The sequence below is a fragment of the Suncus etruscus genome, chromosome 3, assembly GCF_024139225.1.
Source record: "Suncus etruscus isolate mSunEtr1 chromosome 3, mSunEtr1.pri.cur, whole genome shotgun sequence".
Classification (NCBI taxonomy): Eukaryota; Metazoa; Chordata; class Mammalia; order Eulipotyphla; family Soricidae; genus Suncus; species Suncus etruscus.
In genome coordinates, this window is record NC_064850.1 from 2,217,501 (window position 1) to 2,622,500 (window position 405,000).

General features: G+C 38.0%; 2 protein-coding genes and 2 non-coding genes across 4 annotated transcripts in view; all 4 read right to left on the bottom strand.

The window, feature by feature from the left end:
* Nucleotides 1-22,744, bottom strand: part of CCDC198 (coiled-coil domain containing 198) — a 31,983-nt gene extending 9,239 nt beyond the window's left edge. Inside the window, exons 1-5 of the mRNA XM_049770244.1 lie at nt 22,297-22,744; nt 19,852-19,934; nt 3,848-3,925; nt 1,590-1,688; nt 617-767 (exon numbers count right to left, since the gene is read on the bottom strand). Coding sequence (XP_049626201.1) covers nt 617-767; nt 1,590-1,688; nt 3,848-3,925; nt 19,852-19,934; nt 22,297-22,537 — 652 coding nt within the window. The 5' untranslated portion in view covers nt 22,538-22,744. The remainder of the gene's footprint in view (nt 1-616; nt 768-1,589; nt 1,689-3,847; nt 3,926-19,851; nt 19,935-22,296) is intronic.
* LOC126005539 (U6 spliceosomal RNA) lies at nt 10,927-11,033 on the bottom strand. The gene has a single exon (XR_007494589.1). It is a non-coding gene; the product is annotated as a U6 spliceosomal RNA (small nuclear RNA).
* A 48,669-nt stretch (nt 22,745-71,413) lies between the features above and the next one.
* SLC35F4 (solute carrier family 35 member F4) lies at nt 71,414-360,850 on the bottom strand. The gene is made up of 8 exons (XM_049770404.1): nt 360,689-360,850; nt 106,712-106,897; nt 101,888-102,185; nt 96,442-96,661; nt 85,319-85,444; nt 81,720-81,912; nt 74,320-74,409; nt 71,414-71,858 (listed from the first exon to the last, which is right to left on the bottom strand). The coding sequence occupies exons 1-8, from the start codon at nt 360,789-360,791 to the stop codon at nt 71,617-71,619; spliced, it is 1,458 nt and encodes a 485-aa protein (XP_049626361.1). The 5' UTR covers nt 360,792-360,850; the 3' UTR covers nt 71,414-71,616.
* On the bottom strand, nt 249,523-249,628 carry LOC126004733 (U6 spliceosomal RNA). Its single transcript, XR_007493994.1, has one exon. It is a non-coding gene; the product is annotated as a U6 spliceosomal RNA (small nuclear RNA).
* Nucleotides 360,851-405,000: the final 44,150 nt, after the last annotated feature.

The window sequence follows — 405,000 nt, forward strand, 5'->3', positions numbered from 1 at the left end:
CACCCTTTTAAGGGCCGAAGCAATAGTACAGCGGTAAGGCGTTTGCCTTGCATGCAGCCAACACAGGACAGACCCTGGTTCGAATCCCAGCACCCCATATGGCCTCCTGGCATATGGATATGGCATATCTTGAGCCTGCCAGGAGCGACTTCTGAGTGCAGAGCCAGGAGTAACCCCTGAACATCTCCAGGTGTGACCCAAAAATCAAAAACAAAACAAAACAAACAAACAAAAAAAAGATGACACCCTTTTGCTTCCCCCCCCCCCCCCGGAATAGAGAAATGATTCTGCAATAATGCAAGTAAAAGTATAGCTGACCCCTGACAAAAATGAGACAGCTTGCTATAGCGTGTCAGTATCTGTCTTTTCCTCCCAACAAATCAACATTATATGTGAACCTCCTCACTACATTCCTTTGCGGTACCATATTTTTCGCTCTCTAACACGCACCTGACCATAAAACACACATTGTTTTTAGGCGCTCTCCTGCCCTGTACGCAGGCTTCAGCTCCAGGTGGCCTTGCTTTTCTTTACCCACTCCCCTTTGAAAGTTTACTTAATGAAAAGTTTAAAACAGTTGGAATACTTTATTTTGGTAAACAACTCCATGACTCACCTGGATTTCTATTCAAGGTTTCATCAGGCACCAAGGTGAGCAAGTCTCCATCATCATTCCTTGCAGTTTTTTGAGTTTTTTTCTTGGCTTTATTATCTCTGAGATTATGCGTATTAATTCTTGCCTCCCTTTTCTTTAACTCCATCTGGACCTGGAAATGATCAGTTGTGAAGAGTTTATGTTTGCACCAAGAGAATTTTCCACTTGAATAGGTCAACAGATCAACTGCTTTGCAAGTTGTGTCTATTTATGAACATCTGTGACTCTCTCACCAGAATGTGGGTTTCTTTTTAATTTTCCTATTATGAAGTATGAAAAATTTATGCACAGGCTTGTTGGAAGCAAGATCATAGTCTCCACAGAATGTGGCCTGAATATGACATGGGCCTTTATAGACATTTTCTGTAGTTTACAAGAACACACTTTCTGTTACTCTCTGTAGTCTAGCATGTCTGTAAGTGGAGAGGTAGTGAGTGCAGGCTTACTGACTAAACTGAGGAGACCGGAACAAGATTGATCATTAAGAAGACATCACCGGAGAGGTTTGATATGAGAGATTGTTCTTATATGAAACTTTAATGATGTGAACTATGGAGGAATTACCTAAGAATCAAAACAATGACCAACTCATCCCTCTCCATTTTACCAGTTTACTTAATTCTATTTTCTGCCTGGAACCAGAGTGTTATAGGAGCTATGAGAGGCACGTAGACACAAGCATGCAGAGACACAGAAAAAGACTTGAGACCCTGCTCCACCTTTGAGAGAACTGAAAACAGAGAACATTCAAAAGAATCCATAGCAGAAGGTTTCTGGCTGATTCTCCCAGTGCCAATAGTACTAGAACTCAACTTTGGTGATTATATTTAAAATGCTAAGTAAAGATCCGAGATAAATACTTAATGATATTCATGTGGCAATAGTGAGTATGTGGAGTAGATTCAGTAAATGTGACAGTTTTTCTCGTAGTCACCTCTTGTCTTTTACGGTTCATTTCCAGCATCTGCATCTTATGTAAATATTGTCTTTTCCCAGAAGTATACATTGGAATTTGCATCTTCTTCTCCAGGCCCTGTTATAAAAAGTGACATATATGCTTTGTTTTAATGTGAGCACACGATTTGTTAATTGAAACATATAGTTTTGCTTTAAAACATATAATGTGTTATTGACTCTGAGATCCACAACTTGAAATCTTTTTTCTGGTACAGAGGGAGATGATCTTCATAATTGATCGAGATTGCCCATGAGAACAAAGATTGCAATTCCTTATTAAGTTATTTATGTAGCTACCTTATATGTGATCTAGGTTGTTTATTTGTTTGTTTGTTTTTTGCTTGTTTCTTTTGGGTCACACCCAATTATGCTCAGGGCCTACTTCTTGCTCTACATTCAGGAATCACTCCTAGCATTGCTTGGGGGGACTATATAGGATGCCAGGGATTAAACTTGGGTGGACCATTTGCAAGGCAAATGTCCTACCCATTATACTATCTCTCTGGTCCTGTAATATTGTTTTTAAGGTTTCTGTAGAGTTTTGAAGTTCCTGAATGAAAATTCTTTGCTCCATCCTACTTTAAAAAGCTATTGCTTTTTTGTTGTTGAAATACTGACTACTATCTTACTTGAAATACACCCAGGTTAGAATGTTTAACCAGAATTTGAGTTATTGATGTGACTTTATTTCCCTGCCCCTTCAGCCATTGACTACTTGTCTGGCGAGGATATTAGAGGGGGGATACATTGCGTATAATTATAACCTATTTTACTAGAGTATAGCCTTTACATATCAAAATATGCTTTGCTATATTTATATGGTTTAGGAAGGATTTGAAGTTGATGTGTGTGTGTGTGTGTGTGTGTGTGTGTGTGTGTGTGTGTGTGTGAATTTGAGGATCTATTCCCGGAGCATCATGAGATGCAGTGGCAAAGACTAGTAATTGAGGTTACTGAAATGATGAAATCTCGTCACTTATTTGTCACAAGTAAGAAGAGGATGTGGCATCTCTGTGGACTGTAATTTTTAGGTGATGCAACCCTTAGGGAGAAGGTCCACCTTTCAAGCACTGTTATTATTATAAACATGTTTTTAAGGATCTGAAAGTTTATGGATATCTTTATAGATCAGACAACACACTGTGTCATATATGGGCTCCAAAGTGAAACATAAATGTTCAAATTTACTATGACATATGCTTTATTTCTATTGAAGGGACTTTACTCCGGAGAGTGTGACTAGCTTATAAAAGGAAAAATCTCTAGAGATAACCCCTTCCTATGATTACATTTTGGCAGTGTCGTGATAAATAAAATCAGGAAAAGTCTCTACATGTGTCTCTTTGAAACTGTGAGTGAGGGCTGGAGTGGTAGCACAGTGGTAGGGTGTTTGCCTTGCACGTGGCTGACCCAAAATGAATGTGGGTTTGACCCCCGACATTCCATATGATCTCCTGATAAACATAAATGTTCAAATTTACTATGACATATGCTTTATTTCTATTGAAGGGACTTTACTCCGGAGAGTGTGACTAGCTTATAAAAGGAAAAATCTCTAGAGATAACCCCTTCCTATGATTACATTTTGGCAGTGTCGTGATAAATAAAATCAGGAAAAGTCTCTACATGTGTCTCTTTGAAACTGTGAGTGAGGGCTGGAGTGGTAGCACAGTGGTAGGGTGTTTGCCTTGCACGTGGCTGACCCAAAATGAATGTGGGTTTGACCCCCGACATTCCATATGATCTCCTGAGCTAGGAGCGATTTCTGAGTGCAGAGCCAAGAGTAACCCCTGAGTGCTGCCAGGTGTGGCCCCCCAAACAAAACAAAACGACAACAAAAGAAAACTGTGAGTGAAGGTGGAAATAGGAGGTAGATTTGCCCAGTGGTGAATGATGGTGGCTTTCATGCAGCTATGAAAGAACATTATATCTTTCATCAGTCCATATCTTTCATTAGTTTCCAGATCATCAGTGTCCACAAAAATCTTGTCTATACCTCCCTGTTTTCATCAGAAAACATCCTTGAGAGGCAAGGGTAATTGCTAGGTAGAGGCAGATCCCAGAAAGAAAAGATAACTTTGGAAAGTTCAAACGTTGAATGATCTAATAGTTTTACTTGTCTCTTAAGTCTTCTACGCAGAGTATATAAGAAGGCCCACACACCCCAGTCCCATGCAGTCACTCTCCCCACCCCATCCCACTTTTCCACCTCCTCTGATCATTGCTACAATTTACCTTCGCTCTCTCATCTTCTTGTTGGCTCAGGTATCTTCCAGAAGTAATTGTGTGTGGCAGGTCAATGGGCTCGAGCTTCTAGAAGTCCAAGATGAGATGAGATGATGGCATGAGATGATGAGACAGGCATTAAACTCTCTCTACATTTTGCAAAAGCAGCACTTAGACCTGAGAGCTCGCAGGAAAGACAATTTAAAGTGTATTATAGTCATTTTAGTGTATAAGGCTTTTCAGCCTATCTGCATCTATCCTATTCCACTGCTGACAGCGAAGTATTGATCTAAATATTGGTTAGAAAGTAAAAAGACTACAACCCCCTTGTTTGGTGTCTGCATTAAAGAATCATCTCCAAAGTTTTATCTATCAGACAGTAAAGGTTTTATGTTATTACAGATGAAAGAAGTACCAATAAGTCACTTAATTTCATTCATTCTTTAACTACTGTATTTTTAGTACCATAAGACACACTTTTTCCCTCTCCCAAAAGAGCATCTTATGGAGCAAATGCTGCCTGAAGCTGAAGCCTGAGAGCAGGGGAGGAGAGCATCGAAAAACTGTGTGCATCTTATGATCAGTATGTCTTATAGGGCAAAAAATAAGGCGCTCCACCGAGCTCTTTTTGTCTTTAGGGACATGTCCTACTTTTAAGACCTCAAGAGTAGCTCCCTCAGCCTCCTCAGTGATATTCACCAGTGCTTATGAGGCACTTTACAGTGAAAATAAAATGTGCTCACAAATCTTAGACAGATTTTCTAGCAAGACATGGTTTTGTGAGGAGATCATGTTGGAGTTTTAAGGGATCAACAGGAGTAGAAAGTCATTGTTGAAGTTGTGGACTTGGCTTCAGTCTCACTTGCCCCAGATTTAAAGTCCTAGAAGTTGGAGGTCTGGAAAGTTCTGAGAGGCTTTTTTTTCTTCTTTTGAGCTTGACAATATAATGAAGTATCTTCAGAATATCACAGTTTATTTATTTACTCACTAAGTCCTCACTGAGTGACTGTACATGCCAGGCAAAGGGTGTGGTGGTTCACATGAGGATTGTGTGTCCCTCATGGAGTTAATAGTCTATGGAGAAAAAAAAATCTAATTTTGCTTATATCACTGATTGATTAATAATAAAAAACTGTGACCGGTGATTTGAAGAAAAAGTCTAGAGGGCAGCATTAGGATAATATATAAATGAAGGTCTCCACTTCAGATATGGATTGTTACAAGTCGAATCATATTTCCCTCACCCCAGCCATTTGTTCTTAGCCCCAATTCCCTTAGAGTGTGACTTAATTTGGAAATTCGGTCCTTGCAGAGACCATCAGTTAAAGGTGGACCCTCAATTCAATATGCCTTTTGTCCTCCTAAAATGAGAATTTTGGGCATAGACATATACACCATGTGAAGATAAAAATAGAGATTGGGGTGATGCTAACAAGTCAAAGAACACTACAGGGGATGGAGCGGTAGCACAGCCGCAGGGCATTTGCCTTGCACGTGGCCATCCTGGGCTGGACCTGGGCACAATTCCTGGCATCCCATATGCTCTCCAGAGCCTGCCAGGAGCGATTTCTGAGTGCAGAGCCAGGAATAATTTCTGAGTGCAGAGCCAGGAGTAACCTCTGAGCACCACTGGGTGTGGCCCAATAACCCATCAATCAATTAATCAATAATAAATGAACTTAATAAACAGAACTGGGCCGGAGAGCAGAGCAGTAATGTGTTTGCCTTGCACGCAGCTGACCTAGAACAGATGGTGGTTCGAATCCCGGCATTCCATATGGTCCTCCAGGCCTGACTGGAGTGTTTTCTGAGCCCAGAGCCAGGAGGAACCCCAGAATGCTGCAGGGTGTGACCCAAAAACGAAAAAAGAGAACACTACAGATTGCCAGAAAATCAAAAGAGGGAGGGCATGAACAGGATCTTTTTTAGAGCCCTCAGAAGGCACCAACCTTAACTACATGTTTAATTCAGACTTCAGATTTCCAACATTAGCACTACAGTCGTGAGCAGACAGACTCTTCCCAGACTTGTAGCTTCCAGACTGTTTCGTTTTAATAAAAAAAAAAATGAAGTCATATAATTTTGTTATACTTGGTTGGACAGGAAACTATTATGCTAAGTGAAATAAGTCAGAAGGAGAGAGACACAGAATAGTCTAACTCATCTGTGGGATTTAAGAAAAACAAAGATAGTATGTTAATAATACCAAGAGACAATAGAGATGAGGGCTGGAAGGACCAGATCATGCTATGAATCTCACCACAAAGAATGGTGAGTGCAGTTAGAGAAATAACTACACCATGACAATGACAATGGTAGTGAGTGAGAGAAATAGAATGCCTGCCTCAAAGACAGGCAGAGGGTGGGGGTGGAGGGAGATGGGGGCCATTAGTAGTGGGAAGGTTGCACTGGTGAATGGGGGTGTTCTTTTCTATAACTAAACCCCAACTATGAACATGTTTGTAATCATGGTGCTTAAAAATATACTATAAAATAAATGAGTTTCTGTGACTTACAATACTGTGAATAATAATTTCTCATGCATATAATGCCAGCATACACCCATCGCCAGTGTACCCACCTCCCTCCACCAAGAACCCCAAGTCTCCTCCCTTCTGCTTTCATCCTCTCAACTCTGTTGTATGGCTCAGTCTTCCATTATGTTGTCTTTGGACCATTGTATTAGCTTGCTGTGTATCTTTACATTCCACATAAACGAGATCATTCTGATCCCTTTCTGACTGAATTCACTCAGTGTGATAGTCTCTCATTGCATCACATTGCTGAAAATTGGATGAATTTTACTCTTTCTTAGAGCTGCATAGTAATGTTAAGACAATATCTTTGTTATTTTGATCTATCCAATCTGCTACAGTGGTTTCAGTTGTTCTCAAAAACATATTAAGAAAGAAGGAAAGGGGAAAAAGTCCAAGAAAGTTTCCTAAGGAAATCAATTTTCTGCTGAAGTTACAGTTGAGAGTGTTTAATGTCTGAAACATTCCAACTGAAGGGAAAATATTAAAAAATACCATAATGTACTGAAGATATTATAAGAGGTGATTAGTACTAATAAAATATAGGTTTATCTAAATATCTGTAGAACATAAAGATGCATTGAGGACACAGGGGACTTCAGTTGCTTCTTTAGAATTGTAAGGACAATGAGAGGTTGGAGCGATAACACACAGGCAGGGCATTTGCTTTGCATGTGGCTGATTCAGGTTTGATCCCTGGTCCCCTGAGCCTGCCAGGATTGATTTCCAAGTGCAGAGCCAGGAGTAACTCCTGAGTGCCACTGGGTGTGGTCCAAAATAAAAAAAGAAGAAGAAAATAAAAAACTTTAATCACAATGGAACTGAGGAGGACAGAGACCCACGCATTTGTGGAAGCAGAATCTACCATGACTGAAAGGAGCCTTTGAGTGAGAAGAGGATGAGAAATGTTTCTGCCATCCCCTGAATTTGTTTCCGTTTTTTTCTCCCCTGGTGATTACGTCCTTATGCTTTGCCCCCTCTGCCATCCATCATGCTCAGAGGAACAGCATTTTATGTCTTCAGTCCTCATCTGAACGCTGTAGATAATTACAATGATTCCACATTTCAGAGAGATTAATCACTTGTTCAGGATTGTGGAGTCAACAACAAAATGGTGACTTTAGAATTCAAACTCAGATCTGGCCAGCTCTGAATCCCATGATCTTTCCTCCACTACCTGTTTCTAAATCTGATTCATTGTCAGTATACCCTGGAAATTGTTTGGTAATTGAGATTCAACATGCCTAGGCTATGTCATAGGAACATATGTGCAACCACAGAGAGGATTATCTAATGTATAGAGAATCAAAATTAAAGTGTCACTAATATAACATTTTTATCGTTGTATGTCCTATTGATTATATTTATTGTATAACTACATATGGTATCTGCCATATGCCATAATAATATAATAGCATAGTATATCAAATATTAATATATATAACATATACTTACATATAATATATAAAACATATATATTATATATAAGCATATGGTATATATAAATATCTATATTAGATTATATCTAAATCTATATAATATGTGCTATATTTATATATACAAATATATATAAGATATACTAAAACAGTATTATATATAACAATTTAAGTTTTAGCGCAAATTTGTTTATTTTTGTGTGTGTGTTTTGGGTTACATCTGATAATTATGCTCAGGGCTTATTCCCAACTCCATGTTCAGGGATCACTCCAGGTGGGACTCAGGGGACCATTTGGGGTAATAAAGAGTGAACTCAGGTATACTGCTTCAAGAAAAGTATACACTACTCACCCACATAGTATCTCTCCAGCCCCAGAAAATTTAGTTTTGTTTTGTTTTTGTTTTTGTTTTTGTTTTTTTATTTTTGGGCCACACCCGGCGGAGCTCAGGGGTTACTCCTGGCTATCTGTTCAGAAATAGCTCCTGGCAGGCACGGGGGACCATATGGGACTCCGGGACTCGAACCAACCACCTTAGGTTCTGGATCGGCTGCTTGCAAGGCCAACACTGCTGTGCTATTTCTCCCACCCCGCAAATTTAGTTTTTTAGTCACAGAAAAATTGACCTGAAACTAGAACTGCAGTTCCTCTTTACACTCTAGCCCATACATACATTAGCTCCCCATTATCTATATCCTGCACCAGAGTGGATGCCATCCACGACCACATGGGTATAATTAACTTTGGGTATTCTTTTGGGTATTCTAATTCTCCAAAGTCTATTAGGATTCTACTGTTGTTATTCAGTCTATAGATTTTTGTTTTGTTTTGGGGTCACACCTGGTGTTGTAGAGGGGTTACTTCTGGCTCTGCACTCAGAAATTGCTCCTGGCAGGCTCGGAGGACCATATGGGTTGCTGGGATTTGAACCACCATTCATCCTGTGTTGACTGCATGCAAGGCAAATACCCTATTGCTGTGCTATTGCTCCAGCCCCCAGTCTATAGATTTTTGAGAAATTACAATAACATGGATCCACCAATATAACACAATGCAGAATATGCTTTAAAATTTCTTTCTACCAAGCTAGTGAGGTAGCTGAAAAGATTAGGGGGGCATATCTTGCATGCCTAGGCTCCATTTCCAGCACCATGGGGAGGAGCACTGAGCACCTCTGGAGAGTGACCTCTGAACATAGCCTTGGGTAAAGCTCTCAGAACTGCTTAATGGGACCTCAAAACAAACAAAAATGTTCTTTGTTTATTTTGGGGCCAGACCTGGCAATACTCAGGGATTACTCCTGGCTCTGCACTCAGGAATCATTCATCCTGGTAGTGCTTGAAAGGGCCATATGGGATCTAAAGAATGAACCTAGCTGGATGCATGCAAGGCAAGTGCCCTACCTACTCTACTATTGCTCTGTAAAACATAATTATTTTTCCCAGTTTTCTTATTCATCATTTTCTCTCCCTACCATAGATTTATTTTGGAGGAGGGGAACATCCGATGGTTATTCCCAACTCTGCTCAGAAATCGCATCTAGCAGGCTTGGGGGAACCTTCTTATGGCATGCCAGGAATCAAACCTGTGTCCATCCCAGGTTGGCTGCAGGCAAGGCAAACACCCTACCACTGTGCTATCATTCCAGCCCCATTCCCTACCATAGATTTTATTACTGTTTCCATAGTTTTGTCTTTTCTGGAATGTAAGTCAATTTAGAATAATGTCTTTTTAGAATTTAGCCTTTTTAGAATGGTTTCCTTCACTTACTAATTAATATATGCATTAGATTCTGACTCCAGGTCTCTTCATTGCTTAATCATTTCTTATTAACACAAATATTTTGTATATGCATGCACAATGTTTCCCCATTCATCTCTGGATGATATCTTGCTGACATCCAAGTTTTAGGAACTTGAAGAAAGCTGTCATAAATATCCAGGGTTAAGCTTTTGTATAGACATAAGTTTTCAATTAATTTTGGGTAAATACCACGAGTCACAAGCGCTGAATCCTATGGTAAAAAGATATTTAGTTTTGGCTTTATTTGTTTTGAAGCCATACCCAGCAGTGCTCCGGGCTTAGTCCTGGCTCTGCTCCCAGGGGTCACTCTTGGTGGGGCTCTTGGGGACAATGTGTCATGCCAGGGATTGAATTTTGGATTAACTGACCGTGTGCAAGGCAAGTGCCCTGCCCGCTGTATTATGTCTTCAATCCCAGAGGACATTTAAGTTTTCAGAAATTGCCAAATACTTCCAAAGTGACAAAACTATTTTATATTCTCACCAATCAAATGAGAATTCTGATATTGTATATTCTTATCTGCTTTTGGTGTTTTTATTGTTTTGGATATAATTTTGTAAATGCATAGTGATGTCTCACTGCTGCTTTAATTTACGATTTCTTAAAGATCATGACAACATATTTTCATGAGATTCTATGTCTTCTTATATATTTTGACATTGTATTTAATAACATAGATGTTTTATATTCTTTTATAAAATTTACTTAGCCACACCAGGTGGTACTTAGTGCTTACTTTTGACTCTGCACTCAGGATTCACTGTTGGTGATGCTCAGGGGATCATATTCGGTTCTGGGGATCAAACTCTGGAGACCTCACACAAGATCAGCCTCTTATCCACTATACTAACTCTTCAATCACAGAGCTATGTCTAATTTAAAGACATTCAACTTCTATCAATTGTTTCTTTATTATTGTTGTTTGGGTTTTGGTTTTTGGGCCACACCTGGTGGCACTCAGGGGTTACTCCTGACTCTGTGCTCAGAGATTACTCCTGGCAGACCCAGGGAACTATATGGGATGGTGGGGATAGAACCCAGGTCAGCCACATGCAAAGAAAATGCCCTACTGCAGTGCTACTGGTCTGGTCTCAATTGTTTCCTTAAAGTATACATTTCAAAACTTTTTGGGGATACTTTCCTTTTCTTTGTAAGCTAATAAGGAACCACATTAATATGGATAGTAGATAAATCTTTAATAATATTTAATTAATTATAAGAACCATATAACAATTAATCTTTAATTAATAACAATAGTGACATTAATACACAATATTATTCATGAATAACAATTCATTTTATTTATTTATTTTTTAAAAATATGGAACGCTTCACGAATTTGCGTGTCATCCTTGCACAGGGGCCATGCTAATCTTCTCTGTATCGTTTCAATTTTAGTATATGTGCTGCCGAAGCGAGCACAACAATTAACAATCTTTAATGCCTATTACTTAATAGGCAGAGAGATAGTACGAAGGTTATGTTTCCTGCCTTGAATGTGACTGATCCCTATTTGATCTCTTACACCATCATCTGGTCCACCGGACATCATCGGGTATAACCCTGGAAGCCCCCAAACAGTGCCCAAGTGGTCCCAGTACTCCTTGGCACTACAGAGCTTGCAGGGCTAGTAACCTTGTCACCTGGCACCACATCCTCAATCCCTCAAGTTGAACTTGTGAACTAGTTGCCCACGGTTCATCAGGGAGGCAGTGAGCATTGCTCAGGAAACCATCTCCTCCCACCTCCAACTCCCCAAATATGCCACTGATGATTTGTTGCATTATTCAAAAATTGAGGATGAAGACACTAATATTTTCAAATATTTAAAATAATATCCCCATACCTTTTTATGGTTTGTTTTTGAGTCATACCCGGCAGTGCTTGGAAGGTATTCTTGAGTTGGTATTCAGGGGGATCAGACAGTATCAGAGATTAAATGTAGGTTCCCTTCTGAAAAACAATATATGCTTCGGCCCTTTCAATTATTTCCTCAGCCATTCCCATAACTTCTTAGGCCATTTTTTTCACTTGAAAGTATGAATATATTTTTCTGTTTTCATTCTCATTTTATTTAAATGTACAGTTCTCATAAGAATCAAATAATGAATGTCTTCAAGTAGTCTCCCTTGAAATAAAGAACTGCACTATTTCTTCAGAAAAAGCACTAGGTGGCAGCAGCTAACATTTTAACTAGAATTCCTTTATTAATTGCACTAGGACACAGAACCATCAAAAAAACAAGTTATTGGAAAACTGATTTCTCTAAACAAGAGTCCAATAAAATTGCCTCAGAATTCTAGACTCATATTAGTGCTCCTGTTCCACATGTCAGATGTGAGATGACCCACATCATCATCTTCAGAGAGAATATAATGAAAAAATTAATTATATCATTTTCATTTATATTTATTATTATTATTATTATTATTATTATTAGTTTTTGGGTCATACCCACTGGCGCTCAGGGTTACTCCTAGCCCTGTGCTCAAAATCGCTCCTGGCAGGCTCAGGGGATCATATGGAATGCCGGGATTCGAACCACCGTCCATCCTGGATTGACTGCTTGCAAGGCAAACGCCCTACCGCTGTGCTATCTCTCCAGCCCCTTCATTTTATATTATTAAAAACCACATTGTCCAGGAAATTTTAGAGTAATTTATCTTCTCAAATGAAAAAAAATGATCAGGATAATGAGATGAAATGGATGTTAGAAGATTCAGGAAAGATCACATGCAGCAGAAATTGTTGAAAATGGTCTGTGCAACAACCCGAGTTAGTTGTTTCTGTTTCTTAGCAGGAAGGGACCGGGGCACAGGAGCAATTCAAAGCAACTGTAAAATTGTGTTTGACACCATTACCTCAGAGTGCATCCTTCAAGATTCTGAGAATAAGCTAAAGGTATCCAGCCTTACAATTGGAATTATGCGGCTAAGCAAAAACTCCTGGTTAAAGCATTGCAATAATTTCACCTTTCAATAGCATTCAGTGGACATTAATACCAGTAAGATGTAGGGTCAATCTTTAATACAGGATAAATATTGCTACAAGAAGAAAACAGTCCAGAAAAGAATAGTTGAAATGAAGCTCACCCATATGACATTTAGAGTTCCTGATAGCTCTGAGTTATTTCTGTGACTTAAAGGGGATCTAAAAATGTTCCTTATAAGATAGGAAATGAGAAGCAGACTCACATCTTGAAATTAGGGATTGAAAGGTTCCTCCAGTCTCTAAACGGTATGAGAGAGATACGTCACATAAAACAAAAGTTTTATTTTCCAGGCATTATCAAAAAGTTGAATATGAGTAAGTAAAAAACACTAAATTCAAAAGCTTAGATGAACTACTTTCTAGAAAATACGAATGAGAAAGATTGAGTAAGAAATATTACTTTAGGCCAGGAAGGTGGCACTAGAGGTAAGGTGCCTGCCTTGCAAGCGCTAGTGTAGGATGGACCACAGTTCGATCTCCTGGAGTCCCATATGGTCCCCCCAAGCCAGGGGACTTGAGCGCATAGCCAGGAGTAACCCCTGAGCATTACAGGGTGTGGCCCAAAAACCAAAAAAAAAAAAAAAAAAAAAAAAAAGAAATATTACTTTAATCAACCTAAGAGCTCATTTGTAGGAAAATATTTCAGTTACTTAACTATTTCACTCTTCCAAAAGTAAAGGTGGCCAGATTGATTTGCAGGGTTTTATTCAAACTCGATAAACAGATAACAACTGTGATATATAAAATACTTTTTTTCAGAGAACTGAAAAAAAGAGTGGTAATTAACTCATTTTATAATATTAGTATCACAGAGACAGCAAAACTAGAACTAGACAGTGTAGGAATAACATAAAACAGTTCCACCTGTGAAAATAAGATACAAAACTCTAAACATCAATTTAGCAATGAATTTATAGATGTCTCTTATGTCCAAGTAAGATTTATGCCAGGACTGCAAAATAAGCCAACATCATAAAATCTATAAGTGCAATATATCATATCAAGAGGTTAAAAAGACAATCATAAGCTTCTTTTAATAGATGTAGACCAATAAAACTGAGGATTTAATGTTCAGTCCTAAAAATAACAGTACAACAGAAATAAAGAACCCCTCCCCCACAAAAGGGGGAGAAAATGCTCTGAATTGAATAACTAGCATCACGGAAGCTATCTTCTATTTGCTGTTCCAGATTTATTTTATGTATTTCTCTACCATGTTTTCTCTTGGTAAGGATGAATCATTTTTTCTGTATAGTGCTTTCCCTTGGGTAAACAGTCAGGATTCATGGTAGATCTAGAGAAGAAAGACAATGAAATCAAGATGTTTGTTCTTCTCTGCAAGGTTGTACAGATTTCACTGTACCTCACTATTTCTCTCTACCGGATTGTCCCACATTTCAGAGTTTTCTTCCCTCCTAGTTCCCTAAGCTGTCTTTGGTGGTTATTTGAAATGTCCTCTGGTTTAGAAGTCCCATTAATCTCTGGATAGGTCAGAGATGCCAATTATGTTAGTATTCCACTTTGCAAGGGAAATCCTAGCTAGCACAAATATGAACATGAGTTGAGAAAAGGCATTTTGATTTATAGGAGAGATATTTTGCATAAAGGTTCTAGGAGACTACAAATAATTTGAGTCACAGATATATTTGAATAAAATTTTAGAATATAGCATTCAATACATAAAAATCAAAAGCTTTCTTATTCACCAACACAAACTATTATGAAAATTAAATGGGGGAGGATACCTCATCTATTATAAGGTAGGAAAAAACCCATAGAATGATTTGATAGGGGCTGGAGAGATAGTATAATAATAAATGTATTTGCCTGGCACATGGCCAACTCTGTGATTCCTGACACCACATGTTGGGCCCCAAGCAATGCCAGGAGAGATCCCTGAGCACAGAGTCAAAATTAAACTCTGAGCTCTACTGGATGTGGCTCCAGTCCCCCCCCCCCCCTCCCCCGCTCCCACTCCGCCAGGACATTTGGCTGGTTGATTTTATTTGTCATTTTCTATAAGCTCATGGTTCCCAATGATTTAAACACAAATATAAGTGTTGCTGGGAAATGGTTTTCTAATGTGGTTATAGTCTACAACAAACTGACTTCAAGTAAAGGAGATTATTTTATTTTATTTTTTACATTTTTTGAAGATGATAACTTTATTGATCACTCGTTCTGTGCTTTTACAATTATTTCGCATCATTTGGATGAACCCAATTCAATCAGCTTAAAGGCCTGAAGAACAAATCTTAGAAATTCAGTGGGAATTCTTCTTGTGAATAATAACTTAGCTGATGCTTCACAGTTGCAGCTTCCTGATGTTCTGCTCTGTGAATTTTAGACTAGTTTTTAATTTATATTTTCTTCCACAGGGAAAGAAAACCCTGTTTCCCTGGTTTAACCCTGATAGAGTTGGATATTAGAATGAATACTAGAATTATTTAGAAAAGAATATTAACAAATAGTAAATTCTTATGGGTAAATATTAAAACACTACTGAAAGAACTTGATAAAATTCTAGTATATTATGTTGTCTGTTGTTCAGAAGACAATATTAGAAACACATTGTTGACCAGAAATCAATTTTATCCCAATTAACCCATGAATGTTTTAGAATAAGGCTATTAATAAGGGTTCTTGTAGACTTAAGGAGACTCAAGTTTCATTTTCAGCAAAAATAACTCACATAAATAACAAAGATAACTCTGAAGAAGAAAACTAGAAAAACTAAAAAAACTGATATATAATAAGACTTAGAAGGCTCATAGTTAAGACTGTATAGATTTCCTGTGGAAATATATAAATAGACTGAATTGAAAGAGGGAAGGACTATGAAGAAATAAGATGAAAGGTTAATATTTTGAATTATTATCAAGAGGTGGTTAATTGCATAGGATTTTGGGTTAATAGATTAGCCAAAGTGGGGTGAAACAATTATACTACAACTTTACACCTGCTTAAAGATACATTTCAGATGAGTTAAGGCTTAATATGTTAGTTAACTATTATGAATTTTAGAAATAAATAAAAATAGTTTTGTGACCTTAAAAAATCATAAATTCCTTAGTCCAAATATAAGAAATAAAAAATATAAAGAAAACTATGACATTAAAAGGCAAAATCTTTATGTACAAACATACACACAATAAAGTCAAACTATGGTGGAGAAAAGACATTCACAACAAACATAACTAATAAAGGATTAAATCTAGGATATAAAAATACACAAATTCACACAAAAATAATGGAAATGGGAAAAGGATTATAAAATACAGAAAAAGTGACTAAGTTTATGATTCATTGTCAGTACAAAGACAACATAAATTATGCCAGAAACAACTTCTCTATGTTTCACCAAAAGTCTTTCTATTTGCCTTTATTTTCTCTCTGTTCATTGATTCAAAACATACACTTCAGTCTCTGGTTGATAGAACATCTAGGTACTATTTAATCACTTCAATATATTAGTTAAGAGACTAAGTAGGATTCTCAACCTCTGTGAAACTTATATTCTAGCACTGGAGATGACAGTGATGTGTGTAGGATTCAAGTGTATGTGGTGTTGCTGGAGGTCGTAAAAATACAGACATAATGGACATTACAGGTAAGTAAATTGCTTGATGAGTTAGCACTTGGGAATAAGTGCTCTGACAAAAAGAAAAGATGGAAAATAAGAGCAATCAGAATGACTAGGTCAGGACTGTCCTTTTTAGTAGGTTGTCAGGGTAAACCTAATTGGATAGGTGAGGTTTTAGCAAATCTTTGGGGATGAGGGAGTCGCCCAAGGTGACCACCTAAGGACACATCATACTGTGGGTGGAGTGGCAACCAGCTCCATCTTAGGCCAGGCATTAGATGAATATGTCCACAGAAGAAACAGTGATGATAATTTCTCAACATGGGACAGAAATACTTGATTAAGAGTTTCCAGGAAAGAGGGAGGGAGGGAAGGAAAGAAGAAAGGAAGGAAGGAGAGAGGAAGGGAAGGAAGAAGGAAGGAAAGTGGAAGGAAGGAATGAAAGAAATGAAGGAAGGAAAGAAGGAAGAAAGGAGAGAGGGAGGGAAGGAAGAAGGAAAGAAGGAAGAAGAGAGGGAGGGAAGGAAGAAGGAAAGAAGAGAGGGAGGGAAGAAGGAAGGAAGGGAAAGAAAGAAAAGAAAAAGAAAGAAAAAAAGAAAGGAAGGAAGGAAGGGAAAGAAGGAAGGAAGAAAGAAAGGAAGGGAGGAAAGGAAGGAAGGAATGAAAGGAAGGAAGGAAGGAAGGAAAGGAAGGAAGGAAGGAAGGACGGAAGGAAGGAAAGAAGGAAGGAAGGATGAATGTAACAAAAGGTTTAGGGCAAACCTGCCCCTTACCCTACACAGCATTGCCAGATATAGTCCAGGGGTTTCGAGGGGTCCCTACACTGCAGAGTTGGACCAATACTAAGCCTCTCACTCAGCTGAGTATCACTGGAAGTAGCCCCTCATCCCCTGTGCACCACCTGGGATGACCCCTCCTCCAAATTACATAAAGCCAGCAAGGTAGTATAGGGGTTAGGACACTTGTCTTGCACTTGATCAAGCCTGGCACCACATATAGACTGCAGAGACTCTGTACTCAGGAGAGACCTCTAAGCACAGGTCCAGGAGTGATTCCTAAGTGGGAGCGATCCAACCCCCTTCGCCTGCAATTAAAAAAGAATAAAAGAAAGAACAGCCCATTTGATTCATAGCACTACATAAATAAACAAATAACCCGTCTTAAAATAAAAAATGTAAAAATAAGTTTCCTGGAAAAGACCATCAGATTTGAGCTGTTCCAAGTTAGAGGACCTTATTTCATGATCTGCTTTTTGCTTGAGGAGATGTTCAGGAAGTGGAGAATGCCAACTCTGCAACTCAAATTATTTAGGATGCAATTAGATTTGGTTTAATAATTAAAAATACTTTGAGAATTTTCTTTGGCAGAGATTAGGCTATTAATTAGCATGTCATGGGAACCCGGCATTTATTATTCTCTCAAAAACCCATTTGTGGTGGAAAATGTGCTGAGCCTCATTTGTGAAGATAATTATAGTTGATATCTTTGGGAGCGGCTGCCAAGTTCCCAGCGATTTTTCCTCTTCTCTGGGAGCTGCTTCCAGAATCTGCAAGGTGGGGGTGCTTCTTGGGCCCACATTTCTAGTGCACATCCCCTAAGCATTGCACATTGGATCAGAGCTGGAAACTTGAACAAAGCTAAGCCAATGAGGTATTTTATCCAGGAGTTTGTAATTGGAGCCCAGAGGATCCGCACAATCTGTCCATTTGATTGGTACTGTGAAATATAAATTCAGGGTTATCATATTTTGCCAGGGCATCTTGAGAAGCAGATCAAGTTAATCAGCAAATAGAGAATAAGAAAACACAGAAAAGAGGTTGAGGGTGACACAAGTAGTCTTCTACCCTTTAGGTCCAAAGTACAGTACTTCCATAAAGTTTTGGTGCCTCCCAGCTCTCAGAATCAATTAGACTCTTTTGTTTTGATAATTAATACCTTTTCTTGTTGTTGTTTTTTTGGCCACACCCAAAACGCTCAGGGGTTACTCCTGGATGCCTCAGAAATCGCTCCTGGCTTGGGGAACCATAATTAAAACCTTCTGTTGCTTTGGCTTCTCAGTTTGACTTCTAATGCAATGATGCTTCTGGTCTGAAATAGGGAGTGTCCTCTGAGTTTATTTTCCCTAACCAGGAGTAATAAATTTCATTGTCATCCATCCAACACTTATTCAAAAATTTCTGGGAGGGGCATTTTATGTTTGTGACTAAATATATGGCTAAATAAGATCTATTGATAGTATTCAGGTTAATTCTTTGTCTTTAAGGTCAGGAAGTGATGGCGCATCCTAACTCTCTTTTCCAGCTTGTTTGACTTGAGAGAATCAAAGCCTGATTTTAGCTGCTTTTAGGGTTGGTAGACATAAAAAGTACTTTCTGAACTCTAGATTGCTACACAAATAGTTTTTCAGTTGTAATAGTAGTATTTTCTATCTGAGTGATTCAACTTAGAATCTCCCCAGGAACAACTATTGAGCATAGTGCTTTGAAAGGAAGGGCTCAGTTTAGGAATAAAACACAAGTTTAAAAATGATCCAGTTTAGCTAGATATGTGCTTAATAATGAAAAAATTAATATCTATTTGATGAAATTGTACTTTTAAATTTTTTAAGCCTTCTAATATTTGAAGAAAAGATGCTCTTTTGTGAAAAGGTTATAATCACTTTAAATAATTATTTATGAACTTCTACAGAAGAGAGGTAAATACAAACCAAATGGAACAGAAATAATCCAGGAAAAATGAGTTCAAATTCCATTGGGATTGACTCCAACATCTGGGTGAATCCTGTCGCAGAAGGGATTTGGTTCTAATTCTCTTTTACAAATGTCAGCAATTGACTCTGCTCACAAGAATCCAGGCCCCTCTTTTTGGCTAATGCTCATTTTCAAGGACCACTCAGATCTCTTTCTTCTACTAGGAGGAGAATTCTTAGAATTTATAGTTCTCTGGAGGGAATTCATTAAATATTTATTAAGGTGAAAGCATTTTAAAGCTCTTGCTCTGCTGCATTGGAATATGATGTTCTCAATTTTAACAACTGGTTAACATTTGGAATGAATGATAAAAATTAGAAATAAGAGGACTATAAAGATGAACTTTATTTATAGTTAAGTGGATAGGCTTTAACATATCATTAATATATCTGGCCTCTACTGTCCTTAGGAAAGTTAGTTCATCTTGAACAGCAGGCACAAAATGAAGATAATAATTCCTTTCTCACAGAGGGGAATGAGGAGTAAATCAAAGATAGAGGTAAAGTTGCCTAGCATGTATCTGACTTGTAGTGGGTGGCAGGTAGATAGGAATGGTTATTGTTAATTTTTCAATTTTATGTAATTCCCCTATAGACATCCATTAGTCAATGCAAGGTTAAAGTTCCTTGATTTTGAACATACTTCCTACTTTTTGTGCATGTAACAGTGGTCTTCAGAGTGAAATCCTAAAGGAATATGATCATTACAATTGACAGTATTCTTTTAAACAACAATCTCATTATCTTGGTCATTGCTACTATCCCTTTTAGAGTGTAACTCTCTTTTAGATTTCTTGACTGTACAACAATCTGCTTGCATTGTAATGGAAAAGTTCTCAAGGATCATTTCACATGTTAAAAGGGATCATTACCATTAAATCCAAGAAATTCCTATGAAAACTTTTAAATCATCTTACTTGAGGTCTTCGAGGCGGGTGCCTTTTAATAATACTTGTTTCTCCTTGTTCCAGTGGGATGTCAAAATACATGGCCATGGACACTTGAAGAAGCAAGAAAAAAATGATTAAAAATAATTTACTCTTAAATTGGGCTGAAAACTAGTTATTAGGCTTTTGCTATTTGTACATTTTTTGTTAGATATGTCTGACCTGTAAATTGAATGTAGAAATGGAACATAAGGTAGCTATTCTGCCTTCGTACAAATGATAAAATATTTATATATAAGTAATAAGAATAAATTTTCTTTTCAGATGATGTATACTGATATATAGAAGTAGGATATATTTGATAAAGGTGTTAAAGAAATGGAGCACGCGTCTTAATAGAATTGTTTACTCCTAATGATTTCCTCAACTAGGAAAAGAAATCCCCCCCCCCCCCCGCCAGTTACCACTAAAATACTACATAATTTTCTTTTCTAATGAAATAAGCCTAAAGTGTAGAGTCAAGCCTTACTGAGGAAACAGAAAGAGTCAACAGATACATCTATTAAATGTCCTATTTTTTAGCTTATAGTTCACAAAGCATGAAGCTTTTGTACTTTTCTGTTAATAACATATAAGCTTCTTTTAGATTTATAGATTGTACAACAATCTGCTGGCATTGTACATGGAAAACTTCTTAAGAATCGTGAGTCTCTGTTTTTCTCCATAAAACATTTGCATGAACATCTTAAGGACTCTGCCTACCGGATTGCTATTCTCATTCATATATGCTAATTCACTGAGCACAATTGAAAGAATATCAGTGTTAAGAAAAAAAGCATACGGGACTAAAAATTGTATTTTAGTAGCTTGAGTTCTCATTTTTTATATTATAATTTGGGTGATATCACCCCATTATTTAATATAATTTTAATAAATATTAAACATAATGACCTATGTCATTTGGTGAAAAAATTGATGATGTAACTTGCTCAAAATATCCTATTTGAAATTTGGTATAAGTTGGTTTAAAATATGGACCCTCTTGAATAGTCAGAAGGCCACACACTCTGTTGTTTACTCTTAATGTGCTGTTTTCCTTTTAAAAATAACATTTTGGTTGATTCTCACAAAGAGTGATGAGTTTAGTTAGAGAAACAACTACATTTTGAACTGTCCTAATAATGAGAATGTATGAGGGAAATGGAAAGCCTGTCTAGAGTACAGGCGGGGGTCAGGTGGGGAGGAGGGAGATTTGGGACATTGGTGATGGGAGTGTTGCACTGGTGATGGGTGGTGTTCTTTACATGACTGAAACCCAAACACAATCATGTATGTAATCAAGGTGTTTAAATAAAATATATATACAAAAAGAAAAAAAGAATAATATTGAGTAATATTGGTGGGGCCAGAGCATTAAAAAAAATAACATTTTGGTTGATTCTCTAATGCATTAGAACCAGCTCTTAATATTGAGTTAGCAAAATCTCAAAGCTATAGAGAAAGGGTGTAAATAAAAACGAATTCCTCAATAAAGTAAGAGGAAAATTTCCATGCCTTTGTTTAGGAAAGTGTTAAAATCAGTTCAAGGTTGTCAGCTCTGGGGAAAGTAGCCACGAAAATTATTATAGGTAAGATATACAACATAACAAAATAGAGAATAAGGAGTTCTGGTTAAGTTGACCAATAACAGGAAGTTATTTATGTTATAGGTCCAGAAAGTGAGGAAAAGAGAAAATGAGAATCATATTTATGTATGTTACTTTATATAGTTATAGTTCTCTTTATAAACTAGGTGCTACCTACTTAAGTGTTCAAAACTGTAAAATATGAACAAATATGATATATACATACAAATAAATCATATAAAATATGATATATAAATACAAGTCCTGCTATACATTCTTATAAACTATTACAGGATAATTTATATTTGCTTAAACCTGGAGTTTCTCAATCATAATGGGAAGAATTATTTTATTTCTGAAGATGGCCAGGAAGATTACGATCAAGCTGAAGAAGAAAGGTGAGTCATCCACTCCTCTGCACTGCAATAAATCCATTCCAACTTCACATTAAATTGCATTTATTCCTAAAAGCACTACTTTCAAGAACCAAATCTGATGCCTCAGTAGTGCAGGCTAGAATGAATCAGATTTAGAAGCTGAGCCAATGGGAATGTCATATTGATTATTATTGATTGATTATATCTTTATGTCGTTTTAACAATCTTGCAAAGTTAGGTAAAGACATCGAGAGCCCTAGTAACTAAAACAATAGTATGCTCCCTTCTATGTGGAATTAACAAAAACCCTTGGTATTCACTGTACTTACCTATTTTAATGTACCCATGATACTTAGAATCGACGCTCACTACCCAGTTTCCCATTGATCAATGTTCCCTTGCATTCTGGCAATGTAGAGACTTTCCGAGACATTGTCAAGTCAATCTATTGCTAGCTCACGGATCAAACTTACGCTGGGCTTCATAGTTACCTGCAGAGTATGTTCCGTAGCGAGTCTCTCGAAGAGGTGGCAGCTGCCATTCTGAGGCATTGTTCCTGGCCTGCTGTCTTGGGAAGAAACGTGACCCCTTTTCTTCCAGATTCGGATTGACTGCAGAGACCACAGGCTCAGTTGAGGGAATCTCTTCCTCCCTGTTTTGCAGAGGTGCTACCTTGATCACCCTGGGGTGAGCCTTCGAGAAGCCGAGGCCCATTTCACAGCAGACAGTGTCAAAGGAAACACGTACTGAAAGTGGTCTGGGGGAATTCCATGTAGTGGCATTGGTCAAGGTGTTTTAGAAGTTTATCCTAGCTTCACGAAGCAGCCGCTCCTCATGACATGCTTCTAGCTCTGTTTCACTACATGCAACCCCCTTCGGCCACCTCCTAAAGACATTGGTTTCCATGGAGACTTCCCTTCACCTCCTGCTTTGCCATCTCAGACCCAAAGAATTCTGTTAAACATTGACTTGGCTCTGCTGCTTCCTGAAAGATTCATGGCAGGGAAAGAAACGCTATTGATCATTAAACAAATCTCTAACACTAGGCAGGCTATTAACTGAGTTGGAAAGTTGAGGTCTAGAGAAGTCTTAAACGTGGTTTTTCACTGCACATACATTAAAGAGGATACCACCTGTAAGAACTATCAACTGATGATAGCTCGATCTATACTCTACTTATCATCAAATAAATTCCCCCCTTGGAAATGAACTTCTTTATACTAATTACACAGGTTTTAATTGAAGAATGTATTTCCCAAACAGAAAAGAGTAGAGTGACTAACAATTTTTTCCCTATCTACAACTTGAATCACCTTCGGAAGGGAGGAATAAATTAAAGGATGGTGAGAAGAAAACACAATTTTTTTTTTCCTAGGAAGGAGGGGAAAACTTATTGAATACACAGTTCAATTACCCCTGTGTTTTCGAAACAAGTTCATTTGCTATGTTAAACAAATATAGGATAAAGACTGAAGGGGATGTGATGAAATAAATGTTGAGTAGTAGTATTGAAATGGTGGGATTTGGGGTGTTTTGGGTCACATCTGGCGGCTCTCAGAGATTATTCCGGCAGGCTCAGGGGAGCATCTGAGATGCTAAGGATTGAACCGATGTGTACAAGGCAAACTTTTTACTGTTGCTATTACTCCAGCCCTCATGGGTAATTTTTACTCTCTGTTTTTCTGTTATGAAAAATGGTGCACTTTCAAGTTCTAATTGCTTTTGACCAAAGATGATTTATGGTTTCACCATATTCCCATAGAGAAATTCATCAAAATTAATTTTTTTCAAGACATACTTGCTAAATCATAAATAGGGTTTTAGAATAGTTAGGTCACGGGGCTGGAGAGATAGCATGGAGGTAAGGTGTTTGTTTGCCTTGCATGCAGAAGGACAGAAGGACGGTGGTTCGAATCCTGGCATCCCATATGGTCCCCTGAGCCTGCCAGGGGCAACTTCTGAGCATAGAGCCAGGAGTAGCCCCTGAGCGCTGCTGGGTGTGACCCAAGGCCCCCCCCCCCCAAAAAAAAAAGAATAGCTTGAAGTTTGATCACTATTAGAGATCATCTTAAAATATCCAAATTTAATTATTTTTTAATTGCTCTTTTTTTTTTGTTCACACTTCGGCAGTTCTCAGGGTTTACTTACTCCTGACAAACTCCATGCTGTAGTATTAATACTCTTCCCAGAGTATATTACTCTGGCCACAACTCATTTCTTACTCAGACCCAGTAATATTTACTGATTTTCATTTACCTCCAATCAGTTTCTACTTCACTCATCCTAATCCATACAAAGAAATATCCCAAATAAGTCTGTTTTGGGGTATTTTTCTTCTCATTTTACAATCCTCCTGTAACAGTTTTATTCTCTTGTAATCCTTTAATAAATATATTCTAAAAACAAACTTTCTTCAAAGTTCCAGGCTCCAATTTTAACAATGTATACCCCTAACTCAGCATTCCCTAAATTAATCCTCCAACTACCTGCTTTTCTCTGTTCATAGCAACATTATTCACATAGTTAAAACATGGAATCCACATAAATGACCACAGATGGCTGACTAAAGAAACCATGGTATAGGGCTCAGAGAGATTGTACAGCAGAGAGGGCTTCTGATGGGAACTTTATCCCAGAACCCCAAATGGTCCCCTGAGGTCCATCATGAGTAAAACACAAGCATTGCTAAATATGTTTCCACTTCTCCCTGAAAAAAATAACTTTTGGTGGCTTTACATTCTATAAATGCTCAATACATGTTCACAGAAACCTGTGCACTTTGTTGCTTTTTGGTTTTTGGGCCACACCCAGTGACACTCAGGGGCTACTTCTGACTCTGCACTCAGAAATTAATTACTCCTAGCAGGCTCAGGGGACCATATGGGATGCTGGGAATTGAACCCAGGTCAGCTGCATGCAAGATATTTGCCCTACCCACTGTGCTATTGCTCTAAATTTCTAACACATGCATTTTCTTGATCTCTAATGAGACAGTGATATTCATTGAATGATGGAGGACTTTAACTATGTTTGGAATCAAAGAGTCGAGGAAGTGCCCTTTAGGTTTCTTCACACACATTTGCAGCTAGGATCTTGCCAAATATCTCATCAGAGCCTGCAGAATAGTAGCTCTGCATTTGCCCCTTCCTTGTGGAGAAAACATTGTTTTAACCTTGTTTTGATATTGTGATTTGATTGGCATTTTAAGGTTACTACTTTTCACCCTGACCTTAACAAGATGAGTACAGAAGATAAGGAGCCTGGAGTTAAAAGAAAAGCAAACTGTTGAGCAAGTAGCTCACCAGGTACTATGTGTATTAAGCAGAACACGATGCAGTAGCAATAGGTTATAAACAGCTGTAGACAAATAAAAACAAGAACAAGAACAACAGCACACACACTCACAGATTGGACAGAAGCCTTTGTAAAATGGCTTAAAGGGTTGAGCACATTCTTTTCAGCAGGAGAGCCAGTTTGGTTCTGGGTTCTACATGGTTCCCTGGGTTCTACATGGTTCCCTGAGTTCTGTTGGGAGTGACCTTGAACACTGAGCTGGACATGGCTTCAGAGCATGGTCAAGTATGTTTATCCGCGTGTCTTCTACAGAAAAGAAAGAAAGAGAGAAATAAATAAAAAGAAAGAAAGAAAAAGAAAAAAGAAGAAAGAAAAAAGAATGAAAGAAAGAAGAAAGGATGGATGGGAGGAAAGATGGAAGGAAGAAAAGAAAAAAAAGAAAACTGCACGAATACTTTCTTTTATTCGTTTTTTGGACCACACCTGGTGACGCTAAGGGGTTACTCCTGGCCATGCGCTCAGAAATTGCTCCTGGCTTGGGGACCATATGGGACACCGGGGATCAAACCATGGTCCATCCTAGGCTGCGCGGGCAAGGCAGACGCCTTACCACTTGTGCCACTGCTCCAGCCCCTGCATAAATACTTCTTAACCAGGCACATTAATGAAGAATACATTTAAAATAATAATAATATATATTAGACAAGTGTTTGTGTTAGCAGACTCTGGACATACATGTTTATGTTTTATATAAGAGTGATGCAGATATAGAAATATTCCTCAGGATGGAATGATAGCAGGCCTGGAATAGGTGGTTAAACTGCCTTTGACTCTTCAGTAGATGGCTTCCTCAGACAGACTTTTAACTGTAGTTAAAACATTTGTCTAAATATTCCTTGGGGTCGAATTTAGTTTCACACATGGGTTAATTACTATGCATGGGTTATTCAGTAAGTGGGATTTAAATACTAAATATTTTCAGGATTCCTAAATTATGCTCCCAATAAAAGTTATAGCTCTTGCTGCAATTGATCTGTGATGGATTAACAACCACTAGAGGTCTTTCAGCCATGTGAATTATGTGTTTGGATGCCAACTAAGCACAGTTGATGTATGACCTGCACTTTAATTTTCCTCCTAGTGATTATGTCCCTCTATATTTATCCATACATTGGAAGTGAGGGTGACAGTGCAAGCAGGTAAAGTTGTTTTGGAAGTAAATGGGAAAAAATGTGAATAGCAATTTCTGTATAAACAGCTAGATGAGATTAGTTAACTCAAGTTTGTATCATTATCCTTTAATCTATAAGATTTTCAATTATTGTCTTTTTATTTTATTTTTTGATCATACCTGGCAGTGCTCAGGGATGCTAGGGATCTAAGCCGGATTGGCCGCACCCAAGGCAAATACCCTACCCACTCTGCTATAACTCCAGCCCCTGTATTGCATTTTCAATGTGCTGGCTACTTCAGAAACAACCAGCAGCTGAGCTCCTTGAACTAAATAGCTAATTTATTTAAGTTAGTTGAAATAATGTTTATTTGTTTTTCCTCTCGTTGGGAGAATATCAACCTCTGGCTATAACAATATTTTTTAATTTTTAGGAATATCTTTATTTAAGCAACATAATTGCAAACATGTTTATAGTTAGGTTTCAGTCATAAGGAAGAAGACCCCCCCCCTTTATCAGAGCAACTTTCCCACCAGCAATGCCCTTCATCTCCCTCCCCCCCCCTGCTGTCTTCGAGTCAGGCATTCTATTTCTCTCACTCACTACCATTGTCATGATAGTTGTCAGTGTAGTTATTTCTCTAACTGCACTCACCACTCTTTGTGGGAAGCTTCATATTGTAGGCCAGTCCTTCCAGGTATTTCTGGGTGTTATTACAATACTGTCTTTTATTTTTCTTAAATCCCATAGATGAGTGAGACTATTCTCTCTCTCTCTATCTCTCTCTCTCCTTCTGACTTATTTCACTCAGCATAATAGTTTCCATATCCATCCATGTATAAAAAAATTTCATGACTTTATTTTTTTCTGATGGCTGAATAGTATTCCATTGTTATATGTACCACAGTTTCTTTAGCCACTCATCTGTTGTCTGGGCTCTGGGTTGTTTCCAGATTTCGGCTATTGTAAATATCACTTCAATGAATATAGGTGTGCAGAAGACATTTTTGTATTGTGTTTTTGTGTTCCTTGGAGTGGTATATCCCTAGGAGTGGTAATGTTGGATCATACGGGAGCTCAATTTCCATATTTTTGAGGACTCTCTATTATAACAATACTTTTTTTGTTTGCTTGTTTTGAGGTCACACCCAGCAGTGCTCAGGGGTCACTCCAGACTCTTCACTCAGAAATCACTTCTGCTGGCTTGGGGGCCATATGGAGTGCCAGGATTAGAACCATCATCTGTCCTGGGTTGGCTGCATGGAAGGTAAATGCCCTACCACTGTGCTATCTCTCTGGTCCCTATAACAATACTTAATTTTTAATTATTTTTTATTTAGGTACCATGATTACATGTAGCAAGTCAGCCCCTGAAGAGGTTGACTGATGGTGGGATGGAGAATGAGGCCCTTTTCTTCCAGCTCGGAACACGCGTCTGCCACCCTGTCTAGCCCACGGTTCTGAGGTGAAACGCCGGGTAAACAGCTCGCAGACAATCAGGCTCGTGGAAATATTTGCTTTATTCGGATGGACAAAACTGAAGTCCAAAGACTCAGATTCAGTTCCAGCCAGCAAAAAGCTCCCGGCCTTCCACAGACTCCTGTTTTTATACTCCAGAATCAGGTCCCACCCAATGGTGGGATCAGATACCAACCAATGGTGAAAGCAGAATCAGGTCCTACCCTAGGGTGGGGGCAGAATGCCAGGTCACACCCTAGGGTAGGGCACAATCACCTAATCAGTTTAGGGTGAGCAACATAGTAATCCCCCAAAATATTTACATACACAACAATTACATACATTATTGTTGTTGGATTTCAATCATAAAAAAGAATACCCCCATCCTTAGACTGTCCCCTTCCCTCCTTCTTCCTTTTTTTAGACAAAGTTATATTTTAACTGTTAGTCTATTGTTGCATGTTTCAAGAAGCTTAAGTTTATATTCTATTGATGTATGGAATAGAGCAATGGTAAAAGGCCTCCCTTGCAATCCTGAGGTTGCAAGTTCCAGACTCTGGCGTTGCCTCAATTCATTTATATGATTTCAGTAGCTTTGTCATTTGGGACCCCAGTGTCACTTCAAAGAATGCAGTATCCAGTGCACCACAACCAATCATGTGAGACCCCAAACCCCCCAGGTCATTGTGACAGTAACCGAGAGGAATGAAAGAGAGAATTTACATTGAAATTTAACTTTTAATAGATGGTCTCTTAATGTAAAACTATAAAGAACAATGAACCTTTCCCCCTACAAAATCCTACATGTAATAATTCCTGCTTGCAAGAAAGCCTTTTGTTTGTTTATTTGTTCTTGGGCTACACCTGCCAGTTACTCCTGGCTCTGCTCAGGGGCCATTCCTTTGGTGTTCAGGGAACCATATGGGATGCCAGGGAGTGAACCCGGGTTGGCATGTGCTTGGCAAACACCGTACCTGCTGGGCTTTTACTCAGGCTCATAGAGACAATGTGTGTGTGTGTGTGTGTGTGTGTGTGTGTGTGTGTGTGTGTGTGTGTGTGTAAAATTCTAGTTGTGTACTCAGAGGTGAAGATTTGAGTTTCCTGCACTCAAGGTAGTATAAGCAAGAACAAGGTGTAGAAAATGTGGCAAACTAGATATTCCAAATTTTATCCCAGCTAGAGGTCCCAAACATTGCTTGGGAAAATTTCCCTCACCTCAGACAAAATTGCTTTGAGATGAAATTTAGAGGGCATAAAATTAAAAGACATATCCAAAATTTTTCCTGTTTCTTTATTTCTTTAATTTTCCATCAAGTGTAAGGCATAGTTATACCAAGATGGCGTCAAGGTTCTAGCCTCCTCGATATACACCATTTGTTCAGGGTTTCCAGGAACCCTGATCTGACTCAAGTTGCTTGGCAGTGCAGTGGGGACAAAGGCTTCCTGTCATCTCTGCCTGAGCTCCAGTCAGTGCCTTACGGGGCTACTCTGACATCCTGTTCTATTACTCTCAGCTAGAAATGACGTGTATATGGTGACATTAAAATCTAACTCTATGACCTCTTTGGGGAGACTCTTTTCTTTTTTAAAACTACAGAGAGTTGGTGCTGGAGAGTACATTGTGTAGGGCACTTGCCTTGCATGTAGCTTATCTGGGTTTGGTCACTGGCATTGCATAGGTCTCCAGAGCATTGCCAAGAGTTATTTCTGAGTACAGAGCCAGGAGGAGCCCCTGAGCGCAGGTGTGGGTGTGGCTGAACCCCTCCCCCTCCAAAACTAACCAAAACAGAAAATCATAATATCTGCTCCCCCTTAAAAAAAGACAAAAAATGAACCAGCATCATTATTTTAAAGAAGATAAAGGCAAAGGATTTGCTAACATTACAGTCGAGTCCTTGCTGCCAATTGATTTGTGACCTGCTAAAATCAGATCTTGGGTGCCTTGCAGTAGAACAATAGAATAAAATACATACAGTCAATAAAAAAATACATTCAATCCATTTCTTTCATCTGCTTTTCATGGAAGGAAAATGTTATCCGCCAGTGTCAGGGGTGGGGAGATTAGGTTCCACTGATTCTTCTACCAGAAACCCCACTACAATTCAGACTCTTTATGAAGTAGTTCCAAGAACAGCACACAAGCCAGAGAAGGCCCCCTGACTGCTTGTGCCTGTACCTGCTCTTCCCAGCAGACTGGCCAGACTGCTGCAGAGGGAAGGCCAGTACTGACTTAGGACTCAAAGAGAGCAGTGAAGAGTCCCAGGGCTCCTTCAGGATCCTGTCTGCGAGAGGACCCTGGGTAGCCACTTGCTACTCAAACCTTCTTCCCTCGACCCCATCTCCTACCCAGATCATTCCCTCTGTAGGACTTTTGCAGCTACATTTGCAGCTAAGTTGAGCTATCCCACTTCCTTGCCTTTCTTTGCTCTTGGTGGGAAGCTGATGAGGAGGCTGATCGAGGGAAAGCGGGAGGCAGCCCCCATGCAGGTAGCATGCAGGGAGCAGCTGACTTGAAGGAGACATGCACTTCTCTGACAGCATTCAAAATCCAGCCTTGACGGTGACATGACCCCAGAACAGCACTGTTTGGCTATGGTTTTGCTCCCCACTGCCTTTTTGTTTGGTGGCATCTATTTTTATTTGTGCGAGGACTTATCTTGGCTTCTCAGATAAAGTTTTCAATGATTTAGTTTGGGGTGAATGGAGGCTAGGAAATGAAGATGGTGGGTAGGGGAGTATGTTGGCCAAAGGGAAACAAGCAAATCAGGAGTGTTGTCCAAGTGTGTTCATCTGTGAGCAGGCTGAAACTCTTGCTATGGATTTCTGAGGAGCAGTGTGGAGGAATGGATACACACCTCAAAAAAAGAGCATAAAAGAGATGAAGAAGGTAGAGGGTTTATGTTCACACTGGCCAGCCATTTATTAAGATGGAGGCAGAGGATGGTTATTTTCCTGGCACTTGTGAATTTGGCTTTTGAGGTCATTGAGCCTACAGTCAGAGAAAAAAAAAAAAACTGAAACATGAATGCTGGCAATCTGGCTTGATTATTTTTTGTTTGTTTTGGACCACATACAATATTGCTCAGGGGTTACTCCTGGCTCTGCAGAAATTGCTCCTGGCAGGCTTAGGGAACCATGTAGGATGGTTGGGATCGGACCTGGGTCAGCCCCATGTTGCCGCATGCAAGGCAAATGCCCTACCATGGTGCTATCACTCCGGCCCAACTTAGCTTGGAATACTACAGGTCCAGCAGCTTGGACACAGTACTCACAGATCACATGCTAAACACGCTCTTCTCATCCATGTAGGCAGGCTCTGGAAACCTTTTCAGCCTGAGCCCAGAAAAAGGGAGCCTACAACAAGGATCCTGTGTTTGGAGAGACATTTGAAATAAGATGTGTTGGGCATATGCATTTAAAGAAACCAATAAAGTAGAAACCAGGGAGGTCATGGAAGCAATAGGGTGCAGGGCATCCCTCAGATATGGTTCATACATTGATCTCCAGTCTGACCTGCATAGATAGACCTCACTTCCGAGAGCTCAGTGTGCTCTTGCACTAAGCAGCTGCTTTTGTGCATTTTCTCAGTTAATCTTTACAGCAGCCTGTGAGGAGGATGCATCATACTCTCTTTGCAATGAAGGAAGGCTCAGAAAAACATGTCTAAGGCCCCATGTCTCTACAGGGTAAGGACAAGAATAAAGTCTCTTTGGTTTTTCTTTATTTTCTATTAATTTTTTATTTAATTTTTAAATAGCTTTATTTAAGCACCATGATGACAAACATGTTTGTGGTTGGTTTTAGTTACAAAAAGAACACACCCCTTGTCACCAGTGCAACATTCCCACCACCAATGCCCCCAACTCCCTCCTTCCCCAAAATGTTCATATTTTATATTGAAAATATCCCTCCCACCTTTTTACACAGGACTAGCCTTGTGAGGTGACAGTGGACTTGTTTGTACTATGTAATAATTCTGGGTCTAATTGTTTCCTCCTGGTGTTATTTAACTTTTTTCCTCTAGGCACTAAGTTTACTATAAACCAGGAGTGGGCAAATTTCTAGGCTGATCAAATCATCTAGCCAGACCGATCATTTTTAGAAATCCAGAATCCAGTTGGTTCATCATATAGCACCCTGGGAGAAGTTAGGATGCTAAGACTGATGAGCAGGTTCAGGAGGTGACATTCCCTTCCTTGCATTATTCCTTTGGCCTTTTGACACCTTTACCATCTAAGCTCATGTTGTTCAAGCTTTCCTTTCTGTTAAATTGGGGTGTTCCGCTAGGGATGACAGCATCAAACAAATGAAGTCGCCCAGAAATTCTAAGCACTATCACTGATTCTGACTTTTAGGGGCATGTACGCAGCTGGCAGGCCTCCAGTGTAAGGCCCAGGTCATCAGGAAATTGGTGATTCTGGGTGACGGAGACATCCAGCGTGGCTTCGACGGGGAGGAGGCTTGGCCCACACTCTCCTCTGGAGATGATCAGCTTTTGAGCCTGTTGCTCAGGGGTGAAGGGGGGTGTTCTTTACATGACTGAAACCCAACTACAATCATATTTGTAATCAAGGTGTTTAAATAAAGATATTAATAAAAATATGCAGGAAGGAGAAACTGGCAAGGCTCTTTTCCATTTTCGTAGACCTGGCCTTAGAAGTGGCTCTGCAATCTTGCATTTCTGGACTCTGTACAGAGATAACAGCCAGGCCTTGATGAGGTCACACACAGGCCTGTGGGACAGGACAGCAGATGTTGGCAGCAGCCCAGGACACAGGTCACAGTTACTACCTTCCATCCAGACCTGCCAAGGGGTAGTAGGCACAGTTCCTCCTTTCGTGCTTTTCAGATTCATTCCAGGTGATACCGGGCCTCTTTCTCGTTCATGCCAGCTGCCACAGGTCCCCAACAAGCAAAGAAACTGCCAGCTTCCACTTCTAATTATGTCAAATAGGCCTATTATGCAATTAGCTCTGGCGTTGAGGCCCCTAAAACACTTCATGATTTGATGATATCAAACACACACGCTGTTTTCATAAACCTGGCCAAACGAGCAAACCTGAAATATCCAGGAATATTCTGAGAACTGAAATGTGTAGGGAGGACCCAGGATTGATAGCTGCCAATAACCTCCCACCTCCCCATCCCTGAATGTAGACTTCTCTACCATGCCTGCCTGGTAATCTCCCACACCACAGCATTTCCCTGACTGTGGGCCCACGAGAAAATTTCACTGGACCATCCCCTCCATCCTGAAAATCTAAGATGAACCAATAGTAATTATAGTTTGTCCTTAAGGCAACACATAAGAGCTCAATTTTATATATGTTAGGGCTGGGCCAAGTCCCCTAGAAGGATCTCATTATAGTCACCTCCTCCCGGCCCTGAAATCCTGCTGGGTCATCAGGGACACATGGAAATATCCCTAAGAGAGAAAAGTCCTTGCACAGACTCAGACTTTTGTCACATTTCTCATTTTGCTTTATTCCTGGAGGGCAGGCCAACATCTGCATGAAAGAAGCTAGCTTTTAAAATAGATTTTTTTTAGAGCTAAATGCGGATGTAATCCGAGTAGTGGAGAACTGGCAGAGGCAGCCCTGGAGGGCTTGCAAAGAAGTCTGGAGTTTAGAAGATTAAGATCCAAGAAGACTGCTTTTGGGTTGGGAAGGACAAAACCCCAGAATGTGATGCCATAAAGTGAGAACCAGAGCCCGGAGTGCCATCAGCACAAAACACAAGCAGGATTAGGGTGAGTGGCAGCCTAGAGAAAGGGTGGAAGGTTAATATTGAAGAGTATGCTTTATTCTGGGAACACACTGCAGCAATTTGTCACATGATTGATGAAACTTGCATTTTTATAAAGTACCCAATAAAATATACACCCAAAGGCTATTGTTTCCAAAACATACTTGAATCTTTCTTAAGGACACTGCTTTTCCAGAGGTTTAGGAGAAGTGTAGAGGCTGAAGGTCTGTCTTGTTGACTAGGTTTAATCCCTTGTCCTGCTGCATTCACCGAGCACCATTTGGTAGCTCTGTTGTCTGTGGTCTCTGGCACAAGTGATTTTTGGCTGTACGATAGCCAGGAGTGTGTGAGCTCCACAACCAGAGTATTGCACCACAATCAAGTGTGATGGTAAATTCTGGTTATGATAATAACATCAACCACTGGTGTGTGTGTGTGTGTGTGTGTGTGTGTAAATGTGGCATTTCAAAACACTAAATTTTATCTTCATTACTATGTTGCTAATTAAGATAAAGTACATTTTTCATCTCAGGCCAGAAAAATAGTACTGGGATAAGGTTCTCGCCTTGAATGTGACCAGTCCAGGTTCATTCCTATAAACACATGGTTCTCTGAGCATCACCAGGAGTGACACATGAACACAAGTAAACTCGAACACTGCCACCTTGTTTTCACTTTTTATTTTAAAAACCATAATGTTAGAATAATCATTTTTTAATTTAATCACTACGCATTACAAAGTTTCAAAGTTATGCATGATTAAATTTCAGGGTTACCTTCCTGCCTCTACGCAGGTCCCCCTTTTTTCCTTTTAGGTATTGTGGTTTCCAGTACTATTACAGATAAGGTATATCTTTGCATATCACTTGACTTCCTTTAGCACTTGGTCTTCATCCAGTTACCACTTGCCTCTATCATTGTCATAGAGGTCCCTTCCCTAATCTAAACCCTTCCCCAGATAGTTCCAAGATTCTAAGGATCAGTTTTTGTATGCTTCTTTATATCTTATATATGAGTGAGATCATTCTGTGTCTGTCCCTCTCTTTCTGACTCATTTCACTCAGCAGGAAAATCTCTCGATCCACCCATAATGTAAATTTTTTAAAAAAAAATGTTAACATCATGAGCTCAATGTATTAGAAATTATATAAAATTTCATCGACTTCTTATAAGAGTGTTTCTTCATGGTTCTGATCTTAACCAGCTAGGAAATAGAAGTTGGAGAAATTCAATTCCTTTCCCGAGTCACAGCAGTTTTTACTAGTCCAGGAATTCAAGAGCTCAGGCTAGCCTTGCTTTCAAGTTTAATCTGTGTCTTATTGGTTAATAAATCATCAGTTCTGGAAAGCAGCAATTTATGATACTCACTTTTTAAGCCCTTCACATAGAACCTCCCAATTTTGTAGTCCCTTGTACTTGTTTCTTCTGCTCCAGGCTGTAGCAGGTCAGCCCCTGAAGAGGTTGACTGATGGAGGGATGGAGAATGAGGCCCTTTTCTTCCAGCTCGGAGCACGCATCTGCCACCCTGTCTAGCCCACGGTTCTGAGGTGAAACGGCGGGTAAACAGCTCGCAGACAATCAGGCTCGTGGAAATATTTGCTTTATTCGGATGGACAAAACTGAAGTCCAAAGACTCAGATTCAGTTCCAGCCAGCAAAAGGCCCTCGCCTTCCACAGACCCTTGCTCTTATAGTCCAGAGTCAGGTCCCACCCAATGGTGGGATCAGATACCAACCAATGGTGGAAGCAGAATCAGGTCCTACCCTAGGGTGGGGGCAGAATGCCAGGTCACACCCTAGGGTAGGGCACAATCACCTAATCAGATTAGGGTGAGCAACATAGTAATCCCCCAAAATATTTACATACACAACAATTCCCCCTTTTGTTTTTAGTAAACAAACAATATTGTCTACAATTATTAAAAGAAAAATTAGTCACTAATAAAAGAGCGGCTGTTTGCATAAGCGCATCACAGGAAAATGTAAAGAAAAACTTCTAACCTAAGCACAGGGTGTCTAAAACCAGAAACATGTATCAAGGAATCAACTACAAGCTCCTGACAAGATAAATCTAAGATGTACATAGATCTTTCGAAGAGACACCAGAAAGGTTGTGTAGCAGGCAAGGAGAAGCACCTTTTCTTTATTTGTTGTTGTTGTTGTTGGTTTTTGGGTCACACCTGGCAGTGCTCAGGAGTTACTCCTGACTCCACGTTCAGAAATCGCTCCTGGCAGATACCAGCATTTGAACCAATGACCTTCTGCATGAAAGGCCAACGCCTCACCTCCATGCTATATCTCCAGCTCCATTTTCATTCAAGTTCAGGTAGACCAGAAAGCCCATCTTTGAGGGCATTGAACTAGGCCTTTATTTCAGAAGAAGAGGCTCATACACCCTCTGCACAGTGGGGAGCCACTGCAATGATGATCAATAGGTATCTGAACTTAGTCCAAGTTCTTAATCCTGTCTGAAGTCCATAAGATGTCTGAAATTGATGTCGACTATTTATAGATGGGAGCTTAAGTCACAAACCAAAACAAAATGTTTAAGGCAGAGACCCTCCCTGTGTAAAAAAACAACTTGAGGGCCCATCCAAAATGGATGGAATCTTCTATAAACCTAGTATTTTGCCTATGATGCGCCCCGCAAAAAACCCTGAGAACAGACAAAAATATCATTTAGGAAATTATAGACAATAATATCTAACTCACAAACCTAAAGTCAAGAAAGCAAAACATTAATGTAATACAACATCGATTCCTAATATTAAAAACTAAAATAGAAAAACATTACGATAGTCAAAAGAAGTGTAGTACCAAATATAACTTCAAAGGATTACAGTTATAGGAAAAACAACAGATGAAATTTCTACAGAGTTCAATACCAATCTGTAAATATGAGGGGTCTGGAACTCCAAAAAGACCGGCAGAAGACACTTGATGGGTCTGGAAAAGCGGGTTGAAGCCTTGTACAGGAGATAACATCAAGCTGAATAAAGAAGGAAGGCCAGTACAGTCATCCATGTGTTGGGGCATCCCCAAGCGTTACATCATTACATCATAAGTTGGTTGGGCTTCTGTATTTCCTTTGGGATCGGTGCAATCTTGGGGTAGCCATTGTAGAAACGGTCAACAATAGCATTGTGTATGTGGATGGAAAACCAGAAATTCAGATAGCACAGTTTAACTGGGATCCAGAGACCGTGGGTCTTGTCCATGGATCTTTTCTCTGGGGTTACATTGTGACACAAATTCCAGGTGGCTTCATTTCCAACAAGTTTGCAGCATATATGGTGTAAAACTCCAACAGTCACGGATTTCTTCTTCCAGCCGAGATCAGGAAGCTTGTAGTTGTGGGTGAAGGAGATGGGTTGCACATGTGAAATCCTGAAAATTAAAATGTTAAGGACTAGGAAGAGAGAAGGAAGGATAAGGAAGACTAATTTGGGGAAGATAAAGTTAGGAAAAAGGAAACTATATACAAAATATGCAGAACAGACAGACACTAAACAAGACATACATACACAGACTTCACAAAAAATATGGCCATACACTCACTCATACTAAAAAATATTTGTTGGAAAGGATCCAAAATAGAGCAAAAGAAAAGAGAATTCAGCTGAATCAACTAAAAGCTCCTTTAAATGTAATAGCCGGCAATTGTTTAGATAAATCATTTCAAATTCACTAAAATTTTTTTTTTTTTTTTGCCTAGCAGATCTGAAAGAGAATTTCATGCGTAATACAAACATGGACAACTCTACTATACGTGTATATCAGTATATATACAAAGTTATTGTATAACAGTAACTTTATGATAATCAATCATAGGCAAGAAGCACTGTGAAGAAAGTCCACCTAAAATTATCATTATGTCAGCGTCTTAAAACCTAAATTGAGGGAAATAAAGCAATGATGTTAAAATAAAAAGAGTGAAAGTCGTTAAATGAGTATACCTAGAAAGAAAAACAACATTAATATGATGAGAAATTTCTCTTTCAGGTGAACCTTGACTAAATTAATTTGTAAAATTTCATGATTAACTGAGACCTAGAACAATAATGAAATTAAGACATAAATCCATCCTACAAGGAAACACATTGGGGATTCATGATTTTCAATCTATATTCATTGATCATGCCTGTGGAAAGAATCCTAGAGCATTAATAGCAACTGATAAGGAAGTAAAATGATTATCTGGTGTTCATTGTACATCTCTAAGAAGTATAAAACAGGATGTATGCTGCTGTGGATTTCACCAATGTATTAGGGACTTTTTTGATCTTCTTGTCATCAAAATTGATCCAGTGTTGTTTTGCAGCAATTTTACAGTATGAAGTACAGTGTCCATAGTGAACTTTACCATAATGGTTTGACACCGATGATAAGTTGTATTTCTTAATCTTGCTTTTATTCTCTGAAGTGAATTCCTCTAAATTGAGGTCTTCTAAAGGAAAATCTACATAAGTATGCAATTTTTTTATTTGTTTGCCATCAAAAGCAAAACGTTTCAAGTGTATTATAAGTACTGGTGGCAGTTTCCATAAATACGTTTTCTTTGAAAAATCCCTTCTATTTTTGCAACTGTTGCACAGAACTTTGTTGTCATTTCTTAATTCTTCTTCCTTAAAAAATTCAGAGAGGCATTCCTGTAATGTACATTTATCTGTAGATGTAACAGCCAAAGACAAATGAACAAATGTCTCATAAACCTCAGACTTTTGGTGGCAAGTGAGACACTGGAGTATAGATTTGAATTGTCCTTGAAAGAGATCATAAATAATAGATTTATGAGCCTTTTGGTGTTCTGGACTAAATTGTTCATAATTTTCATTTCCCATGAGATGTGTAGTTTTGTCTGTCATTAGATTTACAGTAAGCAAGTCCTGATGTAATCCCTCTATTAGGAACATCAGTAGTTCGTGAGGATCCTGCTGATTGTGTCCAGCAAACTGGTCATTAAGTAAACCAATTGTTACTTTGAAGCTTTCAGGGTTAATATATCTATGAAATCCATTTCCCATGGTTTTGATGAGCCGACCAAATTCTTCGGCTAATTTACCTTCATGCCCCATCGGATTTTTCTTGTTAATATCGTTTTTATAATGATCTTTATAAAAGTACTGAGTTAAGTCTGAAATATTATACAAGCATTGCAATATTGAGTTCATGTAGCAAGAGTTTCCTATATTTTGGAGTCCAGTTAAGACAGGTTCCTGTCTTTCCTTTTGCATCTCGGAGTGTAAGGGTTTATCACTACCATCAGTCTCACTCATTGTATGGTGTGTGACAGCTAAATCGTTCCCTGCCCCAGAGACCTTAGTAATATTACTGCTATTAGTGTCTGAAGTATTCTGTTTTTTCTCTGAAGGGGAGTTTGTAGTCTGAACCTGATCATTTGTGCTAGCCCGATTTCTAACAAGACGTAATGGAACCCAAAATTTCTTGGGAGGGTCATCATTTATAGAAACATAGGCATAACCCCTTCCTCTTAGGAGAAGATAGCCAGCTATCCATTTTTCATCCTCCTTGATCCAAATAGGTTTATGGGTTGTTTCTTGTCTCTGAATATCTTCTTTAAAATGTCTTTCCGCTGCAGTGTAGCTTTCCCCTTGGGGTAAGTTAAAGTAATTTAGTGTGATAAGAGTCAAAGATAGCAAATCCGTTGGTGGTAAACCTCTTTTTCTATTTTTTTGCAATTGAGTTTTTAAGGTTCTGTGAGTCCTTTCTACAATGGCCTGTCCCCTACAATTGTAAGGAATTCCTCTGAGATGTCTTATCTGCCATTCCTTACAAAAAAATTCAAAAGTTTTGCTAACATAGGCTGGCCCATTATCAGTTTTTATAGAATATGGAATACCCATCACAGAGAAACATTGTAAAAGAAAACTACAAGCAGCCTTAGATTTTTGAGAAGACATGGGAATTGCCCACATAAACCGAGAATAAGTGTCCACCACAACATGAAGATAAGGTTTCCTTGGAAATCTGTTTGAGTTATATCCATTTGCCAAAGTTCGTTAGATTGTAAGCCTCTTGGGTTTGCTCCTGCTATGTGAGTCTTTTTTGTTAACGGTGCACATACGTTGCAGTTTTCTACAATTTCTCTAGCTTGCCTCCATGGAATTTGGTAATTTACATGTAAATGGCGAGCATTTGTGTGTAGGGCTGAATGTTCCTCTACAGGTGATTTAAATATAGGCATTGCTAGCAAGTCAGCAGTTTTATTTCCTTGAGCCATAGGTCCTGGAAGACCTGAGTGGGCTCTAATATGTGTGATGAAGATGGGCTCAGTTCGTTTTTGAAGAAGCTGCTGTAATTGTTTAAGTAAGTCCTGTATGATCGGGTTATTAGCATTAAGGGATGCAGTGGCTATCACATGACATAAATTTACCACATACAAAGAATCAGAAACTATATTCATGGCTTCAGATACATTTTCTAATAGGTAAATTAACGTTGCTAATTCAACTTTCTGTGCAGATTTATATTTGGTATCTATGGTCATATTAATGTTGTCTCCAGTTATTCCTCCTTTTCCATTTTGGGATCCATCAATGTAAAAAACCTTGGCATTGGGAATAGGGGAATCCTGAACAATTGAAGAAATAACAAACTGAGTTTTCTTTAAAAAGTCCCAAATTTTTCCTGCTGGATAATGGGAGGATATTTCTCCTGTGAAATCTGAGAGGGCCCTTTGTAGAGATTCATTAATTGGCAATATTGACTCAATTTCCTTTTTTGGTACTGGCAAAACTATTATATCTGGGTCAAAACCTAGTAAAGATATAGATCTGAGTCTTGCCTTGATAATAATCTCTGAAATCAGTTGCAAGTAGGGGACTACTGAGCGAGGTTGTTTGTTATGTAAATACACCCATTCCAAAGGTCCTGACTGTTGCATCAAGGCCCCTGTGGGGGTTTCTATAGTAGGGAAGATTAACAGTAATACCTTTTCTCCTGGGATGAATCTTGAGAGAAACGATTTTTGTAATCTGCTCAAGAAGATGTCCATTTCATTTTTGGCAGCTGTTGTTAAATTTCTCGGGCTATCTAAAGCAGGGTCACCCTCCAACGTTTTAAACAGATTAGATAACTCTGCATTTGGGATTCCTAGTGCAGGGCGAAGCCAATTTACGTCACCTAAAAGTCTCTGAAAATCATTAAGCGTTCTGAGGTTTTCTTTTTTGATAGAAAATTTTTGTGGACGTATAGACGTCCGGTCCAAAATAAAACCCAAATATTGATACGGTGGCATTATCTGTATTTTTTCTAAAGCTATTTTCAGTCCTGATGTTTGTAAACAGTCAGTAACATAAGAGTATAATTCCTGTAAATCTGTTTCGTTGTTCATTGTGAGCAAGATATCATCTGTATAATGAAATATCATGGCTTAAGGAAATTTTTCATGAGCAGGGCTCAAAACCTTTTCTACAAAAAACTGACACATGGTTGGGGAATTCAGCATGCCTTGGGGGAGAACAGTCCATTGGAAACGTCTGCAGGGATGGGTATTATTGAGAGAAGGAACTGAGAATGCAAAACGTTTTTTATCATCTGGGTGGATAGGAATATGGTAGAAGCAGTCTTTCAGATCAATTATAATTAGTGGCCATTCCTTTGGAATAACTACAGGTGATGGTAAACCAGTCTGCAATTTGCCCATAGGTATCATGGATAAATTTATAGCTCTAAGATCCATCAAAAGTCTCCATTTACCGGATTTCTTTTTTATAGTGAATATAGGTGAATTCCATTGAGAAAAAGATGGTTCAATATGTCCTAAACTTAGCTGTTCCTCCACTAATTCTGTCAGCACCTTTAATTTATCAGTTTTAAGGGGCCACTGACCTGTCCAAATTGGTTCATCAGATTTCCATTTTATTTTTATTGGTGCTGGTGTTTTTACGGCAGTGGCCCCCACTAAAAATTTTTAGTTTTTAAATCAAAAGAAGGTTTGGGCTCTTCTGGAGCTAATGGGATGTGGAATTCTGCTTTCCACTGTTTGTGTAGGTCACGGCCCCACAGGGATGGTGAAAATGGGCCCACGTGAGGTCTGATTATTGCTTTTTGATTTTCTGGGCCGTAAAATAATATAGTCCTCGTACTCAACAGACAGGAACTCAGGCCTCCTATTCCTTCTAGGGAATACGGGATTTCCTGAAGAGGCCTATTTTCTGGCCATTCTTTATCAGAAATTACGGTAACCTGAGCACCCGTATCTATCATTCCATCAAAGGGTTTGCCTTCCAAGTGAAGTTTGATCATTGGGTGTTCATCTTTACATTTAGTAACCAGAGCCACGATTGGGTTTTGAGCAGTACCCGGATCTGTGCTTCCAAAACCTCCAATTCTAGTCTTATCTGAAGTCCCAAATTTGACATAAGGCACTATTACTATCTGGGCAATCGCTTCTCCTTTTTTAAAGGTCCATGTAACTGGTACAGTAATAACTACAATGATTTCTCCCATGGAATCTGAGTCAATGACACCAGTGATTACTGATATACCCTTTATGTTGAGGGAACTTCTGCCAAGAATCAAACCCATGGTATCTGGGGGTGGCGGGCCTACAATGCCAGTTTCTAACATGTAAGGGCATGCTCCTGGGTAAATTGTAATGTCCTCTGGGCATAATATGTCTAATCCGGCACTCCCTGAAGTAGAGTGGATTAATTCCCTTATCGTGATGAATTTTCTTGGGCTGGGCTTGGAAGGATTATTGTCTGTGAACTTTGCCCCTGATTTGGAAGGGCCTGGGGGGAGGCCCTGTAGGCGTTTCCCTGCATCTTGTATGTGTGTTCTTGGGGAGCTGAATTTATAAGGAGACGACAATTTCTTTTGATATGTCCCTGTTTTCCACAATGGTAGCAGGCGATTTGCCTCCTGGGGACTGTGTTGAAACCTCTACTTAGGTTATTATTAATGAGGTTTCTGGATCTGCAATCTTTCGCCCAGTGGCGACCCCTTTTGCATTTTGGGCAAAGACCTGGTTTCCGGAAAGTGTTCTGTCCCGGAGGGGAGTAAGTCATTGTTCCCTTGGTAACTGGGAAGGTTTGTACTGAGTCTAAGTGGGGTGGGGGTTGGGGTTCCACATAGACATTCCGGCAGGCATAAAGGTAATCATTCAGATCTGACTTTTCATTTAATGTTTTCAATACTAATCTACAGGCTGAATTTGCATTATGATAGGCCAAAGATTTTACTAGGAAGTTTCTAATCTCCTCATCTTCCACCTGTAACTTCAGAGCATCTTTAATCTTACCTACAAACTCTGCAAATGACTCATAAGGGCCTTGGGTAATTTTTAAAAAGTTTCCTCTACCAATGCTGTTAGAATCAATTTTTTCCCATGCTGACAATGCAATCTCCCTGATTAAATTTAAGATTTCCTTAGGTAAAGCTGCTTGTGTCTGAATATTTGCAAATTGATTTTCTGCCATCAATAATTCATACGATAGAGTAACACCTGCCACTTGCTTTTTCATACCATCCGGACTATATAATTTAGCTTTTACGCCTTCTGAATAGTACATTTCCCATTCAGTTCGCTGTTTAGACGACAGGCATATTTCAGCGATTCTTTTAAAATCATACAAAGTCCAAGATGAGTTATGACTCCAAAGTCTTAATAACTCCACACTGTATGGCGATTTTGGCCCATTTTCTTTACATGATCTTTTAAACCGATCTAATTCTTCCATCTGATAGGGTACATAGTTAGAAACATTTACCCCGTCTATAGGGGATAAGGCCTGATTAGCAAAATTACTCTGAATAGAGCTCTGAGACTGAGCATGTGGTTCATCGTTTGAATCTGCTCTGCTCTGCGATTCAATTTTGTGACTAGAAGGAGGCATACTTCTTGGAGTTAGCACTGGAGGTAGATCATTATCTGAGTCACTACTGTCAAGCAATTCACTAGAATCAGGCTTAACATTCTGAGTTGTTTTTCTTCCAGCAAAAATTTCTATATTGTTGATGGTGGGGCTGGATTCGTCAGCCTGCACCTTGGTCTGAGTTTTCGTCAGATAAATTTCCTTATTATCTATACTGGTTTTAGCCTCACCATTTCTACACTTTCTATTTCCTAAATAGAAATAACAGCAAATAACTATGCTCATAATAATAATGTTAGTCAACACAGAAATTCCACAAACTATGATGGCTAGAGACACTACACTTTTCATTTGAAATATAGACCACAACCATCCAACTGCAGTGATTGTCCTTAGATCAAAACCAATTAGTTTTAAACAAAATGGAATGATCCACTTGTATACTAGAGCACCAATGCGTAAGATTAAGGGTGGTAAAATCCACATGACTAACCACAGAAACCATTTGATGGTCAGCATAGGAAATTTCCAATGAAGTATTTCACTTACAGTTCTGAGGGTCCAGGGTTCAGGCCCCTGTTCAGGCGCCATTATGTAGCAGGTCAGCCCCTGAAGAGGTTGACTGATGGAGGGATGGAGAATGAGGCCCTTTTCTTCCAGCTCGGAGCACACGTCTGCCACCCTGTCTAGCCCACGGTTCTGAGGGCGGGTAAACAGCTCGCAGACAATCAGGCTCGTGGAAATATTTGCTTTATTCGGATGGACAAAACTGAAGTCCAAAGACTCAGATTCAGTTCCAGCCAGCAAAAGGCCCTCGCCTTCCACAGACCCTTGCTCTTATAGTCCAGAGTCAGGTCCCACCCAATGGTGGGATCAGATACCAACCAATGGTGGAAGCAGAATCAGGTCCTACCCTAGGGTGGGGGCAGAATGCCAGGTCACACCCTAGGGTAGGGCACAATCACCTAATCAGATTAGGGTGAGCAACATAGTAATCCCCCAAAATATTTACATACACAACACAGGCTATGCTGAAAGTGCTCTGATTTCTAATTAGTGCTAGATTTTCAGTATAACATAAAAAAATCTTTAGATTCTCATTAAGCTTCTAATGAGTTTTTATTATAGGCACAAAGCCAAAAATAAAAAAACCTCACAAAACCAAACACTGACCATTTCAGACTTGCAGCTATAATTATTGATATTGTCATAGATGGGGAAGACTGAAGGGAAACATTTCAAGTTCCTCAATTTGAAGAAAATCTTGGGTCTAGAAGTGCTTTCCAAAAGTGCAAACACATCTCACAAGAAGTATACCCTGATACATGTGTGCTGTGACTTGCTCATATTCCTAAATCTGATACAACCCTCTTCCCATGGTTGGGACTGTCCCATGTCACCTTTGCAGTTCAACCACAGTATTACTTTTATCTCTGGCCCATTTACCAACACTGCCTATAAAGCTATCTATATTGGTGGGGCGGGGTGGGGGTGGGGTGGACTCCTCATCAATTTTAAGATATATCTTAAAATTACTTTCTTCTTCTTTTTCTCTTTTGTCTACTGCTATATTCTAAAGCTCTGCTGTCTGATGTCTGGCCTGGTGGCTGCTCAAACTGATATGGTATATTTGGATTTCTTAGTATCAGACAATACTGATTTTCTCCAACTTTAATTTTTTTCTTACTGGTAAAAAAAAAAACAACCTTTTTATTTACCCCTTGTTTTGATTTCCTCCAAGTCTGTATCTTTATCTACTTATGCTTTCAACACATAAAGTTCAGTATGTTTTCTACTTTTAAAAGAAAAATACAGTTTTTTTCTCCTGATAGGCACATCGGTCTTGAACATTCCTCATTATCCATTATTACACTTAGGAATATCTACCTAATTTTTCTAGTTGAATGTTTCCCATCACTTCAATTTCAATTAAGTATAAACTCTACTGAACCATCTGCTACCATCTTACCCCATCTGTCATCATTTGAGTTTTCCCCATCTCTGTATATAATTTCACATTTCCTAATCACTTAGTCTTAGAAATCTTGGAATTACATCTGATTTATTTCCTCTGGCTCTTATAAAATAATCCATTAATGAACCATGCTGAAATTTTCTTTGATAGTATTTTATGGTAGATTGTATACATGTGCTTATTTTTGCTTCTTTCTTATCTATCACTGTGATGCCAATAGAGACATTCTAAAGGTACCATAAATAGGGAAAGGAAAGTATATGAATGACTGATGAATTTACTTAGTACACTTAAAAATAAAATAAATCACATATCTGGAAAAGCTAAAGGATAAACTAAGAAAAAAATAGTTCTAATGACTTACAAATTTTTTATATTAAGGGAAATTCGATAGTCCATGCATTTGAAGATAAGAGCCACATCAAAAAAATAAAGATGAAAGCAGGATTAAGGAGAAGGATCATTTGAAAAGCTTTTTGTTTATTTTTCACTATGAATAAAAAGTATTATTTTTCATATATGTTTATATACACATACGTGTGTGCACATATTTTTTTATTTTTTATTTATTTATTTATTTTTTGGTTTTGGGGCCACACCCAGCTCAGGGGTCACTCCTGGCTCTACGCACAGAAATCACTCCTGGCAGGCTCAGGGGACGATATGAGATGCCGGGATTCGAACCACTGTCCTTCTATATGGGAGGCAAACGCCTTACCTCCATGTTATCTCTCCGGCCCCTGTGCACATATTCTTTAAATTTATCTTCCTCAGAATGAATGATTACTTCCTCACCTATTGGGATTGTTAGGTTGCCTGGCCAGTTGCCGTGCAGGACAGAGGACATGGAGAGGAGAGTAGAATATATTTATTAAGACTCAATGCTGAGGTCCTATAAGTCAGAGACTTGGAGTTCTGAGTATGACATAGACCACACAATTTCTACATTTTCAGCCCACATATTCAAGGCATGCATTCATAATTCTTCAAGACATATATTCATATTTCTTCAAGATGTTAGATTAAGCCATGAATCTTTTTTTGAGCCCTGTTTACCTGTTTTTTTCCAGTCCCTGCCCTCCCAGAGACCTGGGGGTAATTTTCCTAATGTCAATTTAGGCCCTGGGCTGGCCTGGTTTTCATTTTGTTTTCTTAGATTCAGGCCCAAACTGTAATGGTGCCACTCTGCTTTACTCTGGACTGCTGGAATAGTTCATGTTACTTTTATCATCTAAATTTCACACAAGATCCTCTTTTGTCCAATTGCAAACTGAAACCTTGGAAAGAAAAGGATTCTGGGAAATATAGTTCTAAAACTAATCAAATTGAACACTACAGCCAGTGTAGTGGATTTTTATCCATTATTTACAATTTTGGTTTCCTAGATTGTTCTGTAACTTCTCCTTTTCTGTGTGAGCCACCCATTTTTGAATGGAGCCTAAATTTTTGTAAGTGGTTTTTCAAAGAGGGTAGAATTTGCATCTCTAAAGAGTTCAGGATTTGCATCTCAAAGGGTTATGGACTTGAAGCCTTTGGGTTACTTCAGGACTGGGCAATTTCTTCTTAAGTTTTATTTCCCAAAAGCTTATCAGGTTTCATTTATCTTTATACTTGCAACACAGCAATACTACTGTGGGGTCCTGGGCTCTGAACGAGGAAGGACACCATTTTGTAAAGGCCATCTGGCAGGCTTCTCTTCTGTTCTGAACAAGAAGGGACGCCATTTTGGAAGGATCACATGGTGTAAGCTACATGCTATTTTACAAGCCTATTTCCATTAACATCACCCCAAGCTACCTGACCATACCAAGTAGCCTATCTGGGAAGACACAAGGGAGCAGTAGGAAGGTACCCCTAGCCAATAGCCAATCATTTAAAGATCATCAAAAAGATGGAACCTCTCTATATCTCTTTCCTATATATTCCTCTTCATGATCTTGGGTGAGGTGTGTCTCCTTCTAGTTTGAAGTTTCTTGGCAGACAGATTAAGTATTCAGCTTTACTCCAGTTGTATGGTCTTGTTCTTCGGCTCTGGACCCTGACACTACTTCTTAGCATGGATCCCAAAACACAAAAACAATTTATGTTAATACTATTCCCCTAAACTATCTTGGCCTAGAGTTCTCTGTATACATAAAAGTTAAACTCGGAGTGGGTAGGGCTTTTGCCTAGTGCTGGCTGGCCAATGTAGTATGATCCCTGGTATCCCTTATGATCCCCTGAGCTCTGTCAAGAGTAATTTTGAGTGCAGAGCTAGAGTAATTTCTGGTATGGCCAAAAACTTAAAAAAAAAAAGTTAAACCAGGGGCCAGAGTATAACACAATGGGTAGGTAGGGCATTTGCCTTCCTCTGGCCAACTGGTGTTTGATCCCTGACAGCCAATATCATTCCTAGTCCCTGGAGCCTGCAGGAATAACCCCTGAGCATCACTGGGTATGGCTAAAAACCAAAACCAAAGTTAAACCAGCCTTGTCACTGGGAAAGTCTTGCACTGTTGACACAAAAACATTAATTTGAAGGTATATATGCACACTTATGTTCATCACCACGCTTAGTGTAATAGCAAAGAAATGGAGACAAATGGATCAAGTTGGATCAAGAGTAGATCAAGAATGGATCAATAGAACAAAAAACTATATAAACAGATTGAAATAACATGCAGACCTCCAGTCTTGTTTTCTTAAAAAAGAAAATTTGCACCTCAGGCCACACCCATTATTGCTCAGGAGTTATTGTTGGTGGTGGTGGGAGAACCTATGGGATGCTGTTGATCAAATCCTGGTGAGCAGCATGCAATATTGTACTATCTACCCCCACCTCCCTGTTCACTCTTAATCTGACCTGTGAGGCTTCTTGGAACCCTAACCATCTGGCCAGTGTTTTAAGTGAGAAACTGTTATTCTTTCATTTATTCTGCTAGCTGGAAAACATACATTTACGTCATCCTAATGTCTGAAATTGTTATGCCTGAGTATATCATAACACAATGAGATTTCCAGGACACTGAAGGAAAATAGAGTTTATAATATAAACATAATATAAGTTTATTTCATTGTGATGGGCCCAGGTATCATAATGGCTCATGGGGATTCTAACCCATTCACCAGATGATTCAAAATTGAGGTTGTATTTATATTCTAAAACCACTTCAAAATGGCAACTAAAATATTGCAAGATTAACAACAATTTTTATTTATATTTAAAACAATGTAAGGTTATTATTATTTTGGGGGTGGGTGGGTTACACCTGGCGGCACACAGGGGTTACTCCTAGCTCTGCACTCAAAAATCACTCCTGGCAAGCATGGGGAACCATATGGGATGCCAGGATTTGAACCACCATTCATCCTGGATTGGCTGCTTGCAAGGCAAATGGCCTACTGCTGTGCTATCTCTCTGGCCCCAAAATACAATGTAAGGAGAATAGCCGTACATCGAAAGGGAGACAAGAGACAGATATAGTCACACAGCACCTGGGAGCAATTTCTTCTTTACATAACTCAGGGAGAGGGCACACTTTTGCCCCAGGGTCTGTTAGGGAATAACAGTCAGCAGAGATGAATGCTCTTCCATTTCAGGGTCTGTCACTTGTCGACTTTTAACCCTTACTCAGTTCCAACAGTAGCTGGATGATGTTTTCTTAAACTATATAATATCACAGCAAATCATTGCCAGTAAATTAAATTAGCACATAACAGAATTGTAATTTGCATGCTATACAACCTTGCATTCAGGTTCAAAGCCTCAGAACACACCTATATGGAGGGCAGATGTGCAGTTGGCAAGCTTGCACTCGGGCTTCAACCACAGTCAGTTTCTCCATCCTGTCAGTCCCTGTGGCCATTCCTACTGCAACAGGGGCCTAGGGAAGGGGTCCAGGTGAGGCTCCAGACTTCCGCTTCTTTTTTTTTGAATCATTTTGAGTCTGATTTTTCAATGTTGGGGCAAATTTCAACTCCAAAGTCAACTCAGAGAAGAACACATTCTCTGGGGAGGCTAAGAAAATACTGGAGAGTGAAAAAAACAAGAAGTCTAACACATCTATTAGGATATATCACTTAAAATTCATACTTACATAATCATACTTATATGTTAATATATTTACAATTTGTGTAACTATATTATATTAGATAAATATAATGTATTTACAATAATATATGTACATATATATTTATATATAAACATTATATACAATTAATTATATATAATTCTCTGTAATATATAATAAGATAGGAATTTATAATTATATGATATATGATAATAATATGTGTGATTTATAATATATAATACAGTATAATATAATAATGATATATAATTCTAAATTACATATGATAATATATAAACTTTCTTTTTCTAGTTGAGGAGACCATTAGGAGTAAACAGTAATGGTGAACACAATACCATTTTACTGCTGTTAGCACGTTCATGTAGCTAGATCTGGGAAGGATAAGCAGGCTGTAAAAGTACACAGAGGAGCCCTCCAGAGGGTTCAGGTCTCCATCTATGGAGAATCCAGAATCCTATGGAAGCTCCAGGAGTCCCAGAGGTTGTCATGCTTTGACCTGCCCTTTGCACACCACATCTGTGAACAAATTATATCATAATTACCAACTACTGCTCTATGGGATCAATCTTTGGCCTGGTAATGTGTTTGTCATTACCATTTACCATTGGATGTAATGAGCATCTTTTTTTATGAAAAGAGAAGGTCGTGTTGTTTTATTAGAAAGTGCATCAGATAAAACCCGTGGAGCTTTAAAGTCAAGTCCCAGCCCGGCCACCAGATGGCTGTGTGATCCTGAGTCAGTCTCTCCACTTCTCTGTCCTCAGAGTCTACATAACTAGCATGACAATGGTAGTGAGAGAAATAGGCCTGTGGGAGGAGGGAGATGGGGGCAATGGCGGTGGGAAGATTGCACTGGTGAAGGGAAGTGTTCTTTTTAGGATTAAAACCCACCTACAACCATGTTTGTAATCATGGTTTGTAATAATAAAGATATTACTTAAGAAAAATATTGTTAAAAAAAAAAAGAACCTGAAGGTTCAAACCCTCTATGTGTGCAGGTTTACAGCTTTCAGATTCCTCCAGACCTCCTACCTGTAGTGCCAAACTGTGAGGGTGCCCCTGAACACAGATGTTCTGAAAAGCAAACTCCAGTTCTAAATGCTCACTTCTGTGAATTCAAAGATTTGGCTTAAACGTCTTCACGAGCTCTGACTGCCCCAAAACTGACTTAAAAAAATTTTTTTTAGGGGCCGGGTAGGTGGCGCTGGAGGTAAGGTGTCTGCCTTGCAAGCGCTAGCCAAGGAAGGACCTCGGTTCGATCCCCCGGTGTCCCATATGGTCCCCCCAAGCCAGGGGCGATTTCTGAGCACATAGCCAGGAGTAACCCCTGAGCATCAAACGGGTGTGGCCCAAAAACCAAAAAAAAAAAAAAAAAAAAAATTTTTTTTAGGGCAATGTAACTAAAACAGTGATGGTTTAAAGGGAGCTTTGACTTACAAAATGCATGTGATGGGTGTAGTGTTGGAATTAAGTCCATGGAAAACCATCCTTAACAATGTTGTAAATTGTACTACTGTGATCAAAAATTAAAATTCAGGGGAAAAGAAGTCCTGTCAAAAGGAATTGATACAGAATTGATATGGAATGTTTTCTCTCATAAGTATGATTTAAAGATATGCATCTAGTGAGTAACAGGTAAAGGTAGCAGAACTGGAGAGTGAGTCCACAGAACTCAGTTTGGAAGGGATGACAAATGTGAGGGGCCCTTGGGGTCCTGGGAAAGGAAAGTGGGAAATAGTAGAGGGTGTGGTGTTATAATGACATATGTATAAAATCAATATTATTGTATATAAAATAATTTTAAGTTGTTCTTACAGCCTTTAATAAAAGGCCTTGAGAGATGAGGAGTAGATTATCTAAACAAAAACAAATCCAAACCATCCAACTTTTTGTTCACCTATTTTTTTCCATCCTACAGACACCCCAAGACAGGTGATGAGGAAGATAGTATTTGGGCTATTAAAAAAGTTCACAGCTTGGATTTCTTGGTTTCCCTTTCAGAACACTTCATTCTAGTCCTCAGAGTCAGCTCTAACTGGAGGTAGGAAAATACTTGCTTTTCTCAGATTAAGCCAATTTCTTCCCAGATTTATGAATTCACCCTGTCTCAAGGCTCAGCCCCTAAGCACAGAGCAAAATTTCAAAAACCCTGAACAATGAAAATTATTTAAAGCTCTCCATGACTGATAGAAAGTCAATAGAACCTTGATCTGAAGGGGTGGAAGAAGGTTTGATGGTGACCTGGGATAATGGTAGAGAGATCCTGGTGGTAGATATGCATTGGTGGTAGACTAATGCAAGTATAGAACAGTAATAATGGAATTTTAAATTCATTTGGGTTGTTTTGACCATAGTAGCCAACAGTCCTCTGGGTTTACTCCTGACTCTACTCAGGATCACATTAGGGTCCATATGCAGTATTGGGGAACCATATGTGGTATTGGGGATAGAACCTAGCTCAAACCTGGTTTGAACCTGGATCAGCCACATGGAAGAGAAGTATCCCCTCTTTATAGTATCTCTCCAGTTCTAAAACAATAATATTGTACTATTATAAAAGTAAGTTACCATATTTTTAACTCTGTAAGATGCACCTGACCATAAGATGCACCTAGTTTTTTGCTGCTCTCCTCCCCTACACTCAGGCTTCAGTTCCACGTGGCATTCGCTTCATAGGGCACTTTGGGGTAGGGGAGTGAGTCTTATGGTATGAAAAATATGATACATTAACACCAGGGTGCAGGCACTATACTTTCTGTTAATTAAGTGGCATCCAAGATTGAGCCACCAGTGTTAAAGGCTGGCATCAACATGCTAAATTTTAAAAAAATTCCAAGAAATCATTTATTGATCATCTTAAAGCAAATAATAAAGGCAAGTGAATAATACTTTGTGTGAATACTGTTGCACCCATCATAAATCCTGTATTGTTGAGTCCTGGAAAGTAAGTTGTTTGCTCAGCATTTGGAAATAGTAGAATATTGTAGGTACCCAATAAATAATTGAAAGCATGACTCTGTGTGTGTGTGTGTGTGTGTGTGTGTGTGTGTGTGTGTACCAAAGTGAATATTTCTTTCTCACTTTGTTGAGGAAAATTAGTTGAAACTCGGTATTCAGCATGCTTCTCCTTTTAACAGACTATAATTGTATAGAAGCCATCTTAAACTTACTGTGGCCCACTCTTTTTTCTCTTGGAAACCGGGTTAGAAAAGTTGACCTCTTGCTTCGTTTCAGATTCGGGATTTAATAATGCATTCATAGTGCATGAGTTTAGGAAATGGAAAGAATATTTCATGCAACTATTTTAAAGTTTTGGGGAATTTTCTTAATTTTGGAGTTTGAACACTTCTGCAAGAAGCAGTAGCTTTCTCTGGCTCCTGCGAGATGTATTTAGGAAGTTAAGCTTGAGTTGCAGAAACAGATTGCCTCATGGTAGCTATTGAATGTGGGCTCTTATGGCTCATTTATTTTACACAACCAAACCTTGGAACATTCGAGAGTCTGTGCAAGGACTGAGCCAGAATGTCCTGTGGGTTCACAGACTTGGACAAATATTGAAAATGGAAAATATTGTTCGTTTGATGGATTCAATATCATCAAGAGGCAGATAAAGTAGGAGATAATTAATTCTTATTTTTCTTGAATTAGAGAAACAAGCATTTCCTAGATGTTCTGCTCTGTATGTGCCTTGGGATGTGGTGTCTCTTCTCAAACTCAATAAAACCACTTAGTGATCAGATACTTGAATCAATACATGATCTATGCTGATTCATTATTTTCTGTCTAAGCAGTACTGAATTCATTGGGTTAATTCATTCCCTACCCTGTGTTCTGGGCTGAATGTTATACACTCTTCTTACTTTTGTGACCCTTATCTCTGCTTTTCTGAAGAAAATATCCGTCTTCTTTAATTGGATTTCCAGTTCCTGTTCCCTTAAAGAAGTAGTTAAGCATCTTTATTTTTATTTTGCTTTTCTTATTCCTGACAGAAAGGTACATTTTCTATGATGCAAAAGCAGCTAAAGTTCTTGTCTCTTATCTGCACAGTCTAATATTTTAGTATATATTTTACTAAGCATGAAGATAATTATTATATATAGCCTCCTCTCAGGAAGAGGTACAATGCCCATATAAAGTAGAGCTTGCATCACCACTTTCTCTAGATAGAGATCTGGAAGATATGTGTGGGGTTAGATGTTATGTTCGATATTAGCATATTAGATATTAGAAACTATGTGATGGAGTAAGGAATAAGAAAGTTGGAAACCTTTGGAGTATAGAGATGGCATATATTTATTTCTATTTCCTCTCCCTTCCATTTGTTGTTGCACTGGCAGATGACAGATCATACTTCTGGTCGCAATGTTCACATACTTTGATAGCAGTGCTTCTGTACACTTGAGGGTGGCTGGGCAGTGCTAAGGACAGACCTCGAAACTTCAAGCTTGCACACAATTTTCCCCTCATCCTGGAAATTTCTTTTTTATTTACTTATATATTTTAATGTTTTTTTTAATTGAGGCACTGTGATTTATGAAGTTATTTATGATTGAGTTTCAGGCATGCACTATTCCAAACCACTTCCTTCACTTCTTTACACCAATGTCACAGTGTTGCAAGTCAGCCCCTGAAGAAGTTGACTGATAGAGGGATGGAGGATGAGGCCTTTCTCCTCCAGCTCGACCACGTGTCTGTTACCCTGTTCAGCCGGCAGTTCTGAGGTGAAGTGGCGGGTAAACAGCTAGCAGACAGTCAGGCTTGTGAAAATATTAGCTTTATTCAGTGGACAAGACTGAAGTCCAAAGCCTCAGCATCAGTTCCAGCCAAAACGCCCCTCGCCTTCCACAGACCCTTGTTTTTATTCCCCAGAATCAGGTACCACCCAATGGTGGGATCAGATACCAACCAATGGTGGAAGCAGAATCAGGTACTATCCTAGGGTGGGGGCAGAATGCCAGGTCACACCCTAGGGTAGGGCACAATCACCGATCAGGGTAGGGTCAGTAACATAATAATCCCATTGAAATGTGTATATACACAACAATTCCCTCGTTTGTTTTTAGTAAACAGACAAAAATATACAAAATAAGTAATATTGTCTACAATTATTAAAGGAAAAACTAGTCAATAATAAAAGAGGGGCTGTTTGCATAAGCACATCACAGAAAAATGTAAAGAAAAACTTCTAATCTAAACACAGGGTGCCCCTCCCTTAATATAAACAAATGATAATAAACTTTTGCAATCCTGACTCCGCCTTTAGCCAAAGGCAGGTAATATTTCCATAGCAACAACATAATAAAGTGAAAATTAACATACTAGCCTTTTTCAAAAATATAACGTTTCTGTTATATATATACATATATATATTTAAATATATATACACCTGTAACTTAAATTTTTTTCAATGCTTTCTACCAAGCACTATTCTGGAACTTCTTTTTGTTTCTATACCTTTAAACTAGTTTTGGGAACTTTTTGTTCCTATTAACCTTCCCTACACACAAGCACAAAAGCATAAATACAGAACATACATTTTAAAAACAGACTAATACATTAAAAAACACAGTAAAAGATTTTGCAATTGAAAATATCAACTATGGAAAACAATAAAACACATTTAAATTGGCAAGAACCTGACTTAATCAAGAGATGCACCTGAATCAAAGTTAAATGTGGTGGTTTTTAAATTAGATTGTTCATTTGAGCTTTACTGTTATTTCTCCCCTTTTTTAACTAATTTTTACACCACTAACTAGAACTTATCCCATCACCAACTATGTGTAAAATATGTGGCTACCCACTTAATCCCTTCACCTAAAAACCATTAGTCCAGACGCCGTCTTCTTCCACGCATATGTCTCCACGTGGCTTTCTTCCTTGGGGTTTCAACTGGGTTAACTTGAGCCATTTCATTCTCCTGATCTGGAGGGCGGGTCCCAGGCTCGCTGCAAAAAGCTGCTTCCAGGCCGCTGTTTCCACATAGCTTTACCAGAGCAGAGCTCTCAGGGATTACTCCTGGCTTTGTGTTCAGAAATCGCTCCTTGCAGGCACAGGGGACCATATGGGATGCTGGGATTTGAACCACCTTTTGTCCTTAATCGCTGTGTGCAATGCAAACACCCTACAACTCTGTTATCTCTCCAGCCCCGTGATATGTAACTTTTGAGTATGAACTTCACTTTTTTTGTTTGTTTGTTTGTTTTGTTTTTTTGTTTTTGGGCCACACCCGGCGGTGGTCAGGGGTTCCTCCTGGCTGTCTGCTCAGAAATAGCTCCTGCAGGCACGGGGGACCCTATGGGACGCCGGGATTCGAACCAACCACCTTTGGTCCTGGATCGGCTGCTTGCAAGGCAAACGCCGCTGTGCTATCTCTCTGGCCCCTGAACTTCACTTTCTTAATAGATGTTCTTTGTGAAGATTTGTGCAATTTTTGGCATGGAAATATATTTTTGGAAAGCTGTTTTTAGAAGCCAGAGAGATAATACAGGGGTTCAGATAATTCTTGCATCCCATTGATCCTCATTTAATTCCTAGTGCTGTATAAGGTTCTCCAAGCAACACCAGGGATCACTCCAGAAACACAGCCAGGAATAGTCATGGTCACTGCATGAGTGTCTGCAAATAAAAAAATGTAAATATTCATCTCTATATTGTATATATCTCATAATTGTTTTTATAATGCGAAGTATCCCCCAGAGGCCCCGTGAGTTATTACCAGCTCCAAATCATTTTTTTCAAGCTAATTTTTTCTCTTGACCTCTTCACCTTCCATGAAGAGTCCAGATCCCTTGTCCATGCAGGCCACAGACTTGACCTCCAATATTTCATAGTGACCCTCTCCATTCACACCATTCCAGGCAGAGTATAAAGTTCCTCTTTTTTTATTTGACATTTCTGAATGACTTACATTATTCAAGTAGTTCAAATTTTGTTCCAAACACACACAACCAAAACCTTCTTGTGGTACTTAAGATCTGAGTCCAAATTATAGGTTAATCTGCTTCAGAGAGTTGATGTCATTCGACTTTCTGTTACTCCTTTAACTTTTAGTTCATTCTTTATTTCTGACTTTTTAAATTTCCTTTTCTTGAGGTCAAATTTATTGTAACAGAGCATTGGAAGAATAGCGAGATTTCCCACATCATTTTAAAGCACCGTATTGACTAGAAATGGCACTTATTATATTTTCAGGAAAATGACAATGCATTCTTAAAATAGCCCATGTTCTTTATGTCCAGTCTTTGAGTAGACAATTTCTCAACTTGAAAATCATTTCAAAGGTTTCCTTGGAGACACCTTCTTCATACCCATTTCTCCTCATGTGACTTCTTTCATCCAGAATTTACACACTACAATAAACCTTCACACATACAAAGATATTTAGTTTACTTTTTGTCACAAAGATAGTCTGCTGTTGTTACTGGCATCCGTTCTTCTTAAAAGGTGGAATCCAAGAGGGCACCTGTTTATATGAAGATCATTAATTTTATGCTTACCAAGTAGGTAACATTTTGCTCCTTTGCTCTGAGTGATGTGCACGTTAATGAAAACAATTGTTTTCTTTGTCTCAAAGGCAGTGGCTGAAGAGGGATTCTTGGGGAGACTAGCATTTGGGGGAGGAGCTGCTTCTACTCTTCCTTTCTTTATTCCTGCTATATCCAAGCTCCTGTCTCATTTCCAGAAAATACCTTCTAGGATCATCCAAATATAGGTGTCTCTGTGACCTTAAATCTTAGAGGGCAATTATTGTGTTTTCAAATTAATTAAATACTTTATTTAAATACCGTGGTTACAAAGTTGTTGATGATTGAGTTTCCATAATACAATGTACAGCCCCCTAAACAGTGCAAATTTTCCCCCATAATGTTCCAGTTTCCCTCCGCTTCCCTCTCTTGCTAACTCTGGGACATTTTACTACTCTCTCTCACGCTCTCCTTTTTTTTTTTTTTTTTTTTTAAAGACACTGTGGTTTGCATTACTGTTAATGAAGGAGTGTCATGCATATGATTTATCTCCTTTCAGAGTCCAGTTCTGGTCCAGAGTGATAAGTTGCAACTATCATCATCTATGTCATAGTGGTCCCTTCTCTACCCTAATTCTACTGCTCCACTATTTGTGGCAATCTTCCTACCAATGACTGGTCCTCCAGCCTCTATTGTTAGAGGGAGAGGTTTGATTTTTTTCTTTTTGCCCTTAGACGGAGTCTTACAAAGGTCATAGAAATAAACACTACATAAAGGATCTTTTTCTTTCTTTTTTTGTTTTTGTTTTTTTTGGGCCACACCCATTTGATGCTCAGGAGTTACTCCTGGCTAAGCGCTCAGAAATCGCCCCTGGCTTGGGGGGACCATATGAGATGCTGGGGGATCTAACCGCAGTCCTTCTTTGGCTAGCACTTGCAAGGCAGACACCTTACCTCTAGCGCCACCTCGACAGCCCCTACATAAAGGATCTTTGACCTTTTATCCAGATATCCTTAAGAAAATACATTGCAGAAGTATGCTGGGTGAAGTTTAATTATTATAACTGCAAAGTGCTAGCTGTTCTTCAGACACCTTAAGTATTCTATCCCTATCACATTAAGAATATGAATTGATGCCCCTGTCTTTCATTCTACCCATCAGGGGAACTGAGAAAGACACAAAATAATTTTCAGTTCATAATGAAGGTAAAAGATTAGGAAAGTCAAGACCTTGATGAGGGGCAAAGAGACTAAAAAGGACTAAGAATGTGAAGGAGGAGAAATTAGGAAATGTTTTTTATAAGAGGTTACCTAGAAGGTACTCAAGTGAGTAAAACTAAGATCCTCTATCAAGTAGAGAGCTTGGAGATCTATTGAGCAGACTAGATATATCACCTCCTATGGGTTTGGTGGGGTCAAGAACTTTCCACCTAGAGAACTACAGACTGGCTGAATACTCATGAGTACGCTTTGCTGACTCATACAAAGATCAAATTGAATTTGAACAGTTCTATATATTCTGTAGGATAAAAGAGCATAATGGCAGGGCTATTGTAGGAAAGTATATATATATATATATACTAGAAAATTATATATAAGGTTTGGGGGCCTAAGCTAATAGTGCTCAGGGTTTGCTCCTGGTTCTGCATCTAGATTGGCTACTTGCAAGGGAAGTATCCTATCCACTATAATATTGCTCCAGATCCAAGAAAAGTACAATATTTTTTGTACCATAAGACACACTTTCCCCCACAAAAGATGCTTCTTATGGAGCAAATGCCACCTGGTGCTGAAGCCTGAGAGCAGGGGAGGAGAGCATCTAAAAACTATGTGCGTCTTCACAACCATGATCCCCAGTTCCAAAGGTCTGGCTGAGACAATTGCAACGGAATGGGGCTTCTGGAAACACAATGAAAGACGCTATCCTAGGTTCCATCTTAGGATCAGTGCAAAAACCAAGACCACCAACCACAGAAGATGGATTAAAATGACACTGAGGGAACAGAACTTCTAGAACCACAAAGAAAGACTTCATCATAAATCCCACTCCTGGACCTGTGCAGATACTGAGATCTCTAGATACAGAGGTCTGATTTTATCACCTAGGAAGACTCTGATTTCTCTTCAGATAGCATAAATCTTTTGCCTTTTATCACCTAGGAAGGAGCAGAAGCCTTCCAAACACCACGAAAGCACCAAGGGGAGAGTAAATGAACCTGAACAGAGTCTATAGTTAATCCCATGACAATATACTCCAAGGGTGGAGAAACCCCATATCTCTTAGGCCAAGTGAATTCCTTTTCGAATGACCCCAATATTTACTGTGCCATTGCAGGAGGGGAAAAAAAAGGCAAAAAGCACAAAACATTTTTTATTTTTTTTATATATATTATTTTTAAATACTCATTTTATTATTTTTTAATTTTTATTTACCTATTTACTTCTTGTCAAATTTCTTGTTTTGGTGTGGTTATTGAAGCTGTTGTCCCCATTTACATTTATGTTTTTTCCTTCTTTTTTTTTCTTTATATGCCCTGCCATGCTTTTTATCTCAAGACCATGGCTATTTTTGTGGTGCTGATCGTTGTTATTGTTGGAGTGATCACTGGATATTTGACACTTCTTTTTGTACTTTTGGGGTGTTTCACCTTATTTTTCTTCTTCGTCTCTCAAACCAATGATGAGAGCCTCTAGAAAGATTCTGCCCATTTTCGGCGTATTAGACTTTTACCCAAGTTTATTACTTTTCTCTTCTTCAAACAAAACCACATAACTTGAACTATCTAGTCCTGCCTCCCAGTTAGAGGGGGAAATAAGGGAGGCACCAAGACCAAACAGGTGCAAGACTACTAAGTAGTAAACTAGGTACAGAGGGGACCACATTTTCTAGCAGCCCTGGGTGAGGGAGGAGGACTTGGGAGGTAGGATGAAAACGGAGGTGTAGGGAGGACAAATTGGTGATGGGAATCCCCCTGATTTTATGTAAATATGTACCTAAAATATTATTGTCAACAATATGTAAGCCACTATGTTCAAAATAAAAATTATACTTAAAAAAAAGAGTTACAATGCAGGTTGGGAAGGAGGGGGGGGCATTGGTGGTGGGAATATCACACTGGTGAACTGGTGCTCTGTTTGACTGAACCCCAACTACAATTATGCTTGTAATCATGGTGCTTAAATAAAGATTTTTATATTAAAAAAAAAGCTATGTGCGTCTTATGGTCAGGTGCATCTTATAGAGTGAAGAAGATGGCATATTATGGGTAGAATAGAAATAGCCATAGATCTGGAAGATTCTGATTTAATTACACTACCTCCAACAGTAAGTTCCAGGATTCCCTCCAGTCCTACCATCAACCAAAGTGTCATATTTCATGAATAAGAACAACCAGCATTGTTCCATTCTTATGATTTATTAACTTGCTGTGCCTCCTAGCAGCATCATGAATAATTTGTGTTGCACTTAACACATAGAAGAAATAGTGTAACAGTTCATTTTCCATTAGGGAAACCTGTGTGACTGTTTCTTTCTTTCTTTCTTTCTTTCTTTCTTTTTTAGCCAGTAAGCTATTATCTGATCAATTGAAATTTCAGAGAAACACATACCTAGGTTGAAAGTTGATGTTGCATTAAATCATATTTATTGTTGTTTTATGAGTCAAGGCATCTAGTCACATCTATAAAACATTAATGACTCCTTTGTTCATATATACTTTAGAACTGATGTTCTGGGTTCTAGATTAATTTTCAATATATATATATATATATATATATATATATATTTTTTTTTTTTTGGTTTTTGGGCCACACCCGGTGACGCTCAGGGGTTACTCCTGGCTATGCGCTCAGAAGTCACTCCTGGCTTGGGGGACCATATGGGACGCCGGGGGATTGAACCGCGGTCCGTCCTAGGCTAGTGCAGGCAAGGCAGGCACCTTACCTCCAGTGCCACCGCCCGGCCCCAATTTTCAATATTTTTATATTTTAATTTTAGAAGTAGTATTAGGGAAACTTTTCGCTTTTATAATAGAAGATCTTGCTATATTTTATTATCCAGATTGGAACATAGGTCAGATAGTCAGAGAACAATCATTAGAGAAATACAAATAAAATTATCTGCTTATAAATTTGTTACTTTTCATTGGCACTGGCCTTGAAATTCAACGACAGATGTTTACTAATTTAAGAATAGAGAACAAATGATACTACTTTTGTGAAAGCTGATGGTTTGATTGTTGTTCTCAGAATGAGATGGTAAAGGGCAGTAGGCCAAGAATCAGTCAGAGCTTATCCACAAACTAATCTGGGGCAGATTTTCTTGGCCTTGGTTTCTCCAGGGTAAAGTAAAGTGCTAAATTAGAAAAGGTGTAAGATTCTTTCCCAACTCGTCATTCTGCTTTCTTTCATCAGTGATGGCCTTTGTCATTCTCAATACTCAAAGTTGTGAGCTTGGATATAGATAGTGCATATATGGAATGGATTGGGTTCTTGACAAGAACTTCTTTGTGATAGCCAATCTCAAGATGGCACCAGGTAAACATCCTCCACCACTACTCTTCATATTTTTATGCTTTCATATTGTCCCTTCAATCATTGCCTTGAGTTGGACTGAACGTGATTCACATTCATGGAGTGATATTAAGGTACAAAGAAAATCTGTGGCTTCTTTGTTATTTCACTTGCTCTGAGAAAGACAAGTGTGAGGTTCTTTAGGAGATATTCACATATATGCTTTCGAACCAATGTCTATCAAATCCCCAACAAAGACTGAGTCCTACCAACAACCATATGAGTGATCTTCTAGGTCCTGTGACCCACACCTGGATTCCAAACCCACAACTCTCATTTTTAATTGTAAGTTGTTTTAAGATACTAAATTGTGGAGTACTTTGTTATGCTTCATTAGTTAGCCAATTCACTTTTAAAAGATTTTTATTCTAAGTGACAAGCTACTCTCATTAATACTGCTAAGTTTTTATTCTTCATTTTCCTTGGAGACTGTGGACAATGTTTAAAAGTCATCCCTTTTTCCTCTCCTATTTTTTGTTTTGTTTTGTGTTCCAGCACTGCTCAGGGCTTACTCCCTGCTCTGTACTCAGGGATCATTCTTGACAGGGTTTGGGGGTCATTGAATCAGTCTGAGTACAAAGCAAGTACCTTGTCCACTATACTATCTTTCTGGTACTGCTCTCAACTTTTAATGATAATAACAACTTTTATCAAAAACTTTTTATATGCTATGCATATGAATAAATAATGTCCATGGCAATGAGGAACAACATAATTATTTTATTTGGAGTGGGGCTGCCATACCTGTTGGTGCTCAAGGATTATTTCTGATTCCTGAGCACCAAGTCAGGAGCAAGCTTTGAGCACCAATAAGTGGGGACAAAACCCAGAAAAACAAAACAAAAAAATATTACCACTGTACTGTGTGCAGGTAAATACAAAATGAGTATTAAATCCAGTTAAATCACTTCAAAAAATTCTTTCATAACTTCATACAATACTCTCTCAATTGATTTACATCAAAAGACAAGATTTCCTTTGTTTTTAATGGCTGAATATTATATATATGTATATATACTATATATACATTTAGACTACATTTTCTTTATCCATTTATCCCACAATAGACCCTTGGGCCAGAACAGTAGTACAGAGGTAGGGCATTTGCCTTGCAAGCAGCTAACCCAGGACAGACCTGGGTTCAATCTGCAGCATCCCATATGGTCCCCCAAGACTGCCAAGAGCAATTTCTGAGCACAGAACCAGGAGTATCTCCTGAGCACCGCCGAATGTGTTCCCACCCCCCCAAAAAAAAACAACGAACAATAGTCCCTTGGGTTGCCTTCATGTGCTAATTTTTGTGAAAAGTGCTGCCATGAATATGGGCAAGAATATATATATATGTATATATATATGTATATACATATAATAAATTTTGTTTGCTTTTGGGCCACACCTTGCTCAAGGGTTGATCCTGGCTTTGTGTTCAGAAATTACTCCTTGCAGGCTTGGGGATTGTATGGGATGTCAGGATTGAATTTGGGTCAGCTGCATGCAGGGCAAACACCCTACCTGCTATGCTATTGCTTTAGCCTTTATTTCAATTATTTTTATATATACTCAGAAGTGGTATTTGGTGGATCCCACTGTTATTTGCATTTCCTCTATATTTAGTGATATTGGGCTCCTTTTCAATATTTTCTTGCTCTTTGGATGTCTTCTTTGGAAAAAATGTCCACTTAGGTTCTTTGTTCATTTTCAATTGGGTTATTTTCTTTCTTTCTTATGCTATTGACTTATAGAAATCTTTGTACATTTTGCATATTTGCCCCTATTGTGTTAATATGAAAATTTTTGAAATGTTTGTTTTATTCTATGGGTCTCATGTTTATTTTGTTGATGGTTTAATTTTCTGTGCAGAAGTTTCTAAGTTTATATTTAAAATTTTTGTCCACTTGGCATTTTGCATCATATTAAAAATAATCATTTCAGTGTTATACTCTGTTTCCTTCTAGGAGTTTTATATTTTCAGATATTACACTTAAATTTTTAATCCATTTTGGGATTTGTGTGTGTATGTACACAATAGACATAATAAATAAATTAAAAATAAGGCAAAACAAGGGCTGGAGAGATAGCACAGTGGTAGGGCATTTGCCTTGCATGCAGCTGACCCAGGACAGACCCGGATTCAATCCCTGGCATTCCATATGGTCCCCCATGTCTGCCAGAAGATATTTCTGAGTGCAGAGAAAGGAGTAACCCATGGGCACTGCTGGGTGTGGCTCAAAACCGAATAAAAAATTAAAAAACACAAATATTAAAAAATAAGGCAAAACAAAACAGCAGAAAGAGACTGGGAGGGTGGAAATAGGTAGATATTGGCAAAAATTTTCAGTTATAAGTTAAGGTTCAAGATTTAATATGTAAGACAGTGGCTATAGTTGATTATATTGTATCATGTAACTTGGATATGGATTTAGAACCTAAATATTTTCACTGAAAAAACATGTATTTGACCCTTGGGTAGTCCTAAGAATATTAATAGAAGCAGAGTAAGGATCTTGACCAAGAATACTAGTTAGTGCATTACTTTCAGTTAACTGAATAAATAGAGTATGACTTATAACAAGATGATATATATGTAAGGAACTTGTTAGTTTTTCCATTGAATTAAAAATTAGGTTGAGGAGATTGTGTAGCAAAGAATAACCATAAAAATAATAGCCTCTGCTCTATATTTTAAGTGTACCCATGGTGATTGTTTGGCCCTAACTAGTGTTTTGATTTATAATAATTGTTGATGAATTTATTATGTTCAATTGTTATATCATTAATTCAAGGGAACTTTAAAGTAGGACCTGGAAGAATATATTATTATAGTGAAATATATATATATATATTCCCATGCCAAGTATACATATATATACTTGGCATGGGAATGAGAAAACTTTTATCAGTCAGTTTTTCAGATTCCTCTCTTAACTTTTTGCTGTTATCCAGAAGGATAAACCTATTCTTAGAGGGGAATGGTAATTGAAATGGAAAAATGGAATTAAAGAATTGTGGTTACATGGTTGAACATAGAAGATTATACTAAATGAAGTTGAAAAGAGAAAGGTAATTCATATTATTTCTCTCATAATGCAATTTGAAAAGTACAGCAAGCAAACAAAACTAAAAATAAACCCTTAGATTATGACAATAGAATGCTAATTCCTAGAGAGGGAAAATGGTGGTTTCGGTGTGAAATGAATAAAAAGGGTTGATTGGATGATTTGGCATGGAAACCAACCTTAGTGATGTGGTAGACTTATGTCTGAGTATGAAATTGTACTTATGAAACTTCTTTTTATTTATTTTTTTGGTCATACATGCTGGCACTCAGGGGTTACTCTTGGCTTTGCTCTCAAAAATTGCTCCTGGTCTGCTTCTGCTTTCCTGTGTGAGGCAGCCAAGAAGACGACAGTGAACTTGATCTCTTCAGGGCCCAACACCCAGTAAGCTGTCTCCGCCCAATAAAGGTGGAGCCAAAGAAGTGTGCTCTGCTTCGCTCTATGGCTGCACACATATTCTAGCCCACTAACCCCAAAGTTACATGTAGTAAAAACCGCACTACAAGCGTGGCAATAGGGAAACAATGAAGGAGAACACCATGCATAGAGAATGAAGATGGCAGCTCTGATGACCCAAAAAGTACAAACCGCCTAGTTAGCCTCTCAGATATGAAGTTTAGAGTAGAAATATGGAGGCTTCTCATATAACTAAAAAAAAAAAATTAATGAAGCTGAATAAACCACAAAGATAGAAATCAGAAAACTCCAAACTGAAATAACAGTACTGAAAAACTCAGTAGATGAAATAAAAAACTCAATGGAAAGTCTCTCCAACAAAGTAATAGCAGCTGAGAACAGAATCAGTGAGCTGAGAGATAAGATGCAAAACAACTCCATACAGTGGAAGATATTGGAAAAGAACGTTAAGGCAAATGAACAGACAATGAAAAAATTACACAAAGAATGTGAACATATGAAAATAGAAGTCTTTGATAAACTCAACAGAAACAACATAAGAATCATTGGAATCCCAGAGATCCAGGAAAAGTGTAATAAGAGGAGTTGGAGGAAAAGTGAGAAGAAGAAGAAGAAGAAGAAGAAGAAGAAGAAGAAGAAGAAGAAGAAGAAGAAGAAGAAGAAGAATAAGAATGAGAAGAAAAAGAAGAAGAAGGAGAAGAAGGAGAAGGAGAAGAAGAAGAAAAAGAAGAAGAGGAAGAAGAAGAAGGAGAAGGAGAACGAGGAGAAGAGGAAGAAGAAGAGGAAGAAGGAGAAGAGGAAGAAGGAGAAGAAGAGGAAGAAGGAGAAGAAGAAGAAGAGGAAGAAGAAGAAGGAGAAGAAGAGGAAGAAAGAAGAAAACAAAAATGAAGAGAAAGAGAAAGAGGAGGAGGAGGCGGCTAGGGATTTGGTTCAATTTGTAGAGCAGATGACTTATAGGTGTCAATGCCTAGATTTGATCTCAGATGATTTCATATTCATGCTCTAATATTCTCGCAACTTGTGTGTATATGTATGTATAAAATGTGTGAATATTTATGCATACTCACATCTAATAAAGCAACTGCATAAAAAGAGAATCCTTTCTGCAGATGTCAGCTGTTTCTGAGCTGGAGTCTGAATACATGGCAACCTGCTAAAGTGGTCATTGCAGTACAGAGAAAAAGAAAAGGTCCAAGTCACAGCAGGGCTTGGCCAAGAGCTGTACAAAAGAAAAAAGAAAAAAAGAAAAAGAAATAGCTCCTGGTAGGCTTGAGGGATCATATGGGATGCTGGGGATTGAACCAGCGTCCATCCTGGGTCAGCTACCTGCAAGGCAAATGCCCAACTGCTGTGCTACCATTCCGGCCCCAGGTACTCACAAAACTTCTATGGTGTGGTGAATCAATAGTACTTCAAAATATAAGATTAAAACTACACTCTTAGTACATAAGTACCATCTGTGGAATGGAATCAAATGCACATAATCATGCTAATGCTATTGCACACACCCCAAACCCAAAGGCAATAGTTTAGATAATATATCTGACTATCCGTGATCACATCTAGATAGATGTCTCCGACAAGATGTTTTTTAAAATATTACTTTATTTACGCATTGTGGAGATTCCTCAAAAATCTGGAAATTGAGCGCCCATATGATTCAACTACACAACTCCTAGGGATATACCCGAGGAACACAAAAGCACAATACAAAATCCCATGACTTGTTTTCCTAATAGTTGCATAGTATTCCATTGTGTATACATAGCACAGTTTCTGTAGCCACTCATCTGTTGTCAGGCCTCTGGGTTGGTTTCAGATTCTGGCTACTGTAAATAGCCCTGCAATCAACATAGGTATGCAGTGGGTATTTTTGTATTATTTTATATTATTTGTGTGCTCCTGGGATATATCCCTAGGAGTGGTACTGCTGGACCATATTATGGGATTTTTGTATTGTGTTTTTGTGTTCCTAGGATATATCCCTAGGAAACAACATGTTTGAAGTAACATAGTGCTGATATAAGTTAATTTAAAGTAGTAAAAAGAAATGTGCAAAATAAACTTTATAGAATACCTCAGTCAATCCAACATGTTGGATTAAATAGATTTTTTGGGTAAAATTAAACAATATATTTATTTAGCCCAATGACTAAAATAGTCTCTTTTTTAATATGTAAAAAAAGAAATCTATGAATTATATAACCTATATTATACTTTTTGTGTTTGTTTTGGGGCAATATCCATTAGTGCTCAGAGTTTATTTCTGGCTACATGCTTAGAGATCACTACTGGTAGGGCTCAGAGAACCATATGGAGTGCCAGGGATCAAACCTGGTTTACCATGTGCAAGGCAAATGCCCTACCTGCCATACTATCAGTCTGGTCCTGAAATAAATTACACTATTTTCCATGCTCATTCTTCAAAATATTTGGCATAGCACATCTCAATTTAGACTAGTCACACTTTAATGGTCACATATACCTAGTGACTAAGGCACTAAACTGTCTGATTTAACAGCTTCTGAATTGCCTGAGTTTATTCCTTCAGGATAAAGCAACTACATTTACACTATTTGGAAAACTCTATCAGTTTTTGGAAAAATCCCTAAAGCCCATGCCTGGAATTCAGGTTCGAATTCTTGCTCTCAACATCCCTCAAGCTCCAGAAGGTTCTGGCCTTCCTGTCTGCAGCAATCAATAATGAAGTAGTAACCATTGCTTTTGTTTGTTGCCTGGGAGTACACTGGCCAGTCAAAGGTTTAAAACCTGGAATCATACATTGGTGGTCGGAATGCCCCTGATTCAATGTCACTATGTACCTAAAATACTACTGTGAATGACTTGTAATCCACTTTGGTCAAAATAAAAATTATTATAAAAAAAGGATGCAGGTAGTATAATATATACATATTAATTAAAAAACATGGACTCTGTTCTTTCCATCTCTGGATTCTTGGAATCCACTAACGCCCTCACACCATCACCTTATGTCATCTCTCCTCTTACTTCACCTCAGTTGTCACAGACGTGAGGTGGGGAGGAAGACAAAAATTAGAATCAATAGAGACTTCTTATTCTAGCCCGTTTGCTAAACCATCTCTGTCTGTACTGGGTGTTCTTTGTCCTAGTGACAAGGGTTTATGGCTGAGTAAGAAAGATTTGTACTTCAATACGAAAACATTCCAATGCTTGGTTGGTTAGACTGTTCACTCCTTTATCACTTGCATTGTCCTTCTCCAAATCATTTGTCCTCTGTGGCTCTTGACAAGGTGCCTGCGCAAAGTTAACAGGCGTGCAAAGCCTGGATGAGCAAAATTGATTCGCCTATAATCTGTTTGTGAAGTGATCGGGTCGTGGTTGAAGTGATTTTAATTTCAGAGCTCACGTCGCCAGTCTGTCTTTTTTGTCAGGCAATTAGTTCCACTGGCTGGCGAAGAATGCGGAGCTGCATGCAGACTTCTGAGCAGCTGGGACTGGGCAAAGGCAAACGCCACAGCCTTTTCTTCTTTGGCTTCCATTGAGTGTTCCTCACGCCAGGCTTTCTTTATCTCTTTGGTTTATTTTGGGAAAAAGTCTCTGCTTGGCAGCAGACTCCATTGACTTTGCTAGGCAAAAGAGGAAAACAGATAGGTAAACTCCCATTAGGAGATTTTTTTTTCCCCACTGTTTATCAGAGTGTTTTAGACCTTCAGTGTGTAATTTCATTTAATTTTCTTAATTCAAAGGCTAGATTTGGAGAGCCTCTTCCTATTAATAATGAAACCAAGGAACAGAGAAAGTTGGGAAATTAATCAAAGCTGCACATCTAGTACAGTCAGATTGTCATTTAGATGTCCTTGGTCCCTCAGCTGGGTCACCTGTCTAGTCATTCACAGAGGTCATTGCCTCCTGGCCTTTGGGCGGTGGAGTCACCCTTAAATCAAGAGACAAGATTTGAATCAAGAGACAGGATAAGTAGCCTCAATAGGACATTTTGATCCATGAGACAAGAAATTGGTGTGTACCCTCCAAACCCAAACCAACCTGCAAACCCAACCAACCAACCCAAACCCAACCACTGAAGACATATCACTGGCTCATAGGAATCACATTCATATATGTTCATTGTTGAAATACATGAGCCCACCTGACTGTACACTGGCCTTTTCTTTCATTTATGATAATTTTTTTCTGAAGTAAGGAGAGAACAACATTCCTGAAGTGAGTAAAATGCACTTCTGAGTTGCTGTTATTTTTAATTGTCAAGGTAATACCTTACCTATGAAGGTTGAAGGTTCAGAAAACAAGAACCCTTTTCTGTGTACTTTGTTTTCCCTCCTCACAGTGTAGAGAGGACAGTGATTAGAGAAAGTTCTCTTGGACAGTGCTGCTTTAAGGCAGGCAGTGGTCAGTTAGTGTTTTCCTCACAATAAATTTTATCCTGTTTGAATGCATAAATATTTAATACCATAATAGAAGTGTTTTCTTACTATGTTCTGAGCTAATTACAGTAATTAGTAAAAAGTTGAATGAATACTTTCCAAGGTAGCTGACTCCATTTTAAAAATGAGTTACTAAAAAGAACAAAACAATTCATTCTTAAATATGTCAGAATGCAATTTTAGGTGTCATGCTAAATTATGGCAAGATGCTGGAGTAATCAAGTCAGTGATTACTGCTGACTAAGATTAATTAAAAAAAAGGCAAGAGTAATGCTTGTATCAATGTGGTGTTTAAATAGTCAAAACCAACTCTAGATAGTGATTTAATTTATACTTAGAATAATGAAGTTTATTTATTTTGTATTGTTTTTATGAAGTTTAAAGTATATTATAGTTATTATTTTTATGAATAGCACATCATGGAACTATACCAGGAGAAATTGTCTTTTCATTAAATAACAAAAAGTTTTATTTATCATGATATCAATTCAGTAGGTATGATATTATGTGCTCCCTTTTCTTGCCATGTAATGTTCTCATCTATATTTTGAGGAATAAATAAAATTAAACCATAATAAACAGCAAATAAAAATAGTGCTTGTTGATTTAAATAATTAATAATGGATCTGGATGGAGGTGGATGGTGATAGGGGCCTTTCTCCTCCAGCTCAGGATCACCCAACCTGCGGGAATCTGGATTCAGGAGAGCGGTGGGTACAAAACTCACAGGCAGTCAGGTTTCTTCAGGAGGTAACTATCATCTTTACTTATGCCCTGGACACCACATGTGTGGCCTCTCATACCCATTTACGCATGCTATCCTCAGCTTGCGCTGCGACTTAACTTTTGTCAGCCATCTCTTCTCTTGCTTCCTCCTCCATTCTGCATCCAGGAAAATCTTTTGCCCCTGGGGCCAAACCTTTTATAATCTACCAAAAACCCCTCCCAGAAATGGGAGGTCTATTAGCAGGTAAGGTTACATAGGAGAAATGAGGTGGGGTTACAAGTGCTAATAAACAAAGTTTGGGCTTCTTGTGATAAATTTCTGAGAATGAGAGATGATTTTAAATTGCAAAATGTCCTAACTAATCTCTTTAAGAAGTATCTCTACGAAGATCAGCAATTGGGTATTTGAGAAAATGCAGTAAAAGCTAAGCATATATAAACTTTTATCATTAACCAATCTCATCTACAATATTTGATGATCTAAAGTATTTGTCCTTGACTAATATTGATTGTACCCAGTTAGGGATTGCAGTGGGTTAAAGAGTAAAGAAGTAAGAGCAAATATCAGTAACTCCTTCAAAAACAGTCTGTGAGAAAAGGCTTAAGAGTTGGTTTGTAGTGGTCTCAGGAGCATTGAGTGGGGAAAACAAAAATGGTCAGATCTAAATACCCAAGCCAAAGTCAATGACAATAGAATCAAGAAAGTCAAACTATCACAAGCTATCCACAAAATGGACCTGTTACACTAGCAGTCCAGGAGGCTAAGCATGGAAGTATGGGATGCATGCTGGGAAGAGTGGTGGAGGGAGGTCAACACTGGTGGCAGAAATGGCCTGAATTCACTGTCACTATATACCTGAAATGCAACTGTGAAAGACTTGTAATTCACAAGGGTCTCAATAAAATATAATAAAAAAGAGTTGGTTTGTAATAAGTATTCTCCTTAAAAGGATCTACTTCATATTTTAGATATTTAATGCACTCAAGTGCTGCACTGTACACATTGAAAGCACAGATGAAATCTTCTCTACCTATACAACCTCCTTGGTTTTGTGTGGTTCTTGAACATAGGAGAGGTTTCCTGATATTGCTCCATTACATTCTAGTGTTCAAATTTAAGGTTCTTGGTGAATTTAAATACATCTATAAGCACGTGCGCGCGCGCGCGCACACACACACACACACACACACACACACACACGCACACACACACACAGTATCCTTGCTATGAGTTATTTTTATTAGCTTTCTCTGATCGAAAGAAAAAGTCTTTGTTTCAGATGAGAAAAAAAATGACAATAAACTCATAGTTTAACAGCATGTTATTTAAGAAAATGTTTAAAAGAGAGGCTTCCCATAGAAGAAATAACACAAATAAGAATAAGGTTTAAAAAATTTATTATGATTATTTACATCAGTTCCTTGATAAGCATATAAATGTAAACTTTTATTGGCGGCATTGTTTCACATATAACTGATCCAAGTTCAGGGTCGGTACTGTCGTTTGAGTGTACAGGTAGTGAGGAAATTTTGTCATATTCACAGAATATACATCCATGTGCATTAGCCAAGTGTCCCTCCCTGTCAAGCCAGTGGTATTGAGACTGTCCCATTGGCCCTGCTTCGGCTCCGCAGGTGGATGCTGGAGTCGGTGACCTCATCCAAGTGCTCCTCGCTCTTCTTCTCCTTCAGGCTGTTGATGAACCTCAGGGTAATTTCATCCCACTCCTCTGGCAACAGCATCAGCAGGAAGCCAATGCAGATGATGATGGTGGCGGCCAGGCGGACCACGTTGAATATCACCTCCTGCTTCAGGAGATCCACAGCTGAGGAAGGAAAAGTGAGTCAGTCGCCACGAAGGACAGTTTCTAAGCTTCAATGAACACAAATGACCCAAGTCAGGTCCAGTTCTAGAGTTCCAAAACTCTCCCTGGGTCTTTCTAGCTGGTCTTTCCTTTTTTTTTCTGTATCATTTTCTCCATACTTTCTATTCATTCTCTCTGAATCAAACTTATTTTTCATGATTTATACCATCTGATTACTTATCTCTATGGTTTTATTTCTAAGACTTTCCCTTTGTATTCTTTGGCATGCTTGAGCAGTTTTATTGGACAACTAAAGATTTTTAGATGACCCAAGCTTGTTATGGTCTAGTTCTTTGTGCATACTGTTCTTCTTCAAACTTTGAGTTGAAATTTATATAAATTAAAACAAACCATTTTAAATTAAAAATGGCATTATTGTATATATGCATAATGTTGCAGGCACAATTTTCATCGAATTTCAAGGTATATTTATCAATTGAAAATATTACTACAAAAAGTATTTACTTTTCAATCCTTACTCACACTTTTTAGTCCTTGGTAACCACCAATATTTTATTGATCTTGTGGATTTACCTATTCTGAATAATTTATATAAGTGGACACATGTACTTTCCATGTCTAGTTTTTTTCCTCTTAGCATGCCTGCAAGATTCAGCTACATTATACAAGTATTAGAATTTAATTCAGGGGCCTGGAGAGATAGCACAGAGGTGTTTGCCTTGCAAGCAGCCGATCCAGGACCCAAGGTGGTTGGTTCAAATCACGGTGTCCCATATGGTCCCCCGTGCTGCCAGGAGCTATTTCTGAGCAGACAGCCAGGAGTAACACCGCTGGGTGTGACCCAAAACCACCCCCCCAAAAAATAATTTAATTCAGGCTGATATATATATATATATATATATATATATATATATATATCACTTTGCATGTGTCTAAATTTCTTAAGCCATCCTCTTCAGATGGACATTAAATGTCTCCACATTTAGTTTAATGTGAATGGTTTTGCTATAAATATTAGTGTATAAGTAGATTTTTGAGTTCTTGTTTCAATATTGGGGAACAGGTAAGTAATAGTGGAATTCTTGATTATTAATATACATTTTTTTACAGACTACTTTTTTTTTCTTGTATTCTACTATCTCTAGCTGAATTTTTATTTGGACCTCTTTATTTAGGTTTCTTGCAGGAACACTCCTTGAATGTCTCTGTATACTTTCAAGAGAATTCAGTGTATACTGCTATCACATCAATTTGTCTCTATCTTAGAATAAATTAAATAATTCTAAGGGTAAGGACTGCCTTATTCAGGACTATCACCAATATCAGTGCAATTATATCCCAAGTGGTCAGAAATTATGTACTGCATGCGTGTTTGAACTCCTTGACAACTCCACTCCTCCTTAATATTCCTTTCCCTTGAATGTATTAAAGTCCTTAGAATTCTGTCTTGCACAATTTGGCATTGGTAAAGCTATGCATTATTTCATATATGTTAATTTTATTTTCCAAATTTAGAAACTTCTAAAAGAAATAGAATGCCATTTTCCCTGTCTTTTCTATAGCCTTTATTTATTTTTATTTTTATTATTTCTTGGGTTTTTGGGCCACACCTGGTGATGCTCAGGGATAACTCCTGGCTATGCTCTCAGAAATCACTTCTGGCTTGGGGGACCATATGGGTTGCTGGGGATTGAACTGAGGTCCATCCTGGATCAGCAAGACAAACACCCTACTGCTGCTCTATAACTCCAGCCCCAACCTTTATTACACATTAAGTACTTAAAAAATTTGCTATTTGTCCTGAACCAAAAAAGAGATGTCAATGGCTTATAAACATAGATTTTAATTATAAATAAAAATAAATTACTGTATACCATAGAATCAAAGGTACAGCCATTGAGGTAACCTACTTCCATTTTTTGTTGTTGTTGTTGTTCCATGTATGTGTTTCACTAGGCAGATTATTCTTGGAAAATAGCTTCTCCTCTTACCCCTGAAGTGAGTCAAATTGCTTTTTCCTCTCTCTGTTCCAGAAGGCCATCTGCTTTACCTCCCAGAGAAGCTTCTGTAGCTTCCCATGGATAATCTGATGGAGAGCCAACACCCTGCACATTTCCTACACTTTCATTAGTAATATCTTACTTGAGAGTCCTCTGCTGGGGTGCCTTTTGTTTCCAGAGGACTTCCTCTAAAAATACCACAAAAGGAGGTTGTCAGGGAGATGACATGAAACCCAAATGATACATTTGGTATTTAATTCTAAAAGCACAACCAAGTAAAAACAGTGTTTATCGATGCACATTTTAAATCGGCTGCATAGTTCTTCTGTTGTTGCCACCTTAATGATATTTAAAACCCTTTTCCCAGGCAAGGGACAGAATTCACAATTGCTAGAAGAAACGACTCAGGAGAGAAAACAAACGAGAAGACTTACTATGAACTTGTGAAATGTCACCAGTACCTGCATTTCCAGGAACACTGAGCACTGTCCCGATGGAGATTAAAATTGGGTATGTCAGTACGACGCCCACATTCACCAGGATGTTGAAGGCTTTAAAATAAAAAAGGATACATGGGTTCAATGAGGATTGATATGCTGGCCCCTTCTTAATGTAAATTAAAAAATAGTTAATTTTTAATTAATAAATTATTGTAGTTAAGAATCAGTGTCTTTGCTAAACATACCTTCTAAGCTTTCCATACCATTTGTCAATGAATCCCCTAAATTTGGAGATAAAAACAAACACATCTCACCCAAGTTCTTTTGTTTTTCTTTGTGCTACCTGGGCTGCCTGATCTCTTGTCAAATGGTAGGCAAAGGATGTACATAACAAATGCAAAGGAGTGAAAGAATCAATTCACTGTGCTTCTTATTAGTACTTATTAGTACCTGGGTGAATTCCTGAGCCAGTGAAAGCAAGCAAAGAATTGAAATCGGGAGACTTAGCTCTTTGGTACTTTGCTATATCATGTCACATTCCAGGACATGATATAAAAGCACCAAAGACTTTAGTGTTACCATATTTTTCGCTGTGTAAGATGCACCTGACCATAAGATGCAAATAATTTTTAGATGCTCCTCCCCTGCACTCAGGCTTCAGCTCCAGGCAGCATTTGCTCCATAAGAGCAAATTTTGGAGGAAAAGGTGAGTCTTTCAGCACGAAAAAAAATATTTCCAAGGACAGTCTAGACCACTTTATTTCCTCTTATGAGGAGTATTTAATGCACAAACTAAGGTATATTGGTATTGGTAATTTACCAATCCTGGGACATTTTTCTTGACATATGCAGATAAACTGAGGAGAGATTTACAGAACCAACTGAAAGTGTAGATTGATGCCTTTTAATATCAGTTAACGTTTAGAGCAAAAATATATATAGTTAAAACATTCATCTACACTAAGAACAATGGAAAATATATACTTGTTTGAAATATAGCAAAAATTAAGTAGATTTCATTAAATGCTTGTTTTAGGGTTTATAGAGTTCAGTGCTAACAAAACTACATCACTTCAGAGACGATCTCCATAGAAATAACTCAGCTATGTTCCCATATCTCTGTGGAATCTAAGATGGTTCTAGTCTATCTCCAAACATTAGGATAATGTATATACTTCTATTGCTATTTATCATTTCAACTTTGAATAAGTCCACTAACTTACATTATAAAATCACTTGCCCTTGATAGCTAGAATTAATTGGACTGATTTTCACAAGGCTTGGGTTCCTTAGATTTCCATCTAACAGTAGTAGCAATCAAGGCAAGACGGTATTTGTCAGTTAATCACGACTTTGGCAGGGTTACAATGGGACTGACTATGCTGAATCTGGACTCACATCAGATTTGGAAGTGAAATATGGCTAATGCTCACAAATTAAGAATTAATTAAAAAATAGAAGTTATTCCAACACAGGACTTGCTAAATTGCCTACTGCCACATTTTTAGCTGAACTGCATATTTTATTCTTTAATTTATTAAAAAATTTTGGAGAAACTGTGAGTGCTGCCTGTGTGTGTTTGTTCTGTCCTGTCTCCTGAACCTCTTGGGAGTGGGCCGAAAAGGGCCTAGAAAATTCGCTCCCCCAGAGGCTCATTCATGGGCCGGAAAGCCAAGGAACTGCTTCCAAACGTGAAAACTGGCTATAGGCAGTACTTCACTGTTTGTGACGTCAGGCTGGAAAAAACTATGCCTGCCCAGTGGTTCTCGACTGTGAGAAACTGTGAGTGCTGCCTGTGTGTGTTTATCTCTTGTCCTGTCTCCTGAACCTCTTTGGAGTGGGCCAATAAGGAAAGACGGGGGGGGGGCTGACTTGCAACATTATGGTGCCTGAACAGCCTGAACCTAGACCCTCAATAACTGTAAGTGAAATACTTCATTGGAAATTTCCTCTGCTGACCATTAAATGTTGTTAGTCATGTGGATTCTGCCACCTTTTTGCTTACGCTTTGGTTCTTTATTATACAAGTAGATTATTCCATTTTGTTTAAAACTAATTGGTTTTGATCTAAGGACAATCACTGCAGTTGGATGGTTGTGGTCTATATTTCAAATGAAAATTGCATTGTCTCTAGTGGTCATGGTTTGTGGAATTTCTGTGTTGGCTCATGTTGTTACTGTAAGCATAGTTATTGGCTGGTATTTAAAAAATAGAAAGTGTAGAAATGGTGAGGCTAAATCCAGTATGGATAATAAGGAAATCTTTCCAACGAAAATTTAGACCAAGGTGCAGGCTGACGAATCCAGCCCCACCATCAACAATATAGGAGTTTTTCCTTTCCTGGAAGAAAAACAACTCAGAAAGTTAAGCCTGATTCTAGTGAATCTCATGACACTGGTGACTCAGACACTGATCAACCTCTGGTGCTAACTCCACAACTGAGGCCTGATTCTATTCACAAAATTGAATCGCACAACAGTGCAGATTCAGACAATGAACCACACGCACGACCTCAGAGCTCTATTCAGAGTAATTTTGCTAATCTGGCCTCAGCCCCTTTACATGGGGTAAATGTTTCTAACTATGTACCCTATCAGATGGAAGAATTAGATTGGTTTAAAAAAGCATGTAAAGAGTATGGTCCAAAATCACCATACAGTGTGGAGTTACTAAGACTTTGGAGCCTTAACTCATCTTGGACTTTGTATAATTTTAAAAGAATCACTGAAATATGCCTGTCACCTAAACAGTGAACTGATTGGGAAATGTACTATTCAGAAGGTGTAAAAGCCAAATAATATAGCCCGGATGGTACGAAAAAAAACAAGTGGCAGGTGTTACTCTATCCTATGAATTATTGATGGCAGAAAATCAATTTGCAAATATTCAGACAAAAGCAGCTTTACCTAAAGAAATCTTAAATTTAATTAGGGATATTGCATTGTCATCATGGGGAAAAATATTGATTCTAACAGCATTGGTAGAGGAACTTTTTAAAAATTACCCAAGGCCCTTATGAGTCATATGCAGAGTTTGTAGGTAAGATTAAAGATGCTTTAAAGTTACAAGTCAAAGATGAGGAGATGAGAAACTTCCTAGTAAAATCTTTGGCTTATCATAATGCAAATTTGGCCTATAGATTAGTATTGAATACATTAAATGAAAAGGCAGATGTGAATGATTTCCTTTATGCCTGTCAGAATGTCTATGGGGAACCCCAACCCCCACCCCACTTAGACTCAGTACAAACCTTCCCAGTTATCAAGGGAATGATGTCTTACTCCCCTTGGGGACAGGACACTTTTTGTAAACCAGATCTTTGCCCAAGATGCAAAAAGGGTCGCCACTGGGTGAAAGATTGCAGATCTGTAAACCTCATTGATAATAACCTAAGTAGAGGTTTCAACACAATCCCCAGGAGGCAAATCGCCTGCTACCATTGTGGAAAACAGGGTCATATCAAAAGAAATTGCCGTTTCCTTATAAATTCAGCTCCTCAAGGGCATACAAGATGCAGGGAAACGCCCCAGGGCCTCCCCCCAGGCCCTTCCGAATCAGGGGCAAAGTTCACAGACAATAATCCTTCCAAGCCCAGCCCAAGAAAATTTATTACGATAAGGGAATTAATTCACTCCACATCAGGGAGTGCTGGATTAGACATATTATGCCCAGAGGACATTACAATTTACCCAGGAGCATGCCCTTACATATTAGAAACTGGCATTGTGGGCCCGCCACCCCCAGATACTATGGGTTTGATTCTTGGCAGAAGTTCCCTCAACATAAAGGGTTTATCAGTAACCACTGGTGTCATTGACTCAGATTCTATGGGAGAAATCACTGTAGTTATTACTGTACCAGTTACATGGACCTTTAAAAAAGAAGACACGATTGCCCAGATAGTAATAGTGCCTTATGTCAAATTTGGGACTTCAGATAAAACTAGAATTGGAGGTTTTGGAAGCACAGATTCGGGTGCTGCTCAAAACCCAATTGTGGCTCTGGTTACTAAATTTAAAGATGAACACCCAATGATCAAACTTCACTTGGAAGGGCAACCCTTTGACGGCGTGATAGATACAGGTGCTCAGGTTACTGTAGTTTCTGATAAAGAATGGCCAAAAAATTGGCCTCTTCAGGAAATCCTGTATTCGCTAGAAGGAGTAGGAGGCCTGAGCTCCTGTCTGTTGAGTATGAGGACTATGATATTTTACAGCCCAGAAAATCAAAAAGCGATAATCAGACCTCATGTGGACCCATTGTCACCATCCCTGTGGGGCCGTGACCTACACAAACAGTGGAAAGCAGAATTCCACATCCCATTAGCTCCAGAAGAGCCCGAACCTTCTTTTGATTTAAAAAACCCAAAATTTTTAGTAGGGGCAACTCATCGCTGTTTGTGGTGAGCTTCATGAGGTGACCTATAACTTCCAGCTCTTTTCTCTTTTGTGTCTGAAAATTATTATTGCAAGAGCTGGAAGTTACAGGTTACCTCATGAAGCTCACCACAAACAGCGATGAGTTTAGTTAGAGAAATAACTAAATTTTGAACTATCCTAATAACAAGAATGTATGAGGGAAATGGAAAGCCTGTCTAGAGTACAGGCGGGGGTTGGGTGGGGAGGAGGGAGATATCGGATTGGTGATGGGAATGTTGCACTGATGATGGGTGGTGTTCTTTACATGACTGAAACTTAAACACAATCATGTACGTAATCAAGGTGTTTAAATAAAATATATAAAAATATGCCTTGAAAAAATTTTATTGCAGGCATGGTGGTTTACAAAGCTGTTATCGGTAGAATTTCATATGCAAAACATTCTAGCACTATATTCTCCACCAGTTAGTTTTCACTTCCTTTTGTAATTGTTCCAGTACCCCCCCCCAAAACTATTCTACTCCAAGCTTCCTTTTGAAGATCACTTTTCAATTTCTTTGATCTTTGGCATTTTGAACTGGATATATTTTGCAGACTGAGTGCAAATATTGATATCTGGGTGAGAACGAGGCTCCTTCTCAATCAACCAGAGCCTGTTGGCTTCACTGAAATGTATTTCTATTTTTCTTTTTTTTTAATTAATTTTTTATTTATTTTTGGTTTTGGGTTACACTCGGCAGTGCTCAGTGGTTACTACTGGCTCTGTGCTCAGAAGTTGCTCCTGGCGGCGAGGGGACCACATGAGATGTAGGGAATGGAACCCAGGTCAGTCCTAGGTCTACTGCATGCGAGACCAACACCTTACCACTGAACTATTGTTCTGGCCCTTTTCCTTTTTTTTTTTTGTTTGTTTTTTAATGGAACAGTTTGATAAACTAAGGATAAGAGGATGCATATAGCCAACAAGTTCTTGGTAGCCTGGGCCCTGCCTGCATTTAAAAGGGATTCAGAACCATAGGCTAATGAGCCCAATTTGCATTTAGGCATAAGTTCATAAGGCACTTTCTGGAAATGACGAGAGCTCAAGAGAAGATGGGAAGAGGAGGTGAATTAAGCAAACAAGAAAATTATAAGTTACCTTTTTTTTTTTTAAATGGGTCACACCCTGCGGCAGCACTCAGAGGTTACTCCTGGCTCTATGCTCAGAAATCGCCCATGGCAGGCTTGGGGGACCATATGGATGCCGGGATTCAAACCACCGTCCTTCTGCATGCAAGGTAAATGCCCTACCTTCAGGCTATCTCTCCAGCCCCAAATTATCTTTTACAGTTATAAGAGATAAGGTATGGTTGAGAGCACAACCATCTTTGTCTTTTAAGTCATTCTTTCTCCCCAATCCCAACTACATTATATCTGATATCTAAGGGGAAAGGAAGAATGTAGGATACGTGGATGGTACCAGGAGCATGAGTGGAAAAAAAATCATCAGACCTAAACACCCAACCCAATGTCAACGACAATAGAATTAAGAGACCCAAACTAAACAAGCTATACACAAAAGGGCCCTGCTAAACTAGCAGTCCAGAGGACTAAGGGTGGAGGTATGGGAGGCATGCTGAGAAGACTGGCAGAAAAAGGTTAACACTGCTGGTGGGAATGGCCCTAATTCACTGTCAGTATGTGCCTGAAATACAATGGTGAAAAACTTGCAATTCACATTGGTCTCAATAAAATTAAAAAAAATCCCAGGAAAGAAAATGCAAATTTGTGTATTTGAAGTAAAAAAAACTTCAGCATTTCAGTAATAACTTTTATATATATTAATATCATATAATAGTTTCTTTGCAGATATTATAATATAATTTTACAATAATAGTGATCAACAGTTTCTTCAATAAGTAGATTTTATAACTTACCAGATATATTTGAATATAAAAATTAAAAACAAACACAAAATAAACCCCTTAAGGATAGGACCAAGAATTGTTCTAAACCCTGTGGTGTATGGCTATCAGGAGGGAGACTGAGTCTTCAGTTTGTTCTGGGGGGGAAGCTTGGGCACAGTGAGAACAGCATTGCTCTGGGCGATGGACATGGTGAACCAGCTCTCATGCTGGGTGGTAGCACACCCAGTGGGATCCGGAGACCACATAGCTTAGTAGAGACCTGCAGTGTCCAGTTAGCTGGATAACATTCAGCCTGAGCAGGCTTGTGTTGGAGCATGAGTTGACATGGTCTACGTGTCCTGAGTAGGTGAATTTGGGGTGGGTGGGGGAAATAATAGTGATTTTGTAGTAAAATGGAGTTCATATGTACTCAGCTGGAGCCAACAACTAGTGAAATTTTGATTAGAGCTGTTCCTGGTTAGACTGTTGTTCCCATACTTCAGCCCAAAGAATAACTACTTATATTTTTGGTTTTTGTTTTTGAGCCACACCCGATGATGCTCAGAGGTTATGCCTCTGAAATTGCTTCTGGCTTGGTGGACCATATGGGAAGCCAGCAATCAAATCCAGGTCTATCCTGAGTCAGCCATATGCAAGGCAAACACCCCTTTGCTGTGCTATCGCTCTAGCCCCAAGAATAAGTAGATTTTGAATCCAACTCTGTCAGTCATTCCAGGCCCTACATGACTTGCATCCCATTGAACATCACCTGTTTCTGGCTTTCTCCTTTACTCTTCACTTGGAAATTAGTCATTTTGGTCCCCTCTGATTTCTTGAGAGCACCATCTACTGTCTACTTTGAGAGACACACTGGGTCATGCATGGAAAACAGTATATAAAAAATAATGAGCAGGGCTTCCAGAAGATCAAATTGTGATCTGAGTAGCCTTGGCCTCCAGTCAACATCTTAGTCTTAGGAGTTGGTTAGTTTTGATGGAATCAATAAGTAAGCATTCAATAACTTCAACCAATCTTTAACAAGTATTGGACATGGACAATCAAGGAATGGAAGGGGGAATTTTACTGTAATGATAGAATTCTCCAAGGAAAGATTGACTGACAGTGTGAAAGGAAGGTAAATTCTGGGGACACTTACCCAGCCACAGCCCTGCCATCCCACAGAGACAACCCCATGGCAGGACTGAGAACGAAGACCAGTGTTCCACCTTGGTGAAATACAGGATGACTGGGGTAAAGGAAATGAAGATCAAGTTGAAGAAGCCCAACGTGGAGACGAAGTGTGCTTCCTCACCAAAGTTGGCAGTTCCGAGAAACATCTTAAACAAAACCTGGAATGGGAAAAAAGCTATAAAGCCACATAGTAGAAAACTTTGGTGTATCATAAAGTCAAATTCTATTCATATATATAATCAAGTAGCCAGCCCAGTCATCATTTCATTGTAGTCGTTGACAACAACAACTTCTTCTTCTTCTTCTTCTTCTTCTTCTTCTTCTTCTTCTTCTTCTTCTTCTTCTTCTTCTTCTTTCTTCTTCTTCCTCCTACTTCTTCTTCTTTCTTCTTCTCTTCTCCTTTTCTTCTTCTCTTCTTCTTCCTTCTTCTCTCTCTTTCTCTTCCTCCTCCTCCTTCTTGTTCATCTTCTTCTTACTTCTTCTCCTCCTCCTCCTTCTTTCTCTTTCTCTTTCTACTCCTCCTCCTTCCTTTCCTTCTTTTCTTCTTTCCTTATTATTTTCTTCTCCATCTTCTTCATCTGCCAGAGGCCAGACCCTAATATGGAAACCAGCAGGACAAACCAGTCTTGTGTGGCCTAAGTACGTAACCTAAGGCATTGGCTAGCCCCAGTGTCCAAAGAAATACCACAGTGTCCTATCAGTCAAACATTCCAGGAAGCTTGTGACATCTTTGGAGCTTCACTAGTTTAGAGTAAAACTGTCCCTGTGTTTCTGATGTAAAGATAGCATGTAAAGATTACCCACAAGATGCTCTCTGTAAAGTTGTCTGTAATGCAGGCTGTTCCATCCGGCCTTCTCTCCATCCACTGTAAAATAGTGCTTAAAAAGCCTGTGCAGCTCAATAAACGAACCTTGACAAGCCTCCATTTGCTTGGTTCCCTTCTCCCCCCCCCCATTCTCTTTCAGGCTGGATCCTCTCTGCACCCACGAATAACTGAGTCCTGCAGGCCAGGACATTTATTGTATTCTTTATAAAGTATACTTTATACTTCTTTATTCTCAACATTTATACAATATCTCTGACCTCATCTTATTTCTGTGACCCCCCCGATCATCATGACACTACTAAATAGATTACTTAGATAATGATTTAAAATTTACAATGTATTCTTTGTATGCTGGAATCCTTGTTCCATCTTTGGCAACACATGATTCCAATAATCACAAAGCAAGCCAGAATTAACCCTGAGGACCTTTGGATATGGCCTCAAAACAAGCAGGAAAAATGCCCTATGACTTGTATATAAAGCAACAAATGCAATAATTTCCTTATGGAATTCAAAACTACTATTGTCTAAGATCTTAAGTGCCACCATCAGTGTAGTAATGCACCTACAAATATGGAGTGAACAATAAGCATAAGGGAAAACATCTAGAAAAATCTAGTATTGAGATGTCAATGCATGGTTTAATTTCAATCTTATTTTGATAGATATTGGAAAGTCAATTGGACATAGACACTGCTATGATGAGAGAAGTAATGATTTGTGTTTGTAAGCACTTTCCTTTCTGAGCTTACATTATTTCCACAAATACTGCTTTTATTTTCCAGATCAACAAAATAATAAAAACATTAGACAAATGGCCAATTAAAGTCACAAACTGTCAGGGGAGGAGCCAAGAATCCATCACTCACATTTCTTGGCTTTTGAATCTCTCTTTTTTTCTAGTGAATCCTCAAGCAATGTAGAATGGAACACATATGCACTTTGGTACATGAGTTTAACATGGAAGTAAATATTAATGGACTCTTAGAATGAATACATCTGTTTCATGATCAGTGTTGCATGATCTAAGGCAATCATCCCAGTCACATAGCAATTTCAGATATTGCTTTTAATTTCAGCCTAACTTAGAATGTTTTCTTTTTGAGAGGTGTAATCAAGAGAATAGGAACATGGGCTAATATTTGGTCACATTAGACATCTCAGTGAGTCTTCAATTTAATAAGTATGTGTCACACTTGTCACACAAAGTCAGTGGGTTCGGAAATGTCAATATGGAAATAGGCTTCATGTCCTTGAAGCTGCAGTGCTAGTGAATAATCAGAACAGACCTTCCTAAAAGGGCATTTACTGCCTTTCAGTGGTTACCTTCTCACCAGAACAAAGAGAAAGTGTCTTTCAGCAACATCCCAAAATGTTGCTCTCTTGGTCCCTGTTTCTGAAGTCATGTACAATGACTGGGAATAAAACTTTCACTGATGACAGGTAGAACTTCAGTGGAGAAAGGTATTTCCATCAGAAAGGAAAAGATACTTGCGATTTTGCTAATAATTGAACTACAAAAGCCACTGGATTAATATGTAGTAAATAGTGAGCTCTCGAGTCAGAGCTTATTTATTATTTCAAAGATCACATAGGAGTTAAAGTCATGATCGTTGGTATTTAAGAAACACTAGAAGAATAAAGGGCTCTTTAGTACTCAACTATAACTGGTTGACGATTTGGATGGTGAAGGTAGGACCGTGGAACCACAAATTTAAATCTTTCGGCTGTATCATTTTCTGGTTGTGTCTATGGGTATCATTAGACAATCTTTCAAAGCCTTATTTTTCTCGTCTGGAAAATGGAGAAAAAACCAATGCCTTAAGACTACTTATAACAGTCTATTAACATAAATACAGTAAGGATTCAATTAATTCTGTATTTCACTACATTACTATTATGCCCTATTAAAAATAGCAGCAAATTAAAGTCTTCATAGTAAGATCAATGAGACACCAACGAACATTTTATTTTTGTTTTTAAGCACTACACTTGGAACTGCTCAGAGCTTACTCATGGCTCTGTGCTCTGGGATCACTACTGGCAGGTTCAGGGAGTTATATAGTGTGCTAGAGATAAAACGTGGGTTGGGGGCAGGGTAGGTGGCGCTGGAGGTAAGGTGTCTGCCTTGCAAGCGCTAGCCAAGGAAGGACCGCGGTTCGATCCCCTGGCGTCCCATATGGTCCCCCCAAGCCAGGGGCGATTTCTGAGCACATAGCCAGGAGTAACCCCTGAGCGTCAAACGGGTGTGGCCCAAAAACCAAAAACAAAACAAACAAACAAAAAAACGTGGGTTGACTGTGTGCAAGGCGAATGTCCTATCAACTGTACTATCACTCCAGCTCCATAATGAACACTTGCTGGAACATGCAGATTCAGACAGTAGCAAATGCTGATGCTTGTCTAGAATAAAATCTGTGATGATTATATGGTTAAACATGGTAGCACATTTTATTAGTTAAATAATCTTGAATTTAATTTTTATGACTTTTTGGTTTGGGAACCATGGCCAGCAGTATTCAGGGATTACTTCTTGCAGTTCTCGAGGGACCATATGGCACGTTGAGGATTGAACTGGGGTTGACCACCTACAAGGAAATCCCTAATCTACAACATTATCTCTGGTCTCTCAGTTTTTTTTCCCCTTCTTTCTAGCCAATATTTTTTCTGCTTATTCTTACCTTACTTGTCTAAGCATGAATGAGAGCTTGACTACAGAAGGAAGTGTATTACATACCTTATATAATGCGGATGTGGATGCTGAGCCCACAGCAAATGCCACTCCTATGATGGAATCAGCATGAAAATTATCTGCATACGCCATCATGACGATACCAGTGATTGCCATGATTGCAGCAACTATCTGCCAAACAGAATGCAAGAGAGATAACACGTTTTAATGCCTCCGTATCCCAGAACAGGAAGACTCCATAGCATTTATTTAATGCATCCTCAAACCCAATGATGCTTTTATACATTATTTTTCATACACAGGAAAGGACATTATTAAGAAATCATTGTGCTCATGAACTATACATTGAGAAAACATGAAAGCTGTTAACATTCTAATTAGCGGTAGTAATGTTAGTCCAGTATTTAGTTCAACTTCTGAGAAATCAATAGCCAATGTGGAGATATGGATAAGACAAAATCACCTCAAAACAATGAACTACATTGCATTTTCAAGTATAGATAATTTTTTTTTTTTGGTTTTTGGGCCACACCCGGTGGTGCTCAGGGGATACTCCTGGCTGTCTGCTCAGAAATAGCTCCTGGCAGGCACTGGGTACCATATGGGACACCGGGATTCGAACCAACCACCTTTGGTCCTGGATTGGCTGCTTGCAAGGCAAACGCCGCTGTGCTATCTCTCCGGGCCCTCAAGTATAGATAATTTAATATTAATATTTCTCAGGTCTTTGGAGTGATGCATGTTTCTTCATATGATCAAGAGTTGATTATGTGGTATAATATGGATTCAACTAAGGCATGACATACAGGCCCAGGGCAAGAAAAAGACAGCGATTGTCTATTGTCTCACTGTGATTTATATGGAGCAAACTTGCAGTGTCATTTGGAATGTCAAGTGGAGACAAGTTTTTCCTTTTATTTATATCCAAATTAAGCCACAGAAAAATAATTTTAATTAATTATTCTGGAGAATTACTCACATAAAGGAAAATTATAATTTGCAATAAAATGTATCATTGTAAATTGGTATGATTGTTTTATATTCAATACAAGTATTAGTTGTCTTAGGGAAATATTCATAAAACAGTCTATCTGTATTTTTATAATGTCATGAGCAGAGTTTTACTAGAAAACATTTCCAGGCAATGGTAAATCACAATCCTGAGCATTATATCATTTCCTTGTGAAGTAATTTTACTGACTAAATCGAGGTGCAACTTTGTGAGAAATTTAAACATATTTGCCAATTTTGTTGAGCTTCAGTTCTGAGTCTTCCCAAGTAAATCAATTCCCTAGCAGATAGCTAGCTTGATCATGTAATTTTGGGAGATACTCTGAAATGTTATTAGGATATTATTTATCACACCAAAATGTAGATCTTGAACATGTTGGAATAGCCTTGCTTGAAATTGGTGCAAAGGGTGATCATAATGACACAAATAATTTAGATGCTGTTAGAAGCAATTTCTTTTGTTAATGACTTCCAAAAGCAAGTGCACAATTGAGTTCAGAAGCAGCTCGGTATTAAAGCAAACTTTATGAAAAACAGCAGGAGAACTGGAGAACAGATGCCGACATGTCAGCAGTGAAAAACCATCTTCATCAAGAGTTATCTGGGAGGCTGCTTGATTGGAGGTGTTTCTCTTGCTGAATGAATATCGTGTTCTCTAGAGCTGCCAGGCATGTGTGCTAGTGAGACTGTTCCTCAGAAATAGAGGAAAAATAATTTGATACACACACCAGGAGGTGTCAAAGAAATTTCCCAAACAAGAAGTAATAGACTTATAAATAAACATGGCAAGAGGGTGATCTAGACATGGAAATTCTGTGAGGACTATCACTTTCTTTGATTTGGGGATTCATAGTTTGATTATGAATTTACAATGATTCTCTTGGTAGTCTGATGCCAAAGTGTACATTAGACATTCACTGGCATTGTATGCCTTGCTTTCTGTTTAATAATGTTCACGGATTGAATTGTTCATGTGCACAGATAAGACCAAATTTGTAGGATAATACATTTGCTTTACTAGTTTCTTACTATCTGCTAAGCATAAGTTATAATCTCTCCATCAAAAGAACAGGTGATTGTTTTCAGACAGGCTAGAACACAGAGTTGATTCTGATGTTAAACATGACATGCTACTTATACTTAATATTATTCAAGGAATTCTTTAGTATATTTTATTGGTTTAGGTAATCATGTGTAATGTATCATTCTGAATTTAGGGAATTCTGTAAACAAACAGCTCACACAAACAATAATCAAACAGAAAGCAAAAGGCTGAAACTGGAAAGTAAGGAATGTTTAGTACTAATATCTCTAGGATATGGTTATTTGTTAGAAACTCTTTCCTGAGTCAGCCATTAGTAAAAGCATGCTTAATTAATATTTTTAATTTATGTTTTCTCAAGATAATAATTTATATTTTACATTTTCCAAAGGTAAGAATTTGATGTAGCCAAGGATAATACAATTTTATAGCAATTAAAAATGATAACTATGGAGGGTCTCTTAAGGATCTTCACATTTTATATTCAAATGTTTGTGAAAATATTAGACTGAACCATTTAAGTTGACACATTAAGTACATCGACGTGTCTTTCATTTGGTATCATGGGGAGAAGCATTTTTCACTTCAGGGAGCCAGATAACAGTTGTTAGTTAAAGTCTAATAGCATGAATTCTAAGTATTAAAGATGTTAGAATAAAATTTCTCAAAGTAGGACCAATAATTTATAAGCTAATAAAGCTTTCAGGGTAGTTCAGTTTGTGGAAACAATAAGTTAAATTATTTTTTACATTTTATTAAATTTTTGAAGTTATAGGGGCCAGAGCGGAGCACCACTGTAGGGCATTTGCCTTGCACATGGTTGACCTAGGATGGACCACGGTTCAATCACCTGACGTCCCATATGGTCCCCCAAGCCAGGAGCAATTTCTGAGTGCATAGTTAGGAGTAACCTCTGAGCATCATTGGGTGTGGCCCAAAAACCAAAATAATTTTTTTGAAGTTATATAAAATATAATTTTTCTATAGCTGTAATCTAAAATATTTTTAATTTCTAATGTCTACACTCTACACAGTTGTAACTAAGGATCAGGATCTCAGGAAAATGTTGGTGGAAACCTTAGTTGGGATGCTAGTTAGGACAATTTTGGTTAACTGAAAATAAATACTCCTTAATTCCCAGAAAGCACATAACCCAAGAAGAGGTCTGAATCACATTTTCAGAATTAACCAGTCACCAGAGAAGGAAATGGATGTCTTAACTAAAAAATGCAATGACTGTTCTAGGGTTCAGCAGACTGGAAACGAATCTTCTTGAGGCCAGTCCTCTTAAGCACTGTGACAGAAGAGCTTGTTGTCCACATGACACACACAAAATGGCTTCTGGTCACATTGGTGCACATATGAGGAATTTACTTGCTGAAATTACTCTATCTCATGGTACCACCTGCTTGGCTTTAGAAAAATATGCTCTCCTCACTGGAATATCTTCCAGTTCTGGTACCATAACCAACTAGAATTGCTTTAATGTGACAGGAGCCTGCCTCTTCTGGGACCCAAATCTGGTTTTGATGAGCTGTTAGCGATGATAGTGACCACTAAACCAACAATGCTTAGATTTACCTTACTGAGCACCTTGGTCCTCTCACATCAGAGTGTCCCCACTAAAGTTGTAGTACAATAAAGAAGATCTATTTAGTTCATTTTCCCAGATGCTACATGAGCATCGTACCTCCTGAGGCAGCCACCTCCCTCGGCAACCCCAGTCACCTCTGCGAACCTCCGCATCTACTTTGTGAGCTGATTTAAGGTGTCTATGAATCTGCTGGAGCCTGTTACTAAAGTCCCAAAAGGTTTGAAGGAAAGATATTTGTAATCTCACTGCATTGTTTATTGCTTTTAAACTCTGCATGAAATTTAGCCTTCTTTGACCTTTCAAATACTTAGTTTATTTGTACAAAAAATAAAATAAAAATCATTTTGTTGTTTGATTTCTTGTATTTCTGATATCTTTTATTTATTCTTTCTTTTCTCATTTGCTCAAACTTCTACTAAGTACAGTGTTCAGGATCTTTTATGGATCTCCAGAGGGTTTGTCAGATGTAAGACATTCTGAGCACAGCAGCTGGGCAATTGCCTTTCAAGCAGCCAACCCCAGACTGACTCTGGTTCTATTCCCAGCATCCCATATGGTTCCTCAAGCCTGCCAGGAGCGACTTCTGAGCACAGAGCTAGGAATAACCCCTGAGCGCCATCAGGTGTGACCCAAAAACAAAAACAAAAAAGACATTCTCACAACAGTGCTAGTTCTTCAAGAGTTTAGCTGCACCTTTGGCTGCGTTTACTTCTGCAGTTTTCTTCAAGGCTCTTAAAGTTCTAAATAAGAGACTGTATCCCAAACAGCCTTTGCTAATTTGCCTTATATTAATCTGTTTGGGGAAATCAGGTGAAAAACAGGAGCCTCTTTGGCTCACAACTTATCTTTAAATCTCAATTCTATTGCAAATTCTCAAAGTTAGAGTTAGACTACTATTGGGACTGTTCTTTCATTCAAAACTATAGTCAGTCATTGAAGGTGTTGTGCATGTCACCAGGTTGGCCAGCAAGAACAGCACTGATGATCAATTTTCATAGATTTAGAAAAAGCCATTTTTATAGAACCAACCCAGATGCCATCCTGGCACTGCTCATGCCCATGTTACTTTGAGGTTCCATGCAGAACCGTTTAATAATCAATGAAATAGAACAAAATAAAATATGGGAGGAATAAAAGAAATCTCTGATTGCTCAAATACTGTGTATGCTTATGGTGGGGGAGGTTAAGGTGGGAAGGTATATTTTTAGGTTAAACCAAACCTTACTGGTGTAGAGCATCAAACCAAGCCTCCCATACCTGATTTCCTCCCTCACACACACACTTATTCACATACTCATTTATTTTCATGAATAAAATGGTTGAAACTATCCAGAATAAAGGACAGAGGCAGCTCAATGGGTAGAACCATTGCCTCATACACTTCCTAAATTGCTCAATAGTATTCTCTATGGTAACTTTAGCACTGCAAGCAGTAAGCCTTGAGAACAGCTGCATATGACCCCAAACCAAACCAAAACAAAAGTGATTAGAATAGGAAAGAGTAATAGAAAGCCCAGAAAGACTAACAAGTGTGTGTAGTGGATAGAGTGGGCTTAACCTTATAGAAAGATTTGTGGATTCATTGTAGGCCAAAAATTGTAGTCATGACAGCCTAGCTTTCTTCTCTCTGCAGCCATTGTCACCCCAAAAGAAAGATGAAAGATTCGTTTCATGCCCATCTTTTTAACTATCTTTTCTAGAAATCATGAATGTTCTGAATAGAGAATTACGTTTTCATTTGAATGATCAGTACTGTATAACTATCAACCAAAGCAAAGATGGAAATAAAATAATTGTCTTGAATCTTGAAATTCATGATATTGGCACAAATCATGAGTGACTCAGCTCCAGTTTTGACTTAGCACGCTCTGATACTTAATTTTAATTCAGAGAATAGTGGTTTATACTAGGAAAGTTTCTGTTCAATTGATATTTCAACTTGTTTTTGGTGGATCTCAGAGTCTTCCAAATCCCAGTCTGGATAGCTAGCTGTCTAAAATCCATGACAGCAGGAAAATATTAGATTCCAAGTGAGAAGGCTATATATTTATTTTCAAATTAATCTCAGAATGTTGGTGTGTGATGAACTGTTCTCTGTCCACCAATTTTGTACATGTATTCAAGGACACTTAAAAATGGAGACAAATTTCAATTGATAAAATAAAAATAAGAGAGGGCCAATATTTGACTTCGTTTGTAGCCTGACATTTGCTTTCCATTGTAGTGAAACATACCAGGTGCAGAGAAGAAAACTTTCAACTAGTGGCTCATTTCCTTTTAGGAGAATTTTTGTTATTAAATTTTCTGGCTCTCTTGAAATGAAGAACTCTAGCTAACTGACACTGAGCATTTGAGAGAAAAAAATTTATCTTCTATCTACCTGTCTATCATTTTATCTCTCTCTCTCTCTCTCTATCTATCTATCTATCTATCTATCTATCTATCTATCTATCTATCTATCTATCTATCTATCTATCTATCTATCTATCTATCATCTCCAAAGCAGCAAGAACAGAGTTCTAACCATTTATTTCAATTAAGGAAGTTTGCTAATGTCTAAGGATTAAATGTATATCAGATATGATCAGCTGCTCATTTTTTAACATATCAAAGTTTAAATTTGGTTGAACTAATTTCATAATTAAAACAATATTCTAAGGAAGAAAAACATTAACAAGTTATTATAATGTATGGGTTTTTTTTTGTTTGTTTTTTGGCCCACACCCAGTGATGCTCAGGGGTTACTCCTGGCATTGTGCTCAGAAATCGCTCCTGGCTTGGGGGATCAATAGGACACTGGGGGATTGAACTGTGGTTCGTTCTAGGTTAGTGTGTACAAGGCAAATGCCCTCCTGCTTGAACCAGAACTCTGGCCTCTATAATGTATGTTTTTATATGAATACTTATGCTCCTATTAACTGAGTACTAAGGGGAACTCAAAAAAGTCTGTTTACTAACATTAGAACTAAAGACATCTTTGTTCTGTTCATGGGTATTACTTTGACCAAAAAAAAAAAAATCGGAGGAAGGTCATATATTTCATCTTAAGTATGATCATTCTTGGGGGTCAAGCAAACAAGCATGATAATCCCATAATAACCTGTAAACTACTAAAGCCTTAGCAAGAGCGAGAAATAGAAATTCTAGACTGCTGGTTAAAAATCAATCCTTTGACTTTTACAAAAAAGAAGAGTGATCCGACTGGGTTGGCATTTGGAGCATGCGTAAGATTATTTATGGATGTAGGCAATGAAAGTTGCATTTACTTGTCAGTATTTGCCCTCCTTTAATTTCTCAAATGACCTAATTATGCATGTTCTCAATATGTCTCAGATGGGAAAGAACTGCTGATACTGTCAAAAGGCAAAATGCTGAATATGTTTTGGTGCTTCTCACATTCCATGGCCTGATTATGGGCATCATTAAAATTACACCTTGACATTTTCTGGAACATGGCATTAAACACTTCTTAATGCTTTTCATTGAGAAGAGAAGCGCTTCTTGTCACTTGGAAGAAAAACATCGGACTTATATCAGTATAAATGACACTAATGCTTACTATTTTGACACTTATTCTGTCTCAATTTATGTATATGCTTATTAAAAATCTTTATTATCTACTTAACATTTTTTATTAAGTTCCACTACTTACAGATACTGTATTAGCTTCCTGAGGCTACTATCATAAGTTACCGTAGTTATTTGTTGACTTGGTAACTGAAAACAGCAGAAATTTTTGTCCTCATAGCTTAGAAAATCTAGAAGTTCAAAATCTGATAGGCCCTTGCTTCCAATAGCAGTCTTGGGGGTGGGGGACAATTTATTCTTCTCTTTCAGGTACTGGTGGTGGCTCTCTCCATTCCAGGATTGTGGCCATTCACTCCAATCTCTATCTGCGAGGTCACATTGGCTTCCTTCTCCTCAGTGAAACTCATATATATATATATATATATATATATATATATATATATATATATATAGTATTCCTCTTTGGAGATTTATGAGCCATCCAGACAATCAGGATCTCCTTTTTGCTAATATGATCTTGTTTTAAACAAAGTCACATTCATGTTACAGACTATAGGACATGAACCATACCAAAAGGGGGCTCTATTCAAGCTTCTACTAGTGTTCTCTATCATTATTGGTGTATAAGAAGACCATTGATTTTTGTGTGTTAATTTTGTAGCCTACCACTTTGCTATATGAATCTATTGTTTCTAGAAGTTTTTTGGTAGAGTCTTTAGGGTTTTCCAAATATAGTATCATGTCATCTGCAAACAGTGAGAACTTGACTTCTTCCTTTCCTATCTGGATGCCATTGATATGGAAAACAATATGGAGGTTCCTCAGAAAACTGGAAATTGAGCTCCCATTTAACCCAGCTAACCATTTAACCACTCCTAGGGATATATTCTAGGAACACAAAAACGCAATACAAAAATCCCTCCCTCACACCTATATTATTCGCAGCACTGTTTACAATAGCCAGACTCTGGAAACAATCAAGATGCCCTTCAACCGATGAATGGCTAAAGAAACTGTGGTATATATACACAATGGAATATTATGCAGCCATAAGGAGAGATGAAGTCATGAAATTTTCCTATACATGGATGTACGTGGAATCTATTATGCTGAGTGAAATTAGTCAGAAGGAGAGACACAGAATAGTCTCACTCATTTATGGGTTTTAAGAAAAATTAAAGACATTGAAATAATTCCCAGAAATGAGGGCCGAAGGACTGGCTCAAGATATGAAGCTCATCACAAAGAGTGGTGAGTGCAGTTAGATAAATAACTATGCTGAGAACTATCATAACAATGTCAGTGAATGAGGGATGTAGAAAGTCTGTCTCGAATACAGGCGAAGGTGGGGAGGGAAGAGATGGCACATTGGTGATGAGGTTGCACGGGTGAAGGGGGGTGTTCTTGTTATGACTTAAATCCAACTACAATTATGTTTGTAATCACGGTGTTTAAGTAAAGAAATTATTAAAAAATAGTAAACTTTTATAGTTTTCAGATATATACATTTATATTTTTAAGATAAATATAGTTTAGGCAGAAAAATAGAAGAAATGCTCCAGGTAAAAGAAAAGTGAACAGCTTAGGCATATTTTATAAGAATGTCATTTTTTTGTTCTCCTCTTTTTTTTGAGAAGGCACACAGCTGGCAGCGCTCAGGGGTTATTCCTGGCTCTGCCCTCAGAAATCACTCCTGGCAGGCTCAGGGGACCATATGGGATGCAGGAGATCAAACCCGGGCCTGTCCTGGGTTGGCCGTCTGCAAGGCAAACGCCCTACTGCTGTGCTATCACTCCAGAAAAATGGCATTTAAATTAATCATAAATAAGCCTTGAATATCTTTGGGTATGTCCTCTTACATCATGATTTATGATTAAATGTGTTCCTTTACTCTGCAATTGCTTTTCTCCCTGGTGCACCTAAAATGAGTGCATTGATTTCTTTTGATATTCAGATGCCTCCAAAGAGCAGTTAGCCCTCATCTCCTACCCATTCACATCTGACAGCATGGTCCTTCATGTTAGTTGAACTAACGCTTCAGGGTTAGTTGATGGTATTGATGATAGTAAAGAGAAAGATAAGCATGAATTCATTCACTGTAGCATCAGACATCAATTGAGACCTTGTTTTGTCTCGAATTATTCTTTGCGTTAGAAATGGAAAGTGGGTTGACTTTATAGGGATATGAATTATACACTTTGTAATTACACAGGCTCTCACTTTTTTTTTTTTTTTTGGTTTTTGGGCCACACCCGGCGGTGCTCAGGGGTGACTGCTGGCTGTCTGCTCAGAAATAGCTCCTGGCAGGCACGGGGGACCATATGGGACACCGGGATTCGAACCAACCACCTCAGGTCCTGGATCGGCTGCTTGCAAGGCAAACGCCGCTGTGGCTGTGCTATCTCTCCGGGCCCAGGCTCTCACTTTTAAGAAGGCCCTATTTTGGGTTTAAAATTCTGCTGCTAACATATTGATGTTCATATTAGTTATTCATTTATTTTATTTTGGGGATCAGACCCAGAAGTGGCCCAGAAAAATTCACAATTCTGGGCTCTAGAGTCACTTCCTTAATGCTCTGGGAATCATGTGGTCCTGGAGACTCAAACCTGAATAATTTTTATTAATTTTATTAATTAATGAACAATACTCATTAATTAATGAACAATAATTTTAAAATAAAGGCCTACATTTTTATTTTATACTGGCCCACACAAAATATATAACCTATCCTACTGGACAGATTAATGACGACTTGTTAATATGCTCTCAAGAATTTATTTGAATTCCTGACCATGGAGAGTCAACACCAGAGTTCCATGTATAAAAACATGATGCCAAGCCCCTGGTACTCCAAAGTTAAAATTTAACTAGTAGAGGTTGAGACACCACATCTGTGGTATATTCTAAAGGTTTTGTGGATGGATTGCTATTTATCTACCTCTTAGATAGTTTTCTACTTCTTGCTCATGTTGAGCTTTAATTTAAACTTTGAATACCATATCTCAAGATATGACCAAGATTTGCTAATTGGCTACTTATATTTTTAATGACTGTCATTAATTTTTCTTTTCTACAAATATTAACATAAGCATTTAGAGGGCAAGAGGACATTGCAACATTATAATAAGAACAATATTTATATGAAAATATGTTACGAATCCAATCCTGGGCATCACTTTAGAGAACAATTATTATGTAAAAGTTACCTTTTGGGAAAGGCTTTTAAAATGTGCTTCTAAAATTATTTTCTCAATTTTTTATCAGATTGGCTTTGCCAGGTTATAGAAATAATATCCCATTCTTTAAATTTACTTGGCTTTCAATAATCTATATCTAACATGGAACAGGCATACAAAACATTTAATTGCATGCTACTTCTGTAAGGAATAAGCTCAGAACTGAAGTGTTTGGTGAAAGTTTAGTACAGTTCATTTAAGGATTTTTTTCTCTCAAAGAACAAGTTGTTGCTTTTAATCTCACTTCTCGATTAGTCACACTAGAGATATAGCCAATTTGAACAGCATTTTGCCATTACCAGTGACTTTAATTACCATTTGGTTATCTTATCTACTTACACCAATATTAATTCAATCTTTCTCTGTTAGAGAAAAAAACAGAGGATGTTGTCCTAACATATGTTGACTGAGAAAAGAAAATCGTAATCTTTACTGTGGCTATTTTCTTAAACCCTTCTTTCCTGCAAACATAGTCATCAGCCATTAATTTTAAGAATTAATTCTGAAAAAAAAGAACATATTTTTCTCAGTGCATTTTAGTGCCTCCTGTTGAAATAGGTTGACTGTCTAATGGAACCAATCCTTTCATCCCCATAACTGCCCAGTGTCCCAAAATACTTTCAAAATTCAGTTTGTATACAGAAACAATGGGGGCAGGTTGGAAAGCTTTACAGAAACTCTTTGAAATAAGGTCGCTGTCAGTGGCAAAGCTTCCCAACAGAAAAGGGCCTCCATGTTGAATGGAATGTTCTATTACCCTTACTCCCATGAACCTGTCTTTCAGCACTATCCAGGACAGCAAGAAGACAAAGGCTTTGTTACAACAGAATAGTGCAGAGACATCTGTGGCAGTCAGCTTCTTTAAAGCCAGCAAATACAGGTAATTAGTCAAAGTCCACAAAATAGAAAAGGGAGCAGTTCTTTTAAGAAAGAGCTTCAACGTCAGACCATCTTCACCAAAAATCCGACTGCATTCCCTAGGAAAGAAAAGAAAATGTTAATAGTCAGAGAGTAATTGTGACACTTCTATGTGGCTTCACTCAGGGATAGACATCTTCAGATAAAATAAACTCTCAAGGCCCATGGCACATCTGTGCAGATGCCTAAACCCAATGCTGTCACCTATAAGCCACATCACGGGTCAAAGCTTCTTGGGAAAGAACTCATATTTTCCTAGACAAAGAATTAGCAACCTCCTACCTGAATAGTCCCTGAAAATTGTTGCAGCAGTCTTTCTGCTGTTGCTGAGTATTCGCAGGAAAAAAGTGACAGGGAAAAAATTAAAGAAGTAGTTTCTGAAATGGGTATTGGACAAGAGACAAGAGATTCTCTCACTTGGGTGAGAGTGGAGAACCACTAGGGCTAAACTGTTTAAAAACATGCAACATCATGTGTCAGATAGTCACAGGAACATAGAATTTTATTATTTATTCCTAGCACAAGATGCTTCTTTCTAACACAGCTATTCAACTGACTTATTTGTTACTCCTATATTTTTTTCCTAGGGTGGTAGTGGGAGAGTTTCTATGACAACCATAAAAAAAACTTCAATGAGGTGACAATCAATAACTCATTCCCTCAGGTTGTATTCATATATAAATATCTCTTTTTTGAAGAAATTATGAGTCCATTGTATAAAAATAGTCCTAAGAGTTACAGTTGTTTGATTTATCACTAAATTGAGAATTAACCTGAGGTCATTTTAATGATAATTTCCAAGCTAGCAAAATATGCAGGCAATAGAGGAAAAGGAAGAATAACATATTTTATTACTTATTATCTCTTTCCTCTTAGATTTTATGAACATGGATGCACTTATTAAGCAATTACCATGTGCCCAGCATTATATTTTCAGGACAGAACAAATATGTTAAAAGTAGTTAGTTAATATTTGTATATTTATTATGCTCATAACGAAGTCTACTTATATGGTCTACATAAAACCAATACTGCTTTTTCTTCCAGCTCTTTCTGAGGAGAAATAGTTGTGCCTCAAAATATTGCAAACCAAAGTCAGCTTTAGCCAAAATTGGCCTCATAGGTTTGAAACACTCTAGGGAGAGTGAGCCTAAATCTGTGTTCTTCCATATCAAGTTGCTTCCAAGCAGCCAAGCATCAAAGCTGAGAATTGCAAGCCAGTGATTCCAGGGAGGTGACAAACCATAATAAATAGATAGAAATTCAGGGAAGTTTAACTTTCATGTGAGGGTTAACTAAAAGGAAAAAAATTTTGTGAACTAAAAATGTGATTCCCCAAAGGTAAATTTTAACTCGAAAGACAAATCTTCAATGAAGAGATTAAATAACCCGTAGGAGAAGCCTTATGGAAAAACAAATGACAAGCCCACACACAAAGCCCTCAAGATATTATGAATCAGAGCCATATTGAGAGCAAGTGGCAACATTCATAGAGTGTGCTGGGGACACATCTTACAGTCTGTCCTTCCAGAGGAATCTGCTCCAAGAGAAAATTGGCCAGAAGGGCCAGGGGCAAGATCTGAGGGCTCACCCTGACACCTGACACATTTAAGTGACATTTGCGAAGCACTGCCATCAAACCCATTTCTGAGGAAAGGCTTTCTTTTATCACTGTCTTCTAGACGGATGACTTGGTCTATTGGATTCAGAAACCACCTTTATGCAGCTTTGAATATTCTCAAGCAGAAACTTAATTGGCATTTGGGGAAACATTCTTCCCTTAGGAAGGTCAGTAAGGGCAGAGAGATAGGGAGGAGAGACCCGCACCCACCCTCCTTTGGGCAAAATGCAATTAGAGTAGAGACTGTGTTTGTGACTGTTCTCCTTCTGTCCATCAGATATTGTTTCTTCATTGCCCTACTTGTTTATCACTGCCAACTCACTTTGTCACTACTGTTGTAGGAATAGCTATGATGACCCATGACAATTCCAGGTCCCCTCTGTAAAACTTATTATTTGTTTAGTAGCAGTTCTGGGAAATGCAAAGATTTTGAAAAGGATGGATCGTTATGGAGAAGCCAAGAGCAATGGGTCCCTCCTTGGGATGATGAGATTAAAATTTCTGGATAAGTGGCATTGATGGGGGGAAGGAGGTAAAATTTAGGATGAAATTTAGAAGTTGGAGGACACTGTTTGTCTTTGTTACTGCATGTCTTTGTTATCTGTCATGGAAGTCGTTACTTCATATCATAGGTGACTGGAAAAAATATTCATGCTTTCTAGAGATTTGTCACTTTGGGGGAGAGAATCAAATCTGGCCGTGCTCAGGAGTTACTTCTGGCTCTGTACTCAGGAATCACTCGTGGTGGTACTTGGGGTATTATATGGAATGCCAGAGATTGAACCCAGATGGGCCATGTGTAAGGCAAGTGCCTTTCCCACTATCCTATTACTCTGACCCTAGATTTTTGTTTAATTCAAGGAAGTACCCTTAACTCTAGTACATGATACTTTTCTTCTTAAAAACTAAATCCACCTCATTTTTTTTATCTCATTATATATTATCTCTTGATAATATATAAATGGAAGGTTAGTAAAACCTAATTACAAATTGACAAGCCTTAATATCTGGATTTGATAGTTTATTGAAAATTATTTCGAGGCAAATGACAAGGAAAAAACTGGAAATGTTTCCATATGAATCAAAGTAAAGGAGAAAACAGAGAATCAGGATAAATTTCTTTCCTGGGTTTATACACAACTCTACTTCTCATCAGGAGAACTTCTGGGAATGTCTTCCTGTCAAGTCTACAAAAAGAAATGATGAAAAATTGCAGACTTTTCTGAAAATGTTTGTCTCTTTTATGGAGAAAGGACCTGGAAAATGTTTCCATTTGACAGTATTTACAGTTTGATAAAAAAAAAAAAGCTCTTTGATCTGGTTTTGGGTTTTTGACAGCTTCACTTATTCCATAGTAACAAGTGAAGGTCAATGTATAGATTTTGATAAATTCAGAGTTAGTGTGACATGTAAAAATGGTGAAAACGAAGCTTATTCCCCCAATTTTTCTCACAGTAGCATGGTTCTATTTTAAATGTTTATTTATTTTTTCATTTATTCTGGCTTTGGGTCAAAACCAGGGGTCCTCAGGGGCTGCTCCCACTTCAGTGCTCCTTCCAGATAGTGCTGGGAAAACCACATGGTAACATACATGTAACCCACCCATCCACTTTGAGGCAGGGGACCACACTCAATAATGTTCAGAAACTATTCCTGGCTCTTTATGCAGAGATCATTCCTGGCAATGCCTGGAATTGTGCTGGAGATTGAACCCAGCTAGGTGCAAGGCAAGTGCCCAGCTCATTGTACTTTGCCTTCAGCCCCAGGAACCCCAGCCTTTTGCATGCAAAACTTGTATTCCATATATTGAGCTTTCTCTCTAGGCCCTCAATGTATTATTTGAAATACACTGACTTAGCAGTATGTGAAATGTTTTGAAGAAATTACTTTCAAGACCAAAATATTCAGTTGTTTTATTAGAATGTATATCCATATCATAAATACCTTTGGGTGCCACTCAAATTACTTTCAAACAGGGAGAATTTTTGTCTGAAATTCACATTTTCTCTGCATTAGTTTAAATATCATTACTAAAAAAGGAGGATATATCCCAAGGTCATGGCTATTTCAATGAAAGTCAAATACAAATTTTTTTGTATCATGCACAGATAGATGGCCTTTTCTTTTTCTCTCAACCAGAACAATATTATTTGTTTTTCTGGTTACCTTGCATTTTATATGGACACACATATAAATGGGTACACATGGGATTCCAACTCACAATACGACTATTATTCCCAGATGTTTCCAAATTGATTACAAAAAAAGGGAAGTAAAGATGGACTCTGCAAAGTTTAAGAGCTTAAGAATAGTCTCACAGGACTAAAGAGAATACACACATATTCTCATTGGATTCCTGGTACTACATGGTCTGGAACAACTGGCAGGAACAACCCTCAGACCCCTTGCACAAAGGTGGCTGTGGCCAGTTGACAAAAAAGATCTCTCAAGGTAAAGAAAAAAAGAATAGTTTCATAATGCACCAACCACAGTAGCCATTTCTTTGATCCAGAGCCCATGGAGGCAAGAAAGAAAGTTCTTTTGGTTCTTTTGGTCTTGTTAGACAAATGGACCATCATTTTGCGAAGGAGTAATAACTCGTGAGGAAAACTATCTCCTAATATCATCCACTGTGGCCAACACTAATTTTTCTCTCTCAATAATTTGAGTCACTGTCATGAAAGTTGCTTCTTATTTCTGGGCTTTTCCTTTTCAAGAAGCTGCAAAGGCACTTTGACCAAATGCTTTTCCTCCCTTGAGCATTGTGAAGGCTCGAAGGATAGTAACCTTGCAGACTTTCTGAACACTCCAAGGTGGCATTGCAGAAGCAACCACTAGAATTATATGACAATAAAGTTTATTGCTGGAAAACATGCAGATAAGTTTCCCTATGTACTTAGTTAACAAGGTATGGCAGCATTTAAAGCAGGTTTTTTCCCCAGTCCTGGTGCCCCCCAAGCTTCCTTCCTGGGATCACCTTGTCCTATGGACTCACCTGTAATCTAGTGCTTTAGCCATCCATTTATGCAATTGTCAGATATGGCCCTTTTGAAATACCCTGTGGGTATTTCCAAAAGGTACCATATGTTTCCTTCTTAAGAATGTTATTTAAAGCAATTCAGGGCTAAATATCTCATTGCATGGAACACTGGCATGCATTTGTTAAAGCACCCATAATGGCCAGAATACTGAGCAAATATTTTTGTAATGTTACATCACATTAATACAGATTCCTCTGACTGTTCTCTACCACTCACTCCTTTTTTGTTGTAGCTTGTCTTCTTTAAATGACTTTCAGAGATAATGGGGCCTAGGTTTAAATCTGAGTTATGTTATTTATATTTATATCACCTTGAATAAGTTAGGTAATCATTCTGAATATTTCTTCTTGTATTAGTAGCCATTAATCCCATGATAATAAACATATTGAAAGGAGGGTGCTACAATCAATGATGATTAAATAAAGTAACTTATAAAAATTATCAGCATAAAGCTTTATATGTTAAACATCCAATACCTATATCTATGTAGTAAAGAAATTGTCTATTTTCTATTGTTAATTATTCCCAATAGAATCCACTTCTCCACACGCCACCATCAACTCAACTCATATTTCAAGTATATATTTTAAAATTTCTGATTGACTATTTGACATGAAACCTACCTGAATTTTTTCATTGGAGATTGCTTTTCTTGAGCAGTGGCCAAATGGCCAGAGTAATAGACTGGGAAAAACATAATGTTCCAATTTGTTGAAAACCAAGTCATGAAAAATGGACAGTAAAAGTTCTTATAAGTAATTTTTACAATTTGTGTGGTTCCAACCCAAGATGAAGACACTGACAAGATGATCAAGAGTCCCCAGACAGCCCTCAGAACCATGGACGTGCAGGACAAGCACCGAGCTTTGGTTCTATTTTCTTGGCCGCTGTTCTCAGGATGAGTCTGTGATCCATCGTCTCCTGAAAACAGCAAAGGAATACAAATGTGTGGAAATCAGGTTACAAAACAGCAATCAAAAAGGCAGACAGAGCCAACAGTGTTTTTCCTTTCTGCAACCAACCAACTCATAATTCCAGCTCTTTTTTCTCTCTGGAAAATCTATGCTACTAGGCACAGTATATATCTAGACCCCTATGCACTACATTACAATAACCATGGGGGATGCTCTCATGTCCTCATCCATGTCCTTGTAACAATAGTACCTGCTTTAACTCCAAAGATGGGGGCCTGGGACACCTGAGCAAATGTGAGATGTGTCACCTCCATGAAAATGTTTTGAGAGTGATGGAAGATTCCATTGATTCTTGACTTGTCCTCTCTGTCATGAAATTGGAAAAATTTCAAACTGTAAGTGTGCCTTTGTGGGTTTATATGTGAAAACGAAGAGAATACTGAGTAGCCCAGTATCTATGACATGGAAAGTAAGCAAGAAGCAAGAATAAGTTGTTATAATCCATTGAAGTTATTTTTATATCACATTTTTCTTAGACTGCAGCGAACAAATGTCTATTAAATTAAAAAGAAAAATTCAGAAACACATATCAAGTCCTAATTACATATAATCAGTTCCTACCTTAGAATAAATTATAATTGAATGTATTTCTGGAAGCATAATGAGTTTTTATTTATATTTTAACATTTACTTAGAAAATTTACCAGCAATGATTTTTTCCACAATAAAATTACTGAAACTCTCTAAAATCAGCAGCCAGAAAGGACTTTCCTGATAAAGAAAATATTTTGAACCCAATGAATTTAGATACCTACCCCAGAGTTAAATGGAAGTGGTTTCCACATGCTGATAACCCATATGGTAGAATCCCCAGGAAAGGGAGATGGAATTGTCTGCAAGATTCTTGGGGTCTCTAGACACTTCCCTTCAGTCTAAGGCTTGACTGGGAGTAAAAAAGTGGTACCTTCCACAGATGGTAAGTGGTTGGGATGTAGCTCCTTGTACCCCTTTAGAACCTGATGGCTTTCCTGCTGAATGTTCTGGATGCTTAATGAGGTAGGTGTGATTGCTCCACTGGGGTAAAATTTTACTCTGCAAAGGCTTTCTGATATAATTATTTGGGAGGAAAGGAATTAGCAAGGCTTGAAAGTGAATTCTTCATTGGGAGAAATAAACCAAGTAAGAAAATACATAGCAATTACTAGCTGACTTTTTAGTCTTACAGACAGTATTAAATTCTTTGAACTGAGATCTCCAGAAGATGAAAACAAGATTATTTCCATTATTCCCTTATTCAACAAAATCCCATGGAGAACATGCCAGGAGTGTTAGCAAGTTGGGCGGAGGGAGTTCAAAGTTTAAGGCTTGTCATCAAGTACAAAGAAAAAGTCAGAGCACAGTAGAGAAAGATCAGGACCAACCGTAGCAGCAAAGAAGTCATTTGAAGTGTGGTAGGAAATGACTCAGAGAAACCAACACCCTGACAGTGCGATGGGTCTGAAGTATAAATTAGCCAGCTCTTTTGACCAGAGATATAATAATACTTTCTCATGATTATAATTCTGAAAAATCCTTTTATCACCACAAATGTAGCTTGTACACTAATAGAAGGAAAAATGGAAGCTAGTGAGGGGAGAGAAGAAACTCTTGAATTTGGAGTGTGGGAAGTAAATACAAATCTATGCTATTAAGTAGCTATTATTATTCTTATTAAGTAATTTGTGTTAGATTGTCCAAAATTGATCCCAAGTGAGTATGATTCTCAAGTCCAAATTTTTATTATGATTCATAATACTCACTCTAAGTTTTTATGTTTAATCTCTCCATTAAAGCACTGGATGTTTCAGAAATGGTTTGAAATAAAGTTCTGTTTCTTTATAAGAATATTGTCTTGCATGAGCCTAAGAGAAGTGATATTATTCTCTGGTGTTATATCTATATTTCTCTCTCCCTCTTTATTTTTTGGTATTTGGGAACACACTTCTCTATGTTCAAGGGTTATTCTAGGTTTATTAGTGTGTAGAGGTCACTCCTTGGTAGTGGTCAGGGCACTATGCTGAGAATTAAACCCAAGGCAAGTGCTCTACCATTAAGCCACATTCTCAACTTCTGGAGCTATGTCTTAAAGGATGAGAAACAATTCTGTAGAGATTCCAAGTTCCCTTTGAGGTGACAGATACATTGATCATCACTTGACTCATTTTTCTTTTGCTAATTGGATTTCAATATGGCCAGTTCTTTAATTTTACCATCTTTATATAGCACATAAATATTGGGTCTCCAGTGCATTCTTATGTAGCCGTTTGACCACGCCATTCTAGATACTCAAGTTTATAATTTGTTTATTTTATCAGCAATTTCATCTATTTCTATGAATCTTGATTAGTCATTTATAAGATGGTGAGGGCCACCATGATCTGAAACCATGAGTGTTATGTCCTAGCCCTGTCACTTCTATTGCTCAAAGTAATATTTAATTCTACTCTTAGCATCTCTATCTGTCAAATAGTGATGATTTATCTCTCCTAGAATTTATCTTAAGGTTAAATGCCATATATTCATGAAAGCTTGGTGAGCATCTCTTCAGATAGTTTTCCTTTCTTTTTTTTTTCCCTTTATCTCACTGGAATATCTCCAAGTGCCTTCTGAGTCATCACAGAAAGAAACAGTGTCCAATGTGATCTTTAATGGTGTAGTCTTTGAAATTTGTAATCTGTACAAGATAGATAGGACAAATTGTATTAACCAGCATTTTTAATTAACTGGAACTTTCTGTTCTGCAGATATCTGCAATTATAAGAATATTACTGTAACTTATTAAAGTCAACTAAAACTTTCTGAAAATTTAACATGTTGTTTTCCTTACTTTTTTTTTTAAAAAAAGAGATTTTTGCCTTTGGGTATATAGTTGCTGATGTATTATTACTTTAAAATACTGTTCACTTATTTTCTGTTTGTTGCCAATCCGAGGATGAGTTCTAGGGTTGCCCCCAGTTTGGTGCTCAGGGATTGAATACAGTGCTCTAGCAAGCATGTGTATACCTAGTCCTTTGAGCTAGCTCTAAATATTGTAGCATTTTGAAAAATGTATTTTACATAAAAAACATCTTTTACTTCTATTCTCAGATAAGTCCCCTGAATCCTCCCTCCCTTCCTTCCTTCCTTCCTCCTTCCCTCCCTCCCTCCCTCCCTCCCTCCCTCCCTCCCTCCCTCCCTCCCTCCCTTCCTTCCTTCCTTTCTTCCTACCTTCCTTTCTGCCTTCCTTCCTTCTTTCCTTCCTTCCTTCCTTCCTTCTTTCCTTCTTCTTTCCCTCCCTCCCTCCCTCCCTCCCTTCCTTCCTTCCTTCCTTCCTTCCTTCCTTCCTTCCTTCCTTCCTTCCTTCCTTCCTTCCTTCCTTCCTTCCTTCCTTCCTTTCTTCCTTCCTTCCTTCCTTCCTTCCTTCCTTCCTTCCTTCCTTCCTTCCTTCTTTCCCTCCCTTCCTTCCATCCTTTCTTCCTTCCTTCTTTCCCTCCCTTCCTTCTTTCCTTCCCTCCCTTCCTCCCTCCTTTATTCCCTTACTTCCTTTCCTCCCAGTTTTATCAATTTTTAAACACAATTGAAGGAACAAATAAAAGAGAAGGAGATGCAGTTGGAAGAATTGAAGAGATAAGTACAGGTGATGAAGAGATAAGTACAGGAAGAGAAAATGTTATTGGAGAGGTAGAAAACATAGATCAAAATGATCCAACAGTGATGGTAATTGGAAAATCATAGGACAGACATTTTAGGTAGAGGAATGCATCTGTAGCATATGATTGCTTTTGCTTCTTTGGGAGTGACGTAAGACTTGTGGTTTGAGATTATCTTGGAAAGACTATAAAACGCTCACCATCAAATAGTAGTAATGTAGGGCAGCAGTCTAGCACATAGCTGTGCTTAAAACACTGCAAATTCCTTTGGAAATTTACTGACATATCAATGAGATTAATCCAGAAAATTTAGTAATCTAGGAGTTGGTGAGTTGGGGCTGGGTGGATGGGTGAGGAAAGAGGAAAGGTCTTGAATGTTCCACAAGTATTGATCTGGGAGACAAGTGAAGGGTACAGAAATAGACATACAACGGGGGGAAAGGGAAGGGCTTCAGGCACTGGAGGTCTGAGCTGAAAAGAGCAGATTTTGTGATTCTACTGGTGTTTTTCTTCTTTTCATAATGGTTTTTGTCCTTCTCATATCCTGTTACTAACTTTCAGGGCTGAGATAAAAGGTGCTAGCTTTTGACACTCTAAGCAGGGGAAATCTTGTTACCTGATAAAATGTCATTGGATGTTACTGTTAAACCATGCATTGAACTCTCCAGCAGCAAGTTTTGATTTTTATTTTTCTCTACTCTCTTATTCTACTAAGAGCTTATATCTACCCATTGCCCTTCTTCTTCCTCCCACTTGAGAAATCTTCTCAGAGGAGTCTGCATAACATTTTTGCCTCCTGAGCCAAGATGTCTTTTGATGGGTAGAAGGATCCTGCATGTTCTTTAAGAGAAGGTCAGCGGATTACCTGGTCTGTTTTGTTTCTCCACTCTGTGCCCACAAACGCCAGAAGATCCTCGGCTCTGAAGCTCAAGAATAGGTGCAGAAGAATCTTCAGTGATAGACAGAGGGGACAGTTGTCTACTGGTGCCACTGTGTGAACTGGGGCAGTTGGTCCCTGGTTTACATCGAGTAACAGATGATCTGGAGGTACCTGGGAAGAAAAAGTTCACACCAGTTTGAGAACTTGCTGGAGGAAAACACGGGAGCATATTTTAAATGCTTTGGCAGTAAGGTATAAGGTATATGGCAGGAACAATTACAGCTCTGATAGAATAGTCATTTTGCTCATTTCTAGTTCTATAGAGGACTTCCTTTCTAAATGAAGCAACATTTTATTAAGGATACATGTAAACTTCAGAGGCACATTACTCAAAGTCACACGTAACCCTTCCACTTGTGTTTACCTCTCTTTTCTTTCCTAAAATAGATTTTAAAAAAAAGAAAAATTGGTTGATAATATTTGTGTTTCTATCTCAAGGCTTTTTATGTTAAATCTGTCAGTTAGAAGTGAACACTAGATGATGGTAGTAACACCATGTTCACCAGATACTAGATGATGGTAGCTAGTCCCCATTTGAGTAGATACATCTGTTCTGAACTGGGATTTACATGACGTTTTCTGCCTCCCCAGTCTTCTTATGTCTAACAGTGAATTTCACACCGACAAAGCTATCAGTAGTGTGCCCTATTAAATCAATTTATTTTTCCACCAGATTGATCACTAAATTCAACCTTGTTGTAACTCAACTCCTGGTGGTTTCTGCCCACTGTGAGGACTTAGGCTTCCCAAACTTAGTGTTTATTCCTTTACTGACTAACACTCCAGGAACGCCCAGACAGAGGTCAGCGACATAGTCTGTGTAAACTAGCAACATAGCAACATAGACTGTGGTACAGTCAAACTGGGCACTGAGCCCAAAGGCTGCTTGTGCACACACATGTGTGGTACACAAACATACATATTACACACACAGACTCATGGAGGAGGCTGCTCTACTGTGGCCATCTCAAAGTTCTTTATACTTTTCGCCTTCAATTGGTGCTGTATAGTCAACCTTAAAAGCATTTTTTATTGAGACCATTGTTAATTTCAAATCTTTCACAGTTGTATTTCAGGTACAAGGTGACAGTGACTTAGGGCCATTCCCACCATCAATGTTACTCTCCCTTTGCCACTCTTCCTATTATGTCTCCCATACCTCCATCCTTAGCCCCCTGTACTGCTAGTGTAATAGGTCCCTCTTGTATGTAACCTGTTATAATTTGGGTCTCTTGATTCTATTGTCATTGACTTTGGCTTGGGTATTTAATTCTGACCATTTTTTTCCACCCAATACACTTGAGACCATTTGGCCCCTGGGCCCCATCTGCATTTTTTTTCTTTTCTCACTGTGTAGAAAGATGTAGAAATAAATATGAGGTAAAACAAAGTGATTCATGTTCTAAGGTTCTATAAAAAAGACAGGAACCCCTAGTTGTATAGGAAACTTTTGAGAGTAGAATTGTGCACATAAGAGATTCTGAGCCTCAGCTCAGGGGTGTTTTTGCCTCCTGCTGCTTCCTTATCTCCTGTGGCAGATTTTCAGCTGTTCTCTTCTTCCTGTCTAGCAACCTCACAGGGGTCTGAGGGATGCCAAAAGAAAGACTGCAGTCTGAAAAGGGAGCTTCCATATCTGTGAGAACCTCTACTCTTCCAGAAAGTATCTCCCCTTCTAAGGAAACAGAAGACCTTAAATAAATTTAAAACACTGTGCCAAGTAGAGAGAGAAAACAGAGGGAAGGCTTGCAAGAGTCAACACACATAGAGCCTAAGAAAGGAAAAAACTCTTTTTCTGCTCTCTCCACAGGAGACCTCAGGTTTTCATTTTGCGCTGAGACTTCAAATTGAGTAGCTAGTCCCAGACTGAGTATTTCTCTACCAAAAAATCTGATTCCGGCTGTGCTCTGACATTTTACTCTCAGGGTTGAGGGCTTTCAAGCCTTTGAAGAGCTGTTCCTCTACCTCTGAACACTCTGAATGCACCTCAGTCTTTGAAAGCGCAGATCAAGTCCTGATCTGCTCAGGCAACCTTTGCTGCACAGGCAAATCTAATGTCTTTGAACTTATACCTTCTCAGTTCTTCTTACCTATGTGCTTTGTTTTGATTTTGGGCCACAATCAGTGGTGCTCAGCCTTATTCCTGACTCTGTGCCCCAAGATTAGTCCTGATGGATCTTGGTAAGGGTCATATAGAGTACAGAGGATCATATCCAGGTAAACAAGTGCCTTCCACAGTATACTATCTCTCCAGGCCCTTCTCAAGCAATTTTGACTCTATCCATGTGTGTTAGCAGCTTGCCCTACTCTCTCTTTCTCTGATCTTTAATTTCAGAATAATTTACATTTACAGAAAAGTTACAAATATAGTTCAGAGTTCCCACCTACTCCTTAACCTGCTTTAAAAAAATATTATACATTATTTACTCCTGATACACTTGTCAAAATTCAGAGCTTTGTATCGGCACTCCACTATTAGTCACACTCCAATTTCATTCGAGTTGAACTTGTTTGACCAGAAACAATCTTTCTGTTTCAGAAACCCATACAAGACACTCATTTCATTCAGTCATGTCTCTGGAGTCACCTTTGCTCTTCAACAACTTTTTAGTCATGCTGAATTACTATAACCTTGACAGTGGTACTAATGGTGGGACAAGAACCTCACTTAGACAAGGACCTGTTCTTACCACTGAATTGTATCCCTGGACTGACCTTGACAGTTTTGAAAAGAGCTGATAAAGTCTTACAGAATCTCACTATTTTAGGTTTGTGAGATGTTTTTCTCACTGTTATATTCATTTTATATATATATGCATGTATATATATGTATATATATGTATATAAATATACATATATATCACAAAGGTATCTTCTCATCATGTTCTATTAGTCATTATATACTATCACTATGACATATGACTGATAATGTTGACCTTGATCTCTGGATCAAGGTCATGTTGCCCAGATTTCTCAACATTTTTCTGCCCTTTTTTAGACTCTATTCTTTGCAAGTTAGTCACTAAGTAAGGGGGAGGGAATGAGGAGATGTTAAGTTTTACCATCTAGAGAAGTGTCCATACATATTATTTATTTGAAGTTCTTTGAAAAATATTTGTCTTTTATTTTTTAATACTAATTTAGTACATATATTTTATTCTAGCTTTATAATATAGCATATACATAACTTAGAAAATACATTTTATTTTTAGCTTTATACATATTTACAAACTCATATATATCCATAATGCATACATTTTGTGTGACCTTAAATAATGTTAGTTGACTATTATGAGGATTAACTGAGATGATCAGAGAAAAAAAACTTCTGAATCAACTTGTATACTAGGGGACATCAGCTCCAACACAGGTAAACAGCTCTGACCATTTTCTGTAGTATTTATGTTTACTCCTTCCTGTAAGCTACAAGTCTCTTTTTTCTAACTGATTCAAAGTCAAGAAGTGAGATTACCATGCATTATTTTCTTGGGCCATGGAGGCTATGTCTTGGTATGGGACTTCTGAAGTTGACAAATTAAAAACATGTTGGAAATAGCCATTGTGTCCTGATTTTGCTTTGGTTTTAAATCGATTGTGTTATGTAATACATAAGTAATCACTTGAAGCAACAAAATTAGAATGCATAGAAACAGTGATGCTAATAAAAAGGAAAGTTTGAATTCCTGAACCATCATTTCCAACCCAAAACAAGCAGAACAACACTGTAAACCTCTCTGCAAGTGTTGGAGGAGTAGAAATAGATAAATATGTAATTTTTATGTATGTAAATGTAATTAGTTATAGACTCTATTAAGTATCTCTAGTTGACCTACTGAAAATGATTCAATCTTAGATTTTTCATGCATACTGAGTCAAGAAATATATTCTGAGGGCCGGAGCGATAGCACAGCAGTAGGGCATCCTGACCCAGGACAGATCTGGGTTCGATCAGGAACAATTTCTGAGTGCATAGCCAGGAGTAACCCCACTGGGTGTGGCCCAAAAACCAATATATATATATATATATATATTCTGAATATTCTGCTTAAATTAGTTTTATATCAGTGGTTAGAGTGATAGCACATTAGGTAGAGGGTTGGTCTTGTATATTTCCAACCCAAGTTTCATCTCCAGAATCTCACATGGACTCCCGAGCCTCCCAAGAGTAATGTTTGAGTGCAGAGCCAGGAATAACACCTGAGCATCACTGGGTGTCACCCCCAAACAAACAAACAAACAAAATTAGTTCTAACTCTTGGCCTCAGAGTATAGTGAGAAGTACAGAAACTGAGTGGAGTAGGAAAAACTCAAATATAAAAGAATAGGGCCAGGGGCCAAGTGGTGTCAAGTGCATTTGTGGAGTTAAAAAGGTACAGAACTAAATATCCAAACCAAAGTCAATAGCAATGGAATCAAGAGACCCACATTTTAGCAATCTAAACTTAAAATAGGCCTGTTATACTGGCAGACCTGGTGGGTAGGAGTGGTGATATGGGATGACTTTGGGAGCAATTGGTGGAGGGAACTTGACATTAGTGGTGGGACTGGCCCTGATTCATTGTATGTCTTAAAGCCAACAGTGAAGAACTTTGTTAATTACAATGGTTTCAATAAAATAAAATAAAATAATTTGTTTTTTTTTTTTTTTTTTTTTTGGTTTTTGGGCCACACCCAGTAACGCTCAGGGGTTACTCCTGGCTATGTGCTCAGAAGTTGCTCCTGGCTTGGGGGACCATATGGGACACCGGGGGATCGAACCGCGGTCCGTCCAAGGTTAGCGCAGGCAAGGCAGGCACCTTACCTTTAGTGCCACCGCCTGGCCCCAAAATAAAATAATTTGTAAAAGAGCTAATATGGGGGCCAGAGCAATAGCATAATGGTTAGTTGAAAATCTGGGTTCAATCCCAGCATCCCATATTCAATCCCAAACCTGTGTTATCTTTTTCTCATTATTTAATTATTTTATTTATTTAAAAATCCATTTATTCTTTCTTGAAATTTTTGTATTGAATCACCATGAGTTGTTGATAGTATAAAACAATCAGTTCTATATCATATCATATTATTATATTATGTTATAATATAAAGGCAAAAATAGTATTCTTATTTCACATATCCAAAATATTTACTGTTCCACTCAAATTTTTTGTTTTTTGGGTCAAACCCGGCTGTACTTCGGGATTACTCCTGGCTCTGCTCTCATAAATTGCTCCTGGCAGGCTCAGGGGACCACATGGGATGCTGGGATTTGAACCAGGGTCAGTCCTGAATTGGCCACGAGCAAGGCGAATGCCTTACCACTGTGCTATCGCTCCAGCCTCTCTTTTATAATTTTTAATTAATAATTTTTTAATTGGATCACCATGAGATAAAAATTATTTATGATTGAGTTTCAGTTATATAATATTTTGTATAATGTTTTAATTATATCCTTCCCTCAGTGCACACTTTCAGTCACCATTCCCAGTTCCTCCCCCACCACACCTGCCTCTATTGAAGATATTTTCTTGGGGCCAGAGAGATAGCATGAAGGTAAGGCATTTGCCTTTCATGCAGAAGGATGGTGGTTCAAATCCCGGCATCCCATATGATCCCCTGTGTCTGCCAGGGGCGACTTCTGAGCATAGAGCCAGGAGTAACCCCTGAGCACTGCCAGGTGTGACCCAAAAACCAAAAAAAATTTAAAAATAAAATGAAAAAAAGAAGATATTTTCTTTTTTTCTTTTCTACTTTCCTCTCTCTCCACCTTCTTTTTTCCTTAGTCATTGTGGTCTTCAATATTGTTACTAAAGGAATACAATACATATCACTTTTACTTTCTTTTAGCATCCAGTTCTCATCCAGAATGATAATTTCCAACTGTCATTGTCATAGTGGTCCCTTCTCTATTTTAATTGCTCTACCTATCCTTTGTCTTTGTAACAAACTACTTTGTTTCATGGATTACTGTGCTCCTAGTTCTTGCCTCTATTGTCCATTAGTTTTTTTTTACCATACTATCTTATTTTTTATGCCATAAGTGAGTACCATCATTCTAGCTCTATCCCTCTCCCTCTGGTTCATTTTACTCAGCATAAGAGTATATCTATGTATAAGTAAATTTCTTGACATCCTATTTTCTAATAGCTGATAAGTATTCCATGTTATAAATGCACCATCGTCTACACCATAAATAATAATTTCTATATCTCCAATTAAAAGGAGAATTCAGCAGGCCCACCAGATGTATTATCCTAAATTTTCCTGGTGTGGAGAACTGAAAAAACCCCATGGGATTCCTCAAAAGGCCTGCTGCAGAAGCTTTACCCCTGCTTGGAGAGTTGAGGAATTCCTGAAGAGATATTTCTGAAATTCATGTCATGGTACTGACATTACATTCCCTTTATATTATTTGGCCTAAATATTATTTCTCCCTTGTATATTTACAGGCCAAAATATGACCTCAATCAAATTCTTGTGCCCAGAGAATTTTCAGTACCAAAATAACAAGGCAATTTCTTCTCTCTGTCAGCCCTATTTTATCTAAAAGCTTGGTCAGGAACTTAGCTCTAGTCATCACTCCTAGCCAGGCACAAAATTTACATTTCTTTGACCTGGCCCTCTTTTACTCAAAGGCAACTTTTTCTCTGCTAACCTGCAGAGCCTTTCATTCTGGTTTTAGCTCTCAAATAGCAGCCAAGTAGTTTTCAATTTTTGTTATGCTACTTTCCCACTCTAACTCAGGACTTCTCAGATAAGATCCTTTTCACCTGAGCTGTGTACCCAGTCAGATTGTCATGTATATTAACAGGCATGTTACTAATGTTTCTGTTTTTCTAAACTCCTGCTCTTAGTCAACGCAGAAATTCCTTTCATATCTGATTGTCATGTTTCCCTTTAAATACTCCTAGCATGAGATTAAAGTTGTAACACTTGCCAGAACGTGTTTCCCCATACATTCATTGTGTGGTCTCATTATTTCATATTATTTTGTCCCCCGGTTCATACTACCCACTCCCTTAAAGCAGAATTCATCAAAATCTTGCTAGAGCTGTAGGACAGAAGCTGCCTACAGCACACCATACAGTTACACCTCACTTAACGACCAAGTTCCATTTGGTCGTTAAGTGAATTGTAAGTTAAGTTCGTTAAGAACTGCATGTACTGTATACAGTAGTAAAGTATATGCATAGTACTTGACAGTACAATCTTCTGAATAAGTAAAATAATGAGAAAGATCAAACTGAAAACTTCCACTTGTTTTCATTTGCATAGGTTGTGTCATTTACACATGGTACTGCAATGTATTACAGAACATAAAGTTAGTAAAGTAGGTCCATTAAAGCACCAAAACCACAGTACTGTAGTGTAGAGTGTGCAAGATGGAAAAAGGATATTTAAAATAAAATAAAATGATGGTGAAAGATGGTTGTAAGTGTGAGCGGTCGCTAAACAGGTAGGTCGTTAAGCGAGGAGGATCTATAGTTTCTTTATGCACTTATTTGTACTCAGACAGATTGTCTGGTTGTTTCCAGACTGTGGCTATTGTGAATAGTGCTGCACTGAACATATGATGCCTTTTCTGCATTGTGGTTTTGGGCCCCAAGGATATATTACCAAGAGTGGGTATTGCTGGGTCATATGGGAGCTCAATTTCCATTTTTTTGAGGAATCTCCATATTGTTTTCTATAAAGGCTGGACTAGATGGCATTTCCTCCAGCATCGAATGAGAGTCCCTTTTCCCCTACCACTAGCACTGGTTATTCTTGTTCTTTTTGATGTGTGCCAGTCTCTATGGTTATCAGTTATATGTACATATATTTAAAAGGAAAACGATATTTAAAAGTTCAACCTCAGGTTGGAGAGATAGCACAGTGGTAGGGCATTTGCCTTGCACACTGCTGACCCAGGACTAATGGTGGTTCAATTCCTAGCATCCCATATGGTCCTCCAAGCCTGCCAGGAGCAAATTCTGAGCACAGAGCACAGCCAGGTTTGACCCCAAAACAAAACAAAACAAAAAACCCCGTTAACCCCCCCCCATCCTTGCTCTTCGAAAAGTAAACTGTTCTCTTAAAACAACAGTAGTCAATAGTTTTTCTTATTCCTTTATTGGTTGCATATTATTTAATTTTTAATTTTTAAAATTTTATTAAAGCACTGTGATTTGTAGTTATTCAGAGTTGAGTTTTAGGCATGCAGCATTCAGCATCAATCATCTCACTCAGTGTGAACTTATACCAGTGGTACTAGGTTTTCTCCCTTCCCCATCTATTGGTTGTATATTTCTTTTTTTTTTAATAGTTTATTGAAACCATTGTGATTTACAAAGTTCTTCATAGTTGGGTTTCATACATATAATGTATCATGGCCAATCGCACCACCAGTGTCAACCTCCCTCCACCAACGTTCCAGGAGGGAACATGATGCCTGCCAGCATAACAGGCCTATTTTAAGTTTTTATTGTTAAAGTTTGAGTCTCATGATTTTATTGTTGTTGACTTTGGCTTGGCTATTTGCTCCTCTTTTAACACCACAGTGCATTTTTTAATGTACCTGTTGGCCATCTGTTGGTCTTCCTTACAGAAATATCTATTCACTTACTCTGCTCCATCTCCTTTTACCCAAGGATGACTACTTTAGTTTTTTGTGTAGAATTATTGTTCCAAATAAATTTCAGGAGAATTTGGTCTATATCTTTGAAAAATGTCATTGGTATCCTTATAAGGATGACATTAAATATGTACAATGCTTTGGGAATTGTTGTCATTGTTGTTGATATTGACACTTCAAATTTATAAGCAGGGTATGTGTTTTCATTTCTTTTTATTCTCTGTTATTTCTTGAAGCAGTTGTTTTGTAGTTTTTTTATATAGGTCTTTCACCTCTTTAATTAAATTGACTCCAAGGTACTTGATTTTCTGAGGCACAATTGGGAGTGTAAAATGTTCTTTTAATATCTCTTTCTTCCTTTTCATTCTTTGTACATAGAAAAGCCAAGGATTTTGGGGGCCAGAGTGGTGGCACAGCAGTAAGTCATTTGCCTTGCATCATCTGACCTAGGACGGACCACAGTTCAATCCCCTGGCATCCCATATGGTCTTACAAGCCAGGAGCAATTTCTGAGTGCATAGTCAGGAGTAATTTCTGAGCATCAATTGGTGTGGAATAAAAAAAAAGAAAGAGAGAAAGAAAGAGAGAAAGAAAGAGAAAGAAAGAAAGAAAGAAAGAAAGAAAGAAAGAAAGAAAGAAGAAAGAAAGAAAGAAAAAGAAAGAAAGAAAGAAAGAAAGAAAGAAAGAAAAAGAAAGAAAAAAAGAAAGAAAGAAAGAAAGAAAGAAAAGAATGGAAGGAAGAAAGAAACATAGAAAAGGACGAAAGAGGAGAAAGAGAGAAAGAAAGAAAGTTACAAAGAAAGGAAGAAAAGAAAGAAAGAATGAAAGAAAGAAAGAAAGAAAGAAAGAAAGAAAGAAAGAAAGAAAGAAAAGCCAAGGATTTTTGTGTATTAATTTTGTAGCCTGTCACTTTTTAGAAGCCATTTTTTGGTAGAATATTTAGGAGTTTCTAAATCTAGTATCATGCTATCTTCAAATAATGAAAGCTTGACCTTTTCCTTTCCTATTTGGATGCCCCAGATATCATTTTCTTGCCTAATTGCTATGGAAAGTACTTCTAGTACTAGAATGAATAAAAGTAGTGAGAGTAGACAATCTGTCCTTGACAGATCTTAGAGGAAAGGCCTTTAATTTGTCCAAACTGAAAAAAAGTTTCTTCAATTCTCATCTTGTTGAGAGTTTTATTATGAACTGGTGCTGAACCTTGCTAAATGCTTTCTCTTTATCTATTGATGTGACTATTAAAATTGGTTTTTTTGTTTGTTTGTTTGTTTGTTTTTTGGTTTTTGGGTTACACCCAGCAGTGCTCAGGAGTTGCTCCTGGGTCTGCATTCAGAAATTGCTTCTAGCAGGCTCTGGGATGCCAGGGATTGAACCTGGATCATGTGTAAGGCAAATGTCCTACTGCTCCAGCTCCAATCACAATATGATTTTAATGATTTTTATTGATGCCATGTATTATGCTGATTGACTTTTGTATGTTAAACAATCTTTGTATGCCCAGACTGAAACCTACTTGGTCATGTATATGATCTTTTTGATAAATTGTTAGATTTTATTTGTTAATACTTGGCATTTGTTGAGAATCCTTGCATCTGTGTTTATCAAGGATATCAATCTGTGATTATCTTTTATTGAATGATGTCTCTGTCTGATTTTGACATCAGAATGATATTAGCTTCATAGAAACTGTTTGGAAATAGAATTTTATATTTTCTCTTTCTTTGTCAGTCTTGATATTTATTTTTTGAAGGCTAAAGAATGCTGGATTCAATATTTTAGTCTACTTTGTCTTGTGTGTGTGTGTGTGTGTGTGTGTGTGTGTGTGTGTGTGTGTGTGTGTGTGGTTTTTGGGTCACACCCAGCAGTGCTCAGGGGTTACTCCTGGCTCCAGGCTCAGAAATTGCTCCTGGCAAGCACGGGGGACCATATGGGATGCCGGAATTCGAACCAATGACCATCTGCATGAAAGGCAAACGCCTTACCTCCATGCTATCTCTCTGGCCCCCACTTTGTCTTTTGATTGATGATTTAGTTTATTGACATTGAGAGAGATTATTTTCATGGAATTTTGTGCCATATTTTTTAAAAGTTTGGTGTGTTTGTTGGGGTTATATTATCTTAAAGTACACTTTTAGTTTCTTTAAAGTTGATTTTGAGTCTTTGAAGTTCCTGAGCTGTTGTTCAGCTGATGTTGTGTATAATTCCTTCAATATGAATGAGAGTCTTCCTGGGCAAAGCATTGTTGGTGATGCATTCATTTCTTTTAGTTTTTTTTTCATAATCCACCACTGCCATTGGACATGCAGGGTTTTCTTTGGTAAATCTGATATAGATAATAGGAATACTCTTTTATGTGTAATTTCCTTCTTTGATCTTTCTGCTCTCAGTATTCTATGTTTATGGCTTTTATCATTCTAACTAGGGTGTGTGTGTCTTGGAATATTTTTATTTTAATCTTTTTTAACTTTTATCTTTCAGGTATCCAGGATGTGGGTACATGCATTCTCCAGTTCTGGGAACTTCTCAGCAATAATATCTTTGACTGTTGCTTTGTCATAGAAGTTGTTTTCATGGTTGTCTGAGATGCTGATGATTCTCATGTTGATCTTTTTGAATTTATTTCACAGTTCTCTTGTCAGCTGTTCATTTGTATTGATTGTTTTTCGTTTTATACTGTTGTCTAGAAGTGTTATGCACTTACCCCACCTTTGAACTCATTGATTCTTTCCTCAGAAACTTTTACTTTGCTGGTGGAACCTTCCAGTGGTTTTTCATTTTGCCTACCAGGTTTTTCAGTTCTGTCTTTTTTGTTTGAAGTTTCTTCGTTTCTGCTTTAATATCCTCTTGAGTCTTATTGGCTGTCTGTTCCTTGCTTTCTTTGAGTTCTTTGAACATACTCAACATTTCCTCTCTTAAATCCTTAATAGAAAGATTAAACCTGGTTGTTACAGGTTGGGCTTCAGAGTTACCATCTTTGCCCATAAGTGTGGTGAGATCCTGCATTGTTTTCTCACAGTTACTTTTGCAAGCTGTTTATTATGCGTTATGGTGTATCTCAGTGACCGGAAGAAATGTGTGGCTGCAGAGTATAGTGGAGCAGCCCAGCTGCCCTCTTCTCAAGTCACTGACCTGGGTGAAAAATGGTACTTCTGAATCTACTGGCAGCTCCTGTTGCCACTTTGTGTGTCTGCCTCATTTTCTTGGGATTGTAATGAGTTGCTTTGAAATGGTGCAAACTCAATGAAACAAAGACTTGTCTAAAATACAGTGAACTTACATTTATTACTACAGTTGATAAGGGATTGACATTCAATTACTAAAGAATCATTTTTTAAAATAAAAAATGGGTTTTATTTGGAGGTACTGAGGAAGGGGAGGAAAGGGATAAGGAAGATAGAGAGTAAGGAGCAATGCACCTTCTCCAAAGGTGGAGAGTGTCCTCGTATATAACCCATCATGAAAGCATGAAAGTACACATCTCAAGAAGAGAGATGTGACTGGAGTGATATCACAGTAAATAGGGCATTTACCTTGCACGTAGCCAACCAGGTTTGCTACCCAGCATCCCACATGGTCCCCCAAATCTGCCATGAATAATTTCTGAGGGCAGAGCTAGGAGAAAATCCTGAGTACCACTGAGTATGGCCCCAAAACAAAGCAAACAAAAAATAGAAGGGAGGAAGAAAAATGTGGATAACATATGCTTGGGCACTATGTATCCAGGTAAAACTTGTGCCTAAAGAATCATTTTGAAGTGACCTTTCAGCTTTCTTTTATAATTTATTTAGAAGCAATTCCTTCTCAGGTTTTCTTAGGCAAATATAACATTTCTTTTTGTTCACATAGAAATAAAAATTTGAGGGTTGTTTTATTTTTTGTTTATTTGTTTTGATTTATCAAAAAGTTGGTAAGTCATAAGTGGCTAGCAAGTGTTTAATTTTTGTTTTATAAAATCTTTATTTAAGCACCATAATTATTACAAGCATGATTGTACTTGAGTTTCAGACATAAACAGAAAACCCCCCTTTGACCAGTGCAACATCCTCACCATCAATGACCCCCCACACCCCCATCTCCCTTCTCTCCCACCCCTGCCTGTATTTGAGACAAGCATTCTACTTCTCTCACTCATTAACATTGTCATGCTAGTTGTTAGTGTAGTTATTTCCCTAACTGCACTCACCGTTCTTTGTGGTGAGCTTCATATTGTGAACCCGTCCTTCTGGCCCTTAACTATATTGTCTCTGGCCTTATTACAATAATGTCAAAATTTATTTTAAACTCATAGATGAGTGAGACTATTCTGTGTCTATCTCTCTCCCTCTGGTAAGTGCTTAATTTGTAAGTCAAATGATGTCTCTAGTTTTCTCATTTTCCACAAAGTGTTACATTTTGGCTTCTGAAACTCCTATTTGATATAAAACAAAACTCAAAGCCCATTGTCTGGTGCCAGAGAACTCTCATTGGTTGATCTTTGAAAAAATTGGAAGAGTTCAGTAAAGTAAGCTGTTTAGATCACTATCCCCAAAATGCAAACTTTGAACTTCAGCGTTATGCTTAGAGGCAAATCCAGGTCTTAGATCATGAAAGAGTTAATCCCAATCCTGAAAATGAAGTTTCTTGCCTCATTCTGCAGAGTTTTGTACTGCTCAATTATTATTGTCAGCCTTGACAAAAACAAATATTTCCAATGCCACTTGGGAGGAGGTCGTTGAGGATTCAGAAATAAATCATATCTATCTTCTATGTCAAGCAAGTGCTTGGGCATTGAAAATTCATTTCATGAACCGTATTAGACTCTAATGGATTTTGGGAGTTATAAGCTGAAATTCTCACATCACATCAGTCAGTCTTCCCTTTACCTTAAAAAAATCTGGCTGCTGGAGTCATAGTTGTAGGATGATTTTGTGCGATTTGTCTTATTGGTCTAGCCACAAGAACATTTTCTTTATCTGCATTAGTTAGGTTCTGTATGCTCCTCAAATTAATTCAACTCAACAAGCCTCTATTCCAGGGCAGGTATTATGTCAAGAACATGAGTTAGACAAATGAAGAATAAATGAAGTCTATGCATGTGTGGAGCTCTCAGTATCATATTAGAGTTAGACATGAAGGCAATTAACTGTAATTGAATGTGAGCTGGAGAGCAAGAAGAAAGGGAGTGAGTGATTCATTCAGCCTGGAGCAGGAAGGCCTCCATGGGAAGTTACTTCAAAGTTGGCCTTGAAGGATGGGCAGGGGAAGGAAACCTCGCCAGGCAAGGTTTCAGGCGAAAGAATAGAAAGTCAAGTTGGAGGAAAGCATAGGAACAAATATTCTGAGTTGCAAAGTGCATCCTGTGAAAATTAATGGTAGAATAATCTACTCTAAGATGCTAAAATCTGAGTCCAAAAGAACATCAAAACTCCCATTCTTTTACCTTTGTCCTATTGATCCCTAAGAAGGAATACGTGCTTACTAGAGATCCAGGTACAGCAGAATGGTCCAGAGACTAGGCTGTCTGGATTTGGGGATACCTGATATGAAGATAGGCTCAGTCACTAGCAGCTACACAACAGTGAGGCAGGTGACTAACATAATTTCTTTTAGCCTCCATTTCCTCTTTTGTAATATGTGCCTCTGTGGAGTGCTGTGATGATTAAGTGACTCACTGGACATTCTCAATAATGATTAATAATAGTGATCAATAATGAGCAGGTAGGGGCCTAAGTGATAGCACAGTGGTAGCTCATTTGCCTAGCACATGGCTGACCCAGGATGAACCTCGGTTCCATCCCCTGCTTCCCATATGGTCCCCCAAGCCAGGAGCGATTTCTGAGTGCATAGCCAGGAGTAACCCCTTAGCATCACTGGGTGTGCCTCTCCCAAAATAATAATGAGCAGGTAAACAAAATGTTCACTATTGGTACTTGATCAATTACAATGTCTATCCATATAATATAAATTTATATTAGATAGATATATTCTATTTATATACCATAAACATATTCATAGAATATACACTTCCTCAAAGAATAAATACAAATGGCCAAAAGGCACATGAAAAAATACTCCACATCACTGATCATCAGAGAGATGCAAATCAAAACTACAATGAGGTACCATCTCACATCACAGAGATTGGCACACATCACAAAGACCAAGAACAATCAGTGCTGGCGGGGATGTGGAGAGAAAGGAACTTTCATTCACTGCTGGTGGGAATGCTGTCTAGTCCAGCTCTTATAGAAAACAATATGGAGATTCCTCAAAAAAATTGGAAATTGAGTTCTCATATGATCCAGCTATACCACTCCTAGGGATATACCTTAAGAACACAAAAATAAAATTCAAAAATCCCTTCCTCACACCTATATTGATTGCAGCGCTATTTCCAATAGCCAGACTCTGGAAACAACCTAGATGTTCCTCAATAGATGAATGGCTAAAGAAACTATGGTACATATACACAATGGAATATTTTGCAGCCTTTAGGAGAGATGAAGTCATGAAATTTTTCTATCCATGGATATACATGGAATCTATTATGCTGAGTGAAATAAGTCAGAGGGAGAGAGATAGAAACAGAATAGTCTCACTCATCTATGAGTTTTAAGAAAAATAAAGACATTTTTGTAATAATTCTCAGAGACAATAGAGATGAGGGCTAGAAGGACTGGCTCATGATATGAAGCTCACCACAGATTGGTGAGTGCAGTTAGATAAATAACTACACTGGCAACTATCATAACAATGTGAATGAATGAGGGAAGTAGAAAGCCAGTCTCAACTACAGGTGGGGATGGTAGGGAGGTGGGAGATTTGGGACATTGGCTATGGGAATGTTGCACTGGTGTAGGTGGTTGTTCTTTATATGATGAAACCCAACTACAATCATGTTTGTAATCAAGGTCTTTAAATAAATAAATAATATAAAAAAGAAAAGAAAAAGCAAGCTGATAAAAGGTCACTGGTAAGTAAGAAGAAAGACTTAAAATGTTTCTATGTGAACATCTGCAAGAGATGTGGACTTTGATAGCCATACAAAAATCTCAGATAACATTCAAACTAAGATATTGCCAGATTTACCACCTTTGATCTAGAGACTATACCATAACTATTTTTTTTTGGGGGGGGGCATACCCGGTGTTGCTCAGGGGTTACACCTGGCCATGCACTCAGAAATTGCTCCTGGCTTGGGGGACCATATGGGATGCTGGAATTGAACCCTGGTCCGTCCTGAATCAGGCATGTACAAGGCAAATGTGTTACCACTGTGCCACCACTCTGGCCCCTCATACCATGACTTGCTTCAAACTAAACCTAAAAGGCCATCTTGACTCTGGGCGTCTCACATAAAGACAGAAAAATGGCAATATAATAGACAATGACACAATTCAGGAGATGGGTGTTGAAGGTGAAGGGAAGTGAGGATGGGGTGGATGGGGGATCCACAGTATGACAAGAGGCAACATCCTTGAAAGGCTTTCCCAAAAGACCAGACATCAACAGACTCTGTCTTCTCTGCTAATTATTTGAACTCTCTGTCTACATTCTTTCAACTTTGAATTGAGGAATTTCCTAAATTCTTGCATCTTTTTCTTCTTTGTGTTCAATATTTTTAAAGTAAACACTCACAAATCATGCTTAACGACCAAACTGTCTATTTTTATCTTGTTTTACAGCTCTTTTTTTTCAATTTTCCAGAAGTGAAAGATGATAGACTCAGTTCCTAAAATAAGGATAATTTATAAAATGATAGTCAAAGGATTGAGCTATAAGTCTCTGTTCACTGAGGGCTGGGTTCATGGCCCAGTGGTAGAATATCTGCCTAGCTCGGCCTTGTGTTTTATGTCTGGCAGCACAAAAAAGAACAGAAGACTAAAAAGGACAGTCTGGTAGTGGTTCTCTGATCCCCTCACCTCAGCATCACCTGGGAACTTGCTGGAAATACAAATTGCAAGCAGCCACGGAAGAACTGTGGAATCAGAAACTCTGCAGTGTTGGTTTCAGGCACCCAATGCAAGCTAAACTTGAGGAACCTCTGAGCGAGAGAAAGTGCAGAAAGGGAGGGCAGTGCCCAAATTAGCTATAGCTCTTACTGCTCTGAGGCCGAAGAGTATAGGAGAGGGAGAGATTAGAAACATCTGGAAGATGAAGGTTACCCAGAGAGAGTTATGATTTTTCATTAAGGCTGGAAGACACTGAAGGACCCTGAGAAACATTCCTTCTTTTGACATCCTGTTGAGATTCCCCATTGATCAATCAACAGAAGTCAGAGAGCAAGAGACTTGATTTTGTCAGGTGGAACTGCTGCAAGAGAGAGAGAAGGACAAAGAGAAGGCATCTGATATACTATTCTATATGAATTATTAGCTCACAGACTACGTGATCAACATTTGGACTGCATGATCTCCTACCATTCAACTTCTTGATTACCAACCGAGCTCTTGCTAATGATTTTAAACCAGAGATTCTCATCTTGTTTGACCTAATATCTCCCTTTCAAGAAAAAAAAATCACTCCGCATAATATTCCTTTAGAAATCTACCTCCTTTTCATAGAGTGGAAATAAAAAATGGTCAGCCCTAACATCAATGACAGTAGAATCCAGAGACCCAAACTATAACAAGCTAAACACAAAAGGGACCTGTAACACTAGCAGTCCATGGGGCTAAGGGTGGAGGTCTGGGAGGCATGCTTGAAACGGTGGTGGAGGTCAACACTGGTGGTGGGAACTACCTTAATTCACTGTCACTATGTTACTGAAATGCAACTGTGAAAAACTTGTAAAAAATTATAAAATAAATGTCAATTAAAAATAAAAAGAAATCTACCTCCTTTAAGCAAACAAATAGAAAGTGTTTCCCAATTGCATTGGAAGTTGTTACCCCTTCTTGTTTGCTCCAGCATGCCCCCAGCAGTTGGATGGCCCACCTGGAAAACATTGTTTTCATTTTTGGCTTATAATACTATTAATGATGATTTCTCATAAATGTAGTTCCAACACCACACCCATCTGTTATAAACTAGTACATACCTGTATACCTGTCTCCTTCCCCCAAGGACACCACCACCTTCCCTCTTCCATACCACATCATCACCTCAATTGGCTCAGTGCCCCCATTAGATTCCCTTTAATATTTCTTGTTACCTCATTGTGTCTTTAAGGCCTATATATGAGAGAGATCATGCTATATTTGTATCTTTTTTATTCTGACTGACTTCACTTAGCATGATTTCCTCTGTTCTATTCATGTTGCTACAAATTGCATGCTCTTGTTCTTTATTAGAGCTGCATATATTCCATTGTGTAGATATACTACAACTTCTGGCCTACCCATCAGTAGTTGGATATTTGAGTTTTTCTTGGGTATTCTGCTAAATGCATCAATGAACATAGTTGTGAGTATATCCTTTCAAATTAATGTTTTTCTCTGTGTTTGGGAGTTATAGGAAACATTGCTCTAAATAAAAATCTAATTTTGACTATGTTCAATTAACTTTTCCAACGTGGGATTATTTTTGTTTTGGGGGACAGTATGTAGTGATGTGCAAGGATTACTTCTTGCTCTGTGTTCAGTAATCACTCCTGGTAGTGTTCCTGGGACCATATGGGATGTTGGGAATCAAATCTGTGTAGGCTACAAGTATGGCAAACATCCTATATGTTGTCCTATATCTTTGGCCCCAGGTGTATTTCTTTCAAAAATTAACAATTTTGGGTCTAGGAGAAATCAGTGGCAAAATACCTGCTTTGTGAACCCAAAGCCAAGAGATCAATCCTCCATACTACACATATGCTGTATTATTCCACAAGAACATACTGTTTGGAATCCCAAAAATATGAATCTCTGGCATAACCAAATATATGTACTAACCACAATCAAGTGTACAATTATAGTCATTTTAACAACAGCAAAGAGAAGAAAAAGGAAAATTTAAACATTAGAGACAGAAGTTGGAGAAACAGTCACAAACTAGAGTTATTAGAGTCTGGCCTTCACCCAACTCAGGTTTGACTCCTGGTACCACATGGTATCCTGAACTGGGTATAGTCTATATAATTCTTGCATCACAGGGCCCAAGAATTGAACTGCTGGGCTGAGTGTTGCCAGGAGTGGCATGTTTGCTCCCCAATATCCATTCCCAAAACTCAAAAAGAAAACAAAAAATTGTTTAATGATCTATGATGTTCTCTACCTAGAAAATGTTTTAGTCACTAGAAAAATGGTGTAGACAAAAAACAATTCTGAATTTCAACTTGAAAAATTGGTTGACAGCTACAATGATTACTCTGACATTTCATCTTATTAAAAATGGATAAGTTTGGGCCAAAGAGATGGCTCAAGGGCCTGAAGTGTACTTTACATGCTTGAGTCCTGAATTCAATTTCTGGAACTTCTTGGTTTCTTGAGCACTGAATGGGCTAGAAATTATGTGAAAGCTAAATTTTAGGTTTTATTTTAAACTTATACTGAATTACAGTTGCAGCAAATATTCCTTGTAGAAAGTAAGTTTTGTTATGATCAGGACTAGTTGAGTTCTTATATTAAAATCCTGGATGGTTGGGGCCAGGTAGGTGGCGCTGGAGGTAAGGTGTCTGCCTTGCAAGCGCTAGCCAAGGAAGGACCGCGGTTCGATCCCCCGGCGCCCCATATGGTCCCCCCAAGCCAGGGGCGATTTCTGAGCACATAGCCAGGAGTAACCCCTGAGCGTCAAACGGGTGTGGCCCAAAAACCAAAAAAAAAAAAAAATCCTGGATGGAATTTGTCTCAAAAATTCTCTTTTCTTAGGTAAACAGTCAACCCTAGAATAATATATTTTTTGCAAATTTATTTACTGGCTTTTGGCCTGTGGGGGGAATACATAGGGAAGGTGAATATATAATAGATGTTCAGTTCCAAAATCCATGTTCTTTCCGGTGTATCTCACTACCTTTCCATTTTACATAATTACATGATTGAGGTCTTTCTGTAAGCAAGAAACTAATCATTTTTCAAGGGAAGTTAAGAGGACATGTTTTCATGAGATTATGAAGAGGAACAGTTTGGTGCTACAGAACCTCCAGACAACTATTATTTCTCATTTGGAAAGTTGGATTTCAGTCAGTGCGGGGAAGATTGTTTGGCAGAAGACAGTGGGATTCAGAAGATCCTGGAGGAGGAATGGAGTTGATGAGTTTGAAGCAGCTTCCAGCAAAGGCGAGTGGAGTAGTTGGCTTGAATAGTTGGGAATAGGAGAATATAGCAGAGGGGTGGCAGGTTGGAAGCTGCACATTATGAAGGCAAAACTGAAGGGAGGACTGGATGTATGGAACAGAAAACTTGGAAAGGACACACCTATGTCTACGTTCAAGCAAAAATCTGAAGTAGGATATGATCGTTTTAGAAACATCCATGGAGGTCTGAAGATAAAGCTCAGTGGTAGACACCTGCCTTGAATGTAGAGGCCCCAGAACCCATTTCCACTACTACAAAATAAGAGAAAGTCATATTGCAATGGGACCCTCTTTTCTTTGCTGAGGTGCTTGAACTCATAGAAAGGCAGGGAGAACATGGGGAATGTGCTTGTAGATACACCCTGGTTGTCCCTCCTGGATATGAGTTAGCCTGAGTAGTGGCACTGTCCATCTGCTCCCTTGTGCCTGTTTATGCAAAAGGAAGCTCTACTCTTTCTTGGGTCCTTTCTTCTTAACTGTGGGCTGTGACCCCAGAGGTGTATGTGTAGATAAATGTGGAAGAGGCAGAAAAAGTGGGCAGCAGTCAAAGGTTGCCCAACTTACAATGCATAAAAAAATGGAATTAAATCAATCAAGTAGTGAACACAAGGTATTTCTGACAGCCCTTTTCTGTGCTGCAATTCTAGGCTTAAAGGGGTCACAAGGGAAAGAAGTTTAAGCAACTCTGGCTTAGGCAACCCCCTTTCTTATACATGACAAGTACATGTTCTGGATTTAGATTCTAAAGAAGAGACTGGGATAAAGTTGGTTATCCCCAGCCCCTGGTTCCCAAATAAATATTGTCCTTAGCACTCACTTGTTTATGTCATCTGTGGCCTCTGTCTCCAGCATCAAGCTTTATTTCCTCTGTGATGCCCTAGGATGACCCTGTGAAGGCCCTAACCACATTCATGTTCTATTAGGTTAAAAATTGTTTTCCTGGTTCCAGCGCCTTTTTATTTTTGCCTCTTCCCAATCTGTGGCGACTAAGCCTTGTTTCCACTTATACCCTCTGTCATTTGTAGAATACATTAGGGTTAACCTCGAAGGTTTCTGCTGAACAGTCATGAAATCCAAAATGTATTTTTAAACATTCCCAAGGTAACTAGGAATGACTTAAATTTAATTTTTGCTGATCTTAGATATGATCAGCAGAAATAACTCTGAATTGCCTTCGAATTTTACCTCAAATAATTTCCCAGATGGTGGAATGTGTTTGTATTCATCACAAAAAACAAATAAAAATTAAAAACAATCTGATCACAATGAACAACTCCTTGGACATTTTTTAAAGTGGCAACTTTGGTGCTTTGTCCTATTCTTTTGTTTTGTTCTGTTTTGGGGCCACACATAGTGGTGTTTCTGGGTAACTCCTGGTTCTGTGTGCAAGGATCACTCCTGGTGGTGCTCAGGGGATAGAAGGGGACACTAGTACTGAACCCGGGTCAGTTGCTTGGGAGGCAAACACCCTACTAACTATACTATCACATTGGCACTTAATGTGGGAGGTTTTTTTTTGTTTTGTTTTTGTTTTTTGGGCCATACCTGGCGGTGCTCAGGGGTTACTCCTGACTATCTGCTCAGAAATAGTCCTTGGCAGGCACGGGGGACCCTATGGGACGCGGGGATTCGAACCAACCACCTTAGGTCCTGGGTCGGCTGCTTGCAAGGAAAACGCCACTGTGCTATTTCTCCAGCCCCAATGTGGGAGTTTTTAATGTTAGAAATCATGTTAAAAGTAAATAATTGTTTTATTTTCTAATTCTGAAATTTTATGGTAGACTTGCATCTTTAAATTATCCTGTTCTCTTTTTATTAAAACTTCACATTTGCTTTCTTTTAAACTGTTATCTTGTGAAGTAGGCAGAGAGGTAGGGGAAACCCCCTTGCCAAATAAGTTCATGAGGTCATTAAAAAATAAAAATATGTTTGGGGAATTTCTGCCCCCAACCTACTGTCATAGATTCGAGAGGAAATGCATGTTCACACTGAAGGTCAAGACTCACCGGGAGACATATCAAGAAGATTCAACAATATCGAAGGTCTTGATAAACTTATATGAAATGTTCCAGTCTTTGTCCTGATAATATCCTAACAAGAAACTTATTTGTTCAGAAATTCCCAGGCTGTGGCAGCTTGCAAAGGATCTACACAATCATCTTTGCAAAAGCAACACTGGGCATTCTCTCTTAGAGTTGTCTGCACATCCAAACTCAGGTACAATATCTCTTATCTTTTGCATAATTCCTTTAAAGTCTATTGTGTTTGTTTCACTGTCATTCCTAAAATTATTTCATAAGAGAATGAACAATGGACCTATAAGAGAACCTAGGTGGAGATTAGAATTAAATTTTCTTTTTCCACCAAGAGCAGAGCCTCATTCCAGTTTAAACTCTTCCCAATCTCAGAGAGAATGGTCCTGCTCTTGTACTGCACAGATCGAGTGGGTTTCAGTGAAATAGAAATCAAAATAGTCTTTTTTGTGTTTTTTTTTAAGCACAATGAATTTTTTCACAGTTACAAAGTTGTTCATGATTGAGTTTCAACCATACAAAGTACAACACCAATGTCACCAATTTCCCTCCTCTCCTCTCCCTTGCCCTCTACTCTGCTTACCTCTGTGGCAGACCTTTTCCTCTCACTCTTTCTCTGTTTCTTTTCTGTCTGTTTCTAACTCTCTCTTTCTATTTATCTCTCTTTTTTCCTTTTAGACACTGTGGTTTTCACTATTGTTACTGAAGAAGTATTATAAATATGACTTTATCTCCTTCCGGCACCCAATTCTTATCCAGAATGATCATTTTTAACTGTCTTTTGTTTTGTTTTAATTTGAAATTATAGCCAGTGATGCCTTCGGCTTAATACTAGTTCTGTCCTAAGGAATTAGCCCTGGTGATGTTTGGAGGATCATATAAGTTGCCTTATCCCCAATAATACTTTATTGGTGCATGTACACGGCAAGCATACATTTGCTGTACTATCACTCTAGCCCCTAAAATAGCCAGCAATCTTAGGAGGTCAGGCTCACCAAAGATAAAATAACCAAAAATAACTTAGATCCAATAAAGTTTATGGAATAAAAATCTTAATAAAAGACTATGAAGATTCAAGAAAGTATGAAAGACTTTGGGGTGCCTAAGCAAAGGATAAGTAGCTAAAGCAGAATTTTAAAGAATAAACACAAAGACCTTTGATTTATTTCTGTAATAATCCACTATTTAACAACTTTTGTATGCCTACTATGTGCTTAGCCCTCTGCTAACTACAAAGGAGATGGGGCGCCATGATCCCTGCCCTTATTTTCTTATGGCTCAAAAGGGGGAAAGTCAATTACACAGCAATTCCTATAAAGAGAAAGAAATGCTGAGGGTGGGCAAGCTGGCCTTTCATCTGGGAATCAAATAGCAACTCTCACTGCCAGTGGTCTGCAGGTACCTTTCATTTGGGAACTGGACTTTTAAGTCAGAAGCCTGTGAATCAGTGCACGAAATGTTTATGACTTGTTTATTAGCAGAAAGAGTAAACGGGAAGGGCAGCATTCCCGGGAAGAGCTAATGCAGTTAGCATGTACATTTACCACTCAGGGGAGAAGTGCAAGGAAGGAACTGGCAGGGGCAGCGCTTAAACAGCAAAGCTCTGAGTCAAGTCGCAGTCCAAAAATTGTTTTCAGCTTTCTGCCTCCAGGGAAATGGGGCAAGTGAAACAGTCAGCATCCGGACATTCCCACAAAGCGTTGGACTACCACAGACCTTGAATCTAAAAATCTCAGCTCTAGACTCACATATAAATCTTTTCCTCACTAATCTAGAGCTTCCTGTCACGTCAATGTCAACTCAAGGTCTAACATCAACTGTCTGGGTTTACTGTCTGCTTCCAAGGGCTCTCGCTGCCATGAAATCTTTTTAAGTAGAGATAGCAATGATCGCATTTGAATTTTTGCAAGATTATTCTGCAATACAGAGTCTAGATTGAGAGGCAGTAAAACTGAAAACGATGCTTTGTTCAGCAATAAGGAGAATGGTTTGGGAGAAGAGCTAACTAATCTTGACGGGGTAATAGAAGTCAGGCAGAAAAGGGGGAGATTTGAGAACTATTGCTGAGATAGAATGAACCCATCTTGGTAAATGATGAGATGGGGTTTCAATGTGAAAATAAAACACGGATTAAAAAAATAGGCATTAGTTTCTGTTCAGGATAAACTGAATAGTTAAAAACTACTCACAGAAATAGGAAACAGTTTGGAGGAAGAATAATGATGAAACAAATGTGGAATTTAGATGATGAAAGCTTAGTGATGAAGAGACAGAGAATAGCTGGACACACAAACTATAGTTCAGAATCAGGTCTGGCTAGAGACATACTTGAGAGTCATCCACATAAGAAAACTGAAGGTGTTATGGTATGACCTCTGCTGTCCGTATAGGCAGGCCCACATCCAGACCCCAGACATTCTACTTGCTCATTCATTTCTGAGGTAGGGTTTACTTCCCAGTGGATTTCACAGGATATTTTTAGAACAAGAAATGAATTCTCTTTCCTTTAAGTTGGGTCCTATCAATCGTTTTTTCCTTGTTTGTTTGTTTTTAAGCCATACTAGTCAATGTTTAGGAGTTACTCCTGGATCTGCACTCAGGGTCACTCCTGACAGTGCGCAAAGAACCAAACAGTATGTCTGTGTTAAATCTGGGTCAGCCACATGAAAGGCAAATACCCTACTCATTGTGTTATTCCTGTGGTCCCAATCTTTATCCCCAGCTTCTGTGGTCTCTGAAGGCACACTTCCATGTCTCTGGCCCTCTGCTTCTCATTTATTTCTCAGGTACAAATCCACATTTTGCCTATTACTTTGCTAACTGTTGCTTGTGCCCTGAACCATTCATATATTCACACTGCACACAAATATATGTTCTCTCAATTGGTGAGGACTAGCAGAAAAAGAAAAGAACAACACTCAGCCTAATGCCCTGAAGAGCTTCTATGGAGGAAAACAACAATGATTCACCCTCAACATAGAGTGTACATAAATGAGGAAGCCATGTAGAAGCCCACCAAAACCGAATGAGTGAAAATAAGAGCCCGGAAGGTTCTACAAGTACCAACCAGCTCCTCTCAGAACATGAATAATATATATATATTAACATAACAAAGATGTTTAATGAGTGGCAGCAGGTAGGGTGTTTACCTTTCATATAGCCTACCTGGGTTAAATTCCTAGTATGCCATACTGTCCCCTAAGCCTTCCAGGAGTAACTTCTGAGTGCAGAGCAGGAGTAATCTCTGAGCACCACCAGGTGTGCCCCCCCCCCAAAAGCAAGCAAACAAAAAAAACAAAATATGGTTAATGAGCTCAAAGAAATAATGATAGATAGTAAAGAACAAGAATATATGAGAGTAAAAATGAGAAAAATAACCAGAAGTGACAGAATAAAGATAGTTGGTAAAAATAGAGGACCACAGTACAGTGGCTCAGATGCTTGCCTTGAATGTGATTAACCAAGGTTGAAGCCTGGCACCTTGTATGGTTCTCTGAATCCACCAGGAGTAATTCTTGAGTCCAAGGCCAAGAGCAAGTCCTAAGCACAGTTGAGTGTGAACAAAAAAAAACCAATAATAGAACTCAATAGAAAGTCTCAGCAGCTAAGTAAAATATCAGTGAGTGCCAAATTGAGGTACAGAAAGCGTCTAGAAAACAATAGAAGATAGAAAACAGCCTGAAAAGAAAGAAATAGCACCCCAGAGAACTATGGTATAGGTCCAAGAGAAATAATATAAGAAAGCATCTGGGTCCTTGAGGATTATGAGTTTAATTCAACAAAGAACACCTAGTCAAAAAATTTCATAGGTAAAAATTTCCCAGAATTGAGGGCCCGGACAGGTAGCATGGTGTTGTTTGCCTTGCAAGCAGCCGATCCAGGACCAAAGGTGGTTGGTTCGAATCCCGGTGTCCCATATGGTCCCTCGTGCCTGCCAGGAGCTATTTCTGAGCAGACATCCAGGAGTAACTCCTGAGCAACGCTGGGTGTGGCCCAAAAACTAAAAAAAAAAAAAATTCCCAGAATTGAGAAGTGTATGCACCCAGATTCAAGAGGAATTTGCATAAATTTCACAACATATCTATCAAATGAGACACTTCAAGTCTAAAGAGAATAGTGGGATATAGCAATAATAATAATATAATAATTAATAATAAACCCAATGACATGAGCATCCACCAAGAATTCTTTATTCAGTAGGATTATCATTCACATTTGAAGGAATAGTAAAATGTTTAGAGGACAAGTAACAGCATAGGAAGTTCATAGTATTGAAACCAGTTTTATAAGTAACATTAAAGGAACTTCTTTAGCTCACTACAAAGAGTGATGAATATAGTTAGAGAAATAACTACATTGAGAACTATCCTAACAATGTGAATGAATGAGGAAAGTAGAAAGCCTGTCTAGAGTACAGACGAGGTGGAGTGGGGAGGAGGGAGATTTGGGACATTGGGGATGGGAATGTTGCACTGGTGAAGGGTGGTGTTCTTTACATGATTGAAATCCAACCACAATCATGTTTGTAATCAAGGTATTTAAATAAAAAATTAATTAAAAAATAAAGGAGCTTCTTTAAAAGGCAAGAAAAAACTCATGAATATGTCCAGCTTTTACAAAATGTGATCAACAAATTCCTTTATCTCAATATTTTTACTGTCAATGGTTTGAGCTCAACAATCAGTAGACACAGAGTAATAAGATGGATCAGAAAATATAACCCAGGAATCTGAATCCTACAAAGGTTGCATATGAAAAATCAGTATAAACTCAAGGTCAAAGTCAAGGGCTGGAAAACAATATCACAGGTAATTCACTTAAAAAGGCTGAGGTAACCATATTTATATCAAACAAGTTGAAGGCAAGTATAGATGTGAGTCTTTTTATAATCCAAAGAATCCAGCATCAATAAAAGCTTGTCATTAAATCAGCATACTCTAGGCAAGAGACCTGGGACCGTTTCTCTCTTAAAGATTTCATGACTTCAGAAGGAAGCAAGGCAGCTCTGCTAAATTTGGGCTTGGACTTGTAACCTCTAGAACTGTGAGGTAATAAATTGTTTAAGCCATCAAGTTTGTGCTGTATGGTTCTGATAACCCTGGGAAACTTTAGAAGGAAATGAGATCATCCAGATGAAAAAAGTTGACAGAGAAATAAATGCACATAACCAAAACTGAAACTCAAGAAAATCCAGAACTATAGAGATGGGAATCTATAAAAGCAGCCCCAAAAGGTGACAAAATAAGGGAAGAAAATGAATGTTATGAAAACCAAAGGAATGAAAGGGTGAAGAAGAAGGTAATGGTACAAAGTGTAGCTTTTGGGGGCATGTGAGTTATTTTTGTAGAGGTAAAATACTGTTTGTGTTGTGATGAGAGCAAATTGATAATTACGAGTAAGGCCTGGGAGATTGAAATTGCATACCAAGAAATAAATGTAAATACAAAGTCCATACAAAGATTTTGAAACTATAGAAATTATGTTAAGAAGTAGACAACTGGGGCTGGAGGAATAGCATGGAGGTAAGGTGTTTGCCTTTCATGCAGAAGGTCGTTGGTTCGAATCCCGGCATCCCATATGGTCCCCCAAGCCTGGCAGGAGCGATTTCTGAGCCTTGGAGCCAGGAGTAACCCCGAAGCGCTGCCGGGTGTGACGACCCCCCCCCAAAAAAAAAAAAGTAGACAACTCATCCCAAGCCTGAGAGGTGAGGATAGATGCAGATGCAGAGGAATGAGTGAAAGAGCCAGGTAATTCAGAATAATTTTGTTCGAAGAAGGATAACCCTATTACACCATGCAAAATATTCACGGAATTATCTGCAGTTTTGTAAAAGGAAAAAAAGGGAAACTTTCTATAAACTCCCTAAAATCTGCAAGCACAGAACTCATAGAAACTGATTTGCATGTGAGTCACCTCACTGTTCCCGTGGCTGATGAAAATGTTCAATCAAAATCCTCACTATAAAAAAACATTTTTAACCAAAGCAGAGAAATACATATTAGAATATTTGTTTTGTTCCTTTGGTAAGCAAACGAGAGTAATTTATCCTCTGGGAGTGTCGTGTTTACTGATGCGAGGCAAATTACAGCAACTATGCAAGGGTTTGGATGCTTAATACACTGGGACTGACAGTTGAGTTAATATATTTAAAATTTTCTTGTAAATAAAACTGCAGTTTGTTAGGCAGGCACTCTTATAATCCTCAATTTAGTTAATTCTTGTCATCCTCATCCTAGAAAAACGATGAAAAGTTTTCTAGTAAGCTAAGGTGGTCTTGTTGGCCTTACCTCCTAAACATTCTTTAACACTCTTGGAACAAACACTCCTTACCCCCAAATCCCTTACCTCTCTGATTCCTGCATTATGCCTCTGCTGGCTTCTTTAAAATAATGCCTTAATTTAAGCACCATGATCACAAACATATTTGTTGTGACTTTTAGTTTTTAAAAAAAGTATACCCCCCTTCACCAGTGCAACATTTCCCCACCTTTGCCCCCTCATTTCACTCTTTCCTCACTCCTGCCTGTCTTTGAGACAGGCATTCTTTTCTCTCACTCATTAGCATTGTCATGATAGTTGTGAGTGTGGTTATTTCTCTAACTGAACTCACCACTCTTTGTGGGAAGCTTCATATCATGGGCCAGTTTTTCCAGCCTTCATCTCTATCGTTTCCGGGTATTATCACAATAATGTCTTTTATTTTTCTTAAATCCCACAGATGAATGAGACTATTCTGTGTTACCTTTCTCCCTCTGACTTATTTCACTCTGTCTACAACAGGCTCCCAGCACACAACACGGCAAAAGAGAAGCTAAGTATGAATATAGTTCAAACATAGTGGCTATATTGGAATAGTATTATTTAATGTCAGAGAGGAAACTGGGTAGAACTTTGTAGAAACCCCAGACCTAAAACAGCTAAGAATAAAATAAAATAAGAATAAATAAGAATAAAATCTGTCTTGATTTACATTATATTGTTGCAAAGAATCTGGAAGACAGGTGAATTATAACTCAACACAGATAATGCTTATTTACAGATGAATTCTGGATTTAATGAAATTTGGGTCACAGGACCTTAAGGTTAATGCTATAAGGAACTAAAGACCACATGGTGTCAGAGCTGGAGTCACTGCACAGCAGGTAGGGCATTTGCCTTGCATGTGGCAGACCTGGGTTTGATCCCCAATATCCCATGTGGTTCTCCCATGCACTGCCAGAGATAACCTCTAAGCACAGAGCCAGGAGTAATCCCTGAGCACCACTGGGTGTAGTTCAAAAACAAACAAAACAAACAAAAGACCACATAGTGGCATGGAGTTGAAAATCATCTGTGTGGGGAGAAGAGTAAATCCTAAGACAATGGTGGAAAGAAATGAATTTCTGGTAGAGGGAGTGGGGTTAGAATGTGTGAAACTCTATCATCAATTAGTATTGCAAATCATAGTGCTACAATAAAAAATATTTTTGACTACTGAACCACACTCAGCAATGCTCAGGGGTTACTCACGCTCTGCTCTCAGAAATTACTCATGGCAGGGTTGGTAGACTGCATGCAGGGCAAATGTTCTACCCACTATGCTATCTCTCTGGCCTCACTCAACAATAAAATTTTTCAAAAAGAAAAAAACCCGAAGAACTCAGAAATTGGAAGACTGCTTATAGGATAGCCACTTTTGGGGGTATAGTCAAAACAAGCATAAAAAAAGATGAATGATTTCTTGTTTTCATGAAATATTTGGACTCAAGATAGTGAAGCTAAGCAGTAATGAAGTACAATTTGGGTTACAATAATAAATATGGTTTCCGGTTCAATCCTGCACATAGCTCCTTTCTTCAAGCCCCATGCTGCAAGACATAATTCCTTGGTTCCTTTTAGCGTAGTTCACACTTTGTCTCAGAAACTATTTTTCTTCATGAATATATAAAGGAGTTTGGAATACTAAGCACCGTGGACATGTCTACAACATTAAAATCTAGTATGGGATTCCTAGTGGGTAGGTCCCTAGAGAAGAAATGTATGTGTGGTTATGAGCTCACTTCTCCATTCAATGAGTATCCATTGAGAACCTTTTCTGGTCAGGTGCCAATCTTTTAGTGCCAAAGACACATTGATTGATAAAGCTGATAAGGTCTTAAGTCTTGTAAGACTTAGAGTAAGTAAACAGGTACAGAAACAAATGAATATGGCTTGAATAAGCATGCACTTCAATAAATAATTACATGGCCAAGATGTAGTTTAGTGGTAGAGCACTTACCTGGCATGTGCAAGGTTGTAGGTTCCATCCATGGCACACAAAAATAAAACATTAAGGTGGTGGGAACGTTGCGCTGGTAAAGGGGAGTGTTCTTTTTATAACTGAAATCCAACTACAAACTTGTTTGTAATCATGGTGCTTAAATAAAGATATTATTCAAAAAATTACAAATGTTAAGTTCATTGGAGAAAACAAGAAGGAGTCTGAGCAAAAATAATAGCAGTATCTGAGAAGATTGTGTGGTCAGAAAAGTCTCGTTGAACAGGTTCAGGGAAATGCAGACCTTAAGGATGGAAGGGAGAAAGAGACAGAGAGACAGAGAGGAGGAGTGAGAAAAGGAGAGAGAAGGAAAGGAAAGGAGGAATGATTCAGGGAATATGGACATATACAAAGAAAATATGCAAGGATCCTGAGGAAGAAGGGGTTTGTACATTTTAGGAACTTAAGGCAGGTCAATATAGATAAATACAGACAACAAAAGGAAGGCTTAAGATAGAATTTATAAGGAAAGATGGCCATTTAATTTTTAGGAAATATCCACATATAAATATCTGTCAGGCAATTGGAGAATTCTAGCAAGAGATTAGGTTAAGTAGACAAGATTGGTCATAAATGTTGTATTCTTCCACATCAAAGAGACAGTAAAAGCCAAGAAAGGAAAGGATCTAAAGCTATGAATTCAGAGATTTTCAAGAGGTTTAGGATAAGACCTTGACGCAGAGTCTTTGGAAACACCAGTGAACTAAAGCAGAAGCTGTAGAGAATACAGTTGAGAATCCAAGAAAAGAAAAATTCCAAAAGGACAGGGCAGGTAACTAATGAAAATTCTACCAATAGTTTGAAGAAAAAGCGATGGAATAAATACTCAAAATACAGATGTCCCAGATAACTTATAAAAAACACTTCTGTAGAGGAAGCAATGAAGTGGAAGTAATAGTAAGGTCACAGAGGATTGAGAAAACCGAAAGTAGTTATCAGCAGGATCAAGTAAGGGCTATTCCTGATAAATGAGAAAATTCCAGCTCTGTGAGATAACTACAAGTCTGTCCTTTCCATAGCAAACGATGAAACTGATCAGTTATGCAAGGAGACTCGCTCTTTCCAGGCATTCCCAGAAGAAATGCAGGTGCCCAACCAGGTCAGCTAAGTATTTCTAGCTTCTACCTGGAGACACTTTCCTCCTTCCTGTTCTCTGGGGAGCAGAAAATGGAATCTGAGCAGGATCTGAAATTCCACTAAAAAAAAGTGGGCAGAAGTAAAAAAAAAAAAAAAGCAAGGCACAGAAGTGGTTGAGATTCCTGGGGCAGCGGAATACCACAAGTCCATGCTAATACCACAAGTCCAAACTTGTCTTTCATTCTAACCATGCACCAGCCATTTCTCTCTGTCCAGTCCCTCAGCCTATGTGATCTGTGAACTCATTTAAACCTCAAGACTCTGTTACATTCTGGCCACCACCATTTCTTGCTTACCTAACTCATTAGTTAATTACCAAGTTTAGAAATTATTTATTTATTTATTTTCTCACTGGCTGTCAGTTTCTGAATGGTATGGCTCTGAATTGGCCAAATTATGTCTCCAATCCTTATATTTTGTGGCTTTTTTTTATTGAGCTGCCTAGGACTTGAGGAGGAACTGAATTTAATACTTTAACGTCACTACTTAATGGACCTTGATGTAATGGGCATACTGTGTTCAATAACTTGAATGTGCACATGTTTTATCCTCACACACTCCTGTAAAGTTTGTTTAATGTCTAAGATGAAAAAGTGACAAGGTAAGAGAAGTCTTAAGAAGGACAAGAAGCATTCACCATTTGTTCTGATTCTGGGAAGATATTGGCTGCACATTAACCGGTCAAGAAATACTTGGGAATTGATTGACGAGCAGTAAAGTCAATAATCTCCATCTGCATCAAGAGTTTCTCATATTTTTACCCTTGAAATCTGATTATGGATTCTCTGTAGACTGCATTGATAATTAAATTTAAGTTTCTCATGTGCACCAGATGCTGTTGACGCTAGGAGACAACATAACCAGAGAGCAAGGACAGAATATTTTTGTGTCCCTGTTTCTGTTTCTAAAATGGTGAGACACAACTCACACTATCAGTTTTCTTAATTTGATGTAAACCATTAGTAAATGTTCTCAGCTGGTCTGGTCAACTTGTGTGTGAAACAGAATGAGTTTGGGGAAAATTTTTGTGCATGGTTACATAATTAGCTGTGGATCTGGATCTGCCAAGGGGGTTATTAAAGTGAAATAATTATGGCTTGATATTTATAATGATGTGTTGAAGAGCAAAAAGGAAGTCTGTCATATGCACCCTGAGAATATAATGAATTGTGCCCTTCTCTCATTTTCCCCCTCACCCACTCCATGAACCATTCAGCCACAGCACAGAGAATTCATTTTTCTTTAATCTCAGGCACTGTGATCACACTTTCAACCTCAGTAACTTGAGATAGCATTCACTAAAGAATATTTTTAAGGCGTCAATAGTTAGAGGAAGCCTTTCTCCTTCTGCATCTTAGCACAACTTTGATCTATTCCCAAGCCTCTGACATCATACTTCTAAGAATTTTCTAAGGTCCAGTTTGGCTTTCATCATGGTTTCCTGGAATAACAAGTTCTCATTCCAGCACAGTTGAAAGAGGGACCAGTGATGGACAATAGCCCTGCCTTTCTGCAGCATTGTGCTTTTTAAAGAGAGTTTTTCTCACTAGGTCTTAGTTTCTTCATTTTGAAGGAGGAATGCAGTAGCTATTTCCTAGAAAAGTTGTAAGAACTTAATGAGACAGTGCACCTTGTTATTTTATTTTTGAATACTATACTATCCCGAATGGTACCTTTTACCTAAAATATATGTACTCAAAATATATTTACTGGGTCAGGGAGATAGTTCAGTGGGCTGGAGTACCTGGTTTTTATTATTTCAATTCCTGGCACTAAATGCTTCACCAAATAGCATTGTCACAAGTGACATTGAGCATCAAGCTGGGAGTAGTCACTGAACATTGCTGGGGTTGGCCCCAAAACATATATTTATATATACATACATACAGATATAATTTTAGGGGAAATCTCAAATCATACTGGAATGATCTTTGAATTATTTCTCAACTGCAAAGGCATTGCCTCATACTAAAGATATAAATTGTGGCCTGATCACATATTGCTATTAAAATCCATTTAGTGTATAATAAATATTGCAAAAATACTATGTATATTTGCAATGGGGAAGTATATAATAAAATCAGTCATTAGACAAAATAAACACTCACTAAAATTATTTCTTTAGATCATAAATGGTAGTTTCAAAAATAGAGTTGTCATTTTTTTAAGGAACAGAAATTGAAAAATAAAGAATGGATCAAAGGAAATAGGAACAGTAGTAGGGGTTGTGATAGGCATTTAAAAAAAGTTGAAAATAAATTTGGTCTTACAAGTAGGTGTATGTGAGAGAGACCCCAAGACAGATACAGAGACACTCAGGGAAAAGAGAGAGAGAGAAAAAGAGAGAGAAAGAAAGAGAAAGAGAGAGGGAAAAAGAGGAAAAGAAAGTGACTCAAGCTATCACTTAAGTTTTAATGAAAAAGTGAGCTGTCCCAGTATGGTGAACTGGCTTGTACGTCCTCTTTGTGATGGTAAAAATGGAGCACAGAATAAAACTTAAGATCTAGCTATAGAGGGAAAGAATGATGGGAAAGTGTATACATATTTTGGATAAAGCAAAGATTGGGTTCAAATTCAAATCTAATTCTGCAATTTTCAGTAATCAGATTGACTCTCTCACTTTACTTCTATGTACTCCAATTAGATGGATATAATAGGAATCTAAAGAACTTGTAGGAAAAAAGAATCCTCAGAACAACTTCTAGGTGACAGTCAACCATTCAAGAGTTTGGTTGTTGATCTGAGCAAGTGCATGAAAGGTCTGTGAAGCAGCTTAAATGCAGAAGTCTAGAATATGTTGGGAGGTCATTTAACCTTTCTAGATCTGGGTATTCACATCCAGGAAGTATAAAAATGTGGCAGGAATTTCTGAAGAAGTTTAGTGCATAATAACGAAACAGTTTCAAGACCTTATAATTTCATTCCTTAGCAGTGCTAAGGAGTTACTCCTGACTCTCTGCTCAGAAATTGCTCCTGGCAGGCTCGGGGGACCATATGGGAGGCCGGGATTCGAACCACCATCCTTCTGCATACAAGGCAAATGCCCTACTTCCATGCCATCACTCTGGCCCAAGACCTTATAATTTCAAACCAGCTAGCATTCTGTCTTCAATTAAGTATAAGTTAAAGCTGAATGGTTTGGGTTTTTATTTTGTTGTTGTTGTTGTTGTTATTGTTGTTGTTGTTGCCCAGCATGTTTCTTGTCCTCTTAAAATACAATCTTCTCAAAGAATTACCATGAAAACCGAAAAATGGCCCTTTGCCTCTTTTAAGGATGGTATTTCACTATTATCTAAAAACAAGGCAGACCAATTTTTAGGAAATATCAATGCACTGAAACTTTCTCTGAAGCAAAATACACTGGTGCAAATCTCTGAAAGAACAAGAAAATAGAAACTTTCTTTTTAAATATAAAATGTGTTTATATTCTGCAGCATTAACTGCTTATTTAGAGAATTATATTTCAAAGAGAAAATTAAATAAGCATATATCATGAACTTATTAAATTTACATACTAAGAACTGTATCAAAGGACAGAGTTTTACATAAGCATTGTTCACATTTAAAAAACAACACCACGAACCTTTTATAATCTCGTAGAGCTATAAATCATAAGCAGAGAGAGTTATATTTGGAATTTAGCCTGAAAAGAACATTGGACTTTCTGGAGCTTATCGCCAGTTTAACATTTAATTGAGTATTTAATACTAAGTGTTTCATTTGTCACTATGAATCTTAATTCTCAATATAGGAATCCTGGCTCTGTGCTCAAAAATCGCTCCTAGCAGGCTCAGGGGACCATATGGGATGCTGAGAATAGAACCCAGGTCGTCCTGGGTTGTCTACATGCAAGACAAATGCCCTACCTCTGTGCTTTTTTGTGCTCTCTGGCCCTTTTTGTTTTTGTTTTTTTGGGGCCACATCCATTTGAAGCTCAGGGGTTACTCCTGGCTAAGCACTCAGAAATCGCCCCTGGCTTGGGGGGACCATATGGGATGCTGGGGGATCGAACCGAGGTAGGTCCTAGGCTAGTGCTTGCAAGGCAGATGCCTTCCTTACCTCTAGGGCCACCGCTCCGGCACTTTTGAAACAGGGAGCCAGTTCACTGTCCCTCAGACCTTTGGAAGGCCAGAGTATATTATAAAAAAAAGCGCAACTATGGGGGCCAAAGAGATAGCATGGAGATAAGGTGTTTGCCATGCATGCAGAAGGACAGTGGTTCGAATCCCGACATCCTATATGGTCCCCTGAGCCTGCCAAGAGCGATTTCTGAGCTTAGAGCCAGGAGTAACCCCTGAGTGCAGCCAGGTATGACCCAAAAAACAAAACAAAACAAAAAAGGCACAACTATGAACAAATTCCTATGCACACTGCACATATCTTATTTTGAAGTAAAAGGAAAAAAAAAACAAATACAATATTTATAATAAAAAAAAAGTAAAGAAAAGCCAACAGACTTAGCAATATTTCAATGGGAACTATGAACCTGCCTTTGGCAGGGCTGTTGTTTGAGGACCCTTATGAGCCTGAGAGGAGTCTAGAGACAGAGAGGGGGAGTCGAAGAGTGCGGAGCACATCCTACACATGAGCTCTGCGGGCCTAGACAAGTAGGCCACTAAGCTGGACAGGCAGTGGCTGCAAAAACTGGATACATATCCTCGGTGGGCCGCATGTGGCCTGCAAGCCATAGTTTGAGGACCTCTGCTTTAAATCGTAGCTCCTTTCTCTCCTGTTTGTAAATTTTGCTTCTTTGCATACCTTAGCCCATAAGTCCCATGTACCCCTCCATTTCATCAGCATGACGGTCTTTCTTTGGGATAAGTCCAGCTTACCTTTCACTACTTCACTCTCTTTTACTCCTCTCTTGGTTATAACTGGCTAAGTCTTCAGCTCCTATCATCCCCAAACACACCCCTCAACCAGAGCTATAGTCATCGAGTGACACTTTATGAAAATATGGACTTCTGTGCTTTATAAAAATAACATCAAAATTAAGTCAGATAATTTGATTTGACCCTTCACATTTATTTACCAATTAGACAAGTTTTTTTGTTTGTTTTTTAGACCACACTCAGAGGCGCTCAGGAGTTACTCCTGGCTCTGCACTCAGAAGTAGTTCCTGGAAGGCAAGGGGGACCATATGGGATGCCAGAATTTGAACCACTGTTGGTCCTGGGTCGGCCACTTGCAAAGCAAACATCCTACCGCTGTGCTATCTCTCCGGTCCCCCCAATCAGACTTTCACACAGGGAAGTCCTATATTGTAAACATGAGCTCATCAAAATTTCACTTTATCATTTTTATTATAATTTTTTTTGGGGGGGTCACTCCGGAATGCACCCAGGGCTTATTCCTGTCTCTATGTTCAGGGACCATTTCTGGCAGGACTCTAGGGGCCATACATCTATCTGAAGATAGAACCCACGTTAGTTGCATGCAAGGCAAAGGCCCTACTCACTATACTATCTCTCCAATCTACATTTATTCCTTTTTCAAAGTGATTTGTCATTGATTAATAATACATTGGTTAAAAAAATTTCAGGGGGATAGTTATATGTATGTATGTATGTATACATTTATGCATGCATAAATATATACACAAGTGTATATTTATATGTATGTATATATAAATGTGTATATATGTGGAGTTTTTGTATTTTGGGGGGTCACACCTGGTGACACACGGGTTACTCCTGGCTATGCGCTCAGAAATTGCTCCTGGCTTGGGGGACCATATGGGACGCCAGGGGATCGAACCTAGGTCCATCCTAGGTCAGCCACATGCAAGGCAAACGCCCTACTGCTGCGCCACTGCTCTGGCCCTGTATAGGGCTCACTTTATCCACAACTCAAGTTCTAGACCCATCCTATCACTATGCACATCCCTCCACTGAACTCTTTCCTTCCTATGACCACAATTCCTTTAACCTACTCTAGCAGCCATTTTTTGTTAATTAAACAGAATTTTGCTCGTGGGCTAGTTGGTAGATACCATGGATTTAGTCCAGGTTTTCATATACATAAAACACCCATTCTGTAGCTGAGCTTTATCCCTATATGTAGATGAAGCTGTTGATGTAGGCTCCTGGGTGAGTAGAGTGCTTACAAATTCCAAACCACCCACAAGCCATTTCGGGGTGGGGGAATAAATCTCCTTATTTTTGGTGGAAGAAGGATATTTATAGAGTGTCAGCTGTGTGTTTTGGAGAAAACAGGGTGAATGCTCTGTTTAGTGGAAAACAGGTTCTGTTTAGGGAAAAGTAGGATATGTGTTTAATTCTGTGTGTTTAGCTACTTCTTTAACTGTATTTTTTTTTCTTTAAAGAAAAATCTATTTGGGCTATGTAATATGATGTTTTATTTGTATTCTGCATGATATTCATGTGTTCATTGATTCACTCAACAGTTACTTACCATCATGCATATACTAGGCACTGTATGGGGCACTAGAATAATAACAGCAAAGAAGAATATCACATCCATCAAAGGTTTATTTATTTATATTTATATTTATTTAGATAAATATAGACCAAAAAGTAGACCATTGCAATAATAGAGACAGAAGAGATAAAGCAAGTCTGTAGGGACCATGTCAGGGACATCTAATGAAACTTAGATCTCAGGTAAGCCTCTCTGGGAAAGTTTAGAAGAGAGGCAATTTGCAGATTAGTATATGGTAATATGGGACATATTGCCAACCATCTATTGATACTGATAATTGCATTTGTTTTCAAAGTTAAATGTTTCTTATTTAGAGAAGATGTGCAGGAACCAGAAAATATTTTTTTAAGTTATTAAAAAATTTAATTTTTTAATTACTATATGGAAACATCATGGTCTACAAGGTTGTTTATAATAGTTTTTTTCACAGTTGCAAAGTTGTTCATGATTGCGTTTCAGTCATAATGTGTACAACACCATTCACCAGTGCACATTTCCTGTCACCAATGACCCAAGTTTCCTTCCAGACCCTCTCCCCTGCTTGCCTCTCTGACAGACATCTCTCTCTCTCTCTCTTTCTCTCTCTCCCTTTTTTCTTTTGATACTGTGGTGTTTGCAATATTGATACTGAAGCTGTACCAAAGAAACTAGTATCAATGGAATACTATGCAGCTGTTAGGAAAAATGAAGCCATAAAATTTTTTATATATAGATGGATATAGAGACTATTATGCTGAGCAAAAAGAGACAAAGGGATAGACATTGAATGATTGCACTTATTGTGGAATACAAAAAGAACATAGAAAGTGTAATATAAATTCAGTACAAATTGCTTGTTCTTTTTTTTTTTTTTTTTAAATTGCTTGTTCTTACAGATAAAAAGACACATCAAAATGTCTTTAGATGAGATTTACTTTCTTTGACATTTCTGTAATAAAGTCATATCAAATGAGATACAAGTGAAGATCTAAAACTTACCCTACATGTTGTTATCTCAGAGAGTTTATTAACAGTACATGAGTAAAACAGATTAAGCACATTCAAATATGTGTGTGTATTTAAAAAAACTTAAAGAGCCTTGTGTATTTAATTTAAAGAATCCACTTGGGAAAACAATATTAATAATGCCATCATTCTTTGCAACTCACATCTGAGTGTATACACGAAAGCCTGTGTATTATCAGGGACATGATTTGGACATAATTTGGACACTTTAGGCCCTAAAGGGGTCTCAACCTCATGGCCGGGGCCACAAACGGCCCTCTGTACATTTTGTGGCCCTGCCCTAGAGGAATCTTTTTTTGTTTTGTTTTGTTTTAGTTGTTTCGGTCACACCCCCCAATGTTCAAGGCTTACTACTGACTTTGCACTTAAGGATCACCCCGACTTTGCCTCCTGCGGCCCCCAGGTAAATTGAATTTGAGACCCCTACTTTAGGGTGTCCCAAAATGTTGAAAATTATAGACAAAAATGTTATGTGCATATATTATTAGCAAAGTGTTTGTTAACAGAACTCTAGCTTTAAAAATTCATGAGTACAAATTTTGTGTGTGTAAATTAGAAATGGATATAAAATTTTCTACACACATTGTCTTTTAATATATTTTCTGCAGTCCCTTATAAAGGCAGGATCCATACCCTTTTGTCAGGAAGAAGCTACAGAAGATGGGACTTAAAATATTTAAGAAAATAAAATCTCTAGGGAGAAAATGTTGCAGATGCTGATAGATGGGTCCCTGGTAGAGAGGTTGGAGGGAATCTATAAAACTTGAGAGATTTCCTGGTTCTGCAGTAGCCCAAAGGCATGGGGAACACATCCTTTGAGATGAAAAGTTTGAGTTCTTTTGAAAAGCAGAAACTGAGTTACCAGCCAGAGAATAAGGGACCTCTTCAAGAAAGGAGAAAGAAGGGCCGGAGCAATAACACTGTGGTAGGGTGTTTGCCTTGCATGTGGCTGACCTAGGACGGACCTCAGTTCAATCCCCAGGCATTCCATATGGTCCCCAAGACAGAAGTGAGTTCTGAGAACATAGCTAGGAGTACCCCTGAGCGTCACCGGGTGTGGCTCAAAAACCAAAAACAAACAAACAAAAAACTAAAAAAATGAAAGGAAAAAGAAACAACTGAAAAATATAAAGGCTAGTATAAATCAAGGTTTTTCTTGTGAAAATACCCATTGTAAAGACAATTTGGAAGGCTCTCTCTCTCTTTCTCTCTCCATATCTCTCTAAAATCACCTTACTTCTCTAAAAATAATAAAAATGCAGGCAGTGTTGGTAAAGAGAGAACTTTAATTCTGATCCTTGAAAAATAACATTTAGGTATTATTCCATAAGATTCAATTTAGTTGGTATTTACAAGCAAAAAAAAAACAACAACACCCTGATAGTTTCACCTTAAACAATTAAATGTACTTATCCCCCTTTTCTTTAGAATAAGACTCAGCCCAAGCTCAGTTAAGGTGATAAGAATCTTGGTTCAACAAAGAAATTGAAAAAAATTTATTTTCTTATTCACATTGTTAAAGGAACAGCATCTAATTTATTAGCTGAAAATATCAGAGAAGACTGAGATACAGAGATCTCTGTTAGAAGAATGCAACATAGAGTTTAGGCTCCAGATAAATAAATACTTAAAAAAGTAAAATATAAGCAACTTTATGGTTTTCTTTCTCTTTGGGGACTCAACAAAACTTTTGCATAGATATTTTTCATCTTCAATTCACCAACTGTACGTAGGTAATTTCAAGGATTTCTAGGTAGAAAAAAACAAAGTGGGTACCAGGATCTTAAAATGCAGCCACAAAAAGAAGGCTAACACCCAACAGAGAAGTATTTTCTGCCTGACAGAGAAAAGTTTCATCAAAAACATAGCAGAAACATGGAGCCAGAGAGATTTAGGTAAGAATGGCCACACACAAACATCTCCCCCCAATCATAGAAGCTCCAGTAGAAATGAAAGTCAGGGCAGGATTGTCAAGGAATAAGGTCTTCAACTGATCCCAACCTTTCCCCTTGGGAACCATCTGAGCAATTGGACTCTTACCTAAGTAGAAAGTCCCATAGGGGGCAGGTTGGGAGAAACCCTACCTAGAAACCAACTTGGAACAAAGGAGACATGCACCTGTGCTCCTTGAGCCCATGGACATATGACGCCCAACCTTCCCACCACCAATGGCTCCACTCTCCCTTCTTCCCCGCCTGCCTGTATTCGAGACAGGCATTCTACTTCTCTCACTCATTGACATTGTCATGATAGTTGCTAGTGTAGGTATTTCTCTAACTGCACTCGCCACTCTTTATGGTGAGCTTTATATCATGAGCTGGTCCTTTCTGTCCTCATCTCTATTGTCTCTGGGCATTATTACAATAATGTCTTTTATTTTTCTAAAACCCATTGATGAGTGAGACTATTCTGTGTCTATCTCTGTCTGATTTATTTCACTCAGCATAATAGTTTCCATGTACATCCATATATAGGAAAATTTCATAACTTCATCTCTCCGGACGGCTGCATAATAATATTACATTGTGTATATGTACCTATATGTACCACAGTTTCTTTAGCCATTTATCTGTTGAAGGGCATCTTGGTTGTTTCCAGAATCTGGCTATTGGAAATAGCGCTGCAATGAATATAGGTGTGAGGAAGAGATTTTTCAATTGTATTTTTGTGTTCTTAGGGTATATCCCTAGGAGAGGCATAGATGGTCATATGAGAGCTGTATTTCCAGTTTTTTGAAGAATCACCATATTGTTTTCCATAAAGGCTGGACTGGGGTGGGGTGGGAGGAAAAAAAAAGGCTGGACTAGACAGCATTCTCAGCAGCAGTGATTAAGGGTTCCTTTCTCTCCCCATCCCCGCCAGCACTGATTGTTCTTTTTTTTGTTTTGTTTTGTTTGTTTTTGGGGCCACACCCATTTGATGCTCAGGGGTTACTCCTGGCTAAGCGCTCAGAAATTGCCCCTGGCTTGGGAGGACCATATGGGATGCCGGGAGATCAAACCACAGTACTTCCTTGGCTAGCGCTTGCAAGGCAGACAGACACCTTACCTCCACCTCACCAGCCCCTGATTGTTCTTGTTCTTTGTGAAGTGTGCCAGTCTCTGTGGTGTGAGATGGTACCTCATTGTTGTATTGATTTGCATCTCCCTGATAATTAGTGATGTGGAGCATTTTTTGTTTGTTTGTTTGTTTTTCGTTTTTGGATCACACCCGGCAGTGCTCAGGGGTTACTCCTGGCTCTATGCTCAGAAATCACCTAGCAGGCTCAGGGGACCTTATGGGGGTGCCGGCATTCGAAACACTGACCTTCTGCACGCAAGCAAACACCTTACCTTCATGCTATCTCTCTGGCCCCTGGATGTGGAGCATTTTTTCATGTGTCTTTTGGCCACTTGTTTTTCTTCTTTGCGGAAGTGTCTATATAGTATACTTGAAATGATCATTCAATGATCACAGAAATGATTACTATACTTATACTATACACTATACTTATATTAGTTTACACATCCAGTGTGGATTGGAAGTTGCTGCATACTAGGATGCCCAAAGCTAGAGCATAGAAAAGATTAATTTTGGGACAATCAATGCCAAAGCCACAATTAGGAGGGGAAATGGAAACTCACAGGGAGAGCCTGCAGGAAATAAAGCAGACCACTGACAGAATATTACAATACTTAAAAATTTGTGGTTTTAATTGATTTCAAGCTTACATTCAAGTGCAAAATATTGTTCAGAAAAATCCTGGGAACCTTTTATCACACACTTTCTCACTTGTATAGATCTGTCTAGACACTGTCCTAATCTAAATACAGAAAAGACCTCTGCAACGCAATGCCCTTGACATCCCTCAAGATTGTTGTGTGTATATCGATCACTTGATTTTTTTTTCTGTCTTGTTTGAAAAACACTGGGCTGAGAAAGATGGGCATGGTTAGTTGATAGCTATCTGTACATATGTATATATAATATTTTGAATCACTCATATATAGGTAAAATAGTTAACAAACAGAGAGATCTATAGAGAAATAGTCTTGATGTCTAAAACCAAGACTACCAACATTTAGAGATAATCAGAACAGAGACAGATGCAAGGCTGGAACAATAGTACAGGGAGTGGTATGCTTGCCTTGAAAATAGCTGAACAGGGTTGGATCCTTGGTATCCCAGCATGTTTCCCCCAGGCTTGTTAGGAGTGTCCCTGACTAGAGTAAGACAGGAGTAAGCCCTGAGCACAGTGGGGTGTGGCCCAGACCATGCCTCCTTCCCCCCACCAAAAAAAAGAAGGAAAAAGAAAAAAAAAATGGAGACAGATTCTTAAATACACATCCATGTAAGTGAGATTTAGAAGGACCTCGAGGAGAAAAGCTTAATATGCCACATTTGAAATTCCAAAGGAAATTATTTTCCAGGAATTACAAATGTATTCCTGGAAACTAATGAGCTGTTTTGATTTCTGAGAATAAATTTAAATACGTTTGAGAAACCACTTCAAACAATTTATGTCAGTGTATGTAATTACGCCAACACATATGGTACCTAAAAACACTCGCTACTTCCACAGCATGCAAAAAATGTGAGCGAAGCCAGCCAAAAGCAAAAGCAGCCTTAAGTCATAGTTTCTTGGCTGTACCTGTGGAGCAAAAAGCTTTTACTTTCAGCTAGACTCTATTGTTGCTGTGGTAAAGTATGCCTTGCACTTTTAATAGATGGTTCAAGAAAATCACCCAGAACTTCCACAGTCTACATCAATGATGTTTCATAATCAGCAGATTGAACAACTTGAAACACGAAGAAAGTAGGGATGGGCAGGTAGGAGTCCCAGGAAAGTCAGGAGTTTAAATAGGAATAACCCTAGAACTAATTTCCTGCACTATATTTGCTAAACGTGTAGCTCTTACTGACATGACTTAAAAACTTACCAATATTTACTATTGGCAGTTGATATATCACAGGATTTATGTCTTTAACACAAAATAGAGGCTGAGTGATGAATTAGTTGGATAACTAGAGCTAACTTTGCACATAATTTTAATGACTTTTTTGTCTGTCCTCAATTTAGTTTTTTATTCTAGGAGATACTATCACAGTAATGAAAATCAACGTAGTGTTATAAAGAGATATACTATAACTAATAAGTAGGTGAAGAAAGATAGTAAAATGATGATTTATGAAATATAAGCCTTTTCATTTCAGTATCAGAAGTGTCTATTATATCATATTTTATTCACATTAAAGATGGTCAGAGGCAAAATTCAAAAATAGATGTATATTTTTAAACATAATGTTGTGATGAGTACTACTCTCTGTTTCACTAAAAATTTTTATTAAAGTCAACAAAGAAATGGCCTCAGAAAAAAATGCTTAGAGAGCTGGACTAGCATGAGAATTTAATCTCTCTGATTCTCAAATTCCTCTTCTTTTAGTTGATGTTTTAGACTAGGTAATGCTAGTCAACAAAGCCCAATAACGTATAAAAATATGCTTCAAAATAACAAATAATACTGCACAGAAAATGCATGTTTTCTACCTAAATATTTGTAATTAACCAGCTATAAGCATGACTACTTTAAATATTAATGTTTAAACATCCAAACTCCTGTATAATCAGAAAGTACTAGACAATGATTTGTCCAACGGTTCTTTTTAACATCAGTATCTCATGGTTTAATTCATATGAAATTTGATTTGTAAAGAGAAAGAAGACTACCTACAATCGTTTTCTATTGCAGTTGCTACATATAGCAAGATACTAATACCAGGATATGACAATATATGGACATCTTTGATGTTCTTTATTGCTGAAAGATCCCAGGACCCTGCTCAATGACTTACTTATCATAATAAAACTGTACAATGACCAATACTGCCAGATGGTTGCCACACCAGATTCCAGTAGTGTGGTAGAACCAGCTGAGCAGTGCACGGAGACAATAAAGCAGGGGTCTCAAACTCAATTGACCTGGGGGCCGCAGGAGGCAAAGTCGGGGTGAGGCAGGGCCGCATAGGGATTTCGCTTACTGAATATTCGCAATAAAAAATCGCATTAGTAAGAAAAAAAATTGCAAAAAATCGCATTAAACATTTGCATACCCATGGGGCCGGAGAGATAGCATGGAGGTAAGGCATTTGCCTTTCATGCAGAAGGTCATCGGTTCAAATCCTGGCGTCCCATATGGTCCCCCGTGCCTGCCAGGAGCAATTTCTGAGCATGGAGCCAGGAGTAACCCCTGAGCATTGCCGGGTGTGACCCAAAAACCACACACAAAAAAACAACATTTGCATACCCATAACAAAACTGCTCGGGGTATGTGAATGTTGAGTGTGATTTTTTCTTACTAATGCGATTTTTATTGCGATTATTCGGTAAGTGAATAATCGCGAATACTGCGATATTTAAAGGCCGGTCACGGGCCACAAAATGTTGTACGGAGGGCCACAAACGGCCCGCGGGCCGCAAGTTTGAGATCCCTGCAATAAAGGATGAGGCAGGGATTCAGCCTGACCTTCAAAAGCAACTAAAGACCAGGTTAATAGCTAAGGCTTGATTTACAATTTATATTGTACTCTGCAAAACATGGTGTAATTCGGGAAGAATTGGGTAGTGATGAACATTTTCTTTTTTCCTATGAATTGTGTAATTATGTATTCTTGACCAATACAAGAAATATGGGACCCACGCTTTGAGTTCAGCCTCTGTTTTCTGGTTTGTTTGTTTGTTTGTTTGGTTTTTCGGGCCACCCCCGTTTGATGCTCAGGAGTTACTCCTGGCTAAGCGCTCAGAAATTGCCCCTGGCTTGGGGGGACCATATGGGACGCCGGGGATCGAACCGTGGTCCTTCCTTGGCTAGTGCTTGCAAGGCAGACACCTTACCTCTAGCGCCACCTCGCTGGCCCCTGAGTTCAGCCTCTGGCTTTTTCACCATCCACCTCAAAACCTCAACTATAGTTCATTCTCTCTCTCTCTCTCTCTCTCTCTCTCTCTCTCTCTCTCTCTCTCTCTCTCTCTCTCTCTCTCCCCCCCCCATTTCCACCACACTGATCTGAACTTGGCACCTTATGAAGGACATAAACATCTGTAAGAAGACAAGCTACATTTACTTCTCTAGATTAACCGAGGAATAGTGCAGTTTTTCTTAAAATAAAAAACGTTTAAATTTAATTAAAAGAACTTAGTTTGCAAAGTTATTGATGTTTTAGTTTTAGCTATGTAAAATTTCAACACCAATCCCACCACCAGGGTCAGCTTCCTTCACCACTCTTCCCATGCTCCTCTCCTTCCTGTGCCCACACCCCCTTTGGACACCTTGTCAGGGGGATTTTAAAGTTCAGTGGCTGCAGTTAGAATTTCATGTTTTCAGAGCTGTTGAGTCTGTGGTTTCTATATATAGCTCTACCACTCACTCCATCACGAGTATAACCTAGGCCCCTGACTCCTTCTGCATACCTTCCCTTTCTCATTGGCTTCCTTCCCTCTTGGTTTCTTTCCTTCTCTGTCTTCCCCCTGTACTCTGGGGTCAAGGGTAATCTAAGCATCTCCCCATTACATTTCATCATAAAATTATTCTATATGCCACAGATAAGTGAGTCCTCCTGTTTTCACCCGTATTGTTCTGGCTTATTTCAGTCAACATGGTTATCTTCCATTCCAATCAGGTTGTAGCAAATTCCATGATTTTATTGTTTCCTACAGCTACATAGCAGGGAATAGTGCAGTCTTCAAAAAAGGGAGAGTATGTTTCTATGTGAAGCTCTCTTTAAAATGATTGCTTGAGAGTTATTAAAGATGTAATTATCTGGACACTGCATTGGGGATTATGCAATCAACTTAAATCTATAAACAAAATAATTGTGTTGACACAAAACAGGGTCTCTGAAAGGCTATTATACGTAATGCTTGATCTTAGAGCTTTTTTTAGAGCTTATACACCTTGTTTTATTTTATTCCACGGTTGCCCATTAATAAATAAAACAGCAATGAGGCTATTTTCTAAGATAGAATAAATAGGGCGACTTAGTACTTATCTAGATAAACTCGAAATTAACTTAGCAGTCACCATTCCTCTCTATGCATAACATACCATTGCTGAAGTTATCTGTGCTGAAGATCAGATGTGATGAAGGACCTCCAAGTTTGAGTTATAAGCACCGTAACACTCACACTTATCTTTTAATTTCCATGTTTTTCAGGAAGTCTATAGCTATTTAGAATATTAAAGTTCATTTTCATTCTAATAATGGTGACTTCCATATTCCCCAAGATGTAGTTTAATTTACATATAATACCCTGGAATCAGGAGCTGTCTTAAAGCTATTTGTTTTGCATAGGTCACTAGGTCACGTGTTATTTGTGCTGTTACCACTGTCTTAGGTAACTTTAGTTCATTGCACTTCATTAAATAATAAAGTTAATTAACTTCATTACACTCCCTAGCAGCATGACAGAACAAATATAATCCTTAATATTCTAATCTATCAACCATTGAAAGACCTTCTGAGGAGATAAAAAGAATCCTAGCAATGACAACTGACAAAAAGACAACATCTTACACTACAGATGTAAACAGCTTGGAAGGAAATTCTAGAGATAGCAACGAGGCAAAGATATGATACATCTACTTTACCCTTGATAGCAGAGGATGTAGCATGAAAAATACTTCGATGAAAATAATTTGGATAGGGGTGGAGTGGTATTGCAAGCAGTAAGGCATGTGCCTTGCTGGCGCTAGCCTAGGACAGACTGTGGTTGGATCCCCGTGTCCCATATTGTCCCCCAAGTAAGGAGCGATTTCTGAGTACATGGCCATGAGTAAGTCCTAAGTGTTACTGGGTGTGGCCCAACCCCCCCCCAAAATAAATACCGTATTTTCCGGCGTATAAGACAACCCCCTAATTTTACAGTTAAAACATAGGTTTAGGCCTGTATTCACTGTATAAGACAGAACGTTCCTGTGCTGCAACTGTATGTACCACAGTGAGCCAATCACAACAAGCAAAGGTTCAGAGGATAGACTTCCTCTCTGACTCTGGCCAATCTGAGCAGGCTTTTGACAGTGTAGATTCGGGTCCAGAACATAGTTTAATTTGCATGCATCAAAAGCCTGCTTGGATTGGCTGAGTCAGAGAGGCGGTCTGAGCAGCCTGGCAGTGATTGGTGCAGAACATTGTCTAATTTGCATACATCAAGAGCCTGCTTGGATTGGCTGAGTTGAGAGGCGGTCCGAGCAGCCTGGCAGTGATTGGTGCAGAACAGTGTCTCATTTGCATGCATAAAAGCCTGCTTGGATTGGCTGAGTCAGAGAGGCGTCCAAGCAGCCTGGCAGTGATTGGTGCAGGATAGAGTTGGAAAATTCTTTTGTGGCAATATCCAGACGACTTTTGTTTAGCGGCATATTGAAACATTTTTTGGGATATACTCGGCATATAAGACGACCCTCGATTTTCAGTTGACTTTTTTTTGTTTCAAAAGTCGTCTTATAGCCGGAAAATACGGTACATGGCATCTTTGGAGGTATCTCAAAGGTCATCTACTCAAGTTTAGAGATATTTTTTAATTGTCCTAACTGTGGCTTAGGAAAATGACTTGGAAGGCAGGATGATACTAGAATCGAGTGTGTAATGGTCAAGGATGCTGCAAAAAAATTCCTACAGTTTGTCACAGTAGAGCCTCCTACAATTGGGAATTACCCTGTACCAAATGTCAATAGTGCTTCGGTTGAAGAGAACCTGATACATGAAATGTGCTCAAATCTTTCTTTCTTGTGGCTCTGTCATGATGAGTTTGAACAGAAAAGATTCACGATACTGAATGAAAGTTGACAGCTTATCCTATAAGCACCTTCAATCTAGTACAGTTTAAATAAGCACTCACTTTGTCCCCTTAGCGCTCACTAAATGCTCTTGCCACCTCACAGTGATCCCACTCGACTCTTTTCCCTGAGAATTTCCCCCTCCATTTAGTAACTTGAATTGCAGGCAACTGCGATGAGCTGAAATTTGTCTTACCTATATTAAAAAAATCCAAGTCCACATTCTTCCGGAAGTTCAATATCACAAAAGCCACAAGTCCATTTACAAAGAGTATTTTCAAAGGTGTTTATGGTAACTATTAAATAAATTATATGTGCAGTGTCTCGGAGCTTTAGAGAAGAGATAAAAGTAAATACCTGCTCTGAAGTGCTTTCAATATCTAGGAGGTGTCATAAAACCAGGTATGAAAGTGCACTTTAGTATGGCAAGAAAAGCCAGGCCTCACTGGGGAAAAATTTCACAGAGAGAATTATTTCAAAGAAAGGACCCAGAAAAAGCAAAGTTATTTGCTCTGTTGCAGAACCCAATGACTAGAGAGGAATGGGGGTCTGGTTATCTTTCATAAATTAAAGAGAAGAGAATCTCTGAACAGTAGGAGTGGGAGGACTCCCCAGGAACCACTACTCAGGTGTTGGCTCAGTATCCAACCTTGCTTAGAGAACTGCTCTGCTCTGGGCTCTCTAGTATCACAAATATAGGTGCCAAATAAAATGGTTTGAGATATTTATTTGCTTCCTATATTTATTGCTAGATCCTGGAAAAGTCGCTCTGAGTCCTCCTCTATGTCTGGAAGTCAGTGTGGTTTGTTGCATTGTGTGGAAGAGACCCCTTAAGGGAAAGCTCCTAATTAGGGCCTGGGGAACTCATTCTGAGTGTCTTCATTTGCTAGCATTTGTTTAAATAAAGTGGTTTGAACAGCAGAAATGTGTTGTCTTAAAAATCTGGGGTTTCAAAGTCAACGACAATAGTATCAAGAGACCCAAACTACAACAAGCTATCGACAAAAGGGACCTGTGACACTAGCAATTCAGGGGACTAAAGGTGGAGGTCTGGGATGCCTGCTGGGAACTATGCATGCTGGAGGAGGTCAACAATGGTGGCGGAAATGGCCCTAATTCACTGTCACTATGTGCCTAAAACGTACCTGTGAAAGACTTGTAATTTACAATGATCTCAATAAAAATAATTTTAAAAATCTGGGGTTAGAAAGAGATTTTTTTTACTTAAAAGGATATCATTGTTTCCTAACTCAAATGTCTATTCCTAAACTGATATCTACTTTTCTTTTCTTTATTTAAAATTTTTATTAAAGTTAAGGTAATGTGTTTACAATGATACTGACATTTATGGTCTTATTATTCACAGTTACCTCACTTCACCACCACTAAAACACTCAAACTAAGACCTTTTTCAAGCCAGGTCTGCCTCTGGTTACCTAAGTTCTTAGACAAAATGCTAAAGTTATAATAATTGACCCAATAGATATAGATGTCTTTTAATGGATGTCACCACCCCAGACCCCAAAACCAAAACAATAGCCAGATGCAGCTTAGAATAACAATGACTACTACCACACTCTAATACATAATAAGTAAATACATTAGTTTAACACACACACACACACACACACACACACACACACCTCCTTGAATACTATAGGTCTATAGTTTCAGATGCAAAGATTTCAAGTAGAAAGGAATCAGCAACACTCAGAAAGAATAAGAATAAGAGGAGAAGAGTCTTACATTACTTTTAGGAACAAGAGAAAAGCAGGATTGCTAGGCTCCTAGAGTCACCATTCAGGAAGCCTAAGTATTAAGAATCTGGATCATAGAAAATTAAAAATTGTCTGGATTTTTTTCTCCTCTTCTTCAGTTATGGAGTACCTGGCAGAGAAATTTGAAAAGTGAAAGGTATTGTGCCTGTCTTCCAGTACATTCAAGGGTGGGCTTGAAAGTTTTTCCCTTCTCAGTCATGAGGAAAAAAATCTCAAGGGACAAGGAGAGCGGTGGCAATAATTAAAGACAAAAAAGCTAGCCAACTCCCAGGAGTCTGCAGTAAGGGAAAGGAAAGAAGAATCCAGCAGACAGCCTAAGCCAAGGAAGCACCTCAGGGGTCTCCGCAGTTCGAGTGTGTAATTTCCTATAATTTGCGCTGCATCTCTTCCACTGAAGCCCCGCAAAGGAAGCAACTGCTGCTAAATAACAGTAGTTCACTACCAGAATATGATCTGAAGTTTTTTAATTTAGTGATTTATTCACTCTAAATTCTTTCCTGTAAATTCAAAAGCAAAACAGAAAATGGAATCATTTTATTTGGGGGGGGGTTCTGTTTGATGCTCAGGGGTTACTCCTGGCTAAACGCTCAGAAATTGCCCCTAGCTTGGGGGAACCATATGGGACGCTGGGGGATCAAACCGCAGTCCTTCTTTGGCTAGCGCTTGCAAGGCAGACACCTTACCTCTAGCGCCACCTCACCGGCTCCGAATCATTCCATTTTTATCCATACAATTAGTAGCTTAATAAGCTTTCTCCTTCAAAAGGATAATAAAGTGTTTTAGCAATATAATCAAGAGAAATATCTTTTCATGGCTAAGTGAACCTATGTGAAATTTTAAAAATAACTCCAAGAAGTTAGCCAAAGAAGTTTGTAGTGGTGAACTAATTTTATTTTATTACCAGTTGATTCGTTCCCAAATCACCCAGGCCTACTAGAAACAAGAGCTGTGCTATGGTTTTACTAATAAGCAAATTCTCACGAGATACCTACTTGGACATTTATTTGTACGGGAGTAAGAAATATGTTCATGCAGTCTAAAAAATGGTTCTTAGTTAAAAGAAACTATGACTGAAAAGCCGGGTAAAACATGATTCACGAAATCACTGGTGGCTGGTATAATCATAGGCCACCATTTTCAAGCACACTACATCTGCACATGAATTGATCCATATTGTTGCAATAGCATGTGCATAACACATCACAAAGAAGTATCTGGGACAGATTCAAAGGTATCACTCTTAGAAAAATTAGTCAATTAATTAAGAACATTAGCTCTTGACTGACTCCTGTTGGCACTATGTTTATAATGCACAGCTATTCTGACACCAGCTTAAATGATGATGTGTGGACCAATAAACCAGCTTCATGGTCCACTGTGCTAACCAGCCTCCAAAGGGCTCAGTCTCCTTGTATTCACATCTCCTGTCCTTCCCTTCCAAATTGGATGAGGGTTGGTTTTGTGACCAAAAGAACATGTTAAGTCGCTTTTAAAAATAGTTGATAAAAGATGCTGTTCTCACTGCTCAATTTCTTTCTCAGATTATCCACTCAGGGGACAACCAGTTGTCCTATACTATTCTATATTCTATATACTATATACTAACTAAACTATACCTGGAGAAGTCTGAAGAAGAGCTCCACACAACTAGAAACTGAATCTTCTTGTCAACATGAGCTCATAAACAAAGATCCGTCAGTCCAATCAAACATTTTGTCCCTAGCCTCATGAGAGAGTTAGACCCAAACTACTCAATAAGGCTGATTCCCAGAAACCTGACTATCAGAAACTATGAAAAATAAAAAAAAATTTGCTGTAAATTGTCTTTTGTGTAACTTGTTACACAGCAACAGGAATTAATGCATCTACTTGGTTGACATTTGCCAGTTTGATTTTCTCAGTTTTCTCTGTAGTATATATAGATGATCTTGAGCAATACCCCAAATTCAGATGACAGACAAATATTACTACCATGTAAAGAGAGTTTCAAAATATTGAAGCAGTCTTTTCAGTAATTTTTTCTTTCATTTAGTACATTAATCCAGGTTCATGGTTCCAAGACATTAGTCAGTACTATAAAATCTTTTTTCTTTCAGGAGACTGAAAATCTAGTCAGAGAGATAGTACCAGAGGAGGGTCTTGTTTGCATGCAGCTGACTTGATTATTGATAATCTCTGAGTGACCCCCTGAGCCCCAAAGACAGAAATAAACCCGGAGTATGGCTATATTGCTCATAGACCAAAAATGACACAACAAAAATAAAAGTAAAAGAGCCTTTGAGTACAAAACTCAATGAATCATTATGGACATAAACTAGAGCAGTGAATAGTAAGTGGCCGAAATCAAAATATCCCCCATGATCTTCTTTCTCCATGACTAAAAATTTATGATGCAATACTTGGAAGAACCAAGAGTCAACTCAAGTTCAGTTTTATTTTGTTTGTTTGTTTGTTTTTTCTTTTCTGCTTGGCTGAGAAAATATTTCAAGGTTCTAAACTCAGACAGCCTTTCACAGTGGAGCATGATCTCCCTGGCACATGAAGAAATTATTTTCTCACCTCCAGTGGTTTTCCAGGTACCATTTCTATGTACTTCTCATGCTGACTAGGTTATACTTTTAGGTTTGAGCTTTCTGAATTTCTTTTTATATTTTTTGTTTTTGTTTTTGTTTTGGGGGGGGTCACACCCTGCAGCACTCAGGGGTTACTTCTGGCTCTGCGCTCAGAAGTCACTCCTGGCAGGTCCGAGGGACCATGTGGGATGCCAGGATTTGAACCAGGGTTTGTTCTGTGTTGGACGCATGCAAGGCAAATGCCATTCCGCTGTGCTATCACTCTGTCCCCACAGTATATCTTTGACTACTATACTACCCAGTCCCAACTAAGGAAGTTAGAAGTATATAGATTCGTGATTCCTGACTTTGTGTTTCCATCCACCTTTTATGAATTCTAAACAACCTTTATGGACTTCAAATATGCTTTTATGTTCGCACTGTTTTTGTTTGCATGCTTTTTTGTTGCAGTGCTGTGGTTATAAGTCAGTAAATATATTTTTCATACCATAAGACGCACGATCTTTTCTTGGTGGTGGTGGGAATGTCTGCTTCTTATGAAGCAAATGCCACCTGAATCTAAAGCCTGAGTGCAAGAAACTTCTATTTTTCTATATTAACAGAAAAGTATTTTAAAATGTTTTTTTATGAAAAAGAATATGAAAAGAATAAAGTTAGGTAAATGTGTTTAACCAGCTGTGGACTGCCGTATTGTAAAGATACTTCGGTCTCACAGGCTGGTTGTTCCCAGCCACCGTCTCCTGACATCTCTTGTTTTCCTCATCTAAAAACTATGTGTGTCTCATGGTCAGGTGCATCTTATAAAGTGAAAAATACGGAAATTAGTAATAATACAATCAGCAAAAGTCAATCCTAAAGTGATTAATAACAGAGGTTGGATACTAAAGGTCTTAAACCAGGATATTAAAATACTGACTGTGAAAGAATTTGACAGTTATCAATCTAGAGGTGAGTCTATCCAAAGTGACAGGATAATAAGGGTATTAAACTCTAGATAAGTGACTCCCACACTTCAGTGAACATAGAATACCCAGGAGGGCTTATTAAAACTTTATTCCCACCTCCCTGTTGGGAAAGTTGCTGATTCAGTATAACTGGAGCAGAATCCATGATCAGCATGTCTAACAAGGTCCCAGGAAAGAATGACCACACTTTGAACAACTCCTGTGAGGGTAGCTTTTAGGATCACACAAATTAAGTGTGTTCGACAACCAGGAGCGAAACATAGAAATGGGTGTAACCATTGACTATACTTCTTGAGAACTATAAGGCATAGTCATGATGAAAAAATATTCAGATAAAAATCATTATTTTGAGCACAGGTAGGAAGGCAGACACTGAAGATCTTTGCTCAGGTTGTTTCCTGCCTCTGTCCATTCCAATAGTTTTAAAGGCACCCTTTTAAAAAGTGGAGACTAAAAAAAAAAGTGGATGGTACCAGGAGCAAACAGTAGCATGAACATTGAGTTAAAAATGGTCAGACTTAAATACCCAAACCAAAGTCAACGACAATAGAATCAAGAGACCCAAACTACAACAGCTATACACAAAAGGGACTCATTATTAGCAGTCCAGGGGGCTAAGGGTGGAGGTCTGGGAGGCAGGCTGGGAACTCTGGTGGAGGGAGGTCAACACTGGTGGTGGGAATGGTCCTAAATCACTGTCACGATGTGCTTCAAATACAACTGTGAAAGACTTGTAATTCACATTAGTCACAATAAAAATGATTTAAAAAAAAAAACAAAAAACAAAACAAAACAGACTGGACAGGTAGAGCATTTGCCTTGCAAGCAGCTGACCCTGGTTCAATTTCTGGCATCCCATATGGTTCCCTGAGCGCCACCAGAAATGACCCCTGAGTGCAGAGTCAGGAGTAACTCCTGAGCAGATACATGATCATAATTTGGGGGGGGGCACACCCGGTGATGCTCAGAAATCACTCCTGGCTTAGGGGACCATATGGAACACTGGGGGATTGAACCTCGATCCTTCCTAGACTAGCGCGTGCAAGGCAGATGCCTTACACCCTGCGCCACTGCTCCAGCCCCACATGATCATAATTTGAGTCTATATCTTGCACTAAATCTTTTCCCCTCCCACTCCTTTTCAGATATGTTATAGATCATTCATAACTCTGACATAGTATTACTTTTATCCATGATAATGGAATTATATTTGCCATGGGCAGGGTGAGTGGAGTGTTTTCTAAGAATTGGCTAGATGTATTGGATTTTTTTCTACTTTCCCCCGGCAATTAAATGTCCATCCTTTCCCACCCTGTTGCACAATGGGGGAGGGGGTATGGCTCCAGTGAATGAAAGAAACTCCCTTGCCTTCCTGTTTTTGTCTGGGACCAGTTAATTTGAAGCCCTGAAAAGAGACTGAGGAAGGAGAGAAGTTAAACCCCACCCTCCACCCTGACAGTCAGCAACTGTGTATTTTTCAGACCTCATGTCCCACTGATGAGCCTTTCCTGGAGTTAGAACTAATTTTTCTGCTCTGGCTCCCTTCATAGCCAAGGAGAGAAACAGCTTCCTTCTTCACTGCTCTTTGTGAGTTTTCCTTTGCTCTGATTAATCCCTTGGAACCAATCCCTTTATTATACTCCCATCAACAAGCCTTCTTGACTTATGCTAGTCTCTACCTAAACCCTACCTGATTTGCAGTTTTACTCCGTTAGACAGAATATTTTTCCTCTGTTCCAAAGTTACACATGACAACATAGCAGTGACAAAATAAATAGAAAAGTGGCCGTTTGTTCTTTGGCAATTCTAGCCACTATACGTTGCCCAATTACACAATCGACTTTTTGTCCATGGGCTAATGAGCATTCCACTTTCCAAGTCCAAGTTGAGATTATTCAGGGAAGGCCAGAGAAGCACAAGAGCAGACCTGCAGGGAGAGAGCCTGCTGTGGAAACCTCGTAACTGTCTGTGTTGTTATGAAGGGACTTTGCTTAACAGCCTTTATGAGCACTGGGATTAGTCCCCCCCATACCCAGCCAGATAAGGGACTTATCATTATAGCACAGAGATCATGGCGTCAGTGTGCACACAGTTGACATCTCAGCACAATCTCTTCAGCTTGTCAATGACAAGTTTGGCACAAGCGTAACGCGTTAGTTCTAGGTGGCTGGGGGGGCGGGGATGTGGAGACGGAAAGCACCACAGGTAACTGAAAACAGAAATTGATGATCTCCACAAATTGGTCTGCTGGTTTTCAGGGCCTTGTTAGGAGTGACAGGTTAGTCCCATGTCTTATTTCGTGAGAAGAAAATACAAACCATTCTCAGCTGTGAGCAAAACCACCAGTGAGAGTTTGCAAACTGGCATTTGCAGGCGCTGCACAATCCACCAGCATGTTTCAGTTGACCTAAATCGACCTTCCTTCCTTCCTTCCTTCCTTCCTTCCTTCCTTCCTTCCTTCCTTCCTTCCTTCCTTCCTTCCTTCCTTCCTTCCTTCCTTCCTTCCTTCTTCCTTCCTTCTTCCTTCCTTCCTTCCTTCCTTCCTTCCTCCTTCCTTCCTTCCTTCCTTCCTTCCTTCCTTCCTTTTTCCTTCCTCCTTCCTTCCTTCCTTCCTTCCTTCCTTCCTTCCTTCCTTCCTTCCTTCCTTCCTTCCTTCCTTCTTTGTCTTTCTTTGTCTTTCTTTCTTTCTCTCTTTCTTTCTCTCTCTCCTTTCTTTCTTTCTTTCTTCCTTCCTTCCTTCCTTCCTTCCTTTCTTTCTTTCTTTCTTTCTTTCTTTCTTTCTTTCTTTCTTTCTTTCTTTCTTTCTTTCTTTCTTTCTTTCTTTCTTTCTTTCTTTTCTTTCGTTCTTTCTTTTTCTTTCGTTCTTTCTTTCTCTGTTTCTTCTTTCTTTCTTCCTTTCTTTCTTTCTTTATTATCTTTCTTTCTTTCTTACTCTTTCTCCTTTCTTTTTCTTTCTTTCTTTCTTTTTCTTTCTTTCTTTCTTTCTTTCTTTCTTTCTTTCTTCTTTCTTTCTTTCTTTCTTTCTTTCTTTCTTTCTTTCTCTTCTTCTTCCTTCCTTCCTTTCTTTCCTTTCTATTTTTTCATGCTTCATTATCAAAATATAATATTTGGAAGATTGCAATTAAAATTTGAAGTTTCATCTTGCATTGAAAACAAATCTCTACAGCAAAATGATGCTATCCATGGAGTGGGAATGCTTGATTAAAAAAAACCTAGTGGCAAAACCAATGTATATAAACTAATAAAATGAATATAGGGGTTGGAGAGATAGCACAGGGTAGGGCATATGCCTTGCACATAGCTGACCCAGGATGGATCTGGGTTCGATTCCCAGCATCCCATATGGTCCCCCAGGCCTGTCAGGAGCCATTTCTGAGTGCAGAGCCATGAGTAACCCCTGAACACTGCCAGGTGTGGCCAATCCCCCAAAAGAAAATGAATCAGGGTTGCTCAATACATGGAGAGACATTTAGTACCAATCAAGTGTCTATTGATTGCCATCAGTGTTGGGGATTGATGTATAGAAAACATATAAGATTCAACTAGGACATTGCTTATAATTTCAAAATTGCTAACAAATGGTTGTATTTAAGGGAATCATTGAGGTAGCATGGGGTAGGGAGATTCATAGTGATCTATGAACCGTAGATTGCAACAAACTCAGGAGGAAAATGATTCTTTCCTCTCCATGTAGCAAAAACAAAACAAAACAAAACAAAACAAAAAACCCAAGCAAACATACCCCCCAGTTACTAGGGATATGTTTCTACTAAAATTCGTTCTGTATTGGGTTACATGCAGTGATCCACTTTCTCCAGAAGTGATATATACACTATTCTTTGAAGTCTCGTTCCCATCTTTTTATTTTGCCCTTTCCTAAGTCCTATCATTTCTTGCTATCAGTTTGCAACTGCTGACAAACTCAACCAGACCACTGTTGACAAATAGCCTATGTTCTATTTTTCCGAGGCAAGGTAGGGTGGATGTATGCTTTGTGGTCCAGCTTTGGTGCCCAAGTTAAAAGCAAAAGCAAAAACAAAAAAAAAAACAACAAGAATTATAACCGTAACAATGATCACAAGAACTACAATAGCATAATTATCTCAGCTCCCGAATTCAAACTGATGCCACATTTCATGACCTACATGTTCTATCTAGAGACATAATGGAACAAAAATTCACTTATCTGGCACTTTGCCCCATTCAAGCTCACACAGATATGCTATCCATTCTGTGAACCATATTGAGTTTGAATGTTAACACTATTGTAGTATAATTTTGACATTACTTCTAAAACTGAAAGGTCTTCCATAGAGTAGAGATTGCTTTCTCTTAAACTAGAATCTACTTAACGGAATTTCTGAAAGATACAAAGCAAATGGGAAAATAGATAAATAGTGCATGATCTTATTTGTATCCTTTTTTTAATGTGGTAAAAATATTTGGAAGATGGGGCCGGGCGGTGGCGCTAAAGGTAAGGTGCCTGCCTTGCCAGCACTAGCCTAGGACGGACCGCGGTTCGATCCCCCGGTGTCCCATATGGTCCCCCAAGCCAGGAGCAACTTCTGAGCGTATAGCCAGGAGTAACCCCTGAGCGTCAAACGGGTGTGGCCCAAAAACCAAAAAAAAAAAAAAATATTTGGAAGAATCTTTTTTTGTAATTGAAGGTAGAGTGAAATCTGGGTCTCATCCAAACAAACAAAACAAGTGTTCCAGCCCATTGAACTATCTCTCTAGCCCATGAAGTATTTTGAATGGATGACAAAGGAGAATATCTTTAGCTTAGAGGCAGTTAAAGTATTCTAAATAATGTCACAGAAAATAATGATGTACAAAAACTTGATAATTAGTGTATAGAAATTAAGAATCTCTGATCAATAAGAAGAGTAGTATTTTACTATGTTTCCAATTTTCAACTTTTGGAGACTAATAGTGTATGTGTAATTGTCCATTTATATATCTTACTTTATGAATTATTTCAAATGTACTGGCTATTTTTAGAGGCTACTTACTTATTTTATATTATTATTGATTTTATTTATTTGTTGGCTATGTTGCTTAGTTCATAAATTTTCTTCATAGTAACTTAAAGAGATGAGCTCAATAAAACAAAATGCATCATCTTCACTCCTTGTGACATCATAATTTTCTATTAAGAATAGGACCATTCATGATAGTTTCTTGGTTCTTAGCTGGATTCAGAATAGATGAAGTTATTGTTTACTTGAGTTTCAGATAAGTAATGTTGAACCATAGTTTCTGGTGAGATAATGGCCATCAGGAGAAGGCTTAATGTCTATGCCTTTTTGTATCACTGTGTCATTATTACAATAATCAATGCAAATATTAAAGCAATGGGGAACATCTTTAAAAGTCTGTATTGCTAACAAGGACTCTCTCTCTTACTTACCTGGATCATGTCTTGAAATTAATTCCTAAAGCTATTTATACTATGCAGCTGTCCCTGGAGTCACACTTTAAAGGATGCTATTTCCAGTTCAGGGCAGCATCCTGGGGTTTCAGTTCAAAAAAATCAAATTAGCACAACTGGGCAGATTACCAAGAGCCATTAGAAGACTCGGGTTGCCTTTTTTACAGCTCCCTCTTCTCCTGTGCTATTCCTGCCTCAGAACCGCGGATGTTCAGTGTGAGAGAATTTTTTTTTTTCTGAATTGCTTTGGCACAGACAGGCAAACATGCTGTTGGAAAGTGATCCTGAAACAAAGTTACATGAACATGCTTATCTGTCTTTATTTCAATATAATTGTTTTATTTAAACACTGTGGTTACAAAATTGTTCATAGTTGGGTTTCAGTCATAAAATGTACATCACCTTTCACCAATGCATCTTTCCCGCCATCAATGTTCCCCTTTCTCCTCCCTCTCCCCCTCTCTCCTTTTTGAAATTGTGTTTTTCACTATTTTTTTATATAATTTTTATTTTGATCTTAGTGGCTTACATATTGTTGACAATAATATTCTAGGTACATATTTACATAAAATCAGGGGGGATTCCCATCCCTAAATTGTCCTCCCTACACCTCCGTTTTTGTCCTACCTCCCATTTCCTCTTCCCTCCCCCCCAGGGTGGCTAGAATATGTGATCCCCTCTGTATCTGACCTACTACTTAGTAGTCTTGCATCAGTTTGGTCTTGGTGCCTCCCTTATTTCCCCCTCTAAGTGGGGGCAGGGCTAGCAGTTCAAGTTGGGTGGTTTTGCCTGAAAAAGAGAAAATGAGTAAACTGGGGTAAGAGTCTAATACCCCAAAAATGGGCAGAATCCTTCTAGAGGTTCTCCTCATCGATTTGGGAAATGAAGGAGAAAAAGAAGGTGAAACACCCCATCAGTACCAAAAGAAGTGTCAAATATCCAGTGAGGACTCCAGTTACATCGATAAGCACCACAAAAAAACTATTTTTAATGCCATTTAATGTCACTTTATCCCCTTTCAGTGTCCAGTTTTGGTCCAGAGTGATCAGTTCCAAATATCATTGTCATAGTAAATACTTCTTTTTATTTTATTTTATTTTATTTTATTTTATTTTATTTTATTTTATTTTATTTTATTTTCTTAAAACCAGTGTCATCTACAAAGTCCTTCATAGTTGAATTTCAGATATACAATAAATTGGGGCTATTCCCACCACCAGTGTTGACCTCCTTCCACCAATGATCCCACATTGCATTCTATCCCACCACTCATTGCCCCCTGGGCCTGCCAGTATAACAGGCCCCTTTAAGTTTAGATTGTTAAAGTTTAGGTCTCTTGATTCTATTGTCATTGACTTTGGCTTGGATATTTAGTTCTGTCCTTACTTTTTCCCCACCAATGCATCTGCGACCACTTGGCCCCTGGCTCCCAGCCTTTCTTCTTCTTTCTTCTTAGTTTTATAGGAAAATGCAGAAATATGTGTTAAAACTAAGCATTCTGTGCCCCAAGGTTCTATGAAAAAGATAGGAGCCCCAATTTAAAACAATAAGAAATTAAAAAATATAAAGAGAAAACAAAAGAAAAGAGGGGTATGTGTGGCAGTGCTTTTTGTTTTTGTTTTTGTCTTTTTTTTTTTATAGGTGCAGTAAATGTTGGGAAAAATAAAAAGGAAAAACCTTTGGCCTAAAAACAGGGAGAACCTACCCATGAAGCATCCTGCCATAAGACCAACCACAGGTTCCGGGCCTACTAAATTGTCAAACTTCCATAGTGGACACTTCTCTACTCTAACTTCACTCACTTCTCTTTGTGGCGAGCTTCCTACCATGGACTGGTCCTCCTAATCCTCATATTGATTGTCTCTGGATATTATCATATTGCCTTTTATTTTTCTTAAATCCCACAAATGGTGAGATTATTTTATATAATCCTCTTTTTGACTCATTTCAGTCAGCATAATAATCTCCTTATCTATCCATATATAAGCAAACCATGACTTCATTTCTCCTAATGGCTGCATAGTAATCTATTGTGTGGATGTACCAGAGTTTCTTTAGCCACTCATCTGTTGTCAGGCACCTGGGTGGTTTACAGATTCTGGCTATTGTAAATAGTGTGCGATGAACATAGGAGTGTGGAGGGCTTTTTTGTATTGTGTTTTTGTGTTCCTAGGGTATATCCTTAGGAGTGGTGACAATGCTGACCTTGACTCTAAAGTCAAAAGGAGAGTTTCACTTTGGCACAAGAGCTACTCGGAACCATCTCAAGGATCATCGTTATTTTTTAGAGCTTTTGTTGACCTCATGTCATTGTTAAAATGTGGGCTCTAGATAATGAAGTGTGATGGTTAGAGCTCTTTTCAAATCAATATAGGGTTCATTAAAGAAATATATTTATTAGACCTCTTAAAGAAAATTCTGAAAGACCATAGTTACAAAGATTCTGAGCTCATTGGTCAGGGGAGGGACCTTTCATCAGTATTTTAAAAATAGCAATCTGATGCCCTTCAACAGATGAATGGCTAAAGAAACTGTGGTACATCTACACAATGGAATATTAGGCAGCCATCAGGAGGGATGAAGTCATGAAATTTTCCTATATATGGATGTACATGGAATCTATTATGCTGAGTGAAATAAATCAGAGGGAGAGAGAAAGACGCAGAATAGTCTCACTCATCTATGGGTTTTAAGAAAAATAGAAGCCATTTTTGTACCAATCCTCAGACTCAAAGAGGAGGGCTGGAACTTCCAGCTCACTTCATGAAGCTCACCACAAGGAAATAACTACACTGAGAACTACCATAACCATGTGAATGAATAAGGGAACTGGAAAGCCTGTCTATAGTACAGGTGGGGGTGGGGTGGGATGGAGGTGGGTGGGATGGAGGGAGATTTGGGACATTGGTAGTGGGAATGTTGCACTGGTGAAGGGGGGTGTTCTTTACATGACTGTAATCATACAACTACAATTATATCTGTAATCACAGTGTTTAAATAAAGATAAAAAATAGCAATCTGAAAAGGGAAAAGATACAGAATAGAGGGAAGTAAGAAGAGGTTACAAGGCAGACACATAAAGATGAATGAAAAAAAAGCAAACAGTTGGTTTAATCTATGCACCTAACTACAATGCAGGACTGAGTGTTCTCCTTAACAGCAACATTTTAAGTAAATTAGATTTGATTCCAACTAAGAGTTGTTAAGACCTTGAAAAAACAACTTAAATGGTGACATTACAAAGTGAATGCCATTCTTAATTATGGCATCATTACAAAAAAGCTCCATACTTTACAGGGTATAATGGGCTATTTGGATGAGATTATGGGATCTTTATAATGCTTACTCAGACATGGTAACAGAACACAACTATGTATGTTTATAGTTTCCAATGGAAAGGCCTTAAAGATGACTAGAATGAAATTAGTGTTAATTGTATCACCAAAATGCATTTGCTTTGTAGTGAAGTGGTTACTACCTTTTAATCAAAGTGACTATATTTAGGCATCAAACTGGGCAAGATTCCATTTAAGGGTGACCCAGAGTCTTTTATTTAACTGCAGCTTAGCTTAGTGTTTTCTGATTTATTCCTATTAAATATTTGTCATTTGTAGCAAGTGTCAACCACTTAAAGTTTCAAGCAGGCATTTGAGTTATTAACAAATAGCTCATTGATTACCAATGCTAATTAATGAATTAATTTTAATCCTCCACTATAGTAGATCACCAGAAAACCATGATTATATTATGTTTAGTATAGGAAAAGTTACCAAAAAGAAGTTGTCTGAGGTTGCATTACTGATACTATATACATATTTTGTTAGTCAACTACAAGAAAGAATATAAAAATACTAAATAAAAACAAATCACTAAAACGATCGTTTTTCTGTTACCTAGGTCCTTTTAAATAGTTTGCAACCTTCTCAAATTTAGCATTTTCAAAATGAACTGATGTTCTCTAACTCTTAAATATACCCTTTTTTTCTTAAACGTGTGGCCTTATGTGATAGCATCATCATCTAATCAAATGGTAAGTCTCTACTTCACCAACATGTTCTCTCTCTTACTCCTTTCTTTTTTTTGAACATCTATTTTAATTCCTTTTGTTTTCGGACTATATGCCACCATGTTTTAGGCCATGCTGCTCCAAGCCTACAGATAACTGAAGTGGAGAATTGCAAGTCTTTCAATGAGTGATGACGTTCTAACCTACCTCAGTTGTTCAGATACTTTTAGGAATGGAGTGGCTATTAAAACAATAACAAAAACTTTCTGTCTTTGTGCTCACTGCTCCACCTCTGTCCCAGAGCTATTTTCCAAAACATCTGGACAAGTAATTAATTTTTTAAAAACTAAGTAAGAACTTAAGAACTTTGCCTAAGAACTTTCAGTGAGTGTCTTAAAGATACAGTCAAATGTTTTAGCATTCTAAGCATTTCTCTGGCCACACAGTATATTTCCACTTACTTCTCTTTTCTACTTCTATTACATCTTGGCAAAAGTCACTCTCTCCTTTTGGAATGTTCTTTAGCATTTCCTTTCTCTAATCCAAAACTTCTCTACCTCAATTTTGAAATAAAAAAACATCAAATGTTACCATCTCATTGATCCTTCCTATCAGGAGTACTAACACTGTATAAACCTTTATTGTAAATTAATTCACTGGGGAATAATTGTCAAGCACCCACTGTGTGCCAGATGCTGGGAGTACAGTAGCAAGTAAGAAAAATGAGAATGCTTTTCTGTAATATCTGCCTAATACTCTAGTGAGAAATGATAGAAGCCAAATAAATAAAAAAATACTTTCTAAATTGATGAAGTTTCAGAAATCCAACTGAGATGGAGGAAAACAGGAAACAAGAAAATGGAGATAATTTAGCATCTTTTAGGATTTTCCTTTTTGTATCTTCTTCAGGGGAATAGTTAGTTCAAGCATGGCATGCACGAGGTCCCACCCCACAAGCATAACCAGATATAGCTCTGTGGCCCCCAACCACCAAAACAACCAAATTAAAAGATAACAATATTTTTATTCATTGATTTAAGTAAAGGTGTGGCACAGTATCTGGATTGTATTAAGCAATAGACTTGTATTACCTGAAAAGAAAATGAAGGACAATAAAGAAAATAGAAACCTTCATATATAATTCTTCCATATATTCAATTAAAGTGATAAATTAAACTGAAGATAGAAGACTGAAGCATTAACACTAGCAGTTGTTGTATTTTTAACTATGATGAATTAACATGAACATACCTCATACATCAAAGGCCAAGGACAATTTAAGTCATGGTTGAGGATCTGATTAGTAAAAATGTTATAGGCTTTATGAAGTCTTACCCAGAAATACAGTTAGGAAACATAATAATAAATAGGTAGTTGGGAAAAATAAGAACACAGGTGTTTATTATAATATGTGCACAATACTAGAATAACTAGTCAATAAACTCCCTAAAACTTACGTTTGCTAAATATAAGTACTATCAATTGCAGTCATTTATATAAACTGATAGGCATTTATGCTTGTTTTGCAGCACAATGGCAATTTTCACTTCACAGCATTCATTACATTCGAAAACTATTAAAATACTTATGACCTTATCTAACTAAGGCACTATTGTAAATCTAGTTTTATCTACTGATTGCTCTGCCTAGAAGTATGTAAAAAAATTAAGAGACCAAGAATTGGAAAGATATTTTAAGTTGTAGAACACATATCTTGCATGTGCCTGTGTGAGCTCTGAGCTCAATCCCAGGCACCACATTGAGCCCTGCAACCAGTTGGGTGGTCCCCATTGTGTCCCTGTTTGTCAAACACCAAATCACCAGCCTCTCAGCACCAGTAGGGGTGAGTCCTATTTTCAAAAGATCAGGAGTATTGTCCCTTCCTTTGAGGAATTACAACCAAAATATGATATTATGAATGACATTTTTATAAAAGATGATGCTACAGATAATGGTAGGTCAGACAGTGGAAGTTCCATATGAAATTAGTCTTGACAACTAAACAGGATTCACTCAAATAAGGATGATGGAGAAAGTAAAAACAGTCTTTTCTAACAAATGAAATAAATTACATGTAGAAAATTCCAAAGACTACCCACTACACACCACACACACACACACACACACACACACACACACATACCCCACACAGACAACACACACACACAGACAACACACTGACTATTATAAATAATCAGTAAATTGAGTAAAGCTACAGAATATTGGAGCCAGGCAGAATAGGAAGAAAAAACACTTGTCTCACAAACAATCTGCGTCTGGGTTTGAGCCTGTCCTATATAAGGTCACCTGGGCACTGCCAGGATTCACTTCTGAAAATAGAGCCAGGAATAGTCTTGAGAACATCCAGGTGTGGCTTCCAGACAAAACTAAACTAATAAAAAGTTACAGAATACAAATTCAATGTACAAAGAACAATCGCAATTCTACCAGCAAAGATAAACTGAGGAAAGAAAATGTCCCATTACAGTGGCAGGAAAAAAAATAAGACTTAGAAATATTGATAAGATAAATTGAAGAAGTCACAGATTAAAAACTACCCAAGATTCATGGGCTAGAAGAATTAATATTGTTAAAATTTCCATACTACCCACCCCCAACTCTATAAAAATTGAATACAATCCCTTTCAAAATTCCAATGTCATTTTCCAATAAAATACAGAGAAAAAACAAACTCCTAAAATTCACATAAGGTCACAGAAATCTTGATTAACCAAAGCAAATCAAGCAAGAATAAACTTGAAAGTGCCACACTTCCTGATTTCAAAATATATCATAAAGCTAAAATTATCAAAACCATATAGTACTATCATATAAAAGATACATAGACAAATAGAATATAGAGCCTGGATATAAACCCACAATTATATTGTCAATATTTGACAAGGAAACAAACAAAAAAGATCATAAGGGAGAAGAAAAGAGCGCAGAGAATGGCATAGAAAAATTAGATATTGACATGCAAAACAATAAATTTGGACCCCTATCTTATACCACTCACAAAATTAATCTGAAAATGGTTAAAACTAAAACAAACTTTATCCAAAACTATTATATCAAAGAAGAAAACAGGAAAAAACATTTGACTTTGGCAATAATCTTTTTGTATATGATACCAAATAAAGGGGGAAAAATCAGCTATTGGGACTACAGCAGCTCCTCATATAACATCATTTTATTTTAAAATTAATGAGAAAATATCAATTTCTTGCAGGAATTACTATCTTATGATATTCAGACATTTTATAATATACATATAGTTTTACTTTATGAAATTAAGTTTATTGGCATGCCCAAATTATTCCAGTATTAGTATGTGAGGGATGTCTGAGAGTACCTTCTAATAAAATGGCATTCCTTTCAGGTTTGGGTTCTTCCTGTGCTAATAAAATCTAAGGAATTAGATCAATTCCTTGTTCTGATAAAATAAAATCTGATCACCCACAAATATGATATGAACAAATGGGTTAGAAAATAAATGAATACAAACTATAATTAATATTAGAAGTGTTGAGGGGCCGGAGAGGTGGTGCTAGAGGTAAGGTGTCTGCCTTGAAAGCACTAGCCAAGGAAGGACCGCAGTTCGATCCCCTGGCGTCCCATACGGTCCCCCCAAGCCAGGGGCAATTTCTGAGTGCTTAGCCAGGAGTAACCCGTGAGCATCAAACGGGTGTGGCCCCCCAAAAAAAGCCAAAGAAATACAAGTATTAGAAGTGTTGAGAGATAGTAATATAGTAATATTGCTTGCATGTGACAGTCTGATTTGATTCTTAATACTAAAAATGACCCCCAGAACAACAGAGATCACTGTTGCCCTGGGAGTGAGCCCATAGCACTGTTGAATATGACCCAAATCCCCCAAAGTGTTTTTGATATTTATTTATGGTTATTTTTATGACTAGAAATATGCCATAGGAACTTATATCAATTAGCCTATAACAAAATCAGGTCTTGCCATAAATTCTAAATCATTTAGGTTAAAACCAAAGTGCTCAAAATCTTATCGAGGACTTGAAGCTAAAAAGCATCTTCACATTGAAAGAAACACTTAAGAAAGTGAAAAGACAACCTATGGATTAGTAGAAACATATGCAAGCAACATGTAGCATCATAGGCCAATTTTGAGGTTACATAAGGAACCCATACAACTCAATAATCAAGAAAACAAATAATTTGATTTTTCAAATGGGCCAAAGATTCAAACAGATGTTATTCCCAAGAAAACATTAAAATATCCAATAGGCACAAGAGGATACACTCAACATCACTAATTCTGAGAAATACACAGATGAAAAGGAATAGCATACCATCTCAGATATGCCATAATTGCTGTTTTCAAAATGAAAAGAGATAAAAAAAAATATTGATGAAGATATAGAGAAAAGGGAAACCTGTACATTGTCCAAAGGGTTGTAAGTAGGAAAAACCATGTGGAAAATAATATAGATGTTCCTCAAAAATTGCAACTTGTCTTATGATCTAGAAATCCTGTTTCTGGTTATCTATCTGAAATGAAAATTACCATCCCCAAAAGAAATCTGCTATCTGATAGCACCACGTGGCTTTATATCTTGTTTGCGTAGGCACACTAACATGGGAAAATACTATACATACCAATAAGTTCTTATCTAATAGAAATGGGAACACACAAATCTTGTAGTGCAATGAGACCTTACACCCTAAACATTGACATAAAGACCTGGCACAGGCCTCAGAAAAATGGGCATTCTCCATTTACCCCTTGATCTACAGAAGACATTTACAAAACATCCAAGGTTGTATATAACATCACCCGGAGGCATTCCTGTACCAGGGACGACCCTACAGCTGCTCTGACATCGATCTACTCAAAAGAGACATCCCTTAACACTGAGAAGACAACAAGAACAATGACCTGCTTACTGGACAGGGCTTGCTGTATTGCCCCTTTATGGTGAGGTTTGTCTATAACATCACCTGGAAGCAATCCTCTACCACGGAAGACCCTACCACTGCTCAGACATCGTCCTGCTCAAAAGAGACTTCCCTTAACACTGAGAAGACTTAACAACAACAACCTGCTTACAGGACAGGGCTTCCTGCATTCCCCTTTCATGGTGAGGTGAAACGAGAAGGCACTCCACATCATGACTTCAATGTAGGACATGCAGATTCCAGAATCTTTAATACAGAAACATGAGACCAACAACAGAGACTGTGTGATAAGTGTGTTGGTGCTACGGACAATGTCTTGGAGCGAACGATAACTTTCCTGAGGCCTAGAGCTGGTCTTATGCCAGGAAACTTCAGGGGTAGGATCTCTTTGTATTTAGGCCAAGGCTATTCCTTTCCATGCCTCTCATATTTTGGTGGGCCTATGCAAACAACAATTGCCACTCTAACACCGTTTTTACTGTGCTCCTTTGACTCTAATCCTTAAAACACACCCACTTAAAATTTGAGGTTAACTTAAGCTAATATGCATGTACATGGAAATGTAAAAAATACTATGCCTCTAATGTTTAAGGAGTTATGTAAGTTTGATGGCTTTAGATTGCCTTGTGTGCTGTTAAGAAATATTATAATGTGCTACAATCTGGGGACTTGAGGGACAAAGTAATTGCACATGGATTCTGTTTTATTTATCTTAACTTTCTTTGGTGAAAGTTCAAAGTTAAGATAACAGCAAGGGGACTTCTTCTGATAATTATGTTGTGGGTGATTGTCCTTCCACTGTAACTTTACCTTATCCTCTTTCTTTGCATCTTTTGTTCTCATAATTCATAATAAAAAATTATAAAAAAAAAAAAGAAATCTGCACTTCAGAATTTATTGCAACATTATCACAGTAGCCATGTTGTAGAAACAAACTAAATGTCTGCTGACAGATAAATGGGTAAATATATATGTATTAACATCTAGGATTATCAAGTATATAAATATATTTATTCAATGTTAAATAATTTATTATACATAATATGTAAATATGTCAAATATGTGATATTAACCATCCTTAAAATGTGGAGGAAATCCTGTCATTACCACATGAATGAACCTGAAGGACAACATGCCAAGTTAAATAAGCCAGACACAGAAACACAGACACTATATGATCTAACATATGTGGACTCCAAAACTTCTCAACTCATGTAAGTACAGAGTATCTGGTCATTGCTGGGAGTTGGGGAAGGTGTTAGTTAATTGATTCAAATTTCAATTATGTAAGATACTAACTAAAGATATGAAATACAACCTGGAGACTGTAGGGAACACTACTGCAATACATGCCTGGATGATGTTGAGAGGGTAGACTAAATATTCGCATCATAAAAAAGAAGTAATTATGTGAGGCATTGGGTATAATGACAAATCTTATTTTGGTAAACATTTCATAATATGCATGCATACCAAATAGTCATGTGTATACCTACAATTCACTATAATATTTAATTTGTATCTCAATAAGGATAGAAAAATAGTAGTCTATAAAATAAAAATATGACTAAAAATATGCCAAGTAAAGATGTGAATATGGTGTATGTTGAGGAAGTATGAAGAGCCCAATGTTACAAAAAAATAAAATATATTAAGTTGTAAAATAGAAAGTAGACCAGATACATGGATGAGATGAGTTCATGGTGACCAAATGAAAAAAGCACTTTTAAATTAAAATCTACTTTTAGTCCACTGTTGCAAGTCAGCCCCTGAAGAGGTTGACTGATGGAGAGATGGAGCGGATGAGGCCTTTCCCCTCCAGCTCTGAGCACGCGTCTGCCACCTTGTACAGCCGGCGGTTCTGAGGTGAAATGGCGGGTAAACAGCTCGCAGACAGTCAGGCTTGTGGAAATATTAGCTTTATTCGGTGGACAAGACTGAAGTCCAAAGACTCAGCATAAGTTCCAGCCAAAAGCCTCTCGCCTTCCACAGACCCTTGTTTTTATCCCCCCAATGGTGGGATCAGATAACACCCAATGGTGGAAGCAGAATCACAACAGTCCACTTACTAAATCAATAATGGTGGACACATGGGTGGTGTTTAACTTTACATCAGAATGGATGTTACTACTATTGTAATATCATTGTCTGGGCTATAACAAAAAATGATTTAAAAATTAAATTAAAAATTCCAGGAAAGGGGCCCGGGAGATAGCATGGCGGTAAGGCATTTGTCTTTTTTTTTTTTTTTTTTTTTTGGTTTTTGGGCCACACCTGGCAGCGCTCAGGGGTCACTCCTGGCTGTCTGCTCAGAAATAGCTCCTGGCAGGCACGGGGGACCCTATGGGATACCGGGATTCGAACCAACCACCTTTGGTCCTGGATCGGCTGCTTGCAAGGCAAACAAACACCAATGTGCTATCTCTCCGGGCCCAGGCATTTGTCTTTCATGCAGAAGGTCATTGGTTCGAACCCCAGCATCCCATAGGGTCCCCCAAACCTGCCAGGAGCGATTTCTGACCGTGGAGCCAGGAGTAATCTCTCAGCACTGTCAGGTGTGATCCAAAAACAAACAAACAAACAAAAAAATTCCAGAAAAGAGCCAGAGATAAAGCACAGTGGAGGGCATTTGCCTTGCATACAGCTGATCCAGGATTGAAGGTGGTTCAAATACCAGCATCCCACATGGATCCCCAAGCCTTCCAGGAGCGATTTCTGAGCACAGAGCCAGGAGTAACTCCTGAGAGCTGCCAGGTGTGACCCAAAAACCCAATCCCCCAAAAAACATTCCAGAAAAGTTTTAACAAACTGTATTTGAAATTTTATATATTTTGTTCAAATAGGTTGTCTTATTCTCAGAGCCCTGAGTAAGAAGAAAATTCTAAGAAAGGATTCCTAAGGTGGAGCTCACATGTGTGAGCAAAAATCCGTTTTGCTTTGACTAATTCACCAGCCTGCCTTCAGTTTCAACATCAAATAGTGCCTGGCACACAACGTAAAAACACTTAAAAAATTCTCAATAATTTATTGTCTGCATCTGGTTATTTGTCAATTTTTAAATTTCAGTAATTTACTTTTGAAAAAATACTTTGATATGTTTTCTCACAATGGCTTGTCTTTTAATAATCCATTTCAGTTCTCTACTCAATCTGGTGAATTTGCCTTCTCTGAGGTGTTGAACTATATTCCCCCATTTCAAGAAATTTCCTGACGTTCTTTTTTTTGAACAGAGAGGGATAAGAATTTTTTTTTTTTTTTTTTTTTTTGCTTCTGCCTAAACTCCAGCGAAGAGCTTATGCCCTGTAAAACCAACAGGCTGAGTGACTGGTCTCTAAAGGACTGAGGCTGACTCAGTTTTGAATATTGTTTATATGCAAATTTCCACCTCCAGGTGGAGCCAGTATTCCAGGAAGTCACTGGGAATGCAAACAATTTTCTGTTGGGAAAAAGAAAAATGATGTCACAAATTTGATTTTCTATACAACTAAACAAGAAAGTCTGTATTTGGCAACGACCTCTGAAGGAAGCACTTCTAAATATGTCAAGATAAAATGTACATGTTTCATTGTTACAAAGATAATTTATTAACCTAATTTTTTTTTTCAACAACAGGTATGAAGAACTGACTCTGTGTCTTAAAAGACTACTCCGGAGAAATAACAGTATTGTTAATTATAGACATATTTTGCTCGTTAAGTCTCCATACTTAATCATGAAAAGTTTTATCTCTTAATCAATGTATGCAAATTTGCCTCACCTCAATGCCAGCAAATTACCATCTTACTCTGTCCTGTGAATTTAATTTACTCTAGTATAGATAAATAACATTGCATAGTATTTGTGTTTGGCTTTACTTAACCAATCAGACTGTCCTTTGGATTTTTCCATGTTGTCATAAATGGCAATTTATGAGAATTTTCTTCTCTCATAAGAATAGATATATTCCATACACACGTAGAAATCTCATTTTCTTTATCCACCCACGTCCATAGGGCATTAATTCATTTCCATTGCATAGTTATTGTGGCTATTATTGCAGTGAACATACTGCACATGCCTATTTAGAATGAAGATTTTATTTATGTTTTAGTTATAATCAAAAACAGTACTGATCAATCATAAGGTAGTTGAATCCTTGAAGTTTTTTGAGAAACATCTAAACTATTTTCCAGATGGTTTCCAATGTACATGCTCACCAAGAGTATAGTTTCTTTTTCTTCATAATCTTATCAACATTTGTTACATAATCTTTTTTTTTTTTAAATAGCCACTCTGACAGATGTCAGGTGCTATCTCATTGCTTACAATTTGTGTTTTGATAAACAGTGATTGATTCTGTGTTCTTTCTGTTTTGCCTGTTAGCCATTCATCTCTTCTTTGAGAAAGTATTTACTTCAGTCTGTGGCCCATTTTTAATTTGGATTATTTGTTTTATTGTTATGTATATGCTCCACACTTACCCTACTAATTCTGATGTTGACTTTTCATGTATTGACTTCTTTTTGCTATATTGAGGTAATTTCCTTCTATCTCTATATTGTCAAGAGGTTTTTATTTTGAACAGATAGGGAACTTTGTCAAAAAAATTTTTTTTGTGTTAGATAATTTTATCTTTTCTTTCTTTATTTTTCTTTCTTCCTTCCTTTTTCTCTCCTTTTCTTTCTTTCTCTCTCTTCCTTCCTTCCTTTCTTTCTTTCCTTTTTTCCTTCTTACTTTTTCTTTCCTTCCCTCCTTTCATTCCATCCTTTCCTTTCTTCCTTTCATCTTTCTTTTTCTTTCTTTCTTTCTTTCTTTCTTTCTCTCTTTCTTTCTTTCTTTCTTTCTTTCTTTCTTTCTTTCTTTCTTTCTTTCTTTCTTTCTTTCTCTTTCTTTCTTTCTTTCTTTTCTTTCTCTTTCTTCTTTCTTTCTTCTTTCTTTCTTTCTTTCTTTCTTTCTTTCTCTTCCTTCTTTCTTCTTCTTTCTTCTTCCTCTTCATTCTTTCTTCTTTCTTTCTTCTTCTTTCTTTCTTTCTTTCTTCTTCTTCTTTCTTTCTTTCTTTCTTTCTTTCTTTCTTTCTTCTTTCTTTCTTTCTTTCTTTCTTTCTTCTTTCTTCTTTCTTTCTTTCTTTTCTTTCTTTCTTTCTTTCCTTTCTTCTTTCTTTCTTTCTTTCTTTCTTTCTTTTTTCTTTCATCTTCCTTCCTTCCTTTCTTTCTTTTGTTCTTCCTTCCTTCCTTTCTTTTAATGTAATGTATTGCATTGATTTCCATATGCTAAAAATTTTCATAATATGGCATGTTGCATTGACATGCATATATTGAATTCACAAATGAACTTTAGTTGGCAGTATGTCCATTCTTTTTAATGTACTATTGAATTTAACCTGGTGGTAGTTTATTGTGTAATTTTGCAGCTCTGTATATCAGGGATATTTGGCTGTTGTTTTTATTTTTCTTTAAATTTTTGATAGAACCGTATTTTACCAGTTTTTCTCTATTGGCAATTTTCATTATTAAGAGTTCAATCTCCTTATTCATTATTAATCTGCTCAGTCTCTCTATTTCTACTTGATTCCATTTTTGAGAATTTGATTTATGCATTTCAAGTTATTTTATTTGGGATATAAATTGTTTATAACTTTATGTATGAATTTTTTTAATGTTTAGAGCAGTTATTGTAATGTTTGTCTTTTTTTTGGGGGGGGGCACATCCAGCAATGCTCTGGAATTACTCCTGGCTCCATGCTCAGAAATCACTCCTGGTAGACTCAGGTGACCAGGTGGGATGTTAAGGATTGAACATTGGTCAGCTCCATGCAAGGCAAGTGCCCTACCTTTGTACTATTGCTCCAGCCCATCTCTCTTTTATTTCTGAATATACTTGACTGTGCTCTATGATTTATTAGTTTTGTTGATTTTTCCAACTGTATTTTAGTTTCAATATTTATTGTTTTCTGCATTCTGCTTGCTGGTTCTCTTTATCTCATTTCTAGAGGTGTAAATTAGGTTACTTATTTGTGATAGTCTCACTTTTTGTATGTGTTTTATTGCTATAAACTTTTCTCTTAGTACTGCTTTTGCTGCATCATACCATATTTATAAATGTGTGGTTTTGTTCTCATTTGTATGAAGATATTTTTTAATTCACTTTTATTTCTCTTTCACACAAAGTTGTTTAGCAGGATTATTTATGTCAATATATTTGGGGGTTTTCTCTCTCTACTTTTTTACTACTATTAATTTCTAGTTCAATTCTCTGTAGTCAAAATGGAAATTTGGAATAATTTTATTCTTCTAAAATGCGTTGCGACTTCTTTTGTGACCTAATATGTGGTCTGTTGCAGAAAATTTGATATTCTGCTGCTGTAGAAAATTCTGTATATATTTGTTAGGTCTGTCATAGGTATCTGCTGTTTTCTTACTGATTCTGTGTGAATAAGTTTTTCACTGTTGAATGTGGGGTACTAAAGTCTCGTACTGTTATTATACTCTATTTTTAAAATATTTAACACATACTTTATATATGGATATAAATTTATACATATTATTATATATCTGTTGAATTGACTTATCATTACATAATGAATATGTCTCTAGAACAAAATTTTGTTTAAAGTTAAATTTTTTCCTATATAAAATAATTACCCCTAATTTCTTCTGCTTACAGCATGGAATATTTTATCCTATCTTCACAGTCAGAGTATGGCCTTAATTTAAAGTTTATTTTTATATCATTGGATCTTATTTATCCATTCAATCACTATTGAAGGAATTTAATTAATTTGCATTTAAAATAATTATTAGTAGGTGAGAACTTTCTATTACCATTTTGCTCATTATTTCCTATCTCTTTCACTATTTCTTATCTTCTCCAAATTCTGATTTATTATGTGACTTTTATTTTACTTCAAATCAAATTATTTATCATTTACCTTATCCCTTTTTCTTTGACCCAGTGGTTTTTAGAAATATTACTATGTAGATATTTACAGATACATTTATGCAATTTTTTCAAATTTAATTCAATTAGAATGCAATACTTAGCATAAGAATTTTTAGAATTTTATTAACTTACATTCAATGTCTTGAATGTAATTATTATAAAACATATAGAAAATTTATATTTCAAATACTGTGTCAAAAGTATTTAAATGCTCAAAAGAATTGAATAAACAATAATCCAAAGAAAACATAGAGATCATAAAAAAGCACATGGAAAAATGCACATTTTACCTGTTATCTTGGCAACACTATATTGAGATATCACCACACACCTATGAAAATGTCAGTATTTGTTGATTTTGTGAGAGGAAACATAAAACCAATTGGTAACAGTGTGGTAAAAAATAAATACTTATATATCAGCAGTGAGATTATAAACTCGCCCAGTTTCATTGAGATGTGTTATATAACTAGAACAAAATTTTACTCAGCTATATAATGAAATCTTACTAGTTACAGTATGGATGGAGTTGGAGGGTATTAAGCTAAGCACAATAAATCAGAAAAAAAAAAGACAACATCCAGATTATTTCTCTCACATATACAAAGGAAAAGAACAGTAGAGCTGGAGTGATAAGACAATAGTGGAAGCTTGACTCGCATGCAGTCAACTTGCGTTTGATCTCTTGTACCCCATATAGTTCCCAGAAACCTCCGGGAGTAATACCTGAACCTAGAACTAGGTAAACCCTGAACATAGTCATGCGTGGTCTAAAAATACAAATAAATAAACAACAAATAGACAAAAAAGCAAAGCAATATATAAATTTAATCTACAACTTATCCCTGAATGTTGACTGCAGAACTGAGTTTATCAGAAGAAAAGCAAAGAGGACAAAAGTTTGAAGAAAATACTGATATATTTATCATATATATTTAACATGTATTATATTTAGAATGTAATATAGGGATATCAGCTTTTTGGTGGTTAGTTTGATGTGACATATTACTTTTGAGAAGAGTAACAAAGTACTCATTAAACATATACAAGAGTGTAGACCACTGTTAAATCAATAAAAGAAAAGTAAAGGTGTTATTTAAATCTGGAGAGATGTTACAGGGGTGAAAGTACTTGCTTTACATATGACAACCAAGATTGGATCTATCAACCACTACCAAGGCTCACTGCTGAGCACAGAAACAAGAATAGCCCTTGAGCACCTCCTATTGTGCCCCAAATATCCCTCCTCCAAGAGCTCCCACCAGAAATTATCTCCAGAGTTAAAAATTTGTTATATTATATTTAATATCTTTCATCATACTCTCATATATACATATCTGTACATTTTATGTGTAGACAAACAGCACATTTACAATAGTAGAGTTATAATACAAGACACACGTTTTTCAATCACACTACCTGGTCCAAATAGATGTTTCACCATTTATGAACCTTTGGTAAGATCCTTAACTGTGTCTCAGTTGTCCAGGTCAACAGGAATGGGGCTAACCATAGTAGTGCCTACATCATTGCCAAAAATTATTTCAATTCATTAAAGATACTACATTGAGGGGCAGAAGAGGTGGCTCTAGAGGTAAGGCGTCTGCCTTGCAAGTGCTAGCCTAGGACAGACCGCGGTTGGATCCCCCGGCATTCCATATGGTCCCCCCAAGCCAGGGGCAATTTCTGAGCGCATAGCCAGGAGTAACCCCTAAATGTCAAAAGGGTGTGGCCCCAAAACAAAACAAAACAAAACAAAAACAAAAAAGAAGATACTACATTGAACTGCATATTCTATGCCATGCAAGTGATTGCCGTTTTCTATTATTGCTTCCCCTTGTGATGGTTTCATGCTAAGATTGCATATTGGTTTATTTAATTTATACCAACGTATAAGTATTGTAAGAAATATTTGAATTTTTTTATATTCACTATTAAAAAGTCACTGTAATAAAGATTCTTGTCAGAAAACATTCATGATTGTTTTTTTCCTCACAGAAGTGCAAGTAGTGTTTTGCAGGATAGGTTACATTTAAAAGGTTTTGGTTCTTTTTTTACTTTATCTTCATGTTTTAGAGAAAAATTTTGGTTTTGGTTTTTACTTTATTTACCAATCCAACATATAGTACAAAGTATTCAAATATGTCACTTTACATAGTATTTTTTCAAAAGTCTTTCAAGATAAATTTTGTTAAGATCTGAGTAGATAACAGCATTAGAATAAAACAACATGTAGGTTAAGTTTCAAAGAACTATTCAGAGAAAATATTTTATGCAAAGACCACAGGACATGAAAGTTTTTTAAACAAATCCCATAAGGTTGACAGCAGACGCCAACCAAAAATACAAAAGAGAACGAATGTGCTGCTCCATTGAAGAAAACTTTAACTTGTTAAATTAAACCCAGAGCAGCAATTAACTGATCAAAGAAAACTGTCTTTTAGGTATTTATAACTCTTTTAAGTCAGATTAAACTTATCTTCTATGGGTGTAGGTCATAAAGAATGTATTTTTAATTTTGGTTTGGGGGCCTCACCTGGCAGTGCTCTTTGCTTACTCCTGGCCCATCACTTAGATCTCACTCCTCATGGGGCTCTGGGGCCATGTGCATGGCTGGGGATTGAACCCAAGTCAGCTGTAGTCAAGGTAAATGTCTTACCCACATGCTCTTTCTCCAGCCCGAAAAATAAATGTTCCCTAAAAACTACTATATATTCAATATATAAATTATATTTATGCTATGCATATGTATATTGCATTAGAAAGTATTTCTACATCTTATACATGGAGAGGCATCATTCCAATGATGAACATTTGGCTTCCTGATCTGATGAAACGTATTTGTACTTCATAGGAACAAAAAAATGCATTTAAATGCAATTTCCTCTAGATGTTAATACTAAACTCCTAAATGATAGTAGTTAGGAAGGTGAGATATATCACTAGAAGAGCTCTTCAGAGTTTTATGTTCTCATTCTTCCACAGTAGAGATCATTTCTCACTATAAACTGCAAATGTTAGAGAAAATTCCTGTTAGCAGATAAATGAATCCAAACCTGAGAATCTCTTCATCTCAATTTAAAAAGTGTGTCTCAAAGAACCGGGAAGACATTGTAACATTTACATTAAACTTTACAGACAAACCATTTGAGCCATTTTTCCTACAAGACAAGATTTGACAGAGGATAAATTTAATCATACTAAAAAGTGAGATCACTCCAGGGGAGCCATCTTACCTCAAGCAAATAACAGTGGAACAAACAAACAAACAAAAAAGCTTTTTGGGGGGAAAAGATTGAAGAGATTCTATCTCCTTGCAATACACAAAGCAATAGATAAAAAATAAACTCAGATCTGGAGGCTAGCTCTAGCCGGCATGGAGTTTGGGGAGACCCCATGTGGAAGGCCTTCTCCCTAACTCGGGTGCGCTTCCCTGGGTTCCAGCCCAGGCGGCCAGAAATGGTGGTTCCTAACTTGGGGTGTGCTGAGCTTTGCTCGGTTGCACTAAGTTTGTCTCTGTCAATTTCTGACCAGTCTATATGTGGAAAACTGCGTGGGGGTGCTAGCTCCCGCTGCACTGCATGTATTAAGAGTATTCCCTATCCTTATGCTATGTTTTGCGTATCCAGAATGTCCATTTTGTATTCTGCCCTTTCCCACACCCCTACAAAGCTCATTTTTACTCCTTAACTCTCTCACCCCCCAAACATCACTAACCCACATCACTCTTTTTAACTTTTGTACTGCACAATCCTAATCACAGACTAAAGTCGTGCATTGTGTGTAACAACCCCCAACTATTTCAAAAGACATAAAATGGACACCTATTTCTTTTGAATATTTTATGTGTTTTTTTCTCTGACAGCTATAAGTCTTACTAAATATTCTCTTATACAGTGACGATTCTAACCACTTTTTATCTTCTCTTTGTGAGCTGTTCAATAAGGAATTTTTGTGAGAGTCCTCCAGTTTAATGCTGTTGATTGAACCATGTCATCGGGATTGTTGGACTTGTTCTTATGGCTCCCATATGCGCCAATAACGCCACGTGGCTTTGTTCCTTTTTTGCATAGGCACATTAAATTGGGAAAATACTATACATACAAATAAGATCTTATCTAATAGAGATTGGAACACAAAAATCTTATAGTGAAAAGGGACCTTACACCCTGAACATTGACATAACGACCTGGCACAGGCCTCAGAAGAAAGGGCATTTTCCATTCATCCCTGAACCAGGGAAGCCATCCACGAAACATCCAAGTTTGTCTGTAACATCACCTTGAAGCAATCCTCTACCACAGAAGACCCTACCACTGCTCAGACATCGACCTGCTCAAAAGAGACTTCTTTTAACACTGAGAAGACTTAACAACAATAACGACCTGCTTACAGGACAGGGCTCTCTGCATTGCCCTTTAATTGTGAGGTGAAACTAGAGGATGCTCCACATCCTGACTTCAATGTAGGATATGCAGATTCCAGGATCTTTAATACAGAAACATGATACCAACAGAAACTATGTGAAAAATAAAAGTGTGTTGGCACTACAGACAATGTCTTGGATTGGACGATCTAGCTTGCCTGGTGCCTAGAGTTGGTCTTATGCCAGGAAACTTCAGGGGTCGGGTCTCTTTGTATTTAGGCCAAGGTTATTTCTTTCCATGCCCCTCATATTTTGGTGGGCCTATGCAAACAACAATTGCCACTCTAACACCGTTTATACTGTGCTCCTTTGACTCTAATCCTTAAAAAAAAACCCACTTCAACTTTTGAGGTTAACTTAAACTAATATGCATGTACATGGAAATGTAAAAAAATACTATGCCTCTAATGTCTAAGGAGTTACATAAGTTTTATGGCTTTAGATTTCCTTGTCTGCTGCTAAGAAATATTATAATGTATTACAATCTGGGGACTTGAGGGACAAAGTAATTGTACATGGATTCTGTTTTATTTATCTTAATGTTCTTTGGCTGAAAGTTCAAAGTTAAGATATCAGCAAGGGGACTTCTGAGAATTATGTTATGGGTGATTGTCCTTCCACTGTAACTTTACTTTGTCCTCTTTCTTTGCATCTTTGTTCTCATAATTAAAAATTAAAAATTAAAAAAGAAATAAACTCTTGTGCATTAAGGACACACAGACTCAAAGAACTGAAAACATCAAGTTTTTATGTTTTAGCCCATAAAATTCCTTCCCCCCCACTCAGGAAAAACTTTAAACCTAAAAGTACTATTAAGTATTTGAAAATATAAGCTATATCACAAACCTAATTTATAAATCCAGAATCTGAGAGATTTTTTGTAAACTTAAAGGTACAATAATACAGAATAACTCATTTACTATGTTTTCAATACTCTACAGATGTAAAGGAGGTAAAATAGGCAATTTTCACCAAAAGAGACAAAAAGCCTGTATCCATCTACAGGCTTGATGTGGTAATATGTTTAGAAAACAAAATGCTTAACAAAAATGCATTTTTAATTTTTTCAGGTTTAGGACACTCGCAGCCATGTTCAGACTAAGTTTGTGAATCTTGTGGAACCAGTTATGAAACCCAAGACTTTACATGTTCACAGAACATACTCTGCTAATTGGGCCACATCCAGTCCTCAGATTATTATTTTATCTTTTTGTTTTGTTGTTTTTGTTTTTAGGTCACACCTTGTTATGCTCAGGGGTACTCCTGGCTATGTGCTCAAAAATCTCTCCTGAATTGGGGGACAGTATAGGATGCCGGGAAATCAAATTGCTGTCATTCTAGGTCAGCACATGCAAGGCAAACATCCTACTGCTTGTGCCACCGCTCTGGCCCCTCAAGTTTAAAACAACAACAAAAACTGGTATCAAACTGAGCCTATTTTATATTCACTTTACTACCTTCTATTCAAAACAATAACTAGAGGTTGTCATGCTAAGCAAAATAAGTCACAGGAGAAAGACAAATAGCAGATGAACTCACTTATTTATAGTTCATAAGAAAATAAAACCAGGGAATAGATGATTACACTGAAAAATAAATATTTAGACTCTGATGACATAAATAAAGTTGCATAAGGATCAAGGAGGCTGGAAGAAAAAAGTTCTATGTTATTCCAATAAATTTAAAATACATATTATAAAACAATATCCTGTTACCAGTTATGACTTATTATATCCTTCCTTATGACAGTTCTCCAGGTAATAAATTTCCAGCTATAGTTGAATAAATGATGTAATCTTACAAGTTATCAATTATAGCTTGTCATGTCTTTCCTGAGACGTGCACATTAACAGAAACAGTAAAATATGTCAACTACTAGGGGCCGGCGCAGTGGTGCTAGAGATAAGGTGTCTACCTTACCAGCTCTAGCCTAGTACGGACCACGGTTCGATCCCCCGGTGTCCCATATGGTCCCCCAAGCCAGGAGCAACTTCTGAGCGCATAGCCAGGAGTAACCCCCAAGCATCACCCGGTATGGCCCCAAAACCAAAACCAACCAAACAAAAAAAAATATGTCAACTTCTCATCTAATTTTCATTTCATAAGACTAAGATTTCAAATGTTTTATCCTAGACCAAAAAAGGAGAAAACTTTCTCTTTTCAAAGTGGTTTTCTATCATTAATCACTTTATCTCATAATATTCCATAAGCTGATTCATTTTGATTTCTGTTTTATTGATGAGCACGTTTGGACATGTGAGTTGACAGAAACCTGTTGTAAAGCTTCAGGTCATAAAATGAAGACAGTAGACAGTGACTACAACCACTAAAGATGATGATTTTCTGGAATTTAGTTGTAACTTTTATGTGGTTTATGGAAATACCTTGCCTAAGTTTTTAAATCACATGCATGCACATAAAGGGAGTGATTTTCTGTATCAAGCTACAATATATTTTGATCTGGAGTACCTGGTTTTTTATTTTATTTTTGTGTCACACCCTAAAGTGGTTAGGAGTTACACACATGTGATCAGGATCTGCACTCAGAAGTCACTCCTGGTTTGTTACGGGGACCATATGGGATGTCAAGGATTGAAACTAGGTCAGCTGTATAAAAGACAAGCACCCATCCTTCTGTAATATGGCCACACCCCAATACTTGATTATCAAATCAACCATTAGCTTCTCTATTGAGGCATGAGAAATGACAGAATAAAAAAAAAACCTCTGGAATCAAATCTTCATCACTTGAGTACCTAGTTCAAATCTTAGTACATGATCTGAATACCATTTCTTCTTCCATGTCTCATTAGAAAATGTAAAGGGGGGGCCGGGCGGTGGCGCTAAAGGTAAGGTGCCTGCCTTGCCTGCGCTAACCTTGGACGGACCGCGGTTCGATCCCCCGGTGTCCCATATGGTCCCCCAAGCCAGGAGCAATTTCTGAGCACATAGCCAGGAGTAACCCCTGAGCGTTACTGGGTGTGGCCCAAAAAAAAAAAAAAAAAAAAAAAAAGAAAATGTAAAGGGGCATTCAGTAGGTAGAATTTGTATTCTACTGTGACACCAATGGAAATATTCTCATTTTATACACTGGATGTTTTTATAAAATCAATCTTTTCTCCCAAACTAAAAGTTTAAACCACTGCCTTCATCTCCATATAAATAAATTTCAACTTCTTTGATATTTTATCTTTTCCTTTTCCTCCCTATTCCACCTCAAACACAAAGAGCAATGTATTCAGGATACAAAGATATAGCTGATACTCCATTCAATTTCACATGTCTCCCAAATAATGGGCCCAATAACGAGAGAAAATCACTCTTAAAATTTGATCTTCCTGTTTTTCTGGCCCTCTGTGCTTCACAGCCGAACTGTTCCAGATAGATTAAATTATTCCTAACTTCAATGTCAACCTCAATAGAGTGCTAAATCAACTGTGAACTATGCTACAATAATTGGTTACTAAGAATAACTATGCATATTACAGATATTATATATGTCTATAGCACAAATAACTTTGGGAAGATTCAATTTTTTAACTAAAATAAAGTCACTAGTTTAGATTCTAATTTTTAAATTTAAGTTGGGTGAGAAAAAATGGAGTTACAATAGTATAAAGATTTAAAAGAACTAAGCAATCATATTTCAAAAAGTAGACTATTTTTAATATACATTTATTGATTCAATATATATTTGTTGAAGATGCACATGTGTACTATATTTATGAGGCACAAAAGTAAAGATAAATGGTTTCTATATGAGAATAGTTTGATGGTTTGGAAAGTGTTGACTGAGTTCATTAGTATGACAAATACCACAAATGAGAGATTCAATAGTTAATTAAGCTTATAAAATGGAATACAACTTGGTTTATGTAGTTAGCAGCTTTCCTTAGAAAATAGTTTTTAGCTGGACCGTAATAAATTGTTAATGTGTAGACTGGGTGGATAAGATGAAACAAGATATAAAATAATGTGCAATCACCAAAATGTTCAAGGAATTTAATTTTAACCATGATGTATACAGTACAAAAAATATAAAATAAGATCTACAATGATAGTACTGGATGGTAAGGTCCTCACTTTGCACACAACTGAATTCCATCTGATTTTGGCACCACCTGAGTACCACCAGAAGTAATTTCTTGAGCACAGAGTCAGTAGGAATTTCTGAGCACTTCCATTTAATTATCCTCCTCATATAATAATAAGGAAAGCACATTTTGTCTTAAGATAAATAAAAATATTATAGTAGGGAGTCTTTACTGTAGTTTTCTGTAAAATATCTCTTTGGCTACTTAGAAAGGTTGTAGAAAAGGGCAAGAATAAATGTAAGAAGTCTGACTTTGAGTCCATTGCATTTAGTCTAAGACATTGATGATTATGTCATTGAACATCGAGATTATAGAAATGAAGAAAAAGTGGCTATAAATCAATAATCATATCCCAACCGCCCAGCAAAACCTGGACCCACATCACCCTGAAGATTGGAGCCCATGGACTATATCAACTGAGGTGAGGTGACCCTACCCCAAAGGGTGGAGATGCTCCCCACCAGTCACATGTACAGTAATGTTGGTGCCATCCTCACCCAGTGATGACCAGACCCACATTGCTCCATGTCTGTGAACTTCTAGTTAATAATCCCAACACAACATGTACAAAGCATCACAAGTGTGACAATGGAGAAACAACACAGACCTCCACTATGCATAGAAAATGAAGATAGAAGCTCTGATGATCTGCAAAGTGCCAACCAACTCTTTCGTCTCAGATACGAACTTTAGAGAAGGAATATAAAGCATACACACAAAACTCAAAGCATAAAGCAAACTGAAAGAACCACAAATAAAAATCAAGATATATGAAAGTATAAATGAGAAAACTCCAAACTGAAAGAACAGGATGGAAAAACTTGGTAGGTGAAATAAAAACCTCACTGGAAAGCCTCTCCAACAAAGTAACAGTGGCTGAGGACAGAATCAGTGAGCTGCAAGACGAGATGAGTAACAATTCCATACAACAGAAGATATTGAAAAAGAGACTTAAAACAAATAATCAGACAATGGAAAAATTCCTCAAAGAATGTGTAGAAATAAAAATAGAAGTCTTTGATAAACTTGTCATGGGGCTTGAGTGGTGGTGCAAGCAGTAAGGCATTTGCCTTGCCTGCGCTAGCCTAGGATGGACTGTGGTTCGATCCCCTGGTGTCCCAGATGGTCTCCCAAGCCAAGGGCAATTTCTGAGCACATATGCAGGAGTAATCCCTGAGTGTCACCAAGTGTGGCCAAAAAACAAGCAAACAAACAAGAAGTCTTTGATAAACTCAACAGAAACAACTTAAGAATAATCGGAGTCATGGAGATTCAGGAAATACCCATGAGGAATCAACATTCAAAGACATAATAGCAGAGGAACTCCCAGAGCATAAGAGTGCATGCAACCAAATTCTGCATGCCTGAAGAAAGTACCAGCTAAAAGATATCCAAAGAATAGCATCCCAAAACACATCCTAGTATCAATGACGAATCCCTTAGATAAGGTTAGAATAGTGAAAACCACAAGATCAAAAAAGGAAATTACATTCAAAGAAGCATCCTTAAGATTTACAGCAGATCTATCACAAGAAACCATCAGACCTGAAGGCAGTGGTGGAATATAGTGACAAAATTTAAAGAAATGAACGCTTTGCCTAGAATACTTCACCCAGTCAGACTCAAGTTCAGGTTTGAAAGAAGGATATATAGCTTCACGAATAACGAACAGCTTAGAAACGTTACAGACTAAAAATCAGGCTTAAAAGAAAAACTGAAAAGTCTACTTTAAGACAAGATAGATGAACAGACACACAAAACTCCTATATAAAGATGACACTAAAACTCATGACAATTATCTTTCACAAGGTTAAAGAACTAAATGCACCAGTTAAGAGACACAGAATGGCAAAATGGATCAAAGAGCTGAATCCAAGATTCTTCTGCCCACAAGAAACACATTCTAAATAGTCAGAACAAACATTGACTTAAAATCAAAGGTTGGAGGACAAACATCCAAGCAAAGAACTCCTTTTAAAAAGGTTGGAGTGGAAATATTAATATCAGATGACAAATTTTAGACTTAAAATTGGAAAAATAAACACTCACGAATAGCTAGAGCAACCCTTAGGAAAAATAACATGGGAGACATCACTTCCCCCAACTTCAAATTGTATTACAAAGCAATAATGACAAAAACAGCATGGTATTGGAGTAAAGACAGACTCTCAAATCAATGGAATAGACTTGAGTATTCAGAGAATGTCCCCCAGACATATAATCAACTAATCTTTCATAAAGGGGCAAACAAACACAAAACGGAGCAAGAAAACCTCTTCAACTAGTGGTGTTGGAACATCTGGTCAGTAACATGCAAAAAGTGAACTCACACTTCCATCTAACTCTATGTATAAAGGTCAAATCAAAATGGATTAAAGACCTAGATATCAGATCTAAAACTATAAGGTATACAGAAGAAAATGTACACAAATCAATTTATGACATTGATACAAAAAGTATCTTCAAGAAGGAAACATGATTGTTCAAATAAGTAGAAGCGAAGATAAACAGATGAGACTACATTAAACTGAGAAGCTTCTGCACTTCAAACAAAACAGTGACTAAGAAACAAAGGTAAACCACAGAATGGAGAAACTATTCACTCAATACCCAATCAGATAAGGGGCTAATATCTAATAAATACAAGATACAGACAGAACTCAACAAGAAAATAATCTAACCCCATCAAAAATGAGAAGAAATGAACAGACCTATCCTCAAAGAAGAAATACAAATGGCCAAAAGGCACATAAAAAATGTTCCACTTCGGGGTCGAAGAGATAGCATGGAGGTAGGGCATTTGCTTTGCATGCTGAAGGATGGTGGTTCGAATCCAGGCATCCCATATGGTCCTCTGAGCCTGTCAGGAGCGATTTCTGAGCATAGAGCCAGGAGTAACCCCTGAGTGCTGCCAGTGTGACTCAAAAACAAACAAACAAAAAAACGCTCCACTTCACTAATCATCAGGGAAATGAAAATCAAAACAACTATGGGTACCATCTCATGCCACAGAGACTGGCACACATCACAAAGAACAAGAACAATCACTGCTGGCAGGCATATGGGGAGAAAGAAACTCTCATTTATTGTTTATGTAAATGCCATCTAGTCCAGCACCTTGTCTAGAACCTTTCTGAAAAACAATAGGATATTCCTCAAAAACCTGGAAATTGAGCTCCCATATGATCCAGCAATACCATTACTAGGGATATACCTTAGAACACAAATATACAGTACAAAAATGTCCTCTGCACTCACATGTTCATTGCAGCTCTATTTACAATAGCCAGAAACTGGAACCAACCCAGTTTGACAACGGATATGTGGCTAAAGAAATTGTGTTACATCTACACAATGGAATACTACAAAGCTGTCATGAAAAATGGAGTCATGAAATTTGCCTATACATGGATAAGTATGGAGACTATTATACTGAGTGAAATAAGTAAGAGGGAGAGTGAAAGGCACAGAATAGTCGCATTTCATCTGTGGAATTCATAAATGAATAGTCATTCATCTGTGGGATTTAAGAAAAATACAAGACAGTATGGTAATAATACCCAGGGTCAACTGAGATGAGGGCCAAAAGGACCAGTCATAACATGAAACATACCACAGAGTGGTAAGAGCAGTTATAAAATAACTACACTAATAACTACAAGACAATAATAGTGAGAGAGAGAAATAGAATGCCTGTCTCAAAGACAGGTAGGGGGTTGGGGAGGAAGGAAATGGAAGACATTGGTGGCAGAAAGTTGCACATGTGGAGGGGTGTACATTTTATGACCGAAACCCAACTACAAACATGTTTGTAACCATGATGCTTAAAAAGAAAGATTTTTTAAATCAATGGCTAGAGTCCAAACCATGCCCACAAACATAGTCACCATATCTGCATTCAGCCAGCTCCATAGACTATGCTCAAAAGGGATGGGTACCAAGCTATGAAAAATCTGAATATACTGGCCACACAGCTGAAAATGGCAATCTCAGGAGAAGAGGGTGAGCCAAATCCCAACCCTGCCAAATCTATATCTACCACCTAGAACTGTCACTTTGACAATAGCACAACTTTACCACTTACCTTCAGCTCTCTACAGAGACACAAATCTGATCAAAACTCCAGGTATGCTGGTACTTGGGTTGACATCATCCCCCCGCCACCTTCTCATACTTCCAGAAGACCTGACAGCACAAAATACACTCCACAAAAGCCACAGTATTAACAGTAGACTGAATGACCTCATTATAAGATATAATACTTTTCACAAATTTTCTTGTTGCTGTACTCTCCTTTTTTTCTTTTTTCTTTTTAATAATTTTGGTCCCACTTACCTGGAAACAAATGTATTATGATAAATTATGATAACTGTGTGATACATGGTCTTTAAATAAAGTAATTTTAAAAAGAATCAATGATTAGTGCCTGAAAAGAGAGAACAGTGCATAGGGCACTTGTTTTGCGCAGAGATCAAGGGTTCAGTCATTGGTATTCCACTAGGAATGATTCTGGGCACAGAACCACGAATAAACTCTGAGCACCCAAAACTAAAAAATTTTTTTTCACTAAGCCAAATTTCATATTAAACCATGTGAAATTGTCAATTTAGACTACATTTAGAATATATAAACATAGATATTTAATTTGGCCCAACTGAGTAAGTTAAAAAAAAAGTCCTTCCAGAATTAATATGTGCTTAAGGAACTACTGTTTGACTATGATAATATGAATATTTTATCAACACCGAATCTGGATGAGACCTGAGCATACACCAGGTAGGGCATTTGCCTTGCAAGCTCTTCGAACTGGGTTCCATTCTTGCTAGAATCTCAAGACTACCAGGAATAATTTCTGAGCACAGAGCCAAGAAAAACCCTTGAATGCTGCAGGTTATGGCCCCAAAACAAAAACCAACAGTGATAACTACAGACATGGTCAGGAAGAAGTTATAAAAAGGAAACCCAGGTGTACACGAACAAACAAATTCCAGGAGCCCTAAATAAAAATATAAAAGAGCATAACCTCATCAATCTCAAGTGAAAAAAATTAAGCTGCACCACTGGAAAAAAATCAAATAAATCCAGTATATCCTCGAGCTATTTTAGGACTGTGGGGAAAACACTTATCCAATTAACTGAGAGCCTGCGGTGAAATCAGAGTTTAAAAACTGGTTCACACTTATTCACCATGATGCCAGAAAAGCAAGCAAGAATTGTCCTGTGTTTCTAATTTTAAACAAGAATCCAGGTTTGTTCCGGGACACATCTCGAGACACAGGTACACAGCGCAGCCTCTTGCAGGTTCTGCCCTAGATCTTGCTTGGCTCACTCTCGATTGTCTTTACTGTATATGAAAGGCTGCAGCTCTTCTGGATCTCAAATGCAACCAAGTTCATAACCAACACGGAGATGTATTAATCTGTGTTTATACTTCTCATTACCTCCCCAGGCAATACGTATCCTTTGCTGCTGAATTCCAAGGAGGCGAAATGGCACCTGAAACATGGGACAGTCTTACTGCCTATGCAACGTAAGACTGAGTTCACTGAGTACATCTCTATTCTAAAGGTTATTTCACATTAAAAATTCACTTCACATTGATTCTGTATCAGGTAAATAGTGATTGCTTCATTAAGTAGGCAACAGAGAAAGGCATACACATTTTTAAGACACTGATTTACTATATTAACTCAGGTTAATATTACTAGTTTAGAGCTTTTCAAGGAAGTAATATTAACAAGTTGATTCTTTACATACAATAATTTACTTGTCAAGTCTTATTATCAGATTGGAAAAGGCACCTGGCTATTCTCTTTATTCTCTAGTGGGAAAATTTTCACCCTATTACAATCTCCTCTTATTTCTAAAGTTCTTTGATTAGTGGGATTTTTGTAAGTAGAAAAAAAGTAATTTGAATCTCTAAGATTAGTGTCAAAACTTGCATGTTTATATTCCATAAATTTAAGAGTTTCTAAATACTTGTGAAAATTTAAAATGTTATTTATAATCTTATCAGGTGATTTAAAAATTTAATAGGCATTCTTGTAGTGATTGGTTTGGATTGACTAAAACATTAGTTTTCACAATGTGATTTCAATAGCCTGTTGTTTTGACTTGAACTATATTTTCTATTATTTCAACATCCCCCCAGAATAGATACCCCTGTTACCACATAAATGATCAAAATCAGATATTTTTTTAAAAAATGAACTCCCGGGGCCGGAGAGATAGCATGGAGGTAAAGCGTTTGCCTTTCATGCAGGAGGTCATCGGTTCGAATCCCGGCATCCCATATGGTCCCCCGTGCCTGCCAGGAGCAATTTCTGAGCCTGGAGCCAGGAATAACTCCTGAGCACTGCCTGGTGTGACCCAAAAACCAAAAAAAAAAATGAACTCCTTATTTTCCATCATCCAATTCTCTCACCAAATTCAATCAAGTCACCAAATTCTACTTGTTCTTCTTCTTAAATATTTTCCAGTTTCTCTAATTTGCTCTATAATCATAGCTTTTACCTTGGTTTAAACTTTAACACCTAATTTGAGGTAGAGAAATGTACAGAAGTTAAGATGTATGCTATGCTTCTGTGTACCACCTGTGTAGAACAAAAATTAAATAAAAAACTAAATTAAATATGATGTAGTTCCAGTCATTTATCTTTGTGTTTGTATTTTTTAAAATTTCTGGGCCACACTCAGCTGTGCTCATGGGTTACTCCTGGCTCTGTGCTCAGCAGGACCATATGGGATGCTTGGGAGTGGGTAGACAAATCCCCTACCCACTCTGCTATTGCTTTGGCTTCTATATTCATATATTTTCCAATGAAACTGGATAATTTAAGACACCTTTGAGGTCAATATATCCTGAAGAGTTCTGCCCATACTTTCTTCAATGTATTTGATGGATTCTGGTATATAGATCCTTGAACTATGAATACAGAGAGGAGGATTCCAAGCAAGGGTGAAGACATGAGAAAGAAGAGGGACAGAAGTGACACTGAGATATTTATAAACTTCGGTGATGGTAGAGAGGCAGTGAGGAAGTACACCATAAACATACACTATTGTACCTGTGCTACCCCAACTTTAAAAAACAAGTTAAAGATTTAATGCAAGAACCAGAGTCTTCTATGCCCATCAGTCACTGCCATAGGTTGATCAATCTTTTTTAGATTTTTTTATTGAAACCATTGTGATTAATAAAGTTTATCATAGTTGGTTTTCAAACATACAATGTTTCAGGGCCAGTCCCACCACCCGATTCGATCTCCCTCCACCAAAGTTCCCAATCTATCCCATGCCACCAACACTTGCCAGCATAACAGGCCCGTTTTAAAATTTTAGTTGTTAAAGTTTGGGGCTCATGATGTTATTGTTGTTGACTCTGGCTTGAATATTAATTCCTGTCCTTTCTTAACACCACTAATGCACCTGAGACCTCTTGGCCCCTCTATCGCAGCCTTTTGTATTTATGTTTCTCTCCCCCCCACTCAATTTCTTTCCTTCTCCTCACTAAACTTTGGGCCTAGAGTGTTCTTGACAGCTCCCATTTAAACCAGTGTATTTGTTTAGGCAGTTATTCTAAATACCACATATAAGTGATCTAATTTTGTATTTATCTTTCTTTTTCTGGCTTACTTCATTTAACATAATATCTTCCAATTTCATTCATGTTGCAGCAAATTGCATGATTGCATCATTCCTTACAGCTATGTAGTATTGTATTCCATCTATGTATCACACTTCATGATCCATTCATCTGTTGTTGGACATGTAGGTTGATTCTAACTTTTAGCTATTGTGTTGAGTGCTGCGACAAATAGCGATGTGCTTACATTCTTTTAGATCAGAGATCAGTGTTTTTCTGTCTGGGGGAGAGATACCCAAAAGCAGGATTGCTGGGTCATTTGGAAGATCGAATCTTAATTTACTGAGAACCTCCAGACTATTTTCTAAAGTGATTAGACCAGGAAGCATTCCCAACAGATGAGAGTTCCTTTTTAACCACATCCCCATTAAAACAAAATTTTTTTCCAATATTCTTATGTGTTATTCTCTCTAGTGTAAGATAATATCTCATTGCTCTCTTGACTTGGAATTCCCTTATAATAAAAGATGATGAGCATTTTTTTTCATGTGCTTATATGCCATCTGATGGTCTTCCTCAGATTTTCTCTCCCCATTTTTTATGGGACTTTTAGGTATAGCCAACATGATCTTCCTAAACTTACATATCTGGTCATTTCCTTCTCTTCCAATTCTTCAATTATTCTCTCTGATAGAATAAAGTTTAATGTTATGGACTCTGCTCCCAAGGTCATCTATCTTATGCTCCTTTCTTCTTTTCTAGTCTTACTCCTCTTTATCATATATGTTTTATATATCTGTTTACATACATATGTTTTATACTGGTTTATATTCTTATATCATCATATATTTCTACATACATAGGACTATTCCCCGCTAAATTAAATCTTTCATCTTTTGCGTCAATACCATATATTTGCATTTACATTATTATACACAATTCCTGTTTCCAGGCTACCTTCCTTGATAGAAGGGCATAGGACCTAGTATAGATTGACCCAACTTACAGGATGTGTTCAGTGAGTAAGGAGATGAATCATTAAATGTCATTTATTTGATTAAAATATAGTAATGAATATTATTTTACTCTAAAATATTAAACAAGTTATAAAACATTGTTTAATATTCATGAAACTTATATAACTACACTCCCATCTCCCCAAGCTCCACCCCTCGGTCTGGTTCTCTCTGATTCACAGTCATGCAGCTATTTCTACATATCATCACTAACCACAAGTATATCAACATCAGAGATAATATTTAGATTTAATAAACCAATAGAGGAACAATGTCTATATAAGCTTTATGTTTATATAGACGTATATAAGTGACTTATGAATATAACTTAGAACTTGAGAGAAGAAATGTTGACTTGCATTAAGAAGGCATCTCACACCTTATTCAGACAAAACTGGATTATTTTTAGGGTGTTATTATTTTTGAATTATTACAGAAAGGTAGTGCTCTTTAATGATTTAGTTTGACCAGAGGACTAATGCATTGTCCAGTCAATAATACACTAAGTGAGAATAGAAGAAACTTTATATCAAAACACAAAAACAAAAAAAATCGTAAAATCTTAAAATATTTTAATGTGTTCTACATTCTTCACATTCCATTGCTTTATTACAAGAAGGCAGTGCTCTTTAATTGGTTAGGTTGACCAAAGATTAATGCATTGACCAGTCAATAATGTATTGACTAAGTGAAAATTGAAGAAACTACCTTAGAATACAAAAACAAAAATTATAAGTTTATCATGTGTTAAAGTGTTCTTCCCGTTTAGAGTTAGAAAAATAAATTTTAAATTTAGAAACTTTCTTAATCTGCTCCTTTTACAGAAAGAAACCATTTGTAAGCGAGACCACCCAGAAAGAATACAAAAGATATTGCCTGAATCGGTGCATTAACTCTACAAGGAAACATTTCTGGAAAGCCCTAGTTAAGCCTGCGGCTACTGAAATGAATAATTCAGACCTTTCCCTCAAGAAGTTCTCATCACAGTGGAGATATGACACATAATCAGATAATTGCTAATCCTTTGGGAGGTTTGATGATAGAGACATGCAAGTGATTAGATGTAAGTCCAGAAGAGATGTTGGTAACCAGAGGTTATTGGGCAGAGGTTATTGGCAGAGGAGACATTTGGAGACTTAAGGGACTAAGAATAATCATGACAAAAGTCCATTAGAAGTCTTTAGGGAGACTCGAGGAATGAAAAGATGAGGGAGTTTACAGATACTACTCTCAATTTTCTTGCTTGATAGAGAAAAGGGGAATTTGAGCTCTTTCACTGGAGAGGTTCTAAAGTGAGTAAGGGATCTCTTTTTAGAGAAGATGAAGTGTATAGATCATTTTAAAAGGAAAATGACAGAGAGAGGCTGCAGAGATAGTAAAGCAGTTAGATTCTCGCTTTGCACTAGGCTGACCCCATTCTATCCTGGCACCAATATATGGTCATTAGAATACTGCCAGGAGAGATCTCTGAGTGCAGAGTCAAGAATATGTCCTGAACATCACCAGATGTGGTTCCCAAAAAAGACCAAAAATAACAGAGGTGAAGAAGATAAAGCTATTGAAGAGTGTTTTGAAGACCTCTGGAATCTGAATCCAGAAAGCCAGTCTGCTATGTTACAGAGGAAAAAAAAAAAGGCAAACAGGCACAATTTCAAGCTGGCATTTTGTAGACAAATACAGCAGCAACAAAAATACAAATGAAATTAAGGGTGTTAGGGAGAAAATTATTCAGGAGGCTAAGCGTAGGTTGGATAGAAAAGGAAGACACTCAGCAATGTTAGACAATGATTGAACATTCCTATATATCCAGGACTGTTCCTGTGTCCTTATTTTAGTGTCACATTCACTTGTAAAATAATTTCTATTAGAAGAGAAATTATATGGTGATATGATGATATGAAATAATAAGGGAAGGGTCTTTGAAAGGTAAAGTAGCAATTGAAGCTAAAGAGCATAATGGAGTTAGGACTTAAGAAGGGAGAGAGTTCTGAAGATGAGAACCTAACGGGTTGGTCTTGGCTGTGATTATAGGAATGGCACAGAAATAACAGTGAAGGTAGCCCAAGAACAACGAAGCTGGCTTGGCTTTGTGGGCTGTTTTCCAGGTCTTTGTGATTCACATTCAGCACTTTGTAGATGTTTAATAACTGAGGATAGGGTAGGATTCACATGACAGTGCAGGCATGAATCTAGTCTATATGTTACAGACAACAGGACTGGCAGAAAACAGAAGTTGAGAGGGCTTAATGATACTGTAGATATGTTTTAAAAATAATATAATGGGACTTTTCAAAGAGGAAGAAAGAATGATGATCACGTATAGTTCAAATAAGCCTAGAGAAGAAATCTCATTACTTACCCAGTGGGCGGTGGGTTCCCTAGAGAATTGGCTCTGGACTGGGGATCAATATAAGTGAACCCTAATGGGTACTCAGAAAGATCCAGAAGCCAAATTCCAACCTTCATAGAAAGTTGAAGGATTCCTGACAACTTCTCATGTAACTTTAAAAATTGGGCCCATGATTGGGATAAGGGGATTAGAAGCCACCATGACCGTATTTTGTTAAATTAATGGAGTGGGCAGGGGTCTTGTCAGAGACAACTGTGCCTAGCTTGCTTAGCCTGACAAAGAGGAACAAGTTGTGCAGGGTTGAGCTCAGGATTTGCTTCACACAGGCTAGGCAGGTTGAGCTGCCGTCCCAGTTTTTCCAATACCTTTTTTTTATCCCTTATACAAACCTATATGTTCAAAAGGATGAGACAAAAGATGATTCACTGCCTTAACCTTTCTGGACTCAAGTCTTAATTGTGTTACTTTTTGTTATTACTTAACAATTACTAGACAAAAGACCAATGACTATAAATAAGTCATTTCCAACTCCCACACATGATTCTTGAAAACAGTTTTCCCCAGGCATTTGGGAACAGAACCACAGCTTGTCCGCCATACTTGTTCCTGTCTTTGCTGAGCTCAAGGCAGGCCTTCAGAAATAACTAGGCACAGGTTCTTCTGAAATGCTACAATTTCCTAATGGTTTCAAAATACCCTTTAAAATGATTAATCCAATGATCATCACCAGGTTAAAAGGTAGTTTATTATTTCATCTCCATTATTTAGTTCTCAGAATCTCATCATATTCTACAGTATTAAACATAATTTGAGAGGATGGAGAATAAAAGGATTCAGGAATTTGCCTCGCAGGTGGCCAATCCCAATTAAATCTCCTATAAAACATTTGGTCTTGAGCATTTCCAAGTTCAGCATTGGAAGCCCACAGTCCTAGTAATGTGGCCCCAGGTAATCCCTGCAAGCAGGGACTAAGTCTGAACAGCTGTACAATAGGAGAATTCAGGGATTGGAAAGAAGAATGAAGTGTATACAGCATTGGAGAAAGTTTGGTTGCAAATCCTCTTCCCGTGAAGCAGATCCAGAGTCTTTCGGTTGAAAGATCCAATGGCTAGAAAAATGGTTTTTATTTTGTCTTTCTCTTAGGAGACATTCTTCTCTGTGAATAATCTAAACTTAATAAAAAAAATATCACTGTCGGGGTCAGAGCAATAGCACAGTAGTAAGGCATTTGCCTTGCATGCAGTCAACACAGGACAGACCTGGTTCAAATTCTGGAATCCCCTATGGTCGCCTGAGCCTGCCAGGAGCGTCTTCTGAGTACAGAGCCAGTAGTAACCCCTTAGCACTGCCAGGTATGACCCAAAAACCTATATATATATATATATACATATATATACATACATATATACATACATATATATGATATATTTATATTTACATGTAAAGTCACTGTCTTAACTAGGGCCATTTCTGAAAATGTAGCAATATAGGTGTAATTATTTTATTTCTTCTGGTTTCATCATTTATATCCACTTGCTTCTGCAGCAGTAAGTATATATATTTATCTCATAAGCCTACCCTGCCAAATAAAAACAAAAATAAACTGGAGCTGTATAAAATTTAGCCAATACATACAAATAAAAAACTAACATTTGTTTGAAAGGATTTAAGATTTCACATCAAAAGGTCACATTACAGTGTGAAAGATTCAAAACTCTTCAGCTGTGTTAGGGACAGTGATGACATTGTGAAAAGAGTTGTTAGGGGAACATATGGTATTTAAATTAAAACATAGGGATATTTTCTGCAAACCTCCTCCTGGGGTTCTTAAGAATTTCTGATAAAACAAGAGAGATAATTTAGCACAACATTTTCATTTTATTAAGGACAACACAACCCAAGATTTGGAGTCTGTCCAGAGTAGAGTTCAGCTTCTGAAAAGTAAAATTGCCAGGAGAAGGGTCAATACTATCTTCCACTGCCTCTTCCACTGCCTTGTTTTTACAAGGGGTAAAAACATGGGCTCCAGTTGATGACTTTGTGTATCAAAATAACATTGAGTCAAGGTAATCTACCATAACCATCGTGAGTGCCATCATGAACGTCATGAATACCTGTTGTTTTTGACCATCGAGCACTATTTTTTAAAATACTCTCATTCCTCTAGAGAGAAGACTTGATGGGCATGTAAATCCCAGTGCCTGTCCCTCTATTCTATAGCTAGTACTGATTCTAAGTAGCTATTCTTACAAAACCTTTATCTCGTACCCCTTAGTAACCAGGGGTCAGACAGTTGAGTGCACTGGTTCCACCAGTTGACCCTGCAGGACTGTTACTACTTCTGAGTCTTAATACTATTCTGAGTTTTGAGCTTTGAGCACTGTCATTGGTTCAGAGATAGTAGTATAGGTTTGCCAGAAAACTCACTTAAGTTAGTCAGAGTTCCTGATCTCAATTTCCTATCACTCAGCCTGCAACCTCTTTGAGGAACAGAATGCAGAAATCTGAGGATAATTTGAGTCTCAGTGTATTGATATGGAAGAAATTCCCTTAAACATTTTCCACAGGAAGCAAAAGAAGAGAGAGCTACAAGTCACTAATATTTAGATCTGTTAGCTGATGAACTTTAAATGTCATTTAGGTGTTATCTTGGGGTTAAACATCATTGAACTTTGAGGATTAGGTTTTTATTGAGCTCTCAAGAGGCAATTTTATTTTATTTTTAAATCTATGACCAAATCAAGTATCTAAAATCCTATATCCTAAAATGTATTCTTCTAAAATTTATTTTGATTATCCTTTATTGAGGTATCATAGTTTACAACTGTGCTGGAATTATTGCTTTGTACTTTCAGTGTTGCAATAAATAATTCATATCCTTCAACTAGTGTGTCAAAATCCCTTCACCAAATGTCCCACAGTCCCTCCCTTCACCCTACTTTAGACTCCTCAGTTTCAGTTTTAATGATTATGTCTCATAATTTATTTTCATTAGGCATCATCTAATCTTTATATTCCACATTTAAGTAAGATCACTCAATAATTTGTCTCTTGCTACCTTCAATTTTATTTTTTAAAGAGCAGAGTAAGGGGCTGGAGAAATAGCACAGTGTGGAGAGTGTTTGCCTTGTAAGTGGTCAACCCAGATTTGATCCCGGGCATTCCATATGGTCCCCAGTGCCTGCCAAGAGTGATTTCTGAGCGCAGAGTCAGGATTAACCACTAAGCACCATTGGATGTGGCCTCCAAATAAAAAAAATACCTAAGGCCAGAAAAAAATCACCTCCCTTACTTTACTTTCCATTGGCTCCTACTAGTCACATGCTTTAATTGTAAGCAATAGTTCTACAATAAGATTTTGAGAAACTGGTATTAGCACAAAGCATAATAAACAAAAACAATGGAAGTATGATTTATATTTGAATGAAGGAAACTTACTTTATATCCTAAGAATTTTTCTTAATTTCAAAATGCCAGGAGAGAGCAAACTCTTTCGTTTTATTTTATTTTTAAATCTATGACCAAATCAAGTATCTAAAATCCTATATTCTAAAATGTATTCCTCTAAAATTTATTTTAATTCGCCTTTATTAAGGTATCATAGTTTACAACTGTATTATAGTTTACAACTCTGGTGGATGGTAACTAAAATAAATCATATTGCTTAGTAATGTAGTCTCCATCTAAGATTTATAAGTCTGTATGTTGGGCCAACAACTCTTTGGAAACTGCTTTAAAGAAGCTGAGTTTTCCAATTGTATTAGCCAGGCAGATGGCATTAATGAAAAAGAAGAAAAAAGCTTCAGTGAAGCCACAGGTTTCAAAGTTGGGATGAAACTTTAAGACTGAGCTACTTTGGGCTATGGGACCACAAAAGGAATTACTCTTATTTAGTTGGAAATAACATCCATTTATCAAAAGACTCAATAAGAATAGGATACAATAGAACAATCATATGTTCAATAAAACTCAATATAAATTTGCCACACATAAAACAATTTTCATAGAGTGCATAAAATTTAATATTTTAATTTAAATTAAATTAATTTTTTTAGATTGCATTTTGAAAATGTCATCTGCTACTCTTAAGAAGGCAGTAGAGTTTTTGAAGAAAAAGACATAAAGTAAACTAAGACTCAATGTTGGTAGGAGGGGCATTTACAAATACATATATTTTTAAAAGTCTTCAAATACCTAAGCCGGACAACTTATAATCAGAAATGACTGATTTCAGGAGCTGCACAACTTTAACTTTGGTGCTGGTTGTCTTGGCCTTCTGCCTCATTGCCATGATATTTATTTGTCTAGGGCTTGTGTAGAAACTCTAGTCCTCAACTCGTTTTAACTTGAAAAGTATAGACCTATAAAATGAAAGTTTTACAATCATAAGGAAGGAAGAACAAAAATTTATTGTTCTTAGAAGATTTCTACAAAAGAGGATTGATTGTCTTAAAGAAAATTGGTCACGACTAAAATGACGTACAAATCCAAAGATAAAAAGAGAAATATTCAATCAACCAATAAACTTAGAAATATCCAGAGAAACCTTTGGTAACCCAGAGACAAAGGAAGCAAAGTGAGACAAATGATGATTAGAAAACAATATTATAGCTTTCAAGAATAGGGTCTATATAAAAATACCACAATACTTTTTTTCATTAATAAGGATTTTTTTGGCAATATGAACACTGAATTTCAAATACTTCTGACCTAAAATTTCAAAGACATATAAAAGTAGGGTACAAAGTACAACAAATTTACAATTCAGTCAATTTTAGTATTTATCAACTCCTGGACTTAATAATTTTGGAATTAATAGTTTTGGAGTTAATAAGTCCATGAACTATTATGTCTGTAATAAGTCTAATTTATGGCATAATAAGTCCTAGGATGTGAAGTGCAATTAAAATGTTATGAAAGACAATGCTTTTCTTTGACTTCCAAAGAACTAGTTAACATAACTTGGAATACATACCACCTGTATTTTTAAGCCTGACCAGCTGTTCTTAGAATCACAAAAACAGGTGAGAGGGACTATAGAGATAAATTTTTAATCAAACAAAACTCCTTTACCTAAGGTTACATATGGTAAAGAGGGAAAGGATAAGAAACATTAAAAATCCAGGAATGCTGCCTTATAAAGTGACAACACAACAACATTGCAATCATGGAAAGGTTGGAATATGAGGCTGAAGGTCAGGGACTGGAGATTATAGACATATGGAGGTTATGGTCCTCCAAGCAGCACCAGGCGTGATCCTTGAGCATATTTAAAAAACAGAAATATGGGGTTGGAGAGATAGCACAGTGGTAGGGCATTTGCTTGCACACGGCCTACCCAGAACAGACCAAGGTTCAATCCCCAGCATCCCATATGGTCCCTGAGCCTGTCAGGAGCGATATCTGAGCACAGAGCTAGGAATAACCCCTGAACGCTGCCGGGTGTGACCCAAAAAACAACAAATAAAAAAAGAAAATAATAAAAGAAAACCCAGAAATAAGTTCTAAATACTGCTGAGTGTAATGCAAAAGCAAAAGCAATAATAATAAAAATAATAATAGAAATAAAAAGAATCAGGTAAGTAAATAAATCAGAGGCTAAACAAATAATATGATGGAAATGGATGTGTTTATGAGACAAACAGACCTGGGTTTGAATTTTGGCATCATCCCTTATGTGCCTGCTCTGTCTTCTCAAGCTTTCCACTTCAGAGTTGCTCTTAGGATCCAAAAAAAGCAACATAACTCAAATGTATAGCACACAGGAGCAACTTAATAGGCATCTCTCTCTCTCTCTCTCTCTCTCTCTCTCTCTCTCTCTCTTTCTTTCTTTCATTCCCCCTTTATTTTCAAAGTTTCACCTGGTAGCACGGCAAACACAGAGAACTATTTTAAAGTATTGTATGAAATGAAAACATATGCAGATGTAATTTTCCTATCTCTTCCTTACTGTGGGGTTAACATTTACTAAAATATTAAAACTGTGGGTTTTTTCCCCATGGTTAGAATTTTCCCTAGTCTATCCATATGTAAAAATATGTTGGAGAATATAGTGTTTTTAATATAATAAGATAGGATAGTAAAGGGAAAATAAATCCTGAGATTTATAACCATAAAAGCTAAATCACCTTTTTTTTTCTTCAGTCACATTCTTATGCTATGGGGGAAATACAGAACTCTGAAAAAGAAAAATAGTATAGAAAGAAAGACAACCTTACTAAAAAAGAAATGGAAACATACTAAAGTAAAGAAAAATGTAATTGCTCCTTCCCTCGCTAGCTTTCCATCAGTTCCAGTGGTTAATATTTCAAATTAGTGACTCCTTGGTGGCTTTATTGCCTATGATGCTTCAGTAAAAAATAGTGTTTGCATATCCTATACCTGTAATCAGCATCTCTCTGAGAAATAGCTGAATCTCTCTGCCTTTTGAACTCATCCTCATTGTGAAGCACTTTTAACAGGTATGTATGGCATTATTATTATTATTATTATAAATAAAAATCTAAAAGACTTTTTACTTGGGAATCAGAGAGATAGTATAAGGAGAAGGCACTTGCCTTGCATGCAGCCAATCTGGGTTAAACCCCTAGTATCCTATGGATCTCCAAGTCCTGCCAGGCATAAACCTTAAAAGTAGAGACAGAAATAAGCTCTATATCATGACCCTAAAACAAAAACAAAGTAAAATGACTTTTTCTAGAAATATCTCCATCTGACCAATACTGCTATCAGTGACATATATTAATACAATGTGCAGGGGATCTCTCTAGATTTGATTTTTCATGATTCATTCATTGGACTTCGGTGATTTTACTGCAGATTGTATTTCTTCTTGAGTAATGTACTTTTCATTTCTTTTCACACATGTCATAGGCAGATTAAAATAAATATGATTCTATTTTTAAAGCCTAAATGTTAAAATTATTTGTTCAAAGTGTTTGTTAGTTTATGGGGTATAACAAATCAATCTAAAATTTTCTGGTTTAAAACCAGTGTTCATATGGTACAAATTCACTGGTTAGTTGTTCCATTTGGGACCACTTGGACTCAACTCAGTGCCTACAACTAGGCCATTATTAAGGTCAAAAATTTTGAGACAGCTCCACCCATTTCTAGCAGTTGTTGTGAACTGGATGGATGCATCAATGCCTTCCCACTTTGCCTTTCTAAATTGGCTAGATTGTCTTTTCTAAATGACTACCTCAGTAAACCCTTGTCCCAAGTGTTCTAAAGTAGAAAGTACAAGGTCTTTCATATCTTACAAGAAGTCTGTTATTGTCTTCATCTTCTATAGATTAAGACAAGTATGGGGAAATGCAGCCACAGTAAGGAAAAGGAAAAGAACTGTACTTCTTAATGGGAGAAGCAACTATAAGTTTGAGCAGAAAATATTACAGAAAACTTCAAAACTCATCAGTCACAAAAGGTTCTGTCTCACCTTGCTCAAAACTAAAGTTTCCTCTTTCAAATCCAAGCATTGCATGTATTTCCCATTGTCAATTCTCTTGAGTTGGAATCAGATACTTTATTCAGCATTTGCAATATAACTCACACTGTTCTGTGAGTGTTCAATCATTAACTGTCCTTTTATCCCTCACGCCAGGGGACATTCAAAGAAGAAAAATGGGTTATTTTTAGATTCATGATAGATTTCCTCCCCAGTTGGGAAGAACGTGTGTGCAGGGAAGGGGTTTAATCACTCAATCACCAGTAGTTAATGTGTTGGGAGGATAACACATGAAGATATGCAGTAACATCTTTAAGATGATTTAAAAGTATTATTTTTAAGATCAGCATTATGGAGGACCTAAAGAGGACAGCACCAAGTCTATCATTGCATCCCAAAATGTAACAGTGGCACAGAGCAGACATTTGTAAAAGATGAAAGCAGGGGCCGGAGAGATAGCACAGAGGTAGGGCGTTTGCCTTGCATGCAGCCTGTCCAGGACAAATGGTGGTTCAAATCCGGGCATTCCATATGGACTCCCAAGTCTGCCAAAAGGAATTTCTAAGATCAGAGCCAGGAGTAACCCCTGAGCACCACTGGGTGTGGCCCCAAAATACAAAACAAAGTAACTGAACAACAATTGTTAAGTGATCATAACAGAGTCAGAGGACCAGAGTCCCAATGATCTAAATTGTTTTCTTATTAATCTGACTCATGTCTCTCCTCTTTCTCCATGCCAATATTGCAATTTCCATTGGTAGTGCTGTGAGCATTTCAGATGTTTCTGATATAATATTCAAAATACCAGAATATGATTGCCCTCAAAATCTTGGCTACTGCTAAAATTTTATTTGGGATTTATTTGTTTATTTTGGGGTCACACTCAACTGTGCTCCGAGTTTATTCCTGTCTCTGTGCTCAGAGATCACTCCTAGAAGTACTTAGAACCATAGGCATTCCCAGGGATCACATTTGGTTTGACCACATGTCTTAGCCTTGTACTATCTTTCTAGTTTTTTGTGATATTACAAAAGAGAGACGTTCCCATGTTTTAAAGTATCTTATTTGTAAAAATATATATAATCATCAAGATATTATAAAACTTTGAGGACCAACATTTAGTTCCACAGTAACTATACTTATTTACAATGAGAAGCACTGTACATAATTTTGTTTGGTTGGTTGTTTTGGGGCCAAACCCAGCGACGCTCAGGGGTTACTCCTGGCTATGTGCTCAAAAATCACTCCTGGCTTGGGGGACCATTTGGGACGCTGAGGGATTGAACTGTAGTCTGCCTAGGTTAATGCGTGTAAGCCAAATGCCCTACCTTTTGCGCTACTGCTCTGACCCCACTGTACATAATTTTTATAGGAGGGAACCAGGGACATAGCTCAAAGGGCTGAAGCACAGTGGTTCTCCGAGCACCACCAAGAGAAACAGACACCTGAACTTGGAGCTAGGAGAAGTTTCTAAATACCATTGGAGTGACTCTAAAATAAAACATAGCAAAGTAGCAGATTTTAAATAAATATATATATATAAATCAATTTTAATTTCTTTAAAAATACTTATTGCCCAGGAGGCAATTGGGGGAAGTATGGGATGCATGCTGGGAACAGAGGTGGAGGGAGGACAACACTGTTGGTGGGAATGGCCCTGACTCATTGTCTCTATGTACCTTAAATATAATTGTGAATGACTTGTAATTCACATTGGTCAAAATAAAAATTATTAAAAAATAATAAAAATAAAAGTACTTATTGGGACTATTTCAAATGGTTTGATGCTTATGTGGTATTTTTTTCAAGGTTGTAAATTAGAAATATTTCACAAGTTTTCTCTATTTGAAGGTATAAGAATAACAAGTGGGTGTGTTTGTGTGGTGTGTAAGAAAGACAGACCAGAGAATCTCGTTCACCTCTGCTATGATATGATAACGTACCCTTAAAAGGACAATTCCATCTAGTGTCTAAAACAATATGTGTGTCTTTTGTTGGTCTATTCATCAATCTTCCAAGTGGGAGGCAATCAGTGATAAGGAATAACTAAGATGATCTATGACTTCTGTAGATCTTTTTCTTTGTCCTATTCCTTTCGTGTACCAGCTTAAAGTTTTAAGTTTTTCTGCTTCTCATTTCTGAGTTGAGCAAAGATATAACTTATTACTTTTAAAGGATATAAACTCTGACATCAACAATTGCCTCTGGTGTGTGAATTATTAATCTTAAAATGTACAGTAATCAGAATGATGACCAGATAATTAAAAAGAAGTTAACAGTAAAGCTGCAGCAAAAATGATCAAGAAGAGGCTCAAGAGATGGTACTGCAAGTAGGACATTGACTTGGTTTTGATCCCTAGCATCCCATACAGTCTTCCAAGCACCACCAGGAATATTTCCTCAATGCATTTCCAAGAGTAAATCCAAGCATAGCCAGGCCCCAAACCAGAACTAAACTGACATGACTCAGTTATTTGTCCAATGTTAAATTCATCAACCATGGACAGTAAATGTTGCCAAAGGATTTTGGTCTCCAGACACTCAAATTCAGATGTTAGGTGCTGATATATTATCCTCTCTCTAGGTTCTTCTCTGAGTATCACAATTCTATTTCTGTAGTCCTGGTACAGTAATACAACTTGGGACTTCTCAAAGAGTAATGAAATGCTAATAGTTCCAGTTGAATGTAGCAGAAGAATGGAAACTAAACCACAGAGGAACAGAAATTAGCACTCCTTGTCTCCAAGGGCTGGGGGACTGAATCAATCTTTTCCAAATATAATTATTTGCATCTTTGACTTCAAAGTAAATAAAAATCAGGTTTATCAACACTAATTATCATAAGTTGGAAAGAATCAGCAAGTCCTAGGGATGGCTGCAGGGAAAAATAATTCTGTTAGGGCAAAGACTTAAGAATGCTGAAACTTAGAGTTAGGGAAAATATAAAACTAATTTCTACATAACAGATTCTGAAAGGTGTCCTAATTATGCCTTCAGTAATCTATGAAGTTAATTTACCACCCTAGAATCGTGTGTACATCTAGATCTGGAAAGATTTTGGAATCCTCTGAGATATTTAACTCCTATGGGATAGAAGTACCTGCCCCTACATACTAATTCTACACATGTTGTTGACCTCCTATTTACATGGCCATAACTATCTTACTACCACAAGGAATGTTAATAGAGTAAGGAAGCAAAACAGCCTCTTCTCCTACGAGACATAGTCACTTGCTAAACAGCTGTTCCTTTAAGTAAATCAATATGGTTCCCCACCTCTCTGGGAACTTCTGGGATTCTGTTACCTAATCTTGGTCTCCCTACTTCTCTATTCCATTGTTCAAGAATTCTCTGCCATGGGCCTGTCTTCCTTTCTGTGTTGAGCTGAATCCTGCCATATATTCTTCTGGGATTCTCATGGCTGCCAACATTCAAAGGGGATCAAATAACTTGATATCAGGCCAGAAAAAAACAAAGTATATTGAGGAAAACATAGGCTCAAAGATCTGGACCTCAAAGATGTCTTCAATAATATGATGCCATTTGGGCAAAGGCAACAGAATTAGTAACTTTTTAAAATGGAAATTATTTGTTCTTAACACACTTCTGTAGTCCTTATTGGGAAGTGTATCATGTTCACAAATAAGGTTGGATTCTATACTCTATAATGGGTATTGTCAAATGACATAATAAGAAAAATGTGCACAACCTAAAGGTTCTGGCTTTCTGGATCAAAATAGGGTTGTGGTTTATGTTGCAGACTGGGCCCAGAGGAACATCTGAGATCATAAGACTCAAGCAATAGTGTGGATTCTTTGCCTCAGTCTTTGCTTGAAGCCTGTCTCCACCATGTATTGCATTATTTAATTTCATTGACTTTGACTGGTTAGGTGTCATAAAAAAAAATGCCACCTAATGTAGAGCAGGTTCTCTGCAAACAATAGTCATCATGGATTTCTCTGTTTTTTTTTGTTTTTTTTTTTTTTGTGGGGGGGGTCACATCTGGCAATGTTAAGGCCTTTTTCTTGGCTCTGCTCCTGAAATAACTCCTGTAGGGTTGGAAAAACCATATGGGACTTTAGGGAATCGAAGCTGCATCAGCTGTATTCAATGCAGGCATCTGATTCACTGTACTAGCATTCTGGCCTCTATAATGATTTTTAGGACAATATAATGATCACCTCATTTCTGAGATTTCTGTACTGTCTGAGAGAATTTTTTAAAAGATATCTCTCTATAAAAGCTTTTTTAAACTATCACACTTTATATATTGGTTTTTTTTTTTCAAGCATTTACTTACATAGAGAGTACTTACAAGTATTTACTGACATTTATTAAAGGGCTATCCATTTATTATATCTTCTAATAATATGCACATTTTGTCTCATAATGTAATGAGACCTATATGCTCACTATACTATTCACAGAAGGTCTACAGGGAATACTGGCAGGAAGAATGATAAGATTGTTGATTCTAATGTTTTGGTTTTTTTTTTTTTATTAATTTTGTGGAACTTTGCATGTGGGAGAGGAAGCTGGTTGTTTCTGTCTTCCAAAGCTTTGTATGGCTCCAAAATGACTCAAGGAATAGATATTATTAAAGCACCATCTTTTATCCGGAAATGTAATGACAGAGAAAATGTGCCCTAATAATATAGGTATGAAGAGTACAGCCTGGAGTGTGTGGGTCAGGTCTAAGTTTAATACTATTTTGGTTTATTTTTAATAACTTTATTTAAACGCCATGATTACAAAAATGTTTGTAGTTGGGGTTCAGTAATAATAAAGAACCCTCCCTTCACCAGTGCAACCTTCCCACCACCAATCCCCACCATTTTGCTCCTCCCCCCAACCCCGGTCTATGTTCAAGACAGGCATTCTATTTCTCTCACTCACTATCATTGTCATGTTATTAAGTGTAGTCATTTCTTCAATTGAACCCACCACTTTTTGTCGCAAGCTTTATATTGTAGGCCAGACCTTCCAGCCCACATCTCTATTGTTTCTGGGTATTTTTACAATAATGTCTTTTATTTTTCTTAAATCCAACAGATGAATGAGACTATTCTGCGTCTATCTTTCTCTCTCTGACTTATTTTACTTAGCATAATAGTTTCCATGTCCATACATGTATAGGAAAATTTCATGACTTCATTTTTCCTGAAGACTGCATAGTATTTCATTGTGTAGATGTACCGCAGTTTCTTTAGCCACTCATCTGTTGTTGGGCATCTGGGTTTTTTTTTTTTTTTCAGATTCTGGCTACTGTAAATAGTGCTGCAGTGAATATAGGTGTGCAGAATACAAAAATGCCTTCTGCACACCTATATTTATCAGCACTGTTCTTTTTTTTTTTTTTTTCATTCAATACTGTTTATTCCATTGTTTTGTTTCTGTGTATGTTCTTGAGTAAGATCATATAATTTTTGTTCTTCCTTCACTTAACATGATGCTTTTCATTTTCATCCACACTACAGCCAATAGCAAGATTTATCTCTTTTTTTTTTTAAACAGTTGTGTCATTTTCCATTACATCACCCTCTTATTTTTTTTTTTAGGACTTGAGGAAATACAAGAAAGGAAAGTTGAGGGGATTTGTATTCTGTGGAATAGTAAACCCTATATTTAGATACAGTTTTCTACATTCTGAGCACTAGAGGAAAACCTCCAGAGAGCTGGATAGAAAGGCTCTGTGGCTCCCCATTGCTTGAAAGTAGAGGAAGAAAAAGAGGAGCAATGCTTTACAGAGAAGAGAAGAATGTAGTGCAAGATTGGGGCGAGAAAGGAGAATTAAGGGGGGCAGAGGAATAGTGCAGCAGGTAGGTAGGGCATTGCTTTGCACTTGACTAACCTGGGTTCAAACCCCTCCATCCCATAAGGTACCTTGAATCCTACTAGAAGTGATCTTTGAATATAGAGTAAGCCCTGTGCACTGCTGGATATAGACCCCTCCCCCCAAAAAAAGAAAGAAGAAAAAAGGATTAAAAAGAAAGAGATAGCCAGTGATGAGCAAAAAGCTGAAAATTAATTTCTGAAGCCAATGGCTCTGTTACCTGGGACCCCCAGAACTGAAACAGGTGAGTGCAATTCTCCAGAGCACCAAAACAAGGCTTAGAGAAGTACTGCAACTCCTGATGTATGAACACTCTGGTTAAGTGCAATTCCTGTGAGTGAGTACCACAGAAAACTCTGGCGAGCACTTTCATCAGAATGTGTTTATGTGCCACAGTGAAAAGAGCCAGTTAGCATGTGTACAAGCAATGCAGCTGAAGTGTACAGTCTTTGAATGCCAGAGTTCTGAGCATTACAAATGGTGGTGTTTGTGATCATCAAAATAATCAGCAAAGTGAAGGGACAAATATAAAAACAGAGACATTTTGGAGACTGAGCTCCACAATGGGGAGGGTGTTTGTTTTGCATGTGGCTGACCCTGATTCAATTCCTGGCATCCCTAATGGTTCACTGAGCCCACCAGGTGTGGCTGAAAAACCAGAATGAAAACAAACTAGACATTAAATTCTTTAGATTCTAATGCTTCTTTTTCAGAATACTTCACCTAAAAAAATTACATAAAATAAAATGCCTGCCATAGAGGTAGGCAGGGAACAGGAGAGTAGCTGGGGATATTGTGAAGGAATTGGACACTGGTGAAGCTATTGGTGCTGTTGCATTGTATGCATAAAAATAAATCATAAGTAAAAAAAAACAAAAGTAGGGGGCTGGAGCTATGGCACAAGCTGTAGGGCATTTTTCTTGCATGTGCAAACCTATGATGGACCGTGGTTCTATCCCCTGGCATCCCATATGGTCCTCACACCAGGAGTGATTTCTGAGTGAAGAGCCAGGAACCCGAGCTTAGGCATCACAGGGTGTGGCCCCAAAATGCAAAATCAAACAGACAAACAAAAGTAAGGAAGAGTGGACAGTTAGTAGGGCAAGTGTCAGGAACAGTATTATGGGAAGACTTTTTTTGGGGGGTATTTTGGTCCAAACCTGACAGTGCTCAGAGGTTCTTCCTGGCTCTCCTTGCAGTGCTTGGAGGACCATTTAGGATGCTGAAAAATTGAACCCAGGTTATCCTCATGCAAGGCAAACACCTACTGTACTATTGCTACTGCCCCAGAATGAAGAGGTGACTCTTGATGTGTCAATAAACATATTTGTGTAATTGCCTTATTAATTTACATATCCATATTGTACCAATAAATTGGCAGTTCTCTTTATGTAGCTTCTGCTTGGATTAATGAAACTGCTGCATACACAGATGTTTGGTTTTAATTTTAGAAAATGTCATAAAGTCTTTGCTCTTTTTTTTTTAAATTGATTTAAAATAATTTTTTTTCTCTTTATTTGGATATCTTGATTACATAAATGATTGTGATAAGGTTTCAGTCCTATAAAGATCACCCCTCTTCACCAGTGCAACATTCCCGCCACCAAAGTCCCAAATCTCCCTCCATCCCACCCCACCCCCACCTGTACTCCAGACAGGCTTTCCAGTTCCCTCATTCATTCACTTGATTATGGTAGTTCTCAGTGTAGTTATTTCTATAACTGTGCTCACCACTCTTGTGGTGAGCTTCATGGAGTGAGCTGGTGTTCCAGCTCTCCTCTAATTGTCTCTGAGGATTGTTACAAAAATGACTTTTATTTTTCTTAAGACCCATAGATGAGTGAGACTATTCTGCGTCTCTCTCTCTCCCTCTGACTTATTTCACTGAGCATGATAGATTCCATGTACATCCATGTATAGGAAAATTTCATGACTTCATCTCTCCTGACGGCTGCATAATATTCCATTGTGTATATGTACCACAATTTCTTTAGCCATTCGTCTGTTGAAGGGCATCTTGGTTGTTTCCAGAGCCTGGCTATTGTGAATAGTGCTGCAATAAATATAGGTGTGAGGAAGGGGTTTTTGTATTGTATTCTTGTGCTCCTAGGGTATATCCCTAGGAGTGGAATAGCTGGGTCGAATGGGAGCTCAATTTCCAGTTTTTGAAGAAACCTCCATATCGCTTTCCATAGAGGCTGTACTAGACGGCATTCCCACCAGCAGTGGATAAGAGTTCCTTTCTCTCCACATCCCCGCCAGCACTGATTGTTCTCATTCTTTGTGAACATAGACCCCCAGTTAACATCATGTACGAAGGTAAAATCCAAATGGATTAAAGACCTTGATATCAGACCAGATACCATAAGGTATATAGAACAACATGTCGGTAAAACACTCCATGACATTGAGACTAAAGGTATCTTCAAGGAGGAAACTGCACTTTCCAAACAAGTGGAAGCAGAGATTAACAGATGGGAATACATTAAACTGAAAAGCTTCTGCACCTCAAAAGAAATAGTGCCCAGGATACAAGAGTCACCCACTGAGTGGGAGAAACTATTCACCCAACATCCTTCAGATAAGGGGCTAATATCCAAAATATACAGGGCACTGACAGAACTTTACAAAAAAAAAACATCTAATCCCATCAAAAAATGGGGAGAAGAAATGAACAGACACTTTGATAAAAAAGAAATACAAATGGCCAAAAGACACATGAAAAAATGCTCATCGTCACTAATCATCAGAGAGATGCAAATCAAAACAACGATGAGATACCACGTCACACCACAGAGATTGGCGCACATCACAAAGAATGAGAACAATCAGCACTGTTCTTAAGGGCTCTTACCCAGCTCTGTTAGTCCATTCCACAAAGGGAATTTTTCCTAAAGAAATCCTAATCATGAAAGATTCTGAGATAGTCTGCTCATTAAAATAATCTAATATAATTTTTATTTAAGTAACATTGCAATTATATGTTGTATAAATTTTAACTTCACATCCTTACATATTGACACCTGTACATTCTATATTAAGTTCACACTAAATCAAAGAAGATAATATTATTTCTATTAGGATAGTCATAACCTTAAATTATCAAATGTAACAAAAATAAAATTATTGTGAGCAAATGTCCCATACAATGTTTTTCTTGATCCTTGGTAATATTAGAACAAAGAATTACTATATGACACAGACAAAATAAAATATTGCAGATGTAAAGCAAGAATTGTGGAGAAAAATGGTAACTTCTCCTCTCTGGTGGACACCATACCACCAGGGACCTGTTAAAGGGAATCAATGCATTCTTCTTCAGTGAGAAATTCAGAGACGTTATAGCTTTGGACAAAAGCATAAAGCCCTTGCTGGGTTAGTTTACATTTCAATATGTCCACCAAATTACAGATGGTCACTTCTAATTTGATTATCCTTTTCTTTAATATATTCACATAAAATATCTCTAATAGGACATGAAAGTAAATAAAATTGTACAAAGGATAAGTATGTCTTCATCAGCCATGGCCAATCTTTTGTAGCTGTAAGGAGATAATAGTGCTGTGCTTCAGATGCGTTAGTCCTTATACTATCTCTCCAGTCCCACAGGCCAATCTTACCCCTTTCATCCCCTCATCTAACCCTCAATTATCATGAAACAAATCCCACATTATAATATTATTTCACTCATAAATATTTCAGTATGTATCATAAAATCAGAACTCTATTCCTACACCTCACCACAATCAATATCATAAAAATTATAGTGACTCGTTGAAGTCACTAAATATCTGTGTTTGCATAATTACACATAAGCTGATTATGTGTAAATGATTATATATAAATCAGAGCACTCACATGCCAATGATAGGTTCAACACAAATCTTGATAGACTGAAATTGGTGATTGCAGAGGATGCTTAGCCTAGGCATCAAGAACAAGTCTGTTTCAGCAAAGACAATGATCTGCTTTTAGAAGCATTTTTCCACAAAGAACTTGAACAGTAGATTTAGTCCATCACTTAACTAATGGGAAGGAATATCACTACACAGAAAACTTAAAGTGTGTGGTCTTTAGACTTAATCTCTTAAACTCTCTATCTGACCATGAAAGCACCATAGATATCTAATGAAGCTAGCTTGACCAAGTCAACATTGGGTTTCTTAAGAAAAGCTATCTGAAATTTTCCACTGGTAGTAAAAACTTTAGGAATGTAAGCTACTGAAGCACCAAATACTACATACATTTTAATACACATTATTTCTATAGAACACCAACAGTTTGCATCTTATATTTTAATGCTATGCAATTGTATTACCTACATAGATACCAGCACAGTCATGATGCAGCAGAATTCAATTACAAAGATTCCTCATGCTGTTTCATTGAAAACAAAATAAAATAAAGTAAGGGATAGGAGAGATAGCAGTAATATGTTTGCCTTACATGCGGCCAACACAGGATGGACCCCAATTCAAATTCTGGCATCCCATATAATCCCCAGAGTCTGCCAGGAGCGACTTCTGAGAGCAGAGCCAGGAGTAACCCCTGAGTGACACCAGGTGTGACCCAAAAATCAAATAACAACGACAAAAATTAATTAATTAATTAAAAACAGTGCTTTATGTGAAAAGAAAGTATTTTTTTAAGGAACATTTCTGGTGGTGCTTCAGAGATCATGTGGTGTTAAGATTAAACCCAGGTATCCTGCAGGCAAATCATGTGCTCCAACCCTTTGGGCTACTCCCCAAATATGATTTATAAACCATCTACATCAAAATCATCTGAAGCAGAGTCAAGTGTTGGCTATAAATTCCAAGGTCTCACTCAGGAACAGCTGAATCAGAGGTATCTAGATCTGGGAATTTACATTTTAACCAACTGCCCAAGCAATTTTTTCCACTAAGTTTTGAGAAACTTTGTCACAGTTCAGTATTCTAGCTATATTTTTTTTTTACCTAAAAGTAGGTCTCAAGAGATCCAGAACTTTTCAATTAGATACAATCAGAGTTGTATCTAAATATAATGAATCTAGTACAAACTCACATGGAAAGGCTATTTTGGATTTTGGCAAGAGACCACTGTGTATAGATTGCGTGGCTGCTTTTAAAGGTAACTGTTGCAAGTCAGCCCCTGATGAGGTTGACTGATGGAGAGATGGAGGATGAGGCCTTTCTCCTCCAGCTCCGACCATGCATCTATTACCCTGTTCAGCCAGCGGTTCTGAAGTGAATGTGGTGGGAAGAAAGCCAACAGGCAGTCAGGCTTCCAAAGAAAACAGCGCTTTATTCCATGAAGAGGCAGAAGCCAAAAGGCCTAAGAATATGCCCCAAGGAAAAAAGCCCCTCACCTTCCACAGACCCTTGCTTTTATGCCCAAGAATCAGGTACCACCCAATGGTGGGGTCAGGTACCACCCAATGGTGGGAGCAGAATCAGGTATCGCCCTAGAGTTGGAGCAGAATGCTAGGTCATACCCTAGGGTAGGGCACAATCACCTATCAGGGTAGGGTCAGTAATATAAATCCCATAAAAATGTTTACACACACAATTCCCCCGTTTGTTTTTAGTAAATAGACAAATATATACAAAAGTAAGTAATATTGTCTACAATTACTAAAGGAAAAACTAGTCAATAATAAAAGAGCAGCTGTTTGCATAAGCGCATCACAGGAAAATGAAAAGAAAAACTTCTAACCTAAACACAGGGTATCTAAAGCCAGAAAAATGTGTCAAGGAATCAACTAAAGCTCCTGAGGTGATAGATCTATGACGTAAAGATGAAGAATTCCAAGTAAGTTCTTCCTTGGAGAAGCAGATGGAGAATCTAAAATTCAATGATCAAGGATCTAGTAGGCGATGGGGAGCTCCCGGGGCAATCAGAAAGCCCAATTGTAATCCGTAGACATAGATCCTTCGAAGAGATGCCAGAAAGGTTGTGTAAAAGGCGAGAAGCACCTTTTCTTTATTTGTTGTTGTTGTTGTTTTGTTGTTGTTGGATTTTGGTATTTGGTTTGTGGGTCACACCCAGCAGTGCTCAGGAGTTACTCCTGGCTCTATGCTCAGAAATCACTCCTGGAATATACCGGGATTAGAACCAATGACCTTCTGCATGAAAGGCAAATGCCTTATCTCCATGCTATCTCTCCGGACCCATTTTCTATTCAAGTCCAGGTGGACCAGAAAGCCCATCTTTGAATTAGGCCCTTATTTTGGAGAAGAAGCATATATCCCCTGCACAGTGGGGGCCACTGCAATGATGATCAATAGGCATCTGAAGTTAATCCAAGTTCTTAGTCCAGGCAAAAGTCCATATACGGTCTGAAATTGATGTACCAAGTATAGCCAGTTATTTATAGATGGGAGCGTAAGTCACAAACCAGAACAAAATGTTTAAGGCAAAGAACCTCTCTGTGTAAATAAACAACTTGAGGGCCCATCCAAAATGGATAGAACCTCCTATAAACCTAGTATTTCGCCTATGATGCGCCCACGCAAAAAAAACCCTGAGAACAGACAAAAAATCATTTAGGAAATTATAGACAACAATATCTAATCCACTAACATAAAGTCAAGAAAACAAAACCCTAATGTAATACAACATCAATTCCTAAGATTAAAAACTAAAATAGAAAAACATTAATTACAATAGTCAAAAGAAGTGTAGTACCAAATATAAATTCAAAGGATTACAATTATAAGAAAAATACAAAAGGTGAAATTTCTACAGAGTCCAATACCAATACTAAAAATTTTGTGTTTTTAAATCCAAAGAAGGTTCAGGCTCTTCCGGAGCTCATGGGTTGTAGAATTCTGCTTTCCACTGTTTGTGTAGGTCACGGCCCCACAGGGATGGTGAAAATGGGTCCACATGAGGTCTGATTATCGCTTTTTGATTTTCTGGGCCATAAAATATCATAGTTCTCATACTCAAAAGACAGGAGCTCAGGCCTCCTACTCCTTCTAGAGAATACGGGATTTCCTGGAGAGGCCAATTTTCTGGCCATTCTTTATCAGAAATTACAGTAACCTGAGCACCTGTATCTATCATGCCGTCAAAGGGTTGCCCTTCCAAGTGAAGTTTGATCATTGGATTTTTATCTTTAAATCTGGTAACCAGAGCCATGATTGGGTTTTGAGCAGCACCGGATCTGTGCTTCCAAAACCTCCAATTCTAGTCTTATCTGAAGTCCCAAATTTGACGTAAGGCACTATTACTATCTGGGCAATCGCTTCTCCTTTTTTAAAGGTCCATGTAACTGGTACGCTAATAACTACAATGATTTCTCCCATAAAATCTGAGTCAATGACACCAGTGGTTACTGATATGCCCTTTATGTTGAGGGAACTTCTGCCAAGAATCAAACCCATAGTATCTGAAGGTGGCGAACCCACAATGGCAGTTTTTAACATGTAAGGGCATGTTCCTGGGTAAATTGTAATGTCCTCTGGGCATAATATGTCTAATTCGGCACTCCCTGATGTGGTGTGAATTAATTCCCTTATAGTGATGAATTTTCTTGGGCTGGGCTTAGATGGATTATTATCTGTGAACTTTGCCCCTGATTTGGAAAGGCCTGAGGGGAGGTCCTGTGGGCATTTCCCTGCATCTTGTATGTGTGTCCTTGAGGAGCTGAATTTAAAAGAAGACGGCAATTCCTTTTGATATGCCCCTGTTTTCCACAATGGTGGCAGATGATTTGCCTCCTGGGGATTGTGTTGATACCTCTCCTTAGTTATTATCAATGAGGTTTCCAAATCTGCAATCTTTTGCCCAGTGGCACCCTTTTTGCATTTGGGGCAAAATTCCTGGTTTTCAGGAAGTGCTTTGTCCCCATGGGTAGAAAGTCATTGTTCCTTTGGTAACTGCGAAGGTTTGTACCGAGTCTAAGTAGGGTGGCTGTTGGGGTTCCCCACAGACATTCCGACAGGCATAAAGGAAATCATTCACATCTGCCTTTTCATTTAAAGTATTCAATACTAATCTACATGCCGAATTTGCATTATGATAAGCCAAAGATTTTACGAGGAAGTTTCTCATCTCCTCATCTTTGACTTGTAACTTTAGATCATCTTTAATCTTACCTGCAAACTCTGCATATGGCTCATAAGGGCCTTGGGTAATTTTTAAAAAGTTTCCTCTACCAATGCTGTTAGAACCAAATTTTCCCATGAAGACAATGCAATATCCCTAATTAAATTTAAGATTTCTTTAGGTAAAGCCGCTTGTGTCTGAATATTTGCAAATTGATTTTCTGCCATCAATAATTCATACGATAGAGTAACACCTGCCACTTGTTTTTTTTTGTACCATACGGGCTATATAGTTTGGCTTTTATGCCTTCTGAATAGTACATTTCCCATTCAGTTCGCTGTTTGGACTACAGGCATATATCAACGATTCTTTTAAAATCATACAAAGTCCAAGATGAGTTATGACTCCAAAGTTTTAGTAACTCCACATTGTATGGTGATTTTGGACCATACTCTTTACATCTCAATGGTGGGATCAGATACCACCCAATGGAGGGAGCAGAATCAGGTACCACCCTAGGGTGCAGCAGAATGCCAGGTCACACCCTAGGGTAGGGCACAATCACCAATCAGGGTAGGGTCAGTAACATAATAATCCCATAAAAATGTTTACATACACAACAATTAACTCTAATGGCAAAATTCCTAAGTGTGCAATGGAAAACAAACTTCTTTATTAGTTCCTACATGAACCAACACAGACGTAAAAATTTATCGTTTTGTCTATGCTATGGAAATAAAGGTTCATGTTTTATAGATGAAGAACTGGGTTCTTTGAAATAATTCTAAAAGATACACAGCTGGTAGGCAGTTGAGCTGAAATTTAAATACAGTCTGTAAGGCATCAATATTCATACTCTTTCCACAATGCCAAGAGAATTTAGACAAGAAACACAGGGCAGTTGAGCTGAGTTGGCACAAACTCATTTTAAATTTCCTATTTTTTGATACTTTAATTTTATCTTCACTAAATTTACTAGTGTTGTTATTTTTGTTTGGAGGCAAGATTATAATAGGATAGGACAGCAGCACTAAAAATATCTGTTACCAGACTAAGGCAAAGTATAAAATTTAAGAGTAGGAATTCATAAGGGTTCGTAGCAACTTGACATTACTCTGACAGCCAAGTGAGGATTCAACTTATATATCTCCTTGAAGAGAATATTGGCTAATCCAGAATGTCAAATTTACATCTAAGTCCCAATGGCTCAGTTCATAGACTGACTATATGAACTCCATTCTGGTCTGTATAGATTAGTAACAAATAACTTATCCTTTCTATGAGTAATTAAAAAAAAACACTGGGTTCTACATTTAAAACAATTCAAAATGTAATAACTCTTGGGGCCGGGAAGGTGGTGCTAGAGGTAAGGTGTCTGCCTTGCAAACGCTAGCGTAGGACAAACCTCGGTTCGATCCCCCGGTGTCCCATGTGGTCCCCCCAAGCCAGGAGCAATTTCTGAGTGTATAGCCAGAAGTAACCCCTGAGAGTCAAACAGGTGTGACCCAAAAACCAAAAAAAATGTAATAACTCTTTACTTTTCATTGCCCCTGGTATAAAGAGCACATAAAATGACCAGCTTCCAAGTAGCTGTCTGTTTTTTTTGGGGGGGGTATGTAAGGGGGTTTGAAGCACTTTTAATCACAGAAGAGTAAACAATATAAACTGTTAAAAGCTCACCAGGGACTGTTGTTTTTCTCCAGCCCTTTGCTCTTTCTCTCCCACTCCCCTCCCTATGTTCCATTGAGTAAAGAATAGGGTTACAGCAGCTGTTCATGTCACTTCAGGTGGCAGGTAGGAAATCTAGCTAGGAATCACAGTAATCCTGGACAACCATCTATGGTTGTATCCTTCTATATATCTTCATATAAAATATTCCAGCACTCATGAGGAAATGGTAGAGAAACTTGAAATTGAACTTAATGGACTCCATTCAGATAGATAGCCAGTGACAATAAGAGAGGAGAGAGTCCAGATCCAGCATGAATTAAGGTGCATATCAAGGACCATGACAGCAATCACAGAATGCTATCTCACTAAATAAATGTCAATATTTAGCCACATTACATGATGAACCTGGACGAAAGAAATCAGAACCCATGATACTCTCCTAGATCTCACATGTGTGCCTTGTAGAGCATCTGAATTTGAGCATTGCTGTTATTTGGGGCAGTGTCCTTTGTTATTGTTAGTCCCTCCTTTGGCCTAATTAATTTTTATTCAGTTCAGAAGAGTTTGATTTAGAGTCTAGGATCCCTTGTCTCATTCCTTTTGGGTCACATATAACCTAACTACCCAACTTAGAACATAAACATTATGCTTGCAACAGTTGTACTAAAGACTTGCATGGCAAATGGCAAACAGAACTTTATATAAATGAATTTATTTAACTTACTCAAAACTCTATAAAGCACCCATATCTCTCCTCATTTTCTATTTTTAATAAATTACTTTATTTAAAGACCATGCCTTATATAGTTGCTCATAATACATCTATTTCTCCCACTCATGTTCCAACACCAATCCTGCCACCAATGTAAAATTTCCCCCACCATTTCTCCAGATTCCCACCCATTTCCAAGCCTACTCCTTTGGCAGGCACAAAATAACATATTTTATATTGCATGTTTACAGGTACGAGGTTATAAATTATTTAGGTATAACAAAACATTTGTAAAAATTGTTGCATCTTGCAATGAGGCCATTAAGTCATTGTTAAGAGGTTTAACTAAACTATTTGTTGCTCATGAATCTTAGTGCTACTTCTTTGGTTTCTGAACATTAGGTGACTTCAAATTCATGTTGATGACTAAATTGCTGTGTTTCTATTGAGATGACAGTATTGAAAAATCGGAGTTGTTGGGTGGGTTCTGTAATTTGCTCTGTGGCTGATATTGCAGCATTTGTGGGGTGTGGTTTCTGTTACCAGGCCTTCTGGAAAAACGAGAAGATGGAGGAAAGAGTGACTACATTCACTCCAACAAGGTCCTGATGATGTCAACCCAAACACAAGCATACCTGGAGTTTTGGTAGATTTGGTGTCTGAAGAGCTGAATGGTTAAGTGGTGAAACCGGGCCATTGACAAAACAATGGTTGTGGGTGGTGGGTGCAGTTGGTGGGGCTTTGGAAGGGCAGCGACTTGACCTGACTTCTCCTCCCAAGATTCCTGTTTTCAGCTGTGAGGGCCGAATACCCACGATTTTTCATTGCTTGATTTACCTCTCAAGAAAAGAGTGAGTCTATGAAGCTGGCCAAATGCAGACATAGCAACTGCATTTGTGGGGGCACAGTTTTGACTGTCAGCCTTCCAAACATACAAATAGGCAGGAAAAAGGCTTCCACACTCACTCCAAAAAAGTCTTGGTGATGTCAGCCCAAATACTGGCATATCTGAAATTTTGATTGGTTTGGCATCTCTGCATAGATCAATGGTTAAGTGGTAAAGCTGGGCCATTGGTGAAAAGAAACTGTATGTATGTATTATTTCATAATAAGGAAATAATATTTAGGAAGATTATTTTCTCTGGGAACATGACTATAAAGAGACAGAGCTAAGATCTGATTTAAAACTCTATGCTCTTTGGCCATTTCAGACAAATCTATATAGAACATTATTGCCAGCTATGTAGTTAGTAAAAACCTCCACTTTTCACATACAAAAATGTTGAGGTACAGAATGGATCAAATACCTACTAATAAGTCACAATTGTTCTCATGACTCAGCAATGACCTTCAGACAGTGCTTGTTAAGATATTGTTTTTCCTTTTGTTCTGCTATTCACAATGTCATTACTTATACTGTCTAAATGGAGCAAGCCTTCCAAAAAAGGCAACAGCAAAAGGAATCATTTAACTTAAAGTTATGAATGCCTGGAGCTTTTAGGCTGTGATTTTATTTTAGTTAATATTTAATTTAGGCTCCTTACAGATGAAGCCAAATGAGGTTTTTACAAAGAAAGAAAACCGAGCTATTTTACAAGGAACAAAAATTAAAATAAAAATGTGAGTTATCAAAAATTATGGTAGAAATATTAAAAATTCTCTATTCCCAATGAAAATATTACAAAGCATTTATAATGTGCATTGAGAGTTTTTGGAGGCATAGAGTTTGATCTTCTTAAAATTTTAATGTTAGTATGGAACATTGAATCCAAATAAAATATTCTAAAAATAAGTTCTTAACAACATTCACTATGTATGTGAATATGAGTGTGTGTGTGTGTGTGTGTGTGTGTGTGTGTGTGAGTGAATTTAATTTTCCTCACAAGCAGCATATACTTTTCTGCTAGGCACTTTGATAGGGAACGCAAGCTCTCTCACTCAACCTTCCCAGTCCAGGTTTCTAGAATATTCTCCTGTCTCCTCCAGTTTTCATTTTTCTGATGCTGCCAATGATCTAAGTGTGATCCCTAGAAATTAACTTATTGATATTGTGATGGTTTTGGTTTTATTGCGCTAATTTCTATTCCTTTTTCATGACCATATGTTAAGAGTTTGTCTGAGGTCTGGAACAACAAAAGGCAAGGCAGGGCACTTGTCTAGCATGTGGCCAACCTGAATTCAATCCTTGGTACCACATACTATCTCTTGAGCCCACGAGGAGTGATCACTGAGTGCAGATTCCGGATTAAGTCCTAATCACCCCCAAAAACAAACAAAAAAGATTTTGGAACCAGAGTGATAGAATAGCTACTAATCTGGGATTGATCCCTGGCACCTGGTATGAATTTACCTAAAAGTGTAGTTAAGGTAGTCCTCAGTCTTATTAAATTTATCACCCTCCTCCACCTTCAGATCCTGTTCCAGCTATTAGGAGGGTAATTCAGACACCAAGAGTTCAACAGTTAGCTCCTGGCAGGTGAATATAAGATTGAGATAAGAAACCTGGACTCATCTAGGAGCCTAATATGGGTTCTTCTGACCAGGATCTAAAACAACCATTTCCTATTCCATTTAAGAAACACTAATATCTCAGGATATCGATATCAGTATATGTACTTCTGCTATGGTTATAGAAGCAGCAGAGGAACAGCCATGCATTCTTTAGACAGCCATAAAAACCCAATGGTAATGGTAGTTACATAACATTGGGCTCTTGTAAGGTATCCCTTCCCTCAAAGTCCTTACGTAAACTTGAGATGTTAATCCCACCTGGATGGTCAGACCTACCTACACCTGGTGGGCTACTTTAAATACGGAATAAAAGGTGCTGGGCTTAGGGAGAGGAGAGGAAGAGAGAGAAAGACACATAAAGGAGGAAACAGCAAAAGCTTGAGAGAGGGGCAGCAGAAAGTTTAGCAGAGAAGCACATGAGAGAAAATGCACATGGCAGATAAAACTATGGAATAAAAGCAAGCTGACTCTGATGAAACTTTGACTGCTTGTGAATTATTTCTCCGCTATTATACTACATCCTCAGACATGTCTGCCTAAGAGGTTAGAAACATGGTGCCTCACATCACAAAGAATGAGAACAAACAATGTTGGTGGGGATGTGGAGAGAAAGGGACTCTTACCTACTGCTGGCGGGAATGCCATCTAGTTCAACCTTTATGGAAGACGATATGGAGATTCCTCCAAAAACTGAAAATTGAGCTCCCATACCATCCAGCTATAACATTCCTAAGAATATACCCTAGGAACACAAAAATACAATACAAAAATTTCTTCCTTACACCTATATTTATTGCAGCACTATTAACCACAGCAAGACTCTGGAAACAACCAAGATGCCCTTCAACAGACAAATGGCTAAAGAAACTGTGGTACATATACACAATGGAATATTATGTAGCTGTCAGGAGAGATGAAGTCATAAAATTTTCCTATACATGGATGTACATGGAATCTATTATGCTGAGTGAAATAAGTCAGAGAGAGAAAAACGCAGAATGGTCTCACTCATCTATGGGTTTTAAGAAAAATGAAAGACATTCTTGCAATAATAATTTTCAGACACAAAAGAGAAAAGAGCTGGAAGTTACAGCTCACCTCATGAAGCTCACCACAAACAGGGATGAGTTTAGTTAGAGAAATAACTACATTTTGAACTATCCTAATAATGAGAATGTATGAAGGAAATAGAAAGCCTGTCTAGAGTATAGGTGAGGGTTGGGTGGGGAGGAGGGAGATTTGGGACATTGGTGATGGGAATGTTGCACTGGTGATGGGTGTGTTCTTTACATGACTGAAACCCAAACACAATCATGTATGTAATCAAGGTGTTTAAATAAAGTATATAAAAAAGAAACATGATACCTGGGCAGCCTCACCCAACACATGAACATTATATTTTATTTTAATCAACAGGCTCTGGTTATTAGTCATTGCCACTTACATTCTCTTTCCTCTTCCCTTTGGACTTTAGGACCCTCCAGATTCTTGATTAAGCAATGAGGACAACTGGAGTGTGAAAAAAAGACATTTGCTTACTTTAAGATTCTCATATTCATGATCATCTGTGCCTCCTTGTGGTCTGGACTATTCCTGATCAACCCCTGATTGACAACATCTAATAAAGAGGTAGTCTCTGAAATGTTGCATATGCTGTCTGTCCAGTGAACCCAAGTCCTAACACTCACTGAAGACTCCTCCTGCTGGAACAACTCCATATTTATTTGGCTATATGCAAAGGATGATTCTCTTCTGGATAGATTACCCCAACATTCAACCCAATGGCATCTGGTAAGCACCCAGTTCCCAGTCTTTAATTTTCACTAACTTTTACAGGAAACCAGAAGGTGCCTCGGAGGGTTGAAGATGCTGTTTCTTCTTTTCTCTTCTTTTTTTTTAATTTTTTTATTTTTAATTATGAGAACAAAGATGAAAAGAAAGAAGACAAGGTAAAGTTACAGTGGAAGGACAATCACCCATAAACAGAATTCTCAGAAGTCTCCTTGCTGATATCTTAAGTTTGAACTTTCAGCCAAAGAACATTAAGATAAATAAAACAGAATCCATGTACAATTACTTTGTTCCTCAAGTCCCCAGATTGTAATACATTACAATATTTCTTAGCAGCAGATAAGGCAATCTAAAGCCATAAAACTTATGTAACTCCTTAGACATTAGAGGCATAGTATTTTTTTACATTTCCATGTACATGCATTTTAGTTTAAATTAACCTCAAAAGTTTAAGTGGGTTTTTTTTAAAGGATTAGAGTCAAAGGAGCACAGTAAAAATGGTGTTAGAGTGGCAATTGTTGTTTGCATAGGCCCACCAAAATATGAGGGGCATGGAAAGGAATAACCTTGGCCTAAATACAAAGAGACCCTACCCCTGAAGTTTCTTGGCATAAGACCAACTCTAGGCTCCAGGCAAGCTAGATCGTCCAATCCAAGACATTGTCTATAGTGCCAACATTTTATTTTTTCACATAGTCTTTGTTGTTGGTATCATGTTTCTGTATTAAAGATCCTGGAATCTGCATATCCTACATTGAAGTCAGAATATGGAGCGTCCTCTAGTTTCACCTCACAATTAAAGGGCAATGCAGGGAGCCCTGTCCTGTAAGCAGGTTGTTGTTGTTGTTAAGTCTTCTCAGTGTTGAGGGAAGTCTCTTTTGAGCAGGTCGATGTCAGAGCAGTGGTAGGGTCTTCCCTGGTAGAAGATTGCTTCCAGGTGACGTTATAGACAAACTTGGATATTTCGTGGATGGCTTCCCTGGTTCAGGGGTGAATGGAGAATGCCCATTCTTCTGAGGCCTGTGCCAGGTCGTTATGTCAATGTTCAGGGTGTACGGTCCCATTGCACTACAAGATTTGTGTGTTCCAATCTCTATTAGATAAGAACTTATTTGTATGCAAAGTATTTTCCCATTTTAATGTGCCTATGCAAACAAGGAACAATGCCACGTGGCATTATCGGTGCAAATGAGAGCTGCAAAAACAAGACCAACAATCCCCATGACATGGTTCAAACATAAGCATTAAACTGATTTCACCAAAATTCCTTATTGAACAGCTCACAAAGAGAAGAAAAGATAAAAAGTGGGGAAAATCATCACTGTATAAGAGAATATTTAGTAAGAGTTATAGCTGTCAAAGAAAATACACATAAAATATTCAAATGACATAAGTGTCCATTTTATGTTTTTTGAAATAGTTGGGGGTTGTTAAATCCAGTGCACCACTTTGGTCTGTGATTAGGATTGTGCAGTACTGAAGGTAAAAAGGGTAAATGTGGGGTACTGATGGTTGGGGGTGAGAGAGTTAAGGAGTAAAAATGAGCTTTGTAGGGGAGTGCGAAAGGGCAGAATACAAAATGGACATTCGGCATACACAAAACATAACTTAAGGATAGGGAATACTATTAATATATACTGTGTGCGAGGGCGCTAGACCCCGCATGGTTTAGAACATGTAGACTGGTAAGAAATTTCCAATGACTACCTTAGGACAACTGAGCAAATCTCAGCACACCCCAAGTTAGAATCCACCATTTCCCAGCACCCCCAAGCTAGGGAGAAGGCCTTCGACATGGGGTCTCCCCAAACCCCATGCCAGCTAGTGTAAGCCTCCAGATCAAGAAAGTATTCGGTAGAGAACCAGAAGTCAGGATCTGCCCGCCCTTCTCCCTGTGCCCTTCCCACCCTAGTGCTGGGGTGGGGAAAGCTTGGGAGCCCCTCCAGGAGGGACCACCCAACACCCACCTTTTCTGGCCGTCTGGGCTGGCACCCGGGAAAGGCCTGAAGGGGCAGAAGAGGGGACGGCTGGGGCCTATCAAGGCTCCCAGAAATCTCAAGCTAGGGAGAAGGCCTTTGACCTGGGGTCTCCCGAAACCCCATGCCGGCTAGAGCAAGCCTCCAGATCCAGAAAGCTGTTTCCTCCTTTTTGTTACATACATTTCTAAGATGGTCTTCTTAAATCACACTGGCATTGGGCCTACAGGCATTTCTAGACCAGATACAGATACCATTGCTATGGTCCCTAATCACCATTAAAATTATTCAGATAAACCATTTGAGACATCTCTCCAATACTCCTGTCTCTATGATCATAAAAGAACTATTCGCTGTAGTCAAAAAATGTCAACAACTCAAGTGTCCAAGAACAGAAGACTGGATAACGAAACTGATATACACAATGAAATCTGTTGATATGCATATTGAAATATTAGTGGGGTATAAGAAAAGATGGAACCATGTAATTTGTACTATGTGGATGAGAAAGTATCATATTAAATGAAGTAATTCAGAAGAAAAGGGACAGGCACAGAATGATCTCCTTCATATGTGTGGTAGAAAGAAACATAATAATAGAAGGTGGTAGGAAATCTGCACCTATGAAGGTTGTTATATATACATTGTATGACTGTAACTCAATTATTAAAAATGTTTTTTTGTGAAAAAAATCCTTTTTTACAAGGTTTATAAAAAACCTTGTAACTATAGTATTTAAATAAAATATATTTAAAAACAATTTGAAAAAGAATAATAAAATGCCAATGGTGACAAAACCAAAGAACTGGTCTACAGAATCTATCATAGCATAATAGGGGGCAAATATAGTATGGCTAGTTCAAGGGGCAGAAGACATTCTGGTAGAGAATGTGGTGTTGAAACTTTTATGCATGAAATCATATATTTAACAGTAAATTATGGTGTCTAAAATATAAATAGCAACTTGAATAATGTTTCCAGTGGAAGAAATTATTTACATCTAAAATTGGAGCCAGAGAGAGAATACAGAGGTTAGGGCACGTGCTTGTATATACTGGCCCTGGTTCAACTTCTGACCCCACTTTTGGTCCCCAGAGCACAGACCAGGAGCGGTCCCTGAGTACAGAACCAAATGTAGGCCCTGAGCACTGCCAGTATGACCCAAACTCTATCTTTACAATAAAATAAAATAAGACTTCAAAGCCAGAGTTTTGTAGACTTGTAGAACATTTACTATTCTGGGGAGTGGGTCAACCCCAGAAATTTCAGGGCTTACTCCTAGCCCTGTGCTTAGGAACCACTCCTGGTGGTCCTGGGAACTTACCTGTGATGCCAAGAATTGAACCAGAGTCATATGCATGCAAGGCAACAGCTTTAACCCTATACTATCTGTCTAGCTCTAAATTAACTTATTTTTAAAAAATAAGGTATCAGTCTCATTCTAATATCTTTTCCTTCTATTACTACAAATATTTCAGATTATTCTTCTGTTCTCCTTGTTCTAAATTTTTTCTCTTGCTTGTTTTATTATTAGAGATAAATATACATGGATATGTAACTTAATTTTTTCTGCTACTGTATTACTTTATTTTTTAAATTTTTTATTTAAACAACTTTATTACATACATGATTGTGTTTGGGTTTCAGTCATGTAAAGAACACCACCCATCACCAGTGCAACATTTCCATCCCCAATGTCCCAAATCTCCCTCCTCCCCACCCAACCCCCGCCTGTACTCTAGACAGGCTTTCTATTTCCCTCGTACATTCTCATTATTAGGATAGTAAAAAACCGTAGTTATTTCTCTAACTAAACTCATCCCTGTTTGTGGTGAGCTTCATGAGGTGAGCTGTAACTTCCAGCTCTTTTCTCTTTTGTGTCTGAAAGTTATTATTGCAAGAATGTCTTTCATTTTTCTTAAAACTCATAGATGAGTGAGACCATTCTGTGTTTTTCTCTCTCTCTCTCTGACTTATTTCACTCAGCATAATAGATTCCATGTACATCCATGTATAGGAAAATTTCATGACTTCATCTCTCCTGACAGCTGCATAATATTCCATTGTGTATATGTACCACTGTTTCTTTAGCCATTCATCTGTTGAAGGGCATCTTGGTTGTTTCCAGAGAGGTAACTTAATATTTATATAAGTAATGTGTTTTAAAACAGCCCTGGATGGGGCTGGATGATGGCAGGATGGAGAGATGGAGGCCTTTCTCCTCCAGCCCAGGCCACGTGTCTGCAACCCCCTTCAGCCGGCAGGTCTCAGGGTTCAGGATAGTCGTGAGGAAATGATCCACAGACAGGTTTCAGGAGACATAAGCTTTATTCAGGCCCTAGCCAACACATGTGGCTCCTAAGCGTAAACCTTTTACACTGGGTCCATAGTCAGCCCTGACATCTAAACCTCTTTCAGTCATCTCCTCTTCTGTTGCTTCTTCCTTGCTGAATCTCTCTCAATCTCCCAATAAATCCTCCAAATCCCCTTCCTGCCCCTGAGGCAAACCTTTTGATACCTTCCAAAGACCCCTCCCAGAAATGGAGGAAAGGATAGGTAAGGATATGCAGAAGATGGGGTGGGGTTACAGTAATGCTTTAAATTTTTTAGAATTTATATTTGGTGATGCATATTCTATACTAAAATGATTAATTTTAAAAGATATTTTGCTGTTACCACTTTCTGTAGTTTGTTATGGAGCAAAACACTGAGAAAAAAAATTGTTCCCCTTAAAATTTCTATTGCAACTAAGACATCTGAGAGAGTATCCTCATTCTTTCTGAAGTAAATTTAAGATAAAAAGAATCTCAACAACTCAGAGTAAGAATTATATCTCAATTAGTTAAGACCCTGATTCAATTCTTGGTATTACAGTAAAATTGCTATTTACCTGCTTTGTAACTCAGGACAAAGTATGATACATGATGCAGTAAAAAAGGAACCCTTCTTCACTGTGCAGGGAAATGTTGCCTGGTTTAATCTCTTTGACAAGTTACTCAACATTTTAGCATATACATTTTTGTATATGTAGCATCAACATTTTTCTTCTACAAACTTGTTATAATGATAGTGATAGGGTTGTTATGAAAATTAAATGATAACTAAAAGTAATTTATATTGTTCTTCATAGAACATCTGTGCACGTGCCATTAATATTTAAGCTTATATTTTATTTTTATAAACTGGAGTGGAGTTTATATACTGATAATGAAACTACTTCCCAAACACAGCTGGTCTCCTGTCCATACCAGATGGTTTACATCTTCCAAAGGTAGACGCAATGCTATTTTTCAATTCTATTAATATTTGTATTTCCATTAAAATACAATCCTGTTGCAAGTCAGCCTCTGAAGAGGTTTACTGATGGAGGGATGGAGGATGAGGCCTTTCTCCTCCAGCTCGGACCACACGTCTATTACCCTGTTCAGTCTGAGGTTTTTGAGGTGATTGTGGTGGGAAGAAAGCCAACAGGCAGTCAGGCTTTCAAAGAAAACAGCTCCTTATTCCGTGAAGAGGCCGAAGCCAAAAGGCCTAAGAATAGTTCCAGGACAAAAAGCCCCTTGCCTTCCACAGACCCTTGTTTTTATGCCCCAGAATAAGGTACTACCCAATGGTGGGATCAGGTACCACCCAATGGTGGGAGCAGAATCAGGTACCACCCTAGGGTGGGAGCAGAATGCCAGGTCACACCCTAGGGTAGGGCACAATCACTGATCAGGGTAGGGTCAGTAACATAATAATCCCATTAAAATGTTTACATACACAACAATACTGACTTGCAACACAATCCTAGTAAATTTTATTACTAGAAGGTGGTATCTAATCAGCTACTTGAACTTAAATTGGTCCTAGTGACTTAAATATTAATAAAATATAGAGAAATGACAATCTATGATTTATAAAGTTGGAACATAAGAAGTAGTGCAACTTCCATTGGAATCTTGGTATGCTAACTGCCGAGAGCCTCCCTTTCATGAAGCTAGTCATGATATTTTTTGAAATGTTTTCCAATACACGGTAAGAGTAGTTACTCTAGTTGTTCTATTTGAGTTCCAAGACAATAGCCAACATCAAGCGTAAACCAAGTAAGTTATTTGAATGTAAATCCTAGTTGGTCTTTCAAATAGCTCTGGTCAATCCCATTCACCTTCTGTTTGCCAGCAATTGCAGGCATGAAATTAATTTCAGACTAAAATAAAAAGACACTAAATGGGAGAAAATATGCCCCCACTATAAAGGGTGAATATTTAAGATATATAAAAGACTTGCAAAGTTCAACAGCAGCAGCAACAAAATAATCTCCCCCCAATTTTATGGGGAGAAGGAGATAGACAGACAACTTTTTTGAAAGAATACCTAAGGATGGACAGTAGGAGTATGAAAAAGTTGTTGTTGTCATTTATTAACAAGGAAATGAAAGCCTAAATAATACAGAAAGAATTGTATATATACCCATGGCCTCGGTTACAGAACTGACTAGCAAACAGAGGGAAGGAAGGGAGGGAGGAAGGGATGAAGGGAAAAAGGGAGAAAGGAGGAAAGGAGGAAACCAGAACCAAAGTGGCATAGGGACAAGTGGTGGAAGGTCACAGTTACTTTTGTTGTTGCACATAAATATCAGGAAATTTAGCATTATTGTAACCAGGTTACCCAAATTATACTAAAAGTGAGTTGTTTCCAGATGAAGCCAGTCAGTGCACAGAATTATAAAACATAATGATAAGTTGCTATTTTAAGCTATTAATCAGTGAGATGGTTTGTTATTCAGCAGTGAAAAACTGAAAAACATTTTGGCCTCCCTGCCACATCTACAGCAAGAAACAGCTTAAGTTGATCTACCTAAAACTTTATGCTAAAATTTTATTTGCTTTATCATATCCATCAACACTCTTAGGTATAATACATAAGTGGAGTAAGGGCGGGCTATACATTCACAGATCACTCATTATTATTATTATTGTTATTATTATTAATTATTATCAGAATATGTATATAAAATTAATGAGAATTAAAGGGACACATTTACTAATTTAATATCTCCCTTCTCAAGAATTCTAAATGGTCTTTTGATCATTATAATCTTTTCTGCTACTCAGTGCTAGATTGTTAATAACCACGTGAGGGAAAATCTAGAAAAAAATTATTGCAAAGTTTTATGACACTTTATAAAAGTATAAAACTATTGTCCTTTAATTTATTAATGCGATGAATGGTGTAGAGCAAGGAAGTTTAATAGACCATTAGCTCTACAAAGGGATTATAAAGTTCTCTTTTATAAAATGGAAAGAATGGAGATTTAAATTCCAAAATTCTGCATTCTGTGCACCAATGGAAATGTTTCTCTCCTGAGTAAGCATAATTATACATTTGCAGATAGTATTATCTTCAGAGCACCCATTCCAAAACTCTGAACCATGTTAAAAAGAAACATTTGTTGTAAATTCTTACTTAATTTAAAATTATTTTTATAATAAAATTATTTCAATGCAAAATCACATAAAATAACTTTTGAGTGCCTGCTATGTGCCAGATACTATTTTATTGGTGTCAGTCTATAGCTCTGTTCTAAGTGAGGGTAAAATTTGATAGAACTAAAAATTTTAAGTGAGCTAGAATTATTATTTTACACACATAACATTGTTCAAAATGGAGAAAAGAAGATTTAGTAAAATATACAAATGATGTCTTTAATAGACACACATGGTGGATCCCTTTTATTGTTCTAAGAAAATGTTATATGAAAGGAAAGGAAAAAAGATTTGTAAAGTAGTTTTTTTCAGGTGAGATAAAAATATTATTTTCCAGGTTCTAGCAAACCAGGTCCTGACTATGATGTGGTTGTCTGTACATTGTATTCTCTAAGATGGATTACAGGCATTTTAAGAACCTATAAACCTGTCTAAAATTTGAGTTGAGGAAATTATCAGCTTTGAAATATGAAAGCTACCATGTTAATATTAATATATAGCTACAATATGTAAATACCTACAAAATGTAACATTGTGTTAAATGCACTAATTATTATAGTTAACTTTAATTACAATGTCATTACACTTGAGAGAATTAATTGGTCATATTACCTTTTTTTCTTCAAAGAAAAGAATCTTCAAATATGTGCAGTTGTGAAGAAATGATTAAATGAGTTACCAAATAATTTCTAAAGGAAAAAAACTTTAACACAATTTATATTAAATTAATATTAATATGTTGTGTGTGAGTGTGTTTCATTGGAACTGAGGACTAGTCTCTAAAAAAAAGCTTTAAAATCCAATGACAATAAAGATCCGAAATACTGAACAAAAATATGGCTGTCCAGAGTCCTTTGGACAAAAAGCTTTCTTATTTAGGTATTAAAAGTCAACAAGAGACCACAAAGGTTACTCTTAATGTCTTGTGACTTTGCATGATTTAGAAAAAGATGGAATGTTTGAAGTGTAGCCTTAGCCAAGGCATAAAACTTGATGAGCTATAAGCAGAATAGCTTCTAGCACAGATGTACCTTCTAATCTAGCTGCTCTCATTTAGGACACAATATACACATTCATTAAAAATGGCACAAGGTGCTTTTCTGTGAAATTCATAATTTTTTGTAACCCTGCAGATGGTCTTTACTTCCATTGTCCTGAAATATTAACCAAATGTTCACAGAAAATTTTGGCATGACCAAATATTTCTTTGCTGTAGGAAATAGAAGGATATACATATATATCCCCTAGTTGGGATAAGAATGAGAGGAGGGGGGCCTGAGAGATAGCATGGAGGTAAGGCGTTTGCCTTTCATGCAGAAGGTCATTGGCTCGAATCTCGGCATCCCATATGGTCCCTTGAGCCTGCCAGGAGCTATTTCTGAGCATGGAGCTAGGAGTAACCCCTGAGCACTGCTGAGTGTGACCCCCCCCCAAATGTGAGGAGAATAAAATTATCTTAGGTCAGAATAGGGCTATTGAAGATTTTTGTGTATGACATTTGTGTATGGTACAAATTAATGACAGGGAAGGCAGGAGGAACCAGAATCCAAGAGCTTTAGGCATAGTCATGGGGATGGGTAGCATACTTAGAGCCATTGAGTAACTGGGAACATGTATGACATTATGAACATACATAGCTGGTGCTAGTAATCATATAATTGAATACTCAAACTTCATTTTATTTTCATATATTTATGAAAGAAGGTAGCAAGATAATAAAGTTTCCTTCCAAGAAAATTTAGTGTAACAACAACAACTAAAGTCAAATAATTGGTGGTACTCAAGAGAACTTAAAAAAAAAATTAAGCTGCCATACTAATGATGAACTAATGCTGGAACATTGGATGTCTAAAACTTAACTATGAACAACTTTGAAAATCATAGTATCTTAATAAAAAATAAAGTAGAAAATAAGGGGATATAATAATAAAAAATAAATAAAAGTCCTCCCCAACTGATATATTAATAATTTATGTACAATAATTTCAAATAATTTACATAATTTAATCATTTACATGTAATAACCCAACTATTCCAACACAAATAATAAAACATAGCTCATCTATATGCTACTATGATAAGTTCACTTCACTATAAACACAAATTTAGATCAAATTAGAAGTATAGAAATTGATATACCATGAAAATATTAGTTTAAAAAAAATATTATTTTAAGTACTAGTTTAATAGGAATGATATATATTAAAGTAAAAAGAAAATTATCAGGGCTAGAGTGGTGGCACAAGCAGTAGGGCATTTGCCTTGCACACACTAGCCTAGGATGGGCTGTGGTTTGATACCCAGCATTCCACATGGTCTCTCTGAGCATCACTGGGTGTGGCCCAAAAATCAAAAAAAAATGATGAAAGAAGGAAGGAAGAAAGGAAGGAAGGAAAGAAAGAAAGAAAGAAAGAAAGAAAGAAAGAAAGAAAGAAAGAAAGAAAGAAAGAAAGAAAGAAAGAAAGAAAGAAAGAAAGAAAGAAAGAAAGAAAGAAGGAAGGAAGGAAGGAAGGAAGGAAGGAAGGAAGGAAGGAAGGAAGGAAGGAAGGAAGGAAGGAAGGAAGGAAGGAAGAAGGAAAGAAAGAAAGAAAGAAAGAAAGAAAGAAAGAAAGAAAGAAAGAAAGAAAGAAAGAAAGAAAGAAAGAAAGAAAGAAAGAAAGAAAGAAAGAAAGAAAGAAAGAAAGAAAGAAAGAAGAAGGAAGAAAGAAGGAAGAAAGAAGAAAGAAAGAAAGAAAGAAAGAAAGAAAGAAAGAAAGAAAGAAAGAAAGAAAGAAAGAAAGAAAGAAAGAAAGAAAGAAAGAAAGGAAGGAAGGAAGGAAGGAAGGAAGGAAGGAAGGAAGGAAAGAAAGAAAGAAAGAAAGAAAGAAAGAAAGAAAGAAAGAAAGAAAGAAAGAAAGAAAGAAAGAAAGAAAGAAAGAAAGAAAGAAAGAAAGAAAGAAAGAAAGAAAGAAAGAAAGAAAGAAAGAAAGAAAGAAAGAAAGAAAGAAAGAAAGAAAGAAAGAAAGAAAGAAAGAAGAAAGGAAAGAAGAAAGAAACAAGAAAGAAAGAAAGAAAGAAAAAAGAAAGAAGGAAAGAAAAAAGAAAGAAAGAAAAAAAGAAAGGAAGGAAGGAAGGAAGGAAGAAAGAAAAGAAGAAAGGAAAGAAGAAAGAAAGAAGGAAGAAAGAAAGAAGGAAGGAAGAAGGAAGGAAGGAAGAAGAAAATCATCACACAAATAGAATTATTAAATGAAGGATCAATTCACCAGGAAGATATTGGGAAATTAAATGTGTTTTTAAAAACAGGAAAGTGAAACTTGAAACAAAATACAGTTGGAGATGAGAGGAGAAATCAAAAAGCCAAAGCTATAACTGAGCATTTCATAACCCTTTTAGTAAACTGATAAATTATTAAACAGAAAAACAGCATAGATATGAAAAATAGAACCACATGCCATGATCTAATTGACATATACAGAACACTACAGCATTTTTAATCACCAAAAAACATTCACTAAAATAATCTACACTTATGACCTAAGGCAATGCTAACAAATTTTAAATAATTAAAATCTAACCTCAATGTACATTTTTTGATTATGATAGAATCTAAATAGAGGTCAATAATGTGATAAAAAAAACCTATCTCTAAACATGTGTGAGTGAAATGGTATGCTTTATATAATCCAACAGATAAAAATAGCACCGCAAAGAACATTTTAAAAATAATTAGAACTGAAATTAAAGTAAGACATATCAAAATATGTATACTAGGGGCCAGAGCGGTAGTGCAAGCAATAAGGCATCTGCCTTGCCCGCATTAGCCTCGGACTAACCACAATTCAATCCCCCCGGCATCCCCTATGGCCCCCTAAGTCAGGAGCAATTTATGAGCACGTAGCCAGGAGTTACCCCAGAGCGTCACCGGGTGTGGCCCAAAAACCAAAAACCAAAAAAAAAAAAAAAAAAAAAAAATCTCCCATGAAATAAGAACCCTGGACCAAATGAAATGGTTTTACTAGTGAGCTCCACCAAACCTTCACAAATGACTTAAATCGTATCCATCTCTACTCTCCCAAAAAGTAAAAGAGGAGGAAATATTTCTAAACACATTCTATGAGTTCGTTCTCTATATCAAAATAAGAGATAAGGATACACAAAAAGAAAACCTTGGAACTAATAACCCTGATGAACATACATGCAAAATTATTTGGCTAAATCTTAACAATTTTTGCACACCATATTAAAAGGATCATGCATCATGACTGGAAAGAATTTACTTCAGAAATACAAGTACAGTAGAATCCATACAAGTCAATAACTATAATATTCCAAAAAGCAAGACAAGAAGTTTATGATCATATAAATAGATTCATGGAAAACATTTGACAAAATTTAATAACTCTTTATTATAAAAATTAATACAATTGAAATATTCTTAAACATAATAGATGTTATTTTGTTTGCTTGTTTTTGGGCCACACCTGATGATGCTCAGGGGTTACTCCTGGCTATGCTCTCCGAAATTGCTCCTGGCTTGGGAGACCATTTGGGATGCTGGGAATTGACCCCAGGTCAGTCGCATACAAGGCAAATGCCCTACTGCTGTGCTATCACTCTGGCCCCTAGATGTTATTTTTTATTACAAACATAGAGCTAAGATTGTGCTCAATGGTAAAAGACAAAAAGCTTTCTCTCAAAAGTCAAATACAAAACAAGGAAGTTCATTCCCATCACTATTATTTGACACAATGTTGGAAATTATAGTCAGAGCAATTAGGCAAGAAAAAGAAATCTGAAAAAAATTAACAAAATGTGTTTCTATTTTCAGAAACCTGATAATATACATAGAAAAACTAAATATTTTACTAAGGCCATATTAGAAATATCAAATATTATTGGACGGCTACATCAATACTATAGGCTGTTGGATTTTTTATGCAAGCAATAAAATATAGGAGAAACAAATAAAGCAAGCAATCCCATTTGTAGGTGAAAGACCTCTACAAGAAAAGTAAAATACTTTTAAAAGAAGTAGGAAACAAAATAAATACATAAAATACATATGTATTCTATGCTAGTGAATGGGAACAATTACCCTATTTTCTGGTGTATAAGACGACTTTTGAAACAAAAAATGTCAACCAAAAATCAGGGTCGTCTTATACCCCGAGTATATCCCGAAAAATGTTTCAATATGTCGCTAAAGGAAACAAAACAAAACAAAACAAAAATCAGGCCGCAGAGTTTCCAAATCTCTTTCTTGGGGCTCCCAAACAGGACTCAGGAGATCTGGGGGCCACTTCTGGCAAAACCCAGCTAACGTGTTGGTGGTTCAGTGCTAGGGTCCGAGGATGGGGTGTTTGGTTCATGGAGTGGGGGAGATTAACTGACCCACCAGGGAATTGCCAGAAAAGGGGCCTATGATAAGGGACAAATCACTGCAAGGCTGCTCGCTGCCTTTCTAACTCAGCCAATCCAAGCAGGCTTTTGATGTATGCAAATTAGACGTTGTTCTGCACCAATCACTGCCAGGCTGCTCGGACCGCCTCTCTGACTCAGCCAATCCAAGCAGGCTTTTGATGCATGCAAATTAGACAGTGTTCTGGACTCAGATCTACACTGTCAAAAGCCTGCTCAGATGGGCCAGAGTCAGAGAGGAAGCCTATTCCAGTAGAACCTTGGAACCTTTGCTTGTTGTGATTGGCTCCTGTGGCACATACAGTTGCAGCACAGGAACGTTCTGTCTGATACAGCAAATACGGTAGTTAAATTAAAATAACTATCAAAATGACCATTCTACCCAAAGCAATTTACAAATTCACAAAAATTCCTATAAAAAATTCAATAGGGAAGTTTAGACCAATAATACAGCAGCTAGGGCAATTGCCTTGAATGCAGAACAACCTGGATTTGACCCCAACATCTCATATGTCCCCCAAGCCTGCCAGGAGTAATTTCTGAGTGCAAAGCCAAGAGTAACCCCTGAGGCTAGGCGTGGCCCCCCAAACAACAACAACAAAATTTCAATAGCATGATTGAAGGAAAAACAACTAACATTACTGAAATTTATATAGAGTTACAAAAAAATTAAAAGGCCAAAGCAATCCAAAGATAAAAGTTTGAGATATCTTGTTTTCTAACCTAGAACACAAAGCCATGATACTCAAAACAGTGTGGTGTTGGAAGAAAATTTACGAACTAGGTAAATGGAATAGATTTGAAACTGAGAAATGAATCCATACAAATGGGCAGTTAATTAAAAATTAGTAGTTACTAACAGTTAATTAATAACAAAGTACAACAACCAAAGAGCCAAACCTTTCCTTTTGACAATACCCGGATTAAATCTTTTATATGCAGAGAACTCCAGGGCCAAATAATGTGGAGAAAATGTATATAATCTCCCAAAAGCTATTCTGTGCTTTGTTTCCACTCTGAACAAACCCATATTCTCTCTTGAGCACATATGTCACTTTCTGTCCCCTAACAGTTCAATAAAACTATGTTGTTTCACTAAACAAAGACAACCCCATCAAAGGATTACAGAAGATATGTCTTCCTCAAAGAAGACATACAGAAGACAAATAGGCACCTAAAAAGTGCATTGAGAGATAATGGATGTAGTAAGATACATTTGGAATAGAATAAAGTCTAATAAAATAATATTCCTGATATTAAAAAATAAGGAAGGAAATAAGTAATTTTCAAAATCATGCAATTACTTTCTACAAAATACCGATAAACAGTAAGCAGTGAGTTGGGCTAGAGAAAGAAACTCACAAAATTAATTTATTTTCCTTTTCTTTCTTTTTTTCTATTTATGGGCCGCACCTGGCAGTGCTGAGGGGTTATTGCTGACTCTGTATTCAGAAAGTACTCCTGGCATGCTCAGGGGCCATCTGGGATGCACAGGATTGAAACCGAATTGGCCACATGAAAGGCAACTGCCCTACCTACTGTGCTCTTAATCTGGCCTCTAATTTTTTTTTATTTTTTATTAGCAGTACTCATGGATTCACTAGCCAGTTACTCATAAATTCATTATCAGCAACAAATTCTCAAAATCATTTTAAAGTATTTTATGTATTGCTCAAAGATCACAATTTGTGTCCTTTTGCTTGGGTTTGGAATTATCACAAATTATGTACATAGTTACAGAGAAAAGTAAATAAATATCTCAACCATGCTTCTAGAAGAATCTACCTTGATTCTCATTCTTTTAGTTTTTATAAAGAAATAAGAATTTTTAAAGACTTTCCAGGAAGCATCACCTGCATTCAGAAAGATATCCTCAAAATATTGTAAATTTATTTCTAGAGTTATCAAATGGGGCTCTGGGTTTTAAAGGCAAATAAAGATAAAGTAGGATAAAGTAGGTGAAGTCTTCAGTTAAACATAAAGTGAGGGGAAATATCTGACCTAGTAGAACTGCTAAAACTAACATTAGGGGGAAAGTCATAAGAATAAAAGACATTATAATATACCCAGAGACAGTAGAGATGAGGGCCAAAAGGTCCAGCCTATGATAAGAAGCTTACCACTACACTAATAACTACACTAATAACTATCATGACAGTGGGAGAGAGTGGGAGAAATAGAATTCCTATCACAAAGACAGGCAGGGGGTGGGGAAGGAAGGAGATGGGGGGCATTGGTGGTGGGAAGGTTGCATTAATGAAAGGGGGGGTGTTCTTTTTTATAACTGAAACCTGACTACAAATATGTTTGTAATCATGGTGTTTAAATAAAGATATTTAAAAGTAAAAACATATAAAAATTTCTTCCTTTTACTGAAGTTTTTTGATAATTTCATTACCATTTAGTTGTAACAGGAGATATAAAGTAAATTATTTCAAAGAAAAAGGAAAGTCATAAGAATATTAGTAAAATTAAATGCTCCAGAAGGCTCCATGTATGCTAAGAAATCAGTCAAATGTCCTAATTTACTTATCAGAGTTGAATTTCTGAGAGCCATGGTAAAAAAACAAACAAACAAACAAACAAAAAAACATGCGGCCTTTCTAAGTAATTGCTTCCCTGCATCAGGAATTTTTTAATAAACTTGGCAGTTTCCCTGAGCATCACGTGGAGGACAATCACAAACCCAAGTCATCCACAAGATCAGGTACCCATCCTTATATAAATTTTCTGAACTCAGTAATAAAAGATAATGTGCATGTTCTCATGGAAATTGCCCCTGCAAAAAAAAATTATTTTCTGAAAAGTACATGCTAGAGAGTTACTTTCCTCCATAGAAATACAAGTCTTAATTCCAAACATGTGCGGATGCCATGATTCTACACATCAATCATGTGACCTAATTTTCCACCATCCCACGAGTGAAAATTCTGATAGATTTATTTCATTTTTAAAGTTAAGATTATATGAATTCTTGTAAAAAAATATCATCTTTGAACAAAGGTTTCACAGAATCATTTATAAAAGCTTCTAGCTAAAAAAAAAAAATGAAGTCAGTACTGGAAAGCATGTCTTCCCCTCCTACAGAATCCCTGTTAAAGGTATGGGGAAGAGGACAAAAAAAAAAAAAAAAAAAAAAAAAGTACATTGTTGTCAGGGTGCTTAATGGCTCTACAGGGGCTCTAAGTTAACTTTTGAAATAAATGAAAATGTATTTTCTGACTCTTTCATTATAAGACCCATGTAATATAAATCTTAAATGGATTTTACCACAATTTCTCATAGCTTGAGGGTGAACCTTTTTGGAAAGAGAGCAGACATATTTTCATTTATTTTACTGATGCTTTACATTAATCATTTAAAAACACCATCTGCCTTCTTTGCTATGGACTCCAATTCTGAGTTTAGAAAAGTATAGCCAAGGAAAAAATAAAACACAGAAAAATTAAACTATAAAATCTCCAACTTAGCAATAAATTCCATAGACAGCAGAGAGGGCCCCTATGTGATTCATTAAGAACAATGAAATGGAAGCCTTAAGTGAGAAGAAGAAAGCCTGGCAGCAAAGTGTACTTCAGAGTACTTCAAATTTCATTTGAAGGGCAGGGGAGTGAAGAGGTTCCTCTTGTCTGGAAGAGGTAGCTAGCTGTACAAGGGCTAAGTTGACAGGACGTCATCTTCCTTGCAGAGTGACTCATTCAGTGAGCAACTTGCAGCATTGAGGGATTATTTGAGGATGATGGGAATAAACCTGGAGGAAGGGGTTGAATATTTACGTGTGACTAGTTTTTCTTCTACAATTAAAAAAGCCATAAACATTGTATTTCTAGACTAAGACATTGTCGTTGAGTAGAGTTACCTTCTAACAATGATCAAGGATATTATAAAAGTTTGAAACATTCCTGTGAGGGATCAAGAAAAGAAGCCAAGGAAGTTGTTTATTTTTCCTGGTTCTTCTTTTCTATGTTCATGGCCTCTCCCCTCACCCTGGAAAGTAGTGGGAAGGTGTGTGTGTGTGTGTGTGTGTGTGTGTGTGTGTGTGTGTGTGTGTGTGTGTGTGTGTGTGTGTGTGAGAGAGAGAGAGAGAGAGAGAGAGAGAGAGTGAGAGAGTGAGTGAGAGTGTGTGTGTGTGAGAGAGTATAAAGCCTACCAAGTGGAAGTGTTTATTTCAATTTATTTCAATTATTTAGGTGTTTATTTCAATGTCCAGCAAATGAAAATGACTTCTAGTATTGTCTAAAGCAGTAAATGCTTAAATTTTTCAACACAACCTTATTCAGTAAGCAGGAATATGGAATAGGAAGATTGGTTGTTATTCTTGTCTTGGTGCATTTAAAACCTGGGGCAGATTTAAAACAAACAACAAAAGAACAGTTTTATTTTCCCCTAATAATAAGGCATAGTAGTAGAACCATATGCTTTGCATGTCTGAGGCTCTGAACTCTGTCCTTAATACTCCCTTTCCTTAATCCTTATAAAGAAAAAGAAATTAGATCAAGATAAAGAAAGTATATTTTCTTTTTCTTTTCTTTTTTTTTTTTTTTTTTTGGTTTTTGGGCCACACCCGTTTGACGCTCAAGGGTTACTCCTGGCTATGTGCTCAGAAATCGCCCCTGGCTTGGGGGGACCATATGGGACGCCGGGGGATCGAACTGCGGTTCGTTCCTTGGTAGCGCTTACAAGGCAGACACCTTATCTGTAGCGCCACCTTCCCGGCCCCGAAAGTATATTTTCTTAAACAAGATTTCTTAGTTTTGTCCTACACACATAGGGGACAATATTTCTTCACTTCAAAAGTCTTAATGCAAAAAATATGGGTCACTAATATTTTAGATGTTCAATATTTTACTGATTAATTTTGAATTTCAATTCAGGCTTTTCCTGTGGATTACTCTTACATTTCTCATTATTTATTTCTGGACCTCTGGCCACCTTTTAGAAATTCCCAAACTCATTTGACATACTACCTTTTTTTTAGTAAAATAACTCATTATTTCTCTCCCCACCCAAATCTACCTTTCTTAGTAAAAAGAAAGAAAGAAAAAAAAAAAGGAAAAAAATTACTACAACTGGCCCCAAGACTCATCCCATGCTCTCAAGTGGCAGTATAGCTACTTTGAGAACCACTGGATTAGATGGAGTCCTTGGGAAAATATTTATTTTACTCACTTTTCTTATGACTTTCTCCCTAGTTTGAAGTTAAACCAAGTATATTAGATCAGATATGTTTTCCTCATGCTGTACCTATTAATTGTAAATTACCTCACATCACTCACCTTTCTACTCCAGCGTGCCATTTAATTTTAGAAATCAATTTTGAACGTGCAATCTGAAATTCCACCATAAATTTTGTATAAGATTAAAAATGTTTCTTAGTTTACAAGTAACCCTACCTATTTTTTTGAATCAAGTGCCAAGATATGGCAATAATGAGTGTGGAGAAAGTAGGAGGGCAATATTTCCTGTCAAACATATGATAGAAGATTAAAGGTTTTCCATGCAAGAACTTGAGGAAAAACATAAAAGGCACAGAAAGCAAGGCCCTCAGAAAGTACTAATATATCTAAGTAACAAGTGATCATACATGGAGCAGAGAATTACTTATGCAATGAAATTTATTTACATGATCTTTGATATCAATTATAGTTTAATGATATCTGTCACCAACATAGTAACCAGTAAACTTACGAAAAAATTTTTCTGAGTGGTGGTAACACTCAGCGGTGCTGGGACTATTCCTCCTCTGTGCTCAAGGGTCACTCCAGATAGTCCTCAGGGAACCATATGCAGTATGGGAGCTCCAACCTAGCTGACTTTAAGCAAGGTGAATATATTATCCCCTATATTATACAAAAACGTGATTTTAGAAATATAATAAGAATGATTTATGTGAGTAAATAAAATTTACATAAAACAGGTACAAGTCTAAATGTATTATGATTAAAATATTAACTTCCATTACTGGAATAAATACTGCCAGAAATCTCTCTGTGATGCGGCCAGTCACCTCATTTTAACCTAGATGGCAGCTGCACTGTTACTCTTATACCACATCCTGACAAAAGGCAATTTTCTCCTCTCGAAACTAGACATTCCTTTCATAACATAGATCTGGCCTCTTCCCAACCAACAAAATATTGGTTTCTGAAAAGCAGGAAAAGAAACAAAATTTGACAAAGGCCTGATTGTATCTTATTGCATAATTTCCCAAATCCTGCTGAGAGCATGTTCAGGGATCTTTGATTAAGAATACAAATCAGGGCCCGGAGAGATAGCACAGTGGCGAGATGCGGCGTTTGCCTTGCAAGCAACTGATCCAGGACCCAAGGTGGTTGGTTCGAATCCCGGTGTCCCATATGGTCCCCCGTGCCTGCCAGGAGCTGTTTCTGAGCAGACAGCCAGGAGTAACCCCTGAGCACCGCCGGGTGTGACCCAAAAACCAAAAACCAAAAAAAAAAAAAAAAAAAAAAGAATACAAATCAGTCGTGAAGCAGGGGACAGACAGATAGTAAAATGACTAGGGCATTTGTCTTGCAAGCAGACAGCATAGGATCACTTCTCTGTACCACATATGGTATCCTGATCCCTGCCATGAGTGATCACTGAGGTACAAATTCTATAGTTATGTAAGTCATTAATTGCTTGTCTTGCACACAATATGGGATGCCGGGGGATCGAACTGTGGTCCTTCCTTGGCTAGCGCTTGCAAGGTAGACATCTTACCTCTAGCACCACCTCACCGGCCCCTAAAATGTATTCTTTAAAAAAAAATGCTCACCTGGGGCTGGAGTGATAGAACAACAGGTAAGGCCTTGCACACAGCCAACCCGAGTTCTATTCCTGGCATCGCATGTAGTACCTTGAGCTTGCCAGGAATGATTCCTGAGTTCAGAGCCACGAATAACCCCTAAATGCTGTCAAATGTAGCCCCAAACAAACAAAAGGGCTCACCAAGGTCCCTATGTGAGTAAATTATGAGCAAAAAATTAAAGAATTGGCCACTATTTTTACATCCAACTGCTCACAGTGAAAATTAATTGGTTTCTATCCATGTTTATACAAGCAATTCAATCTGATCATGTTATAAAAATAATATGATTTAAATAATCCAAATCAGCCACAATACTGATTAGAGATCCCATCAAAAATATCAGCCACAGGAGTTACTTAAAAGTCCAACAGACTAAAAGCTACTCGAAGAAAAACTTCCAACCTCCATCCTTTCAAAAAAGAACTTTTTTAAAATTTAAACAATGTGGTTACAAGGCTTATAATAGTTTTTTTTTCCACAGATAAAGTTGTTTGTTTTTTTAAAATATGGAACGCTTCATGAATTTGTGTGTCATCCTTGTGCAGGGGCCATGCTAATTTCATCTGTATTGTTCCAATTTTAGTATATGTGCTGCCGAAGCGAGACCAGATAATGTTATTTATGATTGAGTTACAGTCACACAATGTACAGTAACCTTCACCAGTGCACATTTCCCACCACCAATGTCCCCAGTTTCTCGCTCATCTTCCCTGCTTTCTCTCTCATCTTTCCCCTTCCTATCTACATTTTTCTTCTCTCTTTCTTTATCTTTCTTCCTTTTAGACACTTTGGTGTGCAGTAAAGTGCACATTTTCCGTCACCAATGTCCCCATGTTCCCCCCACCACCCTTATCTGCCTGCCTCTGGGGCAAGCAATTTACTTCTCGCTCTCTTTTCTTGCAAGAAATATAACAGTTTAAAAAGAATCCATAAAGTTGGTTTCTAAACAGAATTAAGTATATAAAAGTAATTTAGAAGACAAAATGCAGTCATAATGTCTGCACCCAGCCAGCTCTGTAGACTCACTCTGTTCTCAAAAGAGATATAAACCAAACCATGAAAAACCATGGGTATACCAGCCAAGTTGCTGAAAGTGGGCAATTTTGGGAGGAGAAGCTCAGGCCAAGCCCCCAAACTGCTGAAGCCATACTGCTGCATCCATCACCCAGAATCACTGATTTGCCTATGACCCTGTCTCACCACCCTTCTCTAATTCTCTTCAGGAATATCAATCTGACCAAACCTCAGGTTTAATAGCATCCGTGCTGATATCACCATGGCTTTTTTGAAGTGCATGTGGGCCCCTCCCTATTCCTTCCCCACCTTCTTGTACTCTAGAAGATCTGGCAGCTGAAACATGCCCCAGAAAAGCCTCAGTATCAGAAATAGTCCTTTGAATTCTGGGACCATGGGCCATATTTGTGGTCATGGTGAAACTTCAGTTTCTTTAAAATACTATCACCTTCTTAGGAATACACCAATTTATATGCCAGTGTGTATCTGAAGTCATTTAATGTTCAGTAACAAATGAGGTAACAGAATGATCAGCCAGCAACAAGAGCTTACTAAACCTGCAGACAAATATTTAATAACCTCATTTGGAGATACAATAATTTTCACAACTCTTTATCCTTCTTTCCTTCTTTCTATTTTTTTATAATTTAGCTTTCATTTATCTGGAAACAAATGCATTATGATCAACTATGTCAACAATGTGATCTATGCTCTTTAAATATTTTTCAAGTAATGTAGATATTGTAGTATAAATGTTGTTTGAGTAAATTTATTAAAATTACATAAAGTATATAATTATTATTAACTACTTCTGTAAGAACTTCCCACCTATATTTATTGTTCTAACTTCTAATTGTCATCATGTGTTATTTTTATCAGATTCACGAAAATCATGAGCTATGGAATAAACTATCAATAATTAGTATATTTTAATTGTATACTACTTTTTAATGTTAAGGTTAAAAAGCACAGGAAGTTTTATGAAGAATATGTATTTCTAGCTATACCACATTGCAAAACTCATGAACAAGAACACAGCCACGGAGCAGACAATGGAAGAAACTTCTCAAGCAACAAACCCCAAAAATACAGACAAATGAATTTTTATTCTTTCTCATATACATATATATGAATATATATGAACTTTAAATGTTTATATAAGTGGTGTATTCTTTTTGTTTGTTTGTTTGTTTGTTTGGTCACACCTGGCAGCGTTCAGGAGTTACTCCTGGCTCTATGCTCAGAAATGGCTCCTGGCAGGCTTAGGGATCATATGGGATGCCGGGATTCTAACCAATGACCCTCTGCATGAAAGGCAAATGCCTTACCTCCATGCTATCTCTCCAGTCCCATAAGTGATATATTCTAAAGCACTATATATACAGAATAAAACAAGTAACATAACTGGCTCCCTGTGATAACATATGAAACAAAATCAATGAAGCACATAACCTCAAGCTAAAGGTCTCTCTCTCTCTCTCTTTCTCTTTCTCTCTCTCTTTCTCTGTTGTCAATCTCTGTCTATCTGTATCTCTCTCAAACATACAAACACACACAAACTGCAGCTTAAATGTCTGATTTTGAAGCACTCCATTTCAGGAGGAAATCACTGTGATAGGTGACATAATTGAAAAGAACAACTTTATAAACACTGACATGGTCGATGTGCCTGGCTGCCTGGTTAAAATATGGAGGCAATAGTTTACACTTGTGCATTCACAAATAATCAAAGCTTCCTAATTTTGTGATACAAATTTTCTGCTGCACAGACTGACTTTGCTCTCACCTCCCAGAGCCTGTGAGGATTCACAAAAAAATTTTTTTTCAAAAGACATTCTTCATGGAAGGTTGTCAACCTGGTATTCAGCAGCTCTGTGGCTCTTATCATGGAGTCCAGCTGTGCCATGTCCTGTCACGTCTGAGGGCAGGACAGATTTTCACTGCCTGCTGGGCAGTGTGCATTTGTGACTCATTCAGACTCCTTCTGCCCCAGGTAATCTATTATTCTGTTTTTAGTATTTGCAGTGCAGGCAGGCCAGTGGAATTCCTCCTGGGAAGTGGCACTGAAAACTGGCACAAAACGAGAGAGGTCATCTAGGTCAAAAGGGGTAAGGAAATTTAGAATGTCCTGCTCCTTATTATGAACACTAAAATAAATGTCACCAGTCATCTCTATGTTTTTATGCCAGTCACCTAACATTTTTTCGAGCTTCAGTTATTTGTAATCTGTCACATGATGGCATTGAGGGCTCAATGAAATGGCTTAGTAGTAGACTACCTGTCATACATGCTACATGCTTATGGCCACAGGTTTGGTCCCTTGCACCATGCCCCCACATCACTAAGTTTTATCCCTGCTCTGCTGGTATGATCCCAACATTGTAAACAAAGGTGCAACAACAGGACCAATTGTGTGTTGCAGTCTGCAGCACACCAAACAATAATGATGACACAACAGCAAAGGAAAGGGGGTAATTAAATTATCATGATAATAAAATGATAAAATTTTAAATCTAAAGTTCCAAAGCAAGCATTCTATAAGAAATAGCTTTAGAATATTCTACACACATAAAACTCTCTGGGAATAAAATTTATGATGTAGTTGTTTAGCACTTTGAAGTTTATAATACAGACTTGTTGGCTTCATTCACCAGACTCAACTTATAAATATTTAAAGTTGTTTACTTACAGCTCTCAAGTTTGTACCCTTAAACAAAGTTTTCCCCCACCACTCCCAAATGCTGATGATCACCATTCTTTTGTTTATGAGTATAAGAATCTAAGATTTCACAACTGCCACATAGCATAAATACATTGTAATATTATGCAGGTATAAGAAAAGATGAAACTTTGTAGCTTGGATGGTACTGGAGGGAATCATACTACGTTAGAGAAGTGAGAGAGAAAAGAATAACTACTGGATGATTTCACTTATCTATTGTAAATAAAGAAACAAGGAGCTATATGTTATAAAGTGAGAACAAATTCTTAGACTTTGTTTGCAAAACCTTGATTACAAGCAATGGGGGGGTAATGGGAGAAGTGTAGGACTAGAGGAGATATAAGGATAATTGGTGGAAGGTCTTGGACACTTTGTTGGTATTGAAGATGCAGCTATTTTGTACATCAAAACCATGAACATGGGGCCAGAATGATAGTATAGTGGGTAGGGAATTATCCACTTTCCTTGCATGCAGCTGACCCGGGTTCTATCTCCAAATTCTCAGGTGGTCCCGAGTCTTGCCAAAAATGGTCCCTGAGCACAGATCCAGGAGTAAAATCTGAGCACCACTAAGTGTGCCTCTTCTCCCACCGAAAGAACTCAAAAGATAAATGCTAATATTATTGTAATCAAGCTACCTTAAAACAAAAATAACTTGTCTTCACATAATGAGTGATATATTTTTTTCACTTAATACACTGTCCTCAAGGCCATTCCATGTTGAATCTTAACTTGAAAGGGTTCTTAATTTAAACCCAAATTTGTCAAATTTATACACAATCTATAATTTAAAGAAGCTTTCATTCATATAAATTGAACCTATAATTTAATGAACCTTTCCTGCCAACTCAATGACTAATATACAAGGTGATACATATAAAGATATGGAGAGGATTTTCTTTATTATGACTAATAATGTTTTGTTTCATATACATGACACACATATTTCCTTTATCCACTTATCTTTTGACTGACCCTTGAGTTATTTCATTATCTTGTCTACTATGAATGATGCTGCACAAAAATGATGTTGCATATCATTTTTAATAAGGATATCAATTATTTACATATATATACCCAGAAGTTGTAATCCTGAGTCTTATCACAATTACATTTTTAATTTTTTATTAGTAACTTCCATAGTTCCATCAGTTGATGTTACAATTATTATACCACTGTCTGTATTATTTTACATCCCCCAAAAGGATATAAATTAGATTTTTTTCTTTATATTTTCCCCAGCACTTGTTATAGGTTCTGAGGGAGTAGGTTTGAGGACACCCCCACCTGTGTTCAGGGATACTTCTGGGCCTGTGGAGCTTGAGTGGCCATGTAGTGCTAGGGATCAAACCTCAGGTTAGCTGCATGCAAGGCGAGCAGCTCAACTTCTATACTATCTCTCTTGCATTTTCTATATTAACCATCCTCAAATATGTCAGACCATAAATCATACCTGTACTAAAAATTTATAGAAAATAAAGATTTCAGGGGCCAGAGAGATAGCATAGCGGTAGGGCGTTCGTCTTATATGTAACTGATTCAAACAGACAGTGGTTTGAATCCCGGCATCCCATATTGTCTCCACCCCCCCGTGCCTGCCAGGAGTGACCTCTGAGCACAGAGTCAGAAATAACCTGTGATTATCACTGGGTGTGACCAAGAAAAAAAAAGAAAAAGAAAAAGAAAAAAGAAGAAAATAAATTTATAAATGATTCTCACTAGCTTGTAACAATACAAAATGTTTGGTCTATATTATTGTTTGGTCTATATTGTATTGTATTATAGCTACAAATTTTTAAGCCAACTTTAACCAGACAATAAAATGATGTAATCACAAAAATTTTGAGCATACTTTATAGTTTAGTCATTACAAATGAAGATACGAGATAAAGACAGATACAAAATGACCTCTTTTATACATGGGATATAAAGAGAATAATAAAGGAATAAGAAAAGGGCTAAAGCAATAGAGCCAAGAACAAAAGCCCAGGCCCAGAGAGATTCACTAATGATTTCTTTCAGACCTTTGAAGAGGACCTACTATCAATACTTTTCAGGCAATTCCAGGAAATTGAAAACAGAAACATTCACAAATAGTTTTTAATAAAGCTAACATCACCCTGATACAAAAGCAGTCAGAATCCCCCCCAAAAAAGAGAACTACAGGTGAATATCCCTGATAAACATAATGCAAAGATCCTTAACAAAGTCCTAGCAAATAGGATCCAACATCTCCTCAAGAAGGTCAAACACCATGGCCAAGTAGGTTTCTTTCCAGTGTGCAAGGATGGTTTAACATACACATTTCAATCAATGTACTATACCATATTAACAAAAGAAAAACTTAAAACATATATGATCATATCAATAGGTTCATAGAAATCATTTAATAAGGTCCAACACCCATTTATGATAAAATAAAAATTCTCAATAAGATAGGAATGGAAGGAACTTTTCTCAATATAATCAAGGCCACTTACCACAAGCCCATGGCAAATATCATTCTAAATTGAGATAAACTAAAAGCCTTTCCCCTAAAATCTAGTACAATAGAAAACTTCCCCTCTAATCACTCCTATTCAACATAGTACTGGAGGTATTTGCCATACCAATTAGCCAAGAGAAAAAGATATTAAGGGCATCAGATTGTAAGGAAAAGTCAAGCTCTCACTGTTTCTGTAGATGACATAACATTATATTTAGAAAATCCTAAAGACTACCAAAAAGCTTCTAAAAGCAATAGATTTGTATCTGAAAGTGGCAGGCTACAAAATTAACATGCAAAAATCAATGGCCTTGGGGCTGGAGTGATGGCACAACAGTAGGGCATTGCATGTGGCTGACCCAGGATGGACCACAGTTCGATGCCCTGGCATCCCATATGGTCCCCCCAAGCCAGGAGAGATTTCTGAGTGCATATACAGGAGTAACCCCTGAGTGTCACTGGGCGTGGTCCAAAAAATAAAAAAATCAATGGTCTTCTTATACACAAATAATGATAGTAAAGAAATAGATTTTTAAAAAATCCAATTTACAATTTAACAGTGAAACTCTAATACCTTGGAGTCAGGTGAAGGACCTATACAAAGAAAACTACAAAACACTGCTTTAAGAAATAAAAGAGGACACAAGGAAATAGAGAGGCATACCCTGTTTATAGATTGTTAGGTTTAATATCATTAAAATGGTAATGCTCCTGAAAGCATAGTAGTAAAGATTAAATGCAATTCCTCTAAGGATGCCCATGACATTCTTGAAAGAAGTGGATCACACACTCCTGAACCTAATTTGAAAACAATAAATGTCCATAAATAACTAAAGCAACCCTTAGGAAAAAGAAAATGTGATGCATTACTTTTTCCAACTTTAAATTGTACTACAAAGCAATAGTCATTATAACAGCATGGTATTGGAATAAAGACAGATCTTCAGACAGATGGAAAAGACTTGGGTATTCAGAGAATGTTCCCCAGACATACAATCAATTAATCTTTTATAAAGGGGCAAAACACACAAAATGGAGCGATGAAAGCCTCTTCAATAAGTGGTGTTGGACAGCTACTATATGCAAAAAAGTGAACTCAGATCTCCATCTAACATCATGCACAAAGGTCAAATCAAAATGGATTAAAGAGTTTGATATAAGATTTGAAACTATAAGGTATATAGAAGAAAATGTAGACCAAACCCCTCCCCCCCCCCAAAAAAAACAAAAAAACATGATATTGAGACTAAAGGCATCCCCAAGTATAAAACACCTCTGCCCAAACAATGGAAGCAAAGATAAACAAATGGAACCACATTAAACTGAGAAGCTTCTGAACCTCAAAGGAGAGTGAGTAGGATACAAAAGCCACCCATAAAATGAGAGAAACTATTCATTCATCAGATAAGGGGCTAATATTGAAGATATACAAGGTATGACAGAACTTAATAAAAAGAAACATCTACTTCAATACAGAAACATGATACCAACAACAGAGACTGTGTGAAAAATAAAATTGTATTGGCACTACAGATGGTGACCTGGATTGGACAGGCTAGTTTGCCTGGAACCTAGAGTTGGTTTTGTGTAAGGAAACTTCAGGGATAAGGTCTTCTTGTATTTAGGCAAAGGGTTTTCCTTTCCATGCCCCCCATACTTTGTGGGCCTATGCAAACGATGATTGCCACTCTAACACCGTTTTTGCTGTGCTCCTTTGACTCTAAACCTTAAAAAAACCCACTTAAACTTTTGAGGTTGAGTTAAACAAATATATATGTGCATGAAAATGTAAAAACTACTATGCCTTTAAGTTTAAGGAGTTACATAAATTTTATGGCTTTAGATTGCTTTGTGTACTGCTAAGAAATGTTGTAAAGTACTACAATGGGGTCTTGAGGGACAAAGTAATTGTACATGGGTTCTGTTTTATTTTTCTTTATGTTCTTTGACTGTAAGTTCAAAATTAGAGTGTCAGCAGGGGGATTTCTTCTGAGAACTCTGTTTTTGGGTGATTGTCCTTCCACTGTAACTTTACCTTGTCCTCCTTCTTTGAATCATTGTTTAAAAATAAAAAATAAAAGAAATAAGAAAAATAAGAAACATCTAACCCCATCAAAAATGTGGAGAAGAAATAGACATTTTCCCAAAAAAGATATACAAATTGCTAAAAGGTACATGAAAAAAATGCTTCACATCGCTAATCATCAGGGAGATACAAATTAAAACAATAGTGAGGTAACATCTCACACCACAGACAGGCACACATCACAAAAAACAAAAACAAGTAAAATTAGTGCTAGTGTGGATGTGGATCCCACTACTAGTGGGAATGCTTTCTACTCTAGCCTTTCTGGATAACAATATGGACATTCCTCAAAAAAGTGGAAATTGAGCTCCTATTTGATCCAGCATTACCACTACTAGGTATATACCCTAGGAACTCAAAAACACAATAAAAAAAATGACCTCTGCACTCCTATGTTAATTGCAGCACTATTGATAATAGCCAGAATCTGGAAACAACCGAGAGACCTGACAATAGATGAGTGGCTAAAGAAACTGTGTTACATCTACACAATGGAATACTATGCAGCTGCTAGAAAAAATGAAGTGATAAAATTTGCCTAGTCATGGATGGACATAGAGACTATTATGCTGAGTGAAATGAGTCAGAAAGTGATAGACACAGAAAAGTCTCACTTATCTGTGATATTTAAGAATAATAAAAGACAGTATGGTAATAATACCCAGATGAAATAGAGATGAGGACAGAAGGACCAGTCCATGATATAAAGCTGATCACAAAGGGTGTTGAGTGCAGTTAGAGAAATAATGGCACCTGTAACTATGGTGGCAATGATAGTGAGAGAGAGAGAAATAGAATTCCTGTCTTGAAGACAGGCAGGGGTTGAAGGAGAAGGGAACATTGGTGATGGGGAAAGTTACATTGATGAAGGATGGTGCAAATTCGATGACTAAATCCGAACTATGAAGATTTTTGTAACCACGGTGCTTGAATAAAGAAGTTATTACTTAAAAAAGAAATAAAGGTCATCATTACTTCTGTAGCAAGTATTTATAAATTAAAAGTACTTGCTGATTGCTTATATTCTATGGCCACACTTACATAAGTATTCCATCCTTTGTACTCAACATATATGTCAACATGCAGAAAATTATGATGGGAATCTGGGAGTTTATGCTATAGCAATAAATAAACAATCAAGCATATCCTTGCTCAAGATTGCTTAGGTGACCCCATTTCTTGGACAGTTATTATGTTGAGTTTGCAAATGACCCCAATAATTAGGGTTCAAGAACCAGCTTGGAAGTGACCAGCTGCAAAAAAAGATTTCCAAATTTTTGTTTTTATTGTGGGCCATATCTAGTAGTGCTCAGAACTTACTACTGGCTCTGTGCTCAGGAATCACTCCTGTCAGGGCTCAGGGGACCATATGGTATAAAAGAAGTTGAACACATGTTGTCTGTATGCAAGGAAAGCACTCTACCCTCCCTACCATCTCTGGGTGTAGGTATCCAAATTTTAATTTGAACAAAATTAAATGGTTTAGCTCAAAGTTTTACTTAAATAATTTTAATATATTATCATTTTAAAGAACAAGAAAGTAGCATACATTACATCCATAATTTTTAAAGACTTTATTAAATAAAATATCATGATCTCTTTTTCTTCAAAGACTATTTAAAAACGGGAATTTTTCTAACACCATCCAGAGTAAAAGATTACTCTGCTGGATACTTATTGATTTATAAATGCTTCCTGAGTGCATTAATAGAATCTTAAAAGTTTGTTAAGACTGAACTATAGAAATAATTGTTTCTTAAAATCAAAATTCCTGTGTTATAAAAGTAATTTTGTGGAAAGTAATAGTCAGTTCTTATCTTTTCCAAAACATACATTTAGAAAATAAAAAACTATTCCCACTTAGCTTTGTGAGAATTGGTTCTAATAGCTATTGTTAAGCAGTTTGCAAAACTATAGCTGCAATTTCATTGCCTGAGAGTAATAAACTAGCAAAACAAAGCATAAATAAATAACCCTAGGCAATTTCTTTCAGCTTTAGAAAATTGCAGACTTTTATTGGTTAATTTTATGCACTTAAAGCCAGAAACATTTATTAAAAGTTAATAGTTTTATATTATAAATAATGAGGCAGCGTCGTGGAGAGTATGGCTACTTAGCAGACTGAGAGTGGCCCCAACAACAAAAGTGCCTGTGGGAACAAAGTTGTGGTGAGTGTGAGAGGCACAGCAGTCCAAGAGTGGCCCTAACAACAATGGGGATTGTGCCTACTTATGTGCCACATAAGTCAGAGGGTAAGCAGGCCGAAGCTTACACAGTGCAAGACAATCTCTCCTCCATATAAACGCCCTGTCAATGGGAAGACTGACAGTGGCATGAAAGAAACACCTTGAGACCTCAAAGAATCATGGTAAAACAACACAAAACCCCATCATGCCTGGTGGGTAAAGAGTGCAATCCTTCAGACCCAATCAGTACTAATCCGCCATATTACCTCTTTGAAATGGAATTCAGAATATCTGGATAGTCTTAAGATGTTCAACATGCTCAAAAAAACACTGGGACAGACTACCAATAAAGCATAGGAGAATCTGAGAGAACAAATGAGAGAATTTCAAACAGAAATGTCACAACTGAAAAACTTGGTAAACAAAATGAAAAATTAATTGGAAGTTCTCACCAGCAGAGTAGCAGCTGCTGGGGACACATTGGTGAGCTTGACAAATGAAGTGCAGAAAACCTCCAGACTACAGCAGCAGATGGAAAAAATGGCCTCAAAATAAATGAACAGAAAATGGAGAAGATCATCAAAACAAAGAAACAGACAACAATAGACCGTTGGAATAAATTCAACAGATATAATTCAATAGGACAATATAAGAATTTTTGAGGGTCAAAGTCAGGCAGAAAACTCCTATGAAGAAATAGCAATCAAAGACATCATTGCTGAGAAGTTCCCAGAGCTGAAAAGTACATACACCTCCATCCTGGATGCCCCAGAAGTGCCAGCTAAAAGAGACCCAAATAAAAACATCCCAGTGCACACCCTTATCAATGGCGAAAGCCAAAAATAGAGATAGATTACTGAAAGCAGCAAGATCAGAACGAGAAATCACATACAAAGAAGCATCTTTGAGATTTACAACTGGGGATGGAGTGATAGCACAGCAGGTAAGGCATTTGCCTTGCACGCAGCCAACCTGGGTTTGATTTCCAGCATCACATATGGTCCTCTGAACCTGCTAGAAGTGATTTCTGAGTGCAGACCAGGAGTGACCCCTGAGTGCTGTCGGATGTGTCCCAAAACCAAATATATACACACAGCAGGTTTATCTTGGCCTCCCCAAATGGGCATTTTTCATGAACTCACTCTTTTCTCCTGAAAAAGAGAAAAGATGGGATTGGCAAAACTGGATGAATGTTAAAGGTATACTCTTCTTGGCTCTACTCTTCCTCCGGAGAACAGAGAAGAATTTTTCTGCTCTTTCAGTGTCTAAGTTGTCTTTAGCAGGCATCCTCCTTTTGGAATTCTGCCCCATACCAGGCCAGTTAGGCTGGTAGGACAGTTTTATCTAATTCATGGGCTCAATCACTAACAAATCATGTAGACTGCACTGCTAAATCCATCACCTTCTGTAAAGTGAATCTAGGTAAAAGCCTAAACAAAGGTTTTACCCCCTTCTCCGCTGCTTCCCAGTAATCATTTCCTTTGAGATGTAAAAGCCCACGAAACATACACTAGACAGTGATATGACAGTTGCTTTTTTTTTATCTGACTTGACCTTAACCCTCCCTGGATTTGGGAGGTGGTTTGAATAAAGAAAAGGGTTTGGGCTGGGAGAGAGAGCACATGGCAGAGAAAGGCCATGAGGCAAAAAGCAGACTAACTCCAATGAATCTTTAACTCACTGATTGGTATTATTTCTCCTCCGCTATCCTCCTTCATCAGACCCATTTGCCTGAGGGGTTAGAAAGAAGACATTTGGGGTGATCTCACCACTCTTGGATATTTTTATTTTACAACCTTCCTCCGGATATCTGGCCAGAAAAAAGAAAAGAGATGCTTCTCAACTAGCTCAGAGTCCAACTCTTTCTTAATACCAGTTTCAGTGTGGTTTTATTCCAATGACACACCTCAGAATTCTGCACTAGCACTTATGAAAGGGCTTCATTACTGGTCCATCAGCAAAACCTCTGAGTCATATTTCTTGCCTGATTTATAAGGAATCCATCAAACAGCCTGTCAGACTGAGCCCACACTTGAATAGATCAGCTTCCCAACAGCACCATTCTGGCCATCACACTCAATGACATGCCATTGTTTATTAATATTTTTCTTTTAAATGCTTGGTGTCATTTTTTATTAAATATATTTTTATTTAAGTAACATGATCATATTTGGGTTACAGTCATAACCAGAACACCCCCCTTCACCAGTGCAACATTACCCCACCCCCCTTCCCATCCCCTGCCTGTATTTGAAACAGGCATTCTACTACAGTAATTTGTTTTTAAGTTCAGTAAGTTGTATTTTTTTTTAAAGGATAAGAGTAAAAAAATATAGTAAAGGTGTGATAGTGGCAATCGCCAATGTTTGCATAGGTCCAGAAAAATGGAGAAAATGGGAAAAAAAAATCCTTGACCTGGTTACAAAAAGGCCTCACCCCAGAAGTTTATTGGCATAAGACAGACTCTGGGTTCCAGGCATACCAGTCTATCCAACTCCAGTCATTCTCAAGGTCCCAGTGAAACTTTTTCACACTTTAGCCATAGTTGGTATCAGACGTTTATATTTAAAGACTCTGGATTCTGTGCATTTCTTTCGTTGATGTCAGGCTGATGTGGAGCATCCTCTAGTTTCAGCATACCATTAAATGCGGCGCGATCTGCCCTGCATGCAGACTGTTGCTGAGTTGCCTGGGTGTTGGGAGTACTCTTTGGAGTAAGTCAATGCCAAAGCAGTGGTAGGTCTTCTCTGGTAGAGGCTTGGATCCTGGGAATGTTAAAGACAATTGTGGTTGTTTCCATAGTTCAGGTGTGTGTTGGCGATGCCCATTCTTCTGAGGCCTGAGCCAAATCATTATGCCAATGTTCAGGGTAAAAGGCCTAATTACATTACCAAATTTGTGTTCCCATCTCTATTAGATAAGAACTTGTTTACATATGTATTATTTTCCCATTTTAATGTGCCTATGCAAAAAAGAAGCAATGCCACAAGATATTGTTGGTGCATCAGGGGGCCAACAAATAAAGTCCAACATTTCCCGTAACTTGGTATAAACGTGAAATCTATACAGAGTTACTCTTCTACCAGTATTGCTTATAAAACAGATCTCACAGGGGGAAACTCAAACAATCAATTAACTAATCTAGTGGGCAAAATTGTCACAAATGAGGATATTTTTGCCCACTAGATTAGTTAATTGATTGTTTGGTGTCATTTATTTTAAAGAATTTTGCCAACTGAAAATTATGTCATCTCTTTTTTCTTACCATTTACCAATGGTTAACACCAAAAATATACACAGTCAGAATTTGCAGTCACCATTATGAGTACTTTAAAAATAATGACTCACTGAAACCATTAAGAATCCTGTAAAATTCATTCTAGTACTGCTCATTTTGTAAATGTGACTACTTAGACATGGAGAAATTACGAAGTTTTCTCATAGTCAAGCAGGTGGTGAGATACAGGCTCAAAGCCTCAAGTACTGGCTTTGTTACAGCAGAATTAACTGAATTAAGTTTTTAGTGGTAAGTGGTAAGTGTAGTATGACAGAGAATAGCTACATGTAATAATCAAATCTAGATACCTGTCAAGATGAAGGCTCCTGTTTCTTGCTTTCTTTACCCTCACTTTTGTCCTCCACCCTCTTGTTCTCCTCCACTCTCTTGCTCTGGAATTTCCCCAGTAATTCAATTAAGTGATAAAATGCAAATGCCTGTTAAGCTTCTGCATTTTGTCTTTTTCACCCCAACTCTTGTCCTTCACCTTCTTGTCCTCCACCCTCTTGTGTTGGAATTTCCCCAGTAATGTCAACAGATTGGATATTGTGTTTGAACCCAGACAAGGGATTGATGCATTCGACAAGTCCTAATTTCCATATTGACCCTCCCCTCAAGACCCCTTAAATCTATAATAGATACTTCCCTAAATTACTCGAGCCCTGGTCTCCCCAGCTAGCTGGAATCAATAAACCTGCTTTGCTGTTGCATTCTCTGAAGATTCGTGGTCTTTATTTGAGGCGGTGGCCTTTCTCGGACCCTTAACAGCTTCAGAGCATCTCAGAACCATGTCAAGTAAGGAAAATGACTAGAAAACAAAGGTAGGGAATAAGAAGTCAGTGGTATAAGAATAAAAATAGAATTCAGAGCCAGAATGATAGCATAGTGGGTAGGGATTTGCCTGGCAAGCTGCAGACCAGGGTTACATCCCTGGCGTCCCCTATGGTCTCCTTAGCCTGCCAGCAATGATTTCTGAGCAAAGAGCCAGGAGTAATGTCTGAGTACCACTGGGTATGGCCCAAAAACAAATAGAACAAAGAAATTCAAAATAGAATAATGGGAGCTGGAGTAGGGGGTTTGCCTTGCACATAGCAGACCCAGGATGGACCATGGTTCGATCTCCCGGGGTCCCATATGGTCCCCCAAGCCAGAAGTGATTTTTGAGCACATAGCCAGGAGTAACTCCTGAGCGTCACTGGGTGTGGCGCAAAAACTAAAAAAAAAAAAAAAAGCATAAGAATGGATTAAAAAGCACACATCTGAAAATTCCATTTTTCTTTTACAATGAATAACAATATGAAAAAGAAAATTAAATACAAAGCCTAGTCAATCAATTTATGAAGATTACTTCCCTTAATTCCATTTTATCAAGCAATAATTAGCTGTTAGATCAACAATAAAAGTTACACTTACAAAGCTTCACTTTTAAGTTAAAACAAAATATTATGAAGGTCAAAAATGCTTTATTTGGTATTACTTCATTTTTATTATCTCATAAATAGATATAAATAGGTTGAATAAATCTGAATCACCAAAGTTTACACAATGTAAATTTTTCTACTTCATTCTTCAATGTCCTTATTAGAAATATTTTACATCCCAACACACTCCAGAATTTTTTCATAGGAACCTGACTTCAATTTTTTTCACATGAAAGCTTCAAGTTTTCATGTGAGCAAAATGTGAATATTATTTTCCATACTAATTTCGTCTCACCTTAGCAATATTCTGTGAAATCAGGGATTTGATAGACTTGTGTGGTTGTTGTTACTGTTGTTGTTTTTCATAAAGTATGCACGAAGAGAAACAGAGTTAAGTCTCCTCAACCCGTTTCTTTGTCTCCTGATTTATAGTTACCATACTTCCTACTTTGAAGTATGTGCTCTCTACAACTAAAAGAAACAAATTCAAGAACCAAGAACTAAGCATCCCCAAACTGAATTTGCGTTCTCATTTGAATGATGATAGGAAGACGTTTCATTCCATCTAGCCCTATATGGATATGATGCGAGATGAGAAATAACACTTGACTATAGGAAGAGGATACATCCCATCTAGCCTGCTATGGATATGATGTGAGATGAGAAATAACATTTGACTATCAGAATTCACTAGATTTTGATAGCACTTCATTTATCCTCATCAATTTTCTAAAGCAAATGTTTAACTCTTACTATTTAAAAATTGTTCCTCCATGTATCTCTTAGAATAACTACTTTCTTTAAAAATATATTTATTGAAATACTGGGATTTAAAATATTGTTAATGACATTTTCATGCATATATTGTTATAATGCCACACCCATCAACAGAGAGCTCACTTTCATCAACCAGTCCCAAGGAACCTTCCCAACCAACCCTTCTCCCATATAATCTCAGTTCTATAAACAAAATCTGGCCCCGATAACTTTGACTTTGTTGTTTCCTTATTATGTTTATTTATATCCCATACATGAAATAAAACTATTTGTCCCATCTATATTTAACTATATTTATATTTATTTGTAGATCATTAAAACTAAAATTCTGAATATCTACCACCAATACAGAAAACATATTTTCCAGACATATTCACTTTATAATGTGCTTTGATTTAATTTTCTAATGATGGTGCCAGGAATTGAACCTAGGGTCTCACATATGCAAGACAAATCAATGATATTTCCAAAGCTTTCAGATTTCTTTAGGTTGTGTCTTAACTTAAAGCACCTTAAGAACTGTTTTAAAAATATATTATATAGGGAAATGGGGAAAATGAAGTTGTGGAGAAAGGTCATATAAAAATGCAATATAATAAGGGAAACATAGAACAGAAATGGACTCCTATGAGTCCATCAGATTACAGGGATGTGAAGTGGGACTGTCAGAGGCTTGTTCAAGCAGATCAAGGTCAATTGACAGTGAGTTACAACTGCAGCAAATGTTCTCCAGTTAAAATAATAGTCAGCCATCTGAGTTTGTTGTGAATTTGACCTAGAAATTAATTTTTGAGAAGAAAAACGTCTTGCTATTCCAATTACCTGCAAGTGGAGCAACGGTGTACTCAGCCTTGTTAATCACTGATGTGTATTCCCTAACGGGAACTACGAGGGAACCGGCAGTCAGGTTACCCGATTAAAACCTCCTAAATACAGCTTCAGTGGTGGAATGTTTGCAGGATCCTTTTCCATGTCAGATCACACGCAGTAAATATCAGCAGGATAGACAGAACTAAGTCCCCATGAGGGCCCATAATATACCCTCATTCCTCTTTTACCTTTTGGTGTAGATTCACTATACCTATATCTATTCTGTTTGCATCCTCTAAGTCAAATAATTTATGACAAACAGCAGTTCCTATTACTATTGCTGTTGCTAGTCTTTTTATTATGATCATTATGTTGCTAACACTTCACAGTTCTGAGACCACTTAGTCAATGTGTTTTTGTTTTTTTGTTTTTGTAACCCTTCTTCACAACTTTCTGTTTCCCTAATCTCTTTTTTTGGTATGTAAAAGCCCACCTGAATGACAGGTCCTTCCCCCAATCTTTAAATTAATGACATTTCAATGTATTAAGATGGTTTCAGGGGGCCGGGAAGGTGGCGCTAGAGTTAAGGTGTCTGCCTTGCAAGCGCTAGCGTAGGACGGACCGCGGTTCGATCCCCCGGTGTCCCATATGGTCCCCCCAAGCCAGGAGCGATTTCTGAGCGCATAGCCAGGAGTAACCCCTGAGCGTCAAACGGGTGTGGCCCAAAAATCAAAAAAAAAATATATAAAAAAAAAAAAAAAAAAAAAGATGGTTTCAGATCAGTTTGGGGTACTGGTGTTTGTCGCAACACTAAAATCTTTGCTGTGGGAGTAGAATAGGTACAGAATGTGATGGAGAGAACAAAGATGAAAGAAATCTACCCTTCCTTTCATGTAACCCCAGAAGTATTCATCGGAGAAACTGTGAACACTAATGTGATTTCACAGTGCTTTGCCAGATACCTGTGACTATTTAGAAAAGAGTTCAACATAGTCGAACATAGTTAGCCAGGCACCAAATCCAGTTCAGCTTCTGTTTTGTAATAGTTTCACTGAACACGGCCACCGCCACTGACTTATGCATTGTCAATGACTGTCTTTGCAGCACTAGAGCTGCACAGTTGACTAGACCCAAAAGAGACCAAATGGCCTGTGAAGACAAAAATATTTACAATCTGGTCCTTGGCAGAAAAAGTTTGTCAACCCCTGATTTAGAATAAATCTAAAAGTCATAGATACCAACATCTCAGCTAAAGTTTAAATGATATAAAAATTCAACTCACTGATCTAAAACCCAACTTTTAAGACATTTTCATGTAAATAAAGTCATTCTGTTTTTTTAAATACAATTATGTATTTTATTCTTTGAATCACCACATGGCTATTAAAGAAAATAAGTGTGTGATGATTCAAAGAATAAATTACATAATTTTTTTTCAGGCCACACCCATTTGATGTTCAGGGGTTACTCCTGGCTAAACGCTCAGAAATTGCCCCTGGCTTGGGAGGACCATATGGGACGCCTGGGGATCTAACCACGGTCCTTCCTTGGCTAGCGCTTGCAAGGCAAACACCTTACCTCTAGCGCCACCTCACCGGCTCCTAAATTACATAATTTAATATGTAAGCTTGTGCCCCAAAATGGTACTGGGGCAGTGGAATCCTGTCCTTAAAATTGATCGTTGACATCTAGCTCGTATGCATAAAATGAAATGTGTGGTCCCGATTATATTACCTTCAATAAATAAGTTTATTTTCTCTTTAAGTTCAAGGTGTGTTACTAACTCTTAAACTTTAAAATATACAACAAATATAACCCAATATATAAAATGTATAATCTTAATTCAATTATTTGTCAATGGAGACTTAACAAGAACTACCCAGTTCTTTACTAGTGGAAATAATGCTGGACTAAACGTGAGCTTGTAGTTTGTGTTTTCAGATTAGTGTTTTCATATTTTGGAGTAAATATTCCAAAAATAAGATTGACTGGATTTTATGGAATTTGGTTTTAATTTTTGAGGAATCTTCAGATTGTTTCCACAATGGCTGATCTGCCCTACATCTTCACTAGAGTCCAAGGACTTCCTTCTGCAGGTACTTGAAAAAAGGTGGAGTTGTCATTTGCAATAACATGGATGGATTTAAAAGTGCTATGCTTGATGAAGTTAACTTGGGTGAAGAAATATAAATACTGTGTGACTTCCCTCCTATGTGATAAACAAAAAAAATAAAATAAGTCACCAAAATAAAACAGAGATTAATATTTATACTATAAGAACAAATCAGTAGATACAAGAACAGAAGGAGGGAAGGAAGTGAATAAATCAGGTAAAAGGAGTAAATTACATAAAGCAGGCTAGATTTGTACTTTTAGTAGGAACTTAATGTAGTATATACACATGTTGATTCATAATGATACACGTCTAAAACTGACATTTTATAATGTTACTTCAATAAAAATTGTTAAAGTATAAAAGGAACTATATTAAAAAAAAAAAAACACCCTATTCCTTGTTGAAAATCAGCCCCTGATGAGGTTGACTGATGGAGGGATGGAGGATGAGGCCTTTCTCCTCCAGCTCAGACCACACGTCTGTTACCCTGTTCAGCCAGTGGTTCTGAGGTGAATGCGGGGGGAAGATGGCCAACAGGCAGTCAGGCTTCCGAAGAAAACAGCTCCTTATTCCGCAAAGAGGCTGAAGCCAAAAGGCCTAAGAATAGGCCACAGGAAAAAAGCCTCTCGCCTTCCACAGATTCTTGCTTTTATGCCCCAGAATCAGGTACCACCCAATGGTGGGATCAGGTACCACCCAATGGTGGGATCAGGTACCACCCAATGGTGGGAGTAGAATCAGGTACCACCCTAGGGTGGGGGCAGAATGCCAGGTCACACCCTAGGGTAGGGCACAATCACTGATCAGGGTAGGGTCAGTAACATAATAATCCCATAAAAATGTTTACATACACAACAATTCCTCAATTTCTTGGTTTTTTTTCAGGTTTTTGTTTTTCATTTTGTTTTGTTTTGTTTTGGGGCCACACCCATGGCACTCAGGGTTTACTCCTGGCTCTGTGCTCAGAAATTGCTCCTGGCTCAGGGGGGCAGATGGGGGACCATAGGAGAGACCATCTGGAGTCGAACCCGTGTTCATCCTGGGTTAGTCTCATACAAGGCAAACACCCTACTACTGTGCTATCACTCCAGCCCCAACCTCAATTTTTTTTTATTGTTTTGAGGCCTAGCAAGAAATGCTCAGGAGCTAAGCCTAGCTCTGTGCTCAGAAGACCATAAGTGGTGATGGAGATCAAAGCAGAGATGACTGTGCATGGCAAATGTTTTAATACTGATGCCTTTTTTCTGGACTTTACGTATTTTTCTCTATGATGTTTGTCTGGCTACGGCCTGTTTTGCCTGGTCTTGTTCACAAATTCCTGGAAATATTTGCCAATGGCATGGGACTTTGTATGCAGAAATCCCTGATTCCCCTCTTATTACCCTGTTTTCCTTCCTCACCATAACTTTCCCTAACCTGCCTGTGTGTCCAAGGATGTTCACAGAGAGCAACAGTATTTTCATTCTTTCCTGTAATGGCTATTTTTATTACATTTCTCCTCACAAGCATAAATTAGAAAAAATATAGAAACAGAGAAATTGAAAAAGTCACAAAAAGAAAGAAAATAGCTAGAAATCAACATGTAGTAAATAAAAATACCACTGGAAAAAGAGAAAGAGAGGTGCAGGGTTATACCAGGCAAAAATCTATGCATAGAGCTGCAAAAAGGGGGCAAGTTGTAAAGAGGTGAGGCCAAAGCCAGGTTACTTAAATTCATTGACCCTTTTCTTTAATTTTTTCTTCTATTTTTTTCCCTCAGAGAGAAGATGTCTGCTGTGATACTTTATATTCTTTTATTATTTATTTATTTATTTTGGGTTTTGGGTCATACCTGATAGCACTCAAGGGTTACTCCTGGCTCTACACTCAGAAATCGCTTCTGGCAGGCTTGGGGAACTATATGGATTCTGGGATTTGAACCACTGTCCTTCTGCATGGAAGGCAAATGCACTATTTCCATGCTATCTCTCTGGCCCTGATACTTTATATTCTTAGGAATCCAAGCTTCTTCTCCCTCTTCTTTCTCCTTTTTACACCCCTATCGCTTGTTTTTTAAGATCCTTGCATCTAATTTAGAATCTCCTTTCACAGAATTCCACAGCACTTTGTAATATCTTAATGTTGATCTTATGAAATAAAGCCAAGTGATTGCACTACAGAAGGGACCACTGACCGTGAGTGTCCACCAGCATTTACTAAGCAAAAGCAAAATCAATTTCTAAAATTCAGACACCAGCCCTAGATCCAATTCTCTCAGCTCTCCCAGTCAGACAGAAAATGACTCTCTCTCTCTCTATTTCACATGCTACTAGGCAAGGAACTGACTCAGAGTCTGACTGTTGGGCCACTGAACAAAGCATCTGTTTACTACCTCCAAATCAGAAAGTGTATAGGATATTACAGCGTTATATATAATAATATCTTATAATTATATTACATGTGATTAATATTAATACATTATATTTTAGTTACTATACTATACTAGATATATTATTGTATAATTAATATATAATTATATATAATTAATCACACTGAGTTTAAGTTTTTAGAATACAAAAATATCTGCTTTATAGACATTGAACTCTACTTACTCAAAGACCAGGAAGACTGGCTGGAAAAACAGATCAAATCTTAAGTAAAAGGAGATTTACAGAGGTATTCCTTGAAGGGATGTGTAAATAGACACTAATCTCTGAGCAACAGGAGCAGAAGGATAAATGCTACACTTGGAAACCCAGAGGTTTCAGTTGCTCTTTTTTTTTTTAAATATCTTTATTTAAGCACCATGATAACAAATATGTTTGTAGTTGGGTTTCAGTTATAAAAAAGAACACCCCTCTTCACCAGTGCAACCTTCCTGCCACCAATGTCCCATCTCCTTCCTCCTCCACCCACTGCCTGTCTTTGAGACAGGAATTCTACTTCTCTCACTCATTAACATTGTCATGATAGTTGTTGGTGTAGTTATTTCTCTATCTGTACTCACCAATCAATCAATAAATAAAGTTTAAAACAAACAAAAAAAAGAGGGCCTGGAGAGATAGCACATTGGCGTTTGCCTTGCAGGCAGCCGATCTAGGACCAAAGGAGGTTGGTTCGAATCCTGGTGTCCCATATGGTTCCCCGTGTCTGCCAGGAGCTATTTCTGAGTAGACAGCCAGGAGTAACCCCTGAGCATTGCTGGGTGTGGCCCAAAAACAAAAAACAAAAACAAAAAAAAGAACGGTGAGTTCAGTTGCTTTCTATGGCCATGCAGAAAGAGGATGGGTGTATTACAACGATCACAGCAATGGTAGTACTTTTGCATCTGCCTTTCCCTTCTGAAAGGAAAACGTTCACACCAGCTCCACGGAATTACCACTCCACTACCACTTTCTAGAAGCAAAACTATTTCAGGCTTTGCTTTCCGAGAAAACTCACCCTAAAAGAATTGGTGTGAGAATATACAGCAGAAAACAAGACTACAAAAAATGGGACTTTGCTGTACTGATGATTCACCAGTGACCAGCATTGTCACTATCAGAGCTCAAGAAGAGCAGATGAGGTAGAGGGAACTATGAATCATCGATTATAAGGATGGTGGGATTGGTTGAATTGAACCAACTATAACCTCAAGATAGGTTGTGTTATAAATTAAGGTTTCAGACGTTTAAATTACAGACATAGAGTAATGAGGGCTGGAGAAATAATGCAGAGTTTAAGGTGCTTGTTTTTCATGCAGCCAACCCATTAGTTCCAAGGCTCCTCAGATAATCACCCAGGCATACCAAGAATGATACTTAGAGAGTCAGGAGTAAGGGCCGAAGTGGTTGCACAATGGTAGGGTGTTTGCCTTGCACGCGACTGATCCAGGGCAGACACGGGTTTATACTGAGTGAGATTTAAGTAAGGTGGAAGATTTACTACTAATACCTGAGTGTATTCTCTAGGAAGAAACCATGTCTGAATACATAGATAAATGTCACAGTAGACTCACTGAGAGGATTATGACTGTCCTGGGGTCAAAGTTGACAGTGAAAACTCTGGCCATGGAGTTGGGCTCCTGACTTTAGCATCAAGACATTCCAATCTTTGATGGGATTCAGGAATGGCAAGGCCACTAGTGGTCGTTAGTCATCAGAGGAAAAGAGACAACTAATAGCAAATAATTACTGGCATGGCCTCAAGACTAGACTAGAGAGGGGGTATGGAATCCATTTACGGAGCTCCATCTCCAATATGTTTAATACATGGGTGTAGGGGCCAGAGAGATAGCATGGAGGTAAAGCGTTTGCCTTGTGTGCAGAAGGTTGGTGGTCGAATCCCGGCATCCCATATGGTCCCCCAAGCCTGCCAGGAGTGATCCCTGAACACTGCCGGGTGTGATCCAAAATATATATATGGGTATAATATATTCATATTAATTATATTATATTATTATATTATATTATATATTATATTATATTATAATATTATTATATACCCATAGATATGGGTATAAATCCAAAAGTGTGGAAGCAGGACTGGTCAGTCTAATGGACTTGCTCAATATGTGTTTCATTTCTCCCCTATCTTAACAAGAACTTTAAAACTTCCTGATCCCAGCTGCAGTTTGCATTCTACTAAAGGATACAGCCTACACCTGACAACCATTAGCTGTATGGACTCCATGCTTCAGTAAACCAGCAACCAAAGAAAATATTGCTGCCACATTGGGAGTTATGACTCCAATTTCAGTGAAGAGTAGGATGTGTCTTTATCATGGGCAGACAAAAAAGTAGTTGAAAACCAGGAACTTCCGTAGGGTGTTCCAGTGCCCAGGGAACCACAGGAAACCTCAGCTATATGGTCTACAGATACTGAAAATGTAAAACAGATAAAAGATCCTACTTCAAATGAATGAGGATCTAGGTCACTAACCAGACAAGCAGCTTAGCCACTTCTAAGCATGAAAGCACTCTGGAATTGAGATAGAGTATAATGATGAAAATCAGTTACAACTGCCAGACCAACTGTCAAGGGAGGACTGAAACTTGTTCCAGTAAACCTGCTGTTTTATATCTTTCATTGGATTACAACAGTTCTACTGAAAACCTGATAAGAGTCTTTACCACAAACCTATGGAAACTATCACACTGAATGATAAAAGTTTATAAACATTCCTTCAATTTAAGTTTCAAGATAATGATCTCTGCTATTAAGACAGCTTCCTGGAGCTGGAGAGATAGCATGGAGATAAGGCATTTGCCTTCCATGCAGAAGGACGGTGGGGTTCGAATCCAGGCATCCCATATGGTCCCCCTGCCAGGAGCGATTTCTGAGCACAGAGCCAGGAGTAACCCCTGAGCGCTGCTGGGTGTGACCCCAAAACCAAAAAAAAAAAAAAAAAGACAGCTTTTTTAATAGCCTTCAGATATTGTCATCCATATTTTACATCAAGAAAAAAATCAAGACAATAAGAAGTGGAAAGGAATTTTAAAACAATAAAAAAATATCCTTTATAATACATGATATGATTGCCAACATCGAAAAGCCAAGATACCCTTCAACAGATGAATGGCTAAAGAAACTGTGGTACATATCCACAATGGAATATTATGCAGCTGTCAGGAGAGATGAAGTCATGAAATTTTCCTATACATGGATGTACACGGAATCTATTATGCTGAGTGAAATAAGTCAGAGAGAGAGAGAGAGAGAGAGAGAGAAAAAAACACAGAATGGTCTCACTCATCTATGGGTTTTAAGAAAAATGAAAGACATTCTTGCAATAATAACTTTCAGACACAAAAGAGAAAAGAGCTGGAAGTTCCAGCTCACCTCATGAAGCTTACCACAAACAGGGATGAGTTTAGTTGGAGAAATAACTACGTTTTAAACTATCCTAATAATGAGAATGTACGAGGGAAATAGAAAGCCTGTCTAGAGTACAGGCGGGGGTCGGGTGGGGAGGAGGGAGATTTGGGACATTGGTGACAGGAATGTTGCACTGGTGGTGGGTGGTGTTCTTTACATGACTGAAACCCAAACACAATTATGTATGTAATAAAGTTATTTAAATAAAAATATTTAAAAAAGAAAATTCAAGAAAATTGATAAATAAATGACTATAGCAGATAAAATATATTGGTCAGCCCCCAGTACCAGCAAGGTGGTCCAGATATTCCTAGCAATGCAACATCTGAGCAGCACATATCCTCAGGCTCTTGCAAAGTTATTAAAAATTAGTGGGGCCGATTTCCAGGGCGGGTCTCCAGACCGTGAAAACCGGCGGGCTTTCGCAGAAGCCAGCTGCCCTGTTTGGGACATCAGGCAGGGAAAAGCCACGAATCTGCGCCCGCCCAGCGGAGCCCAACTGTGAGTGCTCCTTGTAAATGTTTCTCTACTGTCCTCTTGCGTGAAACTCTTGGGAGTGGGGCAAAAGAGGCTCCAGCAGAGCACAGCCGCTCCGCTTCGCTACGTAGCCGTGCGCTCTTTCTAAGAAAAGAACACCATCGTAACAAGAAGAAAAAAATCACACTAACAACTGAGCTATAACACAGAAGCAAGCATTCCTCCTCGGACTGACTTCTCCGTTGAATGCTTGGGCCTAAGATTTGATCCAGTGTGAGGCTTCACCCACGGAGGACTCCCCTCCCCTAGAGACAAGTCAGCCCATCCAGAAAGGGCGGAGCCAGAGAAGTGTGCTGCCTACATCATATAGCCAATGAATACCACCACAACACGTAGAAAAACCCAAAATACAAGTGTGACAATGGGGAAACAACGCAGGCCAGCATCAGACATAGAGAATGAAGAGGACAATTCTGATGACCAGATAATGGCCAACCAACTAATCAACCTCTCAGATAAGGACTTTAGACTAGCAATATGGAATATGTTCAAAGAACTCAAAGAAACCATGAATCGAGTTGAACAGAACACTAATAAGAACCAAGAAAATATGAAGACAGAAATCACAAAACTCCAAACTGAAATAACATATCAATTAACAGGCCTGAAAAAGTCAGTAAACGAAGTGAATGACAAAATGGATAAGCTCTGGGACAGGATATCAGAAGCTGAGAATAGACTTGGTGCTGTGGAAGATGAGATACATAACAATTCCATACAGCAGGAGAGATTGGACAAAAAACTTAAAGCAAATGAGCAGACAATGGAAAAATTAGTCAAAGAATGGGAACAGATGAAAATAGAAGTCTATGATAAGATCAACAGAAACAACTTAAGAATCATTGGAGTCCCAGAGACCCAGGAAGAAAATTCCCAGGAAGAATCAATGGTCAAGAACATCATTAAAGAGAAACTTCCAGAGCTAAAGAATATAGGTGATCAAATCCTACATGCTCGAAGAGTACCAACCAAAAGAGACCCCAGAAAAAACACCCCAAGACACATCCTAGTCACAATGACAAATCCCACAGATAGAGACAGAATTCTGAAAACAGCAAGATCAAAAGGGGAAATTACATTCAAGCAAGCTTCCCTGAGATTTACAGCAGACCTGTCACCAGAAACACTCAATGCCAGAAAGCAGTGGTGGGATATTGTGACAAGACTGAATGAAATGAATGCTTCACCCAGAATACTATACCCAGCAAAACTCACTTTCCGGTTTGACGGAAGAATACATGGTTTCACAGACAAAAAACAGCTCAGAAACTTCACAGACACAAAACCAGTCTTAAGAGAAAAACTGAAAGACCTAATCTAAGACAAGACTACCCAAAAGACACACCAAATTTTGAAATAAAGATGGCGTTAAATCCCAGGACAATTCTTTCTCTCAACGTCAATGGACTAAATGCACCAGTTAAGAGACACAGAGTGGCTAAATGGATCAAAAAACTCAATCCAACCTTCTGCTGCCTACAAGAAACGCACCTGAATAGTCAGAACAAACATAGACTCAAAATAAAAGGCTGGAGAAAAATTATCCAAGCAAACAACACCCATAAAAAAGCTGGAGTGGCCATACTAATATCAGATAATGCAAACTTTATACTCAGGAAGGTTGTAAGGGACAAAGATGGACATTTTATATTAATCAAGGGGTATGTAGAGCAGGAAGAAAGAACTCTCCTAAACATATATGCACCGAATGAGGGGCCAGCAAAATATTTAATACAACTGTTGACAAACCTGAAAAATAATATCAATAACAACACAATAATTGTGGGGGACCTTAACACGGCTTTGTCAACACTGGATAGGTCAACCAGACTGAAACCCAACAAGAATATACTAGACCTGAGGAGAGAAATGGAAGAAAGAGGCTTAGTGGATATATATAGGACACTCCACCCCCAGAAACCTGGATACACATTCTTCTCCAATGTACATGGGACATTCTCCAGGATAGACTACATGCTGGCACATAAAACATACCTCCATAAGATCAAGAGGATAGAAATTATGCAGACTGCCTTTGCTGACCACAAGGCTCTGAAATTATTTGTGAATTCCAAAGGGACTCAGAAGAAAAACTTTAACACCTGGAAGTTAAACAGCCTCATACTCAATAACCAGTGGGTCCGAGATGAAATCAAGGAGGAAATCAAAAGGTTCCTGGAAACAAATGACAATCAAGACACAAACTATCAGAACTTATGGGACACAGCAAAAGCAGTACTGAGAGGAAAATTTATAGCTTTGCAAGCACACATCAGGAAGGAAGAAGGAGCTTACCTGAGTAGCCTAATGACACAGCTAATAGAACTAGAAAATGCTCAACAAAAGGACCCAAAAATAGGAAGACAGAAGGAAATAACAAAGCTGAGAGCAGAAATCAATGAAGTGGAAACCCAAAAAACAATCCGAAAGATCAACGAAAGCAGAAGTTGGTTCTTTGAAAAAATAAACAAGATTGATAGACCACTGGCAAACCTAACAAAGAGAGAGAGAGAGAGAAACTTGATAACTCGTATTAGGAATGAAAAAGGAGAGATCACTACTGATATGAGAGAGATTCAAAGGGTAATCAGAAACTACTTTGAGAAACTCTACGCCACTAAAAATGAGAACCTGAAAGAAATGGACAAATTCTTGGACTCTTATAATCTTCCACGGTTGAAGGAAGAGGATGTAGCATATCTAAACACTCCCATCACCATTGATGAAATTAGAATGGTAATCAAAGGTCTGCCGAAAAACAAAAGCCCAGGCCCAGATGGATTCACTAATGAATTCTTTCAAACTTTCCAAGAGGAACTACTACCAATCCTGGCAAGACTCTTTCATGAAATTGAACAAACAGAAACACTTCCAAATAGCTTTTATGAAGCCAACATCACCTTGATACCTAAACCAGACAGAGATGCTACAAAAAAAGAAAATTACAGACCAATATCGCTGATGAATGCAGACGCAAAGATCCTCAACAAAATCCTGGCAAATAGGATTCAATGCCTCATTAAGAAGATCATCCACTATGATCAAGTAGGTTTCATCCCAGGAATGCAAGGCTGGTTTAACATCCGTAAATCTATCAACATCATACACAACATCAATAACAAGAAAAATAAAAACCACATGATCATATCAATAGATGCAGAGAAAGCATTTGATAAGGTGCAACACCCATTCTTGATCAAAACTCTCAGCAAGATGGGAATGGAAGGAACCTTTCTCAATCTAGTTGAAGCCATCTACCACAAGCCAACGGCAAATATTATCCTCAACGGAGAAAAACTAAAAGCCTTCCCTCTAAATTCTGGTACAAGACAAGGCTGTCCTCTCTCACCACTCCTATTCAACATAGCACTGGAAGTACTTGCTATAGCGATTAGGCAAGAAAATGATATCAAGGGAATCCAGATAGGAAAGGAAGAAGTCAAGCTCTCACTGTTTGCAGATGACATGATACTCTACTTAGAAAACCCTAAAGACTCTACCAAAAAGCTTCTAGAAACAATAGACTCATATAGCAAGGTGGCAGGCTACAAAATTAACACACAAAAATCAATGGCCTTTCTATACACCAACAGTAATAAGGAAGAAATGGACATTAAGAAAACAACCCCATTCACAATAGTGCCACACAAACTCAAATATCTTGGAATCAACTTGACTAAAAATGTGAAGGACCTATACAGAGAAAACTATAAAACTCTGCTCCAAGAAATAAGAGAGGACACGTGGAAATGGAAATGCATACCCTGCTCATGAATTGGCAGGATTAACATCATCAAAATGGCAATACTCCCCAAGGCATTATACAGATTTAATGCTATCCCTCTAAAGATACCCATGACATTCTTCAAAGAAGTGGATCAGACACTTTTGAAATTCATTTGGAACAATAAACACCCTCGAATAGCCAAAGCAATCATTGGGAAAAAGAATATGGGAGGAATTACTTTCCCCAACTTTAAACTGTACTACAAAGCAATAGTTATCAAAACAGCATGGTATTGGAATAAGGACAGGCCCTCCGATCAGTGGAATAGGCTTGAATACTCAGAAAATGTTTCCCGGACATACAATCACCTAATTTTTGATAAAGGAGCAAGAAATCCTAAATGGAGCAAAGAAAGCCTCTTCAACAAGTGGTGTTGGCACAATTGGATAGCTGCTTGCAAAAAACTGAACTTAGACCCCCAGCTATCATCATGTACGAAGGTAAAATCCAAATGGATTAAAGACCTTGATATTAGACCCAAAACCATAAGATATATAGAACAGCACATAGGCAAGACACTCCAGGACATTACAGGCATCTTCAAGGAGGAAACTGCACTCTCCAAGCAAGTGAAAGCAGAGATTAACAGATGGGAATATATTAAGCTGAGAAGCTTCTGCACCTCAAAGGAAATAGTGCCCAGGATACAAGAGCCACCCACTGAGTGGGAGAAACTATTCACCCAATACCCATCAGATAAGGGGCTAATCTCCAAAATATACAAGGCACTGACAGAACTTTACAAGAAAAAAAATCTAATCCCATCAAAAAATGGGGAGAAGAAATGAACAGACACTTTGACAAAAAAGAAATACAGATGGCCAAAAGACACATGAAAAAGTGCTCCACATCACTAATCATCAGGGAGATGCAAATCAAAACAACGATGAGATACCACCTCACACCACAGAGAATGGCACACATCACAAAGAATGAGAATAAACAGTGTTGGCGGGGATGTGGAGAGAAAGGAACTCTTATCCACTGCTGGTGGGAATGCCTTCTAGTTCAACCTTTATGGAAAGCGATATGGAGATTCCTCCAAAAACTGGAAATCGAGCTCCCATATGATCCAGCTATACCACTCCTAGGAATATACCCTAAGAACACAAAAATACAGTACAAAAACCCCTTCCTTACACCCATATTCATTGCAGCACTATTTACCATAGCAAGACTCTGGAAACAACCAAGATGCCCTTCAACAGATGAATGGCTAAAGAAACTGTGGTACATATACACAATGGAATATTATGCAGCTGTCAGGAGAGATGAAGTCATGAAATTTTCCTATACATGGATGTACACGGAATCTATTATGCTGAGTGAAATAAGTCAGAGAGAGAGAGAAAAACGCAGAATGGTCTCATTCATCTATGGGTTTTAAGAAAAATGAAAGACATTCTTGCAATAATAATTTTCAGACACAAAAGAGAAAAGAGCTGGAAGTTCCAGCTCACCTCAGGAAGCTCACCACAAAGAGTGATGAGTTTAGTTAGAGAAATAACTACATTCTGAACTTTCCTAATAATGAGAATGTATGAGGGAAATGGAGAGCCTGTTTAGAGTACAGGCAGGGGTTAGGTGGGGAGGAGGGAGACTTGGGACATTGGTGGTGGGAATGTTGCACTGGTGATGGGTGGCGTTCTTTACATGACTGAAACCCAAACACAATCATGTATGTAATCAAGGTGTTTAAATAAAAAAAAAATAAAGTCCATCCACTACAAAAAAAAAATTAGTGGGGCCACAAGGCCACCAAAACAGCACTTGGGAGGCCCCCCAAATTATATACGCCAAATTATGAGATACAAGAGTCATATTCTGGAATATACTATTCCTGAATTCCCATATTAGATTAGAAGATTTAAGTGTAAGAATTTAACTCAAAATAAAATATTCAAGCATATGTTGGAAAAAAAATTACAAACACATTTGGCAAAATTTAAAATATGCAACTAAAAATTAGATAAACAATTTTCAAGGATAATAACCTCTAAATTAACTGATGAATCTTATTTCCAATGAAAATTTCAACAGGTTTCATAAAATTTAGTAACTTGATCCTATCATTTATATGGACAAAATGCCAAGAACAACAAAAAAATGCAAAGATTAGCACAGATAATTAAAAACAATTTTATTGAAGTACTGAATTTGACAATACTATAAAGGTTTCATTTCCTATGTACATAATTCCAACACCACACCTGTTACTAGTGTACCAAACTCCTACCCCAATGTCCCAATGGGTCTCCTTTATTTTTACTTTTTTATTTTATTATTTTATATTTTTGTTTTGTTTTTGAGTTACACCCAGCAGCGCCCAGGGGTTCCTCCTGGCTCCACACTCAGAAATCGCTCCTGGAAAACTCGGGGGACCATATGGGATGCCAGGATTCGAGCCACCGTCCTTCTGCATGAAAGGCAAACACCTTACCTTCATGCAATCTCTCCGGCCCCTATTGTTGTTGTTGTTGTTGTTATTATTATTATTATTATTATTATTTGGTTTTGGGGCTACACTCAGGGTCGCTCAGGGGTTACCCTGGCAATGTGCTCAGGAATTGCTCCTGGCTTGGGGAACCATATGGGACACTGAGGGATTGTTCCATCCTAGGTTAGTGCTTACAAGGCAAATGCCCTACCACTTGTACCACTGCTCTGGCCCCGGGGGCTCCTTTACAACCTCTATCACCCAACTTAGTTGTGTGGATCAGGTTTCCCATTCTGATGTCTTTGACCCTTTATTGCTACCTTGCTGTGCATCTTTAAATCACACAGATGAGGGAGATTACAATGCGTCTATCTCTTTCCTTCTGACTGAGTTCACTAAGTACAATATGGTCTAGTTCATTCTATATCATGGCAAATTACATGATTGTGTTCTTTCTTAGAGTTACATAGTGTTCCATCGTGTGTGTGTGTGTGTGTGTGTGTGTGTGTGTGTGTGTGTATAATCTCACAAATTCTTGGCCCCAGAATTTATTTATAGCTGGGCATTCAGATTGTTTCCTTACCTTGACTACTATACTAAGCACTTCAATGAACCCAGGTGTGCATATACCTTTTGAATTAGTATTTTGTGTTCTGGGGTAGATGCAAAAAGTGGCATCACTGGGTCATATAGGAAATCTATTTCCCCCTCCCCACCTGTTTTTTAAAGACAAACTTGCCATAGAGCAGATTAGGGTAGAGAAGAGATCACAATGACAATAATAGTTGGAAATGATCACTCTGAACAAGAACTGGGTGCTAATAGGAGATAAGGTGATATAAATGATACTTCTTCAGTAACAATATTGCAAACTTCAGTGTCTAAAATGAAAAAGGGGAGCTGAAATAAGGGGAGAGAGAGAGAGAGAGAGAGAGAGAGAGAGAGAGAGAGAGAGAGAGAGAGAGAGAGATGTCTACCATAGAAGCAAGCAGGGAGAAGGGCTGGAGGGAAACCGGGAACATTGGCGGCAGGAGATGTACACCAGTGAAGGGATGGGTATTGGACATTGTATGACTGAAACTCAAACATGAAGAACCTATAACTGTATCTTATGGAGATTCAATTAAAGCTCACTCAAAATAAATAAAATAAAATAATAAAATAAAGATCTCTGAAAGTTTAAAAAGACAGGCAACTTTGAACATATGTTTTTTTTTCAGTAATTTACTGTGAAAATCTAAATCTTCACATCATCTCTGCCACATTTTTAAGTAAACTAAGATATTCAAGAGAAGGATAAAGGGGTCTTAGGCAAGGAGTTGAAGGGCAAATATGATATTGGATAATTAATGAAAATGTTTTCCAAATATTAAGTATTTGAAATGAAAATTACATCTTTATGTTCCTGCAACTCAAGGAACCCCGAGAACACTCCAAGGCTCAATATACAGAGATAAATTGCTTGCAGGGCCTTTAACCTGGGCCTATCCACCACACCACAAGGCACATACCCAGAAGTGTGCCTGTGACTAAATGGTACAAGGCTCCAACTTGGGCCCTCTGAATACCAGGCATGCAAATTCACCCTTTGAGTCATTTTTCAGGGGCCCTGGAAATTGTAGTTTCAATGTTTTATTGCCTTGATATTTCCATGTAACATTTCAAGAAAACATAAAAAGACAGTATACTTTCTGTAAGAGTTGGAAAGGCTTCATAGCCAGGAAAGCAAGTCAATAGAAGACAAATTTTAAGCCATGAAGGGAACTTCTCTATCAATGACTAGAGGTGATTTAATGGCTGTAGACATTCCAATAATTAATCTTTTATTCTAAAGTGTATTCGTTATTCAGAATATCTCTAAAAATCATCCTAATCACTTTACATTTTTTTCTAAATTTCGCCAATTGTAAATAGAAAGAAACTGTTCTTTTGGTAGCACAAAAATACTGAGTTTTGAATTATGAAATGATTACTATTATAAGATAGAATTTTTGTGTCAAGCTCTTAACAAGGTAATGGCCTCAATTCAGATAATCAGCCTTGCCAATTTAAATGGATTGAAGTAATAAGAATCCTTGACCAATATATATATCCGAAATAGAGAAGGACTAAGATTTCTAATCAGCTTGTTAATACTCTAAAAAATGTGTCAAATAAAGAGAAATCTGACTCTCCTATAAAAGCATATAAAAAGCTTTATTCTTTAAATTGACCTAATTTTCTCAGCTGGACTCACTACATCACTTATTAGTTCTACTTCATTTTCATGAATTCTCCATTTAATATTAAGACTTAATTAACTCATGAACACCTTTGTTATTTGATCTGCTTTATAATTATTTTCTACTTCTAAACAAGTCAAAGATTAAAACAATACAATTAGCCGCAATTTAAATGCTATACAGATAACTTCTTCTGTGGCATTCAGTTTCCTGTGATAGTACATCGAATTAAATAAAATGCAGTCTCTAAAAGTGAATTTTTTAAAGACATAGTGATTATAATTTAGGCGTAGAAAGTAACTCTACTACTTTCTCTTCTGAGCCTAGCAGGATGGTGGTTCCAGCAAAGGGCAGCAAGAAGAATGGCCATTTGGCAGGCAATGAGATGATGGCCTAAGAGTTGCCATTACTAACCACAAGCACATCCACTGAGTTGGTTTCAAGAAGTATGCATCAAAGGCACTCAAAGAAATCTAGAAGTTTTCCAGGAAGGAGATAATCACTCCATATGTGTGCATTGATACTAGGCTCAACAAAGCTATCTAGGCCAAAGGAATAAGCAATGTCCTATATCAAATTCATGTATGTTTGTCCAAAAAGTGTAATGAATATGAAGATTCACCAAACAAACTTGTTATATTGATTACCTATGTACCCATCACCACTTTCAAAAGTCTACAATCAATATGGATATGAACTAAACTGATGATAAAATAAAGTCACAAAATAAACTTTTTAAAAAGGAAATTGATTGTACACTACTACTGGGGAAATTTTTAATATCCAATAAATTTCTAACATAAGATCAGGAGTGTGCTCATGATATAGGATCTACAATAGCAGATGCTAAGGTTATTTTTGTCAAAAGGGCCTGGAAAACAAATTCAGCAGAGAGGTCTACTTTATAATTTGTCTATTCAATAGAAGTTTATCTGTGGACAATTATGAGAAGTTGAAATATAGTTTAGTCTTAATCTTCCTCAGGCAGGGGATATTGGTGAAATCAAATATTCTAATCAACTGCAATATTAGAAAACTTAATTTGTTGACATGTGTCAGATCCAAACTGCCAGAGAGGGGCCCATGCTGTTGGCGTCCAGGGGAACTTTCAGGCAACACTCTGACTAATATGGCAGTCTTATTTGTTAGAGAAGCCCAGGGGCCTATGACAAACCCCTAGGCCAGGAGAGGATAAAGAGGGGGAGAGAGATGGATCTGGGATCAGGGTAAGGTCAGATTGAGGGCCAGGTAAAAAGAGCAGGTATATGATGTAAAGTAAAGGACACAGCAAAAAGCAGCCAAAGGTCTGTCCAAATCAGGGGGAAGAGCCACAGTCAGGGGTAGAAACAGTTCAATCCATTTGCTACTTCAACTGTCTCTTCCAACTTTCAAACAACTCTCTTCTTGCTCCTCCATCTGTTTTTCAATTGCCAACCGACTCTCCCAACTATCACTTCCAACGGCTAACCCTGGAAAGGGTTTGATAGACTCAGCAGCCAGTCAAGATTAGAGTCTTATTTAAAGGGGTGGTGTCTTACTTAAGGGGGCAGACCCCTTTTATGGCTAGATGTTGCTGGACTGTAGTTCTAGAGACATGCACTCCCGGTTATCTTAAACCTGGTTCAATTCTCTGGAACCCAGGTTGTCTAAGATTGACTTCTGTGTACCCATTGCTAATGTTACTACTGAGAAACATGCTCATCTAATTCTGTATTAGTAACATGGATCTGGTGATGAGCCTAGAGAATATGAAGTCCAGAACAACAGTTGGAAGTGTCTGGAAACGATGTGAAAAGAGCAGTTGCTCTGAAACAAAAATATAAGTTTTCACACTTTACAGTGCACTTGATAATGAGTGCCTCCTTAAAATTTGTGTCCTGCAGATTTCAGAAAAACTAGGCATAACCAATATTAGCAGAAATTCGTGAAAAGGGACCCCCATTCACTGTTGACTGTTGGAGGAAATATCTTCTGGTTTCATCTTAATGGAGATTTCTCCAATATAAGAAGACAGCTTCCATGTGATCTAGTAATTCCATTTCTTGACATTTACATCAAGAACACAAAAAATAATACTTCAAAAAATTTATGCACACATTTATGTTTTCAATATAGCACTAAGTACAGTAGCCAGGACATGAAAATGTCAAATAATAGGTACATAGATAAAGAGATTGTGAGATATATGTATTTATATAGGTGTGTGTATATTTATATACATACATATATAATCTGTAGAATTCTATGCCACCATATTAGAAGTTGATATCTTTCAGTTTGCTGCAATTTGAATGGAACTGAAGTTACCGTCTTACGCAAAATAGGCACTCATCTGTGGTGTACAGAAAATAAATAATAAAATGTCCATTACAAAATGATGACAAATCTCTGGCCTTTGATTGAAGAGCTAACATTACCAAGCAGTGAGGGGAAGAGAGGTAAAAGACATACTAGAAGGGGCATAAGAATATCTGTGAGGGTGCAGTAACTATACAGCAAAGCCAAAAACATTAACAATATTTTAGCAATGTTACTTAAAAGCAATGAAAGTTTAAAATTTTATCCCCTGTATACATTATACATATCACCAAAGTTCTAGTTCTGGCAAAAGAAAGAGAAAAAGAGACCTTAGTATAAATTCAGGCCAGGCTGATGCTTCTTTTCTAATAGTAAAATTCCCCCAAGGAAAGTTGGAGTCCTAGAAAACCTCAACCTTTGTCTTGGGACATGTTGCATTGCCTGAGTTGTGTGGTTACCTGCTAAGAGAGAAATTTGTGTCGTTTGCACTTAAGTAAGCTGTGTCCTTTAACTGTGTCTCTTGGCACTTTTCCATCAATGACATCATTGTCTTGTGTTATCACCTATGCAAAACTCAGCACTAAAATAAGGTTCTAAATCAAAGTACAGAAAATCAAGGTCAGAATTATGAACATAAGCAGTTGCACTGCAGGTGTAAGGAGTTGGCAGACAACAGCAGACCTACAGGAAGAGGCTAGGTAAACTAGGTTATTCTCTGCATTCATTTATAACTTGTTTATTATATCTTTTGGCAGTTTCTTAACAACATTTTATCTTTGCTTGCATCTTAAATAATAATAAAAGTCAACAATATGCTGCTAGCTCCAAATAATAACTATAATCCAAACACAAAGATATAATGTAGTTATTGGGCAAAAGATATTATGTTTTCTGCTTAAGGATGACTGGGCTGAATATCCAAGGGGTCTTTCAAGTTTCTAATAATTTACTATTGCATAATGCCCAATCCTAAAGTTTCAGGGCTCAAGATAATAAGAATATCATTGCATCTTCTGATTTTTGTGTGTTAGGAAATCTTCCCAAGAGACATTAAGTAGACCAATGATATTCATTCAACATTTATACATGTACGAACATACAAGATTGTTTCATTCACAGGTCTGAAAAGCTGAGCTCAGCTGGGATCTGTGTGAGGTTCTCGGATACCTTCATGCAGTCTCTCTAACACAGTAATCAGAATTACTTGGAGTTCAAAAGCTCTAAATACAACTGGTAGAAAGAATATGCCAACCTCATTAGGCTGGCTCCACATCACCTACGCAGCTCTGCTACATTCTGATAGCTGCAGCTTTGCAGGAAATGCAACAGGCCCATCTCTGATGTGACGAGTATCAGAAAGTTATAGGTGCAGTCTTCTTTCCACCAATTCTAAATAGCTTCTTTCTAGGAAGTTTTTTTAAAATAATATCTTTATTTAAACACCATGATTACAAACATGGTTGTGGCTGGGTTTCAGTTATAAAAAAGAACTCCCCCATTCACCAGTGCAATCATCCCACCACTAATGCCTTCCATCTCCCTCCACTCCCACTCCCTGCCTGTATTTGAGACAGGAATTCTATTTCTCTCACTTACTACCATTGTCATGGTAGTTGTCGGTATAGTTATTTCTCTAACTGCACTCACCACTCTTTGTGGTGAGCTTCGTATTGAGAGCCAGTCCTTGCGGCTCTCATCTTTGTTGTCTCTGGGCATTATTAAAATACTGTCTTATTTTTCTTAAATCCCACAGATGAGTGAGATTATTCTATGTCTATCTCTCTGCCTCTGACTTACCTCACTTAGCATAAAAGTTTTCATGTCCATTCATGTATAAGAAAATTTCATGAATTCATTTTCCTGATGGCTACATATTATTCCATTGTGTATATGTATCACAGCCATTTGTCTGTTGTTGGGCATCTGGGCTGTTTCCAGATTCTGGCTATTGTGAATAGCACTGCTATGAATATAGAAGTGCAGAGGGCATTATTTTATTGTGTTTTTGTGTTTCTCAGATAAATCCCTAGGAGTGGTATAACTGGATCGTTTGGGAGCTCAATTTCCAGTTGTTGTTGTTGTTTTTTTTAACAATATAAAGATTCCTTCTAGGAGGTTTTAACAACATCAAGTAGTGCCAACAAGATCCAGCCCCTGAGAAGCACACATCATGTTTTCTGTTGACATTGTGCAAGCCCATGATTGCTCTTTGATTTCACACAATCCTCAACTCTTCCTCAGCCACCACATTTAATCTATCTGTCAGTTCTCAGCATTATTTTCAAAATGGACCCTACAGTTCATGCATCCTTTATACCTGCAACTGCCATCTTTTTACTGATCTAGCACAAAAGCCTTCCAACATTATTTTCCTTCAGAGGCCAGAGAAACCTTAAAGAGAATCAAATAATACCACATTTCTAACACTATCTACTATATCCCACACACTCCTATTGCACTGAGCACATCATCCACACTCCTGGCCAGATACCCCAAGACCTATATGAATTAGAACCTTTTTACTACTGGTCTGTTGGATATTGTCAGATATTGCTGGACTATGGGTCCAGCCTCCCCATTCTCTTCATTTTTCTCTGCTCAGAACACTACCCCAGAAAACTAAGTGTAAGCTCTGGCTTAAATGAGAAGTTACCAGTCTCTTGGCCCCTACCCACCTTCATATTACTTAGTGAGATCTGTAACTAGCTATTTTATTGCTGGGTTTTGTTGTCTTGTGTCTTTTTGGAAAATAAAGACTGCAATCTGGGGCCAGAGCAGTAGCACAGCAAGTAGTGCATTTGTCTTGCATACAGCAAGCCCGGGTTCGATCCCCAGCATTTCATATGGTCTCCTGAGCCTGCTAGCAGTGATTTCTGAGTGCAGAGCCAGGAGTAACATCTGAGCACTGCTGGGCGTGGCCCCCAAACAAACAAACAACAAAAAAGTGCAATTAGTGCATTTACACAGCACATTTGTATTGTGTTATAGGGAACTAGAATAAATGGAAGCAAAGCAAAGCAAAAGACCTGAAGGACACATTGACCATGTGTGTCACTTGTTTCTACCTCTCCATAAGCTAGAATCCAGTAGAGGCCAAGTAATAATCTTCCTGAATGGTTGATCCAATGTCTCTGGGCCTATCATTTTAAAGGTTTGGAAACTTTGAGCAACTTGTAATCTGATATTGTAGCTATTGGATTTTCTTTTTTTGGGGGGGGAGGGGCACACCAGTTGGACGCTCAGGGGTTACTCCTGGCTATGTGCTCAGAAATCGCCCCTGGCTTGGGAGGACGCCCATATGGGCGCCGGGGGATCAAACCGCGGTCCAGTCCGTTCCTTGGCTTGCGCTTGCAAGGCAGACACCTTACCTCTAGCGCCACCTTCCCGGCCCCAGCTATTGGATTTTCAATACATATATTTCTACTAACTAAAAGTATAGAAACAGAAAACATCAAAAACTAAAGGCATAGTTTTAGTGAAGCAAAATAATTTTTATTGAAATCAAAATACTTAGAGAAGTCGAGAAAAAAGAAAATATAAATATGTATTCAAGAGAGAACATGGGCTTTCCCAGAGTGGGGAAAAATGCTTTAATGAAAATTTTTTAAACATGAGAACTAATACTCTTTCCCTTTTATTTTAATAATTAGTTTGTAATTATTTAAAATATTTTATTTATTGGATAAACATTTTAAGTAGAGACATGACAATAAAACAAAGGTCACTCCTACTTTCACTATTTATATAGAGAGTATCCTAAATGCTCCTTTACATATATTTTGTTCCCTCATAAGTTTTGAGTATTTTCCTCTGCCCTTTCTCAGTAAGAAATTTCAGTTGGTGTTATATAACATTCTTTAAAATCACAGACAATAAAACAGTATTATAACAATTGCAATAATTTACACACCTAGAGGACCATAGTGATGCTTCAGGTGATCTAGACTAGCCTCCTATAACCACGTAAAAGAGTTACAGTCAATCAACAAAGCATTACCCTTAGAAACAGGAATTCTATTTGGAAATACCACACGAGTTTGGTAACTAGGTCAAAATCCTGAGTCACTGGAGTTAAAAATCAACATGCATTATTCATTCATTTTGGTAAATGTTCACTGAGTAAAGTGTCATCACTGCTGTATTACCCTTCTAGACCTTTGGCAAGAGAAATGGTCAAAATCTTTATCACCCAGGACTTGGAAGGTTGTAGGTAGATGATGGCGATAGTAAGAGAAGATAATATGTCATTGACAAATGCTCAGAGGAAATACATGATAGAGAAGAATGTCACAAAGATCGCAATTTCACTTGTAATCCGGATTCTTAGGAACATCTTCACTGAACCTCCTAGAGATGAGGAAAACAGGCCTTAAACTTATCTCGAGGGAAAGTGTTCCAGATAAAGGAAACAACCATTGCAAAGATGAGGAGGGTCTCTGTTCTAGAAAGGATGCAGGGTCATTGTGGATGGTGGGAGATATCTCTGGGGAAAGTAGAAGACAAAATCGCAGGAGCAGTGGATGATTCCGACTGTACTCAGGACTGTGGCTTTTACAATGAACAAACAGAAGCTGCTGAAGGACTTAGAATTAATAATAATGTCATCTTACTTAATATTTAAAAGAGGCTCTGGCTGTTATGCCAGGAATAGACCAGGCAGAAAGAGGAAGAAGATTCTGAAGAGGACAGCTATGTTCCAGTTGAGAGAAAGGTGACAGACTAGAGTGGAGAAATTGGCAAAAAATAAAATAAAATAAAAATCGGATCCATGATATGTTTGCATGGGAAAGCTTACTAGCTTGTGGAGATCTTACAGATAGGATCCCTGACCACCTAAAATCTCAGGGTGGAGAAACTAAAAAGATTAGATTGTCATTGACACAGAAGGAAATGAGTAAAGGAGTGGCAGCCATCCAACAAGAAAAGTGGGGGAGGGAAGTAAAAATGGAAGTTTAACACTTTAAATATGTCTATACAGGAGGACCAGAGATATAGTACAACTGGTAGGATGTTTTGCCTTGAATACATCAGACCTGGATTCAATCCCTGCTATTCCATATGGTCCCCACTGCGTCCCCAGAGGTAATTATGGAGTACAGAACCAGGAATAACCACTGAGCATCATTGGATGTGACTTAAACATCAAAATGAAATGAATGGACAGGAAAAAAATTCATCCACTACATTAAAAAAGAGAAAGCAGGAAGCCAAATAAATAATAAATAAAGGCAAGTAGGAAGGGTGTTTGTATATTTAAAAATAGGATGAGGCAGATCTGTTTGGATACTGCATGTACTTTGAAAGTCTGTAAGCAGCTCTCCAAAGGAATTGGCACACCCCACATATACCTGTAAAATGGACAAACCTGAGCAATAAAAACAATTATTGAAGCTTTTGAGAATGGTCAGTAACAAGAGTAATGAGTGGCATTACTCATGAGAAAGATGTTGTCTTTCTTCATTTCTCCAGATGTTTGTAAAGAATGGAAAAGGAAATGGATACAGAAACTTGCAGCAAGTTATATACAGCTACTGGACAACTGGCAGTAACTGGAAGGCTAATAATAGTCAGATAAAAGCTCTCTAAAGTAAAACCAAATAGAAGCCCCAAATTGACTGATTTGGGCTTAGCTGTCTTATCTAATATACAATTATAAAGTTAGCCCCCATTCTCTGATTTTTCTTGAGATAACATGAAATAAACAACTGTTTTACAGACTCTTTTAAATGCATGCACAATTTTTTGAAGTATGAACCTCAGAAGACATTTTAATTAATATAAGTGCAGGGATTTATTTATAATAGATCTACATTTATTTCTTTTAGTCAGGAAGGAGATCTATGCTAAATCTCAAAGCCCTCTAGTGATCTCTTCTTCTAAGTTCCTTCTCATATAATTTCTGTAAAAAGGAAATATAGAAGGAATTACCACATCAGGAAAAACCAATAGTGTTGTTCTCCTCTAAGCAGACACCTTGTAACAGGCTCCAGCTGAAATCACAGGAATCCTGCTATATTGGTGGTTCTCAACTTCGGATGCACAGTCAAATCTTGTGAGAACTTTTTAGGAAAGTACCAAGCCCCAGTGCCAAAGCCAGAGAATTCGATTTAATTGGTCTTGGAAGTAAATTTTTAAAAGCACCTCTGCATGATTCTAACGCACACCCAGGGCTTGAAAGCACCACACTAGCAAATGCTATGAGTGCAGCCTATTTGGCAAGTCATTTCAAGGACTGACAGAGTGTTTTTAAATAAATAATGACACTATAGACACATGGGGGCTAATTTCTTTTGCAGTAGGAATAAGCAAGAGAAGTGGTCACCAGAAAATACAGGCAATGAACACATTTAAATTTTTTGAAGACACTTTTATATGGCACTTGTAGATTGTATTTTTTGCACCTCCCTTGACCCCCTAATTCCTGCAAAACAATTTTGTTTAAATCCCATGCAATCTGTCTTTGTACTGGGCCAGACTCTTAAGTATTCACAAGAAATCCATTGTGTCACGAGCTGGTGCTCACACCATTCCTGGGCTGGCAGCCAGCTCCTTCCACATGTTGCTGGCAATCCAGAGAACTCGGGGTAGAAAACAGAAAATGTGACCTTGAAGGCACAAGGCATTCTATGGGAAGAGGGGGGAAGAGGAGGGAGATGGGCTTTCCAGTTCCCTCTTGGAAAGCACAGGTTGAACTAAGATAAAATTATACAACCATAAGAGTCATTTCCCCAGAGCCCAACCTCACTCACATAACTGTTTCTGCTTATACAACTGCCTGGTTTAAAATATGTTTATTTTTTATTTTTATTGAGAAAACTGGGTTACAGCAGTGTTAATGTTTATACATCTAATGTATAAAGTTCCTGAACCTCCACTAACACCAAAGACCGAAGTACCCTCCACCCTTGTCCTATTTACACAGTACAGTCCCTTCCCCTCAACTTCCCTTTCGTACCCCTCCTCAATCCTGATTATGCCTCACCTAGAATGATATCTGTCTATCATCTCAAATAGACTTAAATGTCTTCCAACTTTAATTTCCAGGCACCTACTAGACACAACAGCAGTAGGTTACATACAACATATAAGACATGGGCCTGGCCTCAAGGCACTAGAGGCTGTTATTGAAAAACAAGCAAAGACACTTGGGCTTGGCTAGACAGGTATCTAACAAACTACACAGAACCATGTTGGCAGAGTGTAGAGCAGGAGAGCACTGCGGCAGAGCAGAGATGAAAATTAGACCAGGTCTTAAAAGGTACTTAGGAGTTAAGAAGACAACCAGGTAGGAGTCACTCTGTGCAGAACTGTGCAGGCCAAAATAAGGAGATGGAGGAGCTGTAATGACTGGTGAGTGTCTCTCCAGGAACTGCTGTACTCACAAACTAATTAACCAATTAGTTTCACTAATAACATGATTTTATTATTTGTTATTAATAACAAGCTTTTAGGGGCGTTACATTTTACTTCTATGAAAAGTAGTGTGCTACTGAAGTACTGGGTACTTGGCTGAAGAAGGCAAATGAAGAGGGTAAGCCAGACCAGCCAGCAAAAGCAAACAAAACTCAAAGCAGTGGGATTCCAGAATTTGAGAGAAAGGCTCCTCTCCAAGACAAAAGCAGTGAGCTGGCATGATATGCATCCTGTAAATCGGGTCACAGATGCCTTCCACTGTTCTCCCTTTTGATTTTTGTTTTCAAGGTTTTCTTTGAAGCACTGACATACAAAATTGTTAATGATAGGGTTTTTACAAATGCAGCAATGCAACACCACACCCTCCCCCAGAGTGTGGCTTCCCTTCCCATTGTCTTGGGGTCTCTTTCCAGCCATTCCTTCCCCTATCCCACCCTGGTAAACTTAATTCTGTAAACATTTATCAGGGTCTTTTGGTTTTGACCACTCATTATTCTTATATTAGTTTCTTTATAGTCCAGCTATGAAAAAGATCATTCTATATACGCTCATCCTTCTGGCTCAACATGATATTCTTTAGAGACATTCGTGTAGCAGAAGATTTCATCTTTTCTGATAACTAAGTAGTATTCTGATGTGTGTATATGCGTGCGCGCACACGTGTGTGTGTGTGTGTGTGTGTGTGTGTGTGTGTGTGTGTGTGTGTGTGTGTGTGTGTGTAGCAGAGCTTCTTTATCGAGTTAGTTGTTCCTGGACAGTCAGGTTGCTTTCACATCTTGGCTATTGTGAATAATACTTCAGTCAACATGAGAAAGGACATGTCTTTCTGAATAGTGGTCCTTTTTTTGGGGGGAGTGGGGTCTGTGGAACAAATAATATGAAATAGAATTTCTGAGTCATGTGGAAGCTTAGTTCTACTTTCTTGAGAAGTGTCCTATTGTTGGAACCCGTCGATTGAGGTTGAACCAGTCGCTATTCCCAAAGGCAGTGGATAAGAGTTCCTTTTTCATATGTCCACACCACTACTGTTTTAGTTCTTTTTGGTATGTCAGTCTCACTGGTGTGGAGTGCTATCTCATTGTTTTTGTTTGAACTTGCATTTTTCTGGTGATCAGTGATACAGAACATTTTTTTTTCAGATTGTGAGGAAAAATTGAGGAGTAAAAATAAAAACAGCTGTCAAAGAATTTATGGACATCAAAAAATAAAAGCATGATGGTAAAGACATACACAGTCACAAGAAAGGATGTAAACATCAGAGACTTACCTTGTTCTGGATATCCTGAAAGTAAGGGGACTCAAATCACTAGAGCACAGAAACTGAATGAAGCAAGACAGCTAGATAGATTTTTTTCAAAGCCATATCAGCCTTAACTGCAATTTTTCTTGTGTCAGAATTTGGAATGTATACAAATGGTATGGGCCCCTTTTTCGGCTTCCAGGGTTACCTGGACTTTTGGTCGATGCATATACCATATTTTTTGTACCATAGAAGCACTCCCACCCCCCATAAAACTGCGTCTTATGGAGCAAATTCCACCTGGAGCTGAAGCCTGAGTGCAGGGGAAGAGACCATCTGAAAACTATGTGCATCTTAGGTGCGTCTTAGAGAGCAAAAAATTCTGTAAAATCTTTTCTACCCACATCAGCTGCAACCTTGATTCTTTGATTTTCCCTAACAATACACCAACTGGCCAGCTATTTGTCTTTTTTACGCGAGTGTCTGTTCATCTCTTCCTTGTATTTGGGGCTGTGGGGAACACTCCTGATTATGCTCGGGAATTACTCCTGGTTAGGCTCAAAGAAAAAAATCATACATAGAGGACTGAACCCTGGTCAGTCAGCCCTATGCAAGACAAGTACTCTCTCTGACCCTCTTCCTCATTTTTTTAATGGGGTTGATTATTTTTTTCTTGTTCAGTATTACAAGTGTTTATATATTTTGACTATTTACCCTTTGCCAGATGAAGGGTAAGCAAATATTTTCTCCCAATCTGAGAGATGTCTTTTTATTCTGGTCATCATTTTTTTCAGTATAGTTTTTTAATTTAATGTGGTCCCAATTGTTTACCTTCATTTCCATTTGCTTGGCCAGTGGCATTTTCACTCTCATTTTTAAGATTTTCTTTCATTATCCAGATTCTCCTATTGACTAGTTTCGTATGATTCTGTATCTTTTAATGCCTCAAGCAAGGAGTAAATACTTATAGTGTTTCAAAGGCTACTGTGAGGATAAAAAGAAAATATATTTCAACTCTCCAGACTAAACAAATTGGATCATATCCTGTATGCAGTAGGGGAATCACTGATAGTTCTTAATAGGAAAGGTACTTAATGGGGAGTTCACAGTAGGAAGAAGACTCTTGATGCAAATAGAAATAAGAATGGTAGAAAAGCATGTACAGGGCAAGGCAAAATCTATTTCAATTCTCCAAAGATACTCATTTTGAATATGGCATACAATTCCCTGCTTTTCAACACAATTTTAAATACATTGCCTTTCACCTAGAAAAAGGCAATAGAAATTTAAAAAAACTAATAAATATTGTTCTAAAGAAAATGTTTACATAATAACTTTTCCCTTATATACCTGTCCCTTTATTCTAACTTCATAACTGTTGGAGTCCAAGCATGGACCACTCATTCCTAAAATAATCATTAAAATTAGGGAGTGCCTTAGTTAACATCTGGATTTCTTATGTTAATTTGTTGCTTGCCTCTCCTTGCAGTAATTAAACATCTTTCATTCTGTTCTCATTCTTTTAGCTGTGTTTCTCATTTCTTTTTTAACTCTTGTAATTAACTACCCTCATGATTAGCCACAGGACCTAGTTACATAGACCAGACAAAAAATAAAACACAAAAAGCAGAGACAACCCTAAAAAAGTTGCTATTGACCATCAGTCAATAGTCTATCTCTAGCTCATGCTTTCTAGCTCTGCACACCAGGTACCTAGTACCCGGAGGAGTACAATAACTTTTCATATGTGTTTTTGATCACATTGCTTAATCTCTGTAAAACATGATCTGTAAAATAGATAAAATATGTCTATAATGTCACTTCAAGCAGTCATTGTGAGAATTAAAGGAAATAATGTGTGTCAGCCGCTGCTTAAAAAAATAAAAAGCTTGGACCTGAGAGATAGCACAAGGGTAGGGCGTTTGCCTTGCAAGCAGCCAACTCTGGACAGACGGTGGTTCGAACCCCGGCATCACATATGGTCCCCTATGCCTGCCAGGGGCAATTTCTTAGAAAAGAGTCAGGAGTAACCCCTGAGCATCACCAGGTGTGACACAAAAAAAACCAAATAAATAAATAAATAGTAATAAGATGAAGCTTTTTAAATATAATTTTTATTTTAATCATAGTGGCTTACATATCGTTGACAATAATATTTTAGGTACTCACCCCCGGGGCTGCTAGAATAAGTGGTCCCCTCTATGCCTAGCTTACTACTTAGTGGTCTTACACCTATTTGGTCTTGGTACCTCCCTATTCCCCCCCTCCAATTGGGAGGCGGGATTAGATAGTTCAAGTTATGTGGTTTTGTTTGAAGAAGAGAAAAGTAATAACCTGGAGAAAAAAAAAGAAAAAAAGGATCAAATAACTCTGGAAATGAGCGGAGTCCTTCTTTCACCCATGAAAGCCTCTAGAAGGATGAAAGATGAAGCTTTTATTTAGAACTTTCAATCTTAGAATGAGAAGAATATTCCTAAGAGGGCATTTAGAATATGATGGTTATAACTAAATTTTCTGTTTACTTATGAAAACTCTGTAATAGCTCTAGTAGAAAACAATGGGTAAGACTGGAAATTTAAGGAACCAAGTGACTGGAACTTCATTTAAGAACAATAAACTGAAGTCATAGTATTGAATGTGATTTAATGACACTTGTTGGCTCTATTTAGCCCCTACTCACCACTTTCTTTGGGAAAACCCTGCCTGCCTTTTTGGTATAGTTTGTAAAATAGCAACAACGCCTAGGAAGGGAGAAGTGCTCAAGCAGATTACAGACGCATTGGTGCTGCAAAAGAGAGTATTGCATAATCCCCCTTAGCCCTTCTGTGTGCCTCAGAAGCCCAAAGCCCAAGGTCAGTTCCTCATAGATTCACCCAAACTGAACGCACTGCTTCTTTCTGTACAAATTACTTGTGATGTATGTGCAACAACACTTGTGGAGGAAACCTGTGAAATAGTGGGTTGTGCGTTCCTCAATCCCAGAGAGGCAGAGGGATCCCCATGCCCCAAGTCCAGGTAGGACAAGAGGCTCAGCAATTCCGATTCAGGAAATAATCCACACACGGTTGGGAAGGAATAGCAGGCCAGAGATTCACACAGCAAGCTGTTCACCCACAAGCCAGTCGCTGCACCCCGTGGAGCCACGAGCCAAGATGGCAGCTCCTCCTCCAGGCCTCTGAGTAGTCCTTATTGGGAAAAACAAAGCCCACCCCTGAGGGGAGAGGAAAAGCTAGATGAGGAGGCAATGGGAATACATCTTTTTAACAGGAAAACCAAAGGGACCAATCTAGAGTCATCTAATGAGGAGGTTATATGAGGACCTATCCAAAGGCCCTACCAACAGGAACCAGCCATTTCCTCATATGTAAACCCTGCTCTCTAAGGACCAGAGGAAATCTTTATCAAGTTTCATCAAGTCAGAATTTATCCCCCCACAACTCTGCTTTTTCCAATGTGTTTTCATTTCAATTATTACACCATATCCAAAAACAAATCACTTGGTCCAGAGATGTGAGGTAAATTTTCTTTTTTTTTTTTTTTTAACAATATTCATTCCTATTTTTATTGGACAATGCAATGGGTTCTGAAGGAACATAACTCAATAAAATAAAGGCCATAGATTACAAACACACAGCTGCTTTTTACTCTATTGTGAAAATTTCAGCATTTAAAATTTTTCTTTTTTTTTTAATCTTTATTTAAACACCGTGATTACAAACATGATTATAGTTGTATGATTACAGTCATGTAAAGAGCACCCCCCTTCACCGGTGCAACATTCCCACCACCAATTTCCCAGATCTCCCTCCTCCCCACCCCCCTACACCTGTACTCGAGACAGGCTTTCTACTTCCCTCATTCATTCACATTTTATGATAGTTTTCAGTGTAGTCATCTCTGCAACTGCACTCATCACTCTATGTGATGAGCTGCATGTCCTGAGCTGCACCTACCAGCCCTCATCTCTCTTGTCTCTGAGATACTGTTAAAAATGTCCTTCATTTTTCTTAAAGCCCATAGATGAGTGAAACCATTCTGCGTCTTTCTCTCTCCCTCTGACTTACTTCACTCAGCATAATAGATTCCATGTACATCCATGTATTGGAAAATTTCATGACTTCATCTCTCCTGATGGCTGCATAGTATTCCATTGTGTATATGTACCACAGTTTCTTCAGCCACTCATCTGTTGAAGGGCATCTTGGTTGTTTCCAGAGTCTGGCTATTGTAAATAGCGCTGCAATGAATATAGGAGTAAGGAAGGGATTTTTGTATTGTATTTTTGTGTTTCTTGGGTATATTCCTAGGAGTGGTATAGCTGGATCGTATGGAAGCTCAATTTCCAGTTTGTGAAGGAATCTCCATATCGCTTTCCATAAAGGTTGTACTAGACGGCATTCCCACCAGCAGTGAAAAAGAGTTCCTTTCTCTCCACATCCCCGCCAGCACTGCTTGTTTTCCTTTTTTGTGATGTGTGCCAATCTCAGTGGCGTGAGGTGGTACCTCATAGTAGTTTTGATTTGCATCTCCCTTTCAATTCATCTCACAACCCTCTCGCCTTTTTTTAAATAAAAATCTTATATATTTTAAGTGTGCAATGTTATGAGTTGATAGACATAATGAGATGGTAATTACAGTCAGGTTAATTAATACATCGTTATCACCTTACAGTTATTTCTCTGTATGTGATGAAGATACCTGAGGTATTCTGTCCTAGTAAATATCCAGTAGATGTATAACAGCATTAGTCATTCATACTGTACATTAAATCTCCAGACCTATTCATCCTACATATCTAGAAATTTTCCCTACTTCCCTACTTCCCTATCCCTGGCAACCAGTGTTTATTCTCTATTTCTATGTATTCAACTTTCTATGGATTGCACATTTAATTAATTGTGTGTTTGTCTTATGTAAGTCACTTATGTCCTCAAGGTTCATGTATGATTTTATAAATGTCAGATTTTTCTTTTATTAGGCTGAGTAATATTCCAGTAGATACAGGTATGTACTTGTGTATACATGGATGTTGGGAACATAAGATAACATTTAAGTTTATTTAATGTATTGCTACTGTGAATAATAATGCAATGAACATGAGAGCACAGATAGCTATTTGAGGTATGTTTTTATCTCTTTTAGGCAAATACCCAGAAGATTTCTGGATCTTGTAATTGTTCTATTTTTAATTTTTTGAGGAAACACTATACTGTTTCCATAGTTACTATACTAATTTATATTCCCACCACCAGTGTACAACTTTTGTACAGTCTACAAAAAATAACTCTCTTTTCTCCACATCTGTGCCAACACTACTCTTTTATTTTTTATAAGTCACTCTAACAGGTGTAAGGTAATACTCATTGTGACTTTGATTTGCATTTCAAATCAAAATGCCAATTGGTTGGCCCATAATTATTCATAATGATTCTTAGGATTCTACGTTTAAGAGATATTTGTTGTCTCTTCTTTCTTTCTCTGAGATTATTCTTTTTTTAGTTCATCTACTTAATAGTTTGTTGATTTTACTTTTTAAAAATTCAATTCCAATCTCTACTTCCTATAAGTTCCATGTTCTGCTAATCTTATTTTGCAATATCTCGGGTAAAATTGGCTATTTTGGGGAAAGGTGTTTCCACCACCTCTGGTGACGCTCAGGGGTTAACTCCTGGCTATGCACTCAGAAATAGCTCCTGACTTGGGGCACCATATGGAATGCTGGGGGATCAAAATGCATTCTATCCTAAGCTAGTGTACACAAGGCAGGTGCCTTACCACTTGCACCATCGCTCAGGTCCCCAAAATTGCCTGTTTTTATTAATGTTATCAATAAACCTATTTATTCCCTCTCATCCAAATTCTTGCTATTTTAGATTGTAGTCTCCCCATATTCAGTCTGTTATTTCTCCAATTTATTTCACCTTTTATAATTGGACCCTCTCTGTGTACATATATATTTGAACTCTCTTTGAATTTATGGTAAAATATGAATTCTTTATTTTACTTCTCAAAAGCCAAACAATCTATCCTCGAATTAATTTTTTCTTTCTTCCACTGTTTCATTATATTGCCATTTCTGGAAACTTTTCTTTATAGGGTTGCTGGCAATAAGTTAACTCTGTATTATAACGTGTTGCAAATCTCCACTCAATATGCCGCCTTCTAACTGGTCTCCAATGTTCTTTCAATCTCTTAGTAGTCTCATATTTGTTGTCCCCTCCCCTTTGCCTAGTGATTTCCTTTTAATAAACAATGCAGCAAACTTTATAGAATTTATTTCCAATATTGTTTTAATAAAGATTGTAATTCCGGGGCTGGCGAGGTGGCACTAGAGGTAAGGTGTCTGCCTTGCAAGCACTAGCCAAGGAAAGATCGCGACTGCAGTTCAATCTCCCAGCATCCCATATGGTCCCCCCAAGCCAGGGCGATTTCTGAGCGCTTAGCCAGGAGTAACCCCTGAGCATCAAAGGTTGTGGCCCGAAAAACAAAAAAAAACAAAACAAAACAAAAAAGAATTGTAATTTCATCTTTCTCTTCATTCTCTCTAACCCTCTTAATTATTTGAGCCAATAAAACACACATTCATGGTACAAAATACTCTATCAAGAGACCCACCTGGCAAAGGATCAAATGCAGCTTCATGCTAGTGATTCAACAGTTCTGAATGTAGTCCAGTAATTATTAGGAAAGGATCTCATCAACTACTATATAGATAAGTTAGGAAAGATGCTTTCCAGCTGAGCCTTGAGTTGACTATAGTCTGGTAAGAAACCTAAAGCCAGAAGACTGTTAAATCCCACCTGTTGCTTTTGAGTTTTTTTTCTATAGAAATTGTGAGATATATATTCTAAACTTATGCCTCAATTTTTTTAAGTAAAATAGAGTAAAAAGGGGCTGAAGCAGTGGTGCAAGCTATAGTAAGGTGTCTGCCTTGCCCGCACTAACCTAGGACAGACTGCAGTTCAATCCACCAGTGTCCCATGTGGTCCCCCAAACCAGGAGCCATTTCTGAGTGCATAGCCAGAAGTAACCCCTGAGCATCACCTGGTATGGCCCCAAAATCCAAAAAATAAATAAAGTAAAAAAAATAAGTTCATCTTGCTATGCACATAATTTTAAAAATAAGTTAATACTGTAAAATTAATTGCTCACATATCTATCTTCTGTCTTAATGCTAAAGTTAATATTGAGTCATTTAATAAAGATATCTATGTACACGACACTTAGCAAGGTATTGGGAAAGACTAAAAGCTGGAGAGCTGGTATTTGTTCTTTATTTGCTTATAATGTGAATAACTTAGATATTAGAAAGTAGAATCATGGAATAAAGGAATTTAAAAAGAAGAGAGATAATGCCAGAGGCACTTATATTTGGGTCATGAAGGGGAAAATCATAAGTAGATAGGAAATGAAGGCTCTCAATGAAGAGATATAAAGGAACAAGGAAAATGGCATCTCTGTATAATCAGAGTAGGCTTTATAAGGGAAGTGCATTTGGCATGATCCTTGAGTTCACTGAGAATTAGACATGGGGAAAATGTGTAAATGAAACACCTTTGGGAGAGGGACAGGATGACTTCCTGCACTACTGAAATCCCCACGGCCACTCACACCCTACAGTTGCCAGCCCGCCAATGGTCCAACCTCACCACTTCATGATTAATCTCTGCAGGCACACCAAACCAACCAAAACAACAGGTGCAACAGGTTTGGGCTGAGAACTCTGGGCTAAGCAATCTCCCCTCAATTCTCACCCCATACTTCCCAAAGCCAAAGTTGTCACCATGAAAACTCATTGGCCCAGCTCCACAGATTCTGAAGTTCCTGGAGTGCTTAAAAACATACATGACCTAATGACAACTCTTAATCCTGACACCCGAGTAAGAGTACGCTAATTTAGATCAAAAGGATCATGAAAGCCATCTAAACTCAAAATAACAACAACAACAATAGAACCATGCCCACAAACTGGCTGCCAGGTTGTGCCAGGCCAGCTCCACAGATTCCCTCTGTTTCCAAAGAGATATAAACCAAGCTGTGAAAAACCATGGGCACATTGGCCATGTAGCTGAAACCTGGCAGTCTCAGGAGGAGAGGGAAGTCAAGCCACACATGCCTATTTGCCACTTTGCCTATGGCCCTGCTCTACCACTCATCTCTGACTCTCTGAAGAGATACCAATCTGACCACATTCCAAGAATGCCAGTATTTGGGCTGATATCACTAGGACATTTTTTTTGGAATGCGGACAAAATACCTTCCCCCCCACTCCCTAGACCATCTCATATTTCCAAGAGACCTGGAAGTCATAGCAACACCCATAAAAACCACAGTAGAGTGGTTTGAATTCCTGGAATTCGAATGCAGCCTTACAACAACTTTACTAGTTTAATACTATCATCCCCATAGGGACACACCAGTTTAGATGCCAATATGTAGCTGAAGTCATTTAATGTTCAGAAACAAATGAAGCAACAATGGTCAGCTAACAACGAGAGCTTACTCAACCTTCTGAATGTGACTTAATGAACTCATTGGAGATACAATAAATTTCCATAAATTATCTTCTTGCTGCCCTTCCTTTTTTATTTCTTCTTTTTTCTCCATCCCTTCTATTATTCTTTCTATTATTTAAAAAATAATTTCTATTTTTTTAAATAATTTTGTCCTCACTTATCTGGAAACAAATGTATTATGTATTATGATCAACTATGACAACCATGCTCTTTTAATGAAATAAATTAAAAATTTAAAACACAATACTTTGCCTAAAATGTAATTTCCTGCAATGCCTATTTCTTGGTTACTAAATAAGTGTATATACAGGGTGTTAACCTTGAAATAATAAAACAGTTAAAATGTAAGAGATCAATTAAATCGCACCAACAGACACAAGAGCAATGGAAAATATATAATCTGACAGAAACAAATTCTAAAAATAAAAGCAACATAATTCCAAAAAAAACAACACAAAATACACAAACAACAAAAAGCCTAGTAAGCTTTCAGAAAATGACTTAATGATTCCACTATGAGACATAACAATTTTCACCATTTTTCTTCTACTGAATTTTTGATAATTCAATTACAACTTAGTTATAATAAGCAATATAAAAGTTATTTTGTGCATGCTTTGGGGTGGGTGGGGAACTGGACTGAATGTTACACTAGTAGTGGGATTGGTTGGTTTTGGAACATGGGATGCCAGAAACAACTGTATTATGAACAACTCTATAAACCACAATGTTTAACTAAGATAATTAAAAGGTGAGCTAGTGCACGCACACGCGCGCGCGCGCATACACACACACACACACACACACACACACACACACTTGTGCACTCAGGCATACAAACAAGAGAGCAATATCTAAACTAAATACATCTCTAACTTAACTCTTTAACTGAACTTTTCACCCTTTGCAAGAATGAAGAGCAGTGTGAGAAAAGGCACTAATCATTTTCTTTACTTCATATGAGTGGTCTATAAATTATTGAAGCTGGAATCCCAGCTTTTTTAAAATTAATATTTTTATTTCAGCACCATGATTAGAAACATGTTTGTAGTTGGGTTTCAGTCATAAAAAAGAACAATCCCTTTCACCAGTGCAACTTTCCAGCCACCAATGCCCCCATCTTCCTTCTCCACCACACCCTGCCTGTCTTTCGAGATAGGCATTCTATTTCTCTTACTCATTAACATTATCATAGAGTTGTTAGGGTAGTTACTTATCTAACTGCACTCACCACTCTTTGTGGTAAGCTTCATATTGTGAACCAATCTTTCCAGCCCTCATCTCTATTGTCTCTGGACAGTATTACAATAATGCCTTTTATTTTCCTTAAATCCCACAGATGAGTGAGACTATTCTATGTCCATCTCTCTCCCTCTGACTTATTTCACTCCGCATAATAGTTCCATGACTGTAGCAGGTCAGCCCCTGAAGAGGTTGACTGATGGTGGGATGGAGAATGAGGCCCTTTTCTTCCAGCTCGGAGCACGCGTCTGCCACCCTGTCTAGCCCACGGTTCTGAGGTGAAACGGCGGGTAAACAGCTCGCAGACAGTCAGGCTCGTGGAAATATTTGCTTTATTCGGAAGGACAAAACTGAAGTCCAAAGACTCAGATTCAGTTCCAGCCAGCCAAAAGCTCCCGGCCTTCCACAGACTCCTGTTTTTATACTCCAGAATCAGGTCCCACCCAATGGTGGGATCAGATACCAACCAATGGTGAAAGCAGAATCAGGTCCTACCCTAGGGTGGGGGCAGAATGCCAGGTCACACCCTAGGGTAGGGCACAATCACCTAATCAGTTTAGGGTGAGCAACATAGTAATCCCCCAAAATATTTACATACACAACACATGACCATCATGTATAGGAAAATTTCATGACTTTTTTTCATAGAAATTCATGCATTTTCCTGATGACTGCATAATATTCCATTGTGTATAAGTACCAGTTTCTTTAGCCACTTATCTGTTGTTGGGCATCTGGGTTGTTTCCAGATTCTGGCTATGATAAAGAGTGCTGCAAAATGGAATAAAGACAAATTCTTTTCTACAGCCATTTTAGTGAAGGGTCTTTAAGCTGCACTGTCACCTACTTCATTTTGTCCATTCCAGGTATTAGTCTAGAGCAGTGCTTCTCAATTCTTTTCTGTCATGCCCCCCTAGGAAGAAGAAAACATTTTTCGTGCCCCCCCCCTCGGGCAACTGTAAATAGTATCTTTATTAAAAGAAACTTTAACCTGCAAAACAAAAACATATCAAATAATTTGAGCTGATTTTTTAATCAGAAGTGATGTCTGGATGAATGGCTCCAATGAGCACGTTTTGCAATGCAGAGCTTTCCGAAGTGGGGTTGGAAGCAGGACACAGCGACTCTCAGCTCCAGAGACGTACAGAAACATAAACATAGGGCTTAGCTTGTTATGGCAGCATTTGCCGAGGTCAAACGCGCCTCCCTTGACCCTCGCGCCCCCTTTTGGGGGCGTGCCCCACTATTTGAGAAGCACTGGTCTAGAGTCACATTTCCTATTTGTTAGTGTTGGTCCAGATTTGTTGGCAGGCTGAACAGAATAAATTGAATTATTGCCATCGAGGTAATATCTCTGTTTTTAGAGTAATAATAGGCATTTCTTTTATTCAAACCATTTTAAAGACCTAATCATAGAGCAGAAATTTTGTATGATATTACTTAGAATTAGTATGAGGATGAAATGAAAGGATTTGTTAAAAAGCATTTTGCATAGTTAAATGTACCTAATAATGTAGATTATATTGAATACACAGGAAGCTGATCACTGGAGGTGTTTTATTATTACCTTGAAAAGTCAGTCCATGGATCTCAGAGCTGGGACTCTAACTCAGGATCCCTACTCTTTCATAGTAAGACAGAAAACAGGCTCCAAGTTGAAAACTCAGCTCATCACTGATTAATCAGATGGTTTGAAAAGATTCCTTTATTTCTCTGAACTTGTTTTATCTACATTAAATAGGTTTTAAAGCAGCCTATTGAGAGAATTACAAATTTTAACGCATGTAAATATTTAGCAGAGTTTCTGCCAGATAGTAATTGCTCGTTAAAAGGAAATTATTTTGATTGCTACCATTTTGGGCCAATTTCACAAAAGAAGATAGCATTCAATTCCAGTGGTTCATTGGTAACGATCTTGGGTGCTAGTCAGTGCTTAGGTGTTATCAAAATAGATAAGATCCACTTTCAATGTCCTGCAACTCCTCATTTTAATTCACCCAGATTTTTAATTTAATTTACCCAGATTTTACCTCCTGGGCTGAAGCCTCATGATCAAATATGGCTTGAGACGATATCTGAAGCCTCCTGTTCTTCTTTCTTCCTTTTTCATCTAAGCTTCAGTTATGTGTATTTTTCTAAACCATGATCTTAACAAGATAATTATTCTGACTCGTGAGCCTGGATAACCTTTCCCTGTCTTTACATTGCCTTAATTTTTTTTTTTCAATAATGTCTTATAGTTTCAGCATACAAGTCAATGACCTCTTTGGTTAAATTCATTCGTGGGCATTTTTAATGAAATTATACTTGGGGTTTTTTTGTTGTTTGTTCTGTTTTTTGGGCCACACCCGGCAGCGGTGTTCAGGGTTTATTCCTGGCTCTGTGCTCAGAAATCGCTCCTGGCAGGCACGGGGGACCATATGGGATGCCGGGATTCGAACCACCATTGGTCCTGGGTCCACCGCACCAAATGACCTACTTCTGTGCTACCTCTCCAGCTCCATAATGCAATTATACTTGTGTAAGTTTTCTTCATTATCTGTTTGATAGTTCTTTGTGCATAGAAGTTCAGTCAAATTTTATATACATATAATTTTTACTTCACAACATGAATGTATACACTTATTATTTCAAATAGGTTTTGGTAGAGTCTTTAGTGTTCTCTATGAATAATATGTCATCTTAAAAAGGTTTTCTTCTTTCTTCAAATGTGGGGTACCTTTTCTTTCTGTTTTCTTGACTTTCTGGATTTTTCATTATGAATAGCTGCTGTGAAATGCTTTTTTCCTATTGAGATGAATATTTATTTCATTGATGTGATGTACGATGTTGATGTATTTGTGCAGGTTAAGTCATCCTTGATTCATTGTGGTAAATCTCATTGATTATGGCATGTAATGGCCCCAAATGCTGTATTTCCATCCAGGGAAAATGTATCTGGAGGAAGGGTGGACACAGGAAATAATCCAAGCAAAACTGAGAGAGAGAGAGAGAGAGAGAGAGAGAGAGAGAGAGAGAGAGAGAGAGAGAGAGACCCAGGGGGAGGGAGAGAGAGAGAGAGAGATCCAGGGGGGAGAGAGAGAGAGACCCAGGGGGAGAGAGAGAGACCCAGGGCAGGGGAGCAAGGACAGAAGACCTATCCTGAATCAGTTCTACCCAGGTTTGCATGTGCTAAGTAGGAAAATCTCTGTTTTGGGTAAAATCAAGTTGTAAATAAACAAATACAAAGAAATAAGGGATGATCTTTGTTTTCAGTGGAACCAAGCATTAAGTTGTAAACCAACAATTGGCACCATGATTCTTCTAAGTTATTGTTTAAATCTATTTGCTAATACTTGGTTGGAGAGATTTTTTCATTTATGTTTACCAGATATACTTGCCTAATAGCTCTGCCGTTTTGATGGCCTTGTCTGAATTTAATATCAGTATAATATTAGCCTGATAAAATGAATTGTTAAAGTGCAATCCCCTTTTCATTTATTTTTAAGGAGAATTAAAGGTAGTAAATCCTGGCTGACTGGCTGACAGAATTTACCAGTCAAGCTGTCTGGTCCTTGACTTTTAGCTTCAGGGAAGATTTTTATTACTGTTTCAATTTCTTAACTAGTGATTTGGCTGTTCAGATCTCCTTTTTGTTTTAATTCACTCTTGTGCAGTGGATGATTCTAAGAATTTAACCTTTTCTTCTAAGTTGTTTGATTTGCTGAGATATCAAATCAAGAATTTATAACAGTCTCCTATAATTCTTCATAGTTCATTGGTATTCACTGTAATTTCTTCTCTCTTTAATTTATGATTTGATTTATGTGAATCTTTTCTTCATAGCCAGTCTAGCAAAAGTCAACTTTTTATTTTCCAGAGAACCAGATCTTTTATTTAATCCTTATAGTCTTGTCTTTATTTTATTTCATCTCTTGCTTTTATTATTTTCTTCCTTGACAAGTTTTTGTTTTATTTTGTTGTTGCTGCTATTATTTTGGGGGGAATAATTTATAATTTTTGCTATAATTTAGGAAGCATGGTTATAATAATGTTAACATCATTATTTTGTTGTACAAAGTTACTGCAAGTTCATCTCTACTGTTCTGATTGTTCTCTAGTAAAAAATTTTTTATGGCTAGTGCTTCTTTGCTTCTTTTTAATCTCTTTTCAAAAGCTAGATTTATAGAAATAGGTATATTCCCCTGTACTTGAATATATATTTATCTTACATATATATTATATTATAAAGAACATGATAAAAAAAATACTAGACCATTATTTTCTATAGTGTATACAAAGAAAGATAATGAATTTAATCTTGTATTTGAAATTTTATAAAATGATTTTAAAATCACATTTTATAACATGCTTTATAACTTAATCTTACTGACTACATAGTACACTATAGCAATAAACTTTAATGAATCACTTGCACATAGCTGTAGAATCAAATAATTAACGATGGGGCTGGATGGCAGTGGATGGCGATGGATTTCTTTCTGCCATCCCAGGCCACGTGGCTCCGCAACCCCATCTAGCCGGCGGGTCCCAGGCCCAGGTGAAAGGCGGAAATCAGACTTATCCAGAGACAGGCATCAGGAAGCATTAACTTTATTCATGCCCTATTCACCACATGTGTGTGGCCTATCTCATAACCTTTTAAGCATTCAGCCATCCTAGGCTACCCTGCGTCTAAACCCTTTCAGCCATCTTCCCCTTGGCCTCCATCCTGGTCCAAAACCAAAAGAGGCAGAGACCCTAAAGCCAGAGAGCTCAGCAGGGCCTAAAGGCCCCGAATTCCCTCCGTCCAAGGCTTATCTAACTTTTCCAAGACCCCTCCCAGGAATGGGCGGGGTCTTGCAGGTAAGGTAACACCTAATATTCAGTTCCCAAGACCCCTCCCAGAAATGGGTGGGTCTTAGGTATCTACACCCAAATCCAGGATCTCAGCTAGGTACACCAACACATAGCTAAGCATTTATTTACTTTCTTTTGTATCATTACTTTATTTATTTATTTATTTATTTATTTATTTATTTATTTATTTATTTATTTATTTTGGGTCACATCCGGCAGTGCTCAGGGGTTCCTCCTGGCTCTATGTTCAGAAATCACTCCTGGCAGGCTCAGGGGACCATCTGGAATGCCGGGATTTGAACCACAGACCTTCTGCATGCAAGGCAAACGCTTTACCTCCATGCTATCTCTCCAGCCCCCTGTATCATTACTTTAAAGGCAGTGATCTTATTCAAGATCTTATATACCCAAGACATATGTAGTAGCCAGCCCAGAAATACATATTTATTTTTAGTCTCATGACTACAAATAGAAAGGTGACATTTGCACATTATTACTATTTCATTTGTTTCCACTGGGCGAGTTTCTAGAAGTTGAATTACTAGGTCAAAAGAAAAATGTTTTGAAATTTCATCCCATAATTTCCATTTTTTTTCATTTAGTTTATAGCAATTTTTCATCCCATCAAATGAATACAAAATGTTTATCTTGTCACATCCCAATGTTATTACTATAATTTTTAAAATAAGAAAATTAAAAGCAATGCTTTTAAATCAAAGAGGTTTAAAATTTCTCAGGCAGATCACTTCAGTAGTCATATCCCAAGAACTTAAGAAGCAAAATTATGAAACCACGTATAATGAAAGAGTTGTGATATTTCAAGGAAACTCCCAAGAGATCTTCCACTCTTTTCTTGTTTGTTTGTTTTTTTTAATTACTTTATTTAAACATCATGGATAAAAGTTTGTTTATAATACAGTTGGGTTTTTCACAGTTACAAAGTTGTTCATAATACAACTGTTTTTTTTTCATAGTTATGTGATTGAATTTTAATCATACACCAGTGTACATTTCCCACCACTAGAGTCCCCAGTTTTCCTCCTGCCCTTCCCTTGCCTATCTCTGGGACAGACATTTTCAACCCCTACCCACTCTGTCTTTCTTTTTTCTCCCCTTTTAGACTTTATAGTTTGCAATATTGTTATTAAAGGGGTATCATTCATATCACCTTATCTCCTTTCAGCACCCAATCTAAGAGATCTTTTATGATCAGCTCTTCCTATAGGGAATCAGTCAAGGTCCCAACTGGAACTAAGATTGTTCTCTAAAATAGGGAGTTTGGGAAAGTTCAATAAGCAAATATTTACAAAATGAGAGGAGCCACGTCAAAAGTGACAGAAGGACAGGGCCCACATTCTATAAAACCAAAGCCTAAAGAGGAGGATGAAGGAAACAGTATTGAAGCAGAAAAGACTAACAAATTCCCAATAGGATGAAATAAAGAGATGAAGACCTGGCTTCACTCTCCTCTAGTCTTTCTTTGAATGAGGGAATGAAGTGTCTTCCACTGAATAAGCACGACTCATTTCCAAAGAGCAGGGAAGGAAGACTAACTACCAAGCTGTTAGTACTTGATTGCACCACCAAACCATTCCCCAATCCATAGATTGAAGCCCTAATGCCAAAATTAGATTTTAGAAGCTAGGGCCTTTGAGAGTTGCAAGCTTCAAGATGGTACTAAAAATAAAGTGTTGTATTACTGGTCTTACCCTAATCAATATTTGTACTCCACCCTAGGATGTGATCTGGTGATGAGATTATTGGATTATTCCCTGTTTGGTATTCCTCTCCCACCATAGGGTGTGGCCTTGTTCTTGTCAATAAAAGCAGGGTTGTGAAGAAGGCAGGTGCTCATTCTTTGGTTTTCCTCCACTGAGCTGCTTTCCTTCTTAGGAGCAGAAGACTTGTGTGGTGGGATTCCTTGCTTGAGTGCTAGATTTCCTGAACCCCTTCATGCACCTTTTCATTGTGTAGAATATTTCCTGCTTTTGCTTCCAGATCTGCATCTTATCAGGTCCTTGTTTTGGAGCTCAGGCATTCACTAGCAGTAAAGCACCAATGATAAGAATATTGCCCTTATAAAAGAGTTGGGTCTTCCTCTCTCCACCAATGTAAAGATATAGAAAGAAGTCAGCAGTACACAGGCCAGAACGAGCCCTTGCTATAAAGAGAATTGTCTGACATGTTAATCTTGCAGCTCTGTTTCCAAAGCTGTGAGAAATAAATGTCTGTTGTAATTGTTATTAAGGCCCAAACACTAAGATCCTGCCATGGTGGAAGCTGAAATTCAGACTCCCCAGTCACTGCAGCGGATGAAGAAGGGTGGTAAGTTATCCGGATAGGCAGAATGGAAGCCATCCAGTTCAGATAACTAGTCAAAGACAGGTAGGATGTGCAGCATAACAGCTATCTCTGTGTCACAAAACACCACAGAAAATAACAGTTCTTTTATTGTTTTCTGTGGAATATTCAAACAGCAAATGGGAATATCATGATATAATTATTTCTCTTCAGTAATTTAAAGAATGAAAATTTGGGAGTATTTTTCTACTCAAGAGACCAAAGTATATTTGTACATCCAATAACATCTTGCAAAACAGAGCAAACATTAAGTGTATCTTTATGTTATTCAGACAGAAGATTGCATTCTAATAAGTAATTGAGTAAAAAAAAGAAAGGTTACTGTGATTGAATTTGTTTTTCCAGGGAATGTCATGGAATATTCATGAATTTTTCATTAAAACTCTTCCTAATCATAAATGTATATCCATGCCTTAACAAGTGTATGCTCTAGTACTGTTAGCTCCAAACCAGCAAGCACCTCTAAAAATACGGTCTTTAATCCCTCACAAGTGATTCAGAAGTCCCACTGAGACTCTCACACATTACTTAGCAAATGTATGAATCTACAATTCAGACTCATGGAAAACCATAGCAACCAGGAATAAGACTGAAGAGAAGGCCAGTGTCTGAAGGACAACAGTAGGAAGGAGGCGACCGAGCACAGAAGCTGGTTCCCTCCCAGACACTTCACATCCTTGGCTTGTCCTTGCCTAGGCCATTCTCCTCTCCTGTGAGGAATCAGTACGGGAATTTATCTTTGCTGTTGAAATGGGTTTCAAGAGTTTAGCTGACTAAGTCCCCTGCTTGCAAATTGTTAACATTTTATATGTGAGGAAATGAGACCCAGAGACTTCAAGTGGTTTGTTCAAGGTTATAGCACTAATAAATAGAATCAGTTTCATTCTTCCTAGCCCAGTGATTTTCATCAACTCCAATTTTTCGCATGGTCCAGATCTGTTAATAGAATGAGGGAAAGGGAATCCGAATTCCTCACACATCTCTGATAACAATAAATGTGCTGTAATGGCCTCTGATATGGGCATACTGACACTTAAGTCAATCTATAAAAAAGGTATCCACTGACAAAGAAGCTTCACATTTTATAAAAATTTAACCATTGAAAACTTACCATGAAAATATGTCATATGGGGGGCTAGAGCAATAGCACAGTGGTAGGGCATTTGCCTTGCACACCACTGACCTAGGACAGATGCAGGCTCAATCCCCAGCATTATATTGTCCCCTGAGCGTGCCAGGAGCGATTTCTGAGTTCAGAGCCAGGAATAACCCCTAAACACTGCCAGGTATGCCCCCCCCCAAACAAAGAAAAGGAAAAAAAGAAGAAAATGTATCAGATGTTTATTTCTGTCAGCAATAATTTCTGCCAGTCAATGTAGATCTAGCATATGTTTATGTATTCCAAGTCTTCATTATTTTTAGGGAATTTGTCCATTTTGTGAACCAAAAATACCTTGGAAACATACCACTAAATATCCACTGAATGGTGTTACTTTGCAGCTAGAGATCACACATACAAAAGCTCTTCTTTGAGAGTTGATAAAGACTGATAGAAAGTTCCAGTCGGTTTCTTACCATCATCACTCATCTTAGGGCAGCCTTTCTGACAGATAAATTCTCTTCCTCATGGTCTCTTCACAACTTTCTCTCAACATGTTGTGGAATAGCAAAAGATGTTTGTCACTGATTCTTTTTCTTCCTTTGTGAATATCAGTATAGATTTCCCTGGTCCTGCATCACCAGAGAATTTGAGACAGTGCTCTGGGTTGAAGCCCGGACGTCAGTGTGCTGCAAAAGCTCCCGAAACCATTCTGATGAGTCAAAACATAAATGCTTGTGCTCTAACCCAGTGCAATTCTCTCAAAATCTCTGAGGTTCAGAGTTGAGAGACATGTATTGTGAAGATGGTCCCCTAAGTTATTGTGATGCATGCTATAATGCCTCACTTGACAGGCATATCCTTCCATACAACCGGGGGGTACAGTAAAGCAACAATCTATACTAAATGAATATTTGAATATACACAGACTCTACTCATTTCTGCAGCTAAACTCTCTTTGGCTTTCCAATGTGCTTAAATGCTAAATTTGCTCCTTAGGGCAGATGCAGGATTATTTGAATACCCCATGGAAATTTTGTGCACAATTCTAATACAGCTCTTATTAGCTTTTCACATTTTCACAAAGCATCTTAATAAACTTTAACTGCTGCTAAGAAAAATAAACACATTAAACAAGAACACAAACCAAGAAAAAACCTCAATTTGAAAGTGCTCTATTTGATGATAAACTCATTTGTTCCCTCTTGTTTCATATTTTAAAATAACTTTGACTTTATTTACAAAATCTGTAAGTTGAGTAAAGCAATAGTCATTTATAATATACATGAAATCAAAGGAGGAAGACTCTGAAATCAAAGTCAAGAACAACTTAGCATTGTAAGAAATACATTACTAGATAACAAGATACCAAGTGTGACATCTTAAAACTACAGAGTACAGCACATCAACACCTAAAGGACTGAGTCTGTAAACACTCACACAGGTGGGTTCTGAGAAGTAAAATATGTTTCAAATTGTACTGTGAGATTTTGCACTTGACTCGATAAACTGCAGCATATTGTTGTACTCACTTTCTTTTTTTTTTTTTTCTCTATTGATCGATTCTTTCTGCTTTGTGCAGGTGCTAACAGTAAGTGAGCTTCAAAATAATGTCTTAAATTATAGAGTGCAAATAGTGTCAAATCCTGTTCTCACAGGGAGTCTCAAAGTAGTAATAATGCATTTCTCGGTTTAAAATGCACATAAAAGCAAGCTCTTGCCTACAATTTAAGTGGTGAAAATTTCAACAACTGAAAAAAATTGTTACCACTAAAACAGCCTGTTAGCAGAAAGTCCAAATTCAGTGGAAAAGCGACATCATATATATTTCAATTCAACTTAAATCAAATCCAGCATGTCAGTAGGATGACTTGTCTTTCAAAGAACTGAATGACTTGCAAACCAATACAAAGGTTACACTTTAGGGCTTTTGCCTTGCGCACAGCTGACCTGGGTTCGATCTCTAGCATCCCATATGGTCCCCTGAGCCTGTGAGGAGTAATTTCTAAGAAAAGAACCAGGAGTAACCCCTGAGTACCACTGGGTGTGGCTCAAAACCAAAAAAAAAAGTATACTTTGTTTCAGAAATTTGAAAAAAATGACAAACAGTCGCCATTTTTAATCAGACAAGCTTCATAGACACATTCTTTTCTCAAGTGAATGAACGATCATGGGTACACCAGTCCATGCAGCAGAAGTCTGGCCATCTCAGGAGAAAAGGAAGGGCCTAGCCCCCACCCTGGCAAAGCCATACTTTCTGTCTCCATCACCCACAATTGCCGTTTTCTCCAATGGCCTACCTCATTGCATCTCTACAATTCCCTTCAGAGACTCTCCTATGACCAAACTTCAGGCAGGCTGTTCTTTGGTCTTGTTGCATTAACTAATTAACGATGGATCTGGATGGAGAAGGATGGATGGAGGTATCTTTCTCTGCCATCCCAGGCCACATGGCTCCGCAATCCCCATTCAGCTGGCGGGTCCCAGGTTTAAGTGAACGGCGAAATCAGACTCATCCAGAGACAGGCATCGGGAAGCATCAGCTTTATTCATACCCTATCCACCACATGTGTGGCCTCTATCATAACCTTTTAAGCATTTGCTATTCTTAGCTAGCCCTGCATCTTAACTCCTATCAGCCATCTTCCATTTGACCTCCATGCTGGCCAAAGACCAAAAGGGAGAGCCCTTAATCCCCTGGTCTTTTCCAAGACCCCTCCCAGGAATGGGCGGGGTCTTGCAGGTAAGGTCAAGTTACCTAGAAAGAAAGGAGGGATGAGGCTTCAGGTCTGATATCTCCAGGGCCTTTTGGAGCGAGTATAGGCACCCTTCCCCTTATCTTTCTTCTTCCAGCAGGCCTGGCAGCTCTGTACATGCAACTAAAAGTCACAATATCAGTAATAGTGCTTTCAATTTCTGGGCAACTTCATTTCTTTGCTGCTGTCATCCCTAACAGAACACCCCAATTTATCAGAATGGACAGCTAACAACAAGAGCTTCCTAAACCTTCTGCCATTGCATTGACTTCATTGGAAATATAATAATGTGCATGCTACTTTACTTTTTCTTTCCTTTTTAAACTTTCTTCTCTTCTTTTTTCTTTTATTTCAGTAACTTTTCTTTCATTTATTCAGAAACAAATGTACTGTGGTCAATTATGTCAATTATGTGATATGTTTTCTTTATATAAAATAAAAAATAAAAAGAGAAACCAAAAAAGAAATTTGAAAACAGACCCAGCATTATTTATGGTACCAGTGGAGTGACTCTGGCTTGTAGTAAAGATCTCCTAATCTCCCTCAGATGCTGTAATATTGTTGGTCCATCAGTTCAGATTATTTACTAAGCAACAGGTCTTATGGAAAATGTTCAGGTAAACCCTTCATTTCACAAGCTACAGTCACATTAACTAATTTTTCCTCTCAGCAAAATGAAAATCTATAAAATAATGGATTAAGGTTAAAGTTAATTCAGTAATAATAAAAGTTGACATAAATAGTTTCTAACATCCCCATTCCCCAAATTTTCATCAACACCCAAAAAAGCAACAAATAACTGATCTGTCTTACACGCCTTCTCTTTTCTTTCACTCTGCCTCTTATCTGTCAGTCAGTAAAATAATAATCAAAATATAACTGACAGGGAAAAGAGAAAAGAGAAGGGAAAATATCCTACAATAATTTTCCATGTAATTATCTAGTGACTGTTGTCTGAATAGAGATGACACTTTCTTAAACTTTGCTACTGCTTATATTGAGTCCTAGAGGATTCACCAAATACAATAAACCTAGAATGCTGTATATCAACGATCACCAAAAAAAAAAAAAAAAAAAAAAAAAAAAAAAAAACACCTTTCCAGGCTCCCAGTTCAGCAAAAGTTGCCATCATTCACCCCTTAAATCCTTCTCACCCATGGGGCCGGAATGGTGGCACAAGCGTTGGGGCTCTTGCCTTGCATGCACTAACCTAGGATGGACCGAAGTTTGACCCCCCGGCGTCCCATATGGTCTCTCAAGCCAGGAGCTATTTCTGAGTGCATACCCAGAAAGAACCCCTGGGTATGTCCTTCCCCCCAAATAATGATAATGATAATAATAATAATAAATAATAATAATAATAATAATAATAAAGTAATCCTTCTCGCCCTGGTACCAAGCAAGTCACAGATAGGGCAACATACTTTCTTCCTCTTAGAAAATTTCTTTCTTCTTATATCCACTTTGGGGTCTATGAGTGGAAGAATAAGCAGTAATTTTCCAAGTAAAAATGTTGGTAAAGCAAATTCTATTAACAGAATGGTCTACCTAAAGACATAGGTATATACCTAAGAGCACAGCAGTTTAGAAACATAACCATAACCTGATATTATTGTGCCCTGACTAGCAAAAAAGCAATCAATAAAAAAGGAAACTTAAAGAAAGACCTCAATTCTTATGAAATAGGAACACCTTGAAGTACTAGTGAAGAGAAGCAGAACCTCTGGTGATGGGTGTGATTAGAATGGTGTGTGCATAAAAAAGCATAATGAACAGTATTGCAAATCCTTCTATCTCAATAGAAATGGTAAAATAGTGGTTAAATAATAGGACCAGAGGAACAATATAGCATGTAAGGTATTTACCTTCCATCGAGCTTACCTGGTTTAGATCCATACCCCATCTATAGTCCCCTCAACACTGCCAGAAATGACCCCTGAATACAGAGCCAGAAGTTCTGAGAACAACCATCTGTGGCCCAAATCAGCCCCCCCAATAATTATAAAGTTTTTGAAAGTTAAAAAAATAAAATAAATCATCATGTAACTAATATTCAAATGGCAACTCATGTCTAACCTTAAAGTTCCTTTATACGCCCCTTATCAAAGCATCTCCACCAGCCCATACACAGGGAACTGGTCTCATCTGTAATAAGTAGAGCACAAATATTGTACTGCTTCCAAAATAAAAATATAACTACGGGGCCTGATGGTGGCACTAGCGGTAAGGCTTCTCTGTCTTGCGCATGCCAGCCTAGGATGGATCGTGGTTCAATCACTCAGCATCCCATATGGTCCCCAAGCCAGGAAAGACTTCTGAGCCCATAGTCAGGAGTGACCCCTGTGCGCCACCCGGTCTGGCTGAAAAAACAATGTCATTTGCACACCAAAGGAAGTAAAATAATCATTCCTTAATATCATGAATAAATCTATAATATTGGGGCCGGGTGGTGGCGCTGGAGGTAAGGTGCCTGTCTTACCTGCGCTAGCCTAGGAGACGGACCGCGGTTCGATCCCCCGGCGTCCCATATGGTCCCCCAAGCCAGGAGCGACTTCTGAGCGCATAGCCAGGAGTAACCCCTGAGCGTCACAGGGTGTGGCCCAAAAACCAAAACAAAAAAAAAATCTATAATATTAAAATTTATCATTTTGTCCTTTAAAACAATTTGCCACATATATATTTTTTTTAATTTTTTTTTATTTAAACACCTTGATTACATACATGATTGTGTTTGGGTTTCAGTCATAAAAGGAACACCACCCATCACCAGTGCAACATTCCCATCACCCAAGTCCCAAATCTCCCTCCTCCCCCCCCAACCCCCGCCTGTACCCTAAACAGGCTCTACATTTCCCTCATACATTCTCAATATTAGGACAGTTCAAAATGTAGTTATTTCTCTAACTAAACTCATCACTCTTTGTGGTGAGCTTCCTGAGGTGAGCTGGAACTTCCAGCTCTTTTCTCTTTTGTGTCTGAAAATTATTATTACAAGGGTGTCTTTCTTTTTTCTTAAAACCCATAGATGAGTGAGACCATTCTGCGTTTTTCTCTCTCTCTCTGACTTATTTCACTCAGCATAATAGATTCCATGTACATCCATGCATAGGAAAATTTCATGACTTCATCTCTCCTGACAGCTGCATAATATTCCATTGTGTATATATACCACAGTTTCTTTAGCCATTCGTCTGTTGAAGGGCATCTTGGTTGTTTCCAGAGTCTTGCTATGGTAAATAGAGCTGCAATGAATATAGGTGTAAGGAAGGGGTTTTTGTATTGTATTTTTGTGTTCCTAGGGTATATTCCTAGGAGTGGTATAGCTGGATCGTATGGGAGCTCGATTTCCAGTTTTTGGAGGAATCTCCATATCGCTTTCCATAAAGGTTGAACTAGACAGCATTCCCACCAGCAGTGGATAAGAGTTCCTTTCTCTCCACATCCCCGCCAACACTGTTTATTCTCATTCTTTGTGATGTGTGCCATTCTCTGGGGTGTGAGGTGGTATCTCATCGTTGTTTTGATTTGCATCTCCCTGATGATTAGTGATGTGGAACATTTTTTCATGTGTCTTTTGGCCATGCGTATTTCTTCTTTGTCAAAGTGTCTGTTCATTTCTTCTCCCCATTTTTTGATGGGGTTAGATGTTTTTTTCTTGTAAAGTTCTGTCAGTGCCTTGTATATTTTGGAGATTAGCCCCTTATCTGATGGGTATTGGGTGAATAGTTTCTCCCACTCAGTGGGTGGCTCTTGTATCCTGGGCACTATTTCCTTTGAGGTGCAGAAGCTTCTCAGCTTAATATATTCCCATCTGTTAATCTCTGCTTTCACTTGCTTGGAGAGTGCAGTTTCCTCCTTGAAGATGCCTGTAATGTCCTGGAGTGTTTTGCCTATGTGCTGTTCTATATATCTTATGGTTTTGGGGCTGATATCGAGGTCTTTAATCCATTTGGATTTTACCTTTGTACATGATGTTAGCTGGGGGTCTAAGTTTAATTTTATGCAAGTGGCTATCCAATTGTGCCAACACCACTTGTTGAAGAGGCTTTCCCTGCTCCATTTAGGATTTCCTGCTCCTTTATCAAAAATTAGATGGTTGTATCTCTGGGGAACATTTTCTGAGTATTCAAGCCTATTCCACTGATCTGAGGACCTATCCTTATTCCAATACCATGCTGTTTTGATAATTGTTGCTTTGTAGTACAGTTTAAAGTTGGGAAAAGTAATTCCTCCCATATTCTTTTTCCCAATGATTGCTTTAGCTATTCGAGGGTGTTTATTGTTCCAAATGAATTTCAAAAGTGTCTGATCCACTTCTTTGAAGAATGTCATGGGTATCTTTAGAGGGATGGCATTAAATCTGTATAATGCCTTGGGGAGTATTGACATTTTGATGATGTTAATCCTGCCAATCCATGAGCAGGGTATGTGTTTCCATTTCCGTGTGTCCTCTCTTATTTCTTGGAGCAGAGTTTTATAGTTTTCTTTGTATAGGTCCTTCACATATTTAGTCAAGTTGATTCCAAGATATTTGAGTTTGTGTGGTACTATTGTGAATGGGGTTGTTTTCTTAATGTCCATTTCATCCTTATTACTATTGGTATATAGAAAGGCCATTGATTTTTGTGTGTTAATTTTGTAGCCTGCCACCTTGCTATATGAGTCTATTGTTTCTAGAAGCTTTTTGATAGAGTCTTTAGGGTTTTCTAAGTAGAGTATCATGTCATCTGCAAACAGTGAGAGCTTGACTTCTTCCTTTCCTATCTGGATTCCCTTGATATCCTTTTCTTGCCTAATCGCTATAGCAAGTACTTCCAGTGCTATGTTGAATAGGAGTGGTGGGAGAGGACAGCCTTGTCTTGTGCCAGAATTTAGAGGGAAGGCTTTCAGTTTTTCTCCATTGAGGATAATATTTGCCACTGGCTTGTGGTAGATGGCCTTCACTATATTGAGAAAGGTTCCCTCCATTCCCATCTTGCTGAGAGTTTTGATCAAGAATGGGTGTTGGACCTTATCAAATGCTTTCTCTGCATCTATTGATATGATCATGTGGTTTTTATTTTTCTTGTTATTGATGTTGTGTATTATGTTGATAGATTTACGGATGTTAAACCAGCCTTGCATTCCTGGGATGAAACCTACTTGATCGTAGTGGATGATCTTCTTAACGAGGCATTGAATCCTATTTGCCAGGATTTTGTTGAGGATCTTTGCATCTGCATTCATCAGTGATATTGGTCTGTAATTTTCTTTTTTGGTAGCGTCTCTGTCTGGTTTAGGTATCAAGGTGATGTTGGCTTCATAAAAGCTATTTGGAAGTGTTTCTGTTTGTTCAATTTCATGAAAGAGTCTTGCCAAGATTGGCAGTAGTTCCTCTTGGAAAGTTTGATAGAATTCATTAGTGAATCCATCTGGACCTGGGCTTTTGTTTTTCGGCAGACATTTGATTACTGTTTTAATTTCATCAATGGTGATGGGGGTGTTTAGATATGCTACATCCTCTTCCTTCAACCGTGTCCAAGAATTTATATATAAGAGTCCAAGAATTTATCCATTTCTTCCAGGTTCTCATTTTTAGTGGCGTAGAGTTTTTCAAAGTAGTTTCTGATTACCCTTTGAATCTCTGTCATATCAGTAGTGATCTCTCCTTTTTCATTCCTGATACGAGTTATCAAGTTTCTCTCTCTCTCTTTCTTTGTTAGGTTTGCCAGTGGTCTATCAATCTTGTTTATTTTTTCAAAGAACCAACTTCTGCTTTCGTTGATCTTTCGGATTGTTTTTTGAGTTTCCACTTCGTTGATTTCTGCTCTCAGCTTTGTTATTTCCTTCTGTCTTCCTATTCTTGGGTCCTTTTGTTGAGCATTTTCTAGTTCTATTAGCTGTGTCATTAAGCTACTCAGGTAAGCTCCTTCTTCCTTCCTGATGTGTGCTTGCAAAGCTATAAATTTTCCTCTCAGTACTGCTTTTGCTGTGTCCCATAAGTTCTGAGAGTTTGTGTCTTTATTGTCATTTGTTTCCAGGAACCTTTTTATTTCCTCCTTGATTTCATCTCGGACCCACTGGTTATTGAGCATGAGGCTGTTTAACTTCCAGGTGTTAAAGTGTTTCTTCTGAGTCCCTTTGGAGTTCACAAATAATTTCAGAGCCTTGTGGTCAGCGAAGGTAGTCTGCAAAATTTCTATCCTCTTGATCTTATGGAGGTATGTTTTATGTGCCAGCATGTAGTCTATCCTGGAGAATGTCCCATGTACATTGGAGAAGAATGTGTATCCAGGTTTCTGGGGATGGAGTGTCCTATATATATCCACTAGGCCTCTTTCTTCCATTTCTCTCCTCAGGTCTAGTATATTCTTGTTGGGTTTCAGTCTGGTTGACCTGTCCAGTGTTGACAAAGCCGTGTTAAGGTCCCCCACAATTATTGTGTTGTTGTTGATATTATTTTTCAGATTTGTCAACAGTTGTATTAAATATTTTGCTGGCCCCTCATTCGGTGCATATATGTTTAGGAGAGTGAATTCTTCCTGCTCTACGTACCCCTTGATTAATATAAAATGTCCGTCTTTGTCCCTTACAACCTTCCTGAGTATAAAGTTTGCATTATCTGATATTAGTATGGCCACTCCAGCTTTTTTATGGGTGTTGTTTGCTTGGATAATTTTTCTCCAGCCTTTTATTTTGAGTCTATGTTTGTTCTGACTATTCAGGTGCGTTTCTTGTAGGCAGCAGAAGGTTGGATTGAGTTTTTTGATCCATTTAGCCACTCTGTGTCTCTTGACTGGTGCATTTAGTCCATTGACGTTGAGAGAAAGAATTGTCCTGGGATTTAACGCCATCTTTATTTCAAAATTTGGTGTGTCTTTTGAGTAGTCTTGTCTTAGATTAGGTCTTTCAGTTTTTCTCTTAAGACTGGTTTTGTGTCTGTGAAGTTTCTGAGCTGTTTTTTGTCTGTGAAACCATGTATTCTTCCATCAAACCGGAAAGTGAATTTTGCTGGGTATAGTATTCTGGGTGAAGCATTCATTTATTCAGTCTTGTCACAATATCCCACCACTGCTTTCTGGCATTGAGCGTTTCTGGTGACAGGTCTGCTGTAAATCTCAGGGAAGCTTGCTTGAACATGATTTCCCCTTTTGATCTTGCTGTTTTCAGAATTCTGTCTCTATCTGTGGGATTTGTCATTGTGACTAGGATGTGTCTTGGGGTGATTTTTCTGGGGTCTCTTTTGGTTGGTACTCTTCGGGCATGCAGGATTTGATCACATATATTCTTTAGCTCTGGAAGTTTCTCTTTAATGATGTTCTTGACCATTGATTCTTCCTGGAAATTTTCTTCCTGGGTCTCTGGGACTCCAATGATTCTTAAGTTGTTTCTGTTGATCTTATCATAGACTTCTATTTTCGTCTGTTCCCATTCTTTGACTAATTTTTCCATTGTCTGCTCATTTGCTTTAAGTTTTTTGTCCAATCTCTCCTGCTGTATGGAATTGTTATGTATCTCATCTTCCACAGCACCAAGTCTATTCTCAGCTTCTGATACCCTGTCCCAGAGCTTATCCATTTTGTCATTCACTTCATTTACTGACTTTTTCAGTCCTGTTAGTTGACATGTTATTTCAGTTTGGAGTTTTGTCATTTCTGCCTTCATATTTTCTTGGTTCTTATTAGTGTTCTGTTCAACTCGATCCATGGTTTCTTGGAGTCTGTTGAGCACCTTCCATATTGCTAGTCTAAAGTCCTTATCTGAGAGGTTGATTAGTTGTTCAGTCATTATCTGGTCCTCAGAATTGTCATCTTCATTCTCTATGTCTGATGCTGGCCTGCATTGTTTCCCCATTGTCACACTTGTATTGTGGGTTTTTCTACGTGTTGTAGTGGTATTCATTGTCTATATGATGTAGGCAGCACACTCCTCTGGCTCCTCCCTTTCTGGATGGGCTGACTTGCCTCTAAGGGAGGGGAGTCCTCCGTGGATGAAGCCTCACACTGGGTCAAATCTTAGGTCCGAGCATGCAACAGAGAAGACAGTCCAGAGAGAAATGTTTGCTTCTGTGATATAGCGCCGTTCTTAGTGTGATTTTTCCTTCTTGTTGCAATGGAGTTCTTTCCTTAGAAAGAGTGCACGGCCGCGTAGCGAAGCGGAGCGGCCGTGCTCCTCTGAGCCTCTTTTTGCCCCACTCGCAAGAGTTTCACGCAAGAGGACAGTAGACAGACATAGATAGGTCACACTCACAGTCTTTCACAGCTGAGCCCCACTGGGCCGGTGTACTTTCGCGGATTTTCCCCGCCTGGTGTCACACACAGGGAGCCAGCTTTTGCCTGCCACATATATTTTTTAAAAATAATATAATTAAGGGGGCAGAGTGGTGATGCAAGCAGTAGGGCGTTTGCCTTGCACTCTCTGACCTAGGATGACTGTGGTTTGATCCCACAGCATCCTATATAGTCCCCCAAGCCAGGAGAAAGTACTGACTGCATAGCCAGGAGTAACCCCTGAGGGTCACCAGGTGTGGCCCAAAACCCAAAAATAAAAATATATATAATTAAAAAGATAGCTTTTGGAATATTTTAATTTAAATGTATATTAACATATTCATATATTAAACTTTATACTTTCTTATTGTCATTACTAACCTATATAATCTGGCATTTTACCTGGGATATTTGTCCCACATTTAGTAATAAATTGCTATAGTAAATAAGGAAAGGTGAAAAATTCTGGGCTTGATGGAATACATTATTTGGTAAATTGTTTTAGCAACAGTAGGAACAGAAGAGAACTACGTTAAAGGAAAGGATAGGGGTCAGAGAGATAGCACAAGGTTGGATGTTTGTCTTGCAAATGGACAACACAGGACAGACCCGGGTTCTATTCCTGGCATCTCATTTGGTCCCTCGAGCCTGCCAGGAGCAATTTCTGAGTGCAGAGCCAGGAGTAACCCCGAATGCCACCAGATGTGGCCCAAAAAAAAAAAACAAAAAAAAAATAATGGGGCTGGCGAGGTGGCGCTAGAGGTAAGGTGTCTGCCTTGCAAACGCTAGCCAAGGAAAGGACCACGGTTCTATCCCCCGGTGTCCCATATGGTCCCCCCAAGCCAGGGGCAATTTCTGAGCTCATAGCCAGGAGTAACCCCTGAGCATCAAACGGGTGTAACCCGAAAAACAAACAAAAAAATTAAAACAAAAAAATAACCATAATAGAGTAAAGTATATGTTTTTAAGGGGGTCCTACAGCTCACTGATTCATCTATTTACTCCTTGAAAGTTAGTTTGGTTGCAGGGTTTGGGAACATTTCTTCTGTGAAAGTGCACTTGAATATTTGTAGCATAATCATAGGCCATGAAGTATAGGCATATATATAGGCCACACATAATAAATAAGAAGCATAACTTCCTGTCCCATTATGTATCAAAGCCTAAGCATATGATATGCCACACCTCGTATGTTTTAGGCTGAACATTTCCCACCCCCTATAGGACTCTCCTTGTGCTCTAGTAGGAAAACGCACATGCTCACATTGACCAAAGAATAGAATCAAGAATAAAGCTTCTCGGGCCGGGCGGTGGCGCTAAAGGTAAGGTGCCTGCCTTGACTGCGCTAGCCTCGGATGGACCGCGGTTCGATCCCCCGGCGTCCCATATGGTCCCCCAAGCCAGGAGCGACTTCTGAGCGCATAGCCAGGAGTAACCCCTGAGCGTCACCGGGTGTGGCCCAAAAACCAAAAAAAAAAAAAAAAAGAATAAAGCTTCTCCTCTGCTTTATCTGATCTCACAGTTGCTCTGGAAGGGAATGTATGCATGAATATAAACAGGGAAGAGCCTTTCTTTTAGGCACCCAGACCAGCCAAAAACTCCCAACAATCAATAATATGTCACAGAAAACTCACACATTCCTCGCAAACTTTCCTTGGTATTTCAGTCCCCCACAAATAATCCCAGCCCTCCAAAGTCAATTATCCCCTGATGGGATTAGCACCATATCCTAGATCCTTCTTCTTCATGAGCTCTCTTTGTGACTAAAATCCCCAAACTTTCAAGAAATATCAAAATATCACACTTTCCAGAATATTTCTTAGCCTTCATACACATACAATGTATGTGTGTATTAAATGTATTTATTCAAATAGTCTCCATGGCTTCCCAGTCCTCTCCTTTCTTCACACCTTCACTGTACTAGCCAATGATCATTCAGACCCTGCTTTTGCTAATATTGCCAATTTGTTCTCTTTTTTCTTCTAGTCTTCTGCCAAGTTTAGCAATAACTGCCAACCGAGCATGTGTAGTAGGAAAAAATAATTTGTAGCTCTTTAGCAATGTTTCATATTATCCTATCCTTAATTATTTTATCTTTTGTTCCACCTCCCCAACATAAAAGTAATGTAAAATGTAAAAAGAAACAATTCATCTTCAGATCCCTAATATTTGGGATATGGGACTGTTACTTACCATCTAAGTAAGTAACTCACCCCAATGGACAGATTACATGAGCTGCCTAAACTCGTTGAAAAATTCCCTCTTTACTAAGCTTGCAAAAGTTAATTGTGTGCAACCAAACTGTTTCATGATGCACTGTCTATGTTCCTAACTATAGCTCATCTCCTCTGCTCCAAACTACCTCTTCAGTTTTCTACCTGTGTTTCCAGCTGCCCTTTCATCCAATTTTACCCTGTGTATGGTTTCACTTTAAGTTTATAAAGTTTATAAAAATAGTTCATTAAGTTTATATCACTTGGGGCCGGGCGGTGGCGCTCGAGGTAAGGTGCCTGCCTTACCTGCGCTAGCCTAGGAGACGGACCGCGGTTCGATCCCCCGGCGTCCCATATGATCCCCCAAGCCAGGAGCGACTTCTGAGCGCATAGCCAGGAGTAACCCCTGAGCGTCACCGGGTGTGGCCCAAAAACCAAAAAAAAAAAAAAAAAGTTTATATCACTTTTTGAATGCATGATCTTCTGTTTTATAGCTATCATATTTTGCCATATTTTACATCTACATCCTAAATGTTTTCCTGTATTTTGACATTGATTCAGTTCTTTGTAAGTTCAGCAGCTCACATCTCAATGGAGATAGATGAATAGTAGGAGATACAAATCATATTCCATAACAAGAGTTCAGTGAGTTCAGATGTAGGAAGAGTTACTCTTCCTGCATAGGCTCTTAGAAAGTGGTAAAGAAAGGGGCTAGATTGGTGGTGCAAACAGTAGGGTGTTTGTCTTGCACGTGCTGACCTAGGACAGACAGCAGTTCTATCCCTGCACCCCATATGATCCCCCCAAGCCAGGAACGATTTCTGAGTGCATAGCCAGGAGCAACCCCTGAGCATCACTGGTGTGGCCCAAAACAAACAAACAAAAAATAACCACAAAATGGTAAAGACACAAGGGATGCTTAGAGAGCAAACGAGAACTCACCAGGTAGGTAAACAAAGAAAGAGAACACTTATTACTTCTTATACCCTTAGGGTCTCCCAAACTTAGCATATTCCCAAGCATTTCATATACTCAAATTTACCTTGGTTGAAATATGTATATTTAATATTCAACAACAACAATAACAACAGAAAAAAAAACTTGTTCTAAAAGCTCACTGAAAATATGGAATCAGAAGAAAATGGAATCAATAGTGTTTTTTTCCAAATTACCATATCTTTATTGAACTGTTTCTATGTGAACTGAAATTTGATGCTTCCACTCTTCTAAGGTTAAATGTTTGCTTAAATTCAATCAGGTTAAGCAAGTATGATACAGTATTTCTGGGGTTCAGAGTAGCACAGCAGGAGGGCACTTGCCTTGCCCTGGCCAATCTTGCCAGGAGTGATCACGAAGTGAAGAGCCAGGAGTAAATTCTGAGCAATGCTAAGTGTGGCCCCAAAACAAAACAAAACAAAATAAAAATATTGTGTGTTCTATGTATATTAACGAAGTTAACTAGCAATAAAGGATGTGTGGGTTTAATATAATAATGGAACTAAAGTCACAACAGCACATGATAGTTGCCAGCACTGATGTTACCATGAAAATTACTTTTTTAAAAATTTAAATTTATATTTTGTGGGGCTGGAGAAACTTTTTGAAGAGGGAGAAGAACACAAAGAGGTACCAAGTTAAAGGCAAAATATACTGGATAAGTTCAGCTGTTAAAAGAAAATAAATTTGGACTGAACAGGAAATATGGAGTGAGTGAATAACATAAATAAAAGAACCTGAGGAAAATAGGCATCACTTTTGGATCATCAATAAAGACATAAAAAAATTCAAAGAACAAAATAATAGAGAGGTTAAGTGGTTTGTTCCAGTAGAGTTGTAGCTCCTGACATTCAGAGCTTATTGTAGTCTAGTACTTACTCTTTGGCCTAGGTAAAGGGGGAACTAAATTCATGCTTGGGAATGCAACCAGTGCTTATTATTCTACAATATAATTTCATTCCTAGCTATCAACTAAACAAGTCAACTTGCAGAAAGATTTGTTCTCCCATTATGCCACACCTTTGTGACTCTCCTGACTTAATCCTTGTGGCAGTAATTCTTAACCCAGCACATCCGAACACCTGCTGGGCTTTCTAAAAATGCACAAACCCTAGATTCACCGCAAATATTTGAATTGAGGCCCATACACTGTATTTTTATAGATTTCCTGGGACATTCTCATACACAGCCAAAAAAATGGAATAATCCAAAAATAGTTGAGATATAAATAAAATTCAGATATGCACATCTTATTCTATTCTCTTACAAACCAGCTAGAGAAGTAATCTAACAGGATATTCAAGATACTAACATTATTGTTGAGTGTCTGCTCCACAACCCCAACCACCATGCTTAATGATTTTGCACACATTATCTTATTTAAGTCTCACAAGAGCAATATAAAAAGACTCCTATTTCCAAAGGCACAAAGCTAAGTGCTGAAAGAGCCGGAATTCACACCAAAGAATGCTTTAACACAAAGGAAATGCTCCTGTTAGCTACTTCACTTCATGATTTCCCCCAAACTATTGTTGTTCATTTATTTTCTGAACATCTGATCAAGCACCATCTATATGCTAGGTACTATTTCCTTAGTCACATACAATATAAATCAATATTCATGCTCTCTAAGGTATTTATATTTAGTCAAGTTCCAATCAGTTCATCACAAAGACCATCCCAAATAGACTGAAAACAGAATTAACAAGTTATATTATCTAGCAATTTAATAAGAAAGGATTTCATAATCAAATAATTGAATTTTTCTGGGTAAGAAAAAAAGAATAATCTTAAATTGTAGCACCACAAATATGAGACTACAAAGACATAGACTTTCACGCTGACTCCCAGGGACCTAGATTCTCAAAATTTTTCACTGAAAGTTTATTTTCAGATAATATTATTTTTAATCCCCAAAAAGGATGAGTAGAAGATGGAGAGATTGTACAGCAGGTAGGACGCTTGCTTTGCATGTCTCTGACCCAGGTTCAATCCCTGGCATCCCATATGTTCCCCTGAACACTGCGAGGAGTGATTCCTAGTGCAGAGCCAGAAATAATCCTTTGGCATTGCTGGATGGGGCTAAAAACAAAAAAGGGTGAGTAAAATAGTTGCTAGTATGACTTTCTTAAGCCTTAAGCATTATTTTAGATGCCAAAAACATCCCTTGGTACTGACGTTTTTAATACGAGGCTAAAGATTATCAAAAAAACATCAAAGAGTTCATGTCTTCAAAGGAGTAGTTAAGTATTCCTTTTTTTTTTTAATTGGTCTTGACAAATTTTTATTTGTATCTGTTTCTCTCGAACGCTTAGAAAGAAAATCCACTGAGGCAGAATTCTAAAGAATTCAATGTGATAAGTTCTGTGCTCTTTCTTTCTTGCACATTTTAAACCTGTCCTTATTAATCTTTTAAGTAGCAGGAATATTTAAATTAATGGTCACTTACTTTAAATTAAATGGCCCTTCATTTTTTAAGGTCTACTAAGTATATAAAGAATTGAAACCTTTAAGAAGCATTTCAGAAAAGCACACATTCTGTGTACTTTGCTTTAGATCAAGATTATTATGTAATAGGGTTAGAGTGATAGTACAGCAGGTAGGCCTTGCATACAGCCAACCCAGATCTGATCCCAGACATCCCATAAGGTCCCCAGATCACCAGGAGTTATTCCTGAGTTTACAGCCAAGGGTTACCTCTGAGCACAGTTGGGTATGGCCCAATAAACAAAAAAAATAAACAAAAAGAATTATATATAAACAACTGCTATACTTATCCTTTTATATTTTAATTAAATATTACATATTTCAGGGGCCGAAATGATAGCACAGTGGTAGGGCTTTGGCCTTGCAAGCAGCTGATCCAGGATGAACCTGGGTTCTAGCCCCGGTATCCCATATGGTCCCCCAAACCAGGAGCAATTTCTGAGTGCAGAGCCAGGAGCAATCTCTGAGCATCACTGGGTGTGGCCCAAAAGCCAAAATAAATAAATAAATATTACATATTTAAGGCACTTGATAAACAGAATGGAGAGGATCCTTTTCCCAGTGAGTTCATGGAGATTCTAATGATCTTACTTATTAGGAGGTTTTGAGGGTAAAAATCATTACAAATTGACCCTTGTTGATCAAATTTTTGATAATTCCACTTTGTGTTGTAACAAGCAATATGAAGTATTGATGGTTGGGTAGTTGGGGACAATGGTGGTGGTTATTAGTGTTTGAACATTTAGTGCCTGAAATGAATGTATTATAAACTACTTGGTAAATAGCGGTGTTATAATAAAAGAGAAAAAAGATTTAGGAAAGGCAGTACAGAAAGAAAATAGAAAATGCATAAGGGCCTTAGATGGATACAAAACTACAAGCTTGGAACACTCACAAGATCAGAACTAGACTGTTGCTGACTCAGAAGGCCTTGAACCAGGAAGTTAGTAAATAATGCCTCTTTTCCTCCAGTTCTCAATCCTCTAAAAAGAGAGCTCTGATGTCAGGGACCATGGAAAAGGGCTAAAATGAGAGAAAAGGGTTAAATCCAGCTGTAGGTTTTATAGACCTAGAAGCCCAAAATCTCATAACAAGAAGTAACAAATAGTAAGAATGTTTCATATGATATCTCCTATCCTCTTAAAATTCTGGTATGAGATTCTATTTTTATCATTAAAAAAAGTAAAATGCTAGAATTAAAATACCACCTAAAAACTTACCATTTTTTTGCCCAAAAAATGCCAGTTATCTTGTTATTTAGAACTTACATAAAGATACAGGAATGTCAAGAAATTTATTGTGTCCCTTTTGAATGCTGATTGTAATGATGATAGATTATTCTGGTTAAAGCAAATTCTTTGCAATAAGTACAATAAGTACTTCTAAAAACAGTAGAAGTGCATCCTTTTATAATAGAAATGCTAAACTACTGCTGCATATGCTGAGTGTGGGGTAGGAAAAAATAACTGAGCTTAACATTATTAATAAATATTCCAATAGTAAACAAATGTCAAGTCTGTTTGTGTAGGCCATTAAAAACTCATCAAATATTTGTTTCCTTCACATTTTTTACATATCTCTTTCACATATATGTTTACAACAGTTTAACAAATGTTTATTTTTTCTCTAGAAGAGAATTATGAAAGAGATGAGTGTCAAACCAGCCAGATAAAAGTATTCCTTACTTGAATGCTGCAGATACTCTATTGGCCCCTGTAAGTTCACTCCCCAACATTCCCCTCTCCCTGTCTTGGACCCAAAGTTGAGAAATAAACTCTCCAACTGAGGATCCCTTTCTCCTTGTCTTTCCTGTTATTCGGACAATGGACAGCACCCAGCTGCAGAAAAGGGAGAGAGAAAAAGAGAATATAGAGACAACTGTGCCCAGTCTGCAAGGTCATTTTAGTACTCCTCAAATTCTGGCAGGCATCTCTCCACACTGATTGCTCATTTCCCCTGTTTTCCCCAGGAATTGTTCCCCACACTCTCAGAATCCACTTGATGAGCCTAAATCTTCTCATCTTTTTTAGTCTCCCTAGCCAAATCTCCTTCGTCTGCTAGAAGGATGATTCTATTTCCTGCCAGGATCCCACAGAATCATCATCACAACACAATATCCCTCTGGTGATAGCCAGCAAAGGAACTACCACTAATAATGCTGTTTGAGGTGTCAAAAAGCTTTAAATGTGGGGGCATGGGATGGGATCTGATATATCTACTTGGCCAAGAGTTCTGAGGGCCCAATTAAATCTCACCCAACCCTAACACAGCTCAACAAATTCAGAGATTTTGGTGTCTGGGGATCTTACGGTACAAAACATGGTTTCACCTCAGTCACCTGCAATTCCCCAAATCAGCACCAAATGAAAGGCCTAAAGGGTGGAGTAGAAATTACCACACCCACCACAACCCCATTTCTAATCACTTAAAATATTTCTTTAGATTTTATATTTAAAAATTAAAAACTAGGGGCTGGAGATATAGGATGGAGGTAGAGCATTTGTTTTGCATGCAGAAGGACAGTGGTTCAAATCCCGGCATCCCATATGGCCCCCCGAGCCTGCCAGGAGCAATTTCTGAGCGTAGAGCCAGGAGTAACCCCTGAGCACTGCCGGGTGTGACCCAAAAACCAAAACAAAAAAATAAAAACTTTATCTGTACTCCTCACGTGTCAGATTCACAAAAGACAAAATCTTAAATCCTGAAACATACTCAGGATAACTATCTGAATAGCTCTGCGGGATATTATAACCTCCTACTGGCATTTCTTGAATTCACTTTTTGATTTTGCTTTCCATGAAGTGGTCAGAGACTACAAGGTCAACTTTTATTCGAAGATAAAAATAGATATAAATAATCCATCTTCAAAAGTAAATAGTTGTCCTTTAAACTTGAATGCAATTTGATTAAACATTATTTTAAACTCACTGATTTTATAAATACAACAAATATGGTGGAAAAATGTTCATCCAAAATTATTCATTCAGAAAAGTGGGAATAAATACAGTTTAACCAACAATATTGAGGAATCCCTCCCTGCAATATTGCATTCCTCCAACTACATCTGTATTTCCAAGACATTGACAGAGGCCTGAGCTAATTTTGAGAAGCCTCAGCTATGTGAATCATGAAGACAAGATTGAAAGTTCCAGAAGCCCCAAATTCAAGCAACAATTGTTCTCTTTTCTGGAAAGACCAACAGCGATACCACTAACAGAAATCCAATGATTTAGGTTTTAAAAAGAAGAGTCATAATTTAAAAGAAGCATTAACAGCAAAGAATGATGTGAGGTTAAAATTTCCAATTGCTAATAGCAAGAACTGGACACCTATAGACCCCTTACTTCACCTCAGGAGAAGGTTTATGAGTTTAATAGGTTTATGAGTTTATCATTCATGAAACAAAAATTCCTGTTCAAGAGAAAAGGATGACTCTGGAGGAGAGTTTTACTTGATATAATAGAAATAAAATTTCTCGGGACCGGAGAGATAGCATGGAGGTAAGGCGTTTGCCTTTCATGCAGAAGGTCATCGGTTCAAATCCCGGAGTCCCATATGGTCCCCCGTGCCTGCCAGGAGCAATTTCTGAGCATGAAGCCAGGAGTAACCCCCGAGCAATGCCGGGTGTGACCCAAAAACCACACACACACACACACACACACACAAAAAAAAAAAAAAAGAAATAAAATTTCTCAGGTATTCAGTTCTTGAGGAAACCAGACAGACTTCAAGATAATGCAGCCTCTTTATCCTTCCTTTCCCAGAAAAAGGTGAGCTACCAACATGATCTAGACTTAGAGCATACACACACACACACACACACACACACACACACACACACACACACACACACCTTAAAATTATCTTAATCAGTATTTCCAAAGTGAGGAATGCTATCTCCTGAGGGATGCTAAAAATAATCCAGGAGGAAATAGTTGCCTCAGGTGCAATTGGGGCCCTTTCTGATTTTTTTTTTTTTTTTTGAAGAAGGTAGAGGAGTGGTGGGAAAGGGGTGGGGAAATTAAAAAACTTTTTTTGAAAATGAAAAGTAGGTCAAATAAACTCAGGACTCTTTGTACTTTACTTTTTATTTTATTATTTTTTTCACTTTATTTTGTATAAATTACTTTATTTAAAGACCAAGTATCACAGAGTTAATCATAATACATCTGTTTGCGGGTAAGTGGGAGAAAACTTATTAAAAATTAAAAGAAAAGGAAAGACAAGAAGGAAAAGAAAAAAGCAAATAAATAACAGGTCAATTAAAGGCCAGAAAAACTCAGTAAACGAATTGAATGGCAAAATGGATACTCTCTCCAACAGGCTAACAGAAGCTGAGAATAGAATTGGTGCTGTGGAAGATGAGATAAATAACAACTGCATACAGCCACACAAACTCAAATATCTTGGAATAAACTTGACTAAAAATGTGAAGGACCTATACAAAGAAAACTATAAAACTCTGCTTCAAGAAATAAGAGAGGACACGCAGAAATGGAAACACATACCCTACCTTGCTCATGGATTGGCAGGATTAACATCATCAAAATGGCAATACTCCCCAAAGCATTGTACAGATTTAATGTGATCCCTCTAAAGATACCCGTGACACTCTTCAAAGCAGTGGATCAGGCACTTTTGAAATTCAACTGGAACAATAAACACCCTAGAATAGCTAAAGCAATCATTGGGGAAAAGAATATGGGAGGAATTACTTTCCTCAACTTTAAACTGTACTACAAAGCAATAGTTATCAAAACAGCATGGTATTGGAATAAGGACAGGCCCTCAGATCAGTGGAATAGGCTTGAATACTCAGAGAATGTTCCCCAGACATACAATCACCTAATTTTTGATAAAGGAGCAAAGAAAGCCTCTTCAACAAGTGGTGTTGGCACAACTGGCTAGCCACTTGCAAAAAATTGAACTTAGACCCCCAGTTAACATCATGTATGAAGGTAAAATCCAAATGGATTAAAGACCTTGATATCAGACCCAAAACCATAAGATATATAGAACAACACGTAGGCAAAACCCTCCAGGACATTGAGACTACAGGCATCTTCAAGGAGGAAACTGCACTCTCCGAGCAAGTGAAAGCAGAGATTAACAGATAGGAATATATTAAGCTGAGAAGCTTCTGCACCTCAAAGGAAATAGCTCCCAGGATATAAGAGCCACCCACTGAGTGGGAGAAACTATATACCCAATACCCATCAGATAAGGGACTAATCTCCAAAATATACAAGTCACTCACAGAACTTTATAAGAAAAAAAATCTAATCCCATCAAAAAATGGGGAGAAGAAATGGACAGATATGGGGAGAAGAAATGAACAGACACTTTGACAAAGAAGAAATACAAATGGCCAAAAGACACATGAAAAAGTGTTTCACATCACTAATCATCAGGGAGATGCAAATCAAAACAACGATGAGATATCACCGCACACCCCAGAGAATGGCACACATCACAAAGAATGAGAATAAACAGTGTTGGCTGGGATGTGGAGAGAAAGGAACTCTTATCCACTGCTAGTGGGAATGCCATCTAGTTCAACCTTTATGGAAAGCGATATGGAGATTCCTCCAAAAACTGGAAATCAAGCTCCCATACAATCCAGCTATACCACTCCTAGGAATATACCCTAGGAACACAAAAATACAATACAAAAATGCCTCCTCACACCTATATTTATTGCAGCACTATTTACCATAGCAAGACTCTGGAAACAACCAAGATGCCCTTCAACAGATGAATGGCTAAAGAAACTGTGGTACATATACACAATGAAATATTATGCAGCTGTCAGGAGAAATGAAGTCATGAAATTTTCCTATACATGGATGTACACGGAATCTATTATGCTGAGTGAAATAAGTCAGAGAGAGAGAGAGAAAAACGCAGAATGGTCTCACTCATCTATGGGTTTTAAGAAAAATGAAAGACATTCTTGCAATAATAATTTTCAGACACAAAAGAGAAAAGAGCTGGAAGTTCCAGCTCACCTCAGGAAGCTCACCACAAAGAGTGATGAGTTTAGTTAGAGAAATAACTACATTTTGAACTGTCCTAATAATGAGAATGTATGAGGGAAATGGAGAGCCTGTTTAGAGTACAGGCGGGGGTCGGGTGGGGAGGAGGGAGACTTGGGACATTGGTGATGGGAATGTTGCACTGGTGATGGGTGGTGTTCTTTACATGACTGAAACCCAAACACAATCATGTATGTAATCAAGGTGTTTAAATAAAAAAAAAGAAAAAAAAAAGAAATACAAATGGCCAAAAGACACATGAAAAAATGCTTCACATCACTAATCATCAGGGAGATGCAAATCAAAACAACTATGAGGTTGTTGTTATGTGGAGATTCCTCCAAAAACTGGAAATCGAGCTCCCATACAACCCAGCTATACCACTCCTAGGAATATACCCTAGGAACACAACAATACAATACAAAAATGCCTTCTCACACCTATATTCATTGCAGCACTATTTACCATAGCAAGACTCTGGAAACAACCAAGATGCCCTTCAACAGATGAATGGCTAAAGAAACTGTGGTACATATCCACAATGGAATATTATGCAGCTGTCAGGAGAAATGAAGTCATGAAATTTTCCTATACATGGATGTACACGGAATCTATTATACTGAGTGAAATAAGTCAGAGAGAGAGAGAGAGAGAGAGAGAGAGAGAGAGAGAGAGAGAACACAGAATGGTCTCACTCATCTATAGGTTTTAAGAAAAATGAAAGACATTCTTGCAATAATAACTTTTAGACACAAAAGAGAAAAGAGCTGGAAGTTCCAGCTCACCTCATGAAGCTCACCACAAACAGGGATGAGTTTAGTTAGAGAAATAACTACATTTTGAACTATCCTAATAATGAGAATGTATGAGGGTTATAGAAAACCTGTCGAGAGTACAGGCGGGGGTTGGGTGGGGAGGAGGGAGATTTGGGACATTGGTGATGGGACGGGAATGTTGCACAGGTGGTGGGTGGTGTTCTTTACATGACTGAAGCCCAAACACAATCATGTATGTAATCAAGGTGTTTAAATAAATATAAAAAAGAAATATATAAGTTTGAGATGTCTGCATTCAAACTTCAGCCCTGACATCCAGTTGCTGTGCCCTTGGACAAAATAACCTCTCTGGATCTCAACTTTTTCATACATAATATAAGAACGCCCACTTACAGAACAACTGTGAGTTTATATTAAGTCAGGTATAAAATGACTCATAAAATGTAAAAATGCTGTATAGTTAGTTATCAGTTCTTAAAAGCAATATTCTTCAGAATTCAATCTTAACATTATAGGTTCTGAGTTGAAACTCCTGCTATTTCTTGAGTAGAAAAGATAGTGCAGGGGGTAAGGCCCGAACACTGCTAAAACACCAGTTCATTCCCAGCATTTCATCTAATGTCTGACCACTACCAGGAGTGACCTTAGAGCAAAGTGGCAGAAGTAAGCCCTAAATAAACATTTGTGTCTGCCCAAACAAAAATAAGCAAACAAAAACCCTCCAGTTTCATTCATTCAGAATGAACACTCTTAAGATTCAGGATGTTCAATTTTAAGTGTCAAAAAATATTTCATCCTGCGGCCGGAGAAATAGTACAGCAGTATGGCATTTGTCTTGCACGCAAACAACACAGGAAGGACCCTAGTTCAAATCCTAGCATCCCATATGGTCCCCTGAGCCTGCCAAGAGCACCTTCAGAGTACATAGCCAGGAGTAACTCCTGAGCACCACCAGATGTGACACAAAAACAAAAAATATTTCATCTTGGGGCCGGAGTAATGGCACAGTGGTAGGGTGTTTGCTTTGCATGCTGTTGATCCAGAACAGATCAAGGTTCGATCCCCCGGCATCCCATATGGTCCTTCAAGCCAGGAGCGATTTCTTTTACAATTTTTTTCTCTCTTCTTTTTATTTAGGGCTCGTGGTTATTGTTTGTCTGTCGTCTTTATTGCTGTGGTTTTATTGCTTTTCTGTTTTTTTTTGTTTGATTTTTGTTATTATTATAGTTTTGGTTTTTAATTTTTGTGTTTCTGGTTTTATTTCTTTTTTTTTTTTGTATTTTTTCTTCTTTTTGTTAGGTTTTTCTTCCTTTTTCCTTTCTTCTCTTAAATTGACATTAATAACCTTTTAGATGGACTCCTCCAGGTTTTTTTTGTTTGTTTGATTGTTTTTGGTTTTGGTTTTTGTGTGTTTTTTTTTGAATCATCTTGTTCTGCCTCATAAAATGAAGGGGGGAAATGGATAGTACCAAGACCAAACAGTCGCATGAATATTGAGTAGAAATAAAAAATGATCAGACTTAAACACCAAATCCAAAGCCAACGACAACAGAATCTATACCCAATCTACAACAAGCTAGACACAGAGGAGACCACTTATACTAGCAGCCCAGAGGGTAAAAGGAGGGCGATATGGGATGCATGCTGGGAACAGGGGTGGAGGGAGGACAACACTGGTGGTGGGAATGCTCCTGATTCAATGTCACTATGTATCTAAAATATCACTGTGAAGATTCACTTTGTTCACAATAAAAATATTTAAAAATATTTCATCGTTACCCTATCTTCCAAGTTTATTCTGTACATAGTTTAGTATTACATTGGGTATAAACCCACCAGGACTGCACAGATTTGTACACATTTGAGTATAATTTTTCATTAAAGGACAAAAAATGACTGGTTCCTGGTGAAATTATTGCATATACAAAAATTCTTGTTCTTGGTTTTCTTCCTAATATGCTTTTCTCTGCCAGACATTAGATGTGCTAAGAGTTTTATATGTATAAAATCTATTAAAATATGTAAAAGCATTAGACTCAGGGTTGGAGAGATAGTACAAAGATGGGGGCTTGCACAGGGTCAACTTAAGGACAATTCTGAGACCCTACATGGTCCCCTGAGCCTGTCAATAATGATCTTTGAATGCAGAACAAGGCATAAGCCCTTAGCACAACTGAATGGGACCCAAAAATAAACCAGAAAACAGGCAGACATCTATAAGCAATGTTTAGACAGTTTACTTCTACTTTCCATCACATATCAAATAAGGAAAACTGAGCTTGGAAAGTCTCAGTACATATTGCCTCTTGCCTTTTTGCTTTCTTTCAGGAAGAGAGACCTGAGTCAGACCTAGGAAAATCACCATAAATTTCTGTATTCCCAGCAAATATAATCATATTGTAACACAAGTTGAGTAAGGAGGTTCAACCACGGGCCAGAAAGCCAGCATAGAAGTAGCACTGATGTGTCATACTCCTTGAAACAGGGAACAATATTTAAGTAAGAGAATAAGATTGCAGGGAGCCATAGAATAAGACACGTTTTGAATCATGGTATCAGATTATTGAATTAAGTCCTCAGGTTCCAACACTGGAACACTTGGAGACACGGCTCTGGAATCAGATGGTGGTCTGGAAAATAATTCACACACGAGCATGTAGAGAGAAAAGGCTTTTGAGGAGTTATCCATGATACCCTTCCTCCTAGCAGGCCACAGCTCCAAGCCTCCAGCTCCGAGGAAATCTGGAAAATGTTAGGGCTGACTTCCTCCTCAACTGAGAATTTTTAATATAAGAGAAAATCTCATACCTGGAAGGTGGGACCATTTGGGCTCAACACAAATCCAAAGTGCTACATTCAAAGATAATTCCATCCAATGAGTAACAAGGCATATACTGATTGAGGTAAAAACAGGTAAATCCCTTAATTCCACATCAGATAATCTACTTCAATTAGAATTAAATACATCATCATCCAAAGAATTCCCTGAAAGAAAGTGATTACATGACCTTATAAAATAGCCAAGTCATTCTAAATTCCTTTCAGGAAGAAGACCCATGAATTTTAAGCCTTCATCTCCTATCTATGTATTCTAACTATAATGGGATTCCTCTTGCATGGAAAAATTTCCATACACTCAGAATATGGGGCCAAATATTCCAAGGTGGTAGATGACAGCAGGTCACTTTCTCTCATTCACAAACTAAAGGCAGTGCCCATAGGCCTCTCAGTCCTCTTGTCCCTTGACAATTTCAATCCAAGTGACAGGAGAGTGTTCATTACATTCATATTACATACATAAAAAGAAAAATGGTTTTATCCTGAGAATTTTTAGACTTTTCTTCTAAAAATCACTTATATGCACAATGTACAGAAGAGAATCACTACACAGATACACGAGCTCTCCTGCTAAGACTTAAAAGACTTCATATAAATTGATATAGCTGGGGAGAATCAGTGCTTGGAAACTCTCTAATGAATCCATGGTTATTAACTGTAATTTTTCTCCTCATGATCCAAAAGCTAAACAAACAAACATTATGTGGGTGCAGTGATTTTCACTGAAGCAGCAGAGGAGGGGTAGGCACATAGATTCTCAACTCCAGAGAACTCTTGTGAGTCACCAAATATATTTTATACCAATCTTGAGCTAAGAGAGCAATGACTCCTCGACGGTATTATTCAATGTGTGCTCTGTGGGCTTACACTGGTCATGCACTGGTCAAGATGACTATTAAGAGTAAATATTACAAAAACCTCTAGAGCAAGCTGATATTGCTGTTACATCTCAGTATTTGCTTTTTTTTTTTTTACCATTTATACATTCTTAATGATTATGCAGTTGTGATTTATGATGAGTTGGAAATTTCAAGACACAAACTAACCACAGATAGCTTAAGAAGCATTTTCAGAGACATATCTTCATTGTTGGCTATTTGTTGGAATCTCCTGGGAGGCCTTAAAAAGTACTGATGCTTGGCTCTCAACCCCAGAGAATTTGGTTTAATTAGATTATAATGAATCCTAAGCACTGGAATTTTCATCTGCAGAAGTCCCAGGTGTTGCTAATATACAGCAAAGTATTTGAAAACTACTTTCTTCAGACTGTTAAGAGATTAGAGGATTTAGCAGTTAGTAAACTGGAGGAACACACAAAAAAATTCTTTTATATTCTACTTGGAAATTTTATAAATGTTATTAAGTTACAGTTCAGATTCCAAGAAATAGTAAGGAAGTAAGGCATTTTTGTTGGAGGGATTGTTCAATTCTGAGATTCTAAAGCTATATAGCCAGCTACAATAATCATGTAACAGCTTGCAATGTGAGAATAAGCAGTTGTCACACCCCCTTTCTGAAGAAGGGGCTAGCACATGTGTTCTCACCAAGATGGGCCCAAGATGTGGGTCAGTGCCCCTCAGGAACACCGAGGGGAGGATGTTCCCACCAATATGGCCAGAGATGGCAAACGTAATTAAACAATAAGAGGTTAAAATCATGAGCTAGGTTCCAAAAAAAATGTACAATGTGTGATTAAAATAGATATCAGGTGACTGCTTGAAATGTTAAGTGAATGTTAAGATTGTTAAGATATGGGCCCGGAGAGATAGCACAGCGGCGTTTGCCTTACAAGCAGCCGATCCAGGACCAAAGGTGGTTGGTTCGAATCCCAGTGTCCCATAGGGTTCCCCGTGCCTGCCAGGAGCTATTTCTGAGCAGACAGCCAGGAGTGACCCCTGAGCACCGCCGGGTGTGGCCCAAAAACCGAAAGAAAAAAAAAAGATTGTTATGATATGTATATATCTTAACATAAAATAGATTGTTAATGTATATATTGCTTGAATATTTGATTTGGGGTTCTTGTCAAAAGTCCACTGCATTGGACAGGCATGGACTCCAGCTAGCTGGAAATTAAACCTCCCTTCACTATTACATTATCAAGGCTGGTTTCTGAGTTCAGAGCCATGGGGGAAGTTTGATTCTGGACTTAACATTTTCATGTGGCCAACTTTGATTCACTCCTTAGCACTGAATATGTACTCAACACAGAACTGTCAGGAGCGACCCCTAAGCGCAGAGCCAAAAATAGGAATTAAACCCATGGCTCCTTCAAAAGTAATCATCCATCGTGTTGTTAAAAACAAGGATAAATAAATTTGAAATGGAATGCCATGTCATATGGTCATGTTATATATAATATTTGATATAAGCTTTTAGTGCAACATAATGCATGCAGTGCACAGCTTGAGGATATTTTCATAAACACATTCTAAAACCAGTTTTCAGATCAAGAAACAGATAATGCAAATCATACATGCCCCCCATTATGACATCCGAAATAGTTTCCCACTAAGAGGACATAAAGATGACATACTCTGCCAGTACGAATAGGACTTTGATTTTAGGTTACTGTAGATCTACTTTAAGTTAGAGAATTTTCAAAACCTAAGGAAAAAAAGTGACATGATTCTTCCTAGTAATGATGGCAGATGTGTTGAGTTAGAAAACTCCACTAATACAAGAAGTGAATTTTAAAATTATAATTCCAACAAATACCAAAAGGGAAGAAAATAACATTTTTAAGCTGGTAAAGACTAAGAGTAGAGAAAATAAATATGAATCTAATTTATAACACAGAACTTCCCAAAGTTCCAGTTGCCACTGGAACAGGAATGACAATGAGGGTCAGTAGCCTTGATTAAGTGTGTTTTTAGAAAGCTTTTGAAACTAAGTAGAGGAGGAGAAACACAAATATGAAAACATCTTGGACAGGATCTGATTTTTTTTGTTCTGTTCTACTTTTTCAAGAGGCCATTTTCGAAGTATTTTTAACAGATTTCTAAGATAAGTAATTATATCCCACATTAAATTAGAGGCACGTTGTTGACTTAATTTTTCTCTGAAGTCAAGGTAGAAGGTGTTTGCTTGTACTTCCCTGTAAATCACTGAAACTTCCCAAGGTAAGAGCCCTTAGTTCCAACATAAATGTTCTATGTAGTTGAGGAGCCACAGATCTTGCTCCATGTGTTCCAGTGGAAGTTGGGAAATGCAATCATGAACCTTATGCTGCTGTGATCTGTGAGAAATAAAGTCCTGTGTTACTGACTCAGAAATCTCCTATCTTCTGCTAGTATTCATGAAAGAGTAGCATGTGAATAGTTATCCTCAAGAAAGGAAAATAAGACCATTGATCATCTCAACCATTTTCACATTTAGAAGCTTTGGAGTCCTCATTCTAGATTTTTTTTAAATCACAAAACAAGAACATTGGCTAACAATAATAAAATTTTTAAGAAGAAGCTTGGAGAAAATAGATAGTTTTGAAGAAGAAAACATAAAATATATATTATTAATATTTTCAGAGAATAGAAGCTGTTATATCTATAAAACATGAACAAGATGATACATTTTAGAAGAACTATACAGAAAACAAAAGGACTATAATATTTGAAATAAAACTAAAAGTGAAAAATAAAAGAATTTTGAAATAAAGTCAAGAAAAATCTCCTATAAAATAAAAGACAGACAAAGAGATGGAAAACTTTAAAAGAAGATGAGCATCTGAGTATGCCATTTAATTACTTCATTAAATAAGCCAGCCTGTTTCCTTATTACAAAGAAAGAGCAAATTTTCTTACAGTTTAAACTAACATAATTTGAGTTTTTGTTACCTGCAGCCAAATTCCTTGAGAGTGAGGTGCTTTAGGAAACTATAAATTGACTTGTAGGACAAGGCATAAAAGTGGAAGCAGATCTTTATTCAAATAAAGTTGTCTCCCCACTCTAACCTATTTGCCATAGTTTTGATGTAAGTACTGGAGATACCAACAGTCATGTTATTTTCTTTCAGCAAGAAATTGGCTGTATAAGAATGCTTCTAATTCCTAGTTTTCTGTTAGATGACTATGACTGATCTAAAGGACAATGCCTCCTTTTGAGCACTTTAGGAAATGTGAAAGATTACAAGGTCAAACAAACTATCTGGGGCAACAAGGAAATTCTATTGTACTGGAGATGACAACAGCTTTGTATATCTGTGTAACTTGTTGCCTTACACAAAAACATGTGGTAGTATCCAAAATATTATAAATGTTCCACAAGAAACCTTTTCTACAGCTTTGAAAATAAACTCCATCAGAGCCAGTAAACAGAATCTGGTTCTTGACTTCAGCTAGCTGGAAATTAAACCTCCCTTGACTATTACATTATCAAGGCTGGTTTCTGAGTTCCGAGCCATGGGGGAAGTTTGATTCTGGACTTAACATTTTCATGTGGCTTTCCAGGAACCATGGCTCAAAACATTTAGAGGAAATATAAGATACTTGTAACCACCTTTAAAAGTAGGAACCAATGGTAGAGAAATAGAATGCCTATCTTGAAGATGGGCCAGGTATGGGGGAGGAGGTTAAATAGAGGACATTGGTGGCAGGAAAGTTGCACTGGTGAAGGGGGGGCGTGCTTTATGGCTGAAACACAATAACAAATATGTTTGTAACCATGATGCTTAAATAAAGAAGTGATGATTAATAAACAAACAAACAAACAAAAGTAGGGACCAAAGCGATGGTACAGTGGGTAGGGCATGGCAGACCAGGATTTGAGCCTTTGCATCCCAAGATCAACAAAAGTAATCCCTAAGTATAGAGCCAGTAGGAATCCTGAGAACTTCCAGTGTGTGTGTGTGTGTGTGTGTGTGTGTGTGTGTGTGTGTGTGTGTGTGTGGTGGGGGGGAGAGAGGGAGGGAGAGAGAAGGGAAGAGAGAGAATGGAAAAGAGAAAAGGGAAGAGAGAAAGAGAGGGAGAGAGAAATAAAACGGACTTTTAGAAGCCAGCACAATTAGAAGTTCATTCTTCACTTTCCTTGTTTTATAGACATGACCCTGCTATGCATTTTAATTCAAATCTTTAAAGTTATTACCATAATGCAACTGAAAACCACACGTTTTTCTGGTACCATAGCCCACAGAAAATAACAATTCAGAGTGGCAATGCATCATAAGATGACTGTACAGATCAGTAACCTGAGGATACTAGCTGCAATACAGAACGTGGCGCTAGTTTCACTGTGAAAAGGCAACCCTAAAATTGAAACACGGCTTCATCCTCCTCTCATTCCTAACAAAGACAGCATGGAAGTGCAGATCTTGTGTCAAAGATGATCTCATTAACCAGAGTACAAATAAATTGAGGTGACACTAATTTAACTTTAGAGCATTTAAGAAGTCAGGAATTTCTTAATATAAAGCTGCCATCTTCCTAAAACTCAGCCATGGAATCTTCTAATTTTTACCAATATCCTTGTGAGCAGTTTTTAGGTTTAAGATTTTTATCAAACTGAAGATAAGTGGATACATATTCCCCTGTCAAAATGCAGCATTCCCACTCAACATTTAGAACCTTATTTAATCCAGATTACAAGTATTTTCTCACCAAACTTTGCTTTTGCCCAAAATTTATTTTTAATTTCACTTAACAAAATTTGGTCATTTGTATGTTTTCATTTCAAATAAATTTCCATTTCAAGTAAATTTTACTCAGTCTTATAAAATAGAAAAGCAAATGCAATTCATTGGAGCTTTCATTTTTATACTCGTTCTTATCAACTAATAAAGTCCCAGTATAAGCTGCATGAAAATATTTCATGAGTGTTTGATGGAATAGAGGGCAATTTGTCGATTTACTTAGTTTTTCCAGAGATAGCTTTATCTCCCAAAGTGTTGAAATAAATAAGCAAAATGCTATAAACCATTGTTATGCATTATGGAACAGATCTCGAAAATAGTATGTAATTACTGTGTCAAGTCCCAGGTCATTTCTGAAGGAAGTTTGCTCCAATGTCACCTTGAAAACTAGCAGTTAAATTTTCAAATGTAATTTGATCTGAGTCCTGGAACTTCTTCCATGAAGTTCTTATAAAATGAAAATTATCTTTTCGAACTCAATGCATGAAAATCCTTTTTAAAAAAAACACAACAAGTTCTGTTTCAGAATTGGATTCCAGAAATGGAAAACTAGTAAGATTCAAATAACAACTGGAATTTGGTTAATAGTAACAAAACAATATTACTTTCTTAATTTTACCAAATATACACTGACATGTAAAAGAACAACAATAGGGAAAGCTGAATTAGGAGTATACAGAAACCCTCTTTATGTTCTTTGCAATGTTTCTCTAAGTCTCAAAATATCCCAATAAAAACTTGATCTTTTTCATCTTTTTTTTTTTTTTTTTTTGGTTTTGGGGCCACACCTAGTGGCATTCAGGGGTTTTTCCTAGCTCTGTGCTCAGAAATCACACTTGGCAGGCTCAGGGACTGTAAGGGATTCTGGGAATTGAACCTGAGTTGGCTGCGTACAAGGGAAATGCCCTATACACTGTGCTATTGCTCTGACCCTTACATCTGCTAAATTTTTAATAAAATTGGATTCCTTAAGGAATATTTATGGAGTTCACAAGTGCCATTCTGAGCATTAGGTATATACTACTAAGTATAGAAAGCTAAATAAAAAAGGACAGCAAAGATATTAAACAGTCACAAAAAAAACAACATTAAATGCAATTGTAGTTTATAGTAAATGTAATAAAGAAAAGCCCTGAGATGACAGAGGTGCAGAATTGGAAAGACTTCTCAGGGTTGGGCTGATGTTATGGACAAGGAATAAATAAGTGGCCAACCAGGGTTTGATCTCCATCATTTCATATAGTTCCCCCCCCCCCAACACTATCAGAAGTAATCCTGATCTCAGAGCCAAGAGTAACCCTTGAGCACTGTCAAGTGTGTTCTTACAAACAATTTTTTGAAGAAGAAAAAAAAAGACTAAGTTCCAGGTAAGTAACAGGGTCAGAAAGATTCATCAACTCAGAGAGAGGAGAGAGCATGAAGCACATAGTCAAATCATGCTAAAGATATGGAAGACTGATTCTCAAAAAAAGATCAGACCATGCTGGCCTTTGCACACCATATTTGGGGTTTAGTAGGGGACCAAAAATAGTCAGAGCACCACTGAAGTCTTTGCCCAAAGGAAAGCAATTTGCCAATGAACTCTTTTAAAATACTACAATACTTGTTATAGACAAGTGGGCTCACAGAAAGTAAGACAAGGAGCTTTTACTTCAGATACTTGTAATGTTTTAAAAATTAAAGCACATATCTGGAGAACTAGTATAGGGTAGTTAGGCCTTGTATTGGGTTGACCCCCCAGTTCATCTAAACCAGTATCTAGTTCCTGAGCACCATGAAGGAAGCTGTGATAGTTTCCACACTTGAGGAAACCAGCATGGCATCCTCAGGCCCTTACACTGAATTGTCAGCCTGACTGCCTGCGCATCCTTTAGAGAATCACCCCCTTCCTACACACCCACTTGATGCTCCTCTCGGTTTCAAAACAAGAGCTCTAAACTTCTGAGTGTTTGTTCTAAATGTTCCTTCTTGAGAAATTGTCCAACATAACTGTAGCAGAAAAGATAATACTTTGCATAGTTCCTAACTCACTTAATCTGGAACTTTCCTTTAAAATGCTTACTGGTTTAGGATGAACTTGAATAAAAAACAAACACATGACCAATACTGAAGTCACATAACTTGGAGATCAGGAAGGTGCCTGTCACAAAAAATTACAGAATCTAACACCCTTAGAAAAAGTTTTTCTACTTTATTTTATTTAAAGAAAATGCATCATGTTGTTGACCATAATACACTTGTTTCCACCTAAATCAAAGTGAAAGAAAGAGAGAGAGAATGAGAGAGAAAGAAAGAAAGAAAGAAAGAAAGAAAGAAGAAAAAAGAAGAAAAAAAAAGAAAGAAAGAAAGAAAGAAAGAAAGAAAGAAAGAAAGAAAGAAGAGAAAGAAAGAACGACAGAAAGAAAGAAACAAAGAACGAAAGAACAAAAGAAAGAAAGAAGAAAGAAAGAAAGAAAGAAAGAAAGAAAGAAAGAAAGAAAGAAAGAAAGAAAGAAAGAAAGAAAAGAAAGAAAGAAAGAAAGAGAGAAAGAAAGAAAGAAAGAAAGAAAGAAAGAAAGAAAGAAAGAAAGAAAAAGAAAAGAAGAAAGAAGAAATTAAGAAAGAAAAGAAAAGAAAGAAAGAAGAAAGAGAAAGAAAGAGAAAGAAATAAAGAAAGAAAGAGGAGAAAGAAAGAAGAAAGAAAGAAAGAAAGAAAGAGAGAGAGAGAGAAAGAAAGAACGAAAGAACGGAAGAAAGAAAGAAGAAAGAAAGAAAGAAAGAAAGAAAGAGAAAGAAAGAGTAAAAGAAACAAAGAAAGAAAGAAAGAAAGAAAAGAAAAGAAAGAAAGAGAAAGAACGAAAGAAAAAGAAAGAACGAAAGAAAAAAAAGAAGAGAAAAAAAGAAAGAAAAGAAAGAAGAAGGAAAGAAAGAAAGAAAGAAAGAAAGAAAGAAAGAAAGAAAGAAAGAAAGAAAGAAAGAGAAAGAGAAGAAAAGAAAGAAGAAGAAAGAAGAGAAGAGAAAGAAGAGAGAGAAAGAAGAAAGAAAGAAGAAGAAAGAAAGAAAGAAAGAAAGAAAAAGAAAGAAAGAAAGAGAGAGGAGAGAGAGAGAGAGAGAAAGAAAGAAAGAAGAGAAGAAAGAAAGAAAGAAAGAAGGAGAGAGAAAGAAAGAGAAAGAAAGAAAGAAAGAAAGAAAAGAAAGAAAGAAAGAAAGAAGAAAGAAAGAAAGAGAAAGAGAAAGAAAGAAAGAGAGAAAGAAGAAAGAAAGAAAGAAGAGAAAAGAAAGAAAGAGAAAGAAGAAAAGAAAGAAAGAAAAGAAAGAAAAAGAAAAGAAAGAAAGAAGGAAAGAAAGAGAAAAAGAAAGAAGAAAGAAAGAAAGAAGAGAAGAGAGAGAAAGAGAGAGCGAGAGAGAAAGAAAAGGAAAGAAAAAGAAAGAAAAAGAATTTCTTAACAAGCTCATTTATGAAAATTATTGTATCCCCAATAAATTCATTAATACATTGGGAGAAAGGTTACTAAGCTCTTGTAGTTCTATGTCCAGTCTGTTAAATTGGGGTGTTCCTTTAGGGATAACAGCAGCAAAGAAATGAAGTTGCCCAGAAATCCAAAGCTATGAAACTATGAATTTTAGGGGCATCTACTAAACTGCAGGCCCTCCAGGAGGCCTGGTTTGAACATGGTGACTGCATTTATGGGAGTGATTACAGCTACCCAGCTTTCTCAGAAGGGGATATGGGGGAGGGTGCCAGCACAGCACTCAGCCACAAAAAGTCCTGGTGATATTGGCCCAACATCTGGCATACTGGCATACCTGAAGTGTGGTCAGATCTGCGTCCTCTCAGGGAACCTTAGAGAGTTGGTGATGAGGCAGGCCAGAAGGGAAACAATGAGTGGTTGGGATGTAGGCAGCAAGCGTGACTTTGGCAGGGTGGGGGCTTGGCCCACCCTCTCCTGAGATGCCTTTTTTTTTTTTTTTTGCTGCATGGGCCGGTGTTGCCATAATTTTTCACAGCTCGGTTTACATCTCATTCAAGAAAAGAGTGAGTCTATGGAGTTGTCCAGTGGAAACATGGCGACTGTGTCTGTCCACCCTTGGAAATTTTAAGTTTCATAAGACATAAAGAACTCCCAGTATATATGGTTTTTAGAACTGTCAAACCATTATTGACAACTCACTAGTGCCATCTTGCTTAGTCCAAGACTCAACATAAATGTCCCAGACCCCCCCCAAATGATTTGACGTTTAAATCCTGTTTAAAATATACCATGTTATATGCATTCTCTATTACTAAAATAGGGTCTATAGGAAAGGTATGTGTCCTATCTGACATAGAAAAACATCTATCTTCCAAACTCGATATTTCTGCCAATCCTTCAGCAAATCTTAATAACAGCAGTGTTGGCCGAATACTCTTTTTTGTTTTGTTTGTTTTGTTTTGTTTTGTTTTGGGAACCACACCCAGTGACGCTCAGGGGTTACTCCTGGCTATACGCTCAGAAATCGCTCCTGGCTGGGGGACCATATGGGACGCCGGGATCTAAGTAAAGTAAGTCCTAGACTAACGCCAGCAATGCAGACACCTTCCAGCTCCGTGTCACCACTCTGGCCCCAATTAAATACTCGTAAACAGAACTCAATAGGGTCTTAAACTTTAACTACACACCAGAGTTTTTTGGTTTGTTTTTGGATCACATCCAGCAGTGCTCAGGAGTTACTCCTAGATCTCCACTCAGAAAGCACTCCGGAGGTGCTTGGAGGATGATGTGGGATGCCAGGGATTGAATCCAGGTCAGTCACATGCAAGACAAATGCCCTACCCACTGTGCCATCATTCTGGCCCCAGACACCAGGTGTTTTGTTTTGTTTTGTTTTGTTTTTCAGCTCATAGAAATAAAGTGTTGATGGTCGACCCAGATTCAATCCTCGGCATTCCATCTAGTCTCCTGAGCCTGCCATGAATAATTTCTGAGGGCAGAGCCAGAAGTAACCCCTGGGTACTACTGGGTATGGCTCAAAAACAAAGCAAAACAACAAAGAAAAATGAAATAAAATACTGGATATTGTTTAAAAATTATGACTTGAAAAGGAGTTCTGGGAAGCAAATTGCTATGAAACATCATTCAGTCCATGAACCGTTGTCTGAAAAACTGTCTTTTCTTCCACAATGGGCTTCTAGTAGAGAGCTTCTCACAGACTTTCATAAATTTAACCCTGTCCCAAGCACCTCAGTCAATAAGGTCAAGAATATGCATTTGACACAAAGTGGGCCAAAGTATCCCTTTCCCCAAGGATCTGGATTTAGAAGAGATTCTTGCTCAATCTGTCTGCTCTCTCGAATAGAGAGCATGTAAACACTAGAATTTCTGGCAGAGGCTATTTTCAACCATTTGGACCAGGAAATAAAAATAAAAGTCAGCCTGCAGCAAGAGACAAGAATGAGGAATATGGACCAGGAAAGGAAAACAAAAACAAAATCATGAAAGGTTGAGAAAGAGGGCATTCTCATTCACATTAATGCCACACAAACTCGAATATCTTGGAGTCAACTTAACCAAAGAGGTGAAGGACCTATACAAAGAAAACTATAAAGCCCTGCTCCAAGATATAAAAGAGGACACGGGGAAATGGAGACACATACCCTGTTCATGGATTGGGAGGATTACCATCATTAAAATGGCAGTACCCCCCAAAGCATTGTACAGATTTAATGCAATCCCTCTAAAGATACCCATGACATTCTTCAAAGAAGTGGATCAAACACTCCTGAGATTCATTTGGAACGATAAACATCCACGAATAGCTAAAGTAACTCATAGGAAAAAGATGATGGGAGGCCTCACCTTCCCCAACTTTAAAATGTACTACAAAGCAACAAAAAGAAAAAAAATAAAAGGGCATTCTAGCTTCCTCACAGCTTTGCATGACTTTAGTCTAGCTCGCCCCCCCCCCCCTTGTTCCACCTCTTAAAATTATTGGAAAACTCCTAGTATCCTCTAAATCACTTGAACTTTTTTTTCAAACTAGTTCAAGTGGAATCCTGTGATTAAAATCCAAGTAAGATGTCACCACCACTCCCCAGTTTTCTTTTTTATTTATTTATTTATTTTTATTTCAATTACTTTCAGGCACAGAGAATCATTAGAGAAAAAATATTTATCTCCTCCCATCCTTGATCCAACTACTGTTATTTTGGTTATTTATAATATTTCTAAGGTATATAGGGTTTCATTTTTTAAGTTGTTGGTTTATCTAGAATGTAGTCATAGAGTATAGTTCTGCACTTCCAAAAGTGCAGAACCAGCTTATCCAAATTGTCTGAAATAAGATCTAATCCAATCACTCAAGGAAAATTAACCCAGCCCAAAAATGCTTATCCTAAAGTGGAAAAGAAGCAGAATGCAAAATTAGATTAATATATTTATCTATATAGTCTATTTAGAAGATGAACAAATGAGAAATAAAACAACTTAAAAAATGACACCCTATATACCTTAGAAATATTATAAATAACCAAAATAACAGTAGTTGGATCAAGGGATGGGAGGAGATAAATATTTTTTCTCCAATGATTCTCTGTGCCTGAAAGTAATTGAAATCTTTATAACTCTGAGGATAATAAGAACTACATAAATGTGTTTATAAACCATAAAACATTTTTAAAGCAGAACATAAAAATAATTATGTTGTTTTAAAATGATCTGTTATGTTTGTAGACTTATCAATAGTCAGAAAAGGAACTGCCCTTTTAATACTCCACATTAAAAAAAAATGGAACCATGGGGGGCAGAAGCTGTGGTGAAGTGGTAGAGTGTTTGCCTTGTACATGGCTGACCTAGGACCAACCTTGGTTTGATCCCCTGCCTTCCCATATGGTCCCCCAAGCCAGGAGTGATGTCTGAGCCCATAGCCAGGAGTAACTCCTGAGTGTCACCGGGTGTACACCCCCCCAAAAAAAATGGAACCATGTAACTCCCAATAAGCTAAACTTATATCTAATTGTCCTCCCATTTATTTTGAGGGACAGAGAGACATTTGAGTCACATACTCAGCAGTGCTCAGGACTTATTCCTAGCTCTGCATTGAGGGATCACTCCTGGAGGGGGGCTGGAGGACAATAAGAGCTGCCGGGAATCAAACCCAGGTCAACCTCAAACAACGTAAGCAATTTACACTATGTACTAAAGAGCCAGTCCTGTCCTCCCAGTTTTTGTCTAACCCTGCCCATCCCATCCTAGTTTCCCATCTTCGCTCCTCACTATCTCTTCCCTCTTCCCAGCTGCACACACATACCTGCATTCCTCTTGAACTAGATCTCCGAGTAGCCACATTTCCAAACATATGGACCAATTCTATGATTCAAGCTTATGGTAATGCTCCTCTCTTTCAGATCAGTTTCCTGGGAATAACCACTTGGCCTCCAGTCTTATTTGAAATGAACTATCCTTAGAAGCATAGAATTCTTAAATGCAAGATGGGCTCTTTCAGTGTGTCAGCAAATCAGAACTGTGTATGAAAAAAAGAGGTAACATTCCATAACAAAATTAAAATTGTGAAAATGTATGTTATCTTTAACATTGCCCCAACATAGGATTTAATACCATTCTAAGTACAATGTTAAATATGAAAAATAAGTGATGATTTACTTGCAAGAGAAGGCTAAGATGTTAAAATCATGAAACTGTTTCTATTACCTTCTTCTAAAATCATAACAGCTTCCACACATTAAATTAGCCTTGTGACAAACATCAATATAGCCCCTATAAGTGACAGCAAAAACTGTTGCAAAGACTTCTCAATATTCTCTATAATTGCTGACAAAATACTATGTCCAAGGAGATATAAAATATACTGTCAAGGTTTATACAGACATGCTCTGGGAGAAATAGTTATTGCATTAATTTCATTTGTAATTAATTTCATATTTTTCATCCTAATTAGGGTAGTAAAATATAATATTCACATTGTATTGTGAAGACCAATAGTAACTACTTTTAAAGGAAACCACCTTTGTTACATAATTCTAGAAACTCCACAGAAAAATATTTACCTTCTCTGCACCCACGTTCAAGTACAAAAAAACCATAGAAATTGTAATTTCAAATACAGAAGTCACAATCACATAGGTAAGTTATCCTGAAATACTATTAATTGTATTTTTATTACTTCAATAGGCATTTATTTGATTAATTCAGAGACGGTATAGTTTTTCTTTCATCTAATGAAACATCATGCATTATTTATATTTTATGTGGAAATAATCAACTCCAATTTTCTTCAAATAAACCTCTTATCATTCACTAAGTATAGTAAACTTTGAATACCTAATATATGAGATACTCAAGTTCGAATGCAAATAATAAGAGTGAGTTCCTGCAATCTCCAAGATATGTGAATAAGACAGTCTTGTGTAAAGCAACTAGCCCAAAATAGTATGCTAAATGGTGGCACAGAGGTGAGTACACAGTGTAACAGGAGCTGAGAGGGAGGATTAACCCTGAAGCCATCAGGAAATTTTGCAGAAGAGAATAGTATAAACTCAGTGATTAAGGGACAAAGGAAAAGGAAGCCAGGAAATATAGAGACCAGTAGGATATGAAATTTGAAAAGAGGAAATGGACTAAAAATCCAACAATTTAAGAAGATTAAGGTGCTTGGACATATTGAAAACTATGCATAATTAAGCTTTTCTTAAACACATATGGAATAAAAACTGAAGAGAAAGTAGAGGAGTTAAGACATACACCTAGCACTTGACCAACCCTGATTAGATCATCAACTCATAGATGTCCAAGCGATGCAGGCTACAGCTGTGGAGGTCCCAATGAGCTGCTAGATGTGACCTGGGTAATCCTCAGCATCACCGGACCAAGACAGCACTGCATCCTCAGACACTTGCATTGAACCTACCAGCTGATAGGGCTCCAGATAGGCCCAAACCTATACACACTGATAAATGTTTGGTGTAAAATAAAAATGTGTGTCTGTGAATATAAGATGAAATGGGCAGTGTTTACCAAAAAATTAGCTGCAAACATTTCTCTGGAGAGTAAAATTGGGGATCATTTTGCTTTAATCTCTTTCTGCTCCTCTAACATCCAGATTATCTGCATTAATCGTATGTTACTTTTGGCAATTAGATGGAAGAAAAAGTGTGAGAAAATCAAACAATGTAAACTGAGCTTGGGGTGTGAAACATTATGAAGTTTGGATTTCATTCCATACAAAGTGAAATATATACCAGATTTTTTATAGGGATAAACAAATTTAAATTTGGTAGAATGAAATGTTGCTAGGATGTTTATGATGAAGGATTTCAATTCGAGGGTTAGAGAAATATACAATAGATATAACTAAAGCAATGGCAGGAAAGATGGAAAGGCTATAATGGGAACAGAATAGTAACACTTATTAAATAAATAAATACAATGCAAAGGGGGCAGGCTTTGATCATGACACTAAACTTCTGGGTAATCCAGTAGATCGGATACTGGAAGCTTTAAAAGTAGATTAATAGGGCACAGTGGATAGGTCACTGGTCTTAAATGTGGATGAACCAGGTTTAATTCCTGCCACCCCTATGATCCTCTGAACACTATCAGTTTCCTAAGCATAGGCCAGAAATAATTCCTGAGCACTATTGAGTATGTCCCCCCACAAAAAAAAAAATAAAACAGAACAAACAAAAAATATAGATTAGTTAGATTAATTAATAAAAAAGTTACATTTTCAGGCAAGGTTATGAATTTAATATTGTGTGTGGCAGGCATGGGGGCATCCAAGGAGGAATCACACTAAATTAATTATTTTAAATATGCATCTGCATAAAATACACTTAAAGAGACAAGCACAGAGATGATACTAGAGATATGTGATGGAATGGGAAAGAGAAGAGACAACTGAAGCTGGAACCTCAGGAAATGTCATAGAAGCTAGTAGAGAAACTAGACACCAGAGCCACAAATGAATGGTTTTTAGATACAGGTTGGGATCAATGCAAGGACAAAGAGTTTTACTCTGAATGTAAAGAATTTACAGTTACCAATGTAAAGCAACCAGAACCTGATTAGTAATGGAAAACAGGGAAGAGGGAGAATTGAACAGGTACAGAAGGCTTAGAAGATAGAGGACACTGGACACCGAGATTAAAGGTAGGATGAGGAGAGGCAAAGTAGTTACTGGAAGTTACCGAGTGACATCCTTCTCTCAAGCTGTTCTAAGACAGCAACTATCTTCTGTCTTTACAAACAAGAAGACTAATATCCACAAAGAAAATCAATGTTTCATGTGTGTCAAAGCCAGTTGCTTCAGTTTAAAAACTAGAATCAGGAGCTGGAGAGATAGCATGGAGGTAGGGCATTTGCCTTGCATGCAGAAGGTCGGTGGTTCGAATCCCGGCATCCCATAGGGTCCCCCGAGCCTGCCAGGATCGTTTTCTGAGCATAGAGCCAGGAGTAAGCCCTGAACGCTGCAGGGTGTGACCCCAAAATAAATAAATAAATAAATAAATAAATAAATAAATAAATAAATAAATAAAAACTAGAACCAATTAAAATCACCATGCTTTAATTCACTACACATCTGCATAATATTCCCTTGTATAAATATAGAAATAAGGCTTAATTCAAAAATATCAGCAACAAACACTGGTAGTGGGAATGGCCCTAATTCACTGTCATATTGTGCCTTAAATAGAACTGTGAAAGACTTGTAATTCACATTGGTTTCAATATAAATTATTAAAAAATATCAGTAACTAAAGACAGTAAACCATGATTGTGTTTCACTTATGGGAATGAGTAATGTCTTGTAACATATCACATTTTTCTGATCACCTTCTTCTATCTTCTGGTTAACTTCCATTAACATTTTTGGTTAGAGGGCCACACCCGGCAGCTCTCAAGGATTACTCCTGGCTCTGCACTCAGAAACTGTTCCTGGCACGCTCAAGGGACCAAATGGGATGCTGAAAATCGAACCTAGGTCTGTCCCTGGTTGACCTTGTGCAAGCAAACACCCTATCACTGTGCTATCACTCTGGCCCTTCCACTAAACTTAGATCCTACTTAAATATACAATGTATTGCTGGGTCTTACTATCTCCACTCTCCGGCCATTTTGATTTCTTCTCAACTAAACAACAGATTTATATTTTTATGATCAGCCATAATAACAATTGCATATATGCAACATTTACAACTCCCTTGCCTTGTTTTTTATTATCCTCTTTCTAATACCTCTACAAATCACTACTCTATCAATGAATACACTCTACTAACTGACCTCTTTGTAAATCTATGGCCAAAAGTGACCCCCTCAAGGCAACCAGACAACCTTACTGTATGTTCCCAGACCTTTCACTCTCCCTATTTAACATTTCACCCCTTTCTCCCCAACTTTTATCCATTTCTCCATTCTCACTTTCAGTCAATCGCCTTGCTTCCTAAAAAAAAAAAAATCTAAAAGCAACCAGAAGAGGGGCCGGGCGGTGGCGCTGGAGGTAAGGAGCCTGCCTTGCCTGCGCTAGCCTAGGACGGACCGCGGTTCGATCCCCCGGCGTCCCATATGGTCCCCCAAGAAGCCAGGAGCAACTTCTGAGTGCATAGCCAGGAGTAACCCCTGAGCGTCACAGGGTGTGGCCCAAAAACCAAAAAAAAAAAAAAAAAAAAAAAAAAAGCAACCAGAAGAGAAGCTCCCACCACTTCACTGAGATATTCTAGAGGTGTTTGTTTTTTGAGAGCGCCACACCTAGAAGTGCTCAGGGCTTACTCCTGGATCCTCTTTCAGGGATCACTTTTGGCCAGCCTTAAGGAACCAGCCCAGGTCATCTATGCACAAGGAAAACGCCTACCCACCAAACCATCAATGCAGCCCTAAATATCCCAGTTATTCCAGAACCTTCACCCACACACTCTGCCCTATATCCATGTTTCTATCTAAGCAGTGTTCCTGTTCTTGTGCACCAGATTCCATTCCATACGTCTCCAACATTTTCTTTTTTTATTGGATTGTTTTCATATGCAAGCAAACATACCATGTCTCTCATCTTAAAAATAACTACCTTCTTAACTCTACTATACAGTGTCCTTTGTTCCCCTTTGTACAAAAAAATCTTTGAAGAGTTGAGAAATTTATACTTTTCTCTAATTTTCTTTTATACACATTCTAAATTTTACCCTTTTTCATCTATCTTGACACAGTTCTCAAGATCAACAATGAACTCCAATTGCCAAATTCAGTGCCAACTTTGTAAAAGTGCCAAATTTTTTAGTCTTCATTTTAGTAGCATTTAATACACTAGACTCACCCCCTTCCTTAAAAGTCTTCATTGTTTCCATGGTCTCACATACTTTTGGCTTTCCACTGGCCCACCCAAGAGCCTCCAAACTAGAAAATCCTTCTTGGGCTTTTTAGTGATCTAACCTCTTCTCAGTTTCTTTATTCCAAGTGTTCAGAATCAATCTTGCTTCTCTTCCCTTCTCTGCATATGTTCTCTTCTTTGAGAGTTCAAATATCTTAGATTTTAAATAACATTGAAATGCTGAGATAATCCTAATTAATATCTTAGTTAATGATATCCTCTCTTCTGGAGACAGGAACTAAGGAGTCTCAGGTGCATTGATGGTGTTAGAAAAGACAGAACTAAATATCCAAGTCAGAGTCAACAACAATGCATTCATGAGACCCAAACTTTAACAACTAAACTTAAATGGTGCCTGTTATGATGGCAGGCTGATAGTGTCATTGGATGAACTCTGGGAATGTTGGTGGAGGGAGGCTGACACTGGTGGTGGGATTGATCTTGAGGCATTATATGTCTAAACCCCAACTATGAATAACTATAACTAACAATTTTAATAAAATATAAAAATAAAATAAAACCATAAAAATAAATAAATATAAAAATAAAATAAAATCATAAAAAATAAAATAAATCATAGTCTCTGAACTCTAATTTTATTCTACATAACCAATTACATGTAGCCTCTACAAAATGTCATTCTTTTTTCTTGACCCCCTGAATTTTCTTGACCTTGAATTCTTCCATACTTCAGCTATTGGCACCTCACATCATGTCAAACAAGAAAGGATAGGATAAATTGTCCTCCCACTACTTTCTCTAGAGACAATATTTAATCCATAAAGGAATTCTACTGGAGGTAATTTTACATACATCTAGAACCTGGCCATCTCTTAATATTTCTGTTGCAACCACTGTTTTTTTAAGCAGCAATCACTTCTTATCTAAAGTATTACAACAGCTCACTAAGTCTCTCTGAATCCACTCTTTGAGATACAGAAGTCAGGTCACCTCCTTTTTCTACCAAAACCCCCTAATATCTTCCATTTCATTCAGAGCACAATCTAATGGATTTACAGTGGTCTAAAAATCCTGTTCCACCTAAGCCTAAGGTCCACAGTGGAAATGAGGCCATGTGCCAATATTCTACCAGTTGTTTATTCCATTTTAATCTGGCAGGTCTCGTTGTTTTTGTTTTTGTTTTTCTCTAGCATATCTGCTAACCTCCATCTACCTCAGAGCTTGACACTGATTTTTTTCTTCAACTTGGAATGAGCACCTTTCTTCCAAAGTCCACATTAATTCTCTCACATCTCCAGGATTTAGTTCTTTTGTGATCTCTGCAGTGAAGACTTACTTGACATCTTATTTAAATGATCACTATTGCTATTTCCCTCTTAAAAGTTGTCTTTTTTTAACTTTATTTATTGATTAATTGATTGATGGGTTGTTGGCCACACCCAATGGTCAGTGCTCAAGGGTCACTCCTGGCTCTGCACTCAGAAATCGCCTGTGGCAGGCTGGCAGACCGTATGAGATGTCGGGAATCGAACAGGGTGCCTACCAGTTCAGCCTCATGTAAGGTAAACATCCCACCACTGTGCTAACTCTCTGGCTCGTATTGTTTTGTTTTGTTTATTGTTTTGGGGCCACACCCAGTGATACTCAGGGGTTCCTCCTGGCTCTGCACTCAGAAATCACTCCTGGATTGGGGTACTATATGGGACTCCAGGGGATTGAACTGCAGTCCTTCCTATGTCAAGCCATGTGCAAGGCAAAAGCCCTACCGCTGTGCCAAAGCTCTAGCCCTGTCCTGTTGTAATTCTGTAAAGCACCTATCATCCTGAAATACGCTACATAAACTGTTTCTTTTCTGTCTCCTCCCACTAGATTTTAAACTGTCAAAAGGTATAACATTTATGTCTGCTGTGTTCACTGATATAATTTTGGCACACATAGAAGATACACATGCATGGTTTTCCTCTGGTCAGTAATACTTGTAGAATGAGTATATATAAATATTTTTACCAGACCCTACGTATCTGAAACACAGACAAGTGTCTGTCATGTCTCTGTGTAACTATGTTATGTACATACATATACTATACTTATATCCCTATATTCATGATCAAATTTGTTCTGTGCTCATCTTCCTGATTTCTTGCCAAGAATAGAGAATGAGGCAAAAAAAAAAAAAAAAAAAAAAAAAAAAAACAAGAGTAAATCAGGGGCCGGAACAGGCAGTAGGGCATTTGCCTTGTGTGCGTTAACTTAGGACAGACCACGGTTCAATCCCCCGGCGTCCCATATGATCCCCAAACCAGAATAGATTTCTAAGCACATAGCCAGGAGTAGCCCCTGAGTGTCACCGGTGTGCCCCCCTCAAAAAAAGAGTAAATCATTGATGCTGCACCATCTCAGAGGTGAGTCCCTCTCCACCTGAAGAGAACAAACGTATAGCTATCCATAGATGATGCCATCCTTAAGGCTTCTTAGTCAGAAAATGTGCAAGTCACCTCGCCTTTATATATTGTGCAGCCTTCACTTTAACATTTCCCCAGACAAATCCCTCCTGACTACTTCAAGCTGTTGCTCCTTCCTGGTAGCAGTTAAATCAATTGGCCATGTTGTCCTGGTTTGCCTCAATGTATGCATGGACTAGCTGAAGACTGCCTCAAAGGCAGGGTGATCTGCTGCTGCTCAGCTTCTGGTCCCTCTCCCAGCTCTCTTTTCTCCTTGTCTCTCATTGTGCAAAATGACCATCTCTTTCTATGTCAAAAAGCATGGAAATCTTAAAAGTTATTTGCCTACTACTTCCGAGATATTTTGGCCTTCATTGTTAGAGTTCTATGACCTAAAATTCACAAATAAATATGGCAAGTGCATTTTTTTTATTTTTCTCAGCTTTCATTACTATCTTGGCCAATGCTTTTCTCTCTTTTTGCCCTGTTAATATATTGTAAACTAAGCATATGCGGTGGTTTGATAAAGTATGGAAAAATAGTATGAACATATCTTTATCTGACAGATCACTTTCTGGTACTTTTTGGTGTTTTGTTATTAACCAAAGATGCAATAATAATTATAACAGTGTATGCTAAGACTTGTCTTTTCACAGATAGCTTTCTCCATTCTTGGAGCATTGTTTCTTACTACTAACATATTCAAAGATGAAATTCAAATAATCTCCACTATTACTTTCAAAGTTTCTAGGACAAAAAGCAACCTTCTGCCAATAAGGGGTGTGTGTGTGTTTGTGTGTGTGTTCAATTTTTTACATCTGTAGTGCAAAGAGTTCTACCATATTCCACAATGTTATTTCAGAAAATATTAAAGCTAGATAATTACTTTTGTATTCAAAGTAAATAAAGTAGCATCTAATGCAAAAACAAAAAGGACAGAAACCATTCAAATCAGCAGGCCTTTTCTGAAACACTGAACTATTAAATTACCACAAGAGGACATCCAATGAAAAATGGAATTCAATGAGTAGTCAATACAGAGGTCCATGGTGGAGAATGAAGTTATGAGAGGGGGGGTTAAGGAAGAAGGCTAAGGGGAGATGTTTCCTCTATGCCTAAAGGATTATCTGCTTCAGGAAAAAAAGCAGCATATAGATTGTATACCAAAATGTCACAATAAAATAGCAATCAGAAATACATCTGAGAGCTTGCAAGACTCCTTGGTTAAATGTGTGTGTGTGTGTGTGTGTGTGTGTGTGTGTGTGTGCGCAAAAACACCAATTAAGCTACATCGAGTGTGACATGAAATGATAGAGCAAAATCCCACTGCATGAAAATTAAAATGCAATCACTCCCCCAATTTGGAGAGAAACAAAAACAAGCTTCACTTCCGAGCAGAATCAGTCCCAGCAACTGTAAGAAGTGGATTTGGTATTTATTAGGAGAGAGGAACTCAGAGCAGCAGCTTACAGCTCTTCCCCTCCACACTTCTCCCACCCTCCTTGGAGAAACACACACACACACACACACACACACACACACACACACACACACAATAGAACACCCTTGAGCTCCAGAAACGTGGCAGCCTCCCTGTCCCAGGACCTCCCCAAGAAGGAAGAGAGCGACCCTCAGCAGAGCAACCTGCTCTGGCTCGCTCGGGGCTGGCTGCGCTCTGCGACGCGCGGCGGCTGGCAGGCGCTTGGGGCCCTGGTGGCCCTCCGGTGGCCCTGGGACACCTGAGCAGGTGCTTGCTCGGCGGCTGCCGGGGACGGGGCGTCCTCCTCGAGACATTTTAACGGGACTGCTTCCCGCGCGGACACCGCCGATCACCCCCGCAGCTCGGAGCGCGCAAGCCACCAAGGCGACGCCGAGACTCACGTCTAGGCCGGTGCCACCCCGTCTCCACCCGCTGGCCCCATTCCCAAGACTACCCAGCCCATCCCCAGCACCTCCTTCTCCTCCTCCTCGCAGCCTGGCACCCCGCAAGAAGGAAGCCAACCCAGGGGAGGTTCACTTTCCGCCCAGTAAACAGCCCCTTTAGATCCCCCCAAAACAAGTCCTGGGTGCGTACAGCCGGGAGCGCAACCCCTCTGCGCCCCGGCCAACTCCAAGGCACCCCCGGCCCCGACCCCGGCCAGGTGTCACCTTCGGGCACCGAGGACAGCCGCCTCGCCCCTGGAGGCTTGGGGTACAGGTGCATCTCCCCGAAGGCGCTTTCCGGACCCCCGGGCATCTTACTTTTCTGGCTGGAGTAGCCCGGGTAGTAGCCGTAGTAGCCGGTGATGCGCAGGATCCGGTCCTCGATGGTGGCCACCCCGTTGGGGGCCGCCTGGACATCCATAGAGAGCGCGCGGGGCAGGCGGCCCCAGACGAGGCGCAGAGCCCGGGCTGCAGAGGGAGAGGCGGCGAGGGCAGATGCGGGTGCAGATGCAGATGCAAGTGCAGATGCAGAGGGAGCTGCCACCGCTGGTGCAGATGTTGCAGCTCCCCCGGGCTCCCCGGCCCTGGATGCAGCTCCACCGCGCGGTGCCGCTCGGGCTCAGCATCCGCGCCGAGGTGGTGGCGGCGGCGGCGGCAGAGGCGCGCGGCCCCCGCTCCACGCCACCCGCGCGGGCCGGCCTCTCCGTCAGCCTGGCAGCTCGCCCGCGGGCGCTCGGCGGCGGGGAAGGCCCCCCCTCCTCCCCGCTCGACGCCCGCTGAGCCCCCAGAGCCCTGGCAACCCTCACCTGGCCGCCAGCCCCGGCCCCCAAGCCCCGCTGGATGGGTGGAAGGAAGGAGCGCGCGGTACCCGGGGCCGCTGGAGGAGAAGCGATTGGGGAGACGGTGGGCGTCCTGGGGTGCTCTTTCGTGGGGGGTGGGGGAGCTTCCAGCAGAAATGAGGGCTGCTCTTGCAAAAGGGGCGCACAGGTATCAGCTGGGGGGTCTGGTTTCCCCTCCACCCACCCAACCTCTCCACCTCTCTTGGCAGCTACATCTAGCAGACTCGCCCCTCTGCAGGCGCTCCCTCCTAGTCTCCCACCAATTCGCAAAACTTGCCTAGCCTGCCTTTTTTTTTTTTTTTTTTGTAATAAAGAAAGGAAAAGAAAGCGGGTCCCCAGCAGGTGGCAGATGAAGGATGATCCAGACATCAGAGAAAAGCATCCCCCCGCCCCCAAAAAAATCTGCTTTTCTTGTCTGGACCCTCTTTGATCCGAGCAAAACACAAAAAGACACCACAAAGATCAGGCGACACAGCTGATGCGCACACAACCTGTTTATTTTTCTCCCAAATCCGAATGGCCCAAGGAGGAGAAATGATTCCAGCCCTTGGATGCTGCAAAAGTGAGGGAGAACAGAGAGACTTCACCCTGTTAGAATCTGGTAGTGGGGAACGTTTTGACCACCGTCTAGAGACTCGCCCTGAAAGTAGGGTGTCCTTGAAGCTCTGGGTGCCGCGAGCGAGCACATCCTCCTCTCCCCTGGGGCTTGGAGGAGATGGGGGTGGGGAGGCATTTCTGCTTGGGTGCGAGACCCACCAAGTTGGAAGAGTAGGGGAGCAGCTGAGCTCAGCAGAGTTTGCAGCCAGCCTTCACCGCTGGAGATTCAGCCTCTTCGTGCCATGGTAAAACTCAAGAGCGTGTCAGGGCGGGCGAGGGTGTCAGATCTTCAGCTGGCAGGTCACCCTGTCCTCCCTGCAGCCTTTTGTCTTTTGAGACTGCCTGAATGTTTTGGCACTCCTAAGAGCTGGGAGGGTTACAGACCGGTTGCTCTGTCGCCTCAGAACTCTCCCAAGAGCCTGTCACTTCCTCGCCGTTTTTGTATAGATCCACAACAGAACTTTTTAAAGATCGACCGGGTTTAAGCTGATGAAGAATTCTGCATTAAAACCCACCCTTTGCTAAAAGTGTTCATTCTAACACGGACCTCACACAGGATCTGAGTCGAGGAGTGAAGGTGAGAAGATGGCAAAAGAATTTCTTCCCACCCCTGCTTTTTTGGGTTAAGGACAGAAGGAACTTAAAAGATCAAAATAAACCGAAAGGATAAAGCAACTTGAGGACAATAACGGAGAGCTGGAATTTTCAATTAAAATTTTAATTTTTAATGGCATTTTTAATTCCCCCCCCAACTTCCAACACACCTGTTACCTTATTCTCCTTACTTCCCTCATGAAAACCTTATGCAAAATAAACACACTGCTCACTTGCACTTAAGATGTCCCTTTTGTTAAGGGGGCCAGAGAGCTAGTTCATAAAAGAGGGTATTTGCCTTGCAAACAGCAAGTCTAGATGGCACCCGTAGGGTCCCCCCAAGCACCACCAGAAGTGATCCTTGAACGACCCAAAGTCTGAGTTAAGTCCTGAACACCGCCAGATGTGGCCCAAAAGCAAAACAATAAAAAGATGTCCCTCTTGTTTAAAGTTTCCATGAAACAAATTCTGCTATCTTACATTCATGTGTGCTTAATTACATTCATTATATTCATGAGCATATTAATATAGGCACTCAATTAGAGACAAATTGAGAAAACATTCAAGCAATTTTTAAATCTTATGTAAACAGGAATTTTAATATGCATAGAGTTTTAAGACAATAATTTTGTTTATTCATGCTTATAACTAATCTTATCATTTGCTCATCTTCTATATTAGATTTATTGTGTAAATTGTTGACTTCTTTCTAGTCATGCTAGTTTCTTGACATTTCCAGAGAAGTAGAAATGTGTTTAAATTGATCTCATCATTCATACAAACTAGCAAAGTCAGCGTGAAATGTAATATTTAAGAAATGTAACTATTATGTCTACAAGAGTATGTTTTCTCAAAGGAATTATAAATATTCTCAGATTGACCGGAAATTAATTTTAAAATAACAGAGCATTTACACATGTCTCCGTAATCATCCATAATCAGATGACTAAAAACAGTAGATGCAAGCACATGCACACTAATTTTAACGGAATTCTACAACGATTACATAACTTAATTATGCGATTAGAAATGAATAAATTAGAAAAAAGAAACAACTAATGATAAGTATTTTTAGTTTCTATCATAACCTTTTCTAAGCTAGCAAATGCTATTTTTAAACATCATTACAGTTATTACAATTCATTTTGTGGGCTGACTTGGGGAGGCCGGGATCACACCTGACTGTGCTCAGGGATCCCTCCTGGTGGGACTCAAAAGACTAAATGGGGTCTAGGGGTTAGAATTCAGGTAGACTACATGCAAGGCAAGCACTCTTCCTGACCCCTGATCCCTGAGAGCAGAATGTTTTTTAAAGTTTCTCTTTGTAAGTGAAATACTTTATTGGAGATTTCCTCTGCTGACCATTAAATGGTTTCTGTGGTTAGTCATGTGGATTCTGCCACCTTTTTGCTTACGCATTGGCTCTCTATTATACAAATGGATTATTCCATTTTGTTTTAAACTAATTGGTTTGGTTCTAAGGACAATCACTGCAGTTGGATGGTTGTGGTCTATATTTTAAATGGAAATTGCATTGTCTCCAGCCGTCATAGTTTGCGGAATTTCTGTGTTGGCTCATGTTATTACTGTGAGCACAGGTATTGGCTAGTATTTAGGAAATAGAAAGTATAGAAATGGTGAGGCTAAAACCAGTATGGATAATAAGGAAATCTTTCCGAAGAAAATTCAGACGAATCCAGCCCCACCATCAAAACTATGAGAATTTTTCCTGAAAGAAAAGCAGCTCAGGGGGCCGGGCAGTGGCGCTAAAGGTAAGGTGCCTGCCTTGCCTGCGCTAGCCTTGGACGGACCGAGGTTCGATCCCCCGGTGTCCCATATGGTCCCCCAAGCCAGGAGCGACTTCTGAGCACATAGCCAGGAGTAACCCCTGAGCGTTACCAGGTGTGGCCCAAAAACAAAAAAAAAAAAAAAAGAAAGAAAGAAAAGAAAAGAAAAGCAGCTCAGAAAGTTAAGCCTGATTCTAGTTAATTGCATGATTGGTAGTAGTTCCTCTTGGAAGGTTTGAAAGAATTCATTAGTGAATCCATCTGGGCCTGGGCTTTTGTTTTTGGGCAAACATTTGATTACCATTTTAATTTCATCAATAGTGATGGGGTTGTTTAGATATGCTACATCCTCTTTATTCAACCGTGGGAGATTATGAGTTCAAAAATGTATCCATTTCTTCCAGGTTCTTTTTAGTGGCATAGAGTTTCTCAAAGTAGTTTCTGATTACCCTTTGAATCTCTGCAATATCAGTAGTGATCTCCCCTTTTTCAATTCTAATACAAGTTATCAAGTTTTTCTCTCTCTCTTTCTTTGTTAGTTTTGCTAATGGTCTATCAATCTTGTTTATTTTTTCGAAGAACCAACTTCTGCTTTCGTTGATCTTTCGGATTGCTTTTTTGGGTTTCCACTTCAATGATTTCTGCTCTCAGCTTATTTCCTTCTGTCTCCCTATTTTTTGGGTCCTTTTGTTGAGCACTTTCTAATTCTATGAGCTGCGTCATTGAGCTATTCACGTAGGCCCCTTCCTTCCTGGTGTGTGCTTGCAAAGCTATAAATTTTCCTCTCAGTACTGCTTTTGCTGTGTCCCATAAGTTCTGATAGCTTGTGTCTTTATTATCATTTGTTTCCAGGAAAGTTTTGATTTCCTCTTTGATTTCATCTCTGACCCACTGGTTATTGAGTATGAGGCTGTTTAACTTCCAGGTGTTAAAGTTTTTCTTCTGTGTCCCTTTGGAATTCATATATCATTTCAGAGCCTTGTGGTCAGCAAAGGTAGCAAAATTTCTATCTTCTTGATATTATGGAGGTATGTTTTATGTGCCAGCATGTAGTCTATTCTGGAGAATGTCCCATATACATTGGAGAAAAATGTGTATCCAGATTTCTGGGGTTGCAGTGTCCTATATATATATATCTACTAGACCTCTTTCTTCCATTTCTCTTCTCAGGTCTAGTATATTCTTGTTCGTTTTCAGTCTGGTTAACCTATCCTGTGTTGACAAAGCCATGTTGAGGTCCCCCACAATTATTGTGTTGTTATTAATATTATTTTTCAGATTTGTCAACAATAGTATTAAATATTTTGCTGGCCCCTCATTCGGTGCATATATATTTAGGAGAGTGATTTCTTCCTGCTGTATATATCCCTTGATTGATACAAAATGTCCATCTTTGTCCCTTACAACTTTCCTGAGTATAAAGTTTGCATCATCTGCTATTAGTATGGCCACTCCAGCATTTTTATGGGTGTTGTTTGCTTGGACAATTTTCCTCCAGCCTTTTATTTTGAGTCTATGTTTGTTCTGACTATTCAGGTGCATTTCTTGTAGGAAGCAGAAGGTTGGATTGAGTTTTTGATCCATTTAGCCACCCTGTGTCTGTTAGCTGGTGCATTCAGTCCATTGACATTGAGAGAAAGAATTGTCCTGGGATTTAATGCCATCTTTATATCAAAATTTGGTGTGTCTTTTGGTCAGTCTTGTCTTAAATTAGGTCTTTAAGTTTTTCTCTTAAGACTGGTTTTGAGTCTGTAAAGTTTCTGAGCTGTTGTCTGTCTGTGAAACCATGTATTCTTCCATCAAACCTGAAAGTGAGTTTTGCTGGGAACAGTATTCTAGGTGAAGCATTTATTTCATTGAGTGTTGTCACTATGTCCCACCACTGCTTTCTGGCCTTGAGTGCTTCTGGTGACAGGTCTGCTGTAAAACTCAAGGATGTTCCCTTGAATGTAATTTCCCTTTTTGATAATGCTGCTTTCAGAATTCTGTCTCTATCTGTGGGGTTCGTCATTGTGATGAGAATGTGTCTTGGTGTATTTTTCTGGGGTCTCTATTGGTTGGTACTCTTTGGGTATGCAGGATTTGATCGCATATATTTTTTAGCTCTGGAAGTTTTTCTTTAATGATGTTCTTGACCGTTGATTCTTCCTGGACATTTTCTTCCTGGGTCTCTGTGACTCCAATGATTCTTAAGTTGTTTCTGTTGAGCTTATCATAGACTTCTATTTTCATCTGTTCATATTCTTTGACTAATTTTTCCACTGTCTGTTCATTTGCTTTAAGTTTTTTTTTCCAATCTCTCCCATTGTATGGAGTTGTTATTTATCTCATCTTCCACAGCACCAATTTTATTCTCAGCTTCTTTTACCCTCTTGGAGAGCTTATCCATTTTGTCATTCAATTCATTTACCGAGTTTTTCAGGCCTGTTATTTGACCTGTTATTTCAGTTTGGAATTTTCTGATTTCTGTCTTCATATTTTCTTGTTTCTTATTAGTGTTCTGTTCAACTTGATCCATGGTTTCTTTGAGTTCCTTGAGCATCTTTCACATTTCTTGTCTAAACTCCTTATCTGAGAGATTGATTAGGTGGTTGGCTATTTTCTGGTCATCAGATGTGTCATCTTCATTCTCTATGTCTGATGCTGGCCTGCATTGTTTCCCCATTGTCACACTTGTATTGTGGGTTTTCTACGTGTTGTGGTGGTATTTATTGGCTAAATGATGTGCACAGCCACGCTCCTCTGGCTCCACCCTTTCTGGGTGGGTCGACTCTCCTCCAAAGAAGGGGAGCCCTCTGTGGATGAAGCCTCACACAGGATCATATCTTAGGCCCGAGCACACAGCAGAGAAGACAGTCTGGAGAGAAATGCTGGGCTTCAGTGATCCAGCACATTTCCTAGTGTGATTTTTTCTTTTTGTTGCAGTGGTATTCTTTCATTAGAAAGAGTGCACAGCTGCAAAGTGAAGTGGAGCTAAGTGCTCTTCTGGAACCTCTGGGAGAGCTATTTTTCTGGGCCCTTTTCGGCCCACTCCCAAGAGGTTCAGGAGACAGGCCAGTGGAAAAACACACACAGGCAACACTCACAGTTTCTCACAGTCGGGAACCACTGGGCAGGCGTAGATTTTCACAGCCTGGCGTGTAAAGTACTTTTACATACAAGTTACTTATAGTCTTGTGTCTGATATTAAAGAACTATACCTTGTGACCTTACATACAAGATGATTCTTTAAAGAAGTGAGTCTGCCGGGTTCAACTTGCCAGCAAGTAGCCAGTAAAGTGCTTTCACCACCTTTCAGAAAAATAAAAAAAATAATTTTTACTTTTAAAAATATTTCCAAAAAGGGTTTTTTATTTTTTAAATCATAAGAAATAAAGGCTGGAGAGATACTACAGTAGGTAGGGGGGCTTGCCTTGCACTTGCCATACCAAATTCAATCCCTAGCATCCCATTTGGTTCCTTGTGCTCCTAAGGATTGATCCTTGAGGTTAGAGCCAGGAGTAAACCCCTGAGCACTACTGAGAATGACCCCAAAACAAAGTAAAACAATAATAATATGTAAAGTCACTGTCAAGTAATAATATTAAAAACTAAATAGGATCACTGAATAAAAACTCTATACAAAGATATTTTATCTCTATTAAAGTCCTTTTGCTTCTTAGCAATATTCTTAAAGTAACACATTAGCATTGGAAGTGTTATTAGCATAAAATATTTAGTATCTTTTCTTCTTGCTCTTTACAATTAAAATCCTTAAAATTCAGGGTTAAAGGGCAGACAAGATAATACAGAGGGTAAGGTGCATACCTTGCATGTGGCTGACCTGAGTTCAATCCCTAGCATCACATATGGTTTCCCAAAACTCTACAAGGAGTGAGCCTTGAGCACAGAGCCAGGAGCAAGTCCTGAGCACAGCTAGTTATGATCCAAAAAGAAAACAAAAACAATTGGGGGGGCTGGAGAGATAGCATGGAGGTAAGGCATTTGCCTTGCATGCAGGATAGTGGTTTTAATCCCAGCATCCTATATGCTCCACCAAGCCTGATAGGAGCAATTTCTGAGCCTAGAGTCAGGAGTAACTCCTGAGCACTGCCAGGTATGACCCCCCCCAAAAAAAAGGGGGTGGATTTACTTTCCATGCTTATCATCTTTCAGACTAGTGAATGAACGGTGTTGGAAGCAAAAGTTCTTTAATTGGGCTGGAGCAATATCACAGTGGTAAGGCGTTTGCTTTGCACATGGTCAACCCAGAATGGACCCATTTTGAATCCCAGCATCCCATATGGTTCCCTGAACTTTCCAGGAGAGATTTCTGAGTGCAAAGTCAGAAGTAACCCCTGAACACAGCAGGGTGTAACCCAAAAATAAAAATTAAATAAAAAGTTCTTTAATTTTTCTCTGGGAAACTAATGTCATTTAATAGTACCTGCCCACTTGAGTTTGGATAATTGCTGTAAAACAAACAGCTTGGAGAGCCAATAATGGTTAGTTAAGCTTTAATAGTTAAGCAACCCAAGTTGCTGACACAGTCTATATTCCCCCTTTACAAAGAGTTGACTCCATATAGATTGCAGTGCTTGTGTTCAAAAGCTTCTGGATCTAACCTAGTAGGTAATAAATGTGAGAATCTGGAAAAAAAAACCTACACACACACACACACACACACACGTCTTCATTTTTTTTTTCAGGGAAGCTGTTGTAAATATTTAGGACTAAGCCATCATCCACTCCATTTGGAATAGTGGCATGACCTGTCCCTTCAATCTCCAGATATGTAAGCATTGCTCACTTAACTTTGAATAGATAAGAATGGTAAGGAGTTGGGAATCTGTGTAAGAAGTAAGAGCAGATGCTATTCATCTTTGAACTCCCCTACCAGATTTCATCATAGATTATTTTTGAGGCTCAATTTCTTGGAAATGCACTAACTTCTTTGGATAACATTTTATGTCATTTTTCCCAAAAACAATCAGTTCTCAGATCCAGACAAGAGGATGATGATTGAAGAGAATTCTAAATGGACTAAGAACAATTGAATTACAGAATTTAAGTGGATGAAGTATATGGCATAGTTATATCTCTCAGCAAAGATTTATTTGGCATATATATATACATCATTCATATGAGCTTCAATGCTCACCCTTGAAAATGGATTCAGACTCTACTTAATCAGCTATGTTAATAACTTACCAAAATTTTACACACAACATATTCACAAAAATATTAATTTACCTCCCCCAACCCACTCCTTCCCTGTCCATTATTTATTGCTAAAGTTAATTCATACTTCAACATTTCGTTCACATTATTAGAGATTTCTCTGTGGCTATTGCTTTTATGGCTCCTGTAATCCTTTCAATCATGGCAATGATCAGATAAGATCTATTTCAGAATTATATTGCAAACCAAAAAAATATGTAAGTTGTAGAATTAAGTTATTTCAAAGAAGGAAGGAAAGAAAGAAAGAAAGAAAGAAAGAAAGAAAGAAAGAAAGAAAGAAAGAAAGAAAGAAAGAAAAGAAAGAAAGAAAGAAAGAAAGAAAGAAAGAAAGAAAGAAAGAAAGAAAGAAGAAAGAAAGAAAGAAAGAAAGAAAGAAAGAAAGAAAGAAAGAAAGAAAGAAAGAAAGAAAGAAAGAAAGAAAGAAAGAAAGAAAGAAAGAAAGAAAGAAAGAAAGAAGTTGCCCAGTTTAGCAGTTCTTCCTTTTCTTTGAGAAGATCTGGACACTGGTCCCCAGCACCCAGCTCAGCAGCAATACTCTGATAAAGAGATGAAGGGAGATAAAGGGACTCAGAAGAATTGGTGTAGAGCCCTGAGGGAAGCTGAACTGTGGACACTGGGTTTCAAAGCCACAGCAAAGCCTATCACCTTCAGGTTTGGTCTAGAACCAACAGAATCACCAGCCCCCAGAGGATTAAAGGTGATATTGTCCATGGTGCAGCGGTGATCAATGTACTGAAGACAGAATCTTAAATTAAGCTTAAATTAAGTTTAAGCTTAAATTCAGCCAGAGGTCAACAGAGGAAGCCCGTTAATGCTAACATTGCATTTTCCGTTATTCCTATGGGGAATGGAAACTCAGAGTAAGATTTACCATAAAAATTATTTTAACCTTTTAAAATAGCTCTATTGTGTTTTGAAGCCTACTACATATTCATTTTACATGGAATGTAAAATGTAATTTAAACATTAAAATGCCATGCATGTCTCACTATATGATTTATCACAAAAGACTATAACACTGACTGCTAAAAATGCTGGAATGGCCATTGTTACTGTTTTCCAAATAGCTTTGATTCTTCCTGTTATAGACATAACACAGGATGATGCTTCTTGCTCTCTTGTAGCTGTATGAGAGCAATACCATTGATTCTATTTGTTTTAAAACAAAGCGTTGACTTAGAGTTCTCTCTTTCTCCCTCCAGCATCATGACCACCAATATCCAAGAGAAATTTGATATACAAAAAGTGAAGTTGCTGAACCAAACAAGACAAAGGCTAAGACAGACCCTGGTTAGATTTCCTAAAGCACCTCCAGGGTCACTTCCAAGCACAGAACCAGGTATAACCCCTGAACCTTGCCAGGTGTGACTCGATCCCCAAGTGAAATTACTTAAAAAAAAAATCAAAAGGGGTTCTATAAACATGATTTCTAGATTTTAAATAGTATTCTCTTTATATTTTATTCTATCCGTTTAAATATCAAAAATTATTAAGCTATTTTTCAATAATAAATAAATTTATTTACAAATAAAAGTAATCAAATTAAAATAAATTAAAAATAAAATAAATTGCTGGAGGGAAATGAATGTTAGAGAAAAATTAGAATATAGGATGCTTAAAATTTATTAGAATAAATCAATAAGTCAAAGAGTCTCAAATAAATGTTCAATGCATAATGGTTTTCCTTTAGTATCAAGAGCTATTCATTTTCTCAAAAAATGTGTTCATATAGCTGTATTTCATTGGTTTTTGTTTGTTTGTTTTTGGTTTGGGGGTAACACCCTGCAGCAGTGCTCAGGGGTTACTCCAGGCTCTGAGCTCAGAAATCGCTCCTGGCAGGCTGGGGGACCATATGGGATGCCGGAATTCAAACTACCTTCCATCCTGGATCAGCTGTTTGTGAGGCAAACGCCCTATGGCTGTGCTATCTCTCTGGCCCCTCATTGTTATTTTTGTTATCTGTGATAACCATAGAGAAGCCTGTTTTTGAATAGGCAACATGTGTCTAAGATAACACAGACCATTAGTCCTCAAGTGAATATTTGTCTTTTTTTTCCTCCTGGCTACTCAGCTGATGTTGGAAGAAGCTTCTAATTTACCAGAAAGATTTAATCTTACAAAAAAGGATTACAAGTTTGGTTTAAATAGCCTTTCTGTTCCAGTTCACTTCCTCTAGCCTTACCTTTGTAAAGTCCCTTGACTTTACAAGGATCTAGACTGGAAGGTCCAAACTACAGCCAGGGCCATGCCCCTCGCTCACCTCTCCCCAGGGCATTCCTGCTGCTTCAGAGACACGAAAGTGGGTCAGGCATGTGCAACCTGAAAATGCAGCAAACTAAGGAAATAAGGGTCAAACCTGTGATCATGGGACACGAGAGCTAGAGAATAGATTTGACTTCATTCTAAAAGAACTGCTCTGTTGCCACAAAGAACTGCATCATGTTGCCACAAAGTCCAGCAGTCACATTGGTCAGCCTTGAATTTTGGTTTTGTTTCATTTGGGGACCATATCCCTGGAGCTCAGAGCTTACTCCTAACTCGGTGCTCAGGAATCACTCCTGGTGGGGTTTGAGAGACGTATGAGATGCCCAGGAAATCAAGACCAGAATAGCTGCATAAGTGAGACAAGTCCCTATCTGCTGAAATATCACCCTGGCCCCCCATTGGTCAGTCTTGGCCACAAATGATGGTCAGTTCAATAATATGTCTTTGTGTTGTATGGAAGAGATGGTCAGTACATTCAAAATTCAAAGGGAGATGGTCAGAGTGAAGCAGGCAGGCAGGTAGTTGGGGTGATGGTGGCTAGCATCCAATTATTGGTGTATAATAAAATCCATGGATTTGGGGATTTGACAAAGTTACTCTGTAAGTTGGCTCAAAGCTTCTGAAAGCATTATTGCCATGACCCACTTTGTGCACACAAGAAAGGACAAAGGAACTGAAACTGGCCCAGAGAAACCTCAACCCCCTCTGAGAGCTGTGAAAGGGACTTACAAGAGGACCACCAAAAGTTTCAAACTTTTCTGCACAACATCATAGCAACAAACTCTTACCTAGGTAGAAAGCCCATGGAGGGGCAGTATAGGAAAAGTGTATATAAACCAACCTGGATAAAGAAGAGCATGCATGTGTTGCTAGTTCATGCCGCCAGTCATATGTTGCTTGCACACGTGAGGACCACATCATCTCCCTTCTTGAGATGTGTACTCTCAGCTCTCACCATCCCTGGACAAAGCCCGTGTTCTCTATTGAACACATTCTCTCTCTGTGTTGCTTTGTCTGTCATTCTTTTTTCTCTGTCTCTCTGTCTCTCTGTCTCTCTGTCTCTGTCTCTCTCTCTCTCTCTCTCTCTCTCTCTCTCTCTCTCTCTCTCTTTCCCTTCCTCTCTCCCTTCCTCATATCTCTAAATTAAAGCTGTTAAACTTCACTATTCGTTTACCCCTGAAACTTTTCTGTAAGGACAAGACAATGGACTCTAAAGCCTAGGTAATGTATAGACTGACTTTTTTTTTTCCCTACAAAGAGAAATCCCTTACTCCAGCCTGAGTCCACAGCTTCTGGAGAAAAAGGGTAATAGGGATCAACTTCCATGCAAAACCTGTGCAAAACAAGTTAGTGTAAGGCACAGCCTGATTGTTGCCTAACAAAACTTGTATGTCATGAAGTTCATTCCAAGTAAGGCCTCAGAGCAGCTTTTCAGCAGTCCTTGATCTCCGAGTTATTTCTGGGGTAATAGAGACAGATGGATAGAGAGAAAGTGGTCAATTTCCTTAACAAGGCAGATGCCACCCCACTTTACATAAGTCACTCTAACAACAAGAAAATCAGAATTATGAGTGATTGTTAATAGGGTCTTATAACAGAAAGATAAGTGCCTACACACATGTCCCATGCCCTAAAATTTATTCTCTCTCTTCATTCTTATTATGGTGCAGCTGTCATAAACTCTGTTGGAGAATATTACCTGTATGCACATTAATCTCTTTGGTAGGAGAGTTTTCTCTTTTCTAGACTGTGAAGAAGTTAGTAATGTTAGTAACTAAAAGTTTCTAATACACTTGACTATCTATTTTTTTATAAACAGTTTCCACAACAGCACATATATACGAAGTTTTGTTATACCTCAAAGTACTCAGACATCTGGCAGTCCATGGTAGGAAGCTTACCACAAAGAGTGGTGAGTGCAGTTAGAGTAGAGAAAGGTCCATTAAGACCGTGATAGTTGAATCTGATCACTCTGAACAAGAACTGGGTGCTGAAAGGGGATAAAATAATAGATATGCAGGGCACCCTTAAGCAGTAGTGCAAAGCACAGCGTCAAAAAAGAAGAGAGTGAGAGAGAGACAGAAGGAAAGAGAGGTCAAATGCCTGCCCCAGAAACAGGTGGGGGAGAGTGGATGGGTGGGAGGCAAGAGGGCCTTAGGGAGGGAAAGAGGTTGAACTGGAGATATTGGTGGTGGGAAATGCACAATTGTTGCACATTGTATGACTGTAACTCAATCATGAACAACTTTATCTGTGGTAAAAACAAAACTGTATCATGAACCCCCAAAAATCTTCAGGCTATTATGTTAATAAAATACTCTAGATATATACAGATATCTAGGTATAGGGACTCCTTAGTTGAAAAACCAAATAGTAACTTCATCCTTGAATATGTGTTTCAGTGACTGTTTCCTTTGGAAATTCCCCTCAATGAAGCCTCTTCCTTCCTCGAGGGGTCAGTGATTTGTTCCACCAGAACGTTTTCCACACTGAATGGTGATTTTTACACTCTTTCATTCTGTTTACCACCATGAAGTCTGTGCCTCTTAGAGTTCAAGAAACTACGTTAAGGTATGAAGGAAGCAAAATCTTTAATTAAAAATCTGGGATTATTTTGGGGGGTCTTTGATTTGGGGGCCACACCCATTGACGCGCAGGGGTTACTCCTGGCTATGCGCTCAGAAATCACTTCTGGCTTGGGGGACCATATGGGTCACCTCGGGATCGAACCACGGTTTGTCCTAGGCTAGCATGGGCAAGTCAGATGCCTTAGCACTTTCGCCACTGCTCCTGCCCCTGGTATTATATTTTTAATGAATAGACAGGTCAAAAACACTTAGGGTAGGTTAACTTGTATTAAGACCATAGCGTAACAATTTGTAGGGTATATTAATGAAGAAACTGGGACTGAGAATATAGATTGATGGTTGACCCTCACAGTGAATTGGTGACCATTCTCTTATTTTCAGTGCAGTAACCTCTTCCTAACACTGAACATGACACAGTCTAAGTCATGACTTTCTCACTATTCCTTCCATCAGATTAAATCTGCACACCATTCCTATTCTTCTCCACACCATTCAAAATGAGATCATACACTTTTTTCTCTTTTTTCTCTCTTCCTCTGGCAGAACCCTGAGCTCACCAGACAATTCCAACAAAAACTATTCAATAGAAATTTAAGAAGTCTATTTTGTAGAGTGTGAGTCACACTTTTGAAGTAATAAATATCTGATTACTTATTAAACTATAATGAGTAATATGTTATTACTCATTAAATTAAGCTATTACATTTTATCTTTGAGAAAATGGATATAAGATAGTTTGCATTGTCTTTAGATATGATTGGTTCAATGAATAGTAATATATATTTTCTTGTCTGTGTGCAAGTATCATTTTCAAGATTAATTGTCATGTGTAATATGAATTTATTTTACAAATGTTTTGGCAGTCAGATGATAAGAGACTTACATCTTCTTTAGGTACAATGTTCTTATATAATGTTCAGGATATTTATTGACTTGTTTCTTCATTCTTGATGTAGGTTTTTAAAATACCAGCTTACATCCAGAAGGCAGTGGGAATTTGCTCTTTTTCATTGCCCTTAACCTTACTATTCTCTGCAGTCCACTAGCATCTACCTACAATTATAGTCATTGCAAAATTATATTTCTCCTTTCAAACTTCTAATGCATGACTTAAAAGAACCTAATTTATATCTCTAGTGATAGTCAGTTAGGTGGTTCTACTGGCCTGGCTTGACCTGGCTGATATAGTCTGAGCACACTTTCATATCTGTGTTATCAGAGTGAGCCATCCCACATCTAAGGCTGGCCTATCTCATATGTTTAGTGAATAAGAAGGCAGAAATAACTGGTAATAGCACTTCATCATCCATTAGACTAGCCCAAAACTGCTCAACACAGCAGTTAAGGCATAAGAGTTATGGGCCCGGAGAGATAGCACAGCAGTAGGGTGTTTGCCTTGCACAACAGATGACCCGGGACAGACCTGAGTTTGATTCCAAGCATCCCATATGGTCAGTCAAGCTTTCCAGGGGCAACTTTTGAAAGCAGAGTCAGGAGTAAATCTGAGCGGAGCCAGGTGTTCCCAAAAACTAAAACATGCAAACAAACAAACAAAAGGCATAAGAGTTAGACTCAACTTTGCAGGATCAACTGCACTCCATACTCAGTACTTGAACTTTATTGTTTCTGTCATATTCCTTTAGCTAAAATAAGTTACAAAGTTATCTATGATTTAAGAGATGAAGATATAGATCCTGCTGGAAAAAAATCTATGGAAATTTTGGGTTCTATCACATCCACCCATGTAAATCAATGCCAATATTGCAAAAACAAATTGGAGCTTTGATGAGAATGTCCTTTCTGCAGAATGCATTCTTTAATAGACTCCCTAGGTGCTAAATTACCAAAGCACTCTTCCAATTATGGGTTAACAGAGAAACAAGAAAGTGACTTCATTAAGCAAACTCTGGCATTAAAAGGTTATCTCTTAACGAGATTTGTGTCTGAATAGAAGCTGAAGTTTTTTGCACTTTCTGTAATTCCAAACCTTCTGACTTCAACATGGGGAGCAAGGACTCCAACACCCACACAGGTTGGATCTGCATAATGGTGATGCAATCTGATACAGAATGAAGAAATGCAGTGAGTGTGACTCAGCAGGGCTTTTCAGACAACTGAGTCAAAAAGCCAGGATCTGGAAAATAAAGGTATTCAGTCTGCTTAGCTCTCTGGAGGAGGGCATTTTTCAAACTATATAGGGAAGATCTGATTGTCTTCCTTCCCCTACTGAATTTCTAGGTTTTTATTTAAATATAAATAAATCTTTCAAATCTATGTGTCTAGTATAGACACATGGTTTTGAAACACAACCTGACTGATTGAAGAAAAGAGAAGTTATTTCTATGATTCAGAAAAAAGACTAAAAAGGGGCCAGAGCGGTGGCACAAGTGGTAAGGCATTTGCCTTGCAAGCAGCTGACCCAGCTGAACTGCTGATTGACCACAGTTCAATCCCCCGGTGCCCTGTTTTGTTCCCCCAAGCCAGGAGTGATTTCTGAGCTCATAGCCAGGAATAACCCCTCAGCGTCACTAGGTGTGGCCCCCCCAAAAAAAATACTAAACCAATATAACCACATATACTAAACCAATATAACCACATTTGTATTTTTAAATAAACCCTCACAAATACTAAATTACTTCCCCACACGAAAAATTATGAAAATAACAAGTAAAGTTGTTCTTTACAAAAAATAGAAAACATAACTATTTTGCTAAAATCTGAAGGAAGAAAATGATGATGCTCAAATTATATCCACATAAGAGAAAACTGAGGAATGTTTATTTTTGCTTAAGTAAAGAGAAAACCTTAGATTTGAAAAAGGTTGAGCCTAAACATATGAATCACATATGCGATAAATAAACACATATTCAAATAAACACATTTGAGTATGGCTCTGTTAGGTTAAACCTTATTTTACCTAAAACACAGATCACCCCTGGTTTCTTTGTATGTTTGTTTACAACATGGATTTACCCCAAAATAGAGATTGTAAACCTGGGTGAGATTGGCTCAGGAAAGCCTGCGCTATCTGTCCTTACTGCCCCACCCGGGGTGGTCGATCTCTGGACTCAATAAAAATGCCAGTTCTGGCAGGCAGCTGGCTCTCCGTATGAGGTAGAAGACTGCAAGACTACACGTTTCACTCTCAGCTTGGTTTGGATTATTTCATGCCTGACCCTGATTCAGACTCGTTCACCTGGGGTTGGAGATATAGCATGTGGGGGTAATTTTACATGGATCCAACACAAATATCCAATAAATGCTTTAACTAGTATTGCAATTATTTATACTCAGTCATATTCCAAAAAGGAATATAAGTGGTTTACAAAGATACTACATAACAGTACTTGAAATACTAGGCAAGTAATGAACTGGTAAGAAAGAAATTGACCCAAAAACCAAAAACAAACAAAAAAAAAGAACTAGGGGCCGGAGAGATAGCCTGGAGGTAGGGCATTTGCCTTGCATGCAGAAGAACAGTGGTTCGAGTCCCTGCATCCCATATGGTCCCCCGAGCCTGCCAGGAGCGATTTCTGAGCATAGAGCCAGGAGTAACCCCTGAGCGCTGCTGGGTGTAACCCCCCCCCCAAATTAAATAAATAGATAGATAAATAAATAATAAAATAAAAATAGGAGCTAGAAGATGAAGTCAGAATGTTTTACATCTTCCCGGTCCACTCAAAAAAAGTTCCTTAATCTGCTTCTTTATGGCAAAAATCGTTTAAGGAGCCCTACTGAAAGTGCACTGCTTTGCACACAGATCTCTACCATTAGCTACACAAAGAGCCCATTGGGACTTTGACATCACTCCTGTGATTACAGAACCACTAAAAACTCTGATAATTCACTAATGACAGCATCCCTGATGGCCAATGTTTGCCAGGAAGAGGTCAAGACAAGGATCCGCAGAGCTACTGTCAGCCTGTGAGAGTTCTATTCTGGGCATTATTCTCCAGAGGGAACTTCAATCCATCACCTTCTCTGCAGCTATACAAAGGAACAGCTAACAACACAGTTTGTAGTAGGCAGTTTCTGAGGGTGTGTTAGCTCACACACACACACACACACACACACACACACACACACACACACACACACACACAGAGTCTATGCAAACATTCAACTGCCCCCACTGTGATACCAATGGTGCAGGTTCCTTTGCCCAAGAAACACAGTAGGCTCAGAATAAAATATTATTTTTGGTTTTTGGTTTTTGTTTTGTTTTGTTTTGGGGTCACACTCAGTGGCACTCTGGCTCTGCACTCAGAAGTCGCTCCTGGCAGGGTCAGTGCTGTGTTGGCCATGTACAAGGCAAATGCCTTGCCGCTGTGCTATCGCTCTGGCCTCATACTAAAATAATCTATTTTATATTGCTTGTTACTGCAAAATAGTAAGTGAAATATTTCAGTAAAAGAAGTTCGTGAAAACTGTTATATCTCATATTGTCTGAGGGTTTACTGAGCTGTTCGTTGCTATTTGTGCCATTAAACTTGGAGATTCATCTTTTTAGAGATTAGTCAGGGAGTAATAAATTTGGGAGCCATTTGTAAGGTGGTAACTTTGTGGAGTGTGGATGTGGCAGCTTCTGGGACTTTGTAGGGCAGGGATTTGACCTGCCCTCCTCCTAAGTGCACCCCCAGAGTTTACAGCTGCAAGACTTGTGTCTCCTTAAGTGTCAGCAGCTTGGCTTGCATGTCAGCTGAGATGGCGAAGCTGTGAAGCTGGACCAAGTACACAGCAGTGGTTAAGGGATAGGGATGTGACTGCTAGGGCTTCCCGAAGCATTGAGACTGCCAACCCCCACACCCCAAAACTGGTGTGCCTGGCAATTTTGTCTGTTTGGCAACTTTTCAGAGATTAGTCACGAAGTAGTGAACATTGGACTGAGAAATTTATTTAAAGACATATAAATTGGTGGGTGCAAATGCTTTATTTTAATCATCCAAAGAATGATTAACTGAAGGGCCGAGGATATGTAACTTAGCAAAAGTGCACTTGCTTTGCATGTGTGATGCCGTGCAATCAATCCTGTTTGCCACAAAACCAAAACAAAATAGGATTTAAAAAAGAAAAAAACAGTAACTGCATCTATGCAAGGAGCCAGCCCTGCTGCTAGTCACTGGGATGGCCATGTTGAAAAATACAGACAAATTGTGCACCTTCAAAATTAGATTCTGTTAAGATAGTAAAATAACTAAACGTCCTATATTCTTCAGCATAGTTTTACTGTAGACCAACTTGAAGATTGCTGTTTCTTTAGCAAGGAGTGTGGGAGAGGGAAGATGGGGCATTGGTAGTGAGACAGTTGCACTGGTAAAGGCGTTGCTCATTTTTATAACTGAAACCCAACTACAGACATGTTTGTGATCATGGTTCTTAAATATATTATTTTTAAAAACTAAAGAAAAATAAGTAAATAAATAAACAATAAATAAAGTAGCTATTCTTTGACTCCTGGATGTCACTTGTAGGGACTCTCAGAATCTACGAGCCATATGAAGACATGAGCATGTTTACTTTCTCTGCTATGTGATGCAGCAGTAAGTTAGGTTCAGCTTTAAAAACCAGGTGTTGGGGCTGGAGAGATAGCATGGAGGTAGGGTGTTTGCCTTGCATGCAGACGGATGGTGGTTCAAATCCCAGCATCTCATATGGTCCCCCAAGTCAGCCAGGAGTGATTTCTGAGTGTAGAACCAGGAGTAATCCCTGAGTGCTGCCGGCTGTGACCCCCTGTCCCCCACCCCCCAAAAAAACAGGTGTTTCAGAATGGCAGGGCCATAGGGAACCATCAGCACCTTGGCTGATTTCAGTGGGACAGAGAGGAAAGAGTCTTAAGAACCATCTTCAGTACACTGTCAAACAATGTGATGCAGCTGGCCAAGGCCACAGCAGCAGGGGCAGCTGACCCAGAAAGTGATTTTTGTAAAGCAGACACATTGTTCCAGGCAGAAGGTTCCTGACAGAGTTGCTCCGCATGGGCAGATCACAGGTTGTCTTTAAAATCATCCAGTTTGGAAGGGCCTTCTGAACATAAGAGCTCCTTAGACTCTGCTCTGCATGGGACAAATACAAAAAGCATAAGAATATGAACGTATGAACAGGTGCCATGCATGTAAAAATATGTTTCAGGGCAAGGTAAATAGCTCAATAGGCTGAGTTACCTAAGCATTCCTGGAATGGCTCCTGTTGCAAGTCAGCCCCTGAAGAGGTTGACTGATGGAGGGATGGAGGATGAGGCCTTTCTCCTCCAGCTCGGACCACACGTCTGTTTACCCTGTTCAGTGGGTGGTTCTAAGGTGAATGCGTCGGGAAGAAAGCCAACAGGCAATCAGGCTTCCGGAGAAAACAGCTCTTTATTCCGTGAAGAGGGCAAAGCCAAAAGGCCTAAGAATAGGTCCAGGACAAAAAGCCCCTCGCCCTCCACAGACCCTTGCTTTTATGCCCCAGAATCAGGTACCACCCAATGGTGGGAGCAGAATCAGGTACCACCCAATGGTGGAATCAAATACCACCCAATGGTGAAAGCAGAATCAGGTACTACCCTAGGGTGGGAGCAGAATGCCAGGTCACAACCTAGGGGAGGGCACAATCACCAATCAGGGTAGAGTCAGTAACATAATAATCCCATTGAAATGTGTACATACACAACAGCTCCTAAGTATGGTGCTGGGAGTAGCTCTTGAACACTAATGAATATGACCTCAAAAATCAAATGCCTATTCTTTGTATGAATGTTCTCTTCGTCCATTCACCGTTTGACAAATGTCTATTGAGTCGCTATCTCTACCAAGCCCTACAGATACTCAAGGCAACCACGCAGGGCAAGTCCAGCCATTGTGAGTTTACAGTTGAGGGAGGTGACTGCTGACTACTCTTCAGCTAAAATGTATGCCGTTCTCTCTCCCTTTTGGCTGTATTGTCATTGGCCCCAGTGATCCTGGACTTGGCCTTAACTCAAAGAATGTTAGTCAAAATAAAAAAAAGAGGTGAGCAAAGGTCTTCGATGGACGTGCCCTCCGGTTCTTCACCAAGACATGCTTGAGTTCCGAGGAGGATGAAACAACTTCTAGAAGCAAATATAAACAACCCATTAGGCAAGGAGCCCAGAGGACCCATCACCTGAGCAAAGCTTCCCAGCCCTTTCCAGCTTCCTCCCTCTGCTGAAATCAGCTGAACTGTAGGTGACCTATAGACCCATGAGCATGAGAGGAAGTGCTTGTTTGTGTAAGCCTGAGTCTGGGGAATGATTTGTTGCCCATGTAATTGTAGAAATAACTAAGTCTCTGTTGCAGAGCCAACAAAGCAAGAATATTTTAAGCATTTTGAAAGTTTGATGTGCTTGTTTTAAGGCCGCATTCAGCAGTGTTCTGTACTAAAGGGAAAGAAGGCAGGGAATTGCTCCTGGTGGTTCTGAGAAAACAAATCAGAGCCTCCCAAGTAAAGTATGTGCTTCTCCCAGTGAACTATCTTTCTGATCCTAAAAGTTTGATTATATCATGCTTTGGTTTTTTTAATTTTTAATTTTATTTATTTTTATTTATTTATTTATCTATTTATTTATTATTTTATTTTAGTTTTTATTTGTTTATTTATCTATCTATTTATTTTATTTATTTATTTATTTATCTATTTATTTATTTTGGTTTTGGGGTAACACCTGGCAGCGCTCAGGGGTTACTTCTAGCTCTGCGCTCAGAATCGCTCCTGACAAGCTCAGGGAACCATATGGGATGCTGAGATTAGAACCACAGTCCATCCTGGGTTGGCTGCGTGCAAGGAAAATGCCCTACCGCTATGCTATCTCTCCAGCCTCATGCTTTGTTTTTTCTAAGAAAGAAAAATTATAACCCAGACTACACTTTCTAGTAAATAAGTTTCTTACCCTGCCTCTGTGGTTGTAACCTTTCTCCCTGTCACATCTGTATAGAGGCTTCATTTACCAAAATTGGTGTTTTTTTTTTCAACACAAATCAAATCCCCAAAATCCTGTGCACATGCTATTTTTCTAAATGCACACCGATGAGAGCCTAGTTTTTTCAAATTCATATTTTAAGCAAACTATAAACCTATTAAAGAAGATTTAGAATAGAGTGGAAAAATGTTATCAAATGTCTTTTAAATAAGAACTGAACCCATGAGAACACATAGTACGAAGCTCATAATAGAGTCCACAAATAATATTGGCTGATATTAAAGCAAAAAAATTAGAGCAAAAGAACATTTTCCCCAAACATAAATGTAAAATATATTGACAGAACATTCTGCCCTTTAGCCTGCCCTAAAAAGCAAATAAAATTAAACAAGTTCTTTGTAGTAGCAAAATAATTTCATATGAGATACAGTGTGAAAAAAATCTATTAAAATATATATTCCTGGTTTAGAGGGAGACTAGGACTAGAGAGAAGGTAGGGCACATGTGCCTTGCATATGGCTGACTCAGATTTAATCCCTTGCACCACATATGATTTCCTCAAGCCCCCTCAATGAGGAGTTATCTTTGAGTTCACATTAAGAAGTAACCCTGGGGGGCCGGGCGGTGGCGCTAGAGGTAAGGTGCCTGCCTTGCCTGTGCTAGCCTTGGATGGATCGCGGTTCGATCCCCCGGTTTCCCATATGGTCCCCCAAGCCAGGAGCGACTTCTGAGTGCATAGCCAGGAGTAACCCCTGAGTGTCACTGGATGTGGCCCAAAAACCAAAAAAAAAAAAAAAAGAAGTAACCCTGGGGTCCGAAGTGGTGACCACTTTATGAATGACATAAAGTAAATTTTAGTAGGTATTTGCTATGATAATTACCAAAAAGTTTGTCAAGCACATTAAATTGAATCATGTCTATAAAAACACTTAGTTTCTTGTCTGATATAGAGTAAATTCTCAGTGATACTAACTCCAAGCTTCTTTTATTGATTAAGTTATAGTTTGTTTATATTTGTTCTGCATTGCTATCCCCTGCTCTTCTTGCTATTGTCTAGAAAAAACTAATACCCTACTAACATGTTTCCAAAAAAATATTTTGCCTGCTCTTATGAGTTTTATTAAATTTGCTAACTGCATCACGATACCTGTCTAATGGACCCCAAAGAAACCCTCTTCATAAACTTTGCTAGAAGCACTTAAGATAAAACCCAGTGAAGTTGATGTATAGACACGTTCTCTCTCTTCTGGTTGTAGCTTTGTCATAGGTGTCATTAGTGCCACTTTTTGTAGTCATGTGTCAAGAGGTTCCCTGATAGAGTTAAAGCTCCTTAGCGTCTTGTGGGGAAGGACATTCCAGCACCATCTGTCAGGTCTGCAATTCCACTGAACTGTCAGTGTCATAAATGATGAAGTGAAGGCAGCAGAACAGAATAAAATCTTCAGTGAAGGAACTAGAGCAGTGGTGCACGCAGTAGGGCATTTGCCTTGCAAGTGGCTGACCAAGGACAGACAACAGTTCAACCCCCTGGCATCCCATATGGTCCCCTGAGCCAGGAGTGATTTTTGAGCCAAGACCCAGGAGTAACCCCTGAGCATCACTGGGTGTGGTCCAAAAACCAGAAAAAAAAATTTTTTTCAGGGAAGTGCTGTGTCCTAAAAGAACCAAAAGAGAATTTCAGGCAATTACACAAGTAATCATTTGTGCCGGCCTGCAGCTTCAGTTTATTTGTGGTCGTGGAAAGGGTCTGCACCTGAAAAGGAAATGGGTGGGAAAAAGGGGAACACCAAGGATTCTGATTATGGCGTCGATTTATTTTTGAAATGCCATGACATATAGTTTTTACACAAAGGGAGGAGGGGACAATGCAAACATTTGTCAAGCAAGCATTTGTCATCATGCAGTTCAAAAGGTTTGGCATGTGCCTGTTAATTTGATACAAGTTTCTTGAGGAACATCCTATTATCACACCAAATGCTCTATTGATAGGTCTGAGTTTCCTGAGCAGAAGAGTGTGACCTTGTGGTTCTTTTGATCTGCGTCAACTCATGGCCAGTTGGCACGTACACAATGGATAGCTCAACTAAAGGACAGGCCTGTTAGAAAATGGCAGTTTGCCACAAGATGGCTGTGCTTATGCTAAGGCTGTGAGGGAGAATCTGGCTCCCTACAATCATTTAGAATGAAAGTTTTCTCTTGAAAGGAGGGAGCAAGGATACTGGACTCTGAGGTGCAGTTACTGATCGGCCATTTACGTGCTACCAGTTCCAGTTCTGTTCCTAGGCAGCTTTCCGGGGTAGGGGTATCCCTGAAAACACACCTGCATTGAGGCAAAGAGAGGTAGTGAGATGGTTATTACTCTTTGGATCCCTTTTGCTTACAAAAATGAATAAGTATAGTGGGGCCGGAGAGATAGCACAGCGATAGGGCATTTGCCTTGCACGTGCCCGACCTAGGATGGACCTGGGTTCAATTCCTGGCATCCCATATAGTCCCCCAAGCCTACCCTGGGTGATTTTTGAGCAGAGCGAGGAGTAACCCCCGAGCACGGTCAAGTGTGGCCCAAAACAATAAATAATAAGAGTAAATAATTCTGCTTCTGTTCTTTAGCTATAAATTCCTTTTTTTTTTTTGGTAGGACAGTTTAGGGGGACAGTTTAGGAAGAGAGCAGGGAGACCACAGTCAACAATTGCACAAAAGGAGGCTTGAGTAAAGCTTTTTTATATATATAATATCTTTATTTAAGCTCCATGATTTAGCTATAAATTTTAGAGAGAGCAGTCATGACTATTCTAAATTTAAATTTAGTTCCTACCCATGGTCTATAAACAACACAGATGATTTGTTTTTGAATATTTGAGTTTGTCTTTTAGGGGTTTGGTTTTTTGTTTTCCTTTTACTTATTGCCACAACGTGAAGTGCAGAAGATCGAACCCAGGGCTCTCATATGCTACTTTGAGCTGTGCCTCTAGGTCTCGATAGAGTTTTGGAATGAATTCCAATGAATCTCATGAAAGATATTCAAGTCAAAATGCCAATATTAAAAGAAACGTTCATTTTACTGGAGTTTATAGATGACGATTGGTGTTTAAGAAATTACATGGCTTTGAATATTCTTTCTGCAGGCAAAGAGACTGATGACAGCAGGTTCATAAATTTCCAGGTGTATAGTGTTCTCAGAAGCATTCTTGAAGACTTATTTTTCATCAAGGACAATTTCATGAAAACTGGATAATAAAAATTGTCACGAATATCTTAGTGGGATTTTCTTATACATTTTTCCCAATTTTTCTTCTTCCCTTTGTATTTCTGACCAGACCTATACTCTCTAGTTGTGATAATCATGTAGACAAATTCACACTCATACTTGTTGTGGTGGTGCAACAGAAACTGCACACTTCAGTGTGATGCTAGGGATGTCGATGCCATTTCCACCAGGATCTCATGAAGCTTATGTGACAGTCAGTGTTTGACGCTTACAAGGCAGATGATCAACCACTGAATCTTTAATCAAGACTAGCAAAACAAGATGAATGTTAGAAGAATGAAAATTCAATGATCTCTATAACATGACTAGGAATATCAGATTCATAATATTACATGTTCTGTCTGTTTCTGTGTAATGCTGTTATCAGAACAAAATGTTTGGATGCCATGAACACAAGGGAGAGTGTTCGCTGCTGACCTAAGGTTCAAAACACCCAGTGATTTTTCTTTGATCTCAAGCCGTGGAATTGGGGTGTTTTATTGCCTTGGAAATGGGCATTTAATGACTATGCTAACCAGATCTGAGTGTTTCAATGTGATCATTCAACACAAACTTTAATGAGTATTTTGGGCAAAACCCAGAAGGAAATAGAAACACAGGAAGCAGACCCATGAAAACACCTTCTGTCTCTTCTAATATAAAGGCGTATGATGTAATTATTCATCCATTTTAAGTGAGGCAACAAGCACTTAAAATATCTGGCAGTTGTTCCGCTACTCAATTTGTGTTATCAACATTTCTATTATATTAAAGGAAAAAGAAATGAGGTCAGCAACTTCAGTAAGAGCTTTGCTGTATTTTTTACCAACTTGTTCAACATGAAAAAATAAGTGTCTACTTATCTAATACACTTTCTCCATGTTACTCATTGATTTTGTTAATCACTGTTATGCGTTTTAATAGTTTTTCTAGGAATACCCTTCAACATTTCCATAAATCAAAATTCTTGGTCTAAAATTACCCTGTGAAGGCATTGAAGAACTTCGAGAGAACAGAAAGAGAAAGAGAGAGAACAGGTTCTAGTCGTCTGAGAGAGCTTTGTACCTATCATATTCCTACTGGCCTTTATTTTCTTTTTCATAATAATATCTTTATTTAAGCACCATGATTACAAACATGTTTGTAGTTGGGTTTTAGTGCAACCTTCCCACCACCAATGCCCCATCTTTTTCTTCTCCCACTCCCTGCCTTTTTCTTTTCTTTTTTTTTGGGGGGGGGGGCATACCCCGTGATGCTCAGGGGTTACTCTTGGCTATGTGTTCAGAAATCGCTCCTGGCTTGGGGGACTATATGGGACGCCAGGGATTAAACTGAAGTCCACCCTAGGTTAGAGCATAGCAAGGCAAACGTGCTACCACTTGTGCCACCACTCTGGCCCCTCTCTGCCTATTTTTAAAAGAAAAGAGAAGAAATTCCCCATGTAGAAAGGAACTTAGCATAACTAAGTTCTGCTTCTCTCTTTTATAACCAGATACTACCTTCAAATCTTTATACTTGCTCTCTAATCTGATCCTCTGAAAATTTTCAATGACCAACATTGTGATTTAGTAATTTCCCCATTTATGTATACAATAAATCTGAGGCTTAGATAATGTGATCGAGATGCCCCCAAGCCCTACAGGAGGAATTGACATGTCTAAAGTATTTAGCTAGCTCATAACCAACACACACACACACACACACACACACACACACACACACACATAACTGCATAACTTCTAAATCTTTGGCTTCAAATTATGGACTGTCTACAGTGAAAGTAAGCACAAAGATTGTATTGGTCATGTACATGGCAGGCCAGGACTGCAGAGCGCACAGCTGGACACTGAATGCAGATAATACAAAGTTTCTTTTTTTTTTTTTTTTTGCTTCTATTGGCTTCATTTTATTCTACTTTGTAGCCTGAAGATTTTCCTTCCTACTGGCAAGATTTCTATTTCCTATTCTCCAGAATAAAGAAAGGTTCTACTATGAATATCCTATGATTACCTCCTATTACATCATTAACCCATCTCTGAACCCAACTAGAGAATGGAGGGATACTTCAATTAGCTTAGGTCTGTGTCAGTTGCTTTACCTCAAAGGAAAACCAAGTCATCTGCTCACATGCCATCTGGCTAAGGAGGATGGCCATGCCCCAGGAAAACAAAAGGTTTCTTAAGAGAAGAGAAAATGAATACTGAGAAACTACATGGAAGAATATCCATTTCTATGCATTCGGATCCCAACTCAGTATTCTGGGAAACTGGTGTTCATTTAATAGTGTGGGTTTTGATTTAATATATCTGAAGAAAATTTACTGAAAGAAGGCATTACTAAGCATAAATACCATTGTGCATGTAGCAAGATTCTTGACCCTTTACTTTGGGGATAATATTAGCTTGCCTTTTGAGTTGGGTCATTCACAACGAAGCATGCTACTCTCATTCTTCTCCTCATATTTGGACATATCTACACTTGCAGTGTAAACTACTGTGTTTAGTCCTTTGGGAAGACAACTTAGTAATAATAAGAGCCATAAAAATGTCCAAGCCCTTTGCCTTAAAATTTTACTCCTGGGACTCTATTCTATAAAATTTTTTGAAGTGAAGAAAAGTCTTGTGTATAAAAATGTTCAAAGACACACTAATCATAACATTAACATTATAGAGCTCAATGACATAATTTATGTAAAGCGTTTGGCAGAATGTCTAGTGAACAATTAGTGTATGTTGCTTTAATTTTCAACTTATTCTTGAAAACTGATGGACCTCCACTTGTGCTCTATATAAATGAAAATCTCCTTCCCTGTTTCAGGGTTCTGCCAAATATGACCCTACCTAAAAGTCTATTTTCAAATGATTCCCTCTAAATAAAACATCCTCACTGATCTTTATATAAAAGATATAAATATATCTTATTTATATAAATCATTATTACTTCTATATCATGTCATGTATTTATTTTCTTTTTATGTTGTCTCCCTCCCATGGAAATATGGAAATATAAGCTCCATGAAGACAGAACTTTGATAAGCTCATTGTAGAGAACCCAATATATATAGTATTTGTAGCAGTGCTTTACAGTATTTCTTGTCTGCTGTTTTTCAAGCTTTTGTTTTCATATATATCTTCACTAATCAATGCTTTATTTTCCCAATTTCTTCCTTTCCCAGAAAATAGAGTTCACAGAGAGACAAGATAGATCCTTCTTGGAAACACTAAATAGATCCAATATAATAATTTTCAAATATAAATATATTTATAATTTTAAGTGGATTATTAGTTTAAAATAATGTATATATATCCCACTATACATATATCAAATTTTATTGTGATATATATTCAGGTGATTCTATTTCCTGCATTGAAAACTAATTGATAAAAACTGGGTCTTGGCAAAAGATTGATAGTGCCAAAAACTACTGCTGGATTAATTTTATCACACAAAAATGAAAATCCTACACATTATATAAACTTGATATAATTTAAATAATATCTTGTGGAAGTCCTAGTATATTCATAAAAGCTTTATAGGTACATGTCTAAAGTATAAACTGAGCTAAAATACAGTAGGTAATGCACCTGCCTTGCATGCTTACAATCCCCAGCATCTCAAATGCTTCCCTAGCTCATCAGGAGTGTCCCTGAGCACAGAGTAAGGGGTGTAAGCCCTGGCCATCACAGGAGATGGCCAACAAGTCTACAGTGTAATAACAGGAAATCTCTGACATGCAAAAAAGTTAATTAAGACTTCTCAAATTATTTTCTCTGACTAGAATGAATGCATATTAGTTATACTAGAGATGTCTTCTGTCTCACAGATCTTCTTTTGACCCAGCCACTTATTTTTCTTTATATGTATAACTTTATTGAGACCAATGTGAATTGCAAGTCTTTCACAGTTGTATTTTAACTACATAGTAGTGACAGTAAATTCAGGCCATTCCCTCCACCACTCTTCCCAGCATGCCTCTGGTACCTCCATCCTTCGCCCCCTGGGCTGCTAGTGGAACAATCCCTTTTGTGTATAGCTTTTATAGTTTGGGTCTCTTGATTCTATTGTCGTTGACTTTGGGTTGATATTTCGGTCTGACCATTTTTTATTTCCACTCATGCTTCTGAGACCACTTGGCCCCTGGGTCCCATCCACTTTTTTTCCTCATTTGTAGAAAGACATAGAAATATGAGGCAGAACAAGATGATTCATGTCCTAGGGCCAGCCACTGGTTTTTCTGAGAATATCTTCAATTTCAGCAATGCTTTAGATTCACATTTTACATGAATTTTGCAAGTTCTCTTTATAAACAATTTAACTCTTTAGTAGATTGAAGGATATTTATACAAAGGAAAAAAGTGATGCATTTACAACTCAAGTTACTAACTTGGAAAAGTAGAATTTTCAGTAATAGAATAAAGAAGTCCCATCAATATTTATCAGTTTTATATTCTTGGGCAAGCCTGCATCAATCGGTCACACTGATAAATTCATTAACAATTTAAGTCTGGGAAGTGAGGTCTGTAGAAGCTCTGAATTATTCATTTCTCCATAAAACTATACAATATCTCTAGAAGGTGTGTCTGTGGGTGGTAAAATTCCACTAATGTGCTTCTGTAGTGATGAGAAAGGCAACAACAGCATGGTCTGTGCTGTCTCTGAGAAAATGCAGAGCCTGTTGAGAAAGGTTCCATTTTCGTCATGAAAATCTGAACATATTGTGTATCCGTAAAGGAATTCAGACACCAGCCTCAGATTTCTCTTGACTTCACATAATGGCCAAAGCTATTTCATGGACTCCTGTGGTCCACCCTGAGCTTCAGGTTTTCTGCTGACACAAGAGCGAGATAGAGGATGAGCAACAAATTTAATAGCAAAGCAAAGCAGAACTGAATTCAAATTAGAGTTCCTTAGATCCACTGAGCCGAACACTAGGGACTTTCCTTTGCTATTGAATATCTTAGAAGTTTTTGCTTCCTTTGTTTTAATGTAGTAGTGCTCAGGGACCCTTCCTAGAAATTCTTTTTATATGTTTGTTTGTCTAGGGGCCACACCTGATGGTGCTCAGGGGTTACTCCTGGCTTTGCACTCAGAAATCGCTCCTGACAGGCTCGGGGAACCATATGGGATTCCAGGAATTAAACCCAGGTCCATCCCAGGTCAGCCTTGTGCAAGCAAACTCCCTTCTGCTGTGCTATCACTCTGGCCCCACCCGTCCCAGAAATTAGCCATTAGTGCTTGGGGGCCTCCAAGGCCACAGGCAGCAGTGCTCTGGGTGTTTCAGAGCTTAACCTTCAGAGCTGAACCCTTAGGATACAGTGCTGTTCGGGCTTTGTGGTGCCAGGGAAACACAAGGCCATATGGACAGAGCTCAAGGGGTCAAGTGGGGGCCTCTAGGACTGCTCCAACAATGCCAAAACTGAATTCAAGACAAGTACCAAAACCCCTGTATGGCATTTCCAGGCCCTTTTATATATTTTCAAAATGACATCTATTAACATCTGCTTTGTGCCAGGACATGGGGTTTTATATATATACTATATATAAATCATTTTTTACACTTTTGCGGGGTGAATTTCATCACTATATTCTCATTGCACAATGTGTGAAACATGGCAGAAGAGATAATACAAAGGTTGAGAAGGTTCAGCCCTGAAGCACCCAGAGCACTGCTGCATGTGGCCTTGGAGGCCCCCAAACATCCTCGATAGTGGGCTCCCAAAAATTTGTGACTGCAGGACCCAAGCAGCACTACATTTTCAGACCTTTTCATTGAACTCATGGCCTGCTTAGGAGATTAAAAAAGGAGGTACAAAGAGAATAAAAGATAAGAATAAGTTTTGAACAAAATAGATATTATTTAAAAACAAGAAGAGGGCCAGAGAGATAGTACAGTGGCGTTTGCCTTGCAAGCAGCTGACCCAGGACCTAAGGTGGTTGGTTCGAATCCCGGTGTCCCATATGGTCCCCCGTGCCTGCCAGGAGCTATTTCTGAGCAGACAGCCAGGAGGAACCCCTGAGCACCACTGGGTGTGGCCAAAAAAAAAAAAAAAAAAAAAAAACAAGAGAGAAAGAAACTAGAAACTGAGCTTCTATATGACTCAGCAATACAACTCCTAAGGATATACCCTAGGAACTCAAAAACAATGCATAGAAGCTCTCTGTATTCCTATGTTCATCACAGCACTATTTACAATAGCCAGAATCTGGAAATAATAAAGTACCCAGAAACAGATAAATGGATAAAGAAACTGTAGAACATCCACACAATGGAATACTACAGCTGTTAGGAAAAATGAAGTCATGAAATTTCTTATACATGGAAGGATATAGAAAGTATTATGTTGAGTAAAGTAAGTCAGAGGGAGAAGAATAAATATAGAATAATTTCACTCATATGTGGGATATAAGGAAAATAGAAGACAGTATGGTAATAATATTCAGAGAAAATAGAGAGGAAGGTCAAGAGAACTAGTCCATAGTCAGCAGCTTGCCACAAAGAGTGGTGACTGCAGTTAGAGTAAAGAAGGATCCACTAGGACGATAATAGTTGGAGCTGATCACTCTGGACAAGAACTGGGTGCTGAAAGGGGATAAAGTGGCATGCATAGTACCGCTTCATTAACATTAAGTGCAAACCACAGGGTCAAAAGAGGAGAGAAAAAGAGAGAGAGAGAAGAGAGAGAGGTACAATGTCTGTCCTAGAGGCAGGCAAAGGGAAAGATGGAAGGGAAGTTGGGGACACTGATGACAGGAAATATTCACAGAGAAAAAAAAAGAAGTAACCCCGAAGCTTCACTAAGTGTGGTCAAAAGCAAAATAAAAAATATATATTTCTTTCTTATATGCACTGCATGGTAGCCCTTCATTAACAATAGTGCAAACCACAGAGGCTAAAAGAAAAATAGCTAGAGAGATAAAGAAGTACAATGTCTGCTCCAAAGGCAAGCAGGGGAATGAGAAGTGGGGAGGAAACTGGGGACATGATAGCCATTTTTCATTTATCACTGTGCAAACCACAGTGTTTAAAGGGGCTATAAAGAGGTGGGGAAGGGGAGTAAATTACCCACATGGGAGAGAGTTGGATGGAAACTGGGAATATTGGTAGCAGAAAATGTTTATGGATAAAGGGTGGTGTAAGATTGTAAGATAGAAATTCAATCATGAACAACTTTGAACCATGGTGTTTTAATAAAAGGAAAAAAACTGGGAGCTGAAAAGAGATAAAGTGATATGCATGGTGCTCCATTGACAATAGTGCAAATCATAGTGTCTAAAATGGAAGAAAAGGGAGAGAAAGAGTGAATGAGGAGAGAGCGAGAGATAGAAGTAAAATGTCTGCCCCAGAGGCAGTGGGTGGGGGGGACTGGCAATATTGGTATTATGAAATGTGCACTGATAAAGAGTGGTGTAAATTGTATGACTGAAACTCACTCATGAACATGTAACCATTTGAACACCATATAATCACAATGTTTAAATCAAGTAAATTTATAAAGTGTTTTCAACTAAGACCGAAGAAGGTCAAACAACATATCCCAAGGTCAAAATGTAGAGACTCTGAAATCAGAATTTAATCCACCTCTAACTCTTTGTTCTCATTTTTCTCTATATGCTGGAGTTTCCTCACTGTAGGCAAATAGCTGGCTTCTCCCCCAGAACTAGCAGCCCATAAAACCAAGATATGATTCAATGTCTTTTATAAAGAGTCTCTTAAGTCCCCTCTGAGAACTTTCACTGTGTTGTGTTGGTCCCTCAGGGCAATCTTGACCCCTATAAAAAGGGACCCACAAGAGTATGAATATCAGGAAATCAGAATCCCTGAGAGCTGTCCTGGAAGTTCAGTCTTCCTGCTATTCCTCCAGCAGTTAGCAAATTTATATTCTGCCTATGACAATGTTCAATTGTCATGCTGAGAGGGGAAAAAAATCAGGAACTGACTATAAAACTATTGAACCTCATAATATCTTTAGCTGGTAGTGCAAATGCAACAGGCGAGCTCAGACCTTTTAGCTACAGCCCAGAAAGGAGAATTTTTCTGCCCTGTCTGGAGTTATAGCCAGTACCAGCTGTTAGAAAAAGATGACTGTAGGAAAATACACTCTTCAGAGAGATAGAAAGTCAACATCAAAATAAGACAATACAAAGATAGTACAGCAGGTAGGGCATTTGTCTTGTGCTTAGTCGACCTGGATTCTCTCCTCAGCATCCCATCTGGTCCTCCAAGCTCCTTCAGGAGTGATTCCTGAGCACAAAGCCAGGAGGAGTCTTTTTTAAAGACTTTCTTGCTGAAGTAAGACATGTTGTTGAAAGCTCCCACAGTACAGACATAATAAAAACAAAGTAGATGTCAGCCATCTGCTACACATGACTTCCACTACGTTTGGACTATGGCCTTTCAAACTTTTCCTGAGACTGCATGTTCAGTTATCTTGTGTAGATTGTATTGCACTTGTTTTTTATATAACAACATGGTTTTGACATTTATATATATATATACTCCATATAGCTATAGACACATAGTTGTTTCTACATATTATATAATTATATATAATTATTTATATATCTCTTATATAACATAGAAACAACTCCTTTGTAAACTTAGGGTATTCTGTTTAGGATTATTGGAGAAGTTGCTTAACCAGTTCCCTAAGAAAATCTTAAATTATTTCTAATTATTTATTACTCCAAATAACGCTTTATGAAGCATTCTATCCTTATATATATAATTAGGGGGGCCATTTCTGAGGAAATATTTTCAGAGGCAGGACTGCTAGATCAGAGTACACACATTTATTGTTTTCAGAAAACTATTGCCTTCCTAAAATATTGTAATGATTTTAAAGTATGTGACTTGCCTTAGGTGATTTGGAGTGTCTTAAGTCTCATAGGCCTAACTAGAGCTTATGGAGAACATAAATAAATTACCATATATTTATAGGTCTTATGTACAATGGTAAAAATTTTATGCACTTGGAAAGATTCATTACATTGTAGTATAAAATGTCTTATAAGCAAAGCATTATATTTACCCAAGTAATGATGAATGTGTTTTCCCAGATTACAGGTCCACTGCTAGCAAAGTCTTTTGAGCTGTTTTATGGCTCCAAACTAGAAGCCACAGTATCACCTTCAATTTTTGGTTGCAAGTATTCCTCATAAATTCCTCTATCAAGAAAAAAAATACTAAATCAGAATCATTTCAGTGTGATGGATTTTCTTGTGACCCTTTTAAGGAAAAGTATTTGTATTTTAGTACAGAGAACTTCATGTATGAGGGCCTTGATTATAATGGGTATGTTCAAGATAATTTAATCAAATGGAAGAGGGGTACAGGGGCATAAATACAAATTCACAGTTGCCTAAGAATAACTTCTAAGACATTAATGGATGTGTTTGAGTGCCTAAGGTTATACCCCCAATTGATAGATTTACATTGACGATGAAATATTTTCTATTCCTTCGATAGATTATTGAAATAGTTACTACTTACCAAACTTCCTTCAGAGTCTTTCCTTGTCTTTCCATTTACTTTATTTTTCTTTTCTTTTTTTCTTTTTTTTTGGGGGGGGGGGAGTCACACCTAGCAGCGCTCAGGGGTTACTCCTGGCTCTGCGCTCAGAAATCGCTCCTGGCAGACTTGGGGGACCATATGGGATGCCGGGAATCAAACCCAGGTCCATCCTGGGTCGGCCCTATCATTTTTCAAGAATCATAGCAGGGGAAAGAGCTCCTTGTAAATACCTTAAAACATCCCCAAAAAGCTGTTGCAAGTCACTTCTAACATGCCTTCTAGGCTTAAAGAAAATGAAAAGAAATTCTGCTTCTAAAGAACACAGATAAAAGTAGGTCTGAATTTTATTTCTGGGACATAACAATGAGAATGTTTTACACAATGTTATAATTGCACAAAAACCTTCTGAATTTTTTACTTACCTATTTTATTAACTGAATACTAGGTAGGTAGCAAAATGCCTATTCAGTTGCTTTTATCTCTAATGTGTAGATCTCACTAATCTTTAGGCCCCTCTCAAATCCAGCCCAGCTTCATTCAGGCTAACCACAGGGTTTCTGCCCTTTCAGTTGAAGTAGTGAGAGAGTACTGGCCAAAAGTAGTCAGTGACAGATCACCTAGTATTCTTATAAAGTCATTCACACAGCCATAGCCCAATTTGGAAAATCAATGATAAATATAGTGGCACTCCCATTCTTACTATGGAAGCAAGATATAAAAGATTTCACCATTGAAATCAAAGCAGGACCCATTAACTACATGAAAGAAAACAGCAGAACTCTCCAGGAAAAGAACCTCAGAGTGGGCCCAGAGCAATAGCTCAGAGGGTTGGGGGTTTGCCATGCACCTGGCCAACCTAGGTTTCATCCCCAGCATCCCATATGGACTCTAGAACCTACCAGGAGTGATTTCTGAATGCTGAGCCAGAGGTAAGCCCTGAGTGCTGGTGAGTGAGTGAATGAGTGAGTGAGTGAGTGAGTGAGTGAGTGAGTGAGTGAGTGAGAGAGAGAGAGAGAGAGAACTTCAGAGTATCTTTCATGAGATAACCATGAAAAAAATAAAAGACAAAAAATAAACAGTATCAATAAAAAATCTTTGGTACAGCAAAAGAAACTCAAGATAAAATAAAGACACCCTACTGAATAAAAAGTACTTGTACACAATACCTCATATAAATTATTCATATTCAAGATCAATAAAAAAACATTCACAAAGCTCAACAATAGGAAAAAAAAACCAACAATTCCATCCAAAAATTGGAAGGAATGAACAAACTTACTCAAAGACATCTGGATGACCAATAGGCATATGAAAACATGCTCATCTTCACTTATGATAATAAAAATGCAAATTAACAACAATAAGATATCTCACAACAGTAAAGCTGGCATATATCAAAACATCTGGAAACAGCCAGTTTTGGTGTGGTTGTGGTGAGGGAGGAACCTTCATTCACTGTTGATAAAATGCCATCGAGTTCAACTCTATACAAAGTAATATGAAGATGTCCTCAAAAGGTAGGAATAGAAATCCCAAAAAACCCAGTGATAACCATTTCTTATTATCTCACCCTAAGTAAAAATAAATAAATAAGTAACTTAAAAGGACATATAAACACCCATGTTCAATTTAGCATGTTAGCACAATAATCAGGGTATGAAAATAACTCAAATGGCCAACAGCAGATGAATGGTTCAAAAAGTTGTGGTAGATATACATAATTGAATACAACTGTAAGAAAGAACAAAATCATGCAACTTACCACAACACAGATAAAACTAGAAGACACCATATTGAGCGAAGTCAGTCAGTAAGAAAGGAACATATACAAGCATTCTCCTCTGTAGGACCTAAAGACAGATAGTAAGAGAAAACAAATGGTCAAAGGCAACAAAACTTAACATAAAGGTGGCAGTGGGAATGGGGTGGTAGGGAATAGGAGAGGCATTTGGAACCTTGTGGAGAGAAAAGTGAGTACTGTAGTGATTGGTGTAGTATTGAAACAATGTATGCACGAATATATCATTAACAAAATACCCTAATAAAGTGTTTGAGAGTTTTTTGTGCTTGTTGTTTGTTTGTTTGTTTATTTGATTTTTAGCTACATACCCAAAGATTCTCAAGAGTTATTCCAAGGGCTTTGCCCCAGGAATAATTCCTGGTGAACTACATGGGGGACCAAATGAGATGCCAGACATTGAACCTGGTCAACTGAATGTAAGGCAAGCAACCCTACTCATTGTACAATTACTCCAGCTCCTAGTAAATATTTTTTAAAGATTCACAAGTTGGGGGGAACTTCACTATCTGAATACCAGACACAATAAAGCTTGCTAGTAAAATTACAGACATCAGACTTAGATGATAGAAAAACCTTTCTTGTGTCTAGCAACTTATTAGCTAATAATAAAGCTACTTCATTATATCTGCTTGTTCTACCCTAAATAATAAATATATATAAGCTTTAGAACAAGGGGTAAATATCAGTTCACAAGAGCATTTGAAATTTTCCTAACTTAAGTACTCAGAAGGGAAAATTAGTTGAGGTATTAACAAGGAATATTACTGTGGGTAAGTTTGATGTCTCAGTAGAGTATACGTTTCCATGTTTTCTCTTCATATGTGACTCCTGCACTTGAGGAGTAATCCTCTGCAGTCAAATCTGATGAACATAGCATGACATTTTCCAGAGAAGGTAGTAAAGTGTACTATCTAGTGATACAGGGTACCTAGTACCAGAAAGATGAGATGAGATAGACTTCTCAATAGCTGAGGGTCTGTAGCAACTTTACTGAGGGACAGGATCTGTTTATATAGGCAATGGTTTCAGGTATATGTGCCTTATCAAGAAATTTTAAAGAAAAAAGAGGGTCCTAAAAAATGGGAACAAAGCTATTGATGTTTGTCTACTTCAAGAGAGCAAAACCCAAATAATATGCTTGTATAAGACACGGCATAATTGTTTTATTTTCGTTTTTGAGTCACACCTGGCAGCACTCAGGGGTTACTCCTGGCTCTACCTACACTCAGAAATTGCTCCTGGAAGGCTCAGGGGACCATATGGGATGCCGGGATTTGAACCACCATCCATCCTATCTCTTCAGCCCCAAGACATGGCATAATTGTAAAGATTATTTTGGAAAGATCAGGTTCATATGTACATTTATGCTGGGCCCATATCATACTTGTCAGGCTATCTCACAAACCATTGCTTCAGTTTCCAGAGCTCTCTCACAAATAGTTCATTTCTGAATACTAGATCTTGGTCATGCCTGGACTCCAACAGTAAATAAAGCAGCAATTGAGCAATTGTATAATTGGGGAATGAATAGGATGGTCATTGTATACTTCCAAGTAGCAGCAACTCCAGTGAGAGTGAGTTGATAACCATACTGGATGCCCAGTGAAAACTAGTGGAAATCCTAGCTAAGAGAAGTCACCTTGGATGCCTTCACATCAGATCCTTGACGGTCATGAAGACTGAACAAAAGGACATTAAAGTTTACACTGAGGATACCTCATGATTTTGATGAGGGCCTTTAAATGGAAAAAGGTCAAATGAAGTAAATGGTGATGCTTTGGGAAATAATTCTTTGCCTCTATAAACTTCTCTACCAATTTTGACGTAGTTTTATAAAGGATCGCAACTCTGGGAGGCCAGTCACCCGATTCAACCAGCCATATTAAACCTGTAATCTAAGCAAACTATTTTTGCATTGTTTTCTTAGTCGGTGGAAAACTCAAATTTCATACTGTATAAAGTAGATATCTTCAAAAAGTCAATTATATTTATCCAGTCATGCTAGCACAAGTGAATTACTACCAACAGACTCAATCTACAATTGCCTTTAGTTTTAAGTTCTTCAGATTTTATATTTCTTGACTCATACTTGAAATATTAATGAACACATACATAAATAAGACCAATTACTTCACAAGGGATTGGAAACCTTTAAAAAATTCTATCCAATTAATTTTGTTACAATATCTCTTCCCAAAGGAAGCCATGGCTCTTGGGCTTCACAATACAAATCAAATGATTCTCAGGTAGATAGAAATGAATGTACTATAATTATTATAATTACAATGTGTTATCATTAAAGCTATGGTCCCTGATGGAATAAGTTCTCATTCAATAAGCTTAAATTTTTTATATTTCATATTTAATTGTATTTTTATTAATTTTTTATTTTTAATTATGAGAACAAAGATGCAAAGAAAGAGGACAAGGTAAAGTTACAGTGGAAGGACAATCACCCATAAACAGAATTTTCAGTAGTCCCATTGCTGTCTAAGCTTAAACTTTTGAAGAATCCTATTAGCATCAATAAGATGGAGAACAAAACAAATAATAACTTAGGTTATTGTAAATGTTTTACATCAAATATATAGATTACAAAGTAATCTTCATAGCAATATAACATATAATGTTATAGATAAGACCACCCCTCCATACTAAATGAAAAAACACAATTTAATTTTTTAATTATAGATAGAAACCATATCATAGCATAAATACAAACTTATTTCATACATTTAGTTATTATTATCTCTATGTAGATTATTCATTTTATTGAACCAGGGCACCATAAACATTGTGGAAGCTCATGGCAGAGAAAAGTTAAATGTGGTATATCCATTTCCTTCTTCCTCTAATATTTCCAAATTCTCAGTTAATACATATATTGGGAAATGAAGTAGGTTGCCAAATATTTCAAGCAAATGAAGGAAAGTAATCTTTGTGGTAGAAGGCGTGGTGTTGGAACATTTTTTGCAAGAAACCCTATCATTAACAATATTGTAAATTAAAGTGGCAAATTACTTTAAAATATTAAATTGATGATCCCAACAAAATGAGTTTAGCAGACAAATTAACTTTCAAATAATAAAGCATGACTAAGCTTTATATGCCTTGCAATTTCTGACTCTGTCCCTATAAGATACATTTGTTACATCTATTTTTAGATGAAAAAATTGAGGCTCAGAGAAGTTGAACATACAGTTGTTAAAATCATACCTTAAGAAAGTTTCTTAAATCTAAATATCTTTGTGTCTCCAGTGTCTATTTGTTCCAACAAATCAGTTTCAAAAGCATCTACTTCTTTTTTTTTTCTTTATTTACCTATTTTTATTTTTTTTTAATTTCTTTTTTTTTCCAGTTAATCCTAAATTGTAGTGCATCTTTTATACTTTTTCTTTTTTTTTTTTAACACCACCCATCACCAGTGCAATATTCCCATCACCAATGTCCCAAGTCTCCCTCCTCCCCACCCGACCCCCGCCTGTACTCTAAACAGGTTCTCAATTTCCCTCATACATTCTCATTATTAGGACAGTTCAAAATGTAGTTATTTATCCAACTAAACTCATCACTCTTTGTGATGAGCTTCCTGAGGTGAGCTGGAACTTCCAGCTCTTTTCTCTTTTGTGTCTGAAAGTTATTATTGCAAGAATGTCTTTCATTTTTCTTAAAACCCATAAATGTGTGAGACCATTCTGCGTTTTTTCTCTCTCTCTCTGACTTATTTCACTCAGCATAATAGATTCCGTGTACATCCATGTATAGGAAAATTTCATGACTTCATCTCTCCTGACAGCTGCATAATATTCCATTGTGTATATGTACCACAGTTTCTTTAGCCATTCGTCTGTTGAAGGGCATCTTGGTTGTTTCCAGAGTCTTGCTATGGTAAATAGAGCTGCAATGAATATAGGTGTAATGAAGGGGTTTTTGTATTGTATTTTTGTGTTCCTAGGGTATATTCCTAGGAGTGGTATAGCTGGATCGTATGGGAGCTCGATTTCCAGTTTTTGGAGGAATCTCCATATCGCTTTCCATAAAGGTTGAACTAGACGGCATTCCCACCAGCAGTGGATAAGAGTTCCTTTCTCCCCACATCCCCGCCAACACTGTTTATTCTCATTCTTTGTGATGTGTGCCATTCTCTGGGGTGTGAGGTGGTATCTCATCGTTGTTTTGATTTGCATCTCCCTGATGATTAGTGATGTGGAGCACTTTTCATGTGTCTTTTGGCCATCTGTATTTCTTCTTTGTCAAAGTGTCTGTTCATTTCTTCTCCCCATTTTTTGATGGGATTAGATGTTTTTTTCTTGTAAAGTTCTGTCAGTGCCTTATATATTTTGGAGATTAGCCCCTTATCTGATGGGTATTGGGTGAATAGTTTCTCCCACTCAGTGGGTGGCTCTTGTATCTTGGGCACTATTTCCTTTGAGGTGCAGAAGCTTCTCAGCTTAATATATTCCCATCTGTTAATTTCTGCTTTCACTTGCTTGGAGAGTGCAGTTTCTTCCTTGAAGATGCCTTTAGCCTCAATGTCCTGGAGTGTTTTACCTACGTATTGTTCTATATATCTTATGGTTTTGGGGCTGATATCGAGGTCTTTAATCCATTTGGATTTTACCTTCGTACATGATGTTAGCTGGGGGTCTAAGTTCAATTTTTTGCAAGTGGCTAGCCAGTTTTGCCAACACCACTTGTTGAAGAGGCTTTCTTTGTTCCATTTAGGATTTTTTGCTCCTTTATCAAAAATTAGATGATTGTATGTCTGGGGAACATTCTCTGAGTATTCAAGCTTATTCCACTGATCTGAGGGCCTGTCTTTATTCCAATACCATGCTGTTTTGATAACTATTGCTTTGTAGTAAAGTTTAAAGTTGGGGAAAGTAATTCCTCCCATATTCTTTTTCCCAATGATTGCTTTAGCTATTCGAGGGTGTTTATTGTTCCAAATAAATTTCAAAAGTGCCTGGTTCACTTCTTTGAAGAATGTCATGGGTATCTTTAGGGGGATCGCATTAAATCTGTACAGTGCTTTGGGGAGTATTGCCATTTTAATGATGTTAATCCTGCCAATCCATGAGCAGGGTATATGCTTCCATTTCCGCGTGTCCTCTCTTATTTCTTGGAGCAGAGTTTTATAGTTTTCCTTGTATAGGTCCTTCACATTTTTAGTCAAGTTGATTCCAAGATATTTGAGTTTGTGTGACACTATAGTGAATGGAGTTGTTTTCTTAATGTCCATTTCTTCCTTATTAGTATTGGTGTATAGGAAGGCCATTGATTTTTGTGTGTTAATTTTGTAGCCTGCCACCTTGCTATATGAGTCTATTGTATCTAGAAGCTTTTTGATAGAGTCTTTGGGGTTTTCTAAGTAGAGTATCATGTCATCTGCAAACAGTGAGAGCTTGACTTCTTCCTTTCCTATCTGGATTCCCTTGATATCCTTTTCTAGCCTAATCGCTATAGCGAGTACTTCCAGTGCTATGTTGAATAGGAGTGGTGAGAGAGGACAGCCTTGTCTTGTGCCAGAATTTAGAGGAAAGGCTTTCAGTTTTTCTCCATTGAGGACAATATTTGCCTCTGGCTTGTGGTAGATGGCCTTAACTATATTGAGAAAGGTTCCCTCCATTCCCATCTTGCTGAGAGTTTTGATCAAGAATGGGTGTTGGACCTTATCAAATGCTTTCTCTGCGTCGATTGATATGATCATGTGATTTTTATTTTTCTTGCTGTTGATGTTGTGTATTATGTTGATAGATTTACGGATGTTAAACCAGCCTTGCATTCCTGGAATGAAACCTACTTGATCGTAGTGGATGATCTTCTTAATGAGGCATTGAATCCTATTTGCCAGGATTTTGTTGAAGATCTTTGCATCTGCATTCATCAGCGATATTGGTCTGTAATTTTCTTTTTTCGTAGCATCTCTGTCTGGTTTAGGTATCAAGGTAATGTTGGCTTCATAAAAGCTATTTGGAAGTTTTCCTGTTTTTTCGATTTCATGAAAGAGTCTTGCCAGGATTGGTAGTAGTTCCTCTTGAAAGGTTTGAAAGAATTCATTAGTAAATCCATCTGGGCCTGGGCTTTTGTTTTTGGGCAGACATTTGATTACTTTCTTAATTTCCTCAATAGTAATGGGTGTGTTTAGATATGCTACATCCTCTTCATTCAATCGTGGAAGATTATAAGATTCCAAAAATTTATCCATTTCTGCCAGGTTTTCATTTTTAGTGGCATAGAGTTTCTCAAAGTAGTTTCTGATTACCCTTTGAATCTCTACCATATCAGTAGTGATCTCTCCTTTTTCATTCCTAATACGAGTTATCAAGTTTCTCTCTCTTTCTTTCTTTGTTAGTTTTGCCAGTGGTCTATCAATCTTGTTTATTTTTTCAAAGAACCAACTTCTGCTTTCGTTGATCTTTTGGATGGTTTTTCTGGTTTCCACTTCATTGATTTCTGCTCTCAGCTTTGTTATTTCCTTCTGCCTCCCTATTTTTGGATCCTTTTGTTGAGCACTTTCTAATTCTATGAGCTGCGTCATTAAGCTATTCAGGTATGCCCCTTCTTCTTTCCTGATGTGTGCTTGCAAAGCTATAAATTTTCCTCTCAGTACTGCTTTTGCTGTGTCCCATAGGTTCTGATAAATTGTTTCTCCATTGTCATTTGTTTTCAGGAAGGTTTTGATTTCCTCTTTGATTTCATCTCGGACCCACTGATTATTCAGTATGAGGCTATTTAACTTCCAGGTGTTAAAATTTTTCTTCTGTGTCCCTTTGTAGTTTATATATAATTTCAGGGCTTTGTGGTCAGCAAAGGCAGCCTGCAAAATTTCTATCCTCTTGATATTATGGAGATATGTTTTGTGTGCTAACATGTAGTCTATCCTAGAGAATGTCCCATGTACATTAGAGAAAAATGTGTATCCAGGCCTCTGGGGGTGGAGTGTCCTATATATATCTACTAGGCCTCTTACTTCCATTTCTCTCCTCAGGTCTAGTATATTCTTGTTGGGTTTCAGTCTGGTTGACCTGTCTGGTGTTGACAATGCCGTGTTGAGGTCTCCCACAATTATTGTGAAGCATCTACTTCTTAAAAAGGGTTTAGACAGAATTATAAGAATGAATCATATGAAAACATCTCAGAATCATCATTCTTTCCTCCAAAAATGACAGTTAAACTTTTAACTTCATAGTTCACTCAGGAATAATCTTTACACATTGGTTGTTCTCAGTTTGATTTGTTTTGCTCACTGTGCTCTCCCTCCATCCTGAGTCAGGTGAGCTGATACTTTCTGGTCTTCACTTACTAAAATACAGAAAGCTTGAAAGAGTATTCAGAAGTGACTCTGGCTTCTAGAAATAGAGAGATCCTACCCTCCAACAAGCTTAAACAATCACAAAATAACTCTTACCTCTGTTTCAAATGTCCTGAAATCTCTGGAGATCCAAATATGTAATCTTCCTAATAAAGTAAGGTACTGTCTCACTCCACATCCTCTCCAAAGCATCCCTCTTGATACTTGACTCTTCCCAGCTCCCCTGCTCCTCATTCCTTCCATTTGAGATTGACTTCCATTTTCTAGAGGCCAAAAGGGATCTTTCCTCTTTTGTTGGGAGATAAAGGGGGAATGGATTTCACTAGAGATTAGAGAAGAAATATTATTAGCATAAAGTTTGAATATTCCCATGTTAAAGATTCTGCCCTAGAATTTAGATCTGTTTAGTGGGTTATTTGGTTTTCAGTTTTCTATATAAGTACCAAAGAAGAGAGAGGAATTTTTTTGTATGCTATTGTTAGTAGTGTATTTTAGTTCTTGTGCTAGAGATACTCATTTAGTGAACTAATTGGCTTCAAAGTCCAAGGCTTGGAGAGAACAGATTCTTCCAGGAAATAGAAAGAAAGGAGACAAACAAGAATATCTTACAAGAAAATAGAACCGAGAAACAAGGCTCTTAAGTAGAAAGTTCTGAGCCAAGCTTGCAGTCTTTTTCTTTTAAAAAAAATGGTAAAATGCCATTTTATAAAATTTCATAAAATTTACTAAAAATGGTAGAGTACCATTTCATAACATTTCAATCCATAAAATGGATGTAGAAACGGTGACATCAGGAATGGTGACTGTCCACAATTCCCAGGCTCCTCAATATTTTTTCCCTTGAAATATGGAGGAATAAAGATACTCAGACTCAAAAAAAAAGGTAGAAAACTGTATTGGAAAGTAAAGAAGAAAAGAAAAGAACTCATTTTGGGGTGCATTTTTGTATAAGA

Bases quoted from the DNA above. Each gene is read 5' to 3' on its own strand.
- SLC35F4 (XM_049770404.1), bottom strand. From the start codon at position 360,791: ATGGATGTCCAGGCGGCCCCCAACGGGGTGGCCACCATCGAGGACCGG. The intron at 96,662-101,887 runs GTAGGTTTCATG...TTTCTTTCCTAG, and splicing joins TCTCCAATGAAAAAATTCAG to GGAATGCAGTCGGATTTTTG. The intron at 85,445-96,441 runs GTAATAGAACAT...TCTGTTTGGCAG, and splicing joins ACAGGTTCATGGGAGTAAGG to ATAGTTGCTGCAATCATGGC.